Raw genomic sequence first — 576,716 nt, 5'->3', positions numbered from 1 at the left:
AACTTGCATATTTATCTACAATTTGCAATTATAATGTTGCGAGGTTATGTTAGTTTGACGTTTCTGTACAATATCAAGCATTAAATATTCAAGTTTCCCAAGTTGGGCCGAAAACAGTTGCCGAAATTGAACCGGTCCAATTTCGGCAACGACATTTTTTTCATGGATAAATTATAATTAACCCTGGAATGCTACCCTTCGAAAATCTTACGGGAATAGCAACCATTCGTCTCCGAGACGAAGAATGCATAAGCGTGCTTAAACTTATTTCCAAAGCTAATTGCAGAAATATTTCCGCAAGAAGGAAAATTCTTATCTGTAGTAGCAAAAATCAGTTCACCAAAGTTTAGTAAAATGCAGAAACATAAAAAAAAAAAAAAAAAAAAAAAAACTGGTGATTCATGGTTTTGTATATTATGTGAAGAAACCAAGGAAGAAGAAATGATACAATGCATGAAATGTCACGCTTGGATACATACTCGGTGTGTTGGAGTTAGTGCTGCGATTAAAATGTTCTTTTGTTGTAATTGCCGTTAAGAAAGCTCATGGTCCAATTCAGGAAACTAGCGGTCCAAATAAGGAAACCGGTTTCCTAAATTGAACCTATGACACGATTTTTTTAATTCATTTATCACTGTTATAAATAATTTTTAAAATTTAATAAATGGTTCTATTTTGAAGGTACACTTAGTGAGTTTATTTCTACTACTTAATTTTTATTGGAACTTTTTCCGTCCTTCTATATAGTGAAAAATACAAAATTTGTTCAAATTAGGCTACTCTTCCCTATGTGGTGATAAAATCTGTCCTTTTGTTTCTAACCAGTTGCGAAAGCTAGTGTTTGGTTCTCTCCGTGGACTTTCTCATCCAGGTATACGATCGCGAAAAAGACTCATTCTCTCTCGTTTTGTCTCGCCTTCTGTCTCAAAAGACTGTTGCTTGGACTTATGCTTGCATCGACTGCCAGAAGTCCAAAGTCATATGGCATGCTAACAGTCACTTGAAGTCTTTAGCTGTACCCGCTCAATGTCGTGAACATGGCCATTTGAATATAGTCGGGCCCTTGCCACCTTCGGAAGGATACTTCCTTTTAAACCTCATCGATCAATTCTTCCGATGTTCGTAAGCAATACCGATGAAGGATATTTCGGCCGAAACTATGGCTCAAGCGTTTTTTACTCATTGGATTGCTATGGATAAGTAACAGTCAAGGCCAAAAATTTGAGTCACGCACGTTCACTAAATACAATTATTGGTTTTTACCGAATTCAGATTTCTCCATACGATTCTCGAGCTAATGGATTACTTGAGACATTCCAGCGTTTACTAAAACAAGCGTTAATCTGTCATAATAATGTCCAATGGACAATGAATCTTACAATTGTAATCCTCGGTTTTCGAGTAACATACAAAGAAGATCTGGGAGGAACTTGCTCACAAATCCTTTTTGGAAAGCCTATTCATCTCAATGCAGAATTTTTGCAGCCCGCCCAAGTTTATAATTATTCTGATTCAATTTTATTTCATAGCGGTGGCGTGAGGCAATGAGAGAGATAACACCGATAACTATATTAGCCCATGTTAACAGTAGGTACACTGCTTGACACTGAAAATGCAACGCCAAGAAGGAGTGGTCAGAAGGGGATGAAATTACGAAAAAAGACAGAGACAGCAAGCAGCAATAAGTGATCTTTATTTCAGTATGATAGTCAGAATACAGATCGAGAACGACGTGGGCTCAGTAGGATGTAGGACCACCGCGGACAGCGATGCACGAAGAAAGACGTCTAGGCATAGAGTCAATAAGAGTGCGAATCTGTCCCGAGGGATGGCTCTCCATTCCCTTTCTACCATTTGACACAGTTCTTCTGAACGAGGCAGGGGCAGAGTCTGCAAACGACGTCCAATCACACCCCACACATGTTTGATTGGTGACAGGTCAGGAGAGTACGGTGGCCAGGAAAGCATCTGTATACCTTGCAGAGCATATTGGCAGATGCAAGCACTGTGTGGTCGGGCGTTAACCTGCTGAAAAATTCCATTAGGTAGCCCCTGAAGGTAGGGAATTGCCACCTGCCGCAGCACATTATCCAAGTATCGTTGGGCCGTCATAGTGCCCTGAATACGAACTAGAATTGACCTGGAATCGTAGGCAATAGCGCCCCAAACCGTTATGCCACGTTGTCGCGCGGTGGGGCATTCCAAAGTTACTGCCGGATTAGATCTGTCTCCACGTCGACGCCACACACGTATGCAGCGCCTGTAACTGGATAAACAGAAGCGAGACTCATCTGAGAACATGACGTTTTGCCATTCTGTCATTCACATCACTCCAGTGCGGCATCATTCTAAACGTTGGCATCTATGCTGTGGGGTCTTTTAACAGACGTCGTGAGTGCAGGCCACGTTGAACCAATCGACGGAAAATGGATCTGGGTCGCCACGGGAATATCCAGGGTATCTTGCACATGCAGCAAAATCGCGGTAAAAGGGACTTGCGGGACCGCCACAGCTTGTCGGCGGGTGCGTCGATGCACGCGTGCTGACGTCACTCTGGCCGCACCTGCACCCCTCCTTCTTCCCACATTTCCTTGTTCCAACCATGTTCGCCATAGCCGATGCACCATGCTCGCATCCATTTGGGTATCAGCTGCGATTTGACGTAAAGACCAAGCCGCCCTTCTCAGTCCGATTACCATACCCCTCGTAAAATCGTCTATCTGGCTGGAAGTGCCTTCGTTGACGGCTGCCTGTGATTCTCTCCTATTACACGTATCCTCCGGGACAAAAACCATATTTCTTCGATAATTCGTCTGGCGGAAATAACGACACGAATATTGCTCATTCTGCACGTTCCTTCCCTTATATCTTCTTTTATAAGCGTCGGAGAGCTGCGCATTTCACATCATTCGCATAACTCAGTGACGTGCGTCTACTCTAAAGTTTGCATAAATTTCTGACAACTTCTTCTTGGTGTTGCATTTTCAATGTCGAGCAGTGTATTTCGTGCACCCAGCTTTGGAATCATGCACTCCCGTATTTGTGAGATACGATGCAGTAAATCCACCACTGACTCCCCGATATGATGGACCTTTTAAAGTAATAAAAATTTTACCCTTCTTATTAAAGGAAAAAAAATATGATCGGCCTTCTCCTGAAACCAGCTGTTGCAACTCAAGTCTTGCTGAGATCCGATGGCTGAGTGACGTCATCTCGAACTATAAAACTCTCGCTCAGAGATCGCACGAGAACTCGGAAGGGAGAAGTCGCACGCTGCGTCGTGCCAAATTTAAAACCCTTTTCATTATGTAAATAGTCTGCAACCCGTTTTGCGTCTTCATTAAATATGTTTATGTAAAGAATGTATTTATCATTTATGGATTATTCCCTTCAAAGGATTCCAGATAGAGATGCGCAGAGGAGATCAATTTAACCAGTGGCTCTGGCAGAACCCATAGGGAGAAGGTAAGCAGTTTTGTTTTACCTTGATTAATTAGTTAGAAGTAAGATAACGATAAGGAAATAAATAATAATAATGTGGCGCCCAACGTGGGGCCATGGGGTTGAATTTGAACTGAAATTTAATAGATTTTGCTTTAAGCAAAAACATTAATTTAGAAAAATTAGAAAAGAAACGATCTGCTATAGGAGCAGTAGTTACGAGGCTGATAAATAAGATAGAAACAGAAATTGCTAATGAGGGGGCTAAAAATGTAATTGAAGAAACGATTGCTCAGTTAATTAGTAAAGAAGAAGAACTAATCTTCGCGGATAATGGTATTGAAACTTTAATTGATGTAACAAATTTAGATTAAATAATTTCTAGAGAAGAGTATAAAGGTAAAGTTATTGTTTGTAAATTACGTGCGAAAAGATATTTAGATACTAATCCACATAGCGCTAATTCTACTTCATGTGGACTTGTTACTGAATCTCAAAACATAATTAAACTCCCCAAATTGGCCCTGGAAACATTTTCGGGAAAGGATATCTGCAGTTAGCCTCTTTTGGCACGATTTGAGACAGCTGTACATGAGAACGAAAGTTTACATGCAGTAGATACACTGTTCGACATTGAAAATGCAACACCAAGAAGGAGTGGTCAGAAAGTGATGAAATTTGGAAAAAAGACAGAGACAGCAAGCAGCAATAAGTGATCTGTATTTCAAAATGATACTCAGAATACAGATCGAGAACGGCGTCGGCTCAGTAGGATGTAGGACCACCGAGGATAGCGATGCACGAAGAGAGACTTCTAGGCATAGAGTCAATAAGAGTGCGAATGGTGTCTTGAGGGATGACTCTCCATTTCCTTTCTACCATTTGACACAGTTCTTCTGAACGAGGCAGGGGCAGAGTCTGCAAACGACGTCCAATCACACCCCACACATGTTTGATTGGTGACAGGTCAGGAGAGTACGGTGGCCAGGAAAACATCTGTATACCTTGCAGAGCATATTGGCAGATGCGAGCACTGTGTGGTCGGGCGTTATCCTGCTGAAAACTTTCATTAGGTAGCCAATGAAGGTAGGGGATTGCCACCGGTACCAGCACATTATCCAAGTATCGTTGGGCCGTCAGAGTGCCCTGAATACGAACTAGAGGTTATCAGGTTCAATGTTTTTTCTAACCTTCTTCGGAAACATACAATGACCTGACTAGAACAGAGAGCTTACTAAAGCTATGTTCACTAATTGTAATAAGTAGACAGGATACAGACGAAGGGTATACAAAACCCTTTATTTTTTTCTTTATATACAATGACTTCCGTACTTCGGAATACAATGACCCTCCACTCGGGGTCTAACTTAAAAGATATCAAAATAAAACTAAACTCTAATTTAACTTTAGAATAAGATTGGCCTTATAATAACAGAAAGCGTATGTAGCACAGAGACTGTGAACACTACAATACGTTTAATTTATCAAGAGGATTAAAACCTCTGGCCTGGAAGGCAAAGTAGCAACTGCGTAACTTCTAAGGTAAGCGGCCTGCTTCGAACTCACGGCTTCCTCTCTTCTGCTTGGCAAAAAGGCCACACTTAAATACTTGGCGTTCGCCAGACAATTTTGCATAAACTCCTTCACGCTTATAATTCTGGCCGGAAGTAGAAAATAAGAAGTGATAGTAAAGATTTAAAATAAAATAAACGTTAGTAAAACTTAAGATCCTTACATACTTCCCGCCAGAGTTAATTAGTTTGAAACTGAGGTCTAAAACGACCTTGTTGAAAACTTTTAGCTCTAGAAACTAACGCGAGGCCAAACTTTTACAATCATAACTTAGCTAGAAACTAGAAAATTTTAAAAGAAAGAAATTTGTTACAATAGCAGCTCCCGGAATATACAACAATCTTTTTTCTTTTTCATCTGTACTGCATCAAAACAGGAGCTTTATTCAATTCTGGTTCCTTCCAGAGATCTGGAAGGAAAACTAGTTTAATGAAATGTTACAGAATGACATTGCAAATAACATATAGAATATACTTTTCTTAACATTCTTATTTCATTCATGACTATTTTAATTATCTCTCCCCGTGCTCTCTGACATGTGTTGTAAAAGAACACCAAACACGAATGTGTTTCTGTCTATGTGTTCAACACTTCCTCCTACAATCAAAACACTAATGTGTTAAAATTCAACATACGAGACCTCTTAACACACCCTAATTTCAACTCTAGACCCTGAGGTACTATTCTGAAAGTGGCTAACTCTAAAGTGTAGCGTCAGAGAGCCTAACTACATCATTCAACCTTTAACACATATTCACCATGATTTAATCTTTACAGTCACACGAATAACACATTTTTTAACATTACTTTCACTTTTACCATATCACGTTATTTCTAAACATTCAAAATAACAGTTCACATGTATACAAGGACATATCAAGATGCCGTTAATTTTACACATTTGAAAACATACATTAGTAGTACATTGTTAACTTCTATTCTTTTCAAAGCAAGTGCCAATTCTTTCTACATTGAAATAATACTACATTTCAAAAAGTCTTTCAGACTAAAACTTCTTTCTTGTTAGAATGTTTTAAATAAAATTTATACGATAACTTTTTACAATATTTAAGTCTTTATACAACGCTATTATACATCAACTTTAGTTTTACGCGCGAGTAATTGAAAAACATAATAAGAAAATCGGTCACAACTCATTTCTCGCCCTTTTGGCGATAAAGGTAGACCTCGCATGAGGTAAAACTTCTTGAAATCTGCCACTTGCAGTAAGAATGAAAGATTAACTTAAGTTTGTAAAGTAACATAAAATTTTACTTATCTTTGTAATATTCAGACATCCTTTTCTGGGCCCAGTCTTTAAAGGTGCTGCAGACCGTAGCTTGGTTGATCCTCCTTCTTGTACGGGCTCGCCCTTCAGTGCTTTCCTCTGGAAGCTTCCGTTTTTCACCACTACGGCCACCCTTGAACATCTTCCTTCTGTCCTCTGCTTGTGGTCTTGGCCGTTTGAAGGCAGCTGGTCTTGGTGGAACCGGGAAACTTCTGTCGTGATCCTGCTTGGACCTCGTTGTTGGCCGTTCAAATTTTTCTTGTACTTTTTCCTCCGCCGCTGATGGCCCTTCCGCAGTTCGGCGACTTTTGCTGCGGAGAGTTCTGTCGGATGAGTCAATCTTCCGTTTCACAGCCGGGTTATAGTTGCCGTCCTTTCTCCCGGTCTTTTCCACATACGTCGTCCTTCTCCCTTCTTCATTCTGGGGGTGTTCGTGAACTCTGTTTTTTGGACGGTGGAACGGCTTCTTTTTCTTTGTACCTTCAATTTTTCCGCGGGGCAATTTTCTTTTCACTTGCTTCTGTCTCTCATTGGCTTGCCCTTGTACTTGTCGTTTTCCCACCTCTGGAACTTGTACCTGCGGTGTCTGCCGTACCGGATCCTGCAAAAGATCTGAAAAGATTTGCATTTTATTACGGTCATAGAATGGTTTTATCTGGTCAATGTTTGCGGAACAGGTTTCACCATTTCTTGCCTTTAACACTACAACAGCGTGAGTTATTTTTTCTATAACATATGGTCCTTCAAAGCGTGGAAAAAATTTGGCAGTTTTATCTTCTGGTGCTGAAGAAAGTGAATGCTTAATTTTTAGTACTTCATCCCCTACTTTATAAGTTACTCCCCGTCGTTTCAAGTCATAATACAATTTTTGTTTTCTTTGTGCTACTTCCGTATTCTTTTTTGCTTCTTTTATTAGTTTTTCTATATCACCCATTTTAAATTCTGGGGCTCTTTGTTGCACATAAAATAGTTTATCTAACGGTGTTATAACCTTTCTGCCTAAAAATAACTCAGCGGGAGTTTTGCCCGTTGTATCATGTTTTGCGGTCCTAAGGGCGAAAGCAAATTCATTGACATAGTTATCCCAGCTTTTATGAAAATTTTTAACATAACTACGGATAATTTTCACTATATTTCTGTTGACCCGTTCCGCTATATTTGATTGCGGCCGATACGGGACCATTTTTAAATGACGTATGCCCAGTTTTTGGCACATGTCTTCAAATATATTACTTACAAATTGAGGACCATTATCCGATATAACTTTTAGGGGCGCCCCGTATTTTAAAATATATTTATTTAAAATAGAATCGGTAACTAATTTCGCGGAGGCTCGTTTTAAGGGAACAATTTCGGTCCATTTACTAAAATGATCAACTATAACAAGGAGATAGCGACTTTTGTTTAACTGACTTTTTGGGAAAGGGCCCAATAAATCGATGCCGATTATTTCATTTGGAAATTCGGATTTAATACTATTTAGAAACCCGGCCGGGCGGAAATTAATATAATTAACGGCTTGACATGTTGGGCAGGACTGGACATACGCCCTTGTTAACTTTTGCAGTTCAGGAAAGTAGACTGCCTCGCGTACGCGTTGAGTAGTTTTTCGAATACCAGCATGAGAAGCTAAAGGGCTGTCATGGAGCTCTTGCAGGATATTTAATCTCAGACTAGCTGGGATAACAGGTCGAAATTCGTTGTTGGAATTCGTAGTTTTTGTATAAAATAATAGACCATCTATTAGTTCGTAATGGGCCGCCCTATTTCTTATCGCCACAATATCTTGGTGGCTAAAATTTTCAGGATCCTTCAAATACTCATAAATACTTCCAAACTCAGGATCCTTACCCAGTTCGGTTATTACAGTTTCTCGGGAATTTATTGTACACGCTGTCAGCATTGCAACTTTTACGGTATTACCCTGTTCGTCTAATTTAATTCGTGACAGGGCATCTGCTACGATATTTTCCTTTCCGGGGGTATGCTTGATTACCAGATTATATTCTTGCAGCTTGAGTGCCCATCTTATTAACCTTGGGGATAAATTTTTTCCAGAGTACAATCTAGTTACCGCCGCATGATCAGAATATACTGTTATCGGCGCCTTTCCAAAATAGACTCGGAACTTTTGCACTGCTAACAGAACTGCAAGTGCCTCTCTCTCGGTCGCGGAATAGTTTCTTTGTGTTTGATTTAAAGTTCGGCTAAAAAATGCTACTGGCTGCTGATTTTGCGAAAGTACCGCTCCTACCGCATAATCCGAAGCATCCGCTGAAATTTCTAAATTTTCATCCTTTTCAGGAAATTTCAACACAGGGGCTTGCGTTAATGCTTGTTTTAATTTTTCGAAAGCACTATTGGCTTCGGCCGTCCACGAGAATCTTGCCTTTTTCCTTTTTAATTTTAACAATGGCTCAGCGATAGCCGCAAAATCTTTTATAAAGGACCTATAATATGAACAAAGTCCTAGAAAAGAAGAGAGCTTCTTTGCCGTGTTTGGAGTCGGATACTTTTGTACAGCAATTATTTTTGATTCATCTGTCTCGATCCCTTTTTGCGATATTTTGTAACCTAAATATTTTAATTCAGGGGCTGCAAATTTGCATTTTTCGACATTAACTTTTAGACCGGCCTCATTTAATAAAGAAAACACCTGTCTTAAATCCTGTACATGTTGGTCTAGATTATCACTAGTAATAATGATATCGTCTAAATAGATAAATGTGGACTTTCCGAGAACAGGTCTTAACACAATGTCCATGCATCGCTGAAATGTTGCTGGGGCGCCTGAAAGGCCAAACGGCATTCGCAAAAATGCATAAGTGCCAGACTTGGTTATAAAAGCAGTCTTAGGCACGTCCTCAGGCCTGATCCCTATTTGAAAATAACCATTCGTTAAGTCTAAAGTTGTCATAAATTTGGTTGATTTTATGTTCCTTAAAATTTCTTCTATAATCGGTAACGGATATACCGGATATTTCGTTATGGAATTTAATTTACGGTAATCAATAGCGAATCTCCACCTTTTTGGATGCTCCAAAGGATAATCATTATTTTTCTTACATAAAACCACCGGACTAGCATAACTACTTGAGATAGGCGTTACGATCTTTTTACGTAGCATATCGGTAATATGCCATTCTATAATTTTTTCCTTATTCTTATCATACCGGTATGGTTTTTGACGAACCGGCAATGCATCTCCGGTGTCAATACTATGGTTAGTAACCTGGGTAAATCCTGGAATATCACTAAATAAGGAAGCAAATTCACTTACCACTTGTCGGATTCTATCTTGCTCGTCATTAGGCAGGTGGTCGAGATTTAACCTTGGCGGTTCAACCTTTTCTACACGCACTGGTTTCATCGTCAGCTTAAGAGACGCTTCATTAAAATCCAGTGTAGCTTGTGCGTCTGAAAGAAAGTCTATTCCTAGTATTAAGTGTGCTTGCAAATTCTTTACTATAAAAAACATCACCTTTACTTGTTCGTCCTTGATACGGATGTACAAAGGTACTTTACCTACGCACTTACATTGTTCTCCTTGCGCCGCTAATACTGTTGTATTATCCGCATTATATATGCGGTATTTGCGAAAATACTTTCTAAAAAAGACTTCTGCCACACAGGAACACTGCGCGCCGGTATCCAGGAGTGCGGTGGCCGGGATATTATTTACCAAGACTTCAATCTTCGGAAGAGTTAAATTTTTCACCATTACTGTATTTAACTTGTAGGAAGAGGGATTTTCGTGGCCTTCGGATTTCCGCACCCTCTCGTCAGCAGAAATCCGTTTTAGTTTAAATTATTTTTCCTTTCGGTGCTTTCCTTCTTTCTCCACTGGCCTTGAGACTTTTTTCCTGGGTTGCTATTGAACTGTCGACGTTCGCCGGCTGTTTTTGAATGCTCGGGTTTCCTTGAGCACTGATTCGCTTTTTCTCCGTAGCCATGTGCTTGAGTTTGCTGTAGTCTTGGCGTACCTAATTGGTTTCGCTGTTGATATTGGCGTCTTCTTTCGACGTCCGCCGTTCTTCTACTTTCAAACTGGATTGCTAGCTCAAATAATTTTTCCAGTGTAGTCGGATTTCTCAATTCAATAAAGTCTTGCACTTGGGGTAGTAACCTCGGCAAAATCACTTGAATTATTTCAGGATCCGGACGGTTTCCATACAAGAGCTTGAAAACGTGAATTTTTCTTAAAATAAAACTCGACATGTTTTCCATTCTTTGTTGATATACACTGAAAAGTTCTGTTTCTAATTTCGCACGATCCCTTACAACAGGGAAGGCTTTTAGTAGGGCAGTCTTGAAATTTTCGTAGGTATAGGTGGGACTTCCTGCTTGACCCAAGAGACTTCTGCCGATACATTTGAACCAGTTAAGCGCTTGGCCCCTCAAAGCGCTGGTAGCTAAGGTAACTTTTTGAAACTCGTGCACGGGGTAGAGCATGAAGTGGTCATCCAATTTTTCCAAAAAACTGGTTACCTGTGAGTTTCCATTAAACGTTGCTCCTGGTTTCATCGAAGCGCGCATGGTCTGGACAATATACCCAAATCCTTCCAGGGCGGCAGCTGGCATTTCTGGATTCTGAGCTGTTTCTGCAGGCAGCACAGGTTCTTCTTGAAACTCGGCCATGGTTATTCTTCGTCGGGCGCCACTATCAGGTTCAATGTTTTTTCTAACCTTCTTCGGAAACATACAATGACCTGACTAGAACAGAGAGCTTACTAAAGCTATGTTCACTAATTGTAATAAGTAGACAGGATACAGACGAAGGGTATACAAAACCCTTTATTTTTTTCTTTATATACAATGACTTCCGTACTTCGGAATACAATGACCCTCCACTCGGGGTCTAACTTAAAAGATATCAAAATAAAACTAAACTCTAATTTAACTTTAGAATAAGATTGGCCTTATAATAACAGAAAGCGTATGTAGCACAGAGACTGTGAACACTACAATACGTTTAATTTATCAAGAGGATTAAAACCTCTGGCCTGGAAGGCAAAGTAGCAACTGCGTAACTTCTAAGGTAAGCGGCCTGCTTCGAACTCACGGCTTCCTCTCTTCTGCTTGGCAAAAAGGCCACACTTAAATACTTGGCGTTCGCCAGACAATTTTGCATAAACTCCTTCACGCTTATAATTCTGGCCGGAAGTAGAAAATAAGAAGTGATAGTAAAGATTTAAAATAAAATAAACGTTAGTAAAACTTAAGATCCTTACAAGGTGACCTGGAATCGTAGGCAATTGCGCTCCAAACCATTATGCCACGTTGTCGCGCGGTGGGGCTTTCCAGAGTTACTGCCGGATTAGATCTGTCTCCACGTCGACGCCACACACGTATGCGGCGACTTTCATTGGATAAACAGGAAGCGTGACTCATCTGAGAACACGTCGTTTCGCCATTCTGTCATCCACATCGCTCCAGTCCGGCACCATTCTAAACACTGGCGTCTATGCTGTGGAGTCTGCTTACGGACGCCGTAAGTGCAGGCCACGTTGAACCAATCGACGGAAAATGGTTCTGGGTCGCCACGGCAACATTAAGGGTATCTTGCACATGCTGCAGAATCGCGGTAGAAGTGACTTTCAGGACCGTCACAGTTTGTCGGCGGATGCGTCGATAAATGCGTCCTGACGTCACTCTGGCTGCACCTGCAGCCCTCCATCTTCCCACATTTCCGTGTTCAAGGATATTCGCCATAGCCGATGCACCGTGCTCGCATCCATGTGTGTATCAGCTGCGATTTGACGTAAGGACCATCCCGCCCTTGTCAGTCCGATCACCATACCCCTCGTAAAATCGTCTATCTGCTGGAAGTGCCTTCGTTAACGTTGGCCTGGCATTCTCTCCTATTACACGTATCTTAAGTCTATCTGCTGAAGTGCCTTCATTGACGGCGGCCTGGCATTCTCTCCTATTACACGTATCCTATGTCCAAAAATTAGTGCAAAAATTTGTAGCGGAGATACAAATTTTTGTACTAATTTTTGGACTTAGTAAAAATTGTGTTTTGTGACTCACTTGCGATTTGAAATAGTGTGTGCTCAGTGTGTAACACCTGAATATAACAGCTTTTGGATTACAGCAAGTTTTAAAACAGATGAGAAACAGAGAAGTTTAACGACCAAGTTTATTACAAGTTTTGGAGTGCACCCAACATTGTTAGGTTATTAAGTACTGTCTGCCACCTTTACAATTGTTCAGTCATCGAGTACTTTAAGTATTCACAGAATTCTTCTTTGAAATATGTCCTGTCAATCAGTTCTCCCGATTGACGGTGATTCAGCACATCCAGAAAATGGACTTGATCCTGCGTTAGTATTGGCATCTGATTTACCTCATACTGATAAAATTACTGAACTGTGTGACGACATTCGAACAATTGCAACTACTAAACGAGGTTCAAAATTTTCGCTGCCCACGGATTTACGCGCTAGACTCTTAAATTCTCTTACTGCTTTACAAACTCTTGCTTCAGCGGGTCCTGAATTTGTATTAAAGCCTGCCAAGGTTGATATTGGTGTTAACACCTCCACAGTACTTTGTTGCGAACTAGCTCATTCCTCGCCATCACTACCTTCTGTTCCTTTGCTAAGTGATTTACCGGCGTCTACATCTTTGCCTGCTTCTCCAATACCTACTTTTGCGGAGATTGCTAGAAAACATAACAAGCCTCGTATATATATTAATTCCAAAGCGCATGTCTCAGAAGTTGAGCTCAAAGCTGAATTAAATGCTAAAGTTCCTCTCTCAAAACTTAAGGTTGGCATTGAGAGAATTATTAAAACCCGCCGAGGTGGTTTAGAGGTGGTGTGTAACTCTAATGATGATGCCAGTGTCCTTGAAAAAGAAATCCAAAACCAGGACATCCCAGCGGAGATTAGCGGTTCCCGCCGGCACATACCTCGATGCGCAGTTCATGACCTGCCCGAATCCATCAAGCCAGAGGATGTCGTTGCCGAAATCAGTGGTGCCACTGGCATGCCCAGTAACATCTTCAAGCCTGTGCATCGACTTAGAGAGCGCCGTAAAGGGCACGTTAAGTGGATCTTCGAGTGCGAGCCCCGAGGCTTCTGTGCACTCATGCAACAACACAAGATCTTCCTCGGCTGGCAGGCACATAGAGTCTCGGAACACATTGGAATTAGCAGATGCTTCCGATGCCAGCAGTTCGGTCATCTACAAGCCAACTGCAAGAGTCGAAAACAATTTTGTTCCTACTGTGCTGAGGAGCACGGCATCCGGGACTGTACAGCGCAAAATACACTGTGAACTGCAGTGATGCCAATGCTCGATTCGGAACTGGTTTCGACTACGACCATCCTGCCTACGACTCAGCCTGTATCCAGTACCAACGTCGTGTGCAATCCATCCGGGATAAGACAAACTATGAGTACTAATAATCAGTCCTTGCCTTCTATTTGAAATGCATCGGCTGATACTATAAACATGGATTTTATCCGCAGTTAACTTTGAATTAAATGTAGTATACAGATCAATCTTCAACACGCTAAGGCTGCTGTTGCTCAACTGCATTACGCAGTAGAACGTGAGGCTGATCTCATCTTTGTTCAGGAGCCGTATATTAAGGACGGACTTGCTGTGGGTTTCCCGCTTCAGTGGTCTATCTTTCAAACAGGCGATTTGGAGAAACCACCCAGGGCCATCATTATCAATTGCAACAAGGATTGGAAACCGACTGTCGTCGCAGCTAATAGGGACAATGTAGCCATTCTTCTTGATGTACAGGAAACCTCCATGCTTTTTATTTCACAATATTCATCTCCATCCGAGTCCATTCTTCCTTCATTGACTTTTCTATCAACTACTCTACAGCGCATTAAAATCCCTCTTCAGTTTATTGTGGGTGATTATAACGCCCATAATAAAACTTGGGGTTATGCTTCAACGGATGAAAAAGGCCATTCTTTGGAGGATTTTCTATCAGCACATCATTTAATTCTGCATAACTCAATTGATGCCCCTCCAACCTTCGACAGAATTCATTCACGTGGATGGCCGGATCTGACTATTAGTTCCACTTCTGCGGCTTCTCTTCTCCAGAACTGGACAGTTGAAGATGAAATTAGTGTTAGTGACCATCGCTATATTACATTTACAATAGCTCAGCCTACAACCATTCAAATTATTCGACGCTACAATCTGCCAGGGAAACGGATACGTGCCTTTACTGATCGTGTGAAAGCATTAGTAAATGATCTCGATGGTCAACATACTTCAGCCAATATTCGCTCTGATTTGGAGAATTTCATGGTTGTTCTGCAGAAGGGTCTTCAACAAATCTGTAATGATCTTTTACCACAACGCCATGCCAAAAAGCTAAATAATATACAATGGTGGAACAGTGAACTGCGTTCCCAGCAGAAGAAATACCGCGCTTTACGACGGCGAATCAAATATGAGCGACGAAAGCATCTACCACCAACTTCGCTCCCTCTACATCAACAGGAGAGAGCAAAATATAAACCTTCAATTTTACAAGCGAAATTGAATTCCTGGCATGCCTTCTGTACCGAATCGCATGATACACATGGGATTCATCATAAGATAATGACAGGCAAATTATTCAAACCTGCTCAATTATTTCTTCCTCTTGGCTCAACAGCCTCACAAGATTTTACCAAAGATACTCTGACTCATATCTTGGATACTGTTTTTGGACCGTCTGATCTCTATGAAAGTACTTCCCATCACTCTTCGATATCTGAAGAAGAGCTCTCATCCACTGCGTCTCCGGACAAAGAAATTAAAGAATTAAAATTCATTGTTGCCCATTTGCCGAAACGGAAAGCTCCAGGCCCGGATGGCATTGACTATGCCATCGTCAAAACTGCCATCTTGGCCTCACCAGTATTTTTTGTTATATTTTTCAACAAGTTATTGGCAAACTGGAACTTTTCCTAGGTCTTTTAAAATAGGCCAGGTTGTCTTGTTTTTAAAGAAGGATAGAAACCCGACTGAGGCTACTTCATTTCGACTCATTTGCCTACTTCCAGCGCTTGGGAAAATTTTTGAGAAGATACTGATGACTCGTCTGCGTTTTCATCTACATCAGCACCAAATTATTAGTTCTCGATAATATGGCTTTCGGCCCGGTTCATCTACATTACATGCGCTGCATGATATGACACAAGACATCCTGAATAATAAATTCTCTGGCTACCACACCGCATTAGTCAGCTTATATCTTAAAAGCACATTCGACAGTTTGTGGTGGGTAGCTATTAAGCAAGCTCTGGTAAACTTCAATTGTCCGAGTAATATTTATAAAGTTTTAGAACACTATTTGCAAGACAGACGTCTTATTGCAGTACATCTAGCGGGAGTTATCGAAAAAGTACAGACAGGAGGATGTCCGCAAGGTTCTTGCGCGGGTCCTCAACTCTGGAACCTCACTTTTAATAAGATCCTTCAAGCTCCCTGGCCTGATCATACGCATATATATGCGTATGCCGATGATGTGGCTCTTGTTATCCGGGGACATTCTCTCGAAGTTTTACAGCAAAATTGCAATGAGTCTCTTCAACTCTTTTAACAGCATTGTGATGATCTGAAATTGATTATTGCTGAAAACAAATCCAAGGTACTTCTTGTACCTAAGAAAGGAGGTTCCTTGGTCAGGCGACCAAGAATTGTCCTCAATGGCCACAGGTTGCAAATCCTCAGGGAAATCAAATATTTGGGAGTTATCATTGATGATAAGTTAATCTGGATTCCACATATTCTGTCCATTAAAAAACAAACACAGATGATTGCCAAACAGCTTCGTTATCTTCAGGGATATCGGTGGGGATTAAACCACCATATCCAAAAAATTCTATATACTACTGTCACAGAAAAGATTGTTACTTACGCCGCTGCTGTTTGGGCACTCCCCATGCAGGGGAGAAAAGTCAAACATCTTTCAACCATCCAACGCCCTTTTGCCCTGAGTATAACTCGGGCATATATTACAACTTCTTCGGACTCACTAAATGTTCTAGCCGGTCTACTCCCTCTTCATACTAGAACTGAGGAAGAGGCTGTTCGTCAATTACTTGTGCAACTACGCAGGCCTATCACATTTGATGGAGAACATTATTTGCCTGATGACTATGAAGCAAAATTGAAACCTTTTAGCATTCATCCAGCAGACTATGGGGTTGGAGTTAGGCTCCATATTCCACCATCAGTGTTTTGTAATTCTTCAAGCCACATGATATATACTGATGGCTCAAAGATAGATGATAACGTAGGAAGCGCTTTTGTTGCTTTTCATGATAATCTTCCTCTAGCCCACTGGAAGGGACATTTATCTATGCAGAATAGTGTTTTCAAGGGGAAGCAGTGGCGATAGCATACGCTATCCGCTACTTGCTGACTCAGAATATAACACAAGCGACAATCAATTCTGATAGCCTTTCTGTCATCCACGCCATTGGCAATCCTGATCATTCCTCTCTAATTATACGAGACATTCAACAGGACTTATGTGCTTCTCCGTCTTTCACTATTCATATTGCTTGGGTTAAAGCGCATGTGGGAGAATATGGTAACGAACTTGCAGATGCCTATGCCAAGGAGGCGGCTTCTGGTGATGCGAGAATATATCCATTCCTTGGCCACATTCTTTTCTCAAGCGAACTTTACGTCTTCGAGCAATTAGTAAGTGGCAAGAGGAATGGGAGAATAGCTTCACCGGTCGACGTACTTTCTACCATCTTTCATATGTGTCGACAGATCGCTGCTGTGGCAATGCCCATCTTTCCCGTTACATTTCGGGGCATGGACCTTTTCCTGAATTCTTTGCACGCTTTGGCATTAGTGATACCAATGTCTGCAGTTGTGGTGAACTCGGCTCTCCGGGGCACTATTTAGCCAATTGTCCCCTGACAGAAGGCCTACACATACGATTTCCTACGCAAAATCGTCAGGCATTTTGCAAACTCTTAGTTAAGCAAAGACACCTGATCCGCAAACTAAATTGCGTAAGGGAGAAAGTCTCCAGCATTGGGCTTGACCTATGTCAAGTTTAATCTAAATTGTTTTCAGGAAATGTATCAACCATGTACTATCTGCTTTTTGTAGCTAGACTGTTAATAAAAAATGAAATATAAGTTTGATTGCATCACGTTAGTTTGTGTGTATCGAACTCCATCTATCACCTTTTCAGGTTTGTTAGCAATTTTTATTTTTATTTATCTATTTATATACATATATATATATATTTTAAATTCGTAATCGATTTTGTATTATTATTATTATTATTATTATTATTATTATTATTATTTTAAGCCATGACTTTACATAGTTCTCACGTTGGTTTGATTGTACTGTACTCTTCTATCGATAGTATGCTTTTCTTATTAAGTTGATTGTCTATAAGACAATCATTATCTTAATCATTGTATCATGCTTACAAGTATCTTCATTCAGTATAGTATTATCAGTAAATTATGTTGGTATGTTCTATTGTAATCTATAGTGAGCCTTTGTAATATAACAGAAATTTTAAATGTTTATTTGATGGCATCATGTTAATCTAATTAAATTGAAATCTGTCTCATGTTGTAAGAATCTGTCTACTTTTTATTTAGTACACAATTTCAATATCATTGTTTCTTGTCTCATGTTAGCTAGTTTCATTCTTAAGTCAGCAAGTATAGCATTATCAGTAAATAATTCTAGTCGGCCTGCAAATATCGCATTCAGTCAGTAATATAGTTCTGTCGGTACTATAGCTATTGTAGACAATATGGATAGTTTCAGTCAGCAAGTACAGCGTTTTCCGCAAATTCTTCTTTATTTGTAAGCAACTTTCTGCCTTTGTATATGTTTTTGTTTAACTATTGCATATTTGAGCCTAGTATTTTTACAGATGACTTGTTTGTTTGTTCCGTATTCTCCTACTGTTCATATGCATTTTTCATTTAGTTACTTGTTTTTTCCTCCTTAATTTTATAATAGCAAGCATTATCATTCAGTCAGCAAGTATAGCATTATCCGCATACTAAGTTCTATTGCACAATATGTTAGGTCAGCTCTTTAACATACCAGAAACTGTCAATATTAGTTTGGCATCATGTTAGTTAATTGCATTGTACTATCTATCGCTGTATGAATCTGTCAACTTTTTAACTAAAAAGTAAATATTATACAGTGAAACCTCGTTACAACAATATTTTAGGGACCAAATAAATGTATTGTTGTAGAGAGCCATATTGTTATATCGAGGGCCCACATATTTTGAGCATTTAATAAGAGTTTGTTTTATTATTATTAGTTTAAGGTGCATAACATACTACTTTTAAGTCTATATTTAGAAGAAATTAATTTGTAAAATACTAATAATAGTGGTTTAAATACTAAAAAAATAAATAAATAAGATAAATTCAGAAAATAAGCACAGAAATATTCACATACCTGAAAACACTTTTTATTGAAAATAATCCAATATTTTTGTTTGTTTATTGATTTTTTTAACTGTTAAGTTCACCAATACTGTATGCATTGAGTCTAGTGCACGAAAATGTTCTTCATTTGTCGACGGAAGGCTTGAAAAAAATGTCCGTAGAGAATTCACGGATTGAAGAGCTTCCTGAGATGACAATAAGGGCTGCGATGGACTTGTATTATCATCATTGTTCGCGCCTGCGCATCTGTAATGTAATCCACGCATGCGCATCTGTAATGTGATGATCAGACGAGTTTGAGAATCGCCATCGACGGTGTAAGAGGGCTGGTCACAGCTATAAGTTAATTGTAATTAATTATGAGATTTAATAAAGAATCGAACCAGCGAATTTATTTAGTGTGTGTTATTTGAGACGAGACCCAAACATATCTGGTCGTAGTCGACCGGAGTGTGAGTTTGAGCATGAATAAGTAGTGTTTCGTTTTTGAGAACACAGGAGTGTTTGTGTCCAAGCTTGTTCTTTTCAACGAATATCGCTGATTTTGGATACGGATATTCATCAAAAGTGAATCACTGCAGAGGTAAGTGATTCCTCTCTTGTTAATTCTGTACATTCTGTGCTTGTTCTGTTATAAATAACAATGTTATTTAAGGGTGCTAAAAAAGAAGATTTAAGGCTTATTGCCTTAGAAATAAATCTAAATGTTGACGAAAAAATGACTATAGCAGATTTGACTGATATTATTGAGAACAGTGAAATTTTTAAAACTAAACAAGATTTAGTAAAAGAGATAGCAAACTCTATTATTGAAAATAGAAAACAGGAAGAGCAAAAACTTGTCGAGTTAGAAAAAATAAAACTTGAGAGATCAAAGAATGAGTTAGAGTTGGCTAAGCTTAAAGCAGAAACTAAACTTGATGGTGTAAGCGAAACCGAAACAAAATCAGAGTCACTAGATCAATTAATAAAAAGTATCAGAATCTTAACTGTAAAAATTTCTATACGGCCTGAGAGTTGGGGATTTTTCTTTTCGTCATTAGAACGAGCGTTTATTACAAAAAATGTTTCGGAGGACTATAAAGCAGAAATTCTGTTAAATCTGTTAGGAGACAAAGCTTCGAATATAATAACCTATTTACATGATAAGGATATCGCGAATTATGAAAGAGTAAAAGAAGTAGTTCTAAAGGAGTTTCAGCCAACGCCATATTCATGTTTAGAAAACTTTAGAAAAACTGTTAAACAACCACATGAAACTCATGTGCAGTTTGCTTCTCACTTAGTAACTACTTGGGATTATTATTTAAAATTAAGGAAGGTAACTGACTTCGAGACCCTCAAACAACTAATAGTTTCAGATAGGTTATACCAATCTTTAGATGCGGGAACAGCTTCTCACACTGCAGTGAGGCAAGGTGATTCATGGTTTTCACCTAGTGAGTTAGGTAAAGAAATAGATTTATATTTCACGTCACGAGGAAAACCTCTTACTGAGAATTCTCATGTTAATCGTAAGTATAATAGCTCAAAAAGTGTAGCTAAAGTGTTTTTATCAGATGTTAAAACAGAGAACTGTATTTTATGCCACGAGAATCACAGATTGGCAAAATGCCCATCGTATTTAAAATTACCGGTACAAGAAAGAGTACAGGTTGTGAAATCTAATAAATTATGTTTTAACTGTCTACATATGCATTCAGTATCAAATTGCCCATCGAAATATTTTTGTTTTTGTCAAAAACGGCACCACAAAACTATTCACTTTCCGAAAGCAAATAATATCGTAAAGGAGAAAGAATGTTCATCGGAACAAAATAAAAACAAAACAAATGTATCTGACTGCAACATTCCCAAACGAGATGACTCATCGACTTTGAATATTAATTCGCAGGAGTTCGTTCAAAAGGCATTTATTAGCAATTATTCGAATAAACAGAGTACAGTTCTGCTTTCAACAGTCGTATGTTTTCTAATTGATAACGAGGGGAGAAAACACAGAGTGAAGTGTCTATTGGACGGGGGCAGTATGTCGAACTTTTTGACCCGGAATCTTATTGAGCATTTGCAGTTAGAGAAAGAAAAAACAAACATTTCCGTTTCGGGAATAAATGATGCTACTTTAACAATAAAGCATAAAATTAATGCTTCGATATGCAATAAAGAAGGGACTTTTATAAAGAATTTGGACTTTTTAGTAATTCCAAAAATAACTGCTGATTTAACACCTTCGCGCAAAATTAAAATTTCAGTGCAAGATCTTCCTAATTTAAAATTAGCAGATGAAGGATTTAATGTTCCAGAAAAGGTAGATATGTTGTTGGGAGCGGGAGTTTTTTATGAACTTTTGAAACCGAGTCAAATTCGAATGAATAATCCTGATCTTATTTTTCAAGATACAGTTTTTGGTTTTATCGTGTCTGGAAGTATTCCAACAGAGACTGAAAACAGGGTTCATTGTGGGTTGATAAAGGAAGAAGATAACTTAGATAAAGCTCTTAGAAAATTTTGGGAATTAGAAAATATTGAAACTGATAAACCCAAAAACAAAGAATTTCTAATTTGTGAGAAACATTTCGTAGAAAATTATACACGAGATAAAACCGGTAGGTACGTTGTTAAAATGCCATTAAAGAAGGATCCGGACACTTTAGGAAGTTCTAAACAAATTGCAACGAGTAAATTAAATTCCTTATGGAAACGCTTAGTAAAGAACCCCGAATTTTTAAAATTATATTCAGATGTTTTAAAAGAATATCAACAGTTAGGACATATGGTTGAGGTGAGTGAAAGCGAGGAGGAACGAGGTTCATATTACATTCCTCATATTGGAGTATATAGGGGAGAAGAGAAAAGTAAGTCGACTCCCTTGAGGGTAGTATTTAACGCTTCTTCTTTGACAACCAAAGGAAACTCTCTAAATTCTATGCAGTATAATGGAGATGTGATACAAGATGATTTATTCTCAATTATGCTGAGATTCAGGAAATATATTTTTGCTTTCACTGCTGATATACAAAAGATGTATCGAGCTATTTCTATCCATCCAGATCAGTGGAAGTTGCAAAGGATTTTATGGAAAGAAGGCATTGATAAGCCAGTTAAAAACTTTGAGCTAACCACCGTTACCTATGGAACTGTGAGTGCGCCATTTTTAGCAATGAGAACACTTGTACAGCTGTCAAAGGACGAAGGAGATAAATTTCCTTTAGCAGCACCTGTACTGAGAGAAGACATGTACATGGACGATATTCTATCTGGAGCTGAGTCGCTAAGTTCTGCGTTAGAACTTCAAAATCAGTTAATAGGCATTTTGAAGAGTGGAGGTATGTTACTCCATAAGTGGTGTAGTAATGCTACTGAACTATGTCAAACAAACGACAAAACATATCCCTTTGGTAAATCAGAAGAATCTAAAGCATTAGGTATTTTATGGAAGTCAAAAGGAGATTGTTTGAGCTTCAACGTTAAAATCGAAGACGACGTAAAGGTTACGAAACGGCAAGTGTTATCCGTCATATCTCGCATCTTTGACCTATTGGGTATAATTTCCCCAGTTATAATTGTAGCAAAAATATTTATGCAAAAATTATGGCTGTTAAAATTGAGCTGGAATGATGTTTTGCCAGAAAAGGAGGCTAAAGAATGGAAAGAATTCTCCACTACCTTGCAGCTAATTAACAACATTGAAGTCCCTAGATGTATTTTATTACCAGATAGAATCAGGATTGAATTACATGGTTTCTGTGATGCCTCAGAGGCCGCCTATGGAGCAGTTATCTACTGTAAAGCAACATCAGCAACAAACCATACATCAGTGAGGTTGGTATGCAGTAAATCGCGTGTCTCACCCTTAAAGAAGACTACAATCCCAAGACTTGAGCTTTGCGCAGCAGTGCTATTAGCTAAACTGATGCATCGAGTGAAATCATCATTAAAATTGGAGCTTACTGCTATTCACCTTTGGACCGATTCTATGATTGTGCTGTCATGGATCAACAAAGAGCCACACCTGCTCAAGACATTTGTTGCAAACCGGATTTCAAAGATACAGGATCTGACTGAAATAGCACAGTGGCATCATATCGCTTCTGAAGAAAACCCATCAGATCTCATATCTAGAGGTATGTCTGCCAAAAAACTGCAACTAAGTCAACTGTGGTGGAACGGGCCTGACTTCTTAATGAAAGATGAGTACCCTATAAGAGTTATACCTGAAGCAATTACTGAAAGGGACAGTAATGAACTTAAAAACTTTGCTGATTCTGAACTATCTACATGTTTAAATCTGAATGTGAATAATTTTGTTAATGATTTATTGAATTGCAGTAATAAGTATTTAAAATTAATTTGTATTATAAGTTTTTGTTTTAGGTTTTACAAGAATTGTAAGCAAGATCAAAAGCAGGTAGGTAATTTACAAGTGGGAGAATTGAGAGCAGCTGAAGAAACTTTAATAAAATTAGTACAGGGTGAGTATTTTATAAATGAGATAAATGATCTTAAAAAATCAGGTATTGTTCCAAGAAATAGTTCTATTAAAAGTCTTAACCCTTTCATTGACAGTAATGGACTGTTGAGAGTTGGAGATAGATTAAAAAATAGCAATTTAACTTATGAGAAAAAATTTCCTATTATTCTGCCTTCTAAACATAAATTAACAGAGTTAATAGTTAATTACTATCATTTAAAATATTTGCATGTGGGTCCTCAATCTTTGTTATATCATATAAGACAAAAATTTTGGATTGTAAATGGTAGAAATGTTTGTAGAAAAATTGTAAAAAACTGTATAATATGTTTTAAAGCTAATCCCATTGTAGCTCAGCAAATCATGGGTGATTTACCCAAGGAAAGAATCACAGCTAATCTTACATTCAATTGTACTGGAGTTGACCTCTGTGGCCCATTCTTAATTAAGTACAAAAACCAGAGAAAAGGTACATATCAAAAAATTTATGTGTGTATATTCATTTGTATGGTTACTAAGGCCATTCATTTAGAGCTTATAACAGATCTAACATCTGAAGCATTAATAGCTACCTTGAAACGTTTCTTTGCACGAAGAGGTAAACGTTTAACACTATTTAGTGATAACGCTACGAATTTTGTAGGTGCAAATGCAGAATTAAAGAGATTAAACAAACTAGTGAACGAACAAGTTGAGCTTTTAGCTGGTTATCTGAGTTCTGAGAATATCGAATGGAAATTTCTTCCTCCCAGAGCACCCAATTTTGGAGGCCTTTGGGAGGCTGGAGTTAAATCTTTTAAGTACCACTTCAAACGTGTCGTAGGTAATGCAAAATTGACATTTGAACAATTTTTAACAATTATGATTCAGATTGAAGGAATTTTAAATTCCCGACCATTGACACCCTTGTCTTCGGACATTGATGATTTAGAGGTTTTAACACCTGGGCATTTTTTAATTGGTAGAGCAATTAATTCGATCCCTGAGCCAGATATCACGGAAGTTAACATTAACAGGTTAAAATTGTGGCAACAGATCACAAGATTAGTACAAATTATCTGGAAAAAATGGAACTCCAATTATTTAAGTCATTTACAAAATCGATCTAAATGGCAAAGTTCTAAAAACAATATACAAGTTGGAGACATGGTCTTAATTAAAGATAATTTGCCTTGTTGTAATTGGGCGGTTGGTCGTATAATAGAAGTATTTTATGGTAAAGATGGAAAGGTTCGCGTGTGTAATGTAAAAACTCAAACTGGAACTTTCAAACGACCAATTACCAAATTATGTGTCTTACCAATACAAAAATGAGTATTGTCTTTATAGTTATTGTACAGTATTGAATGTGCTTCACATAAAATGTCATTATGTAACTGAAATGTTATATTGTATTGCTTTAAGTTGTACGCTAATGTATATGGTAAATGTCTAATTATCATAATGATTCTGTGTAATAGTACTTATTCAAAATTGTTTATGATATACTTGTTTAATTTTTATGCTATATCTTAATTACAATAGTTGAATGCTAAGCATTGCAACGCGGGGCGGCATGTTCGCGCCTGCGCATCTGTAATGTAATCCACGCATGCGCATCTGTAATGTGATGATCAGACGAGTTTGAGAATCGCCATCGACGGTGTAAGAGGGCTGGTCACAGCTATAAATTAATTGTAATTAATTATGAGATTTAATAAAGAATCGAACCAGCGAATTTATTTAGTGTGTGTTATTTGGGACGAGACCCAAACAATCATCATCATCATCTTCATCATTGTTTCCTATCTCATCAGTAATTTCAGAGAGAATATCTTCATCAGTAACTCCTGCGAAAACCATAAGATCATCATCTGCTGTTAAATAGTCTTCTATACTAATTCCAAACTTTTTACCGCTTGTTTCCTCAAGTTGGGATACGGATTTTTTGATGTGCAAAACACATTCTTGATCATCTGAGAGATCATTGTCTATAGAATTTTCATCATTATCAGATTTCTTATCTTCCATAACACAAAGACCGGCCTTTTTCCAGCAATTCCGAATGGTTTTTTCTGTTACTTCCCACCAACTTCCAGCAATATTGTCACACGCTTCCTTGACATTTACAGCTTTGGAAGGGTCTTCTACTTTATTTTCGAAGTTTACAAGTATGGAGTCCACCAACCGTTTTCTGTAATATCCTTTGTATTGAGGATAAAATTAAATTGAAGTAATTAAATTGAAATTGAAGTGCAATTGGCAGGGAAAAAAGCGATTTCGATATTTTGTAGCTTTGGAAATGACGTGTGAGCACCGCAGTTATCTATCAACAAAACGATTTTTTTCTTTCTCTTCTTCATTTCATTGACTAACTTCTGTAACCATTCGGAAAAAAATTTAGACGTCATCCAAGCCTTCTTATTTGCTTTATACTCCACGGGAAGACTTTTCACGTTCTTAAAGCACCTTGGCTTCAATGATTTACCAATGACGAGAGGTTGTATTCTATGCGTTCCTGTGCTATTTGTACACAGAAGAACAGTCAGTCTCTGCTTTGATTTCTTCCCTCCATAACACTTTTCACCCTTGAATGCCAATGTTCGATCGGCTAGGAGTTGGAAAAACAGCCCAGCTTCATCTGCATTATAAATGTCTTCTGGAGCATACTTTTCTAAGATTTCTTTCATCTTGTTTTGCCGCCATTCATTTGCGTCGTTTATCGGGGCTGACTTTTTCTCTCCGTGAACTTCTTGGAAAGTTATTCCATGACGATCTCGAAAACGCATTAACCAACCATTGCTAGCTTTGAAAGTTTCGTTCCCTAGCATTGCTGCAAATTTCCGTGCTTTTGCACATAATAAAGGTCCATTTATTGGGACATTTGTTGCTCTCATCTCTTGAAACCATTTTAAACAGCAGCATCAATGTTTTCATTTGTCGCAACTTTCAGTCGTTTTCGCTCTGGGTTAATTTCATTTGAAGTTACAGCATCTTCGATTTGCTTTCTCTTCTTTAGGAACGTTGCAACTGTAGATTGCGATAATCCATGTTTCTTAGCCGCATCAATCTGCTTCATTCCCTCATCAATATCATTGATAACGTTCAGTTTATCTCGAAAAGATAGTTGCTTTCGCCCTGCCATCTTAGGGAACAATATCGCGTGAAAGAAAAAAAAGTTTAAACCAAATGTTTCGCGTAGAACTCAAAATCGTTAAAGACTATAAAACAACCTTTGAACTCACTTTTCAGTACGTCACTTAACAACACCCCGCCTCCATCTCCCCCCTGTTCCTCTAACAAAGGGCACTTGTTCTGTAACAAGGTGACCAGACAGGTCTAGATGTCCTTAAACCTTATCAGAATTCCAAAGCTTACTGGGAAATGAGACTAGGCATACATTTACACTTCACCCCCCTCACCCACTCCAATTCTCAAAAGGATGGTCTTCATCTGTTTTGAAATCTGAACAATAGCTATTTATTCAGGGATAAGTTGAATATCCACAATGAGTCTTAATAGACGGAAAAAATAACAAAAGAAAAAAAAAAAGCATTTGAAAATCAAAATATTATTATAAAGGGAGAAAATAATACTGAAATTTAGATTGAAAAATCGTTTTACAAAGGTTTATTGTTCTAGAGAATATAGCAATATTGAGGGGAGATTAACATTAGTTTATATGCAAAATCACCGGGACCACAAAACATTATTATAGTAGAGGGAGTTATTGTTGTATCGGGTATCGTTGTAGTGAGAGTTTACTGTATATATTATATAGCATATAGCATTTGTATATGTTCTTGTTTACCTATTTACCTATCGCATTTTGAGCCAAGCATTTATACAGATTTCATGTTGGTTTGTTTGCACTGTACTGTATTTTCTACTGTTTTTACGCATTTTTCATTTATCTACTTGTTTATACGAAAATAATGGTTGTATGCTTTTCTTTTTATATTATATTAGCATACATTATCATCCAGTCAACAAATCTAGCATTATCAGTACACTATGTTACTATGTTCTATTGTACTATATGTTCAGCTGTATTATTTCTGTCAGCTCTTTACAATACCAGAAATTGTAAATGTTAGTTTGATGGCATCATGTTAGTTATTTATTTTGAACTTATCTAATGTAGTAAGAATTTGTCACGTTAGCCTGCATCGGGCTCCCAACTATTTAGCCAGTTTGTATTGTACAATTTTTTACTGAATGTAAGAACCTTATCCTACTGATCCGACTACATCCTACTGACTTGCAAAATCTGCAAATTTGAGCAATATACATGAATTACATAAACAAAATATTTATCTTGCAGACTTTGATCTATAGATTTTGTACTACATCTATAGAATATGGACTATAGACTTTGAACTGTAAATTCTGAATATAGACTTTGACTATTGATTTTTGTTGGAACTACAAACTACTCTTCATCACTACTATTTCTTTTCGTCGCATATTATATTCAAAATTCCGCACATATTTTAAAGAGTTATGTCATATATTATGTTTAAAATTTTTGTATTACATTCAAAATTTTGTACGTGTATAATTATGCTATTTTATACATTATGCTTCAATTATATATATATATATATATATATATATATATATAATTTATCAAGCAAAGTAGTAATTATAATTTTAAAAAACCAATTTTGGTCTAGAAAACATCTTGCGCAATATGCTGCAAAATAAGTAAAATATAAAAATTGTAGTATGCTTGCCTAAAAGTTACCAAGAGCTGCTGCTCCAAAAGGTTCAACACGTTTTAAAAAATTAATACATATGAAAATCAAACCATTAGACATGTAAAACATTAGAAAACAGAAAAAGATAAAAAGTAAGCGGAAAATGGTAAATTAGCCCAATTCGACTTCCAAACAGGCTTTTCAAGGGAAATTTCATTTATTTGAACGTCGAATCAAGCTAACCCCATTACGCGTTTCGCCGAAACAGACAATTGAAACTTTTTCGCTAAAAAGTTTTTTAAATTTTGACAAAGTGTCTTGGAAATTTTAATAGTCTCAATTCTCTGTTCCAATTTCCCGACGCGTCCGCACAGAATGACACATTAAGGTGTTAAAATATGTTAAACAATACCTAAACTTCCTAAATCTAGACTAAAATCAAAATTAAAATAAAAATAAAAACGAAAATAAATAGCGATGAGCTATTAGTCCTAAAAATACAAAAACATACGGGCTGGGCCTGTAAGCTTAAAGATTAACAATTTAATTTTTAAATTATAGATTTTAGAAAACTGTAATGAAAACCTGTAATTAAAATAAAATAAAACAAAAATTAAGAAGAGAACAAACTAAGTGGGTCTTGCTAAGACCAAGAAAGAGTTTAACAAAAGAAACAAAAACTGACCTTTGGCGATGCAAAGCTGTCCCTCTTAAAACTTGTTGAAAAATGGCTGCTATACTTCTGTGTCTTTCATTCGGATGACGTATGTAGGGGGGAGCGAAGTTCTGTGGGCAGTTAGCCAATGCGAAGATATTTTCGTTATCTGCAACTCGTCTCCTATTATCGAAGGGGGCCGGAAACCTCGGAAAACCGTGTAAAGATCTCAAAAAATGGCGCTTGGCTTGTAGTAGGATGGAAAAAAATTTTTTTTCGAAGTGAAAATGGCTAATTCAGCTAAAACTATAAAAACTTGGCCATTAAAGCAAGAGTAAAAGGAAAAAACAGTCATTTGTTAAAAAAGTCGTAATTCTTCAAGCTAGCGGGCGATCAAGCTACTATGAAAAATGAAAAAAGCCCGATTTGTTAATAAAGCAGTAAAATTGGCCATTATAGCAATTTAAAACTATGTACACAATAGTATTTAAGATTAAAGTGACAAAATTTTTGGAGGAAAGAGAATGAATAAACAAGAATTATCTGTACATTTTTACAATAGATTCTCTGAATTAGTCATCCTTCTTAAACCGTCCGTAGCTTTAGGTATAAAAAATCATTATCTAATTCAAAAAATCTAAAAATAGGTAAGGCTAATGCCAGCTTTTGTAAGGGAATTTTTAATTATTTTATGAGGTATTAGGTTACTTTTTAAAATAGTTACGAAGTATAGTATTTCTTCTTGTAAGTGTTCCGCAGTATTGCAAATTCTTTTTATTCTAAGTAGCTGTGAATAAATTGTGTTGAGTATGACTCTTTTGGAAATATTTGAATTCCAGTTAGTTAATTTAAGTGTGGAAAAATTAAATTCTCTTCTTTTGTCGTAAACTTTAATAAAATGGTAATCTATAATATGTAAATCAAGGTAGACTACATTATGCTGTTCTGTATTGGTTTTAGTTTTAAGCAAGCAGGGTAGATATTAGCGATTTCTATTTTGTTGTAGTTATTAAACGCAATGACATCATCAATATATCTATAGATATGTTGGAAAAAGAGACTTTCTTCTGTACTGAGTGAACGTACATAGGTCAATTCTTCAGTAAAGAGGAATAATTCACAAACTGAAGTTGAAAAATTCCCGCCCATGGGAATTCCCTGTACTTGTTTATAGATGTAATTGTCAAATTGAATAAAATTATTGAAGAGTACGCTGGTAAGGAAAAGCTGCCATTTTTCGTTGCTGAGAAAGGTAGAAATTTGTGGAAATAAATCTGGAAGAGCAAGTAAACTTGTAAAAATTTCTTCGAGTGGTAGAGATGTATAAAGGTTTTCAAAGTCGTAGCATTGGATATGTTCTATTTTAAGTGAATTCATAGTTTTAAGAAATAGTTCATTACTAGAGATCATCCAGTTGCAATGCAAACCCTCAAAATCATAGTTATTGATTAGGTCACGAATCATACGAAGTTTTTGTGCAAAGAGATAATCTATTTCTTTGTCCAAACTATGTATCATTGCAAATTATGTATTCATTTAAAATTATGTATTCATTTCAATTATGTATCATTGCAAATTTTGTATTCATTTCAAATTATGTATCTGTTTGCTAATATCAATAAATGTCTGGGATCACGTAGTGGGGAGACGGCGCTAAACCAATAAACCAAATGGTAAAGGCGTGGTGCCCATCTTCCCCGTTCTAAATCTTAAATCCTATTACACGTATCCTTCGGGACAAAAACCAACTTTCTTCGATAATTCGTCTGGCAGAAATAACGACACGAATACTGCCCATTCTACACGTTCCTTCTCTTATATCTTACTTCACGTGCGCCGGAGAGCTGCGCATTTCACATCATTCGCATAACTCAGTGACGTGCGTCTACTGTGAAATTTGCATAAATTTGAGACCACTCCTTTTTGGTGTTGCATTTTCAATGTCGAGCAGTGTAAATTTAACTATATAAAGTCAATTCTTACTTCCGATGCAGAAAGTGCAATACAAGGGTTGACGTTAACAGCAGAGAATTACGAAAAGGCTGTGAAAATATTAAAAAATCGCTTCGGACGCAAAGAACTATTAATAGATGCCCACATGAACAATTTATTAACTCTGACTCCGGTTAAAAAGTCCTGCGATGTGACAGCACTTCGAAAATTATATGATCGTTGTGAAGTACAAATTAGAGGATTAGAATCGTGTAATATTTTACCAGATTCGTACAGTACGTTATTGTATTCGATATTACTAAAGGTGATACCGAATGATTTAGCACTAGAATTTAATAGGATATATGAAGATGATAACCAGACAAAAATTACAAATTTGCTATATTTTCAAAAAAAAAAAAAAAAGAAAGAAAGAAAGAAAGAAAAAAAAAAAAGAAGAAGAAAGAAATAGAAAGTCGAGAACGTAACAGGATTTTTAATTAAGCCTACAGATTCTGTAGTCACTGAAAGGAAATCCCATTTTGAAAATAAGCTACAGTTTCGAGAACGTTTTCGAGACAATGAAAGAAATCGGGATTATAATAAGGGTAGAGTTCCTTCAGCGGCAGCTTTAAATACATCACCTTCTAATAGCTGTTTATTCTGTTCTCCAAATCATACGTCAGATTCATGTTAAAAGACTGTGCCATAAAAAAAAAAAAAAGCGTTGAAACGAAGTTGAAATTGTTTCGAGCGTCTCAAAAGGTATCATTTAGCTAGGAACTGCAAATCGAAACTAACTTGTGGTATTTGCGATCGACGACATCATACATTGATACACTCTGACGAAACAAATGCGTCACATAAGAGGCCCGTCCAAGGGGCAGTAGTCTCTTCTGTTTCCGATTGCGCAACAGTAAATAACTCATTTCTTCTGATAGTACGAGCTGAAATTATAAACACAGACAATTGGCGCCAGCAAAGCGTTCGCACCTTGTTTGATTTAGGATCGCAGCGAACATTTATTAGGGAGGACATCTGTAAGAAATTAAAACTTCCAGTGATTGGAGAACAAAAATAAAAATATTCTCTTTCGGTTGCACGACGTCTGAAGCGCAGAATGTTAAAAAAAACCAGTCTCATTTTGTATAATTCGAAGTATCGGTATGAAATCAAAATAGTTTCTTTAATTATTCCTGTCATTAATGGTTCACATATTCATTCCCCTAGAAATGAAAAAGTTAATCTTATTAAAAAACAGGGCATACAACTTTCCGATGAATGAGGACAAGGGAATAAAACGCTTAAAATTTCTTTGCTGATAGGAGTGGATTTTTATTGGAAAATAGTTACGGGTAAGGTTCACAGACTGTCTAATTCCTTAGTAGCGGTTGAAACAAAATTGGATTGGACCATTAGTGGAACAGGAATGGCTTACGGAATTTCACCAACTAATGTGAATACTATGAAGGTTGTGGTTTATAATAATAAAGATACACAGAACGAATCACTGCCTAGTTCGCTGAAGAATCTCTGGGAGCTCGAATCTATGGGGATAAATTATGATTCGGATAAGGAACTCAGAAGATAATTTAGTTTTCGATAATTTCAAAAGATCTGTGAAATTTGAAAACAATCGTTATATTGTCCGCCTTCCCTGGAATCAATATTCAAATGAGCTTGGAGATAATCTGGAGATTGCTAAAATTAGATTTAAGAGTTTAAGTCGTAGATTTCAGAATAATCAACAGTTCTATGACAGATATCGCGAAGTAATTGTTAAGTACTTAAAAGTAGGAATCGCCGAAGAGACTAGCATTGAAATTCGACCAAAAAAGTATTTTATGCCACATCAAGCCGTTATAAGAGAAAACAAAGAAAACTACAAAACTCTGTGTGGTTTTTGACGCTTCGTCACATGCGGAGAACTGTTTTTCATTAAATGACTGTTTACATTCAGGTCCCAAGATGTGTCCAGACATACTGGAATTGCTCCTTAAGTTCCGTCAAAATCGAATTGCGTTTACAGCTGACATCAAACAAGCATTCTTGCAGATTCCTCTTGCTGATGAAGACAAAAACGCAGTCAAGTTTCTATGGAACGATGGTGAATTAAATGGAAACAAAATAAAGGCTCTTCGTATGACAAGGGTAATTTTTGGAGCAACATCTAATCCGTTTCTTTTCAAAGCAACTCTTAATGTACACGCTGAAAAAGTTACAATATCCGAACGTATTTTCCATGCTAACTGAAAATATGTATGTTGACGACTTAATCGCTGGAGCGGATGAAGAATCAGAAGCATTCGAGGAATCGGAGCATGTTAAATGCATACAGAAAGAAGGTGGATTTAATATTCGGAAGTGGAAAACAAATGAAACGAATTTGCCAAAGGTATGGAATGAAGATTTTTCACAAGATTCGACTTATTCTAAAGTATTGGGGTACATATGGAATAGGTCAAATGATATATTTTTGATTGAAATTGAAGATTTGGTAAAAGATGCCAAAAGGATAGATAACATACCCACTAAAAGGGAAATCTTGAGATTTGTAGGACGTTTCTTTGATCCACTGGGGTTTTTAAATCCATACACCATTCGAGCTAGGATTTTATTGCAAGATTTATGGGAACAAAAGATAGCATGGGACACTGAAATACCAGAAAATCTCAGAAAGAACTGGCAAAGCTGGTGTGATGAAATAGCTCACATTTGTAGTTTGGAAACCAAGACATCAGTTTGCAGGTGCTGGGAGAAGGGATATAAAGGATGGTTTACAGTTACACTGTTTCACAGATGCGAGTCAGAAGGCCTATGGGGCTGTTTTGTATTTTCGTTATTCGAAAAATGGAGTCATTCATACAATCTTCATTACATCAAAATCACGAGTAGCACCGTTGAAAAAATTATCATCTCCCAGATTATAATTGTTGGGGACTTTGATAGGTTCCCGCTTGTCAAAATACATCCAAAAGAAACTTTGAGACCTTGATTTAATTGTATATATGTGGACTGATTCTAGTGTAACGTTACAGTGCATTCGAAGTGATGTGAAAAGGTGGAAGCCATTCGTTCAGAACAGAGTGAACGAAATACAGAAGAATTCAGATGTCTTGAACTGGAGATATACGCCTGGTGAAAATAATCCAGCTCATTTGCTAACTAGAGGTGAAAATGTCAAACATCTGAAGCAAAATAGCATATGGTGGGAAGGGCCCACGGGGTTAAAAGAAGAAATGGAACACAGGCCAAAACCGAATTTATGTTCTACAAAGAACATTGAAGATTCCAACAAGGAATAAAGAAAAACATCGAAGGAAGTTTTCGTAAATTCATGCGTTACCGAACCTTCCGAAGATTTATTTAAAGCCCAAAATTACAGCAATTTACACCAAATTAACCGAATTACTGCATGGTGCTTAAGGTTCAACAGCAATGTTAAAAATACATCGAATTTATCAAGATAGTTGCAGGTTACCGAATTGGAAATGGCAGAAACTTATTGGATCAAACGTGTTCAGGAGCGAAATTTCACAAATGAAATACGGGCATTGAAGAACAATGAGGAATTAAGATCAGAATCAAAACTGGAGTCCCTCAATCCAGTTGTAGAGGAAAGTGGTCTAATTCGTGTTGGTGGACGATTAGAAAATTCAAATATGGATTACAAACAAGCACATCCAATCGTGTTGCCTGACAAAGATCATTTGACTGATCTAATTATTCTTTACAGTCATCAGGTGGTAGGGCACGGAGAAATAGCAGATACTTTAAATCAAATAAGAGATAAGATTTAGTTGCTGAAGGTTCGTAAAAAAATTAAAAGTGTTCTGTAAAATTGCAGTGTCTGCAAAATATTTCGAACGAAACCTGTCATGCAAGATATGGCACTTCTCGCATCAGACAGATGCCGAGAAGCCTTTCTGTTTGAGAACTCCGGAATCGATTACGCTAGTCCACTGTACGTCAAAAGTGGAAGAGAATTATCTAAGACATGTTTTACTGTTTACCTGTGCTGTAACTAGAGCCGTGTATTTAGAACTTGCAGCTGACCTTTCCACAGGAAAATTTTTGCTTGCATTTAGACGTTTCATATCAAGAAGAGGTTTGTGCCGAATAGTGTATACCGATAACGCCAAAACCTTTAAAAGAGCGAAAAAAGAATTAGAGCTATTAAACGAGGTGATGAAAAACAATAAAGTTCAAGACGAGTTCTCTAAGCAAGGAATCAAATGGAAATTTATAATTAAGAGGGCGGCATGATGGGGAGGCTTTTGGGAGTGTATGGTTCAGTCTCTGAAGGGTCTTCTGAAGAGAATCCTAGGCAAATCATCCTTGACATTTAGGGAATTAGAGACAGTCATAATACAAGTGGAAAGCTATATTGAACTACAGACCTTTAACATTTACATACTCGGATGTAGGAGAGCCGGAATCTTTGACCCTGGTCACTTCTTAATAGGAAGACGGTTGCTATCATTGCCGCAAGGAAGCTCTAAATTAACTTCAACAAAGGAGAGCCTTACACGTCAATTTAGACATCAACAGATACTGGTAGAAAGAATCTGGAGAAAATGGAGACAGGATTATTTGATGAATTTAAAATCTGCTCATCATTCCAAACTGGCGAAAACAGGAACCTGTTTGAAGAAAAAAACTATTGTATTAGTGCATGAAGATAAAATTCCAAGGCTGATGTGGAAGATGGACATCATAATGAAAATCTTTCCTGGAAGAGATGGCAAGGTGAGAGCCTGTTTTGTCCGCTTGCCCAATGGCCATACCATTAAAAGACCATTTCAGCTACTATATCCAGTGGAGCTGGAATGTAATAAGGACAATTACAGAAATTGTCCTTCCGGGCCGGAGGATGTTGCAACTCAACTCTTGCTGAGATCCGATGGCTGAGTGACGTCACCTTGAACTATGAACTCTCGCTCAGAGATTACACGAGAACTCGGAAGGGAGAAGTCGCACGCTGCTTCGTGCCAAATTTAAAATCCTTTTCATTATGTAAATAGTCTGTAACCCGTTTTGTGTCTTCATTAAATATGTTTATGTAAAAAATGTATTTATCATTTATGGATTATTCCCTTCAAAGAATTCCAGATAGAGATGCATAGAGGAGATCAATTCAACCAGTGGCCCTGGCAGAACCCATTTGGACAAGGTAAGCAGTTTTGTTTTACCTTTATTAATTAGTTAGAAATAGGATAACGATAAGAAATTACAATATTACCAGCATTTTTAGTTTCAGCAATGGTTCCTCTTCCTGAACAGACTCCTAGAGTAAAACTGAATCGCACTATACCTCCAGTACGGTCTACTCGTTCCGGCAGAAGAGTCAGTTTCAACCCTATGTTATACCTGACCCCTCGTGCCTTTGTATTTTAACATTTGCACACAGCATTCATGTTTGCTGACCTGTACCAAAACTGACTCTACTAGTGAGTGTTGGCGGCAATCTTGATCGAGGATCAAGGAAGTTAATTTACGGAGTGCGCTAGGCTAGGCCTTTAACTCCACATCATCAGAAATAAAATAATTACATCAAAAGAGGGGTTTATCTAATACGGGAAAAATTTAGAAGCCTAATTTATAAAAATAAAAGCTTTCCAGATAATACCTTCCGCATGAGAAAAAAGGTAAAACACATAGAGGGTCTTTTATTTAAATTTCGAGTCTAAAATGGGCCAGAATTCAATTTGGAGGACAGTCATCCTTCATAAAACTTGGAAAAGAATTAAAAGGTGCAAAATGTTTCCTTGATATCAACAATAAAATAAAAATCCTAAGAACAAACAGTCCGGATGAAAAGAGCTAGCGCAAGTTCAGTGAACTTGCATCCACTCGGGGTAGCTGTGCGAAGCAGGCGAGGGGACCCGTTAGACGGGTTCTAGAAGCAAATCAGAGTAACAGCTGATAGAGAAGAAATTTTGGTCGCTATTTAACACGACATATAAAGACCAGATAAGAGCAGCCCCTTAGGGGGGTCGAAAGTAACCCGTTTAGCGGGTGAAAAGAAGTTTTTAAGAAGCAATTAAGAATAAAGTGCAGTCGGCAGAGAATAAAGTGCAGTCGGCATTGGCTGCAGAGATAAAGTTGTCTTTTGTTAAAGAGACGTTAAAAGACTCTTTTTAAAGAGTTAAAGGACAGGGTTCCCCCGGTCAATGCCCTTACGCATTGTTAACGTGGAGGCGGTTGGGGTTCAGGAACGTGAGATAGGTATCCACTTGGGCGTCCGTACGTACATACCGGCGCCGTTTAAATAGCAATTGAGCATAATCAGGTTGTGAAATAGCACTGGGTCGCTTTTTTAAAGAGGCAACTGCAGGATCATATACCGGCAAGGTATGCAATACTAGATTTCCAACAAGATGGATGTTTTTGAAAATTCTTTCCGAAAGTCGCTGTATAAAGCGATTAATGGGCATAATTTTGAGATTGTTATGAATGTCATCGTTCCTTACGAACCGTGGAGGGCTTAATATCTGCCGTAAAATTTAGATTGAAATATTTGAACGTGTTTATGGTTAGCCACAGCAGCTGAGCCCCAGATGAGACTCGCGTAAGTAAGAATAGGCCTTATTATTGATTTATAAAGCAAGATCTTGTTGTCAAGTGACAAGTCGCTAATTTTAGCGAAAAAAGAGTGCAGGTTGGCTTTGGCAGCTTTCGCATTCGCAACGATTTTTTGAATGTGAAGTTGCCATGTTAATTTTGTGTCTAGTAAAACACCAAGGTATTTGTATGAAGTAACCCAGGGAGTAGGTTCACCGAAGAATATGAGGTTATCTGAATGTAAGATATTTCTTCGGATGAATAAAGTGGCAGCACCTTTAGCGACATTAATTTTGATTTTATACAGTCCGAGTAATTGAAAAAAGAAAATTCTTGAATAGCTATGCAATAGAAATTATGAGGATTGTGAATGAAAACAAGACTATCTAGGGAATAGGACTTTAAATTCTTTAATCTTTTATTTATTTGTTTATTTATTTCATTATTATTATTATTATTATTTTGTTGTTGTTTGTCTGCGTCGGGTGTGCTGCGTTAACCATGAGGCCGATTATTGTAGGCCAGGAGGGTTGCAGCATACTCGTAAACTAAACTAAACTAAACAGTCCGAGCCAGAGTCCTAAGCCTGAAGGTAACTCTGTAATGTAGAGATTACCGTGGTGATGTTGGTATGTTGAGTTAAGATGGCCGTATCGTCTGCATATAAAGCTAGATCATTACTAGGTGCCTTAGGGACGTCGTTTTTTATATAGATATTGAAGAGCAGAGGTGAGACAAGACTGCCCTGAGGGCATCCAGGATAGATCGGGCGGGGAGAGGAGAATTTGTGGTTAATTCGTACGCTGAAACTTCGTCCGATCAAGTACGAATTAATAATTTTAATGAACTGAGTCGAAAAACCAAGCCGCATGAGCTTGTATAAAAGTCCGTCGTCCCAAACCCTGTCAAAAGCTTTGGCCACGTCGAGGTAGACGATTCCAGTTTTCTCTCGCTTACGAAAGCCTTCGTGAATGAATTCCACTACACGTAATAACTGGTGTACAGTGGAGTGTTTAGGTCTGAAGCCGAATTGTTCCGGGATTATCAAATTTTGATCTCTACAGAATTCATTCGGCGATTAAGTAAGACACATTCATATACTTTGGAGACAGGTTACTTACTAATCGGTCTGTAATTGACGGGTAAATTAAAATTTTGCCCCGGTTTTGGAATGGGGACGACCGCTGCAATTTTCCAACGGTCGGGTAAGTAGCTTCTCCTGAGCATAAAATTAATAAGGACCGTAATCCAAACAACTAACATGACGGGGAAATTCTTAACCATGCGATTAGAGATACAATCTATGCCTGGAGCCTTATTTGGCTTTATGCTTTCGATGTACTCCATCACCTCTTTAGGATTCTTTTTCAGTGGGCCTAAGTTCAGGCGTGATAGCTTGTGTTAGAAACTCTTCAACACGTGATTTGGAGTGAATTGTGTTGCAAGGTTGTCGGCTAAAACTTTAGCCTTTTCAGTGTCTGTGTAAGCCATCTGTGCGTCATCGGCCTTTTGAAGGGGCGGAATGTGTTTAAATTGTTTGCGAATTCAGTCGGCGGCACGCCAAACCGAATTATCTTCAGTCGTTAAGGACTCAATACAGTGTTGTCACTCCGTCTGTTTAAAAAGACGGGTTTCAGTCCTTATCTCGTTCTGTATTTTGCGAAGTTGGGCGCGGATACTGGGATCGCGCGACCTTTGCCAAAGTTTTCGCAAAAGGTATCGTTGCTTAATTTTGGATTTAGTCTCAGGTGGGAGTCTGACACCGGATAGAAAATAGGTTTGGAAGCCGCAGCTCTCGTTCCTTTGAGTATGGACTCCAAATTTTGTAAGCGCCTGCCAAAGTCCGAATTGCTGAAAATTTTGATAGGGGTAGCAGTACGTTCCAAGATAGATCTAAAATCGTCCCAATTTGTAGAGACTTGCTCCTGTAATTTCGGGTAACGATTTTGAACATCTAAGGTAATCAAAACTGGATAGTGATCAGAATCAAGGTCTTGAATCACTTTTATTTCATGCCTAAAATTGACATTATAAAAGGCAGTCAGATCAAGAGCTGCAGGGGACCCTCTGACAGGGTAGTAAGTCGGGAGAGTAGGAGCTATGATCTATACATGGTTACTCTGGCACCATGAAATTAGACTAATGCCATACCTGTTCCTGTTAGGGCAAAACCAAGCGGTATGACGTGAATTTAGATCGCCAGCAATAATTAGGTGATTTGATATTGCTAAAAGTTTATCAAACTCCCTGACAGGAAAAGTACTTCTTCCACGTGCAGCTGAAAGTGGAAGGAGAATTTTGGAGGGAAATTTTGATAATTGTCGCTTCCAAAGTACTTAAATCGGGGGGTATCATGTGATGCTTAATCGAACGCTTCACGTAGATACAAATGCCACCCCTTGCTTGCTAACGACACCCTGTCAGTCGAGTACATGTCATAATTCCCAATTTTGGGAGTTCTTCCTAGGGTTAAGTGAGTCTCTTGGACTAATAACATGTCAAGATCGTGATCTGCCTCATCGATAAAGTCTCTGACTCATCGATAAAGTCTCTGACCTCATCGATCTTATTGATGAGGCCGTTTGCATTCCATCTACACGTGGTAAAATCTCTGTTGGTAATAAAACTTTGTCTGTTTTGACAATTGAATTTAAGGCCGTTATGGAAAGGTTACAGCTCTGAAAAACCTAAAACACGGGTCTAAAGTAGCCGAATAATCCTAGTTTGAAAGCATAACATAGCTTTCATAAATTAGAAAAGCCCTCGTAAGAGCGTCTGCCTGCCTGAGCTTTGGCAGGGCACTTTGAAAGGCTTGCAGTAGAATACGCCTATCTACCGCTGAGTCGCGTGAAATTTCAATAAGGCATTTTAGAGTAGAAGAGAAAACATCCTCAGAGTCTTCACTTTCTACTTGAGTAACCAGGGGGCTACTTGAGACACATTCGCCGTAGCCGCTGGATTTGGACGCTTGTTTTCGGGTCGGAGCTCCATAGGTCCTCTACCTAGGGTCGCTTCATAAGGCAATGAACTTGTGCTTGGTGGAGCAGTCACAGGGGCTTGTTGTATAGCTTTTGCTGTTTGTTTCGTGGTTTCCTGAAAGGGGGGGACTGCGGGTGCAGCTGCCCTAGGAGCTTGTTTTTTGGTGCTCTTTTTGTTGTTACCTAGGTAACGAGGACAAGATTTTAATGATGCTGGATAAGAACCTCCACAGTTGCAACAGCAAGCAAGTTGATCGCCACTTAAAGTGCAATCTTTTGCCCAGTGCGGGCCGGCGCATCTCACACAACGGATGTTAAGGGTGCAAGTTTCAGAAGAATGAAAAAATCCTTGGCACCTAAAGCATTGAGTGGGGCCTTTACGGCCTCTAGAAGCCTCAATCTTGACCTCAGCGCCCCACATATCGGTAACGCTATAAAGTTGGTCAATGAAGGGATGAAGTCGGTCATGTATATAAACAAGTGGCATAGGGTGTCTAATAAGCGGTTTAGTCAACCGAGCACACCTATGCACTTGAAAACCCCAGGATTCCACTTCATTTTTTACGTCCTCGAGTTCAGTTTCTTTAGGAAGGCCTCTAATGACAATTTTTATAAGCCTGTCCTGTTTCAGATCAAAAGTATTAAATTGGATGCCAGCCTGACGCATCCATCGTGTAACCTCCCTAAACTCTAGTTCGGTTTGAACAAATAATTTTAGAAAAGGTTCAGTGAGAATGCATTTAATATTTGGGGCAATCTCTCGTAGTAAAGTCATCTGCGTTCTGCACTGCTTGCTGCTCTTAACATGAATAACCGGAATGGAGGGTTGCTGTTTGGAGGGGGGAGCGCGCTGTGACTGCTCCGGACTTGTTTCTCCTCCTGAAGTGCCCCGTTGCTAGGGGGGTGTTGTACTACCCTCGGCGGGACTGCGACCGCTGTCCAAGAGGGATTCTTTTATGCGTTCATACTTATTTAAAGTAGCAACTTTCTTTACATTTGAAATTTCATCTGATGAATTTGAAATGTTAACATAATCATCAATGGTGTTTAAAACAGGTGCTTTTTCTGTTTGCGTGATGCGGGGGGGGGGGTAATAAAGCCCTTCGAATCGACGCTCGCAGTCTTTCTCTTTCTACCAGTCTTTCTCTTTCTATTCTAGAGGTAGTAATGGCTGCTTGAGCTGGGGTAGAGGAAACTGGTTTCTCAGCCTGCTTCTTCACGCTGTGCGTGCACAAAACAGGTTTTAAGTTGTCTTTGCTGGCTCTGGGTTCCTCTTTATGGAGAAGAGCTTCCTTTTCAGCTGCCATTTTGGCCAGATTTTCATTCTCGATAATCTGCTTGAATTCTTCTAAGGTGGCAGGGAGTTGGAAAATTTGGACTTCTAGTTTGTTGGCAAGTTCATTACGCAGTGGCTAATCGCACCTACGGTGCGAATAGCTAAAAGGCTATTCACACCACCTACATTCGCGCATGCGCAGAATCAGCCCAGGTACCAGCATTTTATGCCGATTTCCATAAGGCAGGCGGTAGCGAGAGTGAAGGTTGTTAACCCTAACTCAGTAATAGAAAGGGTTGTTAATAGTTCACCAGGAAAAGAATAATTTGCAAGTAATAATTATCTGTTACAAAGACGAGGCCAATCTATATGCATGATAATGTTCAGGAAAGGATTAGATAAAATAGGGATTTAATGATGGTTCTAATTGCAAGCGAGGACGTGTAATTAGTTACAAAATCTTTTATGTATTGACAAAAAGGCTACAGAACTTACTTAAATTCTTTTATGTAACAGAGTAATTTTTATGCAAACTTAGACACTAGTCTTATAGCATATCACAGTCAGAATTTATTATTCAATAAGAAAACTTACTGAAAATTATAATATTCTTATATATTCATCACTTTTTCAGTATCCACACATGTTTATAGGTTCAAATGCCATATTTCAAAATCAAAGTTACTTATGAAATAAAACCTTATAAAATCTGATAAATCATTTGAGTCTGCAAATTTTTAAATATAAATCTCTTACATCTCTTCTGCCTTTTAAATTACATCCCATAATTTATTTAAATTTAATTTATTTATGTGTTTGTACTAATATTTCAAAGTTCTTTGAAATACTCTGTGTTCTGAAAATGCCAAGTATTTCTATTAAAAAAAATAAACAGGCATACAAAATTCTTAATAACCAGTATTATATGATTAATATTTCATTTAATCGCTTTGAATTTATTTCATGCCTAAATTTTCTACACAGAAATCCTCTGTCTAATTTGTTTTATCTTTTCTCAGAAAAAAAAAATTCAAAGAGGAATGTATTAAAGTCTTGATTGTGCAAAACACATCTTTGAAACTAAATATATTCTAAGAAGTACAAAAAATGTAAACAAGATTCTATCCCCCCAAAATCAGTCATTTAAACTATTCCAGCCGTTCAGGAAAACGATAAACATTGCGAACATAAAAATCTGCCCTTTTTTATATATACTTTAAGAAAAGGAAATGTGTTCATTCTTTTTATATATCTGAGAAAAGGAACCCATTTTCCTATCTAATCTTTTGAACGTCGCCAACGTTTAAAAGATGATAAACTACAACCAGGTAGTAACCCGCCTTTTTTAAAAAGGGGACCGATTGGGTTCAAATGACGGATCAGACAACTCAATGCGCATGCGTGGTTAATGTTGGTGCGAATAGCTCAAGCGACTAATCGCACCGCTAGTGCGAATACCATCGGCCAGTTCATTAATACCATGAAAAAGTGTCTTACTGGCGTTGTTCAGTTCAGTGCGTAAAAATCTATAATCCATTTCGTGCGGTTCTCAGGGTCATTTGTGGGATTACTCTCAGGCGTACACAATTGTACGGTCGAAGTATCCACGAGTGCGTTTTGAACATTTTGCTGCGATTAATCGCTAAATTCCTGAGAATTAGGCTGAGTTGGCGGAAGTTAGTTACACGAACGACCTTCCTCCTCGGCGGCGTCCATCCTCAGAATCACAATCTTGGGGGTCTAGTCTGGACACCGGTCGAGATCGATATCGGAAAACCAGTCGGGATTCTCTTTCCACTCGACAGCAGAAGGGAGAGCGAGTCTGGCCCCTTCAAATTCCGTCGGCGGAAAGTGAAGTGGAAATTCCGTGCGGAAGTGACGTCTATTGCATAGCAACCAGTCTATCTCACCTCTACATTGCTCCAGGCTCAGGGGAAGGGGGTAGTTTGTTGTCAAAGGGGCTGTTTCGCACGTGCTTATTACTGAGGATGGCGGTAGAAAAAAACTCGAGTTCGTGTAAATGGTGAAATTTTTCGAAAAAATACGCTGCTGGATTTAGTAAAGAGTATGGAAAAAAGAAATGTTGAACGTTAATGGATATTTTAAACGCAGAAAGAAATGGCCTTTTCAAAACTTCAGGTATGTGAAGAAACGTAAACATAATTTTACGTATGATCTTTTGCAAAATAGAAATTTTCTAAAAGGTTACATGTTTGTAAACTATTTGTTAACAGGAATTTTATGATTAAAATACATTATTTTGTCTGAAAAGGTTATGCAACAACGTCATAAGTCAAATCATTCAAATATAGCACCGCGTACACGTGTTTAATATTCCTAATCAATTTGAATAAAAAAAAATTTTAATTTTTAGCAACCCATGATTATATCATTAATTTTATTTATTCAGGAATTATACCTATCACGTAGCTACAAATATACTATGTATCGTAGATACCAATAAGCAGTCAGTAAAAATATAACAAACTTTTCACAAAAGTAATAGGAAGAAAAGTAAAAAAAATAATGTAAATAACTATAGTTTAAATCATAAAATATATTATCTCGCACACACACACACACAAACATATATATAAATTAAAAAAAATTTAAATTTTAACCAAACATGTATATACGTAAAAAAGCAAATTTAAAGTTAAAATAATTAAAAAATGTTCAAACATATAAAAGATTTAATTTTCGAACTAATCTATATATTTGAACATATGCAGTGCAAGGAAGTTGCAATACATATTCCTATTTATACCCTTTTTAAATCGATCCCACCAGTGACGGTGTGGTAAAATTGCTGAACACTGGTAATTCGGTCTGAGGTCCAAATACTGCGAACGGGTTTGTTGCATTACCAACATATCTCTGATATCCAATATATCTGTCATTACCAACATATTTCGCGTAATTTCCAAAAGCATAAAAAATTAAGGCATAAAAAACCTGTTTTAAATAAATAACTATAAGTGTATATATAAGAATAAATTGAGCTTAATTAAAATTAAATTTAAATACATATTTAATTAAATATTCTTTGCGCCATTGCTGCAAGGAATGAAATTTAAATTTAAACAAATTTAAATTCTTAACAAATACGTATAAAATTAAAAAAATAAAAAAGCAAATTTAAATTCTAAAAAAAAAGCCAAAATAATTTAAAATATTTAAAAATATGCAAACATGTAAAAGATTTAATTCTCGAACTAATCTACAATATCATTTAAATTAGTTTTATACGTATTTGTTAAGAATTTAAATTTGTTTAAATTTATATGTATATATAAATGTATTATAAATATATTAATATATGCAGTGAAAGGAAATTGCACTACATATTCCTATTTATGCCCTTTTTAAGTCGATCCCACTAGTATCCATCAGTATTTGTTTTTTCCCCAGTAACACATCTATTCACCATTACCAAACACACTCACTACACATGTTACATCTAAACTCCGAACTATCAGCGCCTCCACATCTAAACTCTGAACTATCAGCACCATTACATCTAAACTCGAGAATAATCCTACGGAAGAACGTAGTTAGAACTCTGAATCCGAATTCGATTGACTGTTAGCTGGAGAGCGCGTAATTTCATGTAATCTAATAATTGTATATAACTGTATCTAAATATAATATCTTTATTTATACAGAAGTGTCAGTTTTTATGCAAAAGCTTGGAATTATTTAGATATTTCATCGAATAAGAATTAGAATGGAACAAGCTCGGCTCCCGGGTGAAAGAAAAGGTAAGAGATTTCTTTTTACCTTTTAGAATTCTATTGAGAGATACAACAAATTTTGGCATCCCTGCCGGGACGCCCGAGCTAAGAATAAGAATTTAAATTAGACAATAAAGATTAAGAATACAATTATTGATTACATTTTGAATTTTTGAACTGTTAAGAACATGTCTGAAGAGATCTTAAATAAATTAAAAAAGAAGCGCGCAGCTCTCCGAACATCAGTAACGAAATCGCTTAAAGATTTGGAATCGCAGCTTTCGGAAATTGATCCGAAAATTCATGATTTGGAAGAAAATTTAGAAATATTAAAGAATAATTTCGAATCGCTTAAAAGTGTCGATACAGAATTAGAACCTCTTTTTAAAGTCGAAGAATTTGATGCTGAATTCCAAAAATCTGAAGAATATCGCCAAAAGGTCGTTAAATGCAGTTTCCGTACCTCCAAAAGAATCGACGAATTAAAACGCAAATCTACTGAAACGGTAGTAAATAACCAGTTCAGTACTGATAGTCAAAGCGAACCAAAACATAACGAGTCTGTTCGAATTAAATTACCTAAGTTAACTTTAACGAAATTCTACGGAGATATAAACAACTGGCTAACCTTTTGGAACAGTTTCGAGTCTGTTATTCATAAAAATGATTCATTAGATAAAATAGACAAATTTAATTATTTGAAAGCTCATTTAGGTGGTTCTGCTTTAAATACAGTCGAAGGATTACCGATTACTGCTGCTAATTACGATTCCGCAATTGATCTTCTGAAAGAAAGATTTGCGAAAACAGATGTGCTCATTTACACTCACATAAAGAACATTTTGAACACTAAACCGTTGAAAATCTCGAATGATGTTCGCGCCTTTAGAAAATTTTATGATAATATTTCTATCCAATTAAGATGTTTAGAAAATCTGGGTCAGTCTCTCGAGAATTTATCAAGTGTGTTATGTCCAATAATTCTGAAATCACTTCCCCAAGATATTTTGCTTGAGATTAACAGAATGGGTAATGGAAGTGCATATTGTAATATTAAAAGCCTGTGCTTGATTATAGCTCAATGTTTAGATTCACGCGAAAGGGCGGAAGTCATAAATAAGAATTCAGAGCATTCGACAGCGAATAGTGGGCGCCGTCAGTCTGCGTATGCAGTCCAGAAAATAAACACTCGTCATTACAGCGATGGAAAGAGCAATAAATTAGAAACGAAAGCTTCTTCTGCTTCTGATTTAGTGTCCACGGGTATTAAAGAAAAATTGATTAGGGCATGTGTTTTTTGCGGAGATTTTTCCCATTCAAGTCATAAATGTCCTATTGCCCAGAAACTAACTAATGACGAAAAGGTTGAAATACTACGCAAAAATGGCACTTGTTTTAGGTGTTTACAAAATAAGGGTCACATCAGCAAATTTTGTGATTCTAACATTTTTTGCACCCATTGTCACTCTAAGCATTCTACGATTATGTGCAACAGAATTAATTCCGAGAGTAAAAAGGGAACGATCAAAACTGTCCAGGAAGTTGAGAATAAAGTACTTTCGAATCAAAGCAACCGTTCTGAAGTTTATTTACAAACTTTGGTCGTAGGGGTAGCTGGGAAAACCTTAAAGGGTTATTTAAGATTGCTAATAGACACCGGAAGTCAGAACACGTACATAAGTCAATATACTGCTAAAACGTTGAAATTAGAAAAGATAGGAACTGAAAGAATTAAACATGGGTTATTTGGGGGTGTAGAAGTTTCGGAAGATCATAATCGTTTTCAAATAGATTTAACTAGTTTGGATGGAAAGTACAGGTGTAAAATCGAAGCACTAGACCAGAGGAAAATTTGTTCGTCACTACCTAAGATCAAAGACGAAAAATTAATTAAAGTAATGGAAAAAAGGGGAATCCGTATCAACGACAATCATGCGAATGGAAATCTCTGTCTGTTTCAAGAAAATCCGGAAGAGATTCATATGCTGTTAGGAGCGGACACCGCAGCACAATTGTTCATTGAAAGAATTGAACATTTTGCGGGGGATTACGTAGCCTTTGAGACCAAGTTAGGCTGGACTTTAATGGGCAAGATTAAAGAGAATGCGAATACGTCGAGTTCCCTGTCCGTTCTTTCTTTATCCTTACATGTTTCCGATACAAATTTGTCCAATCTTTGGCGTTTAGACACTTTGGGGATTTCAAGTCAGGAAAACAAAACGAAAAGTGCCTTGGAAGAAGAAACCCGAAAACATTTCTTAAAAAGTGTAAAACGAGATAGCTCCGGGAGATATGAAGTAACCTTACCCTTTATTTTAGATAAATCCGTCTTATCCAGTAACCGTACTGTGGCAGAAAGACACCTCGTCAAAACCGAAAGTAAACTAATTAACACACGCAGAAGAAAAGATTACGAAGAAATATTTGATGAGTGGGAAGCGAAGGATATTATTGAGGTAGTAACTGAGGAAAAGGAGGAAGGATTGCACTACTTGTCACACAGACCTGTAATAAAAGAGTCTAGTGAAACTAAAAAGATACGGCCTGTTTTCAATGCATCTGCACGTTCTAAGAATTCACCCTCTCTCAATGATTGTTTGAGTAAAGGACCAAATTTAATAGAAATTATTCCACGTATATTGAATCGTTTTCGAAAATATCGCATAGGAGTGTCATCGGATATCGAAAAGGCCTTTTGTCAAATCAAAATAGCAGAAAAGGATAGAGATTTTTTAAGGTTTCTATGGTTCGATAATCAACATAAGTTTAAAATTTACAGACATAACCGAGTTGTTTTTGGACTCACATCAAGTCCGTTTCTGCTAGCCGCTACACTTAGTCACCTTTTGAATACAGTCCCAGAAAAATTTGTAGAAACTTCTAATATTTTGAAAGATTCATTTTACCTCGATAATTCGTTAATTAGCTTAAATCACGTAGATGAAGCTGAAAATTTCGTTCAAGAAGCAAGATTGATTTTGGCTTCAGGGCATTTCAATTTGAGATGTTGGCGATCAAATTTTCGCATTGACATGATCGATGAGATAGAGAGCAAGACGAAAGTTGTCCCAGTATTAGGATTAGTATGGGATTTAGAAAAAGATAGTTTGAGTTGCAAGATCGAAGAAACATTTAACTTGAGGGAACCTATTACCAAAAGAAACGTTTTGTCAATTACCCAGAAAATTTTTGATCCCATTGGCTTTACTACACCGATAACTGTAATTCCTAAGCTAATTTTGCAAGAAACATGGAACGAGAAGATTAAGTGGGATGAAGATCTTCCTCTTCCCCTAAGTGAGCAGTTTGGGACTTGGTTGAACCAATTGCCTCTGCTATCTCAGATTGAAATTCCTCGTTGGTTAAATATTGATTACGAAAACGAAGATACCGTAGTGCTCCACGTTTTTTCGGATGCTAGTAAAAGAGCCTATGCCACATGCGCATTTTTAAGAGCTGAAACCATCGAAGGTGTAAAGGTTCAGTTAGTAAGTGCGAGAAGTCGAATAGCCCCTATTAAGGAACTTACGATTCCACGGCTTGAACTTCTTTCCTGTCTGATAGGTGCCAGGCTTGCCAAAACAATTCTATCAGATTTGAAACTTAAGAATTGTAGAACAGTGTTCTGGAGTGATTCTTCTACAGCTTTGGGGTGGATAAGAAGGGATCAAGCATGGGGTACGTTTGTTAACAATCGAGTACAAGAAATAAGATCGATTACCAAAATATCTGACTGGAGGCATGTACCTGGAAGTTTAAACCCAGCGGATCTCCCATCGAGAGGATGTACTATTGAGCAATTACAGAAATCGACATGGTGGGAGGGCCCATCGTGGCTTTACTTACCAGAAGACGAGTGGCCCCATGTACAGTCGGTCACAAAAGTATTCGAACACCGGTATCCTATCAGAAAATAACAACATGGCGTTTTTTTTCTCTTTCTCTCTGTGTGTCGTGTTATTCCATCCTAGGTTTTCTTCCCCCCCCATCTTGGAAAAAACTGGAAAAAATTGGTTACGATCTCTTTTTGAATGGGGAGATGCCATTTTGAGAAAAAGCTGACGACCCTATCTTGGAGAATGAACATGACCGCTCTACACACCCTTTCACTCTCTCTCTCTCTTTGAATTGGGAAACCATTTTGGGAAAAAGCAGACGACCCTATCTTGGAGAATGGAAATGAACGCCTCTTCCTCTCTCTTTGAAATGGAAAGCCATTTTGGGACCCTCTATTCTTGGGGAGGGAGAAAACTGAAGTCTGCATTTCGCTGTCTCTGAATGCGGAAAGCCCTTTTGGGAAAAGCGGACCCTCTTCTTCTGATCTTGGAAAACTGGAAATGAACGCTCTAAACGATCTCTCTTTGAATTCAGAAGGTATTTTGGAACCTTCTAATGTTGGAAAACTGAAATGAACGCTCTACGCATTTTCTCTCTCTCTCTCTTTGAGATGAGTAGCCATTTTGGAGGATTCTCCACCACCATCCTAACCTTGGAAAACTGAAATGAACGCTCTACACCTTCTCTCTCTCTCTCTCTTTCTCTGAAATGGGTAGTCATTTGAAAACTCCCTAACTTTGGAAAAAACAGAAATGAACGCTCTACACCATCTCTCTTTGAAAATGGGGGGTGTCATTTTGAGACCTCCCTCCCCTAAACTTGAAAAAAAACTGAAATGAACGCTCTACACTTTCTCTCTTTGGACATGGGTAGCCCTTTTTGGACCCTCTCCTCTTGGTAGGAAAAAAAAAAGAACTGAAGTGAAGGCTCTACACAATCTCTCTTGGAATGGGATCCATATTTCGGGAAACGTGGATCACCTCATGCTGGAAAACTGAAGTGAATCACCAAGATTGGACTCTATATAATATTTTTTTTAATTGACATCATGACCCTCCTCCAATTTGTTATTAAAAATTTTTTTTTTTGTTTTGGTTTTTATCCCATTTCCGATGTGATTTCAGAAATGCAATTCCATAACAGTTCAATTTCATTCGAGGTTATATGATCTAAACAGTCTTTGACCCACCCATCCGTATGATTATTTTCTTCTCCTTCCTGTTGCACCAAATTTTGTAAGTCCATATAATCATTCCATACGGGAAGGGCTGGATCCTCACAAGGCTGTCTTGAAACACTTGGAGTCTCTTTGGGATGAGTGGAGGGATCTAGGATGTCTGGACCCGGCTGCGATTCTACCTCCATGATTTCTGGACCCGTTGGAACTTGTGAACCCGGCTGTGATTCTGCCTCCATGATTTCTGGACCCGTTGGAACTTGTAGAACCGTCTGACATTCTACCTCTACGATGTCGGGACTTTTTGAAGCTTGTGGACCCGTCTGACATTCTACCTCTACGATGTCAGGACAGGTTAGAGAAGAAGAAGAAGAGGATACTGGAAGAGGTTCTGTGTGTGAGGAGTCCAAAAGAGGCTGCCTGTTTGAACAAGTCGGGGAAGAAGAAGAAGAAGAAGAAGCTTCTGGATTCTGAAGCGGATCTTGCACGCCAGGTATGTTCCGGTATATCGACCGTTTTTTAAGAGGTAATTTTTTTTCTTCCTCCTCATCTTCAATTGTGATGACTTCAATTTCATTCCGTTGCCGGGTCGATTTTGTTTCGGGAAATAACGGTTTGGTCCAGCTCCTCTTATCATCTAAGGAAGGGATGGGTAAAGGTGTCGGAGGGTTTTCTTCTTCTTTTACTTGAAACATCATCGGCAATTGGAAAGAAATCTCCTCTTTCAATTGTTTCCAAAGCGAGTACGAGCACCGATCGACGAGAAAGAGACTCTTCTGGGTTGTGACGATGAGATATTGCGTTTTCGGGGGAACGACATAGTTTTGAAAAGGTCTTAGAATATATTTCTTATATTTCATCCTGTCGCTGACTTTAAAACTTCTTTCCTTCAGATTGGGGGACGATGATTCGTAATAGGCGAGAGGAGCGGCTGTGGTTTGAACAATATGAACTTCGTCCTCAGCCGTCGTTCTCACTCCAAACGTAAAATATCGTTTCGTGAGAAAAATATTCTTCCACCGAAAACTCGTGCGCGGATCCGTATATCGCCGGTCTGTTTGAATGGGCCGTCTCAAAGCTCGATCCATCCGATTCCAAGAGAAGGGAGATTCCTCTTTCGTTTGTTGCGATTCGAATAAATTTCTGTATATATTCTGAACGAGCAGGTTGGAGGATTCGACATCTTGGTTGAAAGAAACGATCGCTTGATGAGGTGGTAAATGCGGAATAAATGTCGCACAATGACACGCCAAAAAAATTTTCAAGTTGGAGATTTGCTTTAGCGTCTTCAAATCCTCCCCGTTCGAAATCCGTTGAGTTGGAAAAACGTCTAATAGCGACATGGCTCCCAATGGAAAAGAAATGATCTCGCCCAGTACTCTCGCCTTTTTGTATATATATAGACACACACAGACACACATAGAGGCTCTATGACGTCCGTTTTATTTATTTTTTTTTGTTTCTCTCTCTCTTCTTTCCAAGAAATCTTATCTCCATGACCTCTTTTTCTTTTCTTAAAAGATGAATGTGTGTGGGAATGAGGAAGTGAAAGTAATAATTTAATAAACAAAAAATTATCCAACCATGACCTTCTTTTCTTTTTTCAAAGTCACCCTTTCCAATCCAAGGACGTCCAGAGATAGAGGAAGCAGGGAGAGAGGAGGAGGAGGGAAGGGAATGTCACACTCTCTTTCTCTCTATAAATAAAAGGGGACAGCCCCAAAGTCGTATTTTTGTCCAAGTGGATCATGAGGAGGCATCCCCAGCTCACTACGTGTATTCCTTTCAAATATAAATATGTTGATCTTTCCTTTTATATCATCCAAGGAGTCGTTTACTTGAAAGCCTCCGATTTTTCAAAATGTGCGGGTTATCATACCGTGGGGAGTTATCAAAAGATGCGGGACGAATTTTTGTCCGACGAAAACGTGTTGATAACTCGTGACATTCCACCTTTGGATGCACAAATTTTGTTAATGAAACGAGCCAAATATTTTACACGTCCCACTTTCTAACCGTCTCGCAAATGAATAGGATTATGGATCGTCTTGAGAAGACAAAAGGGATTCTCGTTCATTTTAGTGAATGGTTGCATAAATGTTTGCACGAACCTCTCTCGATCGAGAAGACTGGGAAGAATACCTATTATATTCTTCTCGAGGACTCTCCTCCTTCGTCTCATCTTAAAGAGGCCACGACTTTTGAAAAAATCCTCGAGCAAGAAAAAATAGAATGGTGGAACAACTACCCCATCCCTCTCCCCGAGCATCAAGAGGAGCCTGTTCAGAAGAAAAAGAAAAAACCTTTCCAAAAGCCTATCCTCATCCTCCTCGATAATGATGGGGATGAGGAGAAGCCTGTTCAGATTCCTCTCCGTTTGTCAAAACCCGTCGAGGATGAAAAACCTCTCGCTTCCTCAAAACCCCTTGAGGAAGAGAGACCCCTCGAGAAGGAGAGATCTCTCCCATTGTCAAACCTCCTCGAAGATGAAAAACCTCTCCCTTTCGCAAGAACCCTCGAGAAGGAGGGACCTCTTCCTTTACCAAACCTCCTCGAAGATGAAAAACCTCTCCATTTATCAAGACCCCTCGAAAATGAGGGACCTCTCGATTTGTCAAAACCCCTCAAGGATAAGGGAACCAAAACTTCTCTCTCTTTCGAAGAGGAGGGACCTCTCAATTTGTCAAGACCCCTCGAGAATAAGGGAACCAAAACTTCTCTCTCTTTCGAAGAGGAGGGACCTCTCAATTTGTCAAGACCCCTTGAGAATAAGGGAACCGAAAATCCTCTCCCTTTCTCAAGACTTCTCGAGGAGGAGGAGGAGGAGAGACCGCTCCATGTCTCAAGACAGGACCCCCCTCTATCTCTTGAGGATCCGAGGGAAACGATTCCTATTGAAAAACCATCTATCGACAATTCCCAGAAAAGGTCTTCGGAGGAGATTAGACTTCCATGTAGAAAACGAATCTGCCACTATCATAATAATAATAATAATAATAATAATAATAATAATAATATACCCCCTTCTCAACAACAGAATCCTACAACATTTGCAGATAAATGTATTCAAACCAATCCCTTTATAGTAACCCTTTTGACTGGAGAACCCGTGCATTAGTCTCGAAAAAAAAAATGAGATTCTAGACTGTTTCTATGACCAGAATGTTAAGCCAATAGATAGGTCTAGCTCAGAATTTTTCTTTTTAAAAGAAAATAAATAAATAATCCAAAGACTATTCGTAAATATAAATGGTAAAGTCTCGAGTCGGCTGGAAAAAAAATTTTCTGAGCTGAGAAAAATTCTCCAACTCAAAAAAAAAAAAAAAAAAAAAAAAAAAAACTTTTTGTTAATTTTTATCATGTCTTAGACATGATAAAAATTAACGACCCCCTTCCCTTTTCGTCTGGGAATGTTGTCTCACTCTTTTGAAAAACAAATCGTGATTCATTCATGGAATAATTGCCATTAGAGAAAGGATGAGTCATGGTCTATTTTTAGAAAGGGTGAGACATCCTTCCCAGACAAAAAGGGAGGGTCATTAATTTTTATCATGTCTAAGACATGATAAAAATTAACCAAAAGTTTTTTTTTTTTTCATTAAAGAATTTTATCTCAGCTCTGAGAAATTTTTTTTCTCCCAGCCGATTCGAGACTTTACCATTTGTTTTTAAGAATGATTTCTCCCTGATCTATTATTTCAAAATTCCAAGTTTCGCTTCAGAACCATCTGTGCTGTTGAAGAAGTAACGTGATATATGTATTTTTTTTTAATGAGTTCTGTCAAGATTGAATTGTGCAGGATCGACCTTGCGAATTTCTTCTCTGTGTCTTTAAATAATAATGATACCGAACCGCTTTTTGTAGAGCGCAATGGAAAAAACCTTTTGTATGGTTAGGACAATTCATGTGTTCGATCCCATTGTATTTGAGAATCTCTTGCGTCGATCCCGAAATGCAATAAATGGATCTTTGCAACCATTTCTCTAAAAACCGCCGTTTCATTTCTCCTCTCACCCAAATCATGGAAAAAGGTTCCGTCAACATCGTTAACACCCATTGAAAATAACTGTACGGAATTTCTCCTTCGTACCACGACAAGCCGTGATAATAATCACTCGCCCACACAGCGGTTCGTTTTTCTTTCTCGGTGAGCATTTGCCATGGAAATGGGGGTTTAAAAACAAATACCCCTCGAGAAGTACCGTCCAATGTGACGTAAGCCAATTCTTTCACAATAAAGGCTCCTTGAGAATCGTAGAAACCTTCAAAGTCGAGCACGAGTTCCATGTTTTTTATTTCTTTTTCTTTCCAAGGTGACCTTTATTATTATTATGATGGATGTGTATTGAGATACGCACGATATTATTCAAAAAACAAATATATATACGAATGTGACCTTTCCCAGAATTCATACGACCTGTCACGTGCAAACTTCTCTCTCTATAAAAGAGGAGACGGCGAGAGAACGCTATCCATTTTTTCCTTCAGGACACACAGCGAGAGAGAGAGAGAGAGAATTTTGTTTTCTTTTTTTCCTCAATTGAAGAAGATGGACATTTTGAGTGCCAAACCTCTCAAAGATTCCTACATTGTTCTGGACATGGAATACTTTCATTGTTATGATCCAAAGACGGGAGATATACGTTTCATCTTGAAAGAACTGGGCTACATCACTTGCGATTTAACCTTATGCGGATCCATGATTTTTCTCCCTCCTCTCCATTACGATGACTTATCGTCCCGCAATCAAGCTGTGGTCAACCAGACTACAAATAACCGACACGGCCTGCAATGGACCGAGGGTCGTCTTTCCTACGAGCATCTTCCTACGATCCTGAAAATACTGACCGAAAATGTGGAGGTGATCTACGTCAATGGATACGATAAAGCCGAATTTTTCAGCAAGCTCTGCCAGCGATCCGTTTACGAGTTTTACATCCCAGGGAAAACCGAGTGGCGGAACAAGTCGAAATGCACGCGACACCAATATTTCCAAAAGATGATTCATTGTGCCGAGAACAAGGTGAGAAATTTTCGATACCATTTGATGGAGGGTGGTTACGTTTTCCGGAAATTACATTGTTACCCCTCCGAGAGCAAAGCTGTCGAAGAGGAGGCGGAAGAATCTCCCCAGGAGAACTCGTGCGACGATGATGAGGAGGAGGAGGATGAACTTTATTATAATAATAATAAATGTCTAAGTTGGGATGCTTTAGAGACCCAAGAATATTGGTCTCAACCCTTATCGCACCTAGACCTGAAAGAGGATCCTCAAGTGTACTCTTTGTGGTCCTCTTCTAAAATTTGGTCTTGGAGAGAACCCTTGAATGTTCATGAATGAAATGGTATGTAAATCCCTAGAGAAAAAAATAGAAAAAAAAGTTCCTTTTTTTTCTAATGTGTTGATTTCTTTCCAATCCCATTTCTTTTCCATAACTCCAGCCCAATCGACGAGAAGAAGAAGAATTTTCCAAGTTACACAAGACGAATCTTCCAAGTTACACAAGACGTAGAAAGATTTCACAAGGATTTATAAATCACACGCTCCCACATGATATATGTATAGAGAGAAAAAGACCCTCTGTTCTCTAGCCAATACGTCAAGACTTCCCTAAACTAAGAGAGACCATGAGTACCGAGGAAACCTTAGCAGAGCAAGTGGAAAGACTTTCAAAGAGATTAGAAGAGTTAAGACGGGATAGATTTACAGTACCGCCGACTAAAGAGGAAACTATCATCGATTTCAACAAACCGCTGTACTTTCATCCTCTACCCCAAAGAATGAGACGAGTGGACTCGCCTTTGAACAGTTCCAATGAGAAACAAAATGTCACTTCTTTGAATAGTCAATTTCAACACATGAATATTTCATAAGTATTTTTTTCCCTAAAGCGTAGGGAGATCGGATCAGTAGTTTTTCCCTTTTCATCGTCGAAAAAGATTGGGAGGAAAAAACTTTCTCAGCTCTCTCAGAAAAATCTTTCTCAGCTCTCTCAGAAAAAATTTTCAGCCAAAAAAAAAAAAAAAACTTTTTGTTAATTTTTATCATGTCTTAGACATGATAAAAATTAACTCTACCCCCCTTTTGTCTGGGAATGTTGTCTCACACTTTCTAAAAATAGACCATCACTCCTCCTTTCCTAAAGAATAGAATTCCAAGAATGGGATCTGGTCTATTTTTAGAAACGGTGAGACCCTATTCCCAGACAAAAGGCGGGTAGAGTTAATTTTTATCATGTCTAAAGTTCAGGGTCCATCCATCTTCTTATGTGAAACGGTGACCCTGACAAGATCGAGATAAACAAGTCCTGTGAGTTGTTTTGTAATCTTGACGCGATCCAAGAGAGACTTTTTATTATTTTTTTTTTGAAATAGGCGGGGGGTGGGGAGAGAAAATGTTCTCACGACCCTCAGATATCTTTTCATAAATATATTTTTTATCAAAGTGTTTCTTTCATTCCGATCCTTTTAAGAGGTTGGAATGACCCTGACATTTAGATGGGGTCGCGATCCCGACAGATGTCGCGCGAGTATAAAAGTGTGTATCCTCCGCGAGATTTCTTCAGAGAACAGAAGAAGACGTGAACTGAGCTGGTAAGTCACTTTGGTCCTATGAATATGGTTTAATCATAACTTCATTTAAAAAGACCTTTGAAACTTTGAAACTTCTTAACCCTTTGAAAAGAAAAATGTCTCTTTCAAGACGACGACTCTAAAACGTTTTATTGTTTTTTTTTCCCTTTCTAGATCTTCCCTGTTATACATATATGCCTTTTCGATTCTCTTTTTTGCTCCTGTTTGTGGAAGACATCACCGTATTCATCGCCATGGCGTGTTCAGAAAACTTTATCGTGCTCGATCTAGAGGGTTTCCAGTCCTACAACCATAAGAAGGGTGAATTTACCTACGTTTTAAAAGAATTGGGCTATGCGACAAAAGATTTTTTGACCGTGGGATCGTTGACGTTTGCTCCTCCTCACCCCTTCCACCAACTGAGTGAAAAAAACCAAAAGACAAATGCCTGGCTGACGAGAAACCGGCACGGACTTCGTTGGAACGAGGGTCATATTCCCTACAACCATTTAGGACGCATTCTCCAATCGCTCACTCACAGCTTCTCCACGATTTATGTGGTGGGATGCCAGAAAGCTAAATTCTTTGCTAAAGCCTTGGATTATCAAAAACCCGTGACGGAAATTTATGTGCCAGATGGAATCATTTGGAAGTATCGGGAAAAATGTGCCCGACATCATCAAAGGAGGAAATATTTCCATTGTGCCGAAAACAAAGTGCGCAACTATCGATGGCATATTATGGAAGGAGATTTTCATATCAATCACGTCTATTCAGACGGAACGGAGAAAGAGGAGAGGATTCAGGAGGAAGCAGACAATCCTCTGCAAGCTTTTGATAAGGCCTACGATCAGTTAGAGAAGGATCCGTCCCCAAAAGCGTACGATAATCTCATCCAGAAATGGGATAATCTGTCCTGTTTCCAAGTGATGGAACATCCGGATGAGCATACGCCTTTCCACTTGATGGGCTCTTCTACTTCGTCAACTTCCTCCAATAACTCGAGGAAGACGGAGGGTTGGGGAGACATACCTGAAAATATTCCCCATTACGATCCAGCAGCCTGTTGGGACGAACCTTCCAAAGAATCTCATGAGACCCCCAAAATATCTTCAGAGGATCCAAAGACAAAATCCACTGAGTGTTGGGACAATGAACGGACAACTCATGCTCCAAAATCCACTAAGACTATGTCCACTGAGTGTTGGGACAATGAACAGACGACTCATGCTCCAAAATCCACTAAGACTATGTCCACTGAGTGTTGGGACAATGAACAGACGACTCATGCTCCAAAATCTACTGAGACTATGTCCACTGAATGTTGGGACAATGAAACCGAAAAGACGACAGAGAATTAGGATGACCGTTCTCAAAAGTATTTGAATTGATATATACATAAACTCAGGAGAAAAAAAATAAAGAAAAGATTTTTAGAAATAAGTAGGGAAAGGATCTCCGCTTTCCCTATATTTATGGAAATGGACTGAGAAGAGAGAGAGAGAGAGACGAATCAGGAGACCAAAAAAAATGGGTCTTGGAAGGAATGAGTGCAAATGCATTCGATTCCTTCCGAGACCTATTTTTTTGGGGTCCCTCTCTCATCCAATCTTGGAAAAGAACTTTGTCCTATTTTTCTAGGTCCATTCAAAAAGAAATGAATCTATCCATAAATTTTCTTAAAAGAAAGAAAAAAAACAAAAAGATCCATTACCTCTTGACGGTCCAAAGTCGAGAATCTTGGAAAAAGTCATCCACTCTCCATCCAGTCAAGCTTCTCTGTAGAAAATCTAGTAGGTGCATCTGCATTCATCAACACCCGGCAGTTATTATTGGACGCGAAACGTCGAATGCTGAAATAGTTAACAGTGAGCCCATTCTTAAAGAAACGGGGATGTTTTATTCATCCAGTCGAGTGCGGAAAAATTTCTGAAAGCCGGAGAAAAATTTCTCTAGCTGAAAAAAAAAAAAAAAAAAAAAAATACCCCCCTTTTAGTCTGAAAATTGATGTCTTCAATTTTTCAAAAATTGAAGACATCAATTTTCAAATTTTCAGACTAAAAAGGGGGGTAATTTATTTTTCAGAAACTTTTCCCAGCCGACTCGATGTGAATAAAACTTTACTGTTTGTTAAGAATGTTATTTAATGGATCGATTTCAACCTATCGAGTTTCGCTTGAGTTCCGGCCGTGCTGTGGGCCCACCTGGATACAAGTTTTCCCCTTTTGGAATAGAATAAAACTTTACTGTTTTTTAAGAATGTTATTTAATGGATCGATTTCAACCTATCGAGTTTCGCTTGAGTTCCGGCCGTGCTGTGGGCCCACCTGGATACAAGTTTTCCCCTTTTGGAATAGAATTTCCGTCAAGGTAGGCTACTTTTCCTCTTTTTGCATTTTTCATGTCATTTCATTTGTATTACAATATACTGAAAACGGGCGTTCGAACTGATTTCTAGACTATTTCTATACAAATGGAGCTCAATCCAAGAAAGAAATGATGTCTTTTTTTTATTTTGTGGACTGCCAATTTGTATTGGAATATACTGAAAACGGGTGTTTGAGTCGGTTTTCAGTATATTTCAATAAAAATAGAGCTCGATCCAAGAAAGAAATGATGTCTTTTTTTTTATTTTGCGGACTGCCAATTTGTATTGGAATATACTGAAAACGGGCGTTCACGTCGGTTTTCAGTATATTTCAATACAAATGGAGCTCGATCCAAGAAAGAAATGATGTCTTTTTTTTATTTTGTGGACTGCCAATTTGTATTGGAATATACTCAAAACGGGTGTTTGAGTCGGTTTTCAGTATATTTCAACACAAATAGAGCTCGATCCAAGAAGGAAATGATGTCTTTTTTTTATTTTGTGGACTGCCAATTTGTATTGGAATATACTGAAAACGGGCGTTCACGTCGGTTTTCAGTATATTTCAATACAAATGGAGCTCGATCCAAGAAAGAAATGATGTCTTTTTTTTTATTTTGCGGACTGCCAATTTGTATTGGAATATACTGAAAACGGGCGTTCACGTCGGTTTTCAGTATATTTCAATACAAATGGAGCTCGATCCAAGAAAGAAATGATGTCTTTTTTTTATTTTGTGGACTGCCAATTTGTATTGGAATATACTGAAAACGGGTGTTTGAGTCGGTTTTCAGTATATTTCAATCCAAATAGAGCTCGATCCAAGAAAAAAATGATGTCTTTTTTTTATTTTGTGGACTGCCAATTTGTATTGGAATATACTCAAAACGGGTGTTTGAGTCGGTTTTCAGTATATTTCAATACAAATAGAGCTCGATCCAAGAAAGAAATGATGTCTTTTTTTTATTTTGTGGACTGCCAATTTGTATTGGAATATACTGAAAACGGGCGTTCACGTCGGTTTTCAGTATATTTCAATACAAATGGAGCTCGATCCAAGAAAGAAATGATGTCTTTTTTTTTATTTTGTGGACTGCCAATTTGTATTGGAATATACTGAAAACGGGTGTTTGAGTCGGTTTTCAGTATATTTCAATACAAATAGAGCTCGATCCAAGAAAAAAATGATGTCTTTTTTTTATTTTGTGGACTGCCAATTTATATTGGAATATACTGAAAACGGGTGTTTGAGTCGATTTTCTGTATATTTCAATACAAATAGAGCTCGATCCAAGAAAGAAATGAAGTCTTTTTTTTATTTTGTGGACTGCCAATTTGTATTGGAATATACTGAAAACGGGCGTTCACGTCGGTTTTCAGTATATTTCAATACAAATGGAGCTCGATCCAAGAAAGGAATGATGTCTTTTTTTTTATTTTGTGGACAACCAATTTTGTATTGGAATATACTGAAAACGGGTGTTTGATTCGGTTTTCAGTATATTTCAATACAAATAGAGCTCGATCCAAGAAAAAAATGATGTCTTTTTTTTATTTTGTGGACTGCTAATTTGTATTGGAATATACTGAAAACGGGTGTTTGAGTCGGTTTTCAGTATATTTCAATACAAATAGAGCTCGATCCAAGAAAGAAATGATGTCTTTTTTTTTATTTTGTGGACTGCAAATTTGTATTCGAATATACTGAAAATGGGCATTCACGTCGGTTTTCAGTATATTTCAATACAAATGGAGCTCGATCCAAGAAAGAAATGATGTCTTTTTTAATTTTGTGGACAACCAATTTTGTATTGGAATATACTGAAAACGAGTGTTTGAGCGGTTTTCAGTATATTTCAATTTAAATAGAGCTCGGAAAGTCGAAAAACGAAATGAGATCGGCTGGCAAAATATTTTCAGAGCTCAGAAAAAAATTCTAGGATGTAAAAAAAAAAAAAAAAAAAAAAAAAAAAAAAAAAAACTTTGTTAATTTTTATCATGTCTTCTAGACATAATAAAAATTAACTCACCCCCTTTTGTCTGGGTATGTTGTCTCACCGTTTCTAAAAATAGACCAGAACCCAGTCTTTTCTTGGATTCTATTCTTTAAAAGGATGAGTCATGGTCTATTTTTAGAAAGTGGGAGACAACATTCCCAGACAAAAGGGGCGATGAGTTAATTTTTATCATGTCTAGAAGACATGATAAAAATTAACAATTTTTTTTTTTTTTTTTTTTTTTTTTTTTTTTTTTTTTTACATCTTAGAATTTTTTTCTCAGCTCTGAGAAATTTTTCCTAGGCGATCCCATTTCGTTTTTCGACTTTCACTTTCAACTCTTCACTTTTCTATAAAAGCATTCCACATTTCTGTTCAGAACAGTGTCTCTCTCTACCCAAATCTGAAACCCTAGTCACGAGAGAATATGAGACTAGAAAAATAGTTTAGCTTATTGATCTAAAAAATGTCCCATGCTAGAACTCAGAATTATAATCAGAGCGGGGCTTTCCAGTATCCACTTCCAAGATTTTAGATTTGCCTCTCCCAAGATTGGAGGAGAGAGTGGCCCAAAAAAATGGTTCTCGGAAGGAATCGAATGCATTTTGAAATGCACTCATTCCTTCCAAGACCCATTTTTTTGGTCTCCTGATTCAACTCTCCAGTCTATGGTATAGGGAAATCGGAGAACGTTTCCCCTTCTTTAAGCGACTGGAGACCATATCGCATCATCATCATTATCATCACCATCATCCTCTTTCTGATACTTTTCAACGCTTTCAAGCTCTGTTTCATATCAGACGAGTGTTTCGCCTTGAGAACGGAAAAAAAAATACAAAAGCCATGCTGCTCAAACTGGAATATAACGATGACTATTACGTGCACGCGTATGTGGATCTAGGATTCCTGTACTGGAATGCCAAAGATATCTTGACTCTCTTGCCTACGAACGTCTCGCATACGACGACTGTTCTCCAAGTCTTTTTTCCTAATCGACACCATTTTCTTCGACTAGGCGATTTGGACAACTACTCCAAAGAATGGGGTCAACCGAACCAGATTGTCCTCCCTTCGAATGAAGCGGCCTTCGTCGCTTCGAAATCCCTGCATAACAAGTCGCTCTTCCCTTGGATGTGTAAAATATTCATGAGACATCTGACGAAAATTGAGGAGGACGGGGAAACGTATATCACCCTCCGAGAGACTGTGCAAGACGAACAAGAAAGGAAAAAGAGTCCTCTCTTTTTCATCACTCAATTCGGGATCCATCATCTCCCCAAAATCATCCAGAGACATCAAGCCTTCGTTGAAAAGTATCAGAAAGAGGATGATGGTGATGATGATGATGATGATGCGATATGGTCTCCAGTCGCTTAAAGAAGGGGAAACGTTCTCCGCTTTCCCTATACCATAGACTGGAGAGTTGAATCAGGAGACCAAAAAACTGGGTCTTGGAAGGAATGAGTGCATTTCAAAATGCATTCGATTCCTTCCGAGACCCATTTTTTTGGGCCACTCTCACCTCCAATCTTGGGAGAGGCAAATCTAAAATCTTGGAAGTGGATACTGGAAAGCCCCGCTCTGATTATAATTCTGAGTTCTAGCATGGGACATTTTTTAGATCAATAAGCTAAACTATTTTTCTAGTCTCATATTCTCTCGTGACTAGGGTTTCAGATTTGGGTAGAGAGAGACACTGTTGTGAACAGAAACGTGGAATGCTTTTATAGAAAAGTGAAGAGTTGAAAGTGAAAGTCGAAAAACGAAATGGGATCGGCTAGGAAAAATTTCTCAGAGCTGAGAAAAAAATTCTGAGATGTAAAAAAAAAAAAAAAAAAAAAAAAAAAAAAAAAAAAAAAAAAATTTGTTAATTTTTATCATGTCTTTTAGACATGATAAAAATTAACTCACCCCCCCTTTTGTCTGGGAATGTTGTCTCCCACTTTATAAAAATAGACCATGACTCATCCTTTTAAAGAATAGAATCCAAGAAAAGACTGGGTTCTGGTCTATTTTTAGAAACGGTGAGACAACATACCCAGACAAAAGGGGGGTGAGTTAATTTTTATCATGTCTAGAAAACATGATAAAAATTAACAAAGTTTTTTTTTTTTTTTTTTTTTTTTTTACATCCTAGAATTTTTTTCTGAGCTCTGAAAATATTTTGCCAGCCGATCTCATTTCGTTTTTCGACTTTCCGAGCTCTATTTGTATTGAAATATACTGAAAACCGACTCAAACACTCGTTTTCAGTATATTCCAATACAAATTGGCAGTCCACAAAATAAAAAAAGACATAATTTTTTTCTTGGATGGAGCTCCATTTGTATTGAAATATACTGAAAACCAACGTGAACGCCCGTTTTCAGTATATTCCAATACAAAATTGGCTGTCCACAAAATAAAAAAAAAGACATCATTTTTTTCATGGATCGAGCTCTATTTGTATTGAAATATACTGAAAACCGACTCAAACACCCGTTTTCAGTATATTCCAATACAAATTGGCAGTCCACAAAATAAAAAAAGACATCATTTTTTTCTTGGATGGAGCTCCATTTGTATTGAAATATACTGAAAACCAACGTGAACGCCCGTTTTCAGTATATTCCAATACAAAATTGGCTGTCCACAAAATAAAAAAGACATCATTTTTTTCTTGGATCGAGCTCCACTTGTATTGGAATATACTGAAAACCGACGTGAACGCCCTGTTTCAGTATATTCCAATACAAAATTGGCTGTCCACAAAATAAAAAAAGACATCATTTTTTTCTTGGATCGAGCTCCATTTGTATTGGAATATACTGAAAACCGACGTGAACGCCCGTTTTCAGTATATTCCAATACAAATTGGCAGTCCACAAAATAAAAAAAAAGACATCATTTCTTTCTTGGATCGAGCTCTATTTGTATTGAAATATACTGAAAACCGACTCAAACACCCGTTTTGAGTATATTCCAATACAAATTGGCAGTCCACAAAATAAAAAAAAGACATCATTTTTTTCTTGGATCGAGCTCTATTTGTATTGAAATATACTGAAAACCGACTCAAACACCCGTTTTCAGTATATTCCAATACAAATTGGCAGTCCACAAAATAAAAAAAAGACATCATTTCTTTCTTGGATTGAGCTCCATTTGTATAGAAATAGTCTAGAAATCAGTTCGAACGCCCGTTTTCAGTATATTGTAATACAAATGAAATGACATGAAAAATGCAAAAAGAGGAAAAGTAGCCTACCTTGACGGAAATTCTATTCCAAAAGGGGAAAACTTGTATCCAGGTGGGCCCACAGCACGGCCGGAACTCAAGCGAAACTCGATAGGTTGAAATCGATCCATTAAATAACATTCTTAAAAAACAGTAAAGTTTTATTCTATTCCAAAAGGGGAAAACTTGTATCCAGGTGGGCCCACAGCACGGCCGGAACTCAAGCGAAACTCGATAGGTTGAAATCGATCCATTAAATAACATTCTTAACAAACAGTAAAGTTTTATTCACATCGAGTCGGCTGGGAAAAGTTTCTGAAAAATAAATTACCCCCCTTTTTAGTCTGAAAATTTGAAAATTGATGTCTTCAATTTTTGAAAAATTGAAGACATCAATTTTCAGACTAAAAGGGGGGTATTTTTTTTTTTTTTTTTTTCAGCTAGAGAAATTTTTCTCCGGCTTTCAGAAATTTTTCCGCACTCGACTGGATGAATAAAACATCCCCGTTTCTTTAAGAATGGGCTCACTGTTAACTATTTCAGCATTCGACGTTTCGCGTCCAATAATAACTGCCGGGTGTTGATGAATGCAGATGCACCTACTAGATTTTCTACAGAGAAGCTTGACTGGATGGAGAGTGGATGACTTTTTCCAAGATTCTCGACTTTGGACCGTCAAGAGGTAATGGATCTTTTTGTTTTTTTTTCTTTCTTTTAAGAAAATTTATGGATAGATTCATTTCTTTTTGAATGGACCTAGAAAAATAGGACAAAGTTCTTTTCCAAGATTGGATGAGAGAGGGACCCCAAAAAAATAGGTCTCGGAAGGAATCGAATGCATTTGCACTCATTCCTTCCAAGACCCATTTTTTTTGGTCTCCTGATTCGTCTCTCTCTCTCTCTCTTCTCAGTCCATTTCCATAAATATAGGGAAAGCGGAGATCCTTTCCCTACTTATTTCTAAAAATCTTTTCTTTATTTTTTTTCTCCTGAGTTTATGTATATATCAATTCAAATACTTTTGAGAACGGTCATCCTAATTCTCTGTCGTCTTTTCGGTTTCATTGTCCCAACATTCAGTGGACATAGTCTCAGTAGATTTTGGAGCATGAGTCGTCTGTTCATTGTCCCAACACTCAGTGGACATAGTCTTAGTGGATTTTGGAGCATGAGTCGTCTGTTCATTGTCCCAACACTCAGTGGACATAGTCTTAGTGGATTTTGGAGCATGAGTTGTCCGTTCATTGTCCCAACACTCAGTGGATTTTGTCTTTGGATCCTCTGAAGATATTTTGGGGGTCTCATGAGATTCTTTGGAAGGTTCGTCCCAACAGGCTGCTGGATCGTAATGGGGAATATTTTCAGGTATGTCTCCCCAACCCTCCGTCTTCCTCGAGTTATTGGAGGAAGTTGACGAAGTAGAAGAGACCATCAAGTGGAAAGGCGTATGCTCATCCGGATGTTCCATCACTTGGAAACAGGACAGATTATCCCATTTCTGGATGAGATTATCGTACGCTTTTGGGGACGGATCCTTCTCTAACTGATCGTAGGCCTTATCAAAAGCTTGCAGAGGATTGTCTGCTTCCTCCTGAATCCTCTCCTCTTTCTCCGTTCCGTCTGGATAGACGTGATTGATATGAAAATCTCCTTCCATAATATGCCATCGATAGTTGCGCACTTTGTTTTCGGCACAATGGAAATATTTCCTCCTTTGATGATGTCGGGCACATTTTTCCCGATACTTCCAAATGATTCCATCTGGCACATAAATTTCCGTCACGGGTTTTTGATAATCCAACGCTTTAGCAAAGAATTTAGCTTTCTGGCATCCCACCACATAAATCGTGGAGAAGCTGTGAGTGAGCGATTGGAGAATGCGTCCTAAATGGTTGTAGGGAATATGACCCTCGTTCCAACGAAGTCCGTGCCGGTTTCTCGTCAGCCAGGCATTTGTCTTTTGGTTTTTTTCACTCAGTTGGTGGAAGGGGTGAGGAGGAGGACACGTCAACGATCCCACGGTCAAAAATCTTTTGTCGCATAGCCCAATTCTTTTAAAACGTAGGTAAATTCACCCTTCTTGTGGTTGTAGGACTGGAAACCCTCTAGATCGAGCACGATAAAGTTTTCTGAACACGCCATGGCGATGAATACGGTGATGTCTTCCACAAACAGGAGCAAAAAAGAGAATCGAAAAGGTATATATGTATAACAGGGAAGATCTAGAAAGGAAAAAAAAAACAATAAAACGTTTTAGAGTCGTCGTCTTGAAAGAGACATTTTTCTTTTCAAAGGGTTAAGAAGTTTCAAAGTTTCAAAGGTCTTTTTAAATGAAGTTATGATTAAACCATATTCATAGGACCAAAAGGACTTACCAGCTCAGTTCACGTCTTCTTCTGTTCTCTGAAGAAATCTCGCGGAGGATACACACTTTTATACTCGCGCGACATCTGTCGGGATCGCGACCCCATCTAAATGTCAGGGTCATTCCAACCTCTTAAAAGGATCGGAATGAAAGAAACACTTTGATAAAAAATATATTTATGAAAAGATATCTGAGGGTCGTGAGAACATTTTCTCTCCCCACCCCCCGCCTATTTCAAAAAAAAATAATAAAAAGTCTCTCTTGGATCGCGTCAAGATTACAAAACAACTCACAGGACTTGTTTATCTCGATCTTGTCAGGGTCACCGTTTCACATAAGAAGATGGATGGAGCCTGAACTTTAGACATGATAAAAATTAACTCTACCCGCCTTTTGTCTGGGAATAGGGTCTCACCGTTTCTAAAAATAGACCAGATCCCATTCTTGGAATTCTATTCTTTAGGAAAGGAGGAGTGATGGTCTATTTTAAGAAAGTGTGAGACAACATTCCCAGACAAAAGGGGGGTAGAGTTAATTTTTATCATGTCTAAGACATGATAAAAATTAACAAAAAGTTTTTTTTTTTTTTTTTTTTTTAGGCTGAAAAATTTTTCTGAGAGAGCTGAGAAAGATTTTTCTGAGAGAGCTGAGAAAGATTTTTCCTCCCAATCTTTTTCGAGGATGAAAAGAAAAACTACTGATCCGATCTCCCTACGCTTTAGGAAAAAAAACAAAAAAATACTTATGAAATATTCATGTGTTGAAATTGACTATTCAAAGAAGTGACATTTTGTTTCTCATTGGAACTGTTCAAAGGCGAGTCCACTCGTCTCATTCTTTGGGGTAGAGGATGAAAGTACAGCGGTTTGTTGAAATCGATGATAGTTTCCTCTTTAGTCGGCGGAACTGTAAATCTATCCCGTCTTAACTCTTCTAATCTCTTTGAAAGTCTTTCCACTTGCTCTGCTAAGGTTTCCTCGGTACTCATGGTCCCTCTTAGTTTAGGGAAGTCTTGACGTATTGGCTAGAAAACAGAGGGTCTTTTTCTCTCTATACATATATCATGTGGGAGCGTGTGATTTATAAATCCTTGTGAAATCTTTCTACGTCTTGTGTAACTTGGAAGATTCGTCTTGTGTAACTTGGAAAATTCTTCTTCTTCTCGTCGATTGGGCTGGAGTTATGGAAAAGAAATGGGATTGGAAAGAAATCAACACATTACAAAAAAAAGGAACTTTTTTTTCTATTTTTTTCTCTAGGGATTTACATACCATTTCATTCATGATCATTCAAGGGTTCTCTCCAAGACCAAATTTTAGAAGAAGACCACAAAGAGTACACTTGAGGATCCTCTTTCAGGTCTAGGTGAGATAAGGGTTGAGACCAATATTCTTGGGTCTCTAAAGCATCCCAACTTAGACATTTATTATTATTATTAGGAAGTTCATCCCCCTCCTCCTCCTCATCATCGTCGCACGAGTTCTCCTGGGGAGATTCTTCCGCCTCCTCTTCGTCTTCGACAGCTTTGCTTTCGGAGGGGTAACAATGTAATTTCCGGAAAACGTAACTACCCTCCATCAAATGGTATCGAAAATTTCTCACCTTGTTCTCGGCACAATGAATCATCTTTTGGAAATATTGGTCTCGCGTGCATTTCGACTTGTTCCGCCACTCGGTTTTCCCTGGGATGTAAAACTCGTAAACGGATCGCTGGCAGAGCTTGCTGAAAAATTCGGCTTTATCGTATCCATTGACGTAGATCACCTCCACATTTTCGGTCAGTATTTTCAGGATCGTAGGAAGATGCTCGTAGGAAAGACGACCCTCGGTCCATTGCAGGCCGTGTCGGTTATTTGTAGTCTGGTTGACCACAGCTTGATTGCGGGACGATAAGTCATCGTAATGGACAGGAGGGAGAAAAATCATGGATCCGCATAAGGTTAAATCGCAAGTGATGTAGCCCAGTTCTTTCAAGATGAAACATATATCTCCCGTCTTTGGATCATAACAATGAAAGTATTCCATGTCCAGAACAATGTAGGAATCTTTGAGAGGTTTGGCACTCAAAATGTCCATCTTCTTCAATTGAGGAAAAAAAGAAAACAAAATTCTCTCTCTCTCTCTCTCGCTGTGTGTCCTGAAGGAAAAAATGGATAGCGTTCTCTCGCCGTCTCCCGTCTCCTCTTTTATAGAGAGAGAAGGTTGCACGTGACAGGTCGTATGAATTCTGGGAAAGGTCACATTCGTATATATATTTGTTTTTTGAATAATAGCGTGCGTATCTCAATACACATCCATCATAATAATAATAAAGGTCACCTTGGAAAGAAAAAGAAATAAAAAACATGGAACTCGTGCTCGACTTTGAAGGTTTCTACGATTCTCAAGGAGCCTTTATTGTGAAAGAATTGGCTTACGTCACATTGGACGGTACTTCTCGAGGAGTATTTGTTTTTAAACCCCCATTTCCATGGCAAATGCTCACCGAGAAAGAAAAACGAACCGCTGTGTGGGCGAGTGATTATTATCACGGCTTGTCGTGGTACGAAGGAGAAATTCCGTACAGTTATTTTCAATGGGTGTTAACGATGTTGACGGAACCTTTTTCCATGATTTGGGTGCGAGGAGAAATGAAACGGCGGTTTTTAGAGAAATGGTTGCAAAGATCCATTTATTGCATTTCGGGATCGACGCAAGAGATTCTCAAATACAATGGGATCGAACACATGAATTGTCCTAACCATACAAAAGGTTTTTTCCATTGCGCTCTACAAAAAGCGGTTCGGTATCATTATTATTTAAAGACACAGAGAAGAAATTCGCAAGGTCGATCCTGCACAATTCAATCTTGACAGAACTCATTAAAAAAAATACATATATCACGTTACTTCTTCAACAGCACAGATGGTTCTGAAGCGAAACTTGGAATTTTGAAATAATAGATCAGGGAGAAATCATTCTTAAAAACAAATGGTAAAGTCTCGAATCGGCTGGGAGAAAAAAATTTCTCAGAGCTGAGATAAAATTCTTTAATGAAAAAAAAAAAAACTTTTGGTTAATTTTTATCATGTCTTAGACATGATAAAAATTAATGACCCTCCCTTTTTGTCTGGGAAGGATGTCTCACCCTTTCTAAAAATAGACCATGACTCATCCTTTCTCTAATGGCAATTATTCCATGAATGAATCACGATTTGTTTTGTGAGACAACAAGAGTGAGACAACATTCCCAGACGAAAAGGGAAGGGGGTCGTTAATTTTTATCATGTCTAAGACATGATAAAAATTAATAAAAAGTTTTTTTTTTTTTTTTTTTTTTTTGAGTTGGAGAATTTTTCTCAGCTCTGAAAAATTTTTTTTCCAGCCGACTCGAGACTTTACCATTTATATTTACGAATAGTCTTTGGATTATTATTTTCTTTTAAAAAGCAAAATTCTGAGCTAGACCTATCTATTGGCTTAACATTCTGGTCATAGAAACAGTCTAGAATCTCATTTTTTTTTCCGAGGCTAATGCACGGGTTCTCCAATCAAAAGGGTTACTATAAAGGGATTGGTTTGAATACATTTATCTTCAAATGTTGTAGCATTCTGTTGTTGAGAAGGGGGTATATTATTATTATTATTATTATTATTATTATTATTATGATTGTGGCAGATTCGTTTTCTACATGGAAGTCTAATCTCCTCCGAAGACCTTTTCTGGGAATTGTCGATAGATGGTTTTTCAATAGGAATCGTTTCCCTCGGATCCTCAAGAGATAGAGGGGGGTCCTGTCTTGAGACATGGAGCGGTCTCTCCTCCTCCTCCTCCTCGAGAAGTCTTGAGAAAGGGAGAGGATTTTCGGTTCCCTTATTCTCAAGGGGTCTTGACAAATTGAGAGGTCCCTCCTCTTCGAAAGAGAGAGAAGTTTTGGTTCCCTTATTCTCGAGGGGTCTTGACAAATTGAGAGGTCCCTCCTCTTCGAAAGAGAGAGAAGTTTTGGTTCCCTTATCCTTGAGGGGTTTTGACAAATCGAGAGGTCCCTCATTTTCGAGGGGTCTTGATAAATGGAGAGGTTTTTCATCTTCGAGGAGGTTTGGTAAAGGAAGAGGTCCCTCCTTCTCGAGGGTTCTTGCGAAAGGGAGAGGTTTTTCATCTTCGAGGAGGTTTGACAATGGGAGAGATCTCTCCTTCTCGAGGGGTCTCTCTTCCTCAAGGGGTTTTGAGGAAGCGAGAGGTTTTTCATCCTCGACGGGTTTTGACAAACGGAGAGGAATCTGAACAGGCTTCTCCTCATCCCCATCATTATCGAGGAGGATGAGGATAGGCTTTTGGAAAGGTTTTTTCTTTTTCTTCTGAACAGGCTCCTCTTGATGCTCGGGGAGAGGGATGGGGTAGTTGTTCCACCATTCTATTTTTTCTTGCTCGAGGATTTTTTCAAAAGTCGTGGCCTCTTTAAGATGAGACGAAGGAGGAGAGTCCTCGAGAAGAATATAATAGGTATTCTTCCCAGTCTTCTCGATCGAGAGAGGTTCGTGCAAACATTTATGCAACCATTCACTAAAATGAACGAGAATCCCTTTTGTCTTCTCAAGACGATCCATAATCCTATTCATTTGCGAGACGGTTAGAAAGTGGGACGTGTAAAAATATTTGGCTCGTTTCATTAACAAAATTTGTGCATCCAAAGGTGGAATGTCACGAGTTATCAACACGTTTTCGTCGGACAAAAATTCGTCCCGCATCTTTTGATAACTCCCCACGGTATGATAACCCGCACATTTTGAAAAATCGGAGGCTTTCAAGTAAACGACTCCTTGGATGATATAAAAGGAAAGATCAACATATTTATATTTGAAAGGAATACACGTAGTGAGCTGGGGATGCCTCCTCATGATCCACTTGGACAAAAATACGACTTTGGGGCTGTCCCCTTTTATTTATAGAGAGAAAGAGAGTGTGACATTCCCTTCCCTCCTCCTCCTCTCTCCCTGCTTCCTCTATCTCTGGACGTCCTTGGATTGGAAAGGGTGACTTTGAAAAAAGAAAAGAAGGTCATGGTTGGATAATTTTTTGTTTATTAAATTATTACTTTCACTTCCTCATTCCCACACACATTCATCTTTTAAGAAAAGAAAAAGAGGTCATGGAGATAAGATTTCTTGGAAAGAAGAGAGAGAGAAACAAAAAAAATAAATAAAACGGACGTCATAGAGCCTCTATGTGTGTCTGTGTGTGTCTATATATATACAAAAAGGCGAGAGTACTGGGCGAGATCATTTCTTTTCCATTGGGAGCCATGTCGCTATTAGACGTTTTTCCAACTCAACGGATTTCGAACGGGGAGGATTTCAAGACGCTAAAGCAAATCTCCAACTTGAAAATTTTTTTGGCGTGTCATTGTGCGACATTTATTCCGCATTTACCACCTCATCAAGCGATCGTTTCTTTCAACCAAGATGTCGAATCTTCCAACCTGCTCGTTCAGAATATATACAGAAATTTATTCGAATCGCAACAAACGAAAGAGGAATCTCCCTTCTCTTGGAATCGGATGGATCGAGCTTTGAGACGGCCCATTCAAACAGACCGGCGATATACGGATCCGTGCACGAGTTTTCGGTGGAAGAATATTTTTCTCACGAAACGATATTTTACGTTTGGAGTGAGAACGACGGCTGAGGACGAAGTTCATATTGTTCAAACCACAGCCGCTCCTCTCGCCTATTACGAATCATCGTCCCCCAATCTGAAGGAAAGAAGTTTTAAAGTCAGCGACAGGATGAAATATAAGAAATATATTCTAAGACCTTTTCAAAACTATGTCGTTCCCCCGAAAACGCAATATCTCATCGTCACAACCCAGAAGAGTCTCTTTCTCGTCGATCGGTGCTCGTACTCGCTTTGGAAACAATTGAAAGAGGAGATTTCTTTCCAATTGCCGATGATGTTTCAAGAGAAAGAAGAAGAAAACCCTCCGACACCTTTACTCATCCCTTCCTTAGATGATAAGAGGAGCTGGACTAAACCGTTATTTCCCGAAACAAAATCGACCCGGCAACGGAATGAAATTGAAGTCATCACAATTGAAGATGAGGAGGAAGAAAAAAAATTACCTCTTAAAAAACGGTCGACTTACCGGAACATACCTGGCGTGCAAGTTCCGCTTCAGAATCCAGAAGCTTCTTCTTCTTCTTCTTCCCCGACTTGTTCAAACAGGCAGCCTCTTTTGGACTCCTCACAGACAGAACCTCTTCCAGTATCCTCTTCTTCTTCTCTAACCTGTCCTGACATTGTAGAGGTAGAATGTCAGACGGGTCCACAAGCTTCAAAAAGTCCCGACATCGTAGAGGTAGAATGTCAGACGGTTCTACAAGTTCCAACGGGTCCAGAAATCATGGAGGCAGAATCACAGCCGGGTTCACAAGTTCCAACGGGTCCAGAAATCATGGAGGTAGAATCGCAGCCGGGTCCAGACATCCTAGATCCCTCCACTCATCCCAAAGAGACTCCAAGTGTTTCAAGAGAGCCTTGTGAGGATCCAGCCCTTCCCGTATGGAATGATTATATGGACTTACAAAATTTGGTGCAACAGGAAGGAGAAGAAAATAATCATACGGATGGGTGGGTCAAAGACTGTTTAGATCATTTAACCTCGAATGAAATTGAGCTGTTATGGAATTGCATTTCTGAAATCACATCGGAAATGGGATAAAAACCAAAACAAAAGAAAATTTTTAGTAACAAATTGGAGGAGGGTCATGATGTCAATTAAAAAAAATATTATATAGAGTCCAATCTTGGTGGTTCACTTCAGTTTTCCAGCATGAGGTGATCCACGTTTCCCGAAATATGGATCCCATTCCAAGAGAGATTGTGTAGAGCCTTCACTTCAGTTCTTTTTTTTTATATACCAAGAGGAGAGGGTCCCCAAAGGGCTACCCATGTCCAAAGAGAGAAAGTGTAGAGCGTTCATTTCAGTTTTTTTTCAAGTTTAGGGGAGGTAGGTCTCAAAATGACACCCCCCATTTTCAAAGAGAGATGGTGTAGAGCGTTCATTTCTGTTTTCCCCAAAGTTAGGGAGTTTTCAAATGACTACCCATTTCAGAGAAAGAGAGAGAGAGAGAGAAGGTGTAGAGCGTTCATTTCAGTTTTCCAAGGTTAGGATGGTGGTGGAGAATCCTCCAAAATGGCTACTCATCTCAAAGAGAGAGAGAGAGAGAAAATGCGTAGAGCGTTCATTTCAGTTTTCCAACATTAGAAGGTTCCAAAATACCTTCTGAATTCAAAGAGAGATCGTGTAGAGCTTACACAAATAAACAAGAAATGCTTACACAAATAAACAAGAATCCATTCTTAAATAAAAATGGGGACGTCTTGTCGATCGAGTCAGCTGAAAAAAAAAAAAAAAAAAAAAAAAAAAAAAAAAACTTTTGGTTAATTTTTATCATGTCTTCTAGACATGATAAAAATTAATGAACCCCCCTTTTTGTCTGGGAAGGATGTCCCACTCTTTCTAAAAATAGACCATCACTCACCCTTTCTAATAGCAACAATTCCAAGAATGAGTCATGGTTTGTTTTTTTCGAATGGGTGAGACATCCTTCATTTCCAGTTCTCCAAGATCAGAAGAAGAGGGTCCGCTTTTCCCAAAAGGGCTTTCCGCATTCAGAGACAGCGAAATGCAGACTTCAGTTTTCTCCCTCCCCAAGAATAGAGGGTCCCAAAATGGCTTTCCATTTCAAAGAGAGAGGGAGAGGCGTTCATTTCCGTTCTCCAAGATAGGGTCGTCTGCTTTTTCCCAAAATGGTTTCCCAATTCAAAGAGAGAGAGAGAGAGAGAGAAAGGGTGTGTAGAGCGGTCATGTTCATTCTCCAAGATAGGGTCGTCAGCTTTTTCTCAAAATGGCATCTCCCCATTCAAAAAGAGATCGTAACCAATTTTTTCCAGTTTTTTCCAAGATGGGGGGGAGAAGAAAACCTAGGATGGAATAACACGACACACAGAGAGAAAGAAGAAAAAAAACGCCATCTTGTCATTTTCTGATAGGGTACCGGTGTTCGAATACTTTTGTGACCGACTGTCTGAATATACTGGGAGAACCATAAAATCGGAAAAGCGATGGGTTTCACAGTTAACGAGGCAATCGAAGACAAACTGGGAAAGAGAGATCCTTTTTTTTAGCTGAGAAGCAGATTACCCTGGAAATCCGTGACTCTGACCATATAATTTCTCCATAGACTCTTTGAACGGTATTCAGGAGACATCCTCCATGAGGGAAAAAAATCTCCCCTTCCCCTTCTAAATCGACTGGAAAGAGAATGAGGTGGAAGAGATCCATCCACGAGAGATCATACTCTTGAACGTCAGACAAATATGAAGTCGACTAGCTTAAACAAAAAATGCTTGAAAAGTCATCGAGTCTCGAAAATCTAGGTCTCTCTCTCTCTGAAGGAAATGAGAAAATGGGAATCTGCGTTTTTCTTCCTAAACGGCTAACATTCATGTGAAGTGACACTCGAAATGTTTAAATAGATAAACGAGAATCCATTCTTAAAAAAATGACGCTGTGTCGTCAATTGGAGAATCGAGTCGGCTGGGAAAATATTTTTGAGAGCCAGGAAAAAAAAATTTTCTAACTCTGAAAAAAAAAAAAACTTTTTGTTAATTTTTATCATGTCTTTAGACATGATAAAAATTAACTACCTTCCCCTTTTGTCTGGGAATGTTGTCTCACCGTTTCTAAAAATAGACCATCACTCATCCTTTCTAAAAAGAATAAAATTCCAAGAATGGGTTCTGGTCTATTTTTAGAAACGGAGAGACAACATTCCCAGACAAAAGGAGGGTAGAGTTAATTTTTATCATGTCTAGAAGACATGATAAAAATTAACCAAAAGTTTTTTTTTTTTTTAGAGTTAGATAATTTTTTTCCAGGCCCTCAAAATTTTTTCCCAGCCGACTCGATTCTCCATTGACAAGACAGCGCCATTTTTTTTAAGAATAAACTTTCGCTTATCTATTTAAGCATTCCCAGTTTGGCTTTAGATGAGTGTCAGCCGTTGAAGAAGAAGCATCCTGTCACTTGGGAGAGACATATTTTGAGGAGTCAACATGTTGTGTGGACCGTTGAGATCGATTTTTCTCTTCCCATTGTGTGGACATTGTTGAGCGTTTTGTGAAGCTTTGAAGGAATGGAGGGGTTTTGATGGAGAATATTTCTTTTTATTGAATTTTTAAAAAAGATTTAAGATTTACATTTTATAACAGGTTTTACATGGAAAGAAGGTTTTTCTTCTAGTTTGACGACTTCTTTTTCTTGGGAGATGTTTCTATTGGAAAGATGGAAGGAAAGACGATTCCCACATTGAAGAAGGTTCATGAGAAACTCGTACGGATCTTGGTTCTCTTCTCGAGCCGATATATCATACGGAATCCGGGACATGTTTTGCAATCGCTCCAGTTCCTCCTCGTATTTTTGCTTGCTCGCCAATTTCATGCGGGGACGAAACTGGTCCAGAATATACAATCCCTGGGGTTGAGTCACTCGAGAAAAAGCGACATATTGCTGAAATCGATTAAAAGGTCCGTGCATGTAAATTGCGATCGACGGAAAGGTGGCTCCTTGGGCTTTATGAGCCGTAATCGCTTCGGCTAACATCAAAGGAAACTGTTCGCGATAAAATGCGAGTCTTTTCGTCGAACAGGTGTCAATACGAATGGAGACGCGATCGATAGGAGCTAGACTATTCGAAAATTGCAGCCAGACACGCGTCACAACTCCGTCTTCATCCTGGTCTATTTGGTGTAGTGTTCCAATCGCTCCATTCATCCATCCTTTGGATCTGTCGAGCGTTTTAGTCAATTGATATCGCGCTCCTCTTTGTAAATGGAGGACGGATTCGAGATTCGCCATCTGAGATCGATGTAAATGTCGACTCCGTTTCATCATCCTCTTCCGCAATTTTTCGCTCTCGGAATAAATCACGTCTCGAGCCAGACACGAACAGTACGTCCCTCGGGATTGGAGACGTTTCATATTATATTTCTCTGCATCCTTGCTCGAAAAACAGAGAATAATAGCTTCGCAAGAAATTTCGTCGAAACTGCGAACGCGGGACTGGAAAAATGGCACATCGTCCGGTTCTAAAAAGTGATTTCTCGTTAAACGATCGAGTCTCTCCTCGTAATCCAGAGAGAATCGCATACATTCGACTAGTTCATAGTAGAGCGTGGATTGATGCGTCCACCACCCTTCAGAATAAAAAATGGGCGTGTCGCGAATCGGTTGGAGCTGCTGCAAATCTCCGAATTTAATCATATGCACATTCCCAAATGGTTTATCCGGCACATGACACAATTGTCGAAGTTGCTGGTCGAGGCGCGAAAATAAATTGGATCCGATCGTGGAAACGTCATCCAAAATCACCATCCGTAAAGGAGCATACAGGGGTCTGTAATAGTCTAAAGTCTCTTGGGTCAGAGGTCGAACAAAAGTCCCGTTCATTTGAAGACGCAGGGCATGATGCAAAGTATCTCCCGTAATGTAGACCGCTCCTTGAGCACTGAGTGCGAGTTTGAGAACCGAGCACGCCTCACTAAAAAGAGGCGTTCGAATCAGAGTTTGGTATAAAGCTTGGATCAGGAAAGATTTACCCGTTCCGGCAGATCCTTGCACAATAATATCCAGAGGAGGGGGACGTTTCGATTCAGGTAACGCGTAATAAGTGTACAAACGGACGAGAACGTAGATCAGGAAATTGTATTGCTCTTTATTACATTGTCGAATACATTTTTGATAGGCTTCTTCGGACCACATATCCTTATACTGCAAATTCGTATAGCTTTCCCACTGCTTGGGAGGAAGATGTTTCTTTCGCGGTCGGGAGTTTTTTTTAAGAACAGCATAACGTTCTCTTTGAAGTATTCGTTCTCGCTCTCGATTAGCTGAATTGCTTCGCCAGCGTCGTTTCTGTTCACGCATTCTTTCCCTAAGACGTTCTCTACTGGATAGGCTCATCGTGACACCACTCAAAAAGGTGAAGTGTGTGTATGAAAATCACTTCCTTTAATTTTTATATATATATATACTTTTTGAGGAGGAGGGGTGTGTGTGTGAAATGACCTCGTATCGAAACGAACCAATAGCACTTCAAGAAGACTTGGAACGAGATAGGTTTCTTAGAGAGAGAGGGACACAAAAAAATATATAAAAATCAGAAAGATTTATCCGTCGACCTCTGGGCTAAAAGTAAACAAACAAAATTTGAAAAGGTCAAGGTGAACTCACTGAATTCATCTTAGAAATCAGATAGGAAAAAAAAATGAGGGTACCCATGTTTCCTCTTCAACAACATAGACTCATCTAAAACGAAACTCGGAATGCTTACACAAATAAACAAGAATCCATTCTTAAATAAAAATGGGGACGTCTTGTCGATCGAGTCAGCTGAAAAAAAAAAAAAAAAAAAAAAAAAAAAAAAAACTTTTGGTTAATTTTTATCATGTCTTCTAGACATGATAAAAATTAATGAACCCCCCTTTTTGTCTGGGAAGGATGTCCCACTCTTTCTAAAAATAGACCATCACTCACCCTTTCTAATAGCAACAATTCCAAGAATGAGTCATGGTTTGTTTTTTTCGAATGGGTGAGACATCCTTCCCAGACAAAAAGAGGGGACAGTTAATTTTTATCATGTCTATAAGACATGATAAAAATTAACCAAATTTTTTTTTTTTTTTAACTCAGAAATTTTTTTCAGAGCTCTGAGAATTTTTTTTCTAGTCGACTTGGCTGGACAAGACATCTCCGGATTCTTTCTGGAATGGACTCTATGATCTATTTAAACATTTCGAGTTCCGAGTTTCGCTTCAGTTGAGTGTGAGCCGTTCAAGAAGAAGAAACCATCCTGTGAGTGGAGAGAGAGAACTATTCCTTTTTCCATTCACCCATTGTGTTGAACCGTTCAGATATTTGCTTTTATTATTATTTTTTTTCCTAATCCACCCGTCTTTAAACAATGGAATAGTTTGAAAGGGTCAACCCATTTTATAGATATCACATCATAGCCCCATCTCAACGGGTCTCGAGTGGGAGGAAGGAAGGAGCAGGCGACGAGAACTAAGCATGTCTGTTTATCGAGTAGACGCATCGGGGAAAGAACGATACCCGACCGACCCCAACATCCTCATTACGAATTATACGTTACGGATCCTGAAGGAAATCCTATCTTGGCTCGAGACGAAAACGGTCATGAGTATTACGCAGTAGATTTAAACGGAAACCAATACATTTTAGCTCCTCGACGGTATGCCCGAACATCTTTTGGACGAGAATACTACCCGAAATTTCAAAATGGGGACGAGTATTCGCTTTATACGTCTGTTTTATTCCCTTATGCCAAAGACGAATCGGGGCATGAAATGTATCCTAAAAAGGCGGATGGAGTCGAATATTGTTTAACGGCCGGCGATCGAATTCGTTATGCTCGCGATGCTTGGGGAAACGAGTTTTATCCTCGAAGAGCGGATCAGCAAACGGAATACCTCTGTGAAGAAGTGGGGTATGCGAAAAGAGCCGACGGATCCGAAACGTATCCTAAATTTTATATCTACACTTCTGGTTAAGATCTCTCTCTCTATCGAAAGAGAAGAAAATAATAAAGAGTGTGTTACTGCAATGGAGCATTCTGACGCGGAACCTGTTTCGTATTCCATTTGGTGTGTGAAATGCCGAGCCAAGACCGATACGGTCGACGTCCACTATCGCATGTCGAAAAATCGACGGCCGATGGTCACGGGAAAATGTCAGGCGTGTGGAACCAAGAAACAACAGTTTATTACAAATGCTTCCGTTCCACCTGGAATTCAGTTCCTGGATGAGGAGGAAGAAACAGGAAAATGTTCCGAGTAAGAAGAAACAAGTATATTCAAATCAAAAATTGGAAAAAGATGGATCTTACTATTATCTGCTCTCCTAAAGCGGGTGGTTCTCCTTTACAGTTTGGCATGCAGACGGATTCGCATAATCCGGTTCCAAGACTCATGAATTTTCCTCAACCGGCAACTCCACCCTTAGATACTTCTTCTTTGAATGAGTTTTCTAGCATTCTGAAAGAATATCTAAACGTCGTGAGAGAATTGATTCTTCCCCTGCATCGAAATGTTGAAGAAAAGAGCTCTGAATGTGGAAGCAAGGACACGGATCCAAAGCCAAATTCGGAGGGTTGAAAGGGATAGGTGAAAATCCATTATTAAAAAAAAACAATGGTCATGTCATGTCTTGTCGATCGAGTCGGCTAGAAAAAATTCTCTAGATGAGATTAAAAAAAAAAACTTTTGGTTAATTTTTATCATGTCTTACAGACATGATAAAAATTAACTCTCTCTTCTTTTTTGTCTGGGAAGGATGTCTCACCCTTTCTAAAAATAGACCATCACTCACCCTTTCTCAAGGCAATTATTCCAAGAATGAGTCATGATCTATTTTTAGAAACGGTGAGACAACCTTCCTAGACAAAAAGGAGGGACAGTTAATTTTTATCATGTCTAGAAGACATGATAAAAATTAACCAAAAGTTTTTTTTTCTTTTTTTTTTATCACTCAGAAAATTTTTTCCAGAGCTCTGAGAAATTTTTTTTTCCAGTCGACTCGATGATCCAAACAACAAGACATCCAAAATTGTTTCTAGAAGAAACTCTCGCTTCTCTATTTAAACCCCTCGCGTTTCCAACTTCAGATCCGTGTGTGCTGTGCACTCAACCTAGATACGCGCTTCTCCTCCCTCCTGGAAAGAGCCTTTTTTTTCTGAGCTCTTAGCATTTTTTCTCAGCTTCATTTCCATTCTCCAGGTTTCTGTCTCCTCCTTTCCGTTAACACTGCAAAATTTCTAAATTTCTCATCACTCGGAGCTTGGAAATCTGTCATCAAAAAAAAACATGACATAGCTCTGCTTTCAAGGAGTCGGTTTAGATTCGTCAGGATCATGGCTGATTTTCCATGACGGCTCTCCAACCGCAATATTAGAGTTTGAAAGGAATAAGGTAAAAAAGTTCGTCCTAGATATCCATTATTTTCGTTCGTCCAACGAAACGTAAAAAGAGCGACGAGGATCTAAAAAAGCTAATACCCTTTCCAGAAGGGGGAGGGAGCAATGGATATTCAGGTGAGTCCACAGCATGGACTGCACGAAAATGAAACGGCTTCCGCAGATAACAGAATGTTCGAAATGTCTGTCGTCGATCAAGTCAGCTGGTAAAATTTTCTAAGAGCTGAGAAAAATGTTCGCATACCTTCACAGAAATTCTTTCCAGGAGGGAGAAGTGTGTATCCAGGTCGAATTCACAGCACAGACTGAACTAAAGTTGGAAACACGAGTGGTTTAAATAGAGAAGGGAGAGTTCCTTCTAGAAACAATTTGGATCTGTCTTGTTTGGATCATCGAGTCGGCTGGGAAAAAATTCTCAGAGCTTTGGAAAAAATTTCTGAGTGATGAAAAAAAAAAAAAACTTTTTGTTAATTTTTATCATGTCTTCTAGACATGATAAAAATTAACTCTCATTTCTTTTTGTCTGGGAAGGATGTCTCACCGTTTCGAAAAACAAACCGTGACTCATTCTTGGAATAATTGCCATGAGAAGGATGAGTTTTGGTTTCGTTTTCGAAACGGTGAGACATCCTTCCTTGACAAAAAGAGGGGACAGTTAATTTTTATCATGTCTATAAGACATGATAAAAATTAACAAAAAGTTTTTTTTTTTTTTTTAGAGCTCTGAGAATTTTTTCTCCCCCAACCAACTCAATGGACTAGACGATAAGTTTTTAAGAATGGACGTTTTGTTATTTATGCAGATATTCAAAGTTTCGCGTCAGGTAAATGCGCGCTCACCTTAGAGTGGATTCCTTTCAGACAGGTCTAGAGAGTGGATAACCCATCAAGAATTCTTCGACAGGTTTTTGGAAAAAGAAATCGTCAAGAAGTGAGTATTGATTTTGATATTTTCTTTTCAACCTTGGGTCAGTTTCTAGTACATTCCTATACTAATTCCATAGTATTTAAAATAAATAATGTCAGCACGGACTGATCTGACCCGAAACGCTTGCCCATTCAGTTGGCTGGAGGGAGGAAAAAAAAGAAATTTGTTGTGAAGGATATGTCAATTCTTTTCTAAAAATAGATTTCTAAGAAAAGAATGAACCTTTGTTGGAAATCTATTTTTAGAAACATGTCTAGACAACATGTTGACAAGAAAAAAATTCTTTTTTTTTTCCTGAGAGCGAAATGATTTTTTTTTCTTTCCACCCACTTTTCTTTCTTTGGGAGGCAGGAAGAACTTCCCTTCCCCCCGCCTTTTTTCTACTAGTATTTATATAGATCCGAGTTTTTCTGCCTACAGGGTTCATTCTCGTTCTTCCTTCTCAACCGAGCAAAACTAAAATGTCGACCGATGCCGTTGCAGTTCTACCTACCCTGGTGGAAATCACGCCCGTCTGTCATCTCGAAGTAGCTCATCAATGGGAACCTCTCTCCCGTTTCGAAGAATGGTTTCGGGACCCGGAGCGTATGGAACAAATCGTCCAAGAAACCATGTGCTATTTATCCTGTTACGATGGAAAAATCCTGCATTATTTTTCATCCATCGAAGTTTTCAAGCATTTTGCTTTCCAATCGATGATGGAGGCAGGAACCTTTCGCTTACACGCTTATCTGCGATGGGAAAATGTGATCGCCGTCGATGCTGGAACCTTTTTAAAACTGTTTTACGTTTCACCCGAGTGGGTTCATATTCTTCAAACCGGAGAAGCTTCTATCCGTCTTTATGGATGGGAAATGGAATCAGAAGCCGACGGGTATCGTATGATTCCCTATCGACTGCGAGCTCGCTCCGTGTACATTATTCACGGACCTCTTTACTACCAACTCCAATTTCATGACAAGACGGTGTTTGCCGTAGACGCCCTCTCCAGGAAGAAAGTGGAGCCTTTACGAGCGTTGCATCCTGAACAGCATTTTCAATTCCCTGCTCGCGAGGAAGAGAGGAGAAGGAAAAGATCCAGAAGGAGGAGACACCTAAAGAGCTACTAAAAAGAAGTCGGAAGGTAGAAGCATTTTTTTTTCATTAACGGAAAAAAAACTGTGGATCATTCTTTGTATATTTCTTGGAAAAAAAAGAAAAAGACTAATAGTCATAATAGAGGGAGTTAGGAGGGACCCTATCTATATATAACTCTCTATATAAATCGGGAGCGTCAACAGGACGGTCCACCGAAAACAATCTATCCTATCTTTCTCAGAGCAGAGTGGAAGAAAAGCCAAGATGCGTGGACTCATTGGAAGCAAAAAAATTCGAGTGGTTTAAATAGATAAGTGAGAAAAGATTTTGAGAGGTGTTGTTTTATGGATGGAGCTGGCTGGGAAAAAAAATTGGCAAAGCTCAGAGAAAAATTTCCTGAATTGAAAAAAAAAAAAAAAAAAAAAAAAACTTTTTGTTAATTTTTATCATGTCTTATAGACATGATAAAAATTAACTCTCTCTTCTTTTTGTCTGGGAATGATGTCTCACCGTTTCGAAAAATAGACCATCACTCATCATCCTTTCTAAAATAATAGAATTTCAAGAATGGGATATGTTCTATTTTTCGAAACGGTGAGACATCATTGCCAGACAAAAAGAAGAGAGAGTTAATTTTTATCATGTCTATAAGACATGATAAAAATTAACCAAAAGTTTTTTTTTTTTTTTTTAACTCAAAATTTTTTTTTACAGCGCTGAGAAATTTTTCCCAGTCGACTCACTCATCCAAACAAGACATCTAAAATTGTTTCTAGAAGGAGCTCTCATTTTTTTCTATTTAAGGAACTCGAGTTTCGGCTTCCCATCAGTCTGTACTGTGCATTCAACCTGGATACCCATTCTTTGGAGATAGGGGGGGGAACTTTCGCAGTTTTTTTTTTCTGAAACCCTCTATGGATCAGAGAATCTCACACATATCCTCCTCCGTGGATCGAAATGGACTGACCGCCACATCTGTTTTAGATAATAGTTTTGAATTTTCCACCTCCTCCCCAAGATTGGACTATCTCAATATTTTTTTAAAAGAAAACGAAATTATTTTTTATGATTATTCTACAATTTTTAGTTTTCCCCCACTCTTTAAGAAGAATAAAAACATAAAGCACATTGAAACAGTTCCGATAAATTTTGAAACTGAAAGTCCATCACCTTGTTCTCCACGGGACTAAAATAAGTTTCCCCGGTCTGAGAATGTTCTTAGATTTGAAGAGGTTCTCTCATCACACTCTGAAGCCAGGTCGAAAAGAGGAGAGCGTCTGGACCCAAATCGTTGAGCAGTCTTTCCAGGGAATCGAAGGTGATAAAAGGAGTATAGCGGAGAATCCGGCTGGGGCGGTCCGACGTATCGATCCAGAGATCCGTCGTTAAGGATCGGTAAGGGCGAAAAGGGGCTCGAGAGATCCATTGCTGAAGGGTCCGTTGACTTTTCGGACTCATCCAAGTCCCTTGCTGGGAAAGGCAAGTCTCGAGTTCCGATCCTCGAAAATAGAGCGTGCCCGACCCCAAGTAAAACGTGAGGGGAATTGTCTTGGCGAAACGGAAACGAATCGCGAGGGAAAAAGACTCTCGCCGTAACCACTCCATGGCATTTGGTTTTCTCTCTCTCTCTCTCTTTCTCCTGAGGATGAGATGGAAAAAAAGAAAAGACAACTTTTCTCTCAGCTTCTTTTATATATAGGAAGAGAGAGGGGGAAGGGTTCTCGAAAAGACTCATGGGAAATTTCCTATTCTTCTTCTTTTTGGGGTAGGTGGGAGGAACTTGTTTTTTTTTTTGGTGGAGAGAATGCGTCGGATGACATCCCGAGACATTTAAAAAAAGAATAGATAGGATGGATTCTTCAAGTGGGAAATGCGGGGTGGTTAAGGGATCTTATTTTAAAAAATATTATTACCATTCTTCGAGGGTGAGACGTCTTACCATTAAGTCAGGTAATCCGAGATGATGAGCATTCCTTTTGACATGCCTCATATGTTTTCTAATAGTTATGTAACATAAATTTTCCAGGCTAAGAATACGTGGTTCAACAGCATAATTGAGTAACCGCATATTTTCCTCTTCCAATTTTCCATTTTTTCGCCAGCGTTCTAAAACTGTTTTGGGATCGCAACACCGGACATTTGCACCAGCAAGCAACAACATATCCACGATGAGTTTGCATCGTAATTGACAGGCATAGTGTAAAGGGGTAAAACCAAAAATATCATGTTTGTTCATGTCGCATCCAGGAAGAATCAGTTGCCGAACGATATCATCCATTGAGAACAAAATACCGAAATGTAAAGCATTTCTTTTCGTTAATCTGTGTTCATAAAAAACGGGTGGTTCCGCGTTTATTATTAATTTTGTGAATATCCATTGATGAAAAATGTTAGAAAAACTCATATTGAATTCAACTCTATTAAATTTACGCGTAGCTTCTTTGATAGATAGGTAGGAGATATCCTTAAATTCTTCACTGGACGGGGTTCTTGAGAAGAGAGGGTAGAACCATGTTGGAGAGCACACACTCATTCTAAAAGGAAACACGGATTGAACTAAAGCGAAACTCGGAATGCTTAAATAGATGAGCGATAGTCCGTTCTTAAAAAATTGGATGGTTTTGTCCATCGAGTTGGCTGGGAAAAATTTCTGAAAGCAAGAAAAAAAATTTCTAAACCTTGAAAAAAAAAAAAAAAACTTTTGGTTAATTTTTATCATGTCTTAAGACATGATAAAAATTAACTCTCTCTTCTTTTTGTCTGAGAATGATGTCTCATCCTTTCGAATATGTTTCTAAAAATAAATTTCCAAGAAAGAAATGAGTCATGTTCTATTTTTAGAAGCATATCGAGACAACAGGTTATCAACATCATTTGAAAAAGAGGGTATAGTTAATTTTTATCATGTCTAAAGACATAATAAAAATTAACAAAAAGTTTTTTTTTTTTTTTTTTTTTTTTTTTTTTAAGGTTGAAAATTTTTCTGAGAGAAATATTTTTCCCAACGACTTATCTTTTTTACTCCTACCTACTTTCATTCCCCCCTCTCACTCTTTCTCTATATAAACGATTGCAGAAGGAATCGCGGCTCATTTTCTTGAGCAGATAGGTCGAAAACAGATGGCTACGGGAGACTTAATCATGACGTGTGAAGACGATAATGAACCCTGTTTGGACTTGCAACCTTCTTCGCCTTTATATGAATGTGTTTCTTCGGAGAATGAGTATATCACGTCGTGGTCTGATATATCGCCAACTCCTTCTCCTCCACCTGTCCGCCGTAGGATCAAAAAGAAGAAACCTAATCCAATTCGTGATACTCCTTCTCTGAATTTCAATCCGCCGTTATCGCCCATTTCGTCTTCTTCCTCTCATTATTCAGAAATAATGGACCAATCCTCTCCACCACGCATGCGTTCTACAATCGAAGAAGATCTTCCCTCCTCATCTCATTCTACTTCTTCTACTAAAAAAAAGAAATATCGAACTGAAATTCATCCGAGTGTCATAGGTGTGCTGGCCATCACGTCTGATGGATACACTCTGACAAACAGTGTCCGGTTTGCCTCTAGAGACATGAAAACGTATCGACCGCATACCAAATGGACTCAGCAATTGAATGAGGATCTGCGAAAACTTCATATTCAAAGACTGTATGTCGCGAATGAACATTGTCGAAAAAAAAATTATCAATTGCTCCGTGTTGAATCTGTATGGACAGTAAGCTATAAACCTTCTCGTCGTCCACAGCAATGTGGGTATTGTGGAACGAAATATTGTCATCGATTTATGGCTATGATCGCCCTGCAACAAATAGTGAAATATGGTGTCAATAAATATATTCATTGAAGAACCAAATGAAGTGTCTTTTTTTATAGATGATGATTAGTATTTTGTCCAACCTCCTCTGTGTTCTATGACAGATGCAATTCGTCGAGGCATGGACGCGATTAATGTTTCAAAATAAGTTTCTTCCAAACTATAAAAAGCATCGCGGACCAAGTCCCATAATTCCAATCGGTTTCGAGCTACCCGATTCGCTAATCGACGTTCTAATTCCGCCCAAACATTTTCGACGGGATTCAAATCGGCTCCTTTAGGAGGCCAGTCTTCGACCATAGGAATTTCAAATCCATTGTGTGACGCGTAAACTCGTATGGATCGGAGAGAGATCGTGCATGAACAAGAGACGGTGTTCGGTGATCAAAGGGTTTAAAGAAACATCGGGAGGTTGACTATGATCGGGAAGCACCGGCTCTAAAATATTAGAGAGGTAATATTCGGCATTTAAATGCTGGATCCCGATTCGACGGATTTGGTTGGGAAATTTTCCGCTCATGCACATCCAGACACTGAGATTAAAACGACCGGAACGTTGACGGCCTTCTAACGCAGAAGAAAAATAACGTTCGTCTTGATAACGCAGGACCTGTCGAGGCCGCCATAAGCGAATAGGACCGTACCCGATCGAACTGAATACTTTCTCGTCGGAAAATATAATCCGGGACCAATCGTCGACCGTCCATTCCGCACGCTGAGAAGCAAAGTCGTAGCGTCGTTGACGATGAATCTCCCGCAAATAATCTTTTCGGACGGGGATGCGCGACACTAATCCTTTTTCTTTTAATCGTCGACGAACCGTTTGAGCGCTGCAAGGCACTTGTAATCGACGACCAATATCCGTCGCGGGTAAAAAGGGATCACCCGTCGACATTTCAAAAATACGTTGATCCATTTCTTGGGTCGTGGCTCGAGGTCGGCCGGATTTGTGTTTGGTTTGATAGTTCTCCTCATTTTCCGAGGAGCGGGAGATCCAATATTGAACTGTGGAAGGAGCGACATTCAAGTGTCGAGCAATTTGACGAACCGTTTGCCCTCGTTCATAATACAAACGACGAATTTCCGGTCTTATTTCAATAGGTGTATACGGCATGATAAGAATAAGAATAATACAAGTAGGATCTTGGTTACCATGTTCCTTGATTTCATTTCAACGTGTCACGGTCCCGATAAAATCGTAGCAGGTGTCAATGGTCAATTGCAGTGCACGGAATGTGATCAAATTCAAGATGCGTATGCTTTTATTTTACGAGCGTCCTTTCCTGATGACAGTGATCCGTTCTTATCAGCTCGTCTAGCTCGAGAATATGCGAATTGGACGGGAGATTTGAACGTACCCTGCACATTTCCTCTCATAGGGATTCCTGGTATTTTACCGACCCGTAATGTTTCCGTCACGTTACGTATTTTATTAAACTGGATTCGATTATTACAATGCGTGAATGCCCCTTTTCGATCCCAGGCCGAACCTTTTGAATCGTATGAATCGCTCGAACGGTTCATGATCGAATACATGGACGAATACGCCCAGCATATTGAAAAAATCGCCAATGAAGAGAATCACTCCCAAGTCGATAAAGCGGCTCTGTACGCTCTTTTCACCAACATGAAATCGCTCATGGAAAATGTCCATCAAGACGAGGACCAACCTTTCAATTTCTTAAGTTATTATCACAAAGTCCTAGCTCCTTATGTAAAAATATGTGACGGCGACGATGCTTCGTTCCTTCTACCTCCTACTTCCAAGGATGTTGAAAAGGATCCCGCTTATCAATTATGTTTGGAAATGAAAAACTCGAATCAAATTCGGGCTCGTTATTCTCCTTACACGACCCTATTTGATCTTGTGCACGTCATGATTTATTGCAATTTATCCCGGAACGAACTCAACGTGGTGGCGAATTTCGTGTTTGAGTTTGGAGTTCGCATTTGTCGTCGTCCCTTCTTCTTCAAAGAATCGTTCTTGACCCAGCAATTGCGAAAACTGGTCACTTCTCAAATTACGTACAATCGGAATACAGAATTCTACTACCTCCTTCGAGAGATTCAACAAGGCGGCACGTGCGATGCCTTATCACTAGAATTTATTGAAAAAATGAGTCGAATCGAAACCTTTTTAGCAAAAGTGTTCCTAGGAAAAGCGGATGATCGAATAAAGCAGTTTGCGTTCAAACAAAATTTCCCCTACGTCCTGTTTGTTCCGAAAGAAGACGAAGAGATGACGAAAAAAGCCACCCAAATTGATGAGTACCTCGGATATCTTTTCGGGACCGGGTTTATTATTTCCAAGCTCAAAGGTAAAGGATTAGTGAAAGGTTCGATCGCGACAGGTAAGAAATTTTACCGTCTTGTACAGAAAGTGGCCTTGAAAATACGCGAATTTGAAAAATCCGACGAAGAAATTTTCTGGACGATGGAAATGGTGAAACTGTTCTTATGTTCCGACGGATATATGGAAAAAGAATTGAGAATGTTACTCAATGTAGCGACGAAGGAATCTCAAGTTCCCTCTCGTCAAGAAATATGTCAAGGAGGAGGAGGAAGAAGAAACGAAGATGGCGAAGAGATGGATATGTCATAATCAAGTAAATCATTGGGAAAAATGGCAGACGCAGAGGAAGAAATCTGTGGAATTTGCCTGAAGGCCTTCAAAGAAACGAAACGCCATAAAGTCTACAATCTCGATTGTGAGCATTCCTTTCATATTAAATGTATAAAGAAATGGATTCGAGAGTATGGTAAAAATAAATGCCCGACCTGTCGGACTCGTATCAGCCAGGATGATATGCTCTATTTTACCAGCGGAACATTGCAAATGGAACATTTAAGAATAGATTCGGATGAAGAGGAGGAGGAGGAAGAACCAGAGGTGGAAGAACCGCCAAGGCAACGACGAAGACGAAGACCCGAAGAAGAATTAGTCGATCTGGGAGGCCATGGTCTCATTTTTTCAGGGCCTAGTACCAGTCAGACGAGACCCAGAAGACAGAGAAGAGAAGATTTAGTGGGAGATTATGCTTATATGGATACACCTAGACAAAGTTCACCTACCTCAGATGATGAAGAACGGGAAGTCAACCCTTATTTTGGTCGACCGAATGCATTTTGGAGAGAAATGAGACGACAAAGACGAAGTAGAAGGAATTAGATGATTCTTAAAATAAAAATAAATACAGTACGCAAAAATGGAAAAGTAAGACTCACGACTGGTGTATAATATTTTGTTATCAACAGATCCATCTCCTATACATTGTTATATCAACAGATCTATTTCCAAATGGAAAAGTAAAACCGACCGACTGTTGAAAAATATTTCTCAAAAAAAATTTGATAGTAAAAAAAAAAAAAAAAAAAAAAAAAAAAAAAAAACTTTTTGTTAATTTTTATCATGTCTTTTAGACATGATAAAAATTAACTGTACCTTCTTTTTTATTTTGAATGATGTCACCTTTTCTAAAAATAGATTTCTAAGAATGAATCATGCTTTTCTTGGAAATTTATACTTAGAAACATGTCTAGACAACATGTTGACATCATTCCAAACAAAAAGGAGGGTAGAGTTAATTTTTATCATGTCTAAGACATGATAAAAATTAACAAAAAGTTTTTTTTTTTTTTTTTTTTTTTTTTTTTTTTTTTAATACCACATTAGATTTTTTTGAGGAATATTTTCCACCAGTCGGTCGGTTTTACTTTCTTTTTTTGGAGATGTTGATAACGATATATAAGTTTCACTCACTGGGTTCTGATTCATTCGTTTTCGCCTTTGCTTTCACGAGATATCGAGACCGCTTCAGCATTTCGAAGGAAGCTCCTTTGATGTTATACTGTTTCTTCAATCGTCGCTTTAGATTAAATAAATACTGGTAATGAGTTTTTCCAAATAGTTTGGATGGAGGAGCATTGAAAAGAAACTGGAATAACTTTATCTGATTTGGATCCTTATAGACTTCTAAAGATTTAGACGCAAACGCTTTTCGTTTCTCTGGATCATCGTTTAGATAGCCCAAGATGTGAATCATCCTCCATTCCGTTTCTAAAAGTAATAAGACTATCAGCGACAGTTCATCTGTTTCATAATTGGAGAGACAGTGATTACGGATTTGATTCATCTGCTCTGCTGTAAAAAGTTGGTGTTTTCGACGACGAGGTTTCTTGACCACCACCTCATCTGCAGAAGGTAAGAACCATTTTCGTCGAATAGCATTTAAAGCATTTGAAATATATTTCGCGGAACGTTGTTTTTGATCGATAAGATATTGGTGATATTCTTGAAGTGTTTCGGTATGATTTAGATCTTTATGCATTTGTAAACACCAAGTTTCATATTGATTTTCATAAATAGAGTAGACTACTTTACTAGTTTTTGAGGGAGACATGATGCTTCTTTTATTTTTGGTATAATGAAGAACTCTTACTTATTTATAATTTTTTTATTAGGTTTTTGAATCAAAAAAAATATTTATAATAATAAGAAGAAACAGTAGAAACAAAATGGCCGAATGTTGTCCAATTTGCTTAGACGAACTCATCGCCGAAGATGTAGAAACTATTTCTACTTTAACGTGCCAACATCAGTTCCACACGAAATGTATTGACATTTGGAGAGAAAAAGCATTGACGTGTCCTGTCTGCCGAGAACCGTTTGAAGATGCCCTGCAGAAATTAATTTCTATGTTTCTCCCTTTGCGACGTTCTTTTTTATATGATGTAATTTACGATTATGAAAACCGCATCAGGTTTTCAGACGATGAGGCTGATTTAGATGATTTACTCATGTATGAATTATTGGGACCTTGGGAAACTTCTGAGGAGGAAGAGGAGGAGGAAACAGAATCAATCGAACCTGAGGAAGAAAACCAGAGTGAGGAAACTAATTGAGACTGGAAAAAGGAATCGAGACCATAGATGGGTTTGAGTAAATTAGCCGATGACGGATGTAGGGATTGGACTCGAACCGATGGAATGGATTGGGACTGATATTCATCCCATTTCTTTAATCCCATCCGAAGATTTAAAGCCAATGACTTTTTCATATATTCGGAAAGAAGGAATCGCCAGGTTTTGGGACGATACTTTCCAACAATCTCGAGAGCGTTTAATATGCTGAGATAGCATTCTTGAGCTGTCCGACACAGTTTCAAATGAAAGACAACATCCATTTCATTCTCGACTTGCTTCCACCATCTCCCAGTTTGATATTTTCTTGGGTACAGCACTTCATTGTGTGGATATATTTCAGCCTCATCTTCGATCCACGGTTTCATGGTACTGGAAGGAAGGTCGTAGGGATCGCCTAAATGATAATTCAGTAACTGACAATTAGATAAATTGAGATGAAGATGGCTCGTGAAAACAATGAGACGATCGGCATAGGCTGGTGTGACCACCGAGTCTCCAAAATTCGGTTCGATCCAGATGAGAAGATCGCAATGCGTGCCGTCGCATTCGTAAGACGGATCTAACCCGCTGACGAACCAATCGTTGGAATCGTCGAGAAGAATATGAACCGTTTTATGATGTCGAACAAAAAGGGTTTCCAAATGATAGGATAAGAGGGAAGGATGCCTTCCTAAATTACCTAATACAACGGTCACGGGTGCGTCTTGACATTTCTTGAAAAGATCTTGAATGGAACCCATGCTGGTTGTTCCGCATATTTGATTCCCGAGACGAGTCAGAAAAGATCCCATGCTTCTTATTCTTTATTTTTTTAACGCAGCTCGCATATATTCTTGATCTTTCTGGAATTCCGATTCAGGATAAGGTGGCTTTTGAAGACTGGCATTCACTTCATTATGAAATTGAAACCAGACGTGGGCAAAGTGTTCGCCTAAAAACCGTTCTTTATACGTTTTGAGTTTGGATAAGTAATGATACACACAAATCCCGCATCGGAGAGTTCGATATAAAGATTCTGTCACAAAGTCTCTCCAAAGAGTTTTCGCGAGACGAATATCCTCGTCCTGCTCGTCCTGAACTGAAAACGCTTCGGCCATCCAATGTAAAAGCCGCCAGTAATAAGGACCAAAGACCAACGTGTTGTGGTAATTGATGTGATGAAAATAATCTTCGGCTGAAAAAGGTTGTGGGGATACGGAAATGTCGATCCGGGTCATCAAGTCTCGAATCGCCTGACTTTTCCCCTGGAGTAATTCAATCACCGCTTCGTCTAAAAAGAAAAAGTATTCGCTCTTCCATCGAATACGGTACAGGAGCGTTAAGACGCAGTACGTGGTCAATTTAAAGAGTTGAATCCAACTGTATTCGCCTACCCAAGCTCCAGGTCGTAGAAACGTACGTCCCCATTTATCTTGGTTCATTAAATTGGCCATGAATAATAAATAGGTGACGACGACTTCATCTAATCGTTGTTGGGGCTCTTCTTCTCGGAAAGCGGTCGTAAAGTGGGTGACGTCAATACCCGGAGGAGGAGGTGGAGAAGAAGGGGTTTTGAAGTGTAAAAGTTCATGAATTTTATGAGCCACGAACGGTGAAACACGAGCCTGGCTTTCTTGGAGTTCGTTCGAAACGATCGGTTCATCTTCTAAATAAGTTCGTTTTAAACGTTTAAAGGTTTGAGCATCCATTCTCTTTACTTAAACCACCATTGACGAAAACGGCAATACCAATCTCCCACGTCTTTATTTTGCACCAAACTGCCGAGCAATTCGCCGAAAGTTGTAAAAATCGTCAGCTTGCGAATGTATCCAAAAGCCAGAAAGAGAAAAATGAGTCCGTTGATGAGGAGGAAAAGGAGAAAGAACCAGCTTTGTGTTAAAATGAGACAAAACAGGATCACGAAGGACGTATACGCTCCAGCGACTAAAAGCGTTCCTAATGTTAAGGAATCCATTTGTTTTTTTTCTTCTTCTTCTCTATTCTTGACCTAATGTCTCGTAATAAAGGGTCCGATACGTAATATTCTGGTAAGCATTATAAACGGGATGGTGGATAAAGAGAAATAATAAAATCCATAAGAGGATCGATACCATATTTTTGTTTTCTTTGTTCTGAGTCAGAAGAGAAGAGATAATAATAAAGTAACTCATATTAATTAAAAAAATGGTTCGAAAGGATAAATCCAAATCTGATAAAGCGGAACGAAAATTGCTTCGAATGGAAGCAGCTCCTCCTAATCATGTAGGAGACCCAGTCGTTGACAACCCCCTTAACAATCACCCTCCAAGCAATCCATCTAACCATCCTCCTCCAATCCCTGACAATCCTCCTAATAATGATAATGTAGGCAATATTCCCATGGACGTGGATGAGGAAATAATTCGTCGGCATAGGCGAGATCTCCTGAATTACGAAGAATACTACCCCGATCGAATGAAATCAGATAAGCGCTATGCCAAATTGGCTGACGGAAATGAGATTTATGCTAAGAATCGACAAGGAGATGAATTTTATATGCTGGATCCCGATGGAAATATTGTGTTTGCAAAACAAATCTCTCCCATCACCGGTAAAATAACCCCTGTCTATGCCGTCGATCATCTGAACCGTTCTATTTTACCCGTCGACGCCCAAAACCGTCCCGTGTATGGATTTGATAGTGATGGGGAACCCATGTTTCCCATAGAAAACGGAAAAATGGTGTATCTGTTCTACGGAGGAAAAGAATGGTATCCGGAAAATCCTCAGACCAAAGAACAAATCTATGCTTTAGACGAGCACCATCGACCCTATTTTGCCAAAGACGAACATCAAAAGCCTTACTATGCTCGAAAACTCGATATCAATCAATTCCCTATCGAATATGCCCCTCTCGATTCCAACAGTCAACGGATTTATATTCCCTTAGAGAACAATAAATTCCAATACCCGTTTAATCTCGTCACAAAACGACCGCTGTTTGAACTCTCTCCGGATCAGGACGAAATGTATTTCCGAAACAATACACTAGGTGAATATTATCCCGTCAACGAATTCAACGATGAAATTTACGCTCGAGATCGTTTGCACAATGAAATGCCGGCTAGGAACATCAATGGAACCCCTTATTACGCTAAGAGAGCGAGTGGGGACGAATACTATCCCAAGCAACTCAACGGTCTCGAAACGTATATTCGAATTGGAAATAGGGACGAACCGGCCTTAGATGCTTTAGGAGGAGGCATTTATGCGAAAGATGAAAACTTGGACGAATATTATCCGAGAATTTACCACGACGACAATGACGAATAAAGCAAAACGATTACCAAAGGATCTTCGATGGCAAAAGATGAGTATTATGCAGTCGACAATCTTGGAAATCAGCGATATAGAAAGGATCGAAGGGAATTTGAAACATATATTACCACTGACGATCCCAGTCTACTGTATGCCCTAGACAAATATAAAGTTCCCCATTGTGCTAAAAAACCCGTGTATATCGGTGGAGAAAAAAAATTTGAGGAGTATTATGGAAAAATCAATAACTTGCCCGTCTTTCTAAAGTACCAGGGTCGAGAAATTTACGCCAAAGAGCATTCCGGGGCCGAGATGTATCCCAAAGATTTGTTTGGGAACGACATGATTGCTCGAGATGCCGACGGGCGGTATTATTATGCTAAAGATGAGACAGGAAATGAAAAATGTCCCTTGTTCGCCGACGATACGGAACACAAGCCCGAATACATGTCTTACGCCCTCGATAAAAACGGTATTCCGTTCTATCCTATCAATTCTCAGGGTAAACCCATCTATCCTGAAAATGCTACAGGCGATGAATTTTATCAAATCCTTCACCCTTTCACTCAGCAAGTCATCTTTGGAAGAGATACCGATCAGAACCAAGTGTATGCGCGGAAAGCGGATGGAGGCGAAATTTACCCGGACAGCGGTCAATTCGCCATGACGAGGTTGAAAGAATTCTTTTATGCTCATGATAAGAACGGGGTCATTATTTACCCGGTCGATCAACACGGCAACGAACGATATTTAGTGACGGACAAAGGATCGTACGATCAATTGATGAAAGATCCGGCCGTGAAACGATACGCCAAAGATGCAGACAATAATGAAATCTATCCGGAAATTATTCATGCCGATAAGCGCATTACCCAAAAACCTTTAGGAAACCGGTATGCTCAAAATAAATTGGGTGAATATTACTACCCGGTCGATCGATATAATAACGAGTACATTGTTCAGTTCAAGAAAGTGAGTGAAGAACAAATCTTTGCGAGTGGATACCCCATCACGTGTGATCAAATCATCATTGTTCCCAATTTAAATGACAAGCCCTGGATGCCTGCGTTTATACGAGACCCTAGAATTGAACCCGAAAATTTGATAGGCTACTTGTACCGATCGCATTCGAAACCGATGGATTATTTGACCAATTTGAGATCTAAACGCGCTTCTCGACACGGATTCCAACACTATAAAGTTATATATAATAACTCGGAGGGTAAAGTGGTCGAGAAAGTGGAAAGCGGTCTTCCAGGACAGGAAGATATAGTGGAAGAGGAAGAGAAAAAGAAGAAAAGAAAAAAAAAATATATGCCAACCCGATACAGTCTGATGAAAATAATCATCAATCCACCACCAACTGGACTAAAATCATTCTTTCTATGATAGGTATCTTGGCCATACTTGCGTTCCTAATCTGCATTAATATACTGTTTAAAAACTAAAGTCGTGAGAGAAAGAAAAATATCTGAAACAATCCATTCTTAAAAAGATTGGGATGTCTTGTCAATCCAGTCGGTTGGAAAAAATTTTTCAGAGCTGAAAAAAAAAAAAAAAAAAAAAAAAAAAAAAAACTTTTTGTTAATTTTTATCATGTTTTCTAGACATGATAAAAATTAACTATCTACTCTTTTTGTCTAGGAATGATGTCTCACCCTTTCGAAAATTAGACCATGACTCACCCTTTCTAAAAATAAAATTCCAAGAAATAAATGAGTCATGGTGTATTTTTAGAAACATGGTGAGACATCATTGAAAACAAAAGGGGTTAGTTAATTTTTATCATGTCTAGAAGACATGATAAAAATTAACAAAAAGTTTTTTTTTTTTTTTTTTTTTTTTTTAATAGCTTTGAGAAATTTTTCCAGCCGACTGGATTCACAAGTCATCACCATTTTTTTTAGGAATGAACTCTTCCTTATCTATTTAAGCATTTCGAGTTTCGCTTCAAATGTGTACGTGCTGTTGAAGAGGGACCCACCTAGATCCTAGTTGACTCATTCATGGGGAAGGAAAAAAAAAGTATTCTATAACGTGTTGGATAATGTTGGAGGTAAGTCTCTTTCTTTTTCATTTTTTTCTAAAGATTTATGAATGACAAACGGAAAGGTTTCTTTCTTGTACTCTTGAAGGCGATGAAAATAAAACAAAGCTTCTTGGAAAGCACAATATTTGGTCCGACCTATATGTTTCGGACAAAACGATGAATATTCATAGTTCATTGGTATGGGCGCGGTATGAAACGCCTCCTTGTTCTTGGAGACGAAATTGAAATAAATAGGACGGGCCAGTATCTGGTATAAAACATTAATTTTCCAATAATGAGGGCAGTAAATGTTTTTATATCCTGCCGTTAGAGCTACGAGAAACGGTTTTAATTGATCGTACGGCAAATGACCCTCATTCCATGAAAAGCCATGCGTTATATCCGCTAACGGTAAATGAACACTCGATACACTTTGTTTGGCGGAATAGGATAATTCAGACCACGGTATGGGTGGTTCCACGTAGATAATGCCTTGGGAACGATCATGGGTGATATAAGCCACTTCTTTAATAATATAGTCGGAAAAGTCATCATTATAAGAAAGATTGATTTCTTTGGCGAGAGGATCACCATTCAATTCGAAACCTTCGAAACTGAGAACGATATAGGATTCCATGTTTTATTTTTATCGGTCATCTTGTTTCAGGAGAACATTGAATCTAAAATCCTCTACGGTTATCACATGAAAATCTCTCAATTTGCCTTTTAGATAGGTGGCTCCAACTAAGTGGATGGATTGAGTTCCATATTTTTTCTTTAATTGTTGGAAACAAATCCGCTCTGATACTTGTACTGCAATAGGTCCTAGACGTATCTTATCCTTGCGAGTGAACAGAGTTATATATTCTATACCCACTCGATGTTGACGAAACTTTTGTAGAAATTGTATTAAGGACCAAGATTGAAGACCCAAGGTCGATTTTAAATCTCTTTCCAAATTAAACGTGGCAGTATGGGAAATAAGAACAATATATCGAAAGGAGGGACCTATTTGTCGATTGAACCGTTCGGTGATTCGCCATGGAAGAAAGTTTGAATGATTCATTTTTTTTTTCAATTTAATTTAATTTTTTTTTCTTCTTCTTCTTCGGTTCGAAGGATTAAACAAGCATGGCAGAGTATTACGATATTTCTGTTTTGAAAACTATTCAATTACCGATTGATCGACTTATCCGATTCGTGATTGGGCAAAATCCTCAACTTGAAAATTATCAAGCGACGTACCGGTTTCTGAATTTATTTTTTGAGATTACGCCTCGACTCGTTCGAGATTTTCAATCACAGGCCGTTGCTCATATCCGTCACGTGTTAGATAATATGTCGCAATATGGACACCTATATCTTTTAATCGATCAGCAGCCCCTGTTTAATGCCCTGGAATGGAATGATGAAGAATTTATTTTATCGAATGAAGAAGTCTTAGACCCTATTCGCAAAATGGCCAGTCAGTTTTTTCCTAAAGATTCTGCTCATTACCATATCACTTGCATCTATCTCTTATATTTTTACGCACTACTCGCGAATCCGAAATATACTTGGATCACAATGGATTATTTAATGCACGGCAATAAATATCATCAATATTTATTAGCTAAACATGCTCACGAAGAAAAGTAAAAATAAAATCATTAGACGAGAAATTTATTTTTGAAAAGATAAAGCAATATAATGGAATTTTATCCGAATCGATATGGTAGCGAATATTACAAATATCGAAAAAAAGATCCAGTCTTTGTGAAAAGTGAATATGGTCATGAAAGGTATGCCATTCACTCCCAAAAGGGGGAAATCTATCCCGACAAAGGTGATCCTTTCGCTAAAACACGAGACGGCCTTCCATATTATGCCAAAGATCGGAAAGGAAATGAAAAATATCCTCTACAACGTAAAAAATCCCTCGTTATTCAAATTCAAAACGAATTCGTTCTGGCCAAATACGCGGACGGAAAAGAACGATACCCGGTGGATTTCAGAGGGAACGAATATTATTTAGTGAAAAATGAAGAACCTTACGTCCTGAAAGATGCCCAAGGTGAAATCTACTTTGCTAAAACATGTAGTGGAAAAGTCCTCATTCCCTGGAATTATTTTGAACAGTACAAGTATCTTCTCTCAGAACATTATAAACGCACATGCGATGCTGCAGGAAACTGCGTTTATCAATCCACGGTACCCGTTGAAGAAATTCTTAAAAAGTTGTTTCCATGCCTCTGTTTGTGCTTAGCTGAAATACCTACAATGGCTTTTATTCTAGCAGCTACGTTAATGTCAATACCAGGACTGTAAGAACAACGTTCTTATATATAGTCAGTGAGAAGAGAAAGAATGACTCGAAGCTGGCTGAGAAAAAAAATCTATATAAAAAAAAAAAAAAAAAATCCCCTTTTTCTTCCGAAATTGATGTCTTCAATTTTCGAAAAATTGAAGACATCAATTTTCAGACTAAAAGGGGGGTATTTTTTTTTTTTTTTTTTTTTTTTTTTTTTTTTTTTTTTTTTTTTATCTTTAGAATTTTTTCTCAGCTGTTAGAAATTTTTCCAACCCGACTCGATCGACCGGACATCACCCTTTTTTAAGAGTGGACTCTCACTTATATATTTCAGCATTGCGAGTTTCACTTTACATGATTCTGTGTTTTTGAAGAAGAAACATCTTGAAATCTGGCTTTCTTCAGTCAACTTTTGTTTTTTCCAAGTCATTACACAATGAAATGTTGGGAACCTACCTCATGCATATGTAAAAAGGTTAGTAATTCTTGTCTTTTTTCAGATTTTTGATGATAACATTATCGTAATAAATAACTTGTCTTTTATGCTGAGGCAGATCAATGGGTTCATCGTCCACTTTTAAATGTTTCGTGGTTGAGTGTTCTCCCTCTTCGTCGTCATGCTTTCGTTTGAGAGACGAATTCAATTCGGCATTTTCAAACTGAAGGGGTTCTACTATATCCAAAGACGAGGAAATATTATTTTCGGCTGAAAAGGAACTGAAATCCATTTCAGTTCGTTTCAAATGTCCAAATTCATCATTGAAACGCATAATGAGTTCCGTTTCGTGGATGGAGGTGTCGCGCATCGTTTTCAAAAATTGTCGAATGGCCGATTTCAGTTCGTTAAAGGTCGTAACAGAACCGGGAATGATTTGTACATCGGCATACTGTTTGAATTGTGTAAAAATATCGGTCGAAGATAAAAATTCTTTTTTGAATTCTACTAATATTTCCGGTTCGGAACGGTAACGGATCATGCCGTCCTCCATGTTAATATTGTGGGCCAGATGCAGATAAATCATTAAAAAGAAACATTTATAGGAATCTTCGACGATAGAATCTTTGGTTTCGAGTAAATATTGATCCTGCATCACTTGTTCTGAGGTGAGGGATGGAGCATTTTTCGTAAACACGGCGTCAAAAGGAATTGCTACCACGCGATCATTAAACGCCTCTGTGGCCGTACACACTGGGAACGTATTGGTAGAAGCCATGAGTTTGGCACTGGGAATCGCTCCTACATTTTGCTCGTACAAATTCCGAAAACTGGTGGTCGAATTACCCGTGATCTCTTTCACGAGGTTTTCGTTTAATTTTCCCGACATTTCTTCAACAGTCACTACCCGACAACAAAATAACGAAGAGGCCAGTTCGGGTTGGGCTGATAGTCCTTGACCACTCGTCGTTTGTAAATTGACGGCTCGAATACCATGACTATAGCCTCCAAAGACTTTCGAGATCATTTGAAAGAATTTACTTTTTCCATTGCGCGTGTTGCCTTTCAAAATAAAAAATTTGCGACCGTAATTGGTCGCAATGAGAAGACTGGCCAGGACATCTAAAAGGTACATGAACAGATCGTATTCGAAACACGTATATTTACACATGTGCACATAAAAATGAAGCATGCTTTGAATAAGCGGGTTGGTTTCTAGTTTGTCATGAAACTCGCGCACTTTTTCCCGCAGCGTATCCAGTAAATCGTCCGTGAGGTCGAGAAAACAGCTTTTCAGGTATTGCAGAAAAAATTTCCGGTCGGTTAATAAACGATAGATGGCTATCAAATCCGGATCGTGACGAAATTGCATCAACTCGTGTCGACTAAAATTGATGCCCAGACGTCGATCCGATAGGTAAAATTCCGGAACCGTCCCTCCTACATGACCCGTCAAGAGATTCAGAACCCCATCGTGGGTTCGAATATGCCATTTATGTCGATCCATTTGAATGATTTTACGATCAATGTTGGTTCGACTCAGAATGGACGAGACCACATAATTAATGTTGACCTGTTTCATAATGTCTGTGAAAGGACACATGTTTTTAGTTTTATCGGCAAACTGATTCCGAGCATAGGCCTGAATGGAGGACCAGATGGCATTCATCAGGTTTAGAATTTCTATCTGGTGGGGCACTTCTTGCCAGTACTCGTGGATATTATTCCACATATAGCGTTGAGGTTTCTTACAGGAATTGTGCATGGTAATGACGAGAATCGGAAAATATCGCTCTTGAATTCGATGAATTTGTTCCACGAGCTGATCTCCAGACACCGAATATAAAATAACACCTTTCATGGTTTTGATAATAGCTTCCAGTTTATCTTTAAATTTGTAAATTTTAGGATTGAGATTCGAACCACAAAACAGGATCGTGTCGAGAGTAAAATCTTGGGAAATGATATCTATAATTTTACTGTTGATTTTTTCCACAGAATCTATGAGTTCGTGAGATTCTAATATCGTACGCAAATGGGATGCGAGTGTATGGGAGGACATTCGTAAATGTTGACACAAGGCACAAAAGACAGGTAAAAAATAGTAACCTTGATTGTACTGCATAATCGTACGAAGGTTATTGGGATCGGAATGCAAACTAGGATTGTCTAACTTGAGAGCTTGATTCACCGTCTGGAATACATCGTTTTCGATGACGATAGAATTTTGACTTTCCCGGTACCATCGTTTTAGAGCCCGGTTATTAGATTCAAAGTCTGAAATCACAAACCCGTTAAACTTGATAAAGTAAAACGTTTTTAACCAATGATGACCTTCGGTTCCAAAATCCTTCCCTTTGTAAATATACATCGGGGTTTTTAGTTTATACACAAATGTAGCCACATTTTCATCGTCGGGTCCAGCTTCCTCATCTTTGCTAATAAGCGTGGGATACGATACTCGATACAAAGGATCGTACAGTGTCACCACAGGCATCATATATTCATAAAGTTGTTTTTGAATATCCATTGGCTGGAGGTGGAGCAGTTTACGAAAAAAGGAATTGGTATTATCCTTGCGACGTTTAAATTTTGATTGAATGCCTAACAATCGCATGCTGAAAGCATTAGGATTGGTCAAATCTAAACGCCAGGTGGTTTGTTCGTCTACATAAATAATCAGCATGGGTTCGTATTTATTCGTATAGGGCTTGGAGGAATTCACAAGCGTCGCATTCGCTAAAACGTCCAACTGGAAAACAAATTCAGATGTTTCGTGATAGAACCGGGGTTGAAGTTGGCTGCAGAATTGAATATAATCATCATGAGCGATCGAGATTTCCGGCAAATGGACATGAATACCACCTCCTGGACGAACAGCCACAATAAAAGTAAAATGCTTAAGGGATAAAAAGTAAAATTTTAAGGTTGAGAGAATAACAGAATCTACATAATCGTAGAGCATAGATGAAGGAAGGGATGCATCACATTCGGTTTTAATATCAATATCTAGGATAAGGGAATGATGGGTTGTCGAGCAAAGATCCATCGTTAAAAAAAGATTTTCGGCAGACGTTCGAGTATAAAATCGAGAAAATTGTGCGTAGTCTTTTCGGTTACAGTAAAAGATTCCTCCCGACATCTGGTAGAAAATGTAAGCATCGTTGGGCGCATCTCCAACCGAATTAATCCTTGTTAAATAATGGAGGCTCTGCGACATGATTATATATCTTTAACTTGATTAATATTTCTTAAAAAAATACAAGCAATGCTTTGTAAGTAAATATCCTATAAAATCTCCACGTGCTCCTCTAAAGAATAAATAAACTGAGCACTTTTACCTTCATAAAGTCTGTTCCTATATAATGTTGAATTCACGGCACAGAATGATTTAAATTCGTTTCGCACGTCTTAAATAGATAAACCAGAGTTCTTTCTAGCCAGAACTCAGAAAAAAATTCTAAAGTAGATATTTAAAAAAAAAAAAAAAAAAAAAAAACTTTTTGTTAATTTTTATCATGTTTTTAGACATAATAAAAATTAACTACCTTCCCCTTTTGTCTGGGAATGTTGTCTCACACTTTCGGAAAATAGAACATGACTCATCCTTTCTAAAAATAGAACTCCAATAAAAGAATGGGTCAAGGTATATTTTTTAGAGAGTGAGACATCCTTCCCTGACAAAAAGAGGGGACAGTTAATTTTTATCATGTCTAAAAGACATGATAAAAATTAACAAAAAGGTTTTTTTTTTTTTTTTTTTTTTTTTTTTTTTTTTTTTTTTTTTTTAGTCCAAAGGGGCATTGTCCCCGAAGGACTATTAGTTTCGTTTGGGCGTTTTGCGTCGACAACTGTAGACGGCGAATCACTTTTCAAAATAAAGAGATGCCACGACGTAAGTTAACCGAAGAGGAAAAGCTGCTGTCTCGTGAAAAAAGATTGGAAAAGTTGCGGCAAAGGAACAGACGTAATCGGAGCAATGAAGAATATCGGCTTAAAGAAGCCTCAGATAAGAGAAAATCTAGAAAACGTAAGCACCTTGGATCAGATGTCTCGGAAGATGAAGAATTAGAAATTATATTTAGAGAGGATAAAAATATGACATGGCGTGAAGAAAGATTGGTAATATTCCGCGAGTTTAACAAACGAAAAAGGGAGAACGAAGATTATCGATCTAAAGAGGCTGCATCTAAGAGAGAATACAGGAAACGCAAATCATGTCAAGCTTACGAGATCGAGATAAAACGTTTCAAAAGAGATTTCGATTTAAATTCTACGGTCTTAACTCCTCAATTTCAGAAATTATCTGAAAAATTCTTTAAAGCCATATCCGAAGGTCCTACTTACGTCTGCTATTGTTGTGATCGTTTATGGTTTAAAGAATCGATAAGATCTTTAACGAAAACCTTCCTTATTTCCAAAGGAGCCGAAGAAGATTTTATAAAATCGGTTTTCTATATCGATAAAGGCGATACGGGTGAATTTTGTGCGACCTGTTATCAAACAGTTTTATCCCTCGGTATTCCTAAGTTGGCTGTATGTAACGGCTTTAAGTTTCCCGAAATTCCTGATTGTTTAAAAGATCTGACACCTTTAGAAGAACGATTAGTTTCATGTCGATTACCATTCATGCAAATTAACAAGCTCGGTAGAGATCGACAGTTAGGTATTGTCGGAAATGTCGTGAATGTTCCTATCGATTTAGAAGCGACGGTTAATAAGCTGCCGAGAAATTTAGATGATGGCTATACCGTTCATGTAAAATTGAAGAAACGTTTAACATTTAAATCTGATTACATGTATGAGATCATTAATCCCGATAGTGTATTTAAAGCGGCTCATTACCTATTGCAGCAAGAGCTTTACAAACATTGTAATATTACACTTTCAATGGAGTGGTATGAAAACTTTAAGCAAAAGACGTTTGATGTGGATAAGCTTATAACAGAATTTGACGAAGAAGAAGAAGAGGAGGGGGGAGAGAACGATAGGTACCTTGATTTAAATCCTGGGGCCGGGCATACCCTCATCCAGCAAGATCATGGCTTATGCTTGGCCCCAGGAGAAAATCAAGTTCCCATATCGTTGCTCAACGATACGTTTGGTGAGGAATTTGCCTTTCCTACTATATATTGTGGTAAAGCTAGACATTTTGAGACCTTGCCAACTTATACGCAAATAACTAACTCTGAAATAAGAAGATCGGATAGAAGAGCAGCTCGACCCGATCATCTTCTTTATGCTTACTGTAAATATCTGCGGATTAATTTGAGAAATGCCTTGTGTATAGCTGTTCGTAAAAAGAAGTTATTAGAAGGATCACTGACGGCGGAAAATGTGTTGAATCAGGACTTTGTCGAGAGATTGATCGATCATAATGATGCTTACAAATTTCTGAAGAACATAAAGAATGCTCCGGCTCATTGGGAGAAGGAGAAGACGAGACTATTTGCAGCCATCAGGCAATTTGGGTTACCTACTTTATTTGTAACGGTTTCTGCTGCTGAAACCCATTGGTACGAATTAATGAAATTTTTGTCATACAACATCGATCATCGTGAGTTGACTCAAGAAGAATTTAAAAATATGGAATATTTGGAAAAATGCCGACTCATTCGAAATGATCCGGTGACTTGCTCTTTATTCTTCGACCATAAGTATCGTGAGTTGATGAAAACCTGGAAGTCCGTGTATGGTCCATTCGGTAAATACAAAATCGCTCATTCTTACTACCGGATCGAATTTCAGCATAGAGGTAGTCCACATGCCCATATGCTTCTTTGGTTAGAAAACGCTCCTGAATATTCCCCAGATACTTTAGAGGAGTGTGTTACATTTATAGATGAAATGATGACGTGCAGTACAGAAAACCGTTTCATCGATTATCAGACTCACAAGCATTCTTTCACATGTAAAAAAGTTAGAAAAGATCGGAAAGAGATTTGTCGATTTAACATGCCCTTCTTTCCCATGGACAAAACGAGAATACTGGAACCATTCAGCGAAGAAGACAACAATAAACGTAGTAAAGAGAAAGAAAAATTCAAAGAATTGAAAGATCACTTATCGAATATAGACTACAAAAACAACGACATGTCTTTTGATGACTTTTTACAATCGATCAATTTATCATTCGACCAATATATCAACATCATTCGATCCGGCATTAATCGGGCTACTGTATGTTTTAAACGTGATGTGAAAGAAATCATGATAAATAACTATAGTCCAAAGATTATCAATTTAATGCAGTCCAACATGGATATTCAATTCATTTTGAACGGATATGCTTGTGTGGCCTACATGGTTGATTACATCAATAAATCTCAAAGAGGCATGTCGAAACTGTTAAGACAATGTATTGAAGAACTTCGAAAAGGCAATCATACTCTGCAGGAAAGCTTAAAACAGGTGGCAAATAAGTTCATAAATGCTTCGGAAGTCAGTGCTCAAGAAGCTGCTTGGAGCCTGTTAGAATTACCCATGAGTAGACTTTCAGAAGACGATATATTCGTTCCTACGTTTCCTCCCGGGGAAAGAGCTAGAATTTTGAAAAGTAATGAAGTGTTAAAAGACTTACCAAAAGATAGCCAAGAAGTATTTGAATTGTCTGTTTTAGATAAATATGTGAAACGACCGGCTATTTTGGAAAATATATGTCTGGCGGACTTTGCTACGAGATTCAATTACCTAAAGACGGGTCAGGAAGATATGGTATTGTTGGATCATTCTTTATATGTTTACGAAAGAAAAAGCAGAAAAATTCTGAGAGCGGTCGGTTACAAACAATCGGTTGACGAACTGAATTACTACCGAGAACAAATCATGCTGTATAAAAATTGGAGAGATGAACGTAAGGAAATTTTGGATCAGGATTTCAAAACGATTTACAACACGAAACTCTCTATGATCCAGGAGAACAGACAAATATTTACGCGTATTGACCACGACCTTGAAACCATTTCGATTGAAAAGGAAGATGACGATGCTTTCAATGAGATCAGTAAGGAATTGCAGGATCCAGAAGCGGATTTGGAATTTGAAGAAGACGATTTTAAAGCAGATATCGGTCTAGACCTGGAAGAGTATGTCGGTAAAGAGTTTGACGTGTTCCGCATTCAAAGTAGAATGTCGGATGATCAATTTAATCAACTCCTTCGAAAAGCAAACATTCGACAACATGATATTTTGAAGCACATAATGTATTTAACACTGTTCGAAACAAATCCATTTCACATTTTTATAACGGGTCCTGCAGGCTGTGGTAAATCCTATTTAATCAATATGATGACAGAAAATTTGGGACGAATTTACGATGGCAAAAGAGGTTCAGACCCCTCGTCTCTCAAAATCTTAAAACTTGCGCCAACGGGAAAAGCGGCTTACAACATTTCGGGACTCACTTTACACGCCGCTTTCGGTTTACCGACGAAACTTCTCTCAACGATACCCAATTTATCTGGTAGTACGGTGAACGAATACAGAGCCCGATATAAGGATTTAAAACTCATCATCATTGATGAAATATCTATGGTGGGTTATAAAACTTTTCAAATGATGGATCAACGATTGAAACAAATCATGCAAGTTCATAAATCATTCGGAGGACTCAGCATTTTGGTCTTTGGAGATTTCAGGCAGTTAACGCCAGTGGGTGATGCGGCAGTCTATCAAACTCCTAAACGTTCAGACATGAGTCAACTCAGCCGAACTGTTCTTTGGGATCTATTCCGAATTTACGAACTCGACGAAATTATGAGACAGAAAGATGATTTGGCATTTGCTCGGTGCTTGAACAACATGGCGAACGGAACAATGACCGAAGAGGATATTAATTTGATGCGACGTCGTGTCGTGAGTGATCCGGAAGAAGTTCCACAATCAGCTATTCATCTGTTCCATTCGAATAGGGAAGTGGACGAATTTAACTCACAAAAACTTTTAAAATTGGAGACGGAAAGTGCCATGGTCAAAGCGATTGATAGAGTATCGGGAGCTGTATCCGAATCGACAAAGAAATACCTTTCGCGTAAAGTTAATACCATGAAACGAAGTGATACTGCAAATTTAGCCTCCCAACTTCAAATAAAATTGTCAGCAAAATATATGCTCGTGTACAACTTGAATACATCCGACGGACTGGTGAATGGAGCGATGGGTACTCTGAGAAAAATTGAATACGCCGAACTTAAAAATTTTTTTAAGTTCGAATTTTTAAGTTTCCGAACTTAAAAATTCGGAAACCCTATCTGTTAAAAGAATTTGGTTAGAATTTGAAGACGAAGAGACAGGGAAGTTGACTCGTAAAACGCATATGTCTTATGCTGTCAAAAACCAAATCGATCTTCTCTATACACCAATAGAAAGGGTACGAAAATTAATACACATATCGAACAAGAACAACGAAATGTCCGTGTGCAGATATCAGTTTCCTATACAAGTAGCGGAATCGATCACCATTCATAAATCTCAAGGGGCTACCTACAAAGAATGTGCTGTGCATTTATGTGAAAAATCGGTCAGGAGAGCAATGCAATATGTAGCCTTTTCAAGAGCGACGAAAGCGGAAGGATTATACATTATGAAACAATTCTTACCGCCCAACCCACCATCGGAAAATGATCCGGTCGTTAAAGAACTGACTCGATTGAGAGAAAATGCAGTGGTTCCAAGATTCAGTTTCCTGCACGAAAATGATTATGGAGGCATCCAATTCATGTATCATAACATCCAATCGCTTCCAGCTCACTATGAAGATATGACGACGGACCCGGCCTTCATGCAAAGCGATTTAATTCTCTTGGCGGAAACTTGGACCTTACCTTCCGACGATTTTCAAATACCGGACTTTACCTTGATAGAAAAATTAGACAGTTCTCAACAACAACCAAGAAAGCCTTCCGGAGTTATGATTTATATGAAAAACAAACTGATGGATAAAAACCCGAAATCCATGAAAACAAATTATAACAATGTACAAATGGCGGTGACCTACCTGCAACACAAAGTTAGATTTGCTGTTCTGTACGCAAGACCAAACCTCAGTACTGATGATGTACTCGATGCCATTTTTCGGACTTTGGAATACGATGAAGAATGTAAAACGGTTTTAGCGGGAGATTTTAATATTGATTTAGATTCTTCGGAAGGAAGACAATTTGCCCAAGAACTTCAAGCCATGAATCTCGAATTGCGGACGAATCCCAAACACTTTACTACCAGAGGATATACCACGATCGATGGAATCTTTTCCAATCAAAGCATGAGAACGGATGTATACATTAGTACATATAGTTACCATTTCCCGTTATATGGAAGAATAGAATAGTAATCATTGTCAATAAAACGGGAGTCAAGCAGCTACAACAATAAAAAACCATTGTAGTAGACATAAAAAAATAAAATAAAAAAAAGTTGTAAAGACATTTGTAAAAAACACTATTGTAAGAATCTTTTGTATTGAAAAACAATTATCATATCATTAATCACAATCAAAGTCCTTCGGGGACAATGCCCCTTTGGACGTAATCTAAAATCTGAATCCTTTCAGATTTTTTTTTTTTTTTTTTTTTTTTTTTTTTTAATAATATACATTTCAGATTATCTGAGAAATTTTTCCCAGCCAGCTTTTACTTTTCTAGACATAAACGTCCTTGTTTATGTCCTTGAATGACGTCATCTCTCATGTATATATAAAGCGTGTAAATATGTATCTCATGTATATATAAAGCGAGTGCTCAATTGGCTGCCAAACTTCATAAATTGTGGAAACGCTCCCTTCCACCTTACCTGCATACGGATTCTATTCCATCGGACTTTTATACTTGTGAAATTACTTTTGATGACACGAAATTAACCGGTGTTTGGTTTGTCGTTTTGAATATGTCTTTAGTGATGTATGTTTCGCCCATGATTGCGTCATTCCATCATGAAACGTTCCTCGACGTGAATCGTGAACAATGTAATTATTGGCTACCGTTTTACCGAAATAATGAATTATGGACCCGAGAAGGATTTAAAATATACGTTTCCCACTTTAGAAAGAATCGTCGCTACTTGAAAGAAGTCATGATTTGGTTATCGTCCCGCTCCGAAGAAAAATATCAATATATGTTGCTCGATTTAAACAAAGTAGCCTACCTTTTAATGATTTAAAAAAAAAGCAAAAAGAAAAGAATGTTACGAGAACTGGTTCGATGTCTTATTCAATACCAGTCCGACCCCACTTTTATATCTTTAAATGTTGTCGATGGTCTCAAACAAAATCTTCGAGACGACGTGATCGATGCTTTTCTCCTGAGTCGACCTTTACTCCATCTCTATCCTCAACTGTATAAAAAGAGTTCGAGCATCATCGATTTCTTGTTTCGCATTTCGGGCTTGCATTTGGAAGAGATTGTTCCGATGGAATCGCAGGACCTGGAAAACAAAATCGCTTCTTTGGAAACTCAATTGGAGGCAGATCGGAAAGCTTTTGAGAAACAAATCGAGACGCTCCAACAAGAGCACCGGAACGAAATGCGTTATTTTCTAGCAGAAAAAGAACAATATGTGAATACCGCTCGATTCGGAAAAGAGCATTCAGTCGTGGATTTGCAACGACAATTGGAACGCCTTACATGGGAGAAAGAAACCCTGCAAACTGAGTTGGAGCAGCTGAAACGGAATCACGAAACCTTACAAACTCAGTGGGAGCAATTGAAACGAGATCACGAAACCTTACAGACACAAATTCGAACGCATGAGTCTGAAAAAATACAATGGCAGAGGCAAATAGTAGAACAACAACAACAACAACAACAACAACAATTGAATAATAATAATAATATCGAGTTTCCAAACCGTTTGATGAACGAATGGCAAATGCTCCACCAACGCTACGAAACGGGACTTGAAGAATGGATGCAACGAACGGAAAGTTTAATCCGCCCTTTGCAAATGGCTTTACAAGAAACGATCGAGCAACTGAAACTTCCTCCTTCTTCTACGACTACGGTCATTGAAACTACCGCTCGAATCGCCTCCTTCTCAGCAGCTCATGATTGAGTCGTCGCGATCTAAATTAGAGCAATTACAAGAAACCCTCGACCAGTTTTTAACATCATATCAATCGGAACAAAAACAGCACGTCCAGCAATTGAACGAGGAACTGAAAGGACAATTGACCCTTTGTCAAAACGAAAAACGGATATTGGAAAAGCAGTTGGAGCAGGGTCAGAAAGAACGAACCGACCTCCTGCAAAAATGGAAAATCGAGTCCAAAACACATTTCCAGGAAGGTATTCAACGCGTTCTTGACACGCTGCAAAAGAAAAATCCTCATATCGAGACGATTCTTCTAGACGAAATGGCTAAACAAATGAAGGAGTTCCACGAAACGCAGTTTATGACGTTTTTACAGACGATCCTTCCCCCCTCATTTTGGAAACCTTTAGGTGCGAACCAAGATTGGAAAACGTTTTTCTTCCAGCAAATTCAAACGTATATCCAGTATTTACAAAATTGGCAAACCCAGCTTTTGAACCAATTAACACTTCTCGGGAATGCTTTAAATCAATCGCTAACGCCCGACAATTTAGCTCATACCGTTCTTCACAGTCTCCCTTCTTCCTCTAAAAGCATGATGGAAGACACGACCCTCTTGCAACGATTGCACGATCTTCAACAATCGATTGAGAACCAGAACGAAGCGAAGGAGGTCCTACAACAAATCCAAGCTCAACTTCATCGGGATCGTAGCCAAGAACATAAAAAATTACAGCAGAGTCTAGAACATGAAAAACGGCAACGCGTCGCTTTGGAAAAGAAACTGGAGGTCCTGAAAACGAATTTGGTAACTCTGATACGGACTAAATGGAATGCGTATTTTGGGGCCACGGATTACGATCAGATTCTCGCGGAACTCGAAAACGTATTCCATTTCAAAGAAAATCTAGAGAGGACCCTCGAAACGCAATTGGCGCAACTGAAAGGTCATTTTCCCGAAATACCGGTCGTTCAATTCGATAATTTGGCGTCGAGCATGATCGAATGGGCTCGACAGGTCGAGAATCGCAACGATTGTGAAGTCGAGCTCCGTAAAACCAAAGAACAACTTTTCGAATTGAAACAGAAACTCGATCAAGTCGAAAGTAATTATACGAAATGTAATGAGTACCTTCTCTACGCCAAAACGAAATTGACCACGTTCCTAAAAACGATCCTTCAGAATGACCCTAGTGATCAAAGAGAAGATTGGCCGCAAGCCGTTGTCCATCAACTCCAAAACGTGATTCACGAGCATCGACAATTTCAAGATCTCGTTTATAAACAAATTATCACGCTTCGAGCCCAGTTTCCGAACATACCGGATCCCATTGAAGAATTGGCGAATTCGGTGATTTTATATTTCGAGCAGGAACGAGACCTGTATCGACGGCAGTTGGAGGAACGTCCTCACATTACCGAAGTGAAAGAACCCACTACTGTACCGGCCATTACTTATCCTACGGATCAAGTGGAGGAATTACAGCGGGAAGTGAAAGATTTACAAAACCAACTGGAAGTGTCTCGGTCTCGAAACCAAACTTTAGAAAACCAACTGGCTAAAGCTCTCGTAGCTCCGCAGGATGTAGAAATGTCCGATACTTCGAAATATAAACGAAAGCACGTATCGACGGTCGACGAAGACTATGTAAGAGGTCTGTCATTGGATTTACAAGAGGCCAAACACGCTTTAGATCGATGTCTGGACGAAAAAGCCCACTTGCAAAAGGAATTGGAACACATTAAAACCGAACCAACCCCTTCTCCCTCCGTATCGTCCGATTTTAAAATGCTCAGCGACCTGTTTTATCAATTATACGTGTCCTATTTTCGATTACGATTTGATGTCTTGTACGGAAAAACCGTTTTTTCGTCGGAGGAATATATTAGATCCGTGCTGAATAAATTGGATTTCGTGGATCGAAGCATTCGATCCAATATGACTGTGAAAGAATGGACCGATGTTTTATTGCAATACATCAAGTGGGACGTACAAACTCTGACAGGAGGGTTAGATTGGCAGGGGTCGCATACAGCCTACATTAAAGATGAATTCTTAACCTATTGCATGAATCAAACGATTGAAATCATTGACCGGTACGCTAAAGAATTGAGGAAACAGACCGAGATGTTTAGAAGTCCATAAAATAATAATAAAGGGGAACTATGGAATATTCAGAGTTAATCGATCGTATTCTTGCGCACCCGATTTTAAAAGCGGGGATTGACGAAATTGTTGAAAATAACCCGAGAACGTTAAACCTCGTGAGCCGGGAATGGGAAAATATATTAGCCAACAATCCTCAGTTTCAAGATTTTCAAGCTAAAGCGATCCCGTTCCAGCATCCCGTAGAAAAAGGTTATATTCAGATTGAAAATATTAAAGATTTCAATCATCATTATAATATTCTCGTAGCGGGGTATTGGGTTCTCTGCGCTACTAATTATAAGAGGAATCTGAATGCTCATTCTTTCATATGTAAACTCTGTCCTCCTCTGGTGGACATTACCAAAGCCGTGGCCGCCGATCATTCCCAAATGCTGATTTCAGAACAATGTCGGTTCTTCATTGAAAAATGTAGACCTTCTCTCTGTAAAGCGTGTCGGCAAATGAGTCAACGAAATGATCTGAATTCTCAGATGTCTCAAAATCAATGGTGTTTACGCAAAACCAAAGTGTTTGATGGAACGACCCTTTTAAACGTGTTTCAAGAAACCCTGGACCAAGAATTTGTGAATAACGATATGTTTATTGGTATTTTAAATATTAAAATTAATTCGCGGTACTTTTACGAAACGGATGCTTTGTATTGTAGAGTAGGAGGCATTTGTAGAGATATGATTCTCTTTCAAGAAGATGCTCTGAATATGATCGAAAAACCCGTGTTTCAGTTAAATATTTTAGAACCTTCTTCGAGAAATATTATTAACGAAACCATTTCCACTACCTTCGATAAAGAGAAAATCAAAACTGAAAAGGTGGATCCAGACCAGGTTCCCATCAAAAGCAAGATCAATCCAGATCTGTGCAAACCATTCAAGAAAGAGAAGCCTAAGAAGGAGGCTGAGGATGTAAAAGGCAATGAGGATCCAGTCTATTTAGGTGAGGTTTCTGCCAGTTCTATAAAGAACAAGTTTAGTAAATTTGCGTATAAACCGTACGCTCTCAGGTCTCGTCGTGATCTGGATGATCTGGATTAGAAGTTAAAAAAAAAAAAAAAAAAAAAAAAAAAACTTTTTGTTAATTTTTATCATGTCTTTAGACATGATAAAAATTAACTACCCTCCCCTTTTTGTCTAGGAATGTTGTCTCACTCTTTCGAAAAATAAACCGTGACTCATTCTTGGAATGATTGCCATTAGAAAGGATGAGTTATGGTCTATTTTTAGAAAGTGTGAGACAACATTCCCAGACAAAAAGGGAAGGGGGTTGTTAATTTTTATCATGTCTAAAGACATGATAAAAATTAACAAAAAGTTTTTTTTCTTTTTTTTTTTTATCTTAAAAATTTTTTCCAGCCGACTCGATCAACAAGACCATCATTTTTTTTCAAGAATGTGTTCTCACTTATCTATTTAAGCCATTCAAGTTTCATTTCAGATCGTTTAATGCTGTGGTCTGTGTACAAGCTTCTACATGATGAAAACAGATTCTGTGTCAAGGTATATTACCATTTTGTTTTTTTTTTCCTTTTTACATAATAGAAATTTTTCTGTACTGACTTTTTAACCCCCAACCAAATCAATTTTTTTCTCCAAACCTTTTCGCATTTAGCAAGTTAGGAACCGCGTATCAGAAAACTGCATGGCATTTTTCATAATGAGATTATCGGGCAAATCCTTTCTCGTCAATTGTTTATTTAAAGCCGTTTCTTTGGGATACGTGATGCATTTGGATTGATAGAGATACGAAGATCCTGTTTCTTCTCCCATCACAACAATCGGTTCAGGGTGACAAATATCTTCTAACGTATAAAACCCAACCCCTTTCTTGTACGCGACATTCGAAATGACGGTTTCGGGAACGAGGTCTAAATTGGGTAGTTTATGAAAATCGAATAAACAATGCGCCAGGAGGAAATTGTAAAAGGGAGAGAATTCCGTTTTAGGGTCGACAAAGAGACCTCCATTCGCCATGTCGCATACCTTTATCTTGTCGAAAAGCGTCGCTACATTTGAATTATTAATATAGTGATATAAACCGCAAAGACGTTGCTGAAGCGTGCTCTTGAAATGAACCATCATTTCTTCTTGCATCTTCGTGGTATTGTTCAAGCCTAAACCAATTTCGTTCGTGTTGCCAACACTTAAATTCCGTAGCAGTTCGTAATGAAAACGCCGATCAAACACATCCATGGCGTTATTGCGTTTCAAGTCGGTCGGGTCTTGAGAATACAGGTGGTTGATATAGTGCTCGATGCACGGGTTGAGTTTAAATGTGAGATCGTCCAACTGGACGTCGTGTAAATCGGGTCGGAAATGTTTATCCAGGAACTCGCGCGTGGGTAAAATGACAGTATTTTTCGGAAACGAGAAATTTTCCTTCACAATCAGGAAAGGTCCAACGACCTTGGTATGCGATTCCGATTCCATTCGATGATAATAAATTTGCAATCCATAAGGATTTCGAAGATGGTTCAGGCAGAGAATATTCCGAAACGCCGAAATATTGTCCGACCCACAAGGAATTTTTCGATTACTAAAAATACAATTGGATTCGTTCATTGTCTTGGTTTCTGAAAATCCGGCAAGGGTCAAGAGACATGCGATTTTTTAACAAGTCTGGAGGCAAAGTCGCTAAACAATTTAAACGATTCGACATTCCTGTCAAACGAGCAGGGGAGGTCGCTAAAGTCGTCGCGAAGAATAAACCCCTTCAAAAAGCTTTTGATAAAGTGTTTAGTAAGAAAGCTCTTCTGACCGCAGGAGGGGTGACGGCCGTCGCGCTCGGTTCTCAATATGTCAACCAATACATTCGGGACAATTCGGGCTGTTTTCTCTACAACGGAGGGGACATGGTTTGTAAACTTAAAGAATTGAGTTGTTGTCAACCCGAACCTGTTCACGGGATCGAATCGTGCACGGGATTTCCTATTCAGCAATGGAATGCGTGTGAAGGGTACGACAACGAGAAAGAGGATACGTGTTGTCGATTATGTGATTGTCAATATCACGATTGTACACCGACGCAAGAATTGAAATGCCGTCGACCCACGATCGGAGAAGCTTTAACGCATTTCAGTCAAGACGTGACGGGTTCCATCACGAGTGGTATTTTAGATATTTTGGGTAATATACCGTACCTAAAACCAATCTTGTTGGGAATCGTTCTTGTCATCATCGGCCTTATTATTTGGAAATTCGTATAAGAAAAGATGGATATCGTTACACTTCAATCCTTAAAGACTCCTATCGATCACCTTCTTCATCATAAATATCGTCCTCGACTGAATACCGTGGTACCTCAATATATCAAATTTCATAAATTTCCGCCCTTCACGAGCCTCGTCACGCTCGAACTGGTGCGCGATCCAGAAGTACGGGAAGCGATGCGAGACTATATTCAAACGCTGTTTCGAGAAAAAGAGAAATACGGCTATTTGTATTTTTTGAGTGAACAAAACCTCGTACTTCCATTTACAATTCAATGGAATACAGAATTGGTCGTGGATCCATTGAACTTTTTTACTATCATTACGGAAATAGATCAGATAGCCGACCAGTTCGCTCAACGGGGAGATATGACGTACGAAATAACTCGCGTTGAAATACTCTATTTTTTAGTGTTGATTGTGAATATTCAACTCAATTGGATCACGGTCGATTATTTGCTACGATGTAATCAGATGTATGATTACTTGATTGCTGCTCCTAATCGAATCTTGACCAATTCCGAAATGGAAAAGAATACAATATGATCTCCAAGTGACGAAATGCTTCTTCTTCAACCCTCCTGAGCGATCTGAAGTAAAACTTGAAATCTTTAAATAGATAAGCGAGAGTCCATTCTAGAAAGAATTTTGAGATGTTTTGCCAATCGAGTCGGCTAGGAAAAATTTCTGAGAACCCAGAAAAATTTCTGTAGATGAAAAAAAAAAAAAAAAAAAAAAAACTTTTTGTTAATTTTTATCATGTCTTAAGACATGATAAAAATTAACTCTCTCTTCTTTTTGTCTGGGAAGGATGTCTCAGCGTTTGAAAAAAACAAATCATAACTCATCCTTTCTCATGGCAATCATTGCAAGAATGAGTCACGGTTTGTTTTTCGAAACGGTGAGACATCCTTCCCAGCCAAAAAGAAGAGAGAGTTAATTTTTATCATGTCTTAAAGACATGATAAAAATTAACAAAAAGTTTTTTTTTTTTTCTTTTTTTTTAATAGCTCTCAGAAATTTTTTCCAGCCGACTCGATTCACAAGACATTTCAAGATGACGTCATCGTTTCAAGAATTGTGTATATCAGTGGATAACTTTCGCACTTCTTGTGAGTTGAGTTCCTAGCTGAGCTAAGGGAATCACCATTTCTCAATCTACAGATATTTGTTTCGTTTTTTTTTCTCTTTACAACAGAACACATGGAGAGGAAACTGGTCGTTCCATAAATTCAATTCTTAACCGGACAATATCGAGAAATTTTCGAGCTTCCCGACTTAGGCGAATGACGATCGGGGACGATGAATTTCTTGGTACAATGATACCTTCTTCTTCTTCGGTTTCCACCGTTTCGGCCGAAAAGCATATTTTATGTCGAGCCAAAGTTAGAGCCAATTGAAAGAGTTTCAGATTGCCGTACCTGATTTCTGGATCCGTGGAACGATTCTGATGATAAAACTCCAGCCATGATTGAACCAGGTAAGGTAGATGAGCATAGGGTTTAGCAAGTGGAACTGGTTTTTCTTCTTCGATTTTGGTCAGACACCATAAATCATGAGGAATGGAAGCATATCGAACTCGGTGAAGCGCATGCTGACAATCGTATTCGTAACTCTCGAGAAACGTCAATTCGCTCACATCTGTGACGGGATGGAACAGACACGCTGTGTTTCTACTAGCAGGTTGTTTCGGATGAGATTCGAGCATGACATAACTTAAACATAAGAAAGCCTTTTTGTATTCAAACCGGATGATCGTCGAACAGAGTACGACCGGTTGAAGTGGATACGTGGTTTCTGGTTCGTAAAGAATAGGAATCCAGTGCACGGCTGTGGGGATGGCTTGATATTCCATGTACCGCTGATACGGTGATCGAACATATAAAATCGTTTCCGGTTCAGAACCGTTGACGACGAGTCCAATGCATTTCCCGTTAGGATTCGATCGAGTAGCATTTTCGAACCCGATTTGAAACGGGTATTCGATCAAGAGTCCGACCTTCTCAAGCGAATTTCTCTGATCGTACGTATTCAAAATATCTTGGACAATATATTGAGGATGGTGCTGATACGTCCATTGTTTTTGAATGAGCGCCGTACTCTTATTGTACTCAATGGGAAACGGGATGGGTTTCTCAGAATTCACGGACGGTAAAAATTCAATAAAGGAAGACGGAAAAGCCGTTCGCGTTTTCAGAGGATCGTAATAAACGTCCGGTCGATCTTTCCATTCGTTGATGAAATTATGGACGAGGTCGTTCTCGTGATGGACCTGGTTGGACAAAAAACAAAGACGATACCTTTTCCCTCCGTCATCTTCTGGTAAATGTAATCTGGGCCCGTTATCATCATCAAAGTAATGTCCTCCTGGATACGGTATATCCCATTCGTCTAAATATAGAATTGTATGATTATTTTGGGAGCGGTACACGTTTTCGAACACGGGATTTTGTAAATACCATTCGATCGTTTTAGGATCTTTCACAAAAAATGGTGTGGCAAAAAGTTTGAAAAGATTGTGGGAGGATTCCGATGAGTTCGGGATCGTGGGGAAAATGACCCGTTCGTTTTCTAAAAGAAGGATCCATGATGCATTGCGTTGAAGAAAAACGGTACACGACAAGTCTGACATTTTACAATAGGCGGCTAGGGCGAGAACGAGTGGTTTCTGACTCGGGACGACTTTATCGAAATGAGCGAGTTTTCGAATCACAGAAGGTTGAAGCCGCATATGGGCTAAGGGAAAAAAATCGTATCTTGAATCACATTGAATCCTCCTAAATGCAAGCCATGAAATTGGCTGTAAAGTGTAGCGTATTTATGAATATTCATTATCCTTTGTTTTTGAGAGGGTCGGATTAAAAAAAGAAGAAAATAGACATCTGAGAAAGTATCCGCAAGTGGAAAAGCTTACGATGAGCCGATTTTATAGTTGGCGTAGTATCCGAACTGACATTCGCTAAGGGGTCTAATAAAATCTAAAATCCATGGCTAGAGAATAGATGGGGAAAATCTTTTATGCTTCTGATAAAAATCGCTCGTTGTAAATCCAGAATCCATTGGTTAGAACAGATGCGGGAAATGTATTTGGAATTCTAATAAACAGACCAAACTGCCTTGAGTATCTGCAAGTAAAAAATCTTACGATGAGTCAATTTTATAGTTGAAGTAGAATCTTGGATCCATTAAGGATATTGATAGAACTTGTATGTAATTAGAGAGAAAGGAATGAACAAGATAAAATGAGTTATGAATCATTTCTCCGATCCGTTTTTGGATCTAATTATAAGACATTTATGCCTTTTATTCATACTATTCAGCTTTACTGTTTATTTGTCATTACATTAGTAATTTGTCTGACGATCTACATGATTTATGAAACACAGCAAGATAAATATTAGGAAAACTATGTTCCCCCTTCATGGTATTTGTTTTTCAGACATATATATTATGGGTTAAGTTATTTCTTTATCAATAGCGTCAGATCCTGGCACCCATTCAAAAAATCATTAATAATAATTTAATATCATTAATAAAATTTTGAAACCTTCTAGTATAAACCTTTTTATCAAATTTTTAGTAAAATAAAAAAGATCCTAAAATCCTTACCTTTTAAATCTAGTGTGTCCCATAGGACAAACCGGTTTGTCCTATGGGACACACTACATTTAAAAGGTAAGGATTTTAGGATCTTTGTTATTTTACGGTCAAGGAAAATTTAAAAGTTTTATGGAATCCTTATATTTTTTTTAATCAATTTACTTTTTAGGTACCAAAAAAGGATTAGATTAAAAAAATATAAGACGAAGTGAAAAAATGAAGATAATAATTAATAATAATGAAATCAATAATAATTAATAATAATTAGATAATAATTAATAATGAAGGGTAGGAATCAAGATGGATACTGAGGAACCTACAACTTTATCTGAAAGGAAAAGAAAAAGAAAAGCATATTTGAAACATTATTGGTCACTGGAACGAGTAAAAGAAGCAAATCGATGGAGAAAACGAGAAAGGCGAAAAGATCCAAACGTTCGATTCAAAGAAAAAGAATACCAACGAATGAGACGATGGAAATGTTGGGATAACGCTCTTCCTAAACATAGACATAAGCCTGACAATACAGTATTCAAACAATGTCCGTCGATGGAGGAATGTCAAAATATTATTAAACGTATGAATATTTCGGAAGGAACACGAGCTAAGTATGAATTTTATTTTAATGAATTCTATGATTGGTATCAAAAACATGGTGACGGTATAAAATATCATTATAAAAGAGCACTAGAGATATATGAAAAGTATCTGACTGAGGAAAAGAGGAAATCGTATAATAAAATAAAAAATAAAATCGTGTTTTTATACCGTTCGCTCGGTGAAAAAAGGGAGCGCTCGAAACAAATTCATATTAAAAGATGTCAAGGTCCTCTTCTTACATTAAATGATCTCAAAAAACTTAAAAAAATAGTTATAGATCGCTATGAATATGAAGAGATGGCTTTATTTATTCTTGTCATTCTTGAAACTGACTTAAAAGCAAACGAAATTTTAAAACTTCTGAACGAAACAGATCTTCGACGACATTATGCAGAAAAGAAATTGGCATCGTCCAATATATGGGATCAACGTAATCGGTTTTTGTATGAATTTTTGGCTTGGGTTATTGCCGGCCCACTTTTCCCTCGATCATTAGATGGTTGCTTAAGAAAATTAAAACGATTCTTTCAAAAGTATTTTCCGAATCGATCCTTTAGTCCTTCCTTTACCATCATTAAACGTTCTATGAAAATTGCAGGTTATCGTAAATATATACAAGAAGAAGCTAAAAAGGAGATGGAATCAGTAACACAAGAGTCTATTCTTTAAAAAACTTTCAAAAAATATAGGGATCATTACTTTTATGGATTGAAAAAGATAACCAGATTGGATCTTCAAAAACACTTCGTAATCTGAAGTAGAACTCAAAACACTTAGATAGGTTCAAAAAAATAGGATAATCATTTCTTTCTAGTAAAACAAAAAATAATTAAGAAGGAAAAATCTCTTACCTTTATTGAAGCATTTGTCGTAACATAGAAGCTGCGTTGAAAGATGTTACCTCTTCAGCAGTACAGACTGATCTGTAGGGAATGTCGGATTGTTTAAATAGATAAGTGAGAGTCTGGATAATTAAAAAACCACAAGGATCAAGTCGATCGAATTGGTAGGAAAAATTTTCTGTAAACTTAAAAAAATCCCCCTTTTCGTCTGAAATTGATGTCTTCAATTTTTCGAAATTGTGAGACATCATTTTCGGACAAAAGGGAGGGGGTAATTTCTAATTACACCCAATGTAAGATAGAGTCACGGTTTGTTTTTTCAAAAAATTTGAGACATTTTCAGACGTTACTCAATTGATTTGGTCCTTACATTTTTTAATGATCCAGTTCATTACGGATCCCGATAAAACCGAGCTATATTCCTATGCACACACTGAGGTTTTCCTTGAATCATAGCCTTTACTTGTGGAAATTGACACATGCATTCATGCTGATTGAACCCCCTATAGATAAATGTACCATTTTGACAAACGTCTTTCGCCAATTTTCCACCATCCAGTCCATTGTAAAAAGCTGGATCCGTACAGTAACACGACCACTGATAGAATCCATTTTTTTCGGTAAGAATAATCATACCCCCTTTTTCAGTTTGACACGGGTAAGGATTCAGTTTGGGCATACAGAGTCCTCGAACACATTGCATTTCTTCCCCGTTTGTGCAAAGAAAATCACATGTATCCACACACCAGACTTTTTCTCGTCGACAATCTTTAAGCGGTATAGATTCGTTCATGGGGATGGAATCCGATTCTATGACAGAAGTAGGAAAGAAAAATAGAAAGAGACCAAACATCATCAAGAATATATACATTTCAGCCATCTTTTTTTTTCTTTGGAAAAAAAACAAAGGATAAGGATATGGAAAGACGAGTTGATCAACACGAAGAACGTCGATCTTGTCGTCAAACGGCTCTTCAGTCTAAAATTAATACTTGGCGAGATGCTTGTACGGCATGCTTTAAAATCATGGATGATTGGGCCACGATCGATTTTAAAAAATTCCATTTCATATTTGAACGATGGGTCTCGATTCTCAATCGTATCTTGGAAAATCCAATTCGTCGATTGGACCGTTACGAAATGTCCATGTATTATTGTGAAGAGCCAGGAGGACCCAAAGAGGTTATTCAGTTATATATTAATGAAACCGAAACCGAGGAAGGAAAAATTCCCGTCTACGTTATTTTTAATCTTTTCGAGTTTATTAAAATTCATCGCAATTACTGCTTAAACTATTCCACTTCGAACAAGATGCTAGTAGATCAAAACAGGGGCACGATCAATATGAACACCTATTATGCTAATCAGGTCAATGTAGATCAAACTCGATTTTATCGTAATGAAACGACATGGCAATTATTATTCATTTTTACTTTACATGCCTTGGCTCATTTAGATGTGTTTGATTTATACGATCACGCTTACTATGATACACACCAGCACGTTCGAGATTCAGTTTTCTTCCGATTATATTTCTATGGACAAGTCATTTGGGGAATATAAAGCAAAAAAAAATGTCTTATCCTTCCAAAGTTCCTATTGAGTATGTTCAAAAAGTGTTAGAAGAGAAATTAAATCGAAACGTGCGTCGTTCTGAATTGACAGGGACATGTTCGTTGGGGCACGTTTTATTCGACTTGTCTCATTTACAAAAATTTTTTCCCCGCTATAGTCCAGAAGAGTTTATAAAGTTTCGAGACGATAAATTTATAATCATTCCGGGAAATTACTGGTATGACGCTATGAGTGAAGAACCTCGTGTCCAAGACTATGTAAAACGTTTCTTAAACCGTAATAAAGTAGAAATAAATCCAAATATGCGGCGTCGATCTCAACGTCAACGTTCTAGAAGTCGATCGAGAAGTCGATCTCAAAGTCCAACGAGAGTCCGCACGATCTCAAAGTCCAACAAGAGTCCGAAGTCGATCTCCAAGTCTAACAAGAGTCCGAAATCGATCCCGAAGTCGCTCTTCGAGTATAGATATACCCATTCGGCATTACTTGGCTCCTCTACCCAAAAAAAGAGGGAGAAAGAGAAAGTCCAAACTCAAAGCTCGTGTTGGCTACGATCAAAAGTTTATAAAAGCCCTCGAGACAAACGAATCGGGTCTGATTCTAAAACCGACTCGAGGAATGGATCGAGATTTAAATTTGCCGGGATCTATTTGTCGGGGTATTCGCCAAGTCTGTCGCTACAAGGATGATAAAAATTAATGACCCCCCTTTTTTGTTTTCAATGATGTCTCAGCATCATGTTTCTAAAATACACCATGACTCACCATTTCTAAAAATAAAATTCCAAGAAAAGAATGAGTCATAGTTTATTTTTAGAAATGGTAAGACATCATTCAGAGACAAAAAGGGTGGTAGTGTTAATTTTTATCATGTCTTAAGACATGATAAAAATTAACAAAAAGTTTTTTTTTTTTTTTTTTTTTTTTTTTTTTTTTTTTTTTTTTACTCTCCAGATATTTTTCTTCCAGCTCTCACAAAATTTTTTTTTCCACTCGACTTCATCAACCAAACAAGACATTGCAAAATTCTTTCTAGAATGAATTCTCGCTTATCTATTTAAGTCATCCCATTTTCGCTTCAAATCAGTTTTTGCTGCTGAAGAGGTAACATCTCCTAAGGCCAGTAGTCTAATAACCAAGATACTACATTCTACTTTGTTCGAAAAGAAGAAATCTATTGAGTTAGAATGGATTATTCGTTGATTATCAAGAATATTCTTTCTTCTCCCATCCTTGAGAAAGCTATCGACGAATTAAAAGAACGTCAAGGTGCTCTCAACTTAATATGTCCCGACTGGGAAGATGTTTTAAATCACGATCCGCTGTACGAGACACATTGTCAACAAAAAGTTCAATTTTCCAAAGGAACTCGAAAAGATACTGTTCACATCCGAAACATTATTGGTTTACAAAATTGCTATAATGTTCTCGTGGCTGGTTATTGGTATTTGAAACCGGGGGAGAACAATAAAACAGGAACTTCGTTCATGACTCGACTGTGTGCTCCTTTAACTAAAATTGGCGAAAGCATGAAAGAGAATCCGCAACACAAATTTGCGGAGAATTGTCGTTTTTTCATGGACCGGTGCGATCCCGCGTTTTGCTCTGCTTGTAAAGGAGCCCAAGATAAATTTCAAATTCATAGAAATATGTGGTGTATACGAAAGAGTCGGATCTTTAATGGAGAGGGTTTAAAAAATACTTTTCAGTGTTCGATTGAAAATATGTTTGGTATGACGACTTCTTTTCTAGGTATTCTAAACCTTCAAATTTCTAACCGGTACACTTTCGGAGAAAATTCGTACAAGATAGGAGGTTTAGTTCGCGAATTTATCTTATTTAAAGAATCTGTTCTGTTCTCGACCGATCTGGATATCGAAACTCCTCTTTCCCTCCCTGTAGTCGAAGAGATGGAAGAAGGGGAAGAGAAGTGTCCCGAAATTATCGGCATTCCCAATTACTTCAAACCCGTTACTCATTTTTAAATAAGAACAAAGCATTTAGAAATGGATTTATGGAAAATCCATCGTCGACATTTATTATCCAAACAACGTTACCGATTTTTTGCCAAGATGGCTCAAAAAGAAATGGATCAACTTCCCTATCTCACCCCTCATAATATGTTTATTCATCGAGGTTTATCGGAATCGCTGTTGAGTAACAATTTTGTGATTACCGATCATATGCTTTCCAGCATTATACACTGAAAAGATAATATTGATCCTCAGTACAGTCAATATTTGAACAAAATCGTTCCTTGCCGCAATTTTAATCAACCTCTTCTCCTTCAGTTAATAGCCACCTCGATCGCGGAAAAGGTGAAAACGGAACAGAAAGAATTACCGATGGACACAAGAGGACTTCCTAAAGACCCAATAGAGGATCCAAATGCTAGAAAAGTAAGTGTTATTAAGGGGGGTCCAGGAACCTCCACGGAGGATGCACTGAATCAAATGTTTGGCGTAAACAAGTAATTTAAAAAATAATGGACGACCCTGTCAAAATGGTGAAGGCTCAACGAAACGATATGGTCTACAGTATTCGAAAATATTTATTATCGATCCAGAATCTACAAACCAAATATAAACTTTTGCAATATTTTGAACAAATAGGGGCCCAACGAGACAATGCCGGTCTGGTGCATGAAGATCGAGGCGATAAAATAAAAGTTGTGAACCTCTATTGAAAAAAAGAAGATGACGCTTTGGATATTTCTTCTCGTCTTTTATCTTTACCTGATCATGATCTACCTGTTTCGAAACGAGTCCCAAACGACTACAACCCCTCCTTGGCAATCCATTTCTTACCACCCTCCTCAGCGGACGACGCTTTATTCGACTTGCATTCACGCAACCGATTGTGACGACGATCAAATATGTTTTCGGGGTGAATGTCTTCCCAAACTCCTTCCCCATTCCACTTGTTCTTCAGCTACGGGAGAGTGGGTTCTGGTGAATCAAAAAGGATTGAAATTCGCGACCTGTTTTTGTAAATACCCTCATCTCGTCACGCAAAAAGAACGCGGGGGGAATTGTGACGTGGACATTGCTTGCGGACCTCACGGCCGATTAGAAAGTTTAGACAAAGATCCTTTGAAAGAAGGTAAATGTGTTTGCGATTTTGGATACAAACCGCTTTTGCAAGGTTTCGGGTGTGAAGAAATGACCGCTCACGAACGATTAGCGTTTTCGAAGGAAGAAGAAAAAAACAACGTATGGGATCCGACCGTATTTTCCGAAAAGTATCTCGCGTCTTTCCAAAAACCCGGTTACTTCCAGCAGCCCTGTTCCTTCGATGCTTTTACAGGTCAGCCTTTAAAACATACTTTTTATCATGCAGAATTTGGAAGTTGTGTGTGTGATCCGAGGTATGGGAATATCGGGGTGCGACTCGATCATCCCTATTATTTGAAAAATAACGATAAGGGCTATAATGCTTGCGCGAATATTTTTAAAAGCGAACCCGATTCCCCGATCCATCATGTGAAACTGTTTGCCTATTTCTACATGTTTGATTATTCGCCGGTCGCGTTCATCGAATTTGAGAATTTAGACCCGATTCAATTATCCTATCCTTTCAATTATTACGTGGTCCAATCCAAGAAACACCATCTACAAATCGAAGAAACGTGGCCTTTTGACTACATGCAATATGTTTTTAAGTACCTTCCCTTTACGGTGCATACGCGTCACTGCCACGAAGATCCTATTTTTCATGTCAAAACGTGCTACGAAACCATTATTCGACAAAACCAGCTCACGCGTTGCCAGTTGATCGAGCAAGAACTGGATGGAAAATTAAGTCAACACGCGAACGCCTACACGCTCCTGTATCGATATCCCGTATGTCTTTTTTCAGAGGAGGATCGACGCGTTCCCGAAATTTATCAAGGCCATGTCGTTCTCAATCCTTTCCATTTACTGTTGAAAGCCCTCCCAAACCTTCTTCGATCGAACGGTATTCAGATGAAACCGAATGAGGAAGGCATGTGGCATGTCACGTTCGCTCGAGCTCCTTATGTAGAAACATATGCGGCGACGTTAGATCCAGCCGTCTTTCCCGATATTAAAGGAGAACCCACGAAAGCGTTGGAAAAAGGTCATTTCTTTTAAAGAGAAAGAGAGAGAAAATCAAAATAAAAGAAAGGGAGACATATAATCAAAATAAAAATGAAACGCGCTCATGAAGAATCCGAAAAGGAAATGGACCATGAAGAGGGGGAGAAGGAGGAAGAAGAACCTACCCATAAACGAATTAAACAGTCGGACGTGTCTCTATTATTAGAGCTTCAAAATAAACACACAGATCCCGGTCAGCAAATGAATCGAGAATTGGAAACGGCTCGCGAAAAATATCTCGTTTCTTATCTACGGAAAGTCATTGAAAAACTGCCCATGAGTAAACATGTTCTAGATTCAACGACCGAAATTCCAGAAGGCTACGAAGGATTTTTAAAAATTTACAGTATCGCTAAAACATGCGTCCATTCGGAAATTCAGTTAAAAAAATTGATGGCGTTTAATTCCATCTTTGACATGTTGAATGGCGTGATCGGGAAAGTCATTCACGATAAATATATCGCTCCATATTTAACGAAACTAGTCACCGATCATGATTTGAATCGGGCTTTTGCCGTATTCCAAGAAACTCTGCAAGCAGACGATACGAACGTATCCACGGAACTCCATTGCGTTTCGTTTTTGATTCAAGACGAATTGTCAAAGAAGGAACCTCTCAAAGTCCCCAACCCTTTGTATAATCGTTTCACGCAGCAAATGTATGCCGTCAGTAAATACGTGACAAGTATATTAATGGCGATCGCAGCGAATCATGCAACGGCATCTACGCCTGACTTTGAAATGATCGGAACACCTAGAAAAGGAGAAAAATAACCAATGAAAAAAAAAAGCTTAGGAATACGAAAGTCCATTAGTAACAAAACATGACAATGTCAGTTAGAAAAATTTTCTAAGGGTAAAAAAAAAAAAAAAAAAAAACTTTTTGTTAATTTTTATTATGTCTTTAGACATAATAAAAATTAACTCTACCCCCTTTTTCTTTTTTGTTGTGAATGATGTCTCACACTTTCTAAAACTAGATTTCTATGAAAAGATTTGGTAATGAATGAAAGTGTGTTATTTTTTAACGTATCATGTAATCCTGTAATTTAATCAAGTTAACCATGTAATTTAATAAGTAAATTTTATATTTTAAATTGATAGAATATATTTTTTCATATGTTGGTAATGTCTACAAATTTAGATAAATACAGTCAAAAGTCGTTAATTCGGACACCCATAATCCGGAATGATCTATAATCCGGACCTCAAAGCTACAAACTTTCTGCGCATGCGTCGCGTTCACGCATGCGCACAGGCGTTTAATAGTGCGCGTAAGACCTTTACGTCTGCGAATATGTTTGTGCGCATGCGCGTTTAATGTGTGACGGACGGGATAAACAAAAGAATAAGTCATATCGTTCTTGGAAATTTATTTTAGAAACATGTTGACACCTGATTCAAACCAAAATAAGGGGTGAGGGGTGGTAAAGTTAATTTTTATCATGTCTAAAGACATGATAAAAATTAACAAAAAGTTTTTTTTTTTTTCAGCCATTTCAATGTGGACAAGACATTACCCTTTTTTAACCAGAATAAACTTTCACTTAACTATTTAAATCGTCAGTCAGTGCTGTGGACTGGATCCAAGCTTATACTCCATCATAGGAAAAACCTTCTTATTTGGGTCCATATTCTTAAAAGAATTTCTTTTTTTTGAATGTCTATTCTCCATTCGATAAACCACGCAACCAACACCAGAAACACGATCCATCGAAACTGAAATATATAGAAGAGTTTAGGAAAGAAATGAAATCCATGGAATATAGTTTTGGCCGCTTCATGGTACCGTAAACGCCGATCAAGGTTGACGAGCTGTTTAACCGGTTCAGGAGCGATTAATAATTGTCTGTCTTGATTCACCAGAATCACGGAATGAGCCCAATCCACCTCATTTAAAGAATCCACGTTGAATTTTTCTGCCGAGGGGTAATTGGGATAAACATGTTCCGTTACATATCGTAAATGCGCGTCTAAGAGTTGAGCTGTAAAAATAATATTTTTGGGATACGTCAATAACAACTGACTTCTTAGAAATTCTTCCTGATAAGGAATCCAAGCTGATGAACGATCAAGAATCGTTTCCATCATGATATTATTTCATGTACTCTGTTTTTTTCTTCTTTACCTATTCCAATGTTTCATGTACCGAAATTTACTCGTCTATTATTCGGGACAATCGATCCCTTTTCATTTCAATCTTCTTCAATGGTATCGACAAGTTCATCAAGAAATCACATAATAAAGGAATCATTAGTGGATAAAACAATGTTTGGTTTTAATCTTCGTTCGACTCTCGCCATAACCATTTTAATATGTCTGGTGACAACACTGGTCATCATGGCCCTCATCGTATATCGTCTCTCCTACGGCAGTGTGGCTTTCGTTTACGATGCTGCTGATCCGAATAAAGTCACGACCAAAGGAACGACAGCGAGCGATTTCTGGGCCAACAATAAAATGTTGCTCATTGCTCCAACGGTTGTCAATGTGATCAATATACTAATGGTCGGTTTATTACTTTACGTGTAACCGAAAAGAGAATAAACACTAGATTCAAAAATACATCACGATGGATACAAAGGCTATCATGGTAATTATCTTATTAGGAATTGTATTTGTCTCGTTACTCAATTTCGGCTACCTGGCAACAGCTATTTACAGTGATGCGACACCCAAAACAGGAGCCGAACATTTTAATCAACGCAACTGGATGTTTTACGGAAATATAATGCTACATATTATAGCTCTGATGCTAGGTGGAGGCATTTTTATGAAAAAGTAATGATTTAATTAAAAAAAATATGACAAGACCTACCCAAGATGAATCCAAAATCTTTCAGAGAAATACTTTCATAGATAACGATGAGTCACTCGTATTCATAAACACGTTCAAGGTGATGGACGGGCGTAACTTCAATCCAAGAAGAAATATACCAACAACTGCTTTTATTGACATCTTGCCCACTCAAGAAGGAAGAACAAGAATGATCAGAGTCAGCTAGAAAAATTTCCCAAGAGCTAAAAAAAAAAAAAAAAAACTTTTTATTAATTTTTATCATGTCTTCTAGACATGATAAAAATTCACTCTACCCTCCTTTTCATTTTGAATGATGTCAACATGTTTCTAAAAATAGATCTCTAAGAATGAATCATACTTTTCTTGGAAATCTATTTTTAGACACATGTTGACATCATTCAAAACGAAAAGGAGGGTAGAGTTAATTTTTATCATGTCTTTAGACATGATAAAAATTAACAAAAAGTTTTTTTTTTTTTTTTTTTACTACTAGAGAATATTTTTCTCAGCTCTCAGAAATTTTCCCAGCCAACTCGATTGACCAGATATCACCATTTTCTTACAATAATGAACTTTCACTTATTTATTTAAACCATCCCAGTTTCACTTCAAAAAATCAGTCTGTGCTATGACCTGAATACAAGCTTGTGTTCAGGTATGTTAATAATATATTTTTTATTTCTTTGGCTTTTCGCGTTTAGTTTATGTGATTCGTCTTTCGCTATAGAGATCCAATATTTTATAATGGCAATTTTGATTTAAGATGGTCACCATTTTCGCCATTTTCCGTAGCGCTTGATCTGCTCGAGTGTCCATGTTGCGTCTATCTTCATAAGACATATCTAAATACAGCTCATTGGCGTTCGGTTCAATATTTAGGTGATACACTTCATGATTGCGTTCTTTGTCCATGAGAAACTTGAACACATCAAATTCATTTGGCCGGCGATCGGATTTGAACGGTTTCAGGACTCTCGGACTGTAAAGTCGTTTCCCCTTCGGATCAAAGACGAAACCCGGACAAGGTCCACCTTTTTGAGAACGAACTTCCACCTCGTCCGGTTCAACATCTTCTTCGACCTGTCGGCCATTGTCGGAACGATACTGTAATTTAAACCGTCGCCAATTGTCAATAAACGCGTCGAGAGTATCCTCCGATTCTGGAAAATATTGTCGGTAAAGCGTTTCGGCTTGAGTTTGTTCTTCGGGTAATAAATTGGCATACTCCACATATTCAGTGAACAATTTCCGGAAAATAGGATCTTTCTCACTTAAATAAGTGGCCATTTCATCCAACGTCATTTCGTATAACTGTTCGACAAAATTCATGATGGAAGTGCTTTCTTCTTCTTATTATTATTATTGAATTTTCAAAGCGGACATTATATCTTCCATTCTCTCACATTGATAGCGGTATTTTAAATATTTGAAAGATGTGATGGCCATGAGCGCTAGAAAAATGACGAGCGTTAAGACCGTGAAATGAAATTTAAAGTGAGTTTCTTCCTCATGCACAATCAACACGCAAATGGAATAGAGTAATCCGCCCGCTAAAGCAAAGATACCGAACGGTTCTAGCTTCGAAATATTCATGGGGATCCTAAAAGCGACTGGGCAACTCTCAAGTTAGTAAATACTTTATTCCAAAATTCTTCGTGAATAACGAGCGAATTTTCTAAAGAGGCCTGGAACGTTTCGTACTGAGGCAGAGTTTGAGCAAACGATAAAATACAGTCTTTGGGATTCTGCACCGGCGTATGAACTAACCATTCGCGTAACCGGTTCCACGTCTCGGGCCAACATTGAATTTCTTGGTTGAACCGATCGGCAATTGAGGGACCGAACGTTTCATTCAAAAACCAAGAAATGCAAGCTACAGTTTGTTTCATAATCGTTTCTGAATTTATGGTTCCTTATTTTTAAATATTTTTTTCATTTATTTCAGAAAAAGAAAAAGAAGAGCAAAGAATGAATCATTTAGACGAATTGTTTCAGTACCTTCTCCAACACAAGAAAACAATTGTGTTTGGGAACCTGAGTCGATTACCCTATGTGATCAACGATTACATTTCCAAACATTTATCCCACCTCACCATTTTTGTCATTTGTCCCTTTTATACGTACCCGTCTTCCCCTCATGTGCGTGTAATTAAACCGGAAGAATTGAGCACGAACACGTGCGATTTATTATTCTACATTGAACCTTTTCCGCATGCCGTTTTACATCACGACATTAAAACGGCTCAACACCTCGTCATTTTAACGAGCCACATGATTTTTATCGATCGATACCATACGTGTTCCTATTTATCCTATTTTCATTTCCCGGGAAGTTTAGAAAGGTATATGGAAAAAACCAAACAGCTGATGGATTTGGAACAGACGTTCCTTTACAAAACGGATCTACCCGAAGTTAAAGAGTCCAAGAAAGCTCTTTCGATCGGTCCTAGTCCTACCCTGGATCGATGGATCAGTCCCGAGAATCCCGATCCGACTCCCTTAGAAAACATGTCATGGATTTTAATCGATCTTACGTCCTTCCGGAATACGTCGTCACTGTTATTTCATTTTTGGACAGCTTTTGATTACATGCTGAATCATATCGATCGCATTGAAGGCTGGCAATTGTGTTTTAAAACGTCCGCGGAAGCTCGTGCTTATAAGAAACTCGTTCAGAAATGGATCGATTATCTCTGTTGTAGGGAATTCCAGCACGGGAACGTGTTACAATTGAATGAAATTCTCTCCCTCACGCCTTTTTATCGAGCAGGGACGGTCGATCTTCCCGTTATTTTAGAAAAGAAACGATTCGGACCTTTGGAATATATTCTTTGCACATCGGTTCAAGATGCGTATCGAGCTTCTATGCGATATAACTTAGATCCTGTCGTCGGATCCGTGTTTCGATTGAAATAAAGTCAGAATGAATGATCCTAACGAGGATGATGTTTCGAAGGAAATTCCACCTCTTGGAACACCCGAAGTTATTTATTATGACGATATTCTACCTTCACAAATTCAAAACCAAGTCGACCTTCCCGACGATTTCGAACTTCAATTTCCTCTCCACACGTATGCCAAATCCGATGTAACCACTAGCCCTTACATTATTCGACCGTCCGTTTCTCCTTCTTCTCGAAATTCGAGTCCAAGTTCAAGAAGAAGTCCAAGAAAACGCAGTCCGAGTCCAAGAAGGAGCAGAAGTCCAAGTCTAAGCAGGAGCAGGAGTCCAAGTCCAAGAAGAAGAAAAAGTCAGAGAAATCGTAGTCGTAGTTTAGAAATACGTCATTCTAGAAGAAGTCCTGTAAGAAGAAGTCGTTCGGCTTCCTTTTCATCGTCTGCATCTTCTTCTTCCTCTCCTTCCAATATCAATCGTAGAGAAACACAAAGACCCATTCGTAGAAGACCTATGAGAAAACGTCAAGGATACGTTCTTGGATCTCGAACCGTTCGTGTGGGTCCTAATCGATTGCTTCATAAATATGGTAACCATTCCATTACGTTTGTGACCGAAGGTGGGGCCCACATACGAAATAAGAAAATTCCCAATAAAGCTTTTCGATATCTATTAAGTCATTGCTCACGACGGCATCCAACAGCTCGAGATCGATTGCCACGACAAGCTCGTATTGTTTTGAGAAAGAAAAGAGCTTAAACACAACGAGTTGAAAAAGAAACAATATCCAAGCAATTCACAAAAGCCAAAAAACAATTCAACAAAATAATAAAGTTCACTTACCAAAATGTGTATATAATAGACTTTAACTGAAGCTCTTTCGAGGCTGGTATCCAAAGCACAGACTGATCTGAAACCGAAACTCGAGTAATTTAAATAGTTAAGTGAAAGTCCTTTTTCTGGTTTTATCGATCGAACCAACTGGGAAAAATTCCCAGAGCTATACTAAAAAAAAAAAAAAAAAAAAAAAAAAAAAAAAAAAAACCTTTTTGTTAATTTTTAATCATGTCTTCAGACACGATTAAAATTAACTACCCCCCTTTTGTTCAAATGATGTTAATCTGTTGTCTCGATATGTTTCTAAAAATAGAACATGACTCATTTCTTTCTTGGAACTTTATTTTTAGAAATATGTTCGAAAAGATGAGACATCATTCCCAGACAAAAAGAAGAGAGAGTTAATTTTTATCATGTCTAATGACATGATAAAAATTAACAAAAAGTTTTTTTTTTTTTTTTTTTTTTTAAGTTAAAATTTTTTTCTACTACCCAACTTTTGCTTCTCCTTTCTACCTCCCCCCTTTCGTTTCATAGTATATAAACAGCTGGAGCTGAGACGATTTTCTCATTTCATACTGAGGACAAGATGGATCAGGAAAACACTGTAACCCTGGAGCCTTTGACATTACCCTTGAAGGATCGTCTCAAGTACGTGTTGGATGAAGTCGTGCTGGAAGAATTTAATCAATCTAATTTGTTTACGACTAAAACCACCGTTCAGTTGAGAGTTTTAAAAAGAATAGCTAATATGATGATGTTTCCGTGGACCTTGATTCAAGATTTGAAACCTCTTGTACCCGTCCATCGATACTGTTTAAATACCATTTGGCGTTTATGGATGGATGTGCAACAGCAGTTGGTACAAAATAAAACCATCTCCACGCCAGATGAATGGAATATGATCGAGAAAGTTTTATCTAAAGACTATTCTAGATCGACCGATCTAATAAGACTTTCCAACATCTTATTCAAACGACAGGAAATACCTAAGATAGAAGTGTATAAATTATTTGCCGTAGACGGATTGCTGGGCGAGGATCTGCAAAAGTATGTTTTTAATCTACAGTACGGAGGAGATGAAAAAACACCTTTAAACGAACAAGAAGCTCTAGATTTTAAAGCAGTTAATGCTCGAATCGTCCGTTGTTTATATCACGAAGTTTCCAAACGATAGGAATCTTTTCTCTACGTGGATGTGATTCGACGTACTATAGAAGAAATAATAAACACTACACCTTCTACCAGTGATGAAGTAAGCGAATGGGGTGCATTGTATTTAAAGTATCTTGGAGAGGATCTATTTTCAAATATATTTTACGAAATTAAAGTCTGGAAGACGAAAGAATTGGAACAATACCAGGCGAAAAAGAATCAACAAGAAAATAATTCTCAAAAGAGAAAGAATGTGAGAGAGGATCCTAGAATCAAGAAGAAAAACAGAAATAATATGTCGGACCTTACTTTAGCTTCGAGTGATTATTTCGACCCTTCGATTGTCGATTTGCAACCTGTTCGTTATCCTTCTCCCAAGAGTCCACCTCCATCGGAAAAGGGGGAAGAAGATCCTATTTCTCCCGAGAGTCCACCTCCATCGGAAAGAGGAGGAGAAGATCCTGTAGAAGCTTCCTTCGAAAGACTAGAGTGTGAAGACGAAAATGTATAAACTACAAGTAGTGAACAAGGCAAAATGAACCCCTAGAAACTCGGAACATTTTTTCCATGGCTCTTTAATGGAATATAAAGAGTGGACAGTCCAATAATACATTTAAGGTATGTGGGAGACTATATATATATATTTTTGGAATAGATTTAAATACTTTAGATGCACAAATATTAGACGAAATGAACTTGTTTTTGTCCTTTACAAGAACTACTAACCATGATAAAATGTTTTTCGAATAGCATCCTTTCCAAAATATTTTTTCATCAGGTTCCATCCTCAACTGTAAAAACTGATTTTGACAAGATTTTATAGATAAGATAGTTCATTAAAAAATTTTTTTGAGAACTGGTTTTTATCGCTATTCCATACGCAACTGTAAAAACTAAAATTTATAAGATTTTATAGTTGAGACAATTTATTTTTTAATTAAAAAAAATTTTTTTTCGAACTGGTTTTTGTATATGTTCCATACGCAACTGTAAATACTGAATTGAATCTCATTTTATACTTGTTACTATATAAAAAAAAAGAATCCTTTTATTTTTGTTGTTAAAAAAGCAACAACATCGAACTTTTTTTCAATATATAGGAACAAAGCCCTCCTTCAAGATGAAATGGGATTCGTTTCAAAATAGAAATGAATATACTGTCACTTCTTACGATCTCGATCACGCTATTCGGTATGCTCAAGAAGCGACTCAACTCTATATTTACGAACAAGCTCTTCAAAGTCGGTACGCTTTTATTTTTAAACATACCACCTTCCAAATAAGAAAAGCTGACTCCAAACGGGATTACTACATACCTAAAACCCTCGATCCGGAACAATGTCACGTCGTCGAAAAATTTGTTTTTACGCAAACGGGATGTGACATGATTGCCTGCTTCCCTTTTCAAGAAAATTTAGAATCGTGTTTCCCGGAAGATGAATCGCGATGGATTCGACTCGGAACGGGTTTCAGTTTAGCTTGCCAACCCGCCTGCGATCGTTTATATTCCAACACACAGCAGAGTATGGACACGGAATATCGAAATGGAAAATGTGTAGCCGTAAATGTCGCCAGGAAATTATTAGCTCTCTTGCCCGAACAAGTTTTCTTTCAATCGAATCATCCTTCTCTTCCTCGTCATCATGCCGGCCTCAATCTCGTCGAGGGTCATTTACGACTCAACCAGCCTTATTGTGAAGCGTACGGTCTTGTTTTCAACGGGTCTGATTGTGTGACGACGACGGGGCAAGATATTGGCGAATTGTTCTTGGGAAGCAGTATCTATCGATCTATTTCCACTCTGCAAAATAATTATACGTTACCACCATATCCTCCTCATCTTCCCGACTTTGTACAAAACTGGCCCAAGAAACATGTGAAACGGTCCTTGGTTCATGAATTGGCGATTGATGTAGGGATCGATATCGGATTAGAAGCCGCGCAAAAAATCCTTGAAAAACGGATGCCTAAACTCTTAACCAAATTGAGTATGCAGTCTCTTCCCATTCAATCGGCCATCCTTCAAGCCGTCGTTCGGACCCAATTAAGTACGCTCGCAACACTTTCCAGAATCGCCGCGACAGGATTCTCGGTTACTTCCAATGAGCTGACGGGTATAAGTATTCTGTCCGCCGTACTCGATATATTGGATCCGTTTCATTTCAATAAAGTGCTGACCGCTCGAACTCTTTACGATATCGACTGGCGATTAGACGTTCAGTTTTATCAATCGGAAACGGACCATGTTCTAGAAATCACACCCGGTCTTCTATGGGACGTGTTAGAAGAAGATGCGAGCGATCGATACCTCTTCTTTGCCGAGAAAGTGCAAGAATATTTAGATGCTATCCATAAAGTGCCCATGACCGATCGACCCCAAACGCGAATGTTATTTCTCCAAAAATCACGAACAGACGAAAGAGCCCCGAAAAATTGGATTTATTTCACGATAATTGTTTATTTGTTAACAGGATTCACCCTCCTATTTCAACCCTACATGCATTACTTATGCGTGACCATCTTTTTCCTATTTGTGTTTTATTTCCTTCTTTGACATGTAGGGTTTATATTTATTTTAACTAACATTTATTTTAAGTTTAAACTATCTTTCCTGTCAATCCTTACTTTCCCCTGGAACTGCCAATGCCAGAATATGTAAATTTGAGTAGAACGCGCAAGCATTCAAATTATCAGCGGAAGTAGTATGATTTAAATAGAAGGAAACAAGTTCGGTGAGAGAGAGTTATTCTTACTTAGCGAGCGCGGAGGTAGTTATAGAGATTTGAAAAACCCCGCGTTGCGGCCTATGTGCTTGGCGGGAAGTAGTTGCAATTGTTCCAGTGAGCTTCAAGTCTGCTGAATTAGCAGCCGTATTGTAAAACGCGGTGAGTAGTTATTTGAGAGAGCCTCGTAGTTAGAATATTGTCTTTAATTTCTTTTCAGGTTTTTATTTTTATTTTGACTGCCGAGTTGGCACCGTTTGTAAGCGTCAAGAGAACGCAATTGTAAATTAGTACGTTGAATAAAAAGGGACTTAAACCCTTTATAAGACTCTGTGGTTTATACAAGCTTTCACAGTCACCTCTTGGTTGCGTGCTAGTTAGAGGCGCGCAACGTTATATTGGCGCCCGAACACTTATCGAACTGAAATGGCCGAAAACTGGATGGAAGCCGCTGGACAACACCAAGAAATGACAACGCAGTTAGAAGGATTTGGATACCTGGTCCAGACTTTGAGAGCATCAATCAAGCCAAACGTCTATTTCGACGGAAAAAATTCGGTGTCCGTATTTTTAGAAGGTATAGAAAACCACTTTCAGCTCTATCCTGTGCCCGAAAGACAAAAAGTTGCTATCGCCACATCAGCACTAAGAGGACAGGCCGCGCTATGGTGGAAAAATATAGGCAAATTTCTTCTAGGTGAATTTGGAAGCCCGACGTATACTTTTGAAAATTTCAAAAAATCGTTAGTGAAGGTCTTCCCCATAGTGAAAGATCGCGCAAGGCTGGAAGCCGAGCTATATAGTTTCTATCAACGGGATACAGCACAATTGACGGACTTTATTTTACGAAAAATCAAGCTAACGGATATGTTGTATGGGAAAAAACCCGATGCGGAGATTATTGAAATAATATTACCAAGATTGTTACCCGCTGTCCAAGACTACTTTGAAATTAGAAACCCAACCACATTGCAGGAACTTTTCGAATTGGCGGTGAAGTTTCAAAATCGCAGAATCGCGGAAAGAGCGAGAGGGGAAACATATTCTCAAAGTACCAGAAGGAAGGAGGAAACAAGAAATGGAAATCGCTCATATGGGGGAAAGAACTATCAAGCTAACGCATCGAAACTTGAAGGGCAAGGCCCAAAAAGAAAATTTGAAAATAAGCATCCGCGTACCCAGAAGACACAGATTGAAAGGAAAGCTTTAAACGACTAGAGGGGCCTGTGAAAGGGAGGGTCCAGACCCCGGAAGTTTTAGAAAAACCCTCAAATAGACATCTAAATACAGTCATCGTAAAAAACTCACAGCTACCAATTATACAAGTCCTGGTTGGCGATGTACCAGTAGAAGCCCTCATCGATACAGGGGCAGAAGGCAATTTCATGAGTGAAAAGTTCTTCAAAAAGAATTTTTATAGGATACGACTCTTTAAAACCAGAAATACGGAAATTATAGCGGCGCAAGGAAAAACATGTCACTGCATCGGGAAAGTAGCATTAAACGTACAGGTAAAAGAGGAAAATCTCAAAGTATTAATTTTTGTGGTGAAACACCTCCAACACTCTCTTATTTTAGGTATGGACTTTTTAAGGGCCGCGAGGGCCAAATTAAATTTTCAAGATAGTTCCGTGGTGCTGGAGATGGACCAGAGGGTGGTGGAACCGGTGGAGACACCTGAATTGGACCTTAGCCATTTGAATGACCAGGAAAGTAAAGCAATACAGCAAGTGGTGAGTAATTTTTCTCATTTGTTCTCAGAAAAGCCGGGAAACTGTCAGATTGTAACTCACAAGATTCAATTAAATGCCGAAAAACCTTGTAGGACTAAACCTTACCGCTATGACAAACAAAAAGACGTAATCATCGAAGAACATATTCAGGAGATGTTAAAGAATAAAATAATAACTCCCATAAATAGTGAATACGCGAGTCCAGTCGTACTATGTAGGAAAAAGAACGAGTTTCCTCCTTCGGATAAAAGGGCTTGGAGGTTTGCTATCGATTATAGAAAACTAAATAGCATAACTAAATTCCCAGTTTACCCTTTGCCGGTTATAGACGAGATCATTAGACAGATCAAATCGACGAGATATATGTCTACTTTGGACTTAACGTCTGGCTACTATCAAATAGCTATGAGACCCGAAGATATACATAAAACCGCGTTTATAACAAAATCGGGCACTTATGCATTTTTACGCATGCCTTTTGGGTTGTGTGGGGCCCCGTCAACATTCCAGAGAGCTATGGACATTGTTCTAAAGCCTGTCCTAGGAAAATCAACTTTAATTTATCTAGATGATATAATTATAACGAGTAGTACGTTGGAACAACACATTAGTGATCTCGAACAAGTTTTTAAATTATTAAAAGAGGCCGGTCTTACAATTAACGCCTCAAAATGCAAGTTCGCAACTAAAGAACTTAAATATCTCGGTTATAAAATTTCGCAAAAGGGTATAGAAACGCAAGATTCAAAAATAAAAGCTATTAAGAATTTCCCACCGCCCAACACCGCCAAGAAACTTTCGTCTTTCCTTGGACTATGTTCTTACTATCGATCTTTCATAAAAGATTTCGCTAATATTGTTGAACCACTCTTAGTAATCAAAAGAAAAAAGAGTAAATTTACGTGGACAGCGGAAGCTAACACGGCTTTTGAAAGATTAAAAGAAGCGCTTATTAATGCCCCTGTTTTAAAATTCCCTGAGGGGGACGAAAACCTGGAAATTGCGGCAGATGCATCAGACTATGCGGTGAGTGCGATTCTTATGCAAAATAACCATCCGCTGGCATTTTTTAGTAAAACATTGAATCAAACACAAAGCAATTATACAGCTACAGAAAGAGAAACATTAGCCGTATTAATGGCTGTACACAAATTTCGAGTTTATTTCGGCAAATCGCCAGTAACTGTCTTTTCGGATCATGCGGCTGTTGGTAGACTTTACTCGGGAAAAAACCTAACGCCCAGGTTAATAAGATGAGCTTTAAAACTCCAAGAATATAATATCACAATAAAATATAAACCGGGTAAGGAAAACAATGTAGCTGACGCACTTTCTCGTATAAAACTGGACGAGGAAGGTAATGAACTTAAATGCGCTGTGTTGACTTCAAAAATTTTAGATTCTAGAGATACGGTTATTACTGAACTGAAAGCTGATCCTGAATTTGGATATATCTATGCTTATTTGAAAGACCCCGAAGGCTTTGAGCATACAGATATCGATGCGATAAGAAATAGAGCAAAAAACTATGAAATAATAGATAATTTATTATTCTATACGAAAACAACGAACGAAAATCTTGAGTATAAGCCAGTCATCCCAGCCTCGCTTCGATTAAGCATTTTGAGGAAGTTGCACGAAAAAAAAACAGCGGGCCACCTCGGGGTCAGAAAGACTTTAAAAAGGGTACGCGAGGCGGTATATTTCCCGCAATTATACAAAATAGTAACGGCGTATGTCAGGTCCTGCAATCAATGTCAGTTAATAAATGATATTAATTACAGCCCGGCCGGGTACTTAAATAGCATTCGCGCTACATTTCCGAATGAAATTTTAGGCATAGATCTCCTTGGTCCCTTTCCCCAGAGCGAGTTAAATAAAAATCGTTTTCTTTTAGTAATAGTAGATCATTTTTCAAAATGGATAGAAATTGTTCCACTTAAACGCGCGTCAGCCAAAACAGTCGCAGATGCATTCTTACACAGATACATTTTAAAATACGGTGCACCGATAAAAGTCATTAGCGATAACGGAAAACAATTCATTAGTCAAATATTTGAAAACATATGCAAAATACTTGATATACGCCATATCAAAATGGTTCCGTATAGACCACAGGCTAACATAGCAGAAAGAGTTAATAAAAACATTGTAAAAATAATTCGCAGTTACGTTAGCACACATCACAAGCGCTGGGATGGCTACATAAATGAATTAGCTTATGCTTTAAGAACGGCACATCATGATACTACGGGAAAAACTCCAGCAGAATTATTTTTAGGCAGAAAGTTAATTACGCCTTTAGATAAATTATTCTTTGTGCAACAAAGAGAGCAGGAATTCAAACAAAAGGACGTGCAAAAACTAATTGATCAGGCGCTTAAAACCTCGGATACGGCAAGAAATAGGCAGAAAATTTATTACGATAAAAAACGCCGTGAAGCAGATTTTAAAGTTGGTGATAAAGTATTGAAACGGAAATTTTCTTTATCAAGTGCCCCAGACAATTTTATGGCAAAGCTAGCTCCAAAGTTTGAAGGCCCCTATGTAATTCAGGAAATCAAAGGAGTAGTTTTATATCTTAAAAACGAGAGAGGGGAAATCTGTAAAGCAAGTCCCGACCAGGTGAAAAAATACTATAATCCCAATGATTTTGAAATCCTTAAAAGTTTCTTGCAGGACTCAAGTCTAAACGAAATAGAAAGGCCAGAGACTGCAACAACTATTCCACCACCCAAGAAACGGAGAACTGAAGAGAGACCTAGCACTTTTACAACCCGGACGTCGGTACAAAAAGAAAAAATGATTATCAAATTCCGGCGTTTAAGAAAAACAAAAGTACAGATGAACCGGGTAAAGAAACCGTGGTAAAAAGAAAAACACCACCTACAAAGGATGGCAGGAGGAATTACACATCAAGAAGAACGCGCACACGGCCACAGAGTCAGGTGCCAGCAAGGCCGCCGTGCCGGAAACTGAAACGCCAACAGGAAGCACAGAAGTACGAGGAACAGAAGAAATTCAAGGACTCCAGATCGGAGGACGTCAAGACCAGCCGTCCCAGGCAGAAACGCAAAAGCCAGCAACCAGACGATTACTCCGTCAAGAGGCCAGCATGTAGAGGACGCAAAAGAAAGATCAACGGGGACGACAATTGGAGATCAACAAGGAGAAGATTGACATCCATGACACCTCTAACTTGGGATCAATTTTGTCAAAAACGGATGACGGAGTTTCAAGCATCGAAAACTCAAAGATAAGTTAAAACCTTCTATAAATATTTTTCTCTTTTGTTCCGAAATGTTATGCATAAGTACGAAGTTCTATGTTTTGACGAAAGTCAATATGTCTCGGTTGAGACTTAGTTTTGTTTTACTTTATTTAGCTAAGGCAAAAGTATTATTTTCTTTAAGTGTAAAAGCTAAAAACAAGCATTTTCTGTTGGTCGAAAGACTAATTCTGTTATGTTAAAGCCAAAATTTGGCCGGAGATAAAAATAACTTCGTATTCTTGTATGTACTAATAAGAATTTTAGTTTCAGTGCCGCCAGCTTGGCGAAGGATGAGTAAAGTAAAAATTTATTTTCTCTTATTCATTTTATGGTAAATTGTAAAAAGCATATGTATTAAACTTTTGTAAATGTATGTAAATACTTGCATGTTATGTAAAAGTAGAATTTAGTCTAGAAGCATAAAATTGTAGATGCTAAAAGTGAATGCTTAAAAGCAATGAAGTCAAAATTTAAGTATTAAACTGTAAAGTCATGCTTTAGAGCGAAAGCCTGCATGTTTAAAAGATGAATGAGGGGGAAGTTAGAATGAATGTGTTTTGTAGGGTTCTCCACCTACATTTGAATTTTTAAGAATATTAAAGTAGCTCATTGAGTTGTAGAATGTCGAGTAAGGTGTGTCTATTTGGTTGTTGAATTCTAACAAATCATGGTGGTTAGGGGAAGTGTTGTAAGACTAAAACACGAATATTCCCGTTTGACACCACACACGGTGGAGAGCCAGGGTAAAGTTAAATTAATGCTTGAAAAATTGAATGAATGTGAAGTAAGCAATAACTAAGAAAAACGAAACGTTAAAAACAAAAATTTATTGTGTCAAGAAAGTGTAAATTATAATGTATGTAGAAAGATACTGATACTTATTCCTTCCAGATGCTGGAAGGAAAGACCAAGATTGATTGATGAAGTCCAGGAAAAGTTGCTGTAAGAAGAAACCTTTGTAAAGAGTAACAGAATTTTAATTGTTACATAAGATTATTATTGTGTAAACGAGGCTTTCGCCAGTTAGTTCAGAATTAGATAAACTTACAACAGGTCGTTTGTAGGACCTGCTTCCAAGTTTTCCAAATTCTGGCAGCGGCAAATGTAGGGTTTATATTTATTTTAACTAACATTTATTTTAAGTTTAAACTATCTTTCCTGTCAATCCTTACTTTCCCCTGGAACTGCCAATGCCAGAATATGTAAATTTGAGTAGAACGCGCAAGCATTCAAATTATCAGTGGAAGTAGTATGATATAAATAGAAGGAAACAAGTTCGGTGAGAGAGAGTTATTCTTACTTAGCGAGCGCGGAGGTAGTTATAGAGATTTGAAAAACCCCGCGTTGCGGCCTATGTGCTTGGCGGGAAGTAGTTGCAATTGTTCCAGTGAGCTTCAAGTCTGCTGAATTAGCAGCCGTATTGTAAAACGCGGTGAGTAGTTATTTGAGAGAGCCTCGTAGTTAGAATATTGTCTTTAATTTCTTTTCAGGTTTTTATTTTTATTTTGACTGCCGAGTTGGCACCGTTTGTAAGCGTCAAGAGAACGCAATTGTAAATTAGTACGTTGAATAAAAAGGGACTTAAACCCTTTATAAGACTCTGTGGTTTATACAAGCTTTCACAGTCACCTCTTGGTTGCGTGCTAGTTAGAGGCGCGCAACGTTATAGACAAATGGCTAAGAAATTCTTAAAGAATATCATGATAAAGATTTAGCTATCTATATATAACATTATGTTTTCTTTTCAAAAAAAATCCAGTCTTGATCGAAATGGACTTTACGCACAATTTATTGTATCCCCACCTTTCCAAGATTGGCTTGAAGAAGTGATAAAAAAAAATGGGTCTGGAAGGAAAAGAGTGCATTTCGAGAAAAGAAAAGAGGACCCTCTTTTTCTCGCAATGCACCCGTTTCCTTCCAGACCCATTTCTTTTGCCTCCTCAGAACTCTCTTTCTTTTCTCCTCCCTCTCTCTCTTAAGAGGGATTGAAAGAAAGAGGCTAGATGGAAAAGTTTCTTTTTTTTTCTTTCGAGAAGATAAAAAAAATTTGGAGGAGGAGCAAATTTTTTTTGTGTGGTGGTGGTTGTTTTTTTTAGAAGGTGATAACTTTAGTGACATTTAAAGAGACCACCAGAGGATCCGTTTGAGTCTCGACGACCTTTTCTTGACGGGGGTCTGTCTGGCAATAAGCGCTGGCATATTGTTTAGGGTAAGTAGAAGAATCCGTCATGCCTGGATGAGGCGGTATGTAGCGCACTCCCAGATTAAAGAGTGATGAAAAGAAATTTCTCCCCCGGATAGAGCAGTCGGTAAACGGGTTGATTGGGTACAACTCGAACCAGCGGCTGAGTTAAAATGCTATACACCCAGGCCAGAAGCTGATTATTTTTAGGATTATTTTCGGCCAGATGTAACATTTCTTCGCTGGAGAGGACATATCCCTATTGAGAACTGCCGAGACTCTCAAGATCTTTTATTTTCCTGAAGACGTGGTGTTCGTCGAAAAACACGGAGAGAATGTCCCAGGTTCTTTTACTGGAAGTATGAATCAGAGGCAAAATGTCCGTAGCGTTCCAAAACAATCTTCCGTCATCCACATAACAGCGAATGCTCACAAACTCATTATATAAGACGCGGATCATCATCTTGAGTAGAAATATGGATACGCACAGCAGTCTCTCTCTCTCTCTGGGAAATAGAGTCTGTCTTCCACTCGCCTCTCTATATATACGAGAAGACCACGTGATGGGCGACGTGACGGTTGACTTCTAGAAAAAAAAATCAACTTTGTCTACCTCTCTCTCTATGACCTTCTATTTTTTTTCCTAAAGGACACCCCGTCACCTTTTCAAAAGTCATGGGATTGAGAGGAACGAAAGAAAAAAACAACCATCCTTTGTATACTACCTACGACCTTCTCCTAGAGACCCCTGTCATTTTCTTCTCGAGAGCTACGTGATGAAAGCTTTTTTTTTTATTCTAGAGTTTATCAACTTTGTAGACACATGACCCCGTCACCTTCTCAAAGGTTATGTCGTATGGAATGGGACCCTTTTGGTTTTTTCTTTTGAGGAAATAAAAAATAAAACAACTTTATAATCATCTCTCTATGACCTTTACAAACACTCATGTTTTATCATTTTTTTTATTTTAGAATTCATCAACCTTGTTCCTCCCTCTCTCTCTCCCTCTCTCTCTGAGGAGTCTATATAAACGAATCGCCAGCGAGCTCTTGTTCATATCAGACGAGTGTTTCGCCTTGAGAACGGAAAAAAAAATACAAAAGCCATGCTGCTCAAACTGGAATATAACGATGACTATTACGTGCACGCGTATGTGGATCTAGGATTCCTGTACTGGAATGCCAAAGATATCTTGACTCTTCTTGCCTACGAACGTCTCGCATACGACGAGTGTTCTCCAAGTCTTTTTTCCTAATCGACACCATTTTCTTCGACTAGGCGATTTGGACAACTACTCCAAAGAATGGGGTCAACCGAACCAGATTGTCCTCACTTCGAATGAAGCGGCCTTCGTCGCTTCGAAATCCCTGCATAACAAGTCGCTCTTCCCTTGGATGTGTAAAATATTCATGAGACCTCTGACGAAAATTGAGGAGGACGGGGAAACGTATATCACCCTCCGAGAGACTGTGCAAGACGAACAAGAAAGGAAAAAGAGTCCTCTCTTTTTCATCACTCAATTCGGGATCCATCATCTCCCCAAAATCATCCAGAGACATCAAGCCTTCGTTGAAAAGTATCAGAAAGAGGATGATGGTGATGATGATGATGATGATGCGATATGGTCTCCAGTCGCTTAAAGAAGGGGAAACGTTCTCCGCTTTTCCTATACCATAGACTGGAGAGTTGAATCAGGAGACCAAAAAAATGGGTCTTGGAAGGAATGAGTGCATTTCAAAATGCATTCGATTCCTTCCGAGACCCATTTTTTTGGGCCACTCTCTCCTCCAATCTTGGGAGAGGCAAATCTAAAATCTTGGAAGTGGATACTGGAAAGCCCCGCTCTGATTATAATTCTGAGTTCTAGCATGGGACATTTTTTAGATCAATAAGCTAAACTATTTTTCTAGTCTCATATTCTCTCGTGACTAGGGTTTCAGATTTGGGTAGAGAGAGACACTGTTCTGAACAGAAACGTGGAATGCTTTTATAGAAAAGTGAAGAGTTGAAAGTGAAAGTCGAAAAACGAAATGGGATCGGCTAGGAAAAATTTCTCAGAGCTGAGAAAAAAATTCTGAGATGTAAAAAAAAAAAAAAAAAAAAAAAAAAAAAAAAATTGTTAATTTTTATCATGTCTTTTAGACATGATAAAAATTAACTCACCCCCCCTTTTGTCTGGGAATGTTGTCTCCCACTTTCTAAAAATAGACCATGACTCATCCTTTTAAAGAATAGAATCCAAGAAAAGACTGGGTTCTGGTCTATTTTTAGAAACGGTGAGACAACATACCCAGACAAAAGGGGCATGAGTTAATTTTTATCATGTCTAGAAGACATGATAAAAATTAACAAAAAGTTTTTTTTTTTTTTTTTTTTTTTTTTTTTTACATCCTAGAATTTTTTTCTGAGCTCTGAAAATATTTTGCCAGCCGATCTCATTTCGTTTTTTGACTTTCCGAGCTCTATTTGTATTGAAATATACTGAAAACCGACTCAAACACTCGTTTTCAGTATATTCCAATACAAATTGGCAGTCCACAAAATAAAAAAAGACATAATTTTTTTCTTGGATGGAGCTCCATTTGAAAGCTTTTTTTTTTATTCTAGAGTTTATAAACTTTGTAGACACATGACCCCGTCACCTTCTCAAAGGTTATGTCGTATGGAATGGGACCCTTTTGGTTTTTTCTTTTGAGGAAATAAAAAATAAAACAACTTTATAATCATCTCTCTATGACCTTTACAAACACTCATGTTTTATCATTTTTTTTATTTTAGAATTCATCAACCTTGTTCCTCCCTCTCTCTCTCCCTCTCTCTCTGAGGAGTCTATATAAACGAATCGCCAGCGAGCTCTTGTTCATATCAGACGAGTGTTTCGCCTTGAGAACGGAAAAAAAAATACAAAAGCCATGCTGCTCAAACTGGAATATAACGATGACTATTACGTGCACGCGTATGTGGATCTAGGATTCCTGTACTGGAATGCCAAAGATATCTTGACTCTTCTTGCCTACGAACGTCTCGCATACGACGAGTGTTCTCCAAGTCTTTTTTCCTAATCGACACCATTTTCTTCGACTAGGCGATTTGGACAACTACTCCAAAGAATGGGGTCAACCGAACCAGATTGTCCTCACTTCGAATGAAGCGGCCTTCGTCGCTTCGAAATCCCTGCATAACAAGTCGCTCTTCCCTTGGATGTGTAAAATATTCATGAGACCTCTGACGAAAATTGAGGAGGACGGGGAAACGTATATCACCCTCCGAGAGACTGTGCAAGACGAACAAGAAAGGAAAAAGAGTCCTCTCTTTTTCATCACTCAATTCGGGATCCATCATCTCCCCAAAATCATCCAGAGACATCAAGCCTTCGTTGAAAAGTATCAGAAAGAGGATGATGGTGATGATGATGATGATGATGCGATATGGTCTCCAGTCGCTTAAAGAAGGGGAAACGTTCTCCGCTTTTCCTATACCATAGACTGGAGAGTTGAATCAGGAGACCAAAAAAATGGGTCTTGGAAGGAATGAGTGCATTTCAAAATGCATTCGATTCCTTCCGAGACCCATTTTTTTGGGCCACTCTCTCCTCCAATCTTGGGAGAGGCAAATCTAAAATCTTGGAAGTGGATACTGGAAAGCCCCGCTCTGATTATAATTCTGAGTTCTAGCATGGGACATTTTTTAGATCAATAAGCTAAACTATTTTTCTAGTCTCATATTCTCTCGTGACTAGGGTTTCAGATTTGGGTAGAGAGAGACACTGTTCTGAACAGAAACGTGGAATGCTTTTATAGAAAAGTGAAGAGTTGAAAGTGAAAGTCGAAAAACGAAATGGGATCGGCTAGGAAAAATTTCTCAGAGCTGAGAAAAAAATTCTGAGATGTAAAAAAAAAAAAAAAAAAAAAAAAAAAAAAAAAAAAAATTTGTTAATTTTTATCATGTCTTTTAGACATGATAAAAATTAACTCACCCCCCCTTTTGTCTGGGAATGTTGTCTCCCACTTTCTAAAAATAGACCATGACTCATCCTTTTAAAGAATAGAATCCAAGAAAAGACTGGGTTCTGGTCTATTTTTAGAAACGGTGAGACAACATACCCAGACAAAAGGGGGATGAGTTAATTTTTATCATGTCTAGAAGACATGATAAAAATTAACAAAAAGTTTTTTTTTTTTTTTTTTTTTTTTTTTTTTTTTTACATCCTAGAATTTTTTTCTGAGCTCTGAAAATATTTTGCCAGCCGATCTCATTTCGTTTTTCGACTTTCCGAGCTCTATTTGTATTGAAATATACTGAAAACCGACTCAAACACTCGTTTTCAGTATATTCCAATACAAATTGGCAGTCCACAAAATAAAAAAAGACATAATTTTTTTCTTGGATGGAGCTCCATTTGAAAGCTTTTTTTTTTTATTCTAGAGTTTATCAACTTTGTAGACACATGACCCCGTCACCTTCTCAAAGGTTATGTCGTATGGAATGGGACCCTTTTGGTTTTTTCTTTTGAGGAAATAAAAAATAAAACAACTTTATAATCATCTCTCTATGACCTTTACAAACACTCATGTTTTATCATTTTTTTTTATTTTAGAATTCATCAACCTTGTTCCTCCCTCTCTCTCTCCCTCTCTCTCTGAGGAGTCTATATAAACGAATCGCCAGCGAGCTCTTGTTCATATCAGACGAGTGTTTCGCCTTGAGAACGGAAAAAAAAATACAAAAGCCATGCTGCTCAAACTGGAATATAACGATGACTATTACGTGCACGCGTATGTGGATCTAGGATTCCTGTACTGGAATGCCAAAGATATCTTGACTCTTCTTGCCTACGAACGTCTCGCATACGACGAGTGTTCTCCAAGTCTTTTTTCCTAATCGACACCATTTTCTTCGACTAGGCGATTTGGACAACTACTCCAAAGAATGGGGTCAACCGAACCAGATTGTCCTCACTTCGAATGAAGCGGCCTTCGTCGCTTCGAAATCCCTGCATAACAAGTCGCTCTTCCCTTGGATGTGTAAAATATTCATGAGACCTCTGACGAAAATTGAGGAGGACGGGGAAACGTATATCACCCTCCGAGAGACTGTGCAAGACGAACAAGAAAGGAAAAAGAGTCCTCTCTTTTTCATCACTCAATTCGGGATCCATCATCTCCCCAAAATCATCCAGAGACATCAAGCCTTCGTTGAAAAGTATCAGAAAGAGGATGATGGTGATGATGATGATGATGATGCGATATGGTCTCCAGTCGCTTAAAGAAGGGGAAACGTTCTCCGCTTTTCCTATACCATAGACTGGAGAGTTGAATCAGGAGACCAAAAAAATGGGTCTTGGAAGGAATGAGTGCATTTCAAAATGCATTCGATTCCTTCCGAGACCCATTTTTTTGGGCCACTCTCTCCTCCAATCTTGGGAGAGGCAAATCTAAAATTTTGGAAGTGGATACTGGAAAGCCCCGCTCTGATTATAATTCTGAGTTCTAGCATGGGACATTTTTTAGATCAATAAGCTAAACTATTTTTCTAGTCTCATATTCTCTCGTGACTAGGGTTTCAGATTTGGGTAGAGAGAGACACTGTTCTGAACAGAAACGTGGAATGCTTTTATAGAAAAGTGAAGAGTTGAAAGTGAAAGTCGAAAAACGAAATGGGATCGGCTAGGAAAAATTTCTCAGAGCTGAGAAAAAAATTCTGAGATGTAAAAAAAAAAAAAAAAAAAAAAAAAAAAAAAAAAAAAATTTGTTAATTTTTATCATGTCTTTTAGACATGATAAAAATTAACTCACCCCCCCTTTTATCTGGGAATGTTGTCTCCCACTTTCTAAAAATAGACCATGACTCATCCTTTTAAAGAATAGAATCCAAGAAAAGACTGGGTTCTGGTCTATTTTTAGAAACGGTGAGACAACATACCCAGACAAAAGGGGGATGAGTTAATTTTTATCATGTCTAGAAGACATGATAAAAATTAACAAAAAGTTTTTTTTTTTTTTTTTTTTTTACATCCTAGAATTTTTTTCTGAGCTCTGAAAATATTTTGCCAGCCGATCTCATTTCGTTTTTCGACTTTCCGAGCTCTATTTGTATTGAAATATACTGAAAACCGACTCAAACACTCGTTTTCAGTATATTCCAATACAAATTGGCAGTCCACAAAATAAAAAAAGACATAATTTTTTTCTTGGATGGAGCTCCATTTGTATTGAAATATACTGAAAACCAACGTGAACGCCCGTTTTCAGTATATTCCAAAACAAAATTGGCAGTCCACAAAATAAAAAAAAGACATCATTTTTTTCTTGGATCGAGCTCTATTTGTATTGAAATATACTGAAAACCGACTCAAACACCCGTTTCAGTATATTCCAATACAAATTGGCAGTCCACAAAATTAAAAAAGACATTATTTTTTTCTTGGATGGAGCTCCATTTGTATTGAAATATACTGAAAACCGACTCAAACACCCGTTTTCAGTATATTCCAATACAAAATTGGCTGTCCACAAAATAAAAAATGACATCATTTTTTTCTTGGATCGAGCTCCACTTGTATTGGAATATACTGAAAACCGACGTGAACGCCCGTTTTCAGTATATTCCAATACAAAATTGGCTGTCCACAAAATAAAAAAAAGACATCATTTTTTTCTTGGATCGAGCTCCATTTGTATTGGAATATACTGAAAACCGACGTGAATGCCCGTTTTCAGTATATTCCAATACAAAATTGGTTGTCCATAAAATTAAAAAAGACATCATGTCTTTCTTGGATCGAGCTCCATTTGTATTGAAATATACTGAAAACCGACGTGAATGCCCGTTTTCAGTATATTCCAATACAAAATTGGTTGTCCACAAAATAAAAAAAAGACATCATTTCTTTCTTGGATCGAGCTCCATTTGTATTGAAATATACTGAAAACCGACTCAAACACCCGTTTTCAGTATATTCCAATACAAATTGGCAGTCCACAAAATAAAAAAAGACATCATTTCTTTCTTGGATCGAGCTCTATTTGTATTGAAATATACTGAAAACCGACGTGAACGCCCGTTTTCAGTATATTCCAATACAAATTGGCAGTCCACAAAAAAAAAAAAAGACATCATTTCTTTCTTGGATCGAGCTCCATTTGTATTGAAATATACTGAAAACCGACTCAAACACCCGTTTTCAGTATATTCCAATACAAAATTGGTTGTCCACAAAATAAAAAAAAAGACATCATTTCTTTCTTGGATCGAGCTCCATTTGTATTGAAATATACTGAAAACCGACGTGAACGCCCGTTTTCAGTATATTCCAATACAAATTGGCAGTCCACACAATAAAAAAAAGACATCATTTCTTTCTTGGATCGAGCTCTATTTGTATTGAAATATACTGAAAACCGACTCAAACACCCGTTTTCAGTATATTCCAATACAAATTGGCAGTCCACAAAATAAAAAAAGACATCGTTTTTTTCTTGGATCGAGCTCTATTTGTATTGAAATATACTGAAAACCGACTCAAACACCCGTTTTCAGTATATTCCAATACAAAATTGGTTGTGCACAAAATAAAAAAAAAAGACATCATTTCTTTCTTGGATCGAGCTCCATTTGTATTGAAATATACTGAAAACCGACGTGAACGCCCGTTTTCAGTATATCCCAATACAAATTGGCAGTCCACAAAATAAAAAAAAGACATCATTTCTTTCTTGGATCGAGCTTTATTTGTATTGAAATATACTGAAAACCGACTCAAACACCCGTTTTCAGTATATTCCAATACAAATTGGCAGTCCACAAAATAAAAAAAAGACATCATTTTTTTCTTGGATCGAGCTCTATTTGTATTGAAATATACTGAAAACCGACTCAAACACCCGTTTTCAGTATATTCCAATAGAAATTGGCAGTCCACAAAATAAAAAAAAAGACATCATTTCTTTCTTGGATCGAGCTCCATTTGTATTGAAATATACTGAAAACCGACGTGAACGCCCGTTTTCAGTATATTCCAATACGAATTGGCAGTCCACAAAATAAAAAAAAAGACATCATTTCTTTCTTGGATCGAGCTCTATTTGTATTGAAATATACAGAAAACCGACTCAAACACCCGTTTTCAGTATATTCCAATACAAATTGGCAGTCCACAAAATAAAAAAAAGACATCATTTCTTTCTTGGATTGAGCTCTATTTGTATTGAAATATACTGAAAACCGACTCAAACACCCGTTTTCAGTATATTCCAATACAAATTGGCAGTCCACAAAATAAAAAAAAGACATCATTTCTTTCTTGGATTGAGCTCCATTTGTATAGAAATAGCCTAGAAATCAGTTCGAACGCCCGTTTTCAGTATATTGTAATACAAATGAAATGACATGAAAAATGCAAAAAGAGGAAAAGTAGCCTACCTTGACGGAAATTCTATTCCAAAAGGGGAAAACGTGTATCCAGGTGGGCCCACAGCACGGCCGGAACTCAAGCGAAACTCGATAGGTTGAAATCGATCCATTAAATAATATTCTTAAAAAACAGTAAAGTTTTATTCTATTCCAAAAGGGGAAAACTTGTATCCAGGTGGGCCCACAGCACGGCCGGAACTCTAGCGAAACTCGATAGGTTGAAATCGATCCATTAAATAACATTCTTAACAAACAGTAAAGTTTTATTCACATCGAGTCGGCTGGGAAAAGTTTCTGAAAAAAAAATCTGAAAAATACCCCCCTTTTAGTCTGAAAATTGATGTCTTCAATTTTTGAAAAATTGAAGACATCAATTTTCAGACTAAAAGGGTTTTTTTTTTTTTTTTTTTTTTTCTTTTTTTTTTCAGCTAGAGAAATTTTTCTCCGGCTCTCAGAAATTTTTCCGCACTCGACTGGATGAATAAAACATCCCCGTTTCTTTAAGAATGGGCTCACTGTTAACTATTTCAGCATTCGACGTTTCGCGTCCAATAATAACTGCCGGGTGTTGATGAATGCAGATGCACCTACTAGATTTTCTACAGAGAAGCTTGACTGGATGGAGAGTGGATGACTTTTTCCAAGATTCTCGACTTTGGACCGTCAAGAGGTAATGGATCTTTTTGTTTTTTTTTCTTTCTTTTAAGAAAATTTATGGATAGATTCATTTCTTTTTGAATGGACCTAGAAAAATAGGACAAAGTTCTTTTCCAAGATTGGATGAGAGAGGGACCCAAAAAAAATAGGTCTCGGAAGGAATCGAATGCATTTGCACTCATTCCTTCCAAGACCCATTTTTTTTGGTCTCCTGATTCGTCTCTCTCTCTCTCTCTCTTCTCAGTCCATTTCCATAAATATAGGGAAAGCGGAGAACCTTTCCCTACTTATTTCTAAAAATCTTTTCTTTATTTTTTTTCTCCTGAGTTTATGTATATATCAATTCAAATACTTTTGAGAACGGTCATCCCAATTCTCTGTCGTCTTTTCAGTTTCATTGTCCCAAAATTCAGTGGACATAGTCTCAGTAGATTTTGGAGCATGAGTCGTCTGTTCATTGTCCCAACACTCAGTGGACATAGTCTTAGTGGATTTTGGAGCATGAGTCGTCTGTTCATTGTCCCAACACTCAGTGGACATAGTCTTAGTGGATTTTGGAGCATGAGTTGTCCGTTCATTGTCCCAACACTCAGTGGATTTTGTCTTTGGATCCTCTGAAGATATTTTGGGGGTCTCATGAGATTCTTTGGAAGGTTCGTCCCAACCGGCTGCTGGATCGTAATGGGGAATATTTTCAGGTATGTCTCCCCAACCCTCCGTCTTCCTCGAGTTATTGGAGGAAGTTGACGAAGTAGAAGAGACCATCAAGTGGAAAGGCGTATGCTCATCCGGATGTTCCATCACTTGGAAACAGGACAGATTATCCCATTTCTGGATGAGATTATCGTACGCTTTTGGGGACGGATCCTTCTCTAACTGATCGTAGGCCTTATCAAAAGCTTGCAGAGGATTGTCTGCTTCCTCCTGAATCCTCTCCTCTTTCTCCGTTCCGTCTGGATAGACGTGATTGATATGAAAATCTTCTTCCATAATATGCCATCGATAGTTGCGCACTTTGGTTTCGGCACAATGGAAATATTTCCTCCTTTGATGATGTCGGGCACATTTTTCCCGATACTTCCAAATGATTCCATCTGGCACATAAATTTCCGTCACGGGTTTTTGATAATCCAAGGCTTTAGCAAAGAATTTAGCTTTCTGGCATCCCACCACATAAATCGTGGAGAAGCTGTGAGTGAGCGATTGGAGAATGCGTCCTAAATGGTTGTAGGGAATATGACCCTCGTTCCAACGAAGTCCGTGCCGGTTTCTCGTCAGCCAGGCATTTGTCTTTTGGTTTTTTTCACTCAGTTGGTGGAAGGGGTGAGGAGGAGCAAACGTCAACGATCCCACGGTCAAAAAATCTTTTGTCGCATAGCCCAATTCTTTTAAAACGTAGGTAAATTCACCCTTCTTGTGGTTGTAGGACTGGAAACCCTCTAGATCGAGCACGATAAAGTTTTCTGAACACGCCATGGCGATGAATACGGTGATGTCTTCCACAAACAGGAGCAAAAAAGAGAATCGAAAAGGCATATATGTATAACAGGGAAGATCTAGAAAGGGAAAAAAAACAATAAAACGTTTTAGAGTCGTCGTCTTGAAAGAGACATTTTTCTTTTCAAAGGGTTAAGAAGTTTCAAAGTTTCAAAGGTCTTTTTAAATGAAGTTATGATTAAACCATATTCATAGGACCAAAGGGACTTACCAGCTCAGTTCACGTCTTCTTCTGTTCTCTGAAGAAATCTCGCGGAGGATACACACTTTTATACTCGCGCGACATCTGTCGGGATCGCGACCCCATCTAAATGTCAGGGTCATTCCAACCTCTTAAAAGGATCGGAATGAAAGAAACACTTTGATAAAAAATATATTTATGAAAAGATATCTGAGGGTCGTGAGAACATTTTCTCTCCCCACCCCCCGCCTATTTCAAAAAAAAAATAATAAAAAGTCTCTCTTGGATCGCGTCAAGATTACAAAACAACTCACAGGACTTGTTTATCTCGATCTTGTCAGGGTCACCGTTTCACATAAGAAGATGGATGGACCCTGAACTTTAGACATGATAAAAATTAACTCTACCCGCCTTTTGTCTGGGAATAGGGTCTCACCGTTTCTAAAAATAGACCAGATCCCATTCTTGGAATTCTATTCTTTAGGAAAGGAGGAGTGATGGTCTATTTTTAGAAAGTGTGAGACAACATTCCCAGACAAAAGGGGGGTAGAGTTAATTTTTATCATGTCTAAGACATGATAAAAATTAACAAAAAGTTTTTTTTTTTTTTTTTTTTTTTTTTTTAGGCTGAAAAATTTTTCTGAGAGAGCTGAGAAAGATTTTTCCTCCCAATCTTTTCCGACGATGAAAAGGGAAAAACTACTGTTGCGATCTCCCTACGCTTTAGGGAAAAAAACAAAAAAATACTTATGAAATATTCATGTGTTGAAATTGACTATTCAAAGAAGTGACATTTTGTTTCTCATTGGAACTGTTCAAAGGCGAGTCCACTCGTCTCATTCTTTGGGGTAGAGGATGAAAGTACAGCGGTTTGTTGATATCGATGATAGTTTCCTCTTTAGTCGGCGGAACTGTAAATCTATCCCGTCTTAACTCTTCTAATCTCTTTGAAAGTCTTTCCACTTGCTCTGCTAAGGTTTCCTCGGTACTCATGGTCTCTCTTAGTTTAGGGAAGTCTTGACGTATTGGCTAGAGAACAGAGGGTCTTTTTCTCTCTATACATATATCATGTGGGAGCGTGTGATTTATAAATCCTTGTGAAATCTTTCTACGTCTTGTGTAACTTGGAAGATTCGTCTTGTGTAACTTGGAAAATTCTTCTTCTTCTCGTCGATTGGGCTGGAGTTATGGAAAAGAAATGGGATTGGAAAGAAATCAACACATTACAAAAAAAAGGAACTTTTTTTTCTATTTTTTTCTCTAGGGATTTACATACCATTTCATTCATGAACATTCAAGGGTTCTCTCCAAGACCAAATTTTAGAAGAAGACCACAAAGAGTACACTTGAGGATCCTCTTTCAGGTCTAGGTGAGATAAGGGTTGAGACCAATATTCTTGGGTCTCTAAAGCATCCCAACTTAGACATTTATTATTATTATTAGAAAGTTCATCATCCTCCTCCTCCTCCTCCTCCTCATCGTCGCACGAGTTCTCCTGGGGAGATTCTTCCGCCTCCTCTTCGACAGCTTTGCTCTCGGAGGGGTAACAATGTAATTTCCGGAAAACGTAACTACCCTCCATCAAATGGTATCGAAAATTTCTCACCTTGTTCTCGGCACAATGAATCATCTTTTGGAAATATTGGTGTCGCGTGCATTTCGACTTGTTCCGCCACTCGGTTTTCCCTGGGATGTAAAACTCGTAAACGGATCGCTGGCAGAGCTTGCTGAAAAATTCGGCTTTATCGTATCCATTGACGTAGATCACCTCCACATTTTCGGTCAGTATTTTCAGGATCGTAGGAAGATGCTCGTAGGAAAGACGACCCTCGGTCCATTGCAGGCCGTGTCGGTTATTTGTAGTCTGGTTGACCACAGCTTGATTGCGGGACGATAAGTCATCGTAATGGACAGGAGGGAGAAAAATCATGGATCCGCATAAGGTTAAATCGCAAGTGATGTAGCCCAGTTCTTTCAAGATGAAACATATATCTCCCGTCTTTGGATCATAACAATGAAAGTATTCCAAGTCCAGAACAATGTAGGAATCTTTGAGAGGTTTGGCACTCAAAATGTCCATCTTCTTCAATTGAGGAAAAAAAGAAAACAAAATTCTCTCTCTCTCTCTCGCTGTGTGTCCTGAAGGAAAAAATGGATAGCGTTCTCTCGCCGTCTCCTCTTTTATAGAGAGAGAAGGTTGCACGTGACAGGTCGTATGAATACTGGGAAAGGTCACATTCGTATATATATTTGTTTTTTGAATAATATCGTGCGTATCTCAATACACATCCATCATAATAATAATAAAGGTCACCTTGGAAAGAAAAAGAAATAAAAAACATGGAACTCGTGCTCGACTTTGAAGGTTTCTACGATTCTCAAGGAGCCTTTATTGTGAAAGAATTGGCTTACGTCACATTGGACGGTACTTCTCGAGGGGTATTTGTTTTTAAACCCCCATTTCCATGGCAAATGCTCACCGAGAAAGAAAAACGAACCGCTGTGTGGGCGAGTGATTATTATCACGGCTTGTCGTGGTACGAAGGAGAAATTCCGTACAGTTATTTTCAATGGGTGTTAACGATGTTGACGGAACCTTTTTCCATGATTTGGGTGCGAGGAGAAATGAAACGGCGGTTTTTAGAGAAATGGTTGCAAAGATCCATTTATTGCATTTCGGGATCGACGCAAGAGATTCTCAAATACAATGGGATCGAACACATGAATTGTCCTAACCATACAAAAGGTTTTTTCCATTGCGCTCTACAAAAAGCGGTTCGGTATCATTATTATTTAAGGACACAGAGAAGAAATTCGCAAGGTCGATCCTGCACAATTCAATCTTGACAGAACTCATTAAAAAAAAATACATATATCACGTTACTTCTTCAACAGCACAGATGGTTCTGAAGCGAAACTTGGAATTTTGAAATAATAGATCAGGGAGAAATCATTCTTAAAAACAAATGGTAAAGTCTCGAATCGGCTGGGAGAAAAAAAATTTCTCAGAGCTGAGATAAAATTCTTTAATGAAAAAAAAAAAAAACTTTTGGTTAATTTTTATCATGTCTTAGACATGATAAAAATTAATGACCCTCCCTTTTTGTCTGGGAAGGATGTCTCACCCTTTCTAAAAATAGACCATGACTCATCCTTTCTCTAATGGCAATTATTCCATGAATGAATCACGATTTGTTTTTCAAAAGAGTGAGACAACATTCCCAGACGAAAAGGGAAGGGGGTCGTTAATTTTTATCATGTCTAAGACATGATAAAAATTAATAAAAAGTTTTTTTTTTTTTTTTGAGTTGGAGAATTTTTCTCAGCTCTGAAAATTTTTTTTCCAGCCGACTTGAGACTTTACCATTTATATTTACGAATAGTCTTTGGATTATTATTTTCTTTTAAAAAGAAAAATTCTGAGCTAGACCTATCTATTGGCTTAACATTCTGGTCATAGAAACAGTCTAGAATCTCATTTTTTTTTCGAGGCTAATGCACGGGTTCTCCAATCAAAAGGGTTACTATAAAGGGATTGGTTTGAATACATTTATCTGCAAATGTTGTAGGATTCTGTAGTTGAGAAGGGGGTATATTATTATTATTATTATTATTATGATTGTGGCAGATTCGTTTTCTACATGGAAGTCTAATCTCCTCCGAAGACCTTTTCTGGGGATTGTCGATCGATGGTTTTTCAATAGGAATCGTTTCCCTCGGATCCTCAGGGGATAGAGGGGGGTCCTGTCTTGAGACATGGAGCGGTCTCTCCTCCTCCTCGAGAAGTCTTGAGAAAGGGAGAGGATTTTCGGTTCCCTTATTCTCAAGGGGTCTTGACAAATTGAGAGGTCCCTCCTCTTCGAAAGAGAGAGAAGTTTTGGTTCCCTTATTCTCGAGGGGTCTTGACAAATTGAGAGGTCCCTCCTCTTCGAAAGAGAGAGAAGTTTTGGTTCCCTTATCCTCGAGGGGTTTTGACAAATCGAGAGGTTCCTCATTTTCGAGGGGTCTTGATAAATGGAGAGGTTTTTCATCTTCGAGGAGGTTTGATAAAGGAAGAGGTCCCTCCTTCTCGAGGGTTCTTGAGAAAGGGAGAGGTTTCTCATCTTCGAGGAGGTTTGACAATGGGAGAGATCTCTCCTTCTCGAGGGGTCTCTCTTCCTCAAGGGGTTTTGAGGAAGCGAGAGGTTTTTCATCCTCGACGGGTTTTGACAAACGGAGAGGAATCTGAACAGGCTTCTCCTCATCCCCATCATTATCGAGGAGGATGAGGATAGGCTTTTGGAAAGGTTTTTTCTTTTTCTTCTGAACAGGCTCCTCTTGATGCTCGGGGAGAGGGATGGGGTAGTTGTTCCACCATTCTATTTTTTCTTGCTCGAGGATTTTTTCAAAAGTCGTGGCCTCTTTAAGATGAGACGAAGGAGGAGAGTCCTCGAGAAGAATATAATAGGTATTCTTCCCAGTCTTCTCGATCGAGAGAGGTTCGTGCAAACATTTATGCAACCATTCACTAAAATGAACGAGAATCCCTTTTGTCTTCCCAAGACGATCCATAATCCTATTCATTTGCGAGACGGTTAGAAAGTGGGACGTGTAAAAATATTTGGCTCGTTTCATTAACAAAATTTGTGCATCCAAAGGTGGAATGTCACGAGCCATCAACACGTTTTCGTCGGACAAAAATTCGTCCCGCATCTTTTGATAACTCCCCACGGTATGATAACCCGCACATTTTGAAAAATCGGAGGCTTTCAAGTAAACGACTCCTTGGATGATATAAAAGGAAAGATCAACATATTTATATTTGAAAGGAATACACGTAGTGAGCTGGGGATGCCTCCTCATGATCCACTTGGACAAAAATACGACTTTGGGGCTGTCCCCTTTTATTTATAGAGAGAAAGAGAGTGTGACATTCCCTTCCCTCCTCCTCCTCTCTCCCTGCTTCCTCTATCTCTGGACGTCCTTGGATTGGAAAGGGTGACTTTGAAAAAAGAAAAGAAGGTCATGGTTGGATAATTTTTTGTTTATTAAATTATTACTTTCACTTCCTCATTCCCACACACATTCATCTTTTAAGAAAAGAAAAAGAGGTCATGGAGATAAGATTTCTTGGAAAGAAGAGAGAGAGAAACAAAAAAAAATAAAACGGACGTCATAGAGCCTCTATGTGTGTCTGTGTGTGTCTATATATATACAAAAAGGCGAGAGTACTGGGCGAGATCATTTCTTTTCCATTGGGAGCCATGTCGCTATTAGACGTTTTTCCAACTCAACGGGTTTCGAACGGGGAGGATTTGAAGACGCTAAAGCAAATCTCGAACTTGAAAATTTTTTTGGCGTGTCATTGTGCGACATTTATTCCGCATTTACCACCTCATCAAGCGATCGTTTCTTTCAACCAAGATGTCGAATCCTCCAACCTGCTCGTTCAGAATATATACAGAAATTTATTCGAATCGCAACAAACGAAAGAGGAATCTCCCTTCTCTTGGAATCGGATGGATCGAGCTTTGAGACGGCCCATTCAAACAGACCGGCGATATACGGATCCGCGCACGAGTTTTCGGTGGAAGAATATTTTTCTCACGAAACGATATTTTACGTTTGGAGTGAGAACGACGGCTGAGGACGAAGTTCATATTGTTCAAACCACAGCCGCTCCTCTCGCCTATTACGAATCATCGTCCCCCAATCTGAAGGAAAGAAGTTTTAAAGTCAGCGACAGGATGAAATATAAGAAATATATTCTAAGACCTTTTCAAAACTATGTCGTTCCCCCGAAAACGCAATATCTCATCGTCACAACCCAGAAGAGTCTCTTTCTCGTCGATCGGTGCTCGTACTCGCTTTGGAAACAATTGAAAGAGGAGATTTCTTTCCAATTGCCGATGATGTTTCAAGAAAAAGAAGAAGAAAACCCTCCGACACCTTTACCCATCCCTTCCTTAGATGATAAGAGGAGCTGGACCAAACCGTTATTTCCCGAAACAAAATCGACCCGGCAACGGAATGAAATTGAAGTCATCACAATTGAAGATGAGGAGGAAGAAAAAAAATTACCTCTTAAAAAACGGTCGACTTACCGGAACATACCTGGCGTGCAAGATCCGCTTCAGAATCCAGAAGCTTCTTCTTCTTCTTCCCCGACTTGTTCAAACAGGCAGCCTCTTTTGGACTCCTCACAGACAGAACCTCTTCCAGTATCCTCTTCTTCTTCTTCTCTAACCTGTCCTGACATCGTAGAGGTAGAATGTCAGACGGGTCCACAAGCTTCAAAAAGTCCCGACATCGTAGAGGTAGAATGTCAGACGGTTCTACAAGTTCCAACGGGTCCAGAAATCATGGAGGCAGAATCACAGCCGGGTTCACAAGTTCCAACGGGTCCAGAAATCATGGAGGTAGAATCGCAGCCGGGTCCAGACATCCTAGATCCCTCCACTCATCCCAAAGAGACTCCAAGTGTTTCAAGACAGCCTTGTGAGGATCCAGCCCTTCCCGTATGGAATGATTATATGGACTTACAAAATTTGGTGCAACAGGAAGGAGAAGAAAATAATCATACGGATGGGTGGGTCAAAGACTGTTTAGATCATATAACCTCGAATGAAATTGAACTGTTATGGAATTGCATTTCTGAAATCACATCGGAAATGGGATAAAAACCAAAACAAAAAAAATTTTTTTAATAACAAATTGGAGGAGGGTCATGATGTCAATTAAAAAAAATATTATATAGAGTCCAATCTTGGTGATTCACTTCAGTTTTCCAGCATGAGGTGATCCACGTTTCCCGAAATATGGATCCCATTCCAAGAGAGATTGTGTAGAGCCTTCACTTCAGTTCTTTTTTTTATATACCAAGAGGAGAGGGTCCCCAAAGGGCTACCCATGTCCAAAGAGAGAAAGTGTAGAGCGTTCATTTCAGTTTTTTTTCAAGTTTAGGGGAGGGAAGTCTCAAAATGACACCCCCCATTTTCAAAGAGAGATGGTGTAGAGCGTTCATTTCTGTTTTTTCCAAAGTTAGGGAGTTTTCAAATGACTACCCATTTCAGAGAAAGAGAGAGAGAGAGAGAAGGTGTAGAGCGTTCATTTCAGTTTTGCAAGGTTAGGATGGTGGTGGAGAATCCTCCAAAATGGCTACTCATCTCAAAGAGAGAGAGAGAGAAAATGCATAGAGCGTTCATTTCAGTTTTCCAACATTAGAAGGTTCCAAAATACCTTCTGAATTCAAAGAGAGATCGTGTAGAGCGTTCATTTCCAGTTCTCCAAGATCAGAAGAAGAGGGTCCGCTTTTCCCAAAAGGGCTTTCCGCATTCAGAGACAGCGAAATGCAGACTTCAGTTTTCTCCCTCCCCAAGAATAGATGGTCCCAAAATGGCTTTCCATTTCAAAGAGAGAGGGAGAGGCGTTCATTTCCATTCTCCAAGATAGGGTCGTCTGCTTTTTCCCAAAATGGTTTCCCAATTCAAAGAGAGAGAGAGAGAGAGTGAAAGGGTGTGTAGAGCGGTCATGTTCATTCTCCAAGATAGGGTCGTCAGCTTTTTCTCAAAATGGCATCTCCCCATTCAAAAAGAAATCGTAACCAATTTTTTCCAGTTTTTTCCAAGATGGGGGGGGGAGAAGAAAACCTAGGATGGAATAACACGACACACAGAGAGAAAAAGAAAAAAAAACGCCATCTTGTCATTTTCTGATAGGGTACCGGTGTTCGAATACTTTTGTGACCGACTGTAGAAGAAAAGCCTGATGAAGAACTTATAAACAAGGAAAAAAGGAAAACGATTCTGACTCTTCTAGATCATGGAGACAATTTGGACCGGTACTACAAATACTTCTCTTCATATAGAAAAACCGTGAGAATGATCGCTTGGATTTTCAGGTTTTATCACAATTTAAAGAACAAAGATAAAAACCTCCCTCCTGATGTCTCAGTTGATGAATTGGAGAATGCTGAAAAGGCACTTTGTAGATTGATACAGAAAGAATCATTTACAGGCATAAACGATCCCGCTATTCGTGCGCTGAGACCAATCGTAGACAAAAATGGAATTTTAAGAGCGAAAACAAACGTCCTACAGCGTCAAGATAATGAAAATTTCCGATATCCTATAATTTTACCTTCAAAACATATTCTTGTTGAGAGACTAATTTACGAGAAACATCTAGAACTCCAGCATGCTGGTGTCAGCACTTTAATGACAAATCTTAGAGAAAACTTTTGGATATTAAAATCCAGAAAAAGTATTCGAAATATTATCAGAAAATGTGTAAGATGTAAAAGATTTGTTTCACAAAGAGTGGAAGTCGAGCCAGGATTTCCACCCGAAGATCGAGTCAGAGAAGGGGCGACTTTTGAAGTCGTCGGTGTAGATCTAGCGGGTCCTCTCTATCTCCGTGAGGGGTCTAAAGCGTGGATAGTCTTGTATACATCTGGAGTTCCTGATATGGACTACGTAGATTCCAAAGAACTAAACCGTCGAGCCAAATACCGACAGAGAATAAGACATGATCTACGAAACAGATTTCGTAATGAATATCTTGGTCAGTTGAGACAACAGGCAATAAAGAAGGGAAAATTTCAACAGTTGCAAGTAGGCGATGTCGTTCTATTGGAAGACAGCCAGAGACGACGCATACATTGGCCTTTAGCCAAGATAGTCGAGCTTTTCCCCAGTAAAGACGGAATAGTTAGACTAGCGAGGGTCAAGACAAGAAATGGAATTCTGCTTCGTCCAGTGCCCCGGCTTTTCCCGTTGGAGATCTCTACTTCCGAATCCGTTGGCCCTACGTTCCCCGACAGAGCACCTCGAGATAGAAACGACCATGCAACTGGTCAGGCTGATCAGGCTGCTAGTATTCCAGAACCTGCCTCAAGTCCTCGAGTGATGACCAGAGCTGGACGAGTTGTTCGGCCTCCTCATCGACTGGACCTGTGTGTATTGAGTTCCTCCGCATCGTCGGATCTCAATGGTGGGAGGAGATGTTACATCTAAACTCCGAACTATCAGCGCCTCCACATCTAAACTCTGAACTATCAGCACCATTACATCAAAACTCGAGAATAATCCTACGGAAGAACGTAGTTAGAACTCTGAATCCGAACTCGATTGACTGTTAGCTGGAGAGCGCGTAATTTCATGTAATCTAATAATTGTATATAACTGTATCTAAATATAATATCTTTATTTATACAGAAGTGTCAGTTTTTATGCAAAAGCTTGGAATTATTTAGATATTTCATCGAATAAGAATTAGAATGGAACAAGCTCGGCTCCCGGGTGAAAGAAAAGGTAAGAGATTTCTTTTTACCTTTTAGAATTCTATTGAGAGATACAACAACACACACACACCTGTGAGCCACTATTTATTGTAAATGAAGACAGTTTCTTCTCCTTTTAACTACACTCATGGACACAATCGTATTTTAGGATATTTTCTACTTCTTTTCCTTTTCTTTCTATAGGCCCTTTTTTTCCCCCTTCTATTATTTTTGGGCCATTTATTTTAATTTTTATTTTGTTCCAGGCCTTTTGAACTCGTACAATATGTACGAAGTTCCTTTTTACATCTCCTCAAATACGAAATTGCTCCTCTTTCTATATACCTTTCTTTCGCAGCTAGGCTTGATTTTTCGCCCATCGGTGCAGAAAGACTTAGCAGGTGCAAAACAAGACATCTGTCTACTTTGTCTGTCTGCCTGTCTGTTATAGTCTTGTTTTGTTTTGATGTCTGAGTTTTGAATGGTCCGATGCGCTTGAAGTTGTGGAGCGTTGAACTTTGAAAATGCTTCAGAAATTTGATTTATAACGTGTGTTTGTAGGTTTTTATGTGGTCTATGGGCATCTAGTTTTCTTGTCGATCGTATGTTATTTTTAATTGCTAGAGGCTGCTCTGTACTTTTTGATTTTATTTCTGTCGTTTTTTTCCCCTTTCATAACATTCAGTTTTATCATTGTTATGTATCTTAAAATTACAATGAGAGTTGTAATTTGTGTAAATTTGTTTCCAGTTGAATGCATTGTGTTTTTAATTTCTTAAAATTTGACGTATATTTTATATTATATGTCTATTTCGTTTATGATAATTTTCTGTTAATGAATCGTCATGCTAAATATTTAGTTCTGCCGTTTGATTTCTAATTATTATCTTATAATAATTGTTGCTTTTTTTCAGGTTATCAATATAAATGGCAGAAACTGCTCAAAATTTGACGGAAGGTCTTTCCGTATCAGAAGCAGTTGTAAAAAAAGATGCTTCTGAAATTTCAACGGACACAGAAATAACTTCAGATGGTAAAAATGTGAAGCAAATTAAGTGTCAAAGATGTCCATCTACAATATTAATCCCAGGGATGGCAACTTTGGTTACTAGTGAAGTGGGTATTTTACTCGCATACAGATATATTTTTGCATTATTAATGTGATCTCTTTTCAATGAAATTGTAATACATATTATGCCCTTTCTAAACCCTTAAATAAAGATTATAATGCATATGTTACATGCTGTTAGAAAATTTTGACGTTTTCCTCAAAAATTTGCAGACTTCCTTGATTATGTTTAGTATGTGGAATGTTGATATTTAAATATAGGCATATTTTTAGCACATTTTTGCATAGTTTTGTAAAATGAAAGCATCCTATTTGTAGTTAATGTTTAATTTAGTGATTTGTGTTATGTTCTGTTACATCTCCATCCACTTTAATAATTATACTCTTGAACAGAAAGGTGCACTATACAATTTCTGTTGATATTTTTTTGTTTCATTAATTTTTTTAACATATTATTTATTAGATTCGTTTTTCCTTCCATTTGATAAGATTCTATAACTGTTGTATATGAGTGAAATTGTGTTTTAAGTTAGTTAATATGCGGCACTGTCCCTTTTTTGCAATTGGCATACTCTAACCTTATGTTGTTTTATAAAATGTGTTATCATTTTATTTAATGACATAGAAATATTTTAAGGTAAGCAATAAAACATATTTTCAAAATAAAAAAAGTTATGAAAGAAGGAAGATTTCATAAATTTCTGTTACATAAGTTGCCATTCTAAAGGTTAATGTAATTTATAAGTAAAGTAATGTAGAATGATAATATACTTATCATATTGCAGAAATTTTAAGATCTTATTAAATGACCTATCTGTATGCAGTAAAATAAAATTTTTATGTACATGTATCATATAGAAGGGTGTAAAAATATTTTTTTTTCTAAATTTAAATTAGATTTTTAAAACATTTTTAAGCATTAACATATTAAATGGTTTCCATAAATTGATAATTAATGTAAAGTAATTAAACTTATAGTTAGATGATATTAGAAGCATAATAAATGCATAAATTAATAAAATAATTTATAATTAGTGGTAATATAAATTATAGATTATGCTGTTAATTGGAAGCATAAAGTACAATGAATATCTTAGCAGCTTTTTGGCATTAGTAAGTCATTTTAATCATTTCACATAGTAATAAACAAACATATAAAAGAAAAAGAATATATAACCATAGAAATGTCTTTTAATATTTGTAAACTATGTAAGTTTTTCAAAACAGTTTATCTCACTATTATGCAACACATTTACAAGTGCATTACTGTTATTTGCATTCTGTGCTGTATACAAAATAAAAAAGTTTTGTTACCTTTTGAACCTTTAAATTACATCTCAATTTAATATGTATAATTCCAAAAGTAGGAAGCATTCTTTCAATCCGTGGAAATCAAGATCTTGCTGTGTTTAACATTTCAGTGAGACCTAGTTCCTTTTCCTCTATGCATTCTTTTCTGACAGGCTATTGGTGTCCACTACTCAACTGTGGTCAGTGACTCACTGCTCCATTTTCAAAAAGGTTCTACAGAATATGAATTATAAATTTCAGTGTAATGCTGAACAAAACAGTTTCTGCATGTTTTTCTTTTACCAACCCAGTGCCTGCTCCTTTTCACTTGCTAATAAGGTTTTATATTTTGTGAAAAAATAATATGCTAAAAATGTACTGATTACAATTTTATGCTTTAAAATAAAAACTAAACTCAGTGGCACAACAGCCCTAATGGGCCACGACCTGTACTACCCCGAAATCTGCTTTCTTGACCTTAGGCCCCAGAGTGCATCAGCATGGGATTGAACTCTCTCCACTGGGCGGTCATGTTTTAAAATACATATTATATTTTAAATAATTTTATGCTTCTTTTATCAATATTAAGCCGATTTTAAGATCTTTACCAACTTCAACTTCAGAATGCTGCATTAATCCATCTGGATTTTATCCCAGACAACTAAAACTGGTTTCATACGAAGTAAGGAAGCCTCTGTATTTTGTTTAACTGAGATATTAATAACTTTAGACTGAATATTCTTATCTATAGCATCTCAGTTCTGTTCTACTACTTTCGTGAAAATTGTCCTATTCTTTATATAACTTTCAAGTGTGTTATACTGAGTTCCAGTGTACTTCTGATGGTATATTTGAGCCAGTCCATTATATTTGGCTTTGACCAGGTAGTGATTTTGAAAATATTTCAGGATTTTTAATAACATGCTCAGTAATATTTGATATATTTAGATATTAGACCAGTAAATTGTGCTGAACAACTGTCAGATAAAAGCTGAAAATTGTTTTTTAATTTTTGTCATATTTGCTGTGTTATTGATTACAAAACTATAAATTTTATACAGTACAATAAGTTTTATAAGTCCATAATCCGGACATCCATTATCCGGAATGATCTATAATCCAGACCTGAAAGCCACAAAATTTTTTTTGGTATACTTTACGCATGCGCGGAAAGAATGCGCATACATTACACGCCCTATACTTCCACAGTTATAACACCTTGGTTCTTTACTCTTATTAGGTATAGCGCATGCTTTATTTTGTGTATTAGTACTTAAAAATAACCCTTATTCTTTGTATCTGGAACACGGATTTTCTCATAAATTTTTAATTTCTCTTTGAATTCAGAAATAGTTTTACACCCATACAAAATAATTTGGTTACTACTCTGATCAGGTATACCATTGATTACATAATCAAAAATTGATGAATCCGCAACGGAACTGTGACTGGCTATTTCACGCATGGCAATTAAATATACGGAAAGGGATTTACCTGGTTTTAAGTGTCGTTTAAGTCCAGACATAGTCTAAATGAAACACATTTTTTTCTACTTAGCACGATATTACTTGCGTAATCAGAATAGCTTGGCTTAATGATTTGTTTCTCTAACCATTCCGAAATCTGTTTATCAATTTCACGCTGCTCTGGGGGGGATGTCGCGGCGCAGTGAACTCAAAGTTGATCTGTCAGCACTATCCTCATTTTCAGGGCAGATGTTTTTATTTTATTCGGCTTATAATTCCTTGCTAAATGTAGTAATTTCATCTCGATGTAATCTGTCTTTGATATGATTTAAATCAAATTCCTCGTCATTATAAATATCATGAATACACATCAAATAGTTTTCTGGTTGCAATTTTCTAATTTCGACTAAGCGTAATTTATGCTTTTTTTTTTTTTTTTTAATTTTGATATCCTTTAGATCATAATTGCTCTTTATTTCATAAATTACGGTTTCATATTTTTAATTGTATAATTTCTGCATGCCATCTTACCAGATTTAAACTGATGATCTATAATTCGGAAAAACCCCTAATCCGGATTCGCCGAAGTCCCGATGAGTCCGGATTACGGACTTTGTACTGAATTTAAATTTGTTTCCAACCATTTTAAAGGCATCAACAGTAAGGATAAGTAAATTTTCGCTTGTATGTGGTGCTAATAATTTATCTCTTATTTCCACTAAGTGTTCCATCTAGTGTATAAAAAGTTGCATAAATTATTAATTGTTTGTAGAGAAAAAAAAAAAAAAAAAAGTCATCTATCATCATGTATGCTGTTTGATTAACTAATACATTAATGCATTTTTCTGTTTGTTCTTCATATGTATCAATTAAAAATCACTTTTAGATAAGTTCTTATACCAAGTAGTATTTCTGTTAATTTTATCAAATGAGGGTTTTATACAATATGAAATGATACAACTGAAGCATTAAAAAATTACCTATTTGATAATCTAGTTTAGATTATTGAGAAGGTGCTATTTTTAAAATATATATTTACTTAGGTCATGTACCATATGTTTTATTTAGTGCATTCATTATTAGATTTATACTTGAAAATTGATGAATGTGAGTATAACACATTTTCTTGCATTGTATTAACAATGGCTTGTTTAAAGCCTTTTAAACAATTTTACTCCTTTAAAAAGTTCTATTGTATGCAATATTTCTGGAGCATAAAATAGGAATCAGCTTGCAGCCTATGGTGATGGCATACAGATGAAGATAAAGTATGAACTTGAATTTTCAGGCTTTATTTCTGTGCATATAACATCATCACAGTAGATATTTATCCAATCATAATGAAATTCGGTACATTTCTATGATTCAATTATAATGAAATATGATAATTTGCTATGTACATTGGTTCTTAAAATTAAGACGTAGGCATTTTAGATGGGAAAGCAGAGTGGTGAGATATTAGCAAGGTGGAAGCTAGCAGAATAAGAATGATGTAATTAACTGCCAGCGGTATTTATACCGAGCTTGATGTACAAGTACAGCTAAACTATAATTGGTTACTTAGTAGCATTACATAATGATGGAAAGATTCGAATTTTTGGAGAACAGATGAATTTAGGGGGAGAGCACCAAATTTTTTAATTTTAATAATTTTGAAGTTGCCAATTATTTTTTAAAGCAGTTATCATATTTTGTTATATCTTACATATATGTAATGAAGAGATAGAAATTAAATCAAACTTACAGAATGAAAGGTGGGCTGCTACCTAAATTCATAGTTTTAAAAATTTCTTGAATTGTTTTGTATTATGAAATGTTTATGTTTTGTGTATTTCCTTTTGGGTAGCAGTCCACACTTCATTATTTAATTTTGATTTAATTATATCTTGATTAATTAATTTCACAGCATAATACATGACTATAATAATATATATCATATTAATTTGAAATTTCAACTGTCATATGTATTTGATCTGCTAATTAAAATCATTAATTTAATAAACTAAGGAAAATTATTGACTGTTATAATACAGTATTAAAATTAATTCTTTAAAGTCAGGAAGAGTGATTAAGCATTTTGAATGTTTTATTTATTTCATGAAATGATGGCATTATTTATTTTTTCCTTTTTCTAAAAATTATTTATCATTAAAAGAAAGAAAAAAAAAAAAATATTTTTATGTCTTTATAATTGACTATTCAGCTGTTCAAAAATTCATTAATGTTTAAGTTGGCCTTAAAATCTTAAAAATCAATAAAATTCCATGAGAATTTTTTTTTAGTAGTTAATGTCTGTTATATGTCTCTGTGTGTAAAGTAAGTTAATTGAAAATCAATATTTTAGATAAATTAAAGCTGTGTAGTGAAGAACAAACTCGCAGTAAAGGCAGCAGATTTAAATAGTTCATTTTGTTTAGTTGACCAACCATTTCAGCAAGCCAGCATAAATAAACTGGGTGTCATAGTGCCTCTCTTTTTTTTTTTTTTTTTTGAGAATTAAATTTTTCCCATTACATTTTGAAAACGTACCTTGAAGAGAGCAGGCATTAGCAAGTCTTAGCAGACAAAGTAGAAGCAAGTATGATGTGTTCGGAAAGAAATCTTGATTCAGAATTAAGTTTTGATTTTGAATAGCTAATTAATACAGTACAAAGTCTGAAATCCCGACTCGTTGGAAGTTCGGCGATTCCGGATATTAGATCATCAATTTAAATCTAGTAGGATGGCATGTAGAAATTATAAAATTAAAAATATGAAATAGTGATTTATGAGATAATGAAGTATTTATGATCTAAAGGGTATCAAAATTTACAACAACAACAAAAAAGCTTAATATTTATTTGTTGAGACATGTCAAAAACAGCCCTCTAAAAGCCTTCTCTTTCATTACTTGTCGTACATACATTAAAGCAAAAAGTTGCATCAGTGTAAGCTTTATAATCTTTATTATACATATTTCATAATGTATAGTTTCAAATTAAAATTTAACAAGATAATTTAAGTTTTAAGAGTTTGTCAATTCGAGCAATATCTCAACTTTTAGTAAAAATATATGTATCATAAATTTTTACATTAATCCTTTTACTAAGAATGCTTCAAGTTGCTAGTTTTCGCTTATACTATTACAGATTATATAAAAAAATATGCTGTTTAATATGGAAATTGTTGGTCTAAAAATTGTCAAAATAATGTGATTTAGATTGGATCACTCGGTGGGATAGAATAAATGCTGCCTTCTGCTGACCAGAAAAGTTTGGGGATGTTTTATTTCTTTGTCATGTGGTAAAAAATTTTTGACTCAAATATTTGTCGTTCGGACTTTGCTTTAAACTTTATTAACAGTTAATATGTTTAGCAAAGTAAAAGCAGTGGCCTGAAGTTCTAAGTGATATTTTAAAAGAATTTGACAAGAATACAAAATTTATGGAAATGGAAAGGCTGGAAAATCTTAATATTCTTGAATCAACATTGAAAACAAATGTAGAAACAAATTTAGAAGGAAATTAGAAGAAAGAATATAACGTTTGAAATCCACTTCAAAGTACCTGGAGGTTTACACCATATTTTGCTAATATTCCTTGTATAGTACATAATTTGAGTCATAGAATTGAAATATAGAAAAAAGTTAATAGATCATTTCAGAAGAAATCTGAATTTTGTCAAATTACCTATATTAGAACAATGCTAAAAATATTAATTTAATATATATCCTATGTTGTGCTTTCAAGACATGAAAAATACAATTTCGTCAGTTGGCCTAGAAGGACAGAAGATATAGAACTGTTCCCATTCTAAAGATAGAACATTCTTTTTTGTGCGGAGTATACATTCAGTAACACTGTGAAAATGCTTTGCTACTATGACAACTGGAAAAAAGAGCATTGTCCTCTTCAGTCATTCAGTTTAGAGCTCCCATCTACTGAAAATAACTTATATAATGGCAACATCTTGCAAATACCATTCTTTTAACCTGGCAAGCCTAAGAAACTGAAACCATTGAAATTTAAAGCTTATTTCCAAACAAAATTGTCAGATAGTTTTAGTATCTTTTCTATGTAACTTCTGTCTTTGCTTAAGAACATAGACCAGCATGCTTGGAGATGATAAGTTATACTTGGTTTCCATTGTCATGCTGCTTCTCAAAAACTCTTAATCACATCTGCCAATGTCTGACATTATTTAGATGTTGAGAAGGGTAACTCATATTTGGATCAGTGAGAGATAGTCCAACGTAGTGAATAATCTTGTTATATGATGAGGCATTTTGACTAATCTTTCTGACATGGAGAATGCCTAGTGAATGATATCTGCATATGGGTGTACATTGTATTGACAATGAAATTTAAGTGTGGTAGCATAACAGTATTGTAGTATGGATTTGGCCCCTTAGGCTTTAGTGTTCTAACTCTTTGGTTGGTATTTATTTTCTTAAAAGACATTTTGCACAATAACATGTCTTCCACTTTGTGGTAACAATCTGAAGCAAGCATTTTGTTAGTTTGAAGACAAACAATGAAAAAAGGCTAACTGTTTATTTCTTCATCACATTCTTATCCCCACTGAGCATTTGCGAGATAAATTGGAATATTGAACACCAGGGGTAATTGACTAATTATTATTTATCAACTGTTTGCAATGCTAATAAAAAAATAGAAACAAATTATAGCAAAAACTTACAAGATCTGAATAACATTGATGCAACCATAGGAAAAGGTCTGCGGAAAAAAAAGGGGGGGCAGTTCTATATCTCCCATTCTACTGGGCCGATTGATGAAATTTAACTTGCGTTTTTCATGTCTTAAAAGCATGACTTAAAATATGTATTAGATTTATATATAGCATTATTTTAATATAGGTATTTTGACACAAAATCGGACTTTTCTGAAATGACATGCCTATTTTTTTCATACTTCGATTCTACGACTAAAATTATGCCAAACTGCCAAATTTTGTAAAAGTCGCACGAGTAGTTTTTTAAAAATTTTAGCTCTAAAAATGTTAGCTCTTTAACGTTAATTGAATTTGATATATTGTTACGGATTTGGTATTTAAATAGCTAATGTTAGTTGAATTATAAATTAAATTGTTTTATTCCCCGTGCAGTGTAGCGCGTGATGAATATTAAAGGAAGGCTAAGCCGACAATTTAAAATACAAGAGCACGTGCATTTAACATTTAATAAATAAATATCTGTTTTTGATTTCGAGAAAGCTCCAGAAAATTCTCGCGCGCGATTTAAAATCTTATAAAAAGGAGGAAAACCTCTCAATTCAGTAGTCAGTTAGTTTGTTTAGAAAACTGCTCTTGTTGATTGTAGCGAATTCGCGGATTAGCTTCCTTTAGCTGTTTTGAATTAAGTTCTCTTGAACGTTTGAGTAGTTAAAAGGTAACTACTGTGAGATATCGTAATACTGCACAAATATCGGAGGAAATTTAAGAATTTTTGTTCCGATAATAATAAATTTTGTTAATTTTTCATCGGACTTGTGCTTTAATTTTATAACGAACCCGTACGTAACAATGTTTGGTGTCAGAAGTGGGATTTGAATGCCAATTACCAGAGCGATGGAGGAACAGTTAAGGCAATTCATGGCAGCCTTTGCTGCATTTAAAGAAGAGATGAAAGACTCTGTTAAAGAAGAAATGAAATGGCACCAAGATTCCATCAAAGACGAGATGAATGCAGTCAAAGGAAAGTTTGAAGCAGAACAGGAAGGGGGGAAAAGGGATACTACCTGCATAATAGAAAATAAATTTGAGGCTATGGAAGGCAGAATAGACACGGGTGAAAAGGAAGGTGGGCAAATTGAAGAAAGAATTTCTTCTATCAAACAACAAATAGAACAGAGAGCTTCGGCCGTAGAACAACAAATCGATTATAGAGTTTCTTCAGTGAAAGATCAAATAGAAGAAAGAGTTTCCGCTGTGGAGCAACGGATAGAAGGAAGAGTTTCAGCCGTCCAACAACAGATTGATGACAGGGTTTCTGCAGTTGCCAGAGAAGTTGATAATTTAACAGGGTTGCCACTCAAACAGGAGAATGAAATTCCCTGACTTTTCCAGGTATGTTTCGAGAAAATTCCAGTCTATCTGCGTAATGTACGTTGGCTGTGCTAAGAGGTAAATTAATTATGGTATTACTTGTACTGTGTAGCAAATTCACTTAATTATTCAATAAATCCCAGAGGACATTTATTCTTAATTATTCTTGGTACATTTTGTTTGATAATTTTGTTTACTTTTCCACTTAAGAAACTTAATAAAATTTAAGATATATACATTGGATAACAATTGTATGTTTTATTTAATTATTACTCATGATCATCACCAGTTCAACATGAGGCTAATCCGGTTCTTATAAATCACAACGCAATGCTAAAAGTTAGGTTAGATTTTAGGTAAATTTAATTTGTTTTTATTTGTGTGTGAGGTGTCTTAAGACACCTCACACACAAATAAAATGTTAACACGTGAAAACACAAATTTATTTATAATAGGAGTTGTTTTCTCCACTGAAGATTGAGATTAGAATCTTCCCAATCTGGAATAAAATAAGGCTTTCTTTGCAGACATTCTGCAGTTAAATGAAAGAAAGAAATCTATTTAATGATATTTTTTTACTAAATTGATGTATTTTATATTTATTTCGCAGCATACATAAGGAAAAAATATGTGCATTAAATTTCGTGATGTCATCATACTGCTAAAATTAATTTCTGGATTATGCCAAAGAAAATTTCCTGAAATTTGGAAAGATTATTTACTAATGATAAATAAATTTAGAGGGAAGAAGCAACATTAAATGATATGAATAACATAAAAATAAAGATAATTGCTTAAAAATTGAATTAGAATAATCAACGATATTTTAGCGAATATACTTATATTAAATGGTTAGCCTAGATGACTGATTACTATTTTTTTATTTTACTGCAAAATGACAAGGTATTTATTAAAAAAAAAAAAAAAAATTTTTTTGCGGTAAAATCCTAGTATACGGTACGGCCTTCGCACGATTTTGAAAATTGTTGCCAAGAACAAAATGACTCGTTTACTGCTCATCATCATGTCGCCAAATCCCGCTGTACCATACGAGGAGATTATTCTAACCAAAGAACGTCGATGTAAAGAAGAAAAGGTTCCATACACGTAAATGCTATTACGCGTCTAGAAAGCGGAGGGAAAATTTGCCAAGGAATTTGGCAACGGAACCTGGCGGCCGGAATTTCCCTCTCCACGATGTGTACAGGAAATTGAGAAACATGTGTTAAGAAGAAACGTTCTTTGACAAAAAAGAAAACTACGAAAATCCGTTTTTAAATTATTGCGAAAAATCCAAGAAGAAACGTTTTATCAAAGAACGTTTTTTCTTGGATTTTTCGCAATAATTTTAAAAAATAGATTTTCGTAGTTTCCCCCCGTCAAAATAACTAATCCCTGAATTAATTTACTTGCGCCAAAAGATATTTTCTTTTCCTTTAGAGTTTAAAGAAATTTTAAACAATATTCATTTTATGAATTCTTGATAACGTGACCTTCGAATTTCGACACCGGTTTCGAGCTTTGGCGACAGATATATCGCGCATGCACAGCTGTTTCCCTCTATGATGGAACGGAGCCATGTCTGTTGCAGAGAGTTTTTCTTTCTTTACAATACATATTTTTTTATTCTAACCTTCATGGTACCGTATACTAGAATTAAACCCATTTTATTTTATATGAGAACAGGTACTTTCTTTAGTTTATGCACTGCACATGCGATTCTTGAGGTTACTGGAAACCAAAAGTTGCGGGAAACTTGTTTTGACTTTCTAAAAGACAATCAAATTGGAGCTGCGAAAATTGGCTCTATGCCAGCTGCTCGAATGACACTCATGTGATCTCTTCCGACGTCGGCGCAAAACTCGCCCTTTTTGGCGGGATCGTTGTATGAAATTCCCTGACTTTTTCCTGAATTTTTTGGTCAATTTCCGAATTCCCTGACTTTTTCCGGTAGCGTGGCAACCCTGATTTAAAGAAATTCGTAGCAACGGCAGGGAGCACTTCAGATGGTTTAAAATTTCTACCCATGCCTGCTCGTCCCTCTCCGAAGCTATCGACATATGATGGGAAGACCTCCTGGCAGGTGTATAAGACACAATTTTTTATTGTAGCGGATGCGAATGCATAGGATTTCCAAGCTAAGGCCTGTCATTTAAGAACAGACGCAGCGGATATCCTTCAGACTCTTCCTGAAAATAAAAGGTTAGATTTCGAAGCCCTGTCCGGCGCCTTGGAGCTGCACTTTGGGGAGAATTGTTTAAAAGACTACAGCAGGCTCCAATTAAAATCTCGCCAACAGAAGCCTATCGAAACACTTCAGGAGCTCGCCACTGATGTTGAAAGGCTGTCTCATCTCGTCTTTTCGGAATGCCCGACAGAAACAAGGGAAATCCTGTACCTGCAATACTTTATCAACAACATCCGGGATACTGAAATACAAAAAGCTCTATGAGTGGCGGATGTAAAAGATTTAAAAAGCACTCTAGTGTACGCCATGAAATTTGAGGCAGCCCAGCAAGCAACTCATAGAGACTGCCACCCAATCAGAGCTGCTCATGTCCAGGAGCCAAGGGATCAAGTCACTGTTCATCTAGACAATATAACCAGACAACTCAATGACTTGAGAAGAAATATCAATGAAAAGAAACTGACCTTAAAATATTGGAACTGTGGAGCTGAAGGACACATACGATGGAACTGCAGAACACCCCAGGGCACGGATGTTAAGACCGCTCCTAGCAAGCAGCAAGGAAACTAATTTGTGGCCATATTGCGGGGCCAGATAATGAAAATCCCCAGTTCAAAGTGCTTCAGATTTCTGCAGTGAGAGGTGGCAGTAATGGATTTTGCATAATAGGACATATTAATGGAGTTCTTTGAAATATGATAGATACAAGAGCCAACGTCACCATCATCCGAAAAGATTTGGCTCAAACTCTTGGAAGCAAACTTATCTGGATGCCACTCTGCATTACCCTTCAGACTGTGTCTGGTGAGAAGATCGACATTGACGGAAAAGTAAACATTAACATCACGTTTGGCAGTGCCGCTTACCATCACAAGGCATATGTAGCAGAGATCACAGATTCTTGTATACTCGGATTGGACTTTCTAAGGAAATACAATTTTGCCTGGCACTTTAAAAATAACGAATTGCATTCTGCATCTGAGGACATAGCTCTGTTTGGAATTAAAGATGTAGGAGTTAAATCTATCCACAAAATCATAGCTCAAGACGATATCACAATACCCCCAAGAACAGAGTTTCTACTTCCTGGGTCCATAGCCGAAAATAGAAATTTCCTCTACAACATCATAGAATATCCCAATAACTGTAATAGCTTGAAAGGAGTACTAGTAGCCTCAGCACTCGTCGACTTACCGAGAACGGTTATCCCAGTGAGAGTGGCCAATGTCACTGAGAATGCGAGAGTTATTAAGAAAGGTGAAGTTGTTGCAGCATGTACTGCAGTGACCAGTATTAAATGAAAGAGTAACCCTCCAGAATTTGTCTCTTCAGAAAGCATTACATCAGAGTTACTGCAGAATGCGCAATTAAACGATGAAGAGAAGAATGCTGCCAATAGTGTCATTAAAGATCTTCAAGATGTTTTCTCCCGCTCGTCTTCTGACATGGGTCAGTTTGACACAACATAGAATCGATACCGGCAATTATCCCCCGATAAAGCAACATCCAAGGCATCTACCGATTGCTAAACAGGAAGAGGTATGAACACTTTTAAAGGATATGGAAGAAGGCAAAGTCATCGAACCTTCAGGCAAGTCCATGGGCATCTCCCATTGTTCTTGTCAGAAAGAAAGATGGCTCAACAAGATTTTGCGTTGACTATCGCCGGTTGAATGAGGTTACGAAGAAAGGCAGTTACCCTCTTCCTAGAATTGACAGCATTCTGGAAGCAAGTGGTTCTCAACACTTGATCTAAAGAGTGGGTATTGGCAGGTAGAAATCCATCCTGATGACCGAGAAAAGACGGCATTTACTACGGGACAAGGACTTTGGCAATTCGTGATGCCATTTGGACTCTGCAATGCACCAGCTACATTCGAGCCTCTAATGGAGACTGTTTTGAAAGGTCTTTCCTACGAGGTGTGTCTGATATACCTGGATAATATCATCGTCGGGAAGACTTTTGAAGAACATCTAGAAAATCTTAGAAAGGTGCTTAAAAAACTGAAGGAAGCCAATCTAAAGTTGAGTCCCACTAAATGCAAATTATTCAGACAGGAAGTGACTTACCTGGGACATGTCATCTCTGCAGAAGGTACGTGCACGGATCCTGAAAAGGTGTCAGTCGTTAAATTCTCGAAATGTCCTGAAAATGTCCATCAGCCGAGAAGCTTCCTAGGGCTTTGCACCTAGGTGCTGTTTTTTCCCAAGAAATAGATGGCTAAGAACGTGTAGTGTCGTACTGGAGCAAGTGCCTGTCTAAACTGGAGAGGAATTAACTGTGTCACCAGGAAAGAGTTGCTCGCCATAGTCAAAGCCGTAGGACATTTCCATCACTATCTATACGGCAGAAAATGCCTGCTCCGCACTGATCATACATCATTGACCTGGCTTTTAAATTTCAAGAATACTGAGGGTCAAATAGCCAGGTGGATACAGAGACTCCAGGAATATGACATCACTATCTGTCATCGTAAGGGATCATCACATGGAAACGCCACCCTGTCTAGAAGACCTTGCCCAGAAAGCTGCCGATACTGTTCCAGGGTGGAAGAGAAATACGAGCTGCTTAATCCAGTCGCACAACAAATTACAGCATCAACATCGGTTGATCGAGACCGTGGAGTGATGATGCAGTCAGGAAAGACCAGCAGGAAGACCGTGACATTAAACCCATAATTGATTTATTGGTCATCATACATAATTGAGTCATCGAACAGAAAACCTGCATGGGAGGACATTTCTATCTATAGTCCTACAACAAAACAATACTGGGCACTCTGGGATTCACTTCACATTCGAAAAGGCGTCTTATACCGGAAATTCGAATCGATTGATGGGAAGACGTTCCTTTGGCAACTGGTACTTCCAAGATCCCAGATTCCTGATGTGCTTAAAGAACTACATAACAGCCCTACAGGAGGTCACTTTGGAATAATGAAGATCTTGCAGAGAGTTTGTGAGCGCTTTTACTGGAATAATGCAAAGGATGATGTGCAAAAGTGGTGCCGAATCGGTTGATCGAGACCGTGGAGTGATGATGCAGTCAGGAAAGACCAGCAGGAAGACCGTGACATTAAACCCATAATTGATTTATTGGTCATCATACATAATTGAGTCATCGAACAGAAAACCTGCATGGGAGGACATTTCTATCTATAGTCCTACAACAAAACAATACTGGGCACTCTGGGATTCACTTCACATTCGAAAAGGCGTCTTATACCGGAAATTCGAATCGATTGATGGGAAGACGTTCCTTTGGCAACTGGTACTTCCAAGATCCCAGATTCCTGATGTGCTTAAAGAACTACATAACAGCCCTACAGGAGGTCACTTTGGAATAATGAAGATCTTGCAGAGAGTTTGTGAGCGCTTTTACTGGAATAATGCAAAGGATGATGTGCAAAAGTGGTGCCGAATCGGTTGATCGAGACCGTGGAGTGATGATGCAGTCAGGAAAGACCAGCAGGAAGACCGTGACATTAAACCCATAATTGATTTATTGGTCATCATACATAATTGAGTCATCGAACAGAAAACCTGCATGGGAGGACATTTCTATCTATAGTCCTACAACAAAACAATACTGGGCACTCTGGGATTCACTTCACATTCGAAAAGGCGTCTTATACCGGAAATTCGAATCGATTGATGGGAAGACGTTCCTTTGGCAACTGGTACTTCCAAGATCCCAGATTCCTGATGTGCTTAAAGAACTACATAACAGCCCTACAGGAGGTCACTTTGGAATAATGAAGATCTTGCAGAGAGTTTGTGAGCGCTTTTACTGGAATAATGCAAAGGATGATGTGCAAAAGTGGTGCCGATCTTGCGATGCCTGTGCAGGTCGGAAAGGAAATTACAGTCACCTTGGGATGGTCCATACACAGTCCTAAACAGACTAAATGACGTCGTGGTTCGGATCCATAAGTCTTTGAACTCTAAACCTAAAGTCGTTCATTATGACAGGTTAGCTCATTACTATGGCCAAAATATGTAATATAAATAATTGTAAATAGTGTAATATCATGGTCCTTTTTTGTTTTTAAATGTGTATTTAGTATTTGATTTATATTAATTTAATAACATTTGATTTGTTTTAGTTATTGTATTTATTGTTTATGTTGGTTGTTATTGTAATGCAATTTTTATTATTGCATTTATGCCTTAGTTGTAAGTTTGGCTTCCTGTCCAGGGATTATACTGCCCGGGATGTGCAGTCCTTGGGAAGAGGGCAGTGTTACGGATTTGGTATTTAAATAGCTAATGTTAGTTGAATTATAAATTAAATTGTTTTATTCCCCGTGCAGTGTAATGCATGATGAATATTAAAGGAAAGCTAAGCCGGAAAATTAAAAATACAAGAGCACGTGCATTTAACATTTAATAAATAAATATCTGTTTTTGATTTTGAGAAAGTTCCAGAAAATTCTCGCGCGCTATTTAAAACATTATAAAAAGGAGGAAAACCTCTCAATTCAGTAGTCAGTTAGTTTGTTTAGAAAACTGCTCTTGTTGATTGTAGAGAATTCGTGGATTAGCTTCCTTTAGCTGTTTTGAATTAAGTTCTCTTGAACGTTTGAGTAGTTAAAAGGTAACTACTGTGAGATATTGTAATACTGCACGAATATCTGAGGAAATTTAAGCATTTTTGTTGTGATAATAATAAATTTTGTTCATTTTTCATCGGACTTGTGTATTTATTTTATAACGAACCCGTACGCATGCAACAGTATATTTATTAATTTCTCTTTTTATTAAACTTACCTGATTCCTTCTTTCAGAATTCAAAATTTAGGTTTAATCCAAATATAATTCACACATTTTTTATTACTTATTTTAAAAACTTGTATTTTTTCGAAAAATATTTTGAATTATAAAATTTTTAACATCATGTTACAGTAGATGTATTTCTAAGCATATCTGCAAAAAATTAAGAGTTTTTAATTAAAAACTTCCGATGATGTACATGAATTTATATTTTGCCGCGTTTTGAATTTTAGTGTATTTAATATAAACGATAATAATGAAAATGTGGTTTAGACACTTTGTTAAAATCATTTGAAAGAATGATCGATGGACCTTTTTTCTTCTTGTGCATCAATGAAAAATAAGGAAAGTAAGTAGGTTACTATAAATTAAGAATTTTCTGAAGTGAATTATTCTTGGTGCAAAATGAAAAAAATCTGCCAAGATAAATTTTTAAATCTCTCCATAAATTTCTCACCAAAAATGACAAAATTTAATATCTAGGCATAATTTGAGTAGTAGAATTGAAATATGGAAAACAATTGATGTGCTATTTCAGAAAAAGTTCAATTTTGTGTCAAAATACCTATGTTAGAATAATGCAATATATAAATCTAATACAAGGCGTATTCGGAAACTAAGTACCGTTTTGAAAAAAAAAAAAAAAAAAAAAATACTAAAACTATTTTTTCGAATCCAATTTTATTTTTACATGAAAATACATGTCTTAAACTATTTTTCAATATAGTTTCCGCCAATGATCAAACACTTGTCATAGCGGGTGACCAGTTTTTGTATACCATTGTCAAAGAAACTTCCCGCCAGTTTCCATAACCACGGCCCCACAGCATTTTTCGTGTCTTCGTCAGATCCAAAGCGCTTGCCACTAAGCTCGCGCTTCATGTGCAGGAACAAGTGATAGTCGGACGGCGCCAAGTCCGGGCTGTACGGCGGGTGATCGAACTACTCCCAATGAATCTGTCGAATTAACGATTGAGTGACACCAGCAGTATGGGGCCGAGCATTGTCATGGAGCAACACAATTCCTTTACTAAGCATTCCTCTTCGTTTATTTTGAAAGTCTCACAATATCGTGCCGCATTAATGGTTACACCTCTGGGAAGAAATTCAGTAAGCAAAACGCCTTTCCTATCCCAGAAGACAGTGCACATGATTTTTTGTGATGACATTGTCACTTTGAACTTTTGTTTTTTCGGAGAATGAGTGTGTCTCCACTCCATCGATTGTTGTTTCGATTCTGGTGTGAAATGACACACCCAAGTTTCATCACCTATCACAATTTGGTTTAAAATGTTTTCTCCCTCATCACTGTACCGCGTGAGAAATGTCAGGGCACTATTAAGTTGCTTTGTTTTGTGAACATCAGTGAGCACGAATCTCACAGTCAGCGGGAAAACTAATTCTCTTAAACATTTTGAATGTGCACAGCAAACTGAAAACACAACATAGAGCAAACAAAATGGCGACAATTGAAAGTCAGTGAACAAGAAAGACTAGTGCGCATGCGCGGGACACCTACCACAACGCTCCGACGGCGCTAGAATGACACGGTAGTTAGTTTCCGAATACGCTACGTATATATCCAAAGTCGTGATTTTGAGACATGAAAAACACAATTTCAGTTTCGTCAATCTGCCCAGTAGAACTCATACAGAACTGCCCCCCCTTTTTTTTGGCACAGTGTACATGTTTGACAAGATGTGAGCAGTCCAAATGCAGGTACTAAATGATTATTTTAAAGTATATTTGATGAGGATATGTAAATCTCATAAACATGTTAGTTGTTTAAATAGGTAATTTCTGTCAATTAAATAAGAATATTTTCAAAACATATAAAAATAATTCTGTTTATTATAAGCAAATATGTATAATTATTATAAAAAAGATATATTGATCAGCATCACAATTGTGAAATGTGATTGGTAATTGAAACAATATGCATAACATCTTGGATATTTATATAAACAGAAACAATATATCCTGCTATTCGTGAATAATTGCTTTGTCCACATTTTGTAGAGATTCCCAATCTGAAATTAGTGAAGATTTTTTTTTTTGTCACCCAAACTTCAGTATTTCAGTTTTAGGTCTGTACAGCAGACATATATAATCAGAGTATTTAAATAATCCAAAATTTGATTATTCCTTAAATGATGCAACTTCAACAATCTTGAGCGAATGGATAAAATCATCTCTTATTGTTGCCATTGTTTAAAGAAAATGTAAAGAAACAACAAGAAGATATCGCTCATAATTGTGCTTCAGAATATCTTGAAGCAGCATGCAGTTGGTTGTTGATATCCCATAAGGAATCATTGTTGCAATCCGTATCAGTTTTGATGATGGAATTTTCATTTCCAGTAAACCATCTGATGAAGGAATCATTAATGTAGTAACAAAGCAGAAGGTACAAGAAATATTCACTGACATTGAAGAAATAGAGAACATTAAATTTCTGACAGCAAAGGAATTTTTAATTTGTTCACAATTATGTGCTAGTATTTAGTTAGAAGAGGTGTTGCAAATAAAATTTTTGGCTTACTGTTCAGAACTAAAGATTATTGAAAAAATATTCTTTTAAAGAGAAATTATTTTATGTTGATTTATATTTCAAAAATCTATTTGTTGTGTACAGCATTAAGTGAAAACAGACAGGTTACCATTATATATAACTGAATATTTTTTATTTCACTGTAAATGTTTCCGAGAATATTTATTCATATTGTATTAATATATCTGTATTGTACATACCTATTACATTGCTGTAAAAGATGTTGCTCAGTAATCTGAAATTTAACTATTCAAATACATGCCCTTCTCTTAATGTGGACTCCTGTTTGTATGGACAAATGCTAAGAGGTCGATGGTCCTTAATTAATTATATGCATAAATACTTATTTATGTAAATGCTATATTTTTACTTTTTGCTTTTCAGTTTGTATTACCAGATGGACATCTGAAAGAAGAAAATGACCCAAAATCAGTTGATAACATGAATAAATATTGGCGTGTTGATAATATGTATTCTTTTGAAAATGTTGGATTTAGCAAAACAGTAGATGGAGTGAAATATCTAATATGTGCTGATTGTGAAATTGGCCCAATAGGCTATCATGATTTGAATACAAAACTTTCATATGTATCCCTTTGTAAAATTACGTATTGTTAAAAACCCTTATGGAATCTGAAAAATCAGAAATTTTAGTGATTAGTTTGAAATTCCCATCCTTATATAAGGTACTATTTATTCAGACACCAATTAGGAAAAAAGTAACCTTAAAATTTTCTATATTATTGTGCCCAGTAGTATAGAATAGAAACAGAATGTAATATTTTTTCTGTGTGACTGTGAGTTGAACAATAAATATTAAAACACTGAAAACTATCAATTTAAGGTCAAGCAAACAAATTTATTTTTCAGAATTTTATGCCTTTATCAAATCATTATTTTTATACTGATTATGTTTGAAATGAAAAAAAAAGAACCAGTTTTATTTTTAAATCATCATTTTGTAAGTAAAATTTATAGCTCATTAATCAATTAAATATTTAGAATTCAACTTGAACTATTTATTAGTGATAAAAATTTCATTCCATTTTATTTCGACTTATAAAGATTGATAAAAAAAGTTTGCAAATATGTCATTTTCTTTTGTTTAGATAAATTGTGTAGAAGTAATTTATTTCATCTTCATTTAAATTAAATTGTAATTATTGATGTATTTCATGATTATGTGTGTAATGAAAAATATAATTTTTATCCTTAGCTAGTTCGTAAAAAGAGATTAGTTTCTTACCTTAAATGTTAAGAACTTTTGAGCTTTGCATTTGTAATATGTATCAGATTGCTGAATAAAGAATTTATATAAAATTATCTGTTTTTTGAATCTATTGTAGCTTTCTTTCCAAGTTAAGAAATGCTAAGTATAGACTCTCATTTTAACAACTATTAAGTGAAGATTCTTAACTGTGAAAATGACTTATTCTTTTATTTGCCTTGTAAATTTACAAAAGCAATTTTGAAATGGTATGTTTTAAACTCCCTGTTTATTTTAAAAGCATTTTTAAAATGGTAAACATATCAGTTTTCTGGATTAAACCATTAACCCTTTCCGGCATGCTACCTTTTTAAGTTGAAGTTTTGATTAAAAAAAAAAAAAAAAAAAAAGTGGTAGGCAGTCTAATTAGGCCTATAGGAGTACACAAGTAAAATTTTGTGAAGATAGCACGTATCATTTTAATTCTGTGGGTCAGTGTGCCCACTGGCTGAATAGAGCTTCGAAAAGAGTGCTGAAATGAGCATTATTGTCAATGAACTGACCAATGAGATGCGGAGAAACAAAGAATACAGACTCTTAGTTGCCCTAGATCATCAGTGAGTCCAGTCTGGGCACACCTAGGGTTCACCGCTTGATTTTAGGCAAGATTTCAAGGTAAAAATTTAAAACTAATATAGAATAAGGAGATTAGCATACAGCCAAAAAAAATAACATAGAAATTTCTTTTCAAACAATTCCTTTTATACCCAAAAAAAAAAAAAAATCTGGAAGATTTCTTTGAAAAATGAGGGTCTTAAAAAACTAAACATGGCTAAAATATATGGACTGGTTTGTGTTGAGCTGCCATCTACTATAAATAAAGAAGGTTCAGAGTAACCTATAAACCCTTTTTCATTCAATTTTACTGTGTGTACAGAAGGGAATTTTTAGGTATGTCCAGAACGGGCACACTGTGCCGCAAAGGGTTTTAAAGTAAAATCGAGAAACAATGTATAGTTGCATAAAAAGGTGAAAAATCAATGTTTAACAAAAAAGACAATTGTAAAAGAAAAAAGGTACATCCTTCACTACATTGTCATCAGGGGGTTGGTGTAACAAAAGAAGTAAATGAATCAACCTGTTTCTGAACTGATAATGACAAATTTATTAATTAAAATTTTATACTTCAATTAAGCATAACAAAATTGTTGTGCCCTTATCTGTCCAACCTTTACAGGCGGTAGTGGGTAGAGTGAAAGTACAAGTTTTTCAAGTGAGAATAAAAATGTGTTGATAACAAAACAACACGATGTGAGAACAAAATTTATTGCTAATACCAATTAATAGCACTGATTTTTTCATGTCTTGAAACTTTTTAAATTAGCAGACCACTACTCAATATCAAAATATATATTTTTAAAAAATGTTCTCAGTTTAAAAATAAAATGATGAGTTTAAAATGAGCAATAATTATGCTTCTCCCCTAAATATTAAAAAATAAACATTTATTACATTATTATGTGCATGACAAAAATGTATTTTATTTAAACCATTTTGATATTTGGGATATAAAAGTAGCAAATACACTATCAAGGGCATCGAAAGGTGTACACAAATTTTCACTTTTGTACCAGTTAGTTATACGGAAAGTCAGCTTTAAAGTGTGTTATATTTTTGTGATATTTGACATTTTACAGGTACCTGAATGTAGTTATCATTCTTTATTCATAACATAAACACTTTGCTAAAATCTATATTTTTTATAGTCCAGTAGTTTAGAATTTTATAAAACAAATTCATAATCAAAATTGCTGTTGCAAGTAATCGAAAGATAACCAAGATGTGATTTGTGCAGAAATGCCACTAAATTATACAAATTACAATTAATCATCAAACAATGAATGTTTCTTTCATGTGGAAGTGTCCACACTTTTCAATGCCATATTAATCATGTGTGGAAGTATTACCAAACCACTGTCAAGACAACATCTTTAGATATAAACAAAAGTACTAACCTTCTTTGGCTATACCAAAGCTCGGTAGCTCTGCATCAGCTATAGTGGAGGGAGGGCATCTTTAATTCCTACCTCCATGCAGTTGCTGAAGAGGATAAATTTAATATCAATTTATCTTATTTGAAAATAAATGTTTTATAATTTCTACAACAAAATGCAAATTAATAATTTTACACAAAAAATCCACTGCAAATGTGTTGTAGAATTTTATATGATATTTCATTATATTCTTTTAAATATGTTGTCTCAATAAATACATAATCACCATAATTTAAGATTTTATAGATTAATTCATTTCCCCCCTTAAATTGTGTATTTAAATAAGTTTTCAGAAATATTTCACTTCTTTAAATATGTCCTATTTATACATAATTTTATATTACTTCCTTTTACTACTTACTTCCAGTAGCACCTACTTTTTTAAAATTGGTAATCCTTTCAAAATTACAAAGCAGATTATTGCATGGAACAGCAAAAACATTGTTTTCTTACAACATGTTACACAGTCTTAATGATGAAGTAAGATTCAATTATGTAATAATTGATTCAATTTTTGTGTTTTTTAATAAATATTTTAATTCTCTAGTTTTATTGCTGTTAGGAAATGAAATGGTGCAGTTTCGGAATCTAAATTCAATGACTAAAAAAGTTATAGCAGGCATAAAAATGAGGCTAGAAAAATTATAAAGAGCCCATATTTGTTTATGCTTCCCCCCTCACCCTCGCAACAGTTGATGAGTAAAATACCAGTCAGACAGAATATATCAAATCCAAGGTTAGAAACCTAAAACTGTGTTCATTTCAAAAGCAATGGGCATAGAATGCCATCTAGTGGCCTTCGGAAAAACGTTCCAGCTTAAAATGAGTATATGCATCACCAGTCCTCTGAATGCAATCTCTAGTGATACGTGGATGGGATGCCCGGCTGTAAGAGACGTTCTTAGGGAATGCGTATATGGGACGCCTGTCCTGAAAGGGTTAAAGGAGTAAAGATTTTCCCCATTATATATCATGCAAATAAAAGACCATGGATGACACAAGCGTTATGTATGATTGGTTTGAATATTATTTCATATACGATGCTTGGCAAAATTTGAATTGGGTTGGTTTACTTGATGATGCAAAAATTGTCCTGATTGTAGATAACTGTTCGGCTTATAATTCAGTTAAAGTTTTAGTGAAAGATAATGTATCCATGTTATTCTTTCCTCCAAACTGTACGTCCATCATTCAGTCTATGGATATTGGAATAATGTGCATGCTGAAATGCAAATATATAATAGCATTTTTAAAATTCATGTTAAATTTCTTGAATAATGTAAAACTATCGCAAGATCATGGGAGGATGTATCTCCAGATACTTTAAAAAATTCTTGGCATAACTTATGTCCAGCTTACTTATGTTTTTCGGACCTTGCAAACCAAAGGTGAAAATTTCCAATTAATAGATTTGTAAAGAAATGTGGAGAAGTGGTAATAAATGAAGATGATATAATAGAAGTTTTTCATTGTGATGACAATGCTCCAATCATCAATCAACTAATGGACGGCGAAATCTGTAGTACGGTTCTAGATCCAGAAAATACCGATACCAATAGTTAAGAAAGTGTCAGAGAGGTTACTGAAAAAGAAAAAATTTCGATTGAGAAGTAAGTCAAAATTCTCGACACAGCAACTACAGGACATGAACAGTGGAACTTTGTAACTGAACAAGAAACAATGTCTGTCTATAGAATTAAAGAGAATATATTAGCACAAAAAACGAAGCAACTTCAATTTAAATTGAAAGAAATGCTTAATAAAGTAAAAATATAAATATTAAGCTTTTTTTCGTAAATTTTGATACCTTTTAGATCAGGGTTTCTTAAACTCTTTTCCGTCGAGACCCTTTTTTACACTGAGATTTTTTCGCGACCCCCAGGACGCCATAATATTTGCGAAAATTTTGTGGGACCCCATAAGCATTGCGCAAATCCAAACACAGGTGTGTGAAACTATCAATTTTTTTCACTTGTTATTGCAGTTATAATTCCTTAACTTTGATTTATAATTTTAAGACATAGATAAATGTGAAAATTTTTAATAAGTAACAGACGAAATGGCAGCATCATGTGCAAAGCAAGTAAAATGAACGTTTCTATTATAAAAAGAATGCGTCAAAATGTTTTCATTTTTTTCTTTGTCTTATTTTTATCTATTTTCAGATACATTGTATAAAAATATTTGGTCACTGTAAAATTATTATTATAAGTTAAAGAAATATCAAAACTGCTAATTTTTTGGTGACCCCCTGCTGCAGGTCCTGCGACCCACAGTTTCAGAAATGCTGCTTTAGATCATAAATGCTTCATTATTTTATAAATCATGATTTCATACTTTTAATTTTATAATTTCTACATGCCATCTTACTAGATTTAAACTGATGATCTAATATCCGGAAAAATCCCAAATATGGAATGGCCGAAGTCCCGATGAGTCCGGATCTCGGACTTTGTACTGTATTAGAGCAAATATGGATTTACATGTTTTAATTATCATTTCATTGGTTAGTTTTTTTCCCTTTTAATCTCCCCCCTGATAAAATTTCTTATTTATAATTAATTGATAATTGCTTCTTTTTATTATTTTTTATGAACAGTACTCATAAGCCATAAAAATAACTGTTTTTCATCAATGAATTGTTGACTGTTTGTGGTGAATAATCTAAAAATACCTTTTATTAAAAAATGATAGGATCTCAGAAATCTCTAAGAAAGGGAAAAGAATATTAGTGCCAAATAGTTAACAAAAATATTTCATATTAACTAAAGAAAAAAAAAATTAGAACTAGAACAACAACAAATATTTATTTGCTTTTGCTCCCTTCTATTTAGGGCAAACATATTACCATCTTATTATCATAAATATGCTCAATGTAGAAGCAGTAAATTAATGTGTATTTGAAGAGTATGAAAAGAAATAAAAATTTGCCTCACTACAGTAACTTGAAACTCCAAAAGATGTTGTTGTCAATCATCGTGATAAAAATCTCAATTGTAACTCTAACACAAATTATATTTATTTTTTTATCTAATTTCTAGTGTGATTTTTGTGTTTGAAATAATGTATCATTATACTATATGAGCAAAACTTACTGAGCGCTTTAAAGTTGGGACATTTTTTTTTTTTTTTAATTTCTAGAAAAGTGCTCGACAAATTATTCTGTAACTGCCACCGTGTGAATAATATGCTTGAACTTACATTTTCCAGGGATAATTCAGTCACAACAATAAAATGATAATGGAAATATCACTCCATATCATAAAAACCAAAAAATGAACTGTAACTTGCAAAATAATTCATGTGCTGAATGCAGTGTATGCATTTTCTTAAAATACTGTGCATATTAATAGAGATTTCTTTTAATAATTTCTTCCCCCCTTTTTTGCATGTAACATGCAGAGTTTTCAACTAAATTTAACAAAACTGACAGAAAATGTGACAATGTTCAAGAAAAATAATAAACGAAAATTTGAAATGAAAACAGTGAAGATTCAATGTTCAATGAGCAATTTTTAATTTGCATGTATGAAATATACTAATTTTTTATTTTATAATTTGGTAGTCAACTAGTAGATAGGGCAACTTGTGTAAAAACAGTAGCTGAATATTGTGAAAGTTATTAATGTCATAATATCAAAAAATTTATTTCAGAATACTTTTTTAATCATAAATATAAATGAAACAAATATTATACAAAGATAATTTACAAACGAATGAGGGCTGTGATGCAGGAGCAGATGATTCATTAAACAACTACTCAGATACCATAATGTTCTTTATAATACTTTCAAATGCTCTGAAAAATAAAAAAAGAAATTTCTCTGAATTACAGGAAGTAAATGCAACAGTTTAATTACTTTAAGCCACAAGGAAAAACTGAATAACATTCAAAAGTAGACATTTAGAGGGGGGGGGGAAATTTCAGTTACTCACTTTGAGGTAATGGTCTCTCCTGGTACATAAAATGGATTGCATACCATATCTGCATAGCCTGCATGTATCCTCCGAAACATCTGTAAGAATGAGTATTCAGTATATAGCTTAATTTCAAGAATGCAAGTAACTCAAAAATTGACATTATTCTAAATTAATGCTTTTGTTTATTAAGCACCAGTTTAGAATAATGTCAATTTTTGAGATGGGAAGTTAAGAAGTGAAGAAATTTATATCATTATTATTCATAACACTTTGCAGTTTTTTTGCATATAAAATTATTAAGAAAATATATTTTACTTACCTGGCGAATTTCATTATCTCTTAAGGTAGTGTGGGAAGATTCCACAATTACAACAAATTTAATTTTAGTGTTGGTTACGTATCCATACCTTAATAATAAGGAAAAAAAATAAGCATGTATTAATTATAAGATTTACTAAACTGCAAAATTTTAAGATTTAGCTATAATAAAGCTAAAGATTGTTAATTAGCACATGCAATATAAATGTCAAATAAATAAAACATTCAATTTACATGTTTCAAACTAAATTATATTATTTTAAATTATTCAAAACCTGTATCTCTTGATTTATTTACACTCCCCTATATCCTTTGTTAAATATCCCAAAATTCTTATACCCTGGAAGAGAAACGTAGATAAGATCTTTGCACTTTGGATGTCTTCTAAGGATGAATTCAGGGTACTGACAATCATAAGTATGATCAATGTAGAAGCAGTAAATTAATGTATGTTTGAAGAATATGAAAAGAAGTAAAATTTAGTATATTGAACCTTTTTACTTCCTTGTACAAAGTTAAAAGAAAGTATTATAATCACGAAAAATTTCAGGTATCACATTTCAACGAAAATATCCATTTTGACCGCTATTGAATGCAATTTAGTGTTGTTTTTGTGTGACAAATGTACTTATGGACAGAATAAAGGACTATTTTCCCCCAAATTATAAAACTGATTTAAAATGTATTAAGAAGAGGTTTTTTTATGGCGTCTGTACGTACTCGCATAAATCAAAAACAAATAGCCTCAGAACATTGAAATTTTGTATGTTGGTTTATTTTGTTTATTATAACATGTAGATGTGCACCTCCTTTTTTGGTTGCGATCCGCAACACCAAAAGTATATCCACTCTGTTACTCAGTTCAGCGGGTTCAGTTTCTTTATTCTTATATGTTTGTAAATTGTGCATTTCAAACGAATTATAAAAATGATTTAAAATGGATTCAGAAGAGATTTTTTCATGGCGTCTGTACATATGTATCTTGCATAACTCTAACACGAGTAGCCTCAGAATGTTGAAATTTTGTATATATTCAACATATTGACTTCTATAATACATAGTTGTTCACCTCCCTTTTTGGTTGCAATCAGCTGCACCAAAAGAACATAAATATATGTATATATATTGCTGCATTTTTCTTTTCTGACACCAGTTGTTACATTATTTTCTTCCTTCACGTTCGTAGATTTGGAGTGAATAACGACGACACTTGATGAAGTATCGAAACACACTTTATTGCCCGGTATTAATCAGGAAAGCTCCAAAATCTCATTTACAGTTGTTGAACTGTTATAAACATATTGACACGATCAGCAACACGGCTTTCAGGTTATCAAGCTATTAAGTGGGAGACAGCTTCACTGCAAAGCACCAGAGTACAGCTCCCGACTCTGCTCGATTGTTCTCGGAACTCCACGTACTCGATGGAGCACGGCTCCCAACTCTTTGGTTCAGTCGTTCCCGGAGCTCAACACGCTCTCTCGACGATGCAGTAACCACGATACACTAAGAGACTCCTTCGGTGCACTCAACGACCCACTCGGCTCTCGCTGCCCGGCTGTTGACTTGATCGACTCCACACGGCTTGCTACATGAGGCACACTCGATACTAACTAATTCTCTGCGTACCAGCAGGGTTTATATAGCTTTTGGCTGGTGCTTGAGAACATTCTGGGCTAAACCGGTAAGAATTCGTTCCGTTTCTCCATCCGTTCATGGCATGTCGCCAATTTTGTCGCCAAATGGGGCAACCCTAAAACTGCTTTGCAGGTAAGCTATGTCACCGCGCCTGAACATTTTGTAAATATATATCCACTTTGTTACTGGACTCAGTTTCTTTATTCTTATATGTTTGTAAATTGTGCATTTTTTGCTTTAAAAACGATTATGTTCTTATCTTCTAGTTAAGGTTTCGCGGAAATATTTGGCCTGACTAGAATTGCCGGTTTGGCTTTACCTTATAACTCGAGCAAAGACGAAACACCTTCGTATTTACGTATTTTTATTAATTATTGTTCATTGAACGGGAGTTGGTTTGTTCTCCTTGAAAAGTCAACTAATTTCCGATCAATGACAACGATTACATGTTTTTAATTTTTCCTTTTACAATTGAAACTTTGTTCTTCATGATGATTTAATTCCAGTCCCCGTTAAAACATTATTAACATTTTACTTTCAAGTTACTTCAAAACATCTTTCAAAATATAACTTACCAGTATGGATTCACTCTTTTAAAATAATTCTACTTTAATTAAACTTAGGAGATAATATAATCAATTAATCAATATTGTTTAGGAAATAAATTATTATTTACTAACTTTGCAGCAATTGCGCAAGTAGTAGTAACTTGTTTTTGCACTAAATGAATTTAAGATCATACAACATTATATATATATATATATTGCATTCTGAGTTATAAAATGAATGAGATGTAACGCTGTTAACTGAAACTAGTGCCAGTGTATCGCTATTGTAAATAAATATAGCGAATTTAAAAAAGCGCATTTATTCTATTGTGGTTCATGAACTCTTGGTGAAGAAAATTTAATTAAATTGAATAAGTTAAAATGAAATGCTGGGAAAAATGCATATAATTTAATATTCCATACAAGGAAGTCATTGTGGTGTACACAGCAGATTTTTTTTAAAATTTACAGTTCAAACACACACAATCAAGCACAGAGTCACCTGCATAAGCTCCGATTCATTACTCAGGAGTAAATATTTTTCTAATATGTATTTTCTTTAAAGTAACTTACACTAGCAATACATTTTGAATAATCAAAAACTATTATTAGCATTTAATTGCTTATATATGTAAACAATATTACATGCATTCAGATACTGTTGAAGGGGAGCAAATGAATTTTAATTATGTAACAAAATATGAATTGTACATAATTACTTCTGATTACTGGGGCAGTAATTTTCATCATTTTCATGGGAAAATTCTTCAAAAACGAAATCCGAAGTAATACAATGACAATGGTTTCATTCTTGTTTAACGTCTTTGTCTAATTATTGTGAGAGAATTGTAAAGAAATTGGCTATATAATATAACAACCACAGATGATATTCGCCATATGTTGATCAAGCCAAATGCAAACAACATGTGTCAGGCTAGTGATTAATTGTCACTGATGTCTTTCTGTCTTAGTTAAATGTTAGTATGGTGGGACCATGCCTGAATAAACCTATGGTGAAATTCTGGTGTTTCGCCCATTCACACCTGCAGATTATATGTCTTTCTTGGCCACATTAGCATGCTTAAAACATTAGCAGACATTAGCATGCCTTCTTAAAAATATTTAAAAATCTTTACATAATCAAATAATAATAAAATATCTGTCTTCAAAAAGAAAATTTAGCATTAATAAGGACATTCTGCACTTAATGCTAACTTTGAAAGTATGATTCAATAGACATTTCTTAGCAGTGATAGTAAGAGCAGTGACGCTTTTTTTTTCTGTAAAAAAATATTCAAAGCTACTGGCTATTGAATATGATACTGACAATGAAGACCACATCATTAACCACATCCTCAATTATCACCAATGGATTTGGAAAGAAGAAAATGGTGAATAAATTTGAAATTATATGGACTCTTGGCAAAAAAGTGGCAAACTTATATCAGGTACAAACAGAACAGTTTGATTTTGTCTATATTATGTCTAAAAATACACTCTTTGCAAAAAAACTGAAGCACCAAGAAAGACTTTTGTGATTGTGACAAAATTTGGTATGCAAAAACATCTTGATTGAACATGCAAATGAACAAGAATTGCAACCATAGCGTGCATTTCTAGTGCACAATTCACAAAGTATAAAACCAGTGACAGAGGTGGAGAATTTATCTTTTTTTATTGCTGCCATTGTAATTCCATAAAGAAGCAACTAAAGATGCCATTACAACAATATCGAAGACCTTACAGACAACTAAACGACTTTGAACGTGGTCGCATTGTTGGATTGCGTGAAGCTGGGTGGTCATACGGAGCAATAGGCTGCCACCTGCAGCGCAAAGATGTTGGCAGCAATGGCTGCTACAAGGAAACTGCTGATGAAATGAAGGCTCTGGAAGGCCAAGGAGCACAAATGTGAGGCATGATAGGATGATTGTTCGCCAGGCCCAAAGTGCTCCAACGGTATCATTGTAGACTATTCAATGCACTACAGCCACGTCTATACCTCCCGTGGTACCGTCCACCATCTCACAGCGCTTATCTGAGGTGGGGTTATGCTCACAGAGGCCTTTAATATGTTTGCCTTTGGCCCCACAATATCGGCGGAGTCGTCTGGAGTGGTGTCGCAGCCGGTCATCATGGCTGCCATCAGACTGGCATTGTATAGTGTTCAGCAATGAATCCCACTTCACTCTTGAAGCAGATGACCACCATGTTCGTGTCTCGACAACGATCCCAATCAGCCATAACCCCTGGTGTGATGGTGTGGGGCACTATTTCTTATTACAGCAGGTCATCTTTAGTTATCCTTAGTACATCTTTAAGAGCTCAACAATTACCCTTCATGGCACGTCATTCTGGGGCCATTTTCCAACAAGATAATGACCAGCCATATACCGCTCACATATCTCTGGACTGTCTCCGTGCGGTTGATGATCTTCCTCGGCCAGCAAGGTTACCAGACCTTTCACAATCTAGGACATAGAAGGCCCCCAGATTCGTGCACCGCAAAATACCACAAATCTAGAGCGACAACTGATGAATGACTGGCAGAATGTGTTGCAGGATGATATTAGGAACCTCTACCACTCCTTGTCTTGACAAATTCAAGCATACATTGTCGCCAGGTGCAGTTTGACCAACTACTAATTTGAACACTCAATGGGTGATTGTGAGCCGTGAACAGGTACCATGACCTTGATTTTTTAATCATTTTATTAGTGTATGAACTATACACATATTCAATTTCATCAAAAACAACCACTTCCTTCATGGTGCTTTGATGTTTTTGCAAAAGAGTGTACATTTTAGGAAAATATCATAATAGAGATGAAATGGTATGTAGAACAAATAATAAACTAAAGCCAAAGATAAAAAAACCACTGAAACAAGTTCTTGTAAACTGCAATAAAATCAAAGTATAAAAGGCCTACCATTAAAAGAAATAAAAGCTAGTAAAATTGTACAAAGAAGCATAGTAAAACAACTTGGGAATGCCAAAAATGTCAATTTTATTACATGGACCAAAATGCTCTGAAAGATTCTACAAGATTGAAGATAATTTAGTACTTATATATTTTGTTATCGATCATTTCGGAAAGTGTTGCCAAACAGTGAAATTTATCATCCATAATATATAACAGTGATGTCACAATACATTTATAAGAACATCACTATGTCACTCAGATCTTCAGTAAGTCAAGTTAAATTTTGTAAGGAAGTTACAAGTTTGCTATGTCCTCTTTTCCTCTTGCATTCTGAAAAATGATTAAAATTTGGGATCTGCCTTTTAAAGAACATCAAGCAGGGGAATATTTCCCAAGTTGTGGGCCTGGCTATACTGATGCACATACTCAAAACATTAAAAGATTATGGAGTTCGTCAAAATGGCACAATAAAAGACATTGTGAAATAGTGCAATACCACTTAGATTCATATTTATGGGGCACTGAATTTGTAATGAGGTAACAATTTTGTTTTTGTTATATATATATATTTTACTTGGGATTTTTGATCACTAGAATGATTGGCACTAGTTTTAATGAATTTTGTCAGATAATCTCAAAGTTTGAGCCTATAGTTATTTAAGTTTTAATATATCATATTTGTAATCTGTATCTGCTGATTATCTAATTAAATAAAAAGCAATCTATTTCTTCAAACTTCTACAAGAATCACGAATGTAGTTTTGAAAACATGTCTGCCAACATTCATGATCAGAAGGAAAACACATAAATACTTTAATTCTCTGCATGATTGTTCAGACCATTACAACAAGCATTTATTCTGAAATTGAAATAAAATGTTATTGATTCACTATTCACTTACAGATATACATCATTTTTATTCACTGATGAATTTTTCAGAATTACTTGTCAAGTATCTTACAAAATTAAAGCAACTGTACATGTATTTATTTAATAAGACATGTGTGATTTGCACATTTTCAATCACGGGGCCAAGCCATTAAATGACTCAATGTGTGACCAAAATGTCACTGATTGTAGCACATAACATCAGAACTTAATTTGAAGGGCGAAGGTTTAAAAAGATCCCCCAAATTGCAGAAATCTTTCACTTTGGGCACTTAATGTTTCTAAAAAAATATTTAATCTTTCAAAACAGTCAAGTCTTTTTTAAATGTCTTTTTTATTTATTTTCGAAAGTTTAATTGCAATTAAAGTTCAAAATTAAAAAGTAAAATTAAGTAAGTATTTATGGAACCCTTCTATTTACATTGTTAAGATCATTTAAAAAAAAATTGTTTTGGTTTAATTTGAGAATGTAACTGAAAGTATAAATTTGGGATATAAAGTTCAGGGAATAAAGTTTATTTTTGGAATACTCTGTATAAAACATGCTTATTCTAAATTTGGTATATATACAAGAGATAAAACAAATTCTCATAATAAAAATTAAATACTTACACTTTATAATCTTCAGTAGGATAAAGTAATCCAAGATACAGTTCTCTTAAATCAGAAGCTGTCTTATTCACTGTCAGAACCTTTTCTTCTATTACATCAAGAGATGTGTGAATTGTGTAGAGAAACTTCAAATCATTTCCAGGGGAAGTTGTTTTTACATACAGAGGATAGTTCTGGAATGAAGAATTATCAATTTATATTCCAGAGAACTAAAGAATATATATTAAAAAATCAAGATATATTAAACATAGAATCTAAATTACAAGTGATCTCCATTTTACAGTAATATAGTTCTTCCTGTATAGTGCTGAAAAAGTATTCCAAGAAATCTACATTGATTTATAAGTCTTGGTTCTTTAAATATTAAGTATATGTTCAGCATATACTGCATAAAAAACACTTACAAGCAACTACAGAGAAGATGAAACAAACTGTAAAACTTTCTATCTTCTTGAAGAATCCTAGGCTTGCTAACTTGTATGTTAATATGCTTGCCTAACTAAAATTACAGATGCCTAGTACCTTCTGCAAGCTTATTCTCAGGTCTTATCATAACAAAAGGAAAAAAAAAAGATCTGGTTTAAACCCAAACCATTGCCATTCAGCAATTGCATTTAATAATTCAAATATTCCTTAGGTACAATGCACTTTCAGCTGTATTGTGAATATATGCACATCCATGTTTCAAAATTGAACCATTGCTTTGCTTGACAAGTGCCAAGATACTGTTAAAAATTTTATATATCTAGAAGTAATTTTACTGATATTATACGTAAATCATATTATTTCTTGTATGCATGAAACTTGTAACATGAAATGCTTGAAGAATGTGAAGCTCTACCAGAAAACTAAGATTACAGAAACAGGTCCATTAACATTAAGGTAAATGGCAGTTTTGCTACATTAATGAGATACTACCAAGCTGGTGTGGTTTTGGTGACTAATTTTTGTCATCAAATTAGGTGAGAAATCACCAAAAGTCTCCAAACTTGGCAACAGTTTGGTCTGATCCCTTATAACTGTTATTGATATGATTCTTGCATGTAACTGCAAGTGTATCCCACTCTACATGCAACTGCAACTGTATATGCATACCAGCAATTTCGAGAAATTGAAGGTGCAAGAAATTTTTAAGCAGCTGTGGGAAAATTACATAAGATCAAAGAAAACATCAGTTCTCAGTAGTTAGCTCAGAGTATTGAGAGATCATTGCATGATATTCCCTCTTTAGATGTGCTTTGCACTGGGTTGTGTTTAACGCTCTTAGTAGTTCGAAGTGGTAAGTGGTTATGTTTTTTCATGAAGTGGTAAGTGGTTATGTTTTTTCATACTGAGTATAGCTATATGAGTATTTTTGTGAAACTTTCCAGAACTGTACAGCGTTTCTTTTGGAAAAACAAATATTATCAAGCTATCATTAGTTCTGTGTGCATTCAATCCATTATGAACTCATACACACATAACAATACAAAAGTAACTATAAACTTGTTATATTTGAAACAGTTCCACATATTTTAGGGTACTTTCATTTTATAATGACCTTGGCAAGAAAAAACAGACACTGGTGTAATTTGAACTTCAGAAAATAAAAACTTATTAGTTGGTGACCAAGTCATGGAATAAAAACTCATTAGTTGGTGACCAACACAAATTGGAGAGTTATTCATTACCTACACAACACAGTTTACTTAATATATACTTATAGAAACAATTTAATATAAAAATGTATTTATGACTTAATTTAATTCTCTAAGAAATTTATTTAAAATAAATAACTTGTACAAAAATACCCCCAAATTCATTTTTAACAGACACTTTATGGTGACCACAGTCCAGCAATTGCAGTTAATAACACATTATCATGACCCATATGATGGCTAAATATTACTTTAGGTGATGGTGAGGCATACCTATGTGCTCTTTGTTTTGTCATTTCGCTCATGCCTATAATTGTTATATTTTCCAGCTTTCACATCTTTTTCTGTCGAGGGCAGATTTAAAAGAGCATGCACGTTTTAAATTTAACAATAAAAAACTGTTATATTTTAAAAGAGAAAACTATACTTTCTGACTATCCGTACCATCATTGAAAAGCAGCAGAAAAGTATTGATGAGGCAACACACCATATTGCCAAGTGAGCCTTTGTGGCAATACATGATGACATCAAAAAGCATTTATGTGATAACTCAGCTATGTGCCCAGCATTTGCTAAGATGGCTTTCTACTTCTCTGGACATTTTTGGTAGCGTGACGAAAGATTACGATACCTTCTATGAGGATTTCAGAGTTTTAATATAGTGGAGAATTACATGCTGCAATTTATGCTGTCTTTGGAAGAATCTTGCATGTGGCTTTCTGTATGCATACAGCATAATGTGGCTCATTTAAAGACATGATGCACTTTTTATTTTTTAGTTGTTTCAGGCTTTTGGTTGTGTGGTCTTTGTGCAATTTTCTGATTTTCTTCAAGTGAAAAAGTTTGCTGTGTACATGAGAAGGAAAACAACACAAAAAACCAAGAAATGTGTGTCTTGTACAAAAAAGGATAATGTAAAAAAAAATGGTGGCACTGAAAGCATCATTGAAATTTATGCAAAGACACCCTATCAAGACTTGTATTCCTCTTTACTTGCTTTGGAAACATGAACTGTTCTGACTTGGAACAGGGAGCTTACTCAAACTATGTTCAATAAATTGTGAAGTAGACAATACACACAGGAAGGGTATACGGAACCCTTTATTTTTCTATCTTTACAGAGATTTCCGTAACTTCGGAATACAGAGACCAACCACTTGTGGTCTGAACGTAAGAATATAAAACTATTAACTAAAACTAACTTTGGATTAACATATAAGTGCCTAGCTTTAAGATTGGCCATTATTTAACAAAATTCGTATGTAGTACAGAGAGCTGCTAAATCTACGATATGTTTGAAATTATCAAGAGGACTAAACCTCTGGCCTTGCAGGCAACCAGCAACCGAGTAAAACTACTATGGCAAGCGGCTTGCAATAACTCTTTCCTCTCTCTTGCTTGGCAAAAAGCCACAACTTAAGTACTTGGCGTTAGCAAGATAAATTTGCATAAATAAGTTAAAGCTTATAATTCTGGCCGGAAGTAGAAAATAAGAAGTGATAGTAAAGATTTAAAATAAAATAAACGTTAGTAAAACTTAGGATCCTTACAACCCAAACAAGCATCTCTCATCAAAGTCAACAGTAAGCTCATAACTTTTCAGTGTCGATGAAGAGGGAAGAGTGGATAATGAGAAAGTACTGAGAAAATTTTCACTAGGAGAAGAAACGTAAACTATACATACAAGTTGGTAAACATTGATTTCTTAGGGAGATGGAAATGAACATATTAAACATTTAACAATGAAAAACTACAGAGAATTTTCATTAGCTGAATCAACATTGACCAACAGCACATATATAAACTGGTAACCACTTGTTTCCCCCAATAGCAAAAACAGACCATTTCCCCTTTTCTTGCCAAGGCCACTATAAAATGGAAGCACCCCTTATAGTGCAACATTTAATATATTACAGGAGACATTCAAAACTTTAAAATAAATCTGACTTTATATTAAATCAGTTTACTTAGTTGTATGTTAATACAATGCTTCTAAATATATTTATGATAGGATAAGATAATGATTTCTGAATTTAAAATGGACTGAATATTCAACTGAACGTATATTGTAACATAGTATATGAATTTTGAATTTTCTTTTTATCGTGAATAGTAGATTTACACTCATAGATATGCACTTCAAGTGTTACAGAATTTGTCAACCGATCTTGCAGATAGACTTATGATGGAAATCCTCATTGCAATGAGTGGCAACTTCATCTTTGCTACACAATATGTGCATGTGTTCGCTATAGCGAGAGGATTAAAACTTTATCTTTTTTCCCGAGCCTTACTTCTCACAGTTTGCCTGTTCATTGCTAATGCCTGGTATCATCTCATGTGTGTTAATGCTTAAGTTTTTAAACTTCTCGCAATGCTTTCCTCTTTCTTAAATGTTAAATAAAATTGGTTTTAACTGTTAGCTGAAGTTTTTGCGATTTTTAGGTCTTTCTGATGGAATTTAATGGTGATAAAACTAAACTAGACTAAAATGGAAATCACTTCAAAGATGTATATTCTGTTTTTTATTTAGATATTATTTTTATTGCATAAAATATTTATATCTGCAAGGATAACATTGAATATTATGCAAAAATTTAAAAAGTATATTATTTAGAAAAGGTATCAGGGTCAATGTTCCTTCTTACCTTCTTCGAGAACATGCAAGGACCTGACTCAGAACAGAGAGCTTACTAAAGCTATGTTCACTAATTGTGGGAAGTAGACAGGATACACAAGAAGGGTATATAAAACCCTTTATTTTCTCTATTTACAATAACTTCCGTACTTCGGAATACACCGACCCGCTACTTGGGGTCTAACGTAAAAATATAAAAATAGAACTAAACTCTAATTTAACTTTAAAATAATAAACGTGGAAGATTGGCCTTATATTAACAGGAAGCGTATATACTACAGAGAACTGTGAACACTACAATACGTTTAAAATTTATCAAGAGGATTAAAACCTCTGGCCTGGAAGGCAACCAGCAACTGCGTAACTTCTAAGGTAAGCGGCCTGCTTCGACTCACTGCTTCCTCTCTCTCGCTTGGCAAAAAGCCACAACTTAAATACTTGGCGTTCGCCAGACAAACTTTGCATAAAACCTTAACGCTTATAATTCTGGCCGGAAGTAGAAAATAAGAAGTGATAGTAAAGATTTAAAATAAAATAAACGTTAGTAAAACTTAAGATCCTTACATACTTCCCGCCAGAGTTAATTAGTTTGAAACTGAGGTCTAAAACGACCTTGTTGAAAATTTTAGCTCTAGAATCTAACGCGAGGCCAATCTTTTACAAATATTTTTCGCTAGAAACTAGAAATTTAAAAGAAAGAAATTTGTTTTTACAATAGCAGCTCCCAGGATACACAATTTTTTTTTCATCTGTACTGCATCCAAACAGGAGCTCTTATTCAAATCTGGTTCCTTCCAGAGATCTGGAAGGAAAACTAGCTTAATGAAATGTTACACAATGAAATGGCAAGTAACATGTATAATTATATTTCTCTTAACATTCTTATTTCATTCATGACTATTTTAATTATCTCTCCCCGTGCTCTCTGACATGTGTTGTAAAAGAACACCAAACACGAATGTGTTTCTGTCTACGTGTTCAACACTTCCTCCTACAATCAAAACACTAATGTGTTAAAATTCAACATGCCAAGACCTCGTAACACACCCTAATTCCAACTCTAAACCCTGAGGTACTATTCTGAAAGTGGCTAACTCTGAAGTGTAGCGTCAGAGAGCCTAACTACATCATTCAACCTTTAACACATATTCACCATGATTTAGTCTTTTTTCAGTCACACGAATAAAAAAATTTTAACATTCACTTTTACCATATCACGGTATTTCTTAACATTTAAAATAACAGTTCACATTGTATATAAGAACATATCAACATGCCGTTAATTTTACACATTTGAAAACATACATTAGTAGTACATTGTTAACTTCTATTCTTTTCAAAGCAAGTGCCAATTCTTTCTACATTGAAATACTACATTTCAAAAAGTCTTTCAGACTAAAACTTCTTTCTTGCTAGAATGTTTTAAATAAAATTTATACAATAACTTTTTACAATATTTAAGTCTTTACACAACGCTATTATACATCAACTTTAGTTTTACGCGCGAGTAATTGAAAAACATAATAACAAAATCGGTAACAACTCATTTCTCGCCCTTTTGGCGATAAAGGTAGACCTCACATGAGGTAAAACTTCTTGAAATCTGCCACTTGCAGTAAGAATGAAAGATTAACTTAAGTTTGCAAAGTAACATAAAATTTTACTTATCTTTGTGATATTCGGACATCCTTTTCTGGGCACAGTCCTTAAAGGTATTGCAGATAGTTGTTTGATTTATCCTCCTTCTTGTACGGGCTCGCCCTTCAGTGCCTTCCTCTGGAAGCTTCCTTTTTTCACCAGTTCGGTCACCCTTGAATACCTTCTTTTTCTCCTCTGCTTGTGGTCTTGGCCGTTTGATGGAACGGCTTCTTTTTCTTGCGACCTTCAATTTTTCCGCGGGGAAATTTTCTTTTCACTTGCTCCTTCCTCTTAATGGCTTGCCCTTGTATTTGTTGTTTTTCCACCTGTGGAGCTTGTGCCTGCGGTATCTGCCGAGCGGGATCCTGCAAAAGATCTGAAAATATTTGCATTTTATTACGATCAAAGTAGGGTTTGATTTGATCAATGTTTGCGGAGCAGGTTTCACCATTTCTGGCTTTTAACACTACTACAGCGTGAGTAATTTTTTTTTATAACATATGGTCCTTCAAATCGTAGAAAAAATTTGGCAGTATTATCTTCTGGTGCTGAAGAAAGTGAATGCTTAATTTTTAAAACTTCATCCCCTACTTTATAAGTTACTCCCCGTCGTTTCAAATCATAATAGAGCTTCTGTTTTCTTTGTCCTACTTCCGTATTCTTTTTTGCTTCTTTTATTAGTTTTTCTATATCACCCATTTTAAATTCTGGGGCTCTTTGTTGCACATAAAATAATTTATCTAACGGCGTTATAATCTTTCTGCCTAGAAATAACTCAGCAGGAGTTTTGCCCGTTGTATCATGTTTTGCGGTCCTAAGGGCGAAAGCAAATTCATTGACATAGTTATCCCAGCTTTTATGAAAATTTTTAACATAACTACGGATAATTTTCACTATATTTCTATTGACCCGTTCCGCTATATTTGATTGCGGCCGATACTGGACCATTTTTAAATGACGTATGCCCAGTTTTTGGCACATGTCTTCAAATATATTACTTACAAATTGAGGACCATTATCCGATATAACTTTTAGGGGCGCCCCGTATTTTAAAATATATTTATTTAAAATAGAATCAGTAACTAATTTCGCGGAGGCTCGTTTTAAGGAAACAATTTCGGTCCATTTACTAAAATGATCAACCATAACAAGGAGATAGCGACTTTCATTTAACTGACTTTTTGGGAAAGGGCCCAATAAATCGATGCCAATTATTTCATTTGGAAATTCGGATTTAATACTATTTATAAACCCGGCCGGGCGGAAATTAATATAATTAACTGCTTGACATGTTGGGCAGGACTGGACATACGCCCTTGTTAACTTTTGCAGTTCAGGAAAGTAGACTGCCTCGCGTACGCGTTGGATAGTTTTTCGAATACCAGCATGAGAAGCTAAAGGGCTGTCATGGAGCTCCTGCAGGATATTTAATCTAAGACTAGCTGGGATAACAGGTCGAAATTCGTTGTTGGAATTCGTAGTTTTTGTATAGAATAATAGACCATCTATTAGTTCGTAGTGGGCCGCCGTATTTCTTATCGCCACAATATCTTGGTGGCTACAATTTTCAGGATCCTTCAAATACTCATAAATGTTTCCAAACTCAGGATCCTTACCCAGTTCGGTTATTACAGTTTCTCGGGAATTTATTGTACATGCTGTGAGCATTGCCACCTTTACGGTATTACCTTGTTCATCTATTTTAATTCTTGATAGGGCATCTGCTACGATATTTTAATTTCTGGGGGTATGCTTGATTACCAGATTGTATTCTTGCAGCTTGAGTGCCCATCTTATTAACCTTGGGGATAAATTTTTCCCTGAGTACAATCTAGTTACCGCCGCATGATCAGAGTACACCGTTATTGGCGCCTTTCCAAAATAGACTCGGAACTTTTGCACTGCTAACAGAACTGCAAGTGCCTCTCTCTCGGTCGCGGAATAGTTTCTTTGTGTTTGATTTAAAGTTCGGCTAAAAAATGCCACGGGCTGCTGATTTTGCGAAAGTACCGCTCCTACCGCATAATCCGAAGCATCCACTGAAATTTCTAAATTCTCATCCTTTTCAGGAAATTTCAACACAGGGGCTTGCGTTAATGCTTGTTTTAATTTTTCGAAAGCACTATTGGCTTCGGCCGTCCACGAGAATCTTGCCTTTTTCCTTTTTAATTTTAACAATGGCTCAGCGATAGCTGCAAAATCTTTTATAAAGGACCTATAATATGAACAAAGTCCTAGAAAAAAAGAGAGCTTCTTTGCCGTGTTTGGAGTCGGATACTTTTGTACAGCGATTATTTTTGATTCGTCTGTCTCTATTCCTTTCTGAGATATCTTGTAACCTAAATATTTTAATTCAGGGGCTGCAAATTTGCACTTTTCGACATTAACTTTTAGACCGGCCTCATTTAATAAAGAAAAAACCTGTCTTAAATCCTGTACATGTTGGTCGAGATTATCACTAGTAATAATGATATCGTCTAAATAGATAAATGTGGACTTTCCAAGAACAGGTCTTAACACAATGTCCATGCATCGCTGAAATGTTGCAGGGGCCCCTGAAAGGCCTAACGGCATACGCAAAAATGCATAAGTGCCAGACTTGGTTATAAAAGCAGTCTTAGGCACGTCCTCAGGCCTAACCCCTATTTGAAAATAACCAGTCGTTAAGTCTAAAGTCGTCATAAATTTGGTTGATGTTATGTTCCTTAGAATTTCTTCAATGATCGGTAACGGATATACCGGATATTTAGTTATGGAGTTTAATTTAAGGTAATCAATAGCGAATCTCCACCTTTTTGGATGCGTCAAAGGATAGTCATTATTTTTCTTACATAAAACCACCGGGCTAGCATAACTACTTGAGATGGGCGTTATGATCTTTTTACGTAGCATATCGGTAATATGCCATTCTATAATTTTTTCCTTATTCTTATCATACCGGTATGGTTTTTGACGAACTGGCATTGAATCTCCGGTGTCAATACTATGGTTAGTAACCTGAGTAAATCCTGGAATATCACTAAATAACGACGCAAATTCACTTACCACTTGTCGGATTCTTCCTTGCTCGTCATTAGGGAGGTGGTCAAGTTTTAACATCGGCGGTTCAGCCTTTTCTGCATGCCTTTTCTGGTTTCATTGTCAGCTTAAGGCACGCTTCATTAAAATCCAGTGTTGCTTGTGCGTCTGAAAGAAAATCTATTCCTAAGATTATATGTGCTTGCAGATTCTTTACTATAAAAAACATCACCTTTACTTGTTCGTCCTTGATACGGATATACAACGGTACTTTACCTATGCACTTACATTTTTCTCCTTGCGCCGCTAACACTGTCGTATTATCCGAATTATATATGCGGTTCAGAAGTCAAACAACAAAAATCAGCATTATATTTACAAAATTTTTGATTATATTTGATTTGATATTTACAAAATTATGCTGATTTTTGTTGTTTGACTTCTGAATTAGTATTTATTCGGCGTGTTATTGTGTCTTAATTATATATGCGGTATTTGCGAAAATACTTCCTAAAAAATTCTTCTGCCACACAGGAACACTGCGCGCCTGTATCCAGGAGTGCGGTGGCTGGGATATTATTCACCAACACTTCAATCTTCGGAAGAGTCAAATTTTTCACCATTACTGTATTTAACTTGTAGGAAGAGGGGTTTTCGTGGCCTTCGGATTTCCGCACCCTCCCGTCAGCAGAAATCCGTTTTAGTTTAAATCCTTTTTTGTTTCCATGCTTTCCTTCTTTTTTCACTGGCCTTGAGACTTTTTTCCTGGGTTGCTATTGAACTGTCGACGTTCGCCGGCTGTTTTTGAATGCTCGGGTTTCCTTGCCCACTGATTCGCTTTGCCTCCGTAGACGTGTGCTTGAGTTTGCTGTAGTCTTGGCGCACCAAATTGGTTTCGCTGTTGATATTGGCGTCTTCTTTCGACGTCCGCCGTTCTTCTACTTTCAAACTGGATTGCTAGCTCAAATAACTTTTCCAGTGTAGTCGGATTTCTTAATTCAATAAAGTCTTGCACTTGGGGCAGTAACCTCGGCAAAATCACTTGAATTATTTCAGGATCCGGACGGTTTCCATACAAGAGTTTGAAGACGTGAATTTTTCTTAAAATAAAGCTTGAGAGATTTTCGATTCTTTGGTGATATATACTGAAAAATTCCGTTTCTAATTTCGCACGATCCCTTACAACAGGGAAGGCTTTTAGTAGGGCAGTCTTGAAATTCTCGTAAGTATAGGTGGGATTTCCTGCTTGACCCAAGAGACTTCTGCCTATACATTTGAACCAGTTAAGCGCTTGGCCCCTCAAAGCGCTGGTAGCTAAGGTAACTTTTTGAAACTCGTGCACGGGGTAGAGCATGAAGTGGTCATCCAATTTTTCCAAAAAACTGGTTACCGGTGAGTTTCCATTAAATGTTGCTTCTGGTTTCATCGAAGCGCGCATGGTCTGGATGATGTAACCAAATCCTTCCAGGGCGGCAGCTGGCATTTCTGGATTCTGAGCCGTTTCTGCAGGCAGCACAGGTTCTTCTTGAAACTCGGCCATGGTTATTCTTCTTCGTTGGGCGCCACTATCAGGGTCAATGTTCCTTCTTACCTTCTTCGGGAACATGCAAGGACCTGACTCGGAACAGAGAGCTTACTAAAGCTATGTTCACTAATTGTGGGAAGTAGACAGGATACACAAGAAGGGTATATAAAACCCTTTATTTTCTCTATTTACAATAACTTCCGTACTTCGGAATACACCGACCCGCTACTTGGGGTCTAACGTAAAAATATAAAAATAGAACTAAACTCTAATTTAACTTTAAAATAATAAACGTGGAAGACTAGCCTTATATTAACAGGAAGCGTATGTAGTACAGAGAACTGTGAACACTACAATACGTTTAAAATTTATCAAGAGGATTAAAACCTCTGGCCTGGAAGGCAACCAGCAACTGCGTAACTTCTAAGGTAAGCGGCCTGCTTCGACTCACTGCTTCCTCTCTCTTGCTTGGCAAAAAGCCACAACTTAAATACTTGGCGTTGGCCAGACAAACTTTGCATAAAACCTTAACGCTTATAATTCTGGCCGGAAGTAGAAAATAAGAAGTGATAGTAAAGATTTAAAATAAAATAAATGTTAGTAAAACTTAAGATCTTTACAAAGGTACTACTGATTATCTACATTTCAGTTACAACATTCAGTAGATGGCCATGTTTTTGGCATATTTTTGCATATACATGCATGCACTGGATGTTGCCCAAAACATGACCATCTACTAAATTTTCTTGCACATGCATGCAAAAATAGGTACTTATGTACAGTTGCAACTACCTTGGAAGACATCAAACTCTGGCGACTATGCATATAACAGTTCTTTAGGTAACCATATTCATTTAAGATGCAAACCGAAAATTCAACGAGTCACATTTTTGCAAAAAAATCATCAAACTATACCAGGGTGGTTGCACTGACACTCAATAGCCAATGCATGTATGTGCATACACACATATGTGCTTAAGTACACACTGATTTACAGTTTTTTTTTTTTATTTTTTATTTTAACCTGCATTTCCCTGATCATTATTTTTGTCTTCTATGAGGAAACTGAGAAATTTGACAGCTGACTTTTTAAAAAAAGTCTCAGACTTCTTCAGAAATGTGATATTTTACACAACAATATGGAATGGAAAAGTTTCCATTCTATTAAGTAATATTTTCTAAATGACTGAATTATATGGAAATGAAATGTCAAACACTGCAAGTGCTAGAAATAAAAGTTTAAAACTAATTTTAAGATAAATTGTGTCTCCTTTATAACTGTTCACTTTACCTACACATAGGCAAAGGAATATACATCAGTGAAATTCTACAATGAATTAGAATTATCACCCAGCATACCTATCAATTGGTAAAATCCCTTCTGATAAATGTGTGCACATATCTTTTATAAAAAATAATGTTAAAAAAAGATGACACTGGATGGATTAAAGAAAATACTAAAATAGACTAGAGATTATTTACTATTATTTACGAGATGTAAAAATAATGTGGATTAAGGTCTTCCACAATGGTATTATTGGAGGAATTTGCCATATGGCAAAGAAAAGTTTTCTGGTGACCATCCCATGCAGAAGTGCAGCAAAATTGATGGCAGAATTCAAAAGTGTATCAAAGAAGTTATTACCTTCTTTTACAATAAATGGAAGAGATATAGTAATCATATATGATGAGAAACCAGCTATCAGCACTGGAAAATGAACTACAAGTATAATTTGTTGTATTTGGTAATTAGCGTCCCCATGCAACATATTGAATTGAACAAGTTTGAGTTTTATTCATGCATGGGAAAAAAAAAAAGCAGAGAGGAACAGTATTTATCAATCGCCTGACTTGCTAAAAGTTGTTACAGAAAAACTTAACAAGCAAAATAAAAAGCCTATTTCAAAGAAATTTTGAGGCAATAGCTGAAAAGAATCCATCAATTATAAAAATCTAAATATCAATTATAAATTTTTTGTTTTCGTCCTAAAATTTTTTGTTTCTTTAAAATGCTTCTTTTGACTGTTATTTATAAACAGAACATTGCCTGTGAGCCATAAAGATTGATGAACAAGCATTTCTCACCAATTCAGAATGTCATCAATTTTTTTTGGAGTGAATTTTTGACTCATCACAAGGGGCATACTATGCTCAGGTCAAGAAAGATTGATAGGTATGTTATATACAATAGTCAATGAGTTTTCAAATTATGATATTTAACTTACAATTATTTTACCAGGACATAGTATTACAGGGTTCATAGCCATATTTTAGTTAAAAAAATAAGCACCTATAAGCACTTTTCAAGCACATTTTAAGAAAAAAAATAAGCACCTGTCTAATTACATTATACACAACTGCATAACCTTAAAAATTAGACTTGTAATTTAAAATATGAGAAATGCAGTATTTATTAAGAGAGAATAAGCATTACCTCAACCATGAAAATAATTACTTTTTTTTTTTTTTTTTTTTCAATTTTAAATAACAGTTCAATTTACAGAACTAGTTTACAATGAGAGGGAAAAAAAACTATGCAGAACTAAACTATATTAAAAGATTTAATGATGAAATTTCAGTTCAAAATAGAGAAAATAAATAATAATAAGGCATATTTATTGTATTCACTTGGAACCTAATAATAAATACAATTTTATTTTTCCACTCATATTGATATTTAAATAATTTAAATCTAAATTCTGAACATTTTCTAAATTTTCATTGTATATCAGTTTTCCCTCAACAGATATTGCAAGCAAAGTAATTTAAGTAAAAAACAGGAACATTTCTGAAATCAGAAGACAGAAATTTGCTTCATGCAGTCATCCTTTAACAGTAAAAGCTTAACAAACCCGCATACTTGGAAATTGGCGAATATTCGGACAGTCGAGCTTAACTTGAAAATGAGGAGCGGAGAGGGGGGGGGGTAGACTGAATCCGCGCTTTAAATTTTTCCGCTAAATAAATGCTTTTGACATTTCGGTATGCGCATCGTATAAAAATACACCAATGGAACTGAAAAATATTATGCTGAGCAAGCACAGTAAAACTCTTTTAAGTGTTTATAAACAAATCTCGGACAGAACATCAAAATTAATTATCTCTGCAAAATATCGCAAGCGTTATTGCGCAATACGTGCGTCGTAATCCTTCCCTACGTGATATTACGCAATCGGAATCAACAGCTGCCAGTATTGGGAGAATAAAGAACTAAATAACTGGGGTGTTTTTCATTCTAATTTTCAACAGACGGCGTTAAATTTCCGGAATAGAATCATTCTTCGCTTGGGTCGATAGACCGCAGAACTTTTTAGTCCTATTCAATCCAGATTGAAAAGTGACAAAAAAAAAAGTCCGTTGCTTGTTTTGCAGCGAACTGTAACAGTTTCAATATTCGAGATTTTGCGGAGAAAGGGGAGAACCTCCCAATCTTCGCACTGTATAATGTATTAGCCAAAAAAACAAAATTATTTTGACTATTCGATTACTTTCCCTTTATTTAAGCCATTCCGAATATTATTCCTTAGAAAGCTAATCTGTGTTAAAACACAACCATTTTTGAAAGTTTACTACACTTCAGCAGTTACTGCAAATATGTTATTATAAACATTCATACATATGCTCATAATATAAGCATAACGATCATAATAAACGCGAATATGAACTGACCAAGCGGAACGAGAATGCAAATTATTAAGATCTTGATAGAAATTCAAACGTGTGTAGTATTTGGGTGGGAGGAAAAGAATGCCGAATGTACCGGGATTTTCTAGTGCTTTCGCATTTCTTTGACCAATAGAACGACGGGAACCTGTCTGTACTCTTCGTGCACATCAAAGGTTATGTTAATGCAGAGAAAGGGGAAAAGCTATTTCCGGGAGTATGATTCACCATCTGACATTCCATATTATGAAAAGAAGTTGTTTATTTAGTTTCGGCTTTGGTACCGGGAAAAATAGTGCGTTCATTAAAAAAAAAAAAAAAAAAAAAAAAGCACTAAAAGCAAAAAATAAGCACTAAAAACAAAAAAATAAGGGCTTTAAAGAAAAAGTAAGCACCTATAAGGGCCTTTATATTTTATTTTCAAATGTAAGGACTTATAAGGACCGCTACGAACCCTGTATTACAAATCAAAGAGCATCTGCACATATAGCAGTGTTAAACTACAAGGTTTCTTAAGCTAAATTTTATGAGAATAGTTTTAGATTATTATCAACATGATATTAAAAACAAAAAATTAAACTTTTCATGTAGAACTGCACAGCAAAGTCCACTTAATAAAATATCCAGGTACTTATGTATAAGTGCAACTGTAGCCTTGGTTACTAATGTTTAAAATTAATTTATGACTAGTAACAGCATGAATTATAAACAAATAGCTAAGTTATTGCATTTTATTTTCCAGCTATCGAAATGCGAAGCTACGAGCAACGTTTTGAAACCAAAACCTAGCAATCATGAATCAGAACTAGAACTAGTTGCCATTCAGCATAAAGAAATTTAAATATAAATATGAACTACTTATTGCCATTCAGCATAAAAATATAAATATGAATATTAACAAAATATTAAAGTTAATTTTATAAAATAATTAAACACATGAACAAATATATGAAATAAAAAATAATTATTTCTCATGCAATAACTGGGCCACTACACTACTCCCCCACCAGTAACTAAGTTACGTTACGAAGATGGAGAAATAGGTAGTAACTAGTATTGCAGTGTTAACCACTATCAAAATAATTTAGTCAGTCCTTGAATCTAACAGGTAAACGTATAGTTCTGCCTGTGCGAGAATGTTTTTGATTCACATCCGAATTTGAGTCCGGTCTCTGAAAATTAGTGTAGTCAGGTTGTATCAACTGAGAATTTTCCTCAGCTAAAATATATGCTGGTTTCAAGCGATCCAGGGATACATTAACATGTTTTCCTTTTATGCTAATAGTAAAATATTTGTCCTTGCGATCAATAACAGGAAATGGTCCTTCATAAGGAGGTTCCAAAGGTTTTTTTACCCGATCTATTCGCTGAAACACATGAGAACAAGTTTTTAAGTCTTTATGGACAAATATCTGTTCAGATGAATTTTTACGAATTAGTCTCGGTCCAACAACTTCCATCTGTTTCTGGAGTTTAGTAGCAAAAGTCACCGATGCTGTCTGGATACTCGGTTCGCTGAAAAACTCTCCAGGAAGTCTGAGACTCTGGCCATAAACTACTTGCGCAATAGAATGATTGGTATCTTCTTGAACAGCAGTACGCAAAACCCAAAAGTACTGTTGGTAACGTGTCCGTCCAAGATATGTTGTTGTGGGCTTTTAATGCTGTTTTTAATGTTCGATGAAGGCGCTCAACTTTGCCATTACACGAGGGGTGGTAGGCAGTAGTGTGTTGTAAATTGATGCCACAGATTTTGGACAAAGCTCGTAATGTATCACTTTTAAATTGGGATCCACGATCACTAATGAGTTTACTTGGCGTTCCGAAACGCGCAATCCAGTTGCTATAAAAGGCTCTTGCGACGTTCTCAGCGGAAATATTTTCTAAAGGAATTGCTTCCATCCAATTCGAAAATCTATCTATGCAAGTAAGACAATAAATATTCCCTTTAGATGGTGGAAGTGGTCCTATGAGATCGATATGGATGATAGAAAATCTTCCTGGTGGTACTTCAAACTCACCTAATTTTGTTTTGGTATGCCGACTGATTTTAGCTTTTTGGCAAGGAATGCAGGTTCTTGTCCACAACTGTACATCTTTTTTTATGTTAGGCCAAATGAATTTTGATGTCATTAATTTCATAGTCGATTTTATTCCTGGATGTGATAAACCATGAATTCGTTGAAAGACGTGTTTTCTGAAAGCCTGAGGAATATACGGCCGAACATGTTTAGTTGATGTATCACACCACAAATATTTCCCCGAAGGTAGAGAACATTGCTTGAAATTCAAGGAAGTAGTGGTTTGCAAACTCTTAAGTTCTTCATCTTGAGTTTGTTCATCAGCTATTTTATCATAATCTATCGATGAAATTTCATTAACTCTAGATAATGTATTCGCCACAATATTATTCTCACCTTTTACATATTTGATATGAGTCGAAAACTGGGAGATGTATTGAAGTTGGCGAGCCTGTCTAGGTGCTGCTTTGTCAAGTTTTTGACGAAAGGCGAATATTAAGGGCTTGTGATCTGCATAAATTGTAAATACTCTTCCTTCTAGATAATGCTTAAAGTGTCTAACTGAAAGATATATGCTTAATAGTTCTCTATCATAGGTGCTATATTTTTGCTGAGTATCACTTAATTTTTTAGAAAAAAATGCTATTGGCTTCCACGAGGAGTTTTCATATTGTTGCAACACTGAGCCAATCGCAGTATCTGAAGCATCTGTAAATAAAGCCAGAGGTAGTTCAGAATTGGAAAAAAGACAACAGTGCTGTGTTCACCAGGTCATTCTTGCACGTTTCAAACTGTTTTTCAGCTTCTTCAGTCCATTCGATTTTACGTTTGTCCCTCTTTTTAGCTCCCTTGAGATACGCATGTAACAATGCTTGATTCTTCGCTGCATCCTTTATATAACGAAGATAAAAGTTAAGTATTCCAAGAAAGGTTCTAAGTTCATGAATTGTTTCTGGTCGTTTGTAGTTAGTAATAGCTTGAACTCTTTCTGGCAAAGGACGGGAACCCTTAGGTGTAATTAGGTAGCCTAGAAACTCGATTTGGGGAACAGCAAAGACAGATTTTGAAACATTAATTCTTAACCCAAATGTATGTAATCTTTCGAAAACTAATTTAAGGTGATTTTCGTGTTCTTCATGGGTACTGGATGCAATGAGTATATCGTCTAAATAGGGAAAAACGAATTCTAATCCTCTAAAGACTTCGTGAAAAAATCTTTGGAACGTTGCAGGAGCATTTTTTAAACCGAAACTCATTACATTAAATTCGTATAAACCGAAAGGAGTGATGATAGCCGTTTTACATTTGTCTTCTTCTGAAATGGGAATTTGAAAATAAGCTTTGAATAAATCAATTTTAGAAAAAATATTTGTAACTCTTAAAATATGATGAAAATCTTCAATGCGAGGAATTGGGTATCGATCAGGTATCGTCTGCGCATTCAATCGTCGGTAGTCTCCGCAAGGACGATATGAACCATCCTTTTTCGTAACAAGGTGCAAGGGGCTTGACCACTGGGAGTTTGATGGACGAATTATTCCATTGTCAAGCATAAATTTAAATTCCTCTTTAGCTATAGCTAAGCGTTTTGGATCGAGCTGTCGTGCCTTTGAATAAACGGGTTGACCATCAGTCGTAATAAAATGTGTAACACCATGTTTAATTTGTGTAGGAAAAAGGTTAGGTTTAGAAATTTCGGGATATTTCGACAGTAAATCGAAAATTTTTATGGATTTATTTAATGTGGTTACTGAGTAATCACTGGAAATAGCAGCGACATCACACTGGACACAAAGCTGTGTTACGCCATCAATTAATTTTTGCTTATTTATATCGATAAGCAATTTATATTTGTGAAGAAAGTCAGCTCCTAAAATACCTTTTGTGACATCAGCAATTATGAATGGAAACTGAAAATCACGACGTAATCCCAAATCAAGAGTTAGCATTTTTATGCCATAAGTGGAAATATCTGTGCCATTAGCTGCATACAGTTTATATTCAGTTTTACATTTATTCTGTGAAGTAGCAGGAATTATGCTTACGTCAGCCCCGCTATCAATAAGAAAGTGCAAATTTGATCTTCGGTCACGAACGAATAAACGAAATTTGCGACAATCCTTCATATTTTCTGCAGCAGCGTTTGCCGCTGAACCTACTGCAGATTCGAGTTTTCCTGGTTTTTGAAATCGTTTTTTACCCAAGCACACGGAGGCTTGCATTTCTCTGGAATGCATTTTGCTCCAAAACGAAAGTGATAAAAACAAAATTTGCCAGTAGGGTCATATCGTTTACGAGATCGGCTTCGAGATCGTGAACGTGAATTACGTAAATCCGAGTCCCTGCGTCTTGAGCGAATGGTTATTAGATCAATTTTTTGTTCAAGAAAGGTAATTCTTTGCAACAAATCATTTGCGGGAACGGAAGGAGCATTAGTACTAAATACTTCTGGTTTCCGATTCATATCACTAATTTTATCTGCCATAGACGCTAACTTGGTTACATCTTCATCACTAACTAATAATATATTTTTTATGGAGTCAGGTAGCTTCTCCAGCCATAAAGTTTTGATTAGATTTTCAGACACATCTGTAGTAGCAACTGATCTCAACTTCTGAAAAAGGTGGCTTGGTTTCATGTCTCCAAGTTCGATACCAGTAATCAAACGTTTAATCCGTACATTTTCACTTTCTTTGAATAAATGTAATAACCTAATTTTAGCATCCGAATATTTTGTGGCACTATCGTTCGTTACAATGTCCCAAATATTTTCGACGAACTTGGGTTCAAGCTGTGAAACTAAATAATTAAATTTCGTTTCTTCTGAAACGATATTACTAATTTTAAACTGAGCTTCAACTTGAAAAAAACCATATTTCCGGTTTATCAATCCAAAAAGGAGGTATTTTTACACTCACCTTATGAAGCTCCGATGACTGCATCGTATCTTTCATAGCAGTTTCAGAAGAGTCATTTGTTGACATTTCGAAAATTAATCAGGGTCACCACGATGTAGCCTTGGCTACTAATGTTTAAAATTAATTTATGACTAGTAACAGCATGAATTATAAACAAATAGCTAAGTTATTGCATTTTATTTTCCAGCTATCGAAATGCGACGCTACGAGCAACGTTTTGAAACCAAAACCTAGCAATCATGAATCAGAACTAGAACTAGTTGCTATTCAGCATAAAGAAATTTAAATATAAATATGAACTACTTATTGCCATTCAGCATAAAAATATAAATATGAATATTAACAAAATATTAAAGTTAATTTTATAAAATAATTAAACACATGAACAAATATATGAAATAAAAAATAATTATTCCTCATGCAATAACTGGGCCACTACACAACCACATCGGTGCTAAAAGATAAAAAAATTACGTATCAGGTGCAGGTTGGTGGTTTTAGGGCCTTTTTTAAAAAAAAGATTCCTAAACCATCAATATTTATTATAGTTGACAAACGTTATTAACATACAAAAGGAAAACACCTTTAGCAATTTAAAATACAAATTTTAATTATTAATTAAGGATTATATGATACTTTAAAAAATGAAACACATTCTCTGGGAAATCTTTCTGTAATTTTTTTGCATAGTTCTCCTTTCCATGTACATAGTAGTCTGTTTTCACTTAAAAGACAAGAGAGAATACTCAGAGGCAAGATGGGGTGTTATGGATGCCTTACCCACTTATCAACAACTTCTTACAGAGCACAAAAAGGAAAACGCAAATGACATTAGATAACTTCTTGATAAAAAGGCAGAAAATTGGAATTACAGAAGAAACTGAATGATCTGAAATGTAAACATATTGACTTAGAATTTAATTTATTTTTACATGTATATTCGTTTATTATGTTTCTATATTTGTGAGAAATAAATTTTTGTTTTATTGTTATAAAAACATAATTAATAAATTTAATAGTAAAATACCTGACCAATTTTCTACCCATCTTCCCCTAACCCCATTATTTACATGATGAGATAACTCCATTTAAAGCTGTTTCATATTATGCTTTACTTTGATGGAACATATACCCTACATTAAGTGGGGTCTTACTGTACTTTAAATGTTATACGTAGCTAGAAATAAATAGCATTTTTTAATAAAAAACTAGTTTTATGCAATAAATTTGAGATAAAACAAAACCATGTAAAAAAGAGAAAATAAATTAATTATAACTCAAAATAACATAAAAAAATTAAAGCTATTATAATAGTTAATTTGTTGAAACATAAAAAATTAAAGCTATTATGATAGTTAATTTGTTAAAAAAAATTCTGATGCCAAGAATACTGACACTGAGCTGCCCAGATGGGAAAGTGGTTAGTGACGCTGACTGTCATACTGAAAGGGCTAGGTTTGAAACCCGGAAAAGGCACCATATGTTTGTAAATGTTTAGTGTCTGGGTGGCATGGGTGCACTCAAAATATGTGGTGAGCCAAAAGTCCTCTCGAGAGGTTGTGGTAGGAGATCTTCGGACCTGTCTCCCAGCGTACTTCCCTAGAAAACTGGGATAGAACTGAGCAAAGTCGGACTGTCATCTACATGGTACTCAACGCTCTGGTAAATGACACCTGCAATCTAGTACTCCTTGCCCTGCTAATAATTTGTTCCGATACAGATAAGTGAGATTAGTAACAACAATACTAATACTGAAATTATTCAGTGACAAACATGCATATCTACAAAATGTAAATGGTATTCTAGAAGTTATAAAAGAATTCAGCTGAAGAAATACCAATTATGCTATATAAAACTAATACAATTCATTTATTGCAAAAATCATTTTTGACGGTTTCAGTTCAAATATCTTAAAACTACTGTACTAATGAATGTATATTTACTCTTATTTCCGGAAACTGTACAGCAGTATATGAGAGTTAAACATCACATAACAAATAAACTTCCCTCTGCCTATGACATATATATGATTTTATATTAATTACAAAACAAATTTTTTAAAAACAAAATACAAACATGCCTAGGTTTTGCACATTAACCCATTAACCGCCAAAACTACAAGGAATGAATCTTTTCTCATGAAAATAATAACAAATATAAAATTAAGCATTTATAACATAAATTTACATTGAAAATAAAAAATAAATAAATAAAATAAAATAAAAAAGCTCTTACCTGTGGAAAAAGTGAGTGTTGCGTTCGCACAATGTCAGCGGAATAAGACTACAGATACTTAGTGAGTAGGATTGTAATCGTGCGATGTTTCTATTGAGTGGAGTACTAGATTTCGTTTTAGCTGTATAACGTTTTATAAATCTACAAATCACTTTACTTGCATTTAATTTAATATTAAAATATACATTATATTTCTTTTACAAATACAAATTATTTCAACTGAAAGATTCACACATGAAAAGCTTCACTACAATCATGATATAAAGCTACATTACATACTTTGTATCTATAAACATGGCTATGGCACTCTTTACAACGAAGTCTTTTGTTATCATCAGACTTTAAAAAAATAATAAATGCCTAACAATAAAATGCCTAACATCACCATGCAATAGTTTTTTAATGCTGAATTTACTAGGTCTTCCTGTTGCTGATCTATTTCTGGCTAATTCTACACTCTCAATAGGAGTTTGCAAAAGGAATAATGCAATCTCGTGTCTGAAATCTAAAATGGTCTTGATATTTTCCATGCATTTATCAAGGCTACATCAATGTAATTAGTAAATATTGTCCACCACCATTTTTTGTCACGAACTCTTATTCTGTAATTGGCTTTTAAATTATCACATAAATTGACTCCACCCATTTTGGCATTGTGTTCTTCAATAAGATGAGACTGATATATAAAAACCTTTTTCCTTTGCATTTTTGAATAAAGGGAAACATTTTTTATGGGCTGAATTTTTCCAAATGTTGAACCAACCAACAACAATTACAACCGAATTGTGTTCCACTGGACAAAAATTATTTTGTTTTCTTCTTCATACTGGAAATCATAATAACCCCTACCTTTCTTATGGACACATTTTACAGTTTCTAGTGGGCACATTTGTATGCAGTTTTCCTGAATTGTTCCTGTAGCACTGAAACCTTTATTTTTTAGATGACAGAGAAGCTGAAATGATGTAAAAAAGTTATCAAAATAAATAGCATGATTGGCAGGAGTTTCAACAACACTGAGCAAATTTATCACCACACTTCCTCCAAGCCCAAATTCTTCATATTCTGGTAATTTTGGAGCTATCGACTTACCTGAATAAATGTTGAAATGAAACACATATCCATCATATGACGCCAGGGTCCATGCTTTGTATCCAAATCTTATAGGTTTCCATTTTAAAAAACATCTTTGCTGAATGTTTACCTTGATAAGGAATCATTTGCTCATCAATAATCAGATCATGAGAAAATGTACCAAATTGTTGGAATTTCTTATTTAGTCAGTTTAGATATGGTCTCACCTTAGATAATTTATCAGTATTGTCAATTTGACTATTGTCAGCTAAATGCAAATTCTGCTTCATATTCCTGTACTGCAAACGTGACATCGATTCTCGTACACAATAGGGACAGAAATATCCTTATCAAGAGACCAACACATTTCTTCTTGAGGTAAAGAATGATATGCTGTAAGCAATAAAATTCCAATAAATCTTCTCATATAGGCTTCAGATGCAATAAATTTTGGGTGTATATATTTGTATATATAAATAATTTTTTTTTTTTTGCTGAGCGTATATATTTGTCTGTTCTACAAGAAGACCCCCCCCCCGGTGTTGACTCAGGAGAATTCCTGGGAAGTACTGGTTAGGATCTGTACCTAGGCAGTCTCAACCACGGGGGCATATAATTTGTCTTCACAGGACTAGAACCCAAGTATTGTAATCAGGTAGGTTCAGGCTTGGCAGGGACCATACTGGTACTGTCGTGTCTGTTCCTTCGGTTGTGGAGGAGCTTGATTGGAGATCGCTGACCAAGTTCCAAGGGGTTTGACCTCATTCAATTCTCGTGACGGGGACTGACAGAGTGGTCAGAGCACACACTGGAGTGGTGCATGGAGGTAAACTAAGTTCATTTCATATCTACGATTTGTTCTGCCCAATGCTTTGTATAAAGCCGGGTGGAAACTGTGGGGGTTGCGCCCACGAGGACGAGGTCCCCTGGACATTCAAACTCCCGTACGGGTATGCAAGTTGGATCTGGGCCGGGGATCTATGTTTGTCTGCTGCGTCTGTTCTACAAGAAGAGAGTAAATGTCTGAACCAAAAAGAAAATCGAAAATCTCTTCATTAGTTTTACCATGTATTTTGTCTTTTATAGTTTCCCTTCTACTTCTTTCTTCATTTTCTTCCTGAGACATAACTGACGGTTCCTTTTTTATCCATTTCAAGTTTTCAGATTTCTGCTTTTTAAACTTTTTCGTACGACTACCACTGCTTTTAGAAGGCTGAAACTTACTTCTTACGTGAATTTCAACTTCCCTGGCAGAATCACTTGGTAAAATATCGTTATCATTATTTAAAAAATTGTCATTTCCTTCTTCTTCATCACTAGCTTCTGCAATTTCTGGGGTAACAACAACATCAGTTTCATTCTAGTCATTATTAAAATTATCATCCTCTGTTTCTTCATTAAAAAATCTTTGAGGGGCTTCTTCTAATGTAAAATACCTCATTCTAAGCATTTTTAAGGCAGCCAGAGCATGAACCAGAACATCAAAAGGAATGAATAAAAAAAGGAGATTACCCCTTTCCTGCTGACATTGCATCAGTGCAACACCTTTTCCCCTTCTTTCCCAACACAAATATAAACATCTGATTTATTTAATGTTCTGATAAACGGTGACCTTGACTAAAAATAGATCACTCATAAAGACGGTGATTCTTTCGTTAAATATTTTCGGCAAAAATACCCAGTCAAAAATTTTGCTTAACCCCTTAACTGCCACGGGCGTATATATATATATATATATATATACACGCCTTGCTCAGCCGATGTGCTAACTGCCACGGGCATATATATACCCGCTTCCAAACTACTATCATTTGCTTTGCACTGCTACCCGTAAAATTATTCACAAAGCTTTGGAATGCAACACCACAATAACCTTGACAATGTATGCAAAGGAGGATACTATTTCAGAGAAGTGTGGGAAGAAATTGGATAGAGGGTGTGCCTAAAGCGGTGAAAATAATGACTGCGCGGTATTGGCTGGTGGTGTTTGAGTAAAATGTATTTTTTTTATTCTGTGTCCCCCATTTTCATTTAGTTTTTGCAGTACGTTCCAGGAATAAAGAAAGATATAACAGATGTTTCAAACTCATTTATCTTTTTTGAATTATTTTTTGATGAACTGCTCGTGCTTCATACTGTTACTGAAACTAACCATTTTGTAGATGAGTATATGAACCAACACCTTGCAAAGGAAAAATCAAGAACAAAATCGTGGCATTCAACCAGTTCAGAAGAAATATATGTTTTTTAGGCATACTGATTTCACAAGGTATAACACTGAAACCTGATATTACACTTTACTGGTCTAAAAAAGAATCGATCGAAACTCCATTTTAGGGATCTTTTTTATTATAAAAACATCATTTTTATTATACTTACATCTTTTTATTATACTTTTACTCAAAACATTAAATTTTGTGCATTAATTTTTTCTTTTATTCTTTATTTTGTGAAAGTAAACAGATTTTAGAAAGTAAAACCTGCACTTATTTTCCCCCTAATACATCGCAAAACTATGCGCGCCTGTGTAGAAAAACCAAGGCATTGGGAAATGAATCTTGTACATTTTTCGTGGCGATTTAGGGGTTAAAGTATGAGATTAATTATTGTAAACTAAATGAATGTTGAAGGAAAATATTTTTTACAGAAACAATCTTCATAATATTCCCTACACAAAATCATCTGCCGGTATAAAATATCTAGGTAGTTATATTTATATATGCATTTATTTTGACCACTGCGCCAACGCAATACCAGCGGCTAATGGGCAAGCTGCTGAAAAATTATCAGTAAAGACATAAAGTAAGAAATTTAGAACTAATTTTTCACAAAGATCAAAAACTAAAATTGATAATTAATAAATTTCATATAATCCTATAAATGCAACAAAGAATTAAAAAGATGTTAAAAACAAAACTTTTCCAACAAGCAATATTCTAATTAAAAAAAAAATTAATGAAATTTAAAGAAAAATGAACATAACAGAAAAGGAATTCAATCAACTTCAATGCCACTTCGTCAGGGAAAATAAAAATTGAAATCTCTCTTCTACAAAAATACAGTCAAAAGTCATTAATTTGGACACCCATAATCCGGACTTCAAAGCTATAAACTTTCTGCGCATGCATCGCGTTGACGCATGCGCATAGGCATTAACGCATGCGCGTAAGACCTTTACGGCTGTGCACGTGCGTGTGTGCATGCGAATAATACGTTTACGCATGCACATTTAATGTATGCAAATATGAATAAAATTTGGCTATACAGTCAAAAGTCATTAATTCGGACACCCATAATCCGGACCTCAAAGCTACAAACTTTCTGCGCATGCTTCGTGTTGACGCATCCGCATAAGACCTTTACGACTACGCATATGCGTGTGCGCAAGCGCATAATACGTTTACGCATGTGCATTTAATGCATCACGGATGGTATAAGCTAAAATTATCTAATTATCTATTTCAGTTAATGTTGCAGATTGCGTTGTTACTTAATCTTTGAATTGGAATTACTATTTTTTGCAGACTGTTAGAGCAATTTTATAAAAGCAAGCTTGAACTTTCGATTATGTCAAATAGAATTTCCGATGCAAGAGCTCCCAAAGGATCTACAAAGCGAAAGTATATTTCAATGTCTATCAAACAAAGAGTGGAATTGCTGCAAAAAATGGATAAAAGCATATCCTCTGTTTCTCTAACCATTCCGAAATCTGCTTATCGATTTCACGCTGCTCTGTGGGGAAGGGGGGAAACGCCGTGGCATGGAATGAATTGGAAATTGATCTGTTAGCACTATCCTTGTCTTCAGGGCAGACGTTTTTATTTTATTTGGCTTATAATTCCTTACTAAATGTAGTATTTTATCTCGATGTACTCCGTCTTTGATATGATTTAAATCAAATTCCTCGTCATTATAATTCGCTTCCGATAGTGAAGAAAGTGACACAGAGGTTATTGAAAACAAAAAAATTCCGATTGACAAATTAGTCGGTATTCTCGACATAGCAATTATAGGACTTGAACAGCAGAACTTTGTAATTGAACAAGAAATTATGTCTGTTTATAGAATTAAAGAGAAAGTATTATCACATAAAACGAAGCAACTTAAACAACTTGCATTGAAAAAAATGTTTAATAAAGTAAACAAATAAATATTACGCTTTTTTTTTTGTAAATTTTGATACCCTTAAGATCATAATTGCTCTTTATTTCATAAATTAAGGTTTCATATTTTTAATTTTATAATTTCTGCATGCCACCTTACCAGATTTAAACTGATGATGTATAATCCGGAATCGCCGAAGTCCGACGAGTCCGGATTAACGACTTTTGACTGTATTAAGAAAAGTTGTACCTATATCCTATTTCCTTTGGTACTTCTGCGTTTTTTTAACAAAAAGACTGAATTGTTCGTATTCAAGTTCTTTGGTAGTGCAATTATTACTATTTTTACTGTTTGAAAATTTTTTAATGCGAGATATATGGTTGTTTATCCTGATGTTAAGATTATTTTTAGTTTTCCCAATGTAAACTAGATTTCATGTAATAGAATAAATGCAGTTAAATGTTTTTCATAGTGTCTGCTTGAGAGGAGTATCATTATGTCTACATGTTAATCAATATTCCTTAATTTTAATGTTTTTTTGATGAGCAAGAAGTAATTAGGCTGCTATCACACGTCGGTTTGTTTCGGAAGAACAACTGTTTGGAACAATTTTTCTGCTTTGTTACAACAGCCAATCAAAACAGATCACTTTGGGATTAATGCAGGGGAAACTGGTTCCTTACTACAAACAAGCTGATAGCAATCGAAGCTGATAGCTGATTGGTTGAAAACGAACAACCTGCAATTTTTTTGGAAAGGAAGGAAAAAGTCGCGCGTCTTTCTTTCAATAGTAAACTAGGCAGAAAAATTGTCCGAAATAGTTGTTTGTGTGAAAGAAATGCCGTGTGATATGGGCCTTAGGGTGCTAGCCTAAATTACACCAAAGTTTACAGAGGAAAACTTTAACCCTTGTCTTTGTGATGTTAGTTCTAAACCCTAAATTTGTAAAACAATAAAAATAGTACAAGTGCTAATAGTTGCTTATTGTATTTCATAACTACAAACCAATTAAAAATATATATTATATATATAAACATGCCTAGTATTTTCGCACATTAAGCTGTTGAAAAATTATCAGTGAAGACATAAAGTAAGAAATTTAGAACTAATTTTTCACAAAGATCAAAAATTGAAATTCATAATTTATAAATTTCAAATAATCATATAAATGCAACAAAGAGTTAAAAAAAATGTTAAAAGCAAATTTTGTCATGCAAGTAATACCCCAATTAAAACATTAATGAAATTTAAAAGAAAAATGAACATAACAGAAGAGGGATTCAATTAACTTCAATGCCACTTTGTCAAGGGGAAGGAACATTGAAATCACTTGAGATCTCTCTTCTACAAAAATCCTTGCTTTTCTGTATCCAGAATTAACCAGTGAACAATTTTGATGTATTTTAATTGTAATAGTTCATCCGAAAATTCTGGCCCTTCCTCAAAACAAAGTAAATTCTAATTAGAATCTCGTACCTTAAATAAAAAGAATTCTGTTTTATTTAAAGAATTGAAAATGTAAGTGAAATAATAAAATACCGTATCTGACGGCATATAAGATGCACTGGCATATAAGACGCACCCTTATTTAGAAGGCCACACACATGTAGATGTAGAAAAAGTTATGTGTGTTTAAGACCTTTATCGGGGCAAAAAATAGCATTCAGTATTGAAAGTTAACCTGTGTCCTTCACGTATAAGACGCAGGTAACTTTTTTGAGACCAAATTTAGGAAAAAAGTGCGTCTTATATGCCGTCAAATACGGTACTTCAGTGAAAAATTTAAATCAAATTTTTACCTTTAAACATATAGCATATAATCCAAAGAATTTAAAACATTAGTATATTATAAAACTTGGTGAAAAGACTTGATTAAAACTCACAAGAAGTAATTAAAAATTTCAAGCACTTTCAATAGACCACAATCAAAACTAAGAATATTGTTATGGTAGTAATATACAGGTTTGCCATTTTGGCTTCATTGACAAAACTAAAAAAACCTGGTGAGAAAGTAATCGTTCAGAAGGCTAAAATTTGGAACAAAAGATGGAATTTGGAAACTAAAAGAAAAACTTTTAAATACTTTAATGAAAATTTTTAATTTTGACAAAGAAAAAGATTACTTTACTAATTGAATGAAATTTAAGTAAATTCTGACTCTTTTAAAACAAAAATAGGAATAAAGAATATCATTCAGTGTAAAATTTTAATGAAATTTTAAAATCAATTATTCTCTAAAAAGAGCAGACTCAAAAAGGTCCCCAAAAGGTTTTTGATAATTGTTTTTTAGATAAAAGTAGAAAAATACATAAAGTTGACTTTTAGATTTTTTAATACTATTGTTATTTAAAATTACAGAAAAAGGTTGAAAAAGAAAGTAAAGGAACTATTGTTAGAAAAGTAAAATGTCTTTATGTCATAGATATATCATGACAACTTTGAATATATAAGGCCCTTGTTTAGTAACAGAATAATAATTAAGAGAAAAAATAAAAATAAATAAAAAATAAAATCCTATAAACCCTTTAAAACATCCTTCTTTATTCTTCTCTTTCGGAGCTTTGAAATATAAAATTCATACTTTTAAAAAGTGTTATAGGGTGTAGACTACTCCAGATTTAAGACTATTAATGAATTTTAAAGGAATTTCATCACCTTTTAAAATTTTGGTGAGATATAGAATTTTTTCTATTTGTGTTTCAATTTCAGTGCACACTCTTTTAATTCTGCTAATTTAGATAATAATAGTATTTGCAAAAACTTTTTTAGATATGTTGGGGTTCCAATTTTTAAGTTTATTAATAGAAAAATTAAAATCTTTCCTTTTATCAAAAAGTTTAATTTGTTTGCTTTTTATTGGTCTTATATAGTTTAGACAATTTGAGTAGATATTGCTGTTTTCTATGAGATTAAAATGTTGAAAGGAGTAATGTCATCAGTATATGTATAAGTGTGTTCATATTTATTGAAATCATTATCAGAAAGGTTCATTAGGAATTTGAATTCTTTAGAAAAAAGAAATAAGTTGCAAATATGAGTGAAATATGAACTTTCCATTGGAATTCCTAGTGTTTGCAGGCATAAAAAGTTTGAATGTTTAATTTAGTTATTCTATAGTGAAAAATGTAGAAATTCTCTTCATTTTTGTAAATCCAGAATATTAAGTATTTCAGGAAAAAATTCTGTCATTTCTAAAAGACTTTTGTAGAGTTCTTGGAGTGGCAGAAATGTGTAGAGGTTTTCAAAGTCATTGCAGTTAATATTGTAATTTTTAAGATTTCTAACTTCTTCAATGATATTCAAGTTGTCGTAAATAAATCAGCAGAAGTTTTTGTCTTCTTTAACTTATTCAAAAACAATATTACAAATTGTTTTAAGTAGATTGGCAAAAGTATTATCGAAATTGTTCTTGAAGTTTCTGGTACTACAGTACAAAGTCTTTAATCTGGACTTATCGGGACTTCCGCGATTCTGGATTAGGGGTTTTTCCGGATTATAGATCATCAATTTAAATCTGGTAAGATGGCATGCAGAAATTATAAAATTAAAAATATGAAACCGTAATTTATGAAATAAAAAGCAATTATGTTCTAAACGGTATCAAAAAAAAAAAAAATAAAATAAAATAAAATAAAATAAAATAAAAAAAAAATAATAAAATAAAAAAATAAAATAAAATAAATAAATAAATAAATAAATAAATAAAATAAAAAAAAGGAAAGAAGCTTAATATTTATTTGTTTACTTTATTTCTTTATTATTTACATTTCTTTCAATGTAAGTTTTTAAGTTGCTTTGTTTTATGTGCTAATACTTTCTCTTTAATTCTATAAACAGACATAATTTCCTGTTCACTTACAAAGTTCCGCTGTTTAAGTCCTGTAATTGCTGTGCCGAGAATGCCAACTAACTTGTCAATCGAAATTTTTTTGTCTTCACTAACCTCTCTGTCACTTTCTTCGTGCCTTTCTCCATTTTTTGCAGCAATTCCACTTTTTGTTTAATGGACATCGTCGCTTTGTAGATCCTTTGGCAGCTCCAAAATCAGAAACTCTTTTTGACATAATCGAAAGTTCAAGCTTACTTTTTATAAAATTGCTCTAACAGTCTTCAAAAATTAATAAGCAGGATCCAATTAGAAGATTAGGGAACAACGCAATCTGCAACATTAACTGAAATAGATAATTAGATAATTTTAGCTTAGCTTATACCGTCTGTTATAGACTAAATGCGCATGCGTAAACGTATTATGCACATGCATAAACGCTACTCATGCACAGAAAGTTCGTAGCTTTGAGGTCCGGATTATAGATCATTCCGGATTAAAGACTTTGTACTGTATAAAAGATTTTGTCAATTAAAAGTTGGATATATCATTAAAAAATCTAAACCATTAGCCAAAACATGAGCAAAAGTTTCTTTATTTTTCAGAAAAGCAAATAAAAGTTAATTAAATTTGTAGCTTCAAATCCTTGAAAAAGATTTATACGTAGCGTATTCGGAAACTAAGTACCGTTTCATTCTAGCGCCGTCGCAGCGCTGTGGTAGGTGTCCCGCACATGCGCACTAGTCTTTCTTGTTCACTGACTTTCAATTGTCGCCATTTTGTTTGCTCTATGTTGTGTTTTCAGTTTGCTGTGCACATTCAAAATGTTTAAGAGAATTAGTTTTCCCGCTGACTGTGAGATTCGTGCTGGGATTAAATTTTTGAACGCGAGGAATGTTAAACCGGCCGAAATTTATTGTCAAGTAACAGAAGTTTACGGTGAATACGCGATAAGTGATGGAATGGTGAGAAAGTGTGTAAGAATGTTTAATGCAGGTCGAACAAATGTCCACACCTAGGCTCGGAGTGGTCGGCCTTCTGTTGTCACCGATGATTTGGTAAGGAAAGTTGATGAAGCAATTCATGAGAACAGACGCTTCACAATGACAACTCTTTCAGAGGCATTTTTTCAAATTTCACATACTGTTTTGTTCGAAATTGTGTCTGACCGCTTGAATTATCGCAAACTGTGTTCCTGATGGGTTCCAAAAATGCTCACTGATGTTCACAAAACAAAGCAACTTAATAGTGCACTGACATTTCTCATGCGGTACAGTGATGAGGAAGAAAACTTTTTAAACCAAATTGTGACAGGTGATGAAACTTGGGTGTGTTATTTCACACCAGAATCGAAACAACAATCGATGGAGTGGAGACACACTCATTCTCCGAAAAAACAAAAGTTCAAAGTGACAATGTCATCACAAAAAATCATGTGCACTGTCTTCTGGGATAGGAAAGGCGTTTTGCTTACTGAATTTCTTCAAAGAGGTGAAACCATTAATGCGGCACGATATTGTGAGACTTTTAAAACAAATGAAGAGGAATGCTCAGTAAAGGAATTGTGTTGCTCCATGACAATGCTCGGCCCCATACTGCTGGTGTCACTCAATCATTAATTCGACAGTTTCATTGGGAGCAGTTTGATCACCCGCCATACAGCCCGGACTTGGCACCGTCCGACTATCACTTGTTCCTGCACATGAAGTGCGAGCTTGGTGGCAAGCGCTTTGGATCTGATGAAGACACGAAAAATGCTGTGGAGTCGTGGTTATGGAAACTGGCGGGAAGTTTCTTTGACGATGGTATAGAAAAACTGGTCACATGCTATGACAAGTGTTTGATCATTGGCGGAAACTATGTTGAAAAACAGTTTAAGACATGTATTTTCATGTAAAAATAAAATTGGATTCGAAAAAATTGTTTTACTATTTTTTTTTTTTTTTTTTTCAAAACGGTACTTAGTTTCCGAATACGTCTCGTATTTATATATTTTTGTGATGTGTTACTCATGTTCATGTTTAATAGTAATCGGACTTGGCACCGTCCGACTATCACTTGTTCCTGCACATGAAGTGCGAGCTTGGTGGCAAGCGCTTTGGATCTGACGAAGACACGAAAAATGCTGTGGAGTCGTGGTTATGGAAACTGGCGGGAAGTTTCTTTGACGATGGTATAGAAAAACTGGTCACATGCTATGACAAGTGTTTGATCATTGGCGGAAACTATGTTGAAAAACAGTTTAAGACATGTATTTTCATGTAAAAATAAAATTGGATTCGAAAAAATTGTTTTACTATTTTTTTTTTTCAAAACAGTACTTAGTTTCCGAATACGTCGCGTATTTATAGATTTTTCTGATGTGTTACTCATGTTCATGTTTAATAGTAATGAATGTAATGTAAACACAAGCTTCAAAAAAGTAAAACTTATAAATCTTTGCATCACTGTATTAACAACAAATGCAAAAGTGAAATACATTTGCCGACCACATAAAATTGCTTTTGGGGCCGCCAGTTTGAAACCACTGTTATAGACAACGTTCAATTTGCACGAAAATAATATTTTATGATTTAACTTTTCATGGAAGAAACACAGAAAAATTCAATTAATCTTACGCTATGGAAATTTAAACAATTGCATAGCATCGTGAAAAGCCATAGAAGTGCTTGTTACAAATCTTGTTTGCCTGCAGTTATGCAATGCAGGATTACACTTCTTTGTTTACCTACATGAAAACTATTTTTGCACTTAAACAAGAAAAAAGAATAAAAATAACTCTCTTAACCTTATTAAGAGAAATTATGTGTGTAAACGAGTTTGGAATGTCCAATATAAACCGGACTGGACGATGACTGAATAGCCTCGAATACATTTCGAGGATGTATTACTGTTGTGGAAATATTTGCATATTTCATTTTTAAAAACTTTCATCATTTAGAGTAGAAAGAAGGGTACCCTCGTATTATTGCAAAGTTGTTTAATTTATCGCCAAGCGGTGGTTTATTTATGGTAGGCTGAGTAGTTGAATGTTATGGAAACCTTATTATGATGTAATCAGTTGCATGATTGCGGTAAATTCGTAAGGGCTTGTCGTATATGTTGGTTAGGAAGTACATTGCTTGTTTTCTGGTTTAGACGGTAAAATGGCTAAATGTGGTAAGATTAATTTGAAGTTTCTGTATGATTTTAAAAGGAAGGGGGAAAGAGCATTGCTTGACTGGTGTGTAAATGAAGGTTTACTTAGTAGCCATTATTAACTGTCTTGTTTGTAGAAAGGAAATGCGTATGGTCGAACGTCGGAAGATAACAGCGCAACGTAGGATACGTTTTACTCTTATTTTGTGAATTTATGTGCGACACCAGTATACAGATTCTAGTTCAGATAATTTTAGGAAGTTTTTGGATGCCGTTAAGGAATTTTGTTTGACTGAAGATGTGTTAATTCGTAAATATGGTAAGTGGATATTTCCTTTGTGTAGTGCAAAGATGAATTTCCTTTTTTACATTATTTCACTGTTTGATTTAAAAGTAGTTTACTGAGATTATATTTTTTTTTGTTGGCTGCTCCTTTGTCTTTTTAAGTGAATATAGTTTGATGTGTACACGGACAAAGTCCAGGGAGTGCGCAATGCCTAGTTTGAGCAATTCTCTGATGTTTTTCTAAATGAAAAGAGGTCGTTGTGTGCCTTTTTGTGGGTGACACTTAACACGACAATAAAATTTTCTTAAATGGCTAGCCTACTCCTATCCATAAAATACAATTGCGTTGTGTTAAATTTTACCGGATTAACCCGTAATTCAATTTTAGGTGACCTGGTGAATGACATGAGTAAATAATAATAATAATAATAGAAAAAAAAAACATACACTTAAATAGTTCAATGAAAATAAATTTGTTTATTTGGAAATGAACATCCATTAATTTCAAATATCATGTGATAGAACCAAATAAAAAAAATAAAATAGATATTATAGCTATTAAAGATATTCCCGGGAAATATATATATATATATATATATATTTAAAAAAAAAAAATCAACATAAGATTATATTTAATTTGTAAAATTTCACCCTTAATAGGTTTAACATTTTCTATAGACTTATTTCTCCATATTGCACACCTGCACTTGTAAAACGAGGCAAACCTGACAAAAAGTGGCTTTTCAATTCCAAAGAATGCACATTTTTTCGTTGAAAGTGAACTTTTGTAACTCTTCTTCCCCCCCTTTCTTGTTAGAAGAAAAACTTAGGAAGTTTTAATAATTAAAAGGCTATAACTTAAAATTGATTAAGGCTAGGATTAAGAAAGTAGTCTCAAATTAAGAAGCTAATTTTTTGGCATCTATTGATAATAAATTCTAAGGATTTAACTTAATTCTTGTCATGAAAAACTGAGTTTATTACATGAAAATTCACCTATATCCATTATCTGAGTGTACAAGTTTGAAAACAAAGTGGGCAGAAAATGACGCTAGCTAAGCATTTCGTGTAAAATCAAATAACCCAAATTTATTACAATAAACTACTAATAACCAAATAAATTAATAAATCCAAACCTGTTGTGTAGCTAAAATTTTGAATATTCACAAATTAAAATTTTGATTTCTGCGATTAACTTAATTACATTAAATTTGCTACACAACATGGATAAAGTCAAGGGAATGCACAATGCCAAGTTTATGCAATTCCAAGATTTTGTTTTAAGTGAAAATAGGTCAATGTGTACATGGATAGCGAGTCTGTACAATTCTTTATCTTGTTATTTTGGCTTTGTGTAGCGGTGACAAAAGCCAAAATAACAACTCAAAGAATAGGACAAACTTGGTATCCATGTACCGCCAATAATCGCCAAAGTGTACCCGTAAATATACTTTTAGCCTTTCATCTTTAACTATATGATACATATTGTGTTTTCACGATCACTACTGCATTTATATAAAGAACATGTTTTCAAACATATATAACCATTATTATGGATAAGTGTTCAAATTAAAGGTAAGAATTAAAAAAGAGAAACATAAAAGTTAAAAATGCTGGAGTTATTTACATCCTAACGTAAAATACTAGGATGGGAAAAAAGTCTATAGATTTACTTAATCACAACAATAATTAATCGTTTTATGTGTATGGTTTACCTTCTCAAAACAAACGATTAACTTTGCTTTACTCAATTTTCGCCCAGGAGAGCTTTTACTCTGATACTAGGCTGAAGAGGGAATTTTTGGAAAACGCCTTTTGATGCCATTTCCCTCTAGGTATAAAAAAATTCCTCCCGAGGATATGGCAATTTTTCATGATTTAAGATGGCGGAAAAAACTGCCCCAACTGCTGCTTATCTGAGATTACCCATGATTTTCAGTAAAAACGCTGAATGTACCCGACTTTAAATTAAAATTGTACCTGTGACTAATTAATTACATACCAGAAAAGCATTTGCAAAAAGCATATTTTACTTCTGGATGTGAACAACTTCAGAATTATAAGCAAGGTATTAATCAGAGATGAGCTATGGAAAATTTAACAAAAGCCTCACATTCTTGCAAAAAGAAAATATCAGATCCTAATTAAATACTTTACATCGTGTTTAGGATTAAATTCTCATAGATATTTACCATTTAAGGAGACAGTTATTAAATCTGAAATATATTGTACAATTGAAGATCTTGTGGAAATACTGTTCTTTGAGCTGATAGCTCGTTCTGCTTCAGTGCTACTAGCATCGATAGTCTCCATAATGGCTTTAGATTTCTTTACAATGTTAAGAATTTCGTTCTGCAGTTTTCTTGTTAAATGAACCTAAAAAATCATTTAATTTTATTTCATACTTTAATAAGAAATTTAATATTTGACACATTAAATTTCTTATTAAAGTATGAAATAAAATTCCCATCCAGATATGGGCATATAACTTCTTCCATGCTTTTAGATAACAAACACTACTAAAGTTGTTCTTAACTTTTCATTTGAGCTGTACATCATTTCCCTGTTTTATTTTATAATTATTTTGATGCAAAAGTATATTTTTAAAAGAAATCACAAGACAGTTCAGTAACTTTTCTTGGGGTAATTTGTAAAATTTATTCTTGTTGTCAATTGCTAATCCTTCAGATTCTAACATATAATTAACTCTCGATTCATAACAATATTCAAAATGAAACCAGACAAGATCCTCATTCTCAGGGAAGGAATATGGCATACATTTGGGAAAACAAAACAGGGGGGGGGGATTTGCTCACAAACTACAAACTATGGTTAGAATACAGAGAAGGGTACCACTTGTATTATCGCAAAGTTGTTGTTTCATTTATGGTAGCCTGAGTAGTTGAATGTTATGGAAACCCTATTATGATGTAATCGGTTGCATGATTGCAGTAAATTCGTAAGGGCTTGTCGTGTGTGTTGGTTAGGAAGTACATTGCTTGTTTTCTGGTTTAGATGGTAAAATGGCTAAATGTGGTAAGATTAATTTAATGTTTCTGTATGATTCTAAAAGGAGGGAGAAAAGAGCATTGCTTGACTGGTGTGTAAATGAAGGTTTACTTAGTAGCCATTATTAACTGTCTTGTTTGTAGAAAGGAAATGCGTATGGTCGAACGTCGGAAGATAACAGCGCAACGAAGGATACGTTTTATTTTGTGAATTTATGTGGCGACACCAGTATACAGATTCTAGTTCAGATAATTTTAGGAAGTTTTTGGAAGCTATTAAAGAATTTTGTTCGACTGCAAAGACATATTAATTCATAAATAAGGTAAGTGGACATTTCAGTTGTGTAGTGCAAGGATGAATTTCCTTTTTCATGATATTTCATTGTTTGATTTAAAATGCAGTTTATGGAGATTATATATTTTTTTGTTGGCTGCTCCTTTGACTTTTTAAGTGAATATAGTTTGATGTGTGAATGTTCAAAGTCAAAGGGTGCACAATGCCTAGTTTGTGCAATTATCTGATGTTTATTTAAGTGAAAATAGGTCGATGTGTACATGGATAAAGTTAAGGGAGTGTGCAATGCCAAGTTTATGCAATTCTCTGATTTCTTTTAAGTGAAAATAGGTCGACATGTACATGGGCATCACGCTTGTGCAATTCTTTGTCTTGTTATTTTGGCTTTGTGTAGCGCCGCTACAGTAAACATAATAACAAGTCAAAGAATTGCACAAACTTGGTATCCATGTACTGCTAAAAATAGCCAATTTTTGACAAGGGGTACCCATAAATACATTTTTATACAAATAAATTCAGTAAAGGTCTCTCATGAAGACCCTAAAACTCACCATTGATATTAATGTTTATGGCTCAACAGCTGGAAATACTTATATTAAATGGTACTATTTGATAATCCTCCAAAAATCTATGAAAAAATATTCATAAGACAGCATGCCATGTTGGCAAAAATTATTTATTTGGCAACCCCATGATACTGCCAAAAAGTACATATCTGACTACCCACGTATGTATGTAGCATATATCTGATTGGTTTCTCACTCTTTCGGATATTTTTGCGAGGGTGACTGCAGATTATGATCCCCCCACATGAATTTAAGCATTTTAAAACTGTAGTTAACTATATACTGCATTTCTGTTAGTTTTGTCAAAATCTCAGACTTAGTGTTCTGTATGCACACAGCGTAATGGCCTAAAGGCATCATGCAAACTCTTTTTTCCCCCCCCATTCTAATTTTAATATTTTGATGCTTGAGGTTGCACACAATGCTCAGTTTATGCAATTCTATGTTCTTTTTTTTTAGAGAAAACAGTTATATACATTTGGAAAACAACAAATCAAAAAACCAATAAGTGAATATGTCTTGTATAAGGAATGTAAAAAATTAGGTGGTGCAGAATGCATCATTAGAATAAATAGTCAAATAAATACTTTTCTTTACAGTTGTAATACATTCACAAACGCTACCCAAAATTGGTTAACAGTTTTCAATTTTCAGGCAAATGTGTGGATAATCAGAGGGACCAATAAAAATATTACTTCAATATATGAATCTGTACAGAATATATGTGTATGATTCTTTATTAATATGTCATGTAATGAAAATCTACTGAAGAAATTATTATTCAGTGAATTACATAAAAGTTTCATTATATGAATTTATGAAAAAACAGAATAAAAGCTACATATATTTTTACATAATACAAAGAACTGGATATAGTAAATAAACAAATTGTTTAATATTTATAATCTACTCTAAAATAGAGATATACATTTCTAATATTTTGATGAAGAAAAAGAAACATTCAGTAATAATTTTAAGCTGCATGTGCAATATAGATACTTAAGACTACAAATGCGGGAATAATATCAGTTTCATTTTTTTAAAATGCACAATGAAACTGATTTGTTGAAGATCGATGAAAATGAAATTGATTTGTTGAAGATTGTTTATTAATAAGGTTTGCATTAACCAAATGCTTTCGATGAAACAATGCACGATTTTACAAATTTGTCATTTCATTATACTAGTAAGCAATCTATTGATGTAATAGGGTAAATAAATAAAAAATCTTAAGCTCAAGAACTAATAATAATTTTCAAAGCTGGGAAATTGTTAGATCAGACTTGGTTGAAATAAAAATGTCACATCATTCTACATTTTTATGGGTTTGATTATGTCTCACGAGATTGCTTTTCCTATTAAAATTTCTGCCACAAGTACCACAGGAAAAAGGTTTCTCACCTTCATGAATAAGTTTGTGTTTTCTTAAGTTTGATTTAACACTGAATCCCTGGTTGCATATGTCACATATAAAAGGTTTTTCGCCAGTATGCATAAGGTAATGCCTACTTAAAGAACACTTATTATTAAAAGCCTTATTGCATAAACCGCATACATATGGCTTTTCACCTGTATGCAATAGAAAATGGTCCGCAAGATGATACTTTCTCTGAAAACATTTACCGCAAACTTCACAGGAATAATCGTTACGGCCTGTATGTATTCGGCAATGCCTCATTAAATTGCATCGAAGAGAAAAAGATTTATTACACACGCTGCATATGTAAGGTCGCTCACCAGTATGCAACAGACAATGTTTCTTTAACAAATTATTTTTTGTAAAATTTTTACCGCATACGGTACAGATAAATATTTTTTCACTTTCTGCCATAATGTCTATAACTTTTATAGTTGAAATAATTATTAATACACCCCAGTGTTAATAAAACTCATTCCGTTTTCTCAGATTCACATTGCTCATCGTACTAATTTGTTAGTAAACATCGACACAAAAGAGACGATGTAGACAGATGTCTAATTTTGCACCCGCTAAATCTTTCTGCCCGAAGGGGAAAAATCAATCTGAGGTTCGAAGGAAGTTCCAAGACAAAATTTGTACATTTGATTTTTCATGTAAAATCCCGTGCATCACTAAATGGTCCGCTTTTAAAATTCTTTCTACTTCAGTAATACAGTAAGAATTTACACCTCCTGAACAGAATCAAATATTTCGGGAAACCTTATCAACTCCATTCCACTTTTGGATGCACAAACGTCCGGTCACAATACATTTTTCTATCCGCCATGCTAATGTGTGAAAAGCGCCACTTATAAGTGAATTGAATCGTGTATAGAAAGATATTCGAGGGGTGGTATTCACGAGTGATGGTTCTTTTCTCCCATGCTCTTACTTGACCGTAGGCACGTGATTTGTAGAACGTACGTCTCTGCCTTGCGCCTTAGTCTTTACTATGCCTAGCGACCATCGTTCGGTTCTCCTCGAGCAACGTTTGCTGTCCGCTTATTCACAAAGCCTACAGACCGTTTCTACTGCTGTTTGCTCCGATTGGTTAAAACAGGAAACGCAGGGTTACAGAACGTAGTGCTTGGCGACTTTTAGTTCATCGCCTTTAGAATTTGTATTTAAGCGTGGTGTACCAAAAATTGTGCGTAACTCACTGGCGAAACCGCAGCTCAGAGGTAACGAGCGCGAAAAAAAGGTCTCGGACTTCTTGATCGCCGGTTCTATCCCCGCCCGTAGCTATTATAAACTCTGCTCTGCACGGGTTTATTTTTATTTTAACTTTATTGAATGACTTCGTCATTATTTGTTTGGGTGCGGTGTTAAAAATCAAACACCTTTATTTTCTCTATTTTTGTTAATTTTTCTTATTTTTATTTACTGGTTTGTACTCTCTTAGTAGGTACCAGTAGCAAGATTACGATCCAAGATCCCGAAAACCGTTTCAATAGAAATAGCGCATAATGGAATAAAATATAATTTTAGTTATACTTACTTTTCATAATTTAGGTAAAAAAGAATAGGTATAGACGCCCTTAAATGTTTACTGAATTTTTCATTTGCTTATTTTTTAATATTCCTTTATTTGTATAAATTAATGCGCTATGGAAATTTACACATCAGGCTCTTTCTAACAGAAATGACGAAAAAGTGCATATTCTATCTCCATGTAAACACCTTTTTCTTGTAAAAAAATTACGTACTTTTAAAAGTTTAATTCAAATACAAATAAACTATTAATAAGATCAGTAAGTTATATAAAATATATTCCACACAATTCCTCCAAGCTTTCATTCATAAACTAAAAAAATATCGAATAAAATAAACGCTGTTTCCGTTTGTTTGACGTTAATTACCATGCCTTCAGGGCGATAACTCGCCATTGCAAATATGATCGCCAAGCAGATGTTTCATCCAATTAAAGCAGACCTTAGAGAAATGGTCTGTAGGCTTTGTGAATATGCTTGCTGTCCTACTTCACCATTATCAGTATCATGAAAACGATCCGGAATAGGCTGAAATGTATAAGGCTCTTCGTAATGTGGATGAACTTAATTTACAACTGAAGGCAGGAAAATCTGTTAAATCAGCTTTGCGCAAAACTGAGAACAGGGTTGTAACTTAAAAAGGAGAATGAAATTCTCTGACTTTTCCAGTGTTTTCAGAAAATTCCAGTCTATCCGCATAGTGCGCGTTGGCTGCGCTGAGAGGTAAATTAATGATGGTACCACTTGAAAACACAAAAATTTGCCAATTGCTTATGACTTAATATAATCCTGAAAGCATTAGTATTATAGCTATAATAGGAGTTGTTTTCTCCACTGAAGATTGAGATTAGAATCTGCCCAATCTGGATTTAAAAATGAGTTTTTTGCAGCTAAATGAAAGAAATCTATTTAATGATATTTTAAAATACAGGTATTTTATATTTATTTAGCAGCATACATAAACAAAAATATCTGCATTAAATTTCGTGACAGTATGTCATCATACTGATTTAGATTCAGAATTATGCCAGAGAAATTTGAAAGTATTATTAACTAATAATAAATAAATTTAGAGGAGACAAGAACATTAAATGATATAAATAACATTAAAATGAAGTTAATTACTTAAAAATTGAATTACAATAATCAATGCTATTTTGGCGAACTGTTTACTATTTTTTTATTTTACTGCAAAATTAAAAATAAGGCATTTATTAAAATGAAAAAAAAAGTTTGAAAGATTTTGCGGTAAAATCCTAGTCTTCGCTACGGCCTTTGCAGAATTTTGAAAACTGCCGCCAAAAACAAAATGACCGGTTTACTACACAAAACCTTCTTAAACAGAGACTAAGAGACAGAGAGAGGTAACTGTTGTTAGAGTTCATCATGATGTCGCCAAATTCCATGTGTACGGTACATGGAGGTCAGAAAAAAAATATGTATTGTTAAGATAAAAAAAACTTCTCTGCAACAGGAATAGCTCCGTCCCAACGTAGAGGAAATAGCTGGGTATCAGCGAAATATCTGTCGCCGAAGCTCGCGAAGTTCGAAGGTCAAGTTTATCAAGTTTTTATAAAACGAATATAGTTTTAAATTTCCTTAAACTTTAAAGGAATAGAAAATATTTTTTGCGTGAGTAAACTAATTAATAGATTAGTGCTTTTGAGCAAAAAATGTACGAAAATCCGAGTATTAGTTATTGCGAAATTCAAAGAACATTTCTTCTTAACACATGCTCCACAATATCCTGTACACATCGCGGAGGGGGAAATTCTCGCCGTTAGGTTCCGTCGACAAATCCCTTGGCGAGTTTTTCCCTCAGCTTTCTAGCGGTACTCTAGCAAACTGATTTACATTACGTCTATGGATCCTTTCTTTCTTTACACATTCTTACATTAGAACAGAGTACATGGGGATTATTCTAGCCTCCAAGGTACCGTATATTACGATTAAACCGATTTTGTTGTATACAAGAATGAGAAGGTATTTTCTTTAGTTCAACATAACCTGCAAATACGAGTCTTAAGATTCTCGAGGTTACTGGAAACCAAGGGGTCTAGTCTGGACACCGGTCGAGATCGATATTGGAAAACCAGTCGGGATTCTCTTTCCACTCGACAGCAAAAGGGAGAGTGAGTCTGGCCACTTCAAATTCCGTCGGCGGAAAATGAAGTGGAAATTCTGTGCGGAAGTGACGTTTATTGCATAGCAACCAGTCTATCTCACCTTTACATTGCTCAAGGCTGAGGGAAAGGGGGTAGTTTGTTGTCAAAGGGGCTGTTTCGCACGTGTTTATTACTGAGGATGGCGGGGGGGGGGGGGAAGCAACAAGTTCCAGTAAATGGTGAAATTTTCCGAAAAAATGCGCTGTTGGATAGCACATTTAGTAATGAGTGTGGAAAAAAGAAATGTCGAACGTTAATGGATATTTTAAACGCAGAAAGAAATGGCCTTTTCAAAACTTCAGGTATGTGAAGAAATGTAAACATAATTTTACGTATTTACGTATGATCTTTTGCAAAATGGAAATTTTCTAAAAGGTTACATGCTTGTAAACTATTTGTTAACAGGAATTTTATGATTAAAATACATTTTGTCTGAAAAGGTTATGCAACAACGTCATAAGTCAAATCATTGAAATATAGCATCGCGTACGCGTTTAATATTCCTAATGAAAATAATAATTTTAAAATTATTCAATAATTAAAAAAAAATTAATTTTTAACAACCCATGATTATATCAATAATTTTATTTATTCAGGAATTATAGTTACCACGTAGCTATATTATTAGTATGTATCGTAGATACTAATAAGCAGAAAACTTTGGTTTGATGCATTAAAAGACGATTTACTAGTGAGTAAAAATATAACAAATTTTTAACAAAACTTATAGGAAGGGAAAAAAAAAGAATTAAATAAGTATAGGTTAAATCATAAAACATATCATCTTCACACACAAACATACGTATATATGTATATATATATATGTTAATATATATATATATTCACATATGCAGTGAAAGGAAATTGCAGTATATATTCCTATTTATGCCCTTTTTAGGTCGATCCCACTAGTGGCCGAGCGGTAAAATCTCCGAATACTGGTAGTGCGGTCCGAGACTCAAATCGCGCGAACGGGCTGGACGCATGGGCGTCAATACCAATGTATCTGTCATTATCAATATATCATTGGTAACTTCCAGAAGCATAGAAGTTTAAGGCACACAAAATCTGTTTTAAATATATATATATATATATATATATATATATATATATATAACTCAATTATAAATATATTAACTGATGCAGTGAAAGAAATTGCAGCACATATTCCTATTTATACCCTTTTTAAATCGATTCCACCAGCGGCTGAGCGGTAAAATCACTGATCACTGGAATTTCGGTCTAAGGTTGGAATCCTGCGAACGAGCTGGCTGTTGGACGTTTTCGTGGTTTTCTGCGTGTGTTACGTGTATATGAGCTAGTTTCCCTTAGAATGTCCTCCACGAAGGCAACCCTCACTTCAGGCAGATAGCCCTCGAGGCTTTGCCGTAATTACGTAAAACCCAAACCAAGCACTTTTTTGATCTGAATAAATATACAGAAAACTGATGTAATATCTAAAAGTACACCACATTGAAGAATCTGATAACTAATTATAAATCATGCATTATATTATTATTAACAAGCATTTAGTTTAACTGAAAATTATATAGGAATTTTACTTGTTTTATATAGGAGATTCTAAAAACTATTGGAAATTGACATTGATATCGGTACAGTTAAAACTACTTAAATAAATTTAACTCAAAGCAATTTAATGTAAATGTTGAATTTAGGATGTGCATAGTTTGAATTATATACTGCATATTTTTTAATGCATGTCTAATGTATTACATTTTTATACACTACAAATTCAAATAAAAGTAGAGGGATAATACATTATAATTTAAAACATAAAATTTCAAAATTTACAAATTACTCATCAAAACATGAAATTAAGTACATTGATATATATATTAGTTTAAAAATTACAATTTTAAATTTAAAGTTGCACCTCTTCTTTATATGTGAAATAGGAAAACACCAAATACATTATTTTCACTAAAATTTAATTAAGGCATTGGTAAAATAGAATAAATAAATAATGTAGAATCGTCAGCATCAAATGCATTATTTCTATTACGAAATACTCGAGTTTTTCACAAATCTTAAGAAATTAAAATATCTATTACATACACTTCCAAAAACAATCCGTGACCTTTGCCGTCCTCAGTTTAGATCTAAAACGACAGCAAGAAACATAAACGGCAGCTGTCCAGCTGACGGAAAAAATTCCGACGCGTCGATCTCTGTAATGATCGAGACGATGACACCAGACTAGCTCTCTGTTGAGTAGATTGCAAAAAACGACTCGTTCTTCTATCTCGACGGTGTCCAGACTAGGGGCCGAGACTTGCTTTGCCTTTCTAAAAGACAATCTGACTGGAGCTGCGAAAATTGGCTCTGCGCAAGCTGCCCGAATGACGCTCATCCAATACATAATTCGCCAACAAAGTCATGCTTCCAACATTGGCGCAAAACTCGCTTTTTGGGGGATCGTCGTATGACATTCCCCAACTTTTCAAGATTTTGACTAAAATATTTAAATTCCCTGACTTTTTTGGTCAATTTTCGAATTCCCTGACCTTTCCCGGGTTTCCCAGTAGCGTGGCAACCCTGTGAGAAGATCTTCTACACAATTATTAATTAGATGGGCTTAGCAAAAATACCTTTTTGCGAAGTTAACTTTGTCCAGAAATATCAAAAAGATCATCCAATTAGCATTGAAATTGCTCATCTACATAAGGAAAGAGAGAAAAAGATAAAAGTCGCTAAATATTGCTGCTTCCTACAAAACAGATGACTGCACCACTCTGCAAACTACTGATGCTGAAGGATGGACTACTCCTGCAAAAACCGCGAAGTTATACTCTGCTCCCACTTCTGAAGCAAGGAAATCTCCTGCTAAAAGACTCCCGCCACTGACGCTGCCACTGCGACCAGTACGCCTAACAATTTCGAAGTCTTAACGTCGGTTGGGAAGTTTGATCGTTTTGTTATCCATTTTCCTTCTTCGCCTCCTTTAACTCCTTCACATCCAATTTGCCCGACACGGCCCTACTTTCGCCTTCCACCTCTACAAATGCCACACAAACATCTCATCTCTCATCAGTTAGCTTTGGAATTCGGTGACGAATACATGGCAGTGTGAGTAAAAATTAGTGAGTTTGGCTCATATGTCGCACTGCATGGAATTCAGCAACTCCAAGGATGAATGAAAATTATTTTCATTACAAACAATTCTCAAAAGTATCAGATTCTTTGGCACCAAAAGAAATAGAGAAGTAGGATAGTGAAACTGAGCTGACACTTAATAAAATGTTTGAGAAAGTTTCTGTATTAATGAACTGTCGTACTGTACTATCGGAAGAATTTGCTGCAGTAATTTATTATAATGTGTGTACAGCCCCAATTATGGCGGACAACGTTATTTTGGAGTTTGTTCAAAGCTAAAAAAATATCATTGATGCAGATTCTGGTGACGAAAATAAAATGAATAATGCAGTTCCTGTTCCCACCTCATCCGAAATGAGGAACATTATAAAAGGTATGGACAGTTATTCAGACGCACATTACAATGGTGAAATGAATAACAAAATGTTTGACATTGAACAATTTGATGCTAAAAAAAGACAATGCAAAGAAAAATATCAGATTATTTTCCCAAAATTCAATAAATGTTTTGTTTTTCAAAAAACTTGAAAATTTTGTATTAAATTCTATTAAGTTCTTGTTTCATTGATTTTTATTAAATACATACATATACACATATCTACGTAAATAAAATGTACTCTAATAAGCTGAATTTTGTTGAATATATATATATATTTTAATATTCTTTAACATGAAAAAATATTTCAGTCCCCTCAGTTTTGTGTTAAATGATTTTCACTGTATATCTATTGCACATAAATCCCTTTCTTACATAAAATATAAATGTATGCATAAAATAACTAAATAAATTGTAAAGGAAGTTTAATTAGCAACTATGAAATCTTAAAAAGGTAGTATAAAATTTATAATGGCAAACATTAAAATAGATGAAAGTAAATAAAATTTAAATTATAGAATGTACTTTATAAAATTAATAACAAGCGGTTAAAAATATATATTTTAATTGCTTAAAATATGGAAGTTATTTGGCAGAGATTGTTGGATATAAAATTACTACTTCAAATTTTCAGATTACTATTGTTCATATTTAAAGTCTCAACTTGCAGTCTTAATCCACATAACAACCATTGTAAAAATCACCCGTTATCATATTCCAAAGATCAGCAGCATACATTTTTTTCAAAATCGTGCATAATATTAAATAGTCAAGTTGATACAAATAAGATGAACTGTTTTTATGAGTTTAGACTAGTAGTTTATTCTTCCATTCACTTATTACACTATTTCATTTTTTATATGCTCGACTATCCAAAATTTCAAGAGCTTTCCGGATATTTTTTTAGTTGAGTTTTTACTGTACAATCATTTCAGTATTTACATCGTCAAAATTGCACAGACACATACTTGAAATGAATTTACTTTTACAGCTAAACACAGGAACTGGAAAACGAAAAAGTACTTATTCAGAGATTGTATTTCTGTTTCGTTCATGAAAATCAAAGTTCATTACACAAACGTGCAATCACACTGCACAAGCATGTATGGAAATTCTTAACACATTTAGTAATCCTGATAATTGATTACACATTTAGTAAATAAATCAGAAAATATTTTAATGTATAACAAATGAATAAAGTATTTAAGCTTTTTTAAAGCAGAGCATAATACTACAGTTATGAACAAATTTAATGTTATAAAAGTTAGTTAATTTAGTAAATTTCAGTTTTTCACCAAAGCAATGAAATATTTTGATAATTATAAAGTTCCTTGTATATCTTTATAAATGAACTTAATTGCTGTTTTAAACAATTAAACAACTGCCCAAGTTATTTTAATACTTTTGAAATTTATACACTAAAAGAAACATTAAAATTTATTAATATATTTGTCAACCTTGATTTTGGCATAAAAGTCTGCAGAATGCTTCGTAGTTTTTAAGCACACAGAGGCACTGCAATTCTTTCTTACTCCTTGATTTGAAGTTTTCTGCAAGTGGATTTTTTTTTTTTAATTAAAATATCTGTATTGGCACACATACAATGTTTATATAGTGACTTCAGATGTGGATAAGTTTTTCGAACACTCTCATTTGTTTTACTGGCGTCGCTGAATTTTGCGATGAATGCATCACATTTATTGCCGAGTATCACCTTTCAGATTTTTCATACTATTAATGTATACATTAGCAGTGAATTATTCTCTTTTTTCACATATACTACGGCGATAAACAATAACCATTCACTAAAGATTTTGCGTAAATTTCCACTCATAATAATTTAAATTGCGAAAATCTCACAATTACCATCTAAACACACTAGTCGGCACCACAATTTTTTCGAAAGCGCGCCGTAGTAGTCAAAAGTGGGGTATGCCATCTTGCCAGGTGAAACTAGTCGATATTTCCGTGACGTCAAAAATTCGAAAAGTGGGGTAGGGTTTGGAAATACGCAGCTGGAAAGGCTTGTTGATCTGACCTTCAGAATAGTTTTATAAAGAACGGGGTAAAAGGCTAATGGAATCTTTGTAAGAAAGTACACAGGATGTCATTGGAAATCTTCACACCTATTTTCTGCGTTAATGGACGGGGAGGGGAGGAAATTGCTGTGAAACTGGAAAAGAATTTCGGGCAGTTCGGGTATTTTGAGGATACAGCTTAGCGAAGGGTCTGGATTTCAGAGTTAAAAGAGAGGACATGGGCAGAAGTATCTACCGGAAGAAAACCCTGCTGGACTTGAGGGTCAAATTCAGAAAATACAGATGTAACCCGGGTACGTTAATCTGCTTTAAATGCCAGAGATATGGACATGGACAAGACCTTCTGTAACAACGAGCCTAGATGTCTAAAATGCGGGCAGAAACATCTGACGTACACATGCAAATTAAAGGATGCAGGAAAACCAACCAGTGTACACTGCAAGCTGGATCATATTGCCTCATCGAAAAAGCCCGCTATGAAGAAGCAGACTCAAGAGCCAAAGCCGCAGAGATCTGATCGTCGGGCGCCTGAGAATTCTGCACGCGAAAAAAGACAACCTCCTACGAAATCCAATTCCGATGTTCCACGCGGTAACTTTGTTCCCAATGGATGAAAATTTCAAGAAAATGATCTTCATAGAATTTACTGAGAAGTGCAAACAACTGCAGTCCCCCCAAGAAAAGATTCTTCTGGCCTTGGAAATCGTGGAAAAATTGATATGCATGGACTTGTAAATCCGTTTGCCTCTGGTAAGATGAATTACTAACTTTCTTCTCAGTTTCAGTGGGCACCGATGAATGGCGCCACCTTATGGACCTGTCTTGTGGATGCGTTTTGCTACCAGTTTTCATGGACCTTATAATAAATAGACTAATCCAAATGGGTTTTCTCCCTCGTCTGAGGCGTTCCTGGCTGTCACCGTGATCACATCGGAAGGAGTAGGGACGACTTACAGAAATTTAACAGTGGTTGCCTATTGCAGCGTGTATAATTGTCAAGATAAATCTGGTTGTAGCGCCTCATTTCACAAATTACAATTTCTCCATATTTTTATTTTTGAAACTGAGATTGATTTTTTAAAAATTTAGCATATTTATTAAGCATAATTAACGTTCCAAATAATTATAAAGCTATTGCATGCTTTCAGGGCTGGATATTTTTTTAGCTTTTCCTATGCTGTAAGGAAATTTGAAACTACTTCTTTTAGAAATTAATATTTTAAATCTGAAAAAATAGAAAAACTTCAAACAAGCAATTTTTATGCTTTTTATTGGTGTAAATAAGTAAAAAATACTAAAATATTTAAAAGCGAATTTTTGAAAGTTTTGTTTAAAATTCTAAATTGTGCTCCTTTTTTAAAATTATAGATGAGTATTATAGCACAATTTCTATAAAGCAATTTTATTTCAATTATATTTCATAATACATATAGTGATAAACACTTTTGACTGCTTAATAATTTTTATACATTTAATTCTAATATTAAAATTGTATTTAACTGTAATAATTAATTTTGCTTGTATTTTATAGTGATAATTTTTTTAATTTATTTTTAGTTCTGCATTAGATTTTTTTTATATACTGTTATTTTAATTTATTAGCCCAAAGGGGTGGTAGCCTAGAAAGGCTGTTAGTTTCGAAGCGGCATTTTGCGCTGTTTTACTATAAATGTCCGTGTCTCCTTACAAATTGTTGTTACCAAATATTATCGCCCTGTATTATATTTAAAGAAATTAAATAATGAAGAATCTGCATGAATACATGTATGTTTCTCGCACTGTGACAAAGACGACAGCCATCCCATTTTGAATAATGTAATGCTCCACCCGAACATGCGCATCTGGAAGGCAGAATTTCGAATTCATGCATGGATCTTATAAGAGATAGACTAACCCAGTGGGCGGGGCGCCTGTCACCGACATGTCGGCAAGAAAGAGTAGGGACGATCTGGTTTACTTTAACACTGAAACCTATGGCATTTGCATCACATAACTCTTTTTAATTATTAAATGTGATACGTTGTATAGTGATGAGATTATGAAAGCCACAGTTTTTTGCAAATAGGATTTAATATATCTCATTAAAGCCCTTTTTACTATATTTCGAGCATTTTTTTCACGCGTAATTCTTGTACAAACATCTTTACTTTGGTAAAATGGTAAAAACTCTAGGCACAAAATTTATGAACTTAATTTACAAATAACGTAAAATTAAATAGGATTGATAGTACGTGATGCTTTGAAATAAATAAGGTAAAATTAAACAAGATCTGGTAATTTTTTTTTTAATTTAATGACCATTTTAAAAACTTTAATAACATTACAAAACAATCATTTATTTGATTATATCATCATTAACTTATTAAAGTGGAATATTTACTTTAGTAATTTCTAAAATTCGGAGCATAAAATTTTCTGAGCGTAATGAAGGGGAAAAATCTGATGTGTACATTACATGACTTCCTTGTACGGGATATTAAATTATACGCATTTTTTCTTGCATTTCATTTAAACTTATTGGATTGAATTAAATCTACTTCGCCGACAGTGCATAAACCACAATAGAATAAATGCATTCTTTAAAATTCACTCTAGTATTTGTTTACCATAGCAATCACTCAACTCTGTTTGAAACAAACACATTTTGTTTTCCAAAATAAATATTACAAGCAAACTGAGGGATTAGCCATGGGAAGCCCCCTCAGTCCCATCCTGGCTGATATCTACATGCATTATTATGAATCAAAATTGTTGGAAACTTTAAACTTCCCGGCATGGTTCCGCTACGTAGATGATACTTTTACCCTGTTTGAAGGTAATAAAGATGATTTAACTAAAGTTCTTTCAACAATGAATTCTATTGATCCTGCTATTCAGTTCACTTTTGAACTTGAGACTTGCAATTCTCTTCCGTTTCTCGACATTCTGGTCACACGTAACACATCCAACTTCAGTACTACGGTTTACCGTAAACCTTCATCGGTTTGCCTTCCGACAAAACAAAAGTTAGCTTCATTTTATTCCCATGTTTTCCGTGCTCTTCAAGTTTGCTCCTCCAAACTATCTCTTGATGAAGAACTAAATTATTTAAAAGCAACAGCTATTGACAGGGGCTTTTTAACCAACATTATTAATCAAGCAGTTAAAAAATTCCCATCTCAACACATTGAAAGGCACATTCTTGTGTTAGGAGATCATAAAAATTCTGTCGTCATTCCCTTCTTTCCATCAATTAGCTATCCGCGATTTGATTCACCTATAGGTGGCGCTTTCACACATTAATGTGGCGGATAAAAACCGGATAAAAATGACTTTCGAATTCGCTTCGTACACCCATAGCCACGTAAAAATCAAAATATAAATCATACTCAAATGACTTTTTTCAAACCAGGTACTCTTTCTGATAGAACGCTTCATATAGTGACCATCTGAACCTTTCTTCCTACAAACCCATTCAAATCCATCTAAACGGTTTTTACATTCGACTAGACGCATATTCTTCCTACACACAGGACATTTATAATGGCTACTAAGTAAACCTTCATTTACACACCAGTCAATTAAAGCTCTTTTTCCCTTTCGCTCCAAGTCGTACAGAAACTTCAAATTAATCGGTTAATCTTTGGATTATGGTAACTTGGCGATTTTTCGGCGAAAATTTGGCGACCAACCCTGCTACAGCAACCTGCTAGTTTTTGTTTGGACGCCATTTTGTTTTCACGAAGTAAAGGCGTTTTTTTTTTTTTTTTTTTTTTACTCAACATTTCCAACATTTTTTTCCAACAATCTGTTAGCTGAATTACGCGTATGCTAGAACTTTTATGGAACAAACGTGGGTTGATCTTTACGATATGGTAACTGGTAGTTTGGCGACATTTTGGAGGCGATAAAGGTTACTACCTGGGACTTTGGTAATAATGTGAGCAGTACTCAGTTCCGATTACGCATTATTTTGCGTGAGGGAAATGAGAGATCATGGGATATGTATGTCATGTGATATTAATGGACGAATTATGGTTCTTTAATCGGAAAAGGGGGGAAATCGGGAAAAAATCTGGAAATTTTGTATTTGGTTTATTCTGTGTTGTGTGAAACAGTGTTTGTGAATTTTTGGATCCCATGGCCGTAACTAAAGAAAAGTTTATCGGACACGTAATCAAGATTCTGAAGAAGATTAGGTAAGTTAGTATTTTTAATTATTTGAGGATATTATTTTTATGCATTGTTCTAAATATAAGGTGGAAAGGAATTTGGTATTATTGGGAAAATTGTTATTAGCAATGATTTAGTTTAAAGTAATTAGGATTGTAAGGTAATTTTTATTAATTTAATGTATGTGCTCATTTATATTTTAAGTAGTGTTTTTGAATTTAATTATATTTTAATGAAATGATAGTTATTTTGTGAATTTTATGTTTGTAGGAATTTCGTATACGTTTTAGTTGAAATAAACGTGCATGGAAATAATTTAAATATTTGATACTAAGTATTTGTAATGCTTGCGGTATGAATTCGTTGGTGACGTGTATAATGTAATAGATGATTTAGAGGTAAAAGTTTTTGGATATTCTATTTATTTTATATGTGGAAATGTTCATATTTGTAAAGGGTAAATACTTTTTCGCGATCAGGTAATTTCATATATGTTCTTTTTACCGGGTTTAAAGATTGAGAAAATTGTCATGTATTTTCGTGAAATTTTTCTAATTTATGAGAAAAAAGCAGTGTACATGGATATAGTGAAGAGTGTGCGCAATGCCATTTTTGTGCAATTCTGGGATGTTTTTTTAAGTAAAAATAAGTCGGCGTGTACATGGTTTATGTGTATGTGTTATTTTGAAAAACGCGTAAGGAGTATGGTATTGTGCACTTTTCCCCAATTTTGCAGTGAATATTTGTCATGATTAAGCAGTTTTGTTTGATAAAATTTCTAGCATAAGTGTAATTCGGCTACTAGATTGTTGGAAGAAGTGTTCAGTAGATAAAAAGAAAAGAAACATGTCTTTACTTCGTGAAGACAAAATGGCGGCGGGGGAAAAAAAAATAGAGGGTTGCTGTAGGAGAGTTGGTTGCCAAATTTTCGCCAAAAAATCGGCAAGTTACCATAATGTAAAGATCAACCCAAACGTGTTTAATCATGGCGATGATTAGGTGCAAAATTGGGACAAAGTGCAGAATCGCTAACTGCCTGCCGCATTTTTACGAATTGCACATACATGGTATCATCCATGTACACATCGACATATTTTCACTTAAAAAAACATCCCAGAATTGCACAAAAACGGCATTGCGCACACTCTTGACTATATCCATGTACACTGCTAAAGTCCTAGCTAGTAACCTTTATCGCCTTAGAAAAATGTCGCCAAACTACCTGTTACCATATTCCAAAGATTAGACAATTAATCTTAATACATTCGGCCATTCTACCGTCTAAAGAATCAAACCGACACACACCACAAAAACGCTTACAAAACATCCCATAATTAAAAAATTCCCAGAATCATGCACCCAATTACGTCACAATAGGGTTTCCATAACATTCAACTACCCAGGCTACCATAAATGAAACAACAACTTGGCGATAAATCAAACAACAACTTCGCCATAATACAAGAGGTAACTTAAAGTCTACTCTACTCCTTGTTCTCTTTTTTATCAGCTAAATCACAAGAACAATGCAAAATACAGCTGTATTGGCTGAAGTGCAGAATCGCGAAACAATTAAGTTTACAAGAGTAAGAAGAACTGGATTTTTGTCAATTTTCTTTGACTTTTTAAGTGAAAACAGGTCGATGTGTACATGGATACCAAGTATGTGCAATTCTTAGAAACGCGTCAAACAGTGGGAGATTCTGCGCTTTCCCCGCTGTATTTAGCTGTGACTTATGAGAACAATTTCCTGCCGCTCTCTGAAAAAAAAAAAAAAAAAAAAGACTCCGTAGGCAATTAGCCATACTGCCTTTGCTTGCAGCCGGCCTTGAATTTCATAATTGAATATTTAACTGACAAACTCCTATTATACTAGGGTAAATATAATTAATTTTATTTCCAAATTTACATAAATAACATTTTTCTTCACAAAAGCTACCAACTATTTATAAGACAAAATATAAACATAAAAAATTACTAGAATTAAATTTAAATGATTACTTAAAGCCAAAAACTGTTTATTTCGCTTCATACAATATAATAAAAATCTTTATATTACACACCCATATGTAATTCTTCCAGTTAGCCAAAGATTGATACTATAGTGAATAAAACCTACCTCTTTACTAATGACAGCCACGGCAACCGCCATATATCAGATTTTCTATTTCAATCGCTACTAAATAATTAATCTTACGAGAATTCCTCTAAAATCCAGTACATTACACATACAAGTATTAATACTCCGTGATTGAACAAAACGTCAACTTTTGAATTGTAAATATTTCTCACATCACTTCAGTTCTAAATCGAACAGATGTTCGGAAGAACTTGAATGTAATTGTGTTGAAATTATGCAATATTATTTTATGCTAAGACTTTATAATACAGCAATGCTGAGAAATTTATCAAAGGCCTTATTCATATTTAGTTTTTGTTTTACACTTTTTAACCAAGAGAGAGAAATCTGGCAATGAAAAAGTCATGTTTATTAAAATTTGAAAGGAAGTAACTGATTTTACGTTTTCGTAATTTTTTTTTTTAAATTATTATTTCATTGCTTTTCACTGCAGCTCTCGGTATACAATGAATAGTTTTTGAAAGCACATTTTTTTTAATTATGTGATTATATAAAACATCATATTTAAAATTCTATTAAAGCACAAATAGTTGTTAATTCATTGTTTGTGGACCTGTCGTCTGCTAGTTGTTTTGTAAATATGAAATGCTGTGAAGAGTTTTTGAATGCTTGTAGATTGGGCAGTTTGCTTGCCGTGCAAAGTTACTTAGAAGAAGGTTTAATTTTATTATTATATATTGCATGAGTGCATTACTTTATTTATGACTTTATTAATTAATTACATTTATATATATTTCGCGTTTGGGCTTGTAAATGTGAATAATTCAATCATATTAATCGAAAGAGATTAGCTTAATCTTAGCTAAACTTGCAGATATGCGTCTTAAATCCCATTTAATTTTATCTTTATACTGTGCTTTCATATTTGGTTCTATTTTGCACTATTCTCTCTTTGTTATGTTACAGCATCGAACACATGTTGCTTTAAATTCGGGATTCCTAACATTCTTCTTGTATCGAACGTTATAAAAAAAATGGTTTTCTTCGGCGACACTCATTCTGTGGAATATGCAGCATACAACGCAGTCATAATACAAAAATTGTACATAAATAATTTTAAGATAACAATTGATTAAAAATATGGAAGTAAAGTGCTTTATTAGTTTTATGGTTTATTATTTTTTATAGCAGGATTATTTTTAATTTTACAAACATAAACCAGGTTTTAGAATACAAAAACCAAGATTCTAATTGCACAAAGCTGAATTTTAATTAATGTGATAACTGTGGTTGATGTATTGATGCAATTTTTATTTTATTTTATTTTTATTTATTTATTTATTTATTTATTTTTTAATATTTGGCATCAAATTGCTTAAAATTATTCTGGACCACCTTGTTCAAAAATATTCTATCTGTGTCTTGTTTACAAAATTAAAGTATTGAAATCTTTCAGTAGGTAAGAAGAGAGTTTAATAGTAACTTTTATTTTGATGATTTTTTTATTTATTACTGTTCTTTTGGATGACTTTAAAATTGCAAAACTGAGCATATCCATGTGTTTTGAATAAGACCTGCATTTGAACATCAATCCTTTTACAAAGCAATCAACTCTTCTTGCATAATTTAATATTGAAATTAAATATATCTCAGGTTTTTGTTGTTTCTTGCATTTCTGCTTTTGACTTTTTTATATTACATTAAAAGAATTATATATTTTAAAAAACAATATGAATAAATTTTATGTATTTTCCCCTTATATTTATTTTATATTTTTCTTTACTACATGATATAACTTTATATAAATCAACAATTAATTATCAATTTTATTAATGAATGTTTTGTAATCATAGATGCTTAAGTATGCTGATTAATTGGTGATGCATATTCAGCTATAGACCACCTTTAAAATTTAATTGACCCCCTTTTTCCCCAGAGGGTCAGTAGAAACACCGTTGGGAACACTTGCTTTAAATCTTCAGATTTATTTACTGGTGCCTATTTCAGAGTATGCCAGAACTTATCCCTTGGTTTATAAAAACATCCACACATAATTACACAAGTATGTTTTCTATCAGTGCATAAATGCTGTTTAACTGTGTCTAGTCAAAGTTTACAAATGCAGAATATTTCTGATATTATTTGCACAAGTTTTATAAAATAACATTTGTTGCAAAGAACACTCCCAAATCTCTAATTTTGTATAAACTATTTGCTCTTTAAATGTAAATAAATGCCTGAAAGTAGTAGAATAGATGATGAATCCTTAAAAAAGTATAGTTTTTTTTATATGTAAAGGTTAAATACTGTGGAACTTTTGAATGAGCTTGGAAAATTTATAACATTTCTGCTCAGTACAATGTAATTCTAATTAGTAAAACTAATGTCTTGTTTTCAAAGGTACATCTTTGTCAGGAAGAGTGAAATTAATACTTTCTCCCTTCTGTATTATTATTGATCTTTTTAATTTTTAAAAATGTTTTTCTCCTCAAATTACTCTCCAGATTTCTGTAATTAAATTATATTTCTTTGAAGCTTTTACTGTTCTTCAAATTCTTATTAGTTTTAATTTCAGTCATGTTTCCAAATTTTATGTTATACAGTCAAAAGTCGTTAATCCGGACTCGTCGGGACTTCGGCGATTCCGGATTATCGATTTTTCCGGATTATAGATCATCAGTTTAAATCTGGTAAAATGGTATGCATAAATTATAAAATTAAAAATATGAAACCGTAATTTACGAAATAAAGAACAATTATGATCTAAAGGGTATCAAAATTTACAAAAAAAAAAGCTTAATATTTATTTGTTTACTTTATTAAACATTTCTTTCAGTGTAAGTTGTTTAAGTTGCTTCTTTTTTATGTGATAATACATTCTCTTTAATTCTATAAACAGACATAATTTCTTGTTCAGTTACGAAGTTCCGCTGTTCAAGTCCTATAATTGCTGTGTCGAGAATACCGACTAATTTGTCAATCGAAATTTTTTGTTTTCAATAACCTCTGTCACTTTCTTCGCTATCGGAAGCGAATTATAATGATGAGGCATTTGATTTAAATCATATAAAAGACGGAGTACATCGCGATGAAATACTACATTGAGTAAGCAATTATAAGCCAAATAAAATAAAAACATCTGCCCTTAAGAAAAGGATAGTGCTGACAGATCAACTTCCAATTCATTGCACGCTGCCACGGCGTTAAAGATAAACAAAGGTTAAAATTTAGATAAACAAACGTTAAAGTTTAGATAAACAAAGGATATGCCTTTATCCATTTTTTGCAGCAATTCCACTTTTTGTTTAATGGACTCCGAAAGATACTTTCGCTTTGTATATCCCTTTACATATTAGTAAATATACATCGGAAATTCTATTTGACATAATCGAAAGTTCAAGCTTACTTTTATAAAATTGCTCTAACAGTCTGCAAAAAATAATAATCCGGATCCAATTCGAAGATTAAGGAACAACGCAATCTGCAACATTAACTGAAATAGATAATTAGATAATTTTAGCTTAGCTTATCCCGTCCATTATACATTAAACGCGCTTTCGCAAACGTATTTTGCGCACGTGCACACGCAAATTCGCAGCGGTAAAGGTCTTACGCGCATGCGTCAACGTGACACATGCGCAGAAAGTTTGTAGCTTTGAGGTCCGGATTATAGATCATTCCGGATTATGGGTGTCCGAATTAACGACTTTTGACTGTATAGCTTTTCCCATTTGTATAAACTATTTCATCAATTTTACCGAATAGATGGTGCTGTAGTTCACGTTTCTCTTTTTCTAACCACTTTCCTTATATATTTATACTATCTTTATATGTGAATTTATATATTTGTCTTTATATATTTCTTTATATCTTTATAAATGAATTTTGATGTAATGGTACAGAACATTTTTGTCTCTTAAAGAGAGGAGTAATCAATATTCTATTGAAATCAATAAAGTATTATTCTTAAATTCATATCTGTCTAAAATTTGATTTTGCCTAATGTATACAGTTAGTGTATTTTTTTTTACATTGGTCTGTACAAAATGATTGAACAATTTTCTTATCAGAGCTAAGTAATGTTGGATGGTGCGTATGTTATGCAGGTCATTAGTTTAAAAACAAAAGTTGTAAAACATTACTATAACTGAGTAGGAGATGCAAGTTTTTATGCCAACTTGAATATTCAATTATCAAAATTAAATATTTGTTTGTAGATGATCTCTTATATATATATATATATATATATAAATAGGCTAAAAATTCGAATAAAATTTTTTTTTAAACCCATCCTGTGCTATAGCTGCAAGATTGAAGTAGAATAAACTTAAAGCGTCTAAATTAATTATTAAATTGGAATAAAATTAAGGCAATTCCTCTATAATATAATAATTGCAACTTTGTATAAGAGTTATAAATGTCAGACAATTGCAAAATTTGACATCATACAAAATTTGCATAAAATTTGACCATATTGCATAAAAGTACAACCTCGTGAAATGTGAATTTTCGCTTTCACTATTGTTGAACAAAATGCCATACTTCTCAAGAAATGCGATGTTCTCTTTTTAATCATTCGGCAGTTAGAGTAGAGAGAAGGGTACCCCTTATATTATTGCAAAGTTGTTTCATTTATCGCCAAGTTGTTTCATTTATGGTAGCCTGAGTAGTTGACTGCTATGGAAATCCTATTATGATGTAGTTGGTTGCATGATTGCGGTAAATTCTTCAGAGCTTGTGTGTGTGTTGGTTAATTAGTATATTGCTTGTTTTGTGGTTTAGACCAGCGGTTCTCAACCTTTTGACTAACACATACCATCTAAACAAAAATTAAAAACCTTGAGTACCACCACTACAAAGTACTACTATCACCACCATTCTTGAACAAAACTCAAGATTGCATAAATTTATGAGTATTAGAGAAAAGGCTCAATCGAGATGTTGGGGTATTAATTTTTGAATTTAATAGTTAAAAATAATTTCTTGCTTTGCGTACCATCATTAAGAATCCCTGGTTTAGATGGTAAAGTGGCTGAATGTGGTAAGATTTTAAGTTTCTGTTCGATTTGGAAAGAAAGAGAAAAAGAGCATTACTTGACTGGTGTGTAAATGAAGGTTTACTGAGTAGCCATTATTAAGTGTCCCGTGTGTAGGAACATGTGGTCGAACATCGGAACGGCACTACGGAGGATATTTTTGACTCTATTTTGTGAATTTATGTGGCGACGCCAGTATACAGATTCTAGTTCAGATAATTTAGGAAGTTTTTGGATTCTGTTAAGGAATTTTGTTTGAGTGAAGACATGTTAATTCATAAATAAGGTAAGTGGATATTTCCTTTGTGAAGTGCAAAGATGAATTTCCTTTTTTATGTTATTTCATTGTTTAATTTAAAATGTAGTTAATTGAGATTATATATTTTTTGTTGGCTGTTCCTTTGACTTTTTAAGTGAATATAATTCGATATGTACACGGACAAAGTCAAGGGAGTGCACAATGCCTAGTTTGTGCAATTCTCTGATGTTTTTTTAAGTGAAAATGGGTCGATGTGTACATGGATAAAGTCCAGGGAATGTGCAATGGCAAGTTTGTGCAATTCTCTGATTTTTTTTTTAAAGTGAAAATAGGTCGATGTGTGCATGGATACCGAGTTTGTGCAATTCTTTGTCTTGTTATTTTGGTTTTGTGTGGCAGCGATTTTTTGCGCAAAAATCGCTACACAAGTCAAAGAATTACACAAACTCGGTATCCATGTACCGCCAACTTTCGCCAAGGGGTACCCGTAAATATATTTTTAACCAGTCGGCAAACTCTGCAGTCCTGTTACCATTCCTTACAATGAAAAAATAAAAAATAGTGACTGTGATTGTTGTACCTTGGTTGCCTGCTGAATTCTTTTCAGAATTGGGTGGATAATCAGAAAATTAATATTTAATTTATTAGATAAGATGCACCCGTATCGGTACTTAAGGAAAATTCCGTCGACCACAAGAGACGGCGGCAATTGCGCGAAACCAAAATAAAAAAACATTTACTAAATAATTAATAAAAACGTTCTATTCTTATTTTTCTTTCAAATTTATTATATTATCATTTATTTATATATAATTTTTCATGAAAAATTTCCATTATTTTTTATTGAGATATACTGTAAAAGCAATTATTTTTGCTAGCAAAAGTAATTGCTTTTGCATACCAATACCCAATAATGCATGATTTTGAATACCAGTACCCATTAATGCATGATAGAGGGAAAAAAGAAGTTTTTACTCAAGAATAATAACTAACATGTGTAATCAATGTTACACCAAACCCAGCATGTTTGAAGAAGACTTTTTCATTTTTGGCAAAAAATCACATAGTTTGACATATTTTCTTTGACAGGCAAAAATGGTCAACGGGATTTTCCGTAATTACCCAAATATCCTTTTATTATAAGTCTTATAAATTGAAGTTAATGATTAAACTAGGAGATTCAAATAATTAATGTATTGAATAGTAATAAATTAAGGAGACAAAAACTATTAAATTTTTGGTAAGATTTTTAAAAATATATATATTTTTTAAATTTTGGAGCAATATTCTGTCTATTGATAAATCAATTCTGTAAATTTCATATTGGTTTTATTATTAGAACTTATGTTGAGAATGTTTTTATGACTGTCATGTGCATTTAAAGGGATATTATATTGAAACCTTCACTTGCTGTTCTCCTTGTTTTGTATTTTTCATTACTTTAAGCTGTTTAAAATCATATTTGATAAATTAATGAAAAGTTCGAAATTTTGTTTGTTACTAATAATGCATTAAAAATAAAACAAAAGATATTCAAATTAGCATTCAATTTTGAGTAATTTTTTATGATATTAATTAGAATTTTAAGATATTGAGCAAGCATTTGATTAATAAAATAAATAAGTTTTAAAATATATTATTTTTAAGTTACTTCCTTTAAAAAAATTAATGAAATATTTATATTAAAGAAATAAAAAATATTTATCAGTGTAATCTCTTGTCATTAAATTGAAATAAGAACCTGTAATCAAAAAAGTAAGTCAAATGTAAGTCAAAAAAGAAAAAAATGAAAAATGCAGTTGGCTTTCTATCTGAGTTTATTCTTATATTAATAGATGAAGAAGGTATGATTAAAACATTTCAAATACATTTTGTTATGATTGTCATGTATTATATTAATAAACTATTTCAAACATAGTTATCTTTCTAGTTTCTAGCTTATTGTTTGGTAAATTGTAGTAAACTATATCTTCACACAAAGATTTCTAATTTTACTAGGTCTGTCTGTAGATGTACAAAATAGTGAAGGGGAAACAGCATTACAGATTGCAGCAGCTAATGGATTTATAGATATTGTGAGTTTACTTTTAGATAAGGGTGCTCTTATAGATCATCCAAATTGTTATGGGTGGACACCTTTGATGCATGCAGCTAGGCATGGCCATTCTTCTACTGTCGCATACTTATTGAAAATGAAGGCAAAAGTAAACATCTGTAATAAATTAGGTGAGTTAACTTTTATGACAATGTTCCAAAGATTTTTGATAATATTCAAGTAAGTAATTGATTCTCAAAGAAGGTGAAAGTTAAAAAAAATTGTAAAATTAGGTACTTATGTATTATTTGTCGACTATGAAAGTTGGCTACCATTGAACTATCACAGTTGGCTGAGATCCCACCAAAGTTGCATCGATCATCCCACCAGAATTCTAAAGCAACTGACTTCTCTGTAATAATAAACAATCAGTACTTTTTAACCCAAATTATTTTTTAACTACATAAAAAGCTTTCATCGATTTCTACTATTTTGTTAGGCTTTCCAATTTTATTGGAAACTCTGTTTAGAATGATACGAGTACAAACTTCCTACAGTTAATTGTTCCAATCTATTACAGTTTTATTGGGACATATTCAGCAGACCATAACATGTCCATTAATAAACACTTTTTTTGCTGGTAGGATCCCATAACTGTAAAAATAAACCGCTTCTTGGTGTTCTGTAGATCACACGTCCCAATTTTTAATTACTTCTGTTATCAAAATGTAAGAAAAAAAAGACAGTAATAACAATTAATTGCAATGTTTGTTTTAAAAACAAAACAGGCTTATCAAAAATCAATCAGAATTATATCAAACAAAAGCATAGATGTTATGAGTTTGTTGTTATATCATGCTTACCTATACTTCACTAAATTGCACTCATTGGTGACAGTTTCATGGCTGATGCGATGATACATAATTACCTAAAAGTATTTAAAACTTTTGCTTTATAAATGTTGAAAAAATTATATTACTCTAATCAAATTGGAAGAAAATATGCATGTTATGTTTGATATGAAAAATACTATTATGCATGGTTAATAAATAGATGACATAGAAATAATTAACTTCTGAATGTAAATAGTAATTGGGCTGCAAAAAGTTGAGTGGAGAAAGTTTGTTAATACAGTCAAAAGTCGTTAATACGGACTCGTCGGGACTTCATCGATTCCGGATTATAGATCATCAGTTTAAATCTGGTAAGATGGCATGCAGAAATTATAAAATTAAAAATATGAAGCCGTAATTTATGAAATAAAGAACAATTATGATCTAAAGGGTATCAAAATTTACAAAAAAAAAAAAAAAAAAAAAAAGCTTAATATTTATTTGTTTACCTTATAATAGTAATATATACATTTCTTCCAATGTAAGTTGTTTAAGTTGCTTCGTTTTATGTGATAATACTTTCTCTTTAATTCTATAAACAGACATAATTTTTTGTTCAGTTACAAAGTTCTGCTGTTCAAGTCCTATAATTGCTGTGTCGAGAATACCGACTAATTTGTCAATCGAAATTTTTTCATTTTCAATAACCTCTGTGTCACTTTCTTCACTATCGAAGCGAATTATAATGACGAGGAATTTGATTTAAATCATATCAAAGACGGAGTACATCGAGATGAAATAATGCATTTAGTAAGGAATTATAAGCCAAATAAAATAAAAACATCTGCCCTGAAGATAATCATAGTGTTGACAAATCAACTTCCAATTCATTGCGCGAACATTAAAGTTTAGATAAACAAAGGATATGCCTTAATCCAATTTTTGCAGCAATTCCACTTTTTGTTTGATGGACATCGGAACATGCTTTCGCTTTGTAGATCCTTTGATAGCTCCAGAATTGGAAATTCTTTTTGACATAATCGAAAATTCAAGCTTACTTTTATAAAATCCCTCTAACAGTCTGCAAAAAATAATAAGCCGGATCCAATTAGAAGATTAAGGAACAGCGCAATCTGCAACATTAACTGAATTAGATAATTTTAGCTTAGCTTATACCGTCCGTTATACATTAAACGCGCATTCGTAAACGTATTTTGCGCACGCGCACACGCCTATTCGCAGCCGTAAAGGTCTTATGAGCATGCGTCAACGCAACGCATGCGCAGAAAGTTTGTAGCTTTGAGGTCCGGATTATAGATCATTCCGGATTATGGGTGTCCGAATTAACGACTTTTGACTGTATTGTGCGTGATGACATCTGTTGAAAACACAAATCAGCCAATGTCACTTAGTTCAGATAAAAAATTATGGTTGACAAAAAAACTAGGTAAGTGAGGCAGTTATATTAGGAGAACAACCAGGAACTTGTCATATTAATTATGAAAAATAAGAAATAAATTCTAAATAGGAACAATTATAATAAAAATTTTTTTTGTGTGTAATTAATGGTACTGTTCTGTTATCAGGACCGGATTCAGAAATGTATGCATGTAATGGATGGACGGAGGGATGTGTTCATTTATGTAGGTACGGATGTACGTGTGTGTATGCATATACACATATATGCTGTTCGGTTTAATATAGCGCCCTCTAGGATCAGCGCCCTCTTGTGAGAGGAGCCAAATTTAGTTGAGTTGGTTCAAGGCCAACTTATACTCAAGGCCTGCCAGACTGAACGAAATTCCGGTTTCCAGTTTTCAGTGGCTTTTGTGAAATTCATCACTAGGTGGCGTTCGCATTCTGCTACAATTTTGCTATACGCTCACTATTTGTAACGTGGCTCGTTATTAACAAAAAGTGTATTTTATGTCTAGCTGCTGTATATTTAAGGGCTATACTTAACAAGCTTGTTTTTTTTTTTGGTAACTTTATATACATATAGGTTTAAAATTGTGTATATACCTCATTGAACTCAGTTCTGAAATTCCTCGTTCTGCTTATTTAATTCTGAAATCTTTGTGCATCTAATGCTGTTATTTTCAAAACTTTGTTTGTAACTTTCTTCTGATTAATCTGGAATGGGAATGGTATACATGGATTTATGTCAGGTATAGCATTCCCATTCCAGACATGTAAGTAATGTATCAAGATGGCACTCATGTATATGTGTGCTTAATAGTGACAATATTGTTTTGTGAAATTCAGTAATTTTATTTCATGTATACATTATTCTTTATAATGAACTATATCACTATCTCACGCTGCCAGCCATAAAATTTTGTCACATGTCATTCTGATTAATGTTGTATGTGTGTAAAAATGTCTAGCTGCTGCATATTTAAGGGTTATACTTAATAAGCTTGTTTTTTTTTGCCTAACTTTATATGCATATAGGTTTAAAATTTTGTATATACCTGTCATTTTATTTCATGTATACATTATTCTTGATAATGAACTATATCAGTATCTCACGCTGCCAGCCATAAAATTTTTTACACATGTCATTCTGATTAATGTTGTATGTGTGTAAAAATGTCTACCTGCTGTATATTTAAGTGATGCATTTAATAAGCTTGTTTTTTTGCCTAACTTTAAATGCATATATATCTAAAATTGTGTATATACCTCATTCTACTTAGCATTTTGGGCATGTGTGATGGATATATTATTTATATTCAGCCATTGCAAGTTTTCAAATTTTATCCTTGATATACAGAACTGAACGTTTTCTTAAGTATATACAGTGATTATGAGAGTTATTATTTTTTTGTGTGCTGCTAAAATATATTTTATGATGTCTGTGTCTCTTTTATTTATAACAAACAGATTGATTTGATCAATAGCTTTATCAAAAATTTCATTATTTTCATTTGAAAAATTGAAGTTTCTCTAACACTGAAAATGTAAATTGCTGCAATGCACTTAATTCAATTACTAGTTTTTTAATGTTAACATCAATGAAATTTAGAATACAGTCAAAGTCGTTAATCCGGACTCATTGTGTTGTATTTTATATATGTTGGGTACGTGCTCAGTGATGATTACAAGATGTACACAAACATCGTTTATTCTACATTACTCATCTAGTATACTATATTACAGTTATGGTTAAAGATAATAATAGATACAGTTACAGTTACATATATAACATCTCCCTTTTTTTGTAAAAAATAATAATAGTAGTAAAATTAAACATATTCTTTTAAATAATAAGGTTTCTTAACAGTCCTACCAGATCGAGTGACGTAGTTATGTCCATTTGAAAAATTTGATGATACTATACCTCTTTTGCTATTTGGTGACACAGCACTTCTGTTAGATTTTGAAGGACTTACAGGCACATCTAAATTTGTAGAGCTCCTACTATTTTCATGTATCTCGGGTTCATCTATAACTTCATTCTCATAGTTGTTTTGTATTGCAAACTCTTCCTGATTAGTTCCTTTAAGAAGGTGTCTTCTGTTCCTTTCTACAATTCTTCCATCTGTTATAATCCTATATGAATGTGGTCTTTCTGCTTCTTCTATAATTTTCCCTCTTTCATTTAGTTTTTCCCTTTCTCTTTTATGTAAACATGATCTCCTGTTTTCATTGGTTTTAATGGTCTTGCATTCCTATCATAATAACTTTTTTGTAAAGTTTGTCTCTTCAGTAAATGTTGTTTATGGTCTTCATATCATTTAGCTTGGACAAAATTCTCTTTTATAGGCATCAATCCATTTACCTTCCAAACATCAATTCTGAAGGTGACTTAATTTCATCTGAAATAGGAGAGTTACGATATTCCAGTAAAACTAAATATGAATCCTTGTTGTCAACTACAGCTTTTTCTAACATTCGCTTGACAGTTTGAATATGTCTTTCAACCATTCCGTTAGACTGTGGGTATTTTGGACTTGAAGTTCTGGTTTCAAAATTCCATCTTCTTGCAAAATCTTTATATTTCCTGCAATTATATTGTGGACCATTATCCGAATATACTATTTTCGGAATACCATGTCTTGCAAAAATTGATTTCAATTGCTTTATCACTGCTACACTTGACAAATCTTCCAAATGTCCAATTTCAACATATTTGCTAAAATAATCTATAACTATTAGATAATCCCTTCCTTGAAAGTAAAAGAGGTCTGTTCCCAATACTTCCCATGGACCATTAGGTATTTCTTTAGATATCATTGGTTCTTTAGTATTAGCTTTTTGTAAACTTAAACATGTTTGACAATTCAGTACCAAATCTTCAATTTCTTTGGACATTCCTGGCCAATATAATATTTCTCTTGCTTTGATCTTGCATTTTACTACTCCTAAATGACCATAATGAATTCTGATTAACATATCTTTTCGTAAACTTCTTGGTACAACAACACAGGAATTTTTAAATATTAATCCATTTGTTTCTGATAGTTCTTCTCTGAAGTTAAAATATGGTTTTGCCAGTTCTGGAACCATACATTTTTCATCTGGCCATCCAGTTTTAATTAATTTTCTTAAAACTTGTAGTTCTTCATTTTTATCTGTTTCCAGTTGAAAAACTTCCATTTTACCATTAGACATTGGTATACATTCTACAACTAATCCAACATGAGCTTCTATTTCTCCTTCAAAGAAATCAGATCCTTTATCAGTGAATGATCTTGATAATGCATCTGCTATAAAAAGTTCTTTTCCTGGTTTATATTTTACCTCAAACTGATATGGCTGTAATCTTATACGCATTCTTTGTAGTCTTACAGGGCATTTATTTAATGGCTTTTTAAAAATTGATTCCAGTGGTTTATGATCACTTTCCACAGTAATATTTTTTCCAAATATATACTGGTGAAATTTCTCACACGCAAATACAATAGCTAAAGTTTCCTTTTCAATTTGAGCATAATTCTTCTGTGTATCTGTTAATGCTTTAGATGCATATGCCACTGGTAAATTATTCTGCAGTAAGACTGCTCCTAGTCCTTCTTGAGATGCATCTACAGATAAAACTACTGGCATGTTTATATCATAATACTGTAAAATTGGTTTATTTACCAAGACATCTTTTAGTCTTCTAAATGCTTTTTCATGTGTTGCATTCCAGTTCCAGATAACTTGTTTTTTCAACAAATCTCTTAAACATGATGTCAATTCTGATACATTAGGTATAAATCTAGAAACATATGTAATCATTCCTAGGAAAGTTTCTAATTCTTTCACATTTTTTGGTGGTTTTATATCTAGAATAGCCTTAATTTTGTCTTCATCTGGTTTTAAACCATCTTTAGAAAATATATGTCCCATATATTTCATTTCATTCAGCCCAAATTTACATTTATTTAAATTAAATTTAACATTCTTTTCTCTGGCTCTGTCCAACAACTTCTTTAATCTTAAATCATGTTCTTTTTTATCTTTACCCCAAACTAATAAGTCATCTATATATATTTGAACTCCTTCTAAATCACTAAAAATTTCAGAAAAACTTCTGTGGAAAACTTCTGGTGATGATATGGCAACCTCAAAAAACAATATCTACCAAACGGAGTGTTAAATGTTGTAAATTCACAACTTGAATCTGACAGTTTAATTTGCCAAAATGCTTTGTTTGCATCTAAAATACTAAAGACCTTTGCATTTGTCATTTGAGATGAAATTTCTTCAAAGGTTGGTATATGATAATGTTCTCTCAGTATATTTTGGTTAAGGTGCTGAGGATCTAAACACACTCTTAAATTTCCATCCTTTTTCCTTACTACCACTAATGAATTCACGAATTCTGTTGGTTGGTTAACTTTCTTTATAATACCATCTTTTTCCATTCTTGCTAATTCCTTTTTTAATGGATTTAATAAGCTAAGTGGAATTTTCCTACAGGGTTCTATTTTACCAACATCTCCTGGTTTTAATTTAATATGATATGTATATCCAGTTAAATTCCCAGTTCCTTTAAACAAATCTTGATATCCTTTTAAAAGTTCTGGTAACTTTTCATTAGAATCAGGATTTACTGTACAAATCCTTTGTATTAGGTTTAATTTTTGCAATGTAGGTAAACCTAAAATAGCTGGAACAGTTTTATCACATGCTACGACTTGAAATTCTATTTCATCTTTGTCCCCTTTTGATGTTTCACATAATAATTTACATTTTCCAACTACATCAATTGTAGTACCATTGTAATTATTTAAAGTGACTTTTGATTTAGTCAAACATTTCTCTCTTAAATTTAATTGTTTAAATTTAGGCAATGGTAGCACATTACACTGAGCTCCAGTATCCAACTTAACAAATAAATATTTAGATATGTTTACTTTTAGTTTTTCAAACCATTCTGTTTTATTTTTAGAAAATGGATTTGTATCTTCTACTGACCCTAAAATATATTCATTACCATTATTATGTAACTAATGCTCTAAATTATTCTGTACAACATTAACATTTTTAAAAGTGCACATTTTAGAAAAGTGATTTTTCTTTTTACAGTACAAGCAAATCTTATTATAAGCAGGGCAGTTGTATAACTTATGAAAAGTTCCACATTTTCTACATGGTTTTGGATTATTGTACTTATTTCCTTGATAGTTTGAAGAAGATTTAGTACTTTGTTGCTTTTGTTTTACATGAAAGTCTTTCTTACAAGGCTGACTTTTTTCCTCTGAAGGTCGAAATTTATTATGTTTGATAGCTTCTATTTTATGTTCTTCAGTTAAAGTTTTCAGCTGAAGTTCTGCTAATTCAGAAGCTTTACACATTTTAATACATTTCTCCAATGTTAACTGATCTTCCCTTAATAATCTATCTTTGAGATTTTTATTTAGAATTCCACTTTCTATTCTATCCCTTATTAAACTATCTTTTAATTCTGAAAATCCACAGTTGCTACTTAATTTCTTTAAATCAGTTAAGAAAGCATCAAACGATTCACCTACATGTTGTATTCGACAGAAAAATATATGTCTATCAACACTTTCGTTTGCTTTCGGTATGCAAAAATTTTCGAAAGCTTCAATTACTTTGTCAACTTCCTTCTTATCTTCTTCACTTAAATTAAAAGTATTAAATTTTTCAAGTGCTTCTTCACCAATTATATGCAATAAAATAGCTACTTTAATTTCAGGTGATTTAGTAATACCACCAGACGCTAACATATAAATTTGGAATTTTTGTTTCCATTTTTTCCAATTTTCGCTTAAATTTCCTTCAAAACTTAGATTAGTTGATGGCTTTAATCCATCCATATTTAATTTAGGACTTTAAATAGTTTATATATACGTATTTTTAGCCACTTCCAATAAAAATAAACAACTCACTTACCAGCGATATAAGTTTCGATTTCACAGTAAACAACTTCCCATGATGTTTTTGTTTAGAACATCTTTACGGAGGCTGCATGGTTCTTCAAAAAAGGTTTTCTTTTTTAATCAACGACCGCCATGTGTTGTATTTTATATATGTTGGGTACCTGCTCAGTGATGATTACAAGATGTACACAAACATCGTTTATTCTACATTACTCATCTACTATACTATATTACAGTTATGGTTAAAGATAATAATAGATACAGTTACATATATAACAGTCGGGACTTTGGTGATTTTGGATTATTGATTTTTCCGGATTATAGATCATCAGTTTAAATCTCGTAAGATGGCATGCAGAAATTCTAAAATTAAAAATATGAAACCATAATTTATGAAATAAAGAACAATTATGATCTAAAGGGTATCAAAATTTACAAAAAAAAAAAAAAGCTTCATATTTATTTGTTTACTTTATTAAACATTTCTTTCAATGTAAGTTGTTTAAGTTGTTTCGTTTTATGTGATAATACTTTTTTTTTAATTCTATAAACAGACATAATTTCTTGTTCAGTTACAAAGTTCCGCTGTTCAAGTCCCGTAATTGCTGTGCCGAGGATACTGACTAACTTGTCAATCGAAATTTTTTCGTTTTCACTAACCTCTCTGTCACATTCTTCATGTCTTTATCCATTTTTTGCAGCAATTCCACTTTTTGTTTGTTGGACATCGAAACATACTTTCGTTTTGTAGATCCTTTGGAAGTTCCAGTATCGGAAATTCTATTTGACATAATCGAAAGTTCAAGTTTACTTTTATAAAATTGCTCTTACAGTCTGCAAAAAATAATAAGCGGGATCCAATTTGAAGATTAAGGAGCAATGCAATCATTAACATTAACTGAAATAGATAATTAGATAATTTTAGCTTACACCGTCCGTTATACATTAAATGCGCAGGCGAAAATGTATTCTGCACTTGCGCACACGCATATGTGCAGTAGTCAAGGTCTTATGCGCACGCGTAAAACGCCTGTGTGCATGTGCCAACGCGGCGCATGTGCAGAAAGTTTTTAGCTTTGAGGTCCGGATTGTAGATCATTCCGGATTATGTGTGTCCGAATTACCGACTTTTCACTGTAACTTTTGACTTAACTTGTAACCTTGTACATTATGTAAATAATTAAATATTTGTGTGGCCTAACTTAGTTTTATTTTGGAACCAGCACTATTATCTCTCGTAACTCATCACATTTTATATCAAACAAAAATATGGTCTGTTCGCGGAGTTGTTTTGTTTTTGTTAACTAAGTTCGTATTAGTATAGAATGGCCACTATAGTTACTTTAAATCGAAAGAAGGGCTCAGCTAACTAGAATAGAGACTGTCATAGCGGATAGTACCAGCACATGGACTAAAATCAAAATAGATGCCAAGCTCAAGGCCTTGGAAAAGATGTCTGTTGCTTTGGATGCACTTCGATCGGAATATTATATTGCTCTGCCTGAAAAGGATGATACTTCTGAATTAGAAGAGGAATTATATCTGCAGTGCAAATACTGCACAGAGATCTAGAAGCAAGAATCGACAATCTAGAGGTAAGTTTCAATCAAAAGTTAATTGATAATGTTGCTAATATTAATAAGGTTGATATCGCAAAGAGTAGTTGTAAAATAAAGTTACCTGAAATTCCACTTGCGCAATTCAGCGGAAAGTATGAAGAATGGAGCATGTTTAAAATTGAATTTAATAATATTGTTACCTCAAATACTCAATTAACAGGTGCATAAAAGCTATATTATCTGCATGCTGCTCTTAAGGGAGAAGCAAAATTGTGGCAAACTCAGGAAGATACTTTTGAATCATTATTTAGGGCTTTAGAAAATCACTTCGAAAACAAGAGAATTCTTGTTAATATTCACATTAAAGCTATTTTAGAATTTGAAAAAATTATTCATGAATCATCGAAAGAATTAAGGCGTCTAGTAGATGCTGTGAATAAAAACATTAGAGCTTTAAATAATTTAGGTTTTGAACGAAACAAATTCTCTGATATTTTAATTACTACTGTCATTTTTTAGACAAAATAGACAAGGAAACTCGAAAACAATTTGAATTATCGGTAAACTCTTCAGATGTTCCTAATTTCGATAACTTGATGACATTCTTAGAAAAAAAAAAGTCAAACTTTGGAAAATATCCAAAAAAAAAAAAAAAAAAAACCACAATAAAATCAAAACAAACGAATGAAATAAAACCAAAAAACCTTCTTGTTCATTCAAATAATTCGGAAAGAAACTGCGTTATATGTAAGTCGCCACATTCCCTTTTTAAATGTGGTAAATTCCTTGATATATGAATTTTGGGGAAAGATTTACACTAGTAAAACAAAATAACTTATGTCTGAACTGTTTGGGAAAAAAGCACATTGCTTTGCAATGTCGATCGAATCATTTTTGCAATATTTGCCATTCAAAACATCATACATTGCTCCATAAGGATGAGTCATCGAATTCGGATTCTGTTTCAAATAAACATTTGCAGACGATAGAGCAGAAGACAGCTGGCGGGAAGGATATTTTTCCGGCGCCTAATGGGAAGGCGACGAGTCTTTCAAATTGTTTATTAGCTACGAATAAAAGTGTTATTTTGCCATCTGCAATTGTTATGATGAAATCTTCGAAAGGGACATTCATCAAAGGAAAGGCTTTTCTTGACAGCTGCTTACAGATTAACTGCGTGTCTGCTCATTTTGCAAAACAAATAGTTATTAAAAAAAACAAGGGTTTTCGCTCCGATTTCAGGATTAAATGGAACTGATATTACTTTAAATTATAAATTGAGGACTTCAATTGCCAATAGGAAAAAAACATTCTATAGAGAGCTTGATTTTTTTATTGTTCCCAAAATTACAGAAATGACTCCCCTTATTGAAAATATTGACATCCCCAGGGATATTTCTTTAGCTGATAACAGATTTAACACACCTGAGGAAATTGATTTATTACTGGGTGCAGAATGTTTCTTTGACTTATTAAAATTGGGTTAAGTTCGCAGCGCGACAAAAGACTTATTGTTCCATGAAACGGTTTTTGGATTCGTAGTTAATGATACTGTGCATAATTCACCACTTGAATCACAATACTGTGGTCTACTTACGCAAAATGAAAAATTGAAGAAACATTGCAAAAATTCTGGGAAGTAGAAAATATTAATTTTCCGGATTCAGCACTCAGTCCTGAAGAGAAATATTGCGAAAAACATTTTAATGAAACTCATTATCGAACCTCGGAAGGTCAGTACATCGTATGCATGCCCATGAAGGACTCTGAATTGTTGGGCGTGTCTAGATGTTTAGCAGAGAAAAGACTTAATCAGGTTTGGGAACGATTGGTAGGGACTCGAATTTACAACGATTGTATTCTGAATTCATGCAAGAATACAAAGATTTAAAGCATATGGAACTAGCTGAGGGATCTGAATCCATAACTGATTCGTACTACCTGCCTCACCATGGGGTTTACAGACCAGACAAAAGTAGTACACGTTTAAGAGTGGTTTTTAACGCTTCAACTGCCAATCGGGATTGTCATTAAACGATATTTTGTTGAAGGGAAGAATTCCACAGCAGGAATTATTTTCTATAATGGTTAGATTTAGAAAACATCGCTACGCCTTCACAGCAGATGTACAAAAAATGTATCGACAGATTCTAGTACATCCTCCACAAAGAGACTTGCTCAGAATTCTATGGAAAGACAGTGTTGATGCACCACTGCAAACTTATAAGCTCAACACAGTAACGTATGGGACGTCAAACGCTCCCTATCTAGCAACTCGAGCTCTTAAACAGTTAGCTATAGATGAAAGCCAAAACTTACCTCTAGCAACGTTCGTCGCTCTTACTGACTTCTAAGTCGACAACATACTTTACGGAGAATCATCACTCAAAAAGGCTAGAATTCTACAATCCCAATTAATAGATTTGTTAAAATTAGGAAAAATGGAATTGCATAAATGGCGTGCAAATCATCCAGATCTGCTTGTGTCTGAAAATAAGGTTACAACTCATTCAAATTACACTTTTGAAAAGCAACAAGAGAATCTTCGTCCGTAAAAACTCTTGGTGTCCTATGGAATCCTCAGACTGACTGTTTTTTGTTTACAATGACCATTCCTCACTCTAACAGCTATAGTAAACAAGATGTTCTGTCACTAATTTCTAAAATGTTCAATCCACTTGTTTAATTGGGCCAGTGGTTGCAAAGGCCAAAATATTCATGCAAAGGCTCTGGCTTGCTAAACTCAATTGGAATGACACATTGCCAGATTCTATGGCCAAGGAGTGGATTAATTTCATATCCACGCTCTCTGAACTAAGTAATCTTAAGATTCCTAGATTTGTATTCCAGGAAAATCACATAGTGCTCCATGGATTTGCAGATGCATCATCTTCGGCATACGGAGCTGCAATCTATGTTCAAGCTTTGCCAGTTTCGGGATTGCCAACCGTTCGACTTTTGTGTAGCAAGTCACGAGTTGCACCTATAAAAACCTTATCAATTTCTAGATTAGAACTGTCAGGTTGCCTTCTATTATCCAGATTGATGGATAAAGTGATATCTTCGTTGAATGTTAAAGTAGAAAAAGTAATTCTTTGGTCTGATTTTACGATATCTCTTGCTTGGATTAGAAAATCACACCTTACTAAAAACTTTCGTGAGTAACAGAGTCGCTTTAATACAAGAGCTTACGAGGTCATACCAGTGGAAATATGTGCCATCTCAATGTAACTCAGCTGATGTCATATCGCGTGGACTGGATGCAAACGACATTCATACGTGTGATATCTGGTGGAATAGACCAGACCTTCTCCGTGAAGGCGTGCATTATCCGGAACAACCTCTTGCGCCTACGACTGATAATGGCTATGTCAAGGAACTGAAATGTTTATCAGACTCTAATTTTGCAATATTAGAAAATAATTATAGTTTAACCTCTCTCTTAAATCGAACAAATAATTATATGAAATTAATCAAAATTTGTAGTTTTCTTTTTAGTTTCTTCAGAATCATTAAGAATAAGGAAAGGGTTTCAGGGCCTATATCCTTAGAGGAACGGAAAGGGGCTGAGTTAACATTGATTCGGGAAGTGCAGAAATTTGAGTTTTATTCTGATATTGAGTCACTTAAGAGGGATAGCCAAGTACCTCGTAGAGCAAGCTTAAGTCGTTAAATCCATTCATCGATAATGATGGAATCTTACGCATCGGTAGCAAACTTGCGCAATCTCAGGTAAGTTATGATTGTAAATATCCAATCATTTTTCCAGCTAGACATAGGTTGACATATTTGATCATGTACTATTATCATCTAAAATATTTGCATCTTGGACCAGAAGCTCTATTAAGTACTGTTAGACAAAAGTTTTGGCCCATCAGTGGCAGGAATCTTGCTAGAAAAATAGTACATGAATGTGTACAGTGTTTCAAACACAGACCTGTACCAATAGATCAGATAATGGGTGATCTGCCTGCTGAACGAGTGTCAGTTGAATCAACCTTTAACAAATGTGGACTCGATTTTTGTGGTCCGTTTCTTATAAAGGCAAAAAATCAAAGAAAAGGAGTTTTTTAAAAAATGTATGTTGCAGTATTTGTGTGCCTTGCTACAAAAGCAATTCACTTAGAAATTGTCTCAGACTTATCTTCGGAAGCATTAATTGCTACCCTAAAGAGATTTTTCGCTAGAAAAGGAAAAAGCTCAACCATATTTAGCGATAACGCTACAAACTTTTGTGGAGCTCGAAATGAATTAAGCAAGCTGTTTAAATTAACCAAAGTACCAGAACAAGGATTATCCGACTATTTGTTGTCAGAGGAAATTGAGTGGAAATTTATACCTCCTAGAGCACCGCATTTTGGTGGGCTTTGGGAGGCGAGCATTAAATTGTTCAAAACGCATTTTAAAAAAAAATGGTTGGGAATTCAAAATTAACTATGGAAGAATTTTTAACTTTAGTAACACAAATAGAAGGAATATTAAACTCTAGACCAATTTCTCCTCTCTCTCTTCAGATGGAATGGATTTTAATGCGTTAACGCCTGGACATTTTTTAATTGGCCGTTCTATAACAGCCCCTGTAGAACCAGAAATTATAAATAAGTCTGACAACAGATTGTCTAGATGGGAAAGAGTCACCAAAATGATTCAAAAGATTTGGAAAAGGTGGCAACGGGATTATTTATCGCAACTTCATGAGCGAACGAAATGGCAGTTTAAAAAAGGTGACATTAAATCAGGAATTTGTAAATCAGGAACTATGGTGCTCGTGAAGGAAGACAATTTGCCTATTTGTCACTGGATTTTAGGTTGAGTTGAAGAAATTATACCCAGATTGGATAAAAGAGTTAGAGTAGTTAGTGTACGCACGGCAAAGGGGGTCTCTTTAAAAGGCCTGTCAGAGAATTAAATATTTTGCCCATACCAGACAACTATCAGATATGAAATTTCCATATTATGAATGGACATTATTACATTATTCTTTAGTGCAAGTATAATATATTTATGTGTGACATTTTTATTTCTTATTATATGCTACTGAATTTATTTGTAATTGAAATAATTTGTGTTAAATTGCATTTCATTGTGTATTTTATATGTATGTCTAAATTTGAATTTGATTGTAAAACTTTTATGGTATTATTGAAACTTGTTTCATTGAGGGCCAGAATGTTCGGTTTAATATAGCGCCCTCTAGGATCGGTGCCCTCTTGTGAGAGGAGCCAAATTTAGTTGAGTTGGTTGTTAAAGAAGGTACGCAGCGGACCTATGGTGCGTTCGTTCATTCCACTTTGTCTGTGCTAATGGAGCACTTAACTTGTAACCTTGTACATTATGTAAATAATTAAATATTTGTGTGGCCTAACTTAGTTTTATTTTGGAACCAGCGCCATTATCTCTCATAACTCATTGCATTTTATATCAAACATACGCACATGCATCCATCCATCCATTTATTTCTGAATCCAGACCCGATAACACAATTTACATTAGCAACTGCCCTTATAAATATTTTAGATGGCTGTAGTCGGATTTTGTAATATAATTTCGTATTCTGTAATTGTGCAATGAATTCCAAGAAAACATTGAGAGGATTTTGCGTTATGAAAAGTGTTAGCTGAATTAATAAGAGTTAGATTCATGACATTAACTGATTTTTGTAACTGATTTCATATTCACAGTTTTATAGACAGGACATTTTTTGTATATTTTTATGCATCCTTTTAATCATGACTAAAGTGTTCTAGAGCTCAGAAACAATATGTTAATAAAAAAGCAAATATGCATTGCAATATCAAAGTTTTAGTACTTCAAGGTGGAAAATAAAGAAGTTACAGAATTCTTAATCTCTAAAAAAAAAAAAAAAAAAAAAAAAGTGAAAGTTTCTTAAACAAAATTTTAGTGGGATGTGTTTGGTAACTTTAGATACGTGTTTGCACATAAGCATGTGTACAGACATTAAACAATTAAGGTAAAAGAAAGATAATACTAGGCAAATGTAAGATAAAATTATGCCCTTTATTTTAAGTGCTTCTATAGAAAATGTTATGAAATATACAACAAAAAGTAATAGATTGTTTTATAAACTAATTTTAACCCATTTACTACGCATTTGGAGTAGAATTCATTTGTTAGAATTCTTACATTTGGAGTAAACATTAAATGTTGAAAAAAATTATAGGAAAATTCAAAATATCTCATTGTCTAGATTTTTAGTTGTGAAGTGGTTTAAATCAGCATCCTTTAGACCCTGCTGGATTGACAAGTGAATTATTGCTCAGTTTGAATGTTGTATGATGAAGTCCTGAGAAGGTTAAAATAACCTTTTTGTTTAATTTTTAAATTACAAAAAATTCACCACTTGTGCATATAAATAATCACCACCACTTGTGGTATATAAAATAACAAGTTATAATTGAAATTTGAATTGTAACTTGGCTGGCAATTTGCCTTATTAACATTTTTAAGTTATTAATTTTTCATTTGCCTTTTTAACTAATTATAACTGGCTCAAATTTTTTAATGGCAGATGCATATTAGAAATCAATTTAGAGACAATTGCATGATTAACTTATTGCTGGTGTAAGGAGCTTATATCAGTCAAGTTTTGCAAAGAATAAGCATAGGTAATAGATAAACTGTAATAGAGTGGAATCATATTTAAGACAAATATGGGTAAATGAGATGGAGGCAAAAAACAGAAAAAATTAAAGTATTTTCCCATTATCCTCACTCCTAATAAAAAGTTACAAACTCATTGCTGACTCTGGAGAACATTTGCAAACTTATTGGTGACTAATATTTTAATCAAACTAATGCACAGAAGGTAGCAGTCATTTTCAAAATGGTGGCAAATTTAAATACTTTTCGGCAACAGCATGAGTTACCATGCAACTATTTTGATGACATACTGCTTAGTCTCATAAATAATTTCTCGTGATTTTTCAATGAGGCTGTGGATAATTAAAAAGTACCAAAATAACTGGTTCAGCATGCATTGTTGAGGCCAACAATCAAAATACATAATGATCACTCAAGAAGGCCAAATGATATTAGATAATATGCATGTACCAGTTTTCTTGTATTGGATTAGTATGAAATTTCATCATATATCTGTGCTACATAAATATGTATTTCTATGCTCGCTTTTAATAATTCTTTGAAGATAAGGAATATTTTAAGATAGTTGTTAGTTGCGAGAAATAAGATGTGCATTTCTGTTTTACTTCTTTATAAATCTTGCTTTACTTTCTTAAAATGTTAAAAAAAAAAAAAAAAATAAATAAACTGAGTATCTGAAGTCTTTCTTCCAGTATGAAAATACGAACAAACGTTATTTTACATTATGATATATAACTAATATTTTACTTTAAAGCTACTGCAATTACAGTTTGGATCTTTAAATCTTAGCTAATGAAGTGTCTGATTTTGTTATTTGTTATATAAATTTAGGATTAACTCCCATAGTAGCTGCAGTTTGGAGTAGAAATTTATCCACAGTAAAACTATTGGTTGAAGCTGGGGCAATTATTGAGCATTCATCTAATACTGCTGAACAAAATGAATGTGACATGTCAGCTTTAATGGCTGCATCTCTGCTAGGATGTGATGCTATTATTAGGATTCTGTTAAAAAAAAGTACTAATGTCAACCAGATGTCTCCAGTCACTGGTAACTAAAATTTTTCATAGTGAATTAATGCATTGTTAACATAAGTTGCATTTTTGCATGTTTTGATGTTAGAAACCACAAAGAGAAATATAATACATAATAATATTCAACAGGATTCTTTTAACTGTTATCTTTATGTTTCATTGATATAAATTTTAAAATAGTTATTATATTTGGTAATCTTCTGTTAACAGAATCAAATTAAAAAATATATGTATATATGCATGTATGTTGTTCATGTATACATATGTATATGTGTGTGTACACTCACACATATATGCACATACATATATACATTTCTGAATACGGTTCCAAAAACAGAAGGGTGCTTTAGACAGTCAAAAGTCTTTAATCTGGACGTCCATAATCCGGAATGATATATAATCCGGACCTCAAAGCTACATTTCTGCGCATGCGTAGCGTTTATGCATGCCCATATACATTTACGCAGGCGCATACGCATGCACGTTTAATGTATAACGGACAGTATAAGCTAGGCTAAAATAATCTAATTATCTATTTCAGTTAATGTTGCAGATTGCGTTGTTCCTTAATCTTCTAATTGGATCCGGCTTATTATTTTTTGCAGACTGTTAGAGCAATTTTATAAAACTAAGCGTGAACTTTCGATTATGTCAAAAAGAATTTCCGATTCTGGACCTGCCAAAGGATCTACAAAGCATAGGTAATAAGCATGTTTCGATGTCCATCAAACAAAAAGTGGAATTGCTGCAAAAAATGGGTAAAGGCATATCCTTTGTTTCTCTAACCATTCTGAAACCTGCTTATCAATTTCACGCTGCTGTGCGGCGGGGGGAGACGTCGCGGCACGCAATGAACTGGAAGTTGATCTGTCAGCACTATCCTTATCTTCAGGGCAGATGCTTTTATTTTATTCGGCTTATAATTCCTTACTAAATCTAGTATTTTATCTCGATGTACTCCGTCTTTGATATGATTTAAATCAAATTCCTCGTCATTATAAATATCACGAATACACATCAAATAGTTTTCTGGTTGCAATTTTCTAATTTCGACTATGCGTAATGTTCGCTTTATGCATGCGCGCGTTGAAAGAAATGTTTAATAAAGTAAACAAATAAATATTAAGCTTTTTTTTTTTTGTAAATTTTGATACTCTTTAGATCATAATTTCTCTTTATTTCATAAATTACGGTTTCATATTATAATTCCTGCATACCATCTTACCAGATTTAAACTGATTATCTATAATCTGAAAAAACCGATAATCCGGAAGTGCCAAAGTGCCGACGAGTCCGGATTAAAGACTTTTGACTGTATTCCTGTTTTAATCTGATGATACAGCTAAGCAAAAGATTTTTTTTTTACATTTATATCTTTTTATGTAGTGATAATTTTAAAGAGCATTAAATTTTTCTTTAAATCTGCCTGATAACTGATTTATATACATATACAGTACAAAGTCCATAATCCGTACTCATCGGGACTTCAGCGAATCCGTATTAGGGGGTTTTCCGGATTATAGATCATCAATTTAAATCTGATAAGATGGCATGCAGAAATTATATAATTAAAAATATAAAACTGTAATTTATAAAATAAAGAGCAATTATGATCTAAAGGGTATCAAAATTTACAAAAAAAAAAGCTTAATATTTATTTGTTTACTTTAGCAAACATTTCTTTCAATGTAAGTTGTTTAAGTTTCTTCGTTTTTTGTGCTAATACTTTCTCTTTAATTCTATAAACAGACATAATTTCTTGTTCAGTTACAAAGTTGCACTGTTCAAGTCCTGTAATTGCTGTGTCGAGAATACCGACTAACTTGTCCGTCGAAATTTTTTTGTTTTCAATAACATTCTCTGTTACTTTCTTCACTATCGGAAGCACGCATGGGTAAACGCTTTACTGGCTTTACGCACGCATCAAACGCGCATGCGTAAGTTTGTGGTTTTGAGGTCCAGATTATAGATCATTTCGGATAATTGACGTCCAGTTTATGGACTTTGTACTATATAAAATTAAAGCATCTAAAGTTAAAAATAAATTGGAGTCAAAGCAAGGCAATTCCTCAACAATATTAATAATTGCATCCTTGTAAAGGGGGTTAAACACAAAATCTAAACATTCAAAATAAAAATGATCATAGTAGCACAAACTCAAAAACTAAAACTGGAAAGAGGGAAAATACATACAAGATAATAAAAATATAAAAATTAATCTCTCTTTATTGAAACTTCAATTCAAAACTAATCAGGGGAAAATGAATTAAAGTTTCATAAAAGTTGATTAATATGCTTCGAAAACATGTTTCGTTCTCCCGGTAAACTTGAGATCAAAAACCGAAAAAAGAAACAAATTTACATTACATTAAAACTCAGATGTACAGGGATTTTCCCTACATGCCTTCGAAACTCTTGGAAGAAAGAATAATACATAACATTGTTTCAAATTGATTACAAAAAAAAAAAAAAAAAAAAAATCTTTACATATTGTAAAATGGCCTTTTGACTAAATTGGTCTAAAAATATTAGATGAAATCCAAAATTCAAAATCAAATATAAAAATAGATCACAATACAAATATACTTTAAACCAAATAGTCATTTAAACAATACTCTGAAAGCTCTTTTTATGGTTTTTGATCTCAATTTACTGGGAGAATGAAATACATTTTTGAAGCATATTAATCAACTATTATGAATTCATTTTCCTCTGATGAGTTCTGAAATGGAGTTCAATAAAGGGAGATTAATTTTTATATTTTTATTATCTTGTATATACTTTCCCTCCTTTCATTTTTAGTTTCCAAGTTTGTACTACTCTGATCATTTCTATTTTGAATGTTTAGATTTTACGTTTAAAGGATGCAATTATTAATATTTTTGAGGAATTGCCTTGCTGTGACTCCAATTTGCTTTTAACCCTACAGCTATAGTGCAGGACAGCTTTAAAAAATTTGTTTTTATTTTTTGCCTCTTATTAAGTTTCTTTATATATATACGTATGTAATGTAAGTCCAAGAATATTTTCCGTGATTTCTTTTAAGTACATATTCATGTATCTTGCATTGTGTCCTAGCAATATTTTGTTGTATATTAAAACAAAAGAAAGTCCATGAATAAAGTATCAGGAACGTTTTAGAATTATCATCAGAAAAATACCTCTTTTCTCAGCATTTTTGAGAAATCTGGGGTTTTTAGAGTCAAACCCTTGGCAGGTTACAGAATAAATATCTTTACATTACTGGTCAAAATTCTCATGTTGGCTATTAAATTTTCTACTCTGTAATGGAGTTAGAAAAACAGTATTTATTTTAGAAATATACTGTAATAAAAGGATGGAGTGCCTAAAACTTCATGTAAAATTGGCATAAATGTAGCAAAGCAACAACCTTATGTTTGGCATAGACTTAGTCAAGAGCTCAAACTTGACTAATTTGAATTTGCCAACAGTGGAAGAAACTGGGGTAACATTCCTGCAGGGATATAGTACTTTGCTACAAAATTACTAAAGGAAATAATGATGAGATTTGTTTGGGAGATAGTTGGTTTGCCATGGTGAGTTTGTGTTCTTTGATTTTTTTAAATCAAAAACAGATCAATGTTTGCATGGGGAAAGTAGCACAAAATATTAGATGGGTTTTGCAAAAAATATGTTCTTTTTTTTAATGCATCATTAATCCTTATTTAATAATTAAAATTTGTATCTTAAATTGTTAAAGTATGTTTTATAATAAATATCAATAGTTTGTAAACGTTTTAGAAAAAGTCATGAAAATCTCCACTTATTTGGTGCAAGTGCCTAATAAGTAACTTTTACCTGTTGACCCGTAAATAGAGCCAAGGTAGTTGCTTTAATATGGAAGTACCAATAAATACCTGTGCAAGATTAACCATTATCACTTTTATTTGCAGTGGAATAAACTTTTAAATTTTTGTAGATGTATAAAACGCTAATATTGCAGATCAACAATTGTCAACCGGTGGTACACATACCATTGGTGGTATGCAAAGAAACAAAGTATTTTTAACTATTAAATTAAAAATATCTTATGAAGAAAAAGAACAATTGATAGAAATTTCCTGTTATCGAACTCTAACTGAAGATTTCAAAAATAACACACGTGCTAATTTTTGGCTGACCCCCCCCCAAAAAAAATTAAAGGCATTTCTAATAAGGTTTTTGAATTTTTATTGCCTTTTTTGCACAACCTATATTTGTATGAACAAGGATTTTCTTCAGTGTTATACCTGAAAAATAAACACCAAATAAAATTAAAAGTGGATCCTAATTTACGGTTAAAACTATGTGAAATAAGACCAGACATAAAGAAATTGATCTCTTAAACAGTCCCAAATTTTACACTAAATTTTAGAATTAAGGTATTATAACTTAAATTTTGCTAATTGAAATGGCAACTAATTTTTAATAATTTTTTTTTTTTATATGTGCACATTTAATACAAATATCCAATAGGTTGTGCAAATGGCAAAATATATTTTCTTAATATTTCTGTTGAGAAATTGGAAAATAATCATTGTAAAATGCAGTGGTGGTACTAAAGTTTTTTAGTTTTTGTTTAGATGGTATGCATTAGTCAAAAGGTTGAGAACGGCTGCTGTCGATCATAGATTGTCATTCCTATAGGAAGTCAGCAATAGTGAGGCCTTTACTTCCATATGTCACATAGATGTTATAACTTGAAAAAGTTTGAAGTTTGAATGTTCGTGAAATCCAACTGCAGTGGATGAACATCTGTACAGGAGTGCTGAAAGCTCTAAAAGAGGCAAGAAGATTGAAGGTGTAGCTTCAGGAGGTGCCGCCATCTATCGTAGGAGAGAGTAATCACATAAAAATAATACAGTACAAAGTCTGTAATCCGGACGTCCATTATCCGGAATGATCTATAATCTGAACCTCAAAGCCACAAATTTATGCATGCGCTTAATGTGTTTGATGTGCATGTCCGTTACGCATGCGGGTAAAGCCAGTAAAGCGTTTACCCATGCTCACTTCCTATAGTGAAGAAAGTAACAGAGAACCTTATTGAAAACGAAAAAATTTCGATTGACAAGTTAGTCGGTATTCTCGACACAGCAATTACAGGACTTGAACATTGGAACTTTGTAACTGAACAGGAAATTACGAGTATGTCTGTTTATAGAATTAAAGAGAAAGTATTAGCACACACAAAAAAAGAAGCAATTTAAACAACTTACATTGATAAAAATGTTTACTAAAGTAAACAAATGAATATTAAGCTTTTTTTTTTTTTTTTTTTTGTAAATTTTGATACCCTTTAGATCATAATTGCTCTTTATTTCATAAATTACAGTTTCATATTTTTAACTGTAAAATTTCTGCATGCCATTGTACCAGATTTAAATTGATGATCTATAATCCGGAATCGCCGAAGTCCCGACGAGTCCGGATTACAGACTTTGTACTGTATAAACAGTTCGAATTTGTGAATGAGCAATTGCATTTCTTGCAACAAGAGTAATAAATGACATTAGTAATATATGTGTACATAAGATCCATTCAGTAATAGTAAGTATATTTACATGTAAAGATATGTACAAAAATTTGTTAAGCAAAGTCCGTATCAGCTTTGTTAGTTAAGTGGAGTCAGTACCTGCTTAAACAGTCAAGTAGGTAATCTTGGTATTAACCAATACACAATCTTGTAATTGTTTAACATTAAACCATTATCTTTCAGTACTAGCAGTAAACTTAAAGAAAGTTTAGAAATGTACTAAGTCTCATTTGAGTTCACAATGAGTTATTTAAGTTCAGGTGAGTGAATATCTTAACTGCAGCCAGCATGATGCTTAGCTTGTCTTTGGATAGTTTAAATTCAAGATAAACTTGATAAATTTCTTGAAATCTTCAAAGTCATTCTCAGAGTTTTTTTAGTTCCTTTTTCTTTTCTGAATTCTTTGTAAATTTGTGATTAGCAGTATTACTTGTGGCTACCGAAGCATATGGTTTGTTGGCAATGGAGGCTTGTGATTGTCCATTAAAAGCTGAGGTTTTGAAATGACTATCTTTTTTATGTAGTTTGCATTCTTGTTGAGGCTAGCATTCAAAGGAGCATTTGTTTCTTTCTTAGAATTTCCATGTCAATTCGGGCAATCCTTATTACATGCAGTGTGTAAACTGTTATGGAGCACATACTGTGCTTGAATTTCATTTTTGTGCTTAACTGGCCAATCATAAGATTTGTGAATTTCTAAACATCACACACATTGTGAAATGTTACGACACGCATTCTATATATGCCCATAACACTGGAAATTGAAGCATTGCCATGGGCCCAAATGATTTTTATAAGATTCAACTATTACACGCATATCAAGGATGGATTTACCTTGTATATTAATGTTTTAACTTCTGCAAAGAACACTGGTACATAAAGAGTGACACCATCTCGCATTCTGTGTATCTGGCTGCATTTTAAAACAGTAAAATTCTATCATTCTAATTCTTCTTCAATTTCCTTTTGTGTGAAAACTACAGGAAGACCTTTTATTACTGCTCAAATTCATTTGTCTGAATTTAATAGGAAAGTGTGGAAAGGATTGCTTTCTTTTCTAATTTTGCCTGAACTTTATGAAAGGTATTCTACATTGTATAGTTTTATTTTAAGGTTTTTCACTTTCTAATTTTCCTTTTATTTTTTCAACACCTAGTTGATCTTTAAATTCTTTTCTTAATTGTCCCCAATTGCAGTTCGGTTGTGTAAAGACTATTGGTGGAATTTTTTCCACATAATTTCTTGACTTTTGAAAAATATTATTATAGGGAGCAACAGTGTTAGTATCATCATTTTTATTGTCTAAGCGTTCTTCTAGATTAAGTGCATTAAATGAATTGTTAATGGGATCATCATTCATTTGTGGTGCAGCAATATTATTTGTAGTGTGTCTTATTGGGATGGTCTTCCAAGGATTATCTTTACTGGTAGTAGGTAATTTCAGAAAATTATGCTATGCATAACTTTGCTATGCTTTTTTTATTTCTTGCTCATAAGGACTAAGAGTTATCCATGTCTTAGATGTTAATCCATCTTTGCTAGCCATGTTTTTCAATTCCTCAATTTTGTGTTTTAACTCTGAGATTTGAAAAAGTCTCCAAAGAGCCAACTGGGAAGTCTTCAGTAGATGTGTTAATCTCTATAATTAAGATAAAGTAGGACTACTTGTTCAAACTTTGCACTAAGGAAATCTAAATTGTGCAATGTATTGCCTGTACATAATCATGAGAGTCACTTATGCCGTGGAAGTTGCTATGCAGTCAAAGAATTCATTCATTCCAAAATTCAAGAAGAAGGGCATAAGAAACTTCTGACTTGTCTCTATGAGCTCAGTGTGATAATTTGAAAAGCTAATACTACTGGATGCATGAGGGTTTTAAATTGGTTAATTGTAGGTCACATGATCTATGAAGTAATATAGTAGAATTAATTGTGCTATGTACACTAGTAATCATAAATTAAGGAAAAATCACAAAAATTACGATTACTGAAAAAGTTACATGTAGAATTTAGTAAAACGTACCCACAATATACAACACATAGTAAGGTATCAAATAACATAAAAAGAAATTACCAGACAAATATGGTAGTATAGAAATTAGCACATGTATAAAATGAACAAATCAAAGGTGTCAGTTTGCTATAGGAAAAGTATCTTCAGTATGGAATATGATCGCCTCTAGAAGCAACACGGCACATGCAGCGATGTGTGATGCTTTCAATTATGCGGTCTATCAGTTCTATAGGAAGCGAGAGTCTTTGTTCTTGCAAAGCAGTTGCAAGCGTGACAAGGGTCTGAGGGGGCAGATTGAGAGCAGCTAGACGTCTCCATAAAGCATCTCAAACGTGCTCGACATGATTCAAGTCCGGGGATCGAGCTGGCCACTCCATGCGCATAATTGTTTCCTGTTGAAGATAATCATCTACAATGTGAGCCCTGTGTGGTCTTGCGTTGTTGTCCTGTAACAGGAAAGCATCGCCTATTCTCCTGGTATATGGGTGCACATAAACATCAAGGATGTCATCTCTATAAGTCTGAGCATTCACGGTTCCCCTTGGAAAGACATGGAGGTCTGTACGTCTACCCAAAGAGATGCCACTCCAAACGCAGACACTGCCCCTTCCGTATGCATCTCTTTCACGGATGTTTGACGGATGATAGTGGGTTCAAGGTTCTCTCCGTATAAAATAACGCCTACTATCACTTTCTAAACTAAACCTGGACTCTTCCTAAAGAGAACCACCCTCCATTGATCAGGCGTCCAGTGGACATGTTGTCGTGCCCACTGAAAACGGTTCCTCCTATAGAGTGATGTGAGCGGCACACAAATGGCTGGTCGTCTTGCATACAGACCACATTCGTAAAGCCTTCTACTCACAGTTGATGTTGACGTGAACCTTCCGGTGGCTGTAGCAAGGGAGGATCTAAGAAGAATCGGAGTAGTGGTTCTATTCCTGTGTGCGCATAATGTCAAATATCGGTCTTCGGCGCTCGTCGTAGCAGTTGGCCGTCCTTGGCTGAACCTCCTAGATGCCGAATCTGTGGTTTGAAATTGCCTCCAAAGTCTACGAACCACAGAAGGACTCACATTTAGCCATCTGGCCACTTCTGTTTGACTTTCTCCTGCCTCTAGTCTCCCAATGGCTCACCATCACAGTTTTTCAGGCAAATGATGCCTGGAGATCATTGTTACGAATAGGCTATCTTAAATTTCTGATGTCACTGTCACAGTGAAATATGTAGGCATGCCCTCAAACATGGACTTTTATATGCTGCTCACAGATGACATATTCCGAAAGCAACGACACTAATTTGCATATTGCAGTTTTACTGAGCTACTCTTACTTGGCAACATATTCAAATTTTACACGGTTTGGATTATTTTTGAGGAAGTTATCGCTATTTTTGTGATTTTTCCTTAATTTATGATAACCAATGTATTTGTTATAAGAGTGTACTGTGATTACAAGAATTCTGATCTAAACAGAAGTTATTAACAGAAATATAATTATCAATATTTCTGTGATTATTTCAATATCTATACCTACCAAGTTAACAGATTAACTGTAGTTGTCCATATGATAAAGCAATTCACTATGGGGATATCTAACAGTGTTAGGGAAAAATTTTATAGCACTTGAAGTGCTGTTTGGATTCTGAAGCTACAGATATAACTAGAACCCATTGTTAAGCTAGAGTCTCAAAGTTTCATTTGGCCTAGATGAGAAAATTTTAATTCCAGGTAATTAGAAGTATATAATATAGTGAGATAAACTGAGATTCTAGCTCTTTGAAATAACAGCAAAATCTGATGCATGCCCAGGAATAACATATAAACCAACAAGTTTAGGAATGAGAAAACATGCTGTATAGAAATTGTGAAATTGGAAAAATATACTTATCAAATCATTTTTTATTATGTGAAGATTAAAATATGTTAATCATTGTTGATTTAGATTTTTGCTAGACAGATGTTTAGTAGTTCCATTTGCATTTTTCAGGAAGTCTCGCAAGTTAAAAAAAGTTAGTTAATGTTAAAAATACTTGCATAATACCATTCATGTTTTATACATGTATTTCTTTTCATATGAAACATTGTCCCTCATAAGTGACTAAGTCTATAAATCAATTTCATTATGAGTAAAATTTCAGGAAGACTCTTTCAGAGTGTTGCCAGAATGCTGGTTAAGTTAAGGAATATGTTTTGGTTTAATATATTTATCATAACTGCATGTTTTTCTTTAGGTTTGACCCCATTAATGCTTGCTGCTTATAATGGTCATAAGGAAACTGCTCAGATCATCATTGAATCAGGAGGTAATGCTAACAAAGTTGATATATGTGGAAGAACTGCTTTAGATATTGCTAGGGTTTGTAATAAGATTGAAGTCAAAGCATACTTGGAAAGGTTGATTCATATGAAACATGCAAAAGGTATTAATAACTATTTTCTAATTAATTAATAATTTCTTATTCGTGTAATTTAAAACAATGATTTATCTTTGCTCTTTAAAAAAAAGATTATAATATTTCTTGTAGCGGCTTTACGGCAATCTGATGGAACAGATCTCTTTCAGGCTGTGAAAAATGGTATGTTATTTAATTTTCTAATATCCAATAAATAATATATTTTGGTTTCTATTAATTAAAGGACTGGCTGGGGGGGAGCTGTAACAGTTGAACAAATATTTGATATGTTGGAATTTGTGGGAATGCAGTTTGATAAAAAATTTTGTTATAGCATAAATTGTAAGAATTCTCTAAAACATTTTTGTCAAATATTCCTAACGCTGTGAGAATGAACATGTTAAAAAAATATGTACATAAATGGATTGTGGACATTAAAAAATAATCAAAGTATCTAAAATGTCTCAGTATACTAACATAAGATTCGTGCAGCGTTTTATGTCAGTAATAATAGATACTTCATTGTTCTTTCAAGCCATTTGAATCTTTACAAGTCCTTTGGTGGGACTAAAAATAACAGTATTATAGAAAAAAAGAACTTTAATTTCTTAGTATTTCAAAATTCTACGTTGTAAAATTCGAAGAAAAAGGTCTCACTTACCTTTGTTCCTTCCTAAATTTCTTTCCCGGATTGAGTTACTGATTCATATTTTCTGAAATCTATTCAATAAAATTCTTCATCTTGAGAAAGAAGAAAAAAGTTTTAATTTCAAAGTTAAGATTTACAGAAACATTTAATCAAAAATACAGCTGAACGTCTAACATCTCCTTACAGTTCGAAATCTAATCCTACACTACTGAAAAAAAGGCAATGTGCAGCACCCTCTTATACTGGTGGTTCGCAACAAGTATACCTCTCAGATGCCTCTTGTTTGTATTGTATAATATGAACTGTGTGAAAAATTAATTTTTATGTAATTTTATTGCTTTGAAATAATTTCATGTAATGCAATAGCGACAAAAGCAACCCAAAAGAATTTTATTCTAAAATTTGAACTCGCTTTGAAAGTTTTAGGATTTTTTTCAACATAATTTTAAAATTAATGTATAAAATATGCAAGGTACTTTTATTTTGTGCTAGTGCATTGGGTTATATTGATTCTAAGAAGTTATTTAGTTTGTAGGGCAATTTATGTCATTTACTTGATTTACAGATAAATGAATATATTGTTTGTTCAATTTATCAGAACAATATGTGTTATTTACATAGGTGAAGGAATATTATATAATATATTCATATATTTTTCAATATAAGAATAGGAGTATTGTAATTCATTTAAGAAATTATTGCTCTTCATGTTATTTTATGAGTGTTCTTAGGACATGCTATTTTATAGCATTGCTAATTTTCAAGCAAGCAATTGTCACTACTATATATATGTAAAAAACTAAATTAATAAATATTTCTTTCTGCTATAATTTAGGTTAAAATAACACACCAAACAGCAATTATTTTAGAAGTCAAACAACAAGAATCAGCATTATATTTGCAAATTTTCCAGGACCTGTTTCGATCATTTAATTACCAAATCATCGGAATTAGTCCTGGAAAATTTGCAAATATAACTCTGATTTTTGTTTGACTTCTAAAATAGTGTCTTTCTCCTGTTTACAGTATCTGTAGTTTACACATCTTTACACAAAAGTAGAAAGTATATAGTTGATAAATATTTCTGGGCTTCAGAAATTATTTTGGTATACTATAGCTTTTGCTAATGAATGTAAAATTATTTTAATGTTATTTAATTTTTTCCCTTAAATTTAGGTAATGTCCTGGCAGTTAAATCAATTTTGTTAGAAAATCCAAATTCTATAAATGCTGTAGATCCACATGATGATACAACACCTCTAATGTTGGCTGCAGCATCAGGCCATCTTGATATCGTAAAAGAACTTATATCTAGTGGTGCAGATATAAATGCTCAAGATCCGACAAATGGTTGGACTGCATTAATGTTTTCAGTTTTTCGTAGGTGAGGACAAAAACATTAAATTAAATTGATATTTACTTATTATAATATAAAAGTTGCTTTATTTTTGTATAATTAGCCTTTTTTGCATGCATCAAAGTTACATTTTTGAAAAGTCAATTAGTCTGACCTCATTAACCATATCAGAGATAGTTTTAATAAGAACTATGCATTCAATCATGATCCATAGTATACACTGTGTTCTAGCATTATTTGGAAGTGAGTTATTAGCATTTGCGATGAATATGAATTATAGTCTCTCTTTGTAAGTCATATAAAATTTTCCCATATTTCCTATCTTTAATGACATTTAAACAAAAAATTTTGAAATGAAAGCATGATGAAATGATTTTTTTTACTTTCATTTAATTTGAAAACAGAGAGATATTAAAAATTCATATAATTGAAAAGCAGGCAGACACTCAAACATTTAGTATAATTTAAATGAATTTAAATATGTTGAAACTAAGATAAGAAATGCCTACTTGATTAGTGCAGTGGTTAATGATATTGGCTGCTGTTGGACATAGATTCAAAACCTGGAGAAGGCTTGGATGTTCGCAAATGTATGATGCAGCACTTAAAATATCGGTGAGCTGAAACTCCTTTTGAGAGGCTTGATGTTAGGAGAAGAGGGATGAGAAATCCATGGATCTATCCCCCAAAGTGTTTTTCATCAAAACTGGAACTGACATTCCCCTTTCTCAAAAGTGTAAAATTGGTCACTTCTCGTGGTGCATACTGGGCAACATTGTCAGTGATTGAGATAGCTAAATTACTATTTGTTTGGTTTTTTGGAGAAAGTAAAATAAGAAAGGTATTTGTAGATTTTACCAGCATCCAAAGAAAGTTCCGAGAAAAAAACTTTGTCAGATTTAGAGGGCCAAACACACACATACACACAAGACTTTTAAATAAGGAAATTTCAATTGGGGGGGGGAGCTGTGCTCAAAAGTACAAATTCCTACTTAAAAAAAAAAGTTGAAATTTATTTTCAGGTAGCCATACTCTCAAGTAACAGCTTACCACTCTCAGGAATGTGATCTTTTAAACCAGTGTAAGAGTTACCAGTGAGAAGGCCTTTCTTTTGTTGCCAGTTTTTCATATTGCCTTTACATCTAGCTTCAGCAGTGGTAGATAACTTTTTAGTCACATAACTATTTTAAATGAAGTAATAAGCATAACTATTGAATGTATGATTTAATCTCTTGTCTTAATTTTCCAGTGTAATAGCACTGAACAAAGAAGCCATAAAATAAGCTTTTTTTGTTAGTTCTTCAGTTTAATAACTGGGATATAACCTGTGTAAGAAGAGAAGTAGTCTGCACTACTTGTGGGATTAACAGAAATGATAAAGTCAAATTAGAATTTAAAATAGACTTGTAAGATAAAATAAAGCATGTTTATAAGTTTTGACTCAGACCCTCAGTTCACATGAATAAATAGAGCTAGCTAAGCTAAAGTCAAATTCAAGTAAATTCAGAAGTTGAGAAGAAGACAATGAATATCAAAATATTATGCATACCTACCTTGATAGATCTGCAGAAGGATTTGTTAGTGTTTTCTAATTTGTAGCAGACTCATTATGAATGATATTTTACTTTTAATTTATATATCTTTATATTCAGCTAATCATGGCATAAAGACTAATACCATTTCTAAAAGGCCCACCAGCGGCTGAGCGGTAAAGTTGCTGAACACTGGTAGTTCGGTCCGTGGTTCGAATCCTGCGAATGGGCTGGCTGCATGGGTGTTTTCGTGGTTTTCCCCATGTGTCACGTGTATATGAACCAGTTTCCCTAAGAAAGTCCTCCACGAAGGCATCCCTCCCCTTAGGCAGATAGTCCTAGTATGCTTTGCTATTATTAAATGAACCAACCATTTCTAAAATGTAAGGACTTTTAATTAAAAGCAAATGCAAAAATATAAAATTTACTTCCTTGTTTTATTATTTTTGATTTCACAATTTAAGTTTTAGTTAAAATAAGTACAAAATATAAATTGGTTTTCAGTTGATTATTATTATTATTTTGTTATTATTACCATCATCTCAGATATTTATTTTTTTCCTTTTAAGGCAATCTGATGTAGTTCATTTCTTAATAGAGAAAGGGGCTTCACTTGATATACATTCATCAAATGGCTGCAGTGTTCTTGATTTGGCATATCTCTCAGGTATGGTTCTGAGATTTTGGTTTTTTCTGGGCATTTCTGTTCTATTAAAGTGTGTTAAACACTGAACTGAGTAGAAAATTTTATAAGAATGGGTTAGTGAAACACAAACGGTATAATAAATCACAGTAATTACAAACAAATGGGGCTAAGGAAGGAATATTTGATTTAATCTAAAGTTTTTATCGAATACCATTTCACAAAATATAAATAGTTTCTTATTTTGCTGAGCTTATTTACTTGTTAGCATTTATAACCAGGGTTGGATTTCTTTCGGAAAGTGAAAAAAACTGGGGGAAAATGGTAGAAAAGGGAAGAACCTGGAAGAAGTAAAAAAGTAATGTACTTGTGGGAGGGAAGAATTATAATCATAAAAATTTAACTTTTTGAAAATAAGTGTTTTATTATACCTACTATAAAATACAAAGTAATTAAATACTTGCTCACCCTCTCACACCCCCAAAACACACCAGGGAATTGTGTGGTAGAATTCCTCTTTGTTCATTGATGTGATATTCCATTGAATTTTTTTCCCTTTCAAATTATGTTGGCTTAAAAAAAGACCATTTTAATTTAAAATTTTGCAAATGGATTATTTTTACTTTTAATTTTAAGTTTAAATAACAGTTCTCAGGAATGGTAGTTCTTGACAAAAGAAGTTTCACCTGATGTGAAATCAGATCTCATTGCTGTACCTGCACTTTGCTGTCAAAATACTAATCCATTGCCACAGCCTGAATTTATGTGCTGTGTTGCAATAAAAAAGAATCATCAAACAAAATGTGCAGTTAAATTTTATTTATATTATAAGTTATTTTAACTTTCAAATATATTTTATTCTGTGGCCAGAAATAATTTATTTTGGAGTTGCAACTTATAATTTGTTAGTGAAAATTGTAGTTAATGCATCTGCCTGTAGACCTTTTAGCAAAATCAAAATTATCCAGGAAGCTGTGATTTTTTTCTGTGTACTTTATCAATGAGAATAAGTCATAGCATGAATGAAATTTTTAATCTGAAACTTTTTTTTCTTCTACATTTTATATTATTTACAATCTTTCTATTTATACTCTATATAAATGTTTTTGAGTAGTAACAAATAGACTTGCAAAACGTTTGCATTATCAAGCTACAATTTACTTTTTGTTTAAAATATAACATTTATTGAATGTACATGGAGAATTTTGCTGAATTAAAGTTTTTATGTTAGAATTCAATTAATTAAATGGATTAGAGTCATAAGCATGATAAATATTAAATCAGTAGGCATATTTTCTAAAATATTTCATTAGTTAATAAAGGAAACTTTTTCTAGAAATTAAATTATGAGTGCAATTATTATGTTAGCAATTTTTTGTTTATGTGACAGTATTTCATTTAAGATTTATGTGAAGAAACTCATTCTAAGCAATTAATTCTTTGCTTTTATATTTTAGTAGCTTTGCATTTTTAAGAATTGCAAAAATTTAATTTCTTCCCTTGATTATCATACTATAGTGTTGTATATGGTCTGATACTTAAACTTTTAGTCTTACAACCCTATTAAACAAATCTTAAATAGTATGGCAAAGACTTCCAAATGTTTCAAATAACCTTTTTATAACACTGAACTTTTAACATAAAGGGCACGGTTTGTGCTACCAATAACTACTGCTTTGGTGATGTAAAATAAGCAATAACAGATACTGAAATTTTTAAACATTGATCAGCAGCCTCAAACTGCACAGGTAGTAACTAAGCTACAAGCTGGCTCAAATAATTTATTGAATAAAGTAATAATTATCAGCTGTAAGAGAATGCAAAGCCAAGATAATGCCATTTAGACAGAGCTGGCAGAATTCTGCTGGCAGCAACACTATGCAAGTGCCAAAAAACTCTCTCTGACTAAGATCTAGAACCATCAACTTAAATACCATAATTTCGGGTAGATAAGCTGCCCTGGTGTATGCATTGCACACATGATAATTGACGAAAAATATTGAAGTTCAACATATAAGCTGCACCCCCATTTACGCCACAACAAAGCATTCTGAAACATGGCACTTATTCATTTATTCAGTAGTTTATTTCCTTGTTGATGTAATCATCATTTATAACATTTTAAAAAAGTAATATTTAAGCAAATAAAAAATAAACATTTTACCTTAAACTTGCCAATAATGGATTCTGCTGTTTTACAGGTGGGTAAACTTTGCTTATCACCATAAATTACCATGTTATGGAAAATGAATATGTAAAATAGATAATCAAATGGAATTTTATAACTAAAATAAACTACATTTATTTATGCAAAACCTTTAAAATCAGACTCATCTGTATCTGAATTAAATAAATTTAATGAATGACCATCAAAATCACTTTCATCAATCTGTTCTAAATCACTTCGTGCAACCTCACTATTGTCATTTTCATTTTCTTTTTCAATGTTTTCTGACAGCTTTCATTAAACAATTCAGCATTCTTTAAACAGTCCTATCAGCTCGGGCTGATGGTCATGCTTTATGGACCCACAAGGCAACTTCTCAAATGAAGTTTTTCTCATCCGGCTGGAATTTTTGAAAAAATGAAGTCCGCTTCACATCCATTACTCCCACTGCTTTTGTAATTCGTGCTTGAAAATTCTATTGATGGTAAGATCCAGTGGCTGTAAATTTTTTGTAAGCCCACCTGGTATCACTGAGACATTGGTGCTGAGTTTTTTTTACTTCAGATTTTACAGTATCCACTGAATAGGATTACACTGAATCCTGAACGTTGAGTATCCAAGGTTGGAGAAAAGAATCTTTCCTTTTTCGATAAATTTCTTTCATGCAAAGCACTATCACTTTTTCACACATTTATCTTTTTTCATTGGTGTAAATAACAACACCTTTAGAGAAATTTCCTTTTTGAACTGTTTTTCTTTTGAAAATTATCAAAAGAGTTAACTTTGCTTCATTGGCGACACAACTCAAAACACAAGTAAAAAAAGTCTTTTTATTCCTGGCTGTTAAACAGAAATAGTTTTTTTCACCTGCTGAATAAACAATTCTGCTCAGAGGACATTCAAAAGTAATGCACACTACATCTGCATTAATTATTTTTCCTATATTCAATTTTTTTTTCTTTAATTTTCTCAAATATGTACTTCAAAAAAGCTATCTTTTTTGTAAGCTGTCTTCTGTCCAACTGTTGTTTTGTTCCTGATGGACAAGTTCTTTCATTTCATAAATCTGAAATACCTGCTAGTTCTGAATGCTACCAACAAAGTTCTGAATGCCTATTTGTTGAGCAAATACTTTTGCTTGAAGGCTGATTCTAACTGCTCTGCTGTCCATTTCTCTAAATTCTTTTTCAAAACAGGCCAGGTTATGATGCCAGTCTGACAAGATCTTTTATTCTTAGACATTTTCTCTAATTGTTCTTGATTGGATTTCCACCACTGAATGCATCTCTCAACTTGAAATTATCTAGCCACAATGCAATTTCAAATTTCTATCACTCTCTTCACTGTCAAAAGTTTAAAAGCAGCTGTATAGTTTTTTCTTCAGGTGAGAGCCATAATAATAATAATTTTAAGAAATTCAAGAAGCATTACTGATAAAATAAACACTGCAAAAAGTAAGCAATCAGCAAGCCATGAAGCAGAGACGCATGCATAAGAACTTAGGAACATGGCATAGTAAAAGTTCTGTTAAAAAAAAAAAAAAAAAAAAAAAAAAAAGATGGTCATTGGAAAATGCAGACAAAACCACAGAGTTCAGCAGAAAGTACATACATACATTATGGTGTCTTTACACTGAGCGCCATGTACTGTAGTTAGGTGAGTTTCACACAAATTTGCATTTATTGCACTGCCTTATGGCAACCTGAGTGCCCATATCAGGCTAATATGTTGCAGTGAATTCTACATTAACTGTTTCACTTGTGCATAACATACAATGTAAAATAGAAATTTTAAAGCTAGAGGAACAATAAAATTCCTTCATATGTCCCTCCCCAGCAGATATGCCACAGACCTAAATTTTCGACTTCCAATTATTTACAAGTAGTGGCTTATCTACCTGAAGTTATGGTCGTTTTAAAGCTTATTTGCATTCTGGTGAAGAATGCAGAAAGAAATTAAAGCACAGAACAATATCATAATAACCAGTTAGTTTAACATAAAACAATACAAAATATGAATTATAATCGTGAAATTCTCTTCACTTACCAAATTTTGTAACTATAGTTACCAAATTTTGTAACTATTCATCAAATAAAATTGTTTTTATTTAAAATTTGTTGCATTAGGTAATTTCCTTTTAGCCAAGACTAGATTAGATCTGATTAAGCTATAAAAAATATGATTCCAGTTATAAAGTCTGATTAATCTCAGAGGTATTAAGTAAAAAGTAATTATAATTAAAACAGAAATTATGCTGTTATCAAAATAATAATAATGTTAACAGTCTTCTCTTCTTTAAATAAAATCTATTATAAAAAATTATATAAGTAAGACTTGATTGATCAAGTAAGTCTAAGTAAGACTTTACTGTACGTAATATTACTATGCGCAACAAATTCAATGCTAAAATAATCCTGCTTTTCCCCAAAACTTTCATTTAAGGCAATCATCCTTTGAACTGAAAACATAAATTTATTTTCTACTTTGATATCAAATTTCTATTCTGCATGTTATCATTTCATTCTTGGAAAAGAGACAGTCAGATTAAGTAAGTTATTTAAGTATTAAGGGGCATGAGATGATAATCTTATTAGTATATATTATAATGCATATGCTTTATCTCTGAAGTTGTAGAATTGCTATTTTTAATGGTCATAGAAGAACCATTTTTCTTTCCTAGCAAAACTGTGGAAAATGTAACATCAAAATATCTCTTGCCCATAAAATGAATAACTGTGCTCCAGTGCCAGGTAACAAAATTGAAATTCATGTGCAGAATAGAATGCTGTTTACAAATGTTTTGAAAGTGTCAGCTTTCGTAATGAAGGAGGTTCAGCTTCACTGATGAGCATTAGTTGTTTTCGGGAAAAGTTTTAGGTACACTAAAAAAAATTTTAAATTGTTTAATTTCAATCATTTGAGTATCTAATATCAGCATGAAAATGGGTCTTCATTGAACATACTAGAGGTAGCTAGAATGCAAATGACAGAATTTATGCATTTAATTTTGTATTTTATTATTCAGTTGTATTTTAATTAATCAGGTTTTGATAATATATGACTTCATTATTTAAAGCGATGCTTTCACATTTTTATTTGCAGATAAATTAACTTTTCAAAATAGTAATTTATATATGAATTTGTATATTTTATTTGACAAGCCATTTCTGAAATCTTAAAGTTTTTATTTTTCATTACAGCTAATTGTGAGTCAAATATTATTGAAATTTTAACATCTCATTTAGAGTTGGAAACATCTGATGATGAATTTTTGAGAAGTCATTCAACTTCATCATCTAATGCATCTACTTATATGCCAACTGCTGAAAAGTATTTCATTTTGTTTAAAGTATTATTATTTCTTTTAAAATTTATTTAGTTCTTACACTTAGTTTTAGTTAAATTTTTTCTTAATTGATGATAGGCCGTGTGTGGGGGAAATGTAGTTCAACTTTTTATATTTTTCTGAAAGATCATAAACATAAAAATGTTATGATGAATATTTAAGAGAGAAATTTCTTGATTCTACTTGCATTTTTAGTTCTAGTTAGTTAGTAAGCGGTATGAGATAATGGTACTGGATAAGCTCATTTAACTATGATAGTTCTAACTAGATGAATTTTAAGATGTGTAGACTTAGTTGCCTTGCTGTACTGTATATAAATGTTAGTTCAATAAAGCCAGGTGGCTAAAGCATTTGAACAATAATTATCCCTGCTGATTCTTAGGAAATTGCCTTTCTGTATTTTTATGCATTTCACTGCATGTAATTTGTGTACAAGCCAGTTTATTTTAAAATGTCTGAAGAAGACATCTGTTCTTTGGCAGATAATATTGCTTATGTGCTTCGATCTAATTTTTTATTTCAAATCTGGAAAGTCTGAGGGCAAAAGCCTAAAGGCAGGATCTAATTAAAGTCAACCAAGCAAACACTTATTATAATTTTTTTTCATTTCATTTTAAATTGTTAAAACTGTTATCTAGTTTAGCTTTTAGTGTTCTATCCAGTTCAAATGCAACTAAAGTGACAAATTATAAGAATTTTATTATCCTTTTTAAAATTTTCCTCCTACTAATTTTGTTTTGTAATAGTTCTTGAATCAATGCTGTACAGACATTCTGATACAGTAAATATAGTCTGAAATGAATAGAATTGAAATGATTCCATCAATAAATATACACATAAACACATTATAGAATAAATACAATCTTTGAAATTTACTGTGCTTATTTACCATATTGACACTCAGGTAAATAAACATAGCAAATTTACCTGAATGACACTTACTTTTAAAAACCTACATCTCAAAATTTTACATTACATTAAAAAAAAAAAAAAAAAAAAGTGCAATATCTTCTGATAAATTACCAAATCATTGCCACATGTTTTATGCAAATACTATAATAAAACTAAAATGATGTATAACAAAAATTAAACAAATAAAAAAAAAGTTTTTCATATGCAGTTGAGTGACGCTTACAATTAATGAACATGTGCTGCTCCTAAATGTTCTCTGTCTGAGACAGACTGGTGACACTATTTTTCCGCTGTTTCATAACATAGTCCTTTATTCTATGTGAAAAATTTTTATTTGATTTCTTAAGAGAACGATTGATTTCCTTCCAAATTTTACTGATTCAGTTTTAATTAAATTTGTAATTTTGATATTTTCTTTACCCCACCCCTCTCCAAAAATGTTTAGTGGTTGTTGCTGCTTTCATAAATATTTATATATAAGGTATTTGTAACTTATCTCATCAGCTGACTAGACCATATATATATATATATATATACTCCCTAGAATATTTTTTCTAAGACCTTTAATTAAATATATATATCTTACTATAAAAATCCAAAGTCTAGTAAAACCTAGCTTTTAATGAAGTGGCTTGGTAAAAGTCCGAAGTGTGCTTTAATATGATTCCATTTTGAACTTTTACCAAGCCTTTGTTGTAAAACCTAGAAGTTACCAATACCAAAAAGAGGGATTACTTATACTAGGATTTTCCGTTCGCAGATACATTGTATACAGTGTGTCCCCAAAAAAGTTAAAATACTTTAACTGTTTAATTGGTAATATAAATTGTAAAAGTGATCAAAATAAGGTATGATTTAAGATTATGTCAATGAAACTTCTTACAATTATTTTTCAAAAAGTTACAAGAAATAAAAATTTAAGAATGCAATATTCATGCCATTTCACAAATAAAATCCCATGTAAAAAACTGAATTAATGCACAATTTTATCGATAACTATTGAAGCGATTTCAATAATTTAAAAAAATAATTTTGGTAATAGTAAAATTTATAGCTCAGAAAAAAATTAATAAGAATTATGAAATTTAAAAAATATGAAAAATGTAATATTTTTTAATACATCTAATACTTCTTATTACCTGTTACAACAAGGTTGACTGTTATGGCATTTTGAGTTATAAAGCAGATCAGCTGATTTGCACAAACACATCTTTGTACTACACTTCTTTAAACAGCTGCATTTTCTGAGTCTTTGTCCCCCAATTAAAGAATGTTTTTTACTACTTCGTGTAAACTTATATCTCCTGTACCAACTTCTTCAAAATTGAAATGTCAGAGCACATTATCTGGTTCCTTATTTTTCAAATTGAACTTCAGCATCTACTTCCATCATTATGCATGATTCTTTTTTACGTGTATTATTATTATTATCTTGCGATTCTGCATCAATGATTCATTTGAGATTAGTGTCTTCATCTTCTGTACTAACCATGCATTCATTATTAGTATTTATATTTTTTCTAAGTTCTGTTCAGTGGCCATGTTACTAATCAAATTACATGGAAAAACTAAGTTAGCAAGCCCCAGCTTCATAGGACAGCCAAACATAGCTTTGTAACATTTGATTCCCTCGGGATATGCTTTGTTTTTCAGTGTTTGAACAAATTTTAATCCTTCCGACCGCTTTTATTTCTTATTTGTTTCCATCCATGTTGCCAAAGTGTTCTCAATGTCTTGGTTCACCCGTGTGACAGAATCTTGTGATTAACTATATCTCTGCTTACCGTGAACTATTTTTATGTCACTACACATTTCACATAAACTGTTTATGATATGGTTGCAAAATTCCTTCCCATTGTCAGAATGGAGAATGTTTGGGGCTCCAAAAGTTGTGAAAATATCCAGAAGGTGGTATGTTACTTCATTAGATCTTAGAATGTGCAGACTTTGGAGTAATGTAAATTTTGTATCATGATCATTATACACTAAAATGAATTTTATATCACGAACAGGATTGGAATGCATATCTATTATATCTGCATATCTATCAACTTGCCATCAAGAATTCATTTTACTATGAAGAACTGGTTTGATTACAATTCTCTTTTTCACAGTATTTTCTTCTTTCTGACATGGTTCACATAATCTCAAATACGTGATGATAGATTCTGCTGTTACATTCTTGTGCTTGTGATTCAGTTCCTTAATCAAATGGGTTCTTCCACCTTGACCAACTCTGATATGAGTATCATGTATGATACTGAAGACTTCATCAATTGTAGTATAATACAGGATTTCTGCTTTTTCTGCAGATACTGATGCTATAAGTTTGTCCTCTCTTTCAATATTTAGAATATTATAGCATTTCAACCTTCTGTAATGAACTGATAGTTTTTGCTTCCTTCACTTCATTTATTAAAGAAGTGTATTTCTCATTTGTTAAATATTGTTGCTTATGCTCACTTGTCTGGCGTAGTCAGCCCAAGCCCACAAGATTCCTTGTAGCAAGGAACACTAGATTATGCCTGTCGTCGGCAGCAGCCTTGAGCACCTAACCAGTGACAGTGCGCTTTGGCTGTTTCGCCCCCAATTTTGATGGAGAGCACCCTGGAGAGATAGGTCCTAGGATCTCCCACTCCTCTCCCCTTCCACCAAACCACACGAGAGGACTTTTGGCTCGCTGCATATTTAAAGTGCCGCCATGTCGCACCAACGCTATACATTTATGAACATCCGTTCCTTCTCTGGGATTTGAAGCCAAGCCCTTCGGCACGGCAGTCAGCAATGCTAACCACTATACCGGTTGGGCTGCTCATTTGTTAAATAAAAGCTGTGTGCTTCTTTCACTTCATTTATTAAGGAAGTATATTCCTCATTTGTTAAATAAAAGCTGCTATCGTATACCGGTTGGGCGGCTCATTTGTTAAATAAAAGCTGTTATCGTGCTTCTTTCACTTAATCTAATAAGGAAGTATATTCCCTATTTGTTAAATAATAGCTGTTACCTTGCTTATTTTTTACAAATTCAGACAAAATGTCGTAAAACTTTTTCCACATAACATCGCTTATTTCCTTTCAGCAAAATAAAAAATGCATAATAATATGATGAAATGGAAACAAACTGCTTCTATTTCAGATCGTAGCCGCTTACACTTGTTTGAATTTGTTTGGAGCTAGACTCCATATGGCACAAATAAGAAGAAGCAGGAACAGAAAATTGTTGTGTCGGAATTTGTGTGGTTCAGGTTTATTCAGATTTAAATTCCTCATCTCGAGCGTTTACCGGAAGGTGTTGATGATTCCTAGGTTTTACTGCAAAGGCTTGATTAAAGTCCGAAATGGAATCATATTAACGCCTACTTCGGACTTTTACCAAGTCACTTAAACCTAGGTTTTACCAGTGAAAACCTAAGATTTACCAGACTTTGGGCTTTGTAACATATATATCTGTCTTGAAATATGTTTAAGAAAATAAGGCAGTTTGGTGTTATAATAAAGAAAAAGCCTCATTTTAATGGCAATTTCAGGAAATTCTGGGTTTTCGAGGTAAATTCTTGGCCACTTAGAGGATTAAGAGCAACTGCAGTGCATTCTACCCATCATCACTGTTATTGTTTCTTTTGTATCCATGGTAATTTATTAAAAACAGCTATAACATTTTTGAATTTAGGCCCTTAAACTAATAAATCTGTATCATTATGCATAATTCATTCATACACACAGTGATGTAAATATGTTATATAATAATGTTTGAAAATAAAATAATGCTGCATATTTTGTGTCATTGGTGCATAATTAAGAAAATAATATTTAAAAAATAGCAGAATAGTAGAGTTAATGTATAATAATAGATATTTAGTAATAAATAACCCCTAACTCCAAAAAAGATTTGTAAAGTATGTGGAAGAAGTAATGTTTAAAAGGTTTTTTTCTTTGGAAATAAGAAATTTTAATGTTTTTCTTTTAAAATGAAGGTTGAAATGGCTTGAAAAATCCAACACATTCTAACTTAATATAGATGTCCCCTAAAAAGTCAGTAACTTCATTAAATTTTACCCAACTTTGTGACTTTTACTTCCTTCTAAGAAGTGAAGGAAGTATTATAGTTGCAAAAAATTTCGATTATCTGATTTCAATCGAAAATTTCCATTTTGATCATTCCCGAATCCATTTTGAGTATTTTTTGAGTGGACAGAATTAAGAGCTGTTTATTTTAAAATGGATTCAAAATGGAATTTTTTTGTGGTCCTTATATGTAGCTATGTATGTAACTCAAGAATCCGCAGAATATTGAAATTTTGTATATGCGACTACTATAATATCTAGTAGTGCACCTCACTTTTTTATTGCAATCATGCCAAAGTATATATTTGTACAGCTTTTCACAATATTAAGAACATTAAACACAATGCATGTAAAGTGCATATAAAGAGCGAAGCTCACACAGAGATGTCTCAGTACTCCTAATGAGAGCGTTCTAGTACCTTTCACTTCTCGAAATTACTGAAAGGCATATGAGGGCTGTATGCAATTAGAGCTACATATAGCATCAATTACAGTTATTCAAATACAATACATAATACAGTTATACAAGGACCAGACATACATAATACACACTACTACTCCCCTTACGTAGGCCTTTATTTTTGTAATTGTTGGTTGTAGTCATATACTTCCAGTTGTGGAAATGTTTTCAATGATAAAAATATTAAAGTTTTGGCAATGTTAAATTAAAAGAAAAAAAAATTGAACAAATAATGAAATCTAACTTTTAATGCTGTCTCCCATTTCCTGTATTTATATTCGGAAAGGTTTTATACTTGTTTTGAAAAATACAAGTATGAGAAGTTTGACTCCAATACAAAAAAATTGGCCACCATATTTAGTTTCAAAATTTGCAATTTTTAATGTTATTTTCAACTTGCTTTGGGGTATCAGTTAATTAAGTTAGAAAGATTCAATGGAATAAGTTTAAATGAAGTGCAGCAAAAAATCTGCATAATTTAATAGGCCATATGAAGAAGTCATGTGGTGTCAATATCAAATTTTTGCTTCCAGAATGTATAAAAGAATTCTTTCATTATGAATATCCTCTCACGGTCTGGAAATCTTATCTAATGTTCCTGTCATTACAAATATTTTTTTAAGTATTTTGTATTGTATACTTAACATGTTCATAAATTTATGTCCTGCAGATAAGACACAATCACTGTGATTTATAGTAATAAGTGATTAAAACAGTCTCCCCTTTTAAAAACTATATTACCCTAATTTTTTTATAGTAGATTTTTTTTAATGTCCCATTTTTTACTTAAATAGAAATTCTGTAACCAATTCAACAGCATGCTTTTAAACAGTAAGTGCTTATTTTAGGTTGTATGATTAAAAAATGAAGGCACTAAATGAAACCATTTTAAAACTCATATGCCTAAAACTATATTACCAATAAATTTCTTAACATCATCATAAAAATTCATTATTATTATAGGCTCAGAGCTTTCAAACATAATGTTTTCATATTGATATGATAGAGATGTCTCTTTTGGTCTTACACTGATCAACTGTTGAGACAGGCTGTTTAGCTTAAGTGATCAAAATGTTTACTACAGTACAAAGTCTTTAATCTGGACTCGTCAGGACTTCGGCGATTCCGGATTAGGGGTTTTTCTGGATTATAGATCATCAAATTAAATCTGGTAAGATGGCATGCAGAAATTATAAAATTAAAAATATGAAACTGCAATTTATGAAATAAAGAACAATTATGATCTAAAGGGTATCAAAATTTACAAAAAAAAAAACAAAAAAAAAAAAAGCATAAATTACGCTTAGTCAAAATTAGAAAATTGCAACCAGAAAACTATTTGATGTGTATTCATGATATTTATAATGACGAGGAATTTGATTTAAATCATATCAAAGACGGAGTACATCGAGATGAAATACTACATTTAGTAAGGAATTATAAGCCGAATAAGATAAAAGCATCTGCCCTGAAGATAAGGATAGTGCTGACAGATCAACTTCCAGTTCATTGTGCACTGCGACGTTTCCCCCCCTTTCCCGCAGAGCAGCGTGAAATTGATAAACAGATTTCGGAATGGTTAGAGAAACAAAAAATATGCCTTTATCAATTTTTTTGCAGCAATTCCACTTTTTGTTTGATGGACATCGAAACATGCTTTTCTTTTGTAGATCCTTTGGCAGCTCCAGAATTGGAAACTCTTGTTGACATAATTGAAAGTTCAAGCTTACTTTTTATAAAATTACTCTAACAGTCTGCAAAAAATTATAAGCCAGATCCAATTAGAAGATTAAGGAACAACACAATCTGCAACATTAACTAAAATAGATAATTAGGTAATTTTAGTCTAGCTTATACCATCCATTATACACTAAACGTGCATGCGTAAAGGTATTATGTGCATGCGCAGAAAGTTTGTAGCTTTGAGGTCCGGATTATAGATCCTTCCCGATTATGGACATCTGGTTTAAAGACTTTGTACTATAGTAAGTTTTCAATATACGCACTGTATATAAACTAATGTAGAGATTAGTTTCAATGAATGAAAAAAATGTAGCTATTCTTTTACACTAAATTATAGTAAAACAAATGAAGTATTCATTTTGTAGTTCTGTACATTATGACAGGTTAAAAAACTGGAAGCAAAGTTTTGAAGACCAGTGCAATGAAAAATGTACCTAAACCTGAGTTCGATACTAATGTGCACTGCGGGGGAAAAAAAGGGGGAGACAATTCTAAATCTCCCGTTCTACTGGGACGATTGACAAAATTCAAATTATGTTTTTCTTGTCTTGAAAGTGTGACTTAAGATATATATTAGATTTATATATAGCATTCTTGTAACATAGGTATTTTGATTCAAAATCGGACTTTTTCTGAAATAACATACCAATTCTTTCTCATATTTCGATTCTATGACTCAAATTATGCCTAGATATTAAATTTTGTAAAATTTGGCAAACTTCTTAATATCTGGCAACCTATTTTCCTTACCCTTCCATTATGCCGGAATGGAAAAAAAGCCACCTCTTTATCTTTTTACATTGTGGATGAGCGGGAAAAAAGTCACATTATTCCTACTTTCAAATAGTTTTAACAAAGTGCTTAAGCCACATTTTCATTATTATCACTTTCAACAAATATGCCAAATTTTAAAATGCGCCAATATATAAATTCACGTATATCCTCGGAAGTTTTGAATAAAAAGCTCTAATTTTTTGCAGGTATGCTTAGAAACAAATACTTGTACTTTAAGATGATTCTAAATATTTTATAGGTTATATATCAAAATTTTTTTCGAAAAATTTAGAAAAATTAATTAAAAATACAAATTTTAAAAATAAATCTTGAAAAACAGGTGAATTTTATTTGGAATGAACCTAAATTTTGAACAGTGTGAGAAGGAATCAAATAAGTTGTATAAAAAACGAGATATTAATAAATACATACCAAATTGAATTAATATTGAAGAGCTAAAATTTTGAGAGCTAATTTTTTTAAAAACTATTTGTGCGATTTTTAAAAAACTTGCTCATTTGGCATAATTTGAGTTGTAGAATCCAAATATGGAAAAAAATTGGCATGTCACTTCAGAAAAAGTACGATTTTGTGTCAAAATGCCTAGGTTAGAACAGTGCTATATATAAATCTAATACATATCCTAAGTCATGCTTTCGGGACATGAAAATCACAAGTTGAATTTCTCCAATCGGCCCAGTAAAGTGGGAGATATAGAACTATCCTAATTTAATTTTTTCCCCCGCACTGTGTACCTTATTATTCATGCTTTCAGGAGGCATCCATTCAAGAAAAACTGTAAATGATGAAAATTATACCTAAAAGATTAAAAGACTATTGAAAGTCAGAAGATATCGGAACAGAAAATGAAAGAAATGTTGAAGACATGATCTCATGCTATGATCATAGGAGTTTATAATTTAGGATTCAAGTACAAGCAAATAACATTAAAGGACAATATGGAAGTGGAAGCTGTTCAGTAAGATTTCTGAATGAAAACTTTAAATGAAATTTTTCTTTAGAAGGACAGTTAATTGATCACTTTCTCAAGTGCAGTCATCTCATTAAAAGGAGACTGAATTCAGTAGAAACAAACAAAAATATTTTGGGGATACCTTATGAAGTGCTACGCTAAGATTTCAAAAAGATAAAGAAACAAAACTCTCTAAGAAAGTTTTTTTCCACCTTGCACCTTAAATAAACTTCCTCTATTTACATTGTTACCATTTCAACTGAAATTATTCAATTATACATCTTTCACCAAAAAAGAGAACAGTTTTCAAATCTAAAAAAGAGGACAGGCCAAAAAAGAGGACAGTTTTCAAATCTAATATATAGCTTAAATTGCACTTCCGAGACGTGAAGAACGCAAGTAAACTTTCGTCAATCGGTTCAGTAGAATGTTCTACCATTCTCCCATCTACCGTTTTACTGGGCCGATTGACGAAATTTTACTTGCATTTTTATCTCGGAAGTGCGACTTAAGCTATATATTAGATTTATAGTATATAGCATTGCTCTAACATAGGTATTCTGGCACAAAATCGGACTTTTTCTAAAATAACATACCTATTTTTTCTATATTTTGATTATGAAACAACGTACCTATTTTTTCCATATTTTGACTCATATTATGCACAATATTAAATTTTTAGTGAGAAATTTAAAAATTTTTCTTTGTGTGTTTTTCCAGTTTGCAGCAAGAATAATTCACTAGGCAAAATTCTTAATTTATAGTAACCTGTTTTCCTTTTCCTTTTTTTTTTTTTTTTTTTGTTGTTGTGCACAAGCGGAAAGAAAAGTGCAATTTTCATTCTTTCAGATAATTTTAACAAAGTGAATAAAGCACATTTGGCATAATTATTGTTTATAATGAATATGCCAAATTTTAAAATGCACCAATACATAAATTCATGTATATCTTGGGAAATTTGGAATAAAAAACTCTGAAATTTTGATTCAGGTATGCCTAGAAATACATATTCTTTAAAGTGATAGTAAAACTTTTATAGGTTACAATTCAAAATATTTTTTTTTCTAAAAACTTATTAAAGTTAGATCAGAAAATATCTGTGAAGTTTATTTGGATATAATATAAATTTTGAACTGTGAAAGAAGAAATTGAGTAAGTCTAATAAAAGAATATATATTAATAAATATATACCAAATTCTAACATTGAAGAGCTAAAATTTTGAAAGCTAATTTTTAAAAAAAACTACTTGGGCATTTTTTACAAAAGTTGTTACTTTGGTGTAATTTGAGTCCTAGAATCAAAATATTGGGGGGGGAATCCATAATTCATTTTAAAAAAGTCCATTTTGGTGTCAAAATACCTATGTTATGTTAGAGCAATGCTATATATAAATCTAGTATAAATCCTAAGTCATGCTTTCGAGACATGAAAAACACCAGTTAAATTTCATCGATCCACCCAGTTGAACAAGAGATGTAGAATTGGCCCATTTTTCTTTTTTTTTTTCTTTTTTTTTTTTAAATTTATTTTTAGCAGAGTGTAGATTAATGCTGAATGGCACATATGTTTTGTATGTTATAGCAATACTTTGGCTTTTGTTTATGTTTCTGTCCCTGAGAATTAGGGTCTGGTTTCATTTCATTTTGGTCATATATTTTGTAGGTATCTAAATATTTAAACAGATGCTAGAAAATGCCACCTATTTTTAATAAATTTATTGTTGGGAATTGAAATTGTTTAGCACTGAGTACTATCAATGTTTTGTTTTCAATTAAAGGATATTAATAAATAAGTTATTTAATTTATAAATTATTTTAATGCAATAAATTTGCTAACTTATTTTAATTTAATAAATTTAATGACTATCTCCTTAAATGCGAAAACTTAAGGATAATTTAATCCTAAATCTTAAATAAAATTGTTTTGAAAAATCATCATTTAGCTTTAGAACCTTTTAGGTCAGAGGTTCTCAGACTTTAAAAATTTTTTGTCTTATAAATATTAAAAAAAATATATGCACCATCATGTATCAATATCGGTACCAAAAGGGGTGCTATTTTACATTTGTTTAAGTCTTTTGTGTAAAAACTATTCCATCAAAAATATAATATACCGTTAGTGGTACATGTAGCATAGTTTGAGAAACCCTCTCTTAATTGACTTGGAAAGAAGAAATAATGTGCGACAGCTTGTGGTATAAATTTTGGTGCATATTTAAATTTATGTTATTTTAACTATATCTATATTTTATGATTTTTTAAAAATATTTTGTTTTATATGCTCAGTTATTTGTATTTTCTGTTTTTGTGGAAAATAAAACATTTAATTAGAATTTTATATTTTCCTTTTATAAGATTAAGTATGAGCCCTTTGTTAAAACTTCCATAGCTCACTTCTGCTTATGTTGTACCAAACTTATCTTTTTGTTTATCCTCATATTCTTATTATCCATGGTTTCACTGTCCTTGGACTATTAAGAGAAAATAACCTCCATGAGTAATAAGAGATCACTGTAATTTAAAAGCACAGTTTAATATGTTTTTACCTCAGATAAAGTATATCTACAGCAAATGTAAAAAAAAAAAAAAAAAAAAATTATCAAAAATACATATTGAAGAAAACTTAAGAATTTAAAAGAAATAATAAAGTGGTGAAGAGTTGTGATACGTCTATTTGTTTTATGTGCTTTAAATTATGCAATTTTAAAAAAACTACATTTATTTATTTAACTATGATTTTTCATAGGATTTTTTTTAAGTAACATTTCTTTGTTGTTAATAAAAAGGAAATTTATGTTCAGTTCTTATTCAGGAAATGTGTCAATCCCCTTTTCTTAATTAAATCTAATGTCAGCTGTCTTATCTTTTCTGTAGTTTATTGCTTTACTTAATGAGTACTGACTACTACTGTTGAAATTTTTTCAAATGTGATTTATTATTTTGTTTGACGTTATAAATTACTTTATTATCAATGTAAAATATCTGAATTCATTTTCCTTTATATACAGGCTTTCTTCTGATCAACCAGTAGAAGAAGAACAGGTATTACTTAATTGAAAATATTTTAATTGAGTGTATTCTACATAAATATTTTAAATTTATACAGACAGAAGGAAGAAACAAAATATTTATCTTGTTTTTTATGATTCGGAAACTTAAGTATTTCTAATAAGAAAGAATAATTAATCAGTGAATAAAGTTAAACTTGTTTCTTTCTCTTTGTAATAATTTACTAGCTGAAAAATTTATATTCTTTATAGGTATAGCAGAAGTCTAGTATTAAATATTCTACAGTTCTCATAAAATAATTATTTGTGTCAAACTTATAAATTTTTCATTATATTAAACTTTAAAAAAGTCAAAGGTTTGTATTCATATTAAATTTTTAAACTGGCAGATAGTAATGAAATTCAGTTAAAATTTAATTAGTGTGTGGGAATTACAATTCTAAATTAAAATAGTGGTGAATCTGGAATAAAAAAGCATTTCGTCTTTCAAAAATTTGCCTAGTGGCAGTCACTTTCATTATTCTTTAGACCTATATACAAAAGCAATGAAATTCTAATGAGATTAAGGAAAATTATGTATTGTAATTCCATACCTTATCTTATTATAAAAAATTATAAGTAGATTTAGCACAACTACTAAATTCAAATGCATTGCATATTAAAATATAATTTAAAAGTGAATGGCATGTTCAAAAAGGATAAGCCTTCACTTCATATACTATGAATATGGTACCAATTTAATTAAATATAGTTACTGTCTTCTATGATTTTCAAAATCTGAATTAAAAAATCTGTTTGAACTATTGTTGTTACGTATAACTTTATAGAAAATGGATCCATCACATCTGGTATCACAAAAGAAAGAGATATAAAGTTTATAATAAAGTATATAGAGCAGAAAGAAACTTAAATAAAGCAAAATAGAAACCAAGAATGCATAAAAGTGAAAACCATTCAGATCATTAAAATTCTGGCATTTTAATATAACTTGAAAATATTTAAACTTCTGAATATCTTCATCTAGACCTGGACATGCCAGAAGAACATTCCAGTTTATCAGATTAGTGGTAAATAGGGCATATATTTGTTGAAAGTGTATTTTTATCTTGTTTAGGTATTCAGCTAGACAATCATGTAATGTCATCAGGTTTATATCAGGGCAGAATCATGAAAAATGTGCAGTGCTGTCATAGGAACTGAAACTTCGGACCTTTTGAGTGTTAGCTGGATATGCTTTCCAATTACACCGTAAAGGTACATAATAAAGAGGGGAAAAACTTGACTATAATAGCCCATTTTTAGACAAATTTTTGATTGCTTCCTTTTGTGGATTTCAACTGATAAGTTACAGAGCTTTTTAATGTTTAATGATTCAGTTCAACTTTTTTTTTTATTTCTTAATTTTAAAAATGCAGTGATTTAAATAAAAAAAGTAAATTTATTAATTTAATAATTAACCTAATATGAAATTTTTATACAGTAGGAGAATTCAGTTTAAAGAAGTTAACAAATGAGACAAGAGCATTCTGACATGGAATGTAAAATATAATTTTGATACTTTGTATGTGTCTTTTAATAAATTGCTCACTTTTATCAATATTTTACTGGTTTTCTGAATATTTAATGGTTCTAATTAAATGAAAAACTCATAATATTTTAATTGCTTTTAAAATATTTATTTATTTAATTTTTTAATAAATTAAGAATTTCTTCTTTATATTATTTAGTATTTCAAATAAGTATTGCATATTTTACAGGAAAATGTATTCTTTAACTTACGTATTCATACTTATATGTGATTGTAAAAAATAAAATAACAAATACAGTCAAAAGTCGATAGTCCGGACTCGTCGGGACTTCGGCGATTCCAGATTATCGATTTTTCCGGATTATAGATCATCAGTTTAAATCTGGGAAGATGGCATGCAGAAATTATAAAATTAAAAATATGAAACCGTAATTTATGAAATAAAGAACAATTATGATCTAAAGAATATCAAAATTTACAAAAAAAGCTTAATATTTATTTGTTTACTTTATTAAACATTTCTTTCTATGTAAGTTGTTTAAGTTGCTTTGTTTTATGTGATAATACTTTCTCTTTAATTCTATAAACAGACATAATTTCTTGTTCAGTTACAAAGTTCCACTGTTCAAGTTCTATAATTGCTGTGTCGAGAATACCAACTAATTTGTTAATAGAAATTTTTTCGTTTCCAATAACCTCTGTGTCACTTTCTTCACTATCTGAAGCGAATTATAATGATGAGGAATTTGATGATTTAAATCATATCAAAGATGGAGTACATCGAGATGAAATACTACATTTAGTAAGGAATTATAAGTCGAATAAAATAAAAACATCTGCCCTGAAGATAAGGATAGTGCTGACAGATCAACTCCTAATTCATTGTGCGCCGCAACTCCCCACCTTCCCCGCCGCAGAGCAGCGTGAAATTGATAAACAGATTTCGGAATGGTTAGAGAAACGAAGGATATGCCTTTATCCATTTTTTGCAGAGTTCCACTTTTTGTTTAATGGACTTCGAAACATACTTTCGCTTTGTAGCTTTACATATTAGTAAATATATATTGGAAATTCTATTTGACATAATCGAAAGTTCAAGCTTACTTTTATAAAATTGCTCTAACAGTTTGCAAAAAATAATAAGCCGGATCCAATTCGAAGATTAAGGAACAATGCAATCTGCAACATTAACTGAATTAGATAATTTTAGCTTAGCTTATACTGTTCATTATACATTAGACGAGCGTGCGTAAACGTATTATGTGCATGCGCACATGCATATTCGCAGCCGTTAAGGTGTTACGTCAACGCAATGCATGCGCAGAAAATTTGTAGCTTTGGGGTACGGATTATGGGTGTCCGAATTAACGACTTTTGGCTGTATATATCTGTTTATGTTGTATTTTAATGTCAAATATTCTGCATTATTCTGGCTGAGATTTTTGATAAAACTGTGATTTGAAATGAATGTATCATTAGAAAAATACCTGCCAAAGATGGGATGTATTAGCCTAGAAAAGTCTTCTCTGTTGTCTACTTTTTATTATATTGAGGTTATTTAAAGACCCACTGCATTTTAAATTAGAATTAATATTTATAAATTGCTAAATAATTTTCTTTCCTTGTTACACTGTGGGTGTGTGTAATAATTTATTGAAACATTTTAGGAATGGACAAGTGGTATTGCTCATTACTTAACTTCCAAGTTTCCTCTTCCATCTATTAAGATTTCTTCAACTATCAACTCATCAGATCCTGATGAAACTTGTGATGAAGTCTTTTCGGGTGACGATGTTCTTCCTGAGGTAAGTGAAAGATGAAATTGTTAAATGTTAATTTTGATGTTTTCAAATGATTTACTACATAATATCATTTGATTCCTATCATTTCAATTGGTTTTTTATAATCACCACTACTACAATAGATCATGATAGAAGAGAAGGGAGCAATTTTTTTGGAGACAGAACATAAATGATGAAAAAGCAATAGATCTGTTATGTAGTAGCCACTCAGGAGCCCATATTTTTACTCACTCTTCACCTTTCCTGCCACATCAGATCTTTAGCAGGAGACTGTATATTGTTATCTTTAATTGATTGATGCTTTAATTTACATGCAAACATTTCTTAATGTTCTATCTAGTGCAGTGCAGTATTGCCAAACACAAAGGTTACATCATTAACATATTGTGCACAGGGCAAAATCATATTCCACAAAGTTAACTTTCTATGGAAAAAAATGGGTTAGGTATAGTTCAGAATCAAGAAAGTATGTATACTTTATACAAATCTAAATATATTACCTCTAGTAAATAAATACCTCTGCTTATTAAAATCACTTCTTTTCTAATCATATATGAATTCTGAATGTAATAAACAGTGATCTATATACATTGCAAACCATGATATTAATTTTAAAATTTTCAAAAAAATAATAAGTAGCAATCAATTTGTTAATTAATCCTAAAATAATAATCAAAAATTAATACTAAAATATTTATGAAGTTTTCATAGTAATTTTTTAATTTTTTATAAAAATATTTTTATGATTACATTTCTGATGATATTTTATCTCTTACAGACAACTATTCGAACTGTGTTTGTTTCATATTGTTTAACGACAGTTTTTCAGCTGTATTCACAGTTGCGTTAAACTGCTGATAGTTATTTTGATCAGCATCTTCCAGTTCAAGAATTTTTCTTAGAATTTGCTGTGTTTTTCTAGATTTGATTGATGATAGCATGTTAACACTTTTACCTGTATCACTTCTGTTGACAGTTTCTGCAGTTCTTTAAACACTTTCCCAATCAGCTTTTATATAGGTTGTTCTTAATTGACACATATTCTAAATATGAATCCTCATAACTACCCTCGCTGATATCTAAAACATTAGCTATAGTTTGCAATGTCTCTGAGGCTTCTTGTACATAAAAACCATATTTTCTAAAACAGTTTTTAACTGAGCTTAAGAAATTAAGCCCTGCATTGACTATGATATGCATTGCTTCTAGCAGATATATCAACTTACTTGAGATAAGTGATTGCATTTTCACAAAATTTGCTCTTTCTTTGTTAATTGCTCTTTCACCTCCTGTCAGTTGGTATCGGAGAAGGAACCTTCACTCATTTACGATGCTTCTAGGGAATTTTCTTTGTTAACTGTAAGGAAATTTTGCTGCTATGAAGTCCAGTGAGAACAAAGAACTCTGAAAACAATGTCTCAAAGGTTATAGAGACCAGAAGGTAGAAAAATTTTGGTCAAACCCTTTTATTGAAGCACTGCATACCTGAAAGATAAAGTTACACTTCACAATACGGAACAATGTTAAGTCCTGATAGGTAAAAGTAGAACATTCTGGCTCTGAAGAATAATTTTTTTTTTTCTTTAATCCGAGTGTAATAGTTGATGGAGATAAGTTTAATAAATGGTAAATTTCAATTGATTAGTCTGTATTTGTTTTAGTTTCTGAAAATGTTAATGTAATAAGTGACTGAATTTATTAACCAGTGAGTTTAATAAGCGGTGGGTACTGTGATTTTGTAATTAAAAGGGAAAAATTAAACAAATGTTAATTGAAAGGATTTATCTGATGTACTTATTAAATGTTTTGCAATAATGTTTTCATTATTTTCAACAACCTTCATTCTTGTCCCATTGATCATCTCAACATTCGATTATTCATGATCATCATTCTCAACTAAATTTTTTTTTTTTTTAATTTCTCCTTCTTCTATATCTGAAAAATCCTTTGCTGTGTATTGCTTTTACATTTTGTACAATTTCTTTGGCTTCATTTTTGATCAATGGAAATCCTTTAAAATTCTTGAAAACTTCTTGCCGGAGGTGATGCCATTGTTGATGAATTCACTTGTTTCCATGCGAGTTTAATCGTTTCTAAGAAAAAATTTTCTTACTTACAGATCTGGTTGCTTGTGAATAAAAATTTATAACATTAATTTTTTTTATTATTCAGAAGTTTTCTGTTAACTGATAGCTATCAACTTTTGGTTGCTTAATAGCTTAATGTAATTATTGAACCCTTACATATAATATTAATCATGGAAAAATTTGGGTATATATATATTTTTTTTTTGAAGAAGAATTGTTTCTTTATGGACTAATTAGTTTTTTCATTTTATATTTTTTATTTTAATGATTTTAATTACATTTGATGTAAGAGATTTTTTATATATAATTGTTTCTTATAGCATATTGTTACTGCTCTAGAGGAACAATGTGTTGAAGCTCTAGCATCACCAGTATTAGCCAGCACTTCAAGTCACATAGATATATTAAAAAAAACTTCCATAAGGAAACTTTCTGGAGATAAATCTCCAAAAGTATGTTATTGTTGTTATAATTTTTTTTCTCTTGATATTGAAATAATAAAATGTTATATGTAAACAAAATTAAAAAAAAAAAAAAAGTTGCATTAACTTTAGTATTTCTGAAAAATTAAGAATTTATCAATACACAGAAGAATTGTTATTAGAATTGCATCTTTTTCTGGTTAAAAAGTGCACCTTTTGCTTTGTGGCAATCATTTCAATATTCCTTCAGACTTGCATATAAAAGCAATGAAATTAATTTCAGATTGAAGACAGTTATACATGTAATTTCAGATTTTGTGTCATCATCAAAAATCATTTTTAAAGTAGATTTTGCATCTTAATGTTTATATATGTATGCTCATTTCTATTTATTGCATTTCTTTCTTTTTCCTTGTTTTTTGTTTGTGTGTGTTAAAAATTGTTTTCATGTAGTTAGAAATTACTAGATATTATCAATATCAAGTAATTTGTTTATATTTTTCAAATTTATTAGAACTATACTCATACGTAAGTAAAATGCAGTATAATTCATGGTGTGATTTCTACAAAGAGAATCTGAAAGTGATTTTGTTAACTATTAGCATTTAGACATGGGTGTACAAGTGCTTCAGCTACTTCTAGATATTTCCTAAATATCCGAATGCTTCCCAAATACCAGTAGGTGCCAAAGGGTGCTTTGTTGCAGTGTGTACTTAATGTTTTTAGGGTGTGAGATAAGTACCTCTGTTCAAATCGCTTCAGGCACTATTTGTCCCCAGGGCTGAGGAAACAATCTGAATTGTCCCTAAATGTGTGTTGTGTATGTAGTTGCAGGATGTGATTACTCATTTACTGTACTGCTTGACCAGGCCATTAGATTAAAGCCATGAGAGTGATGTGTGCAATGGCTCATACATATAATTTATGTTTTGCTTTTTGATTTATTTATATCTTATTATGCAATTGGAAATACTGGGCAATGCATCATTGCATTTTGTACAAATGTATTTTATTAGCAATACACAATTTTTAATTTTTTTTATTCTGTTTGTTTAAAAAGCAGAAACACATTTAAAACTGATAAATCTAAACTCTATGAGTAGTTTTTTAGTCCACATGAAAATCTAAAAATTTGTCCACCAAATGCATGTGAATTTGACATTTGATTGCTGAGATCTACAAACCGCATGTTCATATTATAATTTAAAATTATAATAGATTCTTCACTTGTCAGTTGTTTTCCCCTAATTCATTCCACAGATATATTTTATGCAATACAAGATTTTGCATGTTTGTCAGTATGAATATATGCGTAGCTTGTTTTAGCATGTATTCATGCTAAAATACATACCTACCATGTCTTCATGCTATATTTTCTGTTCAACACAAAGTTGTTATGCTTTCTCCAAATTTTACTGAAAAATTTCCTCCTTCTGTTCCCAGAAATAAAAAAACTTTCTGAAATTTTTATGGTACAGCATAATGTTCCACAACTATTTATGTCCATTTAGCAGGTCTAAAATTAAATTAGGAAAAGGAAATAATTGTTCATATATTGTTTATGGCTCTCACCACCAATGCATTCTGATATTTTCATAACCAGAGCATGTAGTTATTATTGGTTTAGACTCATGAAGTTTTTGTCTATTCCTAAATACATATCCATGTGATATGTAAAACAAGATTTATCAACAACTTTGTACAGGTTTGTTCCTCATCTTTTGTGCTTCTTTGGAATATCCCAACAAAACAAAACCCTAACTTTGAATTTCACAGTAACCTCATCAGTTGTTATATCTTCAGTTTGATGTTATGCTACACGAAAAGAATTATTTGTTAAATAAAATGTTTTTAAAATTTTCCAGAAACTATTACGACTCATGTAATTTTTGTCTAGTTTTTGGTCTTGATTTACAAAGTGTAAATGTTTTATTAACAACATACAGTGATCAGGAGGATAATTTATCTAAATATTGGAATTCCCATAAATTGGCCAATATTCAAGCAAATTATCCTTTTTAAAATGTACATTAGGAAAACAGTTGCCTTTTTTTTTTTTTTTTTTTTTTTTTTAAATTTCATATGCTTTGTTTCAATTCAGGTAGAAGAATGCAATTTTTTTTTTCAGAACCAATACATTTTCAACAGATTTTGAAAAGCATAATTGATTCATTTATCAAAAAATTACATTGACTCATTCTTCCTCTAAAACTTATGCAAAGAATCCAATTTCTGATTTTAGCATTTTGGTATCTCGAATGCCACTATGGTACTCTGTGATAATTCTACTTCCAATGAAAAGATGTCAGTTCATTAGTGATATTGCAAATAAATTGGTGTAAAAGATTTGTTTGCTTATCTCTACTGCTAATACATATCATTCTATTCATAAATAATAATAAAAAAAAGAAGCATTTCATAAAAGCCAAGAAATTTTATGAGAAAAAAGCAAAGAGTTAGTTATATCTTTATATATATATATATATATATAATGCTGATCAGTGTATTGTAACTGGAAGCTGAAGTCCTACCAACCGTACAAATAGCAAGTTATTGCTTCATCTTAAATAACTCGCAAAATATAGAAGAAAGTTTAAATAACCTTTTTACTTCCTTGTATGAAGTAATGTAATTGCAAAAAATTTCGGTTATCATATTTCAATGAAAATATCCATTTTGACTGCTCTTGATTCCATTTGAACGATGTTTTCTCATTACATCTGTACATGCAAACGGAATTAAAGGTGTTTTTTTTTTTTTTTTTTAAACCAAAGCGGATTGTAAAATAGATTCAAAAGAGACTTTTTATGACATCTTTACATACATGTATATCTCCCATAACTCAAAAACAAGTAGCCATAGAACATTGGAATTTTGTGTATGGGACTGCTATAACATGTAGTTGTGCACCTCCATTTTTCAATGCAGTTGACTGTACAAAATGTATATATATATATATATATTGATTGTTGGATGCATACCTGTGAAGTTCATATTGCTGTGCAGGTGGAGACAAACTAACATATGGCTAATAAAATCTGTTTTGTGCTGGTTTTTATATTTACACCATGTTAACACAATCTATTATTTAGAATTGTGCATAAATTTTGAGTGTTGTTTCATATTGAAAATTTGTTTTGCTGAATTAAAGTTGTAAATAAAGCTGTAAACAAGCCATACCCAAATTACTTGTTAACATATCCAATAATTTCTGAATGTTTGCCAACTTGAATTCTGTGGATCGTTTTTCAACAAAAAAAGTTTATCAAAGAGTATAATCATCTTTTTGCCAAGGAATAACTCATTTGATGTCTTACCAGTGGTATTATATTTGGGAGTTCTTAATGCATGTGTTAATTCATTAACAGCTTTCCCTGTGTTGATAGTATTTTACTAAACAGCTATGGCTAATTTTAAGTATATTTCTGTTCACCTGCTCTATGATATTTGACTTTGATTGATAAGGAACCATATAAAAGTGTTTTATGTCATACATATTTCCTCAAAAATTTGCATACCATTTTTGAAATAATTTTAATTGAATCTCTTTAGTTTGATACAAATTTATTTAAAAATGAATCTGCAACAATTTTCGTAGATGCTTTTGTGGAGGGAATTTTTTCTATCTGCTTGAAAAAATGTTCAACAATCACGAATAAATACCCATATTTTTTTAATACCTAATAGATCAAATCCTACTATTTTATTAGGGAATGTGGCTTTTAATTCATATAAAATATTTAATATTAAACTCACTGGAGTAATTGATTTTAATTCATTATAATTTGTTACTTAAGTATAGAACAGAAGGCTTTGAATAATTACGTAATTTGTAACCCTGTTCCTCATTTGCATTATGTCATAACATTCAAAATCATTGGGTTCTTTCTAATAAACACCGATATTTTTAATTTCCAGGTCTATTTGCAGTTTTGAAATAATTGTTTCTCGTGAACATAAAATTTTAGAAGTTAACAGGGCACATTTTACTTCATTCTCTTAGCATCTAGTTTAATTTGTGACAAGGCATCATCTGCAATGTTTTCTTTCCCAGAAAAACATTTAATTATTAAATTGCATTCTGTAAGTTTAAGAGCCCATCTTATGTGTCTAGATGACAAACTCTTCCCTGTAGATAATTTTAGCCTATTGTGTATAATTCAATACATTTAGAGTATTTTCAAAGCAACTTTTATTTTTGAAATAAATAATGAATTTGAAAGTGAGCCAAAATATGTACTGTGTGCTCCTTATGTTACAATTTATATATATAGTGTCAAATTTTTTGCAGCCTTCTGTAACATCACTTCAGACACCAAAACTTCTAAAAAATTACAGGAAAAAACGTTCTGGTAAGTGAAATCTCTTAATGATTGACATGCTGAATGATAGCTGAGACTACTGCTAAATTATTAATCAGAAAATCTTGTTAAACTTTATTAAATGGTGAAATTCAATTATTTTTAATATCTGATTTTGAGAAAAGGTAGCTTAATTTCATTTTTTAGGAGTACAGCAGCCATTATTCTGTGAGAGAAAACTTCTTTATAAAAGTTGTTTCCATATATTTTATCAAAGATTTAATAAGTATAGTGGTATTTTCATAAAATTTTAATATTTGCTTGTGCATTCCTATTGTTTTTTTACTTATTTTACTGCTTGAAATTTCAGAGAGAGAAATTATGTAATGTATATCATATTTGAATTGGAAGGCCAAAGAAAAAACAAAGGATTTTTTTAGCAGATTAAAAGCGAATAGATATACTAATACATAATATACTGAATAATATACTGAATGTATTAATAGATACACTAATATTATATGTTTTTAACATCTCAGTTGCAGTTTTTGTTTTTAATAGTATTCTTTTTCCTTTTCCATTGTACTTTGCTAACCATCTCATAAATCTGTAGACATTATAGACAAACAATTTTTTCCCTTTTAAACTATGAATTTTAAATATAGAAATTCTTATTATTGATATAGGATTATTAGGATGAAATTTTTAAAGTAAAGCTGAAGGAGTCAGGTTTTTTAATTCAGAAACCAAGCTGATAACTATGTTGAGTAAATCGTAATAAATATTAAACCAAACATTGAAAACCTTGGGGTTTAATCTCTCATAAACGGTTTGAGTAGATGTAAAAAAATCTTACACACATCTGCTATGAATAATAATCATAATTTTTTCTAGTTTTTAATGAACCCTTGTCTCATAAGTAATAAGTAATATGGTTAATGTTGTGTATTGATGATGTTAAAGAATGAAAATATCTCATCTTCATTGATACATTAAATAATGTAAATATTTAAATGCTTTTTGTTGTATTTTTGATTTCCTGTGATGTTGCAGTATTTCCTATTGTTTTATTTTTTTAGAAGGACAATTTTACATTTATATAATTATTGCATCTTTAATTTAATTTGGCCTCATGCCTTATATTTAAGTGTTTATTTGTGGCATAGAATTTTAGATCTTCTAATCCTGAGCACATTGGCTTTGGAATTATAAAAAATAGATCAATTAGAAATTGAGATATATAAAAAATTTCGTACTTAAGGGCCTTTGACGACAATTTTTGTAGCAAAGTCGGCGACATTTGGCAATTTCTCGCCAACTTGGCAACTGTTAAGAAGATTCAGGAAAGCTAATTTTCAAAGTGGTCATTAAACTAATTTGAATGACCAGTTCTTCCAGAAGTTTTCTGAGCCCTTGCTTCAGGGTATAAATATTGATCAGAGAGCTTGGAGTTCAGTTGTGAATCAGCTGTGAGACTTAGTAGTTAGCTGAACTATGAGTTAGGGCCTTGCCCTGAGAGTGATTTGAGGAAATTTAGGATTTATTTCATACATTAAGAAGGAATTGTTGACTATCCATGTTCTCCTTGAAGTATTTCCAGCCATTGTTATACTCTGTGTATAACAATGGCTAGTATTTATTATGCCTATTTTCCTAATAAATCATCAATTTCTTCCTGCTTCTCTGGGTTTATTATTTTGAGCAATAATTAACGATCCCACAGCTCGCCACAACTAGTGTCAAAATTTAGGATTTCTTTGAATGCTGATAACCAAGAGAATGGAAGAGCAGCTGAAAGTCAAAATGAAAATATCGGCGCAGATTCTGCCGACATCAATGAAAGCAAATGCTGCAGAAGTAAAGGAAGAACTCCATAAGTGCCTCTGAGATGAGGAGAGAAGCAGCAGAAATGAAGACCCTTACAGAAGCAAATACTGCGGAAATGAAGAACTCCGTCGAAACAACTGCCACCAAGATGAGGGAGGAATTGGCAGAAAAGTGCCTTGTCAAAAGTACGAAAGAAAGTACCTTGTCTACCCTTACTGAAATGAAGGATATTGACACTGTCGAAAGAAAAATTGTTGGTGGTATGAACAAGAAAATAGCTGCCATAGAAAAAAATTTTGAAGAACGGTTAAAAATGTAACATCATTTCTAAATGAAGTTTCAGGTCTGAACGAAGGACTGGAGAAAGAGATTCTAAGACTAGAATAGAAAATTGTAAAACCGGTTTCATCCATGAACAATGCACCAGCTCAGCCCGCTTTGAATATTCCAGCTGGTTCTTTGAATAACATTCTGACCCATTTATTTCCTTCTGCAATTAAGCTGTGACCAAAGCATTAAATTTGGCAGCCTGTTTATGAGGAGAGGTCATGGGCGTCTTACAGACACTGCCACTCGAAAAACATTCAAATATTAATGCCTCAATTAATGGCCTAGAATTTCAGTTAGAGAAACATTCTTGAGAGATTAATACTGCTTAACTCTCCCTTGCAGCAAGCATGTGAGATCCTTCCAGAACTGGCAACTGACATCGAAAAGTTAACGCAGGTAGCATTTCCGGATTGTGGGTGTGAAATTAAAGACACATTGAATCTCCAGTATTTTGTGAATGCTGTCAGGGATCCTGAAATACAGTAAGCATTCTTGATAGTGGATAATAAAGACCTGAAGAGTAATGTAGTACATGCCATGAAAGTAGAGACTGCACAAACGCCAGTTGAAAGAATTGTCGACCTGTAGGGATGTCTGCACTCCAGATGACACAATGCTGAAAGCAATGATGAAACTGATGAAAAGAGTGGAGGCGATGGAAGCATCGAAGATGATACGTAGTTAGTAGTTATGATAAAAGGAAAGTATGTATTTCAAGAACATTCTTGAAATTGGAACTGTAATGGAGAAGGACATTTACGAAAACAGTGTTGTGCACCTCCAGCCAAAAGACGAGAAATGTGTTGAAGGAGCAGCAGGGAAACAATGTTCTTCAAATAACCTCTTTTTTCAGTGGAGATCAAGAACTGTGCATGGGAAGAGAAATCAACGATTTGCCATCCTCCATGATAGTAAACATCGGAATAAATATGACTATTCTGTAAGCTGTTCGGCATTTAGCTGATGAATGCTTACCTACTGTATATAGCTCTATTCTTAAATTTACAAACCGTTAAGTGGAGAGAAAATGTCAATGCATTAGAAAATATTGGTGCACATCAAGTTTGCATCATGTGTATGCATAGTCAATATGGCTAATACAAACAATCCATGCATCCTCGGACTTGAATTTCTAAAGATGCATGGATTTTGTTTACCTGTCAAGAATAATTAATTGTGTACTTTTAATAAAAAATACCAATGTTTGGAGTAGATGAAATTGGAATGAGCTGCTCTAGGATAACTGCTCGTGATACTATTACTATCTCTCCAAAAACAGAATGCATAAGCAGTGGTTCTGTAAAAATTCACAAAAATTTATATGTAGGGATTATTGGGTTCCTGAAGGAAACTGCACCTTTGAAGGAACTTTAAATTGTAGCTGCCCTCATAGACTTAACAAAAGAAAATGTGTCTACCAGAATTGCCAACATAAGTGACAAATCTTGTACTTTAATGAAAGGAGAGGAAATTGCTCCATGTTCTCCTTGACAAGTATTGTGCAAAGTTTCATCGATCGGAAGCAGAGTACACCTGAAATAAAAGATTTAATTGAAATTACAGAATTAAATACTAAATAAATTAAAGCTGCAAGCCATTTAATATAATTCAAAAATCTTGCTTAGTGATGTTAGTTACATGAATGTAACACAAGATTGGATTTACACGAAGTTGGGAAGCTTTTAAATTATATGCAGAATAATGCTATTATTCAGCCATCGTCTAGTCCTTGGGCATTACCTATCGTATTAGTTCAGAAGAAAAACGGTTCACACGATTTTGTGTAGACTACAGATGACTAACTGACATTGGAAGAAAAACAGTTACCTTTTGCCTCCAATCGACAACACCTAAAACACGCTAGCAGGAATGTGTGTATCAGCATTTTGAACTGTACAGCACTCCAGCAACATTCGAACTTCTAATGGAGATAGTTCTGAAAGGGCTCTTGTATGAAGCATGCCTTGTGTATCACAACGACGTTATTATTATTGGACGCACTTTTGAAGAACATTTAGAAAACATCCGAAAAATACTATAGAAACTCAGAGAAGCTAACTTACAACTCAGTTCTTGTAATTCAATATAAATTATTTTATCGAGAAGTTAGCTATCTTGGCCATATTATCTCTGCTGAAGGTGTATGCACAGATCCTGAGAAAATCAAAGCTGTTCATAATTGTTGTCGCCCGCAAGACATTCATTAGTTAAGAAGCTTTTTTGGCCTCTGCACTTACTAAGGAAGATTTCTCAAAGATTTTTTTCAAATCGCAAGGTCTTTGCACTGCCTGACAGAAACAAAGCAAAAATATTTGTGGTCCGATGAATGTGAAGAAGCATTTAAAATCCTCAAGAATGCTTTGAATTCCTCCTGTGTTGGCTTAACCCCACCCGAAATACAGCTTTATTCTCAATACATATTAGTCTCGATAAAATGAAGTACTTAGCTCTTTCACACGAAATTAATGAACAGGACTATGTCATTACCTATTTTAGCAGAAGTTTATCTAAGCCAGAAAGAACTGTTAGCCAGGCAGTAGAATATTTCCACCATTAACTGTGCGGCCAAACAAGCCTGTTGCATGCTTACCATATATCATTAAATTGGCTACTTATAAAAATTCCAGAGGGTTAAGTGGATAGATGGGTACACTGGAGTATGATATGGAAATCCGACATCGCAAAATAACTTTGCAGGAGAATTCTTATTTCAAGAAGACCTTATGTAGGAAAGTGCAAATACTTTTCAAAAGCTGAGTTATAACTTTAAAGTTCCAGTTATCGGACAAATAAGAACACACTCTTTTATATCAGAGACTGATCTCTGGAGCACTATAAAATTGTGAAATGCCCAAATGCAAGATCCTGAATTTAGACTTAATGGAAAGAACAAATGAGAAACCCAGCTGGCAAGAAATGGTCCTCTTTATTCCGACGAGGAAAAGATACTGGGCTTTGTGGAATTTCCTTCACCTGTGAGACAGAGCTCTCTGCCTCAAATGAGAAGCTGACAATGGAAAGAGTTTCGAATCGTAGCTCATCTTACCGCCTAGTGTTCTGTCAGTGTTTCATAGCAGCCCTGTTGGAGGTACTTTTGATGTATCAAAGGCATTTCATAAAGTTTGTGAACATTTCTTCTGGTACAAAGCCAAAGAAGATGTAGAAAAATGTTGCAAATTATGTGATGCATGTGGAGCTCAAAAAAGCCCACAAACACTTACATGAGAAAGACTACAGTGTGAGAATTGAAGAGTATTCCTTTGAACATTCTAGGGCCTTTACCGGAAGCTCATGCCATCCGTGATCAAGAGGCTTCAACTATTCAAAAATCCTAGTACAGAATTAGATTTCACGTCTTATTAGATTAGTGTCTCTCCTTATTCATTCTGACCAAGAGACAAACTTCACATCTTACCTCTTTCGTATTTATAGAATTCTTCGAATGGAGAAGACTCAAACCACTCCTCTACATCCACAGTGGGATGGCATGGTGGAGAGGTTAAGGCGAATCATCCCGGGCCATCTATCTCTGTTTGTATCCTAGAGCCTATCAGGACCAGGACCAAAAACTGCCATTTTTTCTGCTAACATATAGGAATGTCGTTCATGAAAGCAGGGAATTTTCTCCATTGCAAATGATTTTTGGTCATGATCTTCACCTGCTGTTCAGACTACCGCTGGACACTCATTCTTCATCTGAGCAGTATCTAGAAGATCTACAGGTACATTTAGAGGATATTCATCAGTTCACCACAGAAAGGATCAACACAGCCACCTAGAATATGGAGGTGAGATACGATGCCAAATCAACAGAGGGGGAGTTCAAAGAAAGGAATCAAATCTTGCTGTACAACCTGGAATGTCGTCGCGAGATTTCTCCCAAGCCACAATTCCTAGGGAGGGCTGTACTATATAATCAAGAAATTAAATGACTTAGTGGTATATATACAAATAACTGCTTCTTCTAAACCTGGCGTCAATTACGGTAATGAGAATTAGATATCCCTGGTCGTGGGGATTGCGCTGTTCAATATGTGCAGTTCTTAAGACGGAAAATGATGTTATAAATATATATAAATATTTTAATGCTCTTTGTTATGGTTTTGATTTTGTGTATTATTTTATTAATTATTTTTAGAATGGTAATTTTATGGTTATTTTGTGTGTAATTTAATTTATGGTCACATATTTTGTATTTATACAGGCAGCGTGTACTCGTAAATTGCATGCAAAAAAATACGTGCAGTTTACGAATGGTCCTTCATATTAAAAATGTAAAATTTGAACATTAAAATATCACAAAAAGTTTCCGGGGAAAAAATTGTACATATTTAGGTATATTTTTATGTTACAATACATGCAAGTTATACAAGTTATACGTAAAATTTGGATACATTTATGGGAACGACTGCACTTTATTCGTATTTTTACATATAATATAAATATTTCAAGTATTTGCATATATTTTTGGTGAAAATTTGCATATATATTTATTGTATATATGTAAATCTTCCCACTTTTTTACTTTTGTGTATTTTTAGTGAAAATTCACATAAATCTACACAGTCATTTAAATTTTTCACAAACTTGTACTTTACACAGAAATTTACATAAGTTTTCCATATGTTTTTACTATGCATATAGGTATAATTTTGGTAAAAGTTCAAGTAAATGGCTTGTACCTTTTACTGCATATTAACGTGCATGTTTTAGCAAAAAAATGTGTGAATCAACTATTTTCTTACTAAATCTACTACTGTGTTTGTACGCATATTTTTCGTGAAATCTACATGTATTCTCACATAGTACATTTATTTAGAAGCATATTTCTATCATTATATGCTGATAATATATGTATATTATGAATGTAAAAATGCTGTTTTAAACACATTTGATTTTTATATGCTGGTGGTTTTAGTTATATAGCAGTAAAATAGATTGTATGTACTAGTCATAATTAAAATTTGCAGTATTTAAAATGCACCACCCACACATTTTTTCCACACATGTTGAAATTTTTTGCAGTTTATTAAATGTGATAAGCTAAAATAAGAAAACAAAAAGTTTTTCATTAAGCAAATAAGTTTTCTAAAACACAAGGTGATTTTAAATTGTTTTTACAAATTAAGAGGGGTGATAGTAGCCATTCAGATGAGCAGTAATTACCATAGAATATAGGGTCGCATTCCACTGTGAGAGGCAGAAAAGAGGAATATTAGAATTCCAACCTGAACTTACAACAGTGTTGGAAAAGAGAGTGAATGTGAACAAAAGTTGCACAATCAGATTTTTTGTTTAGTGGAAAATTCACAGAATCTGCTCAAAATGCCAGTCATTGCACAGTTGACATTGGCGAAGGAAAGACTGACACACCCTCTCGAAAATTCCTGGTGTTTTGTTTGTGTCGCAGCAACAACGATTCTTGCCACGAAATCATCAGCAGAGTCCACAGGTGTCTTGTACACTAAAGATTTCATGGAAGAAAAAGGTCCAGTGGGTTGAGGTCCAATGAGTGAGGAGGCCAAGCCACATGTCTGCCATGTCTGATCCATCATGCGGGATATGTGGTATTAAAAAAGTTACAGACCATGATGGAAAAATACGCTGGGGCTCCATCGTGCATTAACCGTATGTCTTTCTAGATGGGGAGTGGAACAGCCTGCAATAACTTGGAAGCACGTGTTCCAAAAAGATACGGTATGCTGTGCCGGTCAAACGGTCTGCCATGATGTAAGTGCCTACTAGGTAATCACCTAGGATACCTGCCAGGCATTCACGGAAAATTTCTGGTGTTTATGAGAAGCAGTGCAGTGGGGATTGCTGTCAGACCAAACTTGTTGATTGAGCAAGTTGAAAATACTTTCTCTGCTGAATTTTGCCTTATCACTAAATAATATTAATAATGCAGGGAATCATGGATTGTTATTCCTCATTCCAAGCATCAAGTGCACAAAATCTGCCCAGTCTTGCTACCCCTGTGTACTTGTGGGAGGAGCTGCTTCAAATCTAGTCAAAACTCACTCTTTCATTATTGGTGTTTGTGCATTTCACGAACATCCTGTATTACTTTTTGAGATGGCAAAAGAGCCTGTTTCTCACAGTTTTTGATCAACACTGGAAAAGGTTGGATGGTTTGCAATCCAACCTAAACCGCTGTTACGCTAAGTTCGAAACCGCTGTTCGTATAAACTTCGTGCTTCACATCTATTTCTTTTTTCTTCACCATATGTGAGGTGAATATCTGCAAATTTTTCATACATGTACTCCGCCATAGCATTCATGAAAAGTTACGGATGATGTTATCAAGATAATGCATGAAGCATTGATGTTGTGCCATTTTCAAGGACACTGCTTGCTGTGACAGGCTTTCTCTGTTTTTGTTTTTGTGATCGGCTGATTGGCGTTTCTCAACTAAGACCAAAATGCTGCTTCTTCTGAGTGCAAATTTGCATATGGTTAATTCTTGATAGTCTTAGGAGATAATCTTCTTGTTCTTCCATGATGTGTTTCTGCCTCTCAGAGTGGAATGCATCTCTAATGTTGTAAGGTAATTTTTGCTCATCTGGATGGGTACTATCACCCCTCTTAACTTGTAAAAGCAATTTAAAATCACCCTGTATATGAATTGATTATTGTTGAATTTTATATTAAAGCAATTATTGAAATGTGAAATAATTCCAATGTCATTGAAAAATATAAATTTCTATTTAAAAAAATTCATACAATTTAGTATTATATATTGAATGATCAAATAACTAAGCAAATTTCAAGAATAAATTACTTTTGTATGTGTCTTACCTTAAGAAAAAATAAAAGCAATAAGACACACCTGGCTCTCTCTCTCTCTCTCTCTCTCTCTTTTTTTTTTTTTTTTTTTTTTCAGATTATGATTTCTGTTTAATGCTACCCATGCATCTATCTGTATGAAATTTCCACTTGATAAAATGCTATTTTATTTCCATAATTTATTTTTGGGAGTTAATTTAATATTTATTTTTGGGTTACTTTATTTATATAATGGTGTTTTCCAAAAATAGTGAAACTTCAGAAATTTTATTTTTTTCCAAGCCATTTTTAAAAGTACATTTGTTGATTTAGGAGTTTAATTCTATAAATAATTTGCCTATTAAAAATAATGCATGCTAATTGATACAGTATACATGGCAGTCTCTAATATTTTGGTTTGGTGTGTCTCATGTAAATTAAACAGCTAATTTAAATAACAAAGGCTACTTAAATTAGAATTTATGACCTTAAAAAAAATCTTAATTTTATTATGTAGAGAAAAGTCAATGGAATTTAAGTGCAGTTCAACAGAAACTAAAATGCATCTTGGGCATGTGCATTATCAATCTTAACTTGGAAAGGTGGAGAAATTCTCTTTTCAGTTCATTGTCAATAATAATGATAATAATCCTTAATCCTAAAATTTAGTATGCCATTTACATTTCTGTTCAATTCAATTTTGTTTGTTTTTAGTAACTTAGCATAAGACATTATTATAAGCGTACATTCTCATATCTAATGCATTGATAGGTTAGTTTTTGAAAACTTAAATAAATACAAAAGGAAAAACTTGGAGAAACACTAAATAACAATGATTTTATGTTCTTAATCCTTTATAAGTCAGCATTTCACATCTTTATTTACAGCACATGTTTAATTGAATAAAAATTAACTTTAATGATGCAGAATGTCATTTTGTAAAAATGATCTGTGTTATGGTTTCAGTGTTACTCCTAAGATTTTCAGAAAGCATGAATTATTATTAATGTTTGATTGTTCATATGTTAAATATGTCTCTTGGATTAGTTAATAGTTTTTCCCATTGCTTATAAAAAGAAAATACTTTTTCATCATATTTTTTATAGAAAACACTGTCAAAAATCAAAATGATGAAGCCTTGATAATAAAACAATCTATTTTAATTATCTAGTTTTACATTAAATTTCAAAATTTTTGCAAGTCTTTCCAAACATGCAAAAGCAATAGAAAACTGAACTCATTGTTCCAAATTCAGCATCTGAAAAATAAGTTAAGACAATATTAATGGTGTGGATTAATGGTGTCAAAATATTAATGGTGTGGAAAATGCTATATATATTTTTTTAATTTTTAATAATACAAGTGAAGTATTAAATATTAAATTCAAATGCTAAAAGCAAAATTGGCACAACCAAGTTTTATAGGAGCAATTAGTAATCTAGCAAGTGAATTTAATCTTTATGCTACATGTGCCAATAAATAATACACTGGTATAATTTGTTCCCTTTCATAACAATGCAAACAATTACTTAATAACAAAAAGTTTTTTTCTCATTGTCAGATCAAGTAATGAGATGTAACATTCATCTTTATTTACTGTTACAAATTATATAACAAACAAAAATAACTAATAGTATGCCTAAAATATTTTCCACATAATTCCTATTTTAACATTAATTTTAAAGATTACTTAATACTAAGACAGACAGCCTCCTCAATACCTGAGAAGGGACATCTTAATGGTGACAACACCTTTATGCAAGTCACCCACTAGAAATTTTCATAAGTGTGCCCTTACAAAAAGGTTTCCCTACCCTTATGGAAGACAAATTTGTAACTTGTAAGAAACAATATTTATAAGTTTTCTGCATAGGTAGCAAACTTTTGAATTAATTTATTTTGATATATTGATTAGCAAAACAAATGAATTATTTACTTAAATAACAACACTTTACTTACAATTTACTTATATTACAGACATAAAAATGCCCATAGAGGAAGGTATCCTTTTTCTATATTAGAAATTAATTTGCATAAGAATGCAAAGATCTTTATACAAGGTACTATTATGAAAATTTGCATAATTGTAATTATAAAATTTTGAACATGGACTGAATCAAATAAAAGTACTGACATCATTATGAAAGCATTTCTCCAAGAATAGTAAATGGTATTGAAATGACACCGTTTTCTATTCTAAGCTCATTATTTTTTATTAATTTTTAAATCCTAAATTCCATATAATAATCTCTGAGATATGTATATTTATATTACTGATATTACCCTTAATCTATAAAGTTTTTACTAAAAAGGAATACAGAAAGATACATTAAATCAAGTTTAATTTGTAGAATAGAAACAGATAAGCAAATTTTCACAAAATGAATGATTTTTTTACCTCATTTGATAATACTTAAAAAATTAATTATTAGTCCCCCTATTAGAAGAAGTTCCCCTACAGAGTTATAGCAGCGCAACCTCTTACTATAATTATGTGATGCTCAGGAGTATAACTTCGGTTATATTTGAGTCCTCCCTCATATTATAATTCAGTTTCAAAAATAATTTAGTGGTTTACCTTTTTATATATTTCCCTACATGTGAGGCATTTTGTTTTAGTTTCTATCAGTGGAAGAAGTCTTAGAAAACCGATGAATTCTGCAAAATGGTAAAATTCTTGTTATTTATTATTCTTAAAGAATTTATTCTGCCTGTGTGTTTTTAATTTTTTAGAATATTGAAGAAGTCTGAAGTAGTAAATTTCTAGTTTGATTTTAATCTTTTCATTAATTGATTCTAATTATAATTTATTTAAAGTTATAAATTATTGAAATAAACTAGTAGAATAATCATTTCATTAAGCACAAGATTTTTACATACTATGAGCAGTTAATTTAGCCATATATTTAAGTATCTATACTTGTTTATGCTCTGCTGATGTTAGCCAAATATTGGTGACTAAACTATCAATTGTTACGTGTATGAATAACAGGTAATGATTTTGCATAGATCAGTTACAGCCATTTTACAGAAAATCATTAGAATAGAATAGTAAATAATAGTTATATAAACTAAACAAAAAATTCACTTGTTGTTTTATTTCTATTCTCACTCATTTTGCGTCTGTGATAAATATGTAAATGTAAGGGAAAACTAGTTGTTATCAGAATATTTATCTCGTTAGTAGTATGTTTATGTATACAAATTTTGTGCAGTGCAATAGATTCTATTAGTTCCGTATTTTATGCGGGGACAGCATTATTTCGAATGAAGGCAGGAAATTTTTATTCAGCAGATTGTATTTCTTATATTATTAATTTAATATTTAAAACTGAGTACTTTATTTTGCACTTATAACTTTCGTTTGTTTTTTATGTCTTTGTTTGTAAGGAGTGATTTTAAGTATTAAAGAATGTATGTGTGCATATCTATCTAAATGTCTATATATACATACTTTTACATAGAGATGCATAAATAAATATGCACACCTTAGTTACATATTCCTTTATATTCATGCAAATGGTGCAGATATAAATATTTAGTGATTAAGTTAATAAATAAATTTACTATTTGTCTTTGCTCATAAGCTTTGAAGAAATCATTGTAGAGTTTTAATTTAATTTTAACCTTGAAGTGTGTAACCTTATTTAATGTAAGACCTACCAATGAATTAAGATTTCCTCATTGAGGAATTATTTAGTCTTCATGAATTTTACACCCTAACTCTGTTTATTATTATCTATACTTTGTTTATTTTTTTATTCCAAAACGTAATCTACTTTCTGGATAGCCCTCGTATAATGTAACACCTGCCACTAAACAAAGATTTCTTATGCCTGAACTAGGAGAACATGATTTAGTTAATTATAACTAAAGTTATAAAGACTATATACATACTTTTGATATAAGTTTTTTTACAAAGCTCTTTCTAAGCAAAATATGGGTGTAATTTTTTTTTAAATCATGCGTACAGAAACATAAGGTAGAGGATTTATGCAAGCAACTTGCTATAACTCTTTGATTATGCCACATGAAAAGTTACCAGTCATTGGTAACTGTGAATTAATGAAAAATGATTGTTTGGCTGTCTTCATAGCTCATATGTACCGTTATGTTCATAAATAAAATAAAAGAAAGAAAAAATTTTATCTTAAAAAAATAAATAAAAAAACTCTACATGACCAATATTTAAATTTTTATAGCCAGTAGTTACTATTTACCAGATTATCCACCATGAATTCACACCTCATATGAAAAGTTGTCATTCATTGGTGACTTAGCGAATAGTGAAAAATGATTGTTTGGATATCTTCATGGCTCATGTGTACTGCTATGTTTATAAATGAAAATAAAAGAAAGAGGACATTTTACATATATACATATATTACATATATATTTTTTAATTAAATTCAATTTATTCTTATCTATATATATATATATATTGAAAAAGAAAATGTAAAGTGAATTGGTAATTAGATGAAAGACCTATCTGGTCTCAAAAACTTTTGCGCATAATGCTGCAAAAAGATTTGAAAGAATAGTAGTAGGTAGGAACATTGCAGCTACCTTGCTAAAAAGTTACCAGGAGCTGTAGCTCCATGAAATGTTGTAACATAGTACTACATAGACAATAAGAAATTTGCCTGGTAAAACTGGAAAAACTGTATAAGCGCGATAAAATTGCCAAATTTTAGTGCTGGAAGACTTGCTATTGCATGAAAAAAATTAATTAATCTGACTGTTGTGAATGTGAAAAGTTAACTCACATGAAAAAAAGATGGACGGAAAAAATATATGTATATAAATCAGGAAGTTACAAAAACATGGATTATAAATGTCAATATATAAAATGCCTATACATAAAACATTAAAATTAAAATTGCCAATGTATAATATGCCAATACATAAAAATTAAAATCAAAATTAAAAAATAATAAAAAGACACAAAAAGCATAAAAAACTAGCTACAAAAACAATAATTAAATAGCGGAAAATTGGTATATTAGCCCACTCGTACTCTCAGTTGGCTTTTCAAGGGAAAAAAACTGATCTACGAAATAGGCTAATTACCATTACGCATTTCGCCGAAACAGACCATTGAAGCTCTTGTTTAATGCGAAAAAAACTTTATACAAAAGTATATTAGTATTTCCGAAAAAATTCTTTTGGAATAAATCCTTTTTAGTAGCTCCACTGCTCTGTCTCTTTTTCCCGACACGTCCGCTGAAAAACACATTAAGGTGTCAAAGGCTATTATGATTCCGAGCGATGTAAAATCAAAATCAAAATCAAAGTAGAAAAATAATAAATTAAAATAAATAGCGGTCTGCTATTAGTCAAAATACACATCAATGTACGGGCTGGTCCTAGAAAGGTGCTGTAAACAGATAAAAATGTAATCGACATTGTTAAGTAAAAAAATGTAATCGACATTGTAAGTAAAAAAAAAAAAAAATTTATTCAATTTAGTAAGTAAAAACATTGCAGGGTCTTATTAGGACCAAAAAACTTATACTAAAAACAAAAAAACTGACCTGAAAGGTTCCGTCCTCAGCTTCCGGAAAATTTTTTTGGAAAAGGGCGCAAAAATCTTTTCTTGTTCAAACCAACCTTCCTTATTGTATAATGACGTCATCGTGCGAAGCTTAAAACTGAAGAGGCCAATGGGCTGAGAGAGAAAGTTGGCCGGTCCCCCTCTTTTTTACACAAGGGGGTGACAAATGAGAAAAAAACACGGAAAAACTCAAAATGGCGTCAGTCAAGTTGTAGGAAGAAGAAAACTGTTAAAAATAAGTGAAAATGGCTAATTTCAGCTAAAATTACTTATTTTTGGCCACAGAAAGAAAGTGTAAATTGGAAAATAATCATCTGTTAATAAAAGTCGTCATTCAAGCTAGAGGGCTGTCAAGCTACTATGAAAAATGAAAAGGCCCGATTTTGTTAATAAAAGCAGAGTCTGGCCTTCTAAGTAATTTAAAACTATTACATAATAGTATTAAAGTAGAGTGCCAAAAACTTTGGAGGAAAGTAAATGTTTGAAGAAGAATAAACTGTATATTTACATTTATACAATTTTTACATTAGATAATCTGAATTAGCCATCCATCATCTGCCCTCCAATAGGCTTTAAGCAGAAAATTTCATTATCCAAAACTAATTATCTAAAAATTGGTAAGGCTAATGCCAGCTTTTTTTAAAGTATTTTTAATTATTTTCTTAGGAATTTGGTTATTTTTCAAAATTGTGACGAAGTAGAGTACTTCTTCTTGTAAGTGTTCTGTTGTATTACAGATCCTTTTTATTCTAAGAATCTGTGAAAAAATTGTGTTAATGATGATTCTTTTGGAAATATTAGAATTCCAGTTTGTTAACTTTAGTGTAGAAAAAGTGAATTCTCTCCTCTTGTCGTAGACTTTAATAAAATTGTAATCAATGATATTAAGGTCAAGGTATACTACATTATCTTGCACCGTATTTATTTTATTTAGCTTTAAGCTGGTTGGGTAGATATTAGCTGCTTCTATTTTGTTATGGTTGTGAATGGCTATGATATCATCAATGTAACGATAAACGTGTTGAAAAAATTTTTGTTCTGCTACGTCCAGAGATCGGACAAATGTCAATTCTCTTGTGAAAAGAAATAATTCGCAGACGGAGCTCGAAAAATTTCCACCCATTGGGATCCCTTGTATTTGTTTAAAGATACAATTGTTAAAGAGAATATAATTATTGAAAAGCATGCTCGTAAGAAAAAGTTGCCATTTTTCGTTATTAATTATTGTAGAAATCTGAGGAATTATATCTGGTAGAGCAAGTAGGCTGGTATAAATTTCTTCAAGCGGTAAGGTAGTATAAAGGTTTTCGAAATCATAGCATTGTATATGGTCGATTTTAATTGAATTAATTGTCTTAATTACGAGTTTGTTACTTGAAATCATCCAGTTGCAATGCAGATCTTGAAAATCATAGTTATTAATCAAGTCACGTATTAAACGAAGTTTTTTTGCAAAAAACGAAGTTTTTTTGCATCCAGTTGCAATGCAGATCTTGAAAATCATAGTTATTAATCAAGTCACGTATTAAACGAAGTTTTTTTGCAAAAAGATAATCTGTTTCTTTAAGATAACTTTTGGTACTATTGGCAATGAACCTGAATTTAATAGGTGACTTATGAAATTTTGGAAGGGCATAGAGATTTGCGAATCTGTTATAATATTTCCGTGGATGTATCTTAAGTCTTTTATGTAGTGCATTAAATTTATTGATAAGAATTTTGGTGTTGGTAGTAATTTTTTGGTAAGTGCCATTACTATTTAGTTCTTTGTGCAGAAGGTCAAAATAAAAGTTTTTTCAGAGAACACTAAAATTGTTGCTTTGTCAATTTTGGTAATGATAAAATTATCTTGTAGTTTGTTGGTTAGATCTAAGAGTCGTTTCTTATTGTGTAGAGAGTTGAAAGAAGGTGCCTTGAAGAGTGAATGTTGAAATTCTGTAATCAGTGCAGCTTTCCATTCTAGAAATGTGGTAGTAGGTAAATTGGATTTATTACTAGCTAACATGATAAGTTTATCAAGATCTTGATTGAATTGTCTGAGGCAAAGATGTTTATTGATTCTAAAAGTAGGACGAAACTTGGTGCCAAGTTGTAAAAGGTCTCGTAATTCTAAGTCTTCAATGATGTTAAGATCTCCTGTTATCACATGTTGGTGGAAAGGATCGACATATTTTTGGTAAAGAGCCTGTTGGCAATGACACATGCAATTTTCTTGAATCTCGTGGTGGTTGATAACTAGTTGATCTAAGTTCTTTTCAAATTTAAAGCAGGGCTTAATTTGGAGTTGTTGCTCAGGAAGCAAGTGTTGATATTTTTTGAAAATGTTAGGTATTTTTAGTTGATCGTAAGAAGGGTGTTTGAATTGTACCGTACAAAACAGTTTTTTGTGAAAAAAATTGCTATTTTTTAGCTTAAAATTGCAGAAGTCTATAATTAAGTCTTTTATGATTTGTAAACAGCTAAAATTTTCATTTACGACTTTAATTAGATTCCACAAGGTAACATTCTTAAATGTATGTAGAAGTTTTATGGCATTCTTAGCAAATTCATTATGTTCAAGGAAGGAATGAAGATTTTTAATTATTAAATTCAGATCTTGAGTAGAAAAAAATTTTTTGTGTTTGGAATCACCTCCTCTGGTACCTCTGGTCGTAATACTGCTAAAAAATCTGAATTGTCCATATATTGAGACTTCTGTCTGTCTGTTGGTGGTATGACTCAGATAAGCATTCAGTCCGTAAGGGTAAAGTGACTTTTTTTGAAGTATGTATAAGGATTCCTTAAAAAGTCTAATTTTAGTATTCGGTACAAAATCAAGCACAGTAATTTCTATGTTATCAAAATTATGCATATTATAATGCTTGAGAATAGCTGTATGCTGATTATTTTTTGTGAGATTATTGCTATTATTTTTAAATTTTTTAATATGAGATCTATGGTTATTAATTCTGAGGTTGAGAGGGTTTTTAGTCTGACCTATATATGTGAGAGAACATTCTTTACAGGTGATTTGGTAGATACAATTGAAAGTCTTTCATAGTGATTGTGTCTTATTAGTATTGGTGGGAAGTGGAGTAGCATTAGCCTTACAAGTTTTACAAAGCTTGTAGTTTTACAAAGTTTTACAAAGCTATATATATATATTTAAACAAATTTAAATTTAATTTTTAACAAATACGTATAAAAGTAAAAAAGCAAATTTAAATTGTAAAGAAAGGAAAAAAGCCAAAATAATTTTTAAAAAAATGTGCAAACATGTAAAAGATTTAATTCTCGAACTAATCTACAATATCATTTAAATTCAGAAGCATAAGCAAATCAAGTGCAAAATCAATCCATGAAAATAAATTTACTAATTTAATAAATTAAAATTAAATTAAACAATTTTTTTTAAAAAGATGCATATGTGAATGACCGTTGAGTAGGCAGGAGACAGACTTAGCAAGGGGAAGTTGCCTCCAAACCTAACTCTTCAATCATTCAATTCGTGTTTCATCATTCATGCAGGCAAGGGTAAAAGTCAAAACCAAAAGTAATTCCAATAAAGTGGTACCCCTAGAAATTAACATTTAAGAATTAGTTTTCAATGCAAAATCTGAAAGCTTTCAGATTTTACATTATGCCCGAAGAATCTGTTTTAACCTTTTGTGTGTTACCTTTATTTATTAAATGTTCTTTGCATTTAAACCATAAAATCCGATTCAACAGCAATATTGTGAAATAATTTTAAAATGAGCGTCTTTAGAATTTCTGATACATAGTCTCCAAAGGCACAAATGAAATTACCAGGAGCTAAAAAAAATTTTTTTTTTCTCCCGTGCAGTTTTGTCATTGCTCGCTTTGAAATAGTGGAGTTTTAATTCAAAATTTCGTTGAAGTGTTACAAAATATGAAATCGATAATAGAATTAATTTCAAATTCCAAATTAGGGCTTCCAGATGCCCATATTCAGTGGAAGATTACGTTATTCAAAATTTGATGGCTTTAGGTACCATTGTTTTATATGATGCAAGAAACACACATTTCTGTAGATTCTTCATTGTTTAATTTATTTGAATATAACACAGGGCGATAATATTTGGTGGCAACAATTTGAAAAGCGAACCAACATTTAAAGTTTTCAATGCAAAATGCCAAAACAAAATCAATAGCCCTTTGGGCTTAAAAAAAAAAAAAAAAAAAAAAAAAAAAAAAAAGCCCAATATTTAAATTTTTACAGCCGGGAGGTACTATTCACCACAGTATGTACCATGAATTTGTGTGTACGTATACGCATACAATTTGAGCATGTGTTGTTGGCTATTGTCACCTATAGACTCGAAAATATACCAAAAATGCAGAAATTTTACTGAATGCTGAAATCAGATAATCAGAAAATACACATCTTGCTTTGCTGTGAAGTGAAATAAAGCTGGAAATAGTGCTTTCAATACATTTAGTAGTTCACATATTAGAGTTAGTAAGAATATAAGATGATGAATGAGTGTAAGGTTGAAAATGAGTATAAGATTTTCAGAGATTGCAACATTTCATTTTTGTCAATTCATTTGTGATTATTGTAATCTGGCATTCCTAAATTTTAGATATTCATAGGAGGTTATACTAAATTAATTTTAACTATATAAGTATCTTAAAATATGAAAGCTGTTTTAATTTACTTTTTTTCCCAATAAATAAAAGTTTTATTTTTATAGTTTGGGTTTACCTAAATATTTTGATGTGTCAAGAGAATGTAATTCAAGTTCAGATCCTGGATTAAAGCCAAAAGTAAGAACACATTTTAAAAAGTATATTCTACTGTAAATTTTTAACAAAAATTATAAAATATTTTTAGTTATATATTCTAAAGCTGTGCATATTAGTTCAATGTTAAAATGATGTTTCTCTTTTAGCTAATTAAAAAATCTTATAACAGAATATACTGCTACAATTATTCTTAATGTGTATAATATAATCAATAGCAAAAATAAATCACAGTCAGGCTTCCCCCCCCCCTCCTTAAAAAAGGGGTAAGTTTGACTTTGGTATAAAAAGTTAGGCTTTTGTGAAAAAAGTTGAGTTTTATAATCAAAAATTGTCTGTGCATAATGTTCAGCGTGAAACTCCAGTTTACCATTGTAAGCTTATAGATAAATAACTTCGAGGCCAAAATTGTAATGTAAGTAATCATTTTCCTCCTCAAAATAAAGTTCTTAGGTAAGAATGGCCTTCCTTGTTAATAATTAATATTTTTGGATTCTGAAGTTTTCATAGTAAAATTTAATATTTAAATCCATGTTATGAATGAGCTTTTATAGCAGTAAGTTGTAATTTCTTTCTGTTAAAAGGAATAAACTTCAGTATTTTGAAATAAATGATTTTTTTTCCTTTTAATTATCATGAGAAAAGAGATGTAAATATTTATATCAGCACAAAATGTAGTTGATAACTCAGATGATTTATTAGTATCTATAAATGCTGCATAGAAAATCATTTTGAAGTAATTAAAACTTTTTATTTAAGTAAAAAACAGCATTAAGGAATAAGGGAAGGAGTACTTCTATAATATGTATGTTTACATTTCATATATCAACTAAATATATTTACTTAATTTTGATTATTATTGTACTTTCATATGACTGTACAGTGAAACTTCGTTTGACAAATTTAATTTTTTCTTGAAGGCCATTTGTCATCTGGAATGTTCATAAACCAAAACTATTTTCCCCCACTGGAATTTATGTAAAATGGATTAAACCATTCCTCGACCATAGATGATAGCTTATTTAAAATTTAGAATGTTACCATCTGCACGAATTCATAATTCAAAACCAATAGAAATCTTTCATTCTAAGATAAGAAAAAGTAAATACAATATAAAAGAGATAAAATAGAGGAAAATTTAATTTAATTTTACGTACCTGTATGTAAATGAGTGAACAACCTAAGTGGAACATGATGAGAAGGAGGATATTGTTTGAATAAGGAGTTCTCTTCTGTAAGAACACCATGTAATTGTCTTTGGGCAACTTCTTTTATCTTTTCCTTTGTTTTCATAGCCCCACTCAACTTTGCTTGAGATTTGCTGAGCCCGCATTTCACTCAAAATTTGTCCAAAAGCATTTGTCTACGTTGTAAAATATTTCTAAATTGAGACAGAGCTTTACCATTAAAAACACTCATGCTGTAGTTAATATTTGTTGCTTTATCAGAGTTACATCGTTCCATGAAACTTTTTATCTTACTCCATTTTGCACAAATTTTCAATATCTAATAACTAAATTTATCTCTCTTTCTTCCTCATCCTCTGAAGGCACTTTTTCTTCAGTCAACCTTCATTGCTGCTTCTAAAGTTGTTTCAACTCTTTCTTGTTGAGCTCATTTTTATTGGTCCACTAGTAACTTTTCCATATCTTCATTGTTAATTTCCAAGCCTATGGTTTTGCCTACAGACTTAATATTATAGATAGCATAAAATTGATCAAAGCCCTCAAAATCTCTGCAATGCAACACTATCTGGCCGTGATTTCATGATCCTGGAAGTCACTTGCTGCCTTAATTTATTAATGAGAGTTAAGCAATAGGAAACATTAAAATGATATTTCTAGAAGTCCCTGAATGTTGATTCTGTGTCAAAAATTATCTCAAAACAATATTAAAATCATTTGTTCCTGACCTGAGTGTTTGTAACTCGAGGCACAGTTCATCAGACAAGTTCTTGTTCAGTTAATTTGTTTGTGAACTTATTTATTCATTATGCTAGATGCTTAGGATCAGAAGCTCCACTATATTCAATATAGGAAGCCACAGTTTATTACAGTGATTCCTCATTACTGATGTTATATTTTGCTTTGTTATTATTATTTCTACTACTACAGTCAGAAGTCGTTAATCCGGACTCGTCGGGACTTCGGCGATTCCGGATTATAGATCGTCAATTTAAATCTGGTAAGATGGCATGCAGAAATTACAAATTAAAAATATGAAACAGTAATTTATGAAATAAAGAGCAATTATGATGTAAAGGGTATCAAAAATTACAAAAAGAAAAAGCTTAATATTTATTTGTTTACTTTATTAAACATTTCTTTCAATGTAAGTTGTTTAAGTTGCTTTGTTTCATGTGATAATACTTTCTCTTTAATTCTATTAAACAGACATAATTTCTTGTTTAGTTACAAAGTTCCGCTGTTCAAGTCCTATAATTGCTGTGTCGAGAATACTGACTAATTTGTCAATCGAAATTTTTTCGTTTTCAATAACCTCTGTGTCACTTTCTTCGCTATCGGAAGCGAATTATAATGACGAGGAACTTGATTTAAATCATATCAAAGACGGAGTACATCGAAATGAAGTACTACATTTAGTAAGGAATTATAAGCCAAATAAAATAAAAACATCTGCCCTGAAGATAAGGATAGTGCTGACAGATCAACTTCCAATTCATTGCGCCCCCCCCCCCCCCGCAGAGCAGATTAGATAGATCCTTTACATGTTAGTAAATAGTAAATATATATCGGAAATTCTATTTGAAATAATCAAAAGTTCAAGTTTACTTTTATAAAATTGCTCTAACAGTCTGCAAAAAATAATAAGCCGGATCCAATTCGAAGATTAAGGAACACCGCAATCTGCAACATTAACTGAATTAGATAATTTTAGCTTAGCTTATACCGTCCATTATACATTAAATGCGCATGCGTAAACGTATTATGCACATGCACACATGCATATTCGCAGCCGTAAAGGTCTTACGCGCACACGTAAACGCCTATGCGAGCTTTGAGGTCCGGATTATGGGTGTCCGAATTAACGACTTTTGACTGTATTATAATTAGAAAATCTGGGAAAAGAGAAAAATAAATTTTATAGCTGTTTCCAAATCAATTTTTTCAGTTCCTTTAATTACTAAATGATTTGAAATAACTGCTGATTTTTCTAAAGTTCAGTCATATTATTTCTTCCTTTAAATTTTCATATTAATAGTTATATAGTTATACCTTAAAAATTGGTTATATTGTTTCTTCTGCAAATCCTGAAGATCATATTATTCTAATTGCTATGTGTCTAAAATATAAAATATTGATGAAAAATAACTTTCTGTTTTATAGTTATATTAATATATATTTCAATATAAAATCATACATGTATTATCTTACTTAAATTTTATGCATTACCTTTATCTCATACATGTATATATATGTAAGATATAAAAAATTCGATAGCTGCTTTAAGAATGATTGGCGACCTCAAAATTAACTAGTATTCTAGATTTGGTGTTCTTCCCCTAAATTCATCTATTTTTCTTCTAATTTCACTATTATCTTTGGGAAGGCTGAGTATGATATACACGTTATAGGTAATTCTGAAGTTAAAATTACTCGTGGAGGTTCAATATTAGCATAATCCACATCATATTTGTTTTTAGCAAATATATGATTACTTCACAATTTTTGAAATTGAGTTTTAATAATTATGAAGTATATCAATTTAAACATATCATAAGTAAAGCTATTCAATTAGATAAACTTTTTCAAAACAATTTTGTATGTAATAATAGTGTAAGAACTAAGAAATTTGATAATTATGCTGAAAATAGTGAAATTGATGATGATCATATGCAAAAATTGTTAAATAACTATAATCGTATATTTGCTAAAAACAAATATGATGTGGCTTACATAAATATTGAACCTCCACAAGTAATTTTAACTTCAGAATTACTTATAGCTTGATGACCACACCGAGCCTCTCCTTCCAGTTTCGTGCGCTGGAGATAAATAGGTTTGTTTTCCCCGTAGAGTGTTGCCATTACTCCCTTTTAAATCGTTGAGTTTGTTAATCAAAAACTCGTTGAAGTTTTACAAAATATGAAATAGATAATGAAACAAATTCCAAATTTGGGCTTCCAGATGCCCATGTTTGGGTGGAAACGTACGTTATTCAAAATTGGGTGGCTCTAGATACAATTGCTTAATTACAATGCGCGAAACATACATTCAGTTGCAGATTCTTCATTATTTAATTTCTTTAAATATAATATAGGGCACTAATATTTGGTGGCAACAATTTGAAAAGTGAATCGGACATTTATAGTGAGCCTACGCAAAATGCCAAAATGAAAATAATAGTCCTTCAGGGCAAATTGCCCCTTTGAATAAGATTATATGGTATTTCTCCCACCTTCTTAGCATGCTGTCATAGTGTAGTAGTGAGCACGTATTCAAGAGGTCCCTGCTTGGATTCCCGACGAGGGCATTGCTCATTTTTCATCTTTCATGCTTACCCCCCCAAAAAAATGCCTAATGTCTCTATAGTGGCACCCAAACAAAAAGGGTGGTGGATGATGATTCTCCACACCCAGGATTTGGTGATTGGGTCTCCTAAAAACCCCAATCGCCCTTTAAAAGTGAGAGTATATAAGGTATTTCTCCTAATGGTCTGCACGCTGGGGGCATTATATAAGGTATTTCTCTCACCTTCTTAGCATGCCTTTGTAGTGTAGTGGTCAGCACGCTGGGCGCATATTCCAGAGGTCTGTGGTTCGATTCCTGGCAGAGGTGTTGCTCATTTTTTATCTTTCATGCTTCAAAAAAAAAAATACCTAATGTTTCTACAGTGGCGCCTGAACTAAAAGGGTAGTGGATGATAATTCTCCACCCTCAGGATTTGGCGATCGGGTCCCCTAATCCGCAGTCACCCTTTAAAAGGGGAACTATATAAGGTATTTCTCCCACCTTCTTGGCATGCCTTCATAATTTAGTGGTCAGCACTCTCGGCGCGTATTCGATTCCCGGCGAGAGCATTGCTCATTTTTCATGTCTCCCAGCTTCAAAAAATCCTAATATCTGTACAAGGTTTTTATATGTATCTAAATGCTGTTTATTTAAATGAGATGACATACCTAATGAACTTAAAAATTTTCTTTATCAGATAACATGAAAAGTTCATTATATTTGTCTTCAGGCACATCATCGAATTCTGTTTCATCTTCTCAATCACTGTTATGCTGATCCTTAAATAGATAATTATCTTCTGTTTGCCGTGAATTATGTCTGGTTTTAATTTCATTCCATGCTTTTATTATACACTCGCACACTGTTTCTAAACAGACATAACACATTTGGCCTCCTTTTGTAAATGTTTTTTCACCTTGTAACATCTACGTATTTCACTTTCGTTTTAATTTTTCTTTGAATGATTAATTGATACACGCATCTAAAGGCTGAACTAATGGCATTAATCTGCCTGGAATAAATGCCATGTCTGTATTATGCTCTTTCAATAATTTCTTCGTATTATCTGTTAGATAAGACCTAAAAGACTTTCTGGATTCTTTAAGGTAAAAGAACGCTTTTGCGAAAAATTTCTTATCCACAATTTCATATTCTTTTTGTCCATCTATCTTTTCTCGTGAACACGAATGAAAACACCATTTGGGAAATTACATTTTGGCATCATCTTTCTTTTAAAAATAACCATGGGTTTTAATTTTGAACTGTCTGCTACGTAGGAAGGCACTACAGTGAAGTGAAATCTTTCGTGACCTGTTGTTATGTGAACCGTTTTTGTTCCTTTCACATCAATTGTTTTATTTCCTACCATACCAAACATTACAGGAGTTTTATCCATATTTCCAGTATGTGTCAGTAAATAATTTTTTTGCCCTCATAGGTCAATAATATATTTCTGAAAACTAGTCAATTTAGTATCCAAACCTTTTGGAAGGCTTTTTGAAACTTTTTTTTTTTTTTTTTTTTTTTTTTTTTCTCGTAGAACTAAATTATTCCATGCCATAAATCCACTACACCAACTTCAAGTTGCTTTAAGGTTTCCACTTTCATTTCCATTTTTTATGGCTCACTTTGTACTATTTCTTGGTACAATTAATCCATTCTAGCTCTTTTCTAAAACCCAATTCTTAGCACTTTCTTCTAGGAAAGGCCATTACGTTACTCCTTTATGCAAAGCACATTTATTCTTTTGCATATTAATTATTGTGACATAATTTTTCTTCCACTCACACATGAAGCTTTCACCAGGACCAAATATCCTTGCTGCAGCATGATTTCCCTTTTTATTCGCAAAATGAATGGCTTTGCATTTGAAACCAGAACTGTGTTTGTTTCTTTTCGCGGGAGCCATATTTACTACTAAAACACTAGATCAATTGTATTTCAACTAATGCAAGTGCAATTTACTAAAGCCTTTGATTTTCATTCGACCTGAAAACATAAGAGCATTGCACATGTATCTTTAAGGTTTCTTCGTGAGGAATTGGGTATGCATTATATGCCAAATATACCTAAAAATTAAAAAATGTAGCTTGAAATTTTAGATGTGCGTTATATGCCAGAAAATACGATATATATGCATACATCATATTTAAAAAATAGCATGCATATACACTAGTGTGCAAAGTTTAAGTAACAAATTTATTTTGCAATATACAATCACAGAATTGTTGAAAAGGGCATTAGCGTTCAGAGAGTGAAAAGCCAACGCAGTAGAAAGGTGATGCATATGCAAATATCATAGAGTATGTCAGGATATGCGAAACTCGAATTGTGCACCCAGTGTAAGACAACTTTAAAAGAACAAAGGATTGCACATTTCCAGCCATTCTTCTGCTGGCAAAAGTGAGATTGTGTATGCGACATGGCTACAAGAAAACATCAGGATCCCTTTACACGTGGTAAAATAACTGGCAAACTAGAAGAGGGGCGGACTTTGATGTCTGTCACCCAAGTGTTTGAAATTGATAAAAGTGTTGTTTCGTGAGCTTGGAAAGCATGATGACAGGTACAGCTATTAGAAAGGTTGTTAGTGGATGGCCAGGAAACACTTTTTGTTTCCTGGCCATCCACTAACTGATTACTGGCCATCCACTGACTGATACATCACCTTGCAGGTAGAATGAGATCGAAACTAGACAGCAGGCAGCATTGCTCAGCAGTTGTGTATGGTAACATTGCTGAGCAGTTCCACATGGCTACAGTAAATTAGGACATCTGGGGTACACAGGGGTCTCAGTTTACTTTGGCCATTTGACATCATAAAAGGGGCGTAGTCACCTGATGTCCTGAATGCTGCATACCTTTGACAGCAGCCCATTGGCAGCACCATTTACAATGGCATAGAAAACACACAGACTGGCAATCTCATTGAGAATTGTTTTAGTCGGACAAACGATTCTTGGTGCTAGTTAATGTGAAGAGAGATAGGGACATACTCTCATCCCACTGACATCAGGCAAAGGGACCATTGGGGTGGGTTTGAATTTCTAGAGAAATGAATGAGAAGATGTGTTTTATATGTAGATTTTTAATTCAAAGCAAAATTCTACAAAAAATTGATGAGTGAAAAATTGGAAAATAAATCAATACATTGTGTTTTATATTTATCATATCATATGACCTTAAAATGGTAAAATATTTTTAAAAGGTTATTCATATAGTTCATAAAGTTTACATTTTTTCCAGATGTATCTAAAGATTCTTATTCGTTATTATTATTCGTATTTATTATAAAGTGATATTCATATTCGTGATGTATCTTAATCTTTATTTATTTATTTATTTTAAAGTCTAAATCACTTTTTTATTATTATTGAAAGTCTCTGGAACCCAAAACAGAAGATGAAGATTTACTTGCAGGTGAGTCATAGACAGAGAAGTTTTATTAAGTCGTTGTTTATGAAAATTGTATTCAAAATGTAAAATGTTTATGTTTCTGTAGAACCTGGATAATTTTTGTTTAGACAGATTCCAAATTATTATGTGGATATTATTTTATCAAGATTTCATTTTCATTTTTTACTTGCAGCCAAAATTTTTAATTTAAAATAAAAAGAAAACAATTAAACACTTACAAATTAAGCATGCAACTAGGTAATATAAGTTTTCATGATTTACTACTGGATAATCTTGCAATAAAGGTAAAAATGTATTTGAGTTTTATGTATGTATGCAAAATTCAAAATTACTATAAATATATATAAAAAAAAATATATTACTACTCATGTTGCAGATTTGTTTATCTACACTCGGATGCCTGGGTGGGAAGTATGAATTTTTTTTTTTTTTAAATAGGAAAAAACTGGATTACTTGATTTAAAAAAATTAATAAATAGTAGCATAAAAATATTTTGGCATTAGCAACTTGCAAATTCCAAAGTCACATATAAGCACTTAAATGTAACCTGAAGTATACATACATACAGTCAAAAGTCGTTAATCCGGACTCGTCGGGACTTCGGCGATTCCGGATTATAGATCATCAGTTTAAATCTCGTAATATGGCATGCAGAAATTCTAAAATTAAAAATATGAAACTGTAATTTATGAAATAAAGAACAATTATGATCTAAAGGGTATCAAAATTTACAAAACAAAAAAAAGCTTAATATTTATTTGTTTACTTTATTAAACATTTCTTTCAATGTAAGTTGTTTAAGTTGCTTCGTTTTATGTGATCATACTTTCTCTTTAATTCTATAAACAGACATAATTTCTTGTTCAGTTACAAAGTTCCGCTGTTCAAGTCCCGTTAATTGCTGTGCCGAGAATACCGACTAACTTGTCAATCGAAATTTTTTCGTTTTCACTAACCTCTATGTCACATTCTTCATGTCTTTATCCATTTTTTGCAGCAATTCCACTTTTTGTTTGTTGGACATCGAAACATACTTTCATTTTGTAGATCCTTTGGAAGTTTCAGCATCGGAAATTCTATTTGACATAATCGAAAGTTCAAGTTTACTTTTATAAAATTGCTCTTACAGTCTGCAAAAAATAATAAGCGGGATCCAATTCGAAGATTAAGGAGCAATGCAATCATTAACATTAACTGAAATAGATAATTAGATAATTTTAGCTTACACCATCCGTTATACATTAAATGCGCAGGCGAAAACGTATTCTGCACTTGCGCAGACGCATATGCACAGTAGTCAAGGTCTTACGCGCACGCGTAAAACGCCTGTGTGCATGTGCAGAAAGTTCTTAGCTTTGAGGTCCGGATTATGGGTGTCCGAATTCACGACTTTTGACTGTACTAAGAAATAAACACAACAAAACAAACAAATAAAACTTACAGTTATATCTTTTATATGAATACAAATAAAAAATCAGAATATAAATAACTATAGGAATGGCACATATATATACAATTTAAATGATTTTTTTTTCAAAATAGTTTGTCTATGGCGTTTTCAGAACATAAGCGTTTAAAAAGAGTTTTGAAAAATTACCTTCTAGCCTTTGTGAAACTAAAGCAGAGATCAGAAGAAAGGTGTATAAGACCCTTTATTCAAGCATAAAATTAACAAATGACCCAACTTGGGTTACAGGAAGCCAAAACTTCTGGCCTAAACAGAAATACATAACAAATAATTATTTCAGGGTGTGGTAAGTTAGCCTAACGGCTCACAGAATGCTTTAAGGCATGGGCAGAGTTCTGGTCTATAGTAACCGGCGAGACAAGCCTAAAGGTGAGAACACATCAACGCCCCTAACACAAGTTGCCAATAATCACAGCACAACGTGACCTGGAATAGGCAGACACTTTAAAACTAACTTCGAAACTCTTGCTCAAATAGCACTTCATTCTACCTTAATCTGAAATAAACTCTCGCTATCTCATTTACATTCTGGCATGAAAAGCGTGGCTGTAAACAGAGTGATAGGAAAGGATTTTCAACTTAAAAATGAACTATTAGGTAAAAATAAATAGATAAATCTCACAAGTTTTGACTTCCTGTGATCTCGAAAATTTAATCAATTAAATATGTTACTTAAACAAATGTATTGCCGACATTTCATTACTCTGCATTAATTTTTTCTTGCTGTTGGGGTATTTTTAAAATTGTAATACAAAATAAGGGATCCTTTATATATTTTGTTTGACACACATTTTTTAGAACTTTTAGCTGAATACTCTTGTCTACTGCATCTCGGTTCTCTTCCTTAATTTAAATAAAAATTACTCTGTTCCAGCATACTTCAGATGGTATATTTAAACCATTTAATTAAATTTGCCTTCAACAAGCTGGCAAATTCAAAAATATTTTGTGACTTGCTGTTTTGTGAATAACATGCTTAGTAGCATTAGACATACTTAAATCTTTTACCAATAAATTGTATGCAGAAACTGAACAACCATGAGGTATAAACTGAAAATTTTCTATTTCTCTATTTTTTTGCCTTATCTTGTTTATACTACTGATTACAAAGCTAAAAATTTTACATTAAAATTTGTTTTCACCTCTTTTAATGGCATCATGAGGAAGAATAAGTAAAATTTCATATGTATGTGGGTTGATCAGTTATTTTCACTAAATGTTCAGTTCCATTTATTGAAAAAACACATATCCAGATTATTAATTGATTGTGGATATAAACCATTCATCTAGCATCATGCATAATGTTGGACTAACACATTACAGAATTTCTTGTTTTGTTCTTCATCTGCATATTTAATAATTTACCACTAAAACAAATTTTAGATGAGGTCGTACTATCCAGGATGTAGGATTTCTATAAATTTTATGAAATAAAGGCTTTCTATTCAACAGAATGATACACTTGTAGCATAAAAATTGGATCTACTTGAAGATCTATTTTATATTTTTAAGAATATGTTGTTTTTGCTATATACAGTCAAAAGGACAAGTCGTTAATCCGGACTTTTCGGGACTTCGGCGTTTCCGGATTATAGATCATCAGTTTAAATCGTGTAAGATGGCATGCAGAAATTCTAAAATTAAAAATATGAAACCGTAATTTATGAAATAAAGAACAATTATGATCTAAAGGGTATCAAAATTTACAAAAAAAAAAAGCTTAATATTTATTTGTTTACTTTATTAAACATTTCTTTCATTGTAAGTTGTTTCGTTTTTTATGTGATAATACATTCTCTTTAATTCTATAAACAGACATAATTTTTTGTTCACTTACAATGTTCCGCTGTTCAAGTCCCGTTAATTGCTGTGCCGAGAATACCGACTAACTTGTCAATCAAAATTTTTTCGTTTTCACTAACCTCTCTGTCACATTCTTCATGTCTTTATCCATTTTTTGCAGCAATTCCACTTTTTGTTTGATGGACATCGAAACATACTTTCGTTTTGTACGATCCTTTGGGAGCTCCAGAATCAAAAATTCTATTTGACATAATCGAAAGTTCAAGTTTACTTTTATAGTACTGCTCTTACAGTCTGCAAAAAATAATAAGCCGGATTAAATTCGAAAATTAAGGAACAACGCAATCATCAACATTAACTGAAATAGATAATTAGGTAATTTTAGATTATACCGTCCGTTATACATAAAACGCGTACGCGAAAACGTATTCCGCACTTGCGCACACGCAAATGCGCAGTCGTAAGAAGTCTTACGCGCACGCGTAAACGCCTATGCGCATGTGTCAATGCGGCGCATGCGCAGAAAGTTTTTAGCTTTGAGGTCCGGATTATAGATCATTCCGAATTATGGGTGTCCGAATTAACGACTTTTGACTGTATTCACATAGATCATGTACCTTGTGTTTTGACTCGGGGGGGGGGAATCATCATCAGATTTACATTTGAGATTAGACAGACATGGAAGTGACACCTTTTATTGTACTGAAATAACCATGGAGGTAAGAAAGTAAAGGAGTGGCCAACTGGCACTAGAAGTGAAGCACTGCTTCGAAGCTTCGGTCACCAGATGGGGTGTTCTTTGTTTACATTCAGAAGCTCGCTTGACAGTGTTCTGATGGTATTTCGACACACGACAGTTCCATACAAATCGAAAAAGGGACACTTTCGCATGAAAGAAACATTCATAGTGTGATGGATTTGTATAGTTTAGTGACATTTATGCAAAAATCACATCTTGGTTATTTTTCGATAACTAACAACAGCGATTTGTTATAAACTGATTATGAATTGATATGAATTTGTTTATAAATTTGAATTATGAATTTGTTTTATAAAATTCTAAGCTGTTGAACTACAAAAATATAGATTTTAACATAAATGTTATGCTTAAAGAATGAAAAATACCTTACGGTACCTTTAAAATTGTATACGTTTTTCGATACCCTTAATAGAGTATTCGCTACTTTTATTTTATGTTTCAAATGCCAAAATGTTTTAAATAAAATAAATTTTTTTCACATCCATATATTATTGTAACATGTACCTCTTAAAATTTTTTAGAGGAGAGGCTTTACTGCTGCTCATTTTAAACTCATTGTTTTAATTGTATATATCTGAAAAATAATCACTTTGGGCTTACACGTTTTACTCATTTGAGTTAATTAAAAATAAAATCCTTATTTTATTCCCTTTCAGAAATGTTCAGAGAAAGTTAAGTTCTATTTAAAGTATTTCGCTAATTTCTAATAAGTCTCTAATTTAAAATGAACTGAATAGAGCATTAATTATAAATTGACTTATATTTTTCCATTTAAAAGATGCCTCAGAAGCCAAAAAATCATGTCATATTTAAGAAAGTATTTTAGAAAGAAGCTCTATAAATAGAAAAGAAATAATGCATAATTTTAATATTAATAATACAATAAACTTTGATCTTCATTTTTGTACCTTAAACGAATAAAATTGAATTACCTTAAATTTTTTTTCTAGTGTAATTAACGAAAACTTGTGAGAATATTTCATTCAAATTAAACCATTCTGAGAAAACTGTTCTGTGAAAAGTATAGCATTTAATTCCATTCAGAAAGAAATGTTGTTTTCATATACTTAGGACTCTGAAGTGTTGTAGAAAAAGAAAATATATACATTTATATGTATATTTAATTACAAAATATTTACATCCGATCGCGTCAAAACCCATTGAACTTAATGGTAAATGACCCAATGTTTTGGTCACCACGTAGGGATCGCCAGTGCTTCAGAGCAGGGTACGGGAGAAACCTGTTTAGGGCCACTTTATCTTACTTCCTACCTCCATGGAAATAACATAATTTGTTTATAATATCTTTAAAACAGTTTTACTTCTCTAAAAATTTACTCCTTTCTATCTTTTATATCCAGTATTTAAAATCTCTAAAAATACTGCAGAATACCTTAAGCTGCAATTTTAAGGATTAATTTAAAATGGCTTCAAATTTAATCAATTGGTTGAACAAATAATTTATTTAAAAAATATACTAAAAGCACTGACATCCTTCATATATATATATATATATAAATTTGTTTCACCTTGTTGTTTCTTTAATTTTCCAGGTAGTTTAACTGATGTGCTAAACAAATTATCACTTAGACAATATGTGGACAAATTCCGAGAGCAAGAGGTATGTTTTACTATAAAAAGTAGATAGTCTCATTTGTTATTTATATAAATTTTTATCTAAATTTTTTTGGGGGGGAATATTTCCTTTCCTTTTTCTTTTTATAATTTTTTAAAAAAATTTTTGGCAATTTCAACAATTTTTATTATTTGTGGTTAGTTAAATGCAATTTGAAGAAGACTGATGAGACCTAATGCTTCTCTAAAAGATACATTTTTTATGGTTAACTTATTTTTAATGGTGTTTGTAGTTGGAGGAATGGTCTTGTTTTGCTGGACCATAAGCTGAGTATCATAAAAAAACTACTACGATTCTTTCTGTAAGGATATCAAATATATTTTGCAAATGAGTTAGAGCATGCATATTACTCTTTAGTTGTTATGAAAAAGATATTTTCCTATGGGAAAGTTTGTAAAGTCCTTCAAAGTCTTATGTGTTTCCCAAACAATTCTTATTGCTTAAAAGTCGTTAATTTTGGGTAAATTTAGGAAATGGTCTTTAATTTTGCTCATCTGACATTTCCATGCATTCTGAGTGTGAATTAACTTTTGTATGTGCATAGAATTTAAAAATACGTAACTGGTAACAGAGACAACACAAATTGAAGAACAAGAACCATAAAACTTCCATGAAATATTATCAATGAATCCAGAATTTCTTCAAGGATATGGAAAAAAGAAATGAGCTTAGCACTGGAAAGGAAGAGGATATTTTAAAAAATCTGCCAGTATTAGAACAATTTTGACAAGAGGTGCTTTTCTTTTAAAACCATACTACTTGGCCCTTTTTTGGGGGGGGGGCATTGTTGCAGGTGTACAGTTTTTTCCTGGATTGAATGCACATAGAACTGGTGATATCTTCATAAAATTTATTTTACCAAAAGGAACTTTAGACAAAAATACTTCTGCAACTCTTCTCAGTATCACAGAGTACAATTAGTAATTACCACTTCAAACTACTAAGAACGTTAAACACAATGCAATGCAAAACACATCTAAACAGCGAAGCTAAAATGAAGATCCCTCAATACTTCGAACCCAGCTCTGAACTGAAAACTGATGCCTGAGATGTAAACCAAACTAACGGTGTAAACAATTAAAGAATGCTATAAAAAGAATATTTAAATATTAAACATGTTTTAAATCCTAACCCCTTGGAAAGTTCTGTTTGAAACATTAAACAAATAGGCGATTTATAGTTCATTAGTATTCTTTTTATTTTTTATCATTCTTTAATTTAATTGTTCACATCACTTGTTACATTTTTTCCAATTTCATGAAAAAAGTTTGATTTATAGCTCAGGCTTAAATATTTTCACTTCTTGTTTACAGACACAATTATAGGCCCTACACATTTTTCCTCAGATAGGATAATCTATTAATTATTTTTTTTTTTATCTAAAACTTTTAATTCAGTCCTTTGCAGCTTTAGTGTATTTGGTTTTGCATTTTGTGTCCATTTCAGAGGTAAACACCCAATGGTTCGGTTATACGTTTGCACGTAAAGTATTAACCAATCAGAAGCAAGTTCAGAGGCGGTATTTGCCGGATGGCCAGAGACTGCGTGAGTTGACTCAACTTTAACTTTTTTACGTGTCAGTTTCAGGCATCTCGTATCAAACGTCCAGTTTATACCAGGGTTTTGAAATGATTGCACTTTCAAAAATTCTTCTTGATGGAAAAAAAAAAAGGTCAAATGGATTAGTCTTAATAAAAATTTCAGATTAAATAAAAAAAATGCATACGTTAATAGAATAAATAGCTTTATAAATTATATAAAGGAAAATTCTCAAGTTTATTAGTAGTAATAAACCTTAATAATCAACCATAAATGATATATGGTTGATAATTTTTACAGAATAACCTAAAGCAATAGATTATTGCGAGAAAATAGTGATTGATTTCGAAATCCCAGATTCTGAATTTTTCTTAAAATACAGTGGTGGCCAAAATTGTGGACACTTTTGGAAATTTTTATGTTTTTGAACTTTGTATGTTTATAGAAAATGTTACGTTTCGCAAAATGCAAACTTGTATATATAATTTTAAAGAGAATTTATTACTAAATTCAATACAAAACACAAAATTCAATTATTTGCAATACAAAAAAAAGTTATATGTACTTTAATATAAATAAAAAACACAGTTATGAAGTGGTTTGTAATGTCTAGTTTTCCTGGCCAATCACTTTTCTTGTTCTGAGAACCAATCAAATGTTAGTAACTGCCAGTAGAAGCTGACATCATGTTTACACTTGAAACAATTCATTATTTTGCTTTTCTGTAGAAGGAGGACCTGTTTATTATACACTGCAATTACAAGTAGGAATTTTTGTAAAAATTTTTAATATTTAGTCAAGAAGCAATGACATCAAATAAAAGAGTAGATTGGACACCTAGAAAGAGATGTAATATTACTGTGTTATGATCAGAGATCTCTTTCCCAACAATGCTTCCTTTATTTTTCAGCAGGATTCTGCTCTTTGCCACACGGCCAAAATATCGAAAGAGTAGTTTCGTACAAAGAGCATTAAATTGTTGTCATGGCCAGGAAACAGTCCTGACCTCAATCCTATCGAAAATTTGTGGCACCGTTTGAAAACTGTTGTCCGAATGAGGCGCCCATCAAGTAAAGGGGAACTAATTAAGGCTATAATTGTTTCCTGGCATCATGTAATAACGAAAGAAGAGCTTAAAACTCTTGTCAGCTGAATGAAACATCGATGTGAAGCTGTAATAAAAAATAAAGGGTACCCTACTAAGTACTCATAACTCACTGCAATCATCACTATCTAATGTATATCGATAACTATGATCGTTTAACTTTTTTTGTATTGCAAATAATTGAATTTTGTGTTTTGCATTGAATTCAGTAATAAATTCTTTTTAAAATGATATATACAAGTTTGCATTTTGTGAAACGTAACATTTTCTATAAGCATGCAAAGTTCAGAAACATAAAAAATTCCAAAAGTATCCACAATTTTGGCCACCACTGTATATCTACATCAATTTAAGTTTGCTCTTGTTGCCTAGTGGATAAAACGTTGGCTTCTTGAGTTAAAGATTTTGGATTCAAGCGTCACCAGAGTGATATTGTAATAGAATTAGTATTTTAAAAAAAATATATTTAAAGAAAATATTATGGCTAGTTTCACAGTAGCCCAGATGCTTCTTCAGTTTCCTGAAGGTGAAGTGTTGAAAAATGATGCTTACCTGCAAGGTATCGTAGCACGGAGGTAACATGCTCAAGTAAAAGATTCAGCTTTTACTAGGGGCTTGTATTGTGGATTCAGGCCTTGCTTTTTCGTACTTTTGATGATGGTACAAATACACTTTTTTTTTTTTTTTTTTTTTTTTTTTAAATCTACTGAAAATTTTTTGGGGGGAGGGGGAGTGACACAAGAAACTTGCATTTATTTTTCATTTTATTCATCATTCATACAAATCTAATTTTCGCTCGGCATTGTGTGCATTATCCTTCTTTTGACAACGAGCCTTTGGTATAATTCACAAGATCTGACTACTATGATCTGATTCTATTTTGGCTGACATGAGACTAGCAAAAGCAATACTGGTATTAGTATAAAACTGCTGTTTCATCTAATTAAAAATTTAGTGAGTTCTGAATTTTAAACAAGGGAAAAAAAGTAAGAAATGGTGTAAACAATTAAAGTGGTGACGAGTAAACTATTTGTTTAAAAAAATTAAGAAAACTGGTTATTTACACAGAAAAGAAGCTCGCTAGTATGTATCCGATTTCATATAATATTTCTATGCATTTTAATGGCTTCATGTTTGTTTTTCTTAACATGCATGACCACTTTTCGACAGGTTTAATCTTGATGATAATTTTTCCTTAATTTAAAAAACTTCTGCATGAGCATTAGCAAATTTGCTAATTGTGGAATTCACTTTTTAACGCAGAAAAAGAAGTATTATATAAAATGCAGTTACTTCAATGAGTTTTAGATAAAAGTGACCTTGTAAAATAAACCTTTAGATTGTGGCTGTTCAATCATATATGAATGACTAATTGAAGTAACTACTAACTGTGTTTAAGGTAAAAATATGTACATAAGGCGGAAACTAAAATATTTTTTTAAAAAATTGATGTTGTTTATTAACTTAAAAATAACTGCTTTTTGTAAGTGTGATATTTAATTTAGTAATGCTGTAAATCCTACATATATTTAAAAAAATATACATTTTTAATGCATTATTTAAACCAATTATGGGAAGTTTATTTAAGGAAGCATTTAAGGGAAGTTCATACATCATGCGAAAACATTTATGGTATTCTACCACATGAAAAATTTACTCTCCAAAAAAGAACCATATAATTAGGATTTTTTAATTATCATTCAACAAAATTCATAAATAAATTAAATTAGATATATACAGCATTTGATATACACAAAAATCCTTTTCTGTGATATCCTATTCCTATGCTCCAAACGATTCTTTTCTGCGATATTCTGACAAAAATTAGTTTTCTACCTTTGAATAAATAGTTCAGTGAGCGCTAGAAATTCATCGAATTGATGAGGTGTCATGCGAAAGTAATTTAAAAAAATTTTGTTTTGTTCAAACGTATTTCTTCAATTAAATTACTTGGATCTCCTTACTGCTGTCATCTTTCACATATTAATATAAACCACTGCATTCTGCTTCTCTTACACAAAGCAAGAAGTAAAATAAGTTTTAATCGAGCAGAAATTAAAACCATTTTAATTTTAAAATGTAATCGTAAAATGTCAAAATACCACACAAAAAATTCACATTTTTCCCCCAAGTTTCCGATATGAAGTGCTATCTAGTGCAAGTATATGACAACTTTTAAAGTTGCCGCGCTTGTGTGAACTGGCGTACGCGGAAAGCGTTTTTTTTACGCTTTGCCGCTTGACACTCCAACGGACCAGTATGAAAGCAGCTTAAAGGTTTCAAGTGATAAAGCTATTGCACAAATGTTGTTTAAATGTAAGAAGTATACTTTATACACTCATGTCCAAAATTATCTTTACATACCCAAAAATGATGATATTCAATGAAATATCGAATCAATGTGATCCGTATTTGCAGGGAATGTGTGAAAACCAAGCCTAATTAGCATTATCCAATCAAAAGTAATCAAACGGTTTGTGATATGCAAATCTAGGCGTTACGTCATCCAAGGGTGAATCAAGCGCTTTGCGCAAATTGAATATTTGAGTGAATTTCTGCAACATAGCGTTTGATTTCAGTGTGTAGGGACTCAAAGCGGTTTGTTATGGCTTCGAAGTATCATTTGGAAGAATCTGTAAAGTGGTGAATTATCGGCCGTTTAGAAGCAGGGCAGTCAATCATGGAAACAGCCACATGTCTGAATATTTCAAGACAGACAGTCTCTAAGCTATGGAAACAGTTTCAAAATGATGGAAGTGTTGTAAGGAGGCCTGGACAAGGTCGGAAACGAATGACAACTGCTTCTGAAGATCGGTATCTGGCATTAACTGCCCGTCTTAACAGAAAGGCTACTGCTCGCCAGTTAAGTTCAGAGCTTGCAGCCGCCACTGGAACTGTTGCATCACGGCAAACAATATACAGAAGGCTTAATGAAAAAGGCATTTATGCCATAAAGCCAACGGTATGTGTTTTACTGTCTTCACAGAAAAAGAGGGATCTCTTTAATTGGTGTAAAGAACATCAAAACTGGACTGAACATCAAAGGTCCCATGTTCTCTTTACTGATGAGTCGCGGTTTAGTTTAACTGGTGATTCTAAACGTGTTTACATCTGGAGGGAGTCAGGAACACGAAATGATCTCTCGAACATTGTGGAATGTGACCGTTTCGGTAGTGGAGGTGTGATGGTATGGGGTGGAATAATGATCGATGGACGTACGCCTCTACACGTGTTCAGCAGCGGATCTGTGACAGGCCAGATATATCGAGATGAGGTCTTAGATCCTTATGTAAGACTTTTCAGGGGTGCATATGGATCTGACTTTTTATTTATGGATGATAATGCCCGTCCACTTCGAGCAAACCTCGTTGATGAATTCCTTGAAAGTGAAGACATTAAGCGAATACCTTGGCCACCAAACTCTCCTGACCTTAACTCGATAGAGAACTTATGGGACTACCTTGGAAGAGCAATTGCACGTATACATCCTCCTCCTAGAGATGTAAATGCTCTGAAGACGGCATTGCTGGAAGAGTGGAGATTAATTCCCCAAACTGTGGTTAACAACGTTATTTCCAGCCTTAAAACACGTTGTGATATGTGTGTACAAGTCAGGGGAGACCATATTCCATATTAAATTCGTAAGACTTAAGAAAAAAAGGAATGATTAAGAAAAAGAATTAACTCTCTTTGTCACACTTTATTACCATTTTTATTGTTTCATGCTACAATTTTATATCATATGAGGTGATCTTCAATTTTTTCTTTTGCATTTATGTGTCATCATGTTATGTATGATTCCACGAAAATTCATTAAATTATAAGTCATAGTCTCTGAGAAATCCGTGAATTTATGCATGTAAACATAATTTTGGACATGAGTGTAGGAAGAAGCAATTTTTATAGGGTATATTATTTTTGGGTGGTAGGTTTAAATTTGAATATTGCAGCTTTTGTACCCTTATGTTATTGTAAATTTACATACAATTTGTCATATCTTGCATAAGTTGGGAATAACTATATAATTTTCATGATAAAATTCACTGTTGATTATATTTCTTTCTTTTTTTTTTTTAATATACAGGTTGACATGAATACTTTTCAATATTTGACAGAAAATGACTTAAATGAAATTGGCATCAGCAGTGAATCTCAAAAGAAGTTAATGGAAATTATTACAAAGTTAAAAAATACATGAAAATGAACAATGTTTAAATTTTCTTGTAACTGGTAGATCAAGATTCATTTACATGGTTCATTATTTTATGTAATGAATCAACAACTTTATGCTACTGAAATATCTTCAAAAAAGTAAATTTATGTAAATAAGATGTACATATATAAAATTTTTAATATAGTATGTTAAAAATACATCAAATAGTTGCAATAGCATATTCAATAGATATTAATAAATGGTATATTTTTAATAAAAAAACAAATGTGCTGATTTGTTTTGGGTTTAAATAAATTTAAAAAGTACTAGTTATAAGATTTGATTACTCTGTTTTTGAAGTAGAGACTGGCTTAGAATGAAATTCTGTTGTTTTCAGTAGTAAATTTAAATTACATAATATGGAAGTTGCAAGTAAAAATACATACAGTCAAAAGTCTTTAATCCGGACGCCCATAATTTGGACCTCAAAGCTACAAACTTTCTGCGCATGTGTTTACGCATGCGCATAATACGTTTACGTATGCACGTTTAATTTATAATGGACGGTATAAGCTAGGCTAAAATTATCTATTTCAGTTAATGTTGCAGATTGCGTTGTTCCTTAACCTTTAAATTGGATCCGGCTTATTATTTTTTGCAGAATGTTAGAGCAATTTTCTAAAAGTAAGCTTGAACTTTCGATTATGTCAAAAAGAATTTCCGATTCTGGAGCTGCCAAAGAATCTACGAAGCAAAAGCATGTTTCAATGTCCATCAAACAAAAAGTGGAATTGCTGCAAAAAAATGGATAAAGGCATATCCTTTGTTTCTCTAACCATTCTGAAATCTGTTTATCAATTTCACGCTGCTCTGCGGGAGGAGGGGATGTTGCAGCGCAATCCTTATCTTCAGAGCAGATGTTTTTATTATGTAGTATTTCATCTCTATATATTCCGTCTTTGATATTATTTAAACCAAATTCTTCGTCATTGTAAATATCACGGATACACATCAAATAGTTTTCTGGTTGCAATTTTCTAATTTTTACTATGCGTAATGTATGCTTTACGCATGCGTGCGTTGAAAGAAATGTTTAATAAAGTAAACAAATAAATATTAAAAATAAATATTAAGCTTTTTTTTGTAAATTTTGATACTCTTATTTCATAAATTACAGTTTCATATTTTTAATTTTATAATTTCTGCATGCCATCTTACCAGATTTAAATTGATGATCTATAATCTGGAATCGCCGAAGTCCCGACGAGTCCAGATTTAAAGACTTTTGACTGTATATGTCATCCATCTCTGTCAATATTCTGTAGCATAGCTAGAAAAGTTTGAAAGCCAATAACAGAATTTGCTAAGATCTAATTTAATTTATTCTTTTTCTAAATTTTGGACTTGTATTGAAATATTTAATGTACCATTAAAACTGGCCATACAGAAAGCAGAAACGTATTAACATATATTGAAAATTTTTCTCATGTGATATTTTCTAAAAATCGCAATGCTGTCATTATGTAACACAAAAATCGCTCTAAAATTCAGTGTAATATTTAGAACTATTTAAGAACAAAATATATTTTGATACAAGGTTGCAAACAAGGTGTTTTTCTTGTAATTTCCTTTTTCTTGTAATTTCCTTTTTTTTTTTTTTTTTTTTTTTTTTTTTTTTTTTTTTTTAAATCTTTGATTAAATAGTTTTAGAAAGGCAATGTGGTCAAATAGTTCGTTTACTTCAATAGTATTTTAAAGTTCTTTAATTTACCTTTTTTTTTAAATCATAAAAAATGACAGGGATTTAGTTTAATGCACAATTTATTACATGAAACTGGTTAAACTTTTGACTGTACAAAATAGGATTACAATTCCTTAAGTGTGAAAATATCAAACAATACAACATGTGCGGAAATTTTCTTCTAAGAAGAGAAGCCATTACAATATACATATAGTAAAATCTAAAATAATATTTTACAGCTAATGAGAGCAGACAAACTAATCTAAATAACACTATGTACAAAAAGATGACTATAAATTTTATACAGCATGACAAACATTTCAGTGTATAATTCAATATTTTTGCATATCAACTATCAACATTTGAAAATAAGAAAATTAAAACATTCAAAAATTAGTTTCACAAACATTACTTTGACTTTTACAGGCAAAACATGTAATTGAGCAGCTCACAGCATATACCTTAAATGCAACTTCAAAAATAATATCAGATATTTGGAGATTATTTTGTCATAGACAACATTATGATAATATGAAGATACTTATAAATTCAAAAGTCTTCTACTACAGAATTCCACAAAATCATTACTTTCATGAAATTGCGAGTGTTTATAATCCATATAATGTAAAATCAATTAAAACAATTACAGTGAAGAATGATCAAGAATATTATTTCATTTCTTAGAAAAAATATGGAGATCACCACCATACATTTGCAAAAAAGGAAAAAATTACAAAGTTAAAAAAATATTAGGTAATTTTTATGTCCAATTAGGTATTCATAGCATGCCCAATGGCCATTAGATAGGATTATAGTATCTCCCCCCCATTAGTCATTTTTTTATAACTGTCTCATTGCAGAGAACATTATTCCAAGAAACCAATATTACCTCTCATAGTTTCAGACTGGCAATCAGCATTTGCTACCCATAACACTAAGACTAAATTGCTATTTGTGGTATATTATGAAGTGTTGCTCATAATGTACATAGGGTGTTCACATATTTTTGAATAATTTTGATTAAGCAAAGTAAATGAAATTAATGAAACATAAAAAATTAACATCTCATGAATTAAATCAAAATTCCAGACAGAAGCTCATGTTTTCGACTTTTCCAAAGGAAAATATTTTTCAATACAAAAATATTGTAGGAATCTTGGAATCAAGATATGCAAGAAAACAATAAATAATGTTATTCATTATAATAATTACTGATTTATACAAGATATTCTTTCACACATGTTAATTCAAAAGAAAGACTTTGAGGATTATTTCAAAAAATAATCTGTTGGTTTAAAAGATTCGCCTGTTGAATAAGCACTACAGCTTTTAAAATGTTTGTCTTCAATGTAAATAAAATAAAGGTTTAAATTTTAAAATGTTTTATATACATATATATATATACTCGCACACCACAATCTTCATTGGCTTCCTCTGGCAGACAGTGGAGTTCCAAACTAGGAACAGAATTCTTTACAAAAATAATTTATCACATGAAAAATAGAAATTTGCTGACAATAGATGAATTATGGCTACAGTTGAAAATTTCTAACAAAAAACAATCTGTTATCATAAAAGAAGAGAGATAAACTTGAAAACTTGGTTTCAAAGTCTGAGGAAAGTTTTAGTAAAAGGTTTTATGTTTATAGCTGGTTTTTCATACAAAGGAAACCTAAAATTCAGTTGAAAGAATGAAACTAGACCCCTCATTATTGAAATAGTGTTTGACTCCCATATTAAAAAAAAAAAAAAAAAAAAAAAAAATCCTACTTCTTTTTCTGTACAATGTAAAAGAAATTTACTCAGACAAAGCCATGGATCATAAGTTAACATTTACAGTTAAATTTTTTGGAAAAAGGAAAGAAAAAAAAAATACATAACTTTTTTAACAACCCCTCTTGATGTAGTAATTAATTTGTAGCATGAACTAAGTTTTCAAATTGTTGGAAAGGGCATTTTCTGTATGTCAACCAAAGACAATTGACAAATTATGAAAAACAGCACAAAAGAAATGGGAAAATTTTCCATAATAAAATTAAGAAACGTGCTTTAATACTGAAGTCAGGTACACATCCAAAGTTGAGAAGTCTTATGGACTGAATTTTTAATATAATTCATTGCTTTGCATTAAAAGTGTTCAAAAATATGCAAGCACCCTTTGTTTAGTGAATAAATGTTTGTTATTATTGTATTCAAAGTGGAATATTTTTACAGTTATACATTACTGGCCATTGAAATTGCTAAGAAAAGAAGTCAGCCAACCAATGTGAAATTTGCATAACATATTGTAAGAAATAAAAATAAGTCATACAGCACATATGCAAATAATAGACATCCATACCACTAGAATTGGTACAAAAAAGAAAAGAGAACAAGATTTCATTGTGTTCCTTCTTTTTTGTACAACTAGAACTGTAAATCATGCATCATGACTTGAATAAAAAGAGGCAGCATATATCTCAATTTGATCTGGAAAAAAATAATAGCATATTGTGATTGTAGATTATCATATCATTATATGCTATTTGTGCTGATCAAAATCCTACCATTGTCATGCATATGTGGAATCGGTGGGTCTAGGACAAATGGGTGGAACTACATGCAGGCTCACACTGATCTTGACTACTGCCCAAATAAACATGTATCTTGTGTGGATTATCTATAGAAACCACGCAATCAAATAACATATTCTAGCACAGAAAATACAGTGTGCAGTACAAGAACTATCCACACAATTTAAAGTATTGTTTGAGGGTTCCAAAGTATCCGCATGGTGAACATTTCTTTGCCTAGCTTATAGCACAGGTGTCTGCAGTTACAGTGGTTTGTTGAAAATGCTTATAGAAGCAAGAATAGCATGATGTTTCAGATAAAACCTGTTCCTGCATCTTACATCAAGATAGGAAATGGGTGGGTAAAGGACAATGTGACAGAAATTATGTATTTTTTCAAGTTTATAACTTTATAGTGGTGGTCTATCAGTAGCTGAAGCTGTTGAGCACTGACAGTTCATCACAGTCGCAATTTAGGCACATAGGGAAAACTTAATAGAATCTTGTCTTATGCCTCATCATACTAATCTAACACTGAGAATTATGGTATGAGATGCAAATCCTTGCATCTGGTATGCATACTCAGTAGCTTGACCAGTGTTGTGTTACAAATGCCTATTATGTCATATCTTCAGGAAAAATTACAGCCACCATATGATATCACATACACTGGCATGGAAAGACCATGAACAGCTACAACAGATGCACTCTGGCAATGAATTAACAGCTGCCTGAATTGCAGTACCATAACCCCTAAAAATATAAAAATCTCTTCAACCCTGTTCTTAATTGTACAGCAATGATTATTGTTTCACCTGGTGGTCATATCTGGTATTTGATCACAGCATATTATTTTTTTTTATTACATGACACACAGCTAGTTGTGGTTTTGCCTTAGCCAGCACATTCATTGTATCTTTTCCCAGCTGAAACATCTGGTTTATGGTTCACAAACACTGGCATGATAAAGAATACCAACAACTACAACAGGCAATGAATTACAGGTGCTTGAATTGTAGTATCCCAAAATGTTTTTGGCAATTACAGTACATCCTGCAACCTAAAAAGATCAATATTGTTCAATACCTCACCATACAGTAGCTGTCATTTTTACCCATGGTGCCAATTTTAGCACTGATTATAGCTCATTCGTTTGTTGAAATTTTATAAGTTTCATCTTCACATTATAAAGAATCTGTAATCTAAATATATTTAATTGTGTTATTTTTTATCCTTGTTAGTGTTGCAATTTTTATGGCCAAGAACATAATTTCATAAGTACTAAATTTCTAATATTTTAAAATATGAATTTTTTATAATTAAAATTTATTTTTAAAGTAATTATTAATATCTATTAAATACTTCTATTATACTATTAAATACTTTTTATTACTTTCTGATGCATTTGTATTTAAAATACTTAATAGAAAGATGAGTAATTCCAATTACTTTATGTTTTAAAATATACAAATTTTTTGCAAGAATTTAGCTTTATTGCACATAGCATAATAATCACTGGAACTTATTTTGGTAAAATGTATTTTCAGTTTGGCAGGTATACATTAAACTTATTGAAATATGAATAAAAATATTAGTGTTAACAAATATACAATAACCATCAAATTCATTGTTGTGTCAGAAATTGAATTTGGTATCAATATAAAAAAATTTTATAAAAAAAGCCAACTATCTATTTGCATTTAAAAAATTTTCGTTTATATGTGAAACAGGAAGACAAATATTTGTTACATAATACAGTAGTTCATTTCTAAAAATAAAAGTTTTTCTGTTTTCATTAATTCATTAATTTAATTTTAAAATCTGAAGAGTCAAATGGTTTGGTATGTAGTTTAATATTCTTCACCTAACTCTTATCTTTTAAGCTTCTAATAACTATAATATAATTTTATTTACATATTATGCTAAAAAAACTTTTCTTCACCATCCAAACTTTGACTTTCTATTCATTACATATTATTATTACACTACATATTATGTAAATTGATATTTCTCTATTAAAAATAAAATGTAAATTAACTATTAAAATTTCTATTAAAAATAAAATGTAAATTAACTATTAAAATTTCTATTAGAAATAAACTGTAAATGAAACAAAATGCTTAGCATATGATAGAAGAAAATTATGTAAATGTCAGTTAAAATTGCCAGAAACTTATCAGCAAAAGATGAACAAAATTAAAATCCATGTCTGTTCTTATGAACAATTTTTTACAGCCTGTATGTGTAACTTTGCCTTAATTTTTATCTATTTTGAAACTAATTGATATATGCAATACCTAACTAGATTTTGATTTTTATCTTAACATATATTTTGTTCAGTTGATTAAAAATAAGCTTTTTACATAATTTTAAAACTTGAATTCTACAAACATTAAAAAAAAATTTTTTTGAAAGCAAATACAGATAACATTAACACCAGCATCTCACATATATTTACGATAATGTTCTCCAGCTGAAATTGTTATTATTTTAAATGAAATGGCAAGTTGTATTGTTAAGAGCACACAGGATAAACACGTAATGCTTATATCTCATTCTCTTAACATATATTCAGTAATTTTATTATAAAATAATGAAATCAAATAGCACAAATTTATAATATATGCATATAAATTATGTACAATGCATTATATATAGTAATATGCTTTATAACATATATTTAAATTATGTTTTACAAAAGAAAGTTAATGAGATTCAGAAAATAAGATATTGGCACATTAGAAATAGTTTAATTCTGAAGTATAATTTTTATGCCAAAAAGACTGATTAGATATTGGCATATATATATATATAGTTAAAAAAGGAAATAGAGTATCTCCTCTCCCAATTAAGCAAGACTGAGGCAATTATAGCATCAACTGAAGATTAAAACAATGTAGCTTAGTAATCCTCCTAACTGAAAATATAGACCTTAAAACTCAGAATTTACTCTTACACTGTAAAGCACAACCATTTTTTCAGAGATTTAATCAAAATTCCTGTTAAATTATTTGTTTAATAAAGTTAATTTATGTTAGAAGTGTGCGATAAAAGTCATACAAAAGTCAAGATTTACAATTTTAATCAAAGAAAAGTTCAAGATCATATTTCCCACTCTTTTTTTTATTTATTTATTTTTACTATTTACCTACAACTTTTTGCACTGAAGTTTTTCTACAATAAAAATTACGTTTTAGCATTTTTCATCACATTATGTCAGCAGTGTTTGTTCACTTGGTGATTGTAAGTTACCATTTTGTCATCAGCTGTCCATCTTTCATATAATTAATTCATATATTTAATTTCAAAGACTTACTGGGTAAAGTGCAGAATCGCCCACTTATTTGTTTGGCGCTTTTGACAAGAGTAAGAAGAATTGGATTTTTGTCAATTTTCTTTGACTTTTTAAGTGAAAATAGGTCGATGTATACATGGATAAAGTTAAGTGAGTGCGCAATGCCATTTTTGTGCAATTCTAGGATGTTTTTTTAAGTGCAAATAGATTGATGTGTACATGGATACCGAGTATGTGCAATTCTTAAAAACGCACCAAGCAGTGGTTGATTCTGCACTTTCCCTGACTTACTGCCCGCCCTATGTATTTATATATATATATATAATAATTTATTTTATAGTAATAATTTTATATAATTTTTTCGTTAATATATTATCTCCTTTGAAAAAAGTAGTTAGAATTCTATTGAAGTAATTCATAAGCATATTTAAAATGAAATCTTGAACATATATATATATATATATATATTCAATATTATAGATTCATTCAAGAATATATATATAATCGTGAACATATACATATATATATAATTACATTTTTTTTCAATATATATATATATATATATATATTAAAATTTAGAATAGCATGTATGTCTTAAAAAATAATGTCCTTCAATAAAAGTGCTTCTTGTAATATTTTAGCTTGAAATGATTTCTTAACAGCAGTGGTGGAAAACAAAACCTAAAAACTGACAACTGAAACACTTTAAATTTAAAAAAAAGAAGAAGGGAAAAAAAAAAAAAAAAAAAAGATGATGACAGCAATTTTATTACAGAATGGTTTGGAATTATAAAGTATCTTAAGTATGTTATGCTTATTAAACATTCAGAAATATAAAATGCTTTTTTATGAAATAAAACTATTTGTATTAGGTCACATAAATTTAAACTACATTACAAGGATATTAGCACATTTATATGGAAGAAATGCACACTAATATCCGAACTAAAATAAGACTAAAGTCAACTTTAGACTAGTGTTGATTTTATTGAAAATTTTATTTTGAGAGAGAACAGAAATGGGACCCTGTTCTTCAAGAAGCATAAATATTTTATTCAAACATTTTCAATCCCTGATAAAATAGGACTTCATAAGTATCACCTGAAAGAGTTTTTCCATAACTTCTACACTAATTTAATTAATAATTGGGTAATTGATGCCTGGTTTTAGTTAATCAATTCACTTTCTTTTTATCACAGTAGTGAACATATTGCTTATTTCATATAAAAGCATGCTAATAAATAATGACTTTTAATTTTTTTTTTCATGTTATAAGTCTTAAAAGTAACAATCATATTATAAACTATGAACAAATGTATTCATTACTTTAAAATACATGCATTCACTTGCATAAAATAAGTTATTTAAAAAATTAAACATCAAACAATCTTCACGTCTTTGCAATATCTCAAAGTGAAACAAAGAATTAAAATCAATTATTACATAAAATTATTGCCTTTTAGAAGTATGTCAAACAAATGTCTACAACTACTAAAAAAGATTTTTTTAGGAATCACAATCATTTTCCTCACTCAGGAATATTTTGATATTAATCAAATTCATAAATGCTCAGTTAATTTTAATGATTAAAAATAAAAATACGGCCTAAAAATACACTTAATTGAACATATACAGCTCAATAGCATTACAGCCTTATTAATAGCAATGTTAAAATATCACATTTTGGACAACCAGAACTAAACTTAGCGAAGATATTTTTTATACAACCAAGACTAACCATTTTTACAACTCAATCAGATTAAAATTATGAGATGAAAAATCAATATTTATAGTTTTTTGGTGTAATGATTCTGAACACAGAAGGATTTTAAAATATACAGTTAAAGATGATAACTAACATAGGAAATCATGCATACTGAAATATTAACCTTAAATTTTCTATTCAGATTAACTATGTACAAGCTACAACACATTATATTGCATTACAGAATAAAGTAAAACTAATGGCAAGTTAATAAATAATATGATATTATTAGACCATTTTTCTTAAAGTTATCTTCCAGATGCAGTGATCTGCTGCATCTTGCAAAGGCTGCTGACTTATTTTTGCTAATTTTTTATCTAGATTTATGCATTTATCTTTTAAGAAAGCTGCAAGGATCCTTTTAATTCAAAACAAAAAGAAGTTTCATTTGAAAAGTTCAGATATTCCTTCAGTAGCATATGATTTTAATATTGAAATAAGCAGTAACAGATATTTATGGTAAAATGATTAACATGATATTAACCAAAAATGTTTATATTTTTTAACATTAATAAACTGCAATATTTTTAGCAAATATAATAATAAGAGGCATATGCAGATAATTTTTATGATTTTTGATCTTATAGTATTAAATCAAATTTGAAATCACTCATGGCACATGATATACAAAATGCATATTTAGTTAAACAATTCACTGCCGACAAAAACACGTCAGTAACAACTCAGTTTTCTAAGTATGTTATTTGAATGAAAAGATGAACATAGTTTTCCTGATCTAGTTAAAAATTATCTATTCTGCATATATTATTTAAAACATTAAATTTGTTCACTAAGCTATCCCTAGTAGTTTGTTTCTTGACTTATTAAAGAGTACTAATAACAATAAAATAGTCATGAAGTAATTTAAGGAAGTGGAAAAAGTCTTGTAATTTTTTTTCCCTTGTTAAATTTAAATCTTAATTATTTTTAGTTATCTTTTATCTATTAAGTCCTTTACAAAAAATAATTGTGTTTTGTTTAAAAGACTACTGCCAAATACAAAAATATATTTCATTTTTGCACAGAAACAATTTTTCTCTTTTGATTGCCTAATATTGCATGAAATAATAGTATTTATTAAAACCTACACGTTATCACTTTTTTAATATTCATTTGCTTCCAAGTAAAGAAAATATCAGAAGTCTCCTTCTTACATATAACAAAGTTTTGTCAAAAATATATTTAATTAAGGAAGCACATACTTAATACTTTTTCAGTGTTGAAGCAGTGTGCAATGTTTTCACTACAGAGATCTTTAATGAGTTTATGTTTAAATGAATCCATAGGCAGTGCATGGCCAGCTCTAAGCTTGTAAAAATAATAAATACAAGATGCAGCAAAATACTTTTTTAATCTGATTTATTAATCAATGAACTAATTTATATGAAAAAGAAAAAAAGTGAAAATGCTGATATTTTCATTACGAGTTCAATGTATCTAACTCATTCGGAAATCTTTGACCATCACAACAGTCCATCTTAATTTTCTTTTTCTAGTGTCCAGAATCTCATGTCAGAGCAAAAACGTTGTTGGCATAGATTTATTTTAGTTGATATTTCTATAAACAAGCTTGTAAGATGATTTTCTTTTAACTTTGAATACCCACAAAATAAAGTTAATTAGAATTTTTCATCATTTTATTTACTTTCATATATTCATATTCTAATTATACTGTGCATCTTACAGCAAAGAGAAAAACTGCTAATTTATTTTTTAAATTTAACATGATTATACATCTAATGCACACATATATAAACAGTCAGACAAAAGAATTCAATATACAGGAAATTTACATAAGTGAACAACATATAAGAAATTTATAAACACATTTGAAACAAAAATAACAGAAATAACGCACCAACATTTGCACAGTGTCATTAAAATTTTTAAAAAGTTACAATAAATGAATGACTTAGTCATCTATTTACAACAAACCAAATTTTAAGCAAAATATTTTACATTAGTTTTTTATGTTTGAAATTTTTTCTATATTTTAATGTATGAGAAATTAACAAAAACGTTAAATAAAATATTGGAAAATGAACCATTTACTTAACACTATTTATCATACAATTAGCACTTAGTCGCATAAATAAGCATTCAATAAAATGGTTCAAGCATAAAATTAAAATTCGAACAAAATTAACATATATATATATATTAATTTACTTTAAAAATCAGGATATAACACCAGGCTCATATAACACTCAAACAAAAGTTATATTTACTGTAGTTATTTTGCATCACCCATTTCAAGACTGTCTGTTGTAGCATCCAAGTCTTTAGTTTTCTCATTGGCAGCAACTTGAGCTTTTTCTGCAATCTTTTCAACATCATTTCTATCTACTTTGTTATCCTCTTTCAAGTTTTCCTCCTAAATTTAAAACAGTATTAAATGAAAAAAAATTATAATTTCCTCTAGTCTTTTTCCTGCTCTTAAAAAAAATGAAAGGTAGAATTTTTGCTTACACATTCTGTCATAAACTTTCATTCACAAGAATACAGAACATATTTACGCTTAAATATAAATAAAAAGAAAATGCAATAAACCTCCCTAATAATGGACACTCATAGGATCATTAATTTTGTCCACTAAACAGAAATGTCCTTTATTTGGAAGGTATAAATATTAAAAAAAAATTAACTATACTTCTTTTTATTTCACGAATTTGTAGTCGTATGATTTTCTATTACTAAAAATGAGTTCCAGTAAGTATATTATGCATATTACTACTTTAAACAATAATTAATATTCGCATATTACTACTTTGAACAATAATTAATATTCAGCACATATTTTTAACTATCAATAAATTTCATCATGAATGCATAAATGTTTTAATATCTTTAATTTCTTCTGTGCTTAATTCCTTATCAAATTATTTACACAATTATACATTAGCAGTTTTTTTTTAACTTTATTCAGGGAAATCTTATTAATTTTGTCATTTGTGTCAATTAAAATGAAAAAATGAGAGTATTTAAAATATTTTTAAGTATTTTTTAATGCATATTTGTATTATTGATCAATTGCTTAATCTAATTCATAGGATCTAAAATGTTCACTATTTTAGTCAGATGATCACAATTTTGAGATAAAGCTGCTTTGGATAAAGTATGGTATTTGAAAAATTTCGTGCACTTAAGTTTGAATTTTATCTTGATCACATAGACATGATGGTACTGGGAAACATAAAATGTCTATATTTTTAGGTTTCAGGATAAAAAGATGAACAATAGCAAAATTTTCAATTTTCCTTTTTGCATTAAAATATAATGAGCATACATGGTACCATGTCACAAGCCTTTATCTGCTTCCCATGCTTCAAAAATGTGCTGAGGATGCATTGAAATCATTATTCATTGATTTGGAATGCACTTATACACTGATCAATGCATCAAAAAGGAAGAGGCTATGAATGAATGATTTAGAGAAAAGCAAAACGTTTCTTTTGTGGAATACACACCAGATTCCATAATGTTTTGAAAAGAACAAATACACACCAGATCCCATAATGTTTTGAAAAGAACAAAACAGGAATTCTTTGCTTTTGTGTAAAATAAACTGCATAGCACTCCTTATTGCCTCAAATATCTGTTTAACAAATTGATACAAGTCATTCACTGAATCACAGACTTAGAGAAATTCAGTTCTATCACCAATAACATTTTTTCAAATAAGCACATTTTTGAAGATTATCTCTGTATTAATAGTTCAGTGAATGAAACAAAATAAGAATTCTAATCTTTCGATTCCACTATAATCAAAATTTTTCAATAAGAAGAAATGTTTTCTAATATAGCTCTAATTTTGTTAAACAAATGATGATTATCAAACTGATAGGCAGGTGAAACAAGATTATGCATACTGAAAAATCTACATTTTAGTTTTGAAATTTACACATAGTTCACTAAACCTAAGAATATTTAAGCAAAAATATAAGATTTCATAACTAACTAAAATTTACCGTTAACAGTTTTTTTACATTAAAAATTAATTTCAATCATGTATCGCAACAAAATTAATTTTCACAAACAAAATTCAAAACTGTTAAAAGAAAGTTTATTAAAAATTTCTGCAGAGTTAATATTTCGAAAGGAATATACAAGTTTAGTCACAATCCTTACCAGTAAAGTATTTTTAACATTAAATGTCAGGCATATGGCAATTTTTTTTCAAAAACCTATGTTTTTTCCACCAAAGGAAGCAGAACAAATAAATTTGCTATCGAAATTACAAGAATTACTTAATTCTCATGTATTTAATATGGTAAGTAAAATTTTCAATAATTACTTTAAAATGTTGCTTGGAATATTTATTTTAAACTGAATTCTATGCTTATGATGACTCTTAAAGAATTGGGGACAATGATGAGTTGCTAAGAAATAAATTTAATAATTTTGAGGATTCTGTTTGGTGGCAGCCATGCTTGAATATGAAATGCATTTTTATAAATATGAAGCATGAAATATTTGAATATCAGAAATATATATAATATTTAATATCAGAAATGAAATATTTTTAGAAAAGTTAGATTAAAATAATACAACAGATAAAAATACATTAATGCAATCAAGGATTAAATAATAATACAAATCAAACATAAAATGAATTGGAAGTAAAGACAAATGCATTATAAACTTTAAAAAAAAAATGAAAATAAATATTTAAAATGTACATACTTCTGTTGTACCAAGTGTCTGCTCCTACAAAAAAAAAAAAAAAAAATATATATATATATATATATATATATATATATGCACACACATACATTTTTAAAGGGGAAATAAGAATATTTACAAAAATAATATTAAATTTAATACTGCAGAATTTAAAAAACAAAACTTACCAAAAGAACAGATAGAGCGATATTGGCAGCCTTTGAAAGGGCAGAACATATCTAGAAAGGGGGAAATTTTTAGAGTAATATAAATTAAAACCTAATCAAGATTGGCATAAAGATAATAATTAAAATTAATATGATGATGTATACAGGCAATATAATAAAAAAAAGTAATGTATGATAAAATACAAACATTAAATACAATAACGCACAGAATTTATACTAAATTCTCTCATTTAATGTTGTTCCTTATAAATTATTTGAAATGTAATTTATATATAATAACTTTTTATATTAAAATGGCAATACTTTCATACACTAGATAAAATGTTGCATCTGCAAAATATTATAACTGAATTCATTACGATTTGAAGAAAGCAGTTTTATATCTGTTTAGCTTTCCACATATATTTGTTAACATTATACATCTCTTTGCATATTCATAAAGCTAAACAAGAAAGTAAAGTTACCTCATCAGCTGAAGGTTGAGCCTCAAAAACATGACAATGAAAGGATGGTCTACTTTCAGAATCCAGTTTAGTTCTTGTTATAAACCCAAGCAATCTGCAATAGTTAGAAATATATTTTATTAACTTTATCAGATAGAATGAAATACCTAAAGTTAATGTTTTCATTCATATTACTTCGTAATGAAAATCATAAAACACTTAAGGTTTCTAAAATATAATTTTACAAACCTTAAAACGCTTATAATTTCTCAAACATAATTTTACAATCTCACACATTTGGTAATTTTCTTCCAAGCTAATTAATAGGACTATCAAAGACTATATACTAAAAAAATTATCAAATTAAAAATTTCTTATTTGAAAGAATTTGATAAAGCTCAGTGATAGATTCAAAAAACTAATAAAATGCAATTAATTAAAACTGCTTTCTCCGACACTGAAAACACACATTTTGAAATGACATAATTATATGATATGTACAATGAATAATGATATTACTAATTGAGCAATGCCATGAAAGTTGTTGATAATATATCAGCATTTATGATATAACTGAGAGTTTATAGTTAGCAGATTAGAGTGTAAGATACAAGTGAATATTTTACTAGGCATCAAGTAGTGATATTATCATCAGCTACTAGTCCCATCAAAACTTATACTATATCAATAAAAACAAAAAAAAAAAAAAAAAAAAGAAAGGAAAAAAAAAGAAAACTGCTTCCCTCTTTAAATTTTATAAGCATTGTTATTGGAAAGTATTTCTAAGTTGATGATCATGGTTGTTATAAATTACTTCACAGGTCATGATCAATCAAGAAGTGATCTCCAATAACCATGAGAATGCCTTTCTACATAATTCAGACAATGAACTGAATGGTAAATTATATATTATTTGTGTAGAGGGATATATATGTGCTGTGCTAAAAAAGAAAAATTGAAGGTAAAAATAACAACAACAAAATTATATTCCTACAATTTCCACTAATAAATTTACAAGGCATGTTTGGTGAATGATAAAGAAGCCTTCACAATTTAGAAAAATATATATAATAAAAATTTAAGTTTTATTGTATCTCTGATATTTTACCTTTATTTTAAATTTCAATAAGATATTAGTTCATTACTAATTGCCATTTTATTACGTTGCTCACTACTTCGTGCTAGTGGAAAACATGTTCTGAGTTACTGAAAACTAGAATAAAAAAAATTTTAAAAATTCATGCAAAATTAGCATCCATAGGAAAATTAATAGTGCAATTTTCAGTACATGATAATTTTCAGTTTTGTATTACTTAAAATTCTTTTTCATCAAACTACTGGCAAGAGCAAAAAGTTTATAGAAATCATAAAGAATATCTTTTTTAAATTTCAGTACCTATTATTTTCTTTATGTGTAGTCCAGAAAGAAACATCTTCCAAAGGAAACATTGCTCGAATAGCCTGATGAGATGGATCTACAATCCTGGTATGAAAGTAATTAATTAATGTAAAAATCAAAAAAGGAAACTGAAATTTGTTCATTTTTATGAAATTAAAGGATTAAAATATACAGAATGTAACAAAAGGGGAAAAAACCCTTATTAACACTAAAAATTGGCTTAAATATTTATTGAGAAAAATACAGCACTTTCATTATAAAATTTTTGTCTCAAAGGAATAACAGTGCTAATTTTCATTAAATATATGAAACGGGCATAAAAGCCTTTAAAAAGTAATCATTAAAAAAATTATACATGTTCTATCGCAAGGGTTCTCAATCAGAGAAAATAAGGGAAAGAATGTGATCATCATTTTATTTAACTAAGTAAAACACTTTAAGTTTATAAATATGAGAAAAAAAATTTCCCTTTTATTCAAATTTTGGCATTTACGAACATTTTCTGCATTTTTTTGCTTAATTTAAAAAAAGAGATTAGAAAATAACGTAAATTTAAATAAATGCATGTATGTATTTTTGAAGTTTTGAAAAGTACAAGAGGGAGAAATGATCTTCTAGCAATGGTGAAATGGATGCATGAGGCGAAAAGGGTTAAGAACAAATGCTCTATGGCCTTTCTACATATATGTGTGCATCACTTGAATCTTTTAATAAGATTAATTTAATTTTTAAAAAAATTTTAAATGATTGTTATATCTGCCAACATGATTATAAATTTACAAATTTTCTTACATATCCATAAAAACTGATACACATGTACCCACTCCAAAGGTTACTCAGATTAGAAAAATAAATGCAATAAAATTCAAGTCTTATTTTACACTTATTTAAGTCTTATATTTAATTTAGTCTTATTTTATCTTTTATTTATTACATTGCTGTGGTAAAGTATGTTTCATAAATTTAAAATGGGGGAGGGACAAAATACAAAAGTTAAGGAACTTAAGCACTGTACGAAGTCTTATCATATTATATATAGTTAATTTCATTCCTTAAAACAGTCAAAAACGAGATACTATTCTTGAATGCCTCTAATCAGAAATACGAAAGTTTAACTAAGTAGACAGAACAGCTGCCAGTGATGAATTAACAGCTGAAGTAAGTGTATATATATGAAGAAAGTGACTCCAAGTATTAGCTTGAGGTTGCAATAAAAACAGACTTAATGATGGAGGAAATGACAGAAACTGTTTTCTTTGAGTTAGGAAAGTTAATGCAATAGGTCAAGAGACTAAAAAAACATAGTGTTATAAAAGCACTGTATGGGAAAGTTGCTGAAATGGAAGAAAAATTTATTAAATATTGCACTATAGAATGATGTATGAATAAAGCTTGCTGATGAGGTCCTGTTACCAGTGATGTTACCTTTCATATCAGGGCCACTTTTCAAGAGGATAACATTTTGTTGAATATGTAATACTTCCGCCTATGCGCGCACATAACGATTGGAACTGATTGCGTAAGTTTTACAGCGCACTCAACGATTTGTGATGTAATCAGTGTTCTATTTTTAGTTTAGTTTGTTAATGAATGCCTTAGGAAATGGATGCGTAGTTTTTGATCTCTTGTAATAACCTCTCTTTTATAACTTGTATACAGATTAAAGTTTTAAAAAGCTGAACCTGTGCATATTTTTTGGATATACCTGAATGAAGAACCCGGTGATTCAGATAAGTACTATTTTGCTTACCTACTGTTGAAATGCTTTATGCATTGATTAATATTGTCTATTGAATTGACACAATATTAATTTGGCATCCCGTGCTGAGACGAAAGAGAATTAATCGATGATTGATATTAATGAATTTATGTATTTTGAATTTGAAAGGCACTTATTGAATTCTTTAAGATTTTATATGTTATATGTTTGATTCAGTAAACATGTCAGTAGAAGATATTACTAAAGAAAAAGAGAGGTGGTTTGAGAACGTCCATTACCAGAATTCTTAAGAAAATAGAATTTGAACTAGATAAGTCTTCTGTTGATATAAATTTGTTAGAAGAAGACTTAGAACTCTTGAATGATAAGTTTGAATCCCTTAAGATAGCTGATTCTGAAATCGAAGGTACTTTGAAACCAGAAGAATTCGATGAAGATATTCAAACTACAGAAGAATATCGCAAAAGAATTCTGTTGTGGAAATTTAGAGAGAAAAAACGGATTCATTAGGCAAACCAAAACTCTACTGTTATTGATACAAATCTATCTAATCCTCAAATAGTTAATGATTCAGCGAAATAGAAGTTTAAGCTTCCTAAAATAGAATTTAAGTTGTTCGGCGGTGATATCAAAGAATGGTCGTCATTTTGGGCACAATTTGAGAAGATACACAACGATAATGAAATCACAAAGGAGGATAAATATCAGTACTTATTACTAAAGGGTTCAAGAGCGCGAGAACTGGTTGAATCATTTCCGGCCACAGCTGACAGTTATGAAAACGTAATACAATGTTTAAAGGCAAGATTTAGCCGAAATGACATGTTAATCGAAGTGTATATTAGAGAAGTTCTTTCATTGATGATTAATAACGCAATCGGTAAAGGCCCTAAAATGCTTCTTTTTAAACTTTACGATAAGATTGAAACTCATTTAAGGTCTTTAAATATGTTAGGTGTTTCCAGCGCAAATTATTCTTCAATACTGTATCCGTTGATTGAATCTTGTTCACCTGTAGATATATTGAGAGTTTGAGAAAGAAATTTGAATTCCATATCCCTAACATCTAAAGAAGACACTGTTGATAAGTTAGATAACCTGATGAAATTTTTATGTCACGAGATTGAAAGTGAAGAGAAAGTGCGTCTAGCACGGACCGGATTTAACCGTGAAACCGAAATCAAAAGCAAAATTATTTCACCCGCGTCAGTTTGACAGGAAAGATTTACTCCGACAGCTGCAGAGTTATGTAATGCTTTGGATATTAAAAAGGAAACTTGTGTATTTTGTAACAAAGCACATATGAGTAGCCAATGTAGGTATGCTGATAATTTGCCTTATGAAGAGAAAAAGAAAATGCTGCTAAAAAGGGGTGCATGTTTCAGATGTTTAGCAGTAAGAAAGCATATTTCTCAATTTTGTAAAATGAAAGTACCACCGTGTGAGATTTGCGGTAAGGGTCATTTTAAATTACAGTCAAAAGTCGTTAATTCAGACACCCATAATCCGGAATGATCTATAATCCGGACCTCAAAGCTAAAAACTTTCTGCGCATGCGCCGCGTTGACACATGCGCATAGGCATTTACGCGTGCGCGTAAGATCTTTACGACTGCGCAGATGCGTGTGCGCAAGTGCAGAATACATTTTCGTGTGCACGTTTAATGTATAACGGATGGTATAAGCTAAAATTATCTATTTTAGTTAATGTTGATGATTGCATTGTTCCTTAATCTTTGAATTGGATGCGGCTTATTATTTTTTGCAGACTGTAAGAGCAATGTTACAAAAGTAAACTTGAACTTTCCATTATGTCAAATAGAATTTCCGATGCTGGAGCTCCCAAAGGATCTACAAAACGAAAGTATGTTTCGATGTCCATCAAACAAAAAGTGGAATTGCTGCAAAAAATGGATAAAGACATGAAGAAGGTGACACAGAGGTTAGTGAAAACGAAAAAATTTCGATTGACAAGTTAGTCGGTATTCTCGATACAGCAATTGCGGGACTTGATCAGCGGAACTTTGTAACTGAACAAGAAATTATGTCTGTTTATAGAATTAAAGAGAAAGTATTATCACATAAAACGAAGCAACTTAAATAACTTACATTGAAAGAAATGTTTAATAAAGTAAACAAATAAATAATAAGCTTTTTTTTTTTGTAAATTTTGATACCCTTGATCATAATTGTTCTTTATTTCATAAATTACGGTTTCATGTTTTTAATTTTAGAATTTCTGCATGCCATCTTACGAGATTTAAACTGATGATCTATAATCCGGAAAAATCGATAATCCGGAATTGCCAAAGTCCCGACAAGTCCGGATTAACGACTTTTGACTGTAATGTGTACTGAAAAATGCAATCCCGAAAATTCGAACCGATCGCTCCAGGTGGAGGAGAGACAAATCAAAAGTAACGACTCCGCTCTATCTAACAAAACAGCTACTTCTCTCTCTTGCAAACACTTATTGTTCGTCTTAGGAATAAGAATAAAACGAAATACATAAGGGTATTAATTGACTCAGGCAGCAGTAAATCTTAGTTGTCAAATTTTGCAATAATGGAAATGGGATATGAATGTATTGGTGAAGAAATTTTAACACATAGTTTGTTCAGCGGTATAGAAATTATGGAAACACATAAGAGATGTTTGATTCGCCTTAGCAATTTTTCAGATAATTATTGATGTAATTTCAAGGTGTTAAATCAAGAAAAAATTTGTTCCGAAGTCCCAAAAATACTGCGTGGTAAATTTATGATTGAAATTAAGAAATATAAAATTTTTCTGTTTGATTTGAATGATAAAGTAGATCTGTTGTATCAATTCTCTCCTGATGAGATTCATGGACTCATAGGGGCTGATGTCGTAGGTAAACCGTATACCGGAAACATAAAACAGTTAGACTCAGATCTAGTCTTGATGGAAATGCGGCTTGGATGGACACTAATGGGTAAGACTGATACGATCGAAATTTCAGATAGCACGAATGGCGTTATGTCACTACATATAAACGATGTAAGAATTTCAGACTTATGATGACTTGATACACTTAGAATTTTGGACCCTGGAGAAAAGGGAAGTCAACAAGAGCTTGAGATGGCAGCTGAAGAACATTTTAACAGAAGTGTAAAATGAGATGTCGATGGAAGGTACGTTGTAAGCCTCCCATGGATACAAGGCCGTCCTCCTTTGCCCACTTGCAAAAATGTTGCAGAACGAAGGCTAAAGGGCTGCGTTTAATCACTGTAGAGGAACGGAAACTTAGAAGCATACGAAGAAGTGTTTAGAGAGTGGCTTCAAGAAGGCATTATTGAAGAAGTTAAGAATTCCTGTAAAGAAGAAAGTGAACACTCCTTACCTCATAGGGCTGCAGTGAAAGAAAATTCCACTACAAGAGTCAGACCAGTTTTTGATGGATCGACCAGAGAAAAGAACTCACCTTCTATCAACGACTGCCTGGAAAAGGGTCCCAACACCGTTGAGCTCATTCCCGCCATCATGAATCGATTTAGATTAAAGAAAATAGGCGTTGTTGCGGACATTTGTAGAGCCCTCCTACAAATTGGACTGAGTGAGAGTGATCGACCATATCTAAAGTTTTTATGGTGGGAGGGTGGTGATTCTGCCAAACCTAAAGTTTTCCAGCATAGACGGGTTGTGTTCGGACTTTCCTGTTTCCCGTATCTTTTGGGAGGAACCATTCGATTTCATTTACAGAATGCTCCTCACCATTTTGAAAAAACAGCCACCAAGCTGTTGGAATCCTTTTACGTGGATAACTGTGTTACCAGGTTGGAAAATCCTGAAGAACTTGAGAAATTTATTGAGGATTCCAAGCTGGTTCTTAGCACTGCCAAATTCGAACTTCAAGGGTGGGAGCACAGTTATAATAATCAAAATTCTGAAGATCCTTCGCCTAAAAATGAAAAAGAATATTCCAGTTCTAGGGCTTCAGTAGAACTTAATGAATGACCTTTTGACAGTAGATTTACGAGAAAATGTTGAAGACGATACTGGATGGATCTGATGTCAGGTTACTGGCAAATAGAGGTTGATGATAAAGACAGAGAAAAGACAGCTTTTGTGACTCCAGATGGTCTTTATGAATTTAAAGTCATGCTGTTCGGATTATGCAATGCTCCAGCCACATTTGAACGGATGATGGACATGGTACTAAGAGGTCTCAAATGGAATATTTGCCTTTGCTACCTCGACGACATAATCGTGTATACACCTAATTTCGAAGAACATCAAAAGCGTTTGAGGGAAATACTGAAATGTATCCAAAGAGCAGGCCTGACGCTAAATTCCAAGAAATGTTCATTTGGCAGAAAGAAGCTGACTATACTGGGACACTTAGTTGATCAACATGGGATATATCCCGATCCACAAAAGGTAGAGGCTGTAGCAAAGTTCCCTATTCCGAAAAATATTGCCGATGTCTGGCTTGTTTTCTGGGCTTGTGCTCCTACTACTGACGATTTATCAAAAATTTCACAGATATCGTAAAGCCCCTGCATAACTTGTTGAAGAAAGATGCAAAATTTTCTTGGAACGCGTTACAGATTGACTCTTTCGCAACGCTCGAAAGGCTGCTGACCAGTGGCACTGTTTTGGAACATTTTATTTCCAGATGCAGAAACCAAGATACATTCTGACGCTAGCGGCTTATGGTATCGGTGCAGTACTGGTTCAGATCCAGGATGGCAAAGAAAGACCAATAGCCTATGCATCCAGGTCCCTTATTGCAGCTGAAAGGAACTATTCCACCACCAAAAAAGAATGCCTTGCCGTCATCTGGACAATTAGTAAATTCAGGCCATACCTCTACGGAAAACCCTTCACGGTAGTCACAGATCACCACTCTTTATGTTGGCTGGGCAATATTAAGGATCCATCCGGAAGACTTGCACGGTGGACTCTCAGGTTGCAGAAGTACGACATAAATATCGTCTACAAGAGCGGTCACAAACACTCTGATGCAGATTCACTATCAAGGAAAGCTATTATAGAACCAATAATTGAGAACAATGAAGACATCCCTTTCTTTGCAGCGATCGTAGATTACGAAAAAGAGCAGCAGAAGAACAAACGATTAAAATCCATCATTACAACTCTCAAGAGAGGTGACGCATATCAAAATTATCAAATGAGAAATGGTATACTGTACAAAAGAAGCTATGATCCTATGGGACAGCAATGGCTCTTGGTGGTACCAAAGCAACTTCGTAGCGAGGTTCTAATAAGTCTTCATGATGCTCCAACCGCTTGCCATTTTGGATTTGCCAAAACATATGACCGAATAAGGAGGAAGTACCGTTGGCCAGGGCTATATGGAAGCACATGGCGGTATGTATCACATTGCCGAGAATGCCAAACACGGAAATCACCACCGCAACGTCCACCAGGACAGCTTCATCCAATAAAACCTCCTGACACACCGTTTACCAAAATTGGAATAGATCTACTTGGACAATTTCCTGTTACTCGAAATGGGAACCGGTGGATTATAGTTTGCACAGATTACCTTACCAGATTTGCAGTCACAAAGGCAATACCGACAGCTGAGGGCACCGAAATTGCCAAATTTATAGTTGAAGAAATTGTACTAAAGCATGGTGCCCCCAAAGAAATGATAGGCGACTGAGGACGGAACTTCCTATCCAACGTTGTTAATGAAGTAATTCATCTATGCAAGATGTCTCCTCTGCTGACAACTGCTTACCACCCTCAGACCAATGGCTTAACTGAAAGATTCAATAAGACATTGGCAGACATATCCATGTACGTAGACGTTGAACAGAAAAATTGGGATACTATTCCACCATTTGTAACCTATGCCTATAATTCAGTCAAACAAGACACAATGGGATTCAGCCCATTCTTTCTCACTTATAGCAGAGATATCCAGACTCCTCTCGACGTAATTTTCCCATACAATATCGTAGATCCCGAAGATAGTTATGCACAACATCTGATCACTAGAGCTGAAGAAGCTAGACAGCTTGCAGAACTCCATATTCTTAAAGCACAAACCACAGACAAGCGCCGATACGATGAGAGACATTGACCTGACAGCTACAATATCAGAGACTTTGTCTGGGTCTTCACTCCAGTACGAAAGGTTGGGTTATCCGAAAAGCTCCTAAGGCGTTACTTTGGACCGTATCGAATCACACGACAGCTCTCTGACGTGACGTACGAAATAGAAAGTATGGAACAAAATACGAAACGACGGAATTCAAAAGACATCGTTCACGTATTGAGATAGAAGCTCTATCTTGATCCAAAAGTACAACTAGACGATGAAAGAAAGCCCAATATTTCCAGGAGACCTGTTACAAGAAGCCAGACCAGATCGCAGCGGGACGCTGCTTCTTCCTAAGAAGGGAGAAATGTAGCGAAAATTGCTCTTTTTGACCGACTCATCATAGCTTAGCGGAGAAGGCACAGGACTCGAAACCCGAACGTCTCGCGTTCAAAACCCGTCAACGGCAAGATGCCTGATAATTGGTTTTTATGTAAATTTCCTTCTTGTTAATGTTATCTTATTTATGTTAATTTCCTTCTTGTTCTTCCAGAACATTCCAAGTCTGGAATGTTTCAGCATGTTCACCAGCTGTATATAAGTAGCCCTTTATTCAGTTCGAGTTAATAAAAAGTCATCAGTTTAGACTTGTACTTGCCTGTTAATTTGTAGGATCCTCTCATCTATGCGACAATACTATCCTGCAATCATCCAGTTACAGAAAAAATCATCCGGACCAGACACATGCTGCTGTACCATGCAGGAGTTCAAATCCTGATGAGCAAATTAAGAGAAGATTTTTGGATTCTTAAATGCAGGAAGACAGTAAGAAATGTAATTAGAAACTGTGTAATATGTAAACGATTTAATTTGCAGCCTAAACCGATCATCGAAGATCCTCTCCCAAAAGATCACATAAAGGAAGCTGCAGTTTTCGAAGTCACAGGAATGGATTACGCTGGTCCATTAATCCTAAGAAATGGCCAGAAAGCTTGAATTGTTATGTTCACCTTTGCCATTTACCGAGCTATACATCTGGAGTTGACTACATCTTTATCAACAGACCATTTCTTGCAAACTCTTAGACGTTTCATCGCTCGAAGGGGGTCGACCTTCCATCTTTCACTGTGACAATGGTTCTAATTTTTCAGGAACTGAGAATTTGCTGAAGAAAATTGATTGGGACATCATTTCCCTATACAGCGGATCACAAAAGATCATTTGGAAATTTAATCCCCCTTCTGCACCATGGTGGGGGTGGGTGGTGGGAACGTCTGATAGGTATAATCAAAGGAATATCGAGGTAGAAGCTCAATTAATTTAGAAGAAATGAACACCATTGACATTGACCATGTGACATTGAAGGTGTGATTAATCAGAGACCTATAACCTATATTTTGGAAGATGTTGATGATTTAACTCCAATTATTCCTTCTTTGTTTTTCATGATCCTAAAGAAACAGGAATTCCAGATCTTGATGTTCTGGATTCGTCGTCGTTAAATAAAAGACATGTTTACCGTCAATGTGTGAAACAAGATTTAAGAAAACGGTGCCATACTGAATATTTAGGGAATTTATGCCAATCATCAAAATCTCATAAAAATCAGAAACCCATCCGAATTGGTGATATTGCTCTGGTTTTTAGTGATAACGTCAAGAAAATTGAATGGCCCCTGGCTAGGGTGGTCGAACTCTATCCTTCTAAAGATGGACAAGTTTGCCTAGTATAAATAAAAATGAAAAACAGAGAATTTCTCTGCCCAGTGCTTAGGTTTATATCTCTTGAAGTGACTGATAAAAGTGACCCCGTTATACCTGGGGCAGAACAGGATTCTATTTTCAATGAACCGAAGACTGATGAAAATCGTCTTTCAGAGACCGCTTCTGACAACCCAGTACTAGCTCAACAGATAACTCCTTCTAAGCAACGAACTGTTAATGATTTTTTCCCAAAAACTGTTCCTGAATAAAGATACAAATATGGACAATTAATTAAACCTAGAATTAGGGTTTGAGATTTCCTGGTTCGAATCTCAAAGGTGGGAGGATTTGGGATATGTGATACTTCCGCCTATGCACACGCATAACGATTGGAACTGATTACATAAGTTTTACTGCGCTCAACGATTTATGAGGTAATCAGTGTTCTATTTTTAGTTTAGTTTGTTAATGAATGCCTTAGGAAATGGATGCATAGTTTTTTATCTCTTATACCTGAATGAAGAACCAGGTGATTCAGGTAAGTGCTATTTTGCTTACCTACTGTTGGAATGCTTTACGCATTGATTAATATTGTCTATTGAATTGACGCAATACATTTAACCTTATGTGGCAATGCCTCCATACTCTGCAATTCCTTCCTTGGTCATTAAGATCTTCAGAGATCTCTCACTAACTTAGCCTGTTTAGGATATGCTGGACAAACACAACTGGTAGAGAGTATATGACCAATGACACATTGCAGAATGCCTATCAAAATGTTTGGCAGAACAGAATTAGAGCTCTCGATGCCTCCCTGCTTTATTTAATGCTAGCTTCAAGACTGCATGCAGGAAGGAGATGTCTTACAACTCATTGATCTGTATTAAGTACATTATCGATGTCTGATAAAAGTTAGTATTATGCTGCTCTAACTGTAATTATTTTTTTACCTCCATATGAGGCAACCAAAAAGGTTCTTGCCATTTGTAACCAGCACAAACACATATAATGCATGTTACTCAGTGTTATGAATTGAAGTAATTTCCGCCAAAATCCGGTACCTTTTGCCAATGTCAATGCAGCTGTGCAATGATAAAACTAGAAGGTTATGGATGCAAAGAAGTCTAAGCGTGCATTTTGCAGGTCTGTTTCATTGTTAGAGGATTTCTCATGGAGGTCCGGGAATGGAATAGGTAATAATCTGCGAACACTTGGTCTAGCGAGTATGGTGGAGGAATAGTGTCTCCCAGCCAAGTCATTGGATGAAATCCCTGGTTGTCCTCACTATATATGGTATTATACTGTCACAGAGGCACAGTACAGCCCCACAATTAACCAATGCTGACTCCTGCTGCTATCATGCACGTTGCAACCTTTGCAACTGCCATGAGTACAGATCAGCAGTGATGATGTGATCTGGTAGTAATAGTTTATAATGCACTACTTGGTGAGTAGTCCATCAAAAAAAAAAAAAAAAAAGCAGTAGCTTGTAACATACTACTCAGTGACTAATCCACCAGACAAATAGTACTATCTTGTATGGGTTCAGAGGTGGTCTTGAGATGTGAGGCACAACATAATGAGGTGACAAGCAAGTTTGGCTTGCTTGGGAGCATCATACCAATTATAAGCATTTGACTAAATATGGATGTATTATACTGCAAACACAGAAACGACAAACAAGCCATCTCTCTTTGTTCCTAGTTGTATGTTGACAATATGTGGGCTCAACTGCTACATCTTTCATAAGCAGTGCAGATAAAGTCTGGCTGTTTTTTTGGAAACCTGAAAGTGTTTAGCAAGCCCACCATGTGCTTGACTGCTGTCCCCATCTATAGCTACCTTCAGGGCATTGTCATCCAACACCTGTAGTTGCCGATTTCAAGGTTCATCAAAAAGGCTCAGACCTCCTAGCCTGAACTTCTAAAATCGAAGTCTGACACAGCAGTGCATTCTTTCACAGCATCCTCCCCAAATGTCTGATGTATTCGTTGACTTGATATGGCTACTGAATGGTCCATTTTAAAGCCATACACAAACAGCTGAGAATGAGCTGCTTCAGTACCTCCATTAGTTTTTGATACTGGGCCAACCAGCAGACAAGTGGTAAAGTCACTAAATACTGGTAGTTCAGTCTGCGGTTAGAATTCTAGCAAATGGGCTGGCTGCATGGGCGTTTTCATGGCTTTTCTCATGTGTAATGTGTATACAAGACAGTTTCCCTTAAAAAGCTCTTCACAAAGGCATCCCTCCCCCATAGGCAGATAGTTCCCGTGTGCTTTGCTGTAATTAAAATAAACCAACTAACATATCTCTTGGATACTGAACCAGCTATGTGTGCACGATGTGCCTGTATTCATGAAAGTTAATAATTACTCTAACTCTCCATCACTTTCCTGTTACATGAGAACAACAAGAACTTTTTTGGTTACCTTATATGTACATCAAATATAGTTTATTTCGTTAGAAATGAACCTGCCTTCATGGCGTTTTGACACTTTTCATCAAAAAAGTTTAAAAAATCTTTTGATGTTTAAAAAATCTATATACACAGGGTGTTTATAAAGTCTCTATACATTTTTGCTTAGGTTTTATTCTTAAATATATTATTACAATTCAATGTGGCCACCCTGAGTGTCTGGGCACAATTGTCACCATTCCACTACACTCCGGAACACTTTACGTAAAGTTATTGCTGTAATTTTAGCTGCTGCAGCCATCATTCACTGTTTTAATTGTTCAACACTGCCAGTCTTCAGTTGGTACACTTCGGACTTGACAAAACCCCATATGAAAAAGTCTAGGGGAGTTAATTCCGGTGATTATGGATCCCAAAGCCATTGAAAGCCTCAACCAATCCACTTATCAGAAAGGAAAATTTTCATTAAGATAATTATGCACAATAATGGCAAAATGGGGAGGTGCCCCATCCTGTTGGTAGACAACAGTGTCAATAATGCCATCTGATATTAGCTGTGGCTCAAAATTTTATTGCAACATGCCAAAATAAATTTCTCTAGTGATAATTCTTTCTGCAAACACGAAAGCTCCACACAGCTTAGTTATTCCAATCCATACATCAACTTGTGTGTCTCAGAGAGTGTCTCCATGAGATTTGTATAATACATTTGGCTGTTCATCAGCTCTCATTCAGTAATTATGCCTATTAATATGGCCACTGAGATGGAACGTGGCTTCATTGCTAATTCTTATTATCCACAGCTTCCAACAAATCATACCACATGGCTTGCTGAGCTGCATAGACATGAGCTTAAAGCTGATGTACAGTTTGAATGTGGTAGGAATCCTTGATTAAATTATGACATAAAGTTTTCCAAACAGTAGTATGCAAAATACCGAGATTCTGGTTGAGTCTTCGTGTAGATGTCTGGGGGTATAATCGCTTCTTGTACACATTGTTCAACTTGAGGCATTATCGAACGTCTTTCAAAATAGTCTTTATCTTTAACAATACCAGTTCACTTGAATTCATTTACTAAGGTTTTAGTAAATGCTCTGGTAGGGGCTTATTTTCTGAATTTGTGGGTGAAGTACACCTGCATCTGCTGATACATTAATTCCATGTGTACGGGCATAAACAATGGCTATTCTTTCCTCTGTCGATAGCATTCTTTCAGATTATCTCCAAAAAAATTGAAATTAGAACATATTTCTCAAAAATGCATAGGGACTTTATAAACACCCTGTATAACTTGTAATATAAAATGTCAAACTGTAAGCCCTTGATGGTTATTCTTCTTTTATGAGTTCTTTCTATTATAAAGAATTAAAAATATTTCCAAGTTAATTTTAGAAAAATAAACATTAAAAATTAATTTAAGCATGGATAAGCATGTTTAGTGCTTTCCAATTATAATGCACCATGATGCATTGGGGTTTTGTACAACATATGATTATTACTCACACATGAAAAGTGACTAACAAAGCATCAGAAAAATATTCCGAAGAACAAAAACAAATCAAATTATCATAAAAAAGTGCTACATTCTAAAGAAATAAAGCATTAAGTTGCAGAGCAGCATGGTACAAATTTACCATCAGCTATATGTCAATTGCATATTACGCACAGTTTTACTAGTCATGCAGACATGTACCCGATTTGTTTGTAATCTGTTTGTTGTATCTGATTTGTTATGTACTTAAATATTTTTTTACTCAAACACACAACTTATTTTTCACTAATAAATACATAAGTAGAATAATTTCTCCATTCCATGTTGATATGCAACTTTTTCTAATGGAGTAATCCTTGACATTTAGAAGAATACCTGATATCGTTGTAAGATCAAGATGACCTTACAACAATAATGTAGCAGGTTATACAGTGTGTGGCTGCATCAAACATGCATTATGATGTAGGTGGTCTAAAAATATATATTTAATTCTTGTCGAATTAGCAAAAGTCACACTCATGAATCATTATACATTAATACTTTAAAATGTTATTGAACATTGGAATATCAAAATTGCAAATTTTTCGGGAAAAAAAAAAAAAAAAAAAAAGATACAGAATGAGAGAAATTTACTTACTTAAGGGTCCTATGTGTTATAACTAGATGAGATTCATTTGTTTTAAAAATATTATGAATAGCTCTAGCAGCCATAATATGGCGAATGGTTTGATAGACAAGATAATCACCTAATAGAATATATCAAAAATTTTTAAATAATTCATACTTCATTATTTTTCATTAATAATTTAATTTATCATTTTAATAACAAATTAATATTTTTAAATCATTTAATGAAACATTCATAAATACCTCTGTCTTTTTGTACTTGCATTGATCCTAAAAATCGTACTGAAAATACTTCCCAAAATGGAGTTGGACCAGAACCTTCTTGTGTTATATCATCAGCAGGTGGTAAGTCTGATGTTGATGATCTAAAGAAATATAATATTTTAATCAGATTTCTGAAAATATACCAAAAAGAAAATATATTATTAATGACGAATTATTAGAATTTCATTACAACCTCTGATATGAATTATGTGACACAAACATGAAGTTTTGAGTTTTTTTTTTTTTTTTTTTTTTTTTTTTTTTTTTTTAAATTACTATCTACTATACTATTACTATAAAATATCTGAATCATTTTTGCTTGTTATATGCAGCTAATTTGTGGCTCATCGCTCCTAAAACATCATTCATTTAGCAAAATTGGCTAACATCGCTGCACTCAACATCCCTTTGCTTCCTTTTTTCAGTGTTGCAATTTGTATTGACTATCCGAATCGCTGATTATCCAAATCACTTTCAGAATCAACTCAAGAAGAGAAGGAAAGGAGAAAAAGGGAAAAGAAGCTTAAGAAAAGGAAAGGGAAGAGACAGGAGAAGAAAAGGATAATGTATCACTTGAGGAATTAAGAAACATTCTTTTAAAAATTCCTGGATGTTCAGAAGTTAGAGCTGAGGATACAGCAGAATGGATGGCATCTGATTCTTAAGATCCTGGGCTTCAAATTCTAAATGATGATGAACTTATTTAAAGTGTGAGAAAAGATGACCTTAAATGTCAAAGTTGAAGCAAATATGGGCCATCAGCTAGTGAAGAGTTTGCCAGCCTTGAAACTGTGTTGAAGTGGAAGGAGCGTCAGCCCGTGTGTGATCACATACAATTTCTCATTGTCAAACTAATACGCGATTTGGCTTTCCGAAAATGGATGAAGACAGTCAAACAGTTTATATTGACCAAGATTTTCAGCAATCAATAACTTTCAGCACCACTCATAAATACCATACAGCATGCTACATAACATGTTCATATAAAAGTGTTGCCTTTTCGTTTAAATTCATTAAAACCTCTTTTTCTTTAAAAATAGTTTTTTTCTCTCATTTTCAACATACAGTACATATACTAATTAATTAAAATGTGCATAGACCCTTTCTTCAGAACAAATCCAATTATCCAAATTTTTGATTATCTGAATAGGGTCCGGTCCCAATTGATTCGGATAATTGGAGTTCTACTGTAATGATGGATGACATGGATTTTCCAGGACATTCGGCACATGCAAATGCTGCCAAATTCTGCACTATTTTTTCATAATTCTTTGCTCTTCTGTCCCGCAGAAAACTCTGATATGCTCGCTGAAATGTTTGCTTACATCCACGACATTTCTGTTGAAAGATACTCATGTCATAAATCAAATTATGAGATGTAATAAACATGTCTTCTTTTATTTTATCTAAACTTAGAATAGAAATTTGCTGTATAAGTATGCACATACCAGATCATGTTTCTGCAATGCCTTTATAAAATTCTATATCAACACTAATCTGACATGAAGTGTGGTGGAGGGGTACTGAAGATACTAGATCTAGCAGTTCCAATATCTACAACAGGTTGTGAAGTAACACTTTTCATGTGAAAGATGTAGGTGGCGGCCATTTCTTCTTTTTGAAATGTAAATCCTCCCTGGCACACCTGTCTCACTTACACAGTAAGTACGTACTATAACTTTGTGCAACCTTTTTGCAAACCTAAGCAAAATTGCAATAACCTTAAAGTTGCAACAAATTTGCCACCCAGATCTTTTGTATTCTAGGTACCAAAGAATTCCTTTCATGTTTTCATACATTTCCTCAGGACAGTCACAGGTTACAGGTACTGAGGGAAGAGTATTACTGTTGTGAAATAAAATTGGTTTTAGAGAGAACTTTGAAACAATTGACAAAAAAATCTCCAATCTTATGTGATATATTTATCAATCCAAAAAGACCTCGAATGTCATGGAAGAAAGTCAGGTCCCTTTATGTTTGAAAAAATGGTAGAAGCTTTTGCTGCCTGTAGTCAGAATTTATAACTTTCCCATCATGTGCCGGGTGATCCCCTAATTATAGCCATGAGGTTAACTTTCAACTTTGTTTTCAAAGTTTTAAGTCTCTGTTCATCATGTATGAGGAACCCAAAGAGAGTTTCTAACTTTGTATCCAAAATATGTTTTTGTTTCAGAAGCAACAGTACATTTTCAGAAGCAACAGATTAGGCATTTTCATTTATATAATAAAATGTATGTAAAATACTCTTACAGGATTCGTACACATTTCCTTACATGAAAATTAAGGACTTTTAAGGACCATCAAAGAAAAAATTAAGGAACTATCAGCAAACAAAAAAATGAATAGAATAAAGCAATTATCCATACAACCGACTTCATGCTTGTAATTTCACTTTAAGAAACTAACAGAAGTGTGTATTATGCACTATTAATTAAATTCAATTTAATACTTACCATAAAACAATTTTGAAAATTAAACTAACTCCCTACAAGTTATGAAGTAGATAACATTAAATTAGGAACATAATTTCTTGAAAAACATGTATAAGTGTATTTTACACTAATAACAGTCACTATTTTAGAGATTTACATGATTATTATTTAACTTATTTGATATTTATTTAAACACAGTCAACTGCTATTATAATCACAATGTAAGAATATTTTGCAGATTAAAATAACTGATTTGTAAAAATACAAGTTATTTCCTTGGTTTTTTGAAAGATACTAAAATAATAAACTGTGCAATAAAAGATACAAAACATTTGTGCTTTTTTTAAATCTGAAATCTTTTCAGCTATTTTAACATCTAATTTATTTATGTCTATTTCCTTTTCTTTAACTATTCTTCTAAGTTCATTTGCTTTATGTCCCTTTGAAGAAATTTTTTCTTCTGCTTCATATAATCAATTTCTTCCTCAATAATATTTCTTTTCCTCTTTGAATTTTCAGATTTAGTTAAAGATTTTTGTTCTTCTAAATACTGAACATTCTTCTAAATACTGAACTCTACTTCTTGCAGAAGCTGCTGCTGATCTCATTTCTTTATTAATTTCGATATTAAGAACACCCCCAGAAAATTTTATGTAATCAAATACTGTGCGTTGAAAAATGTATTATGAGTCACTTAAATTTTCAATTTCAATTGCTTTATTTACAGAGAAGTCCCTTTCCACAGAGGCCTGTTCATGTGACAAGTTAAGAATACTTGTCACAGTGAATACTTGAATAGTGAAAATATACATTTTTTACTATATATATATATATATAATTTATTTCCTAAACAATATTGATTAATTGATTATATTATCTCCTAAGTTTAATTAAAGTAGAATTATTTTAAAAGATATATATATATACAGTACAAAGTCCGAGATCCGGACATCCAATATCTGGAATGATCTAAAATCTGGACCTCAAAGCCACCACCAACCAATTTTTTAGGGCTTTTTTGAAGGGAAGGGGTATGCTTTACGCACGCGCATTAGATTTTTTTCCTCATCATAAAAAAAACATCTCGATTCTTAATCTCAGTTTGGCACTAAATAAAATATCTCATTATTGAAGAAATAATTATTTTAGCATAAATTTGTGTGATTAGTAACTTGACTCCATAGCTGCGTATCTGCTTGGCATAATCTCAAATCGAAACATTTGTTAATTTTACACCAACTAATATTTTATATCCTTGATGCCGAAATCGCGAATCATTATTTATTGTACTTTGCTTTCATCACCGCATGTTTATCAACGGATGACAACTTGAGTGATGAATCATGCAGCGACGACAAATAACAGAGTATTATCCGATTACAGATTTAAGTTTAATGCGCTAAAATGTTGACAAGGGGAGATTTAGCAGAAATTTCTTTCCTTATGCTAAAAATAGATTTTGTTAATGATACTCATAGGACAAACGATTATATTTAGTGCTATTTGAATTAAGAATAACTGGTTTGTTATTCACATAAAGCTAGAACCAGCGCCAGAACTCGCATGGCCGCACCAGGCGGCAGAATTTAGCGAAGTTAAACAGAAGTTTTTCATTGCGATGACAATGCCCAATCATCAATCAATGAACGGAGGGCGAAATCTGTAGTATGGTTCTAAATCCAGAAAATACAGCTACCGATAGTAAAGAAAGTAACAGACAGGTTACTGAACGAGAAAAAATTTTGATTGACAAGTTATTCGGAATTCTCGACACAGCAGTTACAGGACTTGAACAATGGAACTTAATAACTGAACAAGAAATTATATGTCTATAGTATTAGTCTAAAGTATTAGCTGAGAAAACAAATCAAACAACTCACATTGAAAGAAATGTTTAATAAAGTAAACATAGAAATATTAAGCTCCTTTCTTTTGTAAATTTTGATACCCTTTAAATCATAAATGCTTCATTATTTCATAAATCACGATTTCATATTTTCAATTTTATAATTTCTACATGCCATCTTAGTAGATTTAAAATGATCTAATATCCGGAAAAATCTCAAATCTGAGATCGCCGAAGTCCCGACGAGTCCAGACCTCGGACTTTGTACTTTATAAATATATATATATATATATAATACGGAATGTATATTTTCAGTTAAATAACTTTAGTAATTCATAAAAGTTAATTTTGTGTAGTTAATTCAGGAAAATTAGTTTCAACTTTAGTTGTTTTCAGCTTTAAAAATATTAAAAAAATTTTTAATTAGTTATTTTCAACTAATAATTGTATCGCCATTAGCAAAAATTATGCATTACTATCAACAACATAGGTTTAAACCACATACTTAATTGTCTATTGAAGCTTCAAAACGTATTTCCGAACTTCACTTTTTCTCGGCTAGCGTTACCGAATTTGCCCTTGGCGACCTAAAATCGAAATGGAGCCAACAGATTTCCCGCGAAATCGATAACAGACCCTCTGCAGAAATAAACTCATAATCCCGATATCCCATACATATAGTATGTGCAAAAGAGAATAAACTCCGTAGAAGGTGATAAAAAATTAATTTATGGCTTAATTGAAACAAACACAGAAATTGAGCTAAGCAAAACCGTGTAAAAACAAATGGAAATGATAAAACGAAACTTAATTTTCATGTGAATTTTCAGCGCTAGAAATTTCAATTTGTTTCAGACAAAGACCACATTTAAGGATTGCCATCCATCAATATCCAGTCTTTGTAGTCAGCTTGATGAAGCCACAGTTTATTGAAAATGCACTTTCCAGGCATCTCGTTCCTATTGGCATCGGAAGGGTTGTGGGCTTCCAGGTTGGGATTGCTCTAATTTTGGCAAATATTTTCAGAATCCCCCCCCCACTTTTTTTTTCTCGAGAATCTTCATCATCACTTTCGCCTCTTAAAGAACTTCCGGCTTCACGCTTTCGTCACAATCTGCCTAAATTTATGGATAACACCTGTTTCGAAAGATTGGGTGAATTGTAATTCACACTTACAATGGCAATCATTAGAAATGATAAGAAATGTCAAATGAGCAAAATTAAGGACCGTTTATTCATTTTGGCCAAAATTAAGGACTTTTAAGGACCAAAAATCATTTTTGAAAAAATTAAGGACTTTTAAGGACTGTACGAACCCTGTCTTATTACAAAATTCAGCCAAGATTAAATTTATCAGCATATTTAAAAGCAACCATTAGATGTGATAAAACACACATTTACTTCAACTTAAAACAGACAACACAATGTATATTTGTGTGTATTTAATTATGGCAAAGCACACTAGGGCTATCTGCCTAAAGGGAGGGATGCCTTTCGTGGAGGACTTTCTAAGGGAAACTGGCTCGTATACACATTACACATGGGAAAAACCAAGAAAACGCCCATGCAGCCAGCCCGTTTGCGGGATTCGAACCTCGGACCGAACTACCAGTGTTCAGCGACTTTACCGCTCGGCCGCTGGTGGGCCCTTAACAGACAACACAAAGTATTTTTTCAAAACAGTAATAATCATTAGAATATTAAATGACATTATTTATCTTTGAAATACTAACATAAACAATAATAATTCAAGATAATTTTTGTGTTATTATGTAAACTTTAGTGTTATTACAGATCTATTCAGGGTAAAAAGGATATCTTTATATACACTGCTGGCCATCGTAAATGCAACACCCTGAAGGAAGTGTGCAAATAACATGAAATTTACAACATGCATTAGCGGAGGTGAGGTATTAGCGGAGCATTATGCATTAGCGGTATGCATTATGCATTAGCGGTAGTGAGGTATGCAAATGATTAGTATTTCAGCGCAGATGCACATCACGTGTGCCTGTGGCGACGCTTCAGAGAGCTATTTAAGGCTTGGAGTTTTCGACGATTTCAAGTTTGGCAATTGTGTTTTTCTTGTGGTTTTTTTTCAAAAAAAAAAAAAAAAAAAGATCAATTATGTTTTGTAGTAAACAGCGATCATTGTTTGATCAAGTATCCGAGTTCGACAGAGGAAGGATAGTGGCCTACCGAGAGTGTGGATTATCTTTCAGGGAAATTCGTAGTTGTGTTGGACGAAAACAAGCAACTGTAATGTGGATATGTGATCGTTGGATGCAGGAGGGTATCACGGACTGACGTGTTTGATCGCATCCACCTCAGTGCACCATTTCATGTGATGACGGAAACATTGTGCGCATGGCAGTGACGGATCGCTCAGTCCCATCACGAACCATAGCAATGCTTCATCCAGTGGCTGCACGTACCATTCGACGCCGTTTACAGCAGAGTGGTCAGTCCGCAAGACATCCATTGCTTCGTCTACCCTTGACGCAGAACCACAGATGTCTCTGCCGCCAATGGTGCGATGAAAGAAGGATATGGACGGCAGAATGGAATGAAATTGTCTTTACTGACGAGTCACGCTTCTGTCTGCAACACCACGATAGTCGGATTCGAGTCTGGAGACACAGTGGAGAGAGGATGGCGTTACGCACTGCCACACTGATCCTGCATTGGGTATTATGGTATGGGGCGGTATTGGATATCACTCTTGCACTTCTCTAATATGCATTGCTGGTACTTTAAACATCTAGCGCTACATCTCCGAGGTGTTGGAGCCAGTTGTCCTTTCTTACCTTTAAAGCTTGCCCACAGACACATTTCAACAGGATAATGCACGACCACACGTTGCACGCATTGTCCAAGGGTTCTTCGTCAATCGCCAGATTGAACTGCTTCCATGGTTAGCTCACTCTCCGGATCTTTCGCCGATAGAAAACATGTGGTCCATGGTTGCTGAACGATTGACCCAGATTGCATCCCAAGCTGCCACACCAGATCAACTCTGGCAACGTGTGGAAGCTGCTTAGTCTGCTGTATCCCAAGAACACATCCAAACTCTCTTTGAATCAATGCCGAGGCGTGTGGCAGCGGTGATCTCCAACAATGGTGGCTACTCTGGCTACTGATTCTGGTAGGAACCACACTTCACAGAAGTCTATAAATTTTATCATTTGATACTTGGTCAACATGTTATCTACTAAATAAATTTTGTTGCTATATCTCTTGTCTTTCTTGGTGTTGCAATTTGGGTGACCAGCACTGTATATAGGCGGCTTACGTGTTTGTCGCCAATAGTTTATTGTTGCCACTTGGAAAAATTAGCGCTGAAATTAATGTTTCTGCAGTTTTAATTAATATCTCAGCCAATTAAAGTCATAGGAAGATGAGAACAGTATCAATGGATTCAGAGAATTTTTGAATCAGAGGTTACACATCTCGAATTTCAACTCAGCACCATTCCGTAGATATTCCAGAAAAAGGAATTTGGCACGTAGCCAAATCCCTCTAATAAGGAAAACCCAAGAAAGAAAGTGGAAAATGTAGGGAAAACATAGGGGGAAAATTAGTTTTTAATTAATATCTCGGCTAAATAAAGTCCCACGAAGATACGAATGGTCAAAATGGAGTGCCATGAACCTGCGGAACCCAGCGATATGCTTCACTAAGACTGGGAGCCAGCCATTTCAGAGGTGATAATGTTACTTCACCTCATATATATATGCAGCTTAAGTGTCTGTCACCAATATTATTGGTTGCTTGCAAAACTGTACTAGCCAATGGGGTGAAGTTGCCACAGCACAGGGATGCAGTTTTGGTTGAGACGTAGACAATTTCCTGTAAAACTTGCCTTTGCTATGACCATCAATAAGTCTCATGGCCAAACGCTTAAGCATGTTGGCATTTTTTTACCTGAGCCTGCATTTGGACATGGTCAACTTTATGTTGCCTGTTCAAGAGTTCGTGAAAGAATGGACTCAAAATTAAAAATAATTGATGGTGCTCTGCAAGGACAAGCTTAAAAATGATGGAAAGATCTACACAAGAAATGTTGTGTACAAAGAGATCTTTCACATGTGAATTAACATTTTATTATTTAAATCTCCTTTATTTATTGAGCTAGTGGTGGCTCTTAAGAAATGTACTGCCAGTGGTTTCCTTCACTGCACTCTACTTTAAGCAATTAAGCAAGGGAGAAATCCCATGAGGCAGTGAGCAAAAAGGCGTCCTCGCCGCCTGCCCTGGGTAATTCTGTTTGAATTAGCAGACACCTTTGCACAAATCATTTCCATTACAATTTATAATATCTAGAACAGCGGTCATTTCATATGACCGCTGGGCTTTCTAGTAGCAATATATTTATAATGATAATGACTTCAGTTCTAATTTACAGGGTTACATATTTAAAGAAGAGCCTCAGTATTTTTGCTAACAAGAACAAGTACAGATCAAATCGAAAAATTTTCATAATTTGTAATAGCGTCCCCACCACATTTAATCCAGCAATGCCAATGCTTTAATCATGCATCAATTCTGCAAGGGAAAAAAATCTGACACAGACTGCATAGGTATTCATGTACTACATTTTTTACCTCACTTCTTATACTGAATTTCCGCCAGTCTAATGCTGTCTTATGTTATTTTTGTCTGGTTCACTTAAGCAATTTATGAACTAGTAAAGCAATGTTTAAACCTAAGACTGCCTCTTTGCCTTGCTATTTTTATTCTTTCAATGCCAGAAAACTGTTCACTGTTCTTCTTTGAGCCTTTTTCCATCCACATTTTGACAACTGTTTATTAACATCATAAGCTTGCATGCACTGATCCTATAATTGAACTTATTATTATTATTATTATTACTATTGGCATTACATGCACTGAAAGTAATCACATTCAGGCTTCTAACTCTCATATGATGAGACTGCACTAAGAGACCCTAAATTATATATATAAAATCTTATTTATGAGGGGATCTTTGTATATATATCATCTCCTAGGAAAATAAACTTAATCAAAAGCTAATTAGTATTATATTGTAATAAAACATGCCAGCAGTATAATTCACTCTTTGAGCATCATTATCTAGCGCCTTTATCCTTTCATGAGACTTTTTGTCACTTTGTAAGGTTTTAATTTAAACTAGCCAAATTTCTTTTTATTTTAAGTTACCCTTTCCTGTAAACTCTTATTTCAACTTCCCTTCAGAATGAGCGCAGGGTTCAGCTTTATGCTAATTTGTGTTGGAGCCAAGTTCTTTATTTAAAGGTTAGTGAGAAACTTCTCAAGGGTGAGAGAACTTTTAGTCTCAAACCACTTCGGCTCGGTGGACGTTCGCCACACTAGTTAGTATTTAAATTCTTATGCCTTAGCACTATTACTCTAATACTTACTGAAGTGGTTTAAGTGCACTAGTACTTAGCTAAGGCTTGCTACGCACCATAGATAAGCCAATCTCGCGTTTAAGCTCTGAGAACAGCGGCTATTTAAATTTCTACTTAAGCTTTACTTTAAATTGTTTGATTGTTCAGTTTAGACCCAAGGGCAGTCATTATTTTATTTATTTATTTATTTATTTATTTTTTTAATCACTTCCGAGCTGGGAGTTGCTGTAAATAGTGATTTAAATAAAAGGGTATTTTACACCCTTCTTACGTTGTAGTTCTTCTAGCACTCACAAGAACATTGCTGCATTCAGCTCACTGTTCGAGATCAGGACCTTGATACTGTCACCAATATGATTGCCAAGAGTATGCATAGGACACATAGTCCTGACAATTTGTTACATATTACCTTAGAATTTAAGATATTTTGCTTTCTTACTTCCATTAAAAATATAAATGCCATCTTGATGAATGTAAGTTTATAAAAATAGAGATTAAAATAGGTAAATATACATATATTTAGCTAATAAAGACTCTTTAAATACAGGTCTTCATGACAGATCCAAAAACCCGGGCCTCTCAGAGGATTAAAAGCTGGAAATAAGACTGCTTTTAATCAGGAAATTGACAAAATATGTAAAATAGAGCAGAAACTTGAAGTAACTATTGTTATTCATCAGAAATTAATTGACTTATCAAGAGGAACAAACCAATTTCCAATCAATTAATAATTAATACAAGTGAGGTTTACTCATTTTTCCCAAGTAAGAATCAAATTACAGTCAAGAACTAAGGGCAGAAAATGGGCATTTAATTAATTATTCTGTTTGATTTAAAGTACAATCCAAGAACCAAACTGAATTTATGATTAAAAGTAAAAACTGTAAGACTCTTACTTCAGAAAGTTTTATCAATTTACTGATTAAAAACATTTTTATTTCAAGCTTTTAATTATACTGCTGGCATATTTTACTACAACATTATATTAATTAATTTTCGATTAAGTTTATTTTCCTAGGAGATTTTATACATATGAAACTCTTCTCATAGATAAGATCTTATTTTATTACTTAGCAGCTTTAGCACAAGTATTTGGCCTTTTTAAACTACTCATGAACACCCTGTATATATAGAAAGGGAGAGAGAAAGACACAAACCATATAATTTCTTTTCATGCCAATTTCATATTAGGCTGTTACACTTTCTTTTGCTCTTTTGAATCAACTAACATTTTATTTTTTACACAGACTATCATTATTTCATATGTATTAGCTAAAGCAATTAGAGACTCTTAGATTAAACTTCCATAAGATTTTTCTTTTATAATTTATTTACAGTACATTCATTTTTAAGAGTTCAAAATGAATCAATCAACAATTCTAGGTTACCTTTCATTTAAAGAATGTTTTCACTATACATATATCTGAGGCAAACATTCTCCTTCATTTATGATTCTTAAGTTCAATCAGTTAAAAATCAGATTTGGATTAAGAACATTTTCTGCATTTTGTTCACTCAGTCACCAAAACATTTTTAAAAGACTTCATATCTCAATACATTTAGCAATCACACATTCTCATCACATCACATCTAGCAATAATCAGTGCTTATAACCAACAAAAGATGCTTTGCTTAATATTGGTGAACTTTCTTTTCCCAGTCCACTGTCTTCCCCCAAATGTTTTTCATTAGTGCTAGTTTGATGTGAAAAGACTGCAAACATACTGTCAGAGGACATGTAAGGACTTGGAAACTACATTTTTAATCTCATTACTCTCTTTTAGGCAAAAAATTGTTGATGGAATTATTTTAAAGTAGCACTATTTTGTGCATTCGTACAATTCATCTAAACCAAAGCGTAAATCTAGAACTTCTTACAAGTGATAAATGTTTTTAGTAATTTATACTGTTGAGCAAAAAATGTGATATCTTCAAATGAACGATTCATATCAGCAGCAGAAGTGAAACAGGTGAATAAACATTTCTGTAAGGAAGCAACTGATGATTATTTTTACATTTATTTCTGAGAAATCAATCAATCCATTCTTTAGGAGTATGCTGATGCACTAAAACATCAAGTAATTAGTCTGTCATTGCAATGTACAAAACTTTCTTGGAAAATAAATTTTTGGAATTAATTCTTGTCAGCTCTAACAGAAACTGCACATTTTATTACATTTACATCCTAGAGATACCAAACCTTTAATCTTGATACCAGTATCAGGCCTGGCATTAGAGCCATTGTAATTGGTGCAGCAGCAAATTTTTTTTTTTTTTTTTTTTTTTTTTTTTTTTAAAAATTCATGAAGGAAACGGGTGGCAGAATTTAGGCATTACAGACCTTACACCAGGCAACAAATAGCCTGATACTGACCCTGGCCGGTACCTCAATCTGACACACTGATAAGTTAAAGTTGTGGGATTTATGTTTAAGTTTTACTAATGAAAGGCTATTCAATTCATTGCTTTACTTTCAGCCTCTTTGTTGTCTCATTGAACAAAGTTCAATGAAATCGGGCTCATGGGTCAAACCCTATCGCAATAGAGTAAATTATTCTAGTTTTCGAATTTTGAACATAGCATTTAGATTGCATAGAAAATGAGATTTTTGGAGCAATTACATGAAGATCGTGTGACTAGGTAGAGATGAAAAACAAATCTTGTGAGGGAGTAGAATGTAGAAGTAAGGTCCATACTATTGCAGAGTGAGAATTGGAGACGAGACAAAAGCGTGACGACAATAATTTCAGAGTGTAGCGATGAGACGTCTTGGCGGAGAGTGTGTAGCTAGGTGAGTGAGCTTCGCCAGCAGTCAGAGGGAAGTCAAGAGATGCAGGTCAGTGAATGGTTTGGAGGAGAAGCATAACTGAGCAAGTTGACCAATAGTGTGCTAGGGGGGGAGGGGCAAGGCTCTTTCCAGTACCATACTAATTTTGAGGGACAATCTAAAGAATAGGGGGTGTGGGGGGAAGTTAAATTAGCCTGTTTATGGCTAATTAATTATATTATGCAGTTCAGTATTAAGTTAGCTCTAAGGTTGAATTTTACCTGGTCATTTTGATATATCATCGTGTCTGATAGGCTGATTTTAAGCATAGTAATTTTCTCTTTATTATTATTATATTCTTTTTTTGAAAAGAAAATATTTACATTATTGCCTACATCAATATTTGAGATAGTAAGATAATAATTACGGCAGAAACCAGTACTTATTAATTAGATGATAGAATGGAGGATGGCTTTGGGCTTTTTCCTGTTTGCTGCAGAGTTTGTATTATAATTCAAGATTAGAATTTAGGGGTTATTTGGCTTATCTAAGTTTTGATACAATTTTTCTGAGAGTTTAATCATAACTTCTAATATTTGAGGAATTCTACATTCTTGGTGAATTTTTCCATTCGAGCATACCATGGACAGTTGGTAATCTGCCTTAAGGTGGTGGTTTTGAAGTGTTTGGATTCTGCGTAAAGCGGTTTTGCAAACATATCCCCAGACTGGGCAGGCATAAGTGAGAACTGGTCACAGGATGGCCTTATGAATGAGTAATTTTTTGTCTATTGCTAAAACAATGTTTCGAGAGATTAAGGGGTTGAGTTTAGTTTTACTTACTTGAAACTTGGAAATTATGTGTTTGATGTGGGGGTTCCATGTGAGGTGGTGATCTAAAATTACACCAAGGTATTTTACTTCCTTGGTCCAAGGGATACGAGTACTGTAAAAGAAAAGTTGCTCTGAGATATTTCTTTTTCTCGTGAACATGACTGCTGTAGTCTTATCAACATTGATTTTAATTTTCCATTAGAGTAGCCAGGACTCTAGTGCGTGGATGCATGTTTTTAAGTGTCGGACAGCTGAGCTAATAGAAGCATTTTGGGAGAGAATCGCCATATCATCAGCGTACATAGAAATTGTTGTGTCCTGTGTGTGTGTGGTATATTGTTCGCATAAATGTTATAGAGTAGTGGTGCAAGTGGTGCCCCCTGGGGGACACCAGCACAAATTTTTTGTTCATTAGAGCAGCTGTTATTAATGCAAACGATAAAGTATCTATCAGATAGATAGGAATAGAGTGTTTTAAAGATGTATTCTGGAAAGTCCAGTTTGATTAGTTTGTAAATGAGTCCATTGAGCCAAACATGGTCAAACGCCTTAGCTATATCAAGAAATATTGCAGCAGTACTAACTTTTTTCTGTAGTCCAGAGGAAAGAAGTTCTGTTACCCTGTAAAGTTGATGTACTGTTAAATGATATTTCCGGAAACCGTATTGTTCGGTAATCAGAACTCCTTGTTCATCTGCATTCGTTAGGATTGCTTTAAGAATGATGAATTCTGCAATTTTACTGCAGGAGGGAAGTAAGCTAATCGGCCTGTATGATTCAGGTTTACTTGGGTTCTTTCCCGGTTTTGAGATGGGAACAATGATTGTCGTTTTCCACTGTAGAGGAAAATAATAAAGATCAATAATGTATTGAATGATTCGAGTCAATCTGCATATCATCTGTAGTCCCATTTTTTTTTATCATTTCATTGGTAATATTGTCATTTCCTGGGCTCTTTTTCTTTTTCATATTCTCAATATAGCTAAGTACGTCAGCCGGATTAACTGCGATGCTGTTGTTAGTGCATGGTTGTGAAAAGAATAGTGGTTTGCAACTGTTTGTTCAGTGGCAGTATCAGAAATGTTGTTAGTGATAAACTGAGTAGCATTAGTAATCTGCTAAAGACTGAGCTTTCTCAGTTTCTATGTAAGCGACTGAAGTTTGGCCTTTAAGGGGCAGAATATTCATGTAGCTTCTTTTGTACCTTGAAGTTCCTTTCCATAGTGAATTATCATCTGTACTGAGTCCTTCAAGGTAATTAGCCCAGCGTTTACATGCGTGTTCTTGTGTAAGGGTCCTGACTTGATGATGTAGAGTATGAATTTATCAACTGGATGCCTGGATCTTTGCCAAACTTTTCTGGCATGGTTTCGTTTTTTAATAAAGTTTTTAATCTGCTTATTTTGGTTGATTTTGTCCTCGGGAATAGATCTGGAGTTAGCATGATAGGCTGAGCAAAGATCATTAGTGAAGTTTTCTACTAAAACGTCTAACTCACCATTCCTGTGTATCGTTTTTTGCGAGTAGTGGGTGTGGTTCAGAGCTTTGGTAAAATTAGACCAATTTGTGATAACGGCTCTTCGGTCTGGTGTGCTATGGCTGCTTATTTCCAATTCTATTTCTACCAGATTATGATCCGAAGAAAGTTCATTTAATTATGCTGGATGGATGTTGAATACTTTTTGGAATGAAAAAATCCAGCGTGGAGGCGGAGCCAGGGCCATAGCATGTTGGGGTGGGAGAAGCTGCAATAATAAGATTGGCTGAAGTTGCAAAGTCAAACAAGTGCTTACCATTAGTATTGGTTGAACTGCAGTTCCATGCGCGATGTCTAGTGTTAAGGTCTACACCTATAATGACTCTATTGTTGAATATACAGGAATATCGCTTTTAAGTCTGAGATGATATTATTAGCAATTGTGTTATTTCTAACATAGTTGGAGACTAAAGTGATGGGGGTTCAGAAGGTGGAATGATGTTAATAGCTACGGCCTCTGTGGCTAAAAGCTGTGAAAGTGTACGCCTGTAATGAGTGATGGAGCGTTTTATTAGAAGTAAAATTCCTCTAGCTGCTCTGCCTGTTGTAGGCCTATCATACCTGTGAAGATCATAGTTTGCAAAATGAACTTTGAACTGAGGAACAAGGATGTGTTCTTGTAGGAATAAAGCGTCGGGACTATACTCATTTAAAAACTCCCTCTGTTCTTGTAACTTTTGGGAGAGGCCACCTGTGTTCCAGGTAATGATATTCATTGTACGGGCGTAACTATCCATGCTGTGTGTTGTTAAGCTCTTCAAAAATAAGGAATATAATGTACATTTTTTCCATTAAAGTTTCTGCATTTTTTAGCTGGGTTAGGTTCTTATTAATCAGTGACGTTAATTTCGAGAGATTTTTTAGGCCAAAAATATTTTCTAATTCTTTAATTACTTTGAAAAGTTCCATAAAACCAGTGGAGGTGATATTGCTTGAATTTTGGTTAGATTATTCTGAAACATAAGTGTTTTGTGGTTGAGAGGGGGGGTGAGTGAGTAGTTGAGAACTTGAACTCTCATTCTGATTGGTTGTGAGTTTTGGGAGTAAAGTTTTCTGTGTTGTTTGATTTTTGTTCGTGAGAATGTCTGTGTATGATTTCCTATGGGTTTATGAAGAATTATTTTTAGGTTTGGAGAATTTTTCACCCCCCCCCCCCCTGTAAGAAGCGGAGTGAGATTTCAGGCAGTTTACACATGTTCGATTGTCTATGTGGGCATGTGGCAGTGGTGTGCTCCCCGGCATACTTAACACAACATGGAGCTAAAAATCAGTTTTCTGATTAATGATGCCATTTCTGGCAATTAAGGCATTGGGGGATGAGATTTTTGTTGGTGTATTTTTCGATCTGCACAATGAAAAGCGACATATGTGCAATATTGAATATTTCGTCTACACTTGGTGTGGGTAAAATTTGAATTTGGAACAGAGGCATAAATTGTCAAGTGCGATTACGAGTCATTTGTATAACTTTGTGTACGGTTAAACCTTCCTCTGTTAGTATACCACAAATTTTAGTAATTTCCATGTCAATTGGGAAACCTCTGATGACAGCTTTTATGGGGCATTGGTTTTAGGGGTTTATAATGTAATGTTCTACATGTTTGTCCTTTAGAAACTGTGTAAGTGTTCTGTGGTCATCTGGGGTATCTGGTAAAATTTTGAGGAATTCTCCACTGATTTTTCCGAAAAATTTTGCTTTTGTTTGGTCTGCCAAGAATTTTAAATACGGGTTAAATTTCTAGTTTTCTGGAGGCTTAACCATGATTGGTGGAACTGATTTGTATTGAGAAGTGTCTCTGAAGGGTCGGTCTATCTGAATTTTGAGGGTATTGGTATTTTTGACCTGCTTTGTGTATTTTACGGGCTTAACAAAGCCATCCTCAGTTTTCGAATTCTCATCTGAACTATCTGAAATATCTTGTTTCTTACATTTAGAGTTTAGGTTTAAGTTTGCATTTAAGGGGTTCCTAGCACACTGTTTTGAATAAAAGGTCAACTTACCCTTCAGGTGCTCCAACTTTTTCTTCATCTCATGGATATTCTTTGAGAAGATAGGCGTATGCTGGTCCGGATCCGATACACAGCGTATAGCGTCCATTTGGATTTTTATCTATCTATTTTGCTCAATACTTGCTTCTAGTATTTTGATTTCCATCACTGTATCCAGGATAGCTTTTGCAAAGTTAAAGTGTGATGTATCCATGTTTCTGCCCTCAGTAGTAGAAGTATCCATAATCGTTTCGGCAGTATTAGGAGGCAGGTTACTTTCAGCAGTCAACGGTTAATCCGGAGCAATAGCAGTGCGCAATGGCAAAGGACCATGGTTGTTCTCCACCTAACACAGAGAGCAAAAAAAAAAAAAAAAAAAAAAAAAACAACCTTCATCCACGAAGGCTGAAGGCCTCAGCCTCTTTTTGCTATAAGGTTCAGAATTTATGTAGATTTGAGTGGAAAGCAGTTTTACTATAAAGTTTAGAGACTGATGAATAGGAGTGTGAGAATTTGGCCTGTGATCCGCTGCATTGCCGATTACAACAAATTCTTTTGGGGACTTCAATGCTGGTCTTGAATGGTTCAACCTGAATATTGTCAATTTGGTAAGTCACGTATTTGAATTTCTGTTGTCGTGTAGGTAAAGCTTGCAGTCTCTGCTCAGTTAGATTAAACTTGTTCAATGGATAGAAATTGTGAAAAAACATCTTTATGTCAAAATCGGCTCACGTTGGCTAGCAATTTTATATTTATACATTTTAATTTAATCACTCACTAGTAGTGAGGTAAACTAAGTATAAAGTATTTAAATTCTGTGTCTGTCGGTCTGATGGTTAGCTACCATGGTGGTGATAATTCACCACCATGGTAGCTAACCATGCAGCAAATTTATTTTTATGACAGCAAATTTATTTTTATGATAACTAACCTAGCTAAGTTATTTGGAACTCACAACAGATATTATACAGTTACAACCATAATTGAGAAAAATGGCTAAATTGACTTCTGACATAGAGCAACAATGTTAGCAAAATGATCTGTTGTAAAAGAATGATCAAAATCAGCACAGCAAAATATAATAGAACAAATTAATTTTTTTGGATTACAAAACAGTTATTGATCAGCATTACCTGATCTAAACAAACATCTCACTTTTCAGCAATTTGAAAACAATATGTACAAATCTGTATCATAAACTACTAACTCTTTAGGAGGATCCATGGATTGAGACCTCTCTCGATCTTCTGCAGGTGAGAAGAGATCAAACTGTATTGGTGTTTCCAGCAGAAGATTGTCCATTGGTGTTGCTGGCGGAGTTGATGTATTATTTGGCTTATTGTTTTCTCTGAAATGAATATTACAGAATTAAAGAGAATAAATTTTTCTACCATGTAAAATTTAGATGAAAAAGAAAAAGAAGGCAAATGAAAATAAAAATTAAAGAAATTTAACTACCCTTCCACACTTGAAGCATTGCTTGATATTGATTGTGACTTCTCAACTGTGTTTTGCTAATTGAAAAATATTAACATTAGTAAAAAATAATTGTCAAAGTCAACATATGACTACATGCAGTTTAAAACAGAGGTATTGATTATTATGCAACAATAAATCTTCATTTTGTCACTTAACATATTATTTAGCAAATAAATTACATTCAGAAAGTTTTTTTTTTTTTTAAAGGCTCATTTCAATCCAAAGAACATAATACAGACTTGACTGCAAGAAGAGGGGGGGATTTCAATATAATGAAAATCAGATAATAAATATCATTAAATTTAACAAAGGACTGACTTAACAGGTTTTCTTTTCCTGGTTATTATTTAAACCTCCTCTTCAAATCATCATGCAGAGAAGATAAAAGTAATTATAAATAAATCAGGATTCAGCTTTATTATCTATACACGCTACAGCGCTCCAAGAAATCAATCTCTGGATTTTTGTCACTTTTCTAAAGAAATTTTTTCTTCTTTTGAACTTTAGTGCTCACCACACTAAAAAAAGCTACAAAGACATCAGTCTTCAGGCCACAGTGATTAAAGATGTAAATCACAGCTTATTTTAACACTCTTGACAGACCTACTTATATGCATTACAGTTGCCCACTACCAATCCAGATATAGTTAACCTCTTGAATACTGAGTCAAAAGCACTAAAGTGGATGCCAACACTATGTGGCGCGCCACATTGTTTGGCATTCAGATAAATGAAAATGCAGATTTTTTGGAAAAGAAAGGATCAACTTGTCCTCTAAGAACATAGAAATTTTATGCCCTTTTATTCTGCTAACAGATAGATAAGTACAGAATTCAGCAAGATTCGTGATTCAAATTTGTATATAAAAGCTAGGGGAAAGACTTAAAAACATTTTTCCAGGACAAGGGTTATAATATCCCTGATTCTCCTTGTGCTACAGCTGCATCCTCATACTGGCTTTTTACTGGACATGATTGTCTCAATGCCCACTTCTTTTACATTTTACATTAAACTCATGGATTTTCCAATGTGTCCTCTTTGATACTCTGGACAACTGATGTGCAAAGAAAATTTAAACACGTGCTCTGCACTTAAAAGTTTTAATTCTGTCACCCAGAAGTACTGAGAAGCAAGACAACTAATGGCTCAAGTGCTAAAAGCAGCCATTTGTAAATAAAACAATAAATAAAAAATAGCTTTAACGTGAGATATAACCTCCTCTGATTTTGACACAAACTTCACGTTGATATTTCATTGCTTTAATCAGGTAATCCAAAGCCAGAGCTAACAATTAACTGTCATTTCTGTAAAACGGCAATTTGCATCTTTTGAAAAGTTTCATGGGCAAGGTAATCCTTGAAAGTTTCAATGGGATTGAGATTTAAAGAATACACAAGCCTTTGCATATGATTTCTGAATATGTGCTCCTCCCTGAAAAGAATTCACAAGGCACAATGTCACAAAAATAGGTAACCTATGTTGCTGCTAAAATGTATTTATGAAGCATCACAATTATACACACATGCACAGCAACCGAGCACAGATTTCTATCTTCAAATTCAACAGTCGTTTTTCTGATAAAATTTTTTTGGGGGTGTGTGTATGTGTGCATGCCTGCGAGTTGCCAAGTAGGGAAGAAAACATAAGTTTCTTCAGAAATATGATGTTTTGCATAGCAGTACAAAATACCAAGGTTTTCATTCCATGAAGTTGTACTTCTTAAATGATTGAATTTTATGGATCAAAAATTTGTCACAACGCCAAATTTGTGTAATTCTCTGATTTTTCAAATGAAAACATATTGCTAAATACATGGAAGAAAAACAGCATGCACAAAGCTAAATTTAGGAAATTCTCTGAAATATTTAAAGCAAAAACAGCATCTGAAAATTTAAAAAAAAAAGCATTTTAAAAAAAAAATCTGAAAGTTTTCAGATTTTAAATTACGTCCAAAGGGGCGGTTTTTTAATGTTTTGTGTGTTACACCTTTACTTATTAAATATCATGTTCTTTGCACTTAAACCATAAAATTCAGTTCAGTAGCAGTGTCGTAAAATAATTTTAAAATGACCATATCTTTAGAATTCCGATACACAGTTCCGCACCCGTTGGAGATAAAAATGTCCCCCCCCCCACCGTAGAGTGTTGCCATTGCTCGCTTTTAAATCGTTGAGTTTGTTACTCAAAAATTCGTTAAAGTTTTACAAAATATGAAATCAATAATAAAACAAATTCCAAATTTCAAATTTTGTCTTCCACATGCCCATATTAGTAGGAGGATTACGTCATTCAAAATTTGATGGCTCTATGTACCATTGTTTTATCACAATGCGAGAAATATACATACATTTATGCAGATTTTTCATTATTTAAATTCTTCAAATATAATGCAAGATTCTAACATTTGGTGGCAATAGTTTGAAAAGTGAAACAGACATTTATAAAGATTTAACACAAAATCGCAAGACGAAAACAATAGTCTTTCAAGGACAAAACCCCTTGGGACTAACAAATACAAGGATTGCTTCAAAAAGCTAAGTATTTTATTATGTCTGTTTCTTGCTTTTTTAATTCTATTGCTTCATTGCTCTTTTATGGAATTCTTAACATATTGCCAGTTTCAAAATGACTGATGGTTTTTTTCTTACCACCTTGTAAAAAATTAGAAGCCAAAGAGTTACTGACTTTTCAAAGGAGGGCAGATAATAGTCACGTACCTTTAATACTTTGTTACACATCCACTAACATTACTCTGTGAAAATGTTACACTCTATAAACAATACCTCAAAGAAAAGGCAACTTATAATGCTGTCATGACTAAAACATGATGTTCAGTGGTGTCACTGGACTGGCTTCATATAAGTTTTCTTCAGATCCTAAGTTTATTGCCTGATTGTGGGGTAAATTTTGATATCTCTATGAACAATGCATTACTACACTTCTGTTTAAATCATGTGCTGATAATACTAATTAAGCCAGGCTTTTCTGCCCTTAGAGATCAAAACTACCTAAAATCACAATGCTGAAACTTAGAATACTTTTATCTGTAGCCTTTATTATAAATATTAGTCTTAGCATTTCAGTTCTGAATGATATTAACTTTTCTATTATTGTTTGGAAACTCAGTGCTCTCACTTACTGACTGTGTTAGTCCAGCAATGTGATTGCACTAGTTTAACCCCAGATATAGACCTGCGAAGACATGGAATGGCTCTTAAAATAACTGCTTCTTTAGTTAGGAATAATTTTCTTTTCATGGCTTCCCTTTTAAGAAAATTATGAATTATTATTAACAGAATGATCCACAAAAGGGAAACTTGTAACTTCCTTAATTGGAATATCTTGCATGAAGCCTTCTAAGTGGATATCAATGTTGAGAATCTTTTAAACATGTTTTATGTGCCACAACAACGCAAGTCTAATCTAATTATTGCTAACAATTGTTGAAAGCACAGTTCAACATTTAGGCACAAATTGTTTTCATCCCATAATAACCTGCATGCTTTTTAAGTAGAAAACCATATTTGGACATACAATTTTATATTTGTATATCCATCTATGATTTAATGAGTTTCACTCAAAATTCTTTGAAACAATAGTTATGTGAACTAAAAAAGAATTTAAATTCCATGTTTACATTTAGGGAAATACTAAACTTTTTTTTTTTTTTTATTTTACAAAGAATGAAGACTCTAAAACAAATTTAAAATATAATCACAGGAATTTAAAAAATATTTAATTTTCTAAAAAGTTACAAATAGCAAATATGTAAAACTCATACTCTAGTAGCCTTATCTCTTGAGCACTGTCGTGATAACTGGCGACTTGAACTGCCTTCTTTTGCAATGTTATGTATAGATGCAATCCACTCATCTCGTTCACGGCCATTTAATGCTTGAAACACAACAGTTCTGAGACAAAGATAAATGATTATTAAACAGCATAATATAATAATATCTGAAAGTCAAATAAAATAACAAAGAACAATAAAAACAATGTTTTGGGAAATGTTTGATTAATCAAAGAACCATAATGCTAAAAAAGTTTCCCCCCCCCCAATTCATTTCTAAAAAACGCGGAAATAAAAATGAAAATGAAAGAAAACATTTAATATGCACAAAAGTTAGATACATACTTATTTTTTATTATTTGTCTTAACAGTTCACCTGTTCCTATTTGTGCATAGTGCAAATAAAAGGTGTCCTACAGAATATAATGCAAAAGTCAACCTAACATTTTTATTTACTAGCCCATATTGCCTACACTTCACATGATTACAGCAGCTCTTAATCTGTACTAAAGTACTATTCCATTAAGCAGTTTATTTGCACCATTACTGAATCAAACTATTTTTTAACTATTTTTTTCTCCTTAATACTGCCTTTCAAGTGTTGAGGTACTCACTTTGTTCAAAGTTTACAACAAAATTTAGCTTTTATCTTTTGCGCTGCATTGTGATTCTTCTCCCAAAAAAACTATATCCTCCACTGAAGATCAATATGTCTTTAATGCTAGTTTCCCATTTGAATTTCTTTCACTTGAGTATATTGTTAATGATACTATTTCTAAACATTCTGCAACCTTCTGTGGATGCATCTTTCTTTAGTCAAGAACTCAATGATGGCCGATTGTTTCACTTTGTATCCATTATTCACTTGCCTTGGAGAAAATTAGGTACTTACATATTATAAAAATCACCTTAGTCAAAGTTGCCAAGTTTTCATAATGTGCCAAACTCTGGCAACCACGTACATAACCATTCATCAGGAAACCTAAAAGTTCTTGTTCTATTGCAAGTTCTAATGGTTTTACAGGTCAATGTTGATATTTGTACATTAAATTCAATTTTAAAATATGTAGATGTGGAATTTGCCAGCACAGGACAGGAAGAAACTGCAGTAAAATTTCTGATGGAGTATAGTATTTTACTGCAAAATTGTTAAAGGAAACTATGATAAAATGTGTTTAGTAGATAGATGCTATGTAGTGCTGAAGTTGTATGTGATACCAAGTTTCTATAATTTTCTGACTTTTTTTTTTAACTGAATACAGATCATTGTTTACATGGAAAGAAGAACAGTGCACAAAAAAAATTATGGAAGGATTTCATAAAAAGTATGTTTTATTTTTTAATGTATCATATAAACCTTATTTAATAAATAAAATTTGTATTTTAAATCGCTAAAACTGTGTTTTCTTTTGATAATGATTGCTGACTTACAATAAACACATCATAAGATCAGGAGTTTAGAAAAAAAAAAAAAAAGCTGCGAAAATCATGAACTTGCACCTGAGAAGTAACTTTTACTTTTCATCTTCTATGAATAATAGACAAATTATGCAAAGGTGGTTGTATTAATATGCAAGTAACAAAAATTATTATTACATACTTACATAGGAGATTTACTTTGATCAAATGTGAAGTTTGAACAATCTATGTCAGTTGATAAAAATGTTATTTTTACTGTTATTAACAAATAAATGTTGAATTTAAAACCAGATAAAATATTCTAGAAAATATGAAAATAAAATAATAAATCATCGTAGATTTTAAATAAAATTTTATCAGTTTTTAAAGTCATTAGATACATGTCCATCTTTTTTCATGAGCAAACAATATAAATTCGATCAGCAGAAATTTTTTATCCTGAAGAAGAGGGACGTGTCCTGAAGAAAAGGCCCTTAAAACCAATGCAGTTTTGTTTAAAAGCTAAAAAATTAGGTTGCTGTTTTGCCTAACTTTAAATGCTAATTATTAATAAATACATACTTCTGCATTACTTTCACAGTGATTCTTGTAAAAAAAGTCTAATAAAATTAATGCCCATATCTTTTCTGAAGTAAAAAATTCACTCTATTATATATATATATATATATATATATATATATTTTCAAGTTGTAGGCCAAATGTAGTTGAAATTTTTTGCAAGTTATGTAATGTTAATTAAGAAAATTGCTGCAAGAGTGACAGTGCTAGTTTTGAATGGTACTGAAAATTTTAAGGAGGGCAAATTATAGATACCTTTAATAATAAAGGCCAGGGAGGAAAGTCTGTAATAATTTATAATTTGTCTTGGACAACATAATATTTTTCTTCATTAGTCTAACAGCAAGCTTCTGTAACAAAGGCATACAATAATTGGTGAAATATTATGACAGTTATTTAATCAGAAAAGAAGGGCATATAAATAATATTAATAAGCATAATTAATTTTCTATGATTTTTAATGCACACATTTATTGTTTCTTCTTTCCCATTTTTATTTCCAAGCTTTCTGGAACTAAATTAAAAAATAGCTCTCATAAATGTTTTTGGATTTTTTGTTGGCATTTCTATTAAGTGTCATTTTACTTCTTAAGATAATATTTTATTGTTCCTGTAAAAGATAATATTAGGTGACTAATACAATTAAACTCATATCCATACTAACAGCTACATCTATACAACTATTCCTGAAATTTTCTAACATCAGAATAATTTTGCATGTGAAACAAATTAACCTTTTTGAAAAGATTTTAATAAAATGTAATATACATTAGCAGCTGAAATAACCCAAATTCAATGTAAATGAAAAGATTAACAGAGTCCCAAATCACATGCAGCACATTTCAGCTCTAATGCAAATTCAGCAATAATTAGTGGCTGATTTACACAGATAGTATATACTTTCATATCTGATATATATATATATTTGAATTTAACAAATATTCTGTCATTCATATAAAGCTAATTTAAATTTTAAATTATGAAAATTCAATTGTATACAAATAAAAGATAAATTACTGCTGCAAACTAATTTGCAATATCATTCAAATTCAGAAAGCATATGTAAATTAAGTGCAAGTATCTAAAAACATGAACAAATATTTAATAATCCTAAAAATTTTAAAGAATTATATATACACTGCTCGACATTGGAAATGCAACACCAAGAAGGAGTGGTCAGAAAGTGATGAAATTTGGAAAAAAGAGACAGCAAGCAGGAATAAATGATCTTTATTTCAAAATGATAGTCAGAATACAGAGCGAGAATGGTGTCGGCTCAGTAGGAAGTAAAACCACCGCGGACAGCAAAGGACGAAGAAACACGTCTAGGCATAAAGTCAATAAGAGTGCAGATGGTGTCCTGAGGGATGGCTCTCCATTCCCTTTCAACCATTTGCCACAGATCATCTTCTGAACGAGGCAGGGGCAGAGTCTGCAAATGGCATCCAATCACATCCCCCACATGTTCGATTGGTGACAGGTCAGGAAAGTACGGTGGCCAGGGAAGCATCTGTATACCTTGCAGACCATGTTGAAAGATGCGAGCACTGTGTGGTCGGACGTTATCCTGCTGAAAAATTGAATTAGGCAGCTCCTGAAGGTAGGGGATTGCCACCGGCCGCAGTACATTATCCAAGTATCGTTGGGCCATCATAGTACCCTGAATATGAACTAGCGGTGACCTGGAATCATAGGCAATAGCACCCCAAACCATTATGCCACAATGTCGTGCGATGGGGAGTTCCACAGTTACTGCCAGATTAGATCTGTCACCACGTTGACGCCACACACATATGCGGCAACTGCCACTGGATAAACAGAAGCGTGACTCATCTGCGAACATGACGTTTTGCCATTCTGTCATCCATATTGCCCCAGTCCGCACCATTCTAAACGTTGGCGTCTATGTTGTGGAGTCAATGGCAGTCTTCTTAACGGACGCCGTGAGTGCAGGCCACGTTTAACCAATCGACGGGAAATGCTTCTTGTCGACACGGGAACATCCAGGGTATCTTGCACATGCTGCAGAATCGTGGTACAAGCAACTTGCGGGACCGCCACAACTTGTCGGTGGATGCGTCACTCTGATTGCACCTGCACCCCTCTTTCTTCCCACATTTCCTTGTTCCGACCATGTTTGCCATAGACGATGCACCCTGCTCGCATCCATGTGAGTATCAGCTGCGATTTGACGTAAGGACCAACCCGCTCTTTTCAGTCCAATCACCATACCCCTCATAAAATTGTCTATCTGCTGGAAGTGCCTTCGTTGACAGCGGCCTGACTTTCTCTCCTATTACACGTATCTTCCGGGACAAAAACCAACTTTCTTTGATAATTTGTCTGGCAGAAATAACGACACAAATATTGCCCATTCTGCACGTTCCTTCCCTTATATCTTACTTCACGTGCGGCGGAGAGCTGCACATTTCACATCATTCGCATAACTCAGTGACATACGTCTTCTCTAAAATTTGCATAAATTTCTGACTACTCCTTCTTGGTGTTGCATTTTCAATGTCGAACAGTGTGTGTATATATATAGTGCAAGGTAAATCAACTAAATGACTATATGACTAGAGAAGAAATATAATGCAGGAACTGCAGCTAACTTAGTTTTACTTTTATTTTTCTTTTATGATGCACTTGTGCATTATGCTGTACAGATAATAGTAGTCTAAGATGTAATGTTTCAGTAAACAGGCATTCTCTACTTAATAAGTATTGCCTTCATGCCACTTCATTTTTATGAAGATTCTAAATTACTTCACTTTGATTAATGAAAGAAATTTTAAAATAAATTTCATTTTTATCAAAAACAAGTTAAAAAAAACCCTCCTAAAGATTTGGTTTTAGGCCAGATAGGCACAGAAAGGTTAGAAACAATAATTTGATGAAAACAAATGATGGCAATATGATGATGAATTTTGCTCTATTAAAGGCCCTTAGTACCATATTACTAACGACTAAAAAAATTACCTCTACCACTAGTAAGTCTTCCAGCATAATTTGCTCTCTCTTCAGTCTTTGGAAAGGAAATTTAAGTTACTTATTATTTATGTGGACATTACATAAGTTATTTCTACATGGATATTACATAATTATATGGATTTTACATAATCTATCTATACGGATAGTATTTCTAATACAGAAGTACTTCTTTCATATTTAGCACATCATTATTTTTAGTGCTATTTTTAACTTTTAAGAGCTGTTTGTTATGATTAGATATATTTTTTTTTAATACTCGATAATGCTCAAAAATTCTTTACACCCAAAATAATAGCTTCTGCTTCTTTACTTTGAGTCATTTCATCTCATGAGAGGTTTCACATGAATGTTTGACATATGAATAAAATCTTTGACAACTGTCATTGTATTTAACATCATAAAAGCATAAAACTATTTCAGCATTTCTGAAACTTAACAAAATACAAGATAACCAAGAAAGTTCTTGCCGTTTCTGATTTGACATTGGAAGAGTGTACCCAACATAAAAATAATAGCCAAATCTGGCGATGAAAGTGGTTAGGATGGAAGTTCGGACACTGACGAAGGGTATAAAAGCGCGTTGCATCGCTACTTCAAACATAACTTGCAGAGCAACCAATTCAAATGGATGCATCAAAGGTGCTTGTTTGGAGTTGTTTGCTGTATGATTTTAAAGTGGGCCTGTCAGAATCAAGTCGCCAAATTTGCCAGGCCTGTGGGGATGATGCCATTAATGAACGAACTGCTAGGGTCCAGAAGTTCAGGTCAGGGGATATGTCTCTTAGTGATGCACCATGCAGCAGTCGGCCACAAGCACTGGACAATGAGACCCTGAGAACAGCCCTACAGAGTGACCATAGCCAAAGATGTGGTGAGCTTGCAGCACACTTCCAGGTATCTGATGAAATGATCAGACTCCATTTGCACTGTGTAAGAAAGGCATACAAGATGAGTAAGTGGGTACCCCACTCACTGTCCGATGTAAACAAGCAACAGTGTGTAGCTGCCTGCTTGTTACTGCTTACTTGGCATTGCAATGGCATCCATATTTGATCGAGTACTCACCAGCGATGAAAATTGGGTCCAGAACACACTCAGGCATTCCAGACTGTCACCACAGGACCCTGTACCTCACACTGCGAGACCTTCTCTCCACCCATGTAAGATCATGCTCTGTATCTGGTGTACTAGTCACCAAGTGGTGCACTACGAGCTCCTGCCAGTGGGTCAAACCATCACAGCAGGCCTGTATTCGTAGCAGATGGAATGTATGCATCAGGCACTGATGCATAAAGAGCCAGCATTAGTCGAGCATAAGTGTGTGTTCCTCCTCCATGACAATACGAGGCTGCATGTGGCTCAGGAGGCCAGGGACACCATCCAGCAACTGGGCTGGGAGACACTACCCCATCCACCATACTCCCCACACCTCGCACCAAATGATCTACCACCTTTCCCGGGACAACCATCTTCGTGGGAAATCCTTCAACAACTGGCTATACCTCGAAAAGGCCCTCACGGACTTCTTTGCACCTAAGACTCCTGAGCTAGCCACTTGCTGGCAAAAGGCACTGGATGCCGATGGTAATTACTTTGAGGATTAGCGGTGATTGTTATTTATTGCATGACCTTTTTCTTTCTGACTATCCAAAACAGTAAGAATGTTTTTGGTTACCTTGTACGATCACAAAATATGGACAAATTTTCATCTCTATTTTAAATTCTCTTCCGTTGTGGAGTAATTTCAGTGACAAGCAATATTTTAACTAAGCATAATATTCTTAAATGTTGACAAAATAATTTAGAACTTTCTGTAGAATTTCTCCTCCCTTCTTTCAATAAAGTAACTGACAGAGTTTTAGGACTAACGAGTTCAAAAGTAAAAATAGATACAGTTCTACTACAATTCGTATGCAAAATATGCCCTGCAAATGATTACATAACCCTAAACTGATTAGACATTAATTCAAAAGAAATGTCTAATGAAAAATTGCCTTACTAATTTTAATGACTTGAATTTATTTGCTGATTTCTTAGATAACTCTAATTTGAATTGCGAATAAGTCTGAATTTAGAATAGAAGAAATAAGTCATATAATCATGAAATACTTATACAAATTTACTTGAGTTTTAAAACCAATTAGAAAATATATATTTGGGAGAGCGAATTTTAAGGCAATTTTTTGTAAATGTTGCATATTAATTTATAAAAAACTCTTAATTTTAATTAACTCAAGTACACAATTACACAGAAAAATAAATTTAAAATAATTCAAATTTAACTTGACAAAAGCAGTAAACCTATTTTTAAATAGTTTACTATGACTAATATTGCCATATTACTATGATACAAGGAGCAGAATTTACAGTAACTTATTGCATATTAATTTTTGAATAAAAATAAAATTAAAAATCTGATAACAATTACTTTCAGCGAGTCAAGATAGTCAAGCAATTACTTTCATGTAAATACTATACTATTCTAAGTATACTTCTGAAGACTATGAAATAGTTTACTAGCACATATATTCAGAAAATATACCATATAATTTAGCATTTATAAGTTTACATGTTAATGCATTTAACTGCATCAGGCATAATTTTTATTATGAAAGAGAAAACATTTGGAGGAATCAAAGACAGAGAGAGAGAGAGAGAGTTGGCAATAGTCTAATTATTTATGCTGTAAAAATTTCAAATTTTACTTAATTTTATACTGAGCTTTTAGCTTACTTTTTCCCATTAGACACTTGAAAGACATTGCGACGATCTTCATTCTCAAGCGTCATGGTAGTAACATTTTTATCAAGTTCCATAATGACACTTCCTGCAACCTAACAAAACATAGCACAGAAACTTATTTACACAAAACTATGCAACTAAAAATCACATGTCTTAATTTCACTAACTCTTTAAAATTTTCTAAAATACCTCATATTTTCCCATACTCATTAATTTACTTCCCAAAGTATAAACAAACACGTGGTCCCACTTGGTCACCATTCCAGCAAATTTCCTAGAAAGTAAGTTAAAAATTAAAAATTTACAGCATGCAGATATCAGTCAGTCAGGCTGTACTGAATGTAGTTTATGACTGAAACACAAATGTACCATACTATTTAAAAATACCATAATTAATTACCAAAATATTAAAAGAAACTTAAAATAAATGTCACACATTGAAACAAAAATACATGAAGTAGAATTTTAAATTTAAATAAAAAATGCATCCATGTTGAATTAGGCAAAAGGAAATTTTATGTTAACAAGCAGAACTAATAAGAACCCTTTTACTAATAGTAAATATGATATAATTTTCATATATAGTTAAAAAGGCAACCTGTTCATCTCATTATTTCTTTGACTAGTTCAAAGACTGAGAATTTATTTAATTATAAACAGCAAATAAATAAACGAGCTGAATACTATTTATTCATTACTAACTCGTGGTTTTTTTTTTTTTTTTTTTTTTTTTTTTATGTGAAGCATATCAAACAGCAACATACACAAAGAATATTTAAAATTAATAAATAAAGTAAAATTTTATCCTTCAATTAAATTTTAAAAATATATATTCACAGTTTATTATCATAAAATTAATGTAATATTTGATTTTAAAAATGGGAAAATGGCAAAAAATACTATAATTTGAAAAGGAAAAAACTCATTACTTAACAGAAATATAATTTAAAGTTTTCTTACGTTTTTTGAAACAAATAGCCACTCTTTTGTGAAAGTCCAGTATTAGGAGGAATATAAGGCATATCTACAGGAGGTTCAGCATAATATAAATGTTGACTTTGCTGTTCTATGGTATCAATAAGTTCTACAGTTTTTTGTGTTTCTTGACCAAGTTCTGCCTGAACTCTGGAGAAAAGCCCAAATATACAAGAACTTAAAAAAACATCAAAATATATTTTGATTAAGATGTTATGCTAAGAGAAGTATTCTCATTCATCCATACACACTGTTTTTATGGAACAAAAAATGAGACTAGAAATCAATGATTTATTTCTTACAAATGTATTTTTATATTAATAATTGCTGAAAAAAATTGAATGCAAATACTGATATAAAAGATATGATAACTGAGGGATTCATGTACAGCAAGTTCAGCATTCTACATATAGGTGACAAAAGATACAAAATTATAATAAAGATCATACAGGATAATCTATAGCAATATTTTTTTCACAATAAACATGCGCATGTGAATTTCCTTTTTACAGAAAGCAATCTAATGCTATACTTAAAGCTTTGTTTCTGCTTTTAAAATTACTATAGCCTGAAGTACAAAGTCACCCACAACAGTAGACTAGGATCAGAAATCTCTTTTAACAAAATAAAAATGGACTGTGTTTATATTTTTCTCCATAAAATAGCCATCCATTGCTATGTCAGTGACACAGATGTGGGTATTCTATGTGTTTATGCATACAACATTCTTTCACACATGTTCTTTTATTTACCTGTCAACCATATTGATTCTTTATATTACAATTTCATGGCTCAGTCCTTCGCTGAGTTCAATTGAAGTACTGACTTTTGTAAAAAGAACATTTTATCATCTTTATATCCAATAAAACATTTTCAAAATCCATAAATTGCAAATGTTATGAACAAAAAACTGAAATATTTAATCACTAAAATTTATATAAGATAACCATATTCATTACATTTGTGGTGACTTTTACTTTATGAGACTTTCCAAACAAAGTACTTGCTTTAGGCAAAACTATAAGGCTCTATTTAGTTTTATTAATACTTATTTTAATTTTTGAGCCTTTCCTGAATTCTCTTATTTTGCCTAGCATTTGCATACTAGGATTTTTTTTTTTTTTTTTTTTTTTTTTTTAATGGCCAGGTGTTTGATTTAACAGCCATTAGCCTTGCGCCACTACAAAGGCTGGAAGTGGTGGCCATTTCATTATGGAAGCACCTAATAGGTGGCTAATGTTGCCTCCTATGAATGGATGGACAGTTACAACTATGCCTTCACTGAAATTTGAACCCAGAGTTCAAATCAGGGTTAATAACCACTATACCAGCTGATGACGTAAGTGAACGAGAGTATTTATACCACTGGAACAAAAAGGTTAGACAGAGCATGATTTCGCTAGTAAAAGCATACATTTGGTACTTTGTTCTCCAGCTGGTAATCTTAGCAGCGGCTATGGATTCTGGCCATCTAGTTAGTATATCACTGCTATAGGTTTCCGAGTCAGCCTGTTAAATTAAATTTAATTTTGCAGTCTAGTACTACAACTTTACCTTTTAAATTTATTGTTAAATTACTTTTAAATTCTCGCCGCAAGTGGTCAGTGCTATTGTAAGCATGAATTCCATGCCTTTCTATTAAAAAGTTGTGACTAATAAAAAGGGTCTTTTACACCCTTTGATGTGTTCATCTTCATGGCTGAGTGAGACTTTGGAAGAAATTTGCAAAGGAAACTTTACATAGATCTAGTTACTATTATATACTTGCAAAACATACTAGATTTCACAAAATATGCAAACACATGCAAAATTGAAACGAAAAGAAAAAAAAAATCTGAAAGCTTTCAGATTTTATGTTATGAACAAAGGAGCATTTGTTTCATTTACACACACATACACACTTCTACAGTCATTTTGAAAGTATTTGGGCCAGCATCCTTTGGGCTAAAAATATTTAAAAACCGCATATTTTTAGAATTTCTAATAGATAGTCTCACACACTGGAGATAAAAATGTATTCCGTACAGTGTTGCCACTGCTTGCTTTGATTGAGTTTTTAAATCAAAAATTCATCAAAGTTTTATAAAATATAAAATAGATAGTAAAACAAACTTGAAATTCAAAATTCGGGCTTCCAGGTGCCCGTATTCGGGTGGAGGACTATGTTACTCAAAATGAGATGGTTCTAGGTGCCACTGTTTGTTCACAATGCGACAAAGAAACATGCATTCATGTAGATTCTTCATTATTTAATTTCTTTAAATATAACACAGGGCAATAATATTTGGTGTTAACAATCTGAAAAGTGATTCAACATTTTTAGTATTCAACACAAAATGCCTTTTCCAGATTAATAACCCTTCTGGGCTAATGCCACTTTGGCCTAATAACATATTAAAAAAGGTGGATAAAGTATGTAGGGGGTGCAATTTTGAGACTGATCTCAAATGATAAAAAACTGTCAAATCAAATTATTATACAGTTAAAAGTCATTAATCTGGACTCGTCGGGACTTCGGCGATACCGGATTACCGATTTTTCCGGATTATAGATCATCAGTTTAAATCTGGTAAGATGGCATGCAGAAATTATAAAATTAAAAATATGAAACCGTAATTTATGAAATAAAGAACAATTATGATCTAAAGGGTATCAAAATTTACCAAAAAAAAAAAGCTTAATATTTATTTGTTTACTTTATTAAACATTTTTTTAAATGTAAGTTGTTTAAGTTGCTTTGTTTTATGTGCTAATACTTTCTCTTTAATTTTATATAAACAGACATAATTTCTTGTTCAGTTACAAAGTTCTGCTGTTTAAGTCCTGTAATTGCTGTGCCGAGAATACTGACTAACTTGTCAATCAAATTTTTTTTCGTTTTCACTAACCTCTCTGTCACTTTCTTCATGCCTTTATCCATTTTTTGCAGCAATTCCACTTTTTGTTTGATAGACATCGAAACATACTTTCGCTTTGTAGATCCTTTGGGAGTTCCAGCATCGGAAATTCTATTTGACATAATCGAAAGTTCAAGCTTGCTTTTATAAAATTGCTCTAACAGTCTGCAAAAAATAGTAATTCCAATTCGAAGATTAAGTAACAACGCAATCTGCAACATTAACTGAAATAGATAATTAGATAATTTTAACTTATATCGTCTGTGATGCATTAAATGCACATGCGTAAACGTATTATGCGCTTGCGCACACGCATATGCGTAGTCGTAAAGGTCTTACGCGCATGCGTCAACGCGAAGCATGCGCAGAAAGTTTGTAGCTTTGAGGTCCGGATTATAGATCATTCCGGATTATGGGTGTCCGAATTAATGACTTTTGACTGTATAGCCAAATTTTATTCATATTTTAAGATAATTTGTAAATGCTACAATCATTAGCCTACGTAAAGTACTCTAACTCACGATATTCTTACTCATGTGGCAATTCCAATAAACAGCACCACTACAAAATCCTGACATTTACTTGTACTATATGGTATCCAATCTTAAAAAGTACAAAAGGCCTTTGAAAAAGATGCCTATGGCTTTTATTTTTTAAAACACTAGTTTTACATATGTACTACTATTTGCAAAAATTTCTGAAAATAAGGAACATAATTTTATGAAAACAATTTCACTTTCAGGGCAACAGAGTTCTATAATGTAAAACCTAACATTTTATAAATACTACAACTAAAAAACATATTCTAGAAGCTGTTGTAAACTTTCACATACCCTTGCACGCTGGAACCTATGTTGCTTAAAAATGTTTCCAATTGTGGAGTATTAAGAGTTTCTTGGCCAACGGAAAATGTAGATCGTAAAGCATGAAGATATCCCATAATAGGCTCCAGCAAAGCTATTTTACGTTTGTACTGCAATGCATTCATATTGGCATAATAATGCAAAGCTGTCTGAAAGTTGAAGTAAAATATAAGGGAGTACATTTTATATAACATACATTATTCAATATATGAAAATTATGAATATTACATACATGCAAAGTATGACTGCTGTAACAAGAACACAATTGCTATACAGGGGGAAAAAATTGTGTCTATACAGAAAAGGGAGATTTTTATCAGTTGTTTCTAAAATGCACATTTAATCATATTTATATAAAAAGGAAGCTTATATTAAGATTTCTGATAAGCCTTTAAAAAAGATGACATGAAAAGAAATATTTTTATAAAACTAGTACTGTAGTAATTTTTACTCTCCAAAATAAATTGCTTGTCAAATCATTTTATCAATTTCATCACAGGTTCCCATAGCAGTACATTTTATCACATATAAAAAAGGTTAATTAGTTTTAAAGAGATTCCCAACAAAAAATATCTGAATACTGAAATATAAATGGTACTCATTGGATATCAGAGGTCTTGAAATTTTACATGCATCAAACTCTCTGTCATCTAAAATCAGAAGAAAAAAAAGACAAATATAAAAGAAGCTAAAAAATCATAGAGCATCCCAGTATGAAAAATTCATAAAAGAAGATGAGTAAGAAATAAGATAAAGAACTAAGGTAAAGTGACAGAACCAACAACTAAGAGAAAAATAAACTTGGAGTTTAAACACTGAAAAAGCTAAAACAATACAAAAAATACAAAAACCATATAAGGTAAAACCACAGAAGAAAATAAGAATAAAACTATTTTAGAATTAAGAATGGAAAAGCAAATATTTGAAAATAGTATGCATGGATTTACTTAAGACTTACAATTACAAGAAGAGGCAACCAGCAAATTTAGCTTTTACGTTTTGATACGAAACATCAAATGAGTTTATCAGGATTTCAATTCATATAAAAGATCAGGCTAATTCTCACAATATATTATCCTGACAAAATTTTCACCAAGTTAAATAGTAAGTATTTCATTCCTTTCAATTACTATAGCTATGTTTTGAAAAGCATAAATAAAACTTTCACTTTTTTTATATGCCCATTGCTGTGACTAATTGGGACATAACTTTTAACACTTCGGGAAGACTTCACAAACTAGAACACTTTCCTTAATAGAAAAGTTTTCTCCTATTTAAAATAGACTAAACAATGACAATCGCAGCATATAATTTACTTTTGAGGAAACTATTTTTCTGGTTGTTCTAAATATTTTTTAGCATAAGGCCTGAAGATCCTGCAATCTTACACTTAAAAGTAAATTTAGACATAATTCCAGGATATCAAGATTTGTTCATGTTTTATGAGCAGGATTATGAATATAGTCTCTGAATACCAGGGTTTTAATAAATGTACTACAGTCAAAAGTCGTTAATTCGGACACCCATAATCTGGAATGATCTATAATCCGGACCTCAAAGCTAAAACCTTTCTGCCCATGCGCCGCGTTGACGCATGCGCATAGGCGTTTAAGCGTGCGCATAAGACCTTTACGACTGCGCATTTGCATGTGCACAAGCGCAGAATACGTTTTCGCTGCGCGTTTAATGTATAACGGACGGTATAAGCTAAAATTATCTAACTGTCTATTTCAGTTAATGTTGATGATTGCGTTGTTCCTTAATCTTCAAATTGGATCCGGCTTATTATTTTTTGCAGACTGTAAGAGCAATTTTATAAAAATAAGCTTGAACTTTCGATTATATCGAATAGAATTTCCGATGCTGGAGCTCCCAAAGGATCTACGAAAACGAAAGTATGTTTCGATGTCCATCAAACAAAAAGTGGAATTGCTCCAAAAAATGGATAAAGGCATATCCTTTGTTTATCTAACCGTTCCGAAATCTGTTTATCAATTTCACACTGCTCTGCGCGGGGGAGGGGAGGGGGAACGTGGCGGCGCGCAATGAACTGGAAGTTGATCTGTCAACACTATCGTTATCTTCAGGGCAGATGTTTTTATTTTATTCGGCTTATAATTCCTTATTAAATGTAGTATTTCATCTGGATGTACTTCGTCTTTGATATGATTTAAATCAAATTCCTCGTCATTATAAATATCACGCATACAAATCAAATAGTTTTCTGGTTGCAATTTTCTAATTTCGGCTATGCATAATGTATGCTTTACGCATGCGCGCGTTGAAAGAAATGTTTAATAAAGTAAACAAATAAATATTAAGCTTTTTTTTTTTTTTGTAAATTTTGATACTCTTTAGATCATAATTGCTCATTATTTTATAAATTACGGTTTTATATTTTTAATTTTATAATTTCTGCATGCCATCTTACCAGATTTAAACTGATGATCTATAATCCGGAAAAATCGATAATCCGGAATCACCGAAGTCCCGACGAGTCCGGATTAAAGACTTTTGACTGTATTATAGGGATTGCCAAGATGTTGGTGTCTAGACTGAATTTATATAATAGTTCTTCGTGTTCTCTTTTTAGATCAATTATGCCAAATCTACTTTTAAATTCAATGGATAGTGTAATCACTCTTTCTGTTCATTCAACCTTGAAATTCTGTACTCAATATTGTTAGCAATGATATTTTATACAAAACTAGCAGCAATCAACAACTAATTAGCCTATGTAAATCCCTTTCATGTATCTTCCAGTGAGTACTACTAGAAAGCCTATGTCATCTCTTTATAAACCTCTTAAAAAATTAAAACCTAGGTTCGAGCTGAAAAGAGTACCAGTGAAATTTATGGCACCTCATATACCATATGCACATTATTAATAAACAATATGCAACTTCAATTTCTCCCTGTCCCTTAATTTTTAGTTCTCGCTTTTACAAATCTATTAAAGATAGAAACCTGGTTCATTTTAATTTAAAACTAGCTTTTACACAGCATAATTAAAGAAAATATACAAAAATTAATTGTAAGAAATGAATGCAATAAATAACTCTATTTCACAATTAGATTCATAACAATTATAGAAATCTGGGATTTTAAAATTGAGATATGCTTATATATCTTACATATACCCTCCATCTGGCCAAGGTCTTGTCTCCCAAATCTGCAAAGGCCATGGAAGATACTTTCTTCACTGTAATTTTTAAATGTTAAAACCACTTTGCAGCTGAACTCTTTTTCTCCCAATAAAATTCCTCAATAATTTAGACAGTTTAAAATGTAAATATAAGCATTTAATTTACATTAGGATAAAAATTATTGAAAAAAAATATGTACAATTTAGACAACTGAAGGGAAAATGATAAACTTTTATTCATATAATTACTAATAAAGCTTTTATTTATACTTGCACTGCCTCATTTAAAAATATTTTGCATTTTTGCTTTTTTTTTAATAATGTAAATCATTTTAATAAATGGAAATTTATGAAAACAGAGACTAAAACTAGTAATTATAAAAATTTATGTTAACAGAAGCTATACTATAGCTATAAATACTGGTCTTCATAAGGATATCCAAAATTCCACACCATTTAGAGGGTCAATTTTGGAAATTTTATTCCAGAATCGCTTTTCATTGCAAACCTACAAAACCAAAATTTTTATTGGGAAGCAAGATCTGCAATGTATCAAATTGGAAAAAAAGGAGAGAGAGAAAGAAAGAGAAAAGAAAGAAAATTGTACCAGAAAAATACAAAAAAGTCTTCAGCTGCTTTCTAACCCAAGTTAACAATTACTGAATAATACTGAATATCACACAATAAGAATAAGAAGAATATCACACAACAGATTTCACAATTTGCATTGCCTCACTCTTTCTGTCTTCCTTGGTAGTGATTCATTATGTTTTGGACATAAGTAATAAATATAATTTTCATAGTACAATCTTTTGTCAGAGGAAAATAATAGCTTACAGTATGGAGCATTTTTTAATACAGCCCATAACTAATCTAACTGATTTAATTACATAATATTGGAATGCCCTGGTGTATAATGGTTGACGTATACCTCTGGTGGCAGATGAATAAAAGTATTAAATATTTTAATAGGAATTGTAATATATGTGTGAGAAAATACTGCAAAAATAAAAGTATGTGATTTTTGTCCTGATTAAGTTTTGATCTCAAAAGCTTAATTTGTTCCAGAATGATCCTTCAAATTCATGATTCCTGGAACTGTTTATACAGGCATACTTGCCAACCTATGGCACTCAAAAATCAGGAGATTTTTTTAAGAAATCAGGAGATTTTTCACAATGTTAGAAAGACTTTTTAAATGATAAAAATGTAGTTTTTAATAATGAATTAACTTTAAATAGTTACTAAGTCTTAAATGCAAGCAAAACAAAAATACCTTAGACATAAAAACATTTTTATTACTTTCATCGTTTAAAAAAAAAAAAAAAAAAAAAAAAAAAAAGGCACTTTAATCAGTTTTCATACAAATGTTATGGACAGTGGCAGATTTTGCTCTCGTTAAGAAAGAAACTTCATAATTTTGTTCATAGCAATTGCCATGTAGGCCTGCTTTCGCTAATAAAAGTTTTTCTAATGTGTCATCACTAATATCAGATCTAAATTTAGTCCTCGTTTTCGCAACAACACTGAAAATCCTCTCACACTCTGCATTACTATGGGGAACTGTCAAGATGGCCAACATAATTCTAGAGAGTTCACTATATTTTAAAATTCCATCAGCACCTTTCAATTTTCCAATTAACCTCCACTGGGTGTCAATCCTAGCTGATTTTATAACTTCATCCAAGTTTTCTAATTGTAAACTGCAAAATTGCGACTGCAGTATATCAGTAGCAACATCAATATCATCATCTTTCATGACTAAACGAAGTAACACAGGAAATCTGTTCAAAAAGTACCTTATATCAAAAAAAGAAGATGCATTTGCTAGAGCAGAAACATCAGCAACTTTAGCATGCAAAATCACTTCATCGTTGACTGGAAATTTATGTAGTGTGTAATCACATACTCGACAGAAGTAACTTCTAACATGAAGATAAAACTTATTTTTGTCTTCTTCTGAAAGTTCTTCCACTACTTTTGTAGTTGCAGCTCCTATTACCAAATCTTCATCTTCCTTCTGATTTTCTGTTTCACCATAAATCATATCATATATAGAATTACAAGACAAAACACAGACTGGTTTTACAAACTTTGATAAAATGTCTTTAAACAGATCATAAATCATTGATTGCAAAACATGAATTAATGGAATTCTGCTTTGTAAAATTGTGTTCAGAACATCGAATGATGGCAAAATGAATTGTAAAAAAAAAAGCAAAAAGCTTTGTTAAGGTCCGAAGAAAAAAACATAAATATTCGTTCTTCACAAGATAAACTTACAGTAATTGGAAAATGTTTCGTGTGTTGAGCAATTTTTTTTTTTTTTTTTTTTTTTTTTTGAGAGAAATTTGTATCAGCTTTACGCTTATATTTTGCAGTATTATTTTGAGAACTGCCAGTTGAATTGCTGAATGATGCAGAAATTACAAAAAATCAAAATTTTTCTCATTTCAGTATTATGCAGCTGTTGGAACTGTTTCAATTTTTCCTTTCTTTTAAAACTCCTTTCAAGATAATAATAAATATCAACAATGTGTTCATCCACATTTAATGGTAAAGAAGCTGCCCCTTTTTCAGCTGCTAAATTTAAGAGGTGACAGGTGCACCTCATAATCTGCAAATCTGAATTTGCCTTTCTTAAGATGCCTGCAACACCAGTCTTCAAGCCTACCATTACTGGTGCATTATCGGCACCAAGCGCTAAGCAATTATCCAGAGGGACTGCATTTTATTTTAAAGTTTTAATAATTAGCTGTGCTATATTAAAGCCTGTCGAATGTCCTTCTAAACTGGGGACAGAAAGTAAACTGCACTCAATTTCTGAAGACTCTGGATTAAAAAAAAAAAAAACAATTGGATACAGTTTTGAATTGGTATTATTGCTTCCATCCGTAGAGAGGCAGAACGGAGCTGTTTTAATGCAATCAATAACTCAAGATTTATTTTTCAAACCCATTTCTTTAACAATTGGTGTTTTGGTCCTTGCACTTGAGTATTTCTTAGCGATTTCACTATCGGGAAACATTTTTCTAAATAAAGCTGCAGCGTGATCCGATGCATTCAGTGGCAGGTTGTGCTCCAGTAAAAAGGCAGAGAACAGACATTCTGCATTAATCACTTTTTGGTCTTTTGTTTCCGAAGAAAAATTTAATTTTTCGTTTTTTTCAAAACAACTCATGTTGTCCTTGTGTTTTTGTGTACGCACATGTTTGAGAACATCTGCCCTTCCACCAAGCGAAATCGAAAAATCGCAACGACAGATGGTACACCTCGCAAATTTATTACATTTCCTTGAAGAAATAATGGAAGGAAAGTCAACTGTGTACGATTTTTGAAACGTGCACGAGTATTTCACCTTTCTCACAGACATATCAAAAGACGATAATTTCTAAAACTATTTCCTAAAGGCACGTGTACTCACACAACTCAGGACAAGATGAACAAAATAGCGAAAGAACATCCAAAGAACGGCCAACGGCCTTCAGCTTGCTTTGTGCTCATTGGCTAATATATGCCAGATGACACGCAGTGGAGCTCGATGCCCATTGGACAACTGGAGAACGAAGTTTCTGGATACGTATGCTGTCAATCACAAAGCAGAAATTCTCATCTGATTCGCAAGGTTTCATTTTAGATATAATCTAGAGAAAATTCAGTTGCTTTCAGACGTCCAAAATCACTTTTTTTTTTTTTTTTTTTTTTTTGTTCATATAACGAAGTATTAAGCCAAGTTCCATAAAAATCGTGAGAAATATTAAGAATAAGAAAAAGTCGGGAGAAATATATTGTAAATCGGGTTCGCGGGAGAGCGGTCGAAAATCGGGAGTCTCCCGCCTAAATCGGGAGAGTTGGCAACTCTGTACAGGTATGGAGGACGACATTACCAAATACAATATCACAGTTTTAAAAAACTATTTTATTCAACAGTATACCGCTAATACTATTTGATAAAATTTCCTAACATTAAAATTTTCAAAAAAGGGGGGAAATTATTATAATTTCATTTTGAAATACATATTCCTAAATTATTATCAAAAATCAGTAGTCATCACTTTTTAATTATGCATAATATCTTATACATCATATTGTAATTAAGACACAATAACACGCCGAATAAATACTAATTCAGAAGTCAAACAACAAAAATCAGCGTTATATTTTCAAAATTTTCACAGGACTAGTTTCGATAGTTTTACCGAACCACCATCCTCAGCTGCAAAACCGCAAATGAACAAGATAGGAAATAATGATTAGGTAAGATAAGAAAGCCTGGACAAGAATAAGCAAGTGGCGCCATGTGAAACCAGAACTAAAAGATAATTTCTTTAAAGGCAGAAGGCAAAGATGAATTGGAATTAGGATCCTTAACTAGAACAAAGATTTTTTTTAATGTGAAATGCCTCTAGAAAATCCAGTTCTCCAATGGAAGATGTTTTTTGAATAATTTTGGCAGCAGAAAAATTGAAAGTGTGATTTTCGGATCAACAATGTTGAGCAACAGAAGACTGTGTTTCTTTTTTTCTAACATACACCTCATGTTCCTTGACGCGAAATGTTAAGACTCTCTTAGTTTGGCCAATGTAAATTAAAATACACTGGCAAGGAATCCTATAAATACCCCAGGAATTCATATCCAGAATGGGGTCCTTGAGTATGGAACTCGGAATTTTATTGATGGAAGAATAAACAACCCGAAAGTTAAATTTCTGCAAAATATGTGCAACTTTATAGCTAATTGATGAAAAGAAGGGAATGAAATTTTTCTGCTGCCAAAATTATTCAAAAAACATCTTCCATTGGAGAACTGGATTTTCTAGAGGTATTTCACATTCAAAAAAATCTTTCTGTTCTAGTTAAGGATCCTAATTCCAATCCATCTTTGCCTTCGGCCTTTAAAGAAATTATCTTTTAGTTATGGTTTCACCAACAGATGGCGCCACTTGCTTATTCTTGTCCTGGCTTTCTTATTTTATCTAATCATCATTTCCTATCTTGTTCATTTGCAGTTTTGAAGCTGAGGATGGTGGTTTGGTAAAACTATCAAAACTAGGTCTGTGAAAATTTTGAAAGTATAATGCTGATTTTTGTTGTTTGACTTCTGAATTAGTATCATATTGTACTATTGTTTGAAAATGACGGCTACTCCTCCCCCCCCCCAGTTGTTTTCTTAAATTGCATTTGTTTTGGGGACATCACAATATGTTAGGGATAATTCTCTAGAAAGATGTACTTCGCATATTTTTAGCAGAATTTTAGCTACCTTAAATTTAATTTTTGACATGCACTATTCACACTGTCTAGTAATTAAAGAATAAATGTAAACTGATATATACACTAAACTTCAGAAACCACAGTTTTTTTTTCTTTTTCCTACTCATGTTCTCTTTCAAATTGAATTTTTAAAAAACATTGTACACAGCAGTATTAATATAACACTGAAAAAAAATCATAAGCAATAATATCACATTAATGATACATGATGAATGCTACTTATTCTTAAATTAATACACACTTTTAATACATAGTAATTACATAGTAATTCCTTTCCGTAACGATATGATTCATATGTTCATCATAAAAAGTTAAAATATTGCCAAAAAATTTGTTTTTCCGTTTAATATTCATTCCAATAGTCCTTGTAAAACTGGTAAACTCAAGCTGGTTAACTTCAAACATTTTATTCGATTGCTTAAATTCCTCCTTGTTACACAGTACCTGGAGACCCATCTACACTTAGCAAAACTAATTTCTATAATTTATACTCATTTGCAGTGAAGAATCATTATTTTTAAGGGCAAGGAAGTTCAGGGAATAAGAAGGGTGGGAATTCATTTAGCAAGTAGGATTTGTTTGTACCCATTCCTTCATACAATTTGTTCACAAGTTATTCATGACCACTAAAGGGTTAATATTTTCAAAAAGGAGAAAGAGTATTACAGACATTCTCAAAATGCACATCATTGGAAATTCTTACTTGATGGTATTTTTTAGTAGCCATATAAACTTCTTCATTAATATCTTGTCTAACCTTTTCACTATCTCTTTTCCTTGAACATTTACAAAACTTTGTGACAGATTGCTCCATTTCTGAAAAAGAATAATTATATCTTGAATTCTGAGAAAATTTTTCTATTTACATTATTCAGTACTGATTTTGAATTTAAATGTAAAAAAAACTAATCAAACTTAAATTACTTCACCATATCACACTTGGGACTGAGTATACAGTAACATATTAAACAAAGTAAATTATGAAGTGGCTTTGAAAAAAAGGTCTGAATTATATTAAAGACTTCCTCATTAAATTCAAAATTTAATCTAGAAAGAGAAAATTATTTATTTATTTAAACAAAATTTTTACTTTACTATAAAACAGCTGCTGATTTGACTTTCATTACCTGAATTACCGGCGTAGATTTTCCAAAAACTGGAATATTATTAACTTTTGCTTGTTTAAACCAATGAATTAAAACTGCTTTTTATTAATAAAAGTTTGATCCACAAATCCCCTTACCCCTTAAAAAAAAGGGAAAATGGTATTTTAATTTTGATAATACATCATGCCTTGGAATAGTAATCCTTTTTAATGCTGTTTTTCATGAGCATTATTTACTCCTGCTCTTTTATTTAATGCCCATGTGGTTTCATTTTCAGGGGCATAATATGCTTAAAATATTTACATTTATTTGAAAAAATGCCCAGACTGAATTTGATCACGATTAAATGCTTGAAAAATATAACTGAATCAACATTTCCTGACCACATTCACAATTTGAAAGAAAGCAGAAATAAATTGCCAAAATTCTAAAACTATACACAATTAAGTAGTAGGCATATGAAAGGGGGGGAATAACACCTTTTTTTTTTTTTTTTTTTTTTTCTTCCTCCAAAATAATGATAAATGAAAAAATTTAGGAATTTAAAATTATAATGAAATAAAGGTCCCTGCTCAAAATGACATAGTAAGTGGCATTTTGTATTTGAATAGGATTTGCTTATAATAGGAATAACAGATAGGTTTAAATGGATAAGAATTAATATGCTTTGAGATTTTAGAAAAAAATTATGTGGTTAATATAGTTACATATTACCTAGAAATCAACTTAAAGAAGTGCAATTATATAAGAATTTTATAAAATTTTAGAGTTAACACAGGACTGACAGTTAAGATAAAACATTTTATGCTAAATTTTCATAATGCTTTTAAAAACTTATTGTATACCATTAGACGCTGCTTGAAACATTTCCATCATGGTGAATATATCTAAAAAGGGAAGAAAATGCAGATATTAGTGCAAATATTAAAATGAAGTATGAAATCTTAAATACTATATATAACATTAAATAAATAAAATATTAATATGCAATATCAAATTTCATACTTATGTACCAAACAGAAATAAATAATCTTATTAAAATTTACCTGATTTAAATAAACTGCATATCAAATACAATATAATCACAATATGTAAAATTAAAATATTTAACAGAGCTTTAGTTTCTTAAAGAGCATAAAAATTTATTACAACTCAATATTATAGTTTTTCATAGTCATAATAATAGAATCATAAGGAAATCATAAAACTTTTTTGCAGTAATTAATATTCTCCTACTTTCAAAATTTTTAATTCTCAAATATTAATTTCCAAATTTTTTAATGGGCAGAGGAATGTATGATATATTAATTCTCCTATTTATGATTTCTTTCCATATACTTGTCGATTATATTGTGTAAAAATACACATTTCCAGATATATACATATATATTCATACAAAAAATAGTTTTGAAAAAATTACAGTTATGGTATAATTTCATAACTGCATAGAAAAGATGAATAATTTTCAGCACCAAATAATTCTACAAGAAGTCATAAAAACTTTACTGTATTCTTTTTATACAAATGCTCTACAACAGTTTCTAACACTGCTAGTTCTCAGCAAACATAAATCTCACTACAGGAATTCTTCTCATAAGAGTTTACCTTTTAGAATGTACCTGATTTATTTTTTCTTACAATTATCTTTAATCGTGTCTAGATGGCTAAAGTATATAAAGCAGCAGCTTGTTCATATAGTTACATTATGTAGAACTCATTTCTTGTCTGCAAAGGATTAGAATTTGAGTTCTGAATATAGTTATGTGAATACAGTTTTTCACTCACATATTTTTTGTTTCCAATTAATATATAGCTAATAAACATTTATTATTTTGATATATATAATGTAATTAATTTTTTTTATTAATTTAAGCAGCTTATTTTAAAATAAGCAATCCTTTCATATGATTGCTTATTTTGAAATGCAGTTAAAGATAATATGTAGTGTTTTATAATTGAACTAAAGTTCATGTACACTGATGAACCAAAACATTATTGACCAACCCAGCATTTTTCAATAAACTCATCTGGATGACATGGAGTGCAAGTGATTAAGTAGGAATGGTATTTAACTATTGCTTGGAGAAGGTAAGGAATCATTCTTGTACTTACTTTTGCATGTGATTCGAAAGGCTGCTGATCTAAGCAAATTTGATAGAGAGTAGATTGGCCCAAAAGCTCTGAACGAGTATCTCCAAAACTGTGTGGCTGGTAGGTTGTTCATGATCTGCCATTGTTAGTATTTATGCAAAGTGGGCAAATGATGGTAAAACCAGCAGTAGATGCCAAGGTATTGGATATCCATGTGTCATTAAAGAAAAAGGATATCGGAGACTGTCCTGCTTGGTACAGCAAATCAGCACCAGACAGTGGCTCAGCTGACAGCCCAATACACAGCAGGCCAAAGTGCAAGTGTTTTGGAACACACAGTTTAGCGGACACTGTTGGATATGGGGCTGTGCAGTAGATGCTCCACTCATGTGCCTCTGTTAAGCAAGTATCGTTGTTCAGCTACACCTACAGTGCACCCAGAAACATTGAGACTAGACCACGGATAATTGGAAGATTGCCTGGTTGAATGAATAATAATTTCTCTTTAATCACAGTGATAGTCGCATCAGGATATACCATCTTCCAGGTGGACAGTTGCTTTCCCTAGAACAGCAGGTCATACACAGGCTGGTGGTGGCAATATTATGCTTTGGTGGATGTTCTCGTGGGCATTCTGGGACCCTTAGCTATGGTAGAACAGACCATGAAAGCTGTAGACTATCTGAACACACTTGCGGATCAGTTGTATCATTACATGGTGTCTGTCTTCCCAAATGGAAATGGAATCTTCCAGCAGGACAACATCCCATGTCACAAGGCTCAAACTGTGTTGGAATGGTTCAAGAAGCATAAGGATGAATTTCAATTTAATGTCTTGACCACCTAACTTGTCAAATCTTAACCCAAATGTGCTCTACTGAGCACTTTTGGGATGTAATGGAGCAGCAGCTCAAAGCTCAAATACCACTATGTCAGAATATCTCGATTTTACATGACCACCATTTAGACATTGGGTACAACCTATCTCCAGTCATCTACCAAGAATGTGTGGCATCCATGCCAAGGCAAGCTGCAGCTGTTTTGTGGGCCCAAATGCAACGTGTTATTGGGTAGGTGGTGATAATGTTTTGGCTCTTCAGTATGTATATCAATCATGATAACATTGCTTTCAATACTGAAATTTTAAATTCAGATGTATTAGATGTATTAAAAATAAGTACTTTCTGATTATCCTCTCCAATGAAAAGTTGCAACTTCGTTAGCTACTAAACTTTCACCAAGCTAATGATGAAAGGTAACAGCCATTTTCAAAATATGAGCACACTAAGAATACCATACAAGAGTTTATCAAACATTAAAACTTAAAAAAACCCAGAAATATTGGCAATGGAACATACTTTCTCAGATATTTTTTTCTTTTGTTGTTTCCCCATGGAGACAATAATCTGTTTTCACCTTAAAAGAAAACTCAGAGAATTACGCAAACTTGCCTCCATACAACTTTTGCATTGTGCATTGGTCAAAACAGACAAGTGCTTAGCACATAACTGGGTTGCCACATAAATACTGCCCACATTGTGGGTTGACACACAACTATTTCAGTGATAGACTGGTTTGCCTCATAAATACGTTTTATGACTTTTCAGCATGGGTGCAGATAATCAGAAACTATCCCCTCCTCCCCCAAAAAAGAGAGATACCTGCAAGATCAGCTTCTATAAAGCGATTCAAAGGAAACAACATTCCATCTCCCAACTGAGCAGCACACACTTGTTGTAAAGAACTAACCTATGAAAATAAAATTTGAGCATAAATTACAACTATTCTGCCATGACAACCTAAAAAAATAATTTTAATGAGAAGAAATATCTACTCAAACACACGTATAATAGCATTGTTACAGCATTAAAATTAAAATTTGGTGTTTTAATTCATTTTGTTATTTTTTAACGATTTCTCTTACAGGAGGGGAAAAAAAAAAGATATGCAGCCTGTGAGATAAATATATAAGAATTATTGTATAAAAGTTTATAAAATCATTTTTTCCCCTAAAGCAAGAACATGATCAACTTTTAAATGAGTTCTCAAAGCAATGATTTAGAAAATTTGTTACTCTGGCATGATAGCGATGACACGACCCTAAAAAATTTTGTTTAAAAAAGTCAAATTTTGTTTTCATAATGAGAAATATTTTCTCATGTACATCTATAACATATATATTTAAAAGGAATTATAAAGATTACAAGTATTATAAAATTTATTTCTTTAAAAAGATCAGTGAGATATCAAATAAATATTTCATTTGTTTACAAGAATAATACCAGTTTTTGCAATCTGAAAAATTTATATCTTTGCCATTAAATTAAGTTAAAATTAAATTTAAAAATTCATTTTTTCTTGCATTTCTAGTACTAGTGTTAATGTCCCCTCTTAAAAAAATCTTTAACAATATTTAAAAAATACATTACTACTGAATAAATTTAAAAATAGAAATATATAGACAAATGCAATCTGCAATATATGAGAGCACAGAATTTTATAATTACCATTAAATTTTTATTTTGATGTTGATAATAATGTTCACAGGAAGCAGAGTTAAAAATTTTTGCAACTGAGATATACACCAGTGGTTAACAGACTTTTCTGAGTTGCAGTGCCTTTTTCCAATTACAATTTTTCTGCGCTACCCTACCACAAGTAAAAGTATGACCAATTGTATGTAAGAAGTTAAAAAATAAAAAATATAAATAAATAAAACTCACGTATCTTGACTATTTAATAGATTTTTGTTTACCTAATTAAGATTAAATTAATAATCAATGTGACAGAGCCTACAAATCACAGCACATTTTCTCAAATCGAGGAGATAAAATGGATACGTCCACCCTCATTTCCTTTTCAATGTTAAATTTTGCTCTGTACTTGCTTTTTATTACAGTGACTACCAAAAACCACGCACAAACACAATGTCAAAAATGCAATTAAAATCCACTTAATGTTATTCATGAAATTTATCACTCAGAAGAGGATATTCATCTTTTATTGAAATCCAAAATTCTGTCACTTCCATGCTGCAAAATTTTGTTTTCAAACTCTTGAAAATAATTTGATAATAATAATAATAATTTAATAGTAATATAAATAATTTGATAAGATAATAATATAATTAATTATACAAGATAATATAAATAATTTGATAAGATAATAATATAAATAATTTGATAAGATAATAATATAAATAATTTGATAAGATAATATAAATAATTTGATACGACAAAATAATTTGTTAAGATTCTCTTCAGCAAAAATAAATTCAGATGGAGAACTAATATTAAATGGACCTTGAATCCATGAAAAACTATCGAAATTTTCATTTTGAAAGTATTTCTAAAAACAAATAATTAGCTGCGATAAGTGCCCTTCAAATACGGTTTTTATATCTTGAGAAAGATCGAGTTCATTTGACACCAAGGTTTGCTGAAATATTAAAAAATAATCTTTTTCATTCAATTTTCTTCTCCACAGTAAGAGTTTCTAGCCCAAAGGATGTTATTAATTTCTTTTCAGCATTTTGCATTAAAAACTTTAAAAGTCTGAATCACTTTTCAAATTGTTGCTAGCAAACATCATCGCCCTGTGTTATATTTAAAGAAATTAAATAATGAAGAACCTGCATAAATGTATGAATGTTTCTCGCACTGTGATAAAACAACGGCACCTAAAGGCATCAAATTTTGAATAATGTATGTTTCCACCCGAATATGGGCATCTGGAAGCCAAAATTTGGAATTTGTTTTATTATCCATTTAATATTTTGTAAAGCATTTATGAGTTTTTGATTAAGAAACTTAACGATTTCAAAGGAAGCAATGGCAACACTGTAAAAAAAAAAAAAAAAAAAAAAAAAACACTTTTATCTCCAGCGCGCAAGACTGTGTATCGGAACTTCTAAAGACAGATAGGAGCATTTTTCTAATAAATTCAGTAGTGAAATTTTTACTTTTGCTGCTGATATTTGACTAATGTTTACTATGATAAGTATAAATCACATGAAATCTGGCCTGAAAGAAAATGATGGATTTTTGACTCCAGGGAAAAAAATGACCTCTGAAAGTCGGTATGCAAACCCGAATCAAATGACAAGAACAGCTAACTTCAGGAAAAATATGAAGAAAATTTCACCATTTCTCTTTATGGAATAAGCCATGAAAAGGTCATTTTAGCATTGTAGATGTTCTCACGTTAGATTGCCATGAGATATATTGCGATCATGTCATGCGATCGAGAATGCATGTCATTGCCAGCTCGTGTTCCCAAGAATATTCTGCACTGCCGACTTTACTTTTAGATAGGGTCACGTAAATACAAATAACACAAAATATCTTGATACTTGTACCTTCTCACTTTTTATGATACTAAATGTCTTGGCTTAATTAATTATGAAGCTTTTACAATATTTCATGGTGACCCTGCGAAGAGGCCGTGGAACAGAGTTTGAGAACCACTGATATACCCTATGAAACGGAAAGTTTTTATTAACAATTTCATCATGCATTAAGAAATACAATAACTAACAGTGCTTGTGAGTTTGCAAGCAATGTTATGTAAACATTAATAGTTATCTGTGGACACAAATTTTATATGAATTACCTCACAATTGTTTCAATTTATTTTGATACAGAAAGAATTTATCTGAATGAGGGGAATACAATGTAATACATTATAGGAAATAAGGGCTAAACTACACTTGCTATATCCCCCCTCGCAGCCATTTTGTTAATTTTAGGCAACATAAGATTATTTTAGCTGAAAAAGTTCCTTTTTTCTAGAGTAGGAGTGGAAAAGAGAGAGAAAAATTAATTTAACACAATTACTTGGTCCAGCCCATTTCACAAGATAAAATGCAATGAAAGCTGCTTTTACCACCTGAAGTGGTAAAGTGGTAGAAGTATTAAAATATAAATACAAACATAATAGTATCATAAATATGAACATTCAGGGAAATTAAGCCCCTGACTGCTTTAACTCAGAAATTCCACAGACAACATGAAAATAACAAAATTTGCTTATATGCCGATTTTCACGGGTATGCAGCCCCCCCCCCATTTAAAAGTGTATCTTGATAGTATCTCAAAGCATATCTTAAAATTTATTTTCAGAATTTTTGTCTTTATATGATTGCTTTTAAAAGCGATTTTTATGAAAGTCGGTTATGTATGAAATCTAATTAAAAAAAAATCTTGTTTATTTTACTTACAAAAATGTACTCCTAAATATATGCAGATACGTAATTAAAAAAATATGCAATTTCTGAAGTAATTTAGTTAAAACAAATGAGCAGTCAGAGGGTTAAAACATGTATTTTGAATAAAACTTCTAGAATTTTTTAATAAAGTAATAGCATTTTTAAAAATAATTATCAAAAATTCAAAAGGATATTTACTTCATCTAAAGTTACAGCAAATTCTCGAAGAGTTGTTTTAAGAACACTGTCAGGATCTGTGTCAAGTGGAAAAGGCTGTAGTGGATAAAATGTAAACAAGGATTATGAGATAATACAAAAGCAAACACTCAATAACAAGAACAGCAGCGGAAAAAAACAAAACAAAACAAAATTTTTACCTGATTTTCATAAGCTCTTAAATGTTGTGAAAGCTTTGAGGTTGAAGATGCAAGCTCTCTCTATAAAAATAAACAAATAATAATAATTAAATTCAAAACTAAGATTAAGTTAAGTTACCATCTGGCTATAGCAATAAAACTCAGCACATTTCTTATTTACATTACTTCATTCACAGAGAAATTAGGCATACCTTAAATACCATTTCATTATGCTTTTAATTTCTGCTAGTTTTATATTTCATAAAATACTGATAAATGTTTATTTTAATTTCCTTTATGCAATTTTTTATGTTTTTCCTTCACATTATTTTCTTATTTTTACAATATATATTTTGTTTTGTATAATTGTGTTTATTTAATTTAAAACACCATTCCCTGAAAATAGACTCAAAGAAACTGTCACCATGTTTGTAAGACACCTTCTAAAGAACATTAAAATTATGTATAAAGTGAATCACTTGATACATTTTGTGTGCACAAGTTGAATTGATCATCTCATCAATACCACACATTTAAAGAACATTATTTAATCTTTTAATATAAATTTTTCATTGCATAAAAGTTAGTTGCGTCAATTCATATATGGAATGCAATGCATTTACAAATAATAATAATAGTATGATAACTAAAGTAGGCTCATTATTTTTTTAAGTTTTGAAATGTGCTGATAGAAAAATATATTTTGAGACTGAGAATGGAAAATGATTTTTAAGGACTGTGTTTCCTCATGAGGCATTCCCACAGACACTAATATAGTAACAGCATCTACAAAACATTAAATTCAACACTTGCAGTAATCTACAGTTGCCCTATTACGATTGAAACATCAAATTAACAACATAAAATTAATTTCTTATAACTTAAACTTTTAAAATACTAAAAATAAAATCTGCATATTTGAATCTGTTCCATTATATTATGCAGTGTTTTTTCAAGGGACTGAAAACATCATTATTATAAAGATGTTTATTTAATTTATCAAAAGTATACACAAAAAGTGCATTCAAATAAGATAGTGAAGGTTGTACGAAGTGCCCTTATAGACATAATCACTGAAGAATTAAACAGAGTAATTTCCATTGTCAACATGTTGCTCAAAATTTACTATACCTGAAGTTTTAATTATTCAGCAAAATTCTTAAAATAAAAATTGAAAAATAAACTGCTTAAAATTATTACATCTTTCTAAATACATTAAAAAGGAAAGATACAGCTGTAGACTTCATCATTTTTATTCCCTATATAGTTCAACTGCTATAAAGCCAGATTTTTTAATTCAGAAGAAAAATTTCTTGCTTAAATTCATCAGTGAAAAACACACATAGTGAACTTGCTATTAATTGAATATAGTTAGAACAGAAAAGCCTTTCATCTAACAATATGACAGGATTATTATTATTAAACTGACAATATATTCATAAACAAATCAAGATAATAATACATGACAATAATAATGCATAATATATAAATAATTTCAAATTATAACATGAATACAGTATTCATTTATATTGAATTAAAAAATAACTTTAATGCAGTTCCAGAACTATTTAACCATTTGAGTGGTTTATGTTTTTGGATCTGTAATGAAAAAATGTATCCAAACATCATTTATTAGCTAAATTTGTATAATTTTAATCTACTTTTATAAACTTACATTCATTAAAATGACATTTATAATATAAAGAAAGTAAAAAAAGCAAAATACACTGCTAGCCATTAAAATCGCAACACCACGAAGTAAAGCAAATACAAAAAAGATATTTATTGCACATAAACAATATGGCATGAAGACAAAATGATTAAATTTGTAAGCATTTTGGAGGTTTACAGGGGTGCAAAATTAGTAGAAACAGCTGCCACCCTAGCAGCTAAAACGGCCCTTGCCCTATTAAGCATAAAATCAAACTGGGATTGGATGACAGAAATGGGCAACTCATTCCATGCTGCTTCAAGTCTATGCCACACTTCATGAACCCTATTAACTGGAGAGGGGTGGCAGGCTAGTCTCTCAGCGACCCATGACCAGATGTTTTCAATGGGTGACAGATCTGGAGACCGTGCAGGCCAGAGAAGCGATCGAATACCTTGTGTATCTAGGAAGGTCAGAACACGACATGTGGTGTTGCATTATTTTGTTGGGACATGGAGTTTGGAAGCGTTGAAGACAAGGCACAACCGTTGAACGTAACATGTCAGAAATGTACCCATCTACATTCAAATTACCGTCTATCCGAACTAGAGACGTGCATGTCATGTACCCAATGGCTGCCCAAACCATCACACAAGGTGCAGGATCCCTATGGCGATATCGAATGCAAGCAGGCGACGTGCGGTCTCCTCGGACACTCCACACACATATATAACCATCAAAATATGCATGCATAACCGGGACTCGTTTGAAAAGGCGACATTGTGCCACTCCTGTACCCAGTTTTGTTGTCTGACGCATCAGAGTCGCCGTCTCTCTCTATGCTGCGCTGTCAAGGGAAAACAAAGTAATGATCACCCTGCTGATAGTCCATGCTGCTGCAAATGTCGATGCACCTTGTGAGCTGATCCTGGGCATGCTCATTTCCTGATTAATGCTTCGTGATGTGGTCGTACGGTTTTGCAGGGCTGACTTCACAATATGCCTGTCCTCTCTGGCGTTTAGTCATGGGAAGGCATTGAGATCCTGCATGCCGTTCAGTATAATCCTCAGCAATCCATCAATTCCATATTGGCATGACAGTGGTTGGATGTTGATCAATGCGACCGGCGATATCACGGAACGATAATCTACACTTTCGATTGGCAATGATCCTGCCTCTATTGAATTTTGGAACTTTCTGGTATGCCTTTCCTCTTCTTATTTGAATCATAACATGATAATATGAGCAAACTCCAACCTTACAACGCACTTTCCAAATGAGAAATCCACTATGCAATTTTTCTTTTATGCAGTGCTACAGATGTCGTTCCTCTCTCCTGTGTTGTCTAAATGCTCTGAAATACTAATTATTTGCATATGCCAACCTCTTCTTCCTTTCATGCAACTTTGACGTTCGTCAGATCATTCCTTCCTGGTGTTGCAATTTTAATGGCCAGCAGTGAATTTTAAGTTATAATCTAATATATATCAACTGACAAAAAAAGGATCATTCCTTCCTGGTGTTGCAATTTTAATGGCCAGCAGTGAATTTTAAGTTATAAAAATCTAATATATATCAACTGCCAAAAAAAGATAAAGCCAGTCATGCTGCTCAGAGGGTTAAAACGATATTTTTACGTGACTTATGAAGAAAATATATATTAAAATAAATATAATGCATTTCATTTTCTTATATTTTATATTTTTGTTACTTTTTTATATTTTTATTTTTTATCTGATATGAGCCAGCAATACAGTACAGAAGGGGAAAGTACAGGAAATTTCACTTATAAGTAAAATTATAAAACAAACTAACAAAAAACAATAAAATTGAAAATGGATATAACTGAAGAACATACCTGAGCCTTTAAAACTTTTTCACAATGATTTCTCAATGCTTCAACATAGTCTTTTAGCAATTCTGCATCACGCTCAAAGAGAGAAACCATGGAACGGGTCTAAATTTAATAATGAATATTTAAAATAGTAAAATACTTTTAAATAAATGGAACTACTCTTATATGCACCCACAGGTCGCCAAATTTCTCTCCAAAAATTTTTGGCAAGAAACTCCATGCCGCCATATTACGACCTAAATTTTTTGTCTACATTTCGAACTTTTAGCCAAAAATGTCTGCAAAAACGTGATTTTCGCATGTGCAAAAACCACGTTTTAAACACACAATTTAAGCTAAAAATCTGAAACAAAAACAAAAATTTAGATAGCAAAAACAAAGTTTCTAACCAAAAATATTCTATAAGAATCCATTACACAGTGATATGTTTTAACTTTAAAAAAAATTCACAGGATTGCACAATCTATGCAGTGAAGGAATCTAAGAACTACGCACACCTAGCTTAAATAAATTAACATAACAACATTAAATTTCAAAGAATATCATGTACCTAGCTTTCTGATTAAACTTTAAAAAATCTACAAATTGCACAATTTAGGCAGCAAAGGAATCTATGAACTATGCACCTGACACTTTAATAAATTAACATAACAACAATAAATTTCAAGAATACAGTGTACACAGCGTTCTGTTTAAACTTTAAAAAGCATCTACGAATTGCACAATCTAGGCATTCTGCACTAATCAACAAAATAAACTAAAATAACTAAAATAAATTTCAAACAATTTAAAAAAAATAATGACAGAAATTCATACTAAAAAACAATGAACATAACATTCTTCTAAATAAGAACAAGAATAAAACAAAATGCACTTATAAATAAATGCTTCTTCGAACAGCAGAAATACCAATTTCAAACATCACCAAAAATTTCAAAAATTTCACCACAAATTTGTTAAAAGCAGCTTCTCCCTTTTCAGAACAATGATGGAAAAATATATAAACCACCAAATAAAACCCCGAATCACATTTCCAACTATAAGTCGGCAACGTCGCTTTAACACGCCGCCACATAATCTCTATCGTATTTATATGACAGCCAGACTCATCATCCACAAAATTGATACTATGTTTGACAAATAAATGTTCAAAACCTTCTTCTCCTAAATACTTGTAGAATTTCCAGCCTCCTGAAAATATAGTTGTACCAGGCATGCGACTAAAATTTTAACAAAACGTCATAAATCATTTAATTACCACACGAACCAACTAGCAAATCCAAAGGTTGCCAAAGAAACCAACATTGCCCCCAAAACCATCGCAGAACAGAATATGCAATCGTGCCAAAAACCAAGACACAACACATATTGCCGCATTTGGCAACCTTAGGGCGCATATAAGAGTAGCCAAATAAATTAATTTAACAAACACCATTGAAAAAATAAGAGGATAAAAAGAAAATTTAGTTAATCATTTACTTTTTACTTTAAATGCATATTCTTTAATATAAATAAAACTAAAAAAAATATGACCAATTATTTAGTAGATATTACCTGATAAGACAAGGAATAAATAATTGATACTTTCTGTTAAAACAATAAATGTGTTTATGTAAGTAATTGTATGGTCAATTAGTCTATATTTTAGGGTATCCCTTAGATTATCGTCAAATTGTTGTTTCATTTATCGCCAAGTTGTTATTTCCTTTATGGTAACCTAAATAATTGAATGTTATGGAAACCCTACTATGATGTGATAGGTTGTGTGATTGTGGTGAATTTGACTGATGAGAAAATATTTGAAGGGCTTATTTATGTGTTGGATGTTGGAAGTACATTTCTTATTTTGTGCTTTACACCATAAAATGCCTGCTGATGGTATGATTAATCTGAAGTTTCTGTACACTTTAGAACGATTAGCGAAGAAAACACAATTGACTGGTGTGTATTAAGATTTAAATGGCTTCGTTCTTCTCTCAGTACATTATGCATCGAGCTTTAAGGATTTGGAAACCGGAGCTCATATCAACACTATGGAAGGTATATGGGGTGTAATAAAAAGGGACTTTTGAAAAAAATACCTCCGGCAGTACAGAGAATACTTTTATTTTTAGTTTTGGGAATTTATGTGGCAATGGCAGTATACAGAATCTAGTTTAGATAATTTTCAACAGTTTTTAGATGCTGTTAAGGAATTCTGTATGTCTCACATACCGTAGAAACAGAAATTTTAAAATACAGGTAAGTCAATATTTCCTTTTTGAATTGCATAGATTACATAACATGTATTTCCATTTTTTTTTAATGCAGTTTACTGAGATTATATATTTTTAGTTTTGATTATGTTTTATTGCCTTATGTTTTGGATGCCATTTTGCTGGGGAGGGCAATGGACGTAAACAGGAATGGTGCCAAAAAATCACAAATTTTTGTCAAGGGGTACCCTGAAATATATTTTTACCTATGATCAAAGATCTACCATGGAAATACATTTTCAACAAATTTAGATGTCTATGCAGTTAAAAGCAACAAAATCTATTTTTCTCTTCAGAAAAAAAAAAAAAAAAAAAGTTATTTATAAAATATTTTTTAAAGATTTTGTTAATTATACCTTTTCATTTCTTAAAAGTAAAATCAAACTACGCTGCATTAAACAAAATGGCATGTGGTTGGGGAAGGAGAATACTTTTAAAAATAAAAAACTATTTGTTGTTAATTTAATTAGAATGCATAAATTTTTATCGATATTATTTTCCATAATTTCCAAAAATAATTAAATGCATTTAGAAGTTGACAAATTAATAAAATAAAATTAAAAAAATAACAATGTTTCTTCTAAAGAGTTGTTTTTGAGAAAACAAAGATTTTGATCTCCAAGGCACTTTATAAAAATGTTCCATAAAATTTTAAAAATTACTTTCTTATTAATACAAAACAGTAATACAAACAATAAGAGGTATCTACACAGGTAATTTCTGAAACAAATACTCTAAAATAATGATAATAAAAACAATAATAGGCATTCAGAGGTATTTACAATTTTTTTAGTTAAAAATATGCTAAAACACAAAAATGTACAGAAAATGATTAATACAACCAACTATCGTTAATTTGTCTTGTAAACACTGTGTTGTAAATATATTGTAAACACTATACTATAAATATTTGTATTGTAAATAATGGAATATAAAGTAAACAATAACTGAATGATTTTTTTAATAAAGATATCAGTTACACAGATAGAATGTGGGAAAATGATTTCTTGAACACTAATGGCCCTTTTTATTTAAATAAATAAAGAACAATAAAGACCACTATGTAATAAGAAATTTAATAATAATTTAAATATCCATTTGTAACAAAACATCAAAAATATTTTTATAAGTGAAAAACATTATAAAACTTTAAAACAATAAAAGACACTTTAAATTCTTATCTATGTTTATTAGTATTAATACAAAGATATATTTAAAGCTTACTTTTATTATTTGAATAATTTACATATCGCCTAAGTAAGGTATATGTAAAATTCTATGTTCTACAATTGAAAAGATACTTTCTAATATACACAAACTTGTACAAGTAACACTAAACAACAAAAAACAAAAAAATATAATTCCTGATTAACACAAAAATTTTTAATAACAAATTGGTAATACCTCACCTGAGGATTATCTTCTAAAGCATCTTCTAAGTGAATTTTTTCTAAGCCTGGCATTTTTAAAGTAAATTTTACTCAAATAAGCATCTGGTTTTTATTTATTAGAAGTAAAATGATGAGATGAAATAACCTAAAACATAATATAGATAAAATTCTGAAAAAAATTCCATATACTATAACAAAAATATTTCAAATGGTTGAAATTTATTCTCAGAGAATCCTTTTCATGCACACATTTAATAACAAGCATTTGCTAATTAAAAAAGATAAAAGATCTAAAAAATACAAAATTTATTCAAAAAAATCAAACAGAAGAAGTAAATACGCAGAAGTAATAAGGCAGAAGTATTCAAAATTTATGCCGATCATAAAGCATAAATTGAAGCAATTTTTTTAACAATACAATCACAAGATCATTGTAGAAATATACATAAAAGCAATAGTTTTGCATCAAATGAAGGCTAAAAAACATTAAATATATGGTGAATCTCTCACTAGAGGTCCCACACTACTGTCAATAAAAAATTACATTATTCTGACATGAAAATTTACACATATTAATTAACCTTCAGCAATGTGAAACAGAACCTTCTCATAAACTATGCTAAAAATTATCTCCTGCCATATCTAAACATACTTGAATGAGCTTCCCTTAAATCCTGGCATAATTTTCACCAAGTATCAAAGTTAACAACTTGTCTTTTTGTCATACAGCAACTTTGAAGTCTTCAACTATGCAGGTTCTGGAAAACAAAATGCAGTATCTTACATATTAGTGTTTGATGTATGATGTGTCTTACTATCTTGCTAATAATATTCATTAGTTAGTTCATCATCGATAAACTAATTGAAGGTATTATCAAATAAAATGTGAAAGTTTAAGAAGAAGGCAAAACTTTAAATTCAGTATGCAAGAAATTAAAAGTTGTTTCAGGATAATTACCTAAAAAAAATTTGGTCATTTAAATATTATAGTCTTAAACACTTGCTGGACATCATTCATTGAAATCGAGCAAAGTGTAACACATACAGAAAATAAATACCACACATTCAAATAATTTCAAGATGTTACACATTTAAATGTTCAAGCAGTAAATACATAATGGGGGGGAGGGGAAGAGTTCCAGAATTTGGAGACAAACATTCAAATCTGTTTGCATGGAAAGAAATTATTTTCAGCATTGATTATAAATTTAACGTTCACTTATTTTCAATGATGCAGAATAGGACTTGATTATAAGCAAGTCTGCAAATTCTATTCAGCATCATTGAAAATACATATTTTCAAGACAAAATTTCAACAATGTAATTTTTTATATAATTTTAGTTTGGTTCCTCTAGTAAAAAAAAAAAAAAAAAAAAAAAAAAAAAAAGTCATCCAATAAAATTAAATAAAATACATACAGGAAGTAATATCCTATTTAGAAATCCCTACTGAAAACCTAAAGAACAGCAAATAATCTAATTCAAAATTTTGTATATTTGTATATATATACATATATATATAACATATATATAGTATATATTTAACAAATATTTTCTATATGTATAAAGCAAATATAATTAAAATTTTAATTAAGAAATTTAAATTGAAAAGAAATAAAAATAATAATTATTGCTGTGAGCTAATTTGCAATATCATTTAAATTCTAAGAGCATACATAAATATAAATGTATGTATATGATATAACACATGTAACTCAGAATTACCATCTTTATTTTAGCAACAGTCTTCTTATTCCTCCTTCTAATTTGTCTTCATTCACTTTCTGAAATCTAAACTACGTCACTTTAAAATTAATCCACATTATGTCATCTGCAATGCAGTTAGCTCTTATCCAATCATCATTTAAAACTTAAATAAAAGATATCAACTATATAAATATGCTTTGCTGAAGTAGTCAGTCACTTTTCCAGTCTTCCTCTCACTGTGTAAAAACCTGCACTGGTTATTTCTCTGTTCCATCCATTATCTTAAACTGTGATAAGTTGTATACAGATCTGTGGGGTCCTTGTCACACCCATAGTGGTGTGTAAATGAGAATATGTACCCTAAAAATTATTCATCAATAAATACTATTATGTGGTAAATCTACTGCTACTTTTGGTCTCCGAATTCCATTGTCTAATTCATTCCATTTGTATGGCAGCAATATCAATGACCATCTTGACCATGATTAAAAGATATTGCTATCTCGAAATCCTAAAGTTATCATCATCTATGTGGCGTTCCGACAGATACTTCAACTTCTATTCATGAGATGGTACCATGTGTAAAATCCAGTTCTTAATCGAAGCAGCAAAGCGACGTCATTACTCACTCAGACTTCTCGTTAGACAACTGTACGCGAAGGTAGCATGAACTGTGTTCCGAGCTCTGCGTTGATCTCCGCAGTGTAATTTAAATTGTAATTTAGTACTTAATATATTCTTTTGTTATAGGAGATTGTCTACTCTTATTTTCTTTAATTATATCATGCATTAAGCACACGACCACCAAAAGTGGTGACCTTTTGACTGAGCACGCTACTGACAATGGATTTTCAACGACCCTAAGCCACGTGCATCCAAGGCATTCTGAAGAACTGACTACAATTAACAACGAATATGGACATTAAACATATGCTACATACAACGTACCCCTTCAATTATTTCTAGAAGTATTGATATATATTGCTTGTGTTTTTTCCAAAGTCGTGCATATCATCGCAAGGAGCTTCAGCAAATTATCAATGTGATCTGTTCCGTTCCGCTGACTTCGCCAGTTGTGCAATAATTCTTCGATCATTCAACTTTTGTGACAAATGTGATACAATAGTGCTTTTCGCTAAATCTGCTACATCAGTAATTTTTCTGCAACGTGCTACGGCAAAATTCTTCCCTCAGTGTTCGAAAGAAGTGAATTTTTTTCCCATGTGCTACAGGAGTGATTTCCTTTTTCCTTCGAAAGTACCTTAGCAGTGTGAAGTGGTGATTTTGTGTGTGCGAATACAAAATGAACGCATCATTTTTTTTTTCTCAAATAGGGGTTTCTTTTCAAATGCATTTCGGTAAAATATTATTTGTGTGTGTAATTGCTGACCCTGTCTTATTTGTGTGTGTATCGTTACGTAAAATTTTTCTGCATGGTTAAAATATTTATTGTTATCATGGTAAAATATCAATAGTGTATCCTCATGCTACAATATTTGTGCTGTTAAGTGTTTATTAATTAAAGTGAAAATTATCTATCAGTATGGCCGATGATATTCCACCAGAGCCACAAATCACACGCGTTGCGGTGAAGCCACCGCCTTTCTGGAAAAATAATCCTTCATTGTGTTTCGCTCAGATCGAAGCACAATTTTCTATCGTTTGCATCAGTGAGGATTCTACAAAATTCAACCATGTAATTGCAGCAATTGAGTCTGATATTCTGAATTCAGTGCATGACTTAATTCTCAAACCACCTGATTGTGATAAATACTCCAAACTGAAACAGCGGCTCATTGAAATCTATTCAGAAAGTGAATCTTCAAAAATACGTACTTTACTACAAGGACTTGAACTTGGAGATCAGCGACCTTCATACTTGCTGTCATGAATGCGTGATCTGGCAGGAAGCCATTTTAGTGACGACTTGTTGAAGTCACTATGGCTTTCGCGTCTCCCTAATAACATATAAATAATTCTTGCTGCTTCCAATGAAGATCTAACCCGTTTAGCAGCAATGGCTGACAAAATTAATGAACTTGTTACTCCAGCTTATGTCAGTGCTGCTAATGCTGCACCTTCCAGTTCATCCCTCGAACAAGTGGCTGAATTGACCAAAAAAGTATCTCTACAAGTCTTCATGCTTCACGGAGATACAATCGATCAAATCAGGGCCCACGTAATAAATTTCGTGCCCGAAGCAGGAGTCGATCTCGTCACAATACTCAAACGCAGTACAAAGAACCCACAAGTGGCATATGTTTTTATCATATGAATTTTGGCGCTCAAGCTCGCAAGTGTGCCCCTCCATGCACTTTGGCGGTCTTCTGCTGGCCAACAGAATGTCCGCCACATCGACAGAATAGTACTGGCTGATCGTTCAACTCAGTTATGTTTTCTAGTAGATACTGGAGCTGACATATCAGTGCTCCCGAGAACTAAACAAATGCTCAGCAACTTAATAAACTTGTACTGTGTGCAGCCAATGGTACCCAAATTGCAGCCTACAGCACCAAACTATTGACACTTGATTTAAACTTGCGCCGGACTTTCAACTGGCCTTTTATTATTGCGGATGTAACTCAAGCAATTATTGGTGTCGACTTCTTGACACATTTCCACCTTCTAGTGGATGTCAAGAATAATTGCTTAATTGATGCTACAACTCAGCTTACATCACAGGGCCAAGCTTCTCACATATCGAACGTACCTACCAACATAAGTGTTGTATCGGGCAGCACACGGCTTCATCGGTTATTAACAGAATTCCCTGACATTTTAAACTCATCCAAATCAGGGCAGCATACTCATCAGCCAGAAGTGTATCATCACATTGAAACACATGGCCCACCTGTATTTTCCAAGCCTCGTCATCTTTCTTCAGAGATGCTAAAAGCTGCTCGCAAAGAATTTGAATTCATGCTAGCACAGGGAACCATTCGCCCATCTAAAAGTCCATGGGCCAGTCCATTTCACATGGTTAAAAAGTCTAATGGTGACTGGCTGCCTTGTGGATATTATCGTCGACTTAATGCCGTCACAATCCCTGACAGATATCCAGTCCCACATATCCAAGACTGTACCCATCTTTTTCATGGAACAAACATATTTTCTACCCTCGATCTTGCCAAAGCATATCATCAGATCCCAGTGCATGCTGAAGATGTGCCCAAGACTGCAGTGCTACACCATTTGGTCTCTTTGAGTACTTATATATGCCATTTGGCCTTCGCAATGCTGGCCAAACATTTCAGCGTTTCATACACCAAGTACTGTCTGGCCTCGATTTCTGCATCCCATATTTTGATGATATCCTGGTTGCATCTACAGATGCGGAAGAACATTTTCAACATCGGTGTCAGATTTTCACTCACCTTAAAAATCATGGATTAAAACTAAATCCATCCAAATGTGTACTTGGTCAACCCTCAGTTTCCTTTCTTGGATGTCTTATCACCCAGAATGGAGTCAAACCTTTACCAGAAAGAGTCAAAGCAATTAACGACCTACCTCAGCCCAAAACCATCTCTGAACTGAAGTGTTTTCTAGCAATGTTAAATTTCTACCGACGCTTTCTGCCAAATGCCGCAAAAACACAAGCCTGTCTACATGAGTTTCTGAAGAATAGCAAAAAAAAAACGATCAACGAGCTGTCCCTTGGACTGAATCTGCATCTGCAGCATTCGTGCAATGCAAACACGATCTGGCAAATGCAGCCACACTTTCTTATCATTCACCTAGTGATCAGCTCTCTATAATGGTAGATGCATCTGACACGGCCATAGGAGCAGTGCTTCAAGCCCATACCACTAAAGGACTTTCCCCAATGGCATTCTTCTCCAGAAAACTTACTACTGCAGAAAGGAAATACAGCACATATGACAGGGAGCTACTTGCTGTGTACTGTGCTGTTAAATACTTCCGACACAACTTGGAAGGACACGACTTCATCATTTTCACCGATCATCGACCATTAACCTTCGCTTTTAGAAAAAACTCTGACTCATGTTCTCCTCGTCAGCTTCGACATCTGGATTTCATCGCCCAGTTTAGTACAGATATCAGATATGTCTCTGGTACTGGTTGTGTCGCTGATGCCTTGTCTCGGGTAAACAATATCAACCTCACTACCCCAGATTTCTCTGAAATTGCAAAAGCTCAATTGCATGATGAGGAACTCAAGAACCTAATCTCAAATCCACAAACCTCCCTTCAGTTACAACCGCTGCACATTGATCCAACGCTTAAAATTTACTGTGACATAGAGAACAATAGAATATGTCCCTATATTCCTGTTAATTGTAGACGTGAAGTGTTTAATGCCTTGCACAATTTGGCACATCCTGGAATCCGTGCCACCAAAAAGCTGATCGCAGACAGATTTGTCTGGCCAGCAATGAATCAAGACATCACAGAATGGACTCATTCATGTATTAGATGTCAACGGTGTAAAGTATCCCGTCACACTCACAGCCCCATTCAACAATTTAACCTTCCAGCAAGACGCTTTGATCATGTGCACTTAGACTTGGTTGGCCCATTGCCTCCTTCAAATGGTTACACTTACGTCCTCACTTGTATTGATCGGTACAAAAGATGGCCTGAAGCCATTCCTATTGAAAATATATCCGCTGAAACTGTAGCTCGAGCATTCATCTCCCAGTGGCTTTCAAGATTTGGCATGCCTACCACCATCACTACTGACCAAGGCCGACAATTTCAATGTCACTTGTTCGCATCCCTCACCTCTCTTCTTGGCATTCACCATATTCGCACAACACCTCCATCCATCTGGAAATGGGATGGTGGAACGCTTTCACCGATCTCTCAAACAAGGTCTGAAGTGCCACAGTAGCACTCACTGGACAGAAGCCTTACCCCTAGTCTTGCTTGGTCTTTGCACAGCATTCAAAGAAGACATTGGTAGCACTTGTACTGAAATGTTATATGGTGCAACCCTCCGTCTGCCAGGTGAATTCTTTCACCCAGAATCTACTCCAGTTATCGACCCTCCAACATTCCTTCAACGTTTACGTGAGACCATGAGCAATATCTCGCCAACCCCAGCATCTTCGCATAACCAGCCAAGCTATTTTGTACATACTGCGCTTGAGACATCTTCGCACGTATTCGTGCGCAACGATGCAATTAAGCCAACTTTAACACCTTCATATGATGGTCCATTCAAAGTTGTCAAACGAACACCGAAACATTTCACCATCATCTGTAATGGCAAACAATCAGTGATTGGAATCGATCGTCTCAAACCAGCATTTCTAATGCAAGATCCAACAACTTCCTCATCAACATCACTCCCGGAAGAAAGCTTACATCCCGTTAAAGAGCAACCTAAAACTACCAGATCTGGAAGAAAGGTTAAATTTAACCCAAAGTACTTATAACATACCGATGGTACTTGGGGGGGAGTACTGTGGCATTCCGACAGATACTTCAACTTCTATTCATGAGATGGCGCCACGTGTAAAATCCAGTTCTTAATCGGAGCAGCAAAGCGACGTCATTACTCACTCAGATTTCTCGTCAGACAACTGTACGCGACGGTAGCATGAACTGTGTTCCGAGCTCTGCGTTGATCTCTGCAGTGTAATTTAAATTGTAATTTAGTACTTAATATATTCTTTTGTTATAGGAGATTGTCTACTCTTATTTTCTTTAATTATATCATGCATTAGGCACACGACCACCAAATCTACATACATACACTCATCTGCAAAATCAAGAGAATTTCCTAATTAAGTCTATTTTTATGAAAATTATTGAATCGAAGGTATTAATTATACTGCTGAAGAATTATGCAAATATTCAGAGTCAAATGTGTAAATGTAGATGCATGTGTCTGTGGAGCTGTGATTGTGTAAGGGATATAAGCGCACTGTTTTTCAGCGATTTGTGTGCTCTTACTTCTTCATGACATTTGGCATGGTTCTCACAAGAGTCAGGTAAGTTTCATACAATAGCAGGTTCAATTAGTAACTATGAATGTATGGATAACAGAATGAGATGGAATATTGTTGGTAGATTGGAGGCAAGGCAATCACAAGTGGAGGTAACAACAGAGTTCAATGTACTACCCAGTCTCATCTGCTATTTGTGGAAACAATTTTAGAACATTGGAACTATGTCAAGAAGGCCTGGACAAGGCCTACCAAAATCCACAATGACAAATGAGGATCATTATTTGCTACTTTCAGCATGGCAACACAGGACTGCTACAGCTTCATAGCTCTCAGGAGTTTGCTGCTACTGGAACCTAAGTTTCATGGTTTACAGTTGCCTAAAGGCTTCATGAGATAGGGCTGTATGTCAGAAAACCTGCTGTGTGTCCCACTTACTGCAACCCACGAACGAGTGCATTTACCTTAGTACAGACAATATATGCCTTAGACCAGACTTCAGTGGAGTGCCATGCTTTTTACAGATGAGTCAAGATTCAGACTGGACACTGATTATCAGTGTATTGGTATCTGAAGAAAACTTGGAGTATGATACCATCCTTCCCTGATTATTATGGTAGTGGAGGTACAATGGTTTGGGCAGTCATTATGTTGGATGGCTGCACACCCCAGTATATGTAGGAAAAAGGCTCTATTACAGCTATAAGGTATAGAGAAAAGATCTTCGAGCCCTCAGTTCAACTTTTCAGATTACAGATGGTCCTGGTTTTCTGTTAATGGATAACAATGCTCATCCACATAAGACTTAGTTGGTCAATAATTACCTGGAAAGAGAAAAAATATCCTGCACGGATTAACCAGCCAGATCTCCTAACCTTAACCTTACACAGCCTTCCTACGAGATGCTCTTGGGAGGGCAATTTCATCTTGCCATCTCCCTCAGAATAATTTCTAAGCTGAAAACTGCCTTGCTGCAGCAGTGGGATCCACAGCCACAGGAACTCCTCAACTGCCTCCAGTCTAATATGCCATCATGCTGAGCAACTTGCCTGGCTGTGAGAAGGGAGTTAGACTAATTTTTAATTCAATATTACAAAATGGATTTTTGGACATCCCTGCACTATGAGCTTTACTGATAATCATGCACACATAAAATAACTTTACAATGGTGCATCTCTTTCTCTGTTAATAAATGCATGTTCATACCAAATTTCATTACAATCTGACATTTAGTTTTTCAGATATTCCATATAATGTGTAAATTCTCTTAATTTTCAACATGAGTATGTATATATACAGTCAAAAGTCGTTAATTCGGACACCCATAATCCGGACCTCAAAGCTACAAACTTTCTGCGCATGCGTCGCATTGACGCATGCGCGTAAGACCTTTATGGCTGTGAATATGCGTGTGCACAAAATATGTTTACGAATGCGCGTTTAATGTATAACAGACAGTATAAGCTAAGCTAAAATGATCTAATTCAGTTAATGTTGCAGATTGCGTTGTTCCTTAATCTTCGAATTGGATTCGGCTTATTATTTTTTGCAGACTGTTAGAGCAATTTTACAAAAGTAAGCTTGAACTTTCGATTATGTCAAATAGAATTTCTGATGTATATTTACTAATACGTAAAGGATCTACAAAGCGAAAGTATGTTTCGGAGTCCATTAAACAAAAAGTGGAATTGTTGCAAAAAATGGATAAAGGCATATCCTTTGTTTATCTAAACTTTAACGTTTGTTTATCTTTAACGTCGCTGCGCACAATGAATTGAAAGTTTATCTGTCAGCACTATCCTTATCTTCAGGGCAGATGTTTTTATTTTATTTGGCTTATAATTCCTTACTAAATGTAGTATTTCATCTCGATGTACTCCGTCTTTGATATGATTTAAATCAAATTCCTCATCATTATAATTCGCTTCCGATAGCGAAGAAAGTGACAGAGGTTATTAAAAACGAAAAAATTTCGATTGACAAATTAGTCGGTATTCTCGACACAGCAATTATAGAACTTGAACAGCGGAACTTTGTAACTGAACAAGAAATTATGTCTGTTTATAGAATTAAAGAGAATGTATTATCACATAAAAAACGAAGCAACTTAAACAACTTACATTGAAAGAAATGTTTAATAAAGTAAACAAATAAATGTTAAGCTTTTTTTTTTTTTTGGTAAATTTTGATACCCTTTAGATCATAATTGTTCTTTATTTCATAAATTACGGTTTCATATTTTCAATTTTATAATTTCTGCATGCCATCTTACCAGATTAAAACTGATGATGTATAATCCAGAAAAATCGATAATCCAGAATCGAAGTCCCGACGAGTCCGGATTAACGACTTTTGACTGTATATATATATATATATACATATATAATTTAAAGTTAAGTTGTAAGAGAACAAACGAAAAAAGACCTACGTGGTCAAAAATTTTGCGCATTGTGTTGCGAAATTAAGAAAATTAGAAGATAAATTTTAGTACGCACGCTAAAAAGTTACCAAAAACTGTGGCTCTGTGAAAACTTCAACATAAGCATATTTAATTGCTATGAAATGTTTGAAAAAGGAGAAAAATACAACAATTGAATACAGTCAAAAGTCGTTAATTCGGACACCCATAATTCGGAATGATCTATAATCCGGGTGAAAACTTCAACATAAGCATATTTAATTGCTATGAAATGTTTGAAAAAGGAGAAAAATACAACAATTGAATACAGTCAAAAGTCGTTAATTCGGACACCCATAATTCGGAATGATCTATAATCCGGACCTCAAAACTACAAACTTTCTGCGCATGCGTGCGCACAGGCGTTTACGAGAGCGCGTAAGACCCTTACGGCTGCGAATATAATTGTGCGCATGCGCGTTTAATGTGTAACGGAGTTATACGCTAAGCTAAAGTTATCTAATTCAGTTAATGTTGCAGATTGCGTTGTTCCTTAATCTTCGAATTGGATCCGGCTTATTATTTTTTGCAGACTGTTAGAGCAATTTTACAAAAGTAAGCTTGAACTTTCGATTATGTCAAATAGAATTTCCGATATATATTTACTACAAAGCGAAAGTATGTTTTGAAATCCGCAATCTGTTTATCAATTTCACGCTGCTCTGCGGCAGAGGGGGGGGGCAGAAACGTCATTATTAGATTATGATAGATTAGAATGATTATGTCAAATAGAATTTCCGATATATATTTACTAATATGTAATTTGTATCTACAAAGCGAAAGTATGTTTTGAAATCCGAAATCTGTTTATCAATTTCACGCGGCGGATTGGAAGTTGATCTGTCAGCACTATCCTTATCTTCAGGGCAGATGTTTTTATTTTATTTGGTTTATAATTCCGTACTAAGTGTAGTATTTAATCTCGATGTACTCCGTCTTTGATATGACAATTACAAGTACTGCTAGGGCGCAGCTCGCAGTTAGATCTGAGAAGGAAAAGACAGATTTATATTTCCATTTTAAGACCAATTATGTGTTATGCGTCCCCTGTCTGGGCGACTGCTATGAGCTCAGATATCAACAAATTGCAGGTGACTCAAAACACAATCTTACGCACCATGACAGGAGCGCATTTTTACATCCGTAACAAACTCCTGCACGATGATTTACAAGTTGAATATATTAACAAATATCTGCAAAAACTTAACAGCAAGTTCTTTGACAAAGGCTTGAATTGCAGTAAAGGAAACTTTAATGCTGTACTGAACTATGTCTGCATTCCTGAGGACTACAATATCAGGCCTTTTACGGCTCACAGAATGAGGGATCACAATTTTGTCACTTAGCCCACTCGTTTTCAAATATGTAAATAACACATTTTTATGCGTACATTACTTCACTTTCATTTGTTTATTACATGTTCAACACTGTATCCTATGCACATTTCATGTATTTTCATTTCTTTTGCATCTTCATAGCTCCATACACGTGATTATTACTCTTGTCTCAGGGGTAAGAGTTAAGTTACTTTGATGATTGGACTTTGTCACTATGGCCGATGGGCCCTCTTTTCCTTACCCACTCCAATTTCCCGGCTGGGAACTAGCTGATAGTTGACATTCTGATTGTCCTTAGGGGATTAGATCAATATAGCTTATTAAAGCCCAACTGGGCTAATATAAGCATAAGCAATTAGCATTTAAGCATTTAAACTTTGATATGATTTAAATCAAGTTCCTCGTCATTATAATTCACTTCCGATAGTGAAGAAAGTGACCCAGAGGTTATTGAAAACAAAAACATTTCGATTGACAGATTAGTCGGTATTCTCAACACAGCAATTATAGGACTTGAACAGCGGAACTTTGTAACTAAACAAGAAATTATGTCTGTTTAATAGAATTACAGAGAAAGTATTATCACATGAAACGAAGCAACTTACATTGAAGGAAATATTTAATAAAGTAAACAAATAAATATTAAGCTTTTTCTTTTTGTAAATTTTGATACCCTTTAGATCATAATTGTTCTTTATTTCATAAATTACGGTTTCATATTTTTAATTTTGTAATTTCTGCATGCCATCCTACCAGATTTAAACTGATGATCTATAATCCGGAAAAATCGATAATCCGGAATCGCCGAAGTCTCGACGAGTCCGGATTAACGACTTTTGACTGTATTTACAAGTAAAATTAATAAAAGGTAAGCTATATGCTAAACGAATTAAGTAATTTTAAATACAGTAAAAAACAAATCAATTGATCGAGGTAAAAATAAAAAATAAAAATTAAGAAGCTGTAAATGGTTAATTAGCCCAATTCAAAGTTCATTTTGGCTCATCAAGGGAAATTTTTAAAATGAATTTCGAACTAAGCTAACTCCATCACGTGTTTCGCCAAAACAGACTACTGAAACTTGACCAAAATTGGTCTTTTTTGTATTGTTCTCACAACTTTTCTTATAATGTGTGTGTGTGTGTGTGTGTGTGTGTGTGTGTGTGTGTGTGTGTGTGTGTGTGTGTGTGTGTGTGTGTGTGTGTGTGTGTGTGTGTGTGTGTGTGTGTGTGTGTGTGTGTGTGTGTGTGTGTGTGTGTGTGTGTGTGTGTGTGTGTGTGTGTGTGTGTGTGTGTGTGTGTGTGTGTGTGTGTGTGTGTGTGTGTGTGTGTGTGTGTGTGTGTGTGTGTGTGTGTGTGTGTGTGTGTGTGTGTGTGTGTGTGTGTGTGTGTGTGTGTGTGTGTGTGTGTGTGTGTGTGTGTGTGTGTGTGTGTGTGTGTGTGTGTGTGTGTGTGTGTGTGTGTGTGTGTGTGTGTGTGTGTGTGTGTGTGTGTGTGTGTGTGTGTGTGTGTGTGTGTGTGTGTGTGTGTGTGTGTGTGTGTGTGTGTGTGTGTGTGTGTGTGTGTGTGTGTGTGTGTGTGTGTGTGTGTGTGTGTGTGTGTGTGTGTGTGTGTGTGTGTGTGTGTGTGTGTGTGTGTGTGTGTGTGTGTGTGTGTGTGTGTGTGTGTGTGTGTGTGTGTGTGTGTGTGTGTGTGTGTGTGTGTGTGTGTGTGTGTGTGTGTGTGTGTGTGTGTGTGTGTGTGTGTGTGTGTGTGTGTGTGTGTGTGTGTGTGTGTGTGTGTGTGTGTGTGTGTGTGTGTGTGTGTGTGTGTGTGTGTGTGTGTGTGTGTGTGTGTGTGTGTGTGTGTGTGTGTGTGTGTGTGTGTGTGTGTGTGTGTGTGTGTGTGTGTGTGTGTGTGTGTGTGTGTGTGTGTGTGTGTGTGTGTGTGTGTGTGTGTGTGTGTGTGTGTGTGTGTGTGTGTGTGTGTGTGTGTGTGTGTGTGTGTGTGTGTGTGTGTGTGTGTGTGTGTGTGTGTGTGTGTGTGTGTGTGTGTGTGTGTGTGTGTGTGTGTGTGTGTGTGTGTGTGTGTGTGTGTGTGTGTGTGTGTGTGTGTGTGTGTGTGTGTGTGTGTGTGTGTGTGTGTGTGTGTGTGTGTGTGTGTGTGTAAAACTGGAAGGCTGTTGAAGGTAGATAATAATTTAGAGATGCTGAAGATGCATAATGAAGAACAAACTTATAGTCAAGGCAAATTTAAAATTCCTTTTTTTTATTTAGTTGACCAAGTGTTTCAATAAGCCAACATAAATAAACTCTATGTCCATAGCGCTTGTTTATGAAGAATTAAATCAGTATTGTTACATTTAAAAAATATCATTTTAAAGAGAACAGACACAGTAGAATAAGCAGAAGCAAAATTTGATATATTCAGGGCGAAATCTAAATTCACAGTTAGTTAGTTTGGTGAATCTTCGGATTATGGTAACTTGGTGATGTTTTGGCGAAAATTTGGTGACCAACCCTGCTGACCAACTAGTTTTTTTTTTTTTTTTTTTTTTTGGACGCCATTTTGTTTTCACAAAGTAAAGGCATTTTTTTTTTACTCAAAATTTTTTACAACAATCTGCTAGCCGAATTACGCTTATGCTAGAACTTTTATGGAACAAACGTGCTTAATCATGACGAAGATTAGGTGCGAAATTGGGAGAAAGTGCAGAATCGCCCACTGCTTCCCGCGTTTTTAAGAATTGCACATACACGGGGCCCATTCTTGACTTTATCCATGTACACATCAACTTATTTTCACTTAAAAAGTCAAAGAAAATTGACAAAAATCCAATTCTTCTTACTCTTGTAAAAAGCGCAAAGAAGTGGGCGATTCTGCACTTTAGCAGTGAAATTCTTTCCAAGCGCTTATTAGCTAAAATCACGATCGGAATTTTCCGGAAAATGTAGCATTACATGTCTCATGATCTCTCATTTCTCCGAGACAAAATAATCTGTGATTCGAACTGTGTACTTCTCAGATTATTGCTAAAGTCATAGCTAGTGACCTTTATCGCCTTACCAAAATGACACCAAACTACCTGTTACCATATTCCAAAGATTAGCCATTAGTTTTGATTTTGATATCATTTGACTGGCTAGTTGATATAGCTTTAAAATTATTATTGGCAGCTTGAGTTACCATTCACAAAACCATTTACATGACCAGCATTATGTAAAAGTCATATGGCAAATACTAATTTTTAAATGGTGCAGTTTACAGAGATCTATTATAAGCAATTATTATTTTTAGAATAGAAAGAGGAAATACATAAATTACAATGAAGAGTTAAGGAACTATTAAAAAATTAAAATTAGAATTTTGATTTACATACTTTTTATCTTGCACATACACATAAAAAATAAATACATAAAATAAAAAATATATTAATAGAAGCTGAAGCAAGCATTATGTATTTCAAAGCACCTGTTCCTCAATGCTTCAGATTATTTTATGATATTCCAAACGACATCATGAAGGTCATGGTAGATTATACGTATGAAGCATTCATAAACATACATCTAATGTTGGTTAAGCAAATAGGAATGGATGAGAAGCACAGTGATTGTACTAGGAGCAATTTTCAATGTATTGTATTTATGCCTTTACCATTATTCACGAAAGACTGAGAGAAACTGACTTGTTTGCTATCTCAAACAGAGATACAGGACATATGCAAAGCGTGCATATTCTGAAAATAGAAAACTAGATTTGCAGCAGCTTTGTCCTCAAGTTTACAAGCAGTTAGTTGCATTTAACATTGGTATTTGTCACAATATGTAGAATGTTATACATGCACCATAAGGCATGCTCCTCTAACACATGCAAAATGTCCAATCTTTAAATGCAGATGATTATCCCTACTGGCTAATGCTTGCGAGATAATATTCCAGAAGACAATCTATAAAATACTGACAAGCTGCAATTTTCTGCCTTTGGACCAAAGACCAAAGTGTTTTGGTTACAAGGTACCTTTGCAAATTAATTGCAATTACCTCCACATTATAGTTAAGAAAAACGAATAATTAAGAGTAAGCATTTGCTAAAGAAATAAAGAAATCCATTATGGGCTAAAGAAAAATGCTTGATAAGAATTGCCTTTGGGTTATTCATTCATGAGGTCTCATTTATCCAGAAAGGCATTTTCAGCACTTGCGACTAACATGTCAGGGCTGAAAGCAATCCTTATGTCACTGCCTCTTGTACATACCAGTAGAAATTTGCCATGCAAGCACCCTTGGTGAATGCCAAGTAAGTGATGCAGAAATTGCCAAGTTTATGCATAACAGAATTCCAGCACACTTTATGACCATGGTCTGACAGTTGCTGACTACAATGTATGCAAAATAATGGACTAGTTACCTCCTCCATATTCAACAGACCTAAATCTACTGGAATGTCAGGGACACATAAAATCTTCAGTATGTGACATATCTATGGGCTCTATGGAAGATCTCATCACATAAAGCATTGTTGCAGAAGAAACATGACACCAACAGTAACTCCAACTACTTAGTGATTGTGAACTACTTGGTGACTTCATTAACTCTATTCATTAACTAACTACTTCATTAACTTCATTAACTAACTACTTAGTAGTGCAAAGATTTTAAATATACAAGAACGAGGGTAAAAGTTTACAATTGGGTGCCCCTTGTTTTTTGGAGATTTTTTTTTTTTTTTTTTTGACGCCAAGATCGCACCAGGAAGGCACAATTTCAAGATGGCTGCTACACAAAACCAAAAAAATAAGAAGTCAAAGAATTGCATAAACTCCACATACATTGCACAAACTCTACATACTCAATGTGTCCATGTACACATCGATCTGTTTTCACTTTAAAAAAAATCATCCTACAATAGCACAAACTAGGCATTCCGCACTGCCTTAAATTTGTCCATGTACACATCAGTCTATTTTCATTTAAATCAGGAAACTAAAACAAAGTTAAAACTATCATGGTGACCAGAAGTGAGGTTTCATCGCCAAAATTTAAAAAAAAAAAAATTGCCGCTAGTCAAAGGGGCACCCAATTCTACACTAGAGCCAAAACGAGATATAAAATGAAAATGTTCTGTATCATCATCATAGTGATTATTCAAATAGTAAGGAAATTTGAACTGAATATTCTGGTATCAATACAGTTTCTTCTTAATATATAATATTAATTATATATGATTAATATATAATTTAAGTTCTGCACTGCAATCCTAAGGTTAATTCTTACTAATCTCAAAATTTCAGCTGGAAATATCACAGGTATGAGAAATTCAATGTAATATTTTAGCCCATCATTTTGATGAGGGTAAGTAATAACAGGTTTAATCAACACATAAAAAACCTATTTTATAATACTCTTTGATGAATGAATGCATAGTACCATAAAACGTTTAAAAACAACGAAGGTTACTTAAAAAGACAAAATAAAAAAAGATTTATTTAATTGATACAAAATAAAACAATAACAAGTAAACAAGTATACTTTGGGAGTAATATCAGCAAATCCTTAAACAGAGAAGATTGTGAACTTAAGAGTAATACTATTAATAAAAATGCAACTGTTCCATTTTAAATTATTCTCAGCACGATGAGAACCATGTACCGCACATTTCTTCGAAATATTTATAATATTGCAGCACACCATTTAAATATAACCGGTTAAAAAAAAATTTCGGATTAATAAAAGACCGATACACAAAAACACAGATATTATATCATGTCGTACACCTATTGAGTCGATTATCTCTCCTATCTACAAATTATCAGACATCATAAGAGCTTCACCATAATAAAATAAAATTTTAAAATCTCAGAAGTTTAAATATATTTTCAAAGTTTAAAAATACTACTAGCATTTTGATTTAAAAAAAAAATACCAATTCTAACGAAAGAGCAAGAAGTTGTTACAAACCTACATAAAATTCAAGAACTTTAGAGACAAACTACTTAATGCCGTAATTTAAAGTACTCGAAGTTACCTATCTGTCATTCCAAAACACAGACACACCGATCTTTATTATGATGCCAATCTGAATTTTGAAATTTATGTATAAATTAATATGGATTAGCAAGAAAAGACGATTTTGTTAACCATAAAATTTTTATTTTTGTTTGTGGTGATATTCAATAGCAAAGAGGAATTGTTATTTTCATGGTTTAAAATTAGAGGTAAACAACATAATAGAAAGCATGAATTAATTTACTGAAATCGAAACTTAGGCATACAGGGTATCTGATGGACTTAAAATCCAGATTAAGTTTCTGCTTCAAGCATGGCCGGATTATGACTTACAGAGACCTAAACACTTTGGGTACCCCACATATGCTTACACGAGTTTTATACTCATTCCTTATTTCTCTCGGCTTTGGTTAAGTTGCACTATGGAGATGAGATGCACCATACATTTCATGGTAAAACTGGCAATGGGAAAATTTTTGGTGCCCTTTTTTCCTGTATACCTAAGGACCCTTTGCGTATTTCCAAACCAAGGAGGTTAGAATAGACCTCCTTGTTCCAAACCCTACCTGGATGGTTCCTGGATGGTAATTCTTGAGCATGCGCTGAAGGGCGAGAAGTAACATAAACAGAACTTTGTCTTGCATTTGTAAACACTATTAAGTATATTGTTTGAAAGTGCGTTCGTTTATGTAATTGCATAATTTGACTGTTTCTGTAATAAGAAAAATTCATTTAGATAAAATTTCTTTTAATATTATTATTATCTGGTTATAGGATTATACTCTAGGTACTATCATAATCTTCGCATAACCTTTCACATTGTATTTTGCGTTATCATTGTAAAATATATTGTATTATAAAGATTAAATTACTTTGTTAGAAATGTGAATGTTCTAATTTAATTTTCTTTTTATCACTTATTATTTACTTCCGCTTTGAAAACACATTCATATTTGGCAAATAATTATCTCCGCTGAAAATTTTTGATTGTTAAAACTATATTTGTCAATAATGTAATAAAAACTCACCAATCTGGTGCTTCATAGATCAATATGACAATGAATTCGAAATGTTTTAAAAACAGTTCTTTAATCTTTAGTTTGTAGTAGATGCAACTAATGTCACAGAGAAAAAATATTTCAATAAAAAAGTTCCCCATGTTAATTCAATAGCAAAATTATTTCTATTTCAGTGACAAATCCACTTTCAATGCTTATATAACAGAAAAATGGGAAACATAAAGCATTTTAGAAGTTTTAAATATAAGCTAAAGGTTTGCTGTACAATTTTATGTAAGAAACGTAATAATTTACTTTCATTCCTTTTAAATCGGCATATTCGTTTCCAATAGATAACTAAAATTTTTGGCAAGTTACAGACTTAACTTGAACACACAGTATTCCATCACTTAAAATATCAATTAATTGTTCTTTTTCATTTAGAGATACATTGGAATTGAAAATACCAAAGGCAAAATGGGTCACAGATCCAACCTAATTCCTTATTTGAAAATTTTTCAAAAAATTTTCTGTCAGTTTTATCATATGTTGTTTTAAACAAGAAACCTGTATTATTTTCTTTAGTAAATTCTGAAAATCATGTTTCTGTTGTTTTTGTTCAATGCTCCTTGCCAAAGTATTAGCTTAGTTTTAAAAGCTTCAATATTGGTGCTCAGTATTAAAATGCTTAGGTTTTTAGAAAATGTCTGCTAAGTAACTGAGTTTTCCTAATTAATCATTATTAATGAATGACCTTGCTGATGTATGTTTCTTTTCTTCCGAAAATATGTAAACTGTATTTCTCAAATCGAAAATATTTCTCGCTATTTTTCTGTGTGAAAGCCAACTGACTTTAGTAATTATGTCCCATATACAGTACTTATCTAATTACATTGTATTAAAAAGAGACAGCTGTTTAAGATCTTGCCTTTTAATGTAATTAATTGCAGTAATAACCCTGCAATATCTTGTGCAATTATTCATCAATTTGCAACAAGAGCTTTTCTATGTGTCATACAGTGATGGAATATTATATGGGGAGCAATTTTCATCATTAACCCTCTTAGTCTTTATAATTACCTGTTTATGCTGCAACATCATTAGTACAAACTGCGATACAGTGTGTCTAGGTAAGATTATTCGTTTCAAAATGTCTGTTAATAATTTCAAATATTTTCTCTCCGGTTGCTTTTCCTTTCCAAATATTACAACATAAAAAATATTCTACTGCGTCGTCTTCAAAAACGTATCTCAGATAAACGATGAATTGAGACATTTTTATAATGTCGGTAGTTTCATCAAGTTTTATAGTAAAGACTGGATTTTGTATTCTATAGTGTCTGATATTACAGAAATTTGGTGAGAAACGGTATCTTTTTTAATGCTATTGTTTTTAAATCAGTATATATTTTTGCATGCATAACTGATGTCATTTTAATTGCTGAAAGAAGAATGAGCGATTCTCCAATTGTATGAGGTTTTAAATTTTTTGCAATTAAATATGAAACTTTTAAGATGGCTGTAAATCCTTTTCAGGAACTGTTGTATATTTTTCAAAAATACATTTTAATTTTTCATGCTCTTAGCTCATTCCTTAAAAAAATTCTTCAGATTTATTTACTTAATCTTTATGTTTAGTTTCTGAGGTACTTTCCGTTTCACTGGCGCAAATCTCGTCAAGCAGACTTTGTTGTCGACAACATACAATATAAAAATAAAAAATTTTAACAAACGTTAGTTCTAAGAATTTTTTATTTTGAAGGCATAAACATTTTAATACCTTTTAAAATTTTGTAAAAAAAAAACAAAAAAAAAAAAAAAAAAAAAAAAAAAACCAATAAATAAAGACAATAAATTTGTAAAAAGACATTAAGAATTTACTATGTTTTCATGTTTCAACATCCTGATATGTCGGTTCTTATCACGTGATCTCATCTCACGTAAACTACGCTACAAAAATCTAATTCTCTCGGTAATTATCTACATTAATGGCAAGTTAAATCTTAATTTGGAATACAAGTTTAAATGCAAGAATTATTTTAATTCATACGAATAGTTTATTCAGAAATTATGTAAAACCACAGTGCTTTACTTCGCTAGTCCATTCTCATTAGAATTGATGAATTTGACCTGTGATTTTGCCTTTTCTATATTTTCGTCTTGAGAAGAGCGGTGTGATTGCATTCTAATTGACTTAATTACCGCGAATGGTCTTAGAGCATAAAATTTAACTATCTTGTATAAATTCTATGTAATTGTATGCCAGTACAGTCAATCCGATAAGAAATGGCTGAGACTTGTTTGAAAATGAGGTGTAAAAGGTTGCCAGCAAAGGTATTCTGTTTGGCATCAGTTGTACCATTGTTGGCAACTTTTTCGTTTGCACCGTCAAAACGGAAAAGTACCGTTTCTAAATGTGTTTTTAATTTCGTAGGTTTCATACTTTCCATGTGCCAAGTTTTCACTGCATTTAACACACAATGGATATTCATTTTCCATTAATAATGTAACATGTAAAACAGTATAAAATAAACTCTTCTTGATATTTTCTCAATTTTTTTAGAAGTAAAAAGAGAGCCAGTGGATTCATTATTGTTTGCATTTTCATTAATAGTTTTTCTCTAAGTTTATTTGATGTTGGTCCATCCATCCCGTTTCTCTTGTGAACATTGGGTATCTATTTTGGGCCATTTAACCATCATGAATAAAATTGCAGCTAAAACAAAATTGTTTTTATTATCCTTTGAGACACTACTTTGATTACACTACTTTCCAATACTTAGGAAATGTTATGTGCTTACTTGACAACAAATTTGATTAGGATTAAGAAACATAGTTTATAAATGATGCGTATTACAATTATATGCAAGACACTACTAACATAGTCGAAAAAACTACATCTTAGCTACGCGTATGCAATTGCTTTGAAATTCGATTCGAGCTGTTTGGAAATCATCAAGCATAACACACAAATCAAGTGGAAAGCAATAAAATCAAAATTAAAATATGGAAATGTTAAAAAACATCCAAAATTCTCTTCAAATTCTGTATACCTTTTATTGTCAAATAAATATCTCTGAATTTGGTGACCCCCCACAAATTTGTTCACGACTCCCAGGTTTAAATTTTGTAAAAAAACAATACAAGTTATCAATTGCATTTTGAAAAAACAGAACAGCATGCAATGGAGTATTTTTAAAATTATGGGAAAGTACGACTTATGTGAAAATTGATAAACATTGGCTGTCCAATGTGAAAAGTGAATTACGGTTTAATATGTTATGTTCATAGCTTGTGTATTTTGATTATCTAACTGAATACAGAATGATCCATTCCTTCAAATTTCTGCTGGAATAACTGCTAGAAAATCTATCCCATTTCAGATGAACAGAAAGCGTTTTATTCTTATTCAAAAATTACAGTACACTCGCATAATACTTACAAGGAATAAGTTAGGTTATTTAACTAAAGTGCAATCAATTTTATTCCTTATTTACATGAATGACGTATCACACAATACTGTGTAGGCTGGTGACCTAGCGATGATGACTCAAAATGCATCTCTGCATTCAGGCATACACTCCTTACAAGAATATAACCATGCACTGGAGTCCTAGCTTCAGCAGGTACATTTTGGTGTGCTGTGCAATCTCTGTGGGTCCTAAATTTTAAAAACTTTTCCACTCCTAAATTCCAAAAATTTTGCTACTTGATATTTCTGTAAATTCCAAAATTTTGCGCACCTGCCATAACTGTACTGGCTATGGCTTCAGTTATCCAAAGTTCTAGCAAAATCAAATATTGTAACGTTATTTCAGATGACTTTCTTAAACTGTAGATCGCAACCCCCATCTACAGCAGGGAGTCGCAAAAAATTTTATTAGTTTTGGTATTTCTTAAACTTAATGTAATAATTTTACAATTACCCAACATTTTTACACAATGTATCTAAAAATAGATGAAGATAAGACAATACAGACAAAGAGAAAAACAAAAATGTTTCAACGCATTCTTTTTATAACATAAATGTTCATTTTACTTGCTTTGCACATGACGCTGTCATTTCATCTGTTACGTAATTAAAATTTTCACATTGTTTTATGTCTTAAAATGAGAAATTAAAGTTAATGACCTAAAACTGCAATATTATCTTACAGTACAAGCGAAAAAATTGACAGTTTCACTCACGTGCGTGTCGGATTTTCACAATGGTTATGGGGTCCCACAAAATTTTCGTAAATATTTTGGGGTCGTGAAAAAATCTTTGATAAAAAAGGGTCCCGACTGAAAAAAAGTTTAAGAAGCCCTGTTTTAGACCAATCAGTTTCCTGACGCCAACCCATTTTTTTGCCTGTTTTGTTTCTCAGCCGAATTATGTTTTTGTGGGAATTTTTCTATATTTTTACTGTTTCAGCTGAATGGAAAAACACGCTAAAATGTTTCAAATGACTATTAGGGGAAGAGGATCAAATACCCCACATTATTATTATCTCTGTTTATCTCCTGTTTCAATTCTGAGTTGAATTATGTTTTTTGATAGAATTTTTCCATATTACATATTTCAGTTCAACAAAAAATCAACTTTTAAAATATTGAGGAAAAGCATGTACTAAAATGTTTCAAAATGAAAATGTTGGATAAATAAATACAGTACAAAGTCTTTAATCCGGAATGATCTATAATCTGGACCTCAAAGCTACAAACTTTCTGCACATAAATAGCATTTACGCATGCGCGTTTAATGTATACGGACGGTATAAGCTAGGCTAAAATTATCTATTTCAGTTAATGTTGCAGATTGCGTTGTTCCTTAATCTTCTAATTAGATCAGGCATATTATTTTTTGCAGGCTGTTAGAGCAATTTTATAAAAAGTAAGCTTGAACTTTCGATTATGTCAAAAAGACTTTCCGATTCTGGAGGGATTTGCGGAGCGAAAGCATGTTTCGATGTCCATCAAATAAAAAGTGGAATTGCTGCAAAAAAATGGATAAAGGCATGAAGAATGTGACAGAGAGGTTAGTGAAAACGAAAAAATTTCTATTGACAAGTTACTCGGTATTCTCGGCACAGCAATTATAGGACTTGAACAGCGGAACTTTGTAACTGAACAAGAAATTATGTCTGTTTATAGAATTAAAGAGAAAGTATTAGCACATAAAACGAAGCAACTTAAACAACTTACATTGAAAGAAATGTTTAATAAAGTAAACAAATAAATATTAAGCTTTTTTTTTTTTTTTTTTTTTTTGTTGTTGTTGTAAATTTTGGTACCCTTTAGATCATAATTGCTCTTTATTTCATAAATTACTGTTTCATATTTTTAATTTTATAATTTCTGCATGCCATCTTACCAGATGATCTATAATCCGAAATCGCCGAAGTCCCGACGAGTTCGAATTAAAGACTTTGTACTGTATATAAATTACTTTTTTCTAGGAGTGTAGGAGTTCTTATATATATATAAAGAAATTTAGAACCAACTTTTCACAAAGACTAAAAAATTGAAGTTCATAAAATCCTATAAATGTAGAATAAGAATACTTTAAAATGTAAAAATTAACACGATGACTGCCGTGAGCATTTTACAAGATTTGCCTATGACGCCAAATTGAAATTTTTATTATGCGATATATATTATGTTGAAATTTTATCTGCAGATGTTATATATAATCGTGCTTAATGCATTTTTCATGCTGGGGGTGACCGGAGACCCCCAAACATCTGTAGACCATTTTTGCGATTTATAATTTAAATTTTTACAATTTATTATTCTTCAAATCATTATAGTAACAATGGTACTATTTAAAAATTTATCAGTATCGATATTTATTCTAATTATATCCGGTATCACCCACGGCGCTGTAGCCGAGTGCTGGTCACCGGTGACCCCCACGGCAGTCAATGTGTTAAAAAACACCATCACAAGAAAAACCAAAAAATAGTATAATAGAACAAGAAAGGCGAGGAATCCAACCAACTTCAACATAATATCGTCAAGCCGAGGTAAGTCAAATTTAATTACATTTCCCCTTCTAAAACAAAATCCTTGCTTTTCTGTATCCAGAATCAGTTGATGAACCATTTCAATATATTTTTTATCTTAATAGTTCACCCGAAAATTCTAGTCCTCCTCCTCAAAGCGAAGGAAAACCATTAAAAATATCTTCCAATTTAAAAATATTTTTCTAATCTAAAAAGAATCTTAAAAAAAAAAAAAAAAAAAAAAAAAAAAAAAAAATGGAAACATGCCCTTAAAAATGTAGAAAAAATTAAAATCCTGCAGTGGAAAATCTTTGAAAATTCAAAATAATCTTAACTCAAAACTTTACTAGAACCTCTTATCAAACAGCAGTAGCAAAGAAAAATGGGGGGGGGGAGTAAAATCATTAAAATTATCTTACAATTTAAAAACATTTTACTAGTCTAAAAAGAATATTTGATATTCCACATTTACAGGATTTTATCAAGTTAATTTGAATTTCAATTTTTATTCTTTCTGAAAAATTGGTTCTAAATTTCTTTCTTTATATATTTACTGATCGATTTTTAACAGCATAATGCACGAAAATTTTTGGAAGGATTATAAATTTTCCTTTTAAGAAATTATTTGCATATACATAGTCCAAACGCATCTGTATACGGTGGAATACGTTTAACACGAAATATCGGTTAACACGAAATAATGCAACTGTCCCGACAAACTACTATGTATTTTCATGCATTTTGTTTCTCTTAACACGAAAAGATATCCTTTCTGGAAATGAACAAAATACATTAAACACTGGCATCGCAGGCGAGATTTAAGCGGGATGTGAAATAAAAGGGACGAGGTTTTACATTTTTCGTAGAAAAGAGACTAATTTGGTTTTGAAATACCCTGCGACATGAGTCAGTTTTGTTTATCTACGCTACTTTCGCCTTCCACCTCTACAAACGCCACACAAACATCTCATCTCTCATCAGTTAGCTTTGGAATTCGGTGACGAGTACATGGCAGTGCGAGTAAAAATTAGTGAGTTTGGCTCATATGTTGCACTGCATGGAATTCAGCAACTCCAAGGATGAATGAAAATTATTTTCATTACAAACAATTCTCAAAAGTATCAGATTCTTTGGCACCAAAAGAAATAGAGAAGTAGCACAGTGAAACTGAGCTGACACTTAATAAAATGTTTGAGAAAGTTTCTGTTTTAATGAACTGTCGTACTGTACTATCGGAAGAATTTGCTGCAGTAATTTATGATAATGTGTGTACAGCCCTAATTATGGCAGACAAAGTTATTTTGGAGTTTGTTCAAAGCTAAAAAAATATCATTGATGCAGATTCTGGTGACGAAAATAAAATGAATAATGCAGTTCCTGTTCCCACCTCATCCGAAATGAGGAACATTATAAAAGGTATGGACAGTTATTCAGACGCACATTACAATGGTGAAATGAATAACAAAATGTTTGACATTGAACAATTTGATGCTAAAAAAAGACAATGCAAAGAAAAATATCAGATTATTTTCCCAAAACTCAATAAATGTTTTGTTTTTTAAAAAACTTGAAAATTTTGTATTAAATTCTATTAAGTTCTTGTTTCATTGATTTTTATTAAATACATACATATACACATATCTATGTAAATAAAATGTACTCTAATAAGCTTAATTTTGTTGAATATATATATATATATATTTTAATATTCTTTAACATGAAAAAATATTTCAGGCCCCTCAGTTTTGTGTTAAATGATTTTCACTGTATATGTATTGCACATAAATCCCTTTCTTACATAAAATATAAATGTATGCATAAAATAACTAAATAAATTGTAAAGGAAGTTTAATTAGCAACTATGAAATCTTAAAAAAGTAGTATAAAATTTATAATGGCAAACATTAAAATAGATGAAAGTAAATAAAATTTAAATTATAGAATGTACTTTATAAAATTAATAACAAGCGGTTAAAAATATATATTTTAATTGCTTAAAATATGGAAGTTATTTGGCAGAGATTGTTGGATATAAAATTACTACTTCAAATTTTCAGATTACTATTGTTCATATTTAAAGTCTCAACTTGCAGTCTTAATCCACATAACAACCATTGTAAAAATCACCCGTTATCATATTCCAAAGATCAGCAGCATACATTTTTTTCAAAATCGTGCATAATATTAAATAGTCAAGTTGATACAAATAAGATGAACTGTTTTTATGAGTTTAGACTAGTAGTTTAGTTTATTCTTCCATTCACTTATTACACTATTTCATTTTTTATATGCTCGACTATCCAAAATTTCAAGAGCTTTCCGGATATTTTTTTAGTTGAGTTTTTACTGTACAATCATTTCAGTATTTACATCGTCAAAATTGCACAGACACATACTTGAAATGAATTTACTTTTACAGCTAAACACAGGAACTGGAAAACGAAAAAGTACTTATTCGGAGATTGTATTTCTGTTAGAACATGAAATCTGGTTAAGAGCTAGATAAATTTTATCCCTGATATCAAAGAAAGGAAGTTGGAGCAGCAAACAGGTTGTAGCAGATAACCTTGTTAAGTCATTTTTGGTACAAAAACTGATATATTATATTCATTATTCAGTTATTTATATTTATTTTAAGTAAATAACATTTAACTCGTCTGAATGCCTTTAACGGCATTTATGGATATTTTTAGGTTTACAAGTATCGTAATTTTCTGTGCATGCCTATGTTCTATTTTAAACATCTGAAATTTTTATTTTTAAAGCGAACGGTGAAGCATATGAAACAGCACTCCCTGCGGTTCGAGGATTAGAGAGTGGCCGCGTGTTGCACATAGCTGTATGTTTTATCCATTTCATGATATGTTCGTAGTCATTAGATTTACTACATAAATGAATGTATTTGATTTATTTTACGTTTTGTGTTAATTAAGTTTAGTGATTAATGATTTAGTTTAAATATGTACAAAATTTCTTTTGAATTTTTAAATTTGAAATTTATTACTTAGTTTGTATACATGCCGTTTTCCATTTCTTGTTTTATCTGAAAATGCAACAACGCTAAAATATTTAGTGCTTTCTTATTTTTCGATTATCTGTGTATACCTAGGCCTTAATTAGCTTGCATTATTAATTAGCTCAGGTGGTATTTCAGAGTCTGTATCGTTATTTATTAGGAGATATTTCCGGGAACTGACTATAGGTTTGAAATTTTAATATCTTTCACAGAACAATAAACTGAAAATCACTGATCTGAGAATACGCTCATTTAAATTTTATTGTAATGTTGGCTGCATTTTTGTCCTCTGCCTAAGTGAGTAACTTTTTAACTTCCAAAATTTCATTCTTTGTTTCAGAAATGTTGTTTAGCGTCTTAAATAACACTTTAATTGACTGAATGAATTAAGGAAGTTGTGTTGACTCACATGTAGTCCGGATTAATAGAGTCTGAGTTAATCAGCTGTTATTGCAATTTAACATTATTTTTCTTGAACTAACATAAATATTACTCTAAAATTCATTTTAAACATTTCAGTCATTTTCGTACTGCAATATCTTAAATTTATTAAATATTTTTGTCACTGAACCCATAAATTTAGACGTATGCTCAAATACGGCCATTGATTTTAACTTGGCCATTCATGTATCACTGCTCTTACTCCAGTGTAGTAAAGAAAATTGATCTAGAAATTATTCGAGCATTGTATTAAATTGATTAAAAAACCGAGAGCAAAATTTTACTGTCAAATGAAGAAAAAGTCATTTTTGCAGTTTCTAACAATTTTTTCCTGACCTTAATTTGAAAACATATCAGAATCCCATTTAATAAATGTAACATCTTTTTGATGTGATTAATGATTAGTGATTAATGATTTAGTTACGACGATTTTGGTGATCTCGATGATGATCACTAGTCGAAATAAGCACAGCAGAGTATTGTTTACCATGTTTATTAGTATATTTTAAAATAGCTGTACATATTTAATACAATCGAAATGCTGCTTATTGAAATCATATAATTCCATACTCGAAACGATTTAATAATGTGGCACTGGTGGAGGAGGTAGTGGGTGGAAGTGGTGGTGTTCTTCTTTCAATCTGAAAGAAAAAATATATTACATTTATAAAGCTATATATCTTTTAAATAATTCAGTGTAGAGAAAAAAAAATAAATAGTCCTTTTGACTAGCTGCTAAAACAGGAACTTTTAATTTTTGCAGCACTGCAGACTTTACTTTAAAATATGTGAACCAAACAGATAACTTCTGAGTAAAAAAAAAAAAAAAAAAAAAATTTAAAAGCAAATAGTAAAAAAGAGCGTATAAAAATGGTTGTGCAATATGTGTATATGTCAATTAAAAATAAAAAAATAGGATGTAATAAATGTCACTGTAGGATAATATAAAAGTTATTATAAGTAGAATTGCACTGTGACCTTGGAATAATGTATAATTTTTTTAATATCCTTTTAATTTTTGATTGATCCTTTTTGCATTTGCGTTGATTTATTCTTTCTATATTTGTATGCTTACACAAATATGAATGTTCTCTTGCATATTCACCTCACGTGAAACCAGTAGCAAATCATGGGAATATTGCATATACTATTGCCAGCCAATTAAAACTGCTGCATTGGAGGGCGCTTTGCTTTGGCTGCATATAACAAATGCCTGTTAGGAACTTTAGAATGAGGGAAAATTGTATTAAAAATAGTATATATTTAATTATATAAATAAACACTGAGCTTTAAGAGCTTTCATTTACAGCTCATTGGTATAAAATGAATATTAAGTGTTAATCATATAATGTGATTAGGAATAAACAGAGTATTGTTGTGAAAATATTCTCCTGTTATGGAAAGATTATTACAACTCCCTGTTATGGATCTCTAAGTAAAGATAATCACTTCAATGGAATAATTCTGGTAAAAGTAAAATAGCGTGAAGCTTTTAAATAATTTGCATATAGCAATATCTCCAATTTATTTCAATCCTAAGTGTCGAGGAACTCAATTCAGAAGAATCGCCAAATGTGACTTGTAACTTTATTATTTCAGCTCATGAGACGATTTTATTTTTTAACCAATGTTGAGAAACGCTGCTAATAGCAACAATTCATTGAAGAATAGAAACAGTGAAAATAGTAATATATTGTTAAATGGAAAAAAAAAAAAAAAAGCATTACCGACAAATTCTGCCTGGCCTTACTTTCATTCACAGCACTACCATAATGAAATCATTCCACGAAAGCAATATTAATTCATTGTAGTGTGAATGTGTAAAAATTAACACCACAATTAGATTTTACCACATTTATTTGTCTGTTTTGAATATATGCATGTATTTTTATATACAAAACGTTGCTTATTACAAGCATTTAACCCCGAAATTCAAACTATTTAGTAATATGGCATTTCTGGAGGAGGTGGGGGAAGGAAGTGGTGGTGTTCTTCCTTTAGTCTGTAAGAAAAAGCAAATTATAAGATTTGATGTACTTATTCAGCATTCGAGAAAGAGAAAAAACGGTGAAACAAAGGAAATGGCAGTTTATTTGATTATAAGTGTTAAAAAATATTTAAAACCATTGTCACGCTATTGACATCTCTGACAGACTTAAGAACAATACAAGCTACATTTAAAAGTAAATTATTAAAAAAAGTGGCTTTTATTTCCGAAATCTTACTTGTAGGCTTGTGCTTTCAATTACAAAAAAGGTTTCAAAAGACATAAATATTCATATTATGGTATTTTTAAATTAAAAAGAAAACAATTTTATAAAAAAAATTATAAAAAAATAATAATAAAATCTGAAAGGTTTCAGATTTTAAATTACGTCCAAAGAGGCGTTTTTTTTACCATTTTGTGTGTTACCTTTATTTATTAAATAACATGTTCTTTGCACTTAAACCATAAAATTCAGTTCAACAGGAATATCTCAAAATAGTTTTAAAATGAGCATATCTTTAGAATTTCCGATACAGAGACTCGCGCTGGAGATAAAAATGTTTTTTCTGTACAACGTTGCCATGGCTCGCTTTGAAATCCTTGAGTTTGTTAATCGAAAATTCGTTAAAGTTTTACAAAATATGAAATCCATAATAAACCAAATTCCAAATTTCAAATTTGGGCTTCCAGAGGCGCATATTCGCAGCAGGATGACGTCATTCAAAATTCGATGGCTCTATGTACTGTTGTTTTATCACAATGCGAGAAATATACATACATTTATGCAGATTTTTCATTATTTAATTTCTTCAAATATAATGCAAGACTCTAACATTTGGTGGCAACAGTTTGAAAAGTGAAACGGACATTTATATTGATTCAACGCAAAATCGCAAAACGAAAACGATAGTCCTTCAGGGACAAGACCCCTTTGGACTAATAATGGCAATGATAATAAAAAGAAGAAGAAGAAGAAGAGATACCATTTTTACGAAACATTAAGCAGCACACAATGTTTCACATGAAGTTAATTTTAACGAAAAGGGAGTTTTAGTTTTTAATTTTCTTCTCCAAATCTAGTTTTTTCAATTCTTATTAATTTTAAAAATTGACGGATGTAATTTTTTTATATATTTTTGATTTCTGCTTCCATTTAATAAGCAATGATCTTTAAAGTCTATTATTGTAAAATAAGTAAGCAAACTTTTGCGTTGCTTATAAAACATAATTACTGGTTCTGTCAAGCCTCCGCTCACTTCGTGAAGAAGGTTAAAAGCAAGCGAATGCGATTAAGCAGCGATTTACGGAACATTAACCTTAAGACTAAAAATTATGAAATTAAACTTTTTTGATCTGCCCGGTCTCTGCATTTCAGCATTTAATTAACATATTTAGCTATATATAATAAAGGTTTCTATATGTTTTTAAAAAATAAAATTTCAAAAGTTTGATTCTTATACGACGAAAATTAACCGAGATACTGAATTTTAAGTTTTCCGATCATACTTTCTGAAATTACTGATTACCTTAGTATATCTTAATAGTGCATGTCATTCAATGGGAATGTTTCACGCAAGAGAAATCAAAATTATTACTATAAAATGCGTTTCTAACGGCAAAAATAAAGTTCTCTCTCTCTCTCTTTTTTTTTTTTTTTTTTTTTTTTTTAAATAAAAATTTGTGAACATTAATAGAGGGAAGAATACTAAAATCAGTAACTGAAATCCAAAAAGTAAAGTTAAAAAGCTATTGTGTTAGCCAAAATAAGTTTGTTCCCTTAAAATATAGTTCCACAGTTTTACAAATGCAATCTATTATTAAGATTATATGGTATTTTATCTCTCTTTCCAACATGCCTTCGTGGTGCAAAGATATCACACTGGGCACCACGATTATAATTGGTAATGACTATTATTTTTATGCAAGGCCTGGAAATTAATGAGAGAGTAGGAAAGGAGAGACCGCTCTTTCTACAGAATGCGCTAGACTACAGCTTGATTTTCCAGAGGTTTTTTAATATTCCAGAAATTTTCCTCTTTTTATAAATTAAATTCGAGTTCTGGCGAGGGCACTGCACATTTTTCAAATCTCCTGTTTCGAAAAAAAGAAAAAGAAAGAAAAAAAGAAAAGAGGATTTTTTTTTTTTACTTATTCTTCCATTTTTACGTTCAAAGCAGACACATTTATTTAAATTTATATCTAGATTCGGTATTTGGACCTAGAACTGCCCTTTTTAGAAACCATCTCTATACAAACCATATGCAGTTGAAAAACATCAAACTTATAGGCAAGCTCCTTTTCTTTCTTCTTAAACACCTTTAAAAATGCATGGTCCTCGTTTGATACCGTCTTATATTTAAGATAATACTGACTGTAGTCACGATTTGCTTTTAATGCTTTGGCATTTAAATCCCAAAGTATTGTTAAGCGAGTACAGTAATATAAAATTATAAAATTTATATTTCGCGTTCAGTCTACTCCTAAGCTTGACACGTATAAGTAGATTAATCATATAAATCTTTCAAATTTTAAGACAGCTAGATAATAATTTCACAAAACGTGCATTCGAATGAGAAGTATATATATATATATTTCTCATTACAGTACTAAGTCCGAGATCCGGAGCCGTTGGTACTTTAGCAGTTCCGGTTTTGGGAAATTTCCAGATTTCAGATTATCAGTTCAAATCTACTAAGATAGCATGTAGATATTTAAAAAATTAGAATATGAAATATTTGTTTAGGAAGTAATGAAGCATTTATGATTACAAATCAACATTTACAAAACGTGCATTCGAAAAAATTCAATATTTATTTGTTGTTTTATGAAATATTTTTTGAATATAAGTTGTTAAAACTTCTCTTTTTTTGTGCGAATGCTTTCTCCTCAATAGACATATTTCTTATTCAGTTGGAAAGTTCCATTGTTCAAGCCCTGAAACTTCCGTGTCCAGAATTCCCACTAAACTGTCAGCCAAAATACATATTTTCATTCCCAACCACCTCTTTGCCAGTTTCGTAACTATTGGTAGGGATTTTTTCCGGATTTAAAACCATACTACAAATTTTGCCGTCCATTAGTTGATTGGCACCTGAGACATTGTCATCCCAATGGAGAACTTCTGTTAAATATTTTTTATTTAGTATCACTTCTCCATATTTCTTCACGAATTTCCATTAATTGGAAAATGTGCTTACGTATTTTGCCGTCGATAGTTTTCGACAATATCGCAAAACGGCACAAATTGTTGCCGTAAGCGTGACGTCACAATACATTCACCAGAACCGAAGCCTATGTTAAAAGAAGGGCCTGCTCTTTCCGTCATTTTTTAAACTTATAAGCAGCAAAATTATGGTAATTTTTACATCTTCTACAAATTACATAACATATACCATCGAATTTCATTAAATATTCAAAACACGGTGATCACAATGAAATGCAAGTCGGACAGCAGTAGTAGGCGACGCTTAGATATAAAAGTATATGTAGAATAATTTAAATTTGTTTATCGAAATGCAAAGGGTGCAAGCTCAACGGACAATGAAATTTCACAAATGCTACTCTAATCCATTCTGAACATCTTACTTCAAAATTATTTGACCGACCGTGAAATCGAGACACTGATACGGAGGTAGCTTTTTAAATAACAGTACATCAGTACATCTGGAATCTAATGGCTAGAGATGACCTTTCAAACTGATTGACTAGTTTTAGTGTATTTACGATGTCCAGGTTTCAGACTGAAATTGTAAAACTACTGTTGTTTCTTTGACACAAAATTTATATTTATGTTCTTGTAATTTGTCTGAATAACAGTACCATCACAGTAAACTTCCGTGCGTGAAGGTCACTTCAGAATAAACAGATATGTATGGAAATAAAAACAGACAGAACTGTTTAGAATGAATTGATAAGAATGTAAGACAAAGTGGTTGCATATATATACAAGTACGTGGGAATTTATATTTGTTTATGGAAATGTATACCTACATATCCATGTAGTATGTATGTCTGCACTGATATAATATGGTATAAGTGCAGATATGCACATAAAGCGGAAAACATGACTACCCTTAAATGGGAATAACGTATATATAGACACGTACATGTACACACACAGGCACACATATGCATTTATATATATTTGTTTGCGTGTGGATTTATGCATACGTGTATAAACGTACAGATATATGTAAGTGTATATATTTCATCATCAAGCTCTTGAAGAAGTTTTCGTATTTCTTCTCCAGTCAGTCCTCTTTTCCTTTTCGGCATATTGCTAGAAAAATGTCAAAATAATTCCTAAAAAGTTACGAAACTATGCAATATTCTAAAGCAATGCAAGCTCTGTTTATAATTTACAAATTCAGTTATCGCGAATTCTGTAGCTATGTAGCTGCAAAAACTAAAAGGGAAAAATTGGGAAAAACCGGATTCTTAACACAAAGACCTTTGAAAGAGATAAGTGGTTAAAACCCCAGGGACGTCAAATTTGACATTTCATCCCACTCTTTCAGCCTGGAAAATGGGGGAAAAGACATGGCCACTAAAGTGGACAATCCCGTCCGTCATTTCAAACAGAGGACTCTATGGCCACTATAATGGCCATCCCGTTTTCAAAAGGTTAAGGTACACTTGCCTCTTTCCGTAGTATTATATACTGCATTTTTAAATTTTTTGAACGAAAAAATATTTAAAAAAAAATTACTGGTGAACCGGATGTCTGGATATTAGATTTTTCCAAATATTAGACGCCCAGATTTCGGATTTTGAACTGTATTTCATTTTATTCTACTGCTAGTATTATGTAGGGTCGTGCTAAACCTTTCCTCAGCATATACTACGGCTCGTAAATTCCTCTTTAATGTCCTCCATCGAATTTTAAAAGTTTTTCCGTGTCTAAATTTTGCCCCTCGTTGCGGTTGCACTGGTTTACTTTTACGTTTCAGATTTCAGATGTCTCGTTAAAGGGAATGTTTCGGAGTAATCTGTTGTTAAGAATATCCCCTGTTGAAAATTTAATTGAAATGTTTTCATATATTTCTCTCAATCTTTTAACCATTTGCATCTTAATCCCGTAGTATTCTTTCAAACATCTGAAAGTAAAGTATTGACAACGAGGTGTAAGGTCAATAAAATAGAGAATTATGTTTAATCTTTGTGTTTATCTAATGCTGAAGTTTTAGGTTTTAAATTTGATTACAGATTCATTCATTTTGTAGCACAAAAGTGTTACCAAAATGAATTTTTTAATACTTACGGCAGAAAAAGAGGGAGAGGTAGAACAACCAATTTCTTTCCAAATAATTGCGACACCAGTAAAGCTTTGATGAGTTTCTTCTTGATTGCTTGAACTTCATCAAATACAGTAGTGCTCAGAAATAGAGCAGAAAATAGGAGAACCGCCATAAAAGTTGAAGTTTTCATATTCCTGAAACGTGAAGAAAGAAATTACTATAAATCTAATTGCTTTTCCTCATGTTTAAACCTCTTTTTTTATTTTTCTTAAATTTGTTTTTTATGTATTTCAAATTTTTCACGCAAAGTAAATAATATCGCCTACATTTCTCAAAAAGGGAATTTTGATTAATATTTTATATCAGGTTGCCGAAAGGTAACTTGAACTCAAAGCAAGTGCGAAGTTTCTCAAGTCCTGTTTGGATAATCTTGAACCACCCAACCATATTTACAATTACCCAAATAATTGCTTTACATAGTTGCAAAGCTGTAGTGAGACATATACAAAGTAGTTTTTACAACGATGTAAGTTAGAAAGGCTTTCTGGATGGTGTACGTTTATAACACAGTAAAAGTCTTTTAGTAATTAACTGTTTTATTACTATTTGCATATTTCTTCTAATGACGTATGGAGTTCATGCCATACGGTGGGTAATATGTTTAAAAATATGGATGCTAGTAAACTTGTAGGAGAAACCTTGGTTTCAGAAATGGGAGAGAGAGGAAAAAATTATTATACAAGTATTGATAAAATGCATGGCGAATTAAAGCTATAGGTAATTTTAAAAACATCTGTGAAATTCTAGAATCCTGTGACAGTTTAAAAAGTTTTGCAACGACGAGCATCCCAATTATACATCAGATTTAATTATTTTAAATGAAATTGCAGTTTTGATACATATAATGAATGGTATAGACCAGCGGTTCTCAACCTTTTGACTAACGCGCACTATCTAAACAAAAATTGAAAACCTTTCGTACCACCACTACAAAGTACTACTACCACCACCACGCTTGAACAAAGCTCAGATTACATAAATTTACGAGTGTTAGAGAAAAAACTCAATCAGAATATTGGAATTTTGATTTTTGAATTTAATAGTTAAAAATACTTTGCTTCTTTGCGTACTACCTATTTTTCTCTCGCGTATCACCGGTTGAAAGGCCCTGATCTAGACTAAGTACATAGGCAAAAAATAATTTTCATACTTTTCAATTTTTCCATCCGAGAAATTTGGAAATATACTTTCAGTATTTATTGCTATGTCTTTCAAGGGAAATATATTTATATTGTTCCAAAAATTTCCGCAATAGCAAGAAAAAATATGAATTTTTATCTCATGCCTTATATCATTCCTGTTTAGGGGGAAGAGTTTTCTAAAATTTATAAAGGTATAATTCTTTAAGCTTGCAGGTCCAGCCTGTAAGTTATTGTATTTTTTGACTAATAGCAGACTGCTATTTATTTTTATTTTTATCTTAATTCTTGTACATCGGAATTGTTTTTACATCTTTTAACACCTTAATGTGTCATTTTGTGCGGACGCGTCGGGAAATTGGAACAGAGAATTGAGACTAATAAATTTTCTAAGACAATTCGTCTATTTAATTAAAATTTGTAACGCAAAAGTTTCAATTGTCTGTTTCGGGGAAACGCGTAATGGAGTTAGCTTAATTCGACATTCAGCTAGAAATTTCCCTTGAAAAGCCAGGTTGGACTTCGGGTTAAGCTAATTTACCATTTTCCGCTTTATATTTTTATATGTTTATGTTTGTTTTATGTTTTAAACTTTTTACATCGATTGGTTTTTCTATGTTTTAACTTTACACTTGTCACATCGATAGGTATGTATTTACTGTATTTTTTGCCGTTACTAGTTTCCAAAGATTAGTATTTTACTGTGTTTAATTTAACGTGTAGCATATTTTTTCACCCTTCAATAACATTGTTTTTTTAAAAAATGTGTTGAACTTTTCTTGGAGCCACAGCTCCTGGTAACCTTTTGGCGAGCTTTCTACAATTTCTCATATCTTTAATTTTGCAGCATATTGAGGAAAAAAATTATTTAGACCAAATTGGTCTTACGGTATTGTACTCACTACCTTGCTTGTTAATTTTATATATATATATTCTACTTATCACTTACTTAAGTTAGATAATTAAATGGAAAAGAAGCATGTCAAGACGGATTATTTTTGCTTCAAAAAGATGTAGAAGTATTTAAAATTGGCATGTTTCTCAGCAGAAGGTAATTGCTTCTTGTCGGAGGGGACGAGAGCTATATTAAATTACTTCGCCTAGTTAATTGGTATTGGGAAAGTGTTTGAAGGCAATTTGCATTAGAATTCATGGAGGCCTTTCTAAGAAACGTGAAGTGTTTTCACATTAAACTGAAGAGAAAACCTCATATAACCAATTATTCTAAGTGATCTGAGCTCGGAATTAAGCCTAGAACGAATTACCAGGGGTAACGTTTTTTTTTTCATTCCAAAACTCTACAAGAATGCATAAATATTTATTGTAAAATTATCACAAATGTAAGGTTGAATATTGCCTTATTGAAGCCAAACTGAATGAATAATACAAAGCTATAACATTTTGAGAAAAATTTTCCCTTCACACATAAGAATATCTCTTCATACACATTGAAAATGTTTGCATTGAATTTAAAGTTTGGAAATCTTCAACATTAGATGCTTTGATAGACACTTCTAAGTGTAAGCCTTTATTCACTTTTAATTGGTTCGAAAATAGCCACTATCTGAGTCAAGTCGAAAAAATGCGCATACAAATGAAATTAGAACTAGTTTTGATAATTTCACGAAGAAGAATAGTTTTTCTTCTGAAACATAGCAAGTTTAACTCGAGAATACAGGAAACTTAATAAGCAGTAGGTACTTTTTTCCTACACATAATGATCTAATTACTTTTCAGGTTGATTCGAAAATCACAGTCATAAATTGAATACTTATATTTCTTAAGCTCAACCAGAGCTTAAATTGTGCCGGAACGCACCACAGCCCGGCTTCGATAGTTCTCAGTTCTTGAGATAAATTGTAATTTTAGCCGTAGCGCCCCAGAGCTCTAAATGAGAGTGACTCTGACCCTTTGTTTTATGAAATTAACCACAATTTCAGCAAAAACTTTCTTTTGATCTCATTAAATTTTTGTAATGCATAAATATACATAAACCTTAAAAAGCGATTCTAACTTTTGAAGCATGCATTTCCGTCTCTAAGAAGCAAACCGTTGGACGAAAATTACAACATTTAAGGAAAGAAGAGCCCTCCACCGACATATCAAAATCTTATTTTCCAGGAAGTTAAATGAATTTATGAAAACTTGTTTGAAAAACGACAAGGTTTACTTTCCTGAAGAAACTAGAAGTGATCACTGTCAAAACAAAAATCCTTTTATGCGTTTCATGATAGAGGCGAGAGAGGAAAACAAGAAATATCAGCAGGTCCTGATTGCAGCCTAGTACCAAAAGATTTAGCTATCTTAAAGAGCCACAAAAACCATCCCATAATTTTCATTACCTTATTTTCTCTCATAAAAACAAGAAAAAGGCGTTCTGGGAATCCCTGGCAGAATATTGTGCTTAGAGTCCCCGAGTGATTTAATCAAACCTTCATAACTGGAGATGCTTTTGATCAAAACTGGAACTATGTACTAACACACTCCAATTGTAAACACAAGGTTAACAGATTTATTACAAAAGATAAGTGCATTAATTTAAAATTAGTACTTCATTAAGAACTTGGCCCAGTGTACACTCGTGATAGAAAAGAAAGCCTTGGCATTTAATACAAAAATTTAAGGTTGATACGATCAGCTCTTTTCATTCTAAACAAGAAGGGCAGGGATTTACATCCATCTGTAAGTTAAATGTGAATGATTTTATAAACATGATATCTGAATTGATGCAATGCAAAGCAGAGTTTTGCATCTGAATTATCTTGCAGTTTTTATCAATGGATACTGTTCATCTTTTCAATTATGCTTGTTTAATCAGATATGACAAAGCAACAACGATTGTTGGCCTAAAAAGAGGAATGTCTTCGTGAAGGATTTTCTAAATGGCAGATTCCATGCCGCATAAGCAACAAACCATGAAAAAATCCGTGTCACCATATAGTATCTTTTAGTAGATTTGAGAGTGTTTGGATTACTGTAACCTTTACAGCTAGCTCTGTGGTTTCCAACTATGAGGGAGGCCACTGATTTCGTTTCACGAGTTATCGTGATGAAAGTGATATTCCTAGGTTCATGCAAATAAAAACTTAATAAAACTGAATCTTTAATGAGTTTCTGTTTGAGAATTAATATAAAAATACAGATAAAAGTCCACTTGACTATGCTAAATTCACACTTCATTTTGATTCTAAGAGGAACCACAAATTCTATTTAATTTTAACACGCTAAGCTTTCAACTGTAGCTTACCGTTTCGTACAGAACTTCTGGATTAGCTACACTGCTAAGAATTTAAACATCAATAATCACCAGCTGCTACTTTCTCACAGCTTTATCTTCCAGCTTGCTCCACTAAACCTAGGCTTAGACTTGGACTGACGTTCTTCAGACAACAGACAACTTCTACGGTTGCAATCAAGCAACGTATAATCCTATGTTCATCTCAATCTATATAACCTTCTGAAGAGAACGTGTGTGTGTATGTGATTATGGCAAAGCCTCGAGGGCTATCTGCCTAAAGGGAGGGATGCCCTCACGGAGGACTTTCTAAGGGAAACTGTCTCATATATACGTTACACAGGCGGAAAACCACGAAAACGCCCATGCAGGCAGCCCGTTCGCGGGATTCGAACCTCGGACCGAACTACCAGTGTTCAGCGATTTTACCGCTTGGACGCTGTTGGGCCCGCTGGAGGGACGAGCTGGGTAATTAAATCAGAAATGATAGAAGGCGTGAAAACTAAAAATCCAAATTGTCAGTTAAACTAAATTGTTACAACCAGCCTGTTCATCGATATTCGAAACTGAGTTGAATTACTAGTATTCAACAATCCTGTCAAATCGGCTGCTGCAAGCTGTATTTAATTATGTCTAAATATTGATACTTATACAGTTTCAAACCATTATAATAATACTGTAAGCTTATTTTTCCTCTCATATTCCTATTTCGAGCTTATTAGCGAGGTATGAACGTTAAATTCGAGTGAGCATGTTTATACGCTCACACTAAAATAAGCTGTTCTCGGACACTGAATAAAATAACATACTTGCAAAAATATATCCCAGCTCCATACATTCAAAAACATATATTGAACATGAATAAGAATAAAAAATCTACATGAATCCTCGCTAAACAAATGGAAAAAAAAATTTTAAAACTTAGCTGGACTACAGTAAAATTTGTCTCCCATTTTAATCATGTTGAAACTTAGTTTTAAACTTACTATCACAAACTAAGAAGTTATGAAATTATAGAATAGAAGAGCTTTTATTTTCCAGCTTTAAATATATTTTGTAAAGATCTTATTTTGTACTGATTATTTTTATTTTAAGAAACTTTTCTATCCGTTCTGATTTCAACTTCCTGCCAAAATGCAAATTTTAATGACGTATATGCAAATTCTCAAAGAATTCGGAAATAGTATTTAAGTAGCAGAATTGAAGAGTTCGCAGTAGAAGAGTTGGTTACAAGTAGAGCGGATTACGCCGAATTCGAGTTTATGCCACTTATTTGCGAGTAGCTCTGTGGCTGAATATTTGTGTTAACCACTTACTTTTAGATTATATTGCTATTTTAGACTCTGCTTTGCTATGTGCAACCGATAAAGCGGATTTAGATTGAAGTAGGAGCCAGTCGTGTAGTTAAAATTTAATTCGCTCTGATTGTATTTTGTGTTCAAGTTACTTAGTTACTAGTGGTGGTTAGTTGTGAGCACCGAGTGTGTGCATGTTCTGTTCAGTTTAGTTAATATATAAAGGTTGTCATAACCTTCGTCTGTAGTCATCTGTTTTCCAAGACATAGCGAGAATTCGCTATTTCGTCTTCAGTAAGAGTCTATATTTCATGCTCCCAAAAAGAACACGAGTCTACAACTTGCTCTCACCAGGATTTTTACTAAATAAAAACTCGCACATTAATCAAAACAATTTATAGCAGTTAATTTATAATTTTAGTTATGTACATAATTTTGAAAAACTTTCCTACTCTCCTTATACCTAGCGAAAACTCAATAACCTTTTCATGCATTTATGGAAATGAATATTTTATTTAAATAAAAACAGAATGTAAAATTTAAAACCATATTCAGCAGTCAAAACCTTATTCATTATGATAAATAGTAGTTAGTTTATAATTTTAGTTATGTTTATAACTTTTAGAAAATTTTTTGCTCGACTTTTATCTAACGAAAACTTAAAAACCTTATCGTATATTTATTGAAATAATAACATTTCATAGTTACTTTGTTTACAGTTTTAGTTACGTTCATAATTTTGAAAATTTTTGTTACTCTCCTTATATCTAACGAAAAACTCAAAAGCTTCTGATTTTTAATTGTTTTCTTAATAAAAACCAGCTTAATTTAACATGCTTTATCCTTATTTTATAGAGATAGACAGAAGATTTAGGTTAAAGAAAGAAGAGAGAGAGAGAAGACGAGAGATGATAATCTTTTTATGCTAACGAAAACATCAAAGTTTTTATATAAATAACATTTTTTAATGCACGTTTAAAAAATAACTTATCTGGAATCAAAGACTTACATTATATTTCAGAATAATTATATAATCAGAATTTAAATAACAATATTTCTCCTTCACTGAAAAATTGTGGAAGATTTACTAATCATTGGCAAAAAATAAATATTAAATAAAGTAAACTTTTAAATTATTATAAGCATATTTTCTGTAATGCAAAAAAGAATGATAGTAGCTTAAACTTTTAATAATATCACTCATTTTCTTATTAACGTATATTTTAGATCTCGTGTAAATACATTTTATAGCCCTTCAGAGTAAAAGGTCTCGACTCCTATTTGCTTCGTTAGTAACAATTCCATTTCTGTTTACGTGATAAAAAACTCCACAGAATATTCACTCTACAGCATTTATCTTCTATCTTTTGTAATAATATTTTTTTATTCTAATCTTACTCGTTGAACCCGCTGAATCCAACCCGCATATTACTTGCTTCAAAAAAGAGTTGACTAGCTATTTTGTACAGAAATAAATTGAGGAAAAATACCAGATTTGAATTTAAAAAGTATTGTCTTATTGATTAACAATGCATTTGTTTCGAAAATTTATTACTAAAATGTAATTTGATTTCTTTATCTTTAATGAGGTCAAAAGGATAGTAAATCTGAACAGATTAAAGTTTTGTGAAGCTGTCAGCGGATTAGATCATATTGATGAGTAAGAAAAATTACTTAAATAAATATGGAACGTAAATGTTTTAAGTAATGATCTCACACTTTTTGAAATCTAGAAATTCTCTCAAAATACAGTTGGAGTAATCACATGATAATACAGACTCATAAAAGCGATCATAATACGTCAAAGAGTCATCAAAATTATTATAATACATCAATACTTACAAAATCACGTTGAATAGTATCGGTTTGAAAGAACTTACTTTTGCGATTTCTATATGAAATCAAGTGAAGTAGGTTTACAAGCGCAACTGAAATGAACGATTTTTGCAACTTCAGACCCGTATTTATACTAGATTCTACTTTCAGTTACTTCCCATAGATTCTAAGATTAATTCAAATTTTACCATTTCGAGGAAAATTCAGAGCTAATTAGAAGTTTTTTCCTATAATTAGACTCACCCATTTTTAGATCCTGCTGTCACATTGCTCGACCGAAAGGGAAAACCGAAATCTCGCTCTTCCTTAAACACAGGTATTTCATCTCTGCAGGGTTGCGCCATCAAATTCGAACCCTGTGATGTTCGAAATGTAGGTTCAGAATATAAGAGATTTAGAATATAGGTCGGGTGGAATCCCGTCAGATTCTATAACTAGGTTACTTAACCGTTGACTCTTATGATAAATTCAAGAGTTCGCATTAAATTAATAATTTGATAGTGTTTCCAATGTTTTCTTGCCTGCCCAAGAAAAGTAAGGATCAGTAAGCGCATTATAACTAGATAGCAAATTATAATTTCGCATTTTCTGATAATAAATTAAACTTTAAACATCCTCCCTCATATGGGGTCAAGGCATTTGCGAAAATGAAAATTTACAGGAGGCAATGGCTAATACTTCAAAATCGATAGAGTGAAAATGTATATAGAAAATTATGACACATTAATTGCATTTTACTATAGTATTAATTTTTCATATCAGTATAATGAACTAAACATAGTTAATTAAGTCCGTTTAAGTTCATTGTTCTAAATATCTGCTGAATGTTTTAAAAATATTAAACTAATGACACTTAGTTTTAAGTGCCTTTAGTTCAAAATGCTTATTATTCTAAATGTCTTTTGAGTAGATATTTATATACTTTCTTAATACGACAGCATGAGAAAACATTTTTGAAAAATCCTATTGGTAGATTATTGAATCAAACATACTACCAATGGCAATAGTTTCCACTAGTAGTTAGCTTCAATGGTTGCTTAAAATTTTATTATTAAAAATGCATAGATATCAAGCACTTTGTCTTAAAACATAAATGCGAAGCTTTTATAAAATATAAATACAAAGTTTCGTAATGTTCCATTACGTTAATCTAACCAGGTATTATGATTTAGATCTTTACTGTCACTTCTCCTTTCCGCGTCTATACCAGAATGTAAATTAGGTTTGAGAATGTTTATGATGAGGTTTTCGGATTGCATATCAGAGCCTGTTTCCGCTTCTCAAGACCACGTTACTAGGTTTAGCCAGCTCTGAAAAAATTCAATTATTCGGATTTGCGTGACAAGTGCCTTCATTTTAAATTGTTACGCCGGTTAGAAGTTTCTGAGCCAACTTTGCGTTAAATAAATTTATGAAGTCAATGGTTACTAGACTTAGTTTTAAATTTTAAATTTACTGTTATTTTAAGTTACATCGCCACAAATGGTTTGATGATCTTGTCAAGCATGATATATTATATTCAAAGATATCAAATATACTATATAGATTCGTAGACAATCTATTCAAAGCCTCTAATTTAATAAAATATTATTTTGTAACTTTCTGAAATCTTTTTCGTTATCTTCAGACGCAGCGATTATTCGCTCTAAGCCTGTCATGGATTTGGATACCAGTTTATGATACCAAAGAATTCCAAACGCTATATTTTTTTTATAAAATATTAATACAAAGTTTAAAATATAAATATAAATCTTAAGGGGCCCTTGGAAGCGAAAAATCGCTTGAGTTCGTGAGAAAAAAATTAAAACTTGGGAAGGGTTAAAGACTCTTTATTATTCCAAATTAATTTCACAGAACTCCTCCTTGGAGTTTTACAATAAACCCTCCACTCGGGCTTGAACTCAGGAAACTAAGAACTAAAACTTAACCAATCTTAACTAAAAAGATATGGCCGAAGCTATCAAGATTCTAACAGAGTTGGCCCCTTAACGCTAGTTAACGTCGAAGTTATCAAGAGTACGGCTGATCGTAGAAATAGCTTTAGAGAGAAAATAGTAGAAATAGCTTTAGCCAAAAAGGCGCACGCGCGTCTGGCTGTCTCTGGCAAAGTTAGTAGAACTTCACAGTTAAATACTTCTGATTTGCATTCAAACGCGATTCTGAAAATACGTTCTGGCCGGAAGTTGTAAGCTGAAATTCAGGAAGATAGGAAAGTAACTTTTAATTAAAAAAATAACTGTTAGAAAAATTAACATAAACCTTACAAGTTAAGTCAATGCCTTGGATTTACAATACTGAACACTGCACTGAATACCTGTTGAACTGAATTTTATGGTTTAAGTGCAAAGAACATGATATTGTGAAGGGGTCGTTTTAGTTAGGGTTATAGAAGAGTCCTGTATAGCGTAACAGCGTAACAAGTATTTATTAACAGGTTTAAGTTACACACGAACATTACATTTAACTTAAGGAAAATTACAGAGCAAGAGTCTAATATAACCTATCAAGTGGGACGCTTGGCTTTTACTGAAGTACTTCTCTGGCTACTCACCAGAGGGCAGCCTTGATGTCACAGTTAGTCCAACAGTTTATGTTAAGGGATTGGTTACAATATTTAATGAATAAAGGTAATCCACGAAACGTTAAAAAAACGCCTCTTTGGACGTAATGTAAAATCTAAAAGCTGTCAGGTTTTTTTTTTTTTTTTTAAGAATGCCGTTATTTTTAGAATTTTCCGAACGGCTACTCTCTATATTAGCACTCCAAGAGTCATTCGACGTTAAACATGTTTTAATACTTTTAATCCATTTTGTAGTAAAGATGGAATTATTTATTTTCTCTTGCTATTCTTATTTCATTGTAGTTTAAAAACAGGTAAATTTCTCTTAGCAGAAGCGTAGCTCATTGAAACAATTTTTATAGAAAAAAATTAACTATTCTATTTATCTTAAATGCTATTATTTTGCAAATCATTATTAATAATTTCGTAAATTATATTTTATATAAAACAATGAAACTTTCTAAATTTGAGCTTTACTGTAACGAATAGATTGATAGGATATATTACAGTATAATTTATCACCTCATTAACTGTAATATAAAACTCCAGTCTGTTTACGCGCTTTTAAAATAAGTAGAATACATTACATTAAAATTGATAGGCATGAAGTTAAATAGTTGAATAGAATATTTTACATAAAAATTAATAGACATGAAGTCTTTGACTAAATAAGAATTTTAAAGCAATGAGAATTTTGAATTATGCAAATATATACCCAAAAAATTTATTATGGGTTGCTGATGACGTACACTGAGCCAAAAAAGGGGGGACAGTTCTATTCCGTTCTACTGGGACGATTGACCAAATCCAACTTGCGTTTTTCATGGCTCGAAAGCGCGACTTAGGATATGTATTAGATTTATATGTAGCATTGTTATTTTGACACAAAATCGGACCTTTTCTGAAATGACATGCCAATTTTTTCCATATTCCGATTCTACGTCTCAAATTATGCCAAACTGCCAAGTTTTGTAAAAATCGCAAGAGTAGTTTTAAAAAATTAACTTTCAAAATTTTAGCTGGTCAATGTTAATTGAATTTGACACTGTTATGTATTAATTGTTATTATTTTCAAGCTTTAAGTTGTTTGCTTACTTAATTCAGTTTTGATCAGTAATTGAAGTTATTAATTTTTTGCTGGGGAATTTGTTATGGAAAATTGTTATGTATTATTTTGTGGTGCATAATTATTACGTATTTTTTTACTGTGCATAAGGTATTCTTAGTAATTATATTATTTTACTGTGAACAATGAATTTGTAATGTTCGTATTTAAGAATTAATGTATAATATTTAGTATTGTTTAAACTTTTCGTTCAATTACGACAAAGCTCTTTTAAGTTTAGCTGAAGATGTGTTACAGTTAAAAGGGCGCGGGTGTATTTCCGTTTCTCAAGAGTCGACTTCTTGTGGGGGGTCGGACTGCCCAGCTGAAATTTCTTCTTTTCGCGATGTTGACCATACGTTTAAGGTGGAGGCGAGAAAGTATTTCAGCCTTTCTGAAGTAGAGAACTGGGTGACATATTAATTATCTACAGATGTCACAAGTTTAACTGAATTACGATTGAAAACATTCCTCTGTTGCTTGGGAAAGAAAGGATCTGTCATCTTGTATAGAGTTCTGAATTCCTTCGAATTTTCGTCCAACCTTTATTCTAATTGGCTAGAGAGGGTCCAAGTTTTGTTTAAGATTGGTTAACTTTTAATTTTAGTGTTGTTTGAGCCAGTAATGATTTAAAGGCGTTTCTTTGTGAGAATTCAACCGAGCTTTCAAAAGCTGTTGCACGGTAGGAGGAGGTAGATTGCTTTTGTGAGTTTGGGCTAGTTTTGATGGATTGTTAAGAGGAGCGTGGCCGGGAGACCCCTTTGTGGGCGACCGCGGTTACGGTTAATATTGTTTATCTCCGTGGCCACTGTCAGCCGGGACCTGTCCGAACTCGCCGCGGTCTCCTTTCGGTAAATTTCGGCGTAATTGGCTGAAGATCCGAGGCTAAGTTCAGCGTCTTAATCATGTCTCTGGCGTTTTCCACGTGTGGAAGAGTTGAGTCTGAATTGCTCACGCTGAAGTTCCAGTTTACTTTGGAAAATATGAAAAGAGGGAAGTCGTCATCTCCTGTTGTCTATCTCCTTCTGTTATCTTCAGAGGAACTTCAAAATAAAAGGGAAGGCTGTGTTTTTATCAACTATTACGTATCGATTGGACATTGTTTCTGACTGCAAGAGTTTTCAGACTTGTTTAAGGACAGCGATGAAATAGCAAACCGTGACTGTTTCGGCAATTACCAGATTGATTATGGTTATGTCAACTAATTAAGTATCAACTGAATATTGTTTCTACACGAGCGTCTTCAGATTTTGGATTTTAGAGAGCGATGATCCTACAGTGAGTAACATTTTGTTATTTTCATTTTTGCCTTTTCTTTTAATAAGTAATTTTTAGGATTTTGGAAGAGTTAAATTCTAACTCCTTAGCTGACATTTTATATAGATTAAAATTGATATTTTACTGTTACTCAATCAATTAATAGTTGAGAAAGTGTTATGATCAATTAATAGTTGAGAAAGTATTATGATCAATTAATAGTTGAGAAAGTGTTAATTTCTTTTTAATGCTTAATTGTCATGAGTTTAATTCTTGAGTACATGTTTAAAAGATTAATAACAGTAAAGTGTTTCACTATGATTTTTGTTTGAATTGAATAACGTTAAAAATGAGATAGATATGAAAAAAAAACTATGAGTCACTTTTAGAAAAGATTTTGTAGTGGTAGTCTGGCCAGCTACCTTAAATTATATTATTTGGAATATTTAATGAATGTGTTTATTGATTTAATTATTGTACGTTTTATTTTGTGAGTTTTAATTTCGGTCTACTGTAGGTCACCCATATGTGCTTTACGGAAACATGGTTTTACTCCCAATTCGAACCTGGGTAGTAGAAAAATCTTTTTTTTTAGAGTTTTGTGACTATACGATCAGCCTAACTATTTTATTTTGATTTTTGTGAGTAGACTTCTGAAGTGTGTCATTTATCCTTCTCTGGTGTTTTGAAGAGTTTTGTGCTGCATCTTAAAGGCATTGGGTTTATGGCTATCTCTAGATTTGTAATGAAATTTATGTGTTTTCAGGTTGGAGATCTGAATTAGCTTTATTTTAGTGAGAGACAGTGTGTTAATGATTTTGTTGTAGAAATGCCTTTTCGCATTTTGTTTTGATAAATAATCTTTGTTTTTACCAAAACACCAGGGAGGATATTTTCCTTTATTTGTTTGATATAAACTGTTAAGATTTTGAATATGAGAGTAAGTGTTTAGTTTGAGTTTAGTTTATTGTTTTTTTGTCACGTCACCAAAGAGGAAGTTAGTTAAGAAGACAGTTAAAAGTTGAGTGTAAAAGTAATTTTAACGTTTCTTTTACGTAACAATTATGCATTGCACGGAATGTAAGTAATGTCACTATTGAAAATGGTAAATGTGTGCAAATGTTCAACATCAGTAACTTTTCTCAGTTTCGAGATAAAGTAATGTGACATCTTTATTGTGTAAATCTCATACAAAAACAATTCGTGTATTTTATCAGAGGGAACATAAACAATAAAACAATTCAAAATACAAGTAGAAAGGGGTTGCGTTGCGTTATTAACTAGAGGGTAAAAACTGTTCAATTACTATCGTCCAGATTAAAAATTTAATTAAAATTAAAGCAATTGCCAATAGGTAAGAAAAACAAACTAACGTTTATTCATAGTGATTATTCATAATAAGTTACAATACAGATAGTGCCAGGATAAGAACAATATTCATTTTGAATATTAGGATGTGGCTTGTCAACATAATTAGCAGAAGTTCAACTATAAAAAACATACCTTTAAATTAGTTAACAAGTGGGGGCCCCACAATCTTACTGGAGTAAAATGCGATTATCTCTTCGAAACGCGGAGCTCTTGAAATGCATGTGGTTTTGTTTGAGCAGAGGATCACAGACATTAAGGTGGAAAACGGGTATGCAGCAAATCTGTTGAAATAAAAGAAAGTTATGAGCAAAGTGGAAACAACTTATGGTAAGGAATCGAGGACGAGGTCAGGCTCCAATTTTCCTCCTGGACAGCAGTTCCATCAGGATGGTTCCGAACTTCCAACTTGCCATAGGCCATTTTCGGTGTAGGACAAAAAGGTTAGGATTTTCCTTTTCAGCAAACAGTTTCAAATTTTGGAGTCCGTCCGCCTCTCTGAAGCTCTCTCAGGTCAGCCATGTAGAAGATAGAAGCAGGTAGCATGTTTTTCAAAATCAGACCTCCGCTGCCACTCGTTATGCTGTGCAATTGACGTGACTTTTTTCTCGTCGCAGCTTTCCGTCCCTCGTCCCAACTACGCAGCAACTTTTGTACCTGGTGAGATCTTGAAATATTTGGCGAAGTATGATGATGGGAAGAACACCAAAGATGGCAACCCCAAACGACGAAACACATGAATCTTCAGGAGAAAGATTCCCCCGTCTACCAGAATTTGGAAAACAATGCTGTTCAACAGTTCATCCTCCAAGGCCACTCCGCTGGGTCAACCTCCTCTTTGCTGATGCAAGGGGGAAAGCACTAGCCTCGCTTCGGGGTGCCTCTCCACTATGGCGAGCAGCCTAACCGACGAATCTTCACCCCACGTAAACAATATTCCAGTAGAACATTTCTATGACAGAGCAAACAGGGTTCCGATTATGAAAAACATCCAGATGGTAAAGAAATCCGCACACATGGTACGGTATTCAGGACATATGGAGAAGAGCTTGACCAAAAGAATTCGAGGCACAGCAATCCCCAGATAAGGAATTCTGAGAAACGAATTCCCAGCCGACAAACTTGGATGAGAAAATTAAGGAGCCAATGAATAGTTTACAACACAATAAACAAATTTAGTACAGTAAAAATTACACTATTATTTAACAATTAAGTTCATTAAAATGTCAATACATATTGTTTTTTCAGAAGAAATTAAGTATACGTATTCATTATCCAGATTGAGTTTCTTTTACAATTGATTGACCATACCACCAGTCAGAAAATATGAATTCGATAAACTTTAATAGAAAGAGGGGTAAAAATTAAGTTACCTTAAATAAAAAAATTAAAATTAACACACCAAAAGTGCAGCAACAAAACTTAAAAAAAATTTAAAGTTAAACAGCCTTAAAGGTAAAAACAAACAAGTACAAAAACCAAGTAAAAGTTAAGTCCCTAAACTCAAATTAAAATTAAACAACTTAAGAAAACTTTTAAAGCAACCAAACCTATATTTAAAGTTTGCAAAAACTACAGTTTAAACTTACAACCAACTTTAAACAAACAAAAGCAAAAAATTAATAGCTTCAATTACTGATCAAAACAGAATTAAGTAAACAAACAACTTAAAGCTTTAAAATAATAGCAATTAATACACTGCTCGACATTGAAAATGCAACACCAAGAAGGAGTGGTCAGAATGTGATGAAATTTGGAAAAGAGACAGAGACAGCAAGCAGCAATACGTGATCTTTATTTCAAAATGATAGTCAGAATACAGAGCGAGAAAGGCGTAGGCTCAGTAGGATGTAGAGACCACAGCGGACAGCGAAGGACGAAGAAAGACGTCTAGGCATAGAGTCAATAACAGTGCAGATGGTGTCCTGAGCGATGGCTCTCCATTCCCTTTCAACCATTTGCCACAGTTCATCTTCTGAACGAGGCAGGGGCAGAGTCTGCAAACGGCGTCCAATCACATCCCACACATGTTCGATTGGTGACAGGTCAGGAGAGTACGGTGGCCAGGGAAGCATCTGTATACCTTGCAGAGCATGTTGAAAGATGCTAGCACTATGTGGTCGGGCGTTATCCTGCTGAAAAATTGCATTAGGCAGCTCCTGAAGGTAGGGGATTGCCACCGGCCCCAGTACATTATCCAAGTATCGTTGGGCCGTCATAGTGCCCTGAATACGAACTAGAGGTGACCTGGAATCGTAGGCAATAGCGCCCCAAACCATTATGCCACGTTGTCGGGCGGTGGGGCGTTCCACAGTTACTGTCGGATTAGATAGGTCTCCACGTCGACTGTCACTGGATAAACAGAAGCGTGACTCATCTGAGAACACGACGTTTCGCCATTCTGTCATCCACATCGCCCCAGTCCTCATCATTCTAAACGTTGGCGTCTGTGTTGTGGAGTCAATGGCAGTCTTCTTAACGGACGCCGTGAGTGCAGGTCACGTTCAACCAATCGACGGGAAATGCTTCTTGTCGATACGGGAATATCCAGGGTATCTTGCACATGCTGCAGAATCGCGGTACAAGCGACTTGCGGGACCGCCACAGCTTGTCGGTGGATGCGTCGATCCACACGTGCTGACGTCACTCTGATTGCACCTGCACCCCTCTTTCTTCCTACATTTCCTTGTTCCAACCATGTTGGCCATAGCCGATGCACCGTGCTCGCATCCATGTGGGTATCAGCTGCGATTTGACGTAAGGACCAACCCGTCCTTCTCAGTCCGATCACCATACCCCTCGCAAAATGGTCTATCTGCTGGAAGTGCCTTCGTTGACGGCGTTCTCTCTTATTACGGGGATCCTTCGGGACAAAAACAACTTTCTTCGATAATTCGTCTGGCAGAAATAACGACACGAATATTGCCCATTCCGCACGTTCCTTCCCTTATATCTTACTTCACGTGCGTCGGAGTGCTGCGCATTTCACATCATTCGCACAACTCACTGACGTACGTATACTCAAAAATTTGCATAAATTTCTGACCACTCCTTCTTGGTGGTGCATTTTCAATGTCGAGCAGTATAAATAAATAAAAAAGAATTAGTAATTTTTTATAACAATTTTCATTTTCAAACTACTAAACTAAAAAGAATTATCAACTTAATAATATTTGAAAAATGATTTAATTATAATTACGTCCATCAAAAGGTATTGTATTAAGAAAAAAGGAATACAGAATATTTTATAATGAATCAGAACATGATAGCTATTACTATCATCAGCTATTTAAAGATGAGATAACATGTACAGGTAACAGAAATATTGCCTTTTTTTTTTTTTTTTTTTTTTTTTTTCAGGAATACACAGTGCTTTTTTTTTAAAACTGAGTCTACTCAATGCCATCTGCAGCTCGATCTATAAGCTTGAATGCCACGAAACTTGGTAGGGGGACTAATAACGACATGAGAAAAAAGATTTCGTGAAAAAAAAATTAGTTTCGAAAGTTGCCGATAGGGGAAAATGCGTCGCTGTTCTAGTCTACGCAACTGAAAATTTGCATGAAACATAGGTAAAATAGGAAAATGCAAATATTCGGTTACGTAAACAACTGCAGTATCAATAATTTAGTCTCTCATTTTACCTCGACGCTCTTCACTTGTGAAATTGTTTTATTTTCATCAATTGAATGCAACTGCCGCTCTTCGTGAATTCAGATTTCAGAGCATGTTGGTAGATGCAAGCACTGTGTGGTCGGACGTTATTCTGCTGAAAAACTTGCATGAACAACTTACACAAAGGCCCTCCATCAACTAAGGCATTGAAATGCATTATTCAGAAGTTAGAAGAAACATAATCCTTAGCAGCTTGGTTTTGTAGAGGTTGGAAATTGCTGTCAAAACGGACAGTTACTGATGTCGTAACTGCAATATTTGACGGCATCCATGGGACCATTGTTGGTATTAGCAATATCCGGGGAATAGCGCGATAAGTGGATTTGAATCTTTAAACAGTACGGCAAAGCTTGCGGAAGTTCTTCATTTCTATCCACACAAGATAAACCGCTTGCAGGAATTAAAGCACAACGGTTGTGATAAACGGTAGCAGTTGCTCTGACATTTCTTGCCGGGATGGAGATCAACGATGCATGAGCCGTGGAGAATTCTGTGGGAACATAAGGCCCATTTCCACCTAAATGGAACTGTTAACACACAGTTCTGGAACTGGAGCATCTGAGCAATTCCATGCAGTTCAGGAAATCCCAGGGCATTCACCAAAAGTTATTGTTTGGTTTAACTCCAGAGCACATTTCATCAGCGAAAATTCTTTTTTGAGAATATTACTCTAATATGACCATACACCTGTACCTTTACCACGTGCTGACTATTCTGTCATTTCACAACTTGAGTAGAGGCAGTTGCTGTATCAGATAACTTTTATGCAGGGTGGAACACTACCACAAATTGGTCTATCGGTACAGTGGCTGTTGCGCCATCACAGAAGAAAGGGTATTAGGTCACGTTTCTGCTGCGTCACGTGCGTCGGAGTGCTGCGCATTTCACATCATTCGCATAACTCACTGACGTACGTATACTCAAAAATTTGCATAAATTTCTGACCACTCCTTTTTGGTGGTGCATTTTCAATGTCGAGCAGTGTACATAACATTATATATTTGTTAATATTTCTTTTTTATTAAACTTCTTTGGTTCCTTCTTCCAGAACTCAAAATTTAGGCTTAATTCAAACATAATTCGCCCATTTTTTGTGAATTATTTTTAAAATTTGTATTTTTAAGTAATATGTATAAATTTTTTTAAAACAATTTTGAATTATAATCTACATTTTTACCTTTATCTTAAAGTAGATATATTTTCTAAGCTTACTTGCAAAAAAATTTAGTTTTTTATTCAAAATTTTCTAACATAACATATAAGTGAATTTACATATTGGCGCATTTTGAAATTAGGCATCTTTTTTTTTGATCGATAATATTGCCAAATGTGGTTTACGCAATTTGCTAAAATTATTTGAAAATATGAACGATGACCTTTTTCCCCTTCTCGTCTAGAATGAAAAAAAGGAAAGGAAGATAGGGTGCTATAAATTAAGAAGTTTGCTAAGTAAATTATTCTTGGCGAAAACTGAAAAAAAAAATCCGTTAAGATAAATTTTTGAATTTCTTTATAAATTTCGTGCCAAATTTGACAAAATTTAATATTTAGGCATAATTTGTGTCGTAGAATCGAAATATGAAAAACAATTGGCATGTCATTTTCGAAAAAGTCCGATTTTGTGTCAAAATACCCTTGTTAGAAAAATGCTATATATAAATCTAATATATATCCTAAGTCACGCTTTCGAGGCATGAAAAACGCAGTTTGAATTTCGTCAATTGGCCCAGTAGAAAGGGGTAAAACTGTCCCTTTTTTTTCTAAGACCAAACCCTCCGACACATTAACTTTGAAGCGTTGTTGTGCAGTACACTGTGATGGCTTTTTTGAGCCCACAAATGCTGATTGTGGTGACTGAATAAGCCATTTCTATTGAATGTGACCTCATCCGTGAACAGCACATAAGCTGGGAAATTAACATCACGGGCAATTTCTTGCAGAAACCACTGTGCAAAACGCACACGTTCAAGATGGTTATCGAGGAGTAGTAACTGAACCCTTTGGAGACGAAAGGCGTGGAAGGACTCTGCATTCAAAACACGCTGGACACTGGTACGAGACATTCTTGAGAGGCAATGGCACTTATGCTGGTCCTTGGATTACTCTCCACCGTATCCCACACACGTTTTCCCTAACCAGCGAGCGAGTCGATCGTGGCCTGCCCTCACTTATCCTGCCACTTCTGAATGCTCCGTAGTTGCGCAAATTTTGATGCAGACGTGCAAACAAACTGTAGTGTGGTACCTACCGCTCAAATGAGCCAATCCTCACTTTCCACTAGGACTCTGCTGTATTAGCATCCCTTGGTGGCGTACAGCGACGATTTGGGCATGGGTTCCTATACAATTCTTAATCATTATGATGTGCCCGATTTGACCTCGAAGTTCTTCGCAACATTTACGGGACACCCTGTATATGTTTACTCACCAGAAAGTATTCATGCATTGGAGAGTTTAAAAGCTAGCGAAAAATAAATGCAACTCATGCCTTATGGGGAAAAAGAGCCGCCTTGCTGACCATGCAAATTAGTGCTAATCTGCCTAGAAAGAGGCAACATTTCTTGCAAACAGCGATGATTCCTGTTTGACACTCTAGGTTAACGAGCTTTCCTTATGGTGCTTAACTGAAAGAATAACTAGGTATCTTTGCAGAGTTTTATATTTATATTTATATTTAGTTTATTTGTAGATTTTTATATTTATTAATATATTATCTTATTAATTTGCTTGTACCAGCAGTTCTCTTTCGTCAGCTCCCCCCAGGATGCAAATTAGTTGACAAATATAAGAATACAAGAGTTCTTAAATTTTGGAATGATCTTCTAGAAGCTACCGCTGATCATCTCAATATTGTCTTCGCCATGTTTCTTAATTTAGTTCAGTCAGCTTTAGCCTTTAGCCGTGTTTGCTTGATTGTATGAGTCGAAGACCTGAGCCAAAACTTACATGCAGACTTTGTCTTGTGAATATCATATTTCAAACGCCAAAGTGTCTTTTTGACTTTCGTGATCTGTTGATCTTACAAGAGCGCAGCTTTCTGTTTTTACTTGGGCTGCGTAAGTTGTTAAGCTGAAGATCGAATAAAAAGGTTTATTTTAAATCCTCTCCCAAGTTCATTTTATTTTACTGGAAAATTTGAACCAGGCGATAAGTCTATTGGTTATCATTATATTGGAGCTAAAATTTAATATTTAAGATAATTAGCTTCAGTACATCTTGTACTAGGATTTGATTTTGATAACTGTAAATTCCAAGACAAGTCGCCCAAATATTATTACCAAGAACTGAAAGACCTTTCAGTTGTACATTCTCGCTTTTGTAAAATTCACCAAAAATGAACAAATTAAATTGTTGAAATGCTACTTTATGCTTGTGTAAGTCGATGGTATTTACGGTATAATACTGAGTGAAGGTTTAGTGAACTTAACCTTTAAGAATAGTTTGTTGCTTGTGTAAGTTGATTGTATTTACGACCCTGATACCCGTTGTCTTGTTCCAGGAAATTAATAGTGTATTTTGACGTGTGACTGCTTGCTTTGTCTTGACGCAATTCTATTGATTAATGGCACTGTGAGTAAAGAGAAGACATTTCATTGAAAATATGTTCTTGATAATATGTGGAGTTGATCTTAACATTTTTCTCCAATCTCTTTATTTTTAATTTGCCGTTATATGAAAAACTAGCAACGATGATAAATCAGTTGGAAAAACTTTCTTTGAATTCTTTGAACCATGTTTTAAGATTTTTCCTCCACTTTGATGATAATAAATGAATCTCTTTTTATTGCAGTCATTGAAATAAATATACACAATAGTCATATACTGTGGCAACATTTTCCATTTCTGTCCAGGTTATATGTATATCATAAAGAATTCTGCAGCGTGTTCTGCGTTCGACGATATGTCGTGGAGAAAAATAAAGCATTATGCGTTTTTGGCTTTTTAAGATTCAAATCGGCGTTAATCACATTACTTATTGTTGACAATGAGCATTTTAATGATTTTGCAACTGTCCTTTGTCTCAGAGGATTTTTTGAGCATTAACTATTGTACCTTTTCAACATTCCGTGTTTTTTCTTTGAATATGTCTTTGGAACAATTTTTCCACTTTAAGTCAAACTTCAACTTTCCCCTCTTTTCTTATGGACAATATTACCTATCGTAGCTTTAGATATCAGGAAACCACAGTTTTCACAGCGTTTTTCAGTAACTAGACAGAATAATTTTCTTCAGAAAGAGCAAAAACATACCTTCCACCCATTACTTTTTTAAAGCGCCATTTTGCATGATAACAGATCTGTCAGTACCAGATGGTAATAAATATTTTCAAAAATACAGCTGCAGTTTAAAAAAAAATTCCAAGCAGCCTTTTTTTTTAAAGCAAAGTAAAATCGTCTAAAATGTGTGCGAACAGTCTCCGTAGAATATAGCAGGACTAAGGCGAAATCTTTAGCTAAACACATGAGTCTTCGAAGTTTCGAATAACGACGTAAATGACAGCGTGTCATTTACGTCGATTTTCGCGTCCTCACTTTTACTCATATTAGGTGTGCAACCGAAGTTCACTTTCAAAATAGCGTTTAGTAATATTTTGAATAGATAAAAAATTTATTTTTTATTACATAAAAAGTTGTGGAATTTCGTTTTAACTGTCTATTAAAATCAAAATGCTGGCTGTTTTATTGTAACTGTTATTCCACATAACTTCTATTAACAAAATTAATAAATAACTTTTCAAAATTAACCACTGTAAATTCCAAGCTAAAATGTTAAAAGTAATTCTCAAGAATGATATCTTTGTTGTGCATTTTCGCTTTTGAGTAATTCACCAAAAATGGCCAAATTAAATATTTGCAGTGCATTTCGATACATAGAAATGTAATATAAAATGAAATCTCTGAATTTTTAACTTACGATTTTTATTACACCTGATGAGCATTAAGAGCTCAATTTTATAATGAAAATTTGTACATTATTGTACATTGGGCTCCTTTTAATGTGCGTCATTGGTGTCACAATTATATTCGAAAAAAAAAAAAAAAAAAAAGACAGAAAATTTCTAAGGCAGTTTTAGCACTGGGAGAGGGGCTGTTTCCTTTTACAACGACTCCAGAAAAAATAACTTTTCGTCAAAATTAGCAGAGTAGTTTTCACTGATTCATTTGAGAAATATAAATTCAGTTTCCTAAAACCTATCAGGGTCAATGTTCCTTCTTACCTTCTTCGGGAACATACAAGGACCTGACTCGGAACAGAGAGCTTACTAAAGCTATGTTCACTAATTGTGGTAAGTAGACAGGATACACACGAAGGGTATACAAAACCCTTTATTTTTCTCTATATACAATAACTTCCGTACTTCGGAATACACTGACCCGCTACTTGGGATCTAACGTAAAAGTATAAAAATAAAACTAAACTCTAATTTAACTTTAGAATAATAAACGTGGAAGATTGGCCTTATAATAACAGGAAGCGTATGTAGTACAGAGACTGTGAACACTACAATACGTTTTAAATTTATCAAGAGGATTAAAACCTCTGGCCTGGAAGGCAAACAGCAACTGCGTAACTTCTAAGGTAAGCGGCCTGCTTTGACTAACTGCTTCCTCTCTCTCGCTTGCAAAAGGCCACAACTTAAATACTTGGCGTTCGCCAGACAAACTTTGCATAAAAACCTTAACGCTTATAATTCTGGCCGGAAGTAGAAAATAAGAAGTGATAGTAAAGATTTAAAATAAAATAAACGTTAGTAAAACTTAAGATCCTTACATACTTCCCGCCAGAGTTAATTAGTTTGAAACTGAGGTCTAAAACGACCTCGTTGAAAACTTTTAGCTCTAGAATCTAACGCGAGGCCAATCTTTTACAAATATTTTTCGCTAGAAACTAGAAATTTAAAAGAAAGAAATTTGTTTTTACAATAGCAGCTCCCAGGATACACAATTTTTTTCATCTGTACTGCATCTAAACAGGAGCTTTTATTCAATTCAGGTTCCTTCCAGAGATCTGGAAGGAAAACTAGTTTAATGAAATGTTACACAATGAAATGGCAAGTAACATGTATAATTATACTTCTCTTAACATTCTTATTTCATTCATGACTATTTTAATTATCTCTCCCCGTGCTCTCTGACATGTGTTGTAAAAGAACACCAAACACGAATGTGTTTCTGTCTACGTGTTCCACACTTCCTCCTACAATCAAAACACTAACGTGTTAAAATTCAACATGCCAAGACCTCGTAACACACCCTAATTCCAACTCTAAACCCTGAGGTACTATTCTGAAAGTGGCTAACTCTGAAGTGTAGCGTCAGAGAGCCTAACTACATCATTCCACCTTTAACACATATTCATCATGATTTAGTCTTTTTACAGTCACACGAATAAAAAAATTTTAACATTCACTTTTACCATATCACGGTATTTCTTAACATTTAAAATAACAGTTCACATTGTATATAAGAACATATCAACATGCTGTTAATTTTACACATTTGAAAACATACATTAGTAGTACATTGTTAACTTCTATTCTTTTCAAAGCAAGTGCCAATTCTTTCTACATTGAAATAATACATTTCAAAAAAGTCTTTCAGACTAAACTTCTTTACCGCTAGAATGTTTTAAATAAAATTTATACAATAACTTTTTACAATATTTAAGTCTTTACACAACGCCATTATACATCAACTTTATTTTTACGCGCGAGTAATTGAAAAACATAATACCAAAATCGGTAACAACTGATTTCTCGCCCTTTTGGCGATAAAGGTAGACCTCGCATGAGGTAAAACTTCTTGAAATCTGCCACTTGCAGTAAGAATGAAAGATTAACTTAAGTTTGCAAAGTAACATAAAATTTTACTTATCTTTGTGATATTCGGACATCTTTTTCTGGGCCCAGTCCTTAAAGGTATTGCAGATAGTTGTTTGATTTATCCTCCTTCTTGTACGGGCTCGCCCTTCAGTGCCTTCCTCTGGAAGCTTCCTTTTTTCACCAGTTCGGTCACCCTTGAATACCTTCTTCTTCTTCTCTGCTTGTGGTCTTGGCCGTTTGATGGCAGCTGGTCTTGGCGGAACCGGGAAACTTCTGTCGTGTTCCTGCTTGGACCTCGTTGCTGGCCGTTCAAATTTTCCTTGTAACTTTTCCTCCGCCGCTGGTGGCCCTTCCGCAGTTCGGCGACTTTTGCTGCGGAGAGTCCTGTCGGATGAGTAGATCTTCCGTTTTAGAGCCGGGTTATAGTTGCCGTCATTTCTCCTGGTTCTCTTCACATACGTCGTCCTTCTCCCTTCTTCATTCTGGGGGTGTTCGTGAACTCTCTTTTCTGGACGGTGGAACGGCTTCTTTTTCTTGTTACCTTCAATTTTTCCGCGGGGCAATTTTCTTTTCACTTGCTCCTGTCTCTTATTGGCTTGCCCTTGTAGTTGTCGTTTTTCCACCTCTGGAGCTTGTGCCTGCGGTGTCTGCCGTGCCGGATCCTGCAAAAGATCTGAAAATATTTGCATTTTATTACGATCGAAGTAGGGCTTGATTTGATCAATGTTTGCGGAACAGGTTTCACCATTTCTGGCTTTTAACACTACTACAGCGTGAGTTATTTTTTCTATAACATATGGTCCTTCAAATCGTGGAAAATTTTGGCAGTTTTATCTTCTGGTGCTGAAGAGAGTGAATGCTTAATTTTTAAAACTTCATCCCCTACTTTATAAGTTACTCCCCGTCGTTTCAAATCATAATAGAGCTTCTGTTTTCTTTGTGCTACTTCCGTATTCTTTTTTTGCTTCTTTTATTAGTTTTTCTATATCACCCATTTTAAATTCTGGGGCTCTTTGTTGCACATAAAATAATTTATCTAACGGCGTTATAATCTTTCTGCCTAGAAATAACTCAGCAGGAGTTTTGCCCGTTGTATCATGTTTTGCGGTCCTAAGGGCGAAAGCAAATTCATTGACATAGTTATCCCAGCTTTTATGAAATTTTTAACATAACTACGGATAATTTTCACTATATTTCTATTGACCCGTTCCGCTATATTTGATTGCGGCTGATACGGGACCATTTTTAAATGACGTATGCCCAGTTTTTGGCACATGTCTTCAAATATATTACTTACAAATTGAGGACCATTATCCGATATAACTTTTAGGGGCGCCCCGTATTTTAAAATATATTTATTTAAAATAGAATCAGTAACTAATTTCGCGGAGGCTCGTTTTAAGGGAACAATTTCGGTCCATTTACTAAAATGATCAACCATAACAAATAGATAGCGACTTTTATTTAACTGACTTTTTGGGAAAGGGCCCAATAAATCGATGCCAATTATTTCATTTGGAAATTCGGATTTAATACTATTTAGAAACCCGGCCGGGCGGAAATTAATATAATTAACTGCTTGACATGTTGGGCAGGACTGGACATACGCCCTTGTTAACTTTTGCAGTGCAGGAAAGTAGATTGCTTCGCGTACGCGTTGGATAGTTTTTCGAATACCAGCATGAGAAGCTAAAGGGCTGTCATGGAGCTCCTGCAGGATATTTAATCTAAGACTAGCTGGGATAACAGGTCGAAATTCGTTGTTGGAATTCGGAGTTTTTGTATAGAATAATAGACCATCTATTAGTTCGTAATGGGCCGCCCTATTTCTTATCGCCACAATATCTTGGTGGCTAAAATTTTCAGGATTCTTCAAATACTCATAAATGTTTCCAAAACTCAGGATCCTTACCCAGTTCGGTTATTACAGCTTCTCGGGAATTTATTGTACATGCTGTAAGCATTGCCACCTTTACGGTATTACCTTGTTCGTCTATTTTAATTCTTGATAGGGCATCTGCTACAATATTTTCCTTTCCGGGGGTATGCTTGATTACCAGATTATATTCTTGCAGCTTGAGTGCCCATCTTATTAACCTGGGGGATAAATTTTTCCCTGAGTACAATCTAGTTACCGCCGCATGATCAGAGTACACTGTTATCGGCGCCTTTCCAAAATAGACTCGGAACTTTTGCACTGCTAACAGAACTGCAAGTGCCTCTCTCTCGGTCGCGGAATAGTTTCTTTGTGTTTGATTTAAAGTTCGGCTAAAAAATGCCACGGGCTGCTGGTTTTGCGAGAGTACCGCTCCTACCGCATAATCCGAAGCATCCGCTGAAATTTCTAAATTCTCATCCTTTTCAGGAAATTTCAACACAGGGGCTTGCGTTAATGCTTGTTTTAATTTTTCGAAAGCACTATTGGCTTCGGCCGTCCACGAGAATCTTGCCTTTTTTCCTTTTAAATTTTAACAATGGCTCAGCGATAGCCGCAAAATCTTTTATAAAGGACCTATAATATGAACAAAGTCCTAGAAAAGAAGAGAGCTTCTTTGCCGTGTTTGGAGTCGGATACTTTTGTACAGCGATTATTTTTGATTCATCTGTCTCGATCCCTTTTTGAGATATTTTGTAACCTAAATATTTTAATTCAGGGGCTGCAAATTTGCACTTTTCGACATTAACTTTTAGACCGGCCTCATTTAATAAAGAAAACACCTGTCTTAAATCCTGTACATGTTGGTCGAGATTATCACTAGTAATAATGATATCGTCTAAATAGATAAATGTGGACTTTCCAAGAACAGGTCTTAACACAATGTCCATGCATCGCTGAAATGTTGCTGGGGCCCCTGAAAGGCCAAACGGCATACGCAAAAATGCATAAGTGCCAGACTTGGTTATAAAAGCAGTCTTAGGCACGTCCTCAGGCCTAACCCCTATTTGAAAATAACCAGTCGTTAAGTCTAAAGTCGTCATAAATTTGGTTGATTTTATGTTCCTTAAAATTTCTTCTATGATCGGTAACGGATATACCGGATATTTAGTTATGGAGTTTAATTTACGGTACTCAATAGCGAATCTCCACCTTTTTGGATGCGTCAAAGGATAGTCATTATTTTTCTTACATAAAACCACCGGGCTAGAATAACTACTTGAGATGGGCGTTATGATCGTTTTACGTAGCATATCGGTAATATGCCATTATATAATTTTTTCCTTATTCTTATCATACCGGTATGGTTTTTGGCGAACTGTCATTGCATCTCCGGTGTCAATACTATGGTTAGTAACCTGAGTAAATCCTGGAATATCACTAAATAACGAAGCAAATTCACTTACCACTTGTCGGATTCTTCCTTGCTCGTCATTAGGGAGGTGGTCAAGTTTTAACATCGGCGGTTCAGCCTTTTCCGCATGCCTTTTCTGGTTTCATTGTCAGCTTAAGGGACGCTTCATTAAAATCCAGTGTTGCTTGTGCGTCTGAAAGAAAATCTATTCCTAAGATTAAATGTGCTTGCAGATTCTTTACTATAAAAAACATCACCTTTACTTGTTCGTCCTTGATACGGATATACAAAGGTACTTTACCTACGCACTTACATTTTTCTCCTTGCCCCGCTAACACTGTCGTATTATCCGAATTATATATGCGGTATTTGCGAAAATACTTCCTAAAAAAATCTTCTGCCACACAGGAACACTGCGCGCCGGTATCCAGGAGGGCGGTGGCTGGGATATTATTCACCAAGACTTCAATCTTCGGAAGGGTCAGATTTTTCACCATTACTGTATTTAACTTGTAGGAAGATGTGTTTTCGTGGCCTTCGGATTTCCGCACCCTCCCGTCAGCAGAAATCCTTTTCAGTTTAAATCCTTTTTTGTTTCCGTGCTTTCCTTCTTTTTCCACTGGCCTTGAGACTTTTTTCCTGGGTTGCTATTGAACTGTCGACGTTCGCCGGCTGTTTTTGAATGCTCGGGTTTCCTTGCCCACTGATTCGCTTTTTCTCCGTAGCCGTGTGCTTGAGTTTGCTGTAGTCTTGGCGTACCAAATTGGTTTCGCTGTTGATATTGGCGTCTTCTTCCGACGTCCGCCGTTCTTCTACTTTCAAACTGGATTGCTAGCTCAAATAACTTTTCCAGTGTAGTCGGATTTCTCAATTCAATAAAGTCTTGCACTTGGGGCAGTAACCTCGGCAAAATCACTTGAATTATTTCAGGATCCGGACGGTTTCCATACAAGAGCTTGAAGACGTGAATTTTTCTTAAAATAAAGCTTGAGAGGTTTTCGATTCTTTGTTGATATATACTAAAAAGTTCCGTTTCTAATTTCGCACGATCCCTTACAACAGGGAAGGCTTTTAGTAGGGCAGTCTTGCAATTCTCGTAAGTATAGGTGGGACTTCCTGCTTGACCCAACAGACTCCTGCCTATACATTTGAACCAGTTAAGCGCTTGGCCCCTCAAAGCGCTGGTAGCTAAGGTAACTTTTTGAAACTCGTGCACGGGGTAGAGCATGAAATGGTCATCCAATTTTTCCAAAAAGGTGGTTACCGGTGAGTTTCCATTAAATGTTGCTTCTGGTTTCATCGAAGCGCGCATGGTCTGGACGATGTAACCAAATCCTTCCAGGGCGGCAGCTGGCATTTCTGGATTCTGAGCCGTTTCTGCAGGCAGGACAGGTTCTTCTTGAAACTTGGCCATGGTTATTCTTTTTCTTTGGGCGCCACTATCAGGGTCAATGTTCCTTTTTACTTCTTCGGGAACATACAAGGACCTGACTCGGAACAGAGAGCTTACTAAAGCTATGTTCACTAATTGTGGTAAGTAGACAGGATACACACGAAGGGTATACAAAACCCTTTATTTTTCTCTATATACAATAATTTCCGTACTTCGGAATACACTGACCCGCTACTTGGGGTCTAACGTAAAAGTATCAAAATAAAACTAAACTCTAATTTAACTTTAGAATAATAAACGTGGAAGATTGGCCTTAAAATAACAGGAAGCGTATGTAGTACAGAGACTGTGAACACTACAATACGTTTTAAATTTATCAAGAGGATTAAAACCTCTGGCCTGGAAGGCAAACAGCAACTGCGTAACTTCTAAGGTAAGCGGCCTGCTTTGACTCACTGCTTCCTCTCACTCGCTTGGCAAAAGGCCACAACTTAAATATTTGGCGTTCGCCAGACAAACTTTGCATAAAAACCTTAACGCTTATAATTCTGGCCGGAAGTAGAAAATAAGAAGTGATAGTAAAGATTTAAAATAAAATAAACGTTAGTAAAACTTAAGATCCTTACAAACCTTTATTAAAGAAATTAAATATAAGAATTTTTATTGATACATTTCCATTAAAATTTATTATTCTTAGACGGAAAGGGAAATATAGAATTTTTAACATTTATTTATTAAACATGAGCATATATGGTTTCTGTAAAAATTATTTAACAATTTTAGTCAATCACAAGTATACATATTAATAAAAGAGAAAAAACGAAAATTTTATTTTTTCATCAGTTTTGTAGTATTTATTTTCTATTTGGTTGCAATAGTGTCTCTTGACTTAATTTTGCTTCCTCTTGATTTCCAGGCAGTTTTCTCTTCGTTTTGATTACTTTCATTAGCCACTTTTTTAGTACTCTTCTTTCCTCTGCCTTCGTTTGATTTTATAATTTCAGTGGATTTCCTTTCGGAATCTTTAAGGACTTTGTTGCCATTCTTAGGAAAATGTATTTCTTCTTTTGGCTTTTTTGATTTCAATGAGATATCAGCCTTTTTCCTAGAAATTACTTTGCATGCTTGATTTTTAACTGAATTGTTTTCTCTTTCATGAGAATTTGTAAGATTTGAAAAAACATATTCACCTGTGTTAGATTTTTTACTCGAAAACTTTGGAACGAACCTTTTTTGCGGAGTTTTTTGTGAGCTATTCTCTAATGCTAGGGTGGTTAAAATCGATTCCGATGTTCTCTTCTTTGGATAAAAGTGTGGCGCATATTTAGGTTGAGACTTCTCATTTTCTGTTGTCAGTGTCATACTTGAGCACGATGCTGAAGCTAACTGCTGAGATTCTTGGATTAAAAATATCTTGCTTACATCATTTTCTGAATAAACAGATGGAAAACGATGGGAAATATTTTGAAGAGTTTTACCTTCGATACTGAGATTTCGATTATCTTGCAGACACGGATCAATAGTAGCATTATAATTCCCTATGAAGTCTGTTTTAGAACGGTTTACACAGCTTGAAGTGCTTGTATGCACGTTATATGTTGTTCCAGGTCTCGGTTTCATATCCTAATGAGAAAATTCAATTAAATAGGAAATGTTTAATAATAAAACTATACCATCAGATGTTTTATTATAAAATTATTTGCACACATTTTCAAATATCACTGTACGAAAAAGCTCTTTGAGTATAAAAAAAGAATCTATTTTAAATATTGATCATTAAATTAAATAGTTCATTTTTTGTAATTGTTTCGCGTAACTTACGTTTTGCGCTTCTTTCAAATAAAACTGGAAATATAACCATCTTAAAAGTTCAGTGAAATAAGCTTTCATTGAAGAAAAGAACAGGAAATAACAATATATATTTATTTTGAAATTTTAGTTTCTATTTCAATAAAATCTTTCAGAAGCATTTTATACATGAAGGACATTTTTTATATTTTATGGTAAGATATAAAATAAAATGTTTAAAAATTAAATTTAATATTAATATAGATTTATGTTTTTATGCGATATATGTAATATTATATACAAGTTCATTGATACTTACAGTAATTTATTTCTCATCGAAGGAATTATTATTTCACAAAGATGTATAAATATTCAGGTAAGGCTATCTTTTGGAAAATACGAATAAATTGGATATCATGTAGATTTAGGATTTTCATAAAATGAAACACGAAAAATGAGCAAGGGCCTCTCGGGGACTCGATCCTGGACTTATCGAATACGCGCCGAGTCTGCTACCGTTACAGTACGAAGGCATGCAGAAAGCAGAGAGAAAATACCTTATGTACTTCTCCTTTTTCAAAAGGGACCCAGTCGCCAAATCCTGGTGGCGAATCATCATCATCCACCACCTTTCTGTTCGGGTGCCACTGTACAGGAATTAAGATTTTTGAAATAGGAAACGCGAAAAATGAATAATGCCCTCGCCTGGACCTCTCCAATACGCACAGAGTGTGCTACCGTTACACCACGAAAGCATGCAGAAAGAAGGAACAAAATACCTTATAATCATTTTAGACCAAGTGGATCGAGTTTTATTCCTCTCATTTGTTACCTTACAATCATGCCTAGCATTAAAAAGTACACTTTTTCAGCAGAAATATTGCTGACTTAAAAATCCCTCTCATATCACCTCTTGTGTAAGATGAATGATATCATATTTAAATACTGACCAGAAGTTTTTGTTTCAGTATAGCTCATTGTTCATTTTTTACTCGAAACCATGGCCAGTGTTTAAACTTATACCACAGTTTGTCTATCCTGCTATTTTCATATCATTCTCTTTCTTTGATTATGATACTGCATTTTTATGTGGCAACAACATAATAATTTAAGAAAAAAATAAGATGAAGAATACATCGGATACGCTCGAGATGACCGTTTGTTTAAAACAACCCCAGAAAGTAGTATTTCTGAAGCCATAAATAATCGTCGATATTGAACATTACCTCTTTGAGACGACCGCCTCCACAGAAGATCAAAATCATATGGAACCCTGAGTGCCCCAGTTTAGGAAGAACTCATTATATTCTTGCTGTAGAATTTGTAGTAAAATAGAAGTAAAATTATAAAAATGCCCTTGAAGTTAAATGAATAAAATATTTTCTGTTATACATAGGTTACAATTTAAATGATTTCTTGTTAAAACGTCACTAGAGGGAGAAGACAAATATTGTTACTTATTTAACAATACCCCATCTGAATTTTATATTATAATTTGACAGAACTATTAGTCTGTACCTTCCAGTTGTATTTAAATTTCTGTATGGTTTCTAAAGCATATTATTTCACAACTTTACTTGAGCTTATAACTAAGTATATAAAAGTGAACATGTATTAAAATGTATGCTGTATTTTTGATGACATAAAGTTGAACTGATAATAGACTTAAGTTTCTGTAAGTCCTATACCCTTATAAATCCTTATTAGTTAAGGTGAGGACATCACTTGTCTATTTATAAAAAAAAAAAGATCTACATTTTCTCGCTCGCATTGAAAATCCACGAGAAATGCGTCTATCGGTCTTTTCTGGTATTTCTTTCAGTATTTCAGGTGTGACCTCTCTTCATATTCAGAAAAGTAAGCAGGTCTCTAAGATTATCCAAAAAATCGTGCTTGAACAGTGATGCATGTGTGATGTTGCTACTTAATGTAAGTTATATCCTTTTAGATGCTATTATAGTGTCATTTGTCAAGAAAATATAAGGGTATAGGCATTTCCTAGACGACCTGTACTTTTATCAAATTTCCATGTGAGACATACCTCTTTGATTTGTAGAGCAGGATAAAACTGAAGAAAAGGAAAGCAAGCTTTCGTGTCAAGAATCGTACACTTCTCACCGCACACATTTCCCAATCTTTTACAGAAATCACTAATGAATGAACGGAGAACATTTTGATAGTTGATCCCACTTCTTTTAAAAATCAGTGGAGATGATCTCACACAATACAATGGATATCTAGGTATACGTTAAGCAAATTAAGCTGAGAAATTTAATTCAAATTTTATATAAATTCAAGAACTAAATTTCACATTTTTTTTTTACTTACTGTATTCTACACTGTATCGAAAGTTTATACACGCTGATTAAGATAATTTTTACTGCCACGGAAGTGAAATTGTCGTTAATGCGACAAATGAAGCCACTGAAGTTTTTTTTAAACTGCTTTAGTATTTTCTTTTAGAATCAAAAGATTCTTTACAGATATGAATAAAAGCGATTGTGGTCAACAATTTTACAGATAAATGATTACGATATTTATAAAATTACATTTATATATAAACAATTTAACATTAATTAATTGTTCGTATCTTTGAAATGCACTTGTACAGAAATAAATCATGTAAAGTTTATACAGAGTATTAGAAAGGAACAGCTTTAGAAATTACAGTCGAACATTATTAAACTTATTCTTCCTTACGCTCATATCCATAACATTTTCTATCTTGAACGAACTTTTTGGTTCAGTTTGAATAACAGAATAACAGAATAACAGGATGGATTATAATTGGATAATGTTAATAGATTCCTGGAGATAACCTAGTTTCATTCAAATGTTATGGCAGCTTGTATAATAGTAAAGCTTTTGAAAGTTCCTCACCTCAGAAGAAATGCTTTCGGGGAAGGCATTTTGAAGATAAATGACTTACGTTCACTTTACAAATGAGTTGAACAGCAAATGATTCTTTTGAGAGACCAATTATTTTTTCAATCTACTTGCTTAGTTTTAGCATATAACAGTTTTTATCAAATTTGAGAAAAGGAAAAATATGAGCACATATAGCATATTATTTTAGAAGAATATTGTTCCATCACGAAAGAACTTCGCGACATAATATGAAACCTGTCAAAGACAACTCCCGACCAGCCCAGCAGTACCCAATATGTTTCAACCACTGGCTAGTATCTCGTCTCTACCCACAGACATAGCGAAGGAACAGCGGGCTCCATCACGGCCAACACGGCTCCATGCCGTTCGTAGCCAGAGCAAACAGCCATAGCAGAGAGGAAACGAATGAACCTCTCCAATGAAAAACTCCCACGAACGTTCCGTCACGTATGCTTTGGAGTCGGAGTAGTAACCTAACCCTCAATCCCTCCACAGCCGTATCCGAGGAAAGGCTTTTAGCTCAGGATGTCGGCTACCGAACAGAACAGGGATTTTAAAGATGGCTGAGAATGTAATACTTTGAAAATGAAAGTATTATTACGTAATTAAAAAAACCTTTGTTTCTTTCTACTTTCCGAAAAAGGATCTGGCTATAACTTAAAAACTGTTAATCGGAAGCACTCAGTTTTGTTCCAGTGTTTATTAGATTATATGAAGCAGTTTAAGAAAACAGAGCATTCTTTTTAATAAAATTGGAAATGGTTTTAAAAATTGGAAAAAATTAATTTTCATTTTACATCCCACTTGAAAAGCTCATTTTCTAAAAATAAACAATACGGTAGCTTTAGGAGCAAATTATTTTGTGTAAGAATATTATTTTTATCTCCTTAAACAGACACATGACAGATAATCATCAGTGCTGCCTGTATTTTACTATAAAATAATAATTTAATACTATTTGGCTGCAAAATATCATAATTTCATGATCTATTATTTTAAATAACATTTTGATTAAATCATTATATCTATTGCATGTTTAACAATCAAAATACAGTAGACTCCAAATTAACGACGGTAACACCGAGGATTACGTCCATGGTTAACCCAAAATCATTATTAAACTGACAGTATTTAAATAAAACACGAGAAACAGGAATAAGCCATGTTATACATTATTGAGAAACATTATTAAATACTTTACGTGCCTTTTTTTTTTTTTTTTTTGATTTGGAGAATAAATATATTTGATTATACATATTAAACGAGCATTCAAAACAAGAACATGCTTCAAAACTCGAAGAACAACCTTTTTGCTTACACTGCTTTTATATTTAGAAAAGAGTCGATGGGAAACAGAAGATGAGTGGCTGTACGCTTAAATTTATTTTTACTAATAAGCAATTTATTTTTAAAGGATTATTTAACAATATTTATGTACTTAATATTATTTATAATTAAATTACATAATATAGTGGATAAAAACAATTCCTAAATACTGCGACGTCATCTATAGTGTCACTGCTCTAATCTTTCGTTTTTTCATACCTTTTTTATACTCCTCATAGAAATTTTGCTTAATTATGATGATAAGTGATAGTAATTTTTCCAAAATTTTCCGTAAGGAAACTTGACATTTTTTTTTAAGACAAGAGCCAGATAATACGCAATCCGATTTATCCACTTTAGTTAATCGAGAGTTGACTACATCCAGCAATGATTTGTATATTTAAATCTATACAACAAATATAACATTTATACAACTTTATTTTCTTTTCTTTGTAATGTTCATATTTTGTTTTGCTTTACAGTCTTTAAAATAGTGCTGTATATATGTATATGTAATGTAATGATATTTTCACTGGAAAATTATTGCGTTTTGCAAGCTTAGAATTTTATGGTCACATTTTTTAAATACGATATCATATAAACTTTTGTAAATTGTTTGTTTTTTAGTACGCCATACTTAGAACTGCTGTCGTACGTATTGCAATTGTTTTTTGTGGTATTAAAAGAACATTGCTTTTTGGTTGCATTCTAAAATCAGATAGCATTTTCGGAAAATAGAGATTTATCACTACTTATAAGCATTCCGCATATTGATACTTTTAGTTCAAAATTTGTCACTAATCCATACTGTGAAGCAAATGTTGTATTAATTTTATCTTTAGAAACATTAAAACTGTTACTGAAGATATGTTATTTATATTTAGGATAAAAATGTCTTATAAGTATTTTAGTTAAGGAAGAATGTATTTTAAACACGAAAACAATTATCAAGTTTTTCATTTTATGGATAGCTTGGAAACGAATTAAGTAATCATTTTGGCAACTTTTTGTTTACATACGTTGCACCATATTTCATAGTTTAACAAGTTTCTTTATTCAAATGGTCAATATTACAATTGATTCAATGCAATTCAAGTGAATTAAAAATAATATCAAATGTTTTTATAAAAGTATAGAAAATTCTTTCAAAGTAAATTATTTTCTACTATTTTTTTTTTTTTTTTTTTTTTTTATTAAATATGGGAACAAATTAAAAATCAAGTCTTTAAAAGTAAAACAAGAAAAAGGTATGCGGGTTCATCTCCTTTTATGTGACCAAATAACGTATCAATTCGATCTGCTACAGTCTATTACTTAGGGACTTCGAGGCATTTGCCATCCCACCCCCATTAGCGATCGTAACTCGTGTCACCCTTACTGTATTTTCGCCACGTCATTTGAGACTATGATTTAAGTCAGCCTTTACTCGCGGACCTTTCCACGAAACGACTTACGCTAAACGGAAATGAAAAGGAGAAAAAATTAAGCGAGTAGACTTCTTTTCCGCAGCTGTTGCTCCTACGGTTACAAATTTAATCGCGAGGTGGAAAATAACCTTGAAGTATTTAATTTAAAGTAAGATAAGAGATTATAAGAATTCTACTCCCAATTATAAAAAAGTAATATTTGCATTGTATTTTAAAATATCCTTTATAAATACGAAATTATTTTTATGATATTTGAAATCGCTGTTGTAAGAATATTGGTATAGAATTAAACAATTTCATAAAATACATTCATTGCGTTTCAGTCTTAAAGGATACGTGTAAGAAACAACATCTTGAATCCATGTGTTAGTATTAAAAACGACATTGAAGTAGCACACGTTTTCTTCTGGAACATCAGGCAATCTATAGCCATACTAAAAAAGAATAATAGTATAATAATAATTATCGGGAAAAATAAAAATTGCATCACTTATATTAACTCTAACCCTTTTTATGCCAGTAAAAAAATGTATCTAATTAAAAATATAACCTACCTTGCAAAATACACAGAATATTGCTTAAATTTATTAGAACCTAGTGTCTTTATAATCTCTATGGTAAAAATATACAAACAGTGATACATGCAAAACATACAAATCATTAAACATAACTGAGCATTAAATACGCAAACTGATATTCTTTTTCAAAAAATTAAACAAAAGGCGCTGAAGAGCCATGTATGTTATTAAACATTCAAATATACCGAAATATTTATATTCTACATTGCATAGTATGAATGAATAGGTGTTTAAATATAACGCTTCAAATATTTTCAAAAGTTGAAATTTTCTAAGTATTGTAAGCGGTTTTTTTAAATTGAGGTAAAAATGCTGCAGATTGCCTCAAGCAAGACTATTATGAGAAATTTCAAGGAAATACCCAGTTAAGGGTTAAAAGTTTTGCACCAAGATAACAGTTTAATACCTTTAATTAAGAGTTAATTGTAAGTAATAATTCTTTTGATAAAATTTCCAAAAAATTACCATATTCTTCCAGTACTTTTTTAAGGCAGAGTAATTTTTAAAAGTGCTGTCATTAATGTCTCTTGTTATGGACTTGACCCATGCTCTTCTTACGCTGCAAAATGGAAATATTATACATGTAAAAAAAATCAGTTGAATTAGCTGAGGAATTATCAATTTTTACTTCCTTGTACGAAGCAAAAAGAAAGTATTGTAATAGCGAAAAGTTTCAGGCAGCATATTTCAACGAAAATATCCATTTTGACCACTATCAAATGCAATTTAACGATTTTTGCGTGATATTTGTACGTAAGGACAGAATAAAATGCTCTTTTCCTCCAAAAAAATTATAAAACTGCTTTAAAATGAATTCTGATGAGAATTTTTCGTGGCGTTTGTACGTATCTCGCATAACTCAAAAACGAGTAGCTACAGAACGGTGAAATTTTGTATATAGGACTACTATAACATGCAGATGTGCACCTCGTATTTTGGTTGCAATCGGCCGCGCTAAACGTATATAAATATACTTATATATATATCCACTCTGTTACCCGGATCAGTGATCTCAGTTTCTTTACTCTTATATGTTTGTAAATTGTACATTTTTTGCTTTAAAATGATTGAATTATGTTCTTCTTATCTTCCGGTTAAGGTTTTTATCCCTTTAGTAAATCTGCATGCAACATTTTTAGAATTATCAACAATTTTAAAGTTGTTTAAGTGCCGCTAAGCTTAATAATTTTTTTGATGGCTGCCATTGCTTGTTTACTTTTGAAACAGCAGAGTAGTGGATTTGTTCTCAATCTAGAGAAACTTAGCTTCGCAACAACAACGATAACGCCTTCATTTATTATTGCGAAATAAACAATGCTTAATCCTTTCTGGATTTTTTTCGAGGAAATAAGTGTTTAGGATTTACTTCGTAATTTTGAATATAGATATTTTGAGTTTTTATGTATTTTTGCCTTGTAGTGAAGTGAGAACTCAATTAATTGAATGACAAATACTCAATCGTCTGTGAAGAACTATTTCCTTTTTGTTTTGTTTGCTTAATTTCTTTTATACATCGTTCTAGCTTTATTATAGTATTTGAATAGGACATGGAGCAACGATTAGATAATTCTTTAAATGATATAAATTTTGTGCATTCTGAGTTATAATATGAACGAAATATAATACTGTTAAGTGAACCTAGCGCTAGAGTGTCGCTATGGTAAACAAATAGAGCGAATTTTAAAGAATGCATTTATTCTATTATGGTTTATGCGCTGTCGGCGAAGTAGATTTAATTCAATGCAATAAGTTTAAATGAAATTCAAGAAAAAATGCGTATAATTTAATATTTCGTACAAGGAAGTCATGTGGTGTACACATCAGATTTTTTTTTAAGTTAAATGGCACAAATATAAAAATGTTTAGTATTCTGGCTTATATATATATACCTTGGTAGCACATAACATGGCTTGTTACAATGTATAATAAGAGATTCGGCAAGTCGTTCTTTGTCTCCATAGTCTTCTACCTGTAAAGTAAAATTCATTTCCTGTTCATTTCTTGGAATTTTTTTTAAAATTTTGATAAAATGTCTTTCAATAATTGTAAAAGTTACTGAAACGAATAATTATGAAAATAACTTAAATTACAATCAAATATCAAGGAATAAGCATTTCAGTCTCTAACCTTAATTGGTATTTACTCGTATTTTGATCTAGGTTATATTTTTATGACAACTTTCAACATACATTTTCTAGTTATCCATCGTATTTTATTACGTTCTAAAGTATCTGTATATACCCTTGACTTGATATCTACTATTCATATCATATTTTCGTAGTTATTTCATTTTAAACTCAGAAAACGTTTACTTGTGCTGTAACTGCGATTTCGAGTATCATATTAAAGAAAAATGTAGGTTTATGCATTCATATTAAAACTTAAAATTTGGTCTTCGAAATATTCTCATTAAAACTATGATATACCATATATTAATTTTAAATGCTTGCAATTATTTTGATTTGCATGTTAAGTTTTAGCATCAGTAATCATTAAAATTTTAACTTTAATTATTCGTGATCATTCACGTCATGATGCTATTTGAAATATATTTTTCGTTCACTTTAAAATATTAATTCATGAAGTTGCAAAAGTTTTAACTTGACCTAGCTTCCAGCGATACCAGTTGCAAAATTATAACATAGCAGTATTCACAAGATGCATAGTTAATGAGTTTTTAATCTACTTATTAAATATACGGAGCGGCTTGTTAAATATACAGAGCGATTGCGGTTTTCCATAAAATAGAAAGAACTTTTTTCACTCAGCAATATATTTTTTTACTGTTAATAAAGAAACAGTTTACTGAACGTTTTAATTTATAATCAGGGGAAAATTTCTGGAATACTCAAAAAGCATAGACATTCTATCTCTTTTCTTTCAGCTATTTAAATGGGACCGATGCCAATATTCTGAACGTCTGTTTGTAGCACTGAACTAAAAAAATTTAAATCAGCTGATAAAAAATTATTTCTAATTTTTCGTTTGCATTCATCTAAATCTATGAAATACGTTATACATAAAAACAGCAAAATCAGGATAGGCATCTGAAAACCGATTCATGAGTCCTACAAAAGTTAAAAACGGATTTATATTGCTCTATAGTTGTTATAAAGGTTGCAATTTTCGTGTATTTGTTACCCGGGTAATTTTAAATTGTACGAATATAAAACGTACATCATGGCTAGGCTTTCCTAAAATGATCCTTAGTTCTTCCTTAAAGTAGTATTTCATATATAGTTCCTAAAACTTTCCATAGAGCAGAATTTAGAAGCATAAGTAAATTGCCTTGAAGATGTAAGAATTATGTTAATTTTATTAACAGTTAATTTTTAAGTTCCTTTCCTGTCAAACTCTTAATTTCAATTTACTACTTCTGGCCAGAACGTAGTTTTGGAATCTTTCTGAATACTTAATGAGGAGGAGCGGTATTTAAACCGCGAAAGAGAGAATCGGAGTTTCTGATTTACGCGCGCCTGCCTTTTGGCTACTCTCTCTCTCAAAGCTGTTATTACGCTCGACCGTACTCAGGCCCTTGATAAGGTTCGTAGTCAAATAAAGTTAAGGGACCAACTTGATTAGAATCTTGATAGCTTAGGTTATATTTCTTTAGTTAATCTTAGTTTTAGTTTAATTTTTAGTCTCTTAAGTTCAAGCTTAAGTGTCGGCTTTGATTGTACACTCCAAGACGGAGTTTTGTTAAATCTTATTGGAATAATAAAGGGTTAGTTACCCTTCCATCTTGTTGTTTCTTCTCACACGAACTTAAACGATTATTCGCTAGTTAGTTCTTAAGATTCGTCACTTTCCACAGTAACTGAGAATTACACTAGTGAGAATCTTACATTTGGCGCCCGAAAAGTTTTTCAATGGACCATGCCGTTAGAATCCGGGAAGTTTACGTTGACCCCTCCGACCTTTAAGGTACCTCCAGACATCCACGTATCCTATGGAAGGGTTTGGATGTATTTTGGAAGCGATGCGGGCCTTCATGAAGCCAATAGTAACATTTGACGACAAGGGCTCAGTTCTGACGTTTTTGGAGCAGTTGGACCTACATTTCACCTTACATCCTGTGAATCAGCTGCAAAAGGTGACCATCGCTACTACAGCCTTAAAAGATCTAGCCCTTAGCTGGTATAAGAGCACAGGAAATTTCTTGTTGGGGGACCCAGGATCGAAATCGTATAACTGGGAAAATTTCAAGTCTGCATTACTAAAAGCGTTCCGTGTTTTCGTGCGAAGCTTCTAAAAGCGTTTTCGTGCGAAACTTGAATCAGAATTGTTTAGTAAATATCAAAGCAATTTCGATGAGTTGACGAAATTTATTTTACGAAAAATACAAATTCTAAATTTATTATACGGGAAAAAGCCCGATAATGAACTTATTGAAGTAATTCTACTGCGTCTTCAACCGTCAGCGCAAGATTTCCTCGAAGTGCGTAATCCGCAAACATTAGAAGTTCTATTTCAGCTTGCAGTGAAATTCCAAAGTAGAAGAAACTGGGAGAAAGTGCGTGCAAGTCAGTTTGGCCAGTACTAAGATTCACTCAAACCGCAAGTTCAGTATGGATATGGATATGGAGAAATGTGGTGGACACCCATTGTTTAACCATTGGCAATGTGGGTATTGTCCAGCCACACTAGATATCCAGATAAATTACACCCCACAGGACTTACAGGGGATTCTGCCAGGCGTTGCTTGCAATGCTTCGTATTTTACCAGACCGCGGGCAGTGCCTTTCTTTTTCCCTTAAATATACATCGGTGTTTTTACAGTTGGTGCCTTTCGCACTTACCTGCTATGGAGGGCAGCTCCAGGTCTGCTTGCATACTATGTTTTAAATAATAGCTTTGTTATATTATTCTAGGTTGTGCTGCATAGCTTAGTGCCTCTTATGGACAGGAAGCTCATTATAATTATGATTTTTTTTCGGAGAGGGACGTTCTTGATAGCGTACCTAATAAAGGGAGTCACTTCACTCTCTGAATTCGGGACTTTTAGATGATGATGAGCTGTAAGGGGGCATTTGAATATGTAATGGTCGGGACTGCCCCTTTCTCCACATGCACATTGATCTGAGGTTGCTAGTTTCCTTGCATAGTAGTACGTGAGAAAAGGGCCATGCCCTGATAAGAACCACGTTATTTCTCTAGTTATTAAACTGGGAGCTATGCCTACTTTTGGGAACAACTGATAAGTCTTTCTTCCTTGTTCGGCGTTGTCCCACCAGTTCTGCCATTCAGCTTTAGATTTGTTGGTTATGATTTTTTAAGGTGCGAGCCAGGCCATGGTACTGATAAATATTGTGCATTTTGACCCCTAGCTGCTTCTTTGGCTAGGATGTCAGCCTCCTCGTTGCCTTTTGTCCCTGCATGTGCCTTCAAGTGATAAAGAAGTGTTGATTTTGTGATGCTGAAGTTCTCTCTGTAATCCCTTGGATTAATTTTGATCGGTGGTGCGGGTTTGCGATGGCATGCATCGCTGAAAGACTGTCTGTAAAGATATGTGCTGCTTTTAAGGAGTTTGGGATGCTGTATTTTATTGCTTCAAGGAGCGCTACTGATTCCGCTTGGAATACACTATTTTGTTGATCTAGATGGAGCTTCTCTTCTGTTGTCGAATTGGGATCTAGGTAGATTTTGATTGCGCTGCCTTTATCTTCTTCTAGACCGGAACCGTCTATAAAGAGTTGGAATTTCTTTTCGCTTACTTCTTTTTTCAGGCTTAATGTGATATTTTTTTTTTCCTGGGTGGTGTTCATATGGGTGTGCCGGTGTCTCGTAATTCTCTGCTAAAAGTTCTAATGATTTGTAATGGCTCTTCTTTCGTAGTTGTAGTACTGTGTTGTCTTATGGAATTCTTGTTCAGCGCGTATAAAAAGTGGAGCGCCGTTAGCGATTTGGAAGAGTGCCGCATTTGTGTTGTTCTGTAGCTTCCTGGATAGTTAAGAAAGAAGGGTAGCTGAATTGTATGAAGCTTTTTTTGCTTTCTTTTGTCATTGGTTCTGCCCATATGGCTGCTCCGTATAGGGCAATCTTCTCGATTACTGTATGGTAGATGAGGTGTTGGATTGGTCTGCTCATTCCCCATCCTATTGCGTAATGGCAGACCGCACATTGAGTTGAACAGTGTTAAGCGAATTTCGCTTACTGCGCTCGCTTGAGGGTGTACCTTTGGCGCGGGGAGAAATATTGGTGACTAAAAGCAACCCTACGCTAGCTTATTCGTGATCTCCATGGCTGTCGAGTGTGATCGAGTGATGTTAACAACTGCAATGTTGTGGAACTTTGTTTATTAGTTATTTTAACGTTCATACCGATTGCACTTGCTTATTTTTCTAATATATGTTTCATTTTAATTTGTCTAACAGTGCATTTAATAATTGTTAACATATACTGTGCTTAATAATTCGTTATTTAGATGTAATTTGTTTACATGTTATAATTCTCAGTAATGTAAACTGGATTTTCCCGCTTAGTTTGTTAACGTATATTCGCGCTTTTATTTTCTTATTTCAAAGAATTAAATAAACAGCATTAAGGAATTGTAAAATTTCTTCAATGTATTTACAAACACTTGCTATATTCTTTATTTATGTACGTATGTACGAATGGAACGTATGGCAAATTCTGAATTGTTTTTATTCCTTAAAAGTATAATGAATAAATTTTCAATTAATATATCCTAAATTTCAGTCTTTTTCTGAGCGAAAATTCGTACAGTTCCAAAGTAAAGTGCAGAATTTCATAAGTATAACATCTTACATTTTGAATGCAAACACTGCTTCACATTATTTCGTAATAATTATTTACATCTCCTCCATCTATGCGTGTATCAATTTTTTCATCTGGTTATTTATCAATAATTCCTAGTAGAATTAGAAATATATTATTAGAAAATGTTTTTCCTGTATCATCTGCAAAGAACAGAAATTTAAAGCGATGAATTATTGTAATGAATTTTAGTCAGTATTTGAAGTTATTTAGAATTCTACTGCAGTGGAAAATATGTTATTTAGATTTCTGTTGCATTAACGATTAGGGAAAGAGGGCCTGTTAAACCACCATTAATAGGATATGTACATATCCTATTTTAACAAGCCCTCTTTTCCTAATCGTTGGTTTATCAACTTAAAGTGATACGAAGTACCCCATCTGCTTATTCTTAGATGATTCAATGTGATTGTCATCGTCCTGGAAAACATGATGTTATCGGAACAAATAAGGCTATTACGGATTAAAGGAATGAAATCTTAGCGAGATAATGAATCAAATGATCGTTTCTTATCAGTAAATGACTATATAAATAAGTTGTTTAAAAATATCTCATCTCAGTAGATTTCTAATTTCATTGCAAATCTTGGAGGACTGTACTTAATTCTTAACATTCTTAACTCTTACAATACTCCCGATTCTTCATTCTTCATTCCATCGGGAGTATTGTAAGAGTTAAGAATTCAGTCATTCTTAACTCTTACAATACTCCCGATGGCCGAAATATTTGATGATCAGTTAATACTATCCTATTTCAAAGATTTTCTTGGCAAAGAGAAGGTTGATTCTGTCTTTGCGGAACTCTGCACGTATCCTTTCCAACCTGTAAAACTGAATATTTACAGCCACCAACATACTCCAGCTCGACTTTGTTGTGCCTTCGGGGATGAAAATGGACTCACCTACAGATTTTCGGGGACATCGATCGCCGCCCAGCCGTGGACTCCTGTGCTGCAGCAAATTAAAAGTGAAGTGGAAGCACTCACCCACGAAAAATATAATTACGTTCTGCTCAACAAATACCCTGACGGAGATGCCAAGATTTCCGCGCACAAGAGACGATGAAAGCTCCCTGGACCCTTCCTACTGCATTCCCACACTGAGTTACGGTGCGACGCGAGTAATGCATTTTACAAGAGAGAAATATATGACTCATATTCTGAGTCTGGAACATGGATCGCTTCTGGTGATGAAACCCCCCACGAATGTAGTCTGGAAACACGGTATCCCATCCCAGCCGCCCGAAGTGAAGACTATTCGAATAAGTTTGACGTTTAGAAAAATTATATCTTCGCAACTGAACCGTTCTTCTGATGAAATGGACTTCGGTTATTATGACGACATAATTAACTCCATAACCCCAAAACTGTATATGAATAAAAAGACTTTTCTGCGCAAGAAAGCACCTTTAAAAGATGAGATATTCGAGATACCCCAGGACGACTGGCTGACTCGACATTATAAATCATCACGAAATCATGATGAAGTGATCAATTATTGGTCATCAAAACGGATGTGCCATCTTTCCATCGTTGTAAGTAGAAATAATAACGTTCGAATTCATATACAGAACTTTGCAGAAAAGAATAATTTCAACTGTGGATCTTCTCTTGAGGGTGTGAATATGACTCCTGCGACGTGGTATGATTTCATGAACAAATTACCAAACTTTAATTTCAAATATTCAGAAGCATCTTTTATAGCCAATAATCAGTTGGCGGTATTTTGTACAAACGCGCAATGTGTTCTTCAACAAATTTTTAAAAACTCCTGCGGTGGTTTCCGTCTCGTAGCAGATTGTTTTGAATTAAAATCATATCAGACCGATAAACTTTTAGATTTTTACGATGAAATAACTCAGACTATCCAAACTGCTCTATTTCAAAATGTGTTACCGCATAAGATAAGAAAACGGCGATCAAAATGCCAGCAGCTGGAACATTTAACTAGCGAGCTATGCATGCAGAAACTTAACAATATTATTTACGAGGAGTACTTAACCAGTCTCAACGAGGTATTTATCTGTGAGGGATGTGCTGTCGATCATCCAAGTCAGCGTCGCCACCCCTGTATAATGCAGACAACTCGGGAAAAAGCTATGAATAATATTGACAAAGCTATATTGTCAATGAACTTTAAAAGACTTGCTCAAAAGCTTTATGTAAACAATTGTTGTTGTATTTATGACAGTGATGACGTTTTAAAGAATATTTCATTGTCAACTTTACGTGATAGAATAGAAAATTTGTGAGAAAAAATTGTTTTAGTAAGTATGTATTTTAATAAAAAATGTTTTATTTATATTGAAATGTAACTTTACTTAGCTGTCAACTGTTTCATATTATGTTTTAAATGAATATCTCTTTACATTACTCTTACTGCTTAAGTCTTCATAAGAATACTCTTTTTTTACCGTTTACTGATTATAGGAAATGATATGTTGCTCAGGTTTTATACTAATGCATTGCAAGATTTTACATTTCATTTAAGTATTGGTAAAGTTTTACTGTTCCTAATGAATGGGATTTTCGTAGTGTGTACGTGGATATTTAATTGCATTTATCTTAATAATGCTTGGGAATAATTTGATAATATGCGCATAAATATACTTTTCTTTTTAAAATCTTAATTGAAAGTTAATTAGTATTAAAATGTTAATTGTACTGCAAAATGATTCATGACTTTTTTGTAGTATATACTGGCAAGGCTAGAAGAAGTTAACTTTATGATTTTCCCACTGATAGTAAATCTGAAGCCGATAAAAATCTGTAAAGACTCATGTTTAGGTAAATAAGTTACTTTCTATAGCACATTTTCTAAAATTTGTTGGAATTTTGGGTAAAAGACTTAAATTTGGTAAAGGTTCTATCTTCATTTTGCATAAAACAGTAAATATTCTACCAGTGGACAATGTTTCTTTCGTATTTAGTTTGTAAGGATCTTAAGTTTTACTAACGTTTATTTTATTTTAAATCTTTACTATCACTTCTTATTTTCTACTTCCGGCCAGAATTATAAGCGTTAAGGTTTTTATGCAAAGTTTGTCTGGCGAACGCCAAGTATTTAAGTTGTGGCTTTTTGCCAAGCGAGAGAGAGGAAGCAGTGAGTCGAAGCAGGCCGCTTACCTTAGAAGTTACGCAGTTGCTGGTTGCCTTCCAGGCCAGAGGTTTTAATCCTCTTGATAAATTTTAAACGTATTGTAGTATTCACAGTTTTCTGTACTACATACGTCTTCCTGTTATTATAAGGCCAATCTTCCACGTTTATTATTTTAAAGTTAAATTAGAGTTTAGTTCTATTTTTATATTTTACGTTAGACCCCAACTAGAGGGTTTGTGTATTCCGAAGTAGGGAAGTTTTTGTAAATAGAGAAAATAAAGGGTTTTGTATACCCTTCTTGTGTATCCTGTCTACTTCCCACAATTAGTGAACATAGCTTTAGTAAGCTCTCTGTTCCGAGTCAGGTCCTTGCATGTTCCCGAAGAAGGTAAGAAGGAACATTGAACCTGATAGTGGCGCCCAACGAAGAAGAATAACCATGGCCGAGTTTCAAGAAGAACCTGTGCTGCCTGCAGAAACGGCTCAGAATCCAGAAATGCCAGCTGCCGCCCTGGAAAGATTTGGTTACATCGTCCAGACCATGCGCGCCTCGATGAAACCAGAAGCAACATTTAATGGAAACTCACCCTCACCGGTAACCAGTTTTTTGGAAAAATTGGATGACCACTTCATGCTATACCCCGTGCACGAGTTTCAAAAAGTTACCTTAGCTACCAGCGCTTTGAGGGGCCAAGCGCTTAACTGGTTCAAATGTATAGGCAGAAGTCTCTTGGGTCAAGCAGGAAGTCCCACCTATACTTACGAGAATTTCAAGACTGCCCTACTAAAAGCCTTCCCTGTTGTAAGGGATCGTGCGAAATTAGAAACGGAACTTTTTAGTATATATCAACAAAGAATCGAAAACCTCTCAAGTTTTATTTTAAGAAAAATTCACGACTTCAAACTCGTGTATGGAAACCGTCCGGATCCTGAAATAATTCAAGTGATTTTGCCGAGGTTACTGCCCCAAGTGCAAGACTTTATTGAATTAAGAAATCTGACTACACTGGAAAAGTTATTTGAGCTAGCAATCCAGTTTGAAAGTAGAAGAACGGCGGACGTCGAAGGAAGACGCCAATATCAACAGCGAAACCAATTTGGTACGCCAAGATTACAGCAAACTCAAGCACATGGCTACGGAGAAAAAGCGAATCAGTGGGCAAGGAAACCCGAGCATTCAAAAACAGCCGGCGAAGGTTGACAGTTCAATAGCAACCCAGGAAAAAAGTCTCAAGGCCAGTGGAAAAAGGAGGAAAGCACGGAAACAAAAAAGGATTTAAACTAAAACGGATTTCTGCTGACGGGAGGGTGCGGAAATCCGAAGGCCACGAAAACCCCTCTTCCTACAAGTTAAATACAGTAATGGTGAAAAATCTGACCCTTCCGAAGATTGAAGTCTTCGTGAATAATATCCCAGCCACCGCCCTCCTGGATACCGGCGCGCAGTGTTCCTGTGTGGCAGAAGATTTTTTTAGGAAGTATTTTCGCAAATACCGCATATATAATTCGGATAATACGACAGTGTTAGCGGGGCAAGGAGAAAAATGTAAGTGCGTAGGTAAAGTACCTTTGTATATCCGTATCAAGGACGAACAAGTAAAGGTGATGTTTTTTATAGTAAAGAATCTGCAAGCACATTTAATCTTAGGAATAGATTTTCTTTCAGACGCACAAGCAACACTGGATTTTAATGAAGCGTCCCTTAAGCTGACAATGAAAGCAGAAAAGGCGTGCAGAAAAGGCTGAACCGCCGATGTTAAAACTTGACCACCTCCCTAATGACGAGCAAGGAAGAATCCGACAAGTGGTAAGTGAATTTGCTTCGTTATTTAGTGATATTCCAGGATATACTCAGGTTACTAACCATAGTGTTGACACCGGAGATGCAATGCCAGTTCGCCAAAAACCATACCGGTATGATAAGAGTAAGGAAAAAATTATAGAATGGCATATTACCGACATGCTACGTAAAAAGATCATAACGCCCATCTCAAGTAGTTATTCTAGCCCGGTGGTTTTATGTAAGAAAAATAATGACTATCCTTTGACGCATCCAAAAAGGTGGAGATTCGCTATTGAGTACCGTAAATTAAACTCCATAACTAAATATCCAGTATATCCGTTACCGATCATTGAAGAAATTCTAAGGAACATAAAATCAACCAAATTTATGACGACTTTAGACTTAACGACTGGTTATTTTCAAATAGGGGTTAGACCTGAGGACGCGCCTAAGACTGCTTTTATAACCAAGTCTGGCACTTATGCATTTTCGCGTATGCCGTTTGGCCTTTCAGGGGCCCCGGCAACATTTCAGCGATGCATGGACATTGTGTTAAGACCTGTTCTTGGAAAGTCCACATTTATCTATTTAGACGATATCATTATTACTAGTGATAATCTCGACCAACATGTACAGGATTTAAGACAGGTGTTTTCTTTATTAAATGAGGCCGGTCTAAAAGTTAATGTCGAAAAGTGCAAATTTGCAGCCCCTGAATTAAAATATTTAGGTTACAAGATATCTCAGAAAGGAATAGAGACAGACGAATCAAAAATAATTGCTGTACAAAAGTATCCGACTCCAAACACGGCAAAGAAGCTCTCTTCTTTTCTAGGACTTTGTTCATATTATAGGTCCTTTATAAAAGATTTTGCAGCTATCGCTGAGCCATTGTTAAAATTAAAAAGGAAAAAGGTAAGATTCTCGTGGACGGCCGAAGCCAATAGTGCTTTCGAAAAATTAAAACAAGCATTAACGCAAGCCCCTGTGTTGAAATTTCCTGAAAAGGATGAGAATTTAGAAATTTCAGCGGATGCTTCGGATTATGCGGTAGGAGCGGTACTTTCGCAAAATCAGCAGCCCATGGCATTTTTTAGCCGAACTTTAAATCAAACACAAAGAAACTATTCCGCGACCGAGAGAGAGGCACTTGCAGTTCTGTTAGCAGTGCAAAAGTTCCGAGTCTATTTTGGAAAGGCGCCGATAACAGTGTACTCTGATCATGCGGCGGTAACTAGATTGTACTCAGGGAAAAATTTATCCCCCAGGTTAATAAGATGGGCACTCAAGCTGCAAGAATATAATCTGGTAATCAAGCATACCCCCGGAAAGGAAAATATTGTAGCAGATGCCCTATCAAGAATTAAAATAGACGAACAAGGTAATACCGTAAAGGTGGCAATGCTTACAGCATGTACAATAAATTCCCGAGAAGCTGTAATAACCGAACTGGGTAAGGATCCTGAGTTTTGGAAACATTTATGAGTATTTGAAGAATCCTGAAAATTTTAGCCACCAAGATATTGTGGCGATAAGAAATAGGGCGGCCCATTACGAACTAATAGATGGTCTATTATTCTATACAAAAACTCCGAATTCCAACAACGAATTTCGACCTGTTATCCCAGCTAGTCTTAGATTAAATATCCTGCAGGAGCTCCATGACAGCCCTTTAGCTTCTCATGCTGGTATTCGAAAAACTATCCAACGCGTACGCGAAGCAATCTACTTTCCTGCACTGCAAAAGTTAACAAGGGCGTATGTCCAGTCCTGCCCAACATGTCAAGCAGTTAATTATATTAATTTCCGCCCGGCCGGGTTTCTAAATAGTATTAAATCCGAATTTCCAAATGAAATAATTGGCATCGATTTATTGGGCCCTTTCCCAAAAAGTCAGTTAAATAAAAGTCGCTATCTATTTGTTATGGTTGATCATTTTAGTAAATGGACCGAAATTGTTCCCTTAAAACGAGCCTCCGCGAAATTAGTTACTGATTCTATTTTAAATAAATATATTTTAAAATACGGGGCGCCCCTAAAAGTTATATCGGATAATGGTCCTCAATTTGTAAGTAATATATTTGAAGACATGTGCCAAAAACTGGGCATACGTCATTTAAAAATGGTCCCGTATCAGCCGCAATCAAATATAGCGGAACGGGTCAATAGAAATATAGTGAAAATTATCCGTAGTTATGTTAAAAATTTCATAAAAGCTGGGATAACTATGTCAATGAATTAGCTTTCGCCCTTAGGACCGCAAAACATGATACAACGGGCAAAACTCCTGCTGAGTTATTTCTAGGCAGAAAGATTATAACGCCGTTAGATAAATTATTTTATGTGCAACAAAGAGCCCCAGAATTTAAAATGGGTGATATAGAAAAACTAATAAAAGAAGCAAAAAAAGAATACGGAAGTAGCACAAAGAAAACAGAAGCTCTATTATGATTTGAAACGACGGGGAGTAACTTATAAAGTAGGGGATGAAGTTTTAAAAATTAAGCATTCACTTTCTTCAGCACCAGAAGATAAAACTGCCAAAATTTTCCACGATTTGAAGGACCATATGTTATAGAAAAAATAACTCACGCTGTAGTAGTGTTAAAAGCCAGAAAAGGTGAAACCTGTTCCGCAAACATTGATCAAATCAAGCCCTACTTCGATCGTAATAAAATGCAAATATTTTCAGATCTTTTGCAGGATCCGGCACGGCAGACACAGCAGGCACAAGCTCCAGAGGTGGAACAACGACAAGTACAAGGGCAAGCCATTAAGAGGCAGGAGCAAGTGAAAAGAAAATTTTCCCGCGGAAAAATTGAAGGTAGCAAGAAAAAGAAGCCGTTCCACCGTCCAGAAAAGAGAGTTCACGAACACCCCCAGAATGAAGAAGGGAGAAGGACGACGGATGTGAAGAGAACCAGGAGAAATGACAGCAACTATAACCCGGCTCTAAAACGGAAGATCTACTCATCCGACAGGACTCTCCGCAGCAAATGTCGCCGAACTGCGGAAGGGCCACCAGCGGCGGAGGAAAAGTTACAAGGAAAATTTGAACGGCCAGCAACGAGGTCCAAGCAGGAACACGACAGAAGTTTCCCGGTTCCGCCAAGACCAGCTGCCATCAAACGGCCAAGACCACAAGCAGAGAAGAAGAAGGTATTCAAGGGTGACCGAACTGGTGAAAAAAGGAAGCTTCCAGAGGAAGGCACTGAAGGGCGAGCCCGTACAAGAAGGAGGATAAATCAAACAACTATCTGCAATACCTTTAAGGACTGGGCCCAGAAAAAGATGTCCGAATATCACAAAGATAAGTAAAATTTTATGTTACTTTGCAAACTTAAGTTAATCTTTCATTCTTACTGCAAGTGGCAGATTTCAAGAAGTTTTACCTCATGCGAGGTCTACCTTTATCGCCAAAAGGGCGAGAAATCAGTTGTTACCGATTTTGGTATTATGTTTTTCAATTACTCGCGCGTAAAAATAAAGTTGATGTATAATGGCGTTGTGTAAAGACTTAAATATTGTAAAAAGTTATTGTATAAATTTTATTTAAAACATTCTAGCGGTAAAGAAGTTTAGTCTGAAAGACTTTTTTGAAATGTATTATTTCAATGTAGAAAGAATTCGCACTTGCTTTGAAAAGAATAGAAGTTAACAATGTACTACTAATGTATGTTTTCAAATGTGTAAAATTAACAGCATGTTGATATGTTCTTATATACAATGTGAACTGTTATTTTAAATGTTAAGAAATACCGTGATATGGTAAAAGTGAATGTTAAAATTTTTTCATTCGTGTGACTGTAAAAAGACTAAATCATGATGAATATGTGTTAAAGGTGGAATGATGTAGTTAGGCTCTCTGACGCTACACTTCAGAGTTAGCCACTTTCAGAATAGTACCTCAGGGTTTAGAGTTGGAATTAGGGTGTGTTACGAGGTCTTGGCATGTTGAATTTTAACACGTTAGTGTTTTGATTGTAGGAGGAAGTGTGGAACACGTAGACAGAAACACATTCGTGTTTGGTGTTCTTTTACAACACATGTCAGAGAGCACGAGGAGAGATAATTAAAATAGTCATGAATGAAATAAGAATGTTAAGAGAAGTATAATTATACATGTTACTTGCCATTTCATTGTGTAACATTTCATTAAACTAGTTTTCCTTCCAGATCTCTGGAAGGAACCTGAATTGAATAAAAGCTCCTGTTTAGATGCAGTACAGATGAAAAAAATTGTGTATCCTGGGAGCTGCTATTGTAAAAACAAATTTCTTTCTTTTAAATTTCTAGTTTCTAGCGAAAAATATTTGTAAAAGATTGGCCTCGCGTTAGATTCTAGAGTTAAAAGTTTTCAACAAGGTCGTTTTAGACCTCAGTTTCAAACTAATTAACTCTGGCGGGAAGTATGTAAGGATCTTAAGTTTTACTAACGTTTATTTTATTTTAAATCTTTACTATCACTTCTTATTTTCTACTTCCGGCCAGAATTATAAGCGTTAAGGTTTTTATGCAAAGTTTGTCTGGCGAACGCCAAGTATTTAAGTTGTGGCTTTTTGCCAAGCGAGAGAGAGGAAGCAGTGAGTCGAAGCAGGCCGCTTACCTTAGAAGTTACGCAGTTGCTGGTTGCCTTCCAGGCCAGAGGTTTTAATCCTCTTGATAAATTTTAAACGTATTGTAGTATTCACAGTTCTCTGTACTACATACGTCTTCCTGTTATTATAAGGCCAATCTTCCACGTTTATTATTTTAAAGTTAAATTAGAGTTTAGTTCTATTTTTATATTTTTACGTTAGACCCCAAGTAGAGGGTTTGTGTATTCCGAAGTACGGAAGTTTTTGTAAATAGAGAAAATAAAGGTTTTTGTATACCCTTCTTGTGTATCCTGTCTACTTCCCACAATTAGTGAACATAGCTTTAGTAAGCTCTCTGTTCCGAGTCAGGTCCTTGCATGTTCCCGAAGAAGGTAAGAAGGAACATTGAACCTGATAAGTTCTTAAGAAAATAGTTCTAAGATAGGTATTCGATACTGCGGGAAATACTGCAGACGGAGATGAATGATTTGAATAGTCTTTGAAGTTGGAAAGTTGAATAATCTTAGGAGTTTTTCTTAGGAGATCTTAGGAGGTAATATTTAACAGCATTAATTAAATTACATACATAGAAAGTTCCTATAATGTAAATTTATATGTACAATTATAGGTAAATGGAACACTTATTTGGATGTAATTTTATATTCTAAAGGGGTTATTCCTCATTAAATGGGTATTAGTAAGGAATATTTAATTGATGTAATAAGTATTTATGAATGAATTTCTGTATTCGAGATGTATGAAAGTTAAAATATTCGAAAATATAGCGGAGATTTTGGTAAATTGTCTCTCACTGTTTTTTTCTTTGGTTCGTTCTGCAAATATAAGTATGTTGGTAATGATGTATGTTGTGTAAAGGTATGGTAGTGTTTCACAAGATTTCATTCATAAGGGAATAAATTGGTAAATAAATTAATGAAAACTGACACTCACGAAAGAAAATCCTAGTATAAGAAATTAGAAAACTAGACTATATATGCAATTGTCTAGGGAAATTGAATTGGAATTGGACTACGTTCGACGAAATGTGTTAACATTATGCACTAGAAATAAAAGTATATTGATTAAACATAATTTCAAGGGCTGAAATGATAACCAATGGGTAAAATCTATGGTCATTCATCTCTCATTTGATACTGAAAATGTTTATCTTAGGAATTTCTTTTGTGCATGTAACGTAAATAATCGGTAATTTCACTTGAACGTTGTCCATGAAGGCAGAAATACTCGTACTTGGTGCAGAAAAAAAGTGATAAATTTAAAATTTGCATAGTCGGGGCATTTAAAGTGTAAAAATGATGGTATGAATGCAGTGAATTAGCAAAAAATACCGAATTCAAAACGTAATAAGTGTCCAAAACAATATGAAAGATTTCTTTATGTGTACACGAATCAGTGAAAATGGTTCTAAAATTATAGATGAAAACTGAGAATCCATTCTAAAAATTCGGAGCCTATCAAGTTAGCTTAATAGCAATCGAGGTTCAAAACTGAACATTGGTAATACTGAAGGGCTTAAAAACGTATATTCAGATATAAATGATGTAAGAATATATCAGAATATGCAAGAAATGTTAAAGTTTGAAAATGCGAAAATACGAATAAGTTAATAATGAAGGAAAATAGTAGAATCAGTCATGGTAAGAGTACTACAGAATGATAAATTGTACAGTAGGCAAATTAAAACAGTACTATAAAATATAAACTAAGTAAGCTATTCAACGAATTGGGTTGGAATAACAGTTAAAGGTTCTAAAATAAAATGTTTAATTGAAAACTGTCTCTATATTTAAGACATTGAAACGTGTAAATTTAGCTGAAATAGTAAAATCAAAAGCGTGATTACAATCGAGAATTATAAAAAAGAGTAAAAAAATTTAGAGTATTTTGGAAACTAGAAAGAAACAAGTGTCAGAAATGTATAAAAAATACATCTAAAATTAATTAAAGTTCATGCATATAGTAGGAAGATGCAATAAACAAGTTCAAAATTAGAGTACTTTAAAAATTACGAAGGTTTAAAATGTATGAAACAAGTTAAAAATATCATCTAAAATTAAATAAAGTTCATATACTATATGGTTAGAAAATAGAGGAATTAAGCTAAAATTAAGGATATGTTTGAAATTACGAAGGTTAAAACGTAAGAAAGTAGTTAAAAATTAAATGAAAGTCATGTACATAGTGTGAAAATCTAGCAAATTAGTTAAAAATTCAGAGTATGTTAAAACTAAAAACATTAAAAAGTAGAAAAGAAGTTAAAATTTACATCTAAAGTTAAGTAAAAGTTAGGTATATGGTAGGAAAATATAATGAACAAGTTTAAAATTAGAGTACTTTAAAAATTACGAAGTTTTAAAATGAATGAAACACATTAAAAATATCATCTAAAATTAAATAAAGTTCATATACATGGTAAGAAAATAGAGCAATTAAGCTAAAATTAAGGATATGTTTGAAATTACGAAGGTTAAAATGTATGAAAGCAGCTATAAATTAAATGAAAGTCATGTACATAGTCTATAAATATTATAAATTAGTTAAAATTCAGAGTATGTTGGAAACTATTACGTCAAAAATAGAAAAGAAGTTAAAATTTACATCTAAAGTTAAGGAAAAGTTTATATGATCCGAAAATGTAATGAACAAGTTAAAAATTAGAACACTTAAAAAATTACGAAAGTTTGAAAAGTACGAAACTAGTTGAAAATAGCATCTAAAATTAAGAACTTCTGAATCAATGATTAAATTTGAAAATAATAGCCGTTAAGGGCACCTAGGAAATAACCATCGTATATGTAGTAAAATAGCTGGAAAACAAAGAAAAAATACAAAGGCTAAAAATTGATTAACAAAGAACTTCCATAAAATCAATAAAAGATAATCTCTTATCAAAGTGTGACGTCATCTTATCAGTTAAATGAAGAATCCCCGAATTATCAATTAGCCTCCGCGTACTCCGCCTCCCCAATCCGCCTGCGAGCTTGCACCGCGCACCGCCTCCTGTCGCTGAACTCTCCGTTTCACACTACTGTTATTGCTGAGCTTTAGTACAGCCCTCAGCATGACAAGTTATTATTAGAACTACAGAAAGCCTATATCCATTAACGCGGTGAGGCGAAGACTTTACATGACCGGTCTGTTATATGCAATCCACAAACTACTGAATTACCACGAATTGACACTAAAACACGGTAACCGTTTTAAGTCGATTGCCAGAGGATCATATTGGACTTAAACATAATATTCTGTAAATTTCTTCAGAGATTAATTAAGACACAGATAATAAACGTATGGAAGTCAAAAGAGAGGTTAAAAAACATGTATTAGATTAAAAAGTATCGTTAAACGCCGCATTTTGTATAGAAAAGAATGATGGTATAGATTGGATTATAATAAACTTTCATATTTATAATTCTCAAACTTTTCACATTGTACCATTACAACAAAAACAGCAATCTGTGACATAAAGAAAAGAAATCTAATATAAAGCTTTAAACACTCCGTGAGATATGCTCCAGCAGTCAGCCCCAATTTTCTTTTGACAAATGATAAGGCTCATATACATACAAAGATGGACAAAATACGCCCCAGTTTCAAGATTATAACATAACAGAATTCACAAACAAACATCCGTAATGAGTTCTTATCGAGATATGAAATATACAGAGTATAACTGCTGATTAATCATAAAAAGTCTGATGTGTGACACGACTTCCTTGTACGGAATATTAAATTATACGCATTTTTTCTTGAATTTCATTTAAACTTATTGGATTGAATTAAATCTACTTCGTCGATAGCGCATAAACCACAACAGAATAAATGCACTCTTTAAAATTCACTATATTTGTTTACCATAACGACACTCTGGCGCTAGGTTCACTTAACAGCGTTATATTTCGTTCATATTATAACTCAGAATGCACAAAATTTATATCATTCGAAGAATTATCTAATCTTTGCTACATGTTCTATTCAAATACTATAATAAATCTAGAACGATGTATAAAAGAAATTAAGCAAACAAAACAAAAAAAGAAACAGTTTTTCACAGACGATATAATATTTCTCATTCAATTAATTCAGTTCTCACTTCGCGACAAGGCAAAAATACATAAAAACTCAAAATATCTATATTAAAAATTATGAAGTAAATCTTAAACACTTATTTGCCCGAAAACATTTCAGATAGGATTAAGCATGATTTAATTCGCAATAATGAGTGAAGGCGTTATTTTTATTGTTGCGAAGCTTAGTTTCTCTAGATTGGCAACAAATCCTCTATTTTGTCAAGTTTGCAATGTAAACAAACATGTCCGCCATCGCAGATTCGCGGCTGCACTTAAACAACTTTTAAATAGTTGATAACTCCACAAATATTGCATGCAGATTTGCTAAAGGCATAAAAACCTTAACCGGAAGATAAGAAGAACATAAATCAATTATTCATTTTTAAAGCAAAAAAATGCCCAATTTACAAACATATAAGAATAAAGAAACTGAGATCAGTGAGCCGAGTAACAGAGTATATATATATATCCACTTTGTATATAAATATATATAGAGTGTATATATTTGTGCGGCCGATTGCAACCAAAATACGAGGTGCATATCTACATGTTATAGTAGTCCCTATGTACAAAACTTCGACTTTCTGAGGCTACTCTCTTTTGAGTTATGCGAGATACGTACGTACGCACAGACGCCACGAAAAATTCTCTTAAGAATCAATTTTAAATCAGTTTTATAATTTTTTTTTTGGTGGAAAAGAGTCTTTTATTCTGTTCTTACGTACAGATGTCCTGCAATAACATCGTTGTATTGCATTCGATAGTGGTCAAATGGATATTTTTATTGAAATATGCTGCCTGAAACTTTTCGCGATTACAATGCTTCCTTTTTGTTTAACATTTTTTACTCAACAATACATTTTATTTTTATTTAACACGGAAACAGTTATTTTACCTTTTAATTTATAAGCAGAGGAAAATTTCTGGAATATTCAAAAACGGACAGAGAAATATTTATTAACAGAGGAAATTTTCTGTAACATTAAAAAGTTTCTGAAAAATCAATCTATAGTCTCGCGCATTCTGTGGGAAAAGCTGTGTTTTCCTTCCTACTCTCCCATTAGTTTTCAGGACTTGCATAGAAGTAGTAGTCATTACTATCTGTAACCATGGATCACCTGAATAAAAAGATGAATCATGGATGGGAAACTTGTACGAAAAAAAGCGGGGGGGGGACACACTACATATTAATTTTCAATGAATTTTTTATAACCTATATAACCAATATATTCGAATTCAGAATAAAATGACCGTGTTCACGGGTTTCTGAAGATTTATTTTATTGTAGCTATACAGAAATAAATATATACGAGTAATTTCACACTATGTGCAGGTAAATCCATAGCAAAAACTCGAACTTGATAAAAAATGACATTTATAGATTATAAAGGAATCAGTTCTTTGAAAATCTAAGACGATTGGAATGCAGCTTTTAACCGGTTTGGAATCTGTTCATTATTGTATTAAGCGAAAATCCTATTAAACCAGAAGCTGATGCGCTTGCCTGACAACCCTTTTTGGCGAAAATATGATAAGGAAATTTCTAGGAATCTTAAAACTCAAATTGGCTTCATACAAGCTGATCAGAGAGAATCTGATGCTGTGGAGTTAAGTCTAGATTATATAATTTTACCTCCTTCCCATTGTTATACTTTTTGAATTCGAATAAAAATATTGATCTTATTCAAAGAGTTGTTAAAAACGAAATGAGCGATTCACAATTAAGATCTATTGCAATGGAAACTATTGGGGTTCGCCTATCCTCAAAATGAGTGGGTGCATGTCTACACTGACGGCTCATGCTGGAAAAGAAAGCGAGCTTTTCAGTTTCTACTTACCAATGGGCTCTCTTACAATGGGCCTTTTGATGCTGAAATCGAAGCTATTGCTGTGGCTATTCAACAACTGTCGATTTGTAGCTACTCATTTGTAAAGGAAGTCATATTCTTAGATTCCAAAAGTGCACTTCAAACTCTTCTGAGTAATCAAAATAGTTCCCAAAGAATCTTAGATTGTAAGCCGTTGCTCAAGGCAATGGCACACAGGAATTTTTTCCAATGGATTCCAGCCCACTGTGGAATTATGGGAAATGAAAAAGCTGATAGTTTGGCTAAGAAAGGAACGTTCATAATGCAATGCATTAATCGAACGCTTTCATTTTATACGACTAAATTGTTTGTTAACCTGACTCTTAAGAAAATTCTTAAGCAGGATGGGATTCAACGTGCTATGGATAAGAGTTGGAAGATGCTGGGGGAAGAGACAAATTCCATTCCCAGTTTTCCAAGAAATACAGCTTTAGCACTATTTAGACGTCTGACCGGACATGACTGTTTGCGAGACTACCTCTACAGAACTGAAGTGGTGGATTTCCCAAAGTGTATTTTGTGTGACTCCAATCAGCCTATGATTTTTGAACATTTAAATAGTTGTATTGCACTTTCTCGGTATGAGAACATTGTTAAAAAGTACTGGAGAGCCCGTAAACTGATAGCTTAAGCGCTAATGTTTAGCATTTATAAAATAAAAATGTAAGACGATCGGTTTCCTAAAGAAGCGGAATCCATGTTTTCCATACACTGCGAAAAATTTTGCAGCAGAATTTGATAAAAGAAAAATTGTAACTACTTATCATCGGCAGGTTAAAGAACAGTTAACAGTTGACAGGAGAAGGAAATGTCATCATTCTACCAAGAGGTTATGTGGTATTGTCTCGCGTCTCCTCATACCTAGCATTAGGAGATCACATAGCACTATATCACATAGAACTTTAAGAGATTGTAGCCGTTGTAGCTCAGAACATAATTACATAATTTTCATAATTATTATATTATTTCAGATACTCAAATTACTTTTCAGCAGAACATGTTTTACAATAGTATACATTTACAGAAATTTACAAACTTATATTGCGCGATATCCAAACACAGTAGCAGTAAAAATAGTTAAACTTCTAGAAACAAATTAAATGAATATTAAATTCCAGTATTATGCAGCATTCTTATTACCCTCTCCTCCATAAAAGAGCTTTAATTGATTTAAGACTTGGATTTCCCACATTAAAACTTATTAGCCACACTGCCCCCAAATTCCGACAGTCCCAAGGAAATAACCAGGAGATTAAATTCGCACATTCAAACGATCTCTACTCAACTGTCATAGAAAGAATGATTACATATGCTGCTCCAGGCTGGGCCCAGCCGATGCAAGCGAGGAAAGTAAAATAGCTTCTCAGCTTCCAGCGCCCATTTACGCTAAACAACAACTACATCGGTTAACGTCCTGGCAAATCTAATTAAACCGCATATTCGTGTTGTGCAAGAAGCAGTAATTCAGTCAATATTTCATCTTCGTACTAATAAAATCTTCTTCTATGAGTGGCATTATCCGAACAATTATGAAATGCCAGAGACGAAGCTACATGTCCACTTAGCAGTTAAAGGCTAAAGGACAGAGTAATTTAGATAAGTATTTTCTAATTCTTAGCTCCTTAGAGTTGAAGCACAAAATTATGAAAAATGCACAATGCTCACAAATTAAAACTTTAAAGATCAGATTTTGCTCTTCTAAGTAAAGTTTGACTACATTAATGAATGAATTTTCAAAATAGTCAATAACGAGGACTTTGTTGCCTACGCTTTTCTATTCCACTTCCACACAACTGGCATTTGCTCAAAATGTTTTACTTGCAATGCACAAGGAATTTTAGATCAATGAGTGCGCAAAGGATTGCACGAAGTCGCCTGATCATTTCCATAAAAAAGCAAAAGGAGTCTATCTTTAAAAGCTTAAAACATGGGGCTACGTTTTGCGTCTTCGTGATGTAGGTTCGTTGTTCCATTCATTTTTAAAATAGCCACATCTCATCCATATTGAAAACCTGCTGCGGAGTGTACTTCAGACACAGCGTGTACTGCGGCTTGGCTACTTTGTTTCGCTGATTAAGCTTGCTATTTTATGGCCGTGCATATTGATTGCCGGTTTGTCTACGTCGGTAGTAGGGTTAAGGTTAACATCTAACTTGCGTTAATTATCTCTGTGCAGCTCCCGTAGATTCTTTAACTTAGTTTTAGTTTTACAACTCTATTTTGAGGTGTAACCAAAAGTATTGACTAAGTTTGTAAGCACCCAGGAGTTCCATCTGTAAATATTTTATTGAGTTGAATAAGGGTCTTTTCACATCTTATCATTGATATAGTGTAATTAAGCGAATAGTCCCTTCACAGTTCAAGTAAAGATCTAGCCAGCAAATTAAAGTTGGTTTAGTTAGAATCTTACAAAATAAACACGTACAATATGCAAGAAAATTGATTATCCGCGTTTTTCGAATTATCCGTGACCAGCTTCCCCGACATTAGCCCAGATAATCGAGAGCACATTGTAATAGTGAGAGCCTCTGGTTAAAGATTAACCTCTGTTTTAGCTAAACTTTACTTAATAAATTCTCATTCGTTAGGAAACATGATGCATTTCTGAAATTAATACATTTACCATATTTTTAAATTATTTATTTCTTATGTTAAGTAATTTAGTACTTGATAAGTCATCGAAATTGGTAATACCATTCCCAAATATTAATTAACAAAAATTAAAAATAAATTACTTTACCCTGCCATGTGGAATCACAACATTGAGTGGTTTGATGCAAAGGATAATTTCGTTTTCAGAAGCAGACATATTCAATTCTATCAGTAAAACCAGAATTACAAGTTAAATAAGTAAATTACAAGTTAAGAATGTAAATAAAATTCAGCTCTTTCTAAAACAATGAGAAATTTTAAATATTTAAGGAAATAGCAAAATAGTTTCTTAAAAAAATCTAGTGCATTAATAAAAGAGGAGACTAAAGCTATCAATTCTCTATCAATAACAATTTTTGTCTGTTTTACAAAATAATTAGCAGTTCATTCCCTCTCATAAATCAGGAAATTGGTTAATTAACTGTAATCCCCTATACTCCAAGTTATCTAAATAAGATGGACCTTTATGAAGGACATTTTGAATAAAAATGTCTCTTATTAGAAGAGAAACATGCCTGTAAAAAGAGCAACCTTATATTGGCTTTCATTCTGGATCAAGTTATAAAGATTTAGAGGGTAGTCTGGCACAAGTTTCTTATTATCAGGAGCAAAAGTATTTTTTCAAAAATTTTCAGTCACTTAAATGCAATATCGTAAGAACTTATATATAATCGTAAGTCCCAATGAAAAGAATAGTAACAAATAATACCATTAATGAAAAATTATTAAAATTTTGTCATTAATTTATTTTAATATATTAGTAAAATAAATTAATTACAAGTATGAACACTTTAATTAATTCTTTTTGATTCTACATAATTAATTATTCACATATCTAGCTGTTTTCATACTTACCTACAGCTGTTAAACGACCATTGGAAATTAAAAAATCTCGACCTGTAAAATATTTCTTTTTTAAGACTGCTTTTCAATTAATAACAACAATATTTTACGAACAGATACTATAAACGAAATCTACATAGAAATAATAAAACTAATCGAATAAAAATATAATTATTGTAGAAAAGTTTTTCCTTATCTGAAATATCTGAATTGCATCTCTTTTTTTTTTTTTTTTTTTTTTGATAATTAAAAACAAGCGAACTCTTCCTCGGCAATCGCTTCCTTAGACGCCCATCTCTAAAAATTATCAGTTTTTCTGAGGACACAAATAAACATTGACACTGATAAGTATTATAACATTCTGTAAGATGACCGCTTTCTAGTCCAGCGAGATCTTAAAATGCGTAATAAGGCGATCATAGTATGCATAATATTTTGCTCAAAAACTGATGTACTTTGTGTACTACATGATTCAAAGAACTTCATTTTCAATTGTGACAATAAATGATTAACGATACAGATAAACGAGTCCATACTCAAGTGTTTCATTTTATGTTCCGAAAGGAACCAAGTATAAATCGTGTTCCCAGGAGAACTGCTGGATATATTAGACATAATATCACAAATACCGGCATACCTATGGCTGTTAAAGAGGTTGATGCTGCCAAGCTCCGAGTATGTCCCAATCATTGCTGCACTCGGAATTGCAAAACACAAAATTCCCAAAGCTAAAGCCAATAACTGGTTCTTTTTCCACAATACTCAAGCAAAATCCGCCCATATGCAAAGAACTGTGAAACCATGCCAGAACTGACGCCCCCAGCTCACTACCCAACAGAGTGATACCTACCAAGAAATCCTTGAAAGAGAGTCGAACTACCAATACTTAGCGGTTTTACGGCTCTGCCGTTGGTGAGCCTGTGGTAGTGATACTCCTTGTTTTTAATTATTTTTCTCCTTAGTACCGAGAGACTAAAATCATGGAGACATTTCCATATCAGTTTCTATTTCTGGCAAATAGTTTAGCAGCATGGAGTTTTTTCTCATGTGTAGAGTGAATCTGAACAATTTTCTCCTAAAAGGCCTATACTATAAACTGGCTTATACTCGTGAAAGGCTTTTTATCTCAAAAAAGGTCTATACTGTGAAAAAAGCTGTGAATAGCTTCTTCTCCGTAGAGGAATCCCTCCTTTGGCAAGCTCTGTAGCGTTTTATTAAGTATCTAACGTGCCTTAGATAAAATTTTAATTGGGGTCTCATTTAAATAAAGTTGCCTCTAATAAAATTTTAATTTTTTTTAATAATGGAGAACATAAACTGTAATATTATTATAGTAAAAAAAAAAAAAAAAAAAACCTGAAGGATTTCAAATTTTATATCATGCTCAAAAGGACTTTTTTTTTTTTTTTTTTATTTTTTATTTTTAACGTTTTAGTGATGCCTTTATTTATTAAATATCAAGTTTTTCGCACTTAAACCATAAAATTCACTTCAACAGCAATATTACAAAATAATTTAAAAACTTATCTTTATAATTTCCAATACACAGTCTCGCGCACTGGAGATAATTTTGTTTTTCGTACAGTGTTGCCATTGCTCGGTTTGAAATCGTCGAGTTTGTTAAACAAAACTTCGTTAAAGTTTTACAAAATATGAAATGGATAATAAAACTAATTCCAAATTTGGACTTCCAAATGCCCATATTTGAGTGGAGCACTATGTTATTCAAAATTTTTTGTCTCTGGGTGCTGTTGTTTTTTCACAGTGCGAGAAACATACATACATGATTGCAGATTCTTTAATATTTAATTGCTTTCAATATAATATAGGGCTCTAATATTTGGTGGAAACAATCTAAAAAGTGAAACGGTGTTTATACTGAACCAATGGTAAATGCTAAAATGAAATGTATTGCTTATTAGCAAACTGCCAATAATGAATCATCTTTTAAAAAAACTAGATTTTTTTAACTCCCGATTTTCATTTCAGAAAATTGAGCAATAATATCCACGAATTCTATCCTTTCGAAACTATTTGTATCTATAACAAACTTTTTTACGAAGTTTAGTCTTTCCTAGCTTACAGAATAAATATATAGAAAGATCTATTGCATCTATTCCAAGCGTGGTTAAGTAAATTATTAGTAATATTTCAGTAATAAGAAACAGAAATATAATGTGGTAGGTTTGTTTTATGAATTATTTGTATTTTGTTCGGGCTTCGCAAATTTTATTTTCTTGCCATTAAAATAAACTATGTGAGGTCGTCCCGTAGTTCTTGAACATCAGTGTCAATGAAGTAAATCTTTTTTTTTTTTTTTTTTTTTTTCATTTCACTTGTATAATCTGATACATTCTGTAGACGCTCAAGTTTTATTAAAATACTTAACATCTTTTGTAAATTTCTTGATATTCTTTTGTATTTCATAGCAATTGTGTGTCAAATTTTGTCCCAAATAACATAGAAGGCATTTATTTTAAAATCTGCTTATTCACTTTGCAGGGATTTATATTTATTTCGAAATAACCAATTAAGTTTAATTTTACGCTTTCCTATATTCCTTCACTGCCCTAATTGTCAATGCCAGCATATTTAAATTTAGTAGCACGCGTGAAGTAATGCAGTTTCTACCTTGAGAAAAGGTTTAAATGCCGAATTCTAGAAGGGAAAAGTTAGAGAGTGTGGTCAAGCGCTGTATCTTTGTAGCGTGAGCTTCTGATTCTGCATTTATTTATTGCTGGCATAACAGCTGTTACTCGGCTGCCACGAGGCTTCGACATGGTCTTAGGTAACAGTATTACTTGAGCCCTGTAGATAAATTCTACTGTTTGTTAATATCTTCGAATTTTAATTTAGTTCTTGTGAGTTGAGTTACCGCCCGAGTGAGGCGTAGTTTGTTAGTATCAAGTCGACGCATTGTGAATTTTAAATAGTTTTAATAAAAGGTTCTTTTTTCCCTTTTCCTGTATGGTTCCTACACGTACTCCACCTGTCATAGCTAAGGATACACACGTAGGTATTATAATACAAATGTATACATTTGGCGCCCAAATTTCTACTCGAATCCGATGGCCAACGATCAGGACGGACAATCATCTCCACAAGACTCAGAAGTCGCAGGTCCGATGATGATCAGCCCTTTGTATGGATTTGGTGTTCTAGTACAAACAATGAGAGCTTCCATCAAGCCAGCAGTGATGTTCGACCGCAAGAACTCCATCACCTCATTCTTGGAAGCACTTGATAATCACTATCCTGTACCCAAGAGACAGAAAGTAGCAATTGCATTGAGTGCCCTCCGAGGACAGACGGAGTCATGGTGGAAAGGAATTGGAAAATTCTTACTTGGAGAAGTCGGACGCCTCACCTACAATTAAAAAAAAAAATAATTAAAACGGCCTTCTTAAAGGACTTCCCGATAGTTAAAGACCGAGCAAAATTAGAAGCCGAACTTTACGGCTCCTACCAGCGAAAAATTGAGGATCTCACAGAGTTTATTTTACGTAAAGTTAGTAAATATGCTATACGGAAGGAACCCGGATATTGAAGTCATTGAAATTATATTACCAAGGTTGTTACCCGGAGTAAAGATTTCATGGAGCTGAGAAACCCACAAACGCTTCGAGAATTATTCCAATTAGTCGTGAAATTTCAGAACCGATGGATAGCAGAAAACTCCAGATTTTCTACCCAGCGATATCATCAGCAGTTCTCCCGACAACCGGTCGCAGAAAAAAGTAAATTCAACGGAGGAAGACGTTGAATCGTCAACGAGTAAGCCAAACCGTCAACCGTCAACAGCCAAATCGTCAACGAGTAAGAACGAAAGCGATAATGCGCAAAAAAATGTTCGATAAAGACCGCCAGCGTACCCAAAAGAAATTAGAAGGAAATAAAAATTATTTAAACAAATAGACGGGTCTGAGAAATTGAATTTACAGACCCAGTGCGCATCACAAAATTCCTCTAAGGTGCATTTAAGTATAGTTGTGGTGAGAAATTCGCAATTACTTGTAATACAAGTTCTTCTTAACAACGTACCCGTAGAGGCACACATGGACACCGGCCCACAAGGAAATTCCTTAAAACAGAGCTTCTATTACCGGAATTTTCGAAAAGTAAGGATATTTTAAAAACAGTAGTACGGAAATAGCCGCACAAGGGAAAGTCTGTGAATGCGTTGAGAAGCTATCGCTTAACGTAGAGGTTAAAGATGAATTTTTGAAAGTTTTTTGTTAATGTGGTTAAAAATTTACAAAATAAAGTTTTTTTAGGTAAGGAGTTCCTTAGAGCCGCTAATGCAAAAATAAATTTTGCTGACAACTGCATTATCCTCCAGCATTTAAAGCAAAATGAATGGAAGAACTTGTAAGTAAATTTTTCACATTATTTTCTGAAAATCTTGGAAATACACAAATAGTCACACATACTATTGAATTAAAATAAAGCTAACCATATAAAGCGAAACCTTATCGATATGATAAGGAAAAAGAGGATAGAACTCCATATACAGCAGATGTTAAAAACAAGATAACAACCTCCATCAATAGTGAATAAGCTAGCCCAATTGTGCTATAAAGAAAGAGAAGTAATTTTCCCTCCTCGTATCGAAAAGCTTGGCGTTTTGCCATTGATTACAGGAAATTAAATGACATAACTACATTTCCTGTCTGCCCTTTACCGGTAATAGAAGAAATAATAAGGAAAATTAGGTCTATGAAAGTTATGACCCCTCTTGATCTTACTTCAGGCTACTTTCAAATAGCCATGAAACCAGAAGACGTGAATAAAACGGCGTTTATTTCAAAATCGGGCAATATGCATATTTACCTATGCCGTTTGGACTTTGCGGCGGCCCGTTAACTTTCCAACGCACTGTGGATATTATTTTACGTCCTGTCCTTAAGTCCATAATAAGCATAGACATTATCGAATTTAGTGAGGAAAACGTTTCGTAGGGTACTCGAGGCGGTATATTTTCTGCAACTACAGAAGGTAGTGACAGCATATGTCAGAATTGAATTTTAGATGACATCATCATTACCATCGACACCATTGAGGAATATGTCAAAAATCTCCCCGAAGTTTTTTCATAATTAAAGGAAGCAAGGTTAACTGTTAATTCATCAAAATGAGAGTTCGCAACTAAAGAACTGAGATATCTTGGTTGCAAATTTTCAGCTAAGGGTATCGAGACTGAGGATTCTAAAATAAAAGCAATAAAAAATTACCCTCCGTCAAATAACGGCAAAGAAACTTTCATCCGTTCTTGGCATGTGTTTGTACTACCGTTCTTTCATCCAAAATTTGGCCAATATCGTTGAACATTTGTCAGTGTTAAAAGGAAAGAAATCAAAGTTTGCGTGAACAGCGGAGACAAACACGGCTTTTGAACAATTAAAACCAGCTCTAATTAATGCCCCAGTGTTAAAATTCCCGGAAGGGGACGAGAACTTTGAAATCGAGGCTGATGCATCAGATTCAGTGCAGTTTTAATGCAAAAACGGCATCCCTTTGCATTTTTTAGTAAAACATTAAATCCTGCGCAGTGAAATAACACAGCTACCGAACGGGAAACGTTAGCCGTGTTAATAGCAGTTCAGAAATTTAGTTTATTTTGGGAAAACACCGGTTACTGTCTATTCAGACCATGCGGCCGTAGGTAGACTATATTCTGAGAAGAATTTAACTCCAACTTTAATTAGATGGGCCTTAAAGTTACAAGAGTACAATTTAATTATTAGGTCTATTCCCGGCAAAGAAAACACTGTGGCCGACTTGTTATCAAGAATTAAACTGGATGAAAATGGTGATCAAATAAAATGCGTTATGTTAACTTCTAAAGTTTTAGTTTCCAGGGCAACAATCATTTCTGAGTTGCTAACGAATCCAGAATTCGATAATGTCTATGCTTATTTAAAGGATCCAGATAATTTTGAACATGCAAACCTTGCTGCAATTAGAAATAGGGTCCAAAACTACAAGATTGCAGATAATCTGCTGTTCTATACTAAATCGACAAATGAAAACCATGAATTTAGGACAGTCATCCCAGCCACACTACGGCTAAGTATTTTTCAGGAATTGCATGACGCAGCAACGGCTGTCCATTTAGGAGTGAGGAAAACGTTTCTTAGGGTACTCGAGGCGGTGTATTTTCTGCAACTACAGAAGGTAGTGACAGCATATGTCAGAATTGTAATTTATATCAGTTAATTAGCGACGTTAATTATATATATATAGATAGATAGATATATGGATATCTAAATAGTATTCGGGAGATTTTTTCTAACGAAATTCTTGGAATAGTCCTTCTTGGCCCTTTTCCCCAAAGTGAGTTAAATAAAAACCCGATATCTTTTGGCGACTGCTGATCATTTTTCTAAATGGATAGGAATAATTTCCTTAAAGCGAGCATCGGCTAAAATAGTCACAGTTGCGTTTTTACATAAATATATCTTAAAATACGATGCACCGTTAAAAATAATAAGTGATAATGGTAAACAGTTTTTTAGACAAATTTTTGAAAACTTATGTAAAGGGCTTGATATACGGCATATGAAAATGGTCCCATACAGACCACAGGCAATTATCTCAGAAAGAGCTAACACATTAAAGGCCGGGAATCTTGACGAAATAACGCGGCGACCGCTTCGCCTCGTTTTTCGTCCTAGAGCGGGCGATATTTTGTGTAATCATAAAAATTTAGACTTAAAAAAGTTTATTTAAACTCTTAAAACTACAGAAAATATTAAAAAAGAGCTAAACACTAATTACAAAAAATGTTTTAAAGTACATATTTATGAGAAGAATCTAGTATTTTTATGAGTGTGATAATGTTGATAACACTCGCCACGGTGAAGAGGTGCATTGCAAAACTCGCATTTGAAGCAAGTCAACTTTCTTTTTTTATGGTGCCGCACAAACTACGCAGTTTCGTTGGGCATATAGCTTTTTGCCTCTATTTTCTATCCGAATTAATCTGTGCTTTTTGATGTCTAGATAAAGACGTCCAGGCCCATCAATTTTATATCGTGGAGTCCGTGGTGTCGAGTTCGATATACCAGATTGTGGCTCTTCAATGTCCATTAAATCGTCTGCATATATATCTTTATTTTCACGTGAAACCATATTGAAGGATTTCAAAATTTACTGTAAGTAGAATTTGAACAACCGAACAGCTTCAAACCACAAAACATACTAAATACAAAAGTAAAGTGGCGCATGGATTGCGCGATGTGGTTGCAAACCACACTGAGCAATCTATGCGCTAGCTACAGTCGAGATTAAATGCGCAAGCTACAGTCGAGATAAATCGTATTACTACGACTCCCGCCTTTAAGCTACAGTCGAGATAAATCGTATTACTACGACTCCCGCCTTTAAGCTACAGTCGAGATAAATCGTAGTACTACGACTCTCGCCTTTAAGCCACAGTTGAGATAAATCGTAGAACTACGACGCCCGCCTTTAAGCTACACCCGAGATAAATCGTAGTACTACGACTCCCGCCTTTAAGTTACAGTCGAGATAAATCGCAGTACTACGACTCCCGCCTTTAATGTGCTAATAAAAACATTGTTAAAATAATTAGAAGTTATGTAAAAAAATATAAGCACTGAGATGGTTGTATATATAAACTAGCCTATGCTTTAAGAACTGTCGAGCAATGATGCGAAGGGTGAAACGCTCGCTGAACTATTTCTGGGTAAGAAGATTTTAAGACCGTTGGATAAACTCTTATTCGTCCAAGAAACGGAAGCCAGAATTCAAAATTTAAATTTATTTATGGTGTTATTAATTAGAAGACATACGGAAGGAAAAATTGTCTTACTGTCTCTTACGTTTACTTTAAGTTTCGAACTTTATATTGTTAGAGGTAACCGAATAAAGATATTATATAGCTCTTTTAATAGGAGAGTACCTTAATATCATTAGGAGTTTGTAAAGACAATGTAGAATAAAAATCAGTCGTTAATATACTTTTATCATCTGGTATCATAATATTTTAACATTTTACAAATCTAGATACCTTATGTGATCATTATCACATAGAAATTTAGATCCCCATCATTTGATTATTACTAGATTCAGTTTCTAACTTCGTAGTATAAAATCCATAATAAAAATTACTTTATCAAAATTGTTTTAAAATTTTAGAAGTCTTATGATTTAACTGAAAGTCAAATTTAATTTTCACCTTGAACTAAAAGGTTATTTACTACATTCCAAGATGGAGCCATTTTTGCCATCGCTGTATACTGAATGCATGCCTCTAAAACAGAAGTATCAACTTCACGACAGGAGAGGATAAACAAATTCATCTTCTGTATACGTTCTTTAAATTCTGGCATGTTATATCTAATTTTCTAGCAAAAGAAATATTTTTCTCGTTAGTTATCATATAAAAAACCATTAAACATCTGATGTATAAAAATTGTAGATATTAGTAAATATGGCATGCAATATAAAATAACTTATATAGCTTATTATAAAATAACTTTTATAAAATATAAAACTACTGATATATTTACCCCCCCCCAAAAAAAAACATAAAAGTAAGGATGCTTATGTACTATTTTTTACTTTAAAACTTATCTGAAGCTCTTATAAATACAATAATAGTGCGAAATTGGAAAAACAGATTAGTAATTTACCATAAATAATAAGATCAATATTATAGAAACAAAATTAGCAATTGTTAAAACTTTAAAACCAAATATATTATTGTTTGCTTACGGGTTCGTAACGGATTGAGTCACTCATAACCGATAACAACTGGATAAAATTTATTTTACCAAAAGAAACACTTTACAGTTCTGGAATTCTTCACAAAAATACTCGCACAGCTCTTCTCAGTGTCACAAAGTACAATTGGTACATTTTAAACTACTAAGAACGTTATAGGTATTGTAGTGCAAAGCGCATCTAAAAGGCGAAGGTCTCACGGATATCTCTGAATACTTCGAACTCAACGCTGAATTAAAGAATTGAGCACTGATGATCTCTCTGGGTTTATATAGCTTTTCCCTGGCCGAGAAAGCTCTAGTAGCTTCCATTTCTCGATATTATTGGAAGGCGATAAAAGTTACATATAACGGCCGGATACGGTTACATTTACATATATGGATCGACTGCAGTTGTTAAATTACAATATAATTGCCAGAAGTCGCCAAAATCCTCACCAACTTCGCAGTATCTGGCCAATTAACGACTAAACCATTTACCTCAATATTAAACATATTTGCCCCTCTGTAATCATATTTTTCCAGTAGAACTTCATCACTTCAGACTTTTTATGTTACATTATATAAAAGATACCACAAATTCAGTAAAACTATTTACATACATATAAAATTCGTAATTTATAAAACTCGAATCTTTGTCAAAGAATCATTTAATTACGAACTACTAGTATAATATATATATCTTTTTCTTGTTTTAGGGCACTTACATGAAATTTAATCAAAATTAAATACATTTTGTAATCACATAGAATTATTTACTTTCTTTGATGGTCATCTCTTTTAATGAACTTATACTTCAAGTTATCTTTTATTTGACAAAATTAAGTCTGTGTTCAATAAAAGACAAGGAAAAATCTAAAACAAATTTTATTTTTGAGAAGTGAGCCGCTGAATGATAATATCCTCTAAATTGATAAAAAAATCCTGGAAAGGAAATATAAAAAAAGTTAAAAATTTTCTCACTCTGAAGTTTAACTTCTTGACAACGTAGCAATCAATCCTTAAAATCAACCAATATTTTTGGTCGATTTTTAGGAGAACAAAAATAGAATGAATGATTGAACAATCAATAATTTTTTTAATGATTGTGAAAAGGCGTATCGCTAAAGGCAGATCTGACAAAATTTCGAATTTAAAATTTGAAAACACTTTTACAAATTAGTTGATCAGAGTTATTTACAATAATTCCTCCCATTTCATAAGATATACTGTTGTATCATAAATTATAATACGACATTTAGCTTAAGAGAGCTTCTCCTGACGCATGCGCCGTTCGCGTTTATCCGCGCGGTGAATGATGACGTAACTGTTTATTACGTATACCATTCTTACTTCTTCGCCTTTTTTTTTCTCTGCTGTACGCAACTATGTTTAAGTTAATCTCTGTCATTAAAAATGTTCATTGATATTACAATCTATTTAGGCTCATTTATTTCTTCAATGGTTATGGGCCCAGGAGCGTTTCAACTGTGCTTAATTAGCAAAATACCTATTTTAAAACGAACATTTTGAAGTTTTCGAGCATTGAACTCTTAAGCCTAATTCAGTGCAAGAACTGTTACGTCTAATCAACGGTAAGAACTGATCAGCGTTCAGTTAAGCCTGCTGTGAGAGACTGTATTACATTATGTCGCATTTGACTACTATAGAAAAGCTCGGAAAAGATAATTTTGACAGTTGGAAATTACAAATAGAAGCAGTATTGATTAAAAACGACCATTGGGATTATGTAACCGATAAAGCGCTAAAACCTGCTGAAGGAACCGAGGACGAAAAGAAATGGCTCCAAGCTGATCAAAAAGCTCGTGCAGATATAATTCTTGCTATTAATCCTAGTAAACTGTGTCATATAAAGCATTGTGTGACATCGAATGCTGTGTGGAATAAACTCAAAGCCGTATATGAATCAAAAGGACCTGCGAAGAAGGTTACATTATTAAAACAGCTTTTATTTAGAAAAATGGTGGAAAGCGAAACGATGTCTGAACATTTGAATAATTTCTTCGAACTAGTTGATAAGCTTAAACAAATGGAAATTGACATAGCTAATGATTTATTATCGATTCTTCTGCTCTATAGTATTCCAGAAAATTTTGAAAATTTTAGATGCGCCATCGAATCAAGAGATCAGTTACCTAGTCCCGAATCTTTGAAAATCAAAATGTTAGAAGAATGGGAACCAAGAAAAGGGAAAACGTCTCAAGATTCACAGAATGCATACTATACTGATTATAAAAGACGAAATCAAGAACAGAAGAAAAATGAAAAATGGAAGGTAAATTCAAGCAAAAATTTTCCAGCTGAAAGAAATTTTCGAAACTTGAAATGTAATTACTGTTCGAAAATTGGGCACAAGGCATCTGAATGCAGAAAGAAAATAGCTGATAGAAAATATGCGCAATCAAATAAGGGAAATCAAGGTTCTATGATGGCTTCTAATTATGAAGAGCAGATTAGTTTAGCTGTAAACAATGCTTATCAGAAGACCTCCTCATGGTGCTTAGATAGTGGCTGTACATCTCACATGTGCAATGACAGAAGGTTATTTTCAGAATTTCACCCTCGAACGAATTCAACCATAAAGTTAGCAGTTGACAAAACAGCAAAAATTACAGGAATTGGAACTGTCCTTATAACAGTACCTAACGGAAATAAGACAATTAAACTTACGCTCAAAAATGTGTTATGTATTCCGGAATTAAAATGTAATTTGCTGTCAACATCTAAAGCTACTGCAAATAATCGTTCAGTGACTTTTACAGAACGACATGCTAGAATAATAGAACCAAATGGATCTATACTAGTGCAGGCTATTCGTAATGGTGATCTTTATTATATACATCCGAGCACTGAAACAGCTGCAATAGCACAGGTAAGTGAATTTGTAAAGTGGCATCTTAAATTAGGTCATTTAAATGAGTTTGATTTGAAAAGACTTAAGTCTGATAACATGGTTATAAATTTAAATTTTAATAACACTGAATCTCTAAAAGACTGCAAAGTCTGTATCCGAGGTAAACAAACTGTGCAACCTTTTCAAAAAGAATCAAAATTTCAAAGTGATGAATTACTGAACTTGATTCACTCAGATTTGTGTGGACCTATGAGAGTCCCATCCCATGCTGGTTCGCTTTATTTTGTTACTTTCATAGACGACAAATCGCGTTATGTCGAAGTCAGTTTTCTTAAAACTAAAGATGAAGTGAAAAATGCATTCATTAAATACAAAGCTGCGGTCGAAAATCGTCTAGGAAAGAAAATAAACATCCTTCGGACTGATAACGGTCTCGAATATCGCGGAGAAGAATTTAATAAATATATTCAAGAATGCGGGATTAAACGAGACTTCTTTGCACCAATGACTCCTCAACAGAATTCGAGAGCTGAACGCATGAACCGCACTTTAACTGAAATGGCCAGATGTTTGTTACTACAAAGTAATCTTCCCCAATCCTTTTGGGCTGAAGCCTTGAATCGTTGCCCGAATCGAAGCCTGGGAGTAAACAAAACACCTCATGAGTTATTTTTTGGCATCAATCCAACTGTATCTCACTTCAAAGTATTCGGACAGAAATGTTTTGTACTTAATAAAAGGTCTAAAGGGAAATTCGATCCTCGATCAGAAGAACATATATTTGTAGGATACTCAAATGAATCGAAAGCATACAGGCTGTGGAATAAAAATTCCAGAAAAATCGTTATAAGCCGAGATGTTAGATTCATTGATGAATTTGAAAACTGTACTAATTATAATAAAGATTTAGAAGTTTTATTTCTCGAAAATATTCCTGATAAAAAGAAGGAAGAACCTCTGAATGTAAAGCAAATATCGGCTGATGAAATAACAGAAGACCCCTCAAATATGGCAGAAGCATCTGCTGAATCACCTGATAATGAAGATTCTGATTCCGAAGCACTACCTGAAATGCAGATTAAAAGGGGGGGCAGGTCGTCCAAAGAAAGTCAAGACTGGGAAGCCAGGAAGACCAAAAAAGGAATACCACAATATAAACATAGAAAAGGAGAAAGCACAAATTGCTGAAGAAGACACAAATTCGACATTAGAAGAAGCATTAAATGGAAGTTATGCTGAAGAATGGCATAAGGCTATGCAAAGTGAGTATGAAGCACTTGTTAAAAATGGTGCATGGAAATTAGTAAAGCGACCACACAACAAAAAGGTAATAGGATGTCACTGGGTTCTTAGAACGAAATATAATGCAGATGGAACAGTTCAAAAGAGAAAAGCTCGATTGGTTGCTAGAGGATTTGCACAGGAACCTGGAATTGATTTTAATGAAACCTTTGCTCCAGTAGCCAGAGCAAGTTGTATGAGAACTGTGATTGCATACAGTGCTGAACAAGACCTTATGTTATATCAACTAGATTTTGTTATGGCTTATGTTAACGGAGATTTAAAAGAAGAAATTTTCATGGAACAAACTAAAGGTTTTGAAGACCAAAATAATCCTGATTATGTTTATGCTTTGCAAAAGTCTCTTTATGGTTTGAAACAAAGTGGACGACAGTGGTATGAAAAATTAGACAAAAAAACTCAAAAACTTTGGATTACAACCATTACAATCAGATAAGTGTGTATACAGGATGAAAAAATCTCAAGGTGAGTTAATTCTAATTTTATATGTTGATGACTTAATAATAGCAACAAATAGCTGTGATTTATATGCTGAACTTAAAGGTTATCTTTCTAAAGAATTTCATGTTAAAGATTTAGGCAACCTTCATTATTGTCTTGGAATAGAATTTAATCAAGATGTAAATAATAATTCTATTAGTTTATCTCATCAGAAATATGTTGATAATATTCTACGAAGGTTTAATATGCAAGATGCAAAACCAGTAGCAACTCCTTTAGATCCTAGTGTAAAATTAAGTAAAGAAATGTGTCCTTCTGAAACTGAAAAGGAAGAAATGAACAATGTACCTTATCGCCGTCTAATTGGTTCGCTTATGTATCTTTCTGTGTTTACTAGGCCGGATATTACATATGCCGTCAATCACCTGAGCCAATTTAATAACAATCCTGGAAAATTACACTGGTTGGCTGCAAAGCGCATTCTTCGATACTTAAAAGGAACTACAAATTATTGTTTAAAATTTCGAAAGACTGGAAAAGCACTTATTGGATATACCAATGCCGACTGGGCGTCTGATGTTAATACTAGAAAATCGTATACATGTTACCTAATCAAGTTTGCTAAAAATGCAATAACATGGGAATCACGAAAGCAACAAACTGTTGCATTATCAAGTACTGAAGCAGAGTACATCAGTCTTTCAGAAAGTGCCAAAGAAGCAGTTTATTTACGTCGTTTTCTTAAAGAATTAAATTTTACTGCTGATTATCCAACCATTATATATTGTGATAATCAAGGTGCACAGAAGCTTATGAAACTGTTTATCACTCACGCACTAAACACATAGATATTAGACATCATTTCATTCGTGAAATTTATGAAAGAAATGAAATAGACGTTAAATATGTGCCAACAGTGAAAATGCCTGCTGATGTACTGACAAAAACATTGACTGCTTCGAAACATTCTAAGTGCTGTAAATTAATTGGAATAACTGTAAATAATGATTGTTTTTTTTTTTTTTTTTTTTTTTTTTTTTTTTTTTTTTTTTTAAGCCGCCAAACGTCGAAAGGGGGATTTCATAAGATATACTGTTGTATCATAAATTATAATACGACGTTTAGCTTAAGAGAGCTTCTCCTGACGCATGCGCCGTTCGCGTTTATCCGCGCGGTGAATGATGACGTAACTGTTTATTACGTATACCATTCTTACTTCTTCGCCTTTTTTTTTTCTCTGCTGTACACAACTATGTTTAAGTTAATCTCTGTCATTAAAAATGTTCATTGATATTACAATCTATTTAGGCTCATTTATTTCTTCATATACTTTCATAGTTTATTAACGTATTTTTAAAATTTAGCTCTGAATAACAGAGATAAAATTGTAGAATAAGTCCATTCATTTAAAATCGAATTCATGTGTTATAATTTAAACATAAATTAGGCTTATAATGTGACTAGACATATTAAAATCCAGCGTGTTGTTGAAGTTTTGCATTCTAGTGTATAATACACTATAGAGTCTGTCTCTCTTAATCCACATAAACTAGAATAGACCCTATAATGACCTGGCGAATTCTCGCATAGGCGTGAATAAAACTACTGACTCAGGCGATGGGTAAAAGTAACCCTTTATTAACTAGTTAACAGAAAGGCACGGACAACTAGTTTTCGTGCGTTACAAAGACACCGTCAACTTGCGGTGGAAACTAAAACGTAGAATATAATATAAGTCAAACCTGAAACAAATAGTGCAAGATCGCACTTAACTTACGCCTAAGAGGTAGACTCATAGGAATCCAAACGGCGTGATACTAATCTGATAAGGCCAAGAGGTTTAGAAGCGTGACCTCGAAAGAACAACGCAACGTGCGCTTGGCTAGCGAAACACGCTCTGACTAAACTGAGATATTCACATGTTTAAATAAGCACTTCACTTAACTTTAAATTTACATCCTGGCGAGAGAATGTGAGGGGAAGTTGAGAAGTCTAGAATAGGTATCAAACTTAGAATAAATTTGTTATGCAAAATAAGGAAAATCGTACAACACTAGCGTGCAAAACTTCAACAACAATTTCATTTTTCAACATACAACAATGAAATTGTTGAAAAGGGCATTTTGTGATCAGTACAATGAAAAGCCAACTGAAGAGAAAGGTGATACATATGCAAATATCAGCACCGTGACATCAGAGGGTACGTCACGCAAAACTCGAGGAGTCAGCGTGCGCAGTGCAAGGCAACGCAAAAAGAAGAAAGAAAGGCGCATTTCCAGACGTTCTTCTGGATGCGAAGGTAATATTGTACTTTCAGTATGGCTGCAAGAAAACATCAGGACTCCTTTATACGTCATAGAATGATTGTAGAATGATTGGCAAGCTTGCGGACGTAGTGTCCTCAAAGAGTCTGGAATTGATAAAAGATTGATACACTCGTTGTTTCACGAGCTTGGATAGTCTTCCAACCGACAAGTACATCTGTAAAAAACGTTGGTAGTGGTCGGCAAAGGAAACCAACGGCGACTGATACATAGGACTTAATATAGGGAAAAAGGGATTGAAACCAAACAGCGGACAATATTGCTCATCAGTTGCGCACGGCAAAAGGACAACAGGTGTCCTGGTTTACTGCGGCCAGACAACTTCATAGAAGTAGCCTCTTCGCCCGCTGTCCTGAACATTGCATACCACTGACCGCAGCCCATCGACGGCACCGTTTACAATAGTGTGGAGAACACAGAGACTGGAAACCTCATCAATGGAGACCCATCCTCTTTACCGATGAGCATCGTTTCAGTGTGACAAACTATCCTCGGTGCCACATGATATGGAGAGAGGTAAGGACACGAATCCATCCCCTTAACATCAGGGAGAGGGATTATTCAGGTGGCCCTGGCATACTTGTCTGGGAGGTATTATGAGGAGCTCTACATTTTCGACAGAGGTTTGCTTATTATCGTTACTGTAACGAAGTTATCCTCCCCCCACGAGCCTCCTTTTTGGAGTGACATTGATCCCGATTTTGTTTTTATGGATGACAATGTGCAACCACATCAATGGACTCATGCTGTTGAGAAGATCCTGTAAAGTGAAGATATCTACAAAATGGATCGGCCAACATGCTCCCATGATTTAAATACAATTGAACATATTTGGGATACTTTAAGGAGATGCCTGGCAGCACGATCATGCCCTCCGGAGAAGGCCAAACGGCTGAAATATATGCTCCTTGAAGATTAGGAACTCTTACCTAAGAACTGTTGGATAATCTAATGTTGAGTATCGATAGACGTTGCAATGTAACGACTGCAGCTAGGGAAAGTCACAGCCTTTCCTAAAGCTGTTTGGTTTGTTGTTCTTCCTTTCGGTCTACAGCTTTTTATACAAACGCCATTCTGTCAATAAACACTTTTTCTATTCGTTCTGTACTGTATGCATCCTACTGACGGTTTTGCTGCTACACTTCCTTTATCCTTTAAGTTATACCCATGTAGTATGAATTTTATGACTGAACTGATTTTTTGCTGAATTACGGCCAAAATAAAAAAAATTTCAGTTTTTCACACTAGTGTAGTTCCAGATAAATTTTAGCGCGCCTATATTGAAGGTAACTTGCAGATAGCGACAGCAGTTATAAAAATCTCGCTTTCTATATGTTTTGTAATATTTGCATAGAAAGTGATTCTAGAAAAACGAGCAGCTATGCTTTTCCTGTGTGATTAGAATTTCCTATAAATTTAACTCAACTGAAAATCTTTACATTTCTATACATATTAAGGTTACTGAGAAGCTCTCTTATTAAATGAAGGCTTATAAATTACCATATGTCTTGATATATACGTTTTTAACGCGAACGGGCTGGCTACGTGGGCGTTTTCGTGGTTTTCCCCATGTGTAACGTGTATACGAGCCAGTTTCCCTTAGAAAGTCCTCCACGAAGGCATCCCTCCCTTTAGGCAGATAGCCGTCGTGTGCTTTGCCATAATTAAATAATCCAATCCTATACGTTTTTAGAGAGTTTATTAGGTATGACAGGTTTTCCTCACTGGTTTTTTTCGTTCTACTGCTGTTCCATTTTTATAGATGCCGTAAATACTTTCTATTAATCAGATTGTATCTTAATCTTGTGATTTTATGTCATACTTTTAAAGAACATATTTAACTGAATACATAGCCACGTTTTATAAGGGTTTATTTCGTGTAAAGTGTTGTAGACCTTGTAACTCTAAACTGATCAACGTCTAAACCGTGAAAATAACTCCATTAGAAGTCGAGATATAAGTAAAAACTCTCCTGGACAAGCCTTGGTGACATTTGTCACCGAGGTTGCGATATTTTGTGGCAGTTTTAGGAAAGCATTCGAAGCCCTTTGACAAGTTTTCGCTAAGCTTTCGAAAGACTGGGATTCTTATGCAAACGGTTGTGTTTTAGCTTTGTGAGCCAGTTCAAGTTATAGAGTCAGCTCGGAGTTATGCAGTTACATTGAGCTTTTGTTGAGTGATTACTGCTTTAGAGTATATGAGTGATATCGGAGATCTGAGACATTTCTTGTTTATAAAGGAGAATTTGCCTTATCTTTATTGTCTTCCTTGAGCTATTTATAGCTGTTTACATAGCCGTGAACTGTTATTTGTTTCAGCAAATGTCCATTTCTTTTTGCTCCTTGGACATAATTATTGAAGATATAACCACGAACTCCTAGTTCATAGTTATACATAACAGAACGAATATATGCATATAGTTATGATATTGCATACACTTGTGCAAATATGCAATATAAAATTAAGATTTAATTTTCTTTATTTAAACGAATTCTGTTTTTATTCATTCAAAAGACAGGTCTTTTCTATTTTAAGGTGTTGTACTTCATACATTAATTTCACGTATATGTATTCTTTCCAGGACCTTCCTTTATACATTATTTATCTATAATGTTCTGAAAAATATGCTAATATCCTATATTCAGAAATGTTTATCGTCTAATTTCAAAACCAATGATATCTATACTATCGCAGTATGCTGATACCAATTCAAACTGAATTTGTAGTAACATTTTCTCTGTAGGCCTGTATTTTAGAGTATTATCGTGTCCGAACAAAAATTTATTTTGTCTTTCCCCTTGAAAGACAAGTTTCTAGAAATCTTTTTAGCTTACCTTTGCCAAAAAACAGTTTTCGTAATTTTATGCAATTCATTGAAAAATATTATTTCAGTTACTCTTGAAATACTGCATATAAAATTAACTTTAATAACAAAGCTCTGTTATTTAACATAATTGACTGTAAACATCTTAAACGTTAAGACAAATAATTAAGAAAAATCGCCTTTATAAGAAACATTGAAAATAGTAGCCTATTAGAAATTTCAGTAATTCATAAATAAATTTTCTCAGGATTTTCTTCTTATGCATTATGCGTGAATATGAATACCATTTATTTCATTTTTATTACATTACATAAAGTATTTTTTATTACTTTACATAAAACAGGAAACATTCTGATACTTTAACAATATTTTAAAGCCTCTTACAAACGTGCTGTGGGCTTATGATACATGAGACAAATTGGTAAGCGAAATTTATATGTAAATATTAAATAAGTAATGCACAAGCATTCTGACATATTCAATCACTGAAACACATCTAAAACTCGAAGCCAGTAACACTAAATGCATAAAAATATACCTTCAGTTAAATCTGAATAAAAATATATACATAGTAAAATCACTATTTTCACTAGATTTATGTTACTTACTGGTATTACAGCCACAATTTTCTGTAGCCTATCGTAATCAGGTGAAGCAATAATATTTTCCTCACTAAAAATTAGTTGGCTAAAAAAAAAAAAAGAAAAAAGAAGAAGAAAAAAAGAAATTCAAATTTCAAAAATTGAATTATTTGTATGTTAATTTATTAAATACCTAATTAAACAGAATGTTTTCAGGTAAGTTCTTCGCTTATGATATTTACAAACTGTTAACTAAATTGTTTACGTTGTGGCATTTTATAGCTTTTATGAAAATTCTAAGCTTTAAATATTATTAAATTCAATAACACACACAATAGCAAATAAATAATTAAATGACATCATGACTAATAATTAAATTATAAATTAAATGAAGACTGAACGTCAGCGCGATAAAAAAATTTTCCTTTTAAATTTAGATAAACTAATTTTTGAAACAACATTTGAGAAAGAAATTAAAAATAATGTTACCGGCATTTCAGTATTCTTTGAGTGCGATTTTCCTTCTGTTTTGAAAAATCAAACTGCGTTTCAGGACATGTATCAAATTCATCTTTGTAACAATTGTTAATATCTAGGTAAACAATTAACAAATCCGAAAATTTTGGACTTTTCATAAAAAATAAAAAGTTTCGTTTGCTTATAGACATTTTCTACATGTACTACATCTTATATACTGAAAAGTTTATCTGATCATTATCGTCTGATATTTTCAATAAAGAAACATGTGAATTGGTAAGTTTTTTCCCGTTATAAAGGTTTTGGGCTATTTAAGTTGTAAAATACATACGCTTATAAAATCATTTTGCAGATTATGGAATTTAATGCAAATTTCATTTTCAATTGAATAATGTGTTTTGTACCAACTTAAATCCTTACTGAGAATAAATTTGGGTAACTTGGAAAATAATGGTGTTTTTTCATATTCAGATAAAACTATAACTTTTCTTTTCTAAACTAATTCTAGAATTCAAAAAAAGCTAGTATAATTAAAGCTAGTAATTCATAAATAGAATTTTTCGCATGTGCAGAGTCCAGGTTTTAAGTTTGAAATTTGATAATTATTTTATGTAACAAATTAGTCAAATTCAACATTAGTTGAAGACTATCAAAAGCAATAATCTAAAGCTTCTATTACAATCTTTCCTTTTCTTCAGTGGCAACACTGATTTTCTCTAGGAGTACTTGTATATATTTACAAGATATTTTTATGTGCTATGCTTGTATATGAATATACAATGCACACTTATTTTGAAATTGAAACCATCAGAATATTAATTCCCAAAACAGCTTGTAATTTTTACAGCATCATTTTATAGCGGTATGTTGCTATTTTTCAGAAAAAGAAAAATTTAATGTACATTGCGAAAAAAACGGACAATTCTATATCTCCCGTTCTACTGGGCCGATTGACGAAATTCAAATTTCGTTTTTCATGTCTCGAAAGCGTGACATAGGATATATATTAGATTTATGTACAGCACTGTTCTAATATACAGTGTCTCAAAAAAGTGATGGGACACTTGTGCTTTACAAAAGGAAACTGCAATAAAATAAATTTAAAAAACATGTAAAATTTTTTGTGGGTGTGTTTCATACTTAAATGAATGTAGCAATTATTACATAACATACATTTTCTCAAAATATTAAAATATTAATTTAATAAAAATACAGTTGTTTAGAACGGAGCAGAAAATGGCTCACTTAAGTGATGGGACACTTACTTTTCCATCAAATATTTATCCAAAAATTTTACTTTTTAAAAGGTTTTAATATTTTGTTGGATTTCCTTTTACTTTTAAAACATGATTTAATCTTCTTGGAATGGATTCGACTAATTTTTTTTTTGTGATTTCTGGAGTGATTTTACCCCATTCTTCTTGAAGCACCGATTTTAATTGTTGTTTTGAAGAAATGGTGTGTTTGCGAATTCTTGATTCCAATTCTTGCCAAATATTCTCTATGGGATTTAATTGTGGAGATTGTGGGGGTGTTTTTATTATTTCAGGACAGTTATACAGCAGCCAGAGTATAACGTTCAAAGCACTGTGCTTGGGGTCATTGTCCTGGTAGAATTTAAAATCGTTATTAAGGTTCAATTTTCGTGCTGAAGATTTCAAATTTTGATTTAAAATGTCAATATACTTGTACTGATCCATTATACTCTCAATAAAAACAAGATTACCAACTCCAGCGGACGACATACACCCCCATACCATAACTCCTCCTCCACCATGTTTTACTGTTGGCACCGAGTTCTGTTTGCGAAATTCTTCCCTTATTTTCTCCACACCAAGATTCTACCGTCAGAACCAAATATATTAAATTTACTCTCATCAGCAAATATAACTTCATTCCAGCAATCAGAATTCTTATTTATGTTGGATTTTGCGAAAGCCAGTCTGAGTTTTCTATTCTTTTCACTTACGAAGAATTTTTTCCTGGCTGCTCTACCGTGATATCCAGTAGATCGAATTACTCATCTAATAGTCTCAGAATTAACAATTACTCCATATAATGCTTGTAAATCAGCAGCAACTTTAGGAGCACTCATTCTTGGATTTTTGTTTTTTAATATTTCGAACGATAATTCGCTTTATTCCATTGGATAGCTTTGATGGTCGGCCAGGTCTTCTTTTATCCTGAATCATATTATTCTTTTTATATCGTTTAATGATATTGAAAACTGTTGAATGACTGAAGTTAACTGTTTCAGTAGTTTCTCTAATAGATTTTTCACGTTCAATATGCAAATTAATAACTAATTTTCGAATTCTAGGCAAAGTTTCTTTTCGTTTAGCATTCATGGCTGCACAGAGCTAAAAAACACAAAAATTCCAAAACAAACTGGAGAGAAATACTGCACACGATTTTATAAATTATTGGTAATTGCTTTTGAGTAAAAATAAAAAAGATATTTTTATTGCTTACTTCAGACGATTTTTGTTGCATAGTACGTAGTGTCCCATCACTTCAGTGAGCCATTTTCTACTCCGTTCTAAACAATTGTATTTTTATTAAATTAATATTTTAATATTTTGAGAAAATGTATGTTATGTAATAATTATTACTAAATTTAAGTATGAAACACACTCACAAAAAATTTTACATTTTTTTAAAATTTATTTTATTGCAGTTTCCTTTTGTAAAGCACAAGTGTCCCATCACTTTTTTGAGACATTGTAGGTATTCTGGCAGAAAATCGGACTTTCTTCGAAATGACATGCCAATATTTTTCCATATTTCGATTCCACGATTCAAATTATGCCTAAATACTAAATTTTGTAAACTTTGGTACGAAATTTAGGGAGAAATTCAAAAATTTGACTTTGCGCATTTTTTTCAGTTTGCGCTAAGAAAAATTCACTTGACGAACTTCTTAATTTATAGCAAACCTATGATGTTTTCCTTTTTACTTCCTTGTACGAAGTAAAAAGGAAGTATTGCAATCGCGAAAAGTTTCAGGCATCATATTTCAACGCAAATATCCATTTTCACAGCTATCGAATGCAATTTAACGATGTTTTTGCTTGATATCTGTACGTAAGGACTCTTTTCACCCAAAAAATTGTAAAACTAATTTAAAATGAATTCTGAAGAGAATGTTTCGTGGCGTCTGTGCGTACCTACGTACGTATGTATCTCGCATAACTCAAAAACGAGTAGCTTCAGAACGTTGAAATTTTGTATATAGGATTGCTATAACATGTAGATGTGCATCTTGTATTTTTGGTTGCATTCGGTCGCACCAAAAAGTATATAAATATATGCATATATATATCCACTCTGTTACTCGGCTGAGTGATTTCAGTTTCCTTATTCTTATATGTTTGTAAATTGTGCATTTTTTGCTTTAAAAATGATTGAATTATGCTATTCTTATCTTCCGGTTGAGGTTTTTATGCCTTTAGTAAATCTGTATGCAATATTTTTAGAATTATCAACAATTTAAAAGTTGTTTAATTGCAGCTAAGCCTAATAGTTTTTGCCATGTCGGCCATTGCTTGTTTACATTTTAAACAACAGAATAGTAGATTTGTTGCCAATCTAGAGAAAGTAAGTTTCGCAATAACAAAGATAACTCCTTCTTTTGTTATTGAGAATTGAATCATGCTTAATCCATTCTGGCATTTTATTCGGGAAAATAAGTGCTTAAGATTTACTTTATAATTTTCAATACAGACATTTTGAGTTTTTATGTATTTTTGCCTTGTAGTGAAGTGAGAACTGAATTAATTGAATGAGAGATACTGAATCATCTGTGAAAAACTGTTTCTTTTCTTTTCTTTTTTCTTTTCTTTTCTTTTTTTTTTTTTTTTTTTTTTGTTTTTGTTTAATTTCTTTTATACATCGTTTTAGATTTATTAATTTATTATAGTATTTGAATAGAACAACGATTAGATAATTTTTAAGATGATATAAATTTTTTGCATTTTGAGTTAAAAAATGAAAAGATCCTAAGTTGGTCCCCAGCTACCGTCCTATTAGCCTGCTATCTGCTTTGGAGAAAGTTTTTGAAAGAATTCTCAAAATTAGACTGACAAATCACCTTGAAAGGCCTGATCTCATCGAGAGCTCACAATTCGGTTTTAGAAGTAGAAATTCAACTACTCATCAAGTTCTGAACCTTGTTGAATATGTTGCAAATAATTTTCATAAAAAGAAAGCAGTCGCTGCGTGCTTCCTCGATTTCGAAAAAGCTTTCGATCGAGTGTGGGCACGCAGGACTAATCCATAAACTTAGCAACTTTCTGCTTCCAGTCAGTTTCATCCAGTTCCATATTTCATATCTTAAACGCAGGACTTTTCAAGTCAACAGTGGAGATGCTATTTCTCGTAAGAAAGTAATTTATAGTGGAGTTTCACAGGAAGCGGTTCTCGCCCTCTGTCTTTTCAACATCTATGTTAACGACTTGCGAAGCCCTCTTGACTGTAAAATTTTGAAATATGCAGACGACACGGTCGTCCTCACGGATTCACTTAGCCCTTACTCACCATGGACAAATTGCAGTTAAAAGTTAACATCGTTAATAAATGGTGTGACTATTGGAAGATAAATTTAAACTCAAGCAAATGTTGTGTTGTTCTTTTTAGATGATACAGAAAAAGTGTAATTATCAATAATGAGATCAAAATTAAGAATGAAGTTGTTCCGTGTGAAAGCTCTTACAAATATTTAGAAGTTATTATTGATAACCGGCTCACCTTCGCCTATCATGTAAAAGCAGTGGCAGATATAGCAAATACGGCTTTTTGTGCGCTTTATAGTCTAATAGGCAAGAACTCTAAATTATCACTCAAAATCAAAAGAACTTCTCTGTATCACCTTAATAAGGCCTATCATGTTTTATGCCGTGCCGGCTTGGGCAACCGCCAATAAAACAGAGCATGCTAAACTTGATACTCTCCAGAATAAAATTCTACGTTTCATAGTGAAAGCTTCCTGATGTGTGAAAAATGCTGATATTCAGCACGATCTTAAAGTAAAAGTCATGCACGAACAAATATTAATCTCGTCTCATAATTTCTTCGAAAGTTTAAGTAACTCAGGATACGCCTCTTTCCGAAGTTTGTGTGACTACGATCCTACAATTGAAAGCGTGGTAAAAAGACCCCGCACAGTACACCATAACGCATCTTGGTAACTGTAAATATGTAAATAGTTCATTTTTCTTCGTATTTAATCAAGTATTTTGTATTCATGGCTATAAACTTTATGTTTAATTCCAAGATTTGAAGTGGAAATTGTGCTACTTTTTTCGTTGACACGCCCACGTGGGCGTATCTGCGAATAAATTTTTAACGTGTCTTCATGGGATGTGACTTTGGAGTGATTGCAAATTCTACAAAATTTTATGAACTTTGTGTTTTTGACCAAAGACAATTGTGTGTGAATGCAAATTATACTAATTTTTATGAACTTTGTGTTTTTGACTAAAGTCTGATTGAACTTTGACGTTTCGGTGCATGTTAAGGACATTCTGATTAATTGAACGCAGACTTAAACTGTTTTCCTATCTTGTGACAAAGTGCTCTCAATTCAGAATGCTTCTCCTTAAATAACTCCGAATTAATATCTAGCAGAGACTGAATGCGACCATTTGTAAAAGATTGCTTTACAACTTAAGATCCATGGAAACTTTTGCTTCCCCACGACCAGATTACTCCAAACCTTAGAGTTTTTTAATGCATTCTACGCCTCTGGGTGATAGATGTACCAATAGTACATGTTTTTGATACAAACGTGAAAGGCCTAAGGCCTACTTGATCTATTGGTGATAACTCACAGCAGCTGGTACCAATGCGAGAGTAGGTAAATGTAAGTTAAAGAATGATTGAAATGTAGCGCTGTTAAGTGAACTTAGGGCCAGAGTGTCGCTATGGTAAACACATATAATGAATTTTAAAGAGTGCATTTATTCTATTGTGGTTTATGCGCTATCGATGAAGTAGATTTAATTCAATCCAATGCGTTTAAATGAAATGCAAGAAAAAGTGCGTATAATTTAATATTCCGTGCAAGGAAGTCATGTGGTGTACACATCAGATTTTTTTATTTATGTTGAAGGTTATATATGTTAAACAAATTTTATGTTGTCTATTTTTATGTTAACAAATATCTGTAAATTATGCATAATTAATACTTAATAAAACTCTGAATCTTGTATTCTTATCCTCTATTCACTAACTCTGCATACATTGCTGCGAGAATCGAATTGTTTCAAATATTTCCTACTCTGCGGCATTCTGAATCATTGGTAGATTGGTTTGCCACACCACAGCTACAAGGTTACCGAACCTTGATATAGTATATTTTGGTGTTGCGTGGCCCCAACCTGCCCGCAACAATAGTAGTGACTGCTATGAACTGGAAAGTACACAAACTCTTAAGAAGGGTTTAACTCCCTTTTTATTCCACTTTAGAAGTTACAGATGCGTTCACTTGACGCTCACAAACTACGCGGACCTGGCGGTGAAATAAAAATAAGAAAGTACAACTAAAAATGAATAATAACAAGTCACTACCTACGACGCTCTCTAAACGTGACTAACTTAACCGCGTTCTAAGATACAGCTGAGATTTCAGCAAACTTTCTGAATGAAAAGTTGAAAGATTCAACTAACTGCCGAAGCAAGCACACAGGCCGAAACGCGCGGTTCTTAAATTTCTACCTAGCAACCTTCACGCTCGTGAATCAAGGAAGCACACCTACAAACTCGTTTCCCTTCTATTTAACTCAAAAATACTTCTGCTCAAAATTTGAATACTTTGCGCGTTCTACTAAAATTTACATACTCTGGCATTGGCAATTCCAGGGGAAAGTAAAGGCTTGACAGGAAAGATAGCTTAAAATAAATGTTAGTTAAAATAAATATAAACCCTACAATATGCTCATCCTGACATTTTCTAGTACCATCAAGGTGGTTTTACAAACTGATGACTCTGAGAATAGTTGCCATTCCTTGCCTTTTAAACAATTTAATTGATCTTTTAGATTATAATATATTTTGTTTGTTAACAAGCTGGTTTCCTTAAGTGTGGTATATAAGCTTCTTAAACATATAATGGTCATAAGTGCAAATCAGTAAGAAATATTTCTACCATATATTATATACCTTATCTGAAGAATATACTCGCTTATTTTTGTTCATTTAATATTTAGTAATTTATTTCTGTTGCAGTGAAAAATTCAAAACTTTTTAAATATTTACTTATATTTTAAAATCTGTTAAGAAAGAAATATAAAGATTATGTATCAGTTCATGGAAAAATTTCTGTTTTATACAGATTAGTAAGAGTAAATGAATGATAGAACATGAACGTATAGTATTCTGAAGTTCTAGGAAGTGACCCTCTCTACTCCATTGCAGATAGATATAGCAAGATCTGAGTGTAATAATCAACAGTGGGATATCTATATGTGCTGAGTGTAATGTCAGCAGTGGGAACAAAAAAACTTCGCGAAAAAAAAAAGACATTGAGAGCAAGCATTCCAGAAGAAAGTAATAATGAAATAATAATAATAATAATAATAATAATAATAATAATAATAATAATAATAAAAGCAGAAGAAAATCTAAAAGGTTTCAGATTTTAAATTACTTCCAAAGGGACGTTTTTTAACATTTTGTGTGTTATCTTTATTTATTAAACATCATGTTCTTTGCACTTAAACCGGCAAATTCAGTTCAAGAGCAGTATCGCAAAAGAATTTAAAATTGAGCATATCTTTAGAATTCCATCACACATTCTCAGTCTCACGCGCAGCAGATAAAAATGTTTTTTCTGTGCAACGTTGCCATTACTCGCTTTGAAGTCCTTGAGTTTGTTAATCAGGCATTCGTTAAAGTCTTCCAAAATATGAAATCGATAATGAAACTAATTCCAAATTTCAAATTTGGGCTTCCAGTTGCTCATATTCGCAGTAGGATTACGTTATTCAAAATTTGATGGCTCTAGGTACCGTTGTGTTATCACAATGCGAGAAACATAAATACATTTATTCAGATTCTTCATTATTTAATTTCTTCAAATAAAATTTTGGGCGATAATATTTGGTGGCAACAGTTTGAAAAGCCTTTTAAAGATTTCAACGCAAAATGCCAAAACGAAGGCAATATTCCCTCAGGGATAAAGCCTCTTTGGACGTAAAAAAAGAAAATCTGATGTGTACACCACATGACTTCCTTGTACGGAATGTTAAATTATACGCATATTTTCTTGCATTTCATTTAAACTTATTGGATTGAATTGAATCTACTTCGTCGATAGCGCATAAGCCACAATAGAATAAATACATTCTTTAAAATTCACTATATGTGTTTACCATAGCGACACTCTGGCGCTAGGTTCACTTAAAAGCATTATATTTCATTCATATTATAACTCAGAATGCGCAAAATTTATATCATTCGAAAAATTATCTAATCGTTGCCACATGTTCTATTCAATTATTATAATAAATATAGAACGATGTATAAAAGAAATTAATTAAGACATAGAATCAGATAATAAATATATGGAAGTCAAAAGAGAGGTTAAAAAACATGTAGTAGATTAAAAAGTATCGTTAAACGCCGCATTTTGTATAGAACAGAATGATGGTATAGATTGGATTATGATAAACTTTCATATTTATAATTCGCAAACTTTTCACATTTTCACAGTGTACTATTACAACAAAAAGAGCAATCTGTGACATAAAGAAATCTAAGCTTTAAACACTTCGTGACATATGCTCCAGCAGTCAGCCCCGATTTTCTTTTGACAAATGATAAGGCTCACATACATACAGAGAAGGACAAAATATACCCCAGTTTCAAGATTATAACATAACAGAATTCACAAACAAACATCCGTAATGAGTTCTTATCGAGATATGAAATATACAGAGTATAACTGCTGATTAATCATAAAAAATCTGATGTGTGACACGACTTCCTTGTACGGAATATTAAATTATACGCATTTTTTCTTGAATTTCATTTAAACTTATTGGATTGAATTAAATCTACTTCGTCGATAGCGCATAAACCACAACAGAATAAATGCACTCTTTAAAATTCACTATATTTGTTTACCATAACGACACTCTGGCGCTAGGTTTACTTAACAGCGTTATATTTCGTTCATATTATAACTCAGAATGCACAAAATTTATATCATTCGAAGAATTATCTAATCTTTGCTACATGTTCTATTCAAATACTATAATAAATCTAGAACGATGTATAAAAGAAATTAAGCAAACAAAACAAAAAAAGAAACAGTTTTTCACAGACGATATAATATTTCTCATTCAATTAATTCAGTTCTCACTTCGCGACAAGGCAAAAATACATAAAAACTCAAAATATCTATATTAAAAATTATGAAGTAAATCTTAAACACTTATTTGCCCGAAAACATTCCAGATAGGATTAAGCATGATTTAATTCGCAATAATGAGTGAAGGCGTTATTTTTATTGTTGCGAAGCTTAGTTTCTCTAGATTGGCAACAAATCCTCTATTTTGTCAAGTTTGCAATGTAAACAAACATGTCCGCCATCGCAGATTCGCGGCTGCACTTAAACAACTTTTAAATAGTTGATAACTCCACAAATATTGCATGCAGATTTGCTAAAGGCATAAAAAATCGTTATTTCTGCCAGACAAATTATCGAAGAAAGTTGGTTTTTGTCTCGGAAGATACGTGTAATAGGAGAGAATGCCTGGCCGCCGTCAACGAACGCACTTCCAGCCAGAGAGATTATTTTACGAGGGGTATGGTGGTCGGACTGAGAAGGGCGGGTTGGTCCTTCGTCAAACCGCAGCTGATAACCACATGGATGCGAGCACGATGCATCGGCTATGGCGAACATGGTTGGAACGAGGAAATGTGGGAAGGAGAGGTGCAGCCAGAGTGATATCAGCACGCGTGGATCGACGCATCCGCCTAGAAGCAGTCACGCAAGCCACTTGTACCGCGATTCTGCAGAATGTGCAAGATACCCTGGATGTTCCCGTGGCGACACAGAACCATTTTCCGTTGATTGGTTCAACATGGCCTGCACTCATGGGGTCCCTTAAGCAGACCCCACAGCATAGACGTCAATGTTTAGAATGGTGCCTGAATGGAGCGATGTGGATGACAGAATGGCGAAACTTCGTGTTCTCAGATGAGTCACGCTTCCTGTTTGTCCAATGACAGTCGCCGCATACGCGTGTGGCGTCGACGGGGAGACAGATCTAATCCGGCAGTAACTGTGGAAGGCCCCACCGCACGCCAACGTGGCATAAGGGTTTGGGGCACTATTGCCTACGATTCCAGGTCACCTCTAGTTCGTATTCAGGGCACTATGACGGCCCAGCTTGAATACTTGGATAATGTACTGCGGCCGGTGGCAATCCCCTACCTTCAGTGGCTGGGGCTGTCTAATGCAATTTTTCAGCAGGATAACGCCCTATCACACAGTGCTCGCATCTGCCAACATGCTCTGCAAGGTATACAGATGCTTCCCTGGAAACCGTACTCTCCTGACATGTCACCAATCGAACATGTGTGAGATCTGATTGGACGTCCCTGCCTCGTTCAGAATTAAATGCCTACAAATTAATTTACAACACGCTAAGGCTACAACTGCTCAAGAAAGTCAGTATGCAATACAGTACGGAGCCGATATGATATTTGCACAAGAACCGTACTTCAGGAATGGAGTCGCTATTGGCTTCCCGCTGCAATGGGAAATTTTTCGGAAAGAGGATAAGGACAATCCCCCACGTGCTATTATAATCTGTTGTAAGGTAGACTGGGATCCCTCTATCATTTCTCTAACGCGGGACAATGTTGCAATACTTATCGACGTTCAAAATCTAACCATGATCATGGTTTCCCAATATTCTTCTCCAACAAAAGACCATAGTAATATAACAGAATTCATGAGTAACACGTTACAACGCTTCCGCATCTCAAACATAACTTTTGCAGGGGATTACAATGCCCATAGTACCACGTGGGGATATTCAACAACTGATGATAAAGGTCGACAGCTTGAAGATTTTATTTCTTCACATAACTTAATTATTCAGAACACTTACGATGCACCTCCTTCATTTGACACCAACTATGCCCATGGATGGCCTGATCTTACAATTACAACAGCAGAAGCAGCGGAATTAATACAAGATTGGAAAGTAGAGGACGCTATAAGTCTCTCGGATCATAAATTTATAACATTCAGTATAGACAAGATTACTTTAATTCCTATCATTAAGCGTTACAATCTTCCAGGTCATAAAATAGCCCCTTTCGCTAGAAAAATACGAACCCTTCTACAGGAAAAAGCACAACAACTTTTGCAAGCACAGACCCAGGAGGATCTCGAGGACTTCTCGACTTCTCTACAAACTACCATACACCAAGCCTGCGATGACTAACTTCCAACACGCAATGCGGAACGCTTGTGTGGAGTTAATTGGTGGAATGGATCCTTCCGTACACAACAACACAAATGCAGAGCATTTCTTCGGAAGTTAAAACAGGCACGCAGACTCAATTTGCAAACAGATGAGTTAGAACGTTATCAAAGAGAACGAGCCTTATACAAGAAAATGATTATAGAGGCGAAAATTAACTCATGGAAGCGCTTCTATACGGACATTAAGGACGTTTATGGTATTCAGCACAAGATTGTGACTGGGAAACTATTTAAACCAGCCGAGTTTCACTTCTCAACTTCCATCCAGACCAACACCGACTTTACTGCGAAAACTCTTCAACAGGTCCTAGATACATTTCTCTGTCCTGACATGTCTCCAGATGATATAGAATATCATCACTCTGTCAGAAATGATCCAACACTATTTAAAGCTCCTGCGGACTTGAATTACACGAGTAAAGAGCTTCTACAAGTACTTACACATCTCCTGCGAAAGAAAGCCCCGGGACCTGATGGCGTGGATAACACCATTGTCAAACTTATAATAAGATCGGTTCCAGACCTATTTGTCAATTACTTTAATAAGCTTCTTTTTACCGGGACATTCTCGAAAATCTTCAAGATTGGCAAAGTGGTGCTCTTTCTTAAAAGGAATCGAAATCCCTTAGATCCTAGTTCCTTTCGACCTATTTGCCTGCTTTCGTCTAAGGGCA

At 34.1% G+C, this 576,716-nt stretch overlaps 5 protein-coding genes and 1 long non-coding RNA gene across 19 annotated transcripts; 2 read left to right on the top strand and 4 right to left on the bottom strand.

Moving 5' to 3' along the window:
- Positions 1-164,514: 164,514 nt before the first annotated feature.
- Positions 164,515-184,797, top strand: strat (RAB interacting factor STRAT). 2 transcript variants are annotated; one of them, XM_035378213.2, is made up of 3 exons: positions 164,515-164,652; positions 165,010-165,211; positions 183,859-184,797. In XM_035378213.2, exons 2-3 carry the CDS (start codon positions 165,023-165,025, stop codon positions 184,090-184,092), a joined length of 423 nt encoding a protein of 140 aa, XP_035234104.1. In that variant the 5' UTR covers positions 164,515-164,652; positions 165,010-165,022; the 3' UTR covers positions 184,093-184,797. The 2 variants fall into 2 exon arrangements, with proteins under 2 accessions (XP_035234104.1, XP_035234103.1); XM_035378212.2 differs by having other exon boundaries at positions 164,539-164,697.
- LOC118205934 (trafficking protein particle complex subunit 2-like protein) lies at positions 166,338-252,324 on the bottom strand. 2 transcript variants are annotated; one of them, XR_015041040.1, is made up of 7 exons: positions 252,088-252,324; positions 197,585-197,757; positions 190,976-191,063; positions 190,672-190,751; positions 190,446-190,534; positions 186,697-186,781; positions 166,338-166,688 (listed from the first exon to the last, which is right to left on the bottom strand). XR_015041040.1 is itself a non-coding variant. In XM_085816379.1 (5 exons), the coding sequence occupies exons 1-5, from the start codon at positions 252,118-252,120 to the stop codon at positions 190,492-190,494; spliced, it is 417 nt and encodes a 138-aa protein (XP_085672505.1). In that variant the 5' UTR covers positions 252,121-252,324; the 3' UTR covers positions 190,364-190,491. The 2 variants fall into 2 exon arrangements, 1 of the variants encoding a protein (XP_085672505.1); XM_085816379.1 differs by lacking the exons at positions 166,338-166,688; positions 186,697-186,781 and having other exon boundaries at positions 190,364-190,534.
- On the top strand, positions 240,450-358,342 carry LOC118194398 (ankyrin repeat and SAM domain-containing protein 6-like). 7 transcript variants are annotated; one of them, XM_085816353.1, is made up of 17 exons: positions 240,454-240,589; positions 259,342-259,569; positions 276,560-276,778; positions 286,545-286,733; positions 286,839-286,889; positions 288,532-288,739; positions 290,814-290,911; positions 296,255-296,384; positions 308,336-308,369; positions 311,531-311,668; positions 314,073-314,204; positions 318,466-318,526; positions 330,017-330,065; positions 337,646-337,718; positions 345,547-345,586; positions 351,169-351,236; positions 357,980-358,342. In XM_085816353.1, the coding sequence occupies exons 1-17, from the start codon at positions 240,544-240,546 to the stop codon at positions 358,091-358,093; spliced, it is 1,878 nt and encodes a 625-aa protein (XP_085672479.1). In that variant the 5' UTR covers positions 240,454-240,543; the 3' UTR covers positions 358,094-358,342. The 7 variants fall into 7 exon arrangements, with proteins under 7 accessions (XP_085672492.1, XP_085672489.1, XP_085672479.1 ...); XM_085816357.1 differs by lacking the exon at positions 240,454-240,589 and adding an exon at positions 252,504-252,764; XM_085816372.1 differs by lacking the exon at positions 240,454-240,589 and adding an exon at positions 252,529-252,547.
- Positions 358,343-359,851: 1,509 nt separating this feature from the next.
- Positions 359,852-464,676, bottom strand: LOC118194397 (DCC-interacting protein 13-alpha-like). Of its 5 annotated transcripts, none has more exons than XM_035365545.2 (23): positions 464,553-464,656; positions 447,849-447,954; positions 447,215-447,341; positions 443,554-443,652; positions 440,065-440,124; positions 439,886-439,960; positions 436,143-436,230; positions 433,236-433,277; positions 431,988-432,100; positions 422,836-423,014; positions 419,091-419,255; positions 418,320-418,404; positions 418,122-418,222; positions 410,412-410,541; positions 406,610-406,665; positions 406,359-406,499; positions 388,334-388,455; positions 388,101-388,209; positions 374,091-374,177; positions 372,716-372,809; positions 372,252-372,302; positions 372,085-372,108; positions 359,852-369,775 (listed from the first exon to the last, which is right to left on the bottom strand). In XM_035365545.2, exons 3-23 carry the CDS (start codon positions 447,266-447,268, stop codon positions 369,635-369,637), a joined length of 2,016 nt encoding a protein of 671 aa, XP_035221436.2. In that variant the 5' UTR covers positions 447,269-447,341; positions 447,849-447,954; positions 464,553-464,656; the 3' UTR covers positions 359,852-369,634. The 5 variants fall into 5 exon arrangements, with proteins under 5 accessions (XP_035221436.2, XP_035221437.2, XP_035221440.2 ...); XM_035365546.2 differs by having other exon boundaries at positions 464,549-464,633; XM_035365549.2 differs by lacking the exon at positions 447,849-447,954 and having other exon boundaries at positions 464,549-464,676.
- Positions 464,677-475,512: 10,836 nt separating this feature from the next.
- Positions 475,513-489,994, bottom strand: LOC146999117 (uncharacterized). 2 transcript variants are annotated; one of them, XR_015039449.1, is made up of 3 exons: positions 489,869-489,994; positions 482,283-482,453; positions 475,513-475,676 (listed from the first exon to the last, which is right to left on the bottom strand). It is a non-coding gene; the product is annotated as an uncharacterized LOC146999117 (long non-coding RNA). The 2 variants fall into 2 exon arrangements; XR_015039451.1 differs by lacking the exon at positions 475,513-475,676 and adding an exon at positions 476,875-477,037.
- A 21,926-nt stretch (positions 489,995-511,920) lies between these two features.
- Positions 511,921-564,745, bottom strand: LOC118193489 (uncharacterized). The gene is made up of 10 exons (XM_085810762.1): positions 564,555-564,745; positions 564,093-564,171; positions 553,193-553,361; positions 545,005-545,046; positions 544,238-544,314; positions 521,192-521,271; positions 519,768-519,861; positions 519,061-519,158; positions 515,124-515,319; positions 511,921-512,917 (listed from the first exon to the last, which is right to left on the bottom strand). Exons 1-10 carry the CDS (start codon positions 564,731-564,733, stop codon positions 512,156-512,158), a joined length of 1,776 nt encoding a protein of 591 aa, XP_085666888.1. The 5' UTR covers positions 564,734-564,745; the 3' UTR covers positions 511,921-512,155.
- Between the last annotated feature and the right edge of the window lie 11,971 nt (positions 564,746-576,716).

Source organism: Stegodyphus dumicola, chromosome 1, assembly GCF_044657685.1.
Source record: "Stegodyphus dumicola isolate Sdum_Otavi_A_Nest chromosome 1, ASM4465768v1".
Classification (NCBI taxonomy): Eukaryota; Metazoa; Arthropoda; class Arachnida; order Araneae; family Eresidae; genus Stegodyphus; species Stegodyphus dumicola.
This window is presented reverse-complemented; position numbering and strand designations above follow the sequence as displayed.

Bases quoted from the DNA above. Each gene is read 5' to 3' on its own strand.
- strat (XM_035378213.2), top strand. From the start codon at position 165,023: ATGGCAGAAACTGCTCAAAATTTGACGGAAGGTCTTTCCGTATCAGAA. The intron at 165,212-183,858 runs GTGGGTATTTTA...TTTGCTTTTCAG, and splicing joins CAACTTTGGTTACTAGTGAA to TTTGTATTACCAGATGGACA.
- LOC118205934 (XM_085816379.1), bottom strand. From the start codon at position 252,120: ATGGCGGTTGCCGTGGCTGTCATTAGTAAAGAG. The intron at 191,064-197,584 runs GTAAGTATTTAA...CTTATTATTAAG, and splicing joins CCTACTGAAGATTATAAAGT to GTATGGATACGTAACCAACA. The intron at 190,535-190,671 runs GTGAGTAACTGA...TTTATTTTTCAG, and splicing joins GGAGAGACCATTACCTCAAA to AGCATTTGAAAGTATTATAA.
- LOC118194398 (XM_085816357.1), top strand. From the start codon at position 252,689: ATGAAATGCTGTGAAGAGTTTTTGAATGCTTGTAGATTGGGCAGTTTG. The intron at 314,205-318,465 runs GTATGTTATTGT...AATTTTTTGCAG, and splicing joins CTGGAGATAAATCTCCAAAA to CCTTCTGTAACATCACTTCA. The intron at 318,527-330,016 runs GTAAGTGAAATC...ATTTTGTTTTAG, and splicing joins TTACAGGAAAAAACGTTCTG to TTTCTATCAGTGGAAGAAGT.
- LOC118194397 (XM_035365549.2), bottom strand. From the start codon at position 447,268: ATGCCAGGCTTAGAAAAAATTCACTTAGAAGATGCTTTAGAAGATAAT. The intron at 432,101-433,235 runs GTATACAATAAG...ATTCTTTTTCAG, and splicing joins GTTTCAAGCAGCGTCTAATG to AAATGGAGCAATCTGTCACA. The intron at 388,456-406,358 runs GTTAGTAGTTTA...ATATTTCTTTAG, and splicing joins TCCATGGATCCTCCTAAAGA to ATCATCAACATCAGACTTAC.
- LOC118193489 (XM_085810762.1), bottom strand. From the start codon at position 564,733: ATGTCTATAAGCAAACGAAACTTTTTATTTTTTATGAAAAGTCCAAAA. The intron at 564,172-564,554 runs GTAACATTATTT...TTTTTTTTTTAG, and splicing joins CAAAGAATACTGAAATGCCG to CCAACTAATTTTTAGTGAGG. The intron at 515,320-519,060 runs GTATCCTTTAAG...ACGTATACCTAG, and splicing joins CAAGATGTTGTTTCTTACAC to ATATCCATTGTATTGTGTGA.